The sequence below is a fragment of the Crinia signifera genome, chromosome 4 (genome assembly GCF_055691185.1).
Source record: "Crinia signifera chromosome 4, ASM5569118v1, whole genome shotgun sequence".
Lineage (NCBI taxonomy): Eukaryota > Metazoa > Chordata > Amphibia > Anura > Myobatrachidae > Crinia > Crinia signifera.
Window position 1 is genome coordinate 120,691,939 of NC_139220.1, and position 576,716 is coordinate 121,268,654.

At 42.6% G+C, this 576,716-nt stretch overlaps 1 protein-coding gene across 2 annotated transcripts; it reads left to right on the plus strand.

Moving 5' to 3' along the window:
* The first annotated feature begins 95,023 nt into the window (after window positions 1-95,023).
* TMTC2 (transmembrane O-mannosyltransferase targeting cadherins 2) lies at window positions 95,024-345,990 on the plus strand. 2 transcript variants are annotated; one of them, XM_083182341.1, is made up of 12 exons: window positions 95,024-95,549; window positions 183,468-184,038; window positions 220,833-221,661; window positions 242,772-242,886; window positions 260,432-260,517; window positions 260,904-261,088; window positions 264,022-264,100; window positions 279,487-279,608; window positions 290,410-290,491; window positions 314,934-315,048; window positions 323,500-323,563; window positions 343,249-345,990. In XM_083182341.1, exons 1-12 carry the CDS (start codon window positions 95,467-95,469, stop codon window positions 343,426-343,428), a joined length of 2,511 nt encoding a protein of 836 aa, XP_083038467.1. In that variant the 5' UTR covers window positions 95,024-95,466; the 3' UTR covers window positions 343,429-345,990. The 2 variants fall into 2 exon arrangements, with proteins under 2 accessions (XP_083038467.1, XP_083038468.1); XM_083182342.1 differs by lacking the exon at window positions 183,468-184,038 and having other exon boundaries at window positions 95,025-95,549.
* Window positions 345,991-576,716: the final 230,726 nt, after the last annotated feature.

The following is a 576,716-nucleotide window of genomic DNA, read 5'->3' on the forward strand; positions in this document are numbered from 1 at the left end:
GGAGGAACTGGGCAGGCAGCTGATATCCGGTGATGTCAGCCGCCTGCCCACGTCACCCGGCGATTTCTATGGGAACACCCAGCCTTTTCATGGGACTGCCCATGAAACGCTGGGCATTCCCATGGGAGAGTACACTGACCCACCGCTACCCATCACCCGCAATGTTGGTTGCCTGCACCCGGCGAACAATCTTTTCACGTGGCCGCACGCACTCTGCATCTGCACCATATAGTAAAATAGACTTGCCTCTTGCGATCCCAATCCCATGGGGTTGTCCATCGGCACTGCAAGCTGTATACACACATACTGTAGCGATATGTGCTACGTTTTCTAAATCAGTAGCTTATATCGCACTGTGTGTATACACCTAAAGGTGCCTTGTATTCATAACCATCCGCAAACTATAAAAGGGGCTCTGCTGAATTCAGCTTTTAATAAGGCTAAAAATATTGATTGGTGGTGCTGACATGTATCTAAGGGGTGTGGCCATACCGCCTATACCCTGGTTGAGATTTGTGCAATGTTGGGAGTTATATAATACTATTCTGCTTCCAGTTCTGATTATGTGATAAAGATGTCCCACTATACATTTTCAATATTAATTTTTATACTGTACTATATTTACAGCAGTCTCTCTTTCCTGACCCTTAGAGTGATGAGCTTGTGGGGGTGATTGGTAATATCAAACTAATAATGGAGTCTGTCTCTTGTTAAAAGACTCAGCAAATATGGTGGGTGACGATATTATTGCTATAGCGATTAAAGGGCATAAATCAGGACTTTTGTTAGGGACTCTACATTTTTATGAAGCCTTGCAGAATGTAGAGGCCCCAGGAATCACCTCTGGTTGTCATTGTACGAGTTAGATGAAATAGATTCCCTGTGCAGAGCATTTTAGAAGGACAGAGTCATGATGGAAATAGATGATCAACATATAACAGAAAGTATTTCATATTGACCCACTTACAGTATATTATATGTTTCCTATTATTATTTTGTTTTTCACCAAATCTACACCTGGATGGGGGTACCGAGTAATATAGGAACTGGCCGGTGATAAACGGTATAGCCGAGCTGAGAATCGCTCAGCTGGCCTGCAAAGTTTCTATGTTAAATAGGACAGAAATATAAGGGGGTATTCTGGTCGCAGCCTTGCGAGTCCACCAAACCCCATCCATTGGAACCTCCCACATCTTTCGATGGTCGCCAACCATCGAAAGATGTGGAAGATGCACGCATATGTAAGGTTGCTCAGAGCAACCTCACATATTCGTACTCATTCAGGAAGAAATGGGTTGACATCCAGTGATGTCAGCTGCCCACCCCCCGCATGTCCGTCATGGCCTCATTAGCATGGGAACACCCATGAAACGCTGGACGTTCTTATATGGTAATGGGGCAGCCCGCCACCCCGCTCTCTGCCCGCAAGGATGGGTGCATGCACCCTGAGAACAGTTTGTTTGCCATGGGCGCATGCACCCAGCGCATGGACATGCGTAAACATCAGACCATGCGAAGGCGCGTGGACATAAGAATGGACCAGAATAGAGTCCATAGATCATTTAGGTGCTTTAATAAACCGATGTGTGCCAATAAAAGTTACATAATAGACCACAACAGTATCTTCATATCTTAAAATTAGGGACATGAAAAAATAAATGCCAAAAACCATAGTTTATAATATAATAAACTATCTGATTCCTGGTTCACCAATAGCTAGGTGGTGTCATGGTCAATATGATTTTAAGTTCAAAAGTGATAATTTTGTAATATGTGTAGGATGGTGAAGTAAATAACAGGAAGCGCCGTGATAGCCAAATTACATCTGAACTAAAATTCATAAAATTCAGGTAAATAATATTATTAAAATCACTATGTGCAAAGAAGAATATGTACATTTTGTAACAATGGGTGTAGGGAAAGAGCATAACTACAGTCCTACTAAAACCACAAAAGCTATCCCTTCACAGTGACCCCAGTTTCAGATAGAATGGTTGTTTCTGTGCATATGGCTATAAAAGCTGGCTTTGGTATTGAATATATTTTTTCCGGTCTTCATAATGTGCCCCATTGTCAGAACACGTAGAAGGTCAAATAGTAGCAAATCTTATCACTCATGGGCTGGCTGTGAAAACAGTTTGCTTTTGATAACATAAGGCTTTAGTGTGAAACAGTACTTATTGTTTGAATTCCTGTTAAAGAAGTCTGCATGGTTTAAAGGCACAGTAACATTTTCTTATACCTGGGGGCTGGCTGGCTGGCAAATTTCATCCAGTAAATGGTCTGGCTTTTCTGCCAGCAAATGCAATGTAAAAAAGCAAGGAACAGTCTTAGGGCCTGATTCAGTAAGGCTTGCTAAGCAGTGGTCATACACTGCTTAGCGAGCTCTGTAACGTCGCACACGCGCCTGGACAAACGTGTCGTTCCCCCCTCCACCTGCGTACTGTACAATGTAAAAAACACAAACCACCAATCACGCACGTACTGTACAATGTTCCTGGAATGAACCTCTAGATCAGTGGTTCTTAACCTCGGTCCTCAAGTAGCTCCAACAGTTCACGTTTTTCAGTCACCTATAAGGGGCACTCATTATTCACTGACATTTTAAAAGATCACAGGTGGAGCTAATTATTTCACATGTGATTCTGTGTGGAGACCTAAAAAACATGACCTGTTGAGGGGTACTTGTGGACCGAGGTTGAGATCATGCTCTAGATCATGGATTAGACAAAAGATTTCCCTGCAACAGCTGTGGGATTATGCATCTCAGCATGCACTACCTTACTGCTTAATGCTCACCCCTGCTCTAGCCCCTTTTTCTACAGGCTAGTATCCTGCTGGCCTTATTTGCTGCTACTTGACACTAAGCACTACACTCCAGTTTGTTGTCAATTTGGTCTCCTAGATCCTTTTCCAATTCCATACCTCCCAACATGACCCTCTCCAGGAGGGACACATTGCTCTGTTTCTGGACTTCCATCATAATGTATGATTGCCAGCACCTGTTTCACACAGGTTAATTGATTAGAAAGGTGCTTCAACACAGGTGATGGCAATCATTAATTAAGGGAGAAGTCCAGAAACAGAGCAATGTGTCCCTCCTGGAGAGGGTCATGTTGGGAGGTATGCAATTCTGATTTAGCCAATGCCACCCACAGATTATAACTAGCACATGGGTTATGTCTCCCAAGATGCATAACCTTGCATTTATATACATTGAACCTAATTTTTTTTTAGTTTTTCACCCACTCATCTTGTTTATTTAGATTGCTTTGAAGCTTGAAGAGACCCTTGTCTGTTCTAGTCACCCTGAACAGTTTTGTGTCATCCGCAAAGATGGAAAGTTTGCTGAGTAATGCTGAATAATCCCACCCCTATATAGTTAATGACTATGTTAAATAAAAGAGGCCCTAGTGCCGAACAAGGGTGGCCAATCCCAGGATCAGGATCAGCTGGATCCTGGGATTTGGCCTCTAAAACGCCGGGATTTTAAACCCGGGAATGCGCATGCGCAGTCTAAAGCCGGGCAGTGTCTGAATGAGTGCTCAGACGCTGCCCGGCTACTCCCGTCCCGGCAGCGTGGCTCTGCGCAGCACGACAAGGTGACAGGTCATGCTATGCAGGCCACACAGCCGCACAGCGTGTTTCCGGGTTCCTGACACCACCCACACGGCACCCGTTTTCGCTGTACGCCCACCTGCCGGCTCCTGGCTTCGCCCGCCTACCGGCTCCTGGCTTCCCCCGCCCGGCTACAAAATGCCCGCCCAGCCTTACCGCCCACCCTCCCAGCCGCACTGCACCGCACATGTAAATTAATATGTGGGAGGAGGGTTTTTCTTATTAGGGAAGCCAATCCCGGGAAGCCCGGGATTGGGTAACTTTCAAACCCGATTTCCAGGATTGAAAAAATGCCCCGGGATTGGCATCCCTATACCGAACCCTGTGGTACTCTGTGGTATCCAACCTGAAACTGCACCGTTTACCACTCTCTGTTCGCTATCTTGTAGCCAGTTTCTTACCCATCTACAAATTATTACCCCTAGTGCCAATACCTCCATTTTAATGATCAACCTTTCATGTGACACAGTATCAAAAAAAGCCTTAGCGAAATCCAGCAAGACCACCTCAACAGCATTTCCATTATCTTGGTTGTGGCTGACTTCCTCATAAAAGTTTATTATGTTTGTTTGACACAAGAATTTTTTTTACAAACCCGTGTTGGTTATTACTGATTATACTATACATCTTTAAATGTTTTTTTATACCATCCCTTAAAATTCCCTCAAATAATTTCCCCAATATTGATGTTGCTGGGGCATCCTTTTTTGAATAATGGTACTACTATTTTCCAGTCCTTTGGCAATATATCAGATGAAAATGGTTTAACAAAAATGTAATACAGAGGGTTTGCTAATTCCTCCCTTAATTCCATTAGAACCATATTATGAATCCCATCCGGACTTGGGCCCTTATTCTGATCGGTGTGGCCGGATCCGCATATGCGGCCAGGACCGTGCGTGCGAAACCCCGCCTTCCATACGGATCGCCAACTCCGTCCGTACGCGGTAAGAAGCTGGCCGAACGGACCGCACATGTATTTTTCACGGAATACGCCTCCTTCATCTCAGGGAACCTCCCCCATCATTCAATGGTCGCAGACCATCGAATTCAGGACCAAGTGGTGCACCAGCTCCCGCAACCTCAGACCACATGGACATTTTTCCGTGCAAAAGCAGGGATCTGGGCGGGCAGCTGACATCCGGCGATGTCATATGTCCGCCCCCTACACGTGCGTCACGGCCGCATTACCATACGTACGCCCAGCGTTTGCATGGGAACGCCCATGAAACGCGGGGCGTATGCAAATGGTAATGAGCCCAAATAGCCCTTCACGCCCCTCTCCACCCCCTGTTCGGAGTGTTCACATTTCATGCGGGATTTGGTCGTACGCCCCGCTCGCACATGCGCAGAGACGCCTCTGCACATGCGCAGACACAAAACATCGGCGGCACGAACGCACGCGGATATTACCGCACCGATCAGAATAAGGGCCTTGGTGATTTGTTTGTTTGGATTTTGCTGAGGATTTTTTTGATCTCTGTAGTGAATTCAATATTAAGTTCTAGTGAGCGTAATGCCGTGTTTGGTGCCTGTAGGTTCCACTGTCTGCTACGCCATGGTGTGGTGTAGCAGACAGATTCAAAAAATGTATTTAACAGTTGTGCTTTGTCCTTATCTTCAGTAAATGTATTTCCGTTATTGGTTAAGGGGCCTATGTTCTCTTTTATTATTCTTTTGCTATTTATGTATTTGAAAAACTTCTTGGGACTGGTTTTGCATTCAGTGGCTATACGCTCTTCATTTTCCCTCTAAGCTACTTTGATTACACCTTTACACATTTTATTTTATTCTTTGTACTTATTGAATGCCTCCTTGTCTCCATTAGCCTTATATATTTTTAATGCTTTTTTCTTTTTGTGTATTGCAATCCTTACTTTTTTGTCTAAACATGATGGCTATTTCCTGTTGATATTACCCTTATTTACTTTTGCGATATATTTAATTATTAGTGTATCAATGTATAATGTTCAGAGCAAGATAGATTTACAGTATTAGGCTATGCACCCCAAACTATACCTGGGCAAGGGGCCTAATTCAGATTTGATCGCAGGGCAAATATTTTCTCAAAATGGACAAAACTATATGCACTGCAGGTTGGGCAGAGTTAGATTTGGGTGGAGTGTGTTCAAATTGAAAACTAAATTGCAGTGTCAAAATAAAGCAGTCAGTATTTACCCTGCGAAGAAACAAAATAACACCCAAATCTAACTCTCTCTGCACATTTGCCCCACCTACCCTGCACAGAAACAAAATAACACCCAAATCTAACGCTCTCTGCACATTTGCCCCACCTGCAGTGCACATGGTTTTGCTCATTTTGAGAACAATATTGTCCTGAGATCAGGTCTGAATTCCTAGCTATGTACAGCCCTGCCTCCTCCCTACAATAAATCAGCCTCCTCCAGTTGGGCTCCTGACAGTCGGGGTTTCGATGTCAGAGAAACGACTGCCAGAATCATTACTGTCAGTTAGTCATGCAGCACCCCATCCCCATGTGCCTCTTATTCCCCAGAAATATGCAGCATAACATATTTTTCTTTACATTTTGTTTCTTCCTGTCATTGCAATCACATCGAAATACCATTCCCAGCGTACTACAGATGCTAGGACTTTAACCATGTGGCACAATAATTAAGGGTTTAAGGAACTAAGCCAGTGATGGCAAACCTGTCGTTTGCAGCCCTTTTCTGAGATGTGGCTCAGACACACGTGGCACTGCCACTTGCCTCCTCTAACTGTGGCACAGTCTATCAGGAATATTGTTGTCATTATTTGGGACCTGAGAGCCACCACAGGTCCTCTTCCTGTGTAACACGCTTTGGTGCAATAAAGCTACGGCGGTGCAGCTGCTGCAATAAAGGTCCAGCACAATATTTCTAACTAGAATTTAGATATCTAGCAAGCCTAAATGCTCCTAGGCCTTTGAGATGCTTCCATACTAGTGGAATATTCAATATGTTGAAAGGTGTGCGATGCACATGGGCACCTGGCTCCACCCTGCACCTATTTCTTCAATGCGTGCATTGGCAGCAGAAGCAATGCACAAATGACATTTGCATTTTGCACTTGCCTAAGACTGCACAAGGGCCCTCTATCTTGATCAGGGCTGTATTAATGTCCCATTGGCCTGGGGATGAAAATACTAAAGGGTCCTACTATAAGAAGCAGTGAGCATGAACGGTGAAGCTTGGACATGGCCAGTTCCATACCCTCCAACTGTACCGATTTAGCCATTTTTTAACGGACTGTACCGGCTAAAACAAAAAATGTACCAATGTACCGATTTTCTGAGCCGGTGGCCACTCGTCCGACTCTGCAGGGGAATGCTCCGGGCTTTTATGGATGTGTTGGGCCCAGTGGGAGTTAATATGTACGAGTGCGGCTGTTCTCAAGGGTGCCTTGCGCGGCAGCCAGCGTTCACGCATCGCATGTTGATGTGACTGGCGCCACGGGATTCGGTGCAGTCCCCCGTGACCACCAGTCTTATGCTCCATAGCAGCCCCCCAGTCACACTCACACCCGTTAGTGAGCTTGCTATAAGTCAGATAAGGCAATGAGCAGCCTGGGGCGGGTCTGCTCTGCGACAGTGGCTACCGGTCCCAGCACATCAGCCAACAGCTGGCGCCCACACTGCCTGCACGCCCGTGGATCTGACTGGCTCCACAGGATTTGGACAACGAAGCAGCTCAATGGGTACAGTATTTTACACAATTTTAAATTAATGTCCGTTCTCAGGTGGGGGCATGGCCACGAATATATGAGGTGTTGCCACACCACCTCTACTTGACCACGCCCCCTATATCCATGACCACGCCCCCTGTACCGATTTCTATGACTAAAATGTTGGAGGGTATGCAGTTCCATGTAGCCCCATATTCTATTAGCCCCAATGTCTCTCTCTCTCTCTCTCTCATATATATATATATATATATATATATATATATATATATATATATATATGTATGTATGTATGTATGTATATATATATATATATATATATACATACCCTCCAACATGACCCATCCCATTAGGTACAAAATGCTCTGTTCCTGGACTTCCCTGCCAGTGACAGTTACAGATGTGAGCCTACAGCACAGTCCAATATTCAAAGAGGGGGGGTCACATCAACTGTCAGTGATGTTTGGGATGGCAGCTGGTGTGGCTCCCCTTTTTGAATATTGGACTGTGCTGCAGGCTCACATCTGTAACTGCCACTGGCAGGGAAGTCCAGGAACAGAGCATTTTGTACCTAATGGAATGGGTCATGTTGGAGGGTATGTATATATATACATATATGTGTGTGTAAAAGGACAAAATCATATGGGTATGTGTGGAAAATAGAAATACTATTTAATACTTATGATTTATGGCTGACCATGTGCTGTCATGACGATGGGCCTATGTTTATGGGGAGGCCTGGAGCTAGAGCTCCATCCACCCCATTGTTAATCTGGCCCTTGTCCTAGGCATTTGCCTATACTGCCTATCCAGTACCTAGGGTTGGTTCTGGCATACAGTATAACAATAACAGGACATCTGGTAGAATGTAAGTGGTGATCCAATCAAATATCCAAAGTGAAAAGTGTAACCCAGGAAAAGGAAAGCTTTTATGCAGCCATGAACCTTCCCATTTCCCTCTCCCTCCCCTATATTCTGTATTACTGGTCCCTATACCATGCTTGTCCACCTCTATGTACATGACTTATATTTATCAGTAAATAATAGAGTTTCAATATAAAAAGTAATTTACCATCTAATATTTTTTTGCTAAAACCAGTAATACAAACTGTACAGTGATTAGATAGTTAATATTTTTTCACTGTACTACATAGTAAATGATTACCATGGAAGGAATGAACAATCTTTCCATGTTGACAGAAGCAAAGGTAACCGGTTGGTATTGTGAAACGGTGTCTGCCCAGTCTCAGAGAGATCAAGAATATAGAGTTGCTATGTAATTAAACAAGCTGAAGTAGAGACAACAAATATTCTTCAATTAACCTGTATAAGAGAAGTGGGTACTTATGTATTATCTGGACTCCCATGTTAAATGCACCCCATTTTTTCATACCCCTACTATCCTACTACGCATGGAGCTGATTTTATATAGTGTGGCGAGCGCAGCGAGCCACCGTGCCCGAAGCGTGGCGAGCGCACACGGTCTCATAAGAAAACCGGGAGTCCAGATATTACATAAGTACCGAGAAGTGCAGTGGATCAAGGGGCTAAAATATAAGAAGACTAATACAGCTTATAGTGTGCACAAGAAGATCTTCAATAGCAGTACATTTGAAGACAGTGCCGACATACAGTACATCTGAAAGCCATGTCATTTTAACCATGTACTGTACTTATCAAATCAATTTAACCTATTTCCCATGTTTTGTCACTTACGCATCTTCATTTATGGGTGGCTAAAGTGTTATCCGGATGCCTGGCAGACAATGTCTAGGTCAATAGACAGTCAGTACAGTAGGTTGACACAATGTGGTTGAAATACATAGGGGGAAATTTACTAATTGTGGAGTTATGTTTCACATGGGATGTTCGCTCGGCACACTATTTTATCCTCCCATCATGCCCTAGGGCAGGGGTGGGCAATAAGCGGCCCTCCAGCTGTTGAGGAACTACACATCCCATTGCCCACCCCTGCCCTAGGGGATGGTAGGGCGCGAAATACCACCTGTCGGCACATGTCAGCTAAAAAAAAAGTAAAACACCATGTCAACCTTTTGACTGGTGTTTTCCATGTTGACCTAATGCATTTGTCAACCTAATGCATTTGGCGACCTTCATGTGTGTCAACTGTGATGCATGTCGACCCTCAGCGGTCGACACAATGCATGTCGGCCTTCCTATTGTCAACCTTACTGACAACTCTACTTTTGCTGCATGACCTGACATTTACTGTAGCAGCTGTCCATGTCACCTGCGCACCATCTTCATGTCCCAAGAGTTTGTATATTCTTCCCATACTCGCATGGGTTTCCCCTGTTGCTCCAGTTTCCTGAAAAATCCCGAAAATATACTGGTAGGTTAATTTGCTTGTTTACCTTTTATCTTACAGAAGTACAAAATGTATATGTATCTAGCATTAATAGAGCAGATTCTTTAGAAATAGTGGGGCAGATGTATTAAGCCTTAACAAGAGATAAATGCAAGGGTGATAAGGAGAGATAAACGTCCGGCCAATCACCTGCTAACTGCCATGTTACAGCCTGTGTTTGAAAAAAGTCAATAAGGAGCTGATTGGCTGGACGTTTATCTCTCCTTATCACCCTTGCATTTATCTCATGTTAAGGCTTAATACATCTGCCCCAGTGTTGCTTATTACTCAATAGTAGATCTTGAAGTGAATGCTACACGTCCACTGTACTATCTACAGTATAATACACACAGGGCCAGTTCTAGACCAAGTAGAGAGCAGATTGGGAATCTTCTTTGATGCCCCCCATCACACAGTTACTGCCTCTTTAACCTTAACAGACACGCTGACCCCATATCATCATACCACTGCACACATTGCTTCCATAGACTCGCACACATGATTGTATATTTGTTGTCCTTTTAAATCATGTATTTTCAGAAAAGCCATAATAGCTTAAAACATATTCTTCGTCATGAGTTTTTCTTTAATTATTAAATCTTGATGTAATCATTTTAGGTCATTGGATGTACATAAATGTCATTATTGTGGAAATTATACTATAATATACTTAAATTTTTTATAATCTGAAGAGATTTATTTCATGATCAATCAAATCTTTAAACTTTGTCGAAAATCTAGATACTGATACTGTAGAATTTAGTCTTGTGTTATTTATTTGTTTATTTTGTAACTAGGATCTGACAGATGCTAATACTTTATTATTTTATAATTACAACCATGCCCACACCCCAGCATATTATACATACCTAGCTGGGTCACAATATGTGTACTGAATCTTAAAACTAGAAAGAGTAAGGAATTCATGACAGGCTTGGGCTTGAGTCATCCAAGACAAGTGAATGTTATCTAGGGTGTGAAAGTGTAAATTTCAGACGTGTCACTCAAAGAGTTTGTCACGGACATGTGTTGCTTCTGGATATTTTCATTATATTTTAAAATACTATGTCACCAAATGATAAGAACGGTTTTTGTTCCTTTGTGTCACTAGATGACATTTCTAAACATCTTGAATTTACATTTTTGCCCCAAAGATCATTTTTGCTGTGCTATTTATTACCACAGAGCTCAAGGGCTAAGGGGAAGAGATAAAGGGCTAGATGTACTAAAGGTGCAAACACACTGTATGAACGTTTGACCTGTATCATTGATTTTGGCCCTTCTGAATGATATTAGTCAAAATATCATTCAGTGTGTATGCTACAAATGATGATGCGTGTACCCCCGGGTCGTTCATCAAGGTTGTTTGAACTATGCAGTTGGAAATCTTTCCGAGAAAGCTATAGAGTCTAGCTAGATCGTTCGGCGTACATCATATTGTTCAGTGTGTATGCACCACATCATTCATCCAGGACACTGACGAAGTTAAAGCGAAATTGGTCACCAATTTCTTTCAGTGCATACATTGTCCAGTGTGTATGCACATTATGCCTTAAAAGTGATGAAATGGAGAGTGATAAGCTACCCACCAACAAGCCTCTAGGTGATGACTGTGAAGTAAGATATTTCTGGATAGGGGTGACATACTTTGCCACAGCCAAAGTTATCTAAGGAGGTGTCACGGTCACTCGTCCCCACCGCTGGCGGGTGCACTACTCACCCACTCAGCGGCGGCTTACTTTGAACGTGATGGGGGTCTGACATCATGCAAGAGGTTGGTGGTCTCGGCAAGGGGTCCAGTTGCGGCGGCCTGCAGGAGTTGTGTGTCACCATCTTGGATATGGGCAAAAGTGCCATTGGCCAGTCTGCACTTCTTTCCTGTGCTTCCTGACTCTCAGCCTATGGGTGGTTAGTGTTGGGTATATAGTCTAGCCTTTCTGACCAGTAAGCTGTCAGTTCAAAGTGTCTCTTCATCTGTGCACTTCCTGGAGCCTGCAGGTTTCCCTGGGCCTATGCTGGTCATTCTACGCAACCTGCCACAGCTTCTTTCCTGAGGTCCAATTCTGGAAAACCTTCTGATGACCTCTTTACTCCTGTTGGTGTTAGCACCATCTGCACAAGTGGACGACCCAATGCTACTTTTTTTTTCTTTTTTGGCTCCTCCCCCTGCATCATTCTTAAAGCCTTCAGGATTCAGCTAAGTCCAAGATATCATTGTTAATTCAAAGTTCAAGTATTTCAGAGGCTGTCGTTATTTCTTCTAAGTCCAAGAAATCATGGTTTTAGAGAGTTTTTGCACCAGGGATTAGTGAACATATATTCTGACCATGGGGTAGATTTATTAAGCTCAGTGAAGTGATAGTGAAGTGTCTGGTTTTTATCACCGGCCAATCAGCTCCTAACTGTGAAGTTACAGGCTTGGTTTGAAAAAGGACAGGTAGGAGCTGATTGGCCAGTGATAAAAACTAGACACTTTATCACTTCACCGAGCTTAATAAATCTACCCCCATAACTCTTAAGGCCCATACACACTAGGCGACATTGAGCTGAAAGCAGCTCATTTTACTAATTTGAGCTGCTTACAGCTTGAAAGCCGGCCAGTGTTTATGGGGCAGCGATGAACACTTATGCAAGCCCCAGCATCATCGCTGGCCCCGGGCCACTCATATCCTGGTATTACCACCAGATGAGCAAGGGGGTGGATGGCTTTCCATAGTGTCCCGCTATGGAAAGCCACCCACCCCCGGAAAAATTGCTTAAACGGGTGAACAACACTCAGTGTGTATGCACTGAGCGTTTTTCATCTAAGCAATTTCCCCCATCATCTTTCAAAAACGCCCAGTGTGTATGCACATTTTCGGTTTCAATAAGGCACGCAGCAGTGCAGGATGTCTGTTAGTGCAGCACTAAAGCAAACATTGATAAATTGCCCCTTAATGTGGATAAGAAATAACTTCAGATTTTTGTACTAAACACAGAGGGCGGTATTCAATCTGGGATTCCGACTGTCGGAATGTCCCGACAATCGAAATCTCAGGCTGTTTCCGCTTAGCTTAGCGACTGTAACTCGACAGCTGAAATTCAATGTATTAGCTGTCAAGTGTCGGAAAGTGGGCGTGTTGGCGAAAATTACTGTGGATTGTCGAAAATCGGCCCTGAATTCGACAATCCGCTGTTGTTTCCGACAAAAGAGATCCGACTTGTCTTAAATTTGGATCTGTTTTGTCGTAATCTGCCTTCAATACTGTCAGAAACAGCAGTATTGAATAGGTGATGAACGGTATTTCCGCAGGCGGAAATAGCGGCAGGGATTGAATATTGCCCAAAAGCTTATAACATTAAGCTTGGGGGGTAATGATAATATCGATTGATACTAAAATCAAAAGCTGCAATAATAATAATTTTATTGTTAATAATAATAAAAATTATACCCAAGGGACAATATTAGGTACTGCTTACCTAGCACGGCGCCCACGATAAGCATTGCATGTATTGGTCCTTAATCGCAAGCATCGCATGCAACTTATGTGTTTCTGCACCATAAGATGCATGCGATGTATATGATTTATGCGACTACAGTGATTTTTCATCGTATCCATTTTTATCACATGTATCGCATCGGTCGTACTGTTTAATGTCATAAGATGCATGCGATGCATACGATTGATGCGATGAAAGTCTATTTTTATCTTGGGCATTATAAATCCTATCACATGCCTTCACATATCATAAGTAGTGGTATGTCATGGCATGCAATGTGATATGATTTTCATGTTATTTTACTATGGTGGTGGTGCTTTTACGATAAAGAATCAAATGTGTTTCCTTTCGGTTGTATGTGAAGTGATTCCATGTGAAGCAATTGCTAACACCACCCCCACTATGACTGCCAACCCGAAGCGTGGCGAGGGGCGACGGTACGCATCCTCCGACCTTTTCATACCCCCACTATCCACGTTGGCGTGGAGTTGATTTTATAAAGTGTGGCGAGCGCAACAAGCCACCGAGCCCGAAGCGTGGCGAGCGCACGCGGATACCTTCACAGGTATCCGCGTCCCCTCGCGGGCTTCACAGGTATCCACGTCCCCTCGCGGGCTTCACAGGTATCCACGTCCCCTCGCGGGGCTCGCTGCGCTCGCCACGCTTCGGGCTTGGTGACACTTTATAAAATCAACTCCACGCCGATGTGGATAGTGGGGGTATGAAAAGGTCGGAGGACGCGTATCGCCGCCGCTCGCCACGCTTCGGGTTGGCGTTCATAGTTGGGGTGGTGTTAAGAATGGGGTGCATTTAAAATGACACTGTATTTAGTGGTTTATAATGAGATGATATGTGATTTTTAAGTGTTGATGCATCAAATTGGGTGCTTATAATGTCAACTCCACTTCCATTGTTAATGCCTCCCCAAACTATCAACGGCAATCGATTTAAACGCATACATCGCAGTCATCGAATCGCACGCATCGTACCTTACTATACTACTGTTTTTCATACGATACATACGATTTAAAAAACGAAATCGCACGTATCGCACAGATTGTATGCCTTATAAAAATGTACACGATTAATGCGATGGGTGCCGTGCTAGGAAAGCAGTACCCAATATTAATATTAATCATAATATCACCAATGGCAATATTTGTGATAATATCATCTATAGAGAAAATATTATTATTAACATGATGATCTATGGGAGCAATGCTATTTCTTCATTTATCTTAGTACCTGCAGGCCAGGGGTTCCAGGATGGCCCCAATGCAATTCAGATGAGCATCCCTAAATGCAAAAAAATACAAAAAGAGAGAACCACCTGCATCTGGTTAGCTATAGAGCCTGTTACAACCCTCTATTTTGTTACTTTTTTCTAGTGAACTTTAAAAGACCGCAAAAACACTGGGTGCACCAATGGAAACACTAGGCATACTCCTGCAAACCCAGGTATGCCCATGCATCCTTGGAGCAGGCGGCTGATGTCACATGTCATCAGCACCCCTCCTCAATTCGGCTGGTTATAGGTAATATGTTTTAGTAATTTACCTGCCAGTAGGAGAGTTAAGGCTGCTTTTGTACTAATGTAATAAATAGCTAGATATGTCATTTTTTATGATGTAGGAATATGTACTTATATGGCTATAAATGAACATTTTCCAGTTCTTAATCACTCCATGCATTATAGCCTACATACTTTGCTTATTAATAATACTGGTGCTACCTTCTTTCTCAATTTATTATACTTAACTGCTTTGAATAGGTTATGCTGATTGAAGGAGAGCCTTTTATGTTCCTTATTTGGTAACCTTTCACTTTGAGCTAAATATTATTTCCCAAATGGTCAACATAAGGACTTTTTTTATTTGTGTTGCTATTTGAGGGGCAGATTTATTAAGCTTGGTGAAGTGATAAACTGTCTGTTTTTTTATCACCGGCCAATCAGCTCCTACCTGTGAAGTTACAGGCTTGGTTTGAAAAATGACAGGTGGGAACCGATTGGCCGGTGATAAATACAAGACACTTTATCACTTCACTGAGCTTAATAAATCTGCCCCTGTAATCGGCACTTATATCATGTTATCATTGCACCTAGAATGTATGATTAGTATTCACTAACTGTAATTTATTGAATATAAAAGTAATATACAGTATAAACCTTATCAAATAACACAACAAATTTCACATGGACTACATATTTATCTTGTAAGTTCATTAATGTTGTCTTTATGGAAAATAAATTGTTAACACAAAAAGCATATGACGTAGATGGAGCCAGGCTCGTCTTTGCAGATACAGATGGTGGGTGGTGGGGGATGGCGGCTGGCGTCGCCATCGCCATCCCCACCACCCGCCATCTGTAACTGCGAAAGGGGTCACGCGCGCATGAGATGCGCGTGCGTCCCCTTTCGCACGGTTCCCCCGGGTCCCCGCCGGCTTGTCGGCGGTCACCCGGGGTCCCCACCGCCTCCCCGCACCCCCCCTAATCCTGTCCGTCTCCCTGAAGCGGAGATGGACAGGGTCCCGTCGCCCCGCCGCACGGAAACTGAGACGCGTGTGCGCGTGAGACGCACGTGCTTCTCAGTCAGATGGAGAGCCGGGCTGCTGGCGGATCGCCAGCGGTGACAGTCTGGCGATTCGCCAGCAAGAGGGAGCCCGGCTCCATCTGTACTATATTAAATTTGAAGATCTTCTAAAAAGTAATTTTGATAAGGATACTAATTTGTCATACTGTGAAGATTTTAACAGTAAGTATACATTCAAGCCATTGATCAACAGTGCCTCTTGGCATGTCTTAGCACAGCGTAACTTCTAAATTGGTTACACCTTCCAATTCCAGATCCTGGAGATCGTCACTGCTGCAATAAGGATATATCATGTCCTACATGCGATGAATGGGATGGCATGCGATACATCATATGCAAAGTAACTGCATACAATGTATCAGAATCAGTCAGAATCAGCTTTATTGGCCAGGTATACTTGCATATACTAGGAATTAGATTGGATTGCTGTGCAACAGCCGGTTAGGTAACAGTTTAACAGTGACTGTTACAAGCTGCAGCCACAGCTTGATTCTATTTTATTTTTCTTGTTTGTGTCGGCATACCAGATTTTCTAAGGTATCCCTTGTTGTGGAAAACTTGGAATTGGGGTCCCTTGACCCCTCGCTAAGGGAGCTTGTCTGCCTTGGCTATTCTGATTGGAAGTATGCCTGCTATCTCCCATGCTGCGTTTCACCCAGATGGTGATTTTCCTTGTGCAGCCAGACCTAGGGCCTTATTTTGGTTCATTCTTTCTGACAAAATCCTTCTTAGATGGGCAAAACCATGTGCACTGCAGGGGGGGCAGATGTAACTTGTGCAGAGAGAATTAGATTTGGGTGGGGTTTTACTTCAAAGTGAGATCTATATTGCAGTGTAAAAATAAAGCAGTCAGTATTTTCCCTGCACAGAAACAAAATTACTCACCCAAATCTAATTCTCTCTGCACATGTTACATCTGCCCCCCCTGCAGTGCACATGGTTTTGTCCATCTAAGAAGGATTTTGTCAGAAAGAATTAACCAAAATAAGGCCCCTAGTCTGTTTTGTCTGTCAGCAGCTTGTGCATCTGGAATTGTGTTGCAGATGAGTCCAAGTTTCTTCCTGTACCCTGGTACCAGCTACAGTCCTGACCCAGACCTGTACAGAGATAAGTGTCTTTGTACCATCTAGACATTTGTATTATCTGCTAATTGCAGTGCAGTATAATATATGTGTGAAGTTATATGGTGTCTCTCTGGTATTCCCACAAGCTATCATTAGTGTTATGGTGGTAACCAGCTCTGTGTTATAACATCTTTCTGCAGAACTGCATGTATAGGTCTAGCTGTTGGAGTACTGTGTAATTGTTAACACCTTCATGCATTGTTGCATTTAGGGCCTTATTCTGGTTCACTCGTAGAGCCAAATTCCTTCTCAAATGGAGAAAACCATGTGCACTGCAGGTGGGGCAGATGTAACATGTGCATATAGAATTAGATTTGGGTGTTTTTTTTTTTTCAAAGTGAGATCTGCAGTGTAGAAATAAAGCAGTCAGTGTTTTTCCTGCACAGAAACAAAATAACCCACCCAAATATAATTCTCTCTGCACATTTTACATCTGCTCCCTGAGCAGTGCACAGTTTGTCCATTTAAGAAGGAATTTGCCTCTAAGAGTGAACAGAATAAGGCCCCTTGGGTAGTGTCTTCCTTATTGATTCAACTAGGGATCATTTGTTTAAATAACCATACGTTGAGCTGCTGGAGGATCCCCCCCCCCTCTCCGTGGAGGACAGTTGTGCCACATTATTGTTTTGTTTCCCTTTTTATGGGTTTCAGTCAGTTATCCTTCTCTCAGTTTTGGTTGATGCGTTGTCCTACATAAGACCTGGGGGCATCAGGGTTGGAGCGGGCCTAACTCGCTCCTTCGGACACGGCTGCTATAGGTGAAGTCTATCACTGCATGCGTCAATCGACCACTGGGAGAGACAACAGAGTTAGCGAGTATAGGTGTCGCTGTGATTCTCACCACTTACGGACACAGCCTCACAGTCTAGTCTGGAATCCTTACAGTGACAGTACTGATATACATAACACATACAGGTATACGCTTTATGTACCCTAGGGATTATATATGCAGGAACATATATTTGGTGGGCAGCACAGAGGCGCCATCAGCGGCGCCACTGGTCATTGCAACATGTTCATGTCAACCTATGTCGACATAGATGCCCTAAAAACATTAAAAAATCATGTCAGCTTGTCAGGGCCCTGGCTGGAGCTGAGCAGGGAAGGGGGGAACCAGCATGCAAGGATGGGGGAAATCAGTCAGAAAGAGTCAGCCAGTGAGGCCTGGGGCCAGAAGATGGAGTCCATTGGAGTTGGAGCCATCAACAACTGGGTGCTCCTGCGGCCAGGGGATCCTGCTGTCCTGCTGCAGCACCAGGGGGTCTTCTGTTGCACTGGGGGGAATGCTGCACCGGAGGCAGTTCGCTTCCCTCCATTCTCACCTGGGTGCACGTTTAGCTGGCTGGACAGCATGGCGAGTGCAACAAAGCCCCTTGCGGGCTCGCTGCGCTTGGCACACTGCGGGCACGGTGGCTCGCTACGCTCGCCACCTATTCTATTTTCCCTCTATGGGGATGTGAACCCCCACGAGGGAGAATAGCCGGTGGCTGTCGGGAACCCATCTGTCAGTGTTTTAACAGTCTGGATCTCAACATCAGGTAAATGACTGTCGGGATCCTGACTGTCGGGACCCAGTCTGGCACCCGTCCGTGAGACCATCTCTGACCCCACTGGAAGTGTATATGCATGTAATCTAGGGGCGTTGCCGAGGTATTGCATGCGATGATGCATGTAATATCTCAGCTAAGTGTATGGGGGTCTTTAAATCAGCCGATTGTGTTCATCGTCAAACACATTTATGAACATGCCTAAAAATAACCTGATGGCTTTAACTCAGTGTTTTCTCAAGCTGTAATGTTAATTTCAGCTTTATATATAACCAAGTGCCACTTTGACCACTAAATGCCAGCTTACCATTTCAATTTTATTGTGGTGCAAACACTGTTTAATAAAGAAACAATAGCTTACAGTGGGACTGCATAGAAGTTTTTGCAAGGGCATAACTACCATAGGTGCAAGGGGTGCAGCTGCTATGGGGCCTAAAGCTGAACGTGCCCTACTTTACTGTCTAACTAATATGTTTTACATCAGTTGCTAAATAGGGGGCCCTTACAAACTTTTGCTATGGGGCCTATGAATATCTAGTTATGCCACTGAGTCCTTTTAACTACATTAGATAAAATAAGGAACAATTCAAATCTTAATTGTTCTCACAATGCTGAAAAAAATCATAAGTTTCTACTCTGTAGCACTGACCAAAGTGTTATATTAGGGAATACATACGGATGCCCGGCAGTCAGAATACTGTTGTCATCATCCTGAAGGAGGGAATGTCACCCTCTGCTTTTCCTAACCCAACCCTTCTTTCAGCCCTCACCTCATGACTCTAGCCCTCCCTGCTAGTGCCTACCCATAATCTGCATAGCCTGCTGCCTAAAGCTAACCCTCTTTCTAAGTGCCTAACCCTCCTCTCTGCAGTCTAACCCTAATCCCAAGCCACCCCCCCCTTCAAGCCTAAACCTAACTCCTCCTCCCTGTCCACACACTTCCACTCCCTGCATAATGATCAGGATTTTAGCAGTCTGGATTCCGGTGCTGACATCCTCATTGTATTGGGATACTGGCGCTGTTCTCTTACTCTGCTGGGTTGCTGACCACATCCCATATCAGGCCATATAAACAGCTTTGTAGGCCCTGGGAAAAGCAATGTATTGGGGCCCCTACACACCAATAACATGTCCTCTCTCCAAATGCTTCCATATAGTGAAGGGCAATAAGCACAGGTGGGTAGTTCCTTCCATCCAGCAACCAGCATGTTTATCAGCATACCTGGGAATCCGGTAGAGAATGCAGCGTTGCCACTCCCACTGCTAGAAGCCCCTTAGATAAACTTGGCCCTGAGCACCTGTCCAGTGTGTTATATACATTAAGATTGCCCTTTGTCATATACTTTACTTTGCCACCATTGGACTTTATTTATAACAGGGTATGATAAAAAAAAATGATCAGAATGTTGGCATGTGCACAAGTCCTCAGTGTTGCACCTTTTATTTATTTTTATTTTTACCAGTGACTAAAACTCTGTTACCAGAGGGGTACCTAGATATTCATAGGCCCCATAGCAAAAGTTTGTAAGGGCCCCCTATTTAGCAACTGATGGTGATAAATGTATGTAAAACATATTACTTAGATGGCAAAGATGGGCCCCTTTCAGCTCTGGGCCCCATAGCAGCTGCACCCCTCGCACCTATGGTAGTTACACCCTTGTCTGTTACCTATTAATGGTATGGCTCAGCCTACTCCTCAGTTCTCCTAATGACTGTGTATGACACACTGGAAGTTGCAGTGTAGCACAGTAGCGAGTGTAGCACAGTGAGCTTCGCCTCAGTAGCGAGGAGGGGAGAGCGTCAAGATCTAACTACCCCCTCCGGCGATGCCTCCTCCAGGTGACAGTGCATCAGTTAACACTGACGCGCTGTCTGCTTCTCCCTGGCCGGCTGGACTGCGCATGCGCGGGATCTCGCTGCTCACGCGAGATCCCCAGCGCAGCTCAGAGCCAGCAGCAGGGACATCGCTGTGCCTGTTGTAGGTATAGGGCATCGCCGTCTGCAGCTGTCGAAGTCGATAGATGCAGGGGGCGGAACGGTCAGCGATGCTGACCGTTCTTAAATTAGGCAGGAGGCAGGCGCGCACTACGAAATATTGTAGCTGCGCTATGCCTCCTGCCCCACAGCGCTGCACGTAAGACACCCGCTCAGCGGGTGTCATAGATCAGGGGAAGCGGTATCCCCTGCCATAAGGCACGGGGATAGCGCATATTCCCCTGATCGTTTGTTAATAAATCTACCCCAGAATTACTGAACTACAATATACAGTATTTAATATAGGGGTCAGTTCTGTCCTGCACATGTAGGTTGTTTCCATTATGTACTACTGCTGTGTGTACATTAAGCTACAGACATATTTTGTTGTTGATTTCGTAGGAGGTTCTGGCTTTCACGGATCCAGATGAAATACTAGTCAGTCTTTAGCTGATGTCTCCTCTTTCTTCTTTAATCCTGGGCTCCCTGCCATAAAATACATGTTTGTTTCAGAGGGCTTACCAGCATGAGATTGACAGTAGAAAAACAGAAGCAAATAAATAATAATAAAAAGACGCTGTGTAAACAGAAATGTTTGCTCTAGTCACACAGATATGATTTATTTGTAATATTAAATATCCAAGGGCAGTTGCATTAAATTAGTCATTCAATAATCGCTTGATTTGTGAATTCTCTAATTAGCGATCATCCCTGACTCAGTGCATAGTGCGGGTCAGATAAAGATATACTATTGTATAGTAAAATATGAATCTTTTAGGTGTATTTGTATATTTGCCATTCACTATGCCAAAAATACACTTATTCGTATTCGTATTTATGGCACATTCGTATTTGTATTTACAAACGCCATTGGGAAATACGAATAGGAATCACCATTCAGAAGAATGGTGATTCCTAATTTACTAAGCGGCCGTAAAATACTGCCGATAATTGCTGGCCAAATACACCAGGAAATACACCAGGAAAATAGAATTCATTTTCCTGGCGTGTTTGGCAGAAGCCTGCATGGATTAGTCAGATCCGTGCAGGCTTCAGTGTAAAAAAATAAATAAATATAAAAAACGGCGTGGAGTCCCCCCACCATGGCCTTAACCAGCACCAGGCTCAAAGAGACCCGTGGAAGGAAATTATACTCACGGGTCTCTTCTGGTGTAGATTTGGTCCTCTTCTCTCCTGCAGTAGTCCACAGTACTTGGCAAAAATAAAAAAGATCATCCGGCACCATTGCACAGTGACAAGCGCTGGGTGATTGTTTTTTTTTTTTGCCAAGTACCGTGGACTACTGCAGAAAAGAAGGAAGAGGACCAGATCTACGCCGGAGGAGACCCGTGAGTATATAATTTCCTTACACAGGTCCCCTATGGATTTTAGCAGACACCAGACCCTGGGACCTACCTACGGGTTCAAGAAAGGTAAGTATCAGTATGTGTGGGCTTTGGATGCATTAACATTTTATTTTTCATGTGTGTCAGTGTGCTTTTTTAATTATTTCTATTACTGTGGAACTACAAGTTCCAGCGGGCCCTTTAATGCCCCACATGCTGGGACTTGTTGTTCACCAAGTCCCAGCATGCGGGGGAGGCTTGCTGGGACTCATAGTTCCACAGTATTAGACAATAGTTTATCATTCTATTTGTTACACCTTTAATCAGCCCGGTACCCACAGCACAGGGGTACCGGGGACAGCTGAAGACTTGGCAGGTAAGTCTCCAAAAAATGGGACTGTCTCGCAAAAATCGGGGCAGTTTGGAGGCATGCAATCATTGTGTTTATTTTTGCTAGGTACTAATTTACTTAGATAATACGCACATGCTACACAAGTGGGATTTTGTGGGCTACTTGCTCAGTGCTCATGGTTTGTAAATTGCTCATTTCTTGGGTGCCGGACGGGGTCCCGACAGTTGACATCCCGACAGTCATTTAGCCGGCGTCGGGATCCCGACTGTTAAAACACCGACAGGTTGGTTCCTGTGGGGGTCCACGACCCCCATAGAGGGAGAATAGAATAGGTGGCGAGCGTAGCGAGCCACCATGCCCGCAAGGGGCTTTGTTGCGCTCGCCATGCTGTCTGAGTCCGGCCAGTCGGGATCCCGACGTACCACACCCCATTTCTTATGCTGTTTATAACACATAAAAAATAATTCTTCTTTCCAGTTTATATACTCCCATAAGAAAATACTCCAGCAGGAACAAATTGCTGTTTTTAAAAATGAGACCTCAAGTCCTTTAGTGTCACGGGTCTGCTTCATATTGTGGTAACCACACACACACATAAGCTGCGCCCTACATGAGGAATTTGCCTATGTAGTAGACAGATGAAGAACACTTTCAACATAGAAAAAATGCCAGATTCCATGAGTCAGACAAATTTTATTTTTACATATGCAGATTAATTGTAGGTTGTGATACTTTTCATGATGGAGTTATTTGCAGATTAAATTATAGTTCTAAGATTTCTAAACCTCTGTGTTTTTTTTTTTTTTTCAGATTCACTGTCGGTTGAAAAGAAAATGAAAGAAAATGCAAAGTCTAAAAAACTAGTTACACCATGGAAACTACAGTATATTGTCTTGGAGATATCTATTCATCGATACAATAGATCTAAAGTGTATGTATATAATACACACACACACCAATGTATTATAGATGCATCATCTTTTAGAAAAACACATCTGAACAGCACTGCTTCATTGTCTACTTGGGCAATAGCACTGGTTATGGTATAAAACATCTACAGTGTCTAGGTCTACAATCATATGGTCGACCACTAATGGTCGACAGTCACAAGGTCGACAATGTCAAAAGGTCGACAGGTCCAAAGGTTCACATCAAAAAGGTCAACATGGTCACAATGTCGACATCAAAAAGGTCAACATGGTCAAAAGGTCGACAGGAGTTTTTAATGTTTTAGGGTGTTTATGTCGACATAGGTCGACATGGACACTGTCTAAGTGTACCGCGTCCCCTCGCATGGCTCGCTGCACTCGCCATGCTTCCGGCTCGGTGCCTCGATTTTATTCTCCCTCCACGCCCTAGTGGATGGTAGGGCATGAAATACCGCCTGTCGGCGCATGCCGGCTGAAAAATTAGTAAAAAATGCATGTCGACCTTTAAAATGTGGGCTTTTTGATCATGTCGACCTATTGCCTGTCTACCTTTAAACCCTATCAACCTTTTGACTCTCGACCTTTAGACCCTGTCGACCTTTTAACTGTCGACCTTTTGACCCTGTCACCTTTAGTGGTCGACCATTTGACTGTCTATCTTGAGTCATTCTATGATCAGTCCGGATACCATAGCACTAGAGGTTGTTTAAAGCCCCCTATACACTACTCGATCCCCAACAACTCTGATTTTGCCAGTGGCGGGGTCCCGGCATCGTGCATACACACAGCAAGTGCATACAAAGGAATGTCATCGGGGAAGGAAGTGACGACGTGAGGGGGAGCAACGGCCATACTGTAGCTGAACATGCAGGACGAGCGAAGGGGACATTAAAGATGACCTTCTTTTACTATATTGTCTATTGTATATGGGTCTTTAGAGAGGAGGAGGTCCATGTGCTGGCTCCATCTGACTCTGACTTATAACTTATGCTGACTCTGACTTATGTTCATGTACAGGAACATAGTGTCCACGCCTTTTTCCTGGGGACTTCTCTACTACACATGTACAAATCACTGTGGAGATGGCTGCCCTGCCATTTTCCATGTGATTTCTGCTTCTATGTAGAACTCCAGAGAGGGCAGATATAAATATATATATATTTTGGGTGCGGCCCGGCACTCACCGCTGTTGTTCAGCTGCCCTGGTGCCCGTCTATGTGGAACAGGTAAGATCAAAAGAAAAAGACTGGCACTCCGGGGTCTTCAATAAACGTGCTGTATTGTGTGGCAACAAGCGACCAACGTTTCGGGGGTAATCCCCCTTTGTCAAGGTGCGTGTTATCACCACGCACCTTGACAAAGGGGGATTACCCCCGAAACGTTGGTCGCTTGTTGCCACACAATACAGCACGTTTATTGAAGACCCCGGATTGCCAGTCTTTTTCTTTTGATCATATATATATATATATATATATATATATATATATATATATATATATATATATATATATAGTAGTCCAAATCAGCCGGCACTCAATAAAGTACTCAGCAGTAGTGGCACCGGTGCCCGGACGAAATAGTAGATACAAATCCAAGGAAGCAGCACTCAAGAGGCGGTTATCAGGTGAATAAACAGTCTGTATTAAAAGACTAGCTTTTGGGGTGTGACCCCCTTCATCAGGTACAGACAACAAATGTGGTACATAACACTCACCTCTAATCTCTAAAATTGCATACATTTATGTGGTCGCTGTTGACACTCAATCCCCTACTAGTTGGTTCACACCACCAATAGTGTCCACAGCGCCCTTAATCAGTAATGTCCGTCTTACAATTCAATAAAAGTATATAAAAATAAATACATTTGTAGTTGTTCTTTTTGAAAGAAGCTTTTTCTTTTCAATACATGTGACCAGTACCCAACGTGTTTTGTCTCTTAGAGACTTCATCAGGGGTTCATGATCTTTAAATTATACTGTAACCCTTCTGGGTCAAGAGATGGGAAAATCACAATTCAATAAATGGAACCGTGTTTGGGGTCCAATTGGAGCACCTCTGGTGGATGGTTGGTATAGAAGAAGCCTTCTTATGGTCTCAAAATTGTGACACTTATAAACCATGGTAAGGGAGTGTATTTATATTAAGCTTGAGTTAGAAACCTAGTAGGGTAGTTTCTGTTGATAATCCACAGTCCAGTGGTATTAAACACCCAGAAGAACAAGATTTATTCCCTGTAACTGAGGGAATAATCTTGCAGATTGGATCCCAAGGTGGTTAGAATTGTTTTGGACCTCGGCGACCTTTGTTTAAGGTTTATGAATAATAAAACTATAAGTATAAATGTATAAAAAAAAGTGGAGCCTTTTTTTTATATATTGCTTGTGCCGCCTCTGGTGGTGGATCATGGTGTGATGTCCCTTGTGCCACCTGTGCCCCCGTGGGCAGTTGGCGATGCCCCTTGCCAGTTTCACACCAGGCCCATGCAACATGGGCGCCGCCATGACACCTGTGACCAGCTAACTGTGGAAGCCAATCACACTGACTGCTGGTCTGAACTCTGACCTATACACCTGTAGCAGAACCAAGGTGTACACTGACACCTCCTGGTTCTGATTGATGCTGCGGCTTGCAGCCAATCACGAACAGGCAAGGGGGGTAGAGATCAGGCCTTGGGCCTAACTTCCTTGCCTTGAACAATTGCTTTCATCTGTTCCCTGTGTCAGAGAAGTTCCCAAGGCTGCTGGCTACCCAGTCTTACCAGCGATACCATCTCCACGTGTCCTGCTGCTACTTACCTGGTTCCGTTCATCTTCCAGAGACTCCTGCTAATTCCACTACTGCGGTTGAGTGAGCAAGTTATCCCCTGCAGAGGACCCCGCTGACACTGGTTAGCAATCCCTCGCTAGCTCCCAGGCTAGATCCATTGGCTCCCAGGCCAAACTGCTTTTATCATTCAGTGACTTTTTCCATCTCAGTCCTGATCTGTCGACAGGCACTGTCAACATCCAGGTCTACTCTCAGCTACTGCCGTCTCCTAGTGACCAATACCACCTGTGTCCTCTCCGACGTTCACCAGTTGCTGTGCTACAGTGTTTGTCGCATATATATATATCTGCTGCCAACATCCCTGGTCGACTGTGCACTGAAGTGCCCCCAGAGACATTGCAAACATCCTTCTGGTTATCGACATCTACAACCAACCACTCCCAGGTCGTCATCCCCGGCTCCCAGGCCTTCCCGCAGCTCCCAGGCTGCCTACTGTCATCCCTGGCTCCCAGGCCGCCCCGCAGCTCCCAGGCTGCCTACTGTCATCCCCGGCTCCCAGGCCTTCCCGCAGCTCCCAGGCTGCCTACTGTCATCCCTGGCTCCCAGGCCTTCCCATAGCTCCCAGGCTGCCTACTGTCATCCCTGGCTCCCAGGCCACCCCACAGCTCCCAGGCTGCCCACAGTCATCTCCGGCTCCCAGGCCGTCTCCCAGCTCCCAGACTGCTCACCGTCATCCCCGGCTCTCAGGCCGTCTCAAGACATACCCTCAAGTCTCATGTGTCCTCAGTCCCAGCCTGCGTCCAGAGGACCAGGGCAGGGGGCCGCGACCTGCTTGTCAGATGCATCCAAGTCCATAGTTCCTTGCGGGACTCCCTGGTGAATACCGCTGGCAAGTTAGACTCCGCGCCCCTGCTTCTGGTCTCCGCCAACCCTCTGGTTCGCTGTGCCCGGGTTACCCGTGTATGTCATACATCAAGCCTCCTGCTTTCTGCTTTCCAGCGCCCTCCACTGGTCCACCACAGTCACAGCCGGGAACACAAGAAACCCCGGTGCTGACAGTATATATTGTATTTATATGTGCAGTCTTTGTAACCCTCTCATTGGATGAAATAAATCTCCACTTTTTTTATATATTTATACTTATAGTTTTATTATTCATAAACCTTAAACACAGGTCGCCGAGGTCCAAATCAATTCTAATCATTTGTCTCCCTGTGCATAGACGGCCCACCACCGTTTTCTAATTGGACTCGTGCTGGCACCCCATAACTGAGGGAGTGTTTTTTTTTTTTCATTTTCTTATATAGCCACCCATTGTCCAACTGTTTTACCTATCTTGGTGCTGAATCCCCTTTCTTTTTTATCCACATATATATTGTCACACTGTCAGAAATCACAATCAACAGAGGAATCAGGATTAACGTCGTAATCGCACTGCTTGTGTGCTGCTTTACTTACCAGCATGCTGGTGTACTCTACACCGCAGAGGGCCACCAACACTATTTTGTATGATGTACTCGTGTCAAGTTCTAATGTGGTCACTTGTACCCGGCATTTTCTGCAGACTCTGAGGGACATGGGCACAGGTATTACACCTGTGATCCGCTGATCTCTGCTCACCTATTCTGTAGTGATCACATGATTCAGGTAAACCCATACCAGCTTTTCTGTGGGGCTTTTATTACAAGTACATTTATTACATACATAAGAACTATGGGGGTTATTGTGATTCCCTCGGAAAGGCACAATCACTCTCTAATGGACAAAACCATATGCACTGCAGGTGGGGCTGATGTCACATGTGCAGAGAGAGTTGGATTTGGGGGTTTTATTGTTTCTGTGCAGGGTAAATACTGGCTGCTTTATTTTTACACTGCAATATAGATATCAGTTTAAAGTACACTCCCCCCCACCCAAATGTAACCCTCTCTGCACGTGTTACATAAGCCCCACCTGCAGTGCATATGGTTTTGTCCATTAGAGAGTGATTGTACCTTTCTGAGTGAATCAGAATAACCCTCTATAAGCAGGAGTAATTTGCAGGCAACTCAAAGAGTGCTGACTGACTAGCACATTATCTATAAAAATAATAAAAAAATTCCTTTGAAAGGCGGTTGTTGTTATAGGTAAATATTTATGAACTGGTTCACCTTCATAGAAATCCATGCCAGACTTATACTGTAAGTGCAAAGATATTGCATTTACATTGAATATAGCATTTGGTTATAAAAAATAAAAAAAACTGGTAGAAATATTTGTTAAAATAATTGTAAAGTCCGTATTCATTATACAAACATCTAGTGTAAACTATGTAACTGAAAATGAATGCTTCTAACGTGTAATACTGAAATTTTACTATGCTAAATATTGGTTAAACTTATTATTATTATTATTATTATTATTATGGCAATAAAAACAATAAGGAGCACCCATTGGTAATGTATAGCTCAGAAACTTTAAGGGGGAGATTCAATCGCCGTCGAGCATCTCCCGTGGGGGAGATGCTCGACGGGCCCTATTCAATGCTGTCTTCCCCGACAGCATTGAACAGGGTTTCCTGTCAGAACGAGCCCGACATCTCTAGCTGTCGGGCTCGTTCTGCCGAGAACAGCTGGGAAGTGACGAGCTGCCGGCTGCAGCTCGTCACTTCCCGGCCGCAACTCGCGGCCACGCCCCCTTCTCGCCGTTCGGCGGCCGGGACATTGAATCCCGACTGCCGAGCTCCAGGCGAGCTCACCGAGAACGGGACAGGGGCACGGCTGTCGCGCTAGCTCGACAGCCGTGCCCCTGACATTGAATACCCCCCTAAATCTCCACCTAAGTGAGCAGCCTTTACCAAAATGTGCTTCAAATGGGAGTCTATCTAATTCACTTAGGTTTTCCAATGTCAACTATGTAGTTGTAACAAACTCCAAGAAAAGAAATAACATTTATGGTGCAGTTAGTAGGTACTTTGGGGAAAGTTGAGCAATAACACAAAGGCAATGGCCTTGTGCATCATCTGAAGGCAATAGGGCCAACACAATCCAAAACACAGAGGGATAAATTTACTAAAATGGGAGTTCTGTTGAAGATGGAATGTTGCCCATAGCAACCAATTAGAGTCTGCTTCTTATTTATTTAGCACCTTCTAGAAGATAATTTATAGAAATTGTTTGGTTGTTAGGAGCAACATCCCATCTTCAATATAACTCCCATCTTATTAAACTTACCCCAGAATAAGCAACCAGCAACAGCCAGGATAAATGCAAAAGCTCTTCTAAACTCTCCTGGTAATGACTTCTGTCCATTGTTTTTTGAGCTAATGTAATGGATTTTAGCATTCCCCATCCCCTTAACCACTTGAGTGGTTTGCCCGGGCTCAGCTGCACTGCCGCAGCAGGCTGTCACAGAAAATTTCCGGGCATACCTCTAATATGAAGGTTTGCGCCAGTGGTGCATACAGCTGTGCACCACTTGCGCATCACCTGACCGGGCACCCCCCCAGTGGCCGCTCTCCTCTCCCATCACTCCCCTCACCTCTCCGCTCCAGATTCGGAGCTCCCCTGCCGCTCTCCCAGCCGCCATTATTTGAAGTGAGCAGACGGCAGGCTCGAAGATGTTCGGTGGCGAGTCGGGACTGGGGAGTTCAGGCGCCCGAGTCCTCCCGAGCCGCCCAAACATTCCCGAGCCTGCCTTCTGTTGTGAATGGCTCAGTGGGGACTTGGGAGTTTGGGCGCCCGAGTTCTCCCAAGCCGCCCGAACATTTCCGGGCCTGCCATCTGTTGTGAATGGCCGCTGGCGCAGCGGCAGGGCTCAGGAGCTCCGACGTACGATTGCCAGAGTTGAGATGATGGGGAAGGGGAGCGACAGGAGGTGGGGAGCGACGGGGGGGGGGGAAGGTTCCCACCGCTCCCTGGTAGGTTTGTCCTGCCCCTGCAAAACCCCCCACTCAAGGGGTTAACTTAGGCCACATGGGTGTACTAGCCTGGCCTGTTTGTCCTGGTGGTAAAAAAATAAAAGAAGATGTCAAGGGCATTCTTACTTGTTAACTCTAAGTGCCAAAGATATGTGAGATATGTGCCAAATATACGCTATTTACTGTAAATAGTAAATAGTAATAGTAAATTATACTGTAAATTCAAATAGAAATGTGTAAAAAAAAAGATTATATTTCCTATATAAGATATACATTACAGGTCATTATGATGAATAAAAATGTTTGCTTGGCAATTTTTACACCTATTTTGACAAATTCACTTAGCACTCAAAGGGTTAAAAGCACATAAGCTTTAAAATTGTAAATACACCAGAAGCTAGAAATATGGTTTTGGCTTTAGGTAACATCCAGATCTAACAATCAAAGCAGAGTACCTTCTCTTCTGCCTGCACTGCAATCGACATTTGGGATGCGTCCGATTAGAGGATTTGTGAATAAATGTAACATAATAAACAGAGTTTTTTGTAAGCTTACTTCACTAAAAGTACATCTTTATATTCTTTGTGACCAGTCGCATAACTACTGTACACAATAGATTCCCCTTCTCAGTACCTGCTCATTGTTAGGGGATACCCCCGGGCCACCACCACCACTGGTCTGCATTTCCATCAGGGCTTATGCTCATTGTCAAGGGATCCCACTTTTCAGCTGCCACTGGTGTTGCAAGGTTCGTCTCACATACCATCAAAAATGTGAGGTTAGCAAACTGACCGTAAGACTGTAATTATGATATTTTATTAGGTGTAGTAATTAATGTACTATTTTAGTCCGTCTGTACCCTCTTATTCTCCATAGATGTTTCTATCCCCCAAATCTGTGTGTATTTCCAGATCATATAGTATTAGGCTGTAGAACTCCACAGTAATTAATGTACATTTTAGGTCTCTTGTTCACTGCAGATGTTTCTATCCCCCATATCTGTTTGTACCATAGTATTAGATGCTGTTAAGCAAATATGGTCGGACAGGAAATACCCAGGAAAGAATTCACCAAAAGGTTATGTCCAATTACCATACTTTTGTTCCTGCTATCACAGGAGGGTGGTAGCTGAGGGACAATCTTCACAGGGGGTGATCCAATTCCCCTGCTATCAACAGGAAATGTTCACAGGGGGTAATCAGGACATAATGTAATCAGACTGTGTTTTGTATCTTGTGTTGACACTGCTCTGCATATCTCTGGCCCCTTCCAGACTTTCTGGGGCCTGACCCAGCAGGGGGGGGGGGGCAGCAGCAGTACCTGGGAGGGGGGATAAACCTGACTTGAATCCACCAATAGAGATTGAGTGCAAGCCCACTGATGGTATGGAGACGCGTGGGAATTGAGAAGTTTTTAAAATGACTGGCACACAAGCCAGGGGGAGATTGGATGGACTCTCCTGGACTAAGAGGTTATGCTCTGTCTAGGTATCGTGTGGACTTATCTGCTATCACTGCTGTGTGGAATAAGTGATAGTTTCGTTATTTGGACTGTGATGCTACAAGGACTTTGCTACCCGGATGTTTTTATGCTACCATTTGAATCTTTTTCCTGTCTTCATCTACATGTGTGTGCTGTGATAAAAATAAACCATATTTTGGTTTCATCTGCTCGGTGTCTGAGTGATTGAGGAACCCCGTATCCTCACATTTGGCGGCAGCGACAGTGGGATCATTCAGACACCAACCATCGAGCACAGAAAGCACAGAGAACAGAGGATCAGACCATATGTAAGGAAACGGAAAATGCAATAAGGTGATGTTCAGCAAGTGAGCAGGTGTCAGTCCTGTGAAAGGGAAAATGTTTCCAAGGAAAGAAAATCGATGCCTCAAGACCCCTGCAGCAGAGGAGCTCAGGGACGGAGGTTCTTCAGTGTATCGGCAGGCTGGGAAGCCGGATCTGTTATTTATTGTCAGGAAAATGCAGTATATCTGGGAGTACTGGGAAGAAGCTCAGCAGATGATCAGCGGGTGGAGAGTATCCAGCATACAGGACAAGTTGTGTTACCTGGGGGATGCATTCCTGCACTGTAAAGGTGAGGCCACCTCGTGGAATCTGCTGGGGGAGCCAGAGTTTGAAGAATTCACAGAGGAAGTGATTGCTACAGTTACCCAGATGCTACAAAGAGGACAATATTCTGAGGCTGAAGGACAAGTCCAGAATAAATTGATGCCCCAGATAGAACCAGAGGAAGGGTCTAGAAGGGGGCTACTGCAATCTGGGCAGACAACCGAGGGGTCTGCCACAGAATTAATTGTTACCGCAAGAGAAGGGTCGTTGTCAGGGGGGCCCCTAACTGCCCTTGAAGAAATGAGTATGGAGGAGCTGATAGCAGAGTGTCAGCTGCGAGGTATACCCATCCGATCCTGCACTCGCGGGGAAATCCTTCAGCAGATCCTTCACGATCAGGGAGATCCTACAAATGCATTTGCTGATTATCGGGCATGGATCCTCCATTTCGGTGCACAGTTGAGTGTGTGGGAACAATTGCAGTGTCTGGAGGAGTGCTTCGTGGTGGCAGAGGAAGAGGCGATTGATCGCGGGCTCCTGGATACCCCAGCATGGCAAGATCAGTGTCGCAGGGGGCGTGATGAAAGGCACCGTTTGCAACTGCTTCTCCCCCATCCTAGGGAGGAAGCTGCTCAGTGTTCTCTGCAGGGGGAGGTTATCCCCGAAGTGAGGCCTCTGAGCCAGGCACCCCGGGAGGAGCTGCACTACAGCTTCCCTTTTGCTGAGGTGGGAGATGCAGAATTATTAACCTGCTGCCAGGGGATCTATGAGGACTGCGTCCAGGAGGAGATCACCGTGGTTAGAGGAGTATCCGACAACATCCAGGCCACAAGCATACCAGTCGCAGATGATGTCGTGCTTCAGGCTGCCCAGCATATTCAGCTGGGGAAGGTGGTTATCCTGGAGACTGAGGACTGCACAGAGGAAGCGGCAGGTGAGACCCAGGCTTTTGAGGGGGTAGTACTGGCCGTGGACCAGCTTGCCCTGCAGCCACCAGCGGAATTGTTCCTGATGGAGGGTCCCTTCTCAGCCCTGGGCATTGAGACCAAATGCTATAGTGAAAATTGCCATGCCCCTAGTTTGGGTTTGAGGGAGGAAGGATGTGACAGAGTGGCGGAAGTGCCAGAGCTCCGATATTGGGTTGCCGTTTGGCAGATGTTCCTTGGGCAAGAGGGGGAGGTGGAAACTGCTCCCTGCCCCATTGTGCCAGAGGCAAAAGTATTAGCACACCCTATAGGTGTGCCCGGTGTGAAAGTTTACGATGTTGCAGAGGGGGGGTACCCAACATTTGAAGACAGGGAATTGCTAACTCACTTGTTAGTTAACATGCATAACTTATATTGTGATATTGCCCTTGCTGCTTCTGCAAACCAGCCGCCTTTTACAAGATGGGTTTGGTATGATGTCACTCTGTGGGACTCAGGTGGTAGATCCAAACCTCAGATTCTCTGCTCTGCATCCCACTACAGGTTGTTATTGGTTCCAGAACAACTTGGTACAGGAACTAAAATAGTAGGGGAAGGAATGTGAGGTTAGCAAACTGACCGTAAGACTGTAATTATGATATTTTATTAGGTGTAGTAATTAATGTACTATTTTAGTCCGTCTGTACCCTCTTATTCTCCATAGATGTTTCTATCCCCCAAATCTGTGTGTATTTCCAGATCATATAGTATTAAGCTGTAGAACTCCACAGTAATTAATGTACATTTTAGGTCTCTTGTTCACTGCAGATGTTTCTATCCCCCATATCTGTGTGTACCATAGTATTAGATGCTGTTAAGCAAATATGGTCGGACAGGAAATACCCAGGAAAGAATTCACCAAAAGGTTATGTCCGATTACCATACTTTTGTTCCTGCTATCACAGGAGGGTGGTAGCTGAGGGACAATCTTCACAGGGGGTGATCCAATTCCCCTGCTATCAACAGGAAATGTTCACAGGGGGTAATCAGGACATAATGTAATCAGACTGTGTTTTGTATCTTGTGTTGACACTGCTCTGCATATCTCTGGCCCCTTCCAGACTTTCTGGGGCCTGACCCAGCAGGGGGGGGGGGGGGGGGGCAGCAGCAGTACCTGGGAGGGGGGATAAACCTGACTTGAATCCACCAATAGAGATTGAGTGCAAGCCCACTGATGGTATGGAGACGCGTGGGAATTGAGAAGTTTTTAAAATGACTGGCACACAAGCCAGGGGGAGATTGGATGGACTGTCCTGGACTAAGAGGTTATGCTCTGTCTAGGTATCGTGTGGACTTATCTGCTATCACTGCTGTGTGGAATAAGTGATAGTTTCGTTATTTGGACTGTGATGCTACAAGGACTTTGCTACCCGGATGTTTTTATGCTACCATTTGAATCTTTTTCCTGTCTTCATCTACATGTGTGTGCTGTGATAAAAATAAACCATATTTTGGTTTCATCTGCTCGGTGTCTGAGTGATTGAGGAACCCCGTATCCTCACACAAGTGTCTCCTGCAAAATGGCCACTGCATCCTCTAGTATCTCTAATAACTGTCTTCTCTGGATCGGGCCCCTTTGGAAGGGCCATTTTCAATGGGGCATGCATGAAGAACCTTGTCTGCAGGTCCTGGCAGTGGCGTAACACTAACCCCCACAGACCCCCAGTGCACCCATGCAGGGATGGCATCAGAAATTGTGGTACCTGGGACTGACAAAATATTTAGCCTCTATAAGAGTGAATTGGGCCTAATGACTGGCCACTGACCAGGGCTCAGGCTTCTTCCTGCCTACCTTAGGTCATATAAAAAGTATCTGGGCCAAATGCCCAGAAGCACTTACTGTACATTTGTTGCATGAGCCCTCTGCCTGCCTAACATGCCCCTTAAGCTTGATGCTTGATTGTACCTACAGACCTAATTGCCAAAACCTGGTGGATTGGAAGGCGGTAAATAACCATCGGCCAAGCCCACCTACAGGTAAGCTGGGAGAAGCTGCAGTAGGAAGCTTCATTTATGTCTTTGCCTCCCATCACCTGCAGCATCTCCGGTCCTTAACTTATTTCTTCTGACGCCATCTATCATTCAGGCAGTGCTTGATATAAGTTGATAGAGTTGTAGCATGACAAACCATGATTGTCTCATGTAGTGGCAGCCAATCAAAAGCAGCTGCTGTTAATTTAAGTGCGCCCACAAGCCCAGTTCTGCTCACCACGAGCCCAGTTCTGATCACCACCTGGCAAATACAGATCGCATCCGCCAGTTCCCTCCTGTTTCCAGCAGGTATCCGCAGTAGAAGCCAGGTGTGGGTGTGGGTGCTGGTGCTCCTCTCTGTTTTTCTTTACTTTCATTATTGTGGGGGGACATTATATAGATCAAAATTCTCTATTATTGTTTTTTAATAATATAATACCTAAACTCATACACACATTCAAAAATGGGTGTCCAGAAATAATAAAATGACTAAGGAACAATTGCAAACAGATAGAATAGAAATTATATTGGCAAAAGGAAACTAAATTTTCAGTTTGGGAATTAAATATGCCTTACCTTCCTTCTGATGTTTCTCCCTCTGCAGCGAGTAATGACCATCTCTGCCAACATCAACATACTTTACTATGCTGATTATTGTCACCAGGGTGGCATCAAGTGCTTTGTCTGAACTGATAATAGAAGTCACATGACATCAGTACAGCCAAAGTCGCCAGAAACAGGATGGTGATGTCAAGAGTAATTTCCTAGATCTAAAGATAACAGACAAAGTCTAATGTCATGAACTTGGAAATTTAGAATAACTCTAGTGTTTCTCATAGGAAAAAAATGTAAGCTAGGCGGGGTGGAGGAAATTGGATTTACATGTGCCACATGCCCCATCAGAAAGAATATATATTTCTCATGACATAATTAGTTGGTCTTTTTTCTGCTATATTTTTATGATGCAGTATAGCTCTTAAAGTGCACATATACGGTGACCTGTTACGGTTACTATTCCAATGTTTATCATACTAATGCTGGCTGGCTGCATTAATGTCTTGCGTGGCATATAGGGCCTTATTCAGATGAGGTCACAAAGTGGCTGAAGTACGCAAATCAGTCTATGTTTTCTTACTGCATCTGAGCTGCACTGCGCAGCAATTGGGTTGTGGTTGCGGTCCCAATGAGGCATTAGCCACAAAGTGAGTGTCAGGTAAACTGTTATGTGGTGTTACTGTGGAGTGGCCAGGTAAATGCAAGAGTGTCATGGCTGTTCAGATGGTATTTTCTGAGCATGTAGTTGTTACTTGCTACTTGCTACTGGAGAGCTTTCTGCATCCCAGGAGAGCTATGCATCATGTTTGTCTTCTGAGGGACTCAGAATCTGTCATGACCCAATCTGTGACATGGTAACGATGTTTCTGCAGTTATATGCCGTCGGATGGAAATATGGAGGCAGATGGGGGCGTTGCTATGCTCAGGTAAGCGTCTCTCCATATTAGCATATACAGTAGTAGTTTATGTATGTTTACAATTATTTTTATAAGAGAAATAAACTGAATCTTTGTTATTTTGTTTTCCCTCCTTACCTCCTTCTTCGTCATTTACTTTCTAGTTTGGCATTGTGCAGTACACACACAGATCATCTACTTTAAACCACCTTAAACTATAGCACAGTGTTATAATAATGAACAGAGTACTTCCTTAACATGTTCAGCAGAATTCTGAGACCATGGGGTATATTTACTAAGATGGGAATTCTACTGAAGATGGGATGTTGCCCATAGCAATCAATCAGCTTCTACTAATTTATTTCGCTCCTAGAAGATATAGAATCTGGTTGGTTGCTATGGGCAACATCCCATCTTCAGTAGAACTCCCATCTTAGTACATTTACCCAGGGTTGCTTACCTTCCCGCAAACCTATCCTTGGCAGGGGTCTGTAGGACCAGATGACGCAAATCGCGTCTTTGTAGCGCCGCCCACTGTTATGCAATGCCTGAAATAACGCCACCAAAATGGTACGATCCACTGTAGCTCCGGCTCTGCCCCCACCCCTTTCTCATCCCTTCAGTGGCCCCGCCCCCTGCTTCAAGGAACTGGCTGCTCTCTCCCGGAGAGAGCAGCCAGAAAGTATGTAATCCGGCATTTACCCCCATGTATCTCAATCTCTACTGCATCTCTGTGTAAACAACACCAATATGAGACCCATGCGTAGTGTAACTTATTAGTGGCTTAGATGCATGTGCAGTTAAAATTTACTTGCTCCGAGACTGCCAATATTGTGTGGAATTAGCATAAAGCTTCCAGTTGAAAGTTGACACATTACCAACACCTCATGCAGGCACTAGTAACCACTCTAGAGCTGATGCAATTGTGAGCATGCAGGGGGTGAAAAGGGCAAGAACTGGAGCTGGACATTCCTGGGGTGGCTGCAAAGTGGTGTTTTTTACTTGGAGCGCTGCTGTCCTGCTGCACCTAAGAAGTCACATGCATCTTAATGGGATTCAGAGGTGTAATGTAGCCCACACACTTGTGCAATCTTATTGCTGAGAGAGATCTCACTAGTGGATGGGGACCTCAAAGACCCCCATTCACTGGGCGACTTACCTGCAATTTGGGCTCTTTTCCTGTGATTGCTGCAATCAATCACATGAAAAGAACCAAAATTCCAGGTGACTGACAGAAGGTCAGATGCAATGTGTGGTCCCGTGAGCATCGCACTGGACCCTCTGAGTTGCCCTTGCTGCAGAAGCAACTGCTCGGATTGCTTCTGAGCCAGACTAGCTTGGCTGGGATTGCCTGCGATATAGCACAAGCAAAAAGACTGCATGTGATCCTGCTGGTGTAGGAAGATGCTATACTGTACCTACAGTAGTGGTGGACATCCCAAATAACCAAACTTACTTTAAATATAAATCAGGGGACCAGATGTATTAATCTTCAAAAGTGGAAAGTGATAATCAACCAGTCAATCAGCTCCTAACTGCCATGTTACATGCCAGGTTGGAAAAATGACAATTAGGAGCCGGTTCACTGGTTGTTTATCACTCTCCACTGTATCACTATTCATTTAAATGCTAAAAAATTCTTTATTGTAGTTTTTTTTATGTGCTTCTTAGGTCACCACATTACACCACATGTCACTTTTATTTTAGACTAGAGATTGCATTTTACAGAATATACAAATATATGGTGCAAAATGCTATGTACTGTATTTAAATGAATACAATTGTAAAACCAAGGATGCATAGGCCTGATTCAGACCTGATGGCTGGGCTGCGAATCTTCGTAGCCCAGCGATCAGGTAAACGCAGCCCCGACAGTGGGATCCCTGCGCACGGATCCAAATAGAAGAAATACATTTGCAATCACTCACCATTGAATAGATGTCCCCTTGTTTGCAGTCGCCGAGTAAAACTAGACTTGGCGCTGCAATAGCCGTGGGGAGATGGCCAGGTGTCTTCTGCATTCCAATGGCCAGGTGTCTTCTGCATTTTCCGGGGCACTCCCAGAAAATCCCGGGTTGTTGCACACAAATGGCCGCTGGATGTCAATCATCTTGCAAAAGGCCAGTGATGGCTATCCATTGCTCGCTTTATTCACAGGGGGACCCCATGCATGTACCATCCATACGTATGCATGGTCAAACAATAATCTGTAGGGCTGCCCTGTGATAGGGGTCTGAATCATGTCCACAGTAACAAAAAGATCAGAAATCAAGGACTGCAGTGTAAACAAGAATAGTATAACTACTGTATATGACATATTTTAATCAGTTGTTATTTTGAGTGACTGGAACTCTTGATCTAGGTGGTGTGAATATAGTGAATATTGCTTAATTGCAGTCTGATTATAGAGGTTTCCTCTATGAGCTGTGTGTCTGTTGGATCAAACGTGTCCCTGGAAGACGCATCACATTTGCCATACTCATTCACATGCTCGCTTCATTTCAAAGTAATATATTATAAAGTGCACAAAAATGTCAGCAGACGCGCTACCATATACAGTGTGTGATATTGTTTTGACGGCATGTAAGTGTTTTTTTTATGACAAGTGGACTGTGGGATCATTCACAGGTCACTGCACATTTCCACTACAGAGAGTTCAACACAGAGCCAAACCACACTGCTTTTTCAGCAAAGAACTAAAGTCAAGAGATGCTTATAAGTCTAGAGTCTGGAAAGTCTATTAAGTCCACAGCATTTGCGATAACATACTTGCATCCTCCCTCAGTGACTAAGAAGTGTAAATATAAATCTAATAGCATAGAAACACAGGTTTAGGTGTATGTATATGTATTATTTGTATATGGTTTACCTAAAAATAAAAGAAAGACTTGGGAACATGTTAATGTAATACAAATAATCTTTAATTAACCAGGCATGCATGGATAATGTATTCAGATTGGCCCAATTTAGTATAATTTCACCTCCGCGCACTGTATGATGCTATTATAGATATTCAATGCAGATAATCAACCAGGTGATTTTAAATAACTTTATTATTGTTCAGCATAAGTATACTGATGCTCAACTTAAAGCTGGGTAAACTTTATATGATGTGTTACTAGCCCCCTATTAGCAGTGACGGGATCCAGCATAGAAATCAGCATCTGCAAGTGTATACACATTGCTTTCGCTAAATGACATCCTCCATCGGCGTTGCATGTAGGGCTGACAGAGGATGTTGCCGGCGACCTGTCGCAGTGTGCATTGTCAGCAGAGCCAGATTAAGGTCTGAATGTACCTGGAGCTGAAAATGATCAAGGGCCTATTATGTGCAATAATAGGGGTTGTGGCCAGCACCTAATAATGTGGGTGGCATGACCCACATGGGTGTGTCTGTATTTGTGTAAATACTTTCAACTAATTATATATGCCTGGAAAAGACCACCCAAACAGAACACTGGTCACGCCACCCACATTATTAGGCTGGCATAAGAAAAATGCAGGGAGATATATTGGCGGGTGCACTCCAAATGTGCACCCGCAGGATGCCGATGTCCTAAGATACTTGCAGGGTGAGGCACTCCAGTCATAAAAAAAAATACTGAAAGCCGAAACTTAGTAGACAACATTTCAGCACCTTTTATGTGGTCACCTAAGTTTACCACACCATATACCCCTTATACAAATCATGCAACACAATAGTAACCCCCTTATAGTGTACTTGCCTCTTACACATTATGCCACATGGAATGAGCCAAAATTCACACTATGGCACACAGATTGAGTCATAATTCACATTGTGCCACATGGATTGAGCCAAATACACACTATGCCAGGCATGTCCAAACAGTGGCCCTCCAGCTGTTGTGAAACTACATGTCGCAGCATGCCTTGACATAGTTTTAGCATTCCCTAATAGCAAAACTGTGGCAATGCATAATGGGACTTGTAGTTTCACAACAGCTGGAGGGCCATACGTAGTTTGGACAAGCCTGCACTATACCAAACAGACTGAGCAATAATGCACAATATGCTTAATAAATAATGGCATTGCGCACCAAAGGCGTGCATTAAAAATTTACACCATAATGTCCATTACATGTTAAGACACACACACACACACACACCATAATCTCCATTACGTATTATGCCAAACACCATAATGCCTATTAAAATGTATGCTATGCATAAGTGTTGCTTATCTACATGTTCATTGCCAGGAGTTCCATGCTCATTGCCAGGGGTTCCATGCTCATTGCCATGTGGGATTATATGCTCATTGCCAAGGGGGAATACATGCTCATGGTAACTGGGGGACAGCCGCTGCCGGGCAGAAATGAAAGCCATTGACAGCTGGGCAGAGAGCAGGGGGCTGCCCGGCTGTATTCAGAGCACTGCTATTTGAAATAATACCCCTTTCACACCAGAAAATGCAGGGATTTACCCGGGAATATGGTCCCAGGATCATGCAGGGACATTCCCGGACTAATCCCTTTTATACCAACCTAGTCTCTGCATTTACTGGTGTGAGGGGGAGAGAAAACCACCCCGCCCCATTTAAAAAAACAGCTATATCTTCGGAACCAACTGACCCTTTTACATGTAGGCTTCGAATGATTTTGGTCCCGTGAAACTAGGCCATTTGGTTCCAGAGAAATATGTCCTAAAACAACATGGACAGTCATAAAATTACATTTCAGAAATGAAAAAAAATTGGTTTACCCGCAATATCTCTAGAACCAAAGAACCCATATGGACCAGGTATCAGATTGAAGGCCCAGTGATTTGAGTTAGACTGAGATCAACCTCGAGCTTCTGTGATGCCGGAGGGGGAACTGGCAGCCGTTGGAATCAGGTGGAGGTCGGAATTAGCGGGTCCCATGTTATCCTATGGGGAAAACGTTCCAGCTTTGCCTGGAGGTATCTCCGGTTCCTAGGGGGCTAGCGACGCAGGGCTGGGCTCGTTGGAAAGCCCTGGCCCTCAGCTACAAAATGGGCCTTTTTGGAGAGTGGGCCTGGAGCTGTAGCTCCATCAGGCCCATTGTTAATCCGACCCTGATTGTCAGCAACACAGTAGGTACATACTAGATCATGTGCCTGACCTGTTAGTCCAATCCACCAGATTGGACGGTATCTCGTCTAGTGTGTACTAATGTTGTGTGAGTCACAACATTTACTCCAGACTGGACCAATCTGAATATTAAGCATGATCTGCGCAAAATATTGCGTAGAAGAATGAAGAGCTAATACTATGGTGGATATGTTTTAAAACCCATAGGCGTGCGCAGCACATTTTATTAGGGGGTGCAACGTCAAAGGGGTGTGTCTAGCCCCACTTATAGGGCATGTCTAACACTGCCCATTGGGTGTGTCTAACACCACCAATCAGGTGTGTCTACCATCTGTTGATACTCGCAACAATATAAAACATCTCTCAGCCACACCATATTCTCCTTCATATTTCAGTTTTAATCTTCTAATTACTCTGTGTAACAGTGCATGCAAATAGTATAAAAACATATATGGATGATGCAGGTATGTAGTGATATGGATGATGCAGGTATGTAGTGATATGACAATGGTCTAGTACAATAAACAATGCAAACACACAATTGATTGATGGGCGCCTCTTTTACAATTCTAAAAAGCAAAAGTCTTTGGTAAAAGTTATTGCTGGTTTTGCTAGCGGTAGTGAGGTGATCATAAGGGTGGGTGGGCACAGCCATAGGGGTTGTCTGCGCACCTCTAATACTCAATGTGCACACACCTATGTAAACATCTCACTTATATCTGCACTAAAGGCTTGACGCTATGCCAATGTCTTCACAGGTGAGTGATTATTGGCTGACTGCTCATGTGTCATAGTACAGAAAAGAACAATGAGTGAGATACTTCCTCTGGCGCAGCAGCCAAAAACATTCTCAATGTTTGATGAGGAGACACCCCTCCCCCAAACCATACACAGAAAACAGAAATTTCAAACAGAGATATTTTAGCGCTTATACAACCCGATACTTCCCTTCAAGTGGGTATTCTTTCAGAGATGGGTCCTCTGATGCTCAAGATCCAAATTTTTTTGGTAAATGTTCATGTAGAATATGTAAAGAGAACAAACAGAAATAGAACAATGGTGAGGATTGTCCCAAATCAGAAAATGACACACGAAAATTCTGTGGTCTGTTCACCCGTGTGATTGGGCCTACAGGGCTTGTGTGAATTGACCCTTCACCCGTGGTGGGTAAAAAACACCTATCAAGGTATCTTTTATATGGCTCCCGGATAAGCTATGTACAGATCAGATGGTAGGAATGAGGTGCATACCCCGACTCACTCAGCAAGAAGTAGGTACCATATAAAAGATACCTTGATAGGTGTTTTTTACCCACCATTGATGTGAGTCGGGTACGAAACCCTTATACACGGGTGAAGGGTCAATTCACACAAGCCCTGTAGGCCCAATCACACGGGTGAAGAACAGACCACAGAATTTTCGTGTGTCATTTTCTGATTTGGGACAATTCTCACCATTGTTCTATTTCTGTTTGTTCTCTTTACATATTCTACATGAACATTTACCAAAAAAATTTGGATCTTGAGCATCAGAGGACCCATCTCTGAAAGAATACCCACTTGAAGGGAAGTATCGGGTTGTATAAGCGCTAAAATATCTCTGTTTGAAATTTCTGTTTCATGTGTCATAGTAACTTAATGATGCTGCCAGCACTGAGGATTTTTTTTAATCAAATGTTTTATTTAAACACCAAAGTAGTCATACAATATAATAAAAAAAATACAATGATATCGACATATTCGAACATAGGTTGTATATTAAGCAATGAGGATTATTTAAGTGATTGATTTAGGGAAGTGGTGGCAAAAACACATGCATGTTGTCACAACCATTCCTCTGGCATACAACTGCAATGCCATATGCAGAAAACATAGTACAGTACTAGCATCCCAGTTCCCACAGCCATTCTGCGCACCCATAGAGTTACTAAGAGAGTCCATTTGCGGCCAGCACTGCGTATTTGCCTGGATCTGCAAAGCGGCTGGTGGGAGTCACAATTCATTTCCTCCCGCTTACAGCATTAGTATATTTTCCTGCATTATATGCATACAGAATCACAATGCATTAGCATGCTTTTCTGAATCACAACTTGCATCGCTGCCTAAGACAACCCGTATCATCCCGTATCATCGCCTATCACAGCAATCCGACAGAGATGTTACTTGACCTCACTCCCCCGGTGAGCTCTGTCCGCCATATTGCTTATTTGAACTGTAATGGCTATTGGGCATGCATGGGAACTAGTGATATTTACATGTGAATGAACTGCATATCTAAAAGTGCTATCTGCAGATTTCAGAGAAAGCCCAGAAAAATAGGCTTATGACCGCTCTATACAGTACATTGACCTGTATATCACTGAGAAAACTCACTTATATATATAAAACACACTGAGACATGCTTATCAATGACCCACATTATGGAGTAGATCAGTGATTGTCAAACTCACTCGTCAGGACTCCAAACAGTTCATGGTTTGCAGGTCACCCGGCAGGTGCACAGGTGCAATCATTACTCATTGACACATTTTAAAAGATCCACAGGGGGAGCTAATTATCTCTCTTGTAATTCTTTGAGGACACCTTGAAAACATGCACTGTTTGGAGTACTGAGGACCTACGCAGCAGATGATCTCAGTATCCAAACCAGGTATCCTGGCTTTTGGATTTCTTGAAAATGTATAAAATCAGCTTAAATCATTACATTTTTTGCAGTCCGAAACCTAAAATTTGGATTTAAAATCCAAACTGTAGAGTACAACTGGGACTCAGTTTGGATCTGCAAAATTCAGGTGGGTTTGGATTTATAAAGAACAGAATCATACATCTCTAGTACCACATGCTGTACATATAGGGGGTACATTTACTAAGATTGGAGTTCTATAGAAGATGGGTTGTAGCCCATAGCAACCAATCAGCTTCTACTTATTTATTTAGTGCCTTCTATAAAGATAATTTATAGAATCTGATTGGTTGCTATGGGCAACATCCCATCTTTAATAGAACTCCCATCTTAGTATATTTACCCCCCCCCCCTAGATGGAACATGAAAAATGTACATACAGTAGGTACAAGGTGGACAATGAAATATTTTTACAAATAAACACATAATACAGTACATTCACATACTTCTGTAACTGCAATCCATAAATTCCTCCATTCTAAAGATACAAAGACGGCATAAGAGAGGAAGACCGTTGCATCACTATGTAAATGTTATCTAAAAGATAAGCACCTTATTGGTAATTTGTGAAGCATGTTTCATATAATTAATTTACTAAAAAAGGTATTAAAACAATACCGGGGGGGGGGGGGGGGGGGGGGGGTAGTCTGTTTCTATTCTTCTAAGCAGCTGTTTCAGTGAAACAATGCCAACCCTGGCTTAAGCCCTGTACACATGCATTATATTTTGCATATAGAAGCTAAATCGAATCAATCCTAAACGAAATCGAATGGTTTTTGTGTCACTTTTGATCTACATTCGATTCGATGCGCGCTCCCGTTTTCACAAAATTGAACAGAAAAATGTACTGTGCAGCCAAGGAAATATCGAATTCAATCCAGTAAATCGAATGTGTACAATGTACCTTACACTGACCTATTTATTGGGCAGTATTCAATGTAAAATATCGCCGTGTGCAGCGAATCCTGTTTAGGATTCGCTGCACACTCGCTGTGTTCCGGAGGGCTGGCTGCCACTCGCTCTCCCTGTATTCAATGTCGGAGGGGCGAGTTGCCCCTCACGGCAAATCTTTACCCCTTCAGCGGACGCTCGTCCGCTGCAGGGAGCCGTGGGACTGCCTGCCCCAGAACGTATGTGGGGGGGGGGAGGTGGGCTCCCCGGGACCCAGGCAGCACAAGCTGCCCCCCCCCCCAGAGCCAGCAAGGGACCGAGTATATTTACTGCTCCTGATCATGCATATGTAATGATCGGGTGCAGTGAATATATGAATATCTAATGAGCGGCTCGGCTCCCGGCCCCCTGCTGGCTGCTCTGTGTAAAAAAAATATATATATTTTTTTTAAATTAAAATATATATTCATGTGCTATAAGCACATAAATAAAAATAGCATGCCCTTTCACAGAGTAAAATTCCTGATTTTTTGACACCAAAATTAAAACAAAAAACCTTTTATTTTAATAGTTCACATTCCAGTTCTCCATGATAAGATGGAGAATTGCTACACAGAGAGACACGGCGAAAATCACTCAGAAAGACGGCGAGAAGTGCACGTTGAATAGGGTTGCTCGCTTTTTGAGAGCAAAACTCTCCGTCCAACGCGAGAAAAGCACAAACTCGCCATAAAACACGGCAAATTTTTCTCATTGAATACTACCCATTGAGTATAGCATTGACATCTGCAATTTATGCTCTAATTACTGACATTTATCATCATGTGACTTCTAGTTGCCTTAACACTGGTGATTGATACTGATATTGGTATTAGTCTAATACATTAGTCTTAAACCAGCGGGCAAGGGAGGATTGGGGTTAATTACCAGAATGCGGGAGACTTTCCCACCTTCCCGGGGGGTCGGAAGGCAGACCCGATTTCCTGGAGGCTCCCGGCCATTCCGGGAGGGTAGGCAAGCCTGGTCTAATACTGTATATAGGTGCTTCTGTTTACACTGACTGGCGTACTAACTTGTACAGCATGCTTATTTTTAACCAGTTATTTATAGTAGTTTGTGTATGCACAGGTCATTTCTTTTCTTATGGTTCAATATATATTTACTGTCCTAGTTTAACTTTATGTTATTTTAGTTTTATTGTTCGCTATTTTTATTTGTTAGATAAAGTTCAGAAAAATAATGGAGGCAGCAGTAAATCATATACAAATTCTGTTCCTTCAATATGTAAATAAGTGAGCATACAAACAGCAACCTTTTTAGTAAATTAATTTGTTCTATACTTTCTTAGTTATTCACTAAGTAACTTTTGCTATTTATCACATAAACTGCTTTGGTTAAAAGTGGCCAGATTTTAATTCTGCATTATTTTTGGCATGGCTAATGCTTTGAATAAGACACTGCAAGCCTGTTTCTGGAAAGGAATATGACTGTTCCCCAAAGGGTATGATTCATGGCAAATGGAGACGGGCTGCCGGCAAATAAGAACAAACAATTTTGTTAATACTCGTTTGATGACATTTCAGTGCGGAAGACCCACATTTGTTTTCCAGTTGTCAGTTGTAAAGAAAAAATCATAAATGCTTCAATGGATACATTGCTTGTGATCCATGAAGTACTTGTTTTATACTGTGAGACAAAGTATATGGGAAACAGAAAAAAAGAGAAAAAAGTGAAAAGCAAACAATGACTGTAATGGTACATTAATGGAACTTTAATAGCATCTGATTTGACAGCACTATCAATCATGTATACTTTTGAGTGGCAGATCAGCAGCATTTTTCATTTAGAATTGCACCTTTATACACTAAGAAAAACTTTAAGCAACATTATTAATTAATATTATTATTACATACACAGTGTTACAAAACAGTACTAAAGGCCCCCATACACTACTGTGACTTCTCCACTCCATGACCCCCCCCCCCCCCCCCATTAGCTCCCCAGCTGCTGGATCACATACAATATATTGTATGCAGTCCTTTTGCCAGGGCACTTTTTGCCGCTAATTCGCACTTTCTGAAGTGGCGATTTCCAACATCGCATCCAGATGTTTTCTTATTGAAAAAGATACAAATCGCTAATTTAATGGCAGCCGCATTTGGAAATCGCCAGCAAAATGCGAATTTTTCTAAAAAAAAAATAGACCAAGTAGAGGGTGGCGATTTCCTCAAAATCGCAAGCGTTTGAGCGTAGAAAAGGTTAAATCTCTCACAGGTGACCCACATAGCAATTACTAAGTCCCCTACATATACCCCCACATGATTATGGACACCTGTGAGGCTGTTTGAGATGGAGATGTTGCAGAGTGGCCTGGAGGTGCTAGTGTGTGAGCTGGGGCGTTTGGAGGAGCTACGCAGGAGGGATGCTGCTGCCCACCAGATCCAGGTACCCCGACCACTCCATGCTTCTCGTCGGTACCGTGCTAGGGTACCTCTTTACCTCACCTGTCCTCCTGTCCTGTTCTTCCCTTCCTCTACTTCATCTTAGTCTCCTCGACAATTTTGACACCTACTGTACTTCTGAACTGATGCTGATTTTATTTCTACCAGCTATACCCCTATTTATACTGTATTTTTCAACACACCCTGTACGTTACCTTGTCATTTGTTTTTTGTTTGCTATGTACGGCGCTGCGGACACTTTGCGGCGCCTTATAAATAAACGTACTACTACTACTACTAGGGTGTACCTGGACTCCCTCTCTGATCAACAGGTGGTGGACATGTTTAGGTTGAACCGACAGAACCTGTTGAACTTATATGAGCAGGTGAGAGATGATTTGGACCCTTGTGGGGGGGCCAACTATGCAGTGTCTGGGCTGCAGAAATTAATGTGTGCCCTCCACTTCTTTGCCACAGGCTCCACTCAGTCTGTGAGCTCATGGGCCTTGGGGGTGTCACAAGCCACTTTCTCTAAACATTTATCTCAAGTGTTAAATGCATTAAAGAAGCTGTGGCGCACATATATCACATTCCCACATTGTGAGTCCGAGTGGCAGGACCTGAAGGTGGCATTCTATCGGCTCTCAGCATTTCCAAATGTGCTGGGAGCCATAGACTGCACCCACATTGGGATTTGGGCCCTGCACGTGAGAGAGCATGTCTATGTGAATCGCAGGGGCAGACATTCCCTCAATGTGCAGGTGGTCTGCGATGCCAACCTCAGAATTCTCAGTGTGGTTGCAGGCTACCCCGGGAACTGCCATGATGCCTATATCCTGCGGCACTCAGCTCTCTGGGACCGTTTCCACAACAACACCATGCCAGAGGGCTGGCTACTTTGTAAGTCACTTACCACTGTTTACATGATGTTTGCTAACCTATATCTTTCCCTTTAACATCCATGTGTGTAACCTTATTTTAAAGAGTCATTTCTGTTGTAATTGTTTATACCAGGCGAAACAATATAGTATAGGCTGCTACTATTATGTGCAAATTACCCACATGATATGTGACCACACAAATCCCTTTACATGTTAGGTGACTCAGGATATGGGTGTCATTCGTGGCTCATGACACCTCTGCGGTACCCACAAAGCCCTGCACAGCACCGCTACAATGCTGCACATATTGCTACCCGCAATGTAGTGGAACGCACCTTTGGGGTGCTGAAAAGCAGATTTCGGTGTTTGGAAAGGTCAGCAGGTACACTGCTATACCACCCTGCCAAAGTGGTTTTGGTTGTCCAGGCTTGCTGCATGCTGCATAACATAGCTGTGGGTCAACCAAATTATGTAGATGTGGCCACTGCAGCAGTCGTGCAGGAAGCTCAAACTACTGATGTTGTAGTGCAAAGTACACAGAGGGGGGATGTGGTTCGTACACAGATGATCCTGCAGCATTTCACAGGTAATTTTGTTGTGTACAATGAATAGTAAAGGGGAACCTGTAACACACATACATTGTTAACATTACATTTTTCCCTGTCCATGTTAATTGCCCAGAAGCAGACCAACAATAATGGGCAACACCTGCAAGCTGCCACACCACAGCATACTTTATGCCTGGCAACATGATAACACCTATAACAAGGTGGTTGAAATTTACCAAAACAAGTGGCGCCTACATACAGTATGCAATTCCCAATGCTTATCCCCCTCAAATTTCACTATTTCCTGACAATTCCATGACAAATAAGCACACACAAACCAAACTACTTTGCGTAGATGTGGTTTGGTGCTGACCTAATAAACTAGTTGCACTGAGGCTGAGTTGCGTTTGTAGAGACATCAACGCAGTTGTTTGGCCATTAATAGCTTGGGTCTGTCCAAACATATTGGCATTTAGTGCTCTAAAATTAGTAGTTTGGCCCTGAATGGCTTGGCCAATTTCCGATAAGCGTGTGTCTAATGTGGAGACAACACGAATTTGTGTCCCTACATTAGCACGCACACTTTGGGAAATTCGTCTCATTTGCAAAGCTATGTTACGCACATACCCCTTAATGCTTTCTAGGTGGGTGGTCTGCACCTCCATAAAAGATATTTGTTTCCCCTTGAAAAAATGGATGGATTGCGCCAACTCCTCCGCACTAGTGGTAGTGTTGGTGGCTGCAATGATTGGGGGCTGCTGCCTATGTGACTGCGTATAGGGGGTCTCATTGACTGGGTGTGATTGGTTTTGTGCAGGTTCCAACGATGGCACCGTCTCTAGGTTGATTTCACTCATGTCGTCCATATTTTGCATGCTATCCGTGGGTTCTGGCATCGGTTGTGAAGGTCCTACAAATGAGATAACAGTGGTAAGTATGCTATGCAGATTGGTGTATGGTGGGTCATGATACCTTAGTTGGAATGGTGAGGTGTTGCTCATGCATTATGCATGCATTGGCACAGGCTACTGTGGTAGGGCCAGCCATGTGTGAAATGTGCAATGTGTTTGTGTAACAGTGTGATATCTCACCTGCAGACTGGACATTGTGAACAATCAGATGTGGCTGATGTCGATCAACAGCAGGCTGGGACTCCAGAGATGGAGCTGTTTGAAAGAAGAAGACATTTTACATTATGAACATTTGCACCTAACTGGCACTTTTTCAAATATGCAGATAAAAACTTTACCAAAAACAAAAATTTTTACTCTGATTACATAAGGAATTTGATGACTTTGATCTGAAGTGGTTATTTCAGTATTATGACTGTGAACTATATTTTTCATCCTCTTGCTACTAACAGGAAAGATTACACATGTAAAAGTGACTGTGAAGTGCTTTTCCAACTACCCAGAGGATTGATATGGATTAACAATCAAATACACTGCAGGCCTACAGTGATTAGGACAGCAAACATCATTTGGATCTGTGGAACTACATAACCCAGCAAAATGCACAGTCCATTATTTAACAATGAAACCTAGCAAAATGTGTTTTGCTGGGATATGTAGTTCCACACACAGCAATCTATTAGACACATAAAGCATTCCACCATAATTGCATGCGCACATGACATAGCAAAATGTGAAGTTGACATGTGTGGACACTTACCAGTTGGCGGTGGAGTGGGGGGCCTGTCTGTGTCGGCAATGTGGATGCCGGGAAGCACTTCTGGTGGGATTATTCAGCGTAGCAGCCTCTCATAGGCCTTAAAGCAGACTTCCTGCCTAGGTCCACCTCCTGTGCGACAGGCCTCTTTCTTCTCCAGGGCAAGCTTGGCTTTGAGGAGGCGCTTGATGTCATTATATCACTTTTTGACGTTGCGCACACTCCTCTTGTGTGTGTGCTGACTGCATTTACCGCGGAGGTGATATTGTCCCACATCCCCTTCTTCCTTGCCACACTTGTGCGATGATGGTGAGGACCAAGCAGGCGGTCATACAGGGCCATATTCTCCTCATATGAGAACCTGACTTTCCTCCCACTAGCTGTACGAGCTGCATCATCCTCCTCCTCCACATTTTCAGGCTCACCCTCCTCCTCCTCCTGTCCTGCTTCTTCCCCCAGCACCTCCAAGTCTGCTTCATCTTCCTCCTGCAGAGGCCAGTCCACCTCTGAAAAATCACCCTCTTGCAGTTCCTCCTCTGTGTGCCTGGCACTCTGTTCCTCCTGTGAGGACACATGGCTTGTGCCTGCTTCCTCCTCATCCTCCATAGCCACCTGCTCAGCTTCCACCATGTGGCCTCATAGCCACCTGGCGCAGCTCTTGCTGGGAGCATGCTGCCTCTCACTCCCCTACCTCTCCCAGTGGTTGGGGTATTTGGGCCCAAGCTGGCTGTCCCTCTGCCTCCTCTGCACCTTATGACTGCTCCTCTCCTCTCCATCTCAAACGCCTTACTCCCTTTCAAAGGGTAAAATGGCGCCTGCGCCCCTTTATATAGGGGGTGTGATGCGTATTGCAAGGGACTAAGGTGGGCCAATAGGTTAGCATGTTGTATGGGCTGATCAGGTGTATTGGTGTAAATCGCATTCCGGTTGGCCGCAAATACGCACATGACCTAACCCGGAAATCGCACTTTTATGGCGTATTACATCGACTCAATTCGCACCATATCGCCGTATATCGCAATTTTCATGCGGCATTACGCCAGCCATTAAATACGCGATTTCTGTAAAAAAATGCGATATAAAAAAAGGCGATATAGGGCGACTTGAGAAAAACTCGCAATTTGCTAAAAACGGTAAACCCACTAAAACTCGCCCTATGTATTATCTTCTAACAGGTGCTAAATAAATAAGAAGTAGACTCTGATTGGTTTACCATAGCAACACCCTATACGAAACTGAACTTTCATCTTAGTAAATTTCCTCCCAACAGAGAGGATGGGGGGGGGGAGTATTACCTGATTCCAGCAGCTGAGTAAAGAGGCTCTGAGGGCACTTCTTTACAGAAGTACAGGGGAGAGGGGGGTTATGCAGGGCCGGATTTGTGCCTAGGCCCGTGAGGCACGGGCCTCAGGGCGGCACCAATCAAGGGCGGCACAGCGCGCTGCCATTCTTTTATATAGCAGCATGGCAGAGCGGGTGGGAAGCGGCAAGTGACAAGCGGTGCCGCCGCTGACATGATTCATCATATGTCAGCGGCAGCGTCGCTCGTTACCCGCCGCTACCCTCCCGCTCTGCCATGCACACAGTACATTTGTTCGCACCCGGGCTGACTGACAGCCGCCAGCGCCAAGGGAGGCTATAAAACAGTACCTGTGTCAGCTGGGCGGGCGGCGTGTCAGTAGAGCAGCCTGGGCACTTCCCGGGATCATAGCAGATTCTTACTGCTTCTTTCCCGGCCAGGGCCGTGTGGAGTGTTCCAGCAGCTGCTGCTGTGTGGCCTGAGCGGCTGTGGCTCCCAGTGCGGGCAACGGGATGTACCGGTATGTGTGGGCAGTGGCATCAGAACAGGGGAGGTAAGGGGGCAGCTTGGTCGGCACCCGGAGTTGCAGAAGTGGCACTTGCAGACAGGGACAGCGCAAACAGCGCGGCTGTCCTGTGACTGTCTGTTCATCGGCAGCGTGTCCTCCAGTTCCTGGCTCCAGAATGACACTAATGACAGCCTGTCTCTGTGCCAGCACCAAAGTAAGGGCCTTGCTAAGGCTTACTTTCTTAAAACAAGGATGTTGTACATGTAATGTGTATGTGTATATATGTGTATATATAAAGATATATATATATATATATATATATATAGACTAGGTGTTTCATCGCGCCCTACGGGCGCTCTTCACACAGTCGTAAGGGGCTACGCCCCATTAAAGTTAGAAATATATTATAATGTGAATTATGTTTGTTATTTGTTGATGAATGTGTTTAATTATGGGGTGGTGGGATGGTGTTGGCGGGAAGGGGTGTGTTGGGTTAGGGATTTTGGTGGGGTGGTGTATGAAACTTTGGCTAAGTGTAGAGTGCAGGTGTTGGTGGTATAGTGGTGCAAAGAGAGTGTGTGTGTTATTGTTTTGGGGTGGGGGAGGTGGTACCAGGAAGGGGTGTGTTGGATTGGATATTTCAGTGGGGTGATGCTGGCTATGGTGAATACAGTGTAGGCATTGGTGGAATAGTGTATTGTTTTAAAAATGGTACCTGTTATCCATTGGTGGTATAGTAAGAGATCCTGTCAGGTGCGCAGGCAGCAGGTTTCCGGCTAGTGGCTGGCGTGAGGGTACCAGGAGTCCTTGCCGGTGCTGAGGTAGCAGGCGGCGGAGAGTTGAATGCAGTGGTCAGGGTAGCGGAAGCACAGTGGTAGTGGGTGGCTTTGCAGCTGTGAGTGGAGTGGTAGCTTGGCGGTCGCGGCTGGAGGGAATGGTAGCGGCACTCTTGGCAGCGCGGAGGTAGTAAGCGGCTTAGCGTCTGTGAGGGGAGTGGGAGCTTGGCGGTTGTGGCTGCAGCAGGCATCGTGCGCACTCTGCAGCACTGTGCGGAATGTGCTCTTGCGGCAGTTCCCGCGAGACTGTGAGTTTCCTGCATTTGCCCTGTGTTTCCTGCGTGACTTCTCTGATCGCAGGTCCCGGACAGGGTGATGCTGCTGGTTTGTAATATGTGGGTGGCGGTTGATGACAATATAGGTGTTACGCTGGGTAGTGTGCAGCTGGGCAGGCTGCGCTGTGACCTGGGAAGTGTGTCAGTGAGTAAAGAGTACACTTGTGTGTCTGCGCGGTGACCTGGGAAGTGTGTCAGTGAGTAATGAGTACGCCTGTGTGTGTGCGCGGTGACCTGGGAAGTGTGTCAGTGAGTAATAAGTACACCTGTGTGTGTGCGGTGACCTGGGAAGTGTGTCAGTGAGTAATGAGTACACCTGTGTGTCTGTGCGGTGATCTGGGAAGTGTGTCAGTGAGTAATGAGTACACCTGTGTGTGTGCGGTGACCTGGGAAGTGTGTCAGTGAGTAATGAGTACATCTGTGTGTCTGCGCTGTGACCTGGGAAGTGTGTCAGTGAGTAAAGAGTACACCTGTGTGTCTGCGCGGTGACCTGGGAAGTGTGTCAGTGAGTAATGAGTACACCTGTGTGTGCACGGTGACCTGGGAAGTGTGTCAGTGAGTAATGAGTACACCTGTGTGTCTGCGCGGTGACCTGGGAAGTGTGTCACTGAGTTTTGAGTACACCTGTGTGTGTGCGGTGACCTGGGAAGTGTGTCAGTGAGTAATGAGTACACCTGTGTGTGTGCGGTGACCTGGGAAGTGTGTCAGTGAGTAATAAGTACACCTGTGTGTCTGCGCGGTGACGTGGAAAGTGTGTCAGTGAGTAATGAGTACATCTGTTTGTCTGCGCAGTGACCTGGTAAGTGTGTCAGTGAGTAATGAGTACACCTGTGTGTCTGCGGTGACCTCTGAAATGTGTCAGGGAGTAATGAGTATACCTGTGTGTGTGCGGTGTCCTGGGAAGTGTGTCTGGGAGTAATGAGTACACCTGTGTGTGCGTTGACCTTGGAAGTGTCAGTGAGTAATGAGTACACCTGTGTGTCTGCCCGGTGACCTGGGAAGTGTGTCAGTGAGTAATGAGTACACCGGTGTGTGTGTGCGTTGACCTGGGAAGTGTGTCAGTGAATAATGAGTACACCTGTGTGTGTGATCTGGGAAGTGTCGTTGAGTACGCCTGTGTACCTGTGAAGTGTGTCCACCTATGTACCTGGCGGGTGACCTGGGAAGTGTGTCAGTGAGTAATGAGTACACCTGTGTGCCTGTCCGGTGACCTGGGAAGTGTGTCAGTGAGTAATGAGTACACCTGTGTCTGTCCGGTGACCTGGGAAGTGTGTCAGTGAGTAATGAGTACACCTGTGTGTCTGGCCGGAGACCTGGGAAGTGTGTCAGTGAGTAATGAGTACACCTGTGTGTCTGGCCGGAGACCTGGGAAGTGTGTCAGTGAGTAATAAGTACACCTGTGCGGCTGCCCAGTGACCTGGGAAGTGTCAGTGAGTAATGAGTACACCTGTGCGGCTGCCCAGTGACCTGGGAAATATGTCAGGGAGTACACCTGTGTACCTGGGAAGTGTGTTAGTGAGTACACCTGTGTACCTGCCGGGTGACGTGGGAAATGTGTCAGTGAGCGACAGTACACCTGTGTACCTGGCCCATATCACCTGTAGCATCAGACAGTAAGCAGGACCCCCCCTTGAGCATGGCACAGATCTAGCTGCAGGTGTGTGCGGCACTATCACTCACTTCAACTGTAGGAGCCCCCAGCTTTGCGGTTCCCGGGGCAGGGCTGCGGTAGGCTGTAGTTACTCCAGCGGCTTCTAGTCACCAGGGGAAGGAAGTCCCCATTCACCGACAGCGACTGTAGGTTAGTGGTGGCAGCTGCCGGTTCATGTGGGTGGTGTGGCCGGGTTGCTGCTGTGTGCAGGCCGGGGGGGGGGGGAGCGAGTTGATGCTAGGGCCATGTGCGGGGGTTGTCGGGTCTGCGTCTGCTGCTTGCGGGCCGGGAGGTGGGCGAGCTGCTGCTGCCATGTGCGGATGGTGGGCGCCTGGCAGGGCTGCTGCGGTCCTGTGCGAGCCAGGCTTCTGGGACCAAGTGCGGGGCGGAGCGTGTTCCCGCGAGAGTTGGACACTGACTGCCCTGAGCGCAGGAGCCGGGGCACAGGGACCGGGACCGTGCTTGTGCATTAAGGTGTGCGTTATTGCGGGGGTTAGGTGGGGAGAGGTGTGTGAAGTGCAGGGTTCTGTTCTCTTACATATTTGGCTACGATTGATTCTGCAGGCTGGGTGGTGTGTGACCCCGCCCAGCGTTACAGCCGCAGATGATTGACAGATGTAGCCAAATATATAAGAGATATATATATCTATATATATATATATATATATAGATATATTTATCTATATATATCTATATACAGTATATAGATATATATATATCTTATATATTTAGCCACATGTGTCAATCATGTGTGTGTGTATATAACGCTGGGCGGAGTTACACCCCGCCCAGCGTTATACACACTAGCTAAATATATAAGAAGAACAGTGTGTGTAAGTGTGTGTATAACGCCAAGCCCCTCGCACAGAGCCGCCCACTTCGCCCCCGTCACACTGCTGCGCTGCCACACAGCAGGATTGGCAGCAGGCGCAAGCGTCTGGAGGGAGCCGCCGGGGGATAGGATAACCGCCCTCCCTTCCGTCCTGTCCACTACAGTATGTATGCCGCCCGACCTCCCTCCCTCCCTTCCGTCTGTCCACTATGTAGCCGCCCACCCTCCCTTATGTCCACCATGTAGCTGCCCGCCCTCCCTCCCTTCTGTCCACTATGTAGCTGCCCACCCTCCCGTCTGTCCGTGCACTATGTAGCCACCCTCCCTCCTGTCCATCCACTATGTGGCCGCCCTCCCTCCCTTTCGTCCGTCCACTATGTAGCCGTCTTCCCTCCCTTCTGTCCGTCCACTATGTAGCCGCCCTCCCTCCCTTCCGTCCGTCCACTATGTAGCCGCCCGCCTTCCCTCCCTTCCACTATGTAGCCGCCCTCCCTCCCAATGTCTAAACTTAACCCTCCCTCCCTCACCGTCAACCCTAACCCTACCTCATCGTCAACCCTCCCTCCCTCATTGTCAACCCTGACCCTCCCTCAGCGTCTACCCTCTCCATTAAGCATTTACATGTTAAGGGGGCGGAGCCCCTTACGATGGTGTGAAGAGCGCCCATAGGGCGCGAAGAATCACCTAGTATGTGTATATATTATATATATATATTTATATACATATGTATATATATATATATATATATAAATTATTGAAAAAGGTTTTATCTCTAGGCTCATTTTACTATTACAGTATACTGGCAAGTTAGGACTCATACCTTAATAATGATTACATTAAAATAGGGGGGGGGGGCAAAAATGTTGTGCCTAGGGGCGGCCTGACCCCTAAATTCGCCCCTGGGGTTATGTTATGGTAGTAGGGCTGCGACGATACCGCCACTCTTGGCTCTGTGCTGGGTGCCAGACACTACTCGCACATAACTAGTTATGGCCCTGACCATGCTGTCTGGTGGGAATAAAAATCTGGTAATGGATGGAAGAAAGTGACAATCATACATTTGCTCCCAAATGCTGGAAAGCAGAAAATACTCATTGAGACATATTTGCTAAAGCCATTTAATGTAACAAATTTATCAAAAGAATAAATATGTTTTCTAGCATTTACGAGCAAATGTTTGATTGTCATTTGCTTCCATACATTACCAGATTTTTGTTTCCATCAGACAGATTGGACAGATAATCTTTCTGTCTGTATCCAGCTTTATTTTCCACACAAACTGATTTGATTTCACAATTGAATCTCATATTGTCACAAAGTGTGGTTTGGCAGCGCCTATCTGCGTTGTGTGCCGAGGCGCATGTCATTTCCTCCAGACACAAGTGTCCGCGCCATTTGAGTATGGCCAATCATTAACCAGCCAGGGGTATATTTCCAGTCTCTGTACACTGGGGAATCACCAGTGGTTTGATGTTGAACTACCTGCATGCAGTCTGCATCCAGCTCCTGGTTATTAAAGACTCCTGTGCATAGCCGGATTATCCCGGTCTCCTGTTCTGCTAGTCGGATCACCCCGGCCTCCTGCTGTGCATCTCTGCTCATGATTCAATCCCGGTAATCTGCAATGTAAATCATGTCTGTCGCATCTCCCCGGCATCCTGCTTCTGCTATTCGGATCATCACCGTCTCCTGCTCTGCTATTAGGATCACACAGGCCTCCTACTGTGCATCTCTTCTCAATCCAGTTCAATCCTGGTAACCTGCACCGCATTTCTATGCAGGATCATCCCGGCCTCCTGCTCTGTCAATCATCCTGGCTGCAAGTCCTGTGGCCTCCTTTGCCTGCTCTGTCAGATCATCCCGGCCTCCTGCTCTGCTAATCGTATGCTCCTGGCCTCTTGCTGTGCATCCCTGCTTAATACGGTTCAATTCCAGTAACCTGCACTGCACTTCTGTTTGTCGGATTGTCCCATCCTCATACTGTGTTCTGCTATTGTCCATCTTGGTAACCTACTGTGCTCTGCTACTACGGTACATCTTGGCAATCTGCTGTGCTCTGCTTCTACGGTACATCTTGGTAACCTACTGTGCTCTGCTACTACGGTACATCTTGGTAACCTACTGTGCGCTGCTACTACGGTACATCTTGGCAACCTACTGTGCTCTGCTACTATGGTACATCTTGGCAACCTACTGTGCTCTGCTACTACGGTACATCTTGGCAACCTACTGTGCTCTGCTACTACGGTACATCTTGGTAACCTACTGTGCTCTGCTACTACGGTACATCTTGGTAACCTACTGTGCTCTGCTACTACGGTACATCTTGAAAACCTACTGTGCACTGCTACTACGGTACATCTTGGAAACCTACTGTGCACTGCTACTACGGTACATCTTGGTAACCTACTGTGCACTGCTACTACGGTACATCTTGGCAACCTACTGTGCTCTGCTACTACGGTACATCTTGGCAACCTACTGTGCTCTGCTACTACGGTACATCTTGGCAACCTACTGTGCTCTGCTACTACGGTACATCTTGGCAACCTACTGTGCTCTGCTACTATGGTACATCTTGGCAACCTACTGTGCTCTGCTACTTCGGTACATCTTGGCAACCTACTGTGCTCTGCTACTACGGTACATCTTGGTAACCTACTGTGCTCTGCTACTACGGTACATCTTGGTAACCTACTGTGCTCTGCTACTACGGTACATCTTGGAAACCTACTGTGCTCTGCTACTACGGTACATCTTGGAAACCTACTGTGCTCTGCTACTACGGTACATCTTGGTAACCTATTGTGCTCTGCTACTACGGTACATCTTGGAAACCTACTGTGCTCTGCTTCTACGGTACTTCTTGGAAACCTACTGTGCACTGCTACTACGGTACATCTTGGTAACCTACTGTGCTCTGCTACTACGGTACATCTTGGAAACCTACTGTGCACTGCTACTACAATACATCTTGGAAACCTACTGTGCACTGCTACTACGGTACATCTTGGTAATCTACTGTGCTCTGCTACTACGGTACATCTTGGCAACCTACTGTGCTCTGCTACTACGGTACATCTTGGTAACCTACTGTGCTCTGCTACTACGGTACATCTTGGCAACCTACTGTGCTCTGCTACTACGGTACATCTTGGAAACCTACTGTGCTCTGCTACTACGGTACATCTTGGTAACCTACTGTGCTCTGCTACTACGGTACATCTTGGCAACCTACTGTGCTCTGCTACTACGGTACATCTTGGTAACCTACTGTCCTCTGCTACTACGGTACATCTTGGTAACCTACTGTGCTCTGCTACTACGGTACATCTTCGTAACCTACTGTGCTCCGCTACTACGGTTCATCTTGGTAACCTACTGTGCTCTGCTACTACGGTACATCTTGGTAACCTACTGTGCCCTGGTACTAGGGTACATCTTGGTAACCTACTGTGCTCTGCTACTACGGTACATCTTGGTAACCTACTGTGCTCTGCTACTACCGTACATCTTGGCAACCTACTGTGCTCTGCTACTACGGTACATCTTGGTAACCTACTGTGCCCTGGTACTAGGGTACATCTTGGTAACCTACTGTGCTCCGCTACTACGGTTCATCTTGGTAACCTACTGTGCTCTGCTACTACGGTACATCTTGGAAACCTACTGTGCACTTCTACTACAGTGTATCTTGGTAACCTACTGTCAGTGGCGTAACTATACATTTTGCTCCCCTCTGCCAAAATGTTTGTGGCACCCCCCCCCCCCCCGACCAGGCATAAAGGAGAAGCTGAAGCAGGAGAGAGGAAGAGAGACCAGCGGACACTGCTGCTTCCCTTGGCTCCAACGCATCCCAGGCCACCCTAGAATGCCCATCCACGCCCATCCTGTACACAGTAACCAATTGCCGGCTCTGTGTACAGTCAATTGAATCAGTGGGGGGATTTGACGTCTCTGCCATGGCCACACACGTGCGGCCACTGACTCCCCTCCGGTACTCGGCCAGTGGGCAGCGGTAGACAGCAGGATGTCAGTGCGTCGAGCGAGTGCCAGCGTTCACACAGACCCTGCTGCCACTTGCTCCCCCAAGCCGCAGCTGGGGCTGCCTTACAGTAGTTACGCCACTGCCTACTGTGCTTTGTGCTACGGTACATCTTGGTAACCTATTGTTCTCCACAACTTCGGTACATCTTAATAAATCTTCTGTGCCTTGCTGCACCTCTTGGTAATCTAATGAACTCTGCTATGGCTCATCTTGGTAATGTACTGTGTTTTAATTACTCCACTGGTATACTACCTTAACAGCTGACCTGCAATTCTTCAGATCACCACTGCATTACTATAGCACTAACTAACTTGTACTCTCTCAGCACATCCAGCAGCACAGAACATCCTCAACCTCTTGTTGGTGCATTGTATTATATTACCAAAGCTACGATTGATATTCAGTCTCATACTGTGCACTAATAAATAATATATATATATATATATATATATATATATATATATATATATATATATATATATATATATATATATATATAATATTAAACCTAATACGTTTGTCGTTGCCTCCTCAAGTTAGGGCCTTGTACTCCACACTTGTTTGGGCCCACAACCAAACTTACCTGCGACACATATGAACAAGTAAAAATAGAGTACAGTATTGCTAAACACTATTTTATTTAAGTGAAATGTTTTCTTCCATTCTTTTTGCTTTCATAACCACAATCCTGACTACAGTGGATCATTTTTATTCAGTCATTACCAAGCTACAAAGAAATTGGAGGGCTTTAAAGCCTCCTGCTCTAATAGTGTGTACACACGGTACAATTTGCCTTCCAATGTTGACGATATAGTCAACATCGGATCGGAATCGGATGCAGATCGCAAGGGTTTTAACCCTTTGCGATCCCGATCCGATCCCGATGCGCGTTCACATATCGCAAGGCAGAAAGTCTTGTCTGCCTTGACTATATAGTGCAGATCTGCACTATATAGTCAGACTTGTATGCAAATCGGATGTGCCTTGCGATCCAATCCCGATCTGATCGGATCGTGGATCGCATCTTAAGGCACATTTGACCGTGTGTACACACCATAATTCTCCATCTTTCCATATAATAATAATAGTAGGCCTAAACTTCTCTAGATACAACTGGCTGTCACTTTGACCAGATTGCTGCTCTGCAATCAGCTCATCAGAGCCCCATGGTTTTACCCCTGTTTTACCGCATTTTTCAAATGTACTAATACCCAGCCGCCGTGTCATCGCAGGGCTGGGTATCACCACCTTTTGGTGGCGATACCCTATAGAAGCCTATGGGCTTCTATCACTGCCCGCCGTCTGCCGCAGACTCCTACCCCCCTCCCCATCCTCCGTGCTGCTCCTTATCCCCCAGCAGCATGTCACAGCCGGGGATGTCCTTCCGGCTGCAGGGGGGAGGAGGAGACGCCGGGTACTGCTGCAGAGCCCAGGTGATGGAGACCCCCCGCACTCCACATCACAGTTATCGCGGGGGGCCTACGTCACCGCACCACGGCGCTAGCCGCTTATGTTAGTACATATGCACTTGCATCACGACGGGGGGCATGGCGAGGGGCGGCAATGTATGTTAATAGATCCCACCCGAAGCCTAGTGTGGAAGTGTGCGCATGTACATGTGAATAGGGCACACTAGATGGGCCAAGTGGTTCTTATCTGCAGACAATTCCAATATTCCCATTGTGCTTTTGGGATGCGGTCATTAGGTTTACAAGCATTAGGTCTACAGTTATTAAGTCGACAGTCACAGTCACTATGTCAACACATGAAATAGGTAGACATGAATTTTTCATGTTTTTTTTTTCTCCAAAAAAAGGTGAGAATATAATAGTGTGCCAAGCGTAGCGAAGCACCCTGCCCTCGCATGGTGAGTGAATCAAGCCATGTGCTGGGATGTGGTACACTTATACGGTGTCCGTGTCAACTTAAGTCGACAGACACCAAAAAACATGAAAAACTCATGGCCACCTTATTCATGTGGACCTTTTTCATGTTGACCTTTTTTCACCATTATGACCTTGTCCACCTTATGCACGTCGACCTATTTTATGTGTCAACCCAGGGACTGTTGACCTATAGTGGTCGACCTGATGATTATTGACCTAAAATTTGTCAACCCTATGACCCATACCTGCGCTTTTTTTACTTGAAAAATGTTTTCAGCAATGATTACTTTTTTTCTGTGCATTGTAATGATACCAAGCTCCTGATAGGCTGTGGAGCTGATTTCTGGAACAGAAATGTGGGGTGATTTTTACCGCACCTAATCGCACTTTTGAAAATCGCAAGATTGGGCCGTTTTTCGCATATTTAATGAGATGCGAAAAACTGCCCAAATAGTGCGACTAGGTGCGATTTGATGTGATTTCTTTAGTACTGAAAATGTGAGATTTTCAGGTCTGAAAATCGTACATTTGCAGGAAATCGCAATTTAAAAAAAAAAAAAAAAAAAACTGTGCGGGGTCCCCCGCCAGAGCATAACCAGCCCCGGGCTCATTGAGCCGGTGATGGTGACATAAAATCACGGTCCCCGACAAATAGGGGTCCCCTTGATTTAATGAAACCAGCACCAGACTCAAGGTCCGGCGCTGGTTCCCAAAATACGGGGGACAAAATGACTAGGGGTTCCCCGCATTTCAAGAACTAGCACCAGACCCAACCAGCCAGCAGGGTAATGCCACAGCCGGGGGACACTTATTATATAAGGTCCGTAGTAATCCAAAGGGGTACCTGAGGAAGGAAATCCTACTCACCTGGTCCCCGGCGACGACCCCGGCATCTTCAGCTCCAGACGCGCTGCTCCCGGCTGGTACCCGCTCACGGACTGGAGAGACGCAGAGATTTTCATCTTCCGCGCCTCTCCTCAGACTGATTCTATTGGCCACCTAGCGGCCAATCAGGAGCCGAGAAAGTCGCTGGAGCGTCTGTAGCTGAAGATGCCGGGGTCATCGCCGGGGACCAGGTGAGTAGGATTTCCTTCCTCAGGTACCCCTTTGGATTACTACGGATCCAGGACCCCGGAATCTTCAGCCCAGGAGCCCCGGACCAGCCCCGGAACCAGGACCAAGGCCCCGGAACCGGACTCTTCAGCCCTGGAGCCAGGACCCCGGATCCAGGGACCGACCCAAGGGCTCAAGGTAGGTAAATATCAGTATGTGTGGGCTGTTGATGTATTAAACGTTTATTTTTCTGGGTGTCAGTGTGTGTTTTATTTAACTATTTCTTGTACTGTGGAACTACAAGTGCCAGCGGGCCCTTTAATGCCCCGCATGCTGGGACTTGTGGTTCTCCAAGTCCCAGCATGCGGGGTAGGCTTGCTGGGACTCATAGTTCTACAGTATAAGACAATAGTTTTTATTCTTTTTTTTTACACTTTTCATCAGCCCGATGCCCACCGCCCAGGGGCATCGGGGACAGCCCCGGACTTTCAGCATGGGCTGGTAAGTCCTGGAGGGGGGGACCCCTTCTTTGGGGGTGTCCCCACTTCCCCAGGACCCCTGCCCATGCTGACCAGCCAGGGGGATAATGCTTTGGCCACGGGACCTTATATAATAAGTGTTCCCCATCTGTGGCATTACCCTGCTGGCTGGTTGGGTCTGGTGCTGGTTCTTGAAATGCGGGGGACCCCTAGTCATTTTGTCCCCCGTATTTTGGGAACCAGCGCCGGACCTTGAGCCTGGTGCTGGTTTCATTAAATCAAGGGGACCCCTATTTGTCAGGGACCGTGATTTTATGTCACCATCACCGGCTCAATGAGCCCGGGGCTGGTTATGCTCTGGCGGGGGACCCCGCGCAGTTTTTTTTATTTTTTTTAACTGTTTAACCCTTTTTTTCCATCAGAACCATGCACAGATCTCAATGATCTGTGCAGGGTTCTGGCTTATTCGCCCATCAGAACCTGGTCTGATTTTTGGGCGAATTTTAGACACATTTATACAAATCGCATACCATTAAATATGCGATTTGTATACTTTTCAATGTGAAAACATCTGGATGCGATGTGCTGCGAGAAACAGTCATCGCATTTCCAGAATGTCGAATTTGTTGGCCAAAATTGCACTTTTTTCACATTTTCACAGCTCATTAAATATGCGAAAATGGAAAAACATGCGATTTTGGCCGTTTTTGCGAAAAAAAATCGCAAAAAAAATCTTACTCCGTAGAATGTCACCCGTGATTTTTTGCAGAACTACCTTTGCAGATGAACACAAGCCCACAATCAGTTTAGGTTCTTATGCGTCTTGCGACTCTCTAGTTTTGATTTCCGTACCTGTCATTGGCGGATTCGGGGGGGGGCACCCGGGCACGTGCCCCCCAGTCATTGTTTTTATAGCTGAGGTCCAGGACTTTCCAACGAGCCTAGCCCCATGTCTCTAGCTCCCTGGGAACCAGAGATATCACCTGGCAAAGCTGTAACATTTTTTCCTATAGGATAATATGGGACCTGTTAATTCCGACCCCCACCCGGTTCCGACGGCTGCCAGTTCCTCCCCTGGCATCACAGAAGCTTGTGGTTAATTTCATTCAATTCCAAATCGCTGGGCCTTCAATATGATGCCAGGCTGGTCCATATCGGTCAGTCGTTTCCAGAGATATTGTGAATAAACCGATTTTTTTTTTATTATTATTTTATTTCATGGCTGTTCATGTTCTTTGAGGGCAGATTACTCTGGAACCAAACGTTCCAGTTTCACTGGACCAAAATCATTCAAAGCCCACTCAAAAGTTCTTCAATATGATGGCTGTCACCCATTTACTGTGAGCATGTATTCCCTCTTGGCAATGAGCATGTAATCTGTGTGGCATCATGTGAATTCTGGCTCAATCCATGTGGCATTATGTGAATTTTGGCTCAATCCGTGTGGCATTATGGGAATTTTGACTGTCAGTGGCTATTACTTCTGCCTGGGGGCAGCTGTCCCCCATTTGGCTCATTCCAATTTTCATCATGTGTAAAGGGCAAGTATAATGGGGTCTAGTATTTTGTTGCATAATGTGTAGAAGTTGTATATGGTGTGGTACACTACACTCAAGGACACGCCCCCTGTTGAGTGACCACCCCCTCTTTTCCGGAGCGCGCCTTCGGTGCGCGCACAACTACATCCTTCAATTTTGTCGCCATGGTGGGCCTGCATACTTTAAATGCCAGGGCCTATTTTGAATCCCATTCCCACCCTCTCTCTGCCACTCTCTTAGCATGTACACTAGCACCACTAATACTGCCCCTCCCCCCACCCAAACCCTCTTTTATCATGGTGCCCCCCCCTGTCATTTTATCTTGGATCCGCCCCTGGTACCTGTATATACCATCTATACATGCATCTGAAAATGGAGGCATTGAATAGGTATGTGCCTATATTTCCAACTGTCCGAAATATCGGCATACATGGACTACCCCTCATATACTCCATTGTGCATAAATATAAAAAATATTCCCCCTCGCTTGTACTTGCATCTAGTATTTGTTCCTCTGTGTGCTTAAACATACAGTTTCACACTCTAAACCAATCTGGCCATTTTCCTTTGAGGAAATAATTCAGTATCAGATATAGGTTATTTGAATGGGAATTTTAAGGAGGGTATTCTCGACAGCCTTGACCCTGTCCCATTCTCAGTCTGCTTAATGCCCCACCTGCAGTGGGACAAGAAGGGGACGTGGACGCGAGTTGCGGCCGGGAAGAGGCGAGCTGCAGCCGGCAGCTCATCACTTCCCGGTCGTTCTCGGCAGAACGAGCCCGACTGCTTGTAAAGTCGGGCTCGTTCTGCCGAGCTCCCCTGTTCAATGCTGTCGGGGGAAGACAGAATTGAATAGGGCCTGGCAGCCATTTCCCCCTCAGGAGATGGTCTCCGGTGATTAAATACCCCCCTAAGTCCCAAGACCAGTGACCAATTGGTCATTATTACATCAGCTGATGTATGGTGCATAGGAAACACACACACACCTACAGTTTCTTCAGTTTGATTAACATGTCCCAAATAATTTCCCACAAAATATAATCATCTAGACCAGGGGTGGTCAAATGGTTCTCGAGATCTGCAAAAGTTCATGTTTTCCGTGCCACCTGTGGATCTGTAGGATGTATCTGTTGGAAAGGAATGCAGCAGTAATGACCTGCACCTGTACACCAGCTGGGTGGTCTGGAAAATGTTGGTAGATCTTGAGGACCAGTTTGGCCAGCCCTGATCTAAATACATTGAGTATGTCCCTTTTCATATTCAGTTCCAAATGTTTTTTAATTTTTTTTTCTATAATCTTTATTTTACTATAGTATCCTTATTGCAACCTAACGCTGAACTATAAAATACGATAAAATACATTTTTAAGGCTATCTATACACTTTTTTTCATGATCAGAGGTGAATGATTTGGTCATCACGGAATTTGTGTTCAGGTGAGGATTACATTTCCTTTCAGTTCTTATTTATAGAAATAGTCTGAAGTTACTGTGGAGCTTATTCTGATCGGAGCGGCCAAACGTGCGTACGTTCGCCATTAACGCACGCTAGCCGTACGCGGCCGTTAGGGTTAAGTCCACCCACAAATCAGCCGCTTACGTACGGGCAGAAATACCGTAGAAGGGGAGTGGCGTACAAATGAGCGTACGGCAACGTACGCGGACGGGCCAGCCCTTGCACTCCGACAACAGGCGTACAACTGAGCGTACGGCGCCGTGTACGGCCGTCTTTCCTCCGTCTCCCCACCGACTTCTTGCGGAGATCTGAGCGTACGCCAGTTTGCACGGACGGGTCCCTATTGTTTTCAATGGAAAACTCAGCTTATGTCACCGCTCGTGAGAGTGAGCGTACGTCCGTGCACGCTGGCATACCCTTCACATATATGGACCTGCAAATCTTGCCTCTCAACTACTAATCTGATAATTGATTAATTAATCTATTTGTTATTCAATTATTGTTTTCTATTAACTCAATTGTCTACCTTAATAAAGACCTAATAAAACTACATTTGAACCCACATTACATGTATATTTGTTATGTTCTAATGTGGCATTTTAATCACTATCTATGTGTCCCCATATTGCTGTTACTTTTAAATCAAGTTATGTTGGTGTTTCTGTATATGTACTAAATTATGTCCGTAATTACTTTGTCCAAAATGTGTAACATGTATACCTACCCTGATGTTATGTGTGATGTTTTAATCGAACAACATTAAACATTCATGCATTTTCACTATGTGTTATTTTACTCAAAAACATACACATTCACACATCAATCATTACCCCTCACCTCAAATGACAAGTATAACTTACAGTACACATCTGTATGTACCTACCCTTACACGCCCTCTAACATATTTATTATTAAAAACACAGGCAATTTCGAACTGTAATCAAACTTTTATTTTATCCAAAAATAAAAAGGGGGGGGGGATAAATAAAAAATTAAAGGCGGGCCTCCAGAAGGCCAAAAAGGAGCTGGAGGTACACAAGGGTCAGCATGATTTCCCGTATTAGGGCTGCCACCTCCTCCTGCTGCTGTTCAGTGTCTGTAATGAAGGGATAAAACAAAAAATTAATATATAACATACACAAATGTTTGTTGTATTTGTACATAATAAAAAGTTGTGAGTTATGTGTGAAGGGCACATACATTTAGAAACTACATTGAAGATGGGTCTGCTGTAAACACAGTACTAAAAAATAATATGTTAACACACACATACTGTACATAGTAAATAACATTAATTCAATTACTCCTTCATCAATGAATGTATGCTGTATCCCAATTGTTACTTTGGTTTTGGGGGACTGTCCTCTAACCTCACAATTAGCCTGTGCTATTTAAGGGTTATGACATTGTTGTGGCTTAAGCACTCCTTAGTATTTTAAATTTAGGACATTGCTGTACAAATTATAGGCCTACAGCTATGTTTGTAAAGCATGCATCCGCATGGCCTCACACACTATTACCAAAACAATCTCTACATTTAAGTTGCACCAGTGGCAGATTAAGCCTTTGGGGGGCCCGGGGTACTTTAGAGCGGGGGGCCCCCTTGCACTTGTCATTACTGGCCGCACACTGCATGGGCGAATATTATACTGTCAAAACATAGAGTAAAGGCAGAATAAACTTGGTCAATGGTTACCTGCAGGGGATATATATATATATATATATATATATATATATATAGACAGGGGGTTGGCGGCACTCGGAATAATAATAGACCCCATATATATATATATATATACACACACCACATGAAAAGCCTGTGTTTGTCCCTCTGCCCCTTACTCTGGAGGAGACCTCACAGTCCTAGTGCTGCCTCTGATTAAAAACCCTCCTATGACTAAGCTGCTGCTGCTGTTCTCCATGGACCTGAGAAGCATGTAATGAGCTCCACCAATCAGAGCTCAACACAAACTTCTCAGCCTCTGTCCTCTGGTGCAAAGTGTCATGGGACTTAGTCAACTCCCAGAAATGCACTGCACACTTGTGCAATCAGTGTGCCTTGGCTCCCAATGCTCAGCACCATAAATCATTGTCACATTGGCAGATAGGTCAAGCTGCAGCACTACCCCACCCATGCACAAAACATTTAGCTAAAAAAAAAAAAACATAACTTAAACATTTTATTTTTAAAAAATACATGACAACCACAGGGGGCCCCTAGCTAGAGGGGGGCCCAGGGGCACTGACCCCTTGCGCCTCCATTATAATCCGGCCCTGTGTTGCACATCATGCTGGGAACTGGAGTTACCCAACACCTGGAGCCACATAACTACCACACCACTAATGTCGGATATCTCATTGGATGTACTGTTATGTCAATTATTCAAGGGGTGAGGCATGGCCACACTCAAAAAAACCACCAAGGGGAGCCTTGTTCCTGGAGAAGGACAGGACACACCTCATGGTCGGCCTGCAGTGATATGTTGCAACTAATGTTGATGTTGGATACACATATGTGGTTGTTGTGATTGTTTATGTGTAGAAATGTGTAGGTCAACATTAGACACATTATTTACTTACGGCTACTTGAGCCATCCTGGTTGCCGCTGGTTGGCTGTGCAGTGGTTGGGGGGGTCAGGAGCAAGGTGGATGGTCCTTGAGTTTGGCCCGAGGTAGTGGGTGTGAGTGGGGAGTGGAGAGGTTTGGGGGTGGGTGGTGGAGAGGTGTAGGGGGGTAGGAAATGGGGTGGGGAGGGGGGGGGTGGGGGTTGTGGAGGTGGTGGGGGTTGTGGAGGGGGAAGGGGATGGGGAAATGGTGTGGGTCCAAACTGCACCCATTGTCTCCAGTGTTGGGGAGGGGGTTGTGGAGGGGGTGGGAGTTGTGGAGGGGGTGGGGGTTGTGGAGGGGGTGGGGGTTGTGGAGGGGGATGGGGAAATGGTGTGGGTCCAAACTGCACCCAGTGTCTCCTCTTCTTCCTCCTCCTCTTCTTCCTCCTCCTCCTCTTCCTCCTCCTCTTTCTTCTCCTCCTCCTCCTCCTCTTCCTCCTCCTCTTCTTCCTCCTCCTCCTCTTCCTCCTCCTCTTCTTCCTCCTCCTCCTCTTCCTCCTCCTCTTCTTCCTCCTCCTCCTCTTCCTCCTCCAGGGCTGCCTGGTCCCGGGCTGCCTGCTCCCGGGCTTCCATACGTGCCCTTGCCCGTGCTGAAATGTTCATGTTGATGGCATAGAAATCGAAGATTGGGTTTCATAAAAAAGGGGGAAAGAAAAATTCACATTAGTCATGCTCATAAGCTTCAAAATTATAATTGCTGTGATATTTCAGACATTTATCATGCAAACTATTTGATATCCTACACCCAAAAACTGATCAACTACTTAAACCCCCCCTATACACCCCCTATACACCCATATACACCCATATACACCCATATACACCCCATATACACCCATATACACCCCATATACACCCCATATACCCCCATATACACCCCATATACCCCCATATACCCCCCATATACACCCATATACACCCATATACACCCCATATACCCCCCATATACACCCATATACCCCCCATATACACCCATATACACCCCCATATACACCCCATATACCCCCCATATACACCCATATACCCCCCATATACACCCATATACACCCCATATACCCCCCATATACACCCATATACCCCCCATATACACCCATATACACCCCCATATACACCCCATATACCCCCCATATACACCCATATACACCCATATACACCCCATATACACCCCATATACCCCCCATATACCCCCCATATACACCCCCATACTCAGGAACATATTTATAAAAAGTACACAAAACATTGCTAAAAAACGCTGACATACTAGTAATCAAAACTTACATCGGGCAATATGGCGGCGAAGGCTGCTGAGAAGAACCGGCTGCCGCCGGCGCAGGTCTGACCAGCGCCGCTCAACCTGCCCCAGGCTTCTGCGGACGCCGGTCGTAGAGAAGATCAGGCGGCGGGCAGCAGTATACGCCCGCCGCTTGTCGGCATTGCAAACATATGGGCCCCTGGGCCCCAGGTGACGGTCCATAACTTCTACCAGGGCCAAAAGCTCTGAGGTGGAAAAGGGCCTAGCTCTGTTGGAAGTCATATTGGCAATGGCGCAGTTATTAATTGCAGGTACATATATCACTTTTGGTGCTTGCTGATTGGTGTAAAAAATTGTTTGTTTGGTATTTACTTTATTAATCCCTCTTACAGTAACAAACTGGATGCGAATAGAAACTTACGCGGACCGTTCCGATATATACACACACCACAACCAACAGCATAAATTCAATGAAGAGAGAAGTACTGTATTTACAGTGTGCGGAAAATAATACACGCAACCCTCTACTTATAACTACGCTGCTTAAAGGGGGCACGATGCACCGATATGCATGGAGAGGAGTACTGTATATACAGTAGGCGCAAAATAATACACGCAACCCTCTACTTATAACTACGCTGCTTAAAGGGCCACAATGCGACATGTTGCTGTATGACAATTTCATACACATTACATATGTAAGGAAAGCATTGTAACGTGATGTTTTGAAATGTGACTCACAAGGCATACACGAACTCCAACAGATACCAGCTGACAACACTCATCATTGGAATGACAGGTGCACACATTTCACGATGTAGCCCACAATGCTCCACAACCTGTGTATATACATATACGGGTGATTGATCAGGTGCATTGAGACCTGCGTAATTTAAGCGGCAATTATCGGCGGGAAATATCGGCGTAAATTTGCATCTACCTTGCGGGGAAAAATATACGCCCCCTTGTTCGTGGCGGGAGATTAACATATAAATATTCAGTCAGATGCAGCCCACAATTGCTGCAAACATGTCTGACTCAGACGATTCCGCAGCTGAGGACGCTCTGCAGAGAGCTACAGCAGAATCCCTGCTTGATGCACTCAACAAGAGGGAACAGGAGCGGAGAAGGAGGGCCCAAGAGAGGAGTAGCCTGCAAGATCAAGCGGGCTCCTCAGTAACAGGCCCTGGTGAACCTCCACCAGCTCCACAAGGGCCAAGCAACCAGCCAGAACAAGAGGTTGCATCTCTCCAAACAGGTGTGACCCAGCAGGTGCATGGTGAGAGAACTGGGGCCACCAGAAAACGAGCTGCAACATCTAGGGTGAGGACTGAGCAGGATACCACCTCGAAAAGGAGAAACCCTGCATTTGTAGAGGCCGAAATGCGAATTCTAGTGCCCAGGGCACGCGAATGGATTGAATTGGCAACCAGGAAGCCGGGTGCCAGTGCAAGGAGAAACCTTTGGGAGAAGATCACAGAGGAAGTGAACCAGGTGGCACCAGTGGTCAGAACTTGGGACGCGGTGAAGAAAAGGTTAGTGTGTTTGTCAGGGCAATTTTTCAGCAGTCTCCAGCAGGAACTGAGGCCCTTATTCTAGTTCACTCTTTTTGGCCAAATATTTCTTAGATGGACAAAACCATGTGCACTGCAGGTGAGGCAGGTGTTACTTGTGCAGAGATAATCAGATTTGGGTGGGGTTTTACACCTGCCTCACCTGCAGTGCACATGGTTTTGTCCATCAAAGAAATATTTGGGCAGAAAGAGTGAACTAGAATAAGGGCCTCAGTTCCTGCTGGAGACTGCTGAAAAATTGCCCTGGTCTTTGTCCCCCTGATAATGTCATATGTGTGTACATATGTTACATGTATGTTTTGAGACTAATAGAAAGGTGTGTTTGTAGATAGTGCTACACTTCAATGTCACATGTGAACACAACCATGTCTAATAACCCACATTGATATATGAAACATGCACCATTGGTGTGATGTGAGGTTATGGGCACAGTTCTGCTCATGTGAAGTATGTGATGGGACAAGAGAAAGTGTGTTTTTGAAAGAGTTGTTGTAACATGTTCCATATGATGCTAATGAAACAAGAATGAGCAAACTGTGCACATGTAGCTGGTGAGAAACTACACATCCCAGTATGCCATTCCATAGTTAAATTACTCCATAATAACCACATTGTCAAGCTATGGTGGAATGTGTAGTTTCACACCAGGTGGAGGTGCCTAATTTGGCCATGGATGATGTCATTTCTGCATAGTGATGTATGTATGTGCATTTAGTGGCCTAATGAATGAGATGAGACACTGAAATGCCTCCTAATTGAGACATGAATGTGTGTGTGGGACACATATGGCCAAAAAACATAAGATCACCCACACTAGGAAATGTCACGTAGCTAGGGGTACCACATAGTCCCTTTAATTCCGGACACATATTAATTACACAGGTTCTGTGGCTGGCTGACTTCAAGACTCCACTTCACCTAATTTTAAACTGCCACAGAACCGGTGTAAGTAACATGTGTCCGGAATTAAAGGGACTAGGTGGTAACCCTACACGTAGCACAGTGGTGCACATATCTCATGGTGATATTTGTATTTTTAAACTTGTAGGTGGACTGACTTCAAAAGTGCACTGAAGAGGAAGATGACTGACCGGTACAACCACAGCATGTCCACCGGGAGAGGTCCTATGCCTGACCATTTGGAGTATACCCCCCTGGAGCTGGACTCCTGTGACGTGATCGATGTGGGGGAGATCAGGGGGATCTCCAATATGGACAGTGAGCTCCCGGCGGAGGTCTTTGATGCTGCGTTTGATGGTAAGTCACAGTAATGCATTGTATTTAGAAAGATATTTTTTATTGCGTATGTGATGGTGACATTGTTTTCAATTCTTATCCTAGCTGAAGCAGAAAGCCAGGATGTACCGGCAGCATCTTCCTCTGCAGAGCCACAGGTGGAGCGAGTGGTCCAGCCTCCACCAAGACGTCGCCCCCAGCCCCAGGAGACATGGAATGAGAGCCTGTTGGTGACGCTGGACAGGATCGAGCAGCAAGGAGTGGATGCTGCGATCCGTCAGCAGCAGGTGGCGGATTTTCTGGCGGAGTGGAAGGCCACAAACCAGCTGCAGGTTGAGGCGTTGAACCGCATTAATGAAACTCTGGCGGCTGGCATGCTAAGCATTGGCCAACACCTCAGCCGCCAGAATGAACTTCTTGCGGAGCAGCTGTCCACCGCCAGGTCCCTAAGGGACAATCCCCCATCTGCTGCCCCACCCCAAGCTGCTCCCCAACCTTCCACCTCGGCTGACCCTCCTGTGTCGACTAGGGGAAGACGCCGAAAGCCAGCTGAGCCAAAGGCCCCTGTCCCCAAGGCCCCATCTAAAAGGGGCAAAAAAGGGCCCAAATGAGACCTGGTTCACTTCCTCTGTGGTTGTAGCCCAAAGGTTTAAATTGCACTGGACATCCGCTTCCTGAGTTGCCCATCGATCCATTTGCGTGCCATGGGCATGAAAGTTCGTATTTTGACCTCGACAAATGCAGGATTTTTTTTTTTGGTGGTGTGTATCTTGCTTAGTATTCACCCTGGTTGTTGCAGTACGTATTCTGGTGTCCCCATTTCTTTCACCATTGCATTTGCAGGGTAACACATGTTTGGAGATATGCAACCTCTTGTTCTGGCTGTTTTATTATTTGTGTGTCTATTTTATTTGTTTATTTGATTTCTCACATTAAAGTGTCAAGCTGTGATGCTGAACAGCAAATACATTTATTTTACAAATTAAATCTAAATTGTGGTATGTGTCATTTCTTGTGTGAAACAAATACTAGATTTATGTGTACTTACTGACCAGGGTATTTTTGAACATTTGTGGAAGTGTGGTCGAAGTTTCCCATGTGTAACCCTCTCCATGGCCATTCCCATGTTCCTATCCAACTTTTCCCTGCTAATTAGTTTGTGTCAGCACATGTGCAGAGCAACTTAATAGGTGAGAAAGCAGTTTGTGTGCAGGTGAGGTAGCTCCTACAGTAGTAGGTAAAAGCAGGTCCAGAACAATGCTTTCCTCATGGAGTGGGTGAGGCAGACAAACAAGGGTGAAAAGGTACATTTGTGTAGGAATGCATATGTGTCCTCCCTAAAAAAAGATGTGTGAATGGCCCAAACATGATAAATTAGCTTGTGAACAAACATGCATAACTTTTTATATATATATGATTTGACAGTGTCATAAGCAGATGTAGGAATCCTTTGTTAGAGAGATGAGAGTGCAATAATGTGATTGGTGGCATCTTACATCCAGAGTGTAGTCAAATCCAAATCATAGCAGATGAGATAGTGGTACAGGTCATTATTTTGGGTACTATACAAAGATTGTGTGCAAAATAGTGGTCATGGGCTTAAAACATTGCTGAAACATCCTTTGTAGGTGTTAGATGTGGTTTATGTTATTGTATCCTAAATACAAAACCTATGTTAGTATTAGAGTGAACACGTTGACACATGTCGACTTGTGTAGATTGAGTGTGCTACTGCGTAAAGTCTATGAAAGCAGGTAGTGAATGTGTCTAACTGTTTAGCAAATACCTACCTTAGCGTATAAAAAGATTCTTACCTTAAATTAAACAAACCTTTAAATGTGGAGAAGTATAGAAACATAAGCTTCCAATGTGTTTGCGTGCTGTATGTGTGGCTTGCAGGCAGTGAAATCATGGTTTGGAGTTAATAGACTGCAGCATTGCTTATTACATTCAGGTGTATGTGTTTGAGTAGTAATCAGCGTAAATTAGCCAACTCAGGCGCACGCTGGCATGCGGTATCTGTAGGGGTGGTTTGAGCTGGCGGTTGGCGGCCGCCTGTTTGGTGTCCGAAATGAACGGTGCCTTAGTCGATCGTGCGGTAGTAGCACCGCTCATTTTTGGTGCACACCCCCGTGTACGCCCATATTTACGCCCATTTTCCCTCATTATTTCGGCCGCTCCCATCAACACGCCCCTATGCCGCCAATTACCCGTACACTCGCGTACAGGTTTTTTCGCACGTTGAGAGCCCGGCCGTAAGCGTTGTGGAGTGTTCGCGCCGGCGCATTAGCGTATCTGCACATGCGCAGATCGTGAAAAACCCCGGGACGTACGCGTACGGCCCGGACGCTCCAACCAGAATAAGGCCCTGTGTGTGTGATTTTCTTTTAATGTGTATTTCAGTACTGAGACATTTCAGAAGCTTAGACTATTCCAAAATATCTCAGTCATTTTTCCTCTTGGCTTTAGAAAAACTTTATTACTAGTTTGCAAATTTTTAGCTTTCTGGGATTTCTCCTAAAATAGTAGTGAACTTCAATTATTTGGATTTTTATTAATGGATCAAAATAGTAATTTTTAGGCTACAAATAGCAGATGGACTAATACATCTCAGACACCATGATACTGAGCTTACATCCCAAAGGGAAAAATGACTTTTTTAGGTTTAGTATCTTGCTCAGAATGTAAGGGCACTACTGTAAGAACGTCTCAGTACGCTACACTGGTTAAACACAGATATACGCTGCAGTATGAATGACATACAGTACGAGCAGGAATGTGCCTCAATGGGTCTGTGTGCTATAACAGTGGTGCACCACAACCCTCTCCTAGGTGTGCTGTCGGGATGAATGAGTGTGGCTCTATCTGTATTTTACATAGTAGTTAAGGCTGAATAAAGACGTGCATCCATCAAGTACAACCTTTGTTATTAAAGTGCATGATCTATTTGCTACATGCCTTGTATAAACTGAAATCTGATTTAATTATATACAGATTATGATTGTTATTTATATTCCTGGATGTTTTTGTCCAATAGATGATTGTCCAACATTATTTTGAATTCATTTATTGTCTCTGCCGACACCACCTCCCTGGGAAGAGAGTTCCACAATTTTACTTCCCTGACCGTAAAAATGTTTTTTTTCTTTTAAGGGTACAAAACTCCTCTAGTCTAAACTCATGGCCATGTGTCATAGAATTCTTCCTCAAAGCAAAAAAAGGTGCCTGACAGTTCCTTATATTGGCCCCTGATATATTTGTACATTGTTAAGCATATCACTCCTTAAATGTCTCTTTTCTAGCGTAAACAATCCCAATTTTCCCAATCTGTATTCATAATTTAAATTCTCCAACCCTTTTATTAGCTTTGTTGCTCTTCATTGGACTTTTTCCCAGTTCAGTTCTTTTTTGTAGTGCGCGGCCCAGAATTGTACTCCATATTCAAAGTGCGGTCTGACCAATGCTTTATAAAGAGGCATAATTACATTTGCGTCGCTAGTCTCCATACCTCTTCTTATACAGGCTAGTATCCTATTGGCCTTTTTAGTTGCTAAATGACACTGAGCACTACACCCTGGGTTGTTGTCTATTTGAACTCCTAGATTCTTTTCCAATTCTGATTTACCCAATGCCACCCATTTAGGTTATAATTATCATATTAGTTATGTCTCCCAAGATGCATACCCATGCATTTATCTACATTGAACCACATTTTCCAGTTTTTTACCCACTCATCTAGTTTATTTAGCTCTGAGGCATAGATACATCCATGTCTGTTTTAATTACCCTGCTCAGTTTTGTGTCATCAGCGAAGATTGAGACATTACTGAGTATTCCCACCCCAATATCATTAATTAATATGTTAAATAAAAGAAGCCCTAGCACCGAATGACCCCAGTGGCACTCCACTTAGTACAAGTATCATATTCGAAACTGCACCATTTACAACCACTCTGTTCTCTATTCCGCAGCCAGTTTCCTTCCCATCTACAAATTTTTACCCCAAGGCCCAGTTCCTTCAATTCAGTTATCAACCTCTTATTGACACAGTATCAACAACCTTCACATAATCCAGGAAGACCATGTATACAGAATTTACACTTTTTAAATGGTTGCTAACGTCATCATAAAAACTTATTAGATTTGTTTGGCAGGAGAGTTTTTTTTTACAAACCCATGTTGGTTAATACTGATTATACTGTGCAGTTCTAAATATTTTTGGATACCATTCCTTAAAATTCCCTCAAATAATTTACCCACTATTGAAGTTAAACTCACAGGTCTATAATTTGCTGGGTCATCCCTTTTTCCTTTTTTGAACAATGGTACTACATCTGCTATTTTCCAGGACTTTGGCGCCTTACCAGATTAAATTTATTTCACGAAAATTTTATACCCACAGGTATACGCATCCTAATCTCAGATTGCAAATTTAAGTAACTCTTTGACGCCTTTCAAAAATGTGCGCTCCAGCAAAAGATGCAGACCGGTACACAACTGTAAAATAACATTGTAACTGGGAGAACAATTAAATTATATATCACAGTTTTAATTACATGATTAAAAACATTTAAAACCATACTCTGCAATCACAACAATCCATGGACTGTAATCGATGGACTTCTTATCCAATGGTTCAGTAAGAGAGTACTGTAGTATATAAAGTCCAATTTCCTAAATGGATTTTTTTTAATAATATACAGTAGACTACTAAACTAATACTAAACTAGGAAATCTGGTAGATAAGTAATGTCACTTTAAGGTATGCTCACCAACACGGCCTGCGCTGTGCTCGACCTCTCGTCTGCAAACCCTCTGTGAAGTTTACAAAGTTCATAGGCAGCTGACCCACAGAGGAGGTCAAGTTCTGTCTGTCCCGGCCAGCCCAAATGATGCTTGTGTGCATCCAGTGGCGTAACAATAGCCACGCAGACCCCACGGTGGCGGGGAGGCACAGTATAGGTGTGGGCGCCAGGGGTCTGCATGGCTATTGTAATGCCGCTGGCACTGCCGCCTGCCGGGAGCTCACCTGACGCATCTGTGGCCGGTGGCCGGAGCCGGGACCCACAGAAGATTTGCCTTCCCTGTCCCCTCCTGGCTTCTGCTTCAAATCTTAACGGACCATCACAAAATGTCTGCCTCCATACAGCAGAAAACTGTCTGCGGAATGGGGGCGGGCATTTTGTGATGGTCAGTTTTCATTAGACGCTGGAGCAAGGAGCGGACAGGGGAGCTGGGACCACAGACAAGGTGCCTGCTACAGCGGCTTTTGGAGGGGTAAGGCGAGGGGGGTTAACTTTACTGTGCGGGGGTGTTTTAACTGTGAGGTGGGGGCGCTGCCGAAATTCGGTGTGGGGGGCCCAAACTTTTAGTTACGCCACTGTGTGCATCCACGCTGCCACATTTACGTAGTTTATTGACTACGTAAATGTGGAGGTATAGCAGCAGCCTCCATCTGTGCAGAGTAAGGCAGTGCCAAGTAGTCAGAGTACCATGATGGGGAGGAAGAGCGCAGCCACGGTAAAAGGTTGGTATTCTTCTCTTACAAACACGACACTCCCTAGGTCTTAAATATACAGCCCTTTCCTGGTTCACATCTTTCCTATCTGAACGCTCTTTCAGTGTTCGCTTCTCTGACTCTACTTCCTCTTCACTACCTCTGTCGGTCGGAGTTACGCAAGGCTCAGTCTTAGGTCCTCAATCTATACTTCCTTTCTTGGCAAACTAATCAGCTCTTTCGGATTTCAGTATCACTTATATGCGGATGATACTCAAATCTATCTATCAACCCCAGAGTTGTCACCAGTGGTTTTGGGCCGAGTCTCTGAATGTCTCTCTGCCATCTAATTTTGGATGACTTCTCGCCAACTCAAACTCAATATTTCCAAAACAGAATTACTTATATTGCCACCAACTAAGAACAGTTACCATCCTGATATCTCCATCGCTGTTGACAACTCGACAATCTACCCTTCCCCACAAGCTTGTTGCTTAGGGGTCATCCTCGACTCTGAACTGTCCTTTCTTCCCCACATTCAATCTGTCTCCAAATCATGTTACATGCATCTAAAAAAATCCATGCACTCATTATATCCCGCATTGATTATTACAATAGTCTCCTAACTGGTCTTCCCAAGAACAGACTCTCACCACTGCAATCCATTGTAAATGCTGCTGTTAGGCTGATCTTCCTGGCAAGATGCTCATCTTCCCTATAGACTGTAATCTTGCAGCAGGGCTCTCTAACCTCCAAGTCTGTCTGTTGTTACCCAGTTTGTTTTATCACTGTCTTCTATCAGTGACGTGTGGTGAGGTTAGTGACAGGTGAGGCAGGAGCTTTTGCGAAATGGGAACAAGTCCCGCCAGTGCCGTAACTAGACATTTTGGTGCCCTGCACCAGAAAAGGAATTTTTGCCCCCCTATACTGAAAAACAAGAATTCATTTGGCTTCAAGGAAAAGGGGCGTGGTCACATAATAGTACCAATACCAACGTAATGCCCCTCATACATTATGCCGTACACTTTAATGCCCATATTACATTATGCCGCACAATGTAATGCCCATGTCACAATATACCGCAAACCGTAATGCCCATGTCACATTATACCACACACTGTAATGCCCATGTCACATTATAATGCACACCGTAATGCCCATGTCACATCATATTGCACACCGTAATACCCATGTCACATTATACCGCACACCATAATGCCCATATCACATTATGCAGAGGCGCTGTGACTGGTGGATATTTCAAATATGGGAGCGCCAGGTCATGAGCCAATCGGAGCTCAGAGTCTGGTGGACAATCACTAACTGTGGCTACTGGTCTGCGAGCTCTGATAGGCTGCCGGCCTGCACCACATTTAAAATATATGCCACTTTCAGCATAGGAGCAAAGATTGGGGGTGGTGAGCAACAGGCTGGCAGAGCAAGACATCCCCAATGATGATATATACAGTATATATACTGTACACCCCAAAAAACACACATTGTATTACAATTTTGTGCACACCCCCCCCATACATAAAAAAACCTCACACAACTGATGCCTATCACTTATCATTTTCCCTCCCCAAAATATCCTTACAGTATATACATTACCCTTCCCATGCCCATATATCTTTACCGTTTTTAGGTGAGGTGTAGAAAGGCAGGAGGCGGAGCTGGCCGAGGTTAGGCAGTTAGCGTGGGGCAGCTGTGCGGCTGCTGTATGAGAACTGTGTGTCGGGACAGCTTCCTCACCTCCCTGCCAACATCCATGACAGGGGCTGCAGGCGCGCGGAGCCCTGTCACCCTGGCTGCCGGTACTTGTAGATAGTGTGTGAGGAGCCAAAGCTCAGTTAGAGCAAAGTAATAATATGCAGGGGCAAACTGGGATGGAGGGCGAGAGTGGGCGCTGCCTGTCATAGATCTTGACAAGAGCAGCGTGCCAGCGGCAGCCGCCAGCACAGTATGCAGGGACAAACTAGGAAGGAGAGGAAGGGTGAGTGCTGCAGGGATCCCCGGCGGCGCTGTCGATCATAGAGCTTGACCAGAGCAGCGGCTGCCGCCAGAAGAGTATGCGGGGACACATGGGGAAGGGTTCCCGGACAGCGCTCTCTGTAATATACTGTAGCAGGCGCCAGCACGGTGCACCACTTGTCCGTGCACTGCAGACTCAGTGACAGCGGATACAGGCTGTCAGTTTGTGACAGCCTGATCCGCTGTCCTATCACATCTGTCTCAGTGACAGGGGCATGCTTTGATGTGGGCTGAAGGCACGTCCCTGTCACTGAAGCAAATGTGTAGGTGCCGCTTCCACATTGCTTTTCAATGAGCTTCTCAGCTCTTTTTGTCTCTGCAATTTAGGCCCACCCCCCGCTGCTGACAGTTTGTAATAGTCAGCGGGAGGCACGGCTCCCACTGCCTCGTAACCTCCCGCACATCGTCTCACCACATAGATTATAAAAAAATGTCAAGAAGATATTTATTTCACAGTATTTGTGATATAAATATCTTAGCATCCCCTGCCTCCCTTGACTGCACGTCCCTGTCTTCTATTGTAAAGCGCAACAGAATCTGCTGCGCTATATAATGGATGGTGGATGATTTTAACTAGTTTATCTGTTGTTTTTGAATAAGGGTTTCATCAGAAGGAATATGACATTGTCCAGTGACGTAACTTCGGTGCCGCAGACCCTGTGGCAGCTTGGGGGAGCGAGCGCTGACGGGGTCTGCGGGGCGTTAATTATGTTGCTTGCCTTCAAGCAATGGATGCAGCAGTACAGATAAAATGGGAGGTAGATAAAATGGGTGGTAGATAAAATAGGTGGTAGATAAAATGGGTGGGGCCCAGATTGAGAATCTCACTCAGTGCATGTCATGCAAGATGTGTGCGCACCTGGAGCAAGAGTCCCAGTGTGAATACATCTGCACGAGATGTAAGCGAACGTCCACCCTGGAAGCCCAAGTCACTGATCTAGAGCGGGCCGTTCAGCGACTGAGGGACATTTACAATCTTGAGCAAAGCCTAGATAGAACGGTGGAGGAGTTGCAGTTGGGGTCACTGGTAGAGGAGGAGGATCAGGCAGCCAGCTGGGTCACAGTTAGAAGGGGAAACAAGAGGGACAGGAGGGACAGGAACGACATCTCGGATCTATCACACCCGAACAAATTTGCCCGGTTGGACGAAGTTTCGGGGGAGGATAGAGACGAAATGACGGAGCTGGGGGAGACTGCTCCCTCTAGCAACCAGAGGAGCGGTCCCTCTAGCTCAAATGGGATGACAGTTAGTGAGGTACCAAGGCAGATAGTGGTGGTAGGGGATTCCATCATTAGGAGAACAGACAGGGCAATCTGCTATCGGGACCGCGATCGCCGCACGGTCTGTTGCCTCCCGGGTGCTCGGGTACGGCACATCGTGGACCGAGTCGACAGATTGTTGGGAGGGGCTGGGAGCAACCCGGCGGTCTTGGTGCACATCGGCACCAACGACAAAGTCAATGGTAGGTGGGATGTCCTCAAGAAAGAGTATAGGGAATTAGGTAAGAAATTGAAGGCGAGGACATCCAGGGTAATTTTCTCGGAAATATTACCAGTGCCACGCACTAGCTCAGGGAGGCAGAGGGAGATCATTGAGGTAAATGTGTGGCTTAAGGACTGGTGTAGGAAAGAGGGATTCGTGTTCATGGAACACTGGGCGGACTTCTCGGTCAGGCGCCATCTTTTTTGCCGTAATGGATTGCACCTGAACGAGGAGGGGGCTGCGGTGCTGGGGGGAAGGATGGTTAGAGGGTTGGAGGAGATTTTAAACTAGGCGACGGGGGGGTGGGGGCAGCAAGACATTATGGGACCATCAGGGAGAGAAGCCGGACTGGGATCAGGAATCATATGGGGGAAGGAGATGGGGGGGGGGGGGGGGGGGACAGAGACACAGACAAAGTCCTGGGACATAACAAGGGTATAAACGGGGGTAACTCTCAGGGTGCATCAGGAATGTCATGTAATAAAATGTTATGTTGTAACAGTCACGTTACCCCATTACAGTTCTTAGGTACAGATGATCTTAGTATACGGGAAGGAGGGAAGGACAGAGGAAGAATTCCCAGAACTATAAATAGGGCAGGCAGTGTGCATGTTGGGGAGGGCTGTAGAGAGTTTACTGAAGGGGAGAGGGGAAAGAGGAAGCTAGTAAAGAATTCAAATGGGTCCTGGGGTGAAACTAATCACAATATTAGAGCCATATCTAAAAATAAACATAAATTAAAATGCTTACTGGCTAATGCAAGAAGCTTAGTGAGTAAAATCAGGGAGCTAGAAACAGTGATCAGTAGGGACGACTACGACATCATTGGTATTACAGAAACATGGTGTAATGAGTCGCATGACTGGGCATTAAAAATGGAGGGATATACACTCTACAGGAAAGACAGGGAAAATAGAAGGGGCAGGGGTGTGTGCCTATATGTAAATAATAACTTAACAACATGTGAGAAAAATATGAGCACAGACCTTGAAGAAGACAACTCAGAGACAGCGTGGGCAGAGATAACCGACAATAATAAAAAAAACAAAAAACAAAATTATAATAGGGGTTTTCTATAGACCACCAAATATAAACGAAAGGGAAGAGTCTCTTCTTTTGGTACCTATGTATTATCTGGACTCCCATGTTAAATGCACCCCATTTTTTCATACCCCTACTATCCAACTATGCTTGGAGTTGATTTTATATAGTGTGGCGAGCGCAGCGAGCCACCGTGCCCGAAGCGTGGTGAGCGCAGCGAGCCCCGCGAGGGGGCGCGGTCTCATAAGAAAAACGGGAGTCCAGATATTACATAAGTACCCTTCTTTTAAACCAAATCAAACAATCATCAAATCAGGGTCAGGTATTAATTATGGGGAATTTTACTTTACCCGACATTGATTGGGAAAACGAAACAGGTAAATCAGCAAGAAGCAATGGGTTCTTAAGCTTACTTAAAGACCAGTTTATTACACAAACGGTAGAAACTCCAACTCGTGATAAGGCACTCTTGGACTTAGTATTAACAAATAACACAGACTTAGTTTCAAACACAAAAGTAATTGAACAATTAGGGAACAGTGATCACAATATGGTTTCACTGGAAATCAACTTCAGTAAATTACATCAAAAAGGATCTGCAAAAATACTAAACTTCAGAAAAGCGAACTTTGAATTATTCAGGGAAGCCCTAACAGGAATTGGGTGGGAAACGGTTATGGAGGGAAAAAATGCAGAGGAAATGTGGGATACTCTAAAATAGGTGCTTGATTCACTAACTATTGAATACATTCCTAAAGTAAATAAAGGTAAATTCAATAAAAAAAAAGCCACCATGGTTGGACAAAAAAGTAAGGTCAGCTATCAACAATAAAACAAGAGCATTTAAATTCTATAAAAATAACTTGAATGAGGAGGCCGTTCGCAAAATACAAAGAATCAAACAAAACTTGTAAAGGGGTAATCAAAGCAGCTAAAAGATTATATGAAGTGCGCATAGCCACTGAAAGCAAAACCAACCCAAAGAAGTTCTTTAAATACATAAATAGTAAACGTTTAATTAAGGAAAACATAGGCCCACTAACTGATACTAGTGGAAAAAGTGTTACTGAGGACAAGGGGAAAGCAAAACTGTTAAATGAGTTCTTCTCATCAGTATTTACTAAGGGAGAGCAGACTGTGGAACGAACATTTACCACAAACGGGACAAATAAGCCAGATCTCATTGTGGATTTCACGCCAAAGGAAATAGTACTGAGGCTAAGCAAACTCAAAACAAATAAATAACCAGGGCCAGATGGGATTCATCCGAGGGTATTAATGGAATTAAGGGATGAACTAGCTACCCCCCCTACATTATATCTTTAGCAAGTCACTATTATCAGGTATAGTACCAAAAGATTGGAGAATAGCAGAGGTAGTGCCAATATTCAAAAAAGGAAAAAAGGAAGATCCCGCTAATTACAGACCCGTTAGTTTAACATCAATTGTGGGTAATCTATTTGAAGGATTTTTAAGGGATGGTATCCAGGAATATTTAGACCATCACCGTCTACTCAGTACTAACCAACATGGGTTTGTGAAAAATCGTTCATGCCAAACTAATCTACTAGGGTTCTATGAAGAGGTTAGCAAAAACCTCGATAATGGAAATGCTGTAGATGTGATTTTCCTAGATTTCGCTAAAGCATTTGATACTGTCCCACACAAGAGATTGATTAATAAAATGGAGAACCTAGGATTGGGTGAAAATATCTGCAGATGGGTAGGGAACTGGCTATGTAATAGAGAACAAAGAGTGGTTGTGAATGGTGCGGTATCAGATACAATATCGGTACTAAGTGGAGTGCCCCGGGGTTCGGTTTTGGGGCCCATTCTGTTTAACATTTTTATTAACGATATTGTGATAGGGTTACTCAGCAATGTATCCATCTTTGCGGATGATACAAAACTTAGCAAAGTCATCAAATCATCAGAAGATGTCACCATGCTTCAAAATGATCTTGCAATGATCCCGCACAGTTTCCCCCGGTGCCAACTTCTCTGAAATTACTACATATAACACGAGTGCTACCATCCCTCACCATGCCCTCTAAGAGAGTTAAAGATGTCGTACCCTCCAAGATATCCTTTCCCTCCAGGAAATCCCCACAAATCTCTACAGCTCAAAATAGCCCCCCAAGCCATATCTCCCGTACCCAGGAGACGCCGAGTGAGACGACGTCTCCCTCCGGGCTAGCTGGAGTCGACACTGAATCGGATGCACCAGTGACAGTGAAATCCCTGTGCCAGGTCTTCTCAGCATTCCAAGCGGAGATGTCCAAGGACCTAAAGTCAGCCATCCGCGAGGTTAAGACAGAGCTGGTCGCCATAGGGGACAGAACAGATCACTTGGAGCGTAAAATGGAGGAGATAGTTGCATCGCATAACGACCTGATAACGTCCTATGACCGCCAACAACGCGACATGGACCAATTCAAGTCCAAGCTGGCGGACCTGGAGGACAGGTCCAGACGCAATAATATAAAAATCAGAGGCATACCTGATTCAGTGGCTAATGCCGAACTTGAAGACTACGCTACCACCCTGTTTCGGAAACTACTCCCTACAACCGACCCTAAAGATCTCTTGATAGACCGCATAAATCGCCTCCCAAGACCCAAGACAGTCTCTACCGACCTCCCGAGGGATTCTCTCTTGCGGGTGCATTTCTTTACAACCAAAGAACGCATCCTCAGGGCCGCTCGTGAATCAAAAAACACTGATGCACTAGGAGGTCTTCAAATCTTTCAAGACTTTTCGCCAGCTACCATAGCCAGCAGAAGAGCATTCGCCCCCATTACTGTAGCACTCCGATCCCATGATATCCGGTACCGGTGGGGCTTCCCGGTCAAGCTGATCATTTACTAAGAAGACACCACCTACACCATATCTTCCCTGGACGCGGGGGTTAAACTCCTGATGGACTGGGATATCTCGGTCACCAGACCCCAGGAACCGAGACGCCCGCATGCCCTGCAACAGGACTGGTCCACTACCTGAGAATCCCCCAGGGTTCTGAAGAATGTCCTATCCAGTCCCGTGAACCCGCTGACCCTGGTCTTGCGATCCCCTCCACTGGGATGGGATCAATACGCTAAGTATTATACCTAACTGTTTACTTTAATATGCAGGATACAGGTTGTTTGGTTCATATACGTTAGAGCTACTGTTCTTCCTAGTATACAATAACCCTAGTTTTAACTCTTAAAGTGTCAAACACGTTATACTGTTTAAGTTCCCTCTCCAATGTTATTTACATGTTAATGGCCCTTATTCTGATCGGTGCGGATATTCCCGCATTCTTACGGAGCGGTCCGTACGCCACGGTGTTTTGCCGCGTGCGGCCATCGTCCGTAGAAACGCCCACGTGTCCTCCGCATTCGGACGGACTCACTCTTTAAGAACAGGGCGTGTTTACGGACGACATACAAACCATGCGTGTGCGGGAGAAACACTCCGATTCTGCACGGTATTACAGAGTATTACAGAGTATGCTCGGGAATACCGCATCCGAACGGGAGCCAAGCGGTGCTACCGCACGTAAGCGGAGTATTTACGCCAAACAACCCACTATTATGTATCTTCTGCAATACATCACATGACCCACTTATTCAATTACCTATCCTCATAAAAAACTTCTTATTTGGAATTGGAATCAATTAGATGCCAATATATCCTTACAAGCATGCCTAACACATGCATTGCACACATTAACCCTTACAGCAATTGAAGCAGCAATGGTTTCAATTAAAGCACTGACAAGCGTCCTATTAGTGAGTAATGAGTAAAGGAGTCGATTCTATTGGGTTCAGGTGTTAATGCTTGTAGTCATTAGGCGGTACGTTCGCCTACCGCATGAACGAGTGGTGTCCGCAAAGCAATAGTACACTTGTGGACACCGCACATTTCTGCCCTTTTTGGTCGCGTGCATTCGGAGTGCTACCTGAATGTACGCCCCCCAACATAAGTGTACTCCCCCGTGTCCGCCCATGTTTCCGCCCCGTTTTGCCCACTTTGAAACTACGCCCATGTGTCATTCCGCATGACGCCCATAATACGCCCATATTTCCCGACTGATTGCGGTGCACAGTTTTGTACGGGATTTGCCCGAACAGGTACGGAGTCAATGCGTGGCACATGCGCGTTGCGTTCTCCACGCATGCGCAGACGCCGTAAAGACGCGATCCGAAAGTATGCGGTAAAGTACGCGTCAATCAGAATAAGGGCCAATATGTGAGTGGCGGCTCCATCTTTGAGAGCCGAGCCACCCCCCAACTTTACACACACTACTGCAAGATCCCTTTTTCCTCTGCAGTAATCATGCAGGTCCAAATTACCAGACCTTTTTGTTTTGTCTTTCCCTATTCTTTCCCTACTCCCCACGCCCCTGTCTCCCACCCCCATCTCCCGCCCACTCCTGTCCCAATCCTCAGGCCCTTAGTGGACAATGCAGATGATGGTCCCCGGAGCAGGATGCACCCCTCGTTAGGCCGTAGACACCCACTGCTATCCCCATTTATTATACTATGCCTAGCTTCCTATCTTTGAATGTAAAGGGGTTGAATTCCCCTAACAAGCGACGACTGGCTCTTTCCTACTTCCATAAGCAAAAAGCGGATGTAGTAGCTGTCCAGGAGACGCACTTCAACTCCTCAAACCCTCCTTTGTTCAGAGACCTGAATTACCCATCAGTTTACTATGCCAATGGCCCATTTAAACGCAATGGGGTCGCTATTCTATTTAGTAAACACACCACTTTCCTACTACAGTCTCAAATCCAGGATAAGAATGGTAGATACCTCATACTGACCGGTCTGTTAGAGGACAAGCCGACTACTATTATATGCGTGTATGCACCCAACTCCAATCAAATCCCCTTCCTGCGCAAGCTATTCCTCTTAATGCGGAAATCCTCAAAAGGCTCCTTGATATTACTCGGTGATTTCAATCTAACCTTAGACCCTAAGCTTGACAAATCTCAGCTACCCACTTCCCGTCCCTCGCATATATCTGGCCCATCGACAGCCTTCCGTAACCTCCTTCTAGAGTTTGATCTTTATGATGTTTGGAGGGCCAACTACCCCTCTGGCCGCGAATACACTTTCTATTCCCCTGTACACAACTCATATTCTAGAATAGACTACATATTATGCGATAAGTGGACTTTACAACTCACCAAAGATGTCGACATTTTACCTATCACCTGGTCTGATCATGCCCCGGTCACCTGGAAATGGAACGCAAATACACCAAAATCATCCCCGAGACCCTGGAGACTTTTCCCCCACCTACTTAAAGACACTATTTCTAAAACCAATATACTAAACTCTATAAACACCTATCTCTCAACCAACTCCCCTCAAGACACCTCCATCACGAACCATTGGTGTGCCCTCAAGGCGGTCACTAGAGGAGCTGCAATTCAGGCAGGAGCCAACCTTAAACGTAGATCTATTAAAACCCAACAAGAATTAGAATCCAAATTAACTGACCTTGAATCACAAAATAAAACGGCCCCGTCTAGAGAACTCAAAAAAGAGATTTCAGGCGTACGCAGCCAGCTTCAGAAACTTCTCCTTGCCCGTACCCAATTGGCATTAAACAGATTACACCACAAATTCTATCTTTTCAGTAATAGATCAGGCAGAATGCTGGCCCGAAAGCTGCGCGCCCAACAGACTAGGAACAAAATGAAACATATTATCACACCCACTAAGGCCAAAGTTATTAACCCCAAGGATATTGCGAACCAGTTCGCTCAATATTACTCGCAGTTATACAACTTAGTCTCTGATTCCTCCACTCCCCAGCCCTCTACTGAAACGATATCTGCATTTCTAGATAGGATACAGTTTCCAACTCTTACCCCGGTACAACTAGACGCCCTCAATGCCCCCTGGTCACAAATAGAAATCCAATCAGCTATTAAATCCCTACCCCGTAATAAAGCCCCAGGCCCTGACGGCTTCATTACAGACTTTTACGTCACATTCAGAGACCAACTATCCCCGCTACTGACGGACCTATTTAACGAATTATCTTCTCTAGGCTCTGCTCCCCCAGAATTACTGGAAGCTCGCAGAGTAACCATCCCTAAGCCAGGAAAAGACCCTGCCTTCTGCCAAAATTACCGCCCCATAGCGTTATTAAACTGCGACATTAAACTATTCGCCAAACTAATGGCCCTACGCATTAACCAGTTTCTGCCATTGCTGGTGCACCCGGACCAGACAGGTTTTGTTCCGGGAAGACAGGCCTCCGACAACACCAGGAGGGTGTTCAACCTGATCGACTCCCTCTCTGGTGAACAGGACCTCCTTCTCCTATCTCTCGATGCTGAAAAAGCGTTCGATAGGCTGAACTGGCAATATATGCGAGAGGTCCTTTGTCGCTTCGGCTTTAGAGATCGTATTCTCACGTCTATCCTGACACTCTATAGTTCCCCTACGGCCCGGGTGCTTAGCAATGGTTTCCTCTCTGATTCGTTCAACATCACAAATGGCACCAGGCAGGGTTGCCCTCTGTCACCGCTAATCTTTGTTCTCTCAATCGAACCCTTAGCTATCACAGTACGCAACGATAACAATTTCTCTGGTTTGCAGATAGGCCCTTGTCACCATAAGCTGAGCCTTTTTGCTGACGACGTCTTACTTTTTGTAACCAACCCCATTAGAACTCTCCCATCCCTCCACACCATACTAAACTCATATAGTGCAGCCTCTTATTATAAATTAAATACCACCAAAACAGACGCCCTCCCGATCAACCTCACTTCATCCATCTCCCGCCTACAATCAATATGCAAATACAATTGGCAAAAGGAATCTATAAAGTATCTAGGTATTTATATCCCCCCAAACACAGCTAATGTTTTTAATGTTAACCTCACCCCCCTGCTCACAACTTTGACTGCTTTATCAAAATCTTGGCTCGCATACGATGTCTCCTGGATGGGCCGTATGGCGGCCTTTAAAATGTCCCTCTTGCCTAAACTGATGTACTTATTCCGAACTATCCCCTACAATTTTCCCCAGAAATCCCTTCGGCTCGGCACAGCTATGCTGACAAAATATGTATGGGCTTCTGGCCCCCCAAAGATTGCTCGCGCCAAAATGTCCCTTCCTAGAGCATTTGGTGGCTTAGACCTCCCAGACCTGCCCAAGTACCAGTTAGCATGCCTCCTAGCCCCCATTAAAAACTATACTGAACTCAATTCCCCCACAAACTGGGTTACTATTGAGCAGGCCTCAACCCCTCACATACCCCTGGCCGATCTAATCAGAATCCCAAAACATATAAGACCGATCCATCCCCCCCTACTCCCGACCACCAAAGCATCCTTACAAGCTTGGGACCAACTATTAACCACCCCAACATATGCCCTACCCAATATCTCCATAACGACCGTAGCAAAAAAAATCCCAAACCTCAACTTGAACACCTGGAAGACCCATGGTATTGCCACTTTAGGTGACATAATGGATGCTCATTCCTTGCTCCCATTCGCCTCTTTACAGAGTAGTTTCCAGATCCCCGCCTCTGAATATCTTCATTATATACAAATAGCGCACTGGTGGAGGACCCACTTCTCTACGCTCCCTCCCCCAAATACCTCACTCCAAACAATCCTCTCCAGACCTTTTCTGCCAAATACTAAAGGAGATATTTCTTATTGGTATAAGACCCTGATAACCCCCTCCGTTTTTTCAAAATCTCCCTCCCATGTGAAGTGGGAAGCTGACCTAGGAAGAACATTCACCCCTATGCAATGGCGGCAGATCTTTCTCACATCCTATGCAATGTCCCGCTGTCTAAATCATACCGAGATGCATGTCAAACTCATAAATAGACTCTACATGACCCCAGATCGTTTACACACTTTCTGGCCTTCATGCTCCAATAAATGCTGGAGGTTATGTGGCAATATAGGGGACATATTCCATATCTTCTGGTCCTGTCCGAAAATTCTTCAATACTGGGCAGCAGTATTTGGCCTAATATCCTCAGTGCTCAAGACTGCTGTTGACCCAGATCCCTCTCTTGCCCTGTTCCATGTCTACCCTCGTGAGATCCCCCCTGAAAAGAGATCAGTTATGGGCCACATACTCATTGCTGCCCGAGCCAACCTGGCCCAGCAATGGAAACAGCCCGCCCCCCCATCCCTGACACCAGTAATCTTGAAGACAAACCATCACTTTCTCATGGAAACAAACTCAGCCCCATACACGTTGTCACCCACTTCTCACCTCCTACGCTGGCTTCCATGGCACACTTACGTGAGGGTGAAGGAGCCAAGCTATTCCCTCACACATCTTCCTCAGAACCCCGGCAGTTTAGTCTGAACGAACCCCCAGAGGTTTAACAGGACTGCGCTGTAAACACTCATTCTTGCCTACCCTGACTTCCTTTCCCTGACTAAAAAAAGGTAATAGGTCTTGGAACTCGAATGATATCCGCTCTGTTTGTCACACTGTACCACTACTGCACTGTTCGCTCTGCGAAGCGAAATGTTTGATATTCTAAATGTCTGTTGCTCCCAACCCCCCCCCTGAAAGTACCCCCTTCTTTCTTTCTGTACCCCATTTAAAAAACCTGTTTCAATAAAAACTTATTGATGAAAAAAAAAATGATCTTGCAATTCTAGATGAGTGGGCAAAAAAATGGAAGATGAGGTTCAATGTAGATAAATGTAAGGTTATGCACCTTGGGAGACACAACCAGTGTGCAAGTTACAACCTTAGCGGAGACAAACTGGGTAATTCCATACTTGAAAAGGATCTAGGAGTCCAAATAGACAGCAAACTGGGATGTAGTGCCCATTGTAATGTAGCTACAAAAAAGGCCAACAAAATTCTGGCATGTATTAAGAGGGGAATGGAAACTAGGGACTCAAGGGTAATTATGCCACTGTATAAAGCATTGGTGAGACCTCACCTCGAGTACGGAGTGCAGTTCTGGGCCCCACACTATAAAAAGGACATCATAGAATTAGAAAAAGTCCAAAGGCGAGCAACAAAGCTTATTAGGGGAATGGAGAATTTAAGCTACGGGGAGAGATTAAGCAATTTGGGACTATTTACATTGGAAAAGAGACATTTAAGGGGGGACATGCTCAACATGTACAAGTTTATCAAAGGACAATATAAGGAACTGTCACACACCCTCTTTTCTACTAGAAAGGAATCTAGGACACGAGGGCATGAGTATAGATTAGAAGAAAAAAGATTTCATTCAGCTAGTAAAAAGAATTTCTTTACAGTCAGAACAGTCAAACTCTGGAACTCTCTTCCCAGAGAGGTGGTAACGGCTGGCTCATTAAATGCATTCAAGGCAAAGTTGGACAAACATTTACTGGATAAAAACATCCATGGGTACAAATAAGAAATATAATCTGTCTGTAAAATATCAGAACCTACTAAATCAGCAATGGATATCTATACCAGGTTGAACTAGATGGACGCAAGTCTTTTTTCAGCCTTACCTACTATATGTAACTATATGTAACTATATGCTGCTGCTGCCTGCGGTCCCAGCTTTCGTCAGTAAAGGTACAGTATGGCGGTGCAGGAGGCTGATCCTGCCCGCGGTCCCGTTTGCTGGCAGTGAAGGTGCAGTGTGGCGGTGCAAGAGGCTGCTTCCATCAACGCCACATCCAGGATTGAGCAGCAGCCGCATCCTGCACTGCCAGCAGCTGAAACCCCAGAAAAAAATGTCTTCACCAACAACAACCGGGACCCCGGGCAGCGGCCGCATCCCGCACCTTCATTGTCTGCAGTTGGGAGTAGGTATGAGAGGTGCAGTCGGAAGGAGGGAGGGACAGGTGCTAGGGCACATCTTTCCCCTTTGTCGTCTAAGAGCCGAGGGAGGGTGGCACCAAAAACTTTTTGGCAGGGGGGGAGCCAATTTTGTAGTTACGCCACTGACTGTGTCCAACTCAGAATGAGTCCATTAGGGGTAAATTTAGGAAAGCTTCTAAAAATGAAAAAGATTATGTTGCCCATACAAACCAATTATAGACATTTGCTGTAGGCAACATCACCTCTTTTCATTCTGAAAAGTTTTATTAAATCTAGCCAATATAGTTGCTAGTAGGGATGGGCATTTATGGGTTACCCATCAATGTTTGATGAGTATCCATTATGGTGTTAAACCATCTGTAGAGGAACATTAATGGTTTTGGCCATCGAGAGCTGGCCTTTGCAGAATTATTCATGCATACGGTGTTAGTAAAGGACAGTATGGATGTGGAGGCTTGCGGCAAGCATTGCACGCTTTTTGTTATGCTTGCTGCATCTAACCCCAATGTATTTTTGGGGTGAGATGGGGCGGGGGACAATTAAATAAAAATATAGATTGAGAGAGATGTATTTATTGTATATAGAAACAAAGGCACTCAAAGTTGACTTTAAAATAAAACTTATCTTATGGAAAGCACATTTTGGCCCAGAACAGGTTAAGAAAACCCATACCTCCCAACATTCGACTGCATCGTGGAGGGACCAGTGGTGTAACTATAAATTTTGCTGCCCCCTGCCAAAAAGTTTGTGGCGCCCCCCCTCCAGCATGTTTCCCCAGCATGTGATGTGATGACATCACACGCATAATGGAGAAGCTGAAGCAGAAGAGAGGAAGAAAGACCAGCCGGCACTGCTGCTTCCCATGGCTCTGATGCATACCAGGCCGCCCATCCTGTACATAGTATCCAATAGCAAGCTCTGTGTACAGTCAACTGAATCAGTGGGGGAATTTGTCATCTCTGCCATGGCCCCACCAGCACTGCAGATGACTCGCCTCCAGTGCTAAGTCAGTGGGCAGCGGTAGGCAGCAGCATGTCAGTGCATTGAGCGGGTGCCTGCGCCCACACAGACCCTGTTGCTGCTTGCTCCCCCAAGCGGCTGCTGGGGCTGCCTTACAGTAGTTACGCCACTGGGAGGGACACTTTGCACAGCCGATTTTTTTGGGGCATAGCTTAGCAGTAAGGGGCGTGGTCTATTCCCACGAGGCCGCACCCCTGTGTTTGCCACTGTGGGGGCATGGTTAGCGGCTTTGTAAGCTGCTTGCTGTGTCCCCAGTCCATCAGGCTGCAGGAACAGACGCTTTGCGCATACGCACAGAATCTATTTATGGGTGACAGGGAGGGACTCCCAACTGCCTCCTGCTGCAGGACACTGCCGGCCCCGGGCAGGACGCAGGAATGTCCCAAAAAATGTAGATGTTCCCATGAAAAGTGGGACAGTTGGGAGGTATGGGAACCCAATTCCTGAAGATATCATATTTAATTAGAGGCTCAGGAACTGAGCACTGCTCTTTAGGGTGTTCACATGTTGTATTTGTGCAGATTATCCTTAAAAGTATTTCTTGTACTGTGACTGGTTTAGTGCTCACGCACTTTATTCGACATATTATGAATGGGATACGATCACTAGGTCGAAAAGCATTAGGTCGACATGCAGGAAGGCCGACATGAATGAAGGTTGACATTGGTTAGGTCAACAGGTCATTATGTCGACACAAGCATTAGGGTGACATGGGAAATGTCTACAGTCAAAAGGTCGACAAGGGGTTTTTCACTTTTTCTTTGAGCCGACATGTTCCAACAGGAGAATGAAATAGTGTGATGAGCATAGCAAGGCTCCGTGCCTAAAGCATGGCGAGTGTAGTGAGAAATGTGAGGGTACATGGTGCTACGTTTCAGTGTCCATGTCGACTGTGTCAAAATTCAGGACAAAAAAAAGTGAAAAACTTTTCTGCATGTCGACCTTCAGTCATGTTGACCTTAATGCATTTCGACCTAGTGGTGTTGACCTATTGATTGTCGATCACTATCCAATAATCCATACCCTTTTGAATTACAATTGACACCGTTACCACCGCATCACACAGAATGATAAATATGAATGAATGCTAAAAGTTAATAATCCATGTACAGTACAAGTGAAACATTATGCCAGAAGGTTACCCCAATACGGAATCCGTGCCCCGGCCGCAGCACAAGCGTCCCCCTTCTTAATAGCAGCAGCAAGTGAGTGACAGTAGCGGCAGCAGCAGCAATGAGAGCGGCGGCGGTGAGCGGTGGGCGTGTCTGGGTGATGGGAGGCAGGCGGAGCATGCGCAGCAGGCATGCCCGGACTGTGTGTGCCCCACGCGGCTGCTCCCTGGATGCTGCTGCTGCTGCTGCTGCTGCTCTCCTCAGTGCTGACACTCCGCTGCTGCTGCTGGTACAGGGGGAGTGCTGAGGAGCTACTGGCCGGGCGTGCACCAGGCAGCACCATCAGCAGCAGCACTGCTGTCACCATCTCGCAGCATCCATCCTCCTGCTGTTGCTGTATACTACACACTGGGATTCTAGGCTGCAGCCTCCCGCACTGCCCACTCTGCCATGGGGTAAGAGGCTCTCAGACCGGGACTGGCTCCGAGGACAGGGCTGCATGATCCGCACTCACCCACAGGGAGACAGCATGGAGTGCGGGCTCTGATTCCCGGCCGCCCCCCTCAGGAGAGCAGCAGACAAAGGACGCGGGGGGCAGAGCAGGAGCCGAGCCGTGGCAGCCCTGGCTGAGTGCAGGAGACATGATCGCAGAGTTACTGAGCAGCGCCATGGGGCTCGTCTTGTACCTGAACACCCTGGGCGCAGATTTCTGCTATGATGACAGGTAGGAAGCAAACTTTCTCTGTCCCGGGTCCTGTCCCTTCCTGCCCGCACTCAGCACACTGCAGCCCCATCACCTCTCCCTGCTGCTGTGCTGTAAGGACACATGCTGGATGGATGACAGAGTTCTCCCCTATACTGTAGTGTTCCCACATCTAGAAGCTAAGCATTCACTGTACAGTAACCAGAGTCTGTGATGAACCCTGAACATCACTAATGGCTAGATGTAATAAGCCTGAAAAAGTGATAAAGTGGAGAGAGATAAAGTACCAGCCAATCAGCTCCTAGTTGCCATGTTACAGGCTGGATTTGAAATGGCTTGTACTTTATCTCTCTCTATAATGTATCACTTTTTCAAGCTTAGTACATCTGGCCCAGATTGACTAGAGAATAAAGTCACTTAATTGGTTACAGTTTGCACTACATTAGTCTGTTTGATATACCATGTTGCATAAGTAATCCCCCATTTTTAAGTTGCTGTCAACAGGGGCTATTATGTAATAACTCTTTAGTATGCACTGTCCCCTTATCAGTACAGCACATACATGGTGAGTTATTAATGTTACAGTACATGTAGGTCTCTGTAGTTGCGCTGAGTATATGTCAAGGTTAACTGAACGGCTACATTACTCCCTACATTTCATCCTTCCCATGGCATAACACCTCTATAGTTTGTGGGCAGCAGTAGTTTACTACTTTTATATCTTGTTTACCTCTGTGCTGTCATTATTGGTTCTGCCTAGTATTAGTGTTTAGAAACTGACATAAGACCCAAGTAGTCATCAGGAAAAAACCCAATTTGTGTCCTTTTTAAAATTTTAATCTCATTACAATTAAGACTGCTGCATAATTAAAATATATTAGGGAGAACAGCACGCCTGGCTAAGCCTATTAACCATCCTGAGGAGTTTCATGCTCCATTGAAATTAAACCATCCAAAAAGTGAGCATAGATTTACTCTGACAGCTTTCATCAGCTTCTCTTTAGTGTGGAGAGTGAATGGATCCCCTGGGTTCTGTGAGCTGGTAAATGGAGCTCTTTAGGACAGGCAATAGGGAAGTGAAGTCCTAAGGATGCCACTTCCAAAAACTGTTAGCACTTCTTAATTAATAGTTTGATATGACTTTGTGTACTAATAACTGCACAGCACTCAGAAATTGTGATTATTGTCTTACGGACTGTCTGTAACCGTAAAAGGCAGAAAGCTTTTACAGTGCAAACTTTTATTTAGAGTCCATTCTTCACACACCCAGCTTTTACTGCAGCCTCAGAAGCCAAAGAGCTGTTGTCATTTCTCATACAGAAGGAAATGACTAGTAATTGCTTATCTCTGAGATTTCAGTTTCTCCACATTCATCAGGCTCTGCTCAGCGCCTGAGCCAACTTCATTTCATCCATTACTGTGTTACATCGGATCCAAAAAAATCTGTCTGCTCCTCTACTAACATACATAGTAGTGCCTATACAAAACTATGTATCATTGTATCATTTACTTAGTCAGTTAATCATTTGGATGGTGTTGATATGACATATTATACCATATGCAATATTTATGAGCATTTTACTCATATTTAATTTTAATTCTGATTTAAATGTCACAATGTTTCTTAAATGTATTTAGCTAAAAGGATCCTAATATAAATCCTGGGATATAGTTTTTAAATCTTGATTGTCATTTATAGACCTACTGTATACAGTTTTGCAAAGATGTACTACTCTCAAATAACTTTTGTGTAATATGTCATTCTAATATGAGAAAGTGCCAGTTAAGGAGTATTTTCAAACCTTTGTAAAGAGATTCAATTGTGAAGGACAAAGTACAAACCAATAAGCTCCTGACATTTTTCAAGCGCAGCCTGTAAAAATGTAAGGTAGAAGCTGATTGGCTGGGTCTTTTATATCTCTCAATTTGATCTCTCTCCAAGCTTTGATAAATAACCCCCTAGGAAAGGTAGATTTGTTTGGGAGATGTTTATTATTTTATGTAAATAACAATACCACCTTTTCTAGGTCTACAAATAATTTTCTTGAAATAGTAAAGGATTCAAAAGGTTATAAAATATAATTGCTGAAATATATTTACTTAACCTAGTCTTTATTTGTGTGGGTATACAAACATGTTAACTATACATTTATCATTGTACATATCCTATGTATGGTGTAATGGTTAGCATTACTGCCTTACAACACTGAGGTCATGGGTTTGATTCCCACCATGGCTCTAACTGTGCGGAGTTTGTATATTCTCCCCATATTTGCGTGGGTTTCCCCCCACAATCCCAAAATATACAGGAAGGTTAATTGGCTCCTAACAAAATTAACCCTAGAATGACTGTCGGTGCGTGTACATGTGGTAGGGACTATAGATTGTAAACTCCACTGGGACAGGGACTGATGTGAATGTTCAAATATTCTCTGTAAAGCGCTGTGGAATATGCTGCGCTATATAAGAAACTTCTATATATATATATATATATATAAAAAAGGCTGAAGCTGCTTCTCTAACCTCTATTGGGGAGGGGAATTCAAGTGCCACTAGGTGGCACGTGACAAAACAATTAGTGTTGCTCTGTTAGGCCGCGCACTGGCATTACTGTTTTGTTGTTGTTATGAAAGCATGGAGAGAGATACAGTATGAACCAATAAGCTTGTGACTACTTTTACTGGTGGTGTTTCCAGAAAGAAAGGAGCTAATTATTAGCTAATGGTTTATTTCTTTCCAATATATTTCTCTCCATCCATGCTTTGATAAATACCCCCCCCCCCCCCCTTAACTTCTATCTTAGTTTCTGGTGTGTGTGTGTGTGTGTGTGTGTGTTGCCCACATTTTAATGTATATATCAGCCTGCTATTTTGTTTAAAATTTGCAGAGTGACAAATATGTTGGTGAAAGAAAAATACAGAACTTAAGCATCGAATGTTCAAAATATTTTCCGGCATCTTTGTGTGTTATGATCTCATTTATTGTTTATACCATGTAAATCTACCATCATGTCTATTTCGATTGTTTATTAGCTACAGAAAATGTTTACTTTTCTTGACAAGCATTTTGCTGCACATGTTGCTGTAGTTAACATGCCCTTAAAGCAGTGGTTCCCAAACTGTGTGCCTAGGCACCCTGGGGTGGCTCAGGACACTTGCAGGGGTGCCTTGGGTTGGTGGACCAGGATCAATTCATATTATTTATGGTCAATGTAACAGGCAAAACCTGTGCTGGTGGCTAACCAATCATAACATATGTGGACAAACAGAAGCAAATCCTGTCCCTCACCAGATAACTGTGACATATAAACACAATGTACTTAATTTAATATTTTTTTCCTAAATTTCTCAATAAGAAACATTTGGCCTAGGGTTGCCTTGAAAACATTTTGATGCTCTAGGGTGCCGTGATTCAAAAAGGTTTGGGAACCACTGCCTTAAAGTATGATTCCTGACACCCTACCAAAACTTTAGTATAGATAAACTGCTCCAGTAACTTTACATAAACTAATGGAGAATCCTAAGTGAATGTAATCCTGCAAGTTTCCTATCCATTACTCTGGATGCTCCAATACACAAAAGTGATGCCTTTACTAAACCCTTTTGACCTTTACATGATAAGGTGATACCCCAGAGCACTGACTAAGTGTTAAGCAATACACACAATTAACAGCTCTGCAAAAGAGCCAGAGGTTTCTTATTCTGACCATGCTGCAAGTACCTCATTTAAAAATCACTTTGCAGCTGTAGCACAAATCTGTGGGGCATAACAATTTCTCCTATGTACATAAAAGTGCTGCACGTGCTCTGCGTGAGTTCAGTTCCTTCAGCCTTTTCTTCAAAGTAGAATGGCGTACCCCAATCTTAATTGCAAAGATAAAAATATAACTTTCTGGACTGTTGTGCTGGTATTTGTGTACATTTGTTAGAGTTTTATTACAAACCCATCCAATATTCAACCATAATAACTTTATAGGTACAGTTCAGTTTGAAGCAATGCCAGTGAATTGTATTTATTAGTGACAGTTATTTACATAGTACATCAACCTGTGAGAACATTGGTACTTGACAGCCACTAATACAACACCTTCCATCGCACCCTATAGCTGTTGGGGACCTTTCATTTTTGGTTATGCAGAAAGTCACATATTGCCAGCAATGGAATTGCAGACTGATAAGAATTTGTAGTTATTGTCACATTCCAGTCTTTGTTTATGGGCAGTACGGATGGTGTAATGGTTAGCATTACTTCCTCACAGCACTGAGGTTATGGGTTCGATTGGCTCTAACTGTGCAGAGTTTGTGTATTCTCCCCGTGCTTGCGTGGGTTTCCTCCGGGTACTCCGGTTTCCTCCCACAATCCAAAAATATACACGTAGGCTAATTGGCTCCCAACAAAAAATTAACCCTTGACTGTCTGTGTGCGTGTATATGAGTGGTAGGGAATATAGATTGTAATCTCCACTTGGGCAAGGACTGATGGGAATGTTCAACTATACTCTGTAAAGCGCTGCGGAATATGTGTGCGCCAGTGGCGTAACTAGATACATGTGGGCCCCATAGCAAATGTTTGTAAGGGCCCCTATTTATCACCTAAATGCTGAAAAATGTATACAGCACATTATACTTTGACAAGCACAGTGGGCCCCTCTCAGCTCTGGGCCCCATAGCAGCTGCACCCCCTGCACCTATGGTAGTTACGCCCTTGGTGTGCGCTATATAAGAAACTGTTAATAAACAAATAAATAAATGTGGTAGGGAATATAGATTTTAAGCACTACTGGTGCAGGGACTGATGTGAATGTTTCACTATTCTCTGTAAAGCGATGCAGAATATGTGTGTTCTGGTAATAAATGGTTAACATGAGGAAGAAACTAAAATGAGGAAATACATTTAATTGTAGTGGCAGTAAAGTTTGTATCTTTTTATAACTTTGTACACACTATACATGGCAAATGGTTCTCTCCCTTCAGCTGATGTGTTAAAGCAGCCCAGGGAGAAATATCATGTGTTCTGTTTTTCGAGAATTTCAGAAGTTTGGCTACCAATAAAGTGCAATAAGCATACCACATACTGCTTTCATTAAGCTCTGGTACTGGCAGAAGAATGTTGCAGCAATTGTAAAGTTGCAATAAATTATGCTGCAGATCTTAGAAGAAGCAACTCTTGTGAATCTCCTGGATCTCATCAGTTGCTGACCTCTGTATTTCACAGGGGACACTTCATTTTGGGAGCAGACTGGGACTTCCAAAAGTTTACTGCTGTTCTTGAAATTAGGGCCCATACAATTTTCAGTCCTGAAAGCTTTTCTCCGACTGAGATTTCAAACCAAGTGCAGCCTCCACTGATTTTAGTCATACATAAAAGGAGTACTATTAAAGATGACAAGTGTCACTGTAATTGCAGGTTGGCTGGGAAGCCTAGAAAGTTACTATTTAATTTCAGGAGTGTTCTATTGGATTGAAAACTACCCATGTATTGTAATATAAAACGATAGAACTGCACTAACCATGTAATGTAAATCTACAGAACTATACATTTACAGTTATATATTGCAGTATCCGACAATATTTTACTTCTATAGTTCAAAGGAATTGTAATAGTGATATACTAAAAATACTGTATCAAGTGGTGTCAAGTCCAATGGGCAAGACAACATGGAAACACAGTGGTATAGATAAAGGCGTACAAATTCCTTTTCGTTGGGGCCATATGAAGTACATGTTTTATAATGCGTTCTTTGGCTGTACGTTTCCCTGTAAAGTACAGTGTGTTGCATAATTTCTTTATGGTCTGTTCACACATGTATATTGTAAGTTCAGAAGTCATTGGGATGAATTCCATTATTGGTGATGCTTGGGCGATACCCGCAATGTGTAGTTGGAACACTGACAAATTTCTTACTTTATTGCCCCCAAATAGTGATTTATTTTGCAAGCCCATCTGGCTATGTACTTAGATGTGCGATCTCAGGGCTGCTGTATTAATTGAATTGACCCTCTATATTGCGTTACAAAGCTATATAGGGTTGATACTACATGTTGAGTGTCCCTTATCCGAAAATCCGGTATCTAATATCTTTGCTTTTTGATGATTCAATGTATACAATCTTTGTGCACAACATTAATAAAACTATTGTTCAACATTACCTTTTAGGATATGTGTATGTTGTATATGAAACATACAGTATATGCATTTTATGTTTAGAATGAGGTCCGAATATATATCATTATGATATACAATATTCCAAAATACTTATGCTCCCAAGCATTTTGGATATGGGAGGCCCAACCTGTATTTACCCCATTCACCTCAACCGGGAATGACCCGGTTGAGGTGCCATGGAAATGAGTCATCCGACATTTAGAGTATTGGAGAGCGCTCCGGGTCAAGGAGATGTCATCTCCAAGCGCTAGCACTGGACCTGCATGAACTGTGAATGGTACCAATCCAGGGAATAACCTGGATCAGCGCTGAGGTGGAATGGGATCAATCCCAGGTCTGGCCCGGTTTGGGACCGTGTTCCAAATCGGGCTATTACTTAATTCTCTCAGACAGGGAGATATAAATCTCGAACCGTAAAGGTATACATAACATTTCTGTATTCTAATATCTAGTTTACATATCTGATAATTCTATATAGAGCTACAGAACCTTTAGATTACATAAAATAGTCAATGTCATAAGAAGACATGTCTTATGTAAAAGCAAACAAAGCCTGATTCAGTGTTGTAGGAGAGGTGGGAACCCTAAAAGTGAAGGCTTTCCGAATATACATTTTCTGCGTTTATGCACTGTGGAAGTTGTTACATTACCATGTGAAGGCTCTTGTTCATCTGAATTTATAAATTAGGCTTTGAGCGTAAAAATTAATATAATATGCAGCAATCGCCCACACCTGTTTTCTCACAATTTTTTTTCTTTTTTATTAAGGAACCATTTCAGCCTTTTTTTTTACTAGGCCTGCATTAAAAAGTTTCCGAACTGCTTAATATAAATATATAATGTGATATAATGTCTCTTTATTACAGAAATTTATTCAAAAGGTTAAATATGCCAGATAAGCCAAGATAAATATTTCTATAACATGTACCATGGTTTATATAAGCACAGCATGCTAATGAATAGCATAGTTTACACATACTGGAAGCAACACATTCTGCATTTATTTAATCTTTTTTCTATAGAATATTCAGTAGTTAAGGTTGGGTGGAATGTTCTTAATACTTATGGGGTATCTATCAAAGATTGCAAGAGAGAAAACTGTGAGATATAACATACCAAGCAATCAGCTCCTGTTATATATATTTTTTAACCACAGCCTGTAAAATGTAATTTAAAAACTGGTTGAGACATTATCTCTCACAATTTTATCTCTTGCCAAGCTCTGATAAATACCCTGTTAATATTTAGGGGGTGTTCAATCCCGGGTCACGTCTGTCGGGATGACCCTGGCCCGTTCTCGTTCTGCTTGCCAGTTATTCAACAGGTGGGATTCAATGTCCCGTCTGCAAAAAGATAAAAGGGGAAATGTCCACGAAAACGGCCGTGGATTGTCGAAATACGGACGTGAGCTCGACAATCCACGGCCATTCTCAGCAAAACGGGCCTGACTGTTTTTAGTCGGGTGCGTTCTTCTGATATGCCTCTTCAATGCTGTTGGGAAAGAGCATTGAATAGGCACCCGCCGCTGTTTTCCCCGTCGGATTGAATACCGCCCTAAATCTTTACTTTAACCTACATTCATGTCTTTTTCCCGTCTAATGCTGCCCATACACTTGTGAGATATTGCATGCAATCATTTGATTTTGACCACATCTGGCCGATGTGGCTGATGGGGACATTTGATGTGATGCGCAGGCACGCCGGTCGAATGTCAAGTCTAAAGATCTTATGTGCTGCACATAATAACTATCAGATCGGAGGAGGGATCGCATGTGGTTTTTAACCACATGCAATGCTCGAATGCAATCCGCAGGTGGGGGGTGGAGGGAACGCTTTTTCATCGGCGTCGGATGGGGACGGGGCCGGAGGGCAAGAAGTAGTGCTAGCGGATGGCGGGGGTCTGTCAACGGTGGCGGCAGAAGTGTTTAAAACACTGGGCAGCCCTTTGATTGGCTGGCTGAGCTATCTCAACCAATCACAGGGCTGCCTAGTGTTTAAACACTTCTGCTTCTACCACCTGCTAGCGCTACTGTGGCGGCAGAAATGTTTAAACACTGGGCAGCCCTCTGATTGGCTGAGAATTAAACAATTCTGCCGCCACCGCTGACTGACCCCCCGCTGCCCGTTAGCGCTAGAGCTTCTTGCGCTACATAACGCCACCCTCTGCCCGCCCTTTTCCAGCACCCGATGTGCCATCTCAAGATGGCGTGCGACATAGGGTGCTGCAAAGCGGGCACTTTAGCACCACAAGATGCGATCGTGTTCGATGGACATCGCACTGCGATGTCGCATCGAATCCGATCGCACAAGTGTATGGGCAGCATTATTTAGGACTTTTTAACTGGTATCCTGTTATCAGTGGTAACGTACCACTGCTAATAGGTTGGCCAGATGCTATCCACTTTTCCCCAATAAATGGCATTTATCGAGGATTATGATTTGGGTGTGTTGACCCTCGGACCCATGATAACACATCAAGAGGTTATCCCAGATCCCATGTTTTATCGCATGATAGCGGTTTATTTTTTTTGGCAGAAAACAAGAGGATATAATTGAACTAGTAAGCCCGCTCGAAAGAAAAAGCTTTGAAAGCTAGTCTGCTACCTTCGGTGTTTGTGCATGTGTGAGAAAGAGATGTAGTTTCACTCTCTGCCAGCAGATGGAAGTGTTTCGGCAACTCATGGACACGTACTTTTTTTATCTGGCTAGTTTCTGTCTGTGAGCACTAAAATAACAGTCCCCCAACCCCCAATTGCAGCATGACCTCAGTCTGCTTTGTCCATCTGTAGATGCCTCTGTTGATAAGCTAAGGAGAACTGTAGGAGACAGTCAGGTTTTGATGCACTGGTGGTAACAATAGCAAGGTTCTAAAAGTCTGTTTGGAGGATTTGGTATATTCTCTCTATCGCTAAGGTGCAAAAACCTTTTTCATCAGTATGGCATTATTACTATTCTCTATTCATAAAATGCCAACAGCTTGGCCAAAAGCACCCGCAGATAGTATCATTTCCTGTTCAGCGTGCATCCATTTGACTATTGTATTCACTGTAAACTGGCTCTTCTGTTTGTAATCTCTGCAGTGTGTCAGCATCCCCTGGGTCTCTACTTCCACCTGCAAGTTTCACATTAACATATAAAATCAATGGATTTATTCCTAAAATTTTTGCAAACCGCCTTAGCTGCATATATCAGCAATAAACATGACATCTCTATGCTTCTCAATCATCACTTGTCCTGATGGCATATACATCTAGGGTTTATACCGGTATGGACAGGTACGAGATCATGGGATGCAAAGGTAAACATGTAAAGCTGCTTTCTTATTATTTGACAATGGACAGAAAGCATGCTTGATTATGTTTTGCCCATAGAACGTTAAGTATGTTTTTTTTTAGATGGCTTATATGTTAATAGTGTATGTTTTCTATGTGCAGTGTGGAAATGGGTTAATAGTGAAATGTTTTCCGGTTAACCTGTTGTTGGCTCGAGCACAGAATACAATTAGTATAATGATGAGGCCTGGAATGGATATCTGCTTTCTGTCTTGGTTGGCTGCTTAAGGTGAATTCCAACTGGCCTGTGCTGTTGTTGGAAACTATTGAATGTAAATAAACACATTTAATGGGATTTTCTTTAATAGAGGCCCATGGCACATGTTATGTGCTGTAATGCAGTGCTCTAGTTTATTTCAGACAGCACTTGCATCATAAACTCATTCTTGGTACAATAAAAGTTTAGTCTTATGGTTAACTTGGAAATCATGTTACACAAACCTACAACACAGAGGAGATGATTTTTTTTTTTTTTTGCATGTCTATAGACTGTGAAGCGAGCAACTGGAAATTGCATTTCCCTAAACAGTAATGAACTTGATGCGTGAATTAAGCGAGCCAAGCTTCTGAGCCACAATAGTTGTGTATTAGAAGTCCTTTTGGTTTGCCACTTGAGATCTAATCAAGCAAGTGACCCACATACACAAAGCCAAAGAAAGAGCCGTTGTACATTTGGGAGTAGTGCAAGTGCCATCTGCTTCAGAATTTATGTATACATTTACATTTCATTATTAATTTACATGTTTGATTTATAAGGTGCCCTTCTTGTCAACTGTTACGTTTGTTCTTATGTAGCCTTTTAGAAAAGTGTGTTGCTCATATTCCTATGCTAATTAAACATCTCGCTTGCTATTTAATTTCTTTAAAAGTTGTTGTATGCTTTGATTTACATTATTAAAACCTTCGCAACACACAAAAATAAACTACTAAAAATGACAACAAAATGTATGTGTAATTCTCACCGAGCTTGGCAGTGATGTGGATCACCGGGGTTGGTCCTCACTTTTGTCCTACTGCAAATTCTCATTTTACAGTCCCACTACCAACAAAAATCACACACCAGCTATATGAAATATATTGTGTGGTGACAAAGGAAGCGGGGGGATGGAGGTGGGATTCGGGTAGCATTGGTTAATTGGTCCTTACACACAAAAAAACACCTGCTGCATGCAATGCTGGTATAAACTCGCTATTAAACTGTTGCAGTGTGTTGGATTAATCGGTACTTGTGTATTATCACGGCGCCCATCGCATCGTATACCATTACAGTAAATAAGGTATACGATTGTATGCGATGTGACGCAGTATTGTACAATAAAATATTGCATCGTATGCCATTAAATGGCATGCGATGCTATCGTATACGATTTTTAATTGTACAAGCACTCTGATGGGTCCTTACAATGTTAAATGCCCCCCCATTGTCAATGCCACCCCAGTACTAACGCAAACCCGAAGCGTGGCGAGCGCAGGGAGCCCGCGAGGGGCGGCGGTACGCGTTCTCTGACCTTTTCATACCCCCCACTATCCAGGTCGACGTGGAGTTGATTTTAGATAGTGTGGCAAGCGCAGCGAGCCACCGAGCCCGAACGCGGAATACATGTAAAGTAATATGCGTCCCCTCGTGGGGCTCGCCACGCTTTGGACTCGGTGGCTCGCTGCGCTCGCCACACTATCTAAAATCAATTCCATGCCGATGTGGATAGTGGGGGTATGAAAAGGTCAGAGTACGCGTACCGCCGCCCCTCGCGGGCTCGCTGCGCTTTGGGTTGGTGTTGATACTGGGGGTGGAGTTGACAATGGGGGGCCATTTCACATTGTAAGCACCCATCAGGGTGCTTCTACAATTAAAAAAACGCATCGCATTGCATGCATTGTATGCCGCTATATGGCATGCGATGAGATGCCCTACGATGCACATCGTGGGCGCCGTGATAATACACAAGTACCAATTAATCTTAGAATTACAGTATATGCTTTTATTATGGTAATCTACATTGTTATTGTGACAGTTTTTAATTATTTTTTTGTTTAAATAAATAGCTAATTTCCTAAAGAGTTTCAAAACAAGAAGTTGGCTAACAATTTATATATTTTTAGTATCCAGAAATGCATTGCTAAGCCCATTTTAACACCTTTTAAATACAGTGTAAATATTAATAAGAAAGAACTAGTGAAAAGGTAGTTTAATTAAAATCCAAATAGAATTAAAAATACATTTACCAATAATTATAAAGAAACACCGGCCAACATAAACCACATACAATTATTTATAAATAAAAAGAGAGTTTCTTCTCCAAATCACTCCTAAATGTTATAAATACATATTCCTTATCCCTCTTCTTTAACGATTAGGACCTTTGTGCTGCCATATATGAGGAATAGAGCTTATTTAGCTTCCCCTTAAAGCTTATATGATGTTATTATATGGTCTACAAATCAACATATATAGCTTGATTATTAAACAGGTTTTTAAAGCAAAAAAGTGCAGTTAATAGCTTATTCCATGCAATTGCACTCATTTATGCATATACTGCCTCACAGCACTGAGGTCATGGGTTGTACCCAAACACATACTGGTAGGTTAATAGTCTCCAAACAAAATTACCCCTAGCACGAATCTGTGTACATGTGATAGGGAATATAGGGCCCGATTCATACCTGCTGGACTGTGAGTTTTCTGAGCCCAGGTAGCTGCCACCTCCCTGCCCTGCGAAATCTCACCTTATGAGGGGATTTGCAGGGCTGCAAGTGGATGTGTATGCAAGCATCCGCTAAGAGTATGCAAGCATCCGCTAAGAGGAAAAAATCAATCAATGTTTGATTTCTCCTCTCCCTGCCGGTAGTAACCACTGTGTAGGTCAGGATTCACTCGGCGGCTGCAAGAAAAACAGGGGCTTCCGGGTGGGCACCGACATCAAGCGCCCCTCATTGGGCCATGAAACGCCGGAGATCCACCCTGATACGCGCGCACCCCCTTTCACAAAGCCTGCAAGCTCCTTACAAACACAGAAAGTTTCTACCGTATTTGAGGTGTGTGTGTGTGTGTGTGTGTGCGCACACTCTGCACCAGTGCTTCCCTTTAAAGCATCACATTAAGAATAACAATACTGGTCAAGATTAATGTTCTAAAAAGTGGGTAGTGCAAATGCATTGTAGTGTGCTTGTATATAATAGATACAACTTCTCTGAAGGGAAAGGTCTCATGTGGCAAGAACACATATGATATATCGTATGCGGTCCTTCTGCATAGGATATACCGTGTGCGATACCATTCCCAACTGTCGGGAGGGGGGCTGAGGTAAAGATCGGACGTGCAGCAGGTTTGACATCAGATCCGATGCATGGACGGAGCACCAGATCGGATGTCAAACACCTCACATTTGGCCACTTTGCACCTGATTGCTTTGCCCTATTCATCGGAATCGAGTGAAAAGAGGCCAAATCAGACTAGTGTACTAGCCTTTATTTTCATGTTCTGTAAATCAGTCACAACTTAAGTCAGAGTAGGCTCCCATGTTAATACATGAACATGCGGTTTTACATCAAAGACCTTGGGTGAAATTTAATAGGCTGAGAGATTCAGAGATTTGATAAATAATCTCTAGTTTTTTTTAAACAGCAATCATTTACACGGCAAATTCAAACTGGTGTGCAGTGTAAATGATTGCCGCTTTAAAAAACGTGGAGATTTCTTACCAAATCTTTCGCTTTCAGAATCTCTCATCCTATTAAATTCCCCTCATTGTTTTTGTTTCATGCTTATGATTATTGAATTTGATTTTGATGAACTATGTTACAGATAAGTACACTGATAATGTATATAACTTGTTGCACAAGCCTTTATATTATTAAATTGTGTTGTTCGATAGTGAAAGTGTTTAATATGCATTGTAGAGTCTCTCTTATAATACTATACTTGTGGCACACAGGGCAAGTTTCTTAAAATATACTTTTATTGCCTGAAGATTGCTGTATGTTTCAGCATCAGGTTTATTGAGTAATTACTGTGTGTTCATTGTTCAGTTGATAAGGTGCCTTTGCCACAGGGTTCACATAGTTACAATTTAAATTGAAAGGCATTTTGAGACCTGCATAAGAGCAATGACTCTTAATGATCGGAATTTGGTGTCTTGGGAGACCATTTTTGCAACCATACATACTGCTATTTTCAAGCAAAAACGATTGTACAAGCAGATTGCACTGTAATCAGTGCTGTACAGTGCAACTCATCATAGACTGAAACCATTCCTACAGAATCTGTGTGTATTATGGCAGAAAGAACAACTCCCCATATGACTTTTGAAGGAGATTCTGCTCTTATTGCTGACTGGGCAGAGGTACAGCCAGACAAGCCAAACAAAGCACCTGGATAATTCACCTTTATATAGGAAAGCGGGGAATTGTTTTCAGGGAACAAGGTTTAAAACCAGCTAATTATTCAATAAAACTTGGGTGGAGCTTACCTTTAACTTCATCCTTGTTCCTTGGAGTTATTCTGATTCACTCGGAAAGGCACAATCACTCTCTTAGCCCCTCAGTTGCTGTACCTACAGGATACCTCCGACCAGACACTTTCTACATTCTTTGCTACACAGTTCCATTGCATTAGCAGTCTGATAGGGGATTGTTTAGCCGTTGACACACTACTGCATTCCATTTTCATGGTCGTTCTGCAGTATGTGAAAAACTTATATCCTTTCACATCGCACCTAATTACCGGTTTCTTGCCGGTTCAACCCAGGAATTGGTGCAATGTGAAAGGGGTTAGCGGGTCCTGCAAACTGGTAGCAACACGGCAATACAAACCGGTAAAAAAGAAGGGCTCTTACCAATTCATTGCCGTGTTTCTTTGCGGTGTAAATGGGTTAATCGGGTCGAGGGACCCATTTCCCAATCACACCAATGGAAGAGGAAGTGCTTGGAGCAGCGCCAGCTCTAAGCGATGATGCCTCCTCCCCCACCCCTGATGTCGCTCCGCCGCTCTGCTGCACCCCCGGATGACATCAGCGAACCAAAACTATTGCCGGTTCGCGGAGGAGGTCTGAACAGATTAAAAGGCAGGGTTGCACTGGGACTGAACCATTTTAAAATCTCGGTGCAACCCTACATTTGCCGAAGGGGGGGGGGGTGATTTATGAATTTGTGTGCAAAGGAAGTATTTACCAAAGGGATTGTTGTCCTCTTCTTTCCAATCACAAATGCAATCATCTTAGGTTTTTAGGAGGGCTATGATTTAGCCAACGCAGAGAAAGCTTTCAGGACTTGGCCTGGCTGGATGGTATTAGCCCTCTGTGGGCTACCTTTTGCAAAACATTTTTGGGAAGCGGGAACCTTCGGATCCCTCTCCAGTTATCACTGAAAGTGCAGTCCTCTGGCTGCATCGTAGCTGAGTCTGGCTGGGATTTTATATAAATACATTATCACTATCATTTATATAATTAAACTACGATACTCTACCTGACTTTGCTCTTGATGAATAGATGGTGAAGCTCGGGATGCGGTCACCAGGTCTACAAGCACTAGTTCAACCACTATAGTTGACAGTCACTAGATCAACTGATGAAATAGGTCGACATGCATTAGGTAGACATGGTCATTAGGTCGACATGAGTTTTTCATGTTTTTCATACTTTAGTATCCAAGTGGGCATAGATTGAGTATATAGTAGTGTGCCCAAAGCACGGTGAGCGAAGCTGTACACTTATATGGTGTCCATGTCAACATAGAAAACCAAAAATATGAAAACCGCATGTCGAACTTTTCCAGGTCGACCTAATGCCTATTTTATGTCAACCTACTGACTGTTGACCTATAGTGTTCGACCTAATGACTGTTGACCTAAGTTCTGTCGACCCCGTGATACATACTCGTGAAGCTCTGTACACCGAAGATTTTGCGGCTAACATAGAGTACATTTTCTACAATTAAAATGTTTCTCCCACCAGCTTAACAAAATGTTAGCATTCATTGCAGCATTTGTGCCGGTATTGTGTGAGAGCATGCTGAGTGACTAATGCATGATTTCTCTCCCTGTGTACTGATGTGTGACCGGGCATGCTAACTAGGTATTATTCTCTTGCTTTGCTATATTAGCCTTTCAGGTTACGCTGTGGTTACTTACCTAATGCTTGCTCTTTGCTGTAATATTTAAGATCTGTAAGAATACATTTTCTCAGCAAAATGTCTGCTGTAATGGTCTAAGATGTGCGCAAACACTTCCACACTCAGGATTTGGTTGTGTTTTGCAAATAAATAATTGTATCCCTTTTCTTGCCCTACCATAACGTTGTTCATTTAGTGCAGTATATTAGCTTGTTTATGAGCTAATCCAGTCATTTCATAATTTGATCCAGTCGGAATTAGGCCCATTAGGTTCAGACTGTCAAAAGGCACAAGGTCAACATCCTCAAACTGTTGACAGGTTCTTAATATCGACGTCACCGGGACAATAACAGGTTAGGTACTAGGAGGTTAGAGTTGGGGGACTAATACTCAATGGAATGTTGCAGTGTCTGTCCCAGCACTACCTGATTTTTGTAACAAAACAATAGAGCCGCCACTGCTGCAGGGAGGAGGAACAGTTTGACAACAGTTCATCATGTTGACATTTTATTCATGTAGACATGCAGTACAGTATGTTGACATTCTCAAGATAAGTTATACCACACCATTGTTAATATATTTCTTGGTATATGAAATAGGTAATCTGTGTAATGTACATGTATCTTAAACTTGCTTTGGGACTTATTTGCAGTGGCATGACCATGCCAATGCAGTCCAAGTGGTGGCTTAGGCAGATTCAATGCGGTATGGACATCTGCATAAAATCTGCTGAAAATGGCCCTCCAAAAATGTACGCCACCTTGGAGGAGACTGATGCTAGAACGCCTACTGGGCCTCTAGCATCTCTCAGGTGAGCGCAGATTCTAGGAAAACTTCTGGGCCTGCAAGCATCTAACCCTGGCAACATGCAGGTACAAAAAATGATAATTAATGTATTGGGGAAGGATGCCAGAAACTTTTTTTGTAGGGGGTGAAAAATTTCTAATTGCGCCACTGCATATTTGTGCCAGATTTGTTGTTAGTCTTATTGTGTCTCTGTTCTACGTTCTGAAATGTTCACAATCACTCAAAAACCCCTCGATCTACAAAAAGCCAGTGCTTTCCCTGTGGGCGATAAGGACACATCTCTGTTGCTGCAGGGCATACATACAGGGCAATCCAAGCTCCTTTTCTAAGCGATCTGGTAAATCGCCCCGTGTGTATGCCCCTCTAGTGATACTGGTCTATAACAGTTAAATACTTTTAATGAATCACAAAGTAAAATAAGATCTTGTTGAAATGATACTAAAACAGTTGGTTTCCTATAATTTTCTGTTTGATGGATGGTGGTGATGGTTCTCCTTTTTAATGTCCATTTATTTTTCTACACCGTAGTATAGGAGTAGGAGCAGTCATAGGGGTCTATTCAATGCCGTGGGCAAGCGGTGACAACGAGCAGGGCTTCCTGCTCGCTGTCACTGCTCGCCCTGTTAGTATTCAACTCACCCCCTCATAAGCCAATTCCCCCTCGCTTTGTTTTTGGAGCGAGGGGGAATTGGCGTATGTGGCTGCAGAAGCAGCGAGACTCGCGGCTAAATACAGCGGGTTCGCTGCTTTAGCTGCAGGTCTCGCTGTTTGGGGGAATCTTCTCTGTCCTGTGATGGCGAGAATCCCCCCGGAATGTTTAATAGGGCGAGCGGCTGGTTTTCTGCGATCCTCGCTGTTTAACCCCCTCGCCGGCCGTGGCCAGCGGCATTGAATACTACCCATAATCTCATGATGACATTGAGTATTGACTGTTGTACATGCAGCTATAGGAAACCGTGCAGTGTTTACACCGATGGCATCAACACTTAATTGTTTTCCAACAGCTGGTGAGAAAAGGTTTTTCCTTTGCTGGATTATTTATATAGATTTGGTTATTAAATAATATCTATATTTCTTTAACATAGTCTTTCATTAATAGCTTTCGTGTAACGCAGTACAAAATAACCAGACTTTGATTTTACAGCTATCTCTGTTTCCAAACAATTTACAAGAAAACTCCATCTGTTCCATTTGATCTTTCATGTTTGCTTTGTTGTGTTTTTATATTGCAATCTGTTCTTGCAAATGTTCTGCTTTATGTGAGTAATAAACAGTTTTTGTTTTACATGTACTGTATGCAGAAATGTACTTGAGAATCTGAGATGCTTAACTGTTTTATTCCAGCCAGTTTTGTCATGTCCATCCTCTGCAGCCATGTAGATTGCATTGACACATGTTTCATCCATTGTAATATTCCCATATGTGCTTATAATGTCTAACTTGCGAGTAAGCACGTGCATAAAAGTGAAGGACAATGGGCCTGATTCAGATGTGAACACATAGCTAATAATATTTCCAGTGCAGGGCCGTCTTTTCGTATGGGCTTAATGGGCACTTGCCCAGGGGCCACAAGGTGTATAAGGGCCCTATGCTGATAGCTGAGGATCTCCTTTTTCCAGGGATACCAGAATTTTGAAAATCGGCCTTGGGGAACTGCAGATATCCAACTTCAAAGCAGCAGTCCACATCCGACCTGTTAATTGCAATTCACAGTCATACTTTATTTCTCAGGTTCTCTCCACCTTACGGTTTTTCTGAGAGTATATTCCAAAAGATGGAACTCTCCCCTTTCTGTTGACACCAGTGGCCTGTCTCTATCATGCCCAGAACCAGAGATATCAGCCTTCCAGCAGCCGGTCCCTGCTCCAGCTCCAAACGTCTGGTGTACAGTTTTATATTTTTGTCAATGGATTTCTCTGGCTCCTGCTCTCTGATCCCCAAGTTCCCAGCACCTCCTGAAAGGTGGGACTCTAGGGGCGAAATGTAATGGGAGGCGTTTTTTTGTAATGTAATGGGAAATGTAATGGGAGGCCCCGGAACCGGACTCTTCAGCCCAGGAGCCCCGGACCCTGGACCCAGGATCCAGGGACCGACCTACGGGCTCAAGGTAGGTAAGTATCAGTATGTGTGGGCTGTGGATGTATTAAACTTTTATTTTTCAGGGTGTCAGTGTGTTTTATTTAACTATTTTTTGTACTGTGGAACTACAAGTGCCAGCGGGCCCTTTAATGCCCCGCATGCTGGGACTTGTGGTTCTCCAAGTTCCAGCATGCTGGGTAGGCTTGCTGGGACTCATAGTTCTACAGTAGAAGACAATAGTTCTTATTCTTTTTTTTACACTTTTCATCAGCCCGATGCCCACCGCCCAGGGGCATTGAGGACAGCCCCGGACTTTCAGCATGGGCTGGTAAGTCCTGGAGGGGGGGGGACCCCTTCATTGGGGGGGTCCCCACTTTCCCAGGACCCCTGCCCATGCTGACCAGCCACAGGGATAATGCTTTGGCCGCGGGACCTTATATAATAAGTGTCCCCCGGCTGTGGCATTACCCTGCTGGCTGGTTGGGTCTGGTGCTGGTTCTTAAAATACGGGGGACCCCTAGTCATTTTGTCCCCCGTATTTTGGGAACCAGCGCTGGACCTTGAGCCTGGTGCTGTTTTCATTAAATCAAGGGAACCCCTATTTGTTTGTCCCTCTGATTTTATGATACCAGCACCGGCTTTTTGAGCCCGGGGCTGGTTATGCTTAGGAGGGGGACCGCACGCCGTTTTTTTTCACACCGCACTGTACTGAAAATGTGCCGATTTTCATGACTGAGAATTGCACATTTTCAGGACTTAAAAATCGCCCGAAATCGCACCATATCGCACTTTTTTGCCGCAAATTCGCATCTCATTACATATGCGAATTCGCTGCAAAAAACGCGATTTTTAAAGGTGCGATTTTTTTCTTACGAAAAAAATTGCACCCTATTACATTTCGCCCTAGGTTTTTATACTATTGAAGGCTATGAAATCTATTTCCAGATAATGGCAATATCTGCAGTCAAACAAGCTGCCCTTCCACCGGAAAATGACGAATATTAAGCCCACTCCATTATCCAACCCTCCACTGCATATAAAACACCCCCTAGACATGGAGATTGTGGAGGATGTAGTTAGATGGTGATGTAGTTGGTGGGTGATGGAGATAGTGGGAGACAGGGTCATGGAGATAGGTGACAGAGATAGTTGCGTATGTAGCTTGACCTCCCTGGAAGTCATTTACAAGGGACCCTTCATTCAGCTCAGTGCCCCTTCCACACGTTAGTGTTCTCCCTCCCACCACCTGTGCAGTAAAGGAGTAATTAGCAGAAGTTACTGCTCCAGGTCCTACATGTTGAATGGAAGATAGAGCACCCCCTGCCACCCATGGGACATCAAAGCTCCCCCTAGGAGGGGAAAATGGGTAAGGGCCCCAGTACATTGCTTTGCCCAGGGGCCCACACTGCTGTTAAGACGGCCCTGTTCCAGTGTGTGCATATCCCTGGACTCTGCAGCTGCGATAGAAACAGGCTGATCGGGGCCGGAGCTGACGCCACACACCCTTCCTCCAAACACTTGGAAACGCCTATCTTTTCCCTGACACTCACAGAAAATGGCTGGTTACCACCCCCAGATGTCAGCTCTGTCAATCACCTTGCGAACGGCCAGGGATCAAAAAAGTAGCAGGCTTTTATAGCAGAGCGGCCTTGAGAATTGGCACTACGGGCAGTACATATGTGTACTCTATCGATAATCCCCTGGCCTGCGAATGCACATCTATGCAATCAGGTCTGAATTAGGTCCATCGTATCTGGGGAACTTCTGCAGGAATCCAGGTTCTAAAACCCGGTGCTTCTAGTTTATATTTTAAATGTAAAGGGACACTGCTTTTACTAGGAAAACATGGGTAGTAAAAGCATTGGCTTATTAACCTTTTCAGTGTCAACATCTCTGTGAGAGATGTGCACAATATCCGCTAAAAATGCCACAGCCGCTCACATTTGTTATATAAATTCAACTAAAAAATGTTGTGTAAAAAAGATTATATTCCCTATATAAGGTAAATATAACAGGTCATTAATGATGAATAAAAATGTCAGATTATTTTCCCATCTACTTTGACAAATTCACTTGGCACCCAAAGGGTTAAATACACCATAGTGGTGCTTTGGTACAAGCAGGCCCCTCTTCTGAATGCTATCATATGAAAGCTTTGTTGAGTTGTAGAATTATGTTTTCCTATACTGCTTTAGACAACAAAGTATGCATTATATGTGTAGTAGCCGCTATGATGTACACAGTATTCTGGTACAAGTCACGGTGGCCCAGTGGTTAAGAAGTGCTTGCTGTCTCAATTCCCTGGTGCTCTGGGTTGGATGTGCAGGTAAAACACTATGCGGTATATTCAATGCGGATCAGGCGAGCTATGAAGGTGAGAAGTGCCTATTGCTCGCCATCCTAGTCCGTACTCAGTATTCAACTGACCCCCTACACTCACCGTTTCCACCTTGCTATTTCTAAAAAGCGAGGTGGAAACGGTGTGTGCAGCCATCCAAACGGTGAGGCTCGCTGCTATATGCAGGGGGTTCCATTCATTAGCCACGAACCTTCACTTAGGGGCCCTACATACGCAGAGATGTGTGCCAGAGATACATAACACGAGATTCAGCACAAGAGATTTCACTCTTGTGGCTCATTTCAGACAATGAGCCACATACAGAGAGATTTGTGTCAGAGATTCAAATTGGGAGATTCAGCACGGGAGATTTCAAATCTGTCACGACCGCACATGCCATCAAACTGCACTGTTTATGTATATATATATATATATATATAACTGCACTTCACCACAAAAATAATTGCATATGGTATACAGACAGTAAAATGTCTTATCCTATCCTAACTTGGCAGGAAACATTGGGATGTGAGTCTTGGGGTGGGGGCTGGCTATTTCTGCATGCCAGTGTGGGACAGGATATTCTATAAACCAGAGTGCCAGAGATGTGCACTTGCATATTCCTGTGAGAGTCCGAACCGCTGCTTTATTGTCACTGCTGAATTAAAGGGACCGGGCTGGTAGGCAGCTGTGGCACTACTAGTCCCAGCTCACCAGGAAAGCTGTTACGTGAAATGCTGTAATAAATAGCCTCCGACCATACCTCTACCATTACAGCAATGAATTGGGGGCATCGGTGTCAGGCGCTAGGTCCGGGCAGCAGCAGCACTCATCATCCGCGCTGCTGCTGACTGCTCTCATAGACGCGTCGCAGGGGACCAAGGTGGACGGCGTGTATCGGGCAGCGGTGGAGGGGCTTCCGGATCAGTACACGGCCAAGCAGCAGTGGATCCTGTCACTGCTGCAGAGGCATGGCTGCCAGACCGTGCTGGATGGCACCTGTTGCACAGAATAAGCTCAGTTCGGCGGTTCGTCCGAGCGGCGTCCAGTGGAGCTTCAGTCAGTCAGAAGCCCCTGCTCATCTGCCCGTGGCCATACACATGGGAGATGAGCAGGAGCTTTCTGAGCGACTGTTCTCAATTGTACAGCCGGTCCGTTCTGAATCTTGGACAGATTCAGAACGGCGGGTGCGCGCATGCAAATCGCTGTGTGGGCTATACACACAGCGATTTACATGCATTTTCAGGGATTTTCTGAGTGATTTGTTAAAATCGCTCAGAAAATGCCTGAAAATTGTGCTGTGTGTGGGGCCCATTACAAATGGTGAGAGATTGTATTTGTGGGGATGAAAGTATAAGAACAGACACTGAGGCAGGTGCAAGATAAGATATTGGATAGCTCACCTTCCAGTCTGACTCCAGGATTAGCAGGTTGTATGTGAGCTAATTAGAAAAAAATTGACTTACAAAGGTGAAATACCCTTTACATCCTTAACTGATAACACTGTGTCAAAACATATTTATTCAAGTTAATCACAGTACTGAAGGGTAAATTCACTTGCTGGTTTTAATTCTATGAATGCAGCAAGAAAATGTGCTTTGAATTTCTTCTTATTTGTTAAAAGAAAAAAATAATTCTACCAAATATTGTATGTATTAGAAGATTAGTGGCCTAACAATCCAGCCTTCTTCTGGTGTGGGTTAGCTTGGTGTATACACTGTCCATTTCCTTTCTCCCATAAGGTGTATACACACTGGGTATTTTTTGCCCAGCATGTATGAAGACTGATGATGGGGAAAACCGTTGGACTGAAAATCACTCTGTGCACACACAGAGGGGGTTATTTTGGTTTACTCTTTCTGACAAATTCCTTCTTAGATGGACAAAACCATGTGCACTGCAGGGGGGCAGATGTAAAATGTGCAGAGAGAATTAGATTGGGTTAGTTATTTTGTTTCTGTGCAGGGTAAATACTGACTGCTTTATTCTTACACTGCAATATAGATCTCACTTTAAAACCCCACCCAAATCTAACTCTCTCTGCACAAGTAACATCTGCCCCACCTGCAGTGCACATGGTTTTGTCCATCTAAGAAGGAATTTGTCAGAAAGAGTGAACCAAAATAACCCCCTACGCGATTTCCACCTGTCCGAACGATTTTGGTGGACGACCCAGGGGTTGGTAGCAGGCGAGTTCTGACCGTATTGCCGATATTTCTACTGTCAGTAATATCAGCAGAGATTGAATATCCCCCTAAATCAGGGTCCTTAGAACTTTTACCTTGGAACCTACATTATATTTAGTTATGTCTCTGGACCTGCACATTGCAAAGTGGAACTGGAGGGCTGTGTAATGTTAATTATTATGAAATGGGGCGATGTAATTTGACAAAAGTGGAGAAACGATAGTAGCATAATATGAACTGGGCGCACTGTACTGTGGCATGACATGAAATGGGGACACTATCCTGTATGTCATAATGCAAGTTTGTGGTGCTCTCGAATAATGTGTACTGGCAGCCCGACAATGTGACTTAATGTGAACTAGGTAACTGTTATGGGGCATATCATTAGGGCACGACTATGGATCAGATTATTATAGAGCATAGAATCAACTGTTGCTGTGGAGAGGTGTCTCTCTAAGAAGCACTGGGTCATGGACCCCTTCAAAATGTTGTATGGGCCTACAAAGTTCTGACTATGTCCCGCCCTTACATGCTGGCTGGAGAACATTATTCATCATTAGTAGTCATGACAGAAAGTAATACACCTGCTGTGCTTTTTATTTTATGTACTTTTCTCAAATTGAAAGGCACATTTTTGTTTTTGTACAGCAGATCAGTGTCACTATGAATGATTGTATTTATTTATAGTGGTTCAGCTGTACAATACAATACAATAAATAAGGAGGACTAGTGACAAAGAATCTGCTGCAGCTTTCATTTGTGCAGTTTAAAAAATGTGATGCTTGTTTGCAATTAGTATAATCATATAGTTATTGTAGCATATGCACAATGTCATAATTATATGGGTACTTGTGTAATATGACGGCGCCCGTTACGTAGTTAGCGTAGCGTCCCTGTCAGAATCAGCGTAGTGTTCCCGCGGCCAGCCTAGTCAGGGTCCCTGTCCGCTTCGGCGTAGTGTTCCCGCGGCCAGCGTATAGGCGTGTACTTTGTTAAGTTGCTTTTTTCTTCTTTATTATTAACTAAAATCCAGTTACCAGTTAACACATGTCATCATTACTGTCTCAGATGTATGATATGGCAGGCGTGAATGTGTTCCTGAAACACCCCCACTATCCATGCCAGCCCAAAGCGTGGCGACCGGACGCGTTTTGGGTCCTCCCTACCTGTTACCCCCACTATCCACATTGGAATGGAGTTGATTTTACAAAGTTTGGCGAGCGCAGCAAGCCCCTCTAGGGTACGCGGAATACATGAAACGTAATCCGCGTGCGCTCGCCACGCTTCGGGCTCAGTGGCTTGCCACGCTGTGGGCTCGGTCGGGAGGACGCATAACACGTCCCCTCACGGGGCTCGCCATGCTTCGGGCTGGTGTGGATAGTGGGGTTTTGAAATGGAGGCATTTGCTAAATTAATCACAAGTCACAAATCCTTTCTCAGTACTAAGGGGAAGATGTATCAAGCCTTAACAAGAGGTAAATGCAAGGGTGATAAGGAGAGATAAACGTCCAGCCAATCAGCTCCTTACTGACTTTTTTCAAACAGCCTGTACCATGGCAGTTAGCAGGTGATTGGCTGGACGTTCATCTCTCCTTATCACACTTGGATTTATCTCTTGTTAAAGCTTAATACATCTGCCCCGAAGTACTTAAACACACTTAAATTCAACAGGTATAATTTCCTGTAAACCCTTCTGCTTATTGGGAATAAGTACATGAAACTTGGTATAAATTCGCATGCCGATCCTTTCTCAGTACTAAAGTACACAAAACTTGGTATAAATTTGCATGCCGAAGGGAGGCGGGGAGCGGTGGCAGGCAGGGAGATGGAAGCCTCCCTGCCTGCACCGGAGGCTGTGTGGGGGACAGGAGGACTCCCGGGACACAGGCAGCACAAGCTGCCCCCTGGGGAGAGCTGGCAGGGGCGCTTCGCTGACTATGCTAGGCAGCCAATGGCAGGCGCGCTACACTGGCTATGCTAGGTAGCTGTTGGGGTATGCTGACAACGTAGCTTAGCTTACGCTGAAAACATATCGTACCCAGGCGCCGTGATATAACACAAGTACCATTATATGTAGCACACTAGGCCTTTAACTCATGAATATTTCTGAGTGCATGGTTTGTTCGTGTGTTTTAAGTTGTGGAATCATGCTTTCCCGTCATTAGCAATGAGTGATATCTACTGAACAGGCAGGTCAATTTCGCAATATAATCAAAAAACCTGCATGTTCAGCGGGTCCCGATGATATCACTGGTGGCTAAGTTCAGTGTGCACGGGCAATATCGACCGACCTCAACCAATATGGTTAACTATATTGCCCATGGTCGTGTAGTGTGTATGGGGCTTTATACATTTATTTCGTGGCACAGCCAATATAGTTATCGAGATAGGCAGTGCTGCATATAGTATGTACAGGCCCTGATTCCTTGCTGAAGTTAGCTTCCTAAAGCTGTACTCCTGCTGATTGATAGTATAAACAATACTTTACTCTGGCCCAGGTGAGTATGACATTTACATGAAATAATGGCAATAATAATGGCATATACTTAAATGTTCAGTAGAGAATCTTTGCAAGCTTGTCTTGAAAAATTGATTGTTAATCCAGCTAGACACATTGTGTACAGATGTGTCTTCCTACATGTAGCCTCAATACGCCATACAGCATGAGATGCCTGGTGCAGGTGAGCCACCGGGTCAGGAGACACTGCTGATTCATTCGATTTGCAACACTTGGATATTCGAGGGTTATTCTGATCCTTTCATTTGGACCCCTTCTTTCACAAGGGGTCCGATGGGGTCCGATTTCTGAGCATGTGCAGACGCAGGTTGCGTGCGGCCACGGCGAACAGACTGCTCCCCAGGTGCATGCACCCAACATTGCGAGCATGGGGGGCGTGGGCGGATACTCGCGCCCATGGAAACACCCAGTGTTTCGTGGGCGTTCCAATGAAAACGCTGGGCATTCCCATGGAAATCACCCGGTGTCATGGGCTCTGGGGGCGGGCAGCTGACATCACCAAATGTCAGCTGCCCGTCCACTACATAAGAGTAACCTTATATGTGTGTGTGCCTTCCACATCACTTGATGATGTGGGTGTCCCCCCTGGCCTGCAAATGGATGTTTATGTTAAACCTCCCCTTTGCACCCCTTGTGAACGAGCACGACGTGCAAAGGGGGGGTGCAAATGGGAGTCGACTAAAGATAGTCGACGGTGTCTAGATCGGCAGTAACAAAAGTTAGACGCAGGCATTAGGTCCACGGGAATGTGGTCAATGTGGTCGATGTGGTTTTTTCACCTTTTTTTGGTCTTGCGTCTAACTTTCATTACTGTTAATCTAGATGTGGCTGACTATCTTTAGACGTCTTAACTAGACGGGTTTGACTAAGCGTGGTCGATTTTAGACAGCATCGATCTTCTATATTATTATTTTATTTATTTATTTACAGTTCCTTTATATAGCGCAGCATATTCCGTTGCGCTTGAGAACAGCTCAATGCACAGTGGTGCACAGTGTGTTAATGTTGCTCAGCTCACACTCACAGCTATACAGTATCTACTGTTATCATTTCTTATCTCCTGACAAATGTACATGTATTTTGTGAGTGTTATGTAAACCTCTTATTAAACAGATTGACCTTTACCATTTATTTATTTTATATAAATATAACTCAGCGGCTCAGGGATGTGCTGCCAGAGGCACGGGTGTGTCACTGATATTTACTGAAGATGTAACGAGGTAAATGACATGGCACTAATAGAACTGCTTCTTTGCATTCACCACAATGCTCTGTGACTTGCTCATTATCCTGCTCCAAAAATTACCAAGCTGTGTGAGGAACTGCAGCCAGCTGAAAGTTATTTATCAAACATCATCACTTTTTTGTCTTCAAAACTTGAAGTACTGTATGCTAGAAGTGAAGCTCAGGAGTGGATTCTGCTGAATCAGTGTTTGGCATGTAATTTCTCCCCTGCAGCATTTATTTCCTTTCAGTCATCTATTTCATTAAGAAGTTGGAAATGTTGTGTTTCACTCAGTCTAATCAACATCAACATATAATCTATTTCATTGATTTATAGCAGACACGTTGCTGCTGATTTTTGAACTAAGATGTGAGTTGTTTATGTTGTATATATTTTAGATATATGTGCCACTTAATACTGGAATTTTGGTTATTCATATGCAAATTTACATCTACCCCCAACATATTAAAGGGACATTACTGCTACAATATAGAAACACTTTTATTGTAGTACAGTATTTTTCACAACACAAAAACATTTGCTTTGTTAGATGCAGGAAGGAATATGTGATTGTTTACTGTCCTTTTTTTTTAAAAACTGTTGTGAGATTTAATTTTGTAAGGCCCCCCCCCCCCCACATAATTAAATCTCATTACAGTAAAAAAAAAAAATTCTCTCTCTCTCTCTCTATATATATATATATATATATATATATATATATATATATATATATATATATATATATATATTTACAGTCCCCCTATAAATATTGGGCACCCATTGGCAGCTAGTAATCGTGTTGCCATTTGGAGCGTGATTAAGAACAGTGTTTGTAAGAGCAGCGTTTGGTCCATTATCATCCCCCACTGGGGCCATTTTGACCATCAGGGGGACCCTCCTGCCTGCTGTAATAGCTAGCATGTCTACCCGCAGTGTATTTGACCCACACTTTGTGAGATCTGCTCCTGTATCCTGTGTCCAACTCTGTAACCTGCTCACTATTGAGGTACACTGTTTTTATGGTTGGGAAAATTTTGGGGAGCTGCTCAACAAAAAGGCTTCTTTATCGGGGCTTTGCATGGGCCATTCATCAGTGACCCATAGCCTTGGGAGGGGGGTACATTTGGGCACTGAGATTTAGCATTTGTTGGGGGCATGTGCACCTGTGTGCATACCTCCCAACATAACCCTCTCCAGGAGGAACAGAATGCTCTATTTCTGGACTTCTGTCTTAATTTAGGATTGCCATCACCTGTGTGGAAGCACCTTTCTTATCAGTTAACCTGTTCAAAGCAGGTGACGGCAATCAAAAATTTAGGGGAAGTACAGAAAACAGACAATTTTGACACCTACTTCTGAACTGATGCTGATTTTAGTTCTACCAGCTATACCCCTATTTATGCTGTATTTTATCAACACACCCTGTACGTTACCTTTTAATTTGTTGTTTGTTTGCTATGTACGGCGCTGCTGACACTTTGTGGCGCCTTATAAATAAACGTACTACTACTACTATTGTGTCCCTCTTGGAGAGGGTCATGTTGGGAGATATGTGTGTAGGAGGCATCTATACCTGCTGTTGCTATTTTATACATGATCTTGCTGTTTGCTAACTACTACTACTACATTTGAGCAATATTATTCCACACACAATTATAAAGCCCCATACACACCAGACAACTTTTTTAATAGATATCTCTCATTTTAGCCCTTTGGAGCAATGTCTTTTAAAAATTGGTTAGTGTCTATGCTCAATATCATTAATGGCGAGTGCTCCCATGCATCAGAAGGGGCTGTGTTATGTCACTGATTATATCATTTACAGATATCAATCAGTAGTCCTATTTTAAACTTGATCGCTGATTAGAGAATTTGCAAATCGAGTAATTATTGAATGACTTTGCATGGATACATATGCATTCCTCATACGTGTGGGGAATTAGTGATAGAAAATGTATTCGGACTGTAAATGTAATCCTCTTGCAGTTTGACTGACAGAAAGTCAGCATTTAGGGTTGGCAACATGCCATTTGCTGGGTGTGGTGGAAAAACGCAGGCATGCCTAGGCATTTTTTTGGGAAGGGTCTGTGACATCAAAGATGACCACTTGAAAAATACAAAAATAACTGCCATGTGTTTGTGCTTCTGCTCTGTTACTAGGTTAGCCAGCCAACATTTGGCCTATGATGGTGAAAATATATCAAAATGTGAGGTGGATAAAATTTACGGAAATTTTATCCACCTCACAGTAGAAGCAAAAAAAGGGCCAGAATTATGGGATTTTAGTTTTTTTTTTCATTATAAAAACAAACATAAACGTCAGATTCTAAACACATTTAGAAAAATTAAAACAAAACAGTAAATACAAATCCATAACATAAACACGGGGTGTGTGCACATCTCTAGTAAATAACCAAAATAAGACCACCTTGCTTACACACATAAGTAAACTTAGTATGAAAATAATTAATTAAAAATAGTTTACAAACTACATGGATAAGGTTTTCTAAAGGAGTATTGGCTTGTGTAAATCTCTTACTACCCCAACACCATGTGAGCTTTTAAGAGACAAAATGTAAAAACTACCAACGGAGTAGCAAATGCAACAGGTCAAGCAACTAAAAAAAGCATGTGATGTTTCTTTTGTTCTAACCCGTGAATGGCCCTTTAAGTGACAGGCACACAAAGCAGCACAATATTATTGCTCATTTCTCAGTTTATTGGAATGTTTCTACAATAGACTTAATTAGGGTTGTTGTGCCCTAGGGGAAAACACACTGAGCTGGTAAATAAAGGAAATTGGAAATTAGTCTAAAATTTAATTAAAAACGCACACTGGGAAAAAGATGTACTGTGTATTTTATCGGGATTACCGCAGATAACCGTTCATCTGAAATGAACTACTGTCTCATCAAGGAGAAGGGAAATAGGTTTTTCTTTCTCACCATTTGTAAATAAAACATTGGGTAGTTTTCTCTATTCTTTCATTTTCAACTCTGTGGAAATACACATGAGTAGGGAATATAGGTAGTTTGTGAACACGTGTGTTTATGCCATGTTATATGATGAATATGGTTTTGTGCCACTAATGATGATGTTCACCAGATCAAACCACTACATACTAGGTTCTTCCACTTTTTTACCTTACCTTCACTAAAGTGTTTTTCCTTATTGGAGGACAATTTCTCTGTTATTTAATGTTTTTTTTTTTTCAGCTGTTGGCTCCTAAAAATTACTGGCATTTAATCATTTGACACTTCCTATGTGAAAATCACCTACTTGACCCAGTTGTAATCTGGTTTCCTATCACAACATTCTGCTGAAACTACGCCTATTAATCTGACTAATGTCTTGCTCACTGCTAAGCCCAAAGGATATTAGTCTTTGTTAATACACCATGAACCTTAAGTAGCATTTGACAGTTGACCAGTCTTTCCTTCAAAATCTGTCCATTCTTTTGTCTCTGTGACTAATCTCTGTCCTATTTTTCTTCCTACCTTTATGACCCCACACAGTAATGTTTCACACAATTCACATCACAGTCCCAGCACACTCAAAATTGATTTACATTGATGCAACCTGTTCAACCTCTACTACTTTCATTTGGAGAATCAGAAGACTCTCCTTGTATGTTTCAGAGTTAAGGTGCATGCACACTGGCCCTTATTCTGGTTCGCTCGCAAAGGCAAATTCCTTCTCAAATGGACAAAACCGTGTGCACTGCAGGTGGGGCAGATAAAGCATGTGCAGAGAGAATTAGATTTGGGTGGGGTTTTACTTCAAAGTGAGATCTATATTGCAGTGTAAAAATACAGCAGTCAGTATTTACCCTGCACAGAAACAAAATACTTACCCAAATCTGAAGGTGCCCATACACTAGTAAGATTTATCTGCAGATCTGGCTGGTTGGAACAAAAACATGGTAATGGATGAGTGACTGTTTGTCTGTTTTCCAGCATTTCCAAGCAAATGGTCAACTGTCATTTGCTCTCATCCATAACCATGTTTTTGTTCCAACCAGCCAGATCTGAAGATAAATCTGCGTGTGTATGGCCACCTTAATTCTCTCTGCACATGTTACATCTGCCTCCCCCCCCCCTGCAGTGCACATGGTTTTGTCCATTTAAAAAGGAATTTGCCTTTGTGAGTGAACCAGAATGAGGGCTACTGTGCGATATAATGAACAACATCGCTCATTTTGGCCCTTCTGAGTGATAGCGTTTATAATATTGCCCAGTGTGTATGCTCCTAACAGTGAACGATGTGCCAAAATGGTTTTGTCCATCTTCAAAAATTGCAGATTTGCTAACAGGCCTGAAGCAAACCCATGATCCTGGACCCTCTAACCAGTGATCAGGGAACTCGGTCCTCATTACCCCACACAGTGCATATTTTGCTGGTAACCTAGCAGGTGCACTGGTGTACTAATTACTCACAGACACATATTATAAGGTCCGCAGGTGAAGTTAATTATTTCACTTGTGATTCTGTGAGGAGACCTGCAAAACATGCACTGCGTGAGGTAATGAGGACCGAGTTCCCTGACCACTGCTCTAACCTATTCCCAACACTTATGTAGTCAGTTCCCCATGTGTCTGTACATTGAGTATACAGTACAGTATATACATATTAGCTGTAGATGTTATCATGGGATGCAGTTTAAATCCCGGCGTTCAAAATCCCGAACGCCGAAATCCCGACACTTTCTCCCTCCGTGGGTGTCCACGACACCCTCGGAGGGAGAATAAATTAGTGTGCCGAGCGTAGCGAGGCACTGGGCCCGCTGCGTGGCGAGCGCAGCGAGCCCGCAAGGGGGGGCGATCCACGTCCCCCCCTTGTCGGGATTTCGGCTTTCGGGATTCCGGCGCCGGGATTTTGAATGCCGGGATCCCGACCGCCGGCTTTTCATGCCGAATCCGTTATTTCATGCATTCTATATCATACCTTCTTGGATAAAGTAAAATAATTTGAGGATATTACCCTTCTGGGAGCCATCATAGAAATTCACTACCACATATTCAGAGATCAAAGCTTTTGCCCAGATACCAGTTTTCCAGAAATACATAAGCAAATAGGGAAGAAAACCTCAAAATGTGCTGCTGTTTGGTCATATTGTCATGCACAGCCAATTCCGTCCACAGACAGTCGGTGGAGCACTGTTAAATATGTTACTGGCCGGGGTAATGCAGGGGAAATGAACAACTGGTAAATGACACATTTTTAACATTACCGTACATAAGAGCTTTTAGATTCTGCTGTCTCTTAGTAACGATAGTTGAGAGATATTTCTGATCTTATCCATTATTCTTACCTTTTCTTCTTTTTCTTGTTGTTTTGTTATACTGTACATGGTAACCACATGGTAAGATTATGTATAACCACAATGCCTTTTATATACTTTTATTAGATGTTTTTTTTATTGGAAACTGTATAAGTTAGATGTGAAAACAGTTCAAATAGCTAAAACATCTGTACTTGCACATCCATGCGCAAGGTCACTGGATGAGATGAAAATTCAGTACTTCTAAAAACTCTAAAGGGTCTTTACAAATCCAATTTTTAGTCCGACACACTACACTGCTGCGTGTGTGCCGAGTAGAATTGTAATGATACACAACTGCTTTCCTGAAGGCTGTCTGCTGCACACAAAATATCCCCACAGGCATCACCACCTTCCAGTTTTACTTTTTATTTTACAACCATCATTAACTGACAAGTGCTTGGTGGTTTAACGTTTTCTCCCAGTTTGTGAAAATGTGTAACAGATGCTTGGGGTCCTCTGTAGTTTGTGTTTGTCTTGCCAGGATCATTCAGAGAGACATCAGGATCAGATATTGAAGAGAGTGAGACATTTTTAGGCTTTCTGTGCACTCCTCTAGCTATTCACCTAACTGAGTTTAATCTCCCACTAGCCGCTGACTGCTGGAGCAGGGTTATTCTCAATTACAGACACCTAGTGCAGTGCCTGCTGTCGTCTTTCTGAAGACACAATTTTCTCTTTTTTTTTTTCTTCTAACCTACAATTATTTAATTTTTTTTGTATGTTTGGACTTACATTATATTGCAGCTGTTTCTATTTTCTTATGGCATGAAAAATAAACACTTTAATATGATTATTTTTTTAATAATTATTATTATATTTTGTTATTGTATTTTTCTTTCAATCAAAATGTTTAAAAAGACCATGTATTCTACTCCTTTCAAGTCTGGTAGATGTAAGATGTGTTTTGTGTTCTTTTTTTCATTGTGCAGTACAGTAGTTCAATAGGTGCGTGATATTTCTGCCTTATTAGTTCAGTTTGTGGCATGGTGTAACTTATAACTAAAGCGGTTGCCAGTTTGTCACAGATGTAGGATGTCATTTTTTCCCCTTTGCAAAACTCTTCTAAGCACTGCATACCCGCTTGCAGATATAAAAATAAGCAAGATAAATGGCAAAAAAGGACAGTGATAAATAAACATCATGACAGTCTTAAGTTGCCTTCTCATAAGCTGCCTTCAACAACTGACCTTCAGTCCTGCTCACATTATAAATTGTGCTCGCTGTTCTACCTGGAGAACACTGTCATCACATAGGGGATTACAGGGTTTTTATCAAAGCCAATAAAATGACTTTGGGATGTACTTTAAAACATATGTACAATGCTGGTCCTACTTAAGTGTGGTGGGTTTAGTGGAACGTACAAATGGCGTGTAAAGATGTTCATGTGTGCAAGGATTTCATGTTTTCTCTATACTAGGATGTACTTCGTGGAACCTCACCTTCCTATCTATTGGGACCTGACAGTACTTGCCACTAGGCTAATACCATGGGCCCATAGCCAACAATATAGTAAACACTTTTACACCCGCTTTATCTCTTTTTAAAACCTTTCTCTTATTACCGCATGCCTCCTTGATTTAGAGCAGCATTTTTCAAGCAGTTTGCTGTGGCAGACTAGTATGTCCTTTATGCAATTCGATAAGTCTGGCACAGATTCTGTACTGTACTTTACTGTGTTTATCTGGGGGCCAGTGTGTTTTATTTTTGTGTTCTGTGAGAAATTGTCATACTGGGCCTTATTCTAGTTCACTCTTTCTGACAAAATCCTTCTTAGATGGACAAAACCATGTGCACTGCAGGGGGGGCAGATGTAAAATGTGCAGAGAGAATTAGATTTGGGTGAGTTATTTTGTTTCTGTGCAGGGTAAATACTGGCTGCTTTATTTTTACACTGCAATATAGATCTCACTTTGAAGTAAAACCCCACCCAAATCTAATTCTCTCTGCACAAGTAATATCTGCCCCACCCGCAGTGCACATGGTTTTGTCCATCTAAGAATGAATTTGTCAGAAAGAGTGAACCAAAATAACCCCCATTATGTGGGGACTAATGTAATTGTTTGTTCATGTTTGGGCCAATGGTTTGATTTTTTCCTGTGAAGTGTGTGCGCATTTTCCCATGGGTGACTGATATGTACCTTGACAATCTTAAAATCTTGTTCGGTGTGCCACGAGTTGAAAGAGGTTAAAAATCACTGATTCAGAACAGTGAAAACATTCACTGCCCGGCCCAAAGTACTCCATAACAGGAAATACTGTAACATGTAATCTGATAGCTATATTACCACAATCACGTCCAAAATGACACCCCTAACTTTATTCTGGGGACATGAAGCACTCCAGTTGGTTTTAAGGGTGAGTGAGAATTTCTACAAACTGCTAAAATGGGCAAGCTAACCTATCACGTACTAAATGTGGCATCTACACTACCTAGTTCATGCAGTTAAATGTAATACTGCAGCATAGAATGCAACTTTTTTTACTGAGTCGGTGCAATGTACTGAAGGGGCATTTGTATACCCACACATGATGCCATGTTGATGTCAAAACAACCTATATACCAGAGCAAATAGGTGCCGTGGTGCAAAATTAGGTACTCGTGTAACAAAACAACTTTTATGCTCTAGTCTCTAGATTTTCCCAACATATACTTTATTTAGTTTTTTGTATTTAGTATAATGTACTGTTGCTGTTACACTAAGTAATGGTACCTTTTTACCATTAATATTAGTATACAATTTGTGGCAATTTTTAGCCTTAGCTAAAAAAAAATATTTTTGCATGCTTTTAGGTCGAATTTCGAATCACCCTATTCAATTAAAGTGATGATTTATTGGCTTGATGGAAAAAAATACATAGGTGAAATGGTAGGAGTTTTGCCTGTTTAGTCATTTTTCACCCATCCTTTCTGGCCCCCCAAAAAAGTACGGAAAGGCATTGGTGAATATTTCTACAATTGAATACAATAATGGCAAAATAGTTGTTTTTTTTCTTCTAGGGGAAAGAAAACGGGACTAATTGAATTCCTTTTGTGTCTTAGGAAAGAATATACCATACCCTTTGATAGTGTTACATTCTATAAAATATACTCATGCACATCTGTTAAAATAGAAGCCTGAAAGCACGTTTTAATGTTGTCTGTAGTGTCTCACAATTGGAACCCAGCTAGGAAATATCACTGGAAAATTCACTTTTTAACAGTAGAACATACAGTATTTCCAGACTAATGTTTTCTATACTAATGATTAATGATGCAGTGGCATCCAGCTCTTTCTAACAGGTCTGACAAGCATCCAACATAAGTTATAAATCTATGGAAACAAAGTAGAAATCAATTAAATGACAAATCATTTTACAAACAAAAATATACTTTTTTATGTGAAATTGGCTTATTGAGGTTTGGTATATGGAAGTGTTTATCTTTTTTGTGTTGTTTATCAGTAAAAATACATGTATTTTGTTTTAGAGATTTGTACTATTGTTCAATTACTGGAGGTTTTTTAATATCTCTTCTGACAGATGGTTTTCAGCCAATATTTAGTTTTACAGTTTATTGTAGGTTATTCTGTCAACACATGGATTATTATGGCTGTCGAACGTGTATGCCAGAATCTTGACCTGTTATTACAATTATGGCCTGATACAAAGCTTGTCTCACTCCGTGCTGTGTTTGAATTAGGGAACATTAAGCACGTAGCTGCCTTCTTAAATTAATTCTAACTGAGCTGTCTCTGTTACTCTCTCTCTTAAAGCATTCACTCTTGTGCCTGTGCCCTCCAGCACAGCAAGGCGATCTATGAAATCTTTACAGATAATGCCCCTATATATGCTTAAAGGATCTTTATTCTAATTATTTTTTTAAGCGTTGTGAAATGATGCACATGCTTGAACGGAATAATTGGTTATGTATTGTAAGGAAGATTTATATATATATTTAACCTTTGTCATCATTTGTAAATAGTGAAAAAATCTCATACCCCCAGAGTGGTGAGATGTGAGTTAGGCACTCAGTTTTAAGAATGAAAGAACACTGCAGTGTTGCTCACCATTAATTCTGGAATCTTTTTACTGCAATCACTGGTTCCACTTGTAACTGTAACTGTTACCAGCAATAATTGTGGCAGCTGGATTAGAATTTTGTGGTTAACCTTTATTAGGAGAAATTGACTGCTGTAAAAAAGGTTAGTGCTGCAATTCTAAATGTGTGTGGTGCAAAATGTAAGAATTGTGTGTAAGCTTCCTTTAAATGTGGCAATGACTTAAATATACATTTTTATTAGAAGTAATCCACCTCCATTATTGCAAACAATCAACACTATTTTTATGAATAAAGCAAATGGTTTTCTTTTGTATGTTTGGACCCCTCCTGGAACGCTGATTCCATACAGGTCGTCTTAATATTTGTATTCTGAAAAATCATCCACTTCATTAATCCTATATAATAAAGACCATTACACGGACGGTGTAATAGCATTACTGCACCACAGCACTGAGGTCATGGGTTCGACTCCCACCATGGCCCTAACTGAGCGGAGTTTGTATATTCTCCCTGTGCTTGCATGGGTTTACTCCTGGTACTGGTTAAAGTTAATTGGCTTCCAACAAAAATTAACCCAAGAGTGAATGTGTGCATGTATAGATTATAGATATATAATATATATATGGGCAACACCGGCCCTCCAGATGTTGGTGAACTACACATCCCAGCATGCCTTGCATCAGTTTCAGCATGGACACATATCAAAACTAATGCAAAGCATCCTGGGATGTGTAGTTCATTAACATCTGGAGGGCCGGTGTTGCCCAGCCCTGGATTAGAGGAAAGAAGATTTTGTTCCATTAGAAGAAGACATTTTTTTTACAGTAAGGACAGCCAAACTGTGGAACTCTCTTCCTGGAGAATAAATATGTTTTAAAATAAGGTTGGACAAACATCTATTGGTTAAAACCATATAGGGGTACAAACAATAATCATAATCTGTCCTTAAATATATCAGTATACACTATGTATAACAAGGGATGAAGCTAATACACCAAGGTTGAACTTGATGGACATGAGTCTTTATTCAGCCTTAAAATACTATGTAACTATGTAACAGCTCCATCATGTTGCCGCACTGGTGACTATCTAGAATATTCTGTATTAAATGTTTACACACATTTTTATTAGTATGGACTCAATCCTTATACTATTTTATACAGAAGTTGTTGAGCCACACAAACGAATGGAACTGCTGGCTCTCCAAGTAGAACAGATTGCAGATGACAATGCTAAAATCATAGTTACATAGTTAGGTTGAAAAAAAAAAAGACGTTTGCCCACAGTGTTCAACCTGTTTAATAATAGATTGCTTAAGGAATCGATTTTCTCGACTCCTTTCTTGAGTTTAACTGTTTGACTATAAAAAAGGTAAAAAAATGAAGTTATCATATTGTCTATGTTTTACGCAGTCATCTCTCTGCTAAACTTGAATACATTTGTTGTAACCCTGTATGTTGTTTAGCGCTAAAAAATTTGTCCAGACCCTTCTTAAATATGATCAATCTGTCTGCCTGCACAAACTCCTCAGGTAGTGAGTTATAAACGTTGGCTGTCCGTACCGTAAAGAACCTTTTCCTTTGAAGTATGAAAAATCGCCTTTCCTTGAGTCTAAGGGATGCCATCTTGTCCTGTGATCAATCCTCGAGCTGAAAAGGGTGCCTTACAAATCTGTGAATTGCCCCCTTCTATATTTGTACATGTAGATCATGTCTCCTCTTAGATGTCTTTTTTCAAGAGTAGATAATCTTAATTTGGCTTATATTTCCTTGTATCTTAATTAATTTTGTTACCCTAAACTGGACCTTTTCCAGTTGATTGATATCCTTTTTATAATGTGAAGCCCAGAATTGGACCCTGAATGCAAGGTGATGCCTAACAAGTGCTTTGTTGAGTGACACGATAAGTGTCCTTCCTTGCTTCTATACCCCCTTTTTTTTAATAAAAGCCAGAATCCTATTCTCCTTGGTTGCTGCTCCCTGAAACTGAACAGTGCAAATTAGTTTATCGATTAGTACACCTTCATCCTTCTCCAATTCCATTTTTCCTAGATGTACCCCATTTAATTTGTAGAATGCATGCAGATTGTTTTGTGATGAATCGCAATAAACTGTAATGAAATAAAGACAGAACAGTGTGGCATTGAACAATTGGGATTTGCTTTCTGCTTTTATTAAATCCTAAATGTTTGGTGGAGAAATAAAAACAAAAATAACCAGTCAGCTTTTCAGGGACCACTTGTCTTTCAACAATGACACAGCTTGCAAGGGCCAACCATCCCTATTTCAAAGGCAAGTGAAATATGGGCTACATGCATACAATATTGAGAGCACCTGCTCAGATGTGCGGTGCCGCTGACATGCCACAGCACAGTGACATCGGCCTACACTGTTTATTGAAGAGTAGCGCACAACCAGAATTCTTTTTTGCCAGAAAAGCAGACGGAGACTAGAGGGCCTGAGGATAAATTCTGCCAGCACAATACCTCAAACCAGTGGTTCCCAAACTGTGTGCCTAGGCACCCTGGGGTGCCTCTGGACACTTGCAGGGGTGCCTTGGGTTGGTGCACCAAGATCAATTCATATTATTTATGGTCAATGTACCAGGCAAAACCAGTGCTTGTGGCTGCCAATCATAATATATGTGGACAAACAGAAGCAAATCCTGCCCCTCACCACATAACTGTGACATATAAACACAATGTACTTAATTTAATATATTTTTTCTGAATTTCTCGATAAGAAGCATTTGGCCTAGGGGTGCCTTGAAAATATTTTGATGCTCTAGGGTGCCGTGATTCAAAAAAGTTTGGGAACCCCTGCCCCAAACTCTTAGTGCTCCCTCATGACAACTCCAATTTTACAGCTAATAGGCACTATCTTAGCAAAATAACAGACCACACTTAACAATTCCTGTTCTACCTTGACTTGGGATTTGCTCTCCATCTGATTTACTATAAGAGTGATCTGTTGTTCGATCAATAACACAAATGCATAAAAAAGCCACTTGAAAAACACACCGTGGTAGTAACCAAATGGAATTAGGTAGCAGTGTACATATGAGTCTTGTTTTATTTAGTGATTGGGTAGAACCGGGCAGTGATCCCAGGCTTATTTCGAGTTCTGTCAGAATTCCAGTTTGAGATGTAGACAAATCACTTTAAAGCTGAATGAAGTCTTATCAGCACTTTGAAGGAGCCACTTGTAACCATTGTAAAGGGCTGTGATGGGAATTGAGGTTTCCTATCTAATTTCACAGGAAGTCTGTTTGCTTAGTCTATCATATTTGCTTCCATTTCACTATCAGAAATGCCAGTGTATGACTTCAGACTTTAGCACACAGCTCCTGCAGCCTTAAGAGCTTAGTTACAGTAAATCTTAAATGTTTCTAATGTTTTGACAGGATAAAAGCAGCCATATTTCAGCAGACTATTACTATTGTCAGCAGGTTTTAAACTAGGGTAAATATGTACTTTGATGTATGCTAATAAATTGTTTATTAAAAATGAATGCGTCCTCGTAAAATACATCAACTTACTTGAATAGTAACTCATATTAATTAGCCTAACTGTATACTTTTGGATTGTGGAAGGAAACTAGAGTACCCAAAGGAAGCCCATGCAAGCACAAGATAATAAAAGGAATAAAAATACAAAATCCGCACTGTTAGGGCCATCAGACCTTATCCTGGTCCACACGCAAGACCTATAGATTGTAAGCTTGCAAACACGGCCCTCCTACCTCTATGTCGGTCTGTTTCTACCTAGTTTGTTTAATCACTGTTTTCAACTGTAAAGCGCAATTGAATGTGCTGCGCTATATAAGAAACTATAAATAATAATAATTGTTTCAACTCCAGTAGCTCCACCTCTGTGAGGAGTAATCTCCACTGAATCAGCCAACGTGGGTAATTGCCAATTGGAATCCCCTTTAATGGTCTTCAAACATATTAATGTATACAAAAACTTTGCACCCAAATGTATTCGAGGAAATGTTACCGGATTTCAAAAACAGAGATTGTGAATTTGCCAAACGTGAATTAGTTTACTTCTAAAAAATATGACCTCACAAGTCGGAAGGGCCAACCATTATGATGCACACACACAAACTATAAAAAATCAACCCTGTTAGCTTCTAACAAAAATAAACCTTAATATGTATGTTTGTGTAAATGTGACATGTGGTAGGGATATATATTGCAAGCTCCACTTCTGGGGAGGTGGCATCCCATATTCCTAGTACTATTCTCTAATGTATGACATGTATTTAGCACAGACTCATATGAAGCTGTGACTAGAGAGGACCATCCAATCAACTCCTGTCATTTTTGTAACCTATCCTGTAAAATGACAGAAGCTATTTGATTGGCACTTTATCTCCAGGGTAAGCCAAAATAAGGTTAGGTTTAACGTCTCCAGGATAATGGACATTTTAAATTTGAACTAGATTTTCTTTTTCCATGCTTTGCTTTACTAAGTTACTAGAACATACACGTTTTACCATTCCAAATGCTTTGTTATCATTATGATTTCTTATATTCTGTATTTCTACATGCGTTATCCAACGTTATTTCGTTTGCCCCCCTGTACTCCAAAGTAGTGAGTGCATAATATAGATTGCCTGTAATGCACAAATATTGATTATGCTGTGAGCACTTAGAGAAAGGGCTCTGTGTAGAGAATAGTGCTATTGAGATAGATTTAGAATTTAAGTCAAGCTATTTATTTGTAAATTGGGCTGTGTTGCTCGGATTCTATTATACAAATGTCAGTTTAAAAACAAATGAAATAAATAAATGGATATTTTTACTAAGATCTTTTATTTTAAATATACAGTAATAGTATAGACAAAACCTGTCCTGCAGAAGGTAGTAAAGAATAAATGTATAGTTGCTTTGCAGTTGCTGCAAATTTAAGTTCCGCAGAGAGTAAATTTAGTAGGAACCCATAGAAGGCTTTCCTTAGGCCATCATTTCTATGTGCCTTGTACTCTTGATGGCACTGACATCCTGACAGATCGCTTTTCCATTCTGCTTCCTCATGAATAAAGGATTCTTGTTCTATAAACTGAAATCCATCAACGCTTTAAGAAACGGTGGTGGGTGGGGAAAATAATATATATTTTTTTGGTTATATTACCAAGATATGTGGTAATTGCCAAGTGGATATTCATTTATCTGCCCTGTGATTTTCCCAGTTGAACTTGTAATAGTACAGAGTGGAGTGGTATAGGCCTATTGCCAGCACTGGCACTGGTTTTATTTTAACATTTACAAGCCATCCAATGCTGAATTTGTAGTTTTTGGGTAGTCGTATTCTTTAGTATGTTGAAAGCTATTTACCAAACAGATCCCACTAGTTCATAGGGTCTAATTCAGACCTGATCGCAGTACAAATTTGTTCCCAAAATGTTCAAAACCATGCGCACTGCAGGTGGGGCAGATGTAACCTGCGCAGAGAGAGTTAGGGTTTGTTAAAACGGAAATCTAAATTGCAGTGTAAAAATAAAGCAGCCAGTATTTATCCTGCACAGAAACAAAATAACTCACCCAAATCTAACTCTCTCTGCACGTGTTACTTCAGCCCCACCTGTAGTGCACCTGGTTTTGCCCATTTTGAGAACAAATTTGTCCTGTGATCAGATCTGAATTAGGCCCATAGCCCTGAATATGTCAATTGTCGAATACTGTGTTTTTGGAAAAATGTATCTTGGTACAGTAGGTACTTTACTTCTAATGCACTCTGTATTGGTAACTTACAGTAAGAGCAATTTCCAGCTTCCTTTTGTACCAAAGATTTTAGGCCAGTGACGTAGCCACCGTGCGGCAAACCCTGAGGTTGCGGGGAGGCGCTGAGTAATGTGGGCGCCGGGGTCTGTGGGAGCTATGCCGCGTTAGTGGCCGGGAGCCAGTACCTACTTTGTCTGCGTCCCGGCGCTCCTAGCCTCCTCCTAGCTCCTTATGACAAAATGTCCCTCAAAAAATGGCCACCCCCTTACAGCAGACAGTATTTAGGATGCTAGAGGGGGAAGCAGCGGCCTCCTCTCGCATCTTTCAAAACGGTCTGCTGTAAGGGGGCGGCCATTTTTTGAGGGACATTTGGTCATAAGGAGCTAGGAGCGCCTGGTCATCCAGCAGGTGCACAGGTGTACTCATTATTCACTGACACATTTTAAAAGATCCACAGGCGGAGCTAATTACTTTACTTGTGATTCTATGTGGAGACCTGGAAAACATAAACTGCTGGGGGTCCTTGAGGACTGAGGTTGAGAACCACTGCTATAGTCCACACCTAATATGCTATAGATTACAATACTATTTTTTTTGTTTTTTTAAAAAGCCTAGTAAAGATTATATTTTGTCAGAGAGATCCAAGGCCTTTGTACAAACCATTTTAGTTTTGCGTGTAAAAGAAACATCCTGCATAAATATTAGTTTTCTCATTTGTTTAGATGTTTTTGTGGAAGCTGCCATATTTCACATAACTAAAAGATGAAAGTGCTGTGCTGAAATAAAAAAGCCCCTGGCTTTCAGCTCAGCTGGAATGTTCTTGGTGCCGCTGTAGAAACTCACATTCAGTGATTTTACATAGCTGGAGGTTTCGGCACTTTTCTGGAGCATTACTGCCATTTGTCGTGAATTTCTCAAAAATAAAATTTCCTTTCATAAAATGTCCATTAAAAGAATTGATTCTATTTTAAATGGTTTATTTTATTCAGACATCATACGGGTTATTTATATTATGACTATTGACAGGTATGATTATAACATCATCTCTGTAAAGGTGCGTGTACACACGGGGGCGATTTTGTATAATATCGCTGGAAATATGGTCGCTAAGTGACCATATTGCCCACGATGGGAGTGTGCACCGGCGATATATCGCCAGGTGCACGCTCCCGTTTTTACCCCTGTAGTGATTGCTGGTCGCAGGAACATGCTCCTGCGACCAGCTGATTACCACTGCCGGGCTCCCCCGGCAGTTTCTTTTTCATCAGAGACCATCTCTGGTCGCTGATGAAAAGGAGAAACTGAGCAATATATTGCTCAGCCATATATTGCTCAGCTATATATGGCTGAGCAATATATCTCCCCCGTGTGTACGGGGCTTAAGTTCATAGAAATACACATAAAATAAAGTTCTGCCTGTGTGTATCGTAAGACTGCTGCTTTTACTGTGTGCCTATGTAGATGGCACATTGTTTTTGTGGGGTATTTTATTGACAGAGTAAAAATATTGTGGTAATTTAAAAGTGTAAAGTTTTGTTACACATATTGCTTATATCTTTCACTTAAGCATTCCATTTCAGTACTTTTAATTGGACTTTCCAATTGCCAAGTGATCATTTAGGTCACGGGTGTCAAACACAAGGCCCGTGGGCCAAATCCGGCCTGCCAGACCTCGTCATGCGGCCCGCGTGAGGAGATAGCACGCAGGGGCAGTGTGTCTAAAACAGGAGTGCTGCGGGCCGCGTCCACGTCCGCGGCCGCCTTACCTGTTCCTCCACTGTCGGCGGCCATGTTCCTGTAGGCACATATGTATGCGGCTACAGAAACATGGCCGCCGGCCTCCACGGCTACGTGGAGAAGGGCCCGGCCGCCTGTTCCCTCTAATGCCCGGCAGTGACAGACACTGGGTGGGGATGTCATGACGATGACGCCGCCAGCCCATGCGTCTGTAGAGAAGTAGGAGCAGGCAGGGAAGCTGGACCAGGAGTCGGGGACAGTGTGGCCACAGCAAGCAGTGAAGAAAAGCTGGAAGCCGCAGCAGCTGCAGGACAGACGGAGAAACAGTAAGTGAGGATGAGGATCACACTCACAATAAAAAAAAAAAATATATATCTGCTGTTTCCTGAGGTGTCCCCGTGTATAATAATAATAATGCCATGACACCACAGGCTGCTCCTCCTGTATAATCATTTATGTGTCATGGCATTACTTTTATTATATTATACATGGGGAGCAGTCTGTGGTGTCATGGCATTATTATTATACAGGGGGAGCAGCCTGTGGTGTCATGGCATTCATTTTATATTATACAGGGGGAGCAGCCTGTGGTGTCATGGCATTATAATTATACAGGGGGACCTACAGATACAACCGGCCCTTTGAGGCTGACCAAACTGCTGATGCGGCCCCCGATGAATTTGACACCCCTGATTTAGGTGGTTATTAAATTGGTGGCAATTTTTGCCTAGACAAACAATGGGTGAAATTTAATAGGAAGAGAGAATCAGAAAGTGAGAGATTTGGTAAGAAATCTCCAGGTTTTTTAAAGCGGCAATCATTTACACTTCAAAATTAAACTAGTTTTGCAGTGTGGATGTCAGCTGCCCGCCCGCTTCCTATACAGGGTGCCATAGAGGTGTCTTACATCTGCGAGCGCCTGCAAAATCATCAGGCTGCGAATGGATGTTTATTCTGAACATACATTTGCATGCCTGCGGGGTTATTCGGGATGTGGTCATCATTTAAATGACACGCGAAGCTGCAAATTTTGCAGTTTTGCGCATCAACCAGAGCTGTCTTGACCCCCAAGCTGTTTTGACATACTTAAATGTTCTAAAACTCTGTCTTCCGGACTCCAAACAGCTCATGTTTTCCAGGTCACTTGGCAGGTGCACAGGTGCACTCATTACTCACTGACATGTTTTTAAAGAGCCACAGGTGGAGCTAATTCTTGTGAGTCTTCTGTGCGTAGATTTGGGAAACAAACCTGCTTTGAAATATGTACTGCAGATATCTGTACCCTGACCTAAAGCTTGAAATACAGTGGGTTTTATTTTTAAATATATTTCAGAAAAAAAAAAAGATCATCCAGTTTTATGTAGTATTCTTCACCAATGTTTTAGGATACTGTAGGTTTAATAAATGTGTAAACATGATAACATACTGTAAAGTTTGGTACATACTATATGAGGGATATGGTCACTAGGTCAACAAGCATTAGATTGACACCAGTAGGTAGTCTTGACTGAATGTCGACATGGGGATAGGTCGACAGGGTCATTAGGTCAACATAGGGAAGGTCGACATGGGGTTTTTCATGCCCTACCATCCACTAGGGCGTGGCGGGAGAATAAAATAGGGTACTTATGTAGTATCTGGGCGTCCGATTTTGTGAATGTATGCCTTATCTTAAGGCATACAATCAGATGCGATGCGATGCGATTTTGCATAGGATTCAATGTTAAGAAGGTCCTGTTCATTTCCCCACTATCCAAGTGGGCATACAGTTGATTTTATATAGCGTGGCGAGCGCAGCGAGCCACCGAGCCCGAAGCGTGGCGAGCGAACGCATATTTCTTAAAAAGTATTCTGTGTCCCCTCGCGGGCCTCGCTACGCTTGCCACGCTTCGGGCTCGGTGGCTCGCTACGCTCGCCACAGGTTTATATCCAACTCCATGCCCACTTGGATAGTGGGGAAAGGAAAAGGACCCCTTTTCCCCATTGAATTCTATGTTAAAATGGACTCAGACCATTTTAACATTGAATCCTATGGAAAAATCTTGCGATTTGGTCGCATGCGATGCAATGCGATGCGATCCGATTTCTAAATCGGACGCCCAGATACTACATAAGTACCTAAAATAGTGTGCAGAGCGCAGTGAGGCACCGTGCCCTCGCATGGCGAGCGCAGCAAGCCATGCTAGGGGATGCAGCGCTACATTTCAGTGTTCATGTCGACTGTGCGGACATCCGGGACAAAAAAGTGAAAACCCCATGTTGACCTTTTGACTGTCGACCTTCCTCATGTCAACCTAATGGTTGTGTCGACCTAAAACCATGTTGACCTTCATGCATGTCGACCTAGTTGCTGTCTATTCAATCCACACCCCTATACGATTTGCGTTAAAAGATATGCTTGATAGTGATATCCTTAATATTATTCAGCGTGTAATAAGTATATCGTTAACAATAACTCCTACCATCGGAACATGCATTCAAATCTGACGATATGATCAATGACATCATTTTCGGCAGGGGTTCCAGTGACATTACTGAACGATATTGTTAAGGGTTTAACCTGTGGATTGGTCGTTTCACACCACTTCCAATATCGGTTGTGCCGCAGGTGTGTGTACGGGGCATTAGTGTTTGTTAAGAAGGATTCATTTTTGGCTCAGTAGATTCTACATGCAAACTTTTAGTTTACAGAGAGTGTGCTGTAATGTTTATCCTTTCTTAAATTATTTGATACTTTTTCTCATTTGTTATAATGTGGGTTAAACAAGTATGCTAGAGTTATGCTGTTCTAGTCAATATTTATGCTGCATTAATGCTTTATAAGCTGTATGCAAAAGTGTATATTTAATAAATTAAATAAACTTCACCTACTACTACATTTTTCTCAAGTTAATAAACAGAACATGTTCTATTAAAACAAAAGTAAAATATGCAAAACCCCCAAACTATTTATTATTTGAATTACATGCTCTGTATATTTATAGTGGATTTCTCTCAACATTATGTATGATATATTGTTTGGTTCTGGTGATTCAAATGTGGGTGTAGGTTTTACCCAATAGGGTGGTATCTAATTAGTAACCGTAATATACAGCTGCTAATAGGTTTGCCAGGGGCTATGCAATTAGCCCCGATAATCGGCACTTATGCTTCTTGGAGCCGCAATCCAGTATATACAAAAATATACTGGATGTTTAATTACATGAAATGGAGTTCTTTAACCAAAATTGTATAATTGGATAGCCTGGTAATGACATTGGTCAAAATTGCTCTATCTGGCTGTTTTATTCTACTGAAAAATTATCACAGCTAATTGGATACCCCATATAGACAGCCTGTGCATGTTTGTAATAAATTAGTAAAACTGTCAGTTATACAAGAAAAATGTCTGCTTCATGATGTAATGGGGCTAGTTTGGGACCAAAGCTAAAAATAAAAAGATCAGGGCATATATTCAATTGATGTCGAAACTGCCGTCGGTACTGCCTAGCACGGCGCCTACGATCTAGATTGTATGTGTGGGGCTGATATCTCAAGCATCTCATGCATCTTATGTGTTTTTGCGGCATAAGATGCATGAGATGATGCAATCGACGCGATCGACGAGATTTTTACATTGCAAGCATCTCATGCATCTTATGTGTTTGTGCGGCATAAGATGCATGAGATGATGCAATCGACGAGATTTTTACATTGGAATCAATGTAAAAAAGCCCCAATTTTAATTGCTAACCCCCCTCATGGGTGAAATGGCCCCCCCATTGTTAATGCCAACCCGAAGCGTGGCGAGCGCAGGGGTACACGTCCTCTGACCTTTTCATACCCCCACTATCCACGTCGGCGTGGAGTTGATTTTATATAGTGTGGCGAGCCTGAAGCGTAGCGAGGGGACGCGGACTACTTTACATGTAGTCCGCGTCCCCTTGCGGGGCTCGCTGCGCTCGCCACGCTTCGGGTTGGCGTTGATAGTGCTGGTGGCTTTAACAATGGTTATTGGGGGCTCACGATTTTTTTATCTCATGGATCTCATGCATCTTATGAATGCATAAGATCCATGAGATTAAAAAATCGGGTCCATCGCGTTGATTGTATGCCTTAAGTACCTTAAACTTAAGGCATACAATCAATGAGACGGGCGCCGTGCTAGGAAAGCAGTACCCTGCCGTCTTGCCGAAAATAACATTTTTTTACATGAATAGGTTGGAAGGGGTTCCGATCTATTCAATGCTAGCTTTTTTCCCCCCGGCATGTCAGAATGTTCCTGGCTCCCGCTGCCTCGCTCACCTGGTCCCCGTGCCAGCCGGGTGAGCATCAATCAGTGGCCAAATCTGACATCCGAATTTGCCCACTGCATTGAATAATGGATGGCTGATCCATTCCATCAAAAGAATTTTGGAATGGATTTAGCATCCATTGAATATACACATACAGATAGTGGTAGATGCTCAATTAGTTCAGTAATACCACTCAGGTGCATGAGGGAGGGGTTAATACTGAGTAAGTAAAGAAAGACATGGTTCCCCCAGCTCACTGAATAGTATTAGTAACCAATCTTGGACACTACGTGATAATAGAATTCAGAGATATTGGTTACATATACCTGCACAGGTTTTTTTTCATTCCGGCATCAAAAGAATTTCGGAATGGATTCAGCATCCATTGAATATGCCCCAAGTAACAATGCATGGGGTGCAAATCCATTTATGGTTTTGCATGCAGCTTAATACTGGGTGCTTTTGCAGACCATTTTGGATGACTTGAGTTCGGGCATGACCCGTTAAAATCTATGGGGTTAATTTACTGAAGATTAATGTTGGATGATTTGATGTACAGTATGTTACGTTTTTCATCCTTGCTGGCGGGTCGCCAGAACGTACGCGCTGGCGACCCGCCAGCAGCCTCGCCAGCGAGAAAACTGAGACGCGCGTGCGTCTCACGCGCACGCGCGTCTCAGTCTCCGTCGCTAGCGCGACGGAAACCCTGTCCGTCTCCGCCTCAGGGAGACGGACAGGGTTAGGGGGGGTTAGTGGGGGGTGCGGGCAGTCGGCGGGGACCCCGGGTTACCGCCGGCAAGCCGGCGGGGACCCGGGGAAACGTATGGAAGCGCCGTCGGAAGTGGACGCGCGCGCCACTCGTGCGCGCGCGTCCCCTTCTCACGATCGCCATGGCTCTGGCGGGGGATGGCGGCTGGCGACGCCAGCGCCATCCCCTGCAAAGATGGGAAAAGACCCATCTGTATTTTTCAAATCTACATGATATTGCGGAGAACGTGAGAACCAGAGTTGACAGCCAATCAGTGCTTTTCCCATTCATTCTAATGGAAGTGACCAGGAATTTCCGCATTCCACTCTAGTTGTGTACAGTGTACAGTACTGTCTATCTGGGATCGGAAATTGCGGTTACAGTATATTTTTTGTTTCAGGAAGACAATGAACAGTGAACAAAAAAGACCCAATCACAAAACAACTATATGAAAAATAGGCATGGAAAGAAAAATAAAAGTGAATTTAAATACTGTTCCACTAATACCATAACCCTAGTTATGAAACACATTCTTGAGGGGCACACGTGCGCTTCTGGCTATGGCCAATTTTGACAATACTATTTCCCCTTGAAGTGCATGGAGACGATTTTCGCTACATACACTTGCGATTTTGACTATGTGCACTTGCAATTTTGACTATTGGATTTGACCTGTGGCCAAATACATTACAAGCGATATAGTCAAAAGTGACTTGTCTGCGCAGTCTATTTTTCCTTACGATACCGTCCTCACGAAGCCATGCATTGGTATTGCAAGCAGGGTAAACAATGAGATGTTGACTACCTTTTTATGCAAATTTGTCTATATAGTCAAAATTGTTAGCCAAAATCTCACTGTGTGTATGCACCTTTAGCACACATCCTTAACTCTAAAACTCATACCATAACCCTCATAATTATTCTTACTACCGTAACGCGATTACACAATTCCCAATTTTTCCTTATTATGATGGGTAGAGATGTTGTAACATGATCAGGAGGCTGGCCAAAACCCCTTTACTGAAGTTTTATTTCTTTGTATTTATTTTCTGTTAACCTGAAGTATTTTAAGTCAGTGATATATAATATATACTATATTAGAACATTCTTGCTGTGTTTCCATTTCTCCTCTTTGGGAGATGAACAGAGAGCACATGCAGATGAGCATACAGGGTGCGGGCATGGTTCTTTAAATTTTTAGGCCCACCTACCCTCGCAGAGTGTGTCTACTCTACTGCATCCCACCCAGTTTGCTATGCCATTTTGAATCCATTTACCTTTATCAGCTAAAAGTCTCTTTCATGCATGTTTACTCTCTATTGCCCCTTTCAGACCGCACTTTTTAGCCGTTATTTTTCAGTTTTTTTTCCGTTTTAAAACGGTATTTTGTGCAGTCTGAAATGTGCAGAGTGAATTTACCGGTTCTATTGAACTTCGTTTCGTTTTTTTTTCATCCACAGTTTTCTACGGGTTAAAACGGGTTCAGTGTTGTGAAGGGACAAAAACTGCATTGAAATACCGTTTAAGGACAAAAACTGCACTAAAATACAGTTTAAAGACATGCGGTGTGAAAGGGGTTTTAGCTGGCAGACCCGTTTTTAGAAATGTTTTAAAATACCTGGTCAAAGCCAATTTTGCGGTCTGAAAGCAGCATCTGTCTCTCTCGGAATCCTCAGATACTATCTTTACATCCCGCATACTTCACTCCAAAAATTTGGAGTCTCCTGGACCTTCTGGTAGAGTAGGTATACACTCCATGAAAGACTTTTAGCTGATCAAGGAAGGAACATCCAAATTGGCATGTTAAATCATTTTTTGTAGTCGCACACATATATACTGCACACATATATACTGCAGAGCTTTACCGAGAATATTTGGCCCTTCGCTTCCGTCCATGTCCCAGTGGAGCCTAAAATCTATATTTCCTTCCACATGTACACACACACATATATGCTAGGTTTAATTTTATTGAGAGACAATTGGATAATCACAGAAGAGTGTCACTGTTTTCCTTTACTTTAATGGGGATTTTATTAAACAAGATAATAGAAAAATGTGGATAAATTATAGTACCCTTTTTTGTACTACTATATTAGTTAACATGCATAGGTAAAATGATTGTGTTTTACACATTTTAATCAAATTTATTCATTGGAATACAAAATATGAAGCTGAGGTTAATTTCTTCGCCACCTTAATGTTCACATTTTTTAGATTAAGCGTCATTATTTAATATCCAGTGATTACCATGTAATGTATTTGCATGACTGTTTTGTGCAGCTGTGAGTTGCCTTTTGATGATAATTAAAGGATTTGTGCTGAAATGTCTTTTGTTCAGTGCAGTAACAAGAAATCATAGAACTTTGCATTTGTCAAATAGCATTTTCATTTTGAGAAGACTAAAAAGATATTGTACATCCTTGATATAACTCAAATCTTTTTTTTGAGCTAACTGAAAATCCATAATGTATTGTTAAGTTCAGAAAGGCATATAAAAAATATTTAACGACTATAGTCCTGCCATCATATAAGTAGTAAAGCTTTAGTTAGTATCAGTAAAAGAGTCTGGCTGAAACAAAAGATCTCCAGTCCCCTGCTTGGCTAAATATCCGCGGTGGAGTATTTATAATAAGCGCAATGTGTACAGAGTCCCGTGATGATGGCAGCTCATACTCTAGCCCTGCACGGCTGTCGGCAGAGGGGAGGAACCTTGACTGAGGAGGCTGCACACAGGCCTCCTTCTCTCTTAAAATGCCATGGGTATCAGGGTGGCCGTTGACAGTCATTCAACACCATATGGTGGTCATGGATAAATGATCCACCTGGCTATAATCAACACATGAAACGGTCAAAGGTAAAGTGTGCCAAACAAAGCGGTAGTGGAGGGAGGCTCCTGGCCCAACACACAGTACATGATTTGGCCTTTCAAAGGCTTAGGTGTTGACATTGGCAAAAACAAAGAAACATGGAAAATTCATGTGAACCTTTTTCTTGTAAATGGTAGGTTTTTAGTTAAGCGCTCACCTTGGGAATTGTGGTGATGGTGTGCTTTAAGGTGGATAGCCTTGTGGGATATACGGAGGAAACAGTGTTTTTAAATCAATATGTTTATTGAAGTATATATATTAAATACAAATTACATATGTGCATGAACTTAGTACAGTCTGAACCTCTTGATGAGCCTCAGGGAGGGATGGGGAAACCAGCAGGTTCCTTTTACCATAAGTCTGTGAGGACTTATGTCTCATGTGAGGTTTGAGGGTTGGTGGATGAGCCCTGCAGTTTTGACGCCGCTGGGTATGAGAGGACACGGCATTCGATCGTACAACACCCACAGGACACATCCCAGGCGAAGTCTCCTCCACACACGAGTGAGCGCACGGACCGGCCGGTGACGTCACTCCGGGAGCAGCAATCGCGCGAGAGCTGCATCCAGGAAGTAACGCCCGGCGCTGAAGGACGTTAGAGCCGGGACACACCAGCACAAGAGCCGCACAGCTACAACATCTGCGGCTGCACAACCTCCCCCACAGCAAAGGAAGGAAGAGCGACTGAACAATTACGCTCCCACTCTGAGCACCAACGGAACAGCAAAGACGGACAGGTGAAAGAGTAAGTGAGTGGGACGCCGCTCCTTACTCCAGACACACCCGCCCTTCCCCCCCCCCCAAAGCTGCCGTTACCAGAGACTTTTTGTTCAAGCAGGATCGTACACCCCTCTCCCACCCCCAACCATTGACTATACCGGATTGAGACATAAGCTATCCCCAGCTTATGGTGCAAAGAGTCCTATTGGCACTCTCATACCCAGCGGCGTCAAAACTGCAGGGCTCATCCACCAACCCTCAAACCTCACATGAGACATAAGTCCTCACAGACTTATGGTAAAAGGAACCTGCTGGTTTCCCCATCCCTCCCTGAGGCTCATCAAGAGGTTCAGACTGTACTAAGTTCATGCACATATGTAATTTGTATTTAATATATATACTTCAATAAACATATTGATTTAAAAACACTGTTTCCTCCGTATATCCCACAAGGCTATCCACCTTAAAGCACACCATCACCACAATTCCCAAGGTGAGCGCTTAACTAAAAACCTACCATTTACCTTATCTCTAGAGTCTGGACAACTCAGTTAAGCTGCCCCCACACACCAGGTGATTTAGCGCTATAACCAACCATAGTCTACAACCTTTTTCTTGTGTCAACCTTGTGCAAGTCAACCTTTTGGTGTGTCAAAGATATATCATTCTAGTCATTGTATATCTACATTTTTCTTCAAAACCATATCATCTTTCTCTAGCTAACTATAATTAAGTACAGATGTTCTGTTACTGCAAATCACGTGTTGTGTAATGTTGCATAATATCTATGCACACTGTTCATGATCATGGGATTAATCAGATCTTGCCAAAATTTTATACATACTTCTAAATGTTGTTGCCACCTGACACTGAGGAGCTCTATGAACTGAAGATGTTGGTAATGTTTTAAAAAATTAAAAATGATTTTAAGAATTGTAGTCTAGCTAAATTCTTGCATCAGTATCACACGGGCAGCATTGAAATAAAAGTAATTTGACAATTTTGGGGGCTCGTCCGGGATGGTGAAGTGATTTTGAATCATCAGAATCCTTCCCAAGGAAAGGAAACTTTAGAGTGAGGACCATTAAGGTTTAAAAATCTCTCTGCCAGAGGTAATACTGGCAGACATTATTCATGCATTAAATAAGGGATTTATACAAGGTTCTAGCAGAGAACAACATTCAGGGTTACAACCATATTGTTATGTTTTAATAAAGGAAGATTTTTATTAAGAAATTACTATTTGGATCAGCTACATTGTTTCCTTCTTTCAAAGGGGTGATGAATAGATAGAATGGGTAGAGGGCAATGAGTCTGATTACTATGATTGGTGCACATACTGTAGTACATGGTATATTGTAGATACTTCATAAAATGATAAAAGCCAAATCCTTGGATCCACAACATTCACACAAGTCCAAACTAGCAGCATTAATTAGAACATGTCACATTGCTGAAAGAAAGAGTCAACATTATACTGATTAAAATAGTTTGTAGTGGTGCACAGGGTTCGCAAATACTCGCTATAGCGAGTATTTTACCCACTTTGAAGCACCAGGGACTCATTTTTTATGAATGGCTGGGTCCCCTGGGATGCGCTCCGCCCATTTTGGCGTGCACGCCGTGTTAAATGTGTGACAAGGGCGGAGGGATCTGTTTCCCCTTCAGTTGTGATGCGACCGTGGAGAAGACACAGCGTGACTTACGGCCGCTTCACACATCTGCTGGGCGCGAAAATGAAAGGGTCCCTGTCACCACAGAGTCATAGGCAACAGTGCACGGAAGCCGCGTAAGCTGGCTCCTGCACTGTGCCTTAACAACAGATGGCTGGAGCCAACCCCAGAAGCAGCTGCTCAGCAGGGGAACAGAGCTGTGGCTGGTGTGAGGACGGAGCACTAGGAACTGAAATCAGCATTGGGGGCCAGAACCAGGGAAGTGTGACAGTGAGGACGGAGCAGACCCGGGCAGGAAGTAGAGGTAAGAGGGGTGCGTGGACCATTTAGCAGGCTGCTTGGCTGTGTCATGTAAGGGGATTTATTGCTAGCAGGACTCGGGCTGCAGACTTCCCTCCTCCTCTCCTATCTCGCGGTGCTGCTCTCTTGTGTGTCACTGTCACCTCCTCCAGGCTCTGAGTGCTGGCTGTTAATGGCCCACTTGTCCGCTCCTCCCCTCGTTGCACGGCTGGCAGAGAGGCTGCAGCTCACCAATTAACTCTTAACAGGCAGAGCTGCCTGTAGGAGAGGATCCTATACACTCTGCTGGGATTTCACTAACCCTATCCCTCCTGTTCCTGCTGCCATAGCTTTTAATTTTGGAAACAATGGACAGAATCCTGATTGGTGCAGCACAGGTGTCCCTATTCCGACATTATGCCTTTTTCTAGTATATGTGTATCTTGCTTTATGTGAGTGGGAAAATTGCCAATTGATAAAACCCCCAACCCACAATAGCCACAGTTTTGGGGTGCCCAAATCTATGTTTGCTTACCAAAAAAAAAAATAGGCTCAGGGTATATGCCATATGGAGGAGAAGAGGTGGCTTCTGTATGTGCCATGCTGGGGAAGGGGAGAGGAGGCTTTATTCCGTTGGGACCCAGAAAAGGTCAAGTAGGACCCCGATTTTTGTAAGTGAGGGGTCCCAGGGACCCATAATTTTGGGGGTTTTTCGCGATCACTGGTGCATGATTTTGGTGCTGTTTGAATATATAGTGATTATCTCACAGCTTCAGGAACACCTGTAAAAAAACTGATGAATTACCATAGGAGCTTGCAGTTATTAAATGCTAAGTGCATACTAGACAAACTGATCCTGTTTCCAGGGGTAACGATTGGTTGGATAATACTGTTGCCAGAGATGTAGTCACACTCCCTTGTCAGCAAGATACAACAATACAATCGATTGTTTTTTTGTTGCTTTTTTTTATAATATTAAATTTGATCTACTGAGACAATATAAAAAAAGTTGTTTTCTTAACAAAGTTAACACTTTTTGAAAGTTATAAAAATGTATTTGTATAGAGTCAGAAAACAAAACAGTAACTCCCAAAATATCAGTGTGTGTCTATGGGATAGTACACTTGGGATAAGATAGTATAATTGTGTTCATAAAAAATGGCTAAAGCCAAATGGTGAAGTGGTATTATTTGTGTAAGAAATAATGTAGAGAGACAATGGTACCTATTCAATTAAATAAAACATTTGTCACATTTGTGGAGGTTGCAAATTGATATTATTGATTTTATTCAGTTACAGACAAGAAGATGTTGATATGTCAGAGACGTGTCCTAAAATGTCTAAAACCGAGCAGTCTACTGCCAGAAAAAGATTTGGCAAGAATTTGTATGTAGATATGGTTTAGTGTCAGAGCAAATAACCAGGGAACACGTATTATTGGGAATTTTCTGTTCACAGAATGTGTGAAATGATGGGAATAGAATCAAAAATACATATGTTGTATTATCCAAAAAGGGTTAGAAAGGTGTCTTACAAAGAAGAAAGGAATGGCATGACCGGAAGCAATGCACTAGTGCTTCATAGTATTCATACCACACCTACGGTACTGTTCAATATGTTATTATATGTTATCCACTTATCTAAGCAGTGACAAGATCCGTCGCGTTCAACAGTAGATCCAACCGACCTGATATACCAGACCACTAAACAACTATGGTCTTTAGTGCACAGCTCACATTTTTAAAGCAACCTGATGATAACAATTGTAAAATTCAAATGTTAATTTGACACATTTGTGTTCTCTGTTGTTTCTTTAATCAATCAGAGACATCACAGTAAATATCTAGAGTATTTTAAATAACAACTGAGGTGTTATTTATAAAAACTACATATTCTACATATTTGTTTAGAAAAATAATCATATACATTTTTAGCAGCATCGTAATATTTATTTTTAAGTGAACAAAGGCTTGACCTAACTGCTTTACTTTTGCATTGTTCAAATAGCATGTCACCATAGGATATTGTTGGCTTCTGCACTAGCTGGAGAAGGGTTAAGCGATGTTAGACTTCTGAGCTATGTTCGTCCTGATGGTCATCCAGCCACATGTACACTGATGTTTGCTCATTATGCTGAACTCAGTAGAGACTGTAGCAACAGCTGGCTGGTCAGAGGTTGAATTGGAGCACAGGGCTACTATATTCGCTAGAGGGATTCTCAAAAAAAAGAATAATTATAATTAGTATCATAGTTAACTTACTAATAAATATATATATATATTTAGCAAAGGTTATTATAGTTTATTAAACATTTACTTTTTCTAAAAGAAAAAGGAACTTATTGATTTATTAACAGTTTCTTACATAGCACAGCATATTTCCATTGCTCTTTACAATAGAAGACATACTGGGTATTTACAGACAGTCAAAGGTATGAGGGCCCTGTCGCAAGCTTACAATCTATAACTTGCTGTATAAACGTTAAATATCATTTAGCGTTCAATTATTATGCACTCGTGTGTGTGACTTGTAATCTAATTTTTTATCAAGGTTCGGCTGTGTTGAACTCTGCAAGTTTAACAAGCTAGCTTGCTTTTTTAAATTTGGGTTCAAAATTAATTAGATTTATATTTTGTTATTTAGGTTTTCTAAGGACATACTATTATAGTTTATATAATGTTGATTGAATAATTAAATTTTAAAACAATTTAGAGTACAGCATATGTATTAAGTTAACTTTTTTCTTCTAAATTACGGCAAAGCCAATTAATGAGTCACAATAATGTTTTAATGTAACTTTACTATACCGAGATTTCCTTTGGTTTTAGATCGTGCCCTGCAATCCTGCAGTGGTTTCTAAGTGTTGCCTACAATGGTTTCTGTCTACTTCTGATTTTAGCGTCTAATGGATGACTCTCAGCTGAGTGTTGTCGCTGACCACCAGTTACGAACAATGGCAGCCAGTGCCCTTTTGATGAGAGAATACCATTCTTCAGAATTATGCATCTCTGATCTGATGTTCATTACTGCTAACCCATAACCAGAGGGAAAAAAAATAATGACGAAGGTGGTGATGTCTTGAAGAAGAGGTATCAGGCAACTGTAGAGTGCCTAAAGTTATTAAGGGACATTCTTGCCCTACCACTTTACTTAATGACTACCCATTGACGATATAAATAACCCACTGACCCCACTGTCTGAGTCATACAAAGACCAGGGAAATGCTTTAGGGTTTAATCCTTCAGTCCTTCTATTAATCAGATGTCATGATCTATTATTTTTATAAAATAGAATTTTAGAACAGAGTGCAAATAAAAAAATGACTTTTGTATGTATCTGTGTAGTAGTTTACAGATGATTATCTTGGCTACAGATCATTATTAGTTTAAAGCTCCTGCTTCATTCACTAAGTAGTGGCATACTTATCTTGTACACTTAGGAGGGTATCCACGGAATTTTCACTTGGCTGAAATATTGGCCATCAATGTTCAATGCCGGACAAGAGCGGCAGTGACTCGTCTATGCAGATCTAACTTTGTTAAAATTTGAATTTGCACTGTCAAAATCGCCTGCTGGATTGTCGGATATGCAGCCGTTTTTTACTATTGGTGGCCATTGTTGCCGATGCACAGACTTTCTGACAGAATCTTTGTGGACAGTCAGGAAAAACTGAGCTCACGTTGAATAGGTTGAATGTAAATTCTACCTATACTTTTCAAAAATGGACGATATTCTTACCTGGTGGAAATATTGTCCGAGACTTAGGGGTAGATTCAATTATTTCACCCCTACAAGTTTAGCACTATATGCTGCTGTAGTTCCGAACTGTGATTCTTGTTAGCAGCCCCACATGGCTGAGTACAAAAATCAATGAGTCCAGGGCAAGGTCAGCTGCTGCTGCCTACGCTTCTACTCTCATTGTAACAGCATGTCACTCTCCTTGTGTGTAACTGAATTCACCGATTAGTGCTCCCTTGGACTCAACAATGATTTAATAAATAGCGAATAGATGGTGTCTTTTATTACTAAGGTCAGTGTTATTTTACTGCCATGTTTTCCGATCACTGTTGCTTCTAGTTTTGAAACTACTATAAATAAATTCTATAAACGTCTTTATCCAAAAATGTTCTGTTTGATGCAGACAAGAAAAAAATAAAGTGGAACGAAAAGCTTGTAAATATATGTGCAACAAATTGTTCTTTAGTTCTGTGCCGCTAGCAGGCCTTGTTTGTAGAAGTGAACTCATTAATTAGAATGTTTAAAATCACTTACTGTATGTGCGCGCAGGGATGTCCTTGTAAACTAGGCTGTTAGTATGCATTGGTGATTGTTGTTGAAGAAACACTGCTTGTGGCTGTTGTGTGGCTTGAATGTAAACTAGCCATAGTCGTCAAGTGCCGCTAAGTGTCCAGGATTTATAGATATTCTTGTTTAAGCACAAGTGGGATTTTTTTTCTCAGAGTGATAGCACTTAGACCTACAGATTTAGCAAATAGGTCTGAGAGCAACTAAAACCTAAATGATCCAAAGCTGAAAAATAAGGGGGAGATGTATTAAGCCTTGGAGAGTGATAAAGTGTAGAGAGATAGTGTAGCAATGAATCAGCTCCTGGCATTTTTCACGGACATCCTGTAACATGGCAGTTAGTAACTGATTGGGTACTGTATATTTCTCCACTTTATCACTGTCCAATGTTTAGTACTCCCGCCGGGATACACAAGAACGTTTCTCTGGACAGGAGGGTACCGCAATGTGTTGTGGAGCTGGGACACACTATATTGCAGTGGTAACCTGCATGGTTCCCTAATGACTGGATAGCCATTAACAATAAAATGTATTTCCCAGTTTTAGCTATCTACATCTACTTTTTTTTTCAAAATTGCTCTGAACAGGGAAGTGTATAATGCTTATTTCTGTTGGTACGGCTGAATAATTTTTATTATACTGTAGTTTTAAATTTCTATTCCCTATTACGCACTTCTGTAGCTGTTTTGTGCTCTTTGTCCTATTTTCTGTGGTTGGTCACTCAGTCTTGGGTCGTTTATTGCAGTGCTCACTCTCACTTGCCCAATCACTTTTGCATGCACCCACTCTTACTAGTTTACCTTTGAAATTGCGCACCTCTGCTTTTGAAAAACCTTACTAGAAAGTTTTATGTGTGTGTGTTTTTTTTAGCCATAGTCAGGAGGTGGCCTGACCGTCAGACAATAATAAGCCTGCAGCGTCAAATGACGCAGCCAGCATGACCGCAATAAGCGGACATGATTGGACAGGGTATATTAAGCGTCATATGACGTGGCGCGTCATATGACGCACCGCGTCAGGCCACCTGACGGTCAGGCCACCTCCGTTACCTAGGGGAGTGGCTTCATTTAGGCTCTCCTCCATCACGCCCACTTATATCCGGCAGCCAATTGCCGTTAGCAGTTTAGAAGTGACTGACACTTCTTGGCCTACTTAAATCCATAGAGCGTACGTAGTAGCCACGCCCTCTGACGAAGTCTATACGACGAAACGCGTCAGGGCGTGGCCTACGACGCTCCTATTCTTCTCACAGATGATGTCTGGATCCTGGTGACCCCTACACGCCTCCCTGCAAGCCAGCACAGCGGTGTTTCCGGTGGCTCCTTGTTCCAGCACCTAAGCGTGAGCAGTTTAGCCTCTGGCTACTTTTAAACCTTGTGGTACCCAGTCCACAGTGCTTTTACCTATGGTACGAGTTTACACTTGCCTGTACCAGGATTTTTTATTATCCATTAAATACTTATAATACTGCACCATGAAGCGCCTTCTCTCTGCCTCTTCCTTGATATATATATATATATGTGTGTGTGTGTGTGTGTGTATATATATAGATATATATATATATATCTATATATATAGTGTTCACTCTTGGATGGAGCCCGGGCAGGGCGCCGGGGGGCAGACTAGGCCACAGAAGGGGGCGGACCCGGGCCGCTGACGTCATCAAAGGGGCGTGCCCGGGCCGCCGGCGTCATCAAAGGGGCGTGCCCGGGCCGCCGGCGTCATCAAAGGGGCGAGCCTGGGCTCGCCGTGTCATCAAAGGGCCGTGCCCGGGCCGCCGGCGTCATCAAAGGAGCGTGCCCGGGCCACTGGCGTCGTCAAAGGGGGTGGGACCGGCCCCTCCGAAGCCACTATGCTGCCGGGGAAGCGCCGGGCATCGCCGTCTTGTTTTAGCAGGGCCGAGAGGGGCAGGTCACATTTTGGCCTTTAAAAATCGGGCAAGGCACAGCGCCCCGCTAAAACAGCCTAGCGGGAACACTATATATATATATTAGTTATTTCTGTAGCGCACACATATTCCGCAGCACTTTACAGAGAATATTTGAACATTCACATCATTCCCTACCCCAGGGGAGCTTATATTCCCTACCACATATACATGTGCACACATTCATTCTAGGGTTATTTTTGTGGGAGCCAATTAACCTACCAGTACATTTTTGGATTGTGGGCGGAAACCGGAGTACCCGGAGGAAACCCATCAAGCACAGGGAGAATATACAAACCCTGCACAGTTAGGGCTATGGTGGGAATCGAACCCATGACCTCATGCTGTGAGCAGTAATGTTAACCCTTACACCGCATATAATAGAGTTCTAATCCTACTGCTAAGCTGAGTAAAAGCCCTGATCTGCGTAAAGGTTTTAGGCTTGGGTGATGCATACTGCAGTTGTGTCTTATAAATGGATGGGAATGCTTGAACTGCTCTTCAGTGTGCTGACACTTGATGGCTTCCTATTGTCAAAGAATCTTGTCTAATGCTAATTAGTCCAGCAAACCACATGTTGTTTACAACTGAACGCATGTGAAATCACAAGTGTTGTTAGTGCAACATTGGTGGTCCTTCTGTTTGCCAACAGAATATTTTACAGTGCTCACATATGAAGTAATGTTTGAGTCTTACTATTGTAAGTACACCAGAATAACTTATTAAATGCAGGATGATCATATACATCTACTGAAATATATATGAAAGTTTTTTTTTCCAGGAGAAAATGGATTAATAGAAAACGTGTTATCTTATTAAACATACATTTTACAGTTACTATGTACATTTGAATTGTAAGGCATTCATTGGAAATTATAGTTTTTCCTATAATGGAGTTGAAGTCTAGTTTTAAAATTAATATGTAGGTCAGATGCCTGACAATAGTTTTAGAATTAAAATCCATTATATTCCCTTTGTGTAATTTGAAAGTATTGGGAAGCTTCCTCCTAAATGGTCTGTAGATATGAGACATGAGTAGATGGAACAGTGACAAGAACAAATGTTACAAATGTATGAAAGTGCCGTGCGACGTATTAGGTGTTGGGTTAACAAAATTGGAAAGAACATTCCGTACATGGAACAAGGGATCGGATACAGCCTGCTTTAGGAAAAGTAAAATTGCATTAAAAGTAAAAATGATCTTGTTAGCCATTTGAACAATATATTAGTGGTCAACATTCATATAGTAACAGTTACACTAAGAAATAGTGTAAAAGTTATCCCTTTAGGGCCTATGAACTAAGTGGACAAAATTGAGGAGTGGTTTTACCCATTGTCTCCTGCGTGTTATGGTATTATTACAGTGTGTTGGTAGCAGGGGCGGATTGGGATGTAAAACCAGCCCGGGAAATTTATGGTAGCAGCCCTGGGGGTGGGGACTACTGATGGGGTGGAGTCTGTGAAGAGTGGGTGGATCCCTACTATAGAATCTGACTCAGCATTGCATGCAGCTGCGGCCTTCCTTGTATTTTTTTATGCAGTTGCATATGCGACTTTATGCTGTTACACTGCCACCATTGGCTGCATTAGTGTTACTTTCACCAGCACTATCCTAGGCGCAGATCATCCATCTCAGTTTGGCTTCCAAAGCGAGCAAATCAGCTTCTCTGCACGCAACCACTTTTAGCAACTAGCCCATACTATGAATAGCTGCACCCCTGTAACCCCAAGGAAAGCATAACACATAAATACTACACTTGTTCGTGCTTGTGCCTCAGCAACTCTGTACGAACACCATTACATTAACCTCCAAAGAAATAAATAAAAAGCATTGACCCCACAGGGAAAAAAACTTGACCCTCCAACACACAAATAATATATATTGTGAAGCTTGGCCATTTCCTCAGGATGGTGCACTTTCACCCTTTATGCCACCATGCTGAGGAAATGGCCACACGGGCCATGAAACGTCAATTATACTGGCGTACTAGTAATGTATTTCTTCGTCATTTAACAATTAAAAAAATGATTTACTTATATATATATATATATATATACATATATATATATATATATATACATATATATATATATATATATGTGTGTGAGGTTTATTCCCCCCTAAAATAATTACATTTTTTCTATTTAAATTACCTCACACATCTAGAATCCACTGACTGGATGGCACCCTCCATCCCTGCACCGCTGGGCCCAGCAGCACGTTCCTGCATGAGAGGAGGTGGGGCGGACCATATGGGGCAAGTAGCTTCAGACCTCGGTGCATGTCGCTTCTCCGCTATTTAATGGAGCATCTTTCTCATACTTGGGGGGGGGGGTTGCTTAATTATATACATATTAATGTATGCATATACCTATGTAGAAGAGAGAGCAGGTGGCACTCCAACAGGCTTATAGCTTTTAAAAGTCCTGTATTGTGGTCCACTCCGTCATCAGGGACCCAAATGTACAATAAACTTACAATAAACTTAACAGAGTTATGTACATACACAATGTAAAAACACACCCCCTTTGCACGCATTGGATGCTAACACCCCCCCATTCAGCGTGGATCATGCTGCACACCTGCCGCCATGTAGCTTCCAAAGACGCCGCCATGTACCAGCTGAGGCAGAGGGGTCACTCTCACTGACCTCTCCTCCTGCCCCATGTGACGAGACGACGCTGCAGGACCTCAGGTTGGCCGAGTGCGTGTCATCATTCCACACCAGGAAGCAAGTCAGCACGCAAATCGGTTCCTATGGAAACAGAAATAACAAACATTTAACAAACCATGGTACTGTACATATTATACCCAACAGTTTATATACTACATTGGCAACAGTTAATTAATTATATATATATAATAGCTCTAGGTCTGGCACTCCCAACAAAATAATGGCACTACAGCTCAGATGCCCTCACAAAACATCCAATATGTGTGTGGTGGTGCAGCACTAATAAGCCCACAATCAGAGGTCATACAGTATAATGACGTTTCAATTTATATGCAAACTGTGTTTAAGTTACAAACACACATAAATTACATTATGCCCCATGGAATGCGCCGAAACTCAAATTACGCCACACGGAATAAGCCAAAATCCATGTTAAGCCACACAGAATCCTGAAAAATTATTTTATGCAGGGGGGGGGGGGGTTTGGTGGTGGTGGTGGAAGGGATTCTCTTCACAAGTATAAGTGCATATAAGTTGCTGCCTATATGTTGCTCCCTATCGATTTTTTTTTTTAAAGGGAGGCCACAAAACTCCATCCCATTCAGCTGGGATGAAGAAACCTCCACATCAATTAAACACATTATAAAAAAAATACATTCCAATCATCTTACATTTTGATGCGGCTTCCCCCACTTTGGTGACTGAGTCCGCCAGCCACCACGCAGCCGTGCTGCAGCCTCTCACCCTTCCCGCTCACGATCAGTGGTGGGTGGGTGCTAGGTGTCCTGACCTACGCCGACGATCTGGCCACCTCAGTCTGCACTACAAGAACCACGGGAGGAGCTGCGTGCAGCCGAACATGAGCAGCAGCCCTCCCGCGGCCATTTTTAAATCTGGCAAATGCCGCGGACATATTTGTTTTGGGCTGGACCAGAGTCGGATGCTGCACCTGCGGCCACCAACTGCTGTGATGTGATCGCGGTACGCAGCCCAGCCACGGGGGGGGGGGGGGCCTGTTCTGGTCTGTTATGGACCGGCCCACCGGAAATATGCCTGGTTTCCCGCCAGGGCCAATCGGCCTCTGGTTGGTAGTATGGCTTGTCACTGTCTCTCTTATTAAATACTATATATGTAGGATATAGGTTATCACTTAGATATAACAATGGATTTGCTTTATTATGTGTAATCCCTATATTGTGATCAAAGGGAATTGCAGTGTTTTTTTAATAAATATAACTGGGACAATTTTGTGTCGGTTTGCCATCGTTTTAGTGCTAATTAGAGCAAATTGATATACTTTCTGTCACCAGACTTTACAAAAATCGCCCCCTATATGTGCCAAAAAGACCTTATAGCACTATAACTGTGCTATCTGCAAACTATATGTTTTCTTAATTATCAGTTGTATAGCAGTGGACTGTCCAATAGCTCTTGTCAGTTTCATTGAGCTGTCCTCTTTTTGGGCGTTTTCCATTTATCTTTTATTGGTGTTGAACTGTCATCCGAATACTCTGTTCATATGTGAAAACATAGGGTAGTAAGTTAGTCGTGATAGTCAATAGGTTGACATGACAACGGTCGACACATTAAAATGATCGACATGATGTTTTATTTTTAAATTTTCAAACTTTACGATCCATGTGTACTCCGACTGATAACCCTTAAAGCATGAGCGAGGCACATTGCCCAAAACATGGTAAGCAAAGCGGGCTGTACATGGAGACGTGGTACACTAATTGTGGGTTCAAGTGACCCCCATAAAAAAAACGCATGTTGACCTTTTCATGAGACAGCCATTTTCATGTTGTCCATTCTTAGTTGAACTAGACCAGTCCTGTGGCTCTCCAGCTTTTGTGAAGCTACATATCCCAGCATGTCTTGTCACAGTTTTAGCATTCCCTAATAGATGATGGGACTTGTAGTTTTTTAACAGCTGAAGAATGACTGGTTGTCCAGGCCTGACGTAGACCCTGTCAACCATTTTTGCTATAACCGTCTGCTATACCAAAGACTGCAAGGCACTACTGGAGAGTAACTACAGCAAATACATAGAGTAGAGTAGAAGTTATACAGTACATTCAAACACATTCCTAAAAATACATTGCTAGGTGCTCTTAATAAACACAATGTTGCTTCCGTACTTCCTAAAACCGTTACCAACTGACAAAAAAAGTTTACACATAACTTAGTAAATTGTAAACAAATCTCCACAAACTATTTCAGCCCTTGTGTTTGCTATAAATCAAGTGCATGAGAATAATGTGATGGAACAGTATACTAAATCTGTGTTTTGCCTTTCCTTGTGGTTTTTTTTTTTACGGTGGAATCTTTAACATAGGATGTGAACTTCCTTTTTAGATGTTTAAAACAATAAATACAAAAGATACAAATACGGATTACCTTTTAGAGACGGTCTTTTTTAAATACTTTTTCCAACAATGTACTTTTAGCCTTTAATGTCACGTTTGCTGCTGAGATAACTGATCCTGTAAACTTGCCAGAGTATGTGAAATTTCCATACTATGATAAGGTATAAAAAGACCGTATTTCAATTTGTTTAGAGATTAAGAAGTAATAGGTAGTAACCAGGGTTGGACCCACACCAAGTTAAAAGCATATAGAAAGCCAGATCACCTGTGCTTGTAGAAGATGTCATCTCCAATCATCGGCAGAGGGAAGACCAGGCAATAACCCAGGTCTAGCCTGCGGAGTGAAATCAGTGTTCAATAAACCAGGTTAGACCCAGTTGTTTTGATGTGTAAGTGGCATTATGTGATTTTCATCTTCTTTTTTTTTTCAGAATATAAATGTGTTCTCTTTGATGCATACTGAATGCATTTTACATTTCTCTTTTTTTATTGTGGTATTCACAATGTTTGGCAAGATATGTTAAAAAGCATTTAATCAAACATGTTATTAAAAAATGCACATCAGAGTTTTCATGCATTTTGAAGTATTTTTCATGCATGATCTAACTCTAGTTATTATAGTCGTAAAAGATAAAACCAATGGTTATAATGTCATAAAACAATAATATCACAAAACAATATATTCAACCTTTTTCTCTCCTGTTCCCCTTGATTAGGCTTTTTATTTATGAGTACCCCCTCCTCTCAATTCGAAATGTCTGCAGTAGTTGTGAGTGGAGAGAAAGTAAGCAGAATGCCTGTCCCTATGCATGTCCTTATATTAAGGAGTAGCGGGGGAGTAGTGTGTGGTCAGGAATGAAGTCCCTCTGTTCTTTGACCACTGGCTGTGTACTGTCTTTGGGGTTCCCGCTAATGCCTGTAGGATTAATGCCGCTGCTTCCTCCACCTGTGTCAGAGCAAAAGCATTAGAAGACGCTGATGATGGTGCAAATGGAACCCTAAGTGAAACAACATGGTTCATCTCCATGGGAACGGAAAATTTCTTCCGCCATCGGGAAACTTCTTCCTCTTCTTCTGCCATTGCCAATATTATTTTCATGTACCCCCAACTGGTCTGCAGTGTACCTCATTTGAAAACCACTGATCTAAACCATACTTACCAACTTCTAATTTGTGCTCTCTGGGAGAAGCCCAGAGTGGATATGAGTAGGGTTAGGCTCCTGGAAGGGCAGGTTAGAGGGAGGGGGGGATCAAAGGTAGGCTAAGCATACATAGCTGACCCCTGTCGGGTTTCCCTCCTTCGGGATGCTAGTGTTAGTATTCTGACTGCTGGAGTCTTGATTGCCCAACATCCGTATTTATCCCAATCAATATAAAGATAGTGGAGGATGGTTGTGGGATCACATATTTTACTATATTCCGGGAGTGGCAATGAAGAATATCAGCTGTAGCAAAAGGTTACACTGTCCCTGTCTCCTTTCTTATAGGCCCTCCTCGCTAGCAGCCTCACAGTAGTTCAATGGCCAGCCGTATGGACTTTTTGGGCCTTATTTTGGTTCATTCTTTCTGACAAAATCCTTCTTAGATGGGCAAAACCATGTGCACTGCAGGTGGGGCAGTTGTTACTTGTGCAGAGAGAATTAGATTTGGTTGGGGTTTTACTTCAAAGTGAGATCTATATTACAGTGTAAAAATAAAGCAGTCAGTATTTTCCCTGCACAGAAACAAAATTACCCAAATCTAATTCTCTCTGCACATGTTACATCTGCCCCCCCTGCAGTGCACATGGTTTTGTCCATCTAAGAAGGATTTTGTCAGAAAGAATGAACCAAAATAAGGCCCTTTGTGGCAGCACAGGGCGAATAAAGTAAGGAACACAAATATAAATGGGTTGATGTTCTGCATTCGTCCTCCACTGCTCCATTAAATCTTACTGATACCATTCCTATCTGTTCTGTTGCATAGAGAGACCTAGTTCTGTCCTACTTTATTAGATTACGCGTTAAAGGATGACAGTGATTGATGCTTTCAACAAGGATTAGTGGAATTTATAATGGATTTTTTTTTTTTATAAAGAATGGCTTCATAAATAAGTAATGAGTAGATTTTATTTGGTCTTATTGTTTTTACCGAGACATAGAAACTAGTGACATTTTCGTATGCTTTGCAACATTGTTGGCTGATTGCTTTTGTAGTAGTTATATATATATATATATATATATATATATATATATATATATCTATCTAGAGAAATAAAGACGGGCGCTTCATAGTGCATAAATGTCGTTTTTTTTGAAAATTTATTCAGACATATAAAAACATGAAACATAGGAATGGGTAAACGTACCAACGGTGGCGGTTCTTAATCACCGCGGTCAAACAGCTTATGAGTGGTGCATGCAAGCACCCACAGACTGGAGCCGGTTACCATCCGGTATGCTAGGCTGTTAGGCCTTTGGCTGTGTAGTCTTCTAGCTGTGAAGTATTCTAGTGTAAAGTATGCAGACTTTAGTAATATAACATAGGAGATATACAGGAGATGCCTCAGCTGATGTGACCCCTTCTTCTCTCTCTCTTCCCAGGTATGGGCTTTAATCTGCTGCAAAATTGTATCTCTCTCCACTTTTTGCTCCCCATCACTACTAAATTCTGTTAGGTATGGGCTTTAATCTGCTGCAAAATTGTATCTCTCTCCACTTTTTGCTCCCCATCACTACTAAATTCTGTTAGGTATGGGCTTTAATCTGCTGCAAAATTGTATCTCTCTCCACTTTTTGCTCCCCATCACTACTAAATTCTGTTAGGTATGGGCTTTAATCTGCTGCAAAATTGTATCTCTCTCCACTTTTTGCTCCCCATCACTACTAAATTCTGTTAGGTATGGGCTTTAATCTGCTGCAAAATTGTATCTCTCTCCACTTTTTGCTCCCCATCACTACTAAATTCTGTTAGGTATGGGCTTTAATCTGCTGCAAAATTGTATCTCTCTCCACTTTTTGCTCCCCATCACTACTAAATTCTGTTAGGTATGGGCTTTAATCTGCTGCAAAATTGTATCTCTCTCCACTTTTTGCTCCCCATCACTACTAAATTCTGTTAGGTATGGGCTTTAATCTGCTGCAAAATTGTATCTCTCTCCACTTTTTGCTCCCCATCACTACTAAATTCTGTTAGGTATGGGCTATTCCACAAAGCTTTGTTTTATTATTCCCTTTGGAATATATAGTAAACAAGAAATGTCTGTGTATTAGTGGGGGCAGTGGTCTGACTTTGATCACACCTTGATAAATCAATTAGGTGTGGGTGGAGTTAGGGGGTGGGGATCTCTAGGACCTGTACTGCTATTTATTCACTATATGCTAGGCTGTTAGGCCTTTGGCTGTGTAGTCTTCTAGCTGTGAAGTATTCTAGTGTAAAGTATGCAGACTTTAGTAATATAACATAGGAGATATACAGGAGATGCCTCAGCTGAGGGAAACAGGAGGACAAAGAACACTTCGCCCTCCATCTGCAACCCCAGCAATCAACATACTGCAGTGAGTTTCCTGCCTCATCATCACCTACAGTCTGCACAACCTGGACACTGATCTCCATACTGAACTAAATGCTGTCACACACTGCTTCTGTCTCCCTTATACATTAACTATACTTCCTGTAGGCTCTCCACGCTTCCAGTATATCACCCTCTCACTACTCATTCTAGGCCACTCCAACCTCATTCTATATCACTACTCTGATCAACTTTACACAGTAATATGGCTCCTAGATCCAGTCCTATACCAGTCCTTGCTATCAGGTCTCATCCCCTCTCAACCTCCACACCTTTCACACGCACCCACAACCCTCACAACCTAATTACTATCTCACCTGTCCCCTCCCTTCCTTTCTCCTGTGCTCTCTGGAATGCTAGATCAGTCTGCAACAAGCTCCCAACTATCCACGACCTCTTTATCTCCCACTTTTTTAACCTTCTTGCCATCACTGAAACCTGGCTGTCCGCATCTGACACTACCTCCCCTGCTGCCCTCTCTTATGGAGGCCTCTCCTTCACACACTCGGTCAGACCGGATGGCCGCCAGGGTGGAGGAGTGGGCATCCTCCTCTCCCCCAACTGCACCTTCCGCGCCATCCCACCTGAGCCCTCCCTCACATTCTCCACCTTTGAGGTACACACTATCCGCCTCTTCTACCCCATTCACCTCCTTGTGGCTGTAATCTACCGCCCCCCTGGCCCCTGCTCCCCTTTCCTTGATAACTTTGCTGCGTGGCTTCCACACTTTCTCGCCTCTGACCTCCCCTCTATCATCCTCGGTGACTTTAACATTCCTATTGATATCAATAATGCTGCCTCCTCTAACCTTCTTGACCTTACCACCTCCTTTGGACTTTCTCAATGGACCTCCACCCCCACTCATAATCTCGGACACTCCCTTGACCTAGTCTTCACCCACCATTGTAATCTCTCTGATTTCTCTAATTCTTCCTTCCCACTCTCTGACCACAATCTGCTCTCTTTCACCCTCTCATCCTCCCCTCTCCCCTCATTGCCCAGACCCACAGTCACCAGACGTAACCTCGGGTCTCTTGACCCCACTGTCCTGTCTTCCCTGGAGACTTTCCTCTCTCCTCTCTCAACCATGACTTGCCCCAACCAGGCTGCCTCTTTCTATTACTCTTCTCTCACCTCTGCTCTCGACTCTGTAGCCCCCCTCCACACTGTTCCCCTTCGACGCTCTAAACCACAACCCTGGCACAACAAAATAACTCGTTTCTTGCAAAAATGTGCACGCTCTGCTGAACGCCTCTGGAGGAAATCTCACTCTCTGGAAGACTTCCTCCATTTCAAGTTTATTCTCTCCTCCTACAGCGCTGCTCTCTCCTATACCAAACAATCTTTCTTCAAATCTCTCATCTCTTCCCATTCCTCCAATCCCCGACGTCTCTTTGAAACTTTCAACACTCTACTTCGCCCTGCACCACCCCTCCTCCCTTCATCCCTCACTGCCACTGACTTTGCCTCCTTCTTCCTCTCTAAAATTGAGGTAATCCGACATGATATCTCCTTCCATACCCCCTCTGCTGCCCACCCACCCCAATCATCCTCCCCTACCAACTACCCCACTCTGTCATCCTTCTGCCCTACTACAGCTGAGGAAGTCCGCTCCCTCATCTCATCCTCTCCCCCCTCTACCTGTCCCTTGGACCCTCTCCCCTCCCGTCTCCTCAGTTCCCTCTCCCCCACTGGCTGCTCCCACCTTGCTCACCTCTTTAACCTATCTCTTTCTACTGGCATCTTTCCCTCACCCTTCAAACACGCTCTGGTCTCGCCTATTCTTAAAAAACCTAACCTGGACCCTTTTTCTCCCACAAGCTACCGCCCTATCTCTCTTCTCCCATTTGCCTCTAAAATACTAGAACGGCTGGTTTACAGGCGTCTCACCAGCTACCTGTCTGACCACTCCATCCTAGATCCCCTTCAATCTGGCTTTCGCCCACTTCATTCCACTGAGACTGCCCTAGTGAAAGTCACCAATGACCTGCTGTCAGCCAAATCCAAGGGTCACTTCTCCCTGCTTATCCTTTTGGACCTATCTGCTGCCTTTGACACTGTGGATCACCCTCTCCTCCTCCACACACTCCAAAACATTGGCCTCTCTGGCACAGTCTTCAACTGGTTTTCCTCTTACCTCTTCAACCGTTCCTTCTCAGTCTCTGCCTCTGGCTCTACCTCACCACCTTCTATCCTTCCTGTCGGGGTCCCTCAGGGTTCCGTCCTTGGCCCCATTCTGTTCTCTCTGTACACCTCCTCTCTGGGTGCACTCATTAACTCCTTTGGCTTCCAATATCACCTCTATGCAGATGACACCCAAATCTACCTCTCCTCTCCTGATCTGTCCCCCACTGTTTTCTCTCAAGTTTCCAACTGCCTCGCTGCCATCTCTACCTGGATGTCTGAGCGATTTCTGAAGCTGAATATGGACAAAACCGAACTTATTATCTTTCCCCCACCCAGAGCTATGCCCCCTACTAATATCTCTATCACTGTTAACAACACCATCATCTCCCCTGTTCCCCAACTCCGCTGCCTGGGTGTCACTCTTGACTCCTCCCTCTCCTTTGCACCCCACATCCAAACGCTGGCCCATTCTTGCCGGTTCCAGTTACGCAACATTGCTCGCATCAGGCCCTTTCTCTCACAGAGTGCAACCAAGCTGATCATCCACTCATTGGTCATCTCACGGCTTGACTACTGTAATGCTCTTCTCACCGGCCTTGCTCAATCCCAACTAGCTCCTCTCCAATCTGTCCTCAATGCTGCAGCCAGGCTTATCTTCCTCTCCCGCCGCTCTAATTCTGCTACTCCCCTTCAACAAAATCTGCACTGGCTTCCATTCCCCTACAGAATCCTCTTCAAACACCTCACACTCACATACAGGGCCATCTCTAATTCCATTGCTCCATATATCTCTAACCTCATCTCCATTCATACACCCTCCCGCCCTCTACGGTCAGCTGACGACTGTCGTCTCTCCTCCACCCTGATCACTGCTTCCCATGCTAGAGTACAGGACTTTGCCCGTGCTGCACCCCTTCAGTGGAACGCACTCCCTCGCTCCATTAGACTCTCCCCGACCTTGCAAAGCTTCAAACGGGCACTGAAAACTCACCTATTCATGAAAGCGTACCCTTCCACTGCATAAACCAGCTGGTTCTCCGACCCCTTGCCTGTTTCCTGTTTACATCCTGCTATCTAACCACCACCCCCTCGCTTGCACCTCTTGTAATCTGTCTGTCTCCCCTTCCTACTAGATTGTAAGCTCCTCCGAGTAGGGCCCTCTTCCCTCCTGTTGTCAAAGCCCACTTCTCTTCACATTTCACTCACAGCTCTCCTTTACTCCAACACTCAGTGACCATCTTCATCTGCATACTCCTCTCCATCATTGGCCTCAAGCCTCTAGTTGTATGTTGATTGAGTCCTCACTACTTATATCCAAGCTGTAATGTGTATTGATCTGTGGCGCTCTTTATTTGTACTGTATTTTTGTTATTTATTCAATGTTATGCCAAGTTTTGTTTCCCTGTATTGTTCCTTTGTACGGCGCTGCGAAACACTTGTGGCGCCTTATAAATAAAATTATAATAATAATAATAATAATAATACGCTGCCACAGAAGTTCGATCAACGTTTCAAAACTTTAATGTTTTGTCATCAGGTCCTGATCCTGATGACAAAACATTAAAGTTTTGAAACGTTGATCGAACTTCTGTGGCAGCGTACAGCTTATTGTTTGATTGATCGTGAGTGCCGCACCATCGTGTGAATATTACAGCATTTATTTGCAGTGAAGGCACCGATCGCCGAGAGACACAGTTACTGGGAGTGCCGGACCCTCTCTCCTATATATATATATATATATATATATATATGTATATATATATATATATATGTATATATATATGTATATATATATATATATATATATATATATACTGTTATTATACACAATATCAATATATTTTAATTTGCTTTTATTCATTTATGTTCTACTGGGCATTAAGACATCCCGTAGTGCTCATGCTTTCAGGTTCATGGATTTTCAAAACCTTATCCGTTCAGCTTTTTACAGGAAAAGCTTTTTAGATGGATGCTCTGATCATTAGGGTGGGGTGGAAAGGGTGTGTGTGTGTGGGGGGGATGTACATTAGTTTAAATGGAGGATACTTTAGTTATTATAGTCGTAAAAGCTAAACCCAATGGTTATAATATCACAAAACAATATACTCTTGGTTGAGGGGTTATATTAATTCACTGTGTATTATTTGCTATTTACTTTTACTTAGCCCACATCTGGTGCACAAGTAATATATCCCACAGTATTATTCTAGATTTAAATTAACACAAGTACACAAATATTTGTTTTTTTATTATTCATTTTTCTGTTTTGCAGTTATTTGACACTTCTTATAGTGTGTTGATGGGGTATGTTATTGAATAGAGTATTTGTTATAGACCTAGGCTAATGTTGCTACTGGCTGCAATATGCCTTTTCCTTGCACGTTTGGCTAAAGATACAGAGCTTTTCTTGCTCTTTTTGTACGGCTGTGTTTTTTGTTTTGTGTGCTCTTAACTGTCAAAAGTTGATTGCTGTCTTTACTGTGTTTACCTCCTCTGCTGTAAGCAATGGGGCAGTTGTTGAGTGATAATTAAGCTCACGTGGCTTGTTCTTGGTGGTTTCCCATCAGAATGAGACGTTGACTGTGGGACAGCGAACAGTTTGCTTGTTTGAACAGCCATTACCAGTTCTCGGTGTGCCACTAAACTCAGCCTTTTGTTCTTTCCTTTTCTTATACTGTCACTTTGAAATTCAGCTTGTCTTTTGTTTGTGTGTTGGGTTACAGATGAGTCTTGTATTTTGTCCCTCTAACTTGCCTTGCAATGAATTCTGCCCATTCAGCAAGGAAATGACAAGTATTCACGAGCTATCTGTGAGAAAGCAGTGGCATCCTGAACAAGGAGTTATTACCTCCTCCTTCAACAGTTATGGAAAAAGAATTTGTCCTGAGCTCTCTTCCTGTTCTTCCTCGTCCCTATAGAAACTGGCCTCTGTATAACAAAGGATAATGGAATGTTTCTAAGGAGACAAGATACTACAAGTATTAAGGGGACATTGAAGAATTAGACTTTTTTGTTTTTGTCATGAGAAAGCAAACCTTCTTAAACTGTAATAATAGATTACAGAAATCATCTATATGATCTCACCAATTTAAGTCATAATTACTTATGTGAACAATTAGACCATTGTGCTACCAGTAAAATTACGTTTACTTAGTATCTTTACGGGTTCTCTTTCTTGTTTTGTTTATCTGTCAACAATTTAGGGGCTCATTTATCAATGAGTGAATGATATCTAACCTTCAACAACCTTACCTACTGTGCCGGAAGGGCCAGGAGGCTGCCAATAAACGGTTGGCACTGCCCCATGGGAAAGTGGACAAGTCTCCTGCTTCCGGTCAAACCACCCCCCCCCCCCCTAGACGCTCACCCAAGAAGCACCATCCCATGAGAATGAAACAAGACATATGCCAACATTGAATGATCACTTGGTCACAAAACCTTGCAACGTACCTGTAATAATGTTCCCTTAGTCAACTAGGTGTGCTTATTAAGCTTATTAATCAATATCTACATACACAGTAGTTCCTCAGGTATCAATTTATTTAATTTATTAACAGTTTCTTATATGGCGCAGCATATTCCGTTGCACTTTACAAAAGGAGACAGTGATACAACAAACTGGGTATTTACAGAACAATGGCAATAATGCCTAAAGGTAATGAACTGAATAGGTATCATAAGTAATATCAGTATAGCTATGCACAGATATGTATAGGGGTTTATTTACAAAGCAATTAAACTCTTCACTTACTGCCCATAGATTTACCCCTCTGTATTACCTTGTGTCATAGTAATGCATCACAGTAACTAATGATCTGGTCATTGTGGCTGCAATTTGCATATATTTTTCTTTTAAGAATTGTCTGGATTGTAATTATTTTGATAAAATATCCTATACCACATACCATAAATATGACATATTTTCTGTATAATGTTTGTGCCAACCTTACAGAGCTCAGACAAGACTAGAAATTATGAGCTGTGGTGTAATATTATAATAGGATCCCCATATCTCACTCCAAATTCTACTCCATTCTAAAGGTGCTACACACGGAATGATTTGAGGCACGATGTGGGCATTCCCGATCGATGGGAACGGACATTCGTTCAAATCATTCCGTGTATCATTAACAATGCGCGTACCCGCCAATCGTTAAGATTGGTCTATGATCTTCCATGCATGCAGGAAGATCATAGACCAATCTTCTGTGAAGTGTGTCAGATCGTTCCGTGTGTACGCACGATGAACGATTTGATACTCTCCGGAAAGATGTCCAATCATTATGGCATCTTTCCATATGTATGCACTTTATCGCTGGCATACAGAAATACTAGATCTAAAACAGGTTGAGCTTCCCTTATCCAAATATCCATTATCCAAATTATAATTTATTTGCTAAAGGCACTACTGTTGACATCTGTAACTGGCAATTCTGGGGCCATGATATGTAACTGGCACTACTGAGAACATGATATGTCACTACCACTACTAGGGACATCTATAACAGCACTACTGTGGACATGATATGTAACTGTATTTGTGTGTATTTCATACCTCAAGATACCTCATTGAAATATAAAAATATTCTGAAATACGGAATAATCTGTTATCCAAAATACTTCTGGTCCCGAGCATTTTGGATAAGGAATACTCAACCTGTACTGCACTTTTAATGTTTACATTCCATATCATTAAAAATGATCATATCCGATTATATATCCTAATTCGAGATTTATGTAAATTCTATATCTACACACATATCCAATCTTTGCAGATCTGTGCATGTACAGGAGCTGCAATGGTATGAAGCGTTCCAGAAAACAGGACATGTCTACCCATTTTTCTGGGTGGTGCTGTCTTTTTGACCCAGCTTCACTTGCATGGAAGCATGAATTACATGGCCATCCTGAGTAACCTGAGGTCTCCGATTATTATCTCAGATGTCCGAAGGTAGCAGTGTAGATATGATACCTGCATTTTTGGACAAAAATGACAAAATATGACATCTTGCATCTTTTTACCTATGAGTTTACCACATACTGTATGCTGCAGACAACGACACAACGGCTCTGCTATAATGTCTGAATCAGGCCCTTATAACCATATGCTGTATTTCTGGGGTAGGTAATATCTGGACATCCAGCTGTTGTAGAACTACACATCCCAACATGCCCCACCATTGTTTTACTATTTGGCCCTGCTAGTCTGTTGCAGCATTGCCCAACACAGCAGTAATTTCTGGGTACAGAGATACTTCCACATATTTTTGAGCCTTCCTTTTGGACATGTCTGATGTGACTGTATTGTCATTGTTTCATGGCTTCTTAGTCCTGCGTTTTCCTTCAGCAGAGGAAGGAAGGAAGGAAGGAAGGTGGCAGCGTTCATTCTTATTTATATATGCAGAGTAAGGAAACCCCCTGTGTAGAAGCACTTGTGCCAGTTTCCTTTCTGTACATCTAAAGGTTAATAGTGTTATTAAAAGTCAGATTATACACTGGCATGATGTCCTTTTATATTTAGACTGTGTGTTTTTAGAAAACCCATTTGTAGAACAAAATTCCTCATTGGAAATGGCTTTACAACAGGTTGCTAATATAATTGTATTTCATTTAGAAGCACCAATTACATTTCTCATTCGTAAAATGAACATTTTAAGACACTTTTATAACTATTTAACAATGTGTAAGACTGCAATAATCTTTAGCAAACCATTAACAATTAGCTTGCGCCAGTATTGTGCAAATTACTGAAAGGAATTCTCTATCTTATTACATGGATATGCATTTGTGCAGTTTACTGGTAAAAAGCCTCAAATGTCTCTGTTGCAATTCAGTTTTAAGCAACATGCCCCTTTTGTGGAACTGCAAGAGCCATTGGCTGGAAGGACCTGCTGGCCTATTTTCATAAGATCGGCGCATTATTTGTTTACCGGCTATTCAATGTAAGGGTTTCGGTATAAATGGTAGACATTGTCTAGGTCGACCCCTAATGGTTGACAGTGACTAGGTTGACACCTTGAAATGATTGACATACCCAAAGTCCACATTGGTAAAAGGTAGACACAAGCTTACGGTCGACATAGACATGGTGGACATTAATAAGGTCGACCTGAGTTTTTCACTTTTTTCGGGGGTGTCTATGTTGACATGGACCCGGTATAACTGTAACACGTCACCAATTTGTTGGACTACGCTCGCCATTGGTCGGACATGGTGCCACGATGTACTCTGCAAACTATTATATTCTCTATCTATGCCAGCTTGCATAGTAAAGTATGAAAAACTCCTTATTTTAAGAAACATCTGTCAAACTTTTCATGTCAACCATGTCTGTCATGCAGAAATTTTGTGTCAACCTTTTGTCAGTATTGACCTTGGGTGTGTTAACCAGTTCAAGGTGTAGACCTAGTGACTGTTGACCTTACCCAATGACTGCATACCCCACCTAAGGCATCTGCTATGTTCCTTTTATATTTGGTTACATCAGTGGTCAGTGAACAGGGGCAAATTCCCCCAAATGGGGTAATGGACAGTCACACTGCTGAGATGCAGTCGGGCATGCACATGATTCTATAAGCTTTCCTGGCTGTGTCTCGGCAGCGCTACCGTCTTTTTCCACCAGGAATTTCATTTCATTGCATATACTGTAGAATCTACAGTCAGGTCCATCAATATTGGGACATCAACACAATTCTCATATCTTGGGCTCTATACACCACCACAATGGATGTGAAATGAACCGAACAAGATGCGCTTTAAATGGGGACTTTCAGCTTTAATTTGAGGGTATACACAAAATCAGGGCAATGGTGTAGGAATTACAACGTTTTCTATATTTGCCTCCCACTTTTTAAGGGACCAAAAGTAATGGGACAAACTAAATAATCCTAAATAATACTTTCACTTTTTAATACTTTGTTGCAAATCCACTGCAGTCAATTACAGCCTGAAGTATGGAACGCATAGACATCACCAGACGCTGGGTTTGCTGGCCTCTACTGCAAATGTCTTCATTTCCTGCTTGTTCTTGGGGAATTTTCCATTCAGTTTTATCTTCATCAAGTGAAATACATGCTCAATCGAGAATTGTGATGATGTCCCAATATTTATGGACCTGACTATGTATAGATTTTATATGCATGCCCGGCTGTATGTGTTACAGTACTGTAGTGTACAAAGACATGATGCAGTGCAGTGCGTCAGGCCCTTGTGTATGGCATGCTTCCCTGCGTGATGCCCTGGGCCCCTTCTCTAAGTCCGCCCGCTTCTTCAGTAGAGTCGACTGGTTTCTGCCCCATCTCAGCAGCGAGTTTTTTTGCCTGGTTATAGGCTCCTGTCAAGGTATACCCATCTCCAGGGCGCCCCGGGGGTGGGGGGTGAGGGGTCAGGAAGGTGGGGGGTAAGGAGTCAGGGAGGCGGAGTGTGGCCGTCGCTGAGTCAGACATCAGTTGAGGGGGGGTGGGGGGTGTTGGGGGTTGGTGTGGGGTGCCGCTCACCTGGCTCCAAGGGGGGGGATGCTCCCAAATGCTGCCCTCCAGTGGCCGGTGCCCCAGGCCCTGCCCATCTCTAGTCAATGGAAAAACATTTGCTAAAACTGTCACTATGTCATCTTGAAATACTGACACTAATAGATGCCAGGATGTCACATTATCAATGGTTATACCACACACAGCCTGGCAGCCATTGATGATAATGATGATGATGCCACACAAGCAGCCTTACAGTACATGGTAATCATCATTATCATCAATGGCTGCCAGGCTGTGTACCTGATATAGCCTCAATTTCTGGGGGTACAGTGTGTATTACAATTATATGATTTCCTTCATTTCAAATCAAGGGGGTAATGTCGGTGTATCTAAATATATTTTGGGGTAAAAGGTAAAAAAGCTCCCTTACTGACTCCGATAACGGCCTAGTTACCAAACTATGCATTTCAGAGCAAGCTCCCCCTGGGTACTGGCATTAGTTATTTACCTTTTTATCTGACAGGCTCCATCCCTGGAAAGTCTTCGTGTCATTTTGGAGTCAGAAGCAAATATAAAGACTGCTGGGACATTGGGGTTTCTTGAGGTCATGGCACTTTTTTTGCCACTGGCATTACATGATTGTTGTCAGTATTCTAAGCATCTTCAATGGCATATAATTCCCCCAGAGGGGTGCAACACAATACAGAAAAAAACCACTAGAAGATCGCACTCCGATATGAATTTAAGATCATTACAAAACCATTTGCTAGTTTTTATGTTCTAAAAGTTGTTAGTTTTTGCATTTGTCCCTGCAATGTGTTCACAATATAAGCTGCTGGCACACATTGTAGCAGTCTACATGCGTTGGCAGGCACTGTTTTTGAGTATACATTTCAGCTTTAGTTTGATTAAGTAGAATGGATCTTTATGTTGTAATATGGTCTGTGATGGCTCATTTATTTTTATGTTCACTTAGAATTAGAGTTCTCCCTTTTATGTCATTTTGCTGGGAAATTTGTTAAGTTGATACTCTAGAAGCATATGTTTGTTTTACAGCGTTCGTACCCGGCTTTGCAGAGCGGGCACAGAGCAAGAGCTGTTACATTATCTTTTCTAACCCAAGTAACAGTGGGCTCCAGCCAGCTCTCAGACAGGGTGATTTGCTTCTCATCCGTCATTGCAGTGACAGGCACGGAAGGCTTAATTCTAAGCAGACTCACAAATGCTGTTGTTTTTTCTTCGATAATAAAGCGTGACCTTTGTAATGCAATGCAGGCTTTGTGACACCTTGCATATATTTTGCTCCAACACAAAGACTCTGCACTCTAACCAGTAGATATATGGGGATCAGCACATGATTAAAATACAGGATTTTGTTGAAATCTCTTCTACTTGGCAAACTCAAACCGTAGAAAAAACAGGGTTGGCGAGGCACAAGTTTGAAGAGAAAACATGACCAGTGAAACCTTGAGAAAGGTTGGTAAATGTTAAATAGAACTCCAAGCATTGCCCGGGAATAGATAATGTATACCCATCTATACTGTACACGGGATATGATGTGTGTGCAGTCTAGGAATGACAACGTGCTATGCTATTTGGCCCGAAGCTTGGTAAGCTATGCGAGGATATGCGTTTCACTAAGTGGGAGTCCATGTCGACAGGTGTCCATATTGTCAGCAACAAAAGTGAAAATCAGTACTTATATGTTAGTTGGGCGCCCACTATAGTTAGTATGCTCATACCCCCACTATCCATGTCGGCATGTAGTTGATTTTACATAGTGCGGCAAGCACAGCGAGCCACTGAGCCCGAAGTGTAGCGAGCCCCGCGAGGGGACGCAGAAAACTAAGCATTAGCTTAGTGGGTGACCAACTAACATATAAGTACCTGAAAAACTCATGTCAGGCTTTTCATGTCTACCTTTTGACCCTGTTGACTCTGTTGACCTTTTGACCTTGTCAACTTTTGACTGTCGACCTTTGACTTTCTATCTTGACACTGTCTATCTAATAATCTTCACCCCTAATTGAGTGTTTTGATAAAATGGATGAATATCCAATAGGGCAAGAAATAATGTGAACAAATATTTCATACATCATTATAATGAAGACTTGATAATGAGTGTTGTTGTTTCTGTTTTTAAATAAAATGATGATCAACTTGTTATTTTGAAATTTGTATTACTTACAAGGCATCATGTTATCTTGAAACTTTTTCAAATCTTATGCAAAGACAAATTTATTGTTTTACTTTATTTGACGATTTATGCAAACTTTTAATTTGATACATTTTCTGATTTAATTCTTAAATTCTTTTTAAAGAATACTTATGCTGCTTTCCCACTGCAGACCAGTTTAAAGTACTGGTAATCTTAAATGGTATTTAAAACAGTATTAGCATTCCCACCACAGCAGATTACCGTTTTAAATACCATTTAAGTACCATTCCCATTGCAGTGAACCGTGTAAAATGTAGAGTGCCTAATCCCTCCCCCCCCCAAGTGTAAAGAGTGCCTAACCCCACGTTCCTGCCCTGTGCCCCCACCTCCCCTCCCCTTGTACTTACCTGCACGGGGATGCAGGGCAGTGGGGAGGCAGCGGGGGTCCATGCAGGGTACAGGCAGTCCCAGTGCCTGATGAGAACTAGTAGTTCTCACTTTGCGCATATGTAATGAGTGCACGCGCATAATAATGAGCCGCTCATTACATATGTAATGAGCGGCTCTTTATTATGCACGTGCACTCATTACACATGCACAAAGTGAGAACTACTAGGTCTCATCAGGCACTGGGACTGCCTGGAGGCTAAATAACGTTTAAGAGGCATTCCCACTGCCTCTTAAACGTTATTTTAAAGTGTAGGACTCTGCTTTAAAAACGGGTTGAAATACCATTTAGCTTTAAACGGTATTTCAACTCTGGCACTTTCCCACTGCAGCCATAAAACGGTAAATTGCGCTGAAAATCTGCAATTTACCGTTTTTTAGCTGCAGTGGGAAAGGGGCATTAGTGGTTCCATTGTATAGTTTATACCTCTGATGTAAACTTTACCACTCTAAGGAGAAATGCGTTAGCTCACATGTTAACTGCAACAGGATATAAATAAATTTATATTTTTTTTCCTAAAAATGTATTAATAAAGTTGTTTTTTTCTTAGCATCTATAAACAGCCATTATTTTACTCCAGTAGTCATTGTTTGTCATTTGATATTGGATTCAACTCCTGATGCTGTGATGAAACAATTGAAAATGAACTTTGTTTATGTCATCTTTTGACTTTTACTGTGTGGAAATACTGTATACATATTTTTCAAAATGGTGTGAAACTATGTTAATAGAGTCTATTGTAATCATTGGTGCTTGTCCTGTTACAACAGCACTGACAGTTAACTGTATGCAGCCTGAATAGAGCTGCTATACTGTGGACTGATTTTACTCCTGTTCCAAGTTGGCAGTGTTCAACCTAAAGGATAATCTGTTGTATGTAAAAGCACTCAAGCATCATATGGGTTTTTTCCTCATGTGTCCTCGTGATAAATGCTACTGTATATTAACCCTCACTTACTGTAACTCTGGAAATGGCAATGAGAGAGGAAAAGAGAGTATATGTGTGTAGGTAATATACTGTATTGTCACATTGGCCCTTATTCTGATTGAGTCGGACAGCTCCATGTGCGGTCGGACGGCCGATGTTTGCGCAGGTGCAGAGGCGTATCTGCGCATGTGCGATCACCTCGCATGTCAGAACACAGCGTGAGGTCCGTGCAGAAAACGATCGTATGGAACCATCCGAGCAGGAGGTGGAGAGGGGTGTGAAGAGCTGTTTGGGCTCATTACCATATGTGTACGCCCCACGTTTCATGGGCGCTCCCATGAAAAATGCTGGACGTACGTATGGTAATGCGGCCATGACGCACGTGTGGAGGGCGGGCAGCTGACATAGCCCCCCTACCCCCTTTACCCGTGTGTGTATATATATATATATATATATATATATATATATATATAGTGTGTGTGTGTGTATGTATGTATAAGTTTGTGTGTGTGTGTATGTATATATATATATATATATATATATATATATATATATATATATACCTATACATACACATGCACATTACCCCCTCCTCTGAAAATAATCATTTGCCCCAGTATATTATTTATCACATTGTAAGTTTACACAACTTTTCTTGTTTGTATCATCTCCTGGATTGTTGCCTCTGGCATCTCCGCTATTTTCTGTATGTGTTGACTGAACTGATTCGTTTCCAAAACACCTGTTAAAAAGCATTACAATACTAAAGTTTTCCTTTGTTCATTTTATGTTTGCCAATTAGATTAGTTTGTCAGCATTTAGCACCAGTCATTCATCATGTCCGTAGCTCATGGAAATCACCTTTTCCTTATTTATGCCTTTATTCCTAATAAAATGGAGTAGAAATGGAGGATTATAGTGTAAATATTTGACTTGTATTAGCATCTGCCATAAGCCATCTAAAGGCTGTTTCTTTTACATTTAGGATGGGTGAAAGTGTGTACAAAAGTCCTTTGTGTCTTAGCTATGCTTTTCAGTGTGCATATCCATTCTTCTACTGCGTCTCCTGCTATGCAGTGTTCTTATTGCTTAGTTGCCTTGTCAGTGATTTGTCTCTTTGCACAATCAGTTCTTATGGCTTTTGTGATATTTGTTTCTCACCAGGCAAAGAGATTGCTCTGTGAAGAGCTGCAAATGATTAGGGAACAAGTCTAGGTATAGAAATATTCTAGAACTACAGTAGGTTTGGAATTTCGATTCACAATGTAAAATTGGTGGCTCTGAGGGATTAAAGTGTTTATAAAAAATAGTACTGTAACTTTCCAATGTTTTAATTTTTTTTCTATGGGCTATACCCTCAGGGCTGCCACTGCTCATAATACTGCGTGTCGCGCAGTATGAGCTGGTGATTTTGTCTGCCCAGCAGCTAACGCTGACCACAACATAAACATGGCTTGCATGTGGCCTCTTCACTTGATGGGTGACTAACTGCTGCTTATGCTGGCCACACATCAGACCAACTTTCATCCAACCATTTAACTAGTTTGATGGATGGAATAAAAACCTGGTACTGGATGGGAGCAAATGACAAAGAGCAATTTGCTCACAAACCCAGGAAAATGGATAAAAACATTCAGTGAAATCATTTAAATCAAACAGATACAACTACATTACTTATTTCCAGACTTTCGGAGCAAATTACTGAATTACAAATACATTTGCTCCCATCCAGTACCAGATTTTTTTATTCCTTCCAACCAACTAGTGGTTGGATGAAAGTTGGTCTGATGTGTGGTCAGCATTAGCCCCAATACCTGCTGATAAGTAGACATCGGTGGTGACATTTAATAGGATGAGAGATTCAGAAAGTGAGAGATTTCATAAGAAATCTCCATTATTTTTTTAATCGGCAATCATTTACACTGCAAAATCAAACTGGTTTTGCAGTGTAAATGATTCCTGCTTTAGAAAAACTGGAGATTTCTTACCAAATCGCTCACTTTCTGAATCTCTCATCCTATTAAATCCCCCCCCCCCGGCAGTTGCAATATAGGATTTTCCCTGACCACATTTTTTTTCGCACAATCACGTGAATTGGACGTTGATTGGACAATAATTGTTATCAATAATCGCAATATTTGCCCATTTGTATCCTCTGAAATGGCAACTGCGCTAATAGGACATACCCTTTAGTAAGATTACAGCTACAGTATGTGAGAGCTTGGACTTTGCCCTTTACCACTTGTTGAATATAGCAAAGTACTTTTATAGGGTTGGACTATATAGAAAATTATAGCGCATTTTATTTCGTGCTTTTCTGCTGTGTATTTTGCATTAAAGCTATACGCGTTCAATTGCTCTTGTTCCGGTTTCATTTACGGATTAACAGATTTTTTCAAGGTTGAACAAACCACTCTTAGAGGGTAACCTAATGGGACTTTTTTTTTTAAAATAAAGGTAAAGTTTGGCCTTTGATGTCTGCTGCTGTTAGTTGTGTGGTCAGGCCTGTGCTGATGATGTAGCGGTGAAGTAACTGAATAAGACGTGCTGTAACTATGTATGATTTATTTTGTTTTACTTAAATTCCCATTGACAAATCTATGAATACATTGTGCTGAAAGCAATGTAAACATGTTTCAGTTTGACAAATCTAGCTTGTGCAGGATAAAAGTCATACACTGTGTGCTCTAGTATAGTATTAGTTAAATGAGAGGTGATCATTTGAAACCATTCTAGAATTTGTAAACATATTATGGACGTTTGTGTGTGAACTAATGATTTGGGATTTGGCAGTGTTTTCTACCTGGTTGACATAATGTAAATATACGTGCAATCATGTAAATGTGATATTTGAGTGTTCTAGCCACTTTTCAAGCCAGTACACCCTAAGGCTTTATAATATCCATCTATTGTGGCTTTATAGACTTTTAAACGGGTATACTTTTAGTGTCATACCTCCTAACATTACAAATTGCCAGAGAGGGACAATTAAGGCTATATGAACAGATGCATTTTTTTTTATTTTCCCTAGTAGTCTTCATGGTAAAAATGAACATAAAAATCAATTTAAAGCACTAATGTGAAATACAGAAGTTAATGCAGAGCACTGAAATGCATTCTGATGCTCTGAGTGGGACCCGTGTGCAGTGGCGTTGCTGAGGTAATGGCATTTGTGTTGCAGACAATAGAACAGGGAAAGTGGTTGTTTCCTGAAGGATGGCAGCTATGCAGATACCAATACTCAACAAGTTTACGTATACTGTGAGAACTGGTAAACATTCTGCATTCACTTCCTATGATCATAACAAAATGTAGCATCCGGTAACAATGCCTTCTATCGTTGAACCTCTGCCACTTGCATTCATACAGAATAGCCGCACATAATATTTAGTCATCAGAAAGTAAATCTAAAAAAGCACAATCTGATTTTGCACAGACTTTTTTAGTTCAGGCAAGTCTTATCTCTCTAATTACATAGAAAGGATAGAAGGGGAGATGAACTCCTGCCGCGTTTTCAAGGCTACTGCATATACTGTATCATGATTCATTGCTGTTCTCAGAATGTTTCAAAATAGTTATCCTACAATACAATCCTATCATACAATGGCAATACAATACATACAATAATTACAAAACACCTGTTTTCAGAGGTTAACCACAAAAAATTTGCACAAAGGGACTGCAGCAGATACAGGATCTCTGATACTTACTGCAATCCCTCCATTCCCAATGGTAGCCAAAGACCCCCAGAGGTTTCTGTGGGGATCTGATTCTGCTAGATTAAATTATTTATTTATTAACAGTATCTTATTTAGCCCAGCAAATTCCATTGCTCTTTACAATTGGAAACAGTGATACAACAAACTGTGTATTTACAGACGGTTAAAAAGGTAGGAGGGCCCTGCTCGCAAGCTTACAATCTATACCTTCCACATAGCAAAGCATTCCAGTGTTTACCCCTGCCGCCTATGGGGTTATAATTTGCAATTTTAGCCAAGAGGGGGTTCCCCCGCAACTCACCACGGCAATGGCAGCCGCTTATGCATGGTCATCGTGTCAGCGCATGTCCAGGAGCCTCTGCAGCACATTGAGCATATCGCAGTGACGACCTATTCCTACGGTTGCTTGGTCTTCCATTTGCCATAATGTATGTGCTGTGCAATCTTGAGCGCTAACATTTCTCTAAGATCACATTGTAAATGTTGATAAACATCCCCCCAGACCAGCGGTTCCTAAACTTATTTGAATCACGGCACCCAGGAGTTTGAGACTCTTCTTCACGGCACCCCTACCCCTAAGCCAAATGTTTCATATTGAAAATTTAGAAACACAATATTAAATTAGGTAACTTGTGTTTAGATGTCATCCTTAGGTTCAATTATATGGTTACAGGATTAACTTTTGTTTGTCCATATATGTTTCTGGCCCTAGTTTTGCCTATTATATTGACAATACATAATTTGTATTGGTTCTGGTCCACCAACCAAGTGCACCCATGCAAGTGCACCCCATCAAGTGTCCCAGGGTACCCCAAGGTATCACGGCACACAGTTTGGAAACCACTGCCCTAGACTTGTTTTTAACATGAAGAGACGTTTATGTAAGTCAAAAAAATTAAGAAAATGTAAAAAGCTGACATTTGAGTATAATTTTGTATATCTCTGTAAGATTAATGTCAGTCTGCTTTGGGGGTCATTGTCCAACCTGTTGTTTTAGGCAGAAGCATTGAGACTTTCTCTGTCTGAAATCCATTAGCACACTGTCTGACCAGATAAGCGCAAACATCTCATACTCTTATGTGGCCATGTTGCTCAACAGTCGGATGTTCCTGTGTTGGTACTGCTTGGTTGGGTACAGTAGCTTTACATTTACAAGTTGCATACAAAGTAGCTTCCTAATAAGATACAGTTTTATTTTAACAAGAAAAGACTTAACTTCAGACAGATGATTGTAAAACAAGCTACACATGATGTTATAAATCATAGGTTTTGAACAGCTATAGGTTTTCTCATCCCTTAGATAAAAATTTCCTGCTTTAAAAAAAGAATACATTTTTAGCATCTAGTGATCCCTCTAGGACCACAGGAGGGCAGGGTGCTGGTGAAAAGGGGGTACTTTGAATGTGGCTGGCCAGGACCGCCGAAATCACTAATGTGGGTGGGCCTGCCTGCCGACGTTAGTAAGGTGTGCGATCCGCCCACTGATGCCACTAATGTGGGCGGGCACCCACACGCGTCCGCCTGCCCGCCGATGCCACTAATAGGGGTGGACAGGCCCGGCAGTTTTATCAGGAAGCCACAAAATGAGCAGGGCACATTTTGCTTGCACACTGCTAAAACAACCTAGAGTCATTACTAAGCAGCCATTTAACGGGGTTCGGGATTTAAGGTTTTGATTTTAAATGTTACTATCGTAATTTACAAATTTATACTTCTGTTAGCGAAATGCTCTGTTTGGTAAATACTTTGAGGGAAATTCAATTCTCCAACAGCCATTTCCGACGTAGGAAAGATTGCTGCAGGGCACTATTCAATACTGTCTTCACCGACAGCATTGAACAGAGGATATTGGCAGAACGAGCCCGACTTTACAAGCAGTCGGGCTCGTTCTGCCAAGAACGGCCAGGAATTGACAATATGCAGGGACTGGGTCACTACTGTCTAGCGAGTCCCGACAGTCCTGACTCAACATTGAATACCTCCCTTAAAATTTGGTTCTAAACTAGAAAAGACACATTTTAAAAATCTCTATTTTAATCATAATTTCGCTAACTCTATAATGTATGTTTGTTTTGTTCTTTGTGTGTATACATCTAATATTTTACTGTTTGTTCTTTTTCAGCCGTGCTATCAAGACAAATCAGGATCTGCTACCAGAAACTCCATGGATCCAAATTTTTTTCAATGATTTTTGGGGGACTTTACTTACTCACAGTGGCAGCCATAAATCCTACCGGCCACTATGCACTCTATCTTTTCGCCTTAACTACATTTTTGGAGGGCTGGAGCCCTGGAATTATCACCTAGTAAATATCCTGTTGCATTCGGCTGTTACAGGTCTCTTCACAAACCTCTGCAAAGTCTTCTTTGGAAGTGGATGCTGGACACTGTTCGCTGGGCTTCTCTTTGCTTCTCATCCAATCCATACAGAGGCTGTTGCCGGAATAGTGGGCCGGGCTGATGTAGGAGCTGGACTCTTCTTTATACTTTCATTACTATGCTACATAAAGCATTGCTCAACCCGGGGTTATTCTATCAGCAGCTGGGGCTGGATATTTTGTGCTGGACTTTCTGCAACGTGCAGCATGCTATGGAAGGAGCATGGAGTGACTGTGTTGGCAGTGTGTGCCATTTATGATATATTTGTGTTTCACAAACTAAAAATTAATGAGATTATTTCTGCTGTCCTTAAGGTGAGTGGAATTTCAGGTAGCTGGGTGTTTACAGATGTTTTAATAATCATGTGTTCTAGGACTTTCAGAATTGTAACAATGAAGATAAATATAAGAGAAAGAGGAACAAAAGGCAGATTAATTAAACTGGGTAAAGTCATAAAGTGGAAGGTGATAATGCACCAGCCAATCAGCTGTGTTTGAAAAATTATGGCTAGGCGTTGATTGGCTGGTGCTTTATCAACTTCCACTTTATCCCTTTACCATACTTAACCCCTTCCCGACACATGACGTATATATACGTCATGTGTCGGTTGCGGGGGAATCAAGCCAGCTCACGGAGTGAGCTGGCTTGAAAGAGAGCAGGTAATGGCTGTATATTACAGCCAGGCACCTGCTCTCACGGCCACGAGCGGCGAGTTCGCCGGTCGTGGCCGTTTAACCCTTTAAGCACCGCGGGCAAAGCGCCCGCAGTGCTTTAATAGCTGATCGGAGGGGGGGCGCCCCCCTCCGGCGCCGATGGGGGCCCCCCGCGGCGAGATCGGAGGGTGCAGATCGGTTGCCATGGTAGCCAGGGGTCTAATGTAGACCCCTGTGCTGGCCGTGTCAGTATTCCTATTACATCCTGCCTGAGGCAGGATGTAATAGAAAGTGCTGAAAATCACTATGTTCAGCCATAGAGCTCTATGGCTGAACCTAGTACAGGCGATCGCGCCCCCTAGTGGTCAAGTACACTAGGGGGCCTTGTAGTAAAAGTAAAAAAAAAAAAAAAAATAAGTTTAAAAATAAAAAAAAATATTAAAAGTTCAAATCACCCCCCTTTCCCCATTTCACAAATAAAAATAAATAAAAAATAAACATATTTGGTATCGCCGCGTTCCTAAAAGTCCGATCTATTAAAATATAACATTAGTTATCCCGCACGGTTAAAGGCGTAAACGGAAAATAATTCCAAACGCCAAAACTACGTTTTTTGGTCGCATCGCGTACCCAAAAAAAAATAACTAAAAGAGATCAGAAAGTCGCCCATATCCCATAATGGTATTAATTAAAAAGTACACTTCAGCCCGCAAAAAATGAGCCCTCACCCAGGTCCGTAGGTGGAAAAATAAAAAAGTTATAAGCCGCAGACCATGGCGACGCGACGCAAATTAAAAAAACCGTAAAAGTTGCTATTTTTTTTTTTTAGTTGTAAAACATAACGAAAACTATATAAGTTTGGTATCACCAGAATCGTAACGACCCATAGAATAAAGATAACCCATCATTTTAAACGAACTATGAACTCCAAAAAAAAACGTAACCAGCGCAAAATTGTGGAATGGCGTTTTTTTTTTTTTACCCCACATTGAATTATTTCCTGATTCCCCAGAATATTATACGGTATAGTAAATGGTACCATTACAAAGTACAACTTGTCCCGCAAAAAAAAAGCCCTCATGTGTCTATATAGCTGGAAAATTAAAAAAGTTACGCTTATTTGAACGCAAGGAGGAAAAAAAAAAAAAAAATAACAAAAAAGGCAATGTCGGGAAGGGGTTAATGCATCTGCCCCAGAGTATAATAATTATAGTAATTATTCACTTTTATATACTCATACTTAATTTGTAGAGTATCTCTCTGCAAATGAATAATTATAGAAATAATGAAAATGCTTACAATAATTAGCTCTTTTAAGCTTTACCTTAGTTAACTGATGCAAATTCATCAATAAATACATGAACATTCTCCACTTTCTTTTACAATATAGAAAACGGTTGAACCTCATGGACTAACTGTATGTGCACAGTTGGACGACGTTGCCTCAGTATATTGTTTCTGGCCAAAACCGATTTGCAGGTGCCCGCGGTTGCTAGCGGCATTGTGTGCTCAGTCGTGCGGCATGGACAGCCATGTCATATTGATAGCGACATCATGTATGCTAATAAAATACGGAACTGTGATCATTCCGTCATTCATTAACATTACTGATGTGTACCCGGGATGTCATATGTCGGCCTTGGGTACACATTCAGACCTGATCGCAGGACAAATTTGTTCTCAAAATGGGCAAAACCATGTGCACTGCAGGTGGGGCAGATGTAACGTGCAGAGAGAGTTATATTTCAGTGAGTTATTCTGTTTCTTTGCAGAGAAAATACTGGCTGCTTTATTTTTACACTGCAATTTAGATTTCAGTTTGAACCCACCCAAATCTAATCCACTCTGCACATGTTACATAGGATATTGCATTATAAGAAACATTGTATATTGTTGCTCGCCCCATAAAGCCAGAAATGTGCTCCTGGCTAAATCTGTCACTGAGAGAAAGCTTGAGATTATATTTTTCTATAAATATAAAGCTGTTGAGTGATAAAAATAAATGATGTCATCACATTGGTATTTAATGACAGTTGGTTTGAAGTGTGATCCCCCATGAGCCATCTCCAGCAGTTATTTCCCATACTCACATATTATACCACCTCATGATGGAAGCACAGAGAATCCTGAACAAAAACCTCTTACAGGGGGGAAAAACTGTAGGGAAGAAAAAGCGAAGTGCAGTAGAAGAGATGCAAAGAAAATATTGTAACGCTAAGCCGCCTCTCCGGAGAAGGGGGGCTGCCGCGATGCTACTGCTCCACTGCTGCCTTCCTGGTCCCCTCCACCTGCTGCCGGTTAGCCTAGGGCGCCGGTCCCTGTCGCGATGCCAGTGCATGCGCAGTACCTTCTTCGGTACTGCGCATACACTGGCTCCCAGCCTCTATGTGCTGCTTTTGCAGCAGCCCCTGAGGCATTTTTAGGGTCCCAGGTCTGGCGCATGCACAGTATCGTTCTCGTACTGCGCAGGACCCGGTTTTATAGGCTGCCACTCAGCAGCCCACTGGGAGGCGTCCCGGAGGGAGGGAACACCTCCTAATGGGACTGCCTTGGGTCCAACAGGAAGTCACTGCCAGTCACAATGAAGCCAGAGCACTCTAAAAGACTGCATCTAGTTTTACTTAGTCAGAGACCGTGGCATATTTTACCTGGGGGGGGGGGGGGGGGGGGGGCTGCAGCCCATAGGTAAAAACCACCAATGATGCTAAGTAATGCTAAGGTTAATCTATATAATAAAATCAAGTGCTTACAGGAGAGGCTGTCCAATAACTAGTAAGAGAGAAATCCATAGAGAAAGAGGATAAGAGGATATTGCAGCTCTGCTATAAACCTACAGTACTATAAGGGATCAGTTTTAGACTTCTGCAACCTTTATAAAATAGATTCTGGGGGAAAATTACTAAGATGTGTATTCTACTTCACATGTGATGTTGCTTTGGGCAACCAATCAGATCCTGTCTACTATCTTCTAGAGGGTGCTAAATAAATAAGAAGTAGATTCTGATTGGTTGCCCATAGCAACATCACATGTGAAGTAGAATACAAATCTTAGTAAATTTTCCCCTCTGGGTAAAACATTTTCAGTTGCAAATTAAAAAGTAGATGCAATTCTGACACTACAATGGCAGAACGCTTAAATAATTGCAGAGATGCACTAAGCCATTTTCAGTCTGAATGAGGACTTGAATTTAGCTGTAATTCTGTGTTCTCAGTTATTGGGGGTATTCCATCCGGGATTCCAACTGTCAGAACATCCCGACAGTTTGAATCCCGGGCCATTTTCTTATTTTCCAACTGTAACAGCCTGAATTTGTAGAAAAACGCTGCGGATTTGACAATCCACGGCCGTTTCCAGCAATACAGACTCTCCTCAATAGGGAGGTGGGTCTGTAGCAGGCGAGTCCCGGCCGGGATTGAATACTGAATTTCCGATATGTTCACTGTCACAAATATGAGCAGAGATTGAATATCCATCATAGGGTCTTGCGCTTTGTCTAATTGCCTATCTAATTTCACTCTGTTTAATGCAATTGAAACATTTCCCATAAAAATTGTATATATGTAATGAAGACAATTATTTAAGAGAATCTGACAAGTTTTATCTTAATCAAAATGAGAGATCCAGAAGTGGTAGGAGGTTGTCACAGCTACACTTACTCAGTTATTTCAGCTTCTCTGCAAAAATAAGCTCTGCTAGTGTTGGGCATCTTTGATCACAAATATTATATGTGTTACATGTTTATATCCGTGCAAATGATTCTTTATACAAGTGGTCCCATACTTTGTCCTCAAAATGAATCAGTCCAGTCTTCTGGTGAATCCTGGTTGCATCATGTTGTAACTAAGGCATTTTTTAGTATCGAGACACCCGAGGCTCGCAGAGTCTTTTGAGACCTGGTGCACTGAGTGCGGCTGTTTGGAGCCACTGCAGCAATACTATATGAGGACACAGTGTTGCCCATAAGTGGTCTGAGTGCTCTCTGGTGTCATCATTGAAGGTGGTTTTTGTTCAATGATAGGTGCTGGTGCTGTAATTTCGGTCATTTTGTAAGGAGCTGGCTATTCGCTCACAATGGTTTCGGGGGCAGTCCATATCCCCAAGACCCTTTTAGTGATGAAATGGGTGTTCAGTCCTTAAAGCCTGTCCTAGTAATCTATGTTTAATAAAGCTTTACTTTTTAAATTGAATTCCTGATTTGAATTACTCTTAGGTGTATAATGTAGTGTTTGTTTTTGGGCTAGCATCTTTCACCCCTTTACCCTTACTTCTGACATTACTAGTAACAATCATACTCCAGTTTGAATTGTTTTCATAACACTGTAGGAGAAAGCTTGTATATCTCTGAATGGCTTATTTTTTTAATTATTATTTTCTGGGCTTTCTTCTTCTATATCCTAGCTGTATCTTTAGTATTCCCTCTTTCCAGCCAGCCTTTCAGTCTTTTGGATCATTACATGTTTTTCTCAGCCTGCCCAGAGCCAAAATACAATTCTAACATCTGGCTAGACATATTAGTTTGAGTAGTCACTGCACATTACACAGCATAGGCTAAATATATTGCTGTTATACTTTTTATGTTTTCAACCCGTGTGTTCCATTCTTCCTTTTCAAAATTGAGAAATTAGGTGAAAAATGTTTTGGCTTCATTGCTTTTATGTGTCTGGTACATAAGAGTTAGATGAGTAATGACAGTACCTGCTGTGCATTAATGACTTTGTGTCATCAGTCTCCGAGTATCACTTGGTAGCAGGGTTGATGTGCCCTTGGTTTTTGTAATTTGTTGTATCCAAAGCTGTGCATTACCCAGATGGTTATTGCATGCTTGGTCGGTTTGATTATTACCGTCATCCACTGAAAGGCAATATGACTCTCTGTCAGTGTGTACCTATATCCATGCAGGTATATGATGTAAATATAATTCCATGTGTATATGTACTCCTTACTCTGTGCAGCTCTGCAGGAGAATTTTATAATATCAATCATAATAAGTAAGTCCAAATGTTTTAATTACTGGGAAGCAAGTGGACAGAACACTACATGTGATAACTTGCATGGATACTTTAATCTAAAGCTGGCCATACATCTACAGATTGATTGTCAGATCTGGCTGGTTGGAACAAACACCTGGTAATATCTGAATGACAGTTTGTCAGTTTTCCAGCATTTTGAAGGAAACGGTCAAGTGTCTTTTGCTCTGCTCCATGACCAGGTTTTGTTCCAACCAGCCAGATCAGACAATAAATCTGTAGATGTATGGCCAGCTATACAGCACTAATATTAAATAGATTTTTAAACATCCTATAGGGCCTGCTTCAAAGTCACCACAAGCTCGGACAGCTGCGGCAGCCAGACAAAGCAACATTCAGCAAAATGTATACGGTAATCCTATATCCATGGCTTCCTATGTGCCACCACGCTGTCTTTCTGTCTGCAGCTGCAACCATCATTTTTAATATTAGAATTTATACATCACCCCAGTGTTTCCCAAGCTGGGCTGCTAGTACCCCTGGGGGTACTCTGCCAACTGGTTGGGGGTACTTAAAAATAATATTGGTAATGGCGGAAGAAGTCTTCCATTGCCATGGAGATGGACCACGTTGCCTCACTTCTGGACAGTAGCGAAACAGTGTTTATGTTAATATATTGGTCACAACTTGTGGACTATTTATGATTATGATAACTGGGATGTAGGTGGCTTTGCTTGAGGCCTGTATTCAGATAGTTACTTGTAGAATAACAAATCTATTGCTCCTATTTATTATCCAATGCACCTTTAACACAGTGCACTTTTGGTGTGTGTGCAGAAGTTAATTGATGTGAACAGGGTTACCGGTCTTCTAGTCAGATAAAGATATTCCAGGCATACTGTAATTGCTCCTGTGTCTAATTGCGGAGTAAGTATATCAAGTCTTTATTAGTGGTATGTTGTAACAAATGGTTTCAAGGCATGACTTTTTTAGAGAAGACCCCCCCCCCCCCCCCCCAAAAAAAAAAAAAATCTGCCATAGAGCAAACACTAAAAGGTTGTAGGGTGAATAAAATGATTTATAATTAAGATACTATATAGGAATGTACAGCTGTCTACCTTTTCTAATGTAATGTGTTAGAGTTCAAAGGCTTGCACTTTGTCACAAATCCCTTGTGTAGATATTAGGATTGATAGTGTAGCGTGAACTAAGGCATGTATTGCTAATTTATTTGTAGCTCAGTGCAGACAAGCGGTGCTTTGGGGAAAGCTGCTGCATGATATCTTGTACCGTGTTGCTAATACAAAGTTTGATGTGATGGTTTAGGTTGGTATGGCGTCCATTCTTGAAATTCCTCAGCATTTTCTTGTACATTTACAAAGGCTATGAAATACCCATTTAGTTCATGGTACTAGGTAAGTTTTTTCTCTCGCTCATAAAGTTTTTCTTTGTGTTAGTGTTTTTCTGCACACTGGGGAAAGTTGTAGGAATTACCCATTTGGGCGGGACTTGCCAGAGACATGTCTGTGACAGTCCAGCGGCCTATCCAATTAGCTATCATGCATCTGATTTTACACAGTGCTGGGTGCAGGCTCTCAGTCACTACATGAGATGGCCACATGCAAGGTGATCGTACATCCTGGTTTGTGCCATTGTGTACAATTCTGTCACATAAAAACATTTTAACAATACAGGAAGGCATTATCCACTTGTACATGTTTAATTTTATTGTAGCCTTAAATAAGTATGATCTCCCAATGTGGCCCTCTGACCAGGATGTCTTAAGAGAGGACCCATGGCCCCTCTGTGGGCCCTCTCTTCTCTAAGCACCGTAGACTCTGTGCATGCGCAGGTCTCCAGACACATGGCACCTGCCTGGTTCCCGGAGACACATCTGTACTTTACATGTGCAAATCATCAAGTAAATAGTAGCCATGCCATTTTCTGAGTGATTTCTCTGGCATCAACAGCACCAACGCAGGACTCGGGAGGGTTAAGTACTTAAATATTTGTACAGTGTTGGCCCTCCTGGATTAAGGTGCCCATGTGCTCTGCACTTGTTATAGAAACATCCATTCCTCTGACAGAAAAGATTGTGCACCCCTTCTTACACCCTCACGCTCATGGTCAGGTATAGTTAAGATATTTCCTTAACCACTGATTGCATTAGTTGTCGATCTTTTCTTTTTGTAATGGGGAAATGATAATCTCCTACAACAGTGGTTCCTCGGTCCTTAACCCCTTCCCGACATTTGACGTACATTTACGTCATGGCCGGGATGTACTTCCCGACACATGGCATAAATGTACGTCATGACTTTAAACTGTCACTGCGTCTAGAGACGCAGTGACAGAGGGACGATGTCTGCTGTCCCTGACAGCAGACATGTCCCTGCATGCCCAGGGGGGGCTGCGATGCCGCCCCCCCGTCGGCGATCGCTGTGATTGGCTGTTCAGTGTGAACAGCCATTCACAGCGTTTTCCTGTGTTACCAGCGAATCAGACGCTCGGTAACACAGGTGTCAATCACCGCCGGGCGTCAGGGGGCATGAGGGGGTCATCGATGACACCTCACCCCACCCTCACCCCACCTGCCCCCAAGGCTGTGATTGGTCCGTGGGACCCACGGACCAATCACAGCCAAGGCGCGACATTTTAACTACCGGTGACTGCGCTGCAGACGCCATTCCGGTCTGGAATAGCGTGCAGAGCGGTCACCGTGCCTATCTGCCGTGATACTGACCTGATCCTTGCTAATACTTACCTGATCCTTACAAATACCTTACCTGATCACCTGATCACTGCTTGTAGCGTGCTGGACGCTTCCTGGATCTGACTTCTTGGGACTTCCTGCTGCTGCTGCAGTGTGATAGAGAGATAGAGAGATAGAGAGAGATAGAGAGATAGTGACAGAGAGAGCTATATTTTGTGTCTGCTACCCCCCCTTTTTGGGGGTGCAGGTTTTTTTTATATATAAATAACTGTCAGTGCTGCTGCTGCAGTGTCATAGAGTGATAGATAGTGATAGATAGTGATAGATAGTGATAGATAGTGAGAGATAGAGAGATTTGTGTCTGCTACCCCCCCTTTTTGGGGGTGCAGGTTTTTTTTATATATATAACTGTCAGTGCTGCTGCTGCAGTGTCATAGAGTGATAGATAATGATAGATAGTGAGAGATAGAGAGATAGAGAGAGATAGTGACAGAGAGTGATAGAGAGTGTATATTTTGTGTCTGCTACCCCCCCTTTTTGGGGGTGCAGGTTTTTTTTTATACATATAACTGTCAGTGCTGCTGCTGCAGTGTCCTAGAGTGATAGATAGTGATAGATAGTGATAGATAGTGAGAGATAGAGAGAGATAGTGACAGAGAGTGATAGAGAGTGTATATTTTGTGTCTGCTACCCCCCCTTTTGTGCTGATCAGTATATCTGTGCTGATCAGCAACTTTTTGGGGGCGCAGGGTTTTTTTTTTTATATATACCTGTCAGTTGCTGCCAGTTGCACTGTCAGTTGCACCAAAGGTTGTGCACCTGCTGCCCCTCACTGGTAATCAGTGTTGCATCACTGATCAACTTTTTTTTTTTTTGAGAGTGCTGTGGGGTCTTTTTTTAATTTTTTTTTTACACACACTGTGATTTTGTGGGTGTCCTGTGGCCACTGTGCGCTGATCAGTGACGTACATCACTGATCAGCTTTTTCGGCACAGGGTTGATCTATTTTTTTTTTTTTATCAAATTCCTGTTGCCTTTGAGCGCTGTTCAGTGACGGACGTTACTGACCAACATCTGTGCTCAATTTTTGGCGCAGGACCTTTTTTTTTTTAACCCCTTTTTTTTTTTTTTTATTATTGGGATCAAATTCCTGTATAAAATATTTTTTTTTTTTCTGCACTACATACACACTACACACTACATACCCCCCGGGTTGAAATAAAGTTTGTACCCCCCCCTACACTATACACGTGTTGAAACATTTCACTACCAGTAACACAAAAATAAAAATGGCATCCCAAATGTCATCCCAAATGTCATCCCAGTCATCCAGAAGAATGTATTCAGCGGAGGAGGCATATGCCATGATTGCCTCTGACTCTGACACAGCCAGTGATGCAAGCGGGGAATTTGAAGGATTTGTCTTAAGCTCCTCTTCCTCCTCTGGTGATGAGGGACCCCCTCAAAGACGCCCCCGTAGAGCAGCTGAGACCCCCCCAATAATTGATCTCGTATGGACCCCACCACCAGACAATTTTGAGCCCCAGGTTCCTGAGTTTTTGGCCATGCCAGGAATCCAATTTGATTCCACAGGTCTCAGAGAAATTGACTTTTTCAAATTATTTTTCTCTGATGATTTTATAAATTTAATGGTGGACCAAACTAATTTATATGCCCAGCAGTTTATTGCTCAAAACCCCACGTCATCATTTGCTAGGTGGACCCCTGTAGATGCAGTAGAGATGATGACGTTTTGGGGTCTGGTGTTTCATATGGGCATAGTAAAAAAGCCAGAAATTAGGCAATATTGGAGTACAGATGTTCTGTACAGCACCCCACTTTACCGTATGGCCATGACCCGGACTCGTTTTGAGTTAATCCTTAAATTTTTGCATTACAACGATAATGCACAGTGCCCACCCAGAGATGATCCCACCTTTGACCGGCTATTCAAAGTCAGGCCGGTCATTGATCATTTCAGTGCCAAATTTGCAGAGATGTACATCCCTGAAAAATTTATTTGTATTGACGAGTCCCTTATACATTTTAAAGGAAGGGTTAAATTCCGCCAGTACCTTCCCAGTAAGAGGGCAAGGTATAGCATAAAAATGTATAAGCTGTGTGAAAGCACCTCAGGGTACACCCACAGGTTTAGGGTATATGAAGGGAAGGATTCAAGAATTGAACCGCCAGAATGCCCCCCCTCCCTCGTAGGTGTTAGTGGAAAAATTGTCTGGGATTTAGTGCACCCCTTCCTGGATTAAGGTTATCACCTCTATGTGGATAACTTTTACACCAGCATCCCCCTGTTTAAGGCCCTTGGTTCAAGAGGTACAGCAGCTTGCGGTACTGTGCGCAAGAACCAAAGAGGCCTCCCAAAAACGCACATTGCCCAAGTAATGAGAAGGGGTGAAAGCAGGGGAATATGCACCGAAAATATGTTGTTGGTCAAATATAAGGACAAGAGGGATGTCCTTATACTGACAACAATTCACGGAGACAGTACCACCTCCGTCCCTGTACGAGGTACCAGTACCCACACCTCCAAACCTAATTGTATCCTGGATTACAATAGGTACATGGGCGGAGTGGATCTTTCAGATCAGGTACTGAAGCCGTACAGTGCCCTGCGGAAAACAAAAATCTGGTACAAGAAGCTGGCCGTGTATATCATCCAGATGGCACTGTATAACGCTTACGTGCTATTCCGTTCTACCGGCCAGAGGGGGACATTTATGAACTTTCAAGAGGAAGTCATAAAGGGCCTAGTATTTGGGAACCAGCAGGCAGAGGGCCCCAGTACTTCTAGTACTGGCCCCCGTATTGTACCAGGGCAGCATTTTCCTGATGAAATCCCCTCCACTGGAAAAAAGGGCAGGACACAAAAAAGGTGCAAAGTTTGCTATAAAAAGGGAATAAGAAAGCAAACTATTTTCCAGTGTGACACTTGCCCCGACAAACCCGGCCTATGTATAAAGGAGTGTTTTAAAATATACCACACATCTATGGATTATTAGGTTCATAATTTCACCGTGCTTCGGGGGTCTTGCTAATGCCACATAGCACCCACCATTCATTCCACCAGAATCTGAGCCGCAAAATCCAAAAATCACTCCTTCCCTTCTGAGTCCTGCCATGCACCCAACTGGTATTTTTCGGTCACATGTGAGGCATTGCCGTACTCGGGAGAAATTGGGGCACAGATTTTGGGGTGCTTTTTCTCCTTCATACCTTCTGAAAATGAAAAATTTAGAGCCAGAACTGCATTTTTGTGTAAAAAAATGTAATTTTTAATTTTCACTGCCCAGTTGTATCAAAATTGGTGAAACCCCTGGGGGTTTGAAATGTACACTATACCCCTAGATGAATTCCCTGAGGGGTGTAGTTTGCAAAATGGGGTCACTTGTGGGGGGGTTCCACTGTATTGGTGCTTTGGGGGTCTTGCTAATGCGACATAGCACCCACCAACATTCCACCAGAATTTGTGCTGCAAAATCCAAATATCACTCCTTCCCTTCTGAGTCCTGCCACTTTTTGGTCACACATGAGGCATTGCCGTACTCGGGAGAAATTGGGGCACAGATTTTGGGGTGCTTTTTCTCCTTCATACCTTCTGAAAATGAAAAATTTTGAGCCAGAACTGCATTTTTGTGTAAAAAATTTAATTTTTCATTTTCACTGCCCAGTTGTATCAAAATTGGTGAAACCCCTGGGGGTTTGAAATGTACACTATACCCCTAGATGAATTCCCTGAGGGGTGTATTTTGCAAAATGGGGTCACTTGTGGGGGGGTTCCACTGTATTGGTGCTTTGGGGGTCTTGCTAATGCGACATAGCACCCACCAACATTCCACCAGAATTTGTGCTGCAAAATCCAAATATCACTCCTTCCCTTCTGAGTCCTGCCACTTTTTGGTCACACATGAGGCATTGCCGTACTCGGGAGAAATTGGGGCACAGATTTTGGGGTGCTTTTTCTCCTTCATACCTTCTGAAAATGAACAATTTTGAGCCAGAACTGCATTTTTGTGTAAAAAAATTTAATTTTTCATTTTCACTGCCCAGTTGTATCAAAATTGGTGAAACCCCTGGGGGTTTGAAATGTACACTATACCCCTAGATGAATTCCCTGAGGGGTGTAGTTTGCAAAATGGGGTCACTTGTGGGGGGGTTCCACTGTATTGGTGCTTTGGGGGTCTTGCTAATGCGACATAGCACCCACCAACATTCCACCACCAAAAATCACTCCTTCCCTTCTGAGTCCTGCCATGCACCCAACTGGTATTTTTTGGTCACATATGAGGCATTGCCATACTCGGGAGAAATTGGGGCACAGATTTTGGGGTGCTTTTTCTCCTTCATACCTTCTGAAAATGAAACATTTTGAGCCAGAACTGCATTTTTGTGTAAAAAAATGTAATTTTTCATTTTTACTGCCCAGTTGTATCAAAATTGGTGAAACCCCTGGGGGTTTGAAATGTACACTATACCCCTAGATGAATTCCCTGAGGGGTGTAGTTTGCAAAATGGGGTCACTTGTGGGGGGGTTCCACTGTATTGGTGCTTGGGGGGTCTTGCTAATGCAACATAGCACCCACCAACATTCCACCAGAATCTGAGCTGCAAAATCCAAAAATCACTCCTTCCTTTCTGAGTCCTGCCATGCACCCAAATGGTATTTTTTGGTCACATGTGAGGCATTGCCGTACTCGGGAGAAATTGGGGCACAGATTTTGGGGTGCTTTGTCTCCTTCATTCCTTGTGAAAATGAAAAATTTTGAGCCAGAACTGCATTTTTGTGTAAAAAATGTAATTTTGCATTTGCACAGCCCAGTTGTATCAAAATTGGTGAAACCCCTGGGGGTTTGAAATGTACACTATACCCCTAGATGAATTCCCTGAGGGGTGTAGTTTGCAAAATGGGGTCACTTGTGGGGGGGGTTCCACTGTATTGGTGCTTGGGGGGTCTTGCTAATGCGACATAGCACCCTCCAAAATTCCACCAGAATCTGAGCTGCAAAATCCAAAAATCACTCCTTCCCTTCTGAGTCCTGCCATGCACCCAAATGGTATTTTTTGGTCACATGTGAGGCATTGCCGTACTCGGGAGAAATTGGGGCACAGATTTTGGGGTGCTTTTTCTCCTTCATACCTTATGAAAATGAAAAATTTTGAGCCAGAACTGCATTTTTGTGTAAAAAAATGTAATTTTTCATTTTCACTGCCCAGTTGTATCAAAATTGGTGAAACCCCTGGGGGTTTGAAATGTACACTATACCCCTAGATGAATTCCCTGAGGGGTGTAGTTTGCAAAATGGGGTCACTTGTGGGGGGGTTCCACTGTATTGGTGCTTTGGGGGTCTTGCTAATGCGACATAGCACCCACCAACATTCCACCACCAAAAATCACTCCTTCCCTTCTGAGTCCTGCCATGCACCCAAATGGTATTTTTTGGTCACATGTGAGGCATTGCCGTACTCGGGAGAAATTGGGGCACAGATTTTGGGGTGCTTTGTCTCCTTCATTCCTTGTGAAAATGAAAAATTTTGAGCCAGAACTGCATTTTTGTGTAAAAAATGTAATTTTGCATTTGCACAGCCCAGTTGTATCAAAATTGGTGAAACCCCTGGGGGTTTGAAATGTACACTATACCCCTAGATGAATTCCCTGAGGGGTGTAGTTTGCAAAATGGGGTCACTTGTGGGGGGGTTCCACTGTATTGGTGCTTGGGGGTCTTGCTAATGCGACATAGCACCCACCAAAATTCCACCAGAATCTGAGCTGCAAAATCCAAAAATCACTCCTTCCCTTCTGAGTCCTGCCATGCACCCAAATGGTATTTTTTGGTCACATGTGAGGCATTGCCGTACTCGGGAGAAATTGGGGCACAGATTTTGGGGTGCTTTTTCTCCTTCATACCTTCTGAAAATGAAAAATTTTGAGCCAGAACTGCATTTTTGTGTAAAAAAATGTAATTTTTCATTTTCACTGCCCAGTTGTATCAAAATTGGTGAAACCCCTGGGGGTTTGAAATGTACACTATACCCCTAGATGAATTCCCTGAGGGGTGTAGTTTGCAAAATGGGGTCACTTGTGGGGGGGTTCCACTGTATTGGTGCTTTGGGGGTCTTGCTAATGCGACATAGCACCCACCAACATTCCACCACCAAAAATCACTCCTTCCTTTCTGAGTCCTGCCATGCACCCAAATGGTATTTTTTGGTCACATATGAGGCATTGCCATACTCGGGAGAAATTGGGGCACAGATTTTGGGGTGCTTTTTCTCCTTCATACCTTATGAAAATGAAAAATTTTGAGCCAGAACTGCATTTTTGTGTAAAAAAATGTAAATTTTCATTTTCACTGCCCAGTTGTATCAAAATTGGTGAAACCCCTGGGGGTTTGAAATGTACACTATACCCCTAGATGAATTCCCTGAGGGGTGTAGTTTGCAAAATGGGGTCACTTGTGGGGGGTTCCACTGTATTGGTGCTTGGGGGGTCTTGCTAATGCAACATAGCACCCACCAACATTCCACCAGAATCTGAGCTGCAAAATCCAAAAATCACTCCTTCCTTTCTGAGTCCTGCCATGCACCCAAATGGTATTTTTTGGTCACATGTGAGGCATTGCCGTACTCGGGAGAAATTGGGGCACAGATTTTGGGGTGCTTTTTCTCCTTCATACCTTCTGAAAATGAAAAATTTTGAGCCAGAACTGCATTTTTGTGTAAAAAATGTAATTTTTCATTTTCACTGCCCAGTTGTACCACAATTGGTGAAACCCCTGGGGGTTTGAAATGTACACTATACCCCTAGATGAATTCCCTGAGGGGTGTAGTTTGCAAAATGGGGTCACTTGTGGGGGGGTTCCTAAATTTTAGCATCTTATGGTGCCTAGAAACCTACATGGTGCCTAAAAAATAATCTCATAAAAAGGAGGCTCCAAAATCAAGTAGGTGCTCCTTCTATTATGAAGCCTGTGGTTTGGTCAACGTGCACACTAGGGCCACATATAGGATATTTATGAAAACAAAAGAATTGGGGGAATCAATTTTTAGTCACATTTCTCTAGTAAAATGTACTGTGTTCCTTAGAAAAATGTATTAAAATTGCAAATCTGCAAAAAAAATGAAATTTTGAAATTTCACCTACACTTTGTTTTAATTCCTGTGAAACACCTAAAGGGTTAACAAACTTCCAAAATGCTGTTTTGAATACTGTGAGGGGTGCAGTTTTTGAAATGGTATCATTTATGGGGGTGTCTCACATACAAGTCCCTCAAAGTCACATCAGAACTGAACTGGTCCCTAAAAAAAATCAGTGTTTGAAATTTTCTTGAAAATTTGAGAATTTGCTATTCATATTGTAAGCCTCCTAGTGTCCAAAAAAATTAAAAGGAAGTTGAAATAATGATTGCAACATAAAGTAGACATATGGTCTATGTTAGTTATTAACTATTTTGAGTGGTATGATTATTTGTCTCACAAGCAGAAAATTTAACATTTTGCAAATTGCTAAATTTTCCATTTTTTTCCGACATTTTGGTATTTTTCACAAAAAAACACAGACTGTATCGACGAAAATTTACCACTAACTTGAAGTACAATGTGTCACGAAAAAACAATCTCAAAATCACTGGGATAAGTAAAAGCAAAAAAAAGTTATCCCCACTTAAGTGGTACCTGTCAGATTTGAAAAAAAGGGCTCTGTCAGGAACGCAAAAACTGGCTCTGTCAGGAAGGGGTTAAGTGCTCCTAACAGTGCATGTTTTCCAGGTCTCCACACGGAATCACAAGTGACATAATTAGCTTCACCTGTGGGTCTTTTATAATGTGTCAGTGAATAATGAGTGCACCTGTGTACCTAACGGGTGACCTGGAAAGTGTGAACTTTTTGGGGGTACTTGAGGACCAAGGTTGGGAACCACTGTCCTACTACATATTACACTGTAGTGTACAAAGCTCCGACAATCTCAGTAGAGCCCCCAATACAAGTGTGCATCGTGTGCTACTTTTAGCAGAAATTGTGCTAGTAAGCAGTTTACTGTAGTATTACAATGCAGGGAATATAATATAAATATTTTTGCTGTAGACCAGGTTTAAATATTGGATTTTGTTTAATAACCTATATATCACCTACATATTATAAAGCTCTTTGATCAAAATGTATTTTTTTCACACAGATAAGAGTAGGATAGTTTCAAAAGTCAATTTAGAGCTGGAGTGGAGTTTGGGTGGCTTTTTCTATAGTAAAGAGAACTCCTCTAATAGAAGCTATTATATATTATTTGAAAGCATGCTACATAAAAACTGTTACCTGACTGTAACTGTTCATTAGTTACCGCAGGTATTCTATCACAGTAATGAGTGAGTCTCTTCTTCATGTTGCTTCTGGGTGCCACAGCCATCCACAGACTGAGGTCAAGGTAGTTTCAATGAAGTTTGGCCATTTCTTTAGCTTCATACTGTATTACAGGTAATAGCACCAGAGCCGTCAATGATTGTAAGACACTGCGGAGAGAAACAAAACTCAATTCAAACTGTCTCTCTGTGGTTGATTGTTTCCTCAGGGGACCTGGAGCAACATAAAGAGGAACGAAGGGTTATACAGCTGACAGTGTAATTTTCTGACTTCTCCACATGGATTTGTACTGCTCCGGAATGTTAAACACTATTATCTCTTGAAAAAATCCCTTTATTCCATCCTACAGTATCATATTCATCTAATAAACACATTTTAATGAAATAGTAGAGCACACTAGTTAAAATACTTGAACCCTGCAGTATTTGTAATCCATATAATTATCAAACTGCTCGCCCTGTAGTTATAGAAGAGTATAGAAGAGTTTGTGTCTCTGACTCTTCTTCGAAACGAAAACAAACAAAAATCCTGGACCTAGCCCGACAATAGTTTAGCAAATATATGCAGCTCTCAGACAAAATTGAAATACTGTATATACACCTTTAATGCACCACTTAAAGCACATAATAAAAGGATTGATATAATTTTTTACAGAAATATAACATCCTTGAAGTAAAATTGAGACTTTTTTTCCCTACACTAGCCGTTTGCAAGGTGATTGACATTAAGTATGCGCCTGGGGGTGGTACCTTTAGTTGGAGTGCTAAAAAAAGCAATCATGCCATTTAAAGACACTAGGTGTGTCTAGGAAAATACGGGCGTGCACAAACGGTTTAAGGGAGGGTATGTGAGGTCCCGCCCATGCCGGATATGCCTGTATTCATTGTAGCCACCGAGTAAATCTCTGGCTACTACTAGCTTGCGATGAGGGGTGTCTAGTTGAAAACCATTTAATTGTGAGCTTGCAACAAAGGATTTTGGACATTTTAGCTCAGCTGTGAATTCTATACTGGGCGTACAAATCCATTTCACAGCGAGCACATTCATTTACAAGGCGAGATTTCTCTCTAGCGGGGCGGCGTCTACCTGATTGCTGGGCTCTGCTAATTAGCTCAGCAGTGATCAGGTCTCAATTACTCCTTATTAGTCTTTGCATGCCATAGAGATACACAGGGGCATTTGCAGATTTAGGTTATTATAATTAACTATGATGAACACACCTGCTCCTAAAATTAAAAAACCTAAGATTGCATATCATGGAATCTTCTTGCATACACAGTCAGTCTCCATCTCTGGACATTATTTTAATATTTTCTATTTATGAAATATCTTGATTGCAATGCGTGGTATATTGTCATGCCACGCTAGGAGTAGTTTATTAATACAGTTTTTATGATCTCAAAACCACATAGAGAGAGTTCTGTTTGTTCTGCAATCTTAGGGCCTGATTCAATTACTTGCAATAAATTACTGAGCTGGGAAAAGACTGGTAGCCTTGGGCTTTATTACCTGGGATTATTCAATTTCAGCTAATTTCCTCACTAGGTTACCCGCTGCCACACGTTAACCTGTAGAATTTGGGAATAATTCTCTGAGCGATGGGTTAATAGTTTTGCAGCATATGTGCTCAGAGCAGTTAACGTTTTCACCTCCTCCTCAGTCTTCAACAGAAATCTGTGTTAATTGCAGTGGGCTGTAATCGAATATCCCAGATAGATCAATTAGCCCACGGTGATTGACCACAGCTGAATTCAGTGAATGTAGCCCATAGGGCTGGGGTAGCCAACCCTAGTCCTCGTGCGCTACCAACAGTGCATGTTTTGCAGGTCTCCTCACAAAATCACAAGTGAGCTAATTAGCTCCATCTGTGTATCTTTTAAAATGTGTCAGTGATTAATGTGAACTGTTGGTAGCTCTCGAGGTCGAGGGTTGGCTATCACTGCCATAGGGTATCTTTCAATGAAAATGCAAAGAGCCATAGGGCAACTTTCAGATTTGTAAGTAAAACAAAAAAGCTAGAAATTAACACTAAATACATATAGATTTTTTCTAAGCACAGTAAATAGTGGCTGCTTTGCTTGTAGCCCACAACTGTTATGGTCTGATGTATGGGCTGATGTTGCGGCCACTGATATCATTTTGGGTGCTGGTATCGGCTGGCAGGGAGACAGGGACGGCATGTTCGCAGGGGGGATGGGGGCCATGCTGCATTGAGCAGCATGGCCCCTGTTACAAGATAGCAGAAATAGATTGTGCTGCACAGTCAATAGGAGGTATTTAATCCTGGGTCCCGACTGTCGGTATGTCTCAGCAGTCAGTACCCTGGCCCGTGTTCTGCTTGCTCACCATTTTATTGGCAGGGGGATTCAATGTCCAGTTTGCCGATCGGCAAAAAGGGGACGTGTCTGCAAAAATGGCTGTGGATTGTCTCGCCAATCCATAGCCGTTTTCGGCAAAACGGACCCAACTGCTTTTAAAGTCGGGTCTGTTCTGACGAGATGTCTCTTTAATGCTGTCCGGAATGACACCATTGAATAGGCGCCCACCGGAATTTCCCCTGATTGGGATTGAATACCATTTTCAATTGCAGTGCTGAAGAGCCAAGCATACACAGTGCGATTTGCAATAACTTGCTATCAACTTTGACTATATAGTCAAAATCGATAGCCAACTCACACCGTGTGTACACGGCTTTAGACAGTTTTATTTATGAACTGCATTTTAGATTTCAGTTTCAACGCACCCAATCCAAATCGATATCTCTCTACACATTACATCTGCCCCACCTGCAGTGCAACATGGTTTTGTCTAGATGCTCACTTTTTTTGCTTTGCTTTCAAATCAGAGTCAAGCCCATAGAACAAAATCATTTTGGTATTTTATTAGTAGAGACAGGATTATATGCAATATAAAAAGCTTGAAATATGCATGCAAATATGCATGAAAAATACTTAAAATATGCATGAAAAGTGTTAAAATATGCTACATTAAATAATAAAAAAAAGTCATTTTTAACTTATTTATTTAAAAATCAGCATAAAATAAGTTGCAAATAAACCTCAAAAATAGGCCCACAGCATCTGCAGATTTCTAGTAATTACACGGGATTTTTTCTTCCTGGCTGCTACAGCAGACTGCAGCGTTCAAAGCTCTTCTTGCATCAACTACACGGACCCTCATCTCCAGCCAATGGATCAAATGTCAGCATAGCGTGTGAGGGCGGTGCAGTGGAAGGCTTCCTCCCGGCGCCGCATATTCACTGTGACACGGCATTTCCTCCGTGCCATGTGATGTCACAACCCTTCTGCCCGCCTCCTCTGCTGCAGAAGTCTGTCTCTTGGTGTAAAGTCCCAGACCAGGGGCAGGCAAAGGTTCAGGAGCTTCGTAATGGCATCCGCCCCAACTGACTTTTATCAACATGGATTGGCAGCCTAGAGCAGTGTCAGACATAGCATACGTCCAAGGTTCCCCACACTGCGCACATATTACCCCAGCCTGCACACTCTACCACTACCTGGCCAGCAACAGCAGGGCAAAGCAGTGCTGTGACTCACGGGTGGGAAGAGGGCGGGGCCTAAAATATGCACCATCACTAGATTTTAGGTAAAATATGCAATAACCAGTGAGAATGGTCAAAATATGCAAATGCATATTTGCATATTAATCCTCCAATCACCCGTATGATTGGAGGACCAATCCTCCAATCTCCCGGGGTCGGGAGATTGTGTGATTGTATGATTGTATGATTGTGTGTACATCGTGTATACACAATCACACAATCTCCCGACCCCGGGAGATTGGAGGATTGGTCCTCTGATCTGTCGTTCTGCACGTCAGATCAGTTTGGATAGGGAGCAGATTGCATGTGCTTTTAAGCACATGCAATCTTTCTTTAGATGGCTCAAACAACCAGAGTCATGTGACACTCCATCCATGACTAGCAGAAAAGAGAGGTGCAGGTTCCAGGAGGCCCGTGGCAGTGAAGATGCTGGGAACCGCAGATGTATCCAAGCGGCAGACGGGCGGGCGGCTGAAAAGAGCGGTGGGCGTCCTTTTGCACAATTCTACCACTACTCTGAAAACAGTTTTCAGAGGATTGCTTTATTCTGGCTATTTAATAATGGCATAACACAGCAGATGTGAGCAGATTAGTAGTTGTGGCAACCTGTAAATTAAAAAAAATGTAAAAAATATTTTTGGTACTCCTATCCTTTTGATCCTAGTAGGCAAGCCCCTATTTAAATGCAGCTGCAATCATACAATAATGCAGCAGATGGATTGCATGACAGATTGTATGACAGTTTGTGAGTACATTGTGTGTCCAAAAACCACCAAGGACTGCCGGGGAATTGAAGGGAAATTGGACACAATCATGATTGTAAGGCCGATCTTTCTGATGTATGGCCAGCTTTAGAGAAAGTGTGCATCCAATTACCTCTGATAAAAAATTGGGATTGAAAAATGTGCACTATATTTTTCTTCCAGGCTATCCAATAAAATTGTGTGCAGACAAAATACTTTTTCATATAAAAACACACAGGGGTATATTCAATTGATTCCATAACCATTCTGACATTTTTTTTTCTGGAATGGATCCAGCATATATTATTCAATCAGCGGCCAAATCCATATGTCGGATTTGCTCATCTGGCGGTGGGACAGGTAAGGGTGGCATGCTGGTTACAGACGGGCGGTGGCAGATAGGAGGACATTGCCATGTAAACTGCTGCTGCTCACCTAGCACCACTCTCCCTGACTCAATCCGGCATGTTTTCCTGTCTGATTGAGATTGCAGGAAACATGGCTGCTTTTCCGGCCAAAGCAGGCTGATTAGCGGATGTTCTGTCAATACACCTGGTTTTCGGCAGGTCAGAACATTTCGACCTGCTGAAAAAACCCCAGCTAGGATTGAACGTCTTTTTGGCAAGACGGTAGTTTCAACATCAATTGAATATATACCACAAATTCTTTGAAACCTGTGTGTTTTAACTGTAGCAGTCCGTTTCCTTTTGAAAGCAGGGCAGCTTTACCTGCTCGAGGCAAGCACTAATTGGATAATTACCTGCGATCCATGATTGTGGGTAATTGGATGTCCCCCAATGTGAGATAAGGCATTGGCAAAACAGTTTTAAATATATTGGTTTAGTACTGTAAATTAACTTTAAGAACAAATTAAAAGGATAGGTGTTGTAGTTTCATTGAATTCAATTTAGAATTAATGCACATATTGTGTAGAGAAGACATTCTCCTGTTTATTTCCCCAACATCAATGTACTGTATGTATTATGCTGTAAACCAGTAAGAGCTGAGAACCCATTAAGAGTGATCAGTATGTACAAAACTCTTGTTGAAAGACAATTTACACACCTCCTTTAGTCCTTTAGACTATTGTTGATAGATTTCTATTAATTACTCTGAAGAACTGAGGTTTATTGTCTACGTTGTGTCACAATTACTTCTATGCATGCACACAGGGTTGGTGGGTTTTAATGGAATTTGACTGCTTCTGGTCGTACATCTGTAGATAGCCAATGGAGATATTGTAACTGACATTGTACAGTACTGTATGTTAGAAAATAAAAGGGTCTTGTTAGGTAATTTGCTTAACAATCCATTCATAATCCTTTACTGGTGAGTGTCCTGCTATATAACTAGGAGAAAACATTTTTGTTACACAAGTGGAGATCTCCCAAAACCCTTTTTTTTTTATAAATCCCAAGAACTCTAACTAGTCACATTACATTTTATAAATATATAGAAATGGAATCTGTGTTTAAATCTGTTTGGGGTCTCATGGGTAAAATCCCAGTGAAGGTGAGTCCCCAATTTGCTGAATGCTCTGTTGGAAGTCATGATGTATGAGTGAAAATATCCTTTAAACTATGTCAATTTTTTAATTTTTTTACATGTTATTATTTAAATTGTAATTATAGTGCTCTTTGCAAAACAAGTAACTGAATAAGCAATGTGTAATGTAGTTGGTATTTCTTTTCCCAATTTACTGAAAACACTGGAGATTACGATACATTAATCTTGCTCGTAATAGAATAACAATCATCTCCTCAATTCCTCTAACATAATCTTCTTCCAGTTGCTGCTAACTGCCAATTATTAGGGCTATGTTGTTAATTGCAAAATATGGAAATGTGCTAATTAATATAACGAGCTAATCAGTACCTATTGTGTGTTTACCTTAGTGTTCATTAACACTGTTGACAGTCTTTGAAAAATCTAATATACGATGGTTATTTTGCATAAATTATGTCTTCAGATATTTTGCTAAAGGAACATCACTTTATAATTAGATAAAATGATAAAGACATTTCTCTAGGCTTTCATGTAGTCTTGTTTAAGTGTACCTAAGGATATGACCAATAATGCAGTTAAATAGATGCAAATGCCTAGGGAAAACAAAAGCAAACGATTGAGATGACATCCCAATTTTCAAACCAGATGTTTTGGTCTTTCTTTTCTATTAATTATCTGTATTTTAATATTTAAGTCGTGAGGAGCACATTTCAAAGGATAAAAGGGCAAATGTGTTATGTGATAAGGCCAGACGGACCAATCAGCTTTCAACCGCCATGTTACACTCGGTGGTTGGTACTTTATCTTCATCTACTTTCTCTCACTACAAAACGTAGTACATAGACCCCTCATTATAAATTGTTACTATTTGGCACATATACTGCAGTAAACTTTTAATGACACACAATTATATATATTATCTATAAAACTTCTGGGAATTTACTATATGTATATATATATATAACAGAGAGTGGATTTGGCACTCCAGTGGTATGTCCACAATACAGCAGCGACCTTGGTGCCTTTCTGTGTGCTGTATTCACACTAGATAGAGAGGGTAGAGACAGGCACTCGTAGGATTTGGATAAGAAAAAATGCAAGACAGAAGTCTTTGCTGTATTATATTATTATAATTATTTATAAGGCGCCACAAGTGTTTCGCAGCGCCGTACAAAGGAACAGTACATGGAGACAAAACTTGGCATAACATTGAATAAATAACAAAAGAGCACCACAGATCAATACACATTACAGCTTAAAAGTAAGTAGTGAGGACTCAATCAACATACAACTAGAGGCTTGAGGCCAATGATGTAGATGAGTATGCAGACGAAGACAGTCACTGAGTGTTGGAGTATAGGAGAGCTGTGAGTGAAATGTGAAGAGAAGTGGGCTTTGACAACAGGAGGGAAGAGGGCCCTGCTCGGAGGAGCTTACAATCTAGCTCTGATAACGGTTAATAAACCGAAACGTTGCTACAGCAAAGACTTCTGTCTTGCATTTTTCCTTATCCAAATCCTACGAGTGCCTGTCTCTCTCTCTCTCTCTCTCTCTCTCTCTCTCTCTCTCTCTCTCTCTCTCTATATATATATATATATATATATATATATATATATATATATATATATATATATATGCCCCTGTGGACAGTGGCACTCAGCTCCACTCAGCAAAAGTAAACGTACACAATACCGGCGATGCCTTCCAAATAATGTCGAAAATCCAATATTCATTATAGTGCACTCAGCCAGAAAACGGAACCCAGGCAGGTATGGAACCAAAGTTATACATATATATGTATGTATATACAGTGTATACATATATATGTGTGTGTATGTGTAGTGTATGTATGTATATATATATATATGCTTTATTGTCACAGTATGGCACTTAAAAATTTGCATGGCAAGCTTTATAAGCCTCTTATTCACCTGCTAAATAAGATTACAAGTAAGCATTAGATAGCTTTCATTGTAAAAGTCCAGGCAATCAGCTGCTGTCTCAGCACTCTTTGGGATATTCAACCTTTATGGCTCTCCTTACCTTGCTAATAGCTGCAGGATTTTCTTGCATTAGGTTGATAAGAGATTGACTGTTTCTGAGTTAGCATTACTGTCTGCTTTTATGTTTTAGAATTAGTAAAGGAGTATCGGTCTAATAGAAATAATCTTCTTGCTTTAAAAAAGTATTTGTAGACGTAGCTTTTGGCTTTATATTTCCTTGAGTCAGGAAGTCAATTTTATTCTTCTTCCCCAGCAGCCGGTACATTTGTTTGACGAATTTGTGTACTATTATATGTGTATTAATACTTACTATGATTGTAAAATGTCAGAGATTTTTCATATCATAGCTCAGATAGCTACATACAGTACTATTTCCATAAGCATTTTAATTTTCTTTCTTGATTGAAGGCATATTCTCGTGCTCAATAATTTAGAAAACTAAAAGAAAGCTGTTTTCCACACTGTGCTGAACAATTGGAAGCAGCAGAAGCCAGAGTTCTAATAAAATTACCCAATAGAATGGGAGGGGTTGGGCATGAAATACCGCCAGTCAGGAGCTCATTAGAAGACAGACGGGGATTCTGACTAACAGAATTGCGACTTATCGGTATTTTTACCCTAATCCTACTCCTAATCCTATACACCCCTACTCCTTCTTCCTAACCCAATATTTTTGCAGCACTTCGGTTGGTTGTCTTTGGAAATATTTAGTGACAACTTTATATAAAATATGCAAATGGACAGCTTTATTTTACTTTCCACATTTTGCTGTAGTTCAAATATGTAGTAAAATATGAATATAATGGCATGTAGAGATTAAAATGGAAAATATTTTTCTCGATACCTTAGCTCTACTCAAAACAATTGTGGTGTATTCTATGGGGGGTATCCAAATACCCAGATAAAACATTGGGAGCTAATTATTATTTTTTTTTTGCTGTTTTTCTGTTTCGCCAGTGTTTTTCATTTGGCTATCCAATTTAGCTCACCCGATAAAAGACACATTTTCTTCCAAAAACACACACTTTCAGTGAAACCTGTGTGTTTTCAACCACTGCAGCCCTTTTGGGGATATTGCTTCCTTTGCAGGTTTATCGGGGCTATTTGGATAGCTTCCGATGAGACAATTCCCCACGATCAATGATCATGGGTAAATGGATATTGACTTCTGTGTGGTTTGTCTGCTTATCTACTCCTCTATTGTTTCTTAAGTATCTTTTTTAAGCGTTGGTAGTAAATTTTGTGACTGTTGAAAACCATACATATAGGTCTCTGGCTTTTGTAGTACAGTATGTGATATTTGCTACAGTACGTGCTATTTTTCCCTTAATAAAAGCAGATTTTTTTCTGGCATTTGAGCACTTTTGTAGACCCTAATCATGTTTTAAGTCATTTATCTCTGCCAAAGGAGATATTTGCTTAATTTCTCACTATGCGCTATATGTGTACATGACGTTATCCTCTTGTGAGTTCCAACAAGTTCAGTTATTGCTGATGCAATCCAGGGTCGGTATGATGGGGGTAATTCAGTTTGGTTTGCAAAAGCAATTTTTAATGGACAAATCCATGTGCACTGCAGGTGGGGCAGATGTAACATGCGCAGAGAGTTACATTTAGGGGAGTTATTTGGTTTCTGTGCAGGGTTAAAACTGTCTGCTTTATTTTTACACTGCAATTTAAATTTCAGCTTGAACACCCCACCCAAATCTCTGCACGTTACATTTGCCTCACTTGTAGAGAAGTTTGATTTTGTCATACTGCATAAATTGCAGCTTTGCTAACAGGCCAAGATTTCAGTGTGAACACAACCCACCCAAATGTAACTCTCTGCACATGTTACATCTGCCCCACCTGCAGTTCATATGGTTTTGCCCATTAGAGAGAGATTTCGCTTTTGCAAACTGACCTGAATTAGGACTGATGTGCGGAGTAGGGGATTGTCTTCACCAAATTTAACACGATCTTCCTGGAAATGTTTATCAATTTTACGTGTCCAGTTACTAATAAAGAAGAGGTGTACAGTGATACAAATCAGCAACATAGATTAATTCCAATGTAAATATACACATGCCTAGTTTGTGCGCACTTTGGAGGTTTTATTCAACCTCCTTTCAAAAGCATAAAATTAATAAAAGAACGAAAAGTAATACGCTACTCCTCATCTGTCCACACTACCTGTAACAATGCTTATGTGCTGCAAACATTGTTGATCCATGTGTATTGCACTTACAGTAAGTTGATTTAATTGCCATTACCCTGCATTTTTTTTTCTTATGAGGCCTACACAGCATTATACAGTTATATATAGCGATTTTAATTAATTGAATTGCATCACTCAGAAAATGGCCCTACATCATTGTGTGTCTAGGGGCCATAGCGATGTGCGGCGTCGCTATCTCAAGGTGATTACTAGCCAGCACGTTGGTTATGAATTGGTCAGGGTCAGTGTTCTCACTGGCCCCGACAGATCACTCAGCACACATCGCTGACACATTGTTGTGCAGCCCTGTGTGATGAGAGATCTAGCATAGCTCAGAACGCTCATAAACACACACATCGCTATGTGTGTAGGCCCCATTACTCCCAAAAACAATCTATGTGATTTGTTACCAAGAAAGTTTGAATATGTTACGGTTTAAAATATGAGGATTATTTCACTACGATCTGGCAGATGCTGTTTTGATGAAAATTATATGTTCAAAGTTTTTCAAAAAGAAACCCATGGTTTCTATTTTTAAATAGCTGACTATTCCTTCTATTGATGTCTGTATGCTGAGACTATATAATTCGAGCAAGAGTTGTCTTAGTAAAAGGTTTTTATTTCTGAAATGCACAGTGAGGTGATCCAGTTTGGAAATGGTCGATTCTCTGGTGAAACCTATTGCACACAGAACATATTACTGAATTTTCTAATTAGAACTCTATTTTTGTTTTATTCTTTGCAATATGGATGAAATCATTTTCATTATTAAGTATGCGCTCAAATTAGGGTTTCTGATTACTCTCCTCTGGGCTTTTTGGATGGGCCTGGCTGGGGCCTTGGCCAGCTGCTGATGTGAACAAATTTGTCAATGTTCATTTTGGAGTTGGTGTGGTGATGTCTCCGAGATTTGGTGCTGCGCCCAGTACCTGAGCCTTGTTAACATCTCAATGGCCCTGCTCAAATGTTCTCCAATTCATTTGTATACAGAAACATTATGACTACAACATATAGGCAGTGTGCATGTTATGTTAGTGTTACAGATGTTTCACTGTATTTAATCACACATAAACAGATGTGTCCTTGTGCACTATTGCTGCTGTCGCACAACACATTGCTTCTCGGTGCACCAGGTCCCATAGGGGCGAGCACTGATTTAATTGATATACATCACTTTTATATCTATGTGCAGTTGAGTGTGATTGTCTATATGCAGTGCTATGTTGTAGTGTTTGCGGCTCGTTTTCATGCCATGTTGGGTTGTGCTTTGTATAGAGAACCTTCCAGCACTTGATGATTAGAGCATCCTGTGTGACTGCATTACTTATATACTTTTCAAGGATCCAGTATTCCTAATTGATGGCAGATGTAGGAATCCGAGGTAACATGCTTATTACTAATTCTGTGGACCATCAGTACAGGCCATAATGAATATTAAGTCATTTGTTTAAGCTATCTCTTATAATTCTGGAAAAATATAGTGATTCCAAACTAGTGTTTACTTACACACAGGAAGTCAGGAGTGTCACGTGAGATGCTGTATGTATTTTTAAGGGCATTCCTTGGTTTGGTCTAGTGTACGCATTTCAATCCATGACTGATACATATGGCATAAGAATCACAAGTGCTTTTTCGCTAGTTTTGCTTAAGCCTTTCGGCGATATTAATCCACTTTCCCTCCCAGGACACCACTTGCGATACACCGCTATCTGCAGCAGACTTTAGTGGCCAGACCAGTAATGTTACCAGACTTTTTGATAATGTGAAAGATGGTTGCTATGGTGCTCATGCGCATTAAATATCGGGGTCTGAGCATGCACAAGCTGCAATGATTTCTCCTCTTTTAAGTATGTGAAATGGGAAGACATGAAGTTACATATACTAAGCTAAAAATGACGAAGAGGCTTTTGTTTAATATTCACATCTCTGTATGATTGCAGAATAGTGAAACTCGTGTGTCAACATCTAAAGCCCATACACACTAGACACATTTTAAACGACTGTTCGTTATGACAAATTTTTTAAATCATTCATTGTGTATACACTATATTACTAGTGATGCAATCTCATGTGGGTCACTAGGGACTTCCTCTGTTTGTACATGCAGCTCAATCTGAGGGAATAGTCACTGACTGCATATTACTGGATGTGGCCACTGACAATATCTTAAGCAAAATTGCACAGTGTGTGCATTATATTGTTTATCCAGGAGAACAAAGGAAATTGTGAGGGTCATCGTATCATTTGCATATCGTCTAGTGTGTACACACTATTCCATCTTTGATTGATTAATGGACTACCTGGATATTTTCATTAGTGCCAGATTATCAATGGGGGAATTGACTACAGAACCAGGCCTCCACATAAAATAAGGTCTGGCCATCTACATATTTAACTAGACATTGGGGACATTGCTGTACAGGGTGTACATTCCCATATAGCACTAGTCACAATCTTGGTCACAGTTTCTCCATTTCTCGGAATTATACCCTTGATCATTTTGAGCCATCGTCACATGTGCCAGCCAATCTTGGCCTCATCACAGAAATAAGTTTTTCACCATGTTGCTTTTATTATACTATTGTGAAGCACTTGACTCATAGGAAGTTGGATGATATGCTTAGAATTTCCATTCCAGAAACAGATCCAGTATACAAGAGAAGACAAAAAAAGCATTTTCAGTGACAATTATAGTTTTCCCTTGTTAAAAGGTAGAATTGTTTGTCTTTACAATGCAGAAATAGTGAGGATTTCAGATTAGACATTGACCTTCTTGCTGCTTTATTGTAGTAGTGCATGAAAGAACTGTACATTGTGGCACAGTGTCTATGGTGGGCCTTTAATAGTCTTCCAATCGCGATGATTGTTAACTCTGCTATCATTTACTAATGCCTTTATTGCTGTCCTGAGATTGGCGCAGGCTTGATATATCAGTTGTGGCCAATCTTTGTTCTCAAAGTACAAACACAACAAAATGTGTTATTAACCCAAAACCAAAAAAAAACCTCTTTTATAAATCCATTTATATTGTACATATAGTGTATTTACATATTATTTCCTTAAAAAATGTAATGGCAAAACAAACTGAGCATTACTAATGAAAATGAACCCGCGTCTGTTATAATACCCATCTTTGACAACATCTGGCATCCTTTTCCTGGCCCTTCATGGAAATCCAGGGTAATTTACTGTACTGCAATTAAACCCTCATTATATTTGTACACTGTATATCATATGACAGACCTGTTTTATATTTAATATTACTTTCTGTTTTTTGCTATATGGAATATTGTTCTACATATGCTCACATATTGGTTTAGGGTGTTCTGTAAATCCTTTTCCATTAGCTTTGCTCTTTCTGTAAAATTGTGACAGGCTTCAATAAAACCTTAAGGTTGGAAGACAAATAAAACTGTAATAATGTTCTCATGATAGATTGTCTATAAAGAAACAAATGTTTGCTTGTGTATAAACACGGGGATTGGATAGATCACATCCCAATGAGTGCACCAAGGCTCCTTAGTGCGTCCATCTGTCCCTAATCGCTTTACAAGCTGATGCAGGGAAGATAAAATTAGAACAAATACTTTTGTGCTCCGAAGGGGATGAGTATGATCCAGACAGGTTATTAATTGCGCTTTCCTCATCCGTCAGCTTCACTCACTGAGTAAGGACCCTGGCTGTTTGACTTTCCAGTTGCTGTGACACACAAATGTGATCACTGATCTTGTATTGGAAGTTAGTTTTCAACACGGCCCCAAAACTTTCACATCAGTAACACAGAAGATGAGTGAGCCTTCCTTTCACAAGTCTTTAATCATTCCCTATCCCTGTGTAAGGAAATCTTGTAATCTTAATTTGATGTCTGTCTACATGTAATTTCCAAATGCAGTTTTGAAAAAAAAAAAAACAGTTCAAAAGTGGTTCCTTTAAATTTAAGTGTTGTCCAAAATTACAGTTTAGAAAATTCAGCAAGAAATAATTGAGTGTATGAGGACAGCAGCCTGTGTGGTACCTCAGAAACAGAAAGTAATCAGATCTAATGCAGTGTTTGTTTTCTTTACTCATTCTCTCTTATGAGAAGCTTGATGAAGTTAGATCAAGGATGCAAGACATCTGCTTTGTAATGTCTTCCTAGTCCATTCTGAAGATGATATAGTTTAAGATTCCATCCCAGGAACACCGAGGCAGCTCCGCTATACTGTTCTCAATGCTCTGTATGAAATGACTTGTAGGGTAAAATTTAATAGGATGAGAGATTCAGAAAGTGAGAGATTTGGTAAGAAATCTCCAGGTTTTTTTTAAAGCGGCAATCAGTTACAATGCAAAACCAGTTTGGTTTTATAGTGTAAATGATTGCCGCTTTAAAAAAAAAAACTGGAGTTTTCTTACCAAATCTTTAACTTTCTGAATCTCTCATCCTATTAAATTTCACCCATGGAGTTTAGACTGTGTGAGTTTGGTTTGTAAATGCTGCTGCTTTAGTCAGCGCAATAATTTTGCACTACATATTTGTGACTGAAATTTGTGGTAATTAAAATGGTGTTTAACTACAGTGTTTAAGATTAAAATCTTATGATTTCCAACTTACTACAAGCTCATTATGTTTATTTTATGAATGCTTAGCTATCCCATTATAACAATGCACTGCAGTGTAACTTGTTCAGAGACAAATGCTGGCCACACATCAGACCAACTTTCCTCCAACCATCCAACTAGTTGGTTGGTTGGAGTGAAAATCTGGTACTGTGTGGGGGCAAATGCCAATAAGCAATTTGCTCACAAACTCAGGAGAATGGACAAAAACATTCAATAAAATTGTTTAAATCAAATAGGTCCAACTACAGTACATTGGGCCTTATTTTGGTTCATTCTTTCTGACAAAATCCTTCTTAGATGGGCAAAACCATGTGCACTGCAGGTGGGGCAGGTGTTACTTGTGCAGAGAGAATTAGATTTGGGTGGGGTTTTACTTCAAAGTGAGATCTATATTGCAGTGTAAAAATAAACCAGTCAGTATTTTCCCTGCACAGAAACAAAATTACTCACCCAAATCTAATTCTCTCTGCACATGTTACATCTGCCCCCCCCCCCTGCAGTGCACATGGTTTTGTCCATCTAAGAAGGATTTTGTCAGAAAGAATGAACCAAAATAAGGCCCCCATTGTCTGAGTGACAGCTGTTGTCTATTTTCAGATTTGGGAAACAAATGACTTAATTACAAATTACATTTGCTCCTGTCCAGTACCAGGTTTTTATTCCATCCGAGCAGCTAGTTGGGTGGTTGGAGGAAAGTTGGTCTGATGTGTGGCCAGCATAAGGGGGTTATTCTGGTTCACTTGGTAAAATTACTTCTCAAATGGACAAAAGAGCATTAGATTTGGGTGGGGTTTTACTTCAAAATAAGATCTATATTGCAGTGTAAAAATAAAACAGTCAGTATTTATAAAAAAATAACCCACACAACTCTAAGGGGGATATTCAATCTCCGGCGAGCACCTCCTATCGGGGAGATGCCCGCCGGGCCCTATTCAATGCTGTCTTCCCCGACAGCATTGAGCAGGGTATATCGGCAGAACGAGCCCGACATCACAAGCTGTCGGGCTCGTTCTGCCGAGAACAGCCGGGAAGTGACGAGCTGCCGGCTGCAGCTCGCTTCTTCCCGGCCGCAACTCGCGGCCACGCCCCCTTTTCGCTCCCCGGCAGGCGGGACATTGAATCCCGCCTGCGTGTTCTCGGTCGAGCTGACCAAGAACGGGACTGGGTCACAGCGGTCGAGCAAGCTCGACTGCCGTGACCCTGACATTGAATACCCCCCTAAATCCATCTGCACAGGTTACATCTGCCTCCCTGCAGTGAACATGGTTTTGTCCATTTGAGAAAGAATTTGAATTTGGGAGTGAACCATAATAAGGGCCTATGGGTAAGAAATTTAATTAACTGCTATTTTCTAGGCTAGCTGAAATATTGCCAACAATTCAACCCCTTAGTATACAATTGTGGACCAAAAATTGCTGATTTTTCAACTGATCAAAAAATCTGCCAATAAAACGGGTACATTTACTAAAGCTTCTAAAAATGAAAAGAGTTGATTTTGCCCATAGCAACCAATCAGATTATGTCTATCATTTTCTAAATGCAATAAAGAAATGACAGAATCCGATTGGCTGGCATGGGCAACATCACTTATTTCCATTTTCAGAAGTTTTAGTGAATTTACCCCTAACCTATAGCACTACTATGCCACATATCTACTTTAAAAAAAAGAAACAGCAACACTTTACAATGAAAACATTTCAGTGAAGTTACACTACTGAATGGTAATACTAAGCTAAATGGTAATAAACCAAACATGTTGTAACATGCCATCTATGCTTCCCATCTTTTTAGCCAGGATCAGACCAATGACCTCCAAGGAGTATACTGTAGAATGAATGGGCCAATGACATATTTAAAAAAAAAAAGACCATCTAAAGAATTAGTAATCATATAAATTTAATAGGAAAACATATTTTAATCACTTTTATGTTCTCCTTTTATGCTTAATGAATCTTTAGAATAATAGATAAATTAAAGTTATGTAATAATAATTAAATAAATATAATGCACTCGTCCTCTTTAGATTATCCAAGGGCATTCCTTAAAACGTGAGATAATTATTAACTGCATAAATCTCATTCTACCAAGAGGGATTGATCAGATAAGTGAGTTTGAATGTTCTTATATAAAATAGCTGATGTTATGCATGCTGATACTAAGCTCACTGGGGTTTACTTAGTAAAGCCCCATACACACTACATGACCGCGGCCAATATAGTTAACCTTATTGGCCAAGTCTGCCACCGAGACCCGCTGAACATGCAGGTCATTTGACTATATTGCCAAATTGACCTGCATGTTTATCGTTAACGATATTGAGTGTCCACACTAGAGGATATTGTGAACAATATCGCTCTGAAGGTCCTTTCTGAGCAATATTTTTAATAATATTGACTAGTGTGTGTGGGGCGTATGACGGGAGTTCTATTTGAGATGGGATGTTGCTATGGGCAACCAATCAGAATCTACTTCTTATTTATCTAGCACTTCCTAGAAGATAATAGAATCTGATTCGTTGGCCATAGCGACATCACATCTGAAATAGAACTCCCATCTTAGATTATTTTCCATCTTAGACACTGTATGTACTCCACTATGAGGGCGGGATGCTCTAACATGCGCTCCCCGTCCGCCGCACATACCCGGCTACCGCTGACATAATTATCGCATATGCTCTAACAACATATGCGATAATTATGGCAAAAGACAGTTCTTGCATTAAGAGCTGTCTTTTGCGGTGAGCCGGCGATGCGCAGTGGGTCCCGGCGGCTCCCCCCTCCCTCCCTTTCCTGGCTGTTTTGCTGCTGTGGGTGGACGGGCTCTCCTCCTCATTCCTGCACCCAGAAGTTGATTATCAGTGCAGGGAGGAGGAGGTCACATGTCCGGGCAGCACAGTGCTGTGCTGCCTGGACACAGGTGATGGGGGGGGGGGGGGTCCGTTTGGGCCGGTGTGGGTGCGTTAAGAAGCCCATAGGCTTCTATGGGTGATATTCCCGCAGCAAAAACCTGCCGTGTGGGTTTTGATGCATATCAAAATGCGGTAAAAAAAACAGATAATGGGGTTTTTACAGCATATTTAGATTAGAGAATATCGTCCTGAGTTTGTTAACTTGCCCATACATTTATAGAATAGAATAGAATCAACTTTATTGGCCATGTATGCTTGCGCACACTAGGAATTTTTTGTGGATTTACAGTGCAGCATCAAGCAGGGATGAAGGGGGGGGGGAGAAGGCATTACATACATTTCATTAAGACATTACATGTGGGGAACACATGCCCACCGAGTTGCACAGCGCCTAGGCAGCCATCAGCAGCGCCACTGGTCACTGCTACAGCCAGGTTGGTAACATTAAGCAGAGACAGTACAGTTATCACACAGGGAACACATACCCACCAAGCTAAACAGTGCCTAGGCAGCCATCAGCGGCGCCACTGGTCGCTGAAACAGCTAGCTAGGTAGGTAACAATACAAGCAGACAGTACAGTTATCACACATGGAGTATATTTGACTGAGCTGCACAGCTCCTAGGCAGCCATCAGCGGCGCCATCTTGATCATGCTGCTCAAAGGCAGCAGTAATAATAATATTTGTATTTATGAACCACTTTTCTTCCAAAGCTGACACACCCTGCCAGCTTGTTGCTGGCAGGGTGTGCAACCAGTAAAGGAACTGCATACAGGCTTTGCATAAAGTGGGGGTAGAGGTATATGATGAAGGTCATGGTAAAGAAACAGTAAAAAAAGAGTAATACATAGCTTTCCTCAGCTTAGAGGCGGAGACAGATAGTAATTTGGGAAAATTTCGGTTTATGTCCAAATCCAGTCCAAACTCCAGTTCTAACTCATTGCTTGCTTTAGATGACTTGCTTCAGATGATGATGCCAGACAAGCCTTGGCCAGGCTTCTCCAAATTTCCCATTTTAAAGGAAAGTTAGGTCAGCTGGTACAGGGGGAGGGGTTGGTGTTTGCACACATTGCTCAGCTTATCTGATTAAAGGTGGGGGATGTTGTAGGCTCCCAGTAGCAAAACACATTTCCATTGCAGACTGTTCTTTTAAATGAAAAGCATCAGGTTTTGGAAAATGGCATTCATGTACCTGTACAGAGGAGATGAGAGATGGTTTGAAAACTTCATTCCAGTTCTAACTCATTGCTTGCTTTAGATGACTTGCTTCAGATGATGATGCCAGACAAGCCTATCCGATTTTGCCCAATTCCAACAGATCGGTCAGAGAAATCGTCCCAAATCTGATGTATTTGACATCCAATCCAACACGATGCGCGGTCATTTGCGCATCGAATTGAAGTATGGCTGCACATTAAATTTATCGGATCAGACCCATCAGTGGCACATACTGGGTGCTTTTAGCACCTGTGATGAATTGGGTCCAATCCTAGGTGTGTACCAGCGGTGAAGCACTGCTGGCACAAACCAGGTTGAACTAGATAGACGCAAGTCTTTTTTCAGCCTTACCTACTATGTAACTATGTAACCAATGTGCAGCAGCAGGGGGCAGGCAGTGGAGTCCGTGGGGCGGGCAGCGTGGTCTGTGGGGTGGGGGTTTGCAGTGTGTTCCGTGCGGTCGGCAGTGTGGGCCTTGGGTTGGGTTCAGCTAGCAGGGTCAGAGCCACAGCTGGGAGCTATTAGTGAGATTTACCAGGAGGCTGGACGGGAAGCGGCTGCTGAATTATAAAAATTATTTTGACTGGCCGAATGCTGGCTAAGAGAGAATGTTCTCAGCCAATCAGATGGGAGGCCGCTGAATTATCTTAGCCAAGAAATGACCGGCCAACCTTTTAAAAATATTTTTTCAAATTCAGCAGCCGCTTCCCGGCAAATGCCGCTGCACGGCACCTGCCACTGGCAGCTCCCCGGGAGTTTTTACATGCAATTTATTTATTTATTTATTTATTAGCAGTTTCGTATATAGTACATACATATTCCACAGCGCTTTACAGAGAATATTTGAACATTCACATCAGACCCTGCCCCAGTGGAGCTTACAATCTATATTCCCTACCACATGTACATGCACACACAGACATTCTAGTAACCCTAGCCAATGGGAGCCAATTCGTTGGGAGCCAATTCGCCAACCAGTATATTTTTGGAATGTGGGAGGAAACCAGAGTACCCGGAGGAAACCCACGCAAGTAAGGGGGGAAAATACAAAATCCGCATAGTTAGGGCCTTGGTGGGAATAGAACCCATGACCTCAGTTCTGTAAGGCAGTAATGCTAACCATTACACCATCCGTACTGTGATATATTGCATGTAAAATGACACAAGTTTCAAATTGTATGCAAGCCTCCTGGGGAGTTGCCGGGGAGCTCAAAAGCATACTGGTCCGACTTGACAAGTCGGACCAATGTATTGGAGCCTTTACTGTATTTAAGCAGTCAGTGCCAGTGCTTGCAGATGGAAGTAATTGACTGTAAGGTGCCATCTGCCAAATATCCATGAGTCAAAAACAAACAAACAAACAGACCCTCTCCAGCATCAGGCCGAAGGACTAAAAGGTTAGAACAGAGGGCAAGTACTGTCTGCTTAGAGATAATGCTTCCCCTTTTGATGCACAAATGAAGAGAACTAGTCCATATAGTTAAAAAAAGACATTGCAATATACAGTAAGTTGGAATTCACAGTGTATTGAATGGTAAACACATTTTTGTTAACAAAATTGTATTACTTTTTTCTTTCTGTTCTCAGTGTTATTAGTATACTTTTGGGCATAGATAATCTGTTTCTCATTTCTCCTTTATATCATTAATGTTAGCTGTTTTTCTTTTTTTCAGGGCAAGACCATGTCTCTCCTTTTTAGCATTGGACTTTTGGTTGCCTGGGGAGTTGCGTTGCTGGGTGTTCGCTTTTACTGGATGGGAAACACACCACCAAGTTTCTCGAACTCTGACAACCCAGCTGCAGACTGTGAAATCATACTCACACGTACCCTGACCTTCTTATACTTGCCAACTAAGAACCTGTGGCTTCTTTTTTGCCCTGACACACTCAGCTTTGATTGGTCGATGGATGCTGTGCCTCTGATTAAATCAATCATCGACTGGAGGAATATACACACTGTTGCCTTTTACATTTTGCTCTTCCTCCTTGCCTACACAAGTCTGAAGAGCTCGGGTACAAAGAAAGAATGCAATGGGAAATTGTTCATGAATGGCAAGCAGAATACTAATGGCCATAGCTGTCAATCAGATTTAGAATACAAGAACTCAGAGCAGAGAACTACAATTGTCTCTAAGCTTGAAAATGGTGTAAAAAACCATATTAACCATGGATTGCAACTTCCTTCTACAGGAAACATTGTTGTTTTAGCTTTATCTCTATTGATAGTCCCCTTTGTTCCCGCTAGTAATCTATTTTTCTATGTCGGTTTTGTTATTGCAGAACGTGTGCTCTATATTCCCAGTATGGGGTTCTGTTTACTAATAACGGTGGGTGCTCGAGCTCTTTATATTAAGGCGCAAAAAAACTTTTTTAAAAGCCTCATTTTTTATGCTGCCGCTGCATTAATTATTTTTTACGGACTAAAAACTTTTGTTAGAAATGGGGACTGGAAGAACGAAGAGATGCTTTATAGATCGGGGATACAAGTAAATCCAGCTAAAGGTTTGTGTCCATCATTTTCTCTGTTGACAGCAATGTAACCTTTTGACATTTCTTAATGAATGTGTTAGGAAATTGTATGTTCTACTACATTTGTGTTTCAGTAGTGTATCTTGTACTCCTGTCTGCTGGATGAGAGATAAGATGTCCTTGTAGCCTCATTAAGGCCCTTATTCTGATCTGTGCGGCCGGAGCCGCATACGTTGCTCCGGCCGCACAAACCAATCCCCGCCTACAAGACGGATCGCCACGGCCGTCCGTACGCGGACGGCTGGCGATCCGCATGAAAATGGTGGGGCGTACGCCTCCACCATGGTGGGAGCTGCCCCCTGCATTCGATGGTCGACGACCATCGAAGGCAGGGCCGCACGCTCCCCCCGCTCACGCAAGCTTAGACCACACGGACAATCGTCCGTGTGAAAGCTTGTATGGGGGTGGAGAGCTGACATCCGGCGATGTCAGCTTTCCGCCCCCATCACTGGCGTCATAGCCTCATTACCATGCATACGCCCCGCGTTTGCATGGGAACGCCCATGAAACGCGGGGCGTATGCATAGGGAAATGAGGGTATTAAGCCCCTCACGCCCCTATACGCCCCCTTTGCGGCGTATAAAATTTGTGTGCGGCGATTTCGCCTGCTCATGCGCAGAGTGACCTCTGCGCATGTGCAGAGTGAAAACATCGGCGGTACGGCCGCACGCGGGCCGTACCGCCGAGATCTGAATAAGGGCCTAAGTTCCTTTAAACAAACGATTTAAAGATGACTGGCACATTTAGTGCTTGTTTGCAGAGCTTTACACGCTGGTATGCACATACAGGATCGTGCTGAAATGCAGGCTTCTCAATGCTACAGCATCATTATACAATATACAGTGTATCATTTACTTATTATTTATACCTTCTAGTTGATTTGTTATTAAATTATTTCATTTACACATGCAAGATTTAAAGCAAATGTAAATGTATTGATTGATTATAATTACCCCCTTCATCTGCTAATAACATCTGAACAAGGCATCACACTGAAAAGGCCTGTGCTTCACATGCTAGGTCCTACATTCAGAACATGTTTGTCATATTTGCATTTATAGGTGGGTGCTAACACATAGGGGGGTATCAAATTGGAAAACCCCAATAGAACACACAGGTTCGGGTAAACAAGCCCCAGATAAGATGTGGTACGCACCAGATTGTCGAGGCTAATTATATAGCCCTGAGTGAACCTATTGACCGCTATCGCAGTCATATACTCTCCCTTATATATAAATTGAAATAGCTAACAGTTTTTTTTTCTGGCAAATGTATGTCCCTGTGTCTTTTTTTGTTAGATTGTTATTATTATTAGTATTATTATCATCATTATGTTATTAGTGATTTGTGTACCGTATTTTCTGCACTATAAGGTGCATCGGACTATAAGGCGCAGTCTCAATTATGGTTCTATTTCTGTACTTGACCCATACATAAGGCGCACCTGATTATAAGGTGCATGCTAAAACAGCATGTCTCTTCACTGGTGCCATTGTCTGGGGTCATTGCAATGTACGTAATACGTAGTGTACGTATTATGTCCCGGTGTCAGCAGGAAATGGTCCGACAGTCAAACTCAGTGCACACATAAGGCGCACCTGATTATAAGGCGCACGGCCTATTTTGATGAAAATTTAAGGCTGTTAGGTGCGCCTTATAGTCCGAAAAATACGGTACTTGACATCTGATAGACGGTTTAGGAATCCTGCAGCACAGGCACATTATTTGCCAATGTCTCTTCTGTTTTTGAGACAAATCAGAGTGACAGATGTCGGACCAGCCTGGTGATGGATTATGCATCAGAAGGCCACTCTAGCCTCCCATCCTAGCATGAACTAGTTTGGAGTGATATAACCCCTGCTTTGGAAAGCATAGTAGTAGCCTCAAAAAGAGCAAGGGCCTTGGAGGAATATCTTCCTATAACTCCCACACCCCACCCCCCTCAGTAGTTGTCATTCGGAACATAGTGGCACATATATTAAACCTGTTAAAGTGATCAAGCGGTTAAAAAGTGGAAGAGGATAACGCAACAGCCAATCAGTTGTGTTTGAAAAATGACAGTTTGGAGTTAATTGGTCGGTGCGTTATCACCTTCCACTTTATCACCATCTACACCAATTCATCTGCTCCATTGTGCACCATGTTACCAGAACACCAGGGTATGTAACAGAAGCTCTGTGCATTCAGGAGAAAAGAGAGCAAATACATATTTGCTAACAAGATTTAAATAAAATAATGTAAATATATGTCTGCTACAGATCTATCAATATCTGTTGAACGAGCCTCTAATTATACTCCCACAACATCAGTAGAAGCGGTCTACATTCGTGTACATGTTAACAGTTTGACTACGGTAAATGAGATGCAGAGCACACCGTCAGTAGGAGATGATAGATTGTACCTATGCTGGTTATCAGCAATCATTTAATGATTCCATGCATGTATAACACATACTCTACACACTAGTTGAGTCATTCACCACAAATACTGATTAATGCTAACAACCGGTTCTGTCCATATCTGGAATAAAGAGAAGTGACTGAGGCTGAGCACAGCAGGCTATCTGTACTGCTGCTAAAAGGGATGTGAAGCATACATAGAAAGTCAGCGTTCCGATTTCTCATTGTAAATGTGCTTTTTTAAAATATCCTCCTGTTTAGGTAGCTGTGTATGGAAAGCTTGTTTATAAGACAGGGAATTTCCCTCTTTATACACAGAAATAAGTGAAGCCTACAGAAGAGAAAATGACTAGACCATTGCATTTTGTGAATATTGCCGCTACTTATTTATATCCCATCTCTGCGCATATGTCTGCTAACCAGTTGTCTGGTTGCTTTCATGTGGAAATTGATGAGTAACTCGAAAAATATGTAAAATATAAGAAAAACTGTATGACAAGATAGAGTGTCATATAACTGAGGGTATGAAATGTTTGTGAAGGCGGGTTTCACAGCTTGGCCACAGTATACAAGTTGTACAGCTCCAGACTAGACTATAATGTTTTTCTAGGAGTTTTATCTGTAATTAACATTTGTAATATGGCTTTTAAATAAGTGACAACAGCTGAAGAAATACAGAACCACAGGAGCATTCCCTCCTAGCGCAGTGGGTCTGAAGCAGAGATGAACGTAAGCACTTTTACTGCATATATATTGTGTAAGTTCCCGTGGTGTCAGGGCCGTCTTAGCGGCATTGTAAACTCTGGTCAAAGCAATGCACTCTGGTCCCTAAAAATCCATTTACGGTATCCAATAAAAAAAATCATAATATGCCCCTCCTGCTGTTCTGCACCATCTCAACATATGCTTCAATACTATGAATAGCTGTCAGCACTCTGATAGGTGGATAGCTCCAACACAATGCAGGCAGGCATTCACTGTCTGGCTGCAGGCTAGCAGAGATTGCTGCCTAGTCGTTATGGTTGCATGACCACAATCTACCCCTGCTTGAATGCCCCTAGAATTGTGGTGACCTGAGAAGCTGCCCAGTGGACCTAACCATTAAGTGTTTATCAGTGGTTCTCAAACAAGGGGCCAGATGTATGAACGTGCGTTATGAGGGAGAAGGGGTATCAGCGCACTTTGGCCCTTATTCTAGTTGATTCGGATGGATGCGTATTTTGGACAGGAACCGAGTGTTCTTAGCCCTGCCTACCGTACGGATCGCTCACTCCATCCGAATACGGTAACAAGCTGAACGACTGGACCGCGGGTGGATGTTTCATGTGAACACCTCCTCCATCTGTGGGAACCTCCCCCAACCTCCGATGGTCGCCGACCATCGAATGCTGGACCGAGCGGTCAGGCAGTACCGAGTGCTCCAGACCGCTCAGACATTTTTCCGTATGAAAGCAGGATATGGGCGGGCAGCTGACATCCGGCTATGTCAGCTGTCCGCCCCCCACACGTGCGTCACGGCCGCATTACCATACGTACACCCAGCGTTTTTATGGGAACGCCTATGAAACGCAGGGCGTACGCATATGGTAATGTGCCCAAACAGCTCTTCATGCCCCTCTCCACCCCCTGCTCGGATGGATCCGTACGATCGTTTTCTGCATAGACCTCATGCCGTGTTTGGACGTGCGAGACGTTCGCACAAGTGCAGATATGCCTCTGCACATGTGCAAATACCAAACATCGCCCATCCGACCGCACATGGAGCCGTCCAATTCAATCAGAATAAGGGCCTTTGTGCACTGATACTGCTTCTCCTCCATGTAAGAAGGAGCCGGGATACGCTAAATGACAGGGGCGCTGTGCGCCCTTGTGCATATGGGCACTGCTATCTAAATAATAACAGGCTGATATGCTGGGCAAATGTATGAATGGTCAGCAGAGCCAACCCTTCTGCCCCCTGCTGCTATCCACTTCAACAGCTGCAGGGAGGCGAAACCCAATCCCCACAACAGGGACTGTGCAGTCCCTGATGCTGGCTCTGGGCTGCGCTGGAGATCTCGTGTGCGTAGCGAGATCTCACATATGCCCAGTACTCCAGGGGGAAGGAGACAGCGCGTCAGTGTGAGCTGATGCACTGTCTCCACAAGGAGACATCACTGGAGGGGGAGTTTGTGCTCTCCCGCTTCGGCAGAAAAGATGCTAATATACTTGTCGATGTCCCTTCCTGCTTCACCTTGTTAAAGTGGAGAAGCAGGAAGTGTTATAGCATTGCAATAAGTACTGCTATAATACATCTGCCCCTTAGGACCACACATAGTTCACGTTTTTCATAGTCACTCGACAAGTGCACTCATTACTGACTGACACATTTTAAAAGATCCGCAGGTAGAGCTAATTATTTGGTACTCTTTACTTAGCACGGCGCCCATCGCGGGCATTGAATGCACTAAAAAATCAGGTGCGACGCGACCGACGCGATGCCCGCGATTTCCCATAGGGAACAATGTTAAATGTCTCAATTGACCCGATTTTCCTGTTCAATGCCTCAATTGACCCGATTTTTCCATAGAAAACAATGTTAAATGGCCCACAGAGGCCAAATAGGCACCCTGAAGTGTGAAATGGCCCCCACAATTGTTAACGCCACCCCACGATAAACATGAACCCGAAGCGTGGCGAGCGCAGCGAGCCCGCGAGGGGCGGCGGTACGCGTCCTACGACATTTTCATACCCCCACTATCCACGTCGGCGTGGTGTTGAGAATAGAATAGTGTGGCGAGCGCAGCGAGCCCCCGAGCCCGAAGCGTGGCGAGCGGAAGCGGATACCTGTGAAGCCCGCGAAGGGACGCGTTTACCTGTGAGGACCGACTTTGAGAACCTGTGGGCTATACCATACACTTTTCGAACACCCCTACACTTAAGACAGAGTTTGTGTTTCTGGGTTGTTAAAGTTGAATTTTTAGTTTTCCTTTTCAAAAATTGGCTGTTGATTTGCTTAATAATGCTTAATAACATACCGTTAAGTATTTGTGGCATCTTTCAGTAAAAAATTTTTTTTTTTTTAAATTGGTTTTATGAAAAAAAATCAATACAATAATTGCAATTATGCTTTATTTTATTTTATGTAGATTATCTTCTTTCCAGTTTTTTGTGATCCGGCTTCCATGTGAAAAGCAGTTCACTGATCACCATTAGTCATAATTAGATTAGTGTCATGATGCACTAAAATGGCCCTCCATGGATCGCAGTAAGCACCAGCTATGTGGTCACCATGGTTTTCCGCATGACAGCAATGACTTGTACTAGTATCTCCCAAATCATCTCTTTAACAATACCACTAACGTCAGAGTTTGTGCAGCGTGCGCCAGGATTTTTAAAGCAGCAATCCCACAATTTTATTTTATTTGGTTAACTGTAGCAGATTGTAAGAACAACTTGGTAATGACCTTTTTCCCTTGGTTTGTTTTCAGGCTGCTATGAATGATTAACATTTCTTAACAGTGTCATGGACTACCATGGCAACCGCAGTCATATGGCATGTGCTGTAGTGAGCAGAGAGTGCTTGGGACACCCCTTTGTATACTCTGTGTAGTCTAACGTCTTTCCACTCTACCTTTCCCTTTAGATTCAATAGCACATTTATTTTTACGGGGTTTCCAGAATAAGTAGCCCAAATTAAACAAATTGTTAAAGCTGCACACAAAATAAAAATCACAGCCAGCACGGCTAACCCACACAGCTTTCTCAGCCACCTACAGCACTAACAGTAACACTGGTTTAAAATGTACTATCCATGGCATTCACCATCACCAGGTGTTCTCTGTAAATGCTGTGGAATATGTATGCGCTATATAAGAAACTGTTAATAAATAAATAAATACTACACAGAAACCCTAACCGCAAAGTATTCAATACTTTGCCCCACCCCCAAAAAAATTTATCCAAAAATGTAGTCCAAAAAAAGTCTCATTGCAATCCAAATGCATATGTGAGTGTAAGCACAAATGAATATTACAACATGAATTGCAGTTGCATTAAACACACTGACCTAAATTAATTTGAATTAAAATGACTTTAAAAATAGTAAAGCAGCTCAGATGCACTTATTACAATGGTGCTTCACAAGAGGGGTATCATTTAGTTGATCAAGATAGAAACATTGCACTATGTAAATAACATGGCATTTGTTACATGTATAATGAATCTGAACAGACAGTAAATAATTTGACAAGTCATTTATTTATAAACCACTAAGAAATGAATTAATCTAACTTAATTCCTTCATTATTGCATTGACGTCAATGCAACAAAATAAACTTTTTTTCTGTATTGCTAATCTTGCTACATTTAAAATTATATATTTAAACCATTAAAACTTTTTGGGGTAAGAATTACAATTTCCAATTTTCCAATGGTTTTTATGTGGGTGTAATATAATTTAACATTATTTTTTAAATGTATTTTAATAGCATTGTTCTTTTTGTTTTTAGTTAAATTTGTGGCTTAGTCCGCTTTGCAAATAAGGAAATATTTGTTTACTGTCAAATGCACAGTAGCTAGTCTTACCCAGGACCCCAAGTTGCCTTTTGCTATTGTTGTAGGGCCCCAAAAGAAAACAGAGATACACATACAAGCGCATCAGTAGATGCGTATTCAAATGCAAATGATTGGAAGGGTTATTTGTATATTGTCATAGTGATGTACTATGAGGCAGGGAGGTCCTGCTGTCGGTGAGGCAGGGAGGTCCTGCTGTCGGTGAGGCAGGGAGGCGCTGCTGTCGGTGAGGCAGGGAGGCGCTGCTGTCGGTGAGGCAGGGAGGCCCTGCTGTCGGTGAGGCAGGGAGGCCCTGCTGTCGGTGAGGCAGGGAGGCCCTGCTGTCGGTGAGGCAGGGAGGCCCTGCTGTCGGTGAGGCAGGGAGGCCCTGCTGTCGGTGAGGCAGGGAGGCCTTGCTGTCGGTGAGGCAGGGATGCCCTGCTGGCGGTAGTGTCTCTGAGTGATGCTGTTTACTGAAGGAAGTATGACAGTTGGAAGCAGTTATAGTGTGCTTTTATCCTGGAATATGTGCGGGCATTGGGAAATAGCACACTCGTGTAATCTGTTGTATCCAGTCATGTTTTCTATGTTTATACTATTACATTATATAAATCTATATACGGTATATACTAGACATGAGCCACCCTTAAAGCCACTTTTCGAGTACACCTATAACCCTCACATCACCCCTCTGCCTCAAACTTTGAGACAGTCACACACACACAGCGTGAGTCCTACTAGGACATTTAACCTGTAACACTGTACCTGTAACACTCTCATACAACTTGTGGCCCACACCCGGCACTGGCATTTAGCATAAAACGGAGTGACAGCCACCAGCGGTATGAATCCGGCAGCTGCAGAGCTCTTTGTAATGCTGCTTCTGACATGGCTGCATGTATGACATATATTGTAGCCACGTGACCCCACCACCACCTTTCCTTGCCACTAAACACTGCAGCTTGTTGCCCAGGTGAAGGATGAACTGGAGAGGCATTCCCCATGGTTTTTTTTTCAGCGGCCAATACTGTACAAGGTTAACAGGTCTCTGGGTGGTTGAGAGACAGCAGTTCTCAGCCAACCAGGGGCCTGTTACCATGGTAGCGGCTGATGATTTGATCTGACAAACAGAAGTGAAACAGATTTCCAGACCAAAACATTGGAAGTCCTTCACCAGGAATAGGATATTTTCTGATTTCTGGTCCAAGTCTGGCAGGAAGATCTTAACCAGGGCTTGGAACCCCAAAGCTCGTAGTCAGATCAATTTCCAGGAAACTCGACCCGCTCATTTCTAGAATACACACACACTTTATATAACTGTGTTCATTGTCAGTGCACAATTAATTATTTTTTTTGTGGGGGGGGGGGGGGGTTGGCTGCGTGAGGAACTCTAAGCAAACAAGGATTACATACAAACTACACACAGATAGAATAGTGGCTAGAATCAAAGTCATGACCTCAGCACTGTGACGTAACAATGTTAGCCACTATGCCAGCATGCTGACCAGAGTATGGGACAGATTTAACAAGTGATATTCTTATCACTCCTTAAGAATGATAAAGGATGCTCCATACAATCAGCTTCTAAATGTCATTTTTCAAACACATGACAAATATGAGCTGATTGGCTGGAGCACAATTTTTTATTTCTCACGAATCATAGCAAGAATATCTGCCCCTATATAATTCTGCAGAGGCAGCGATGCCTGTAATAATGATGTAGATCTTCATCAATGCTATTTTTTTTATCTGTTTTGGCTATGATGGACAGGTGCTAATATGCAGTGCTAAAACAGCGCTTATTGACATACCTACATTTTGGCATCCACACACATACATTAGACATACATCCCAGCTAAATATGTAGTTCGGGGACAAACAGAGATAATAAAAATATCCTGGTTTGGAAGTCTGCTATGTTGCCTAAAATACCTGGGAAATCAATCAGTGAAATCTCATGTGTCCTTGTGTTTTTTCTGGCAAACACTGTGAATATTTTAAATATGAATGAAAATCAGTTATTTTTGTGGTTGTTTGATGATTTAAAGTGACATAACAGTTTGTAGGGCTTTTTAGGACATTTAAGGGGGAGATGTACTACAACCTCAGAGAGTGATACATTGGAGAGAGATTCAGGGGTCTATTTACTAAGTTTGCATGGAGATAAAGTGCAGATAAAGAAGACAAAGATATACAGAATCGCCAGCCACCACTATCCGCTGGAAGGGGGCGCGCACAAGGTGCCCCGTTCTGACGGAGCTTCCAGCAACCCCCAACCCTGCCCGTCTCCCTGAAGCAGAGAGGGGCAGGGATTCTGCCGCCAAGCGATGGGGACACGCGTGCATGTGAGATGCTCCAGCCAGCAGCGGGGATCTGGGGAGGGCTGGGGATGTATGAGAGGTGCTCCATCTGTAGTACCAGCCAATTAACTGCCATGTTACTGGCTGTGTTTAAAAAATGGCAGCTAAGAACTGATCGGGTGTTATTTTATCTTTGTCCACTGTACCTTTCTCCAAGGCTTAGTACATAGATCCCAAAGTACCAGCCAATCAACTCCTAACTGCAATGGTACTGCCTGTTTTTGAAAAATGCCAGGAGCTGATTGGTTGATACTTTCTCTTCACTTAAACTCTCTCCAAGGCCTGGCACATACAGTATGCCCCTTAGTTTAAAAATAAATATTGTATACACCTGGGGTAGCCAACCCTAGTCCTCGAGAGCTACCAACAGCGCATGTTTTGCAGGTCTCCCCACAGAATAACAAGTGAGCTAATTAGCTCCATCTGTGTATAGATCTCATCGCAAAACCAAGATCAGATGAGATGCGATATTGTATACAATAATTGTAACGTGTATGGGCACCTTATCTTTTAAAATGTGTCAGTGATTAATGAGTGCAGCTGTGCAGCAGCTAGGTTGTCTGGAAAATGTGAACTGTTGGTAGCTCTCGAGGACTAGGGTTGGCTTCCACTGGTATACACCATATTCATTAGGTGCAGAATAAATCATATTGTATATTTTCTGTATATGTTTTTTGTTCAAGTTATACTGCAGTTGTCAAAAGTCATTATACAGTTTCCAGGGATACAAACTTACTGGGTAGGGTAGTTTAAGCATTTCACTTTCACATGCCCCCTAGGTATAATCATACTTCAGGGACTTTAAATACTGTATGTACTTTTATTAGTTGGAAAGAATCGTTCTGGGCATATGTCCCAAACCGATATTCTATTGAGCATATTAGTATGTTCTGCTTGTCATAAAGACATGGAAAGATACAGCAATAAGTGTAGTTTGCAACTCTAGGTAGTTAGAGTCTTGCTGTTATTGGGTATTTTGCAGTATTTTTCCCGATAAACAGCTGCCAAGACCGCAATTACACATGGGATTGGTGTTTTATGCTCAATCCTATGCATTTTTGCCCAATTGCAGGTCCATTTTCACCTGCAAAGTGGATAGGTCATTATTTGCGATATCCACCCATATTGGCTGAAAACACATAGGGGCTAATAAGAGTGGCCTTTAGCCCCATACCCAATTTAGCTCGCAGCAGCTTAGCATATGATATCTTTAGCAATGGAAATGCAGAAGGAGATTCATACCACCTCTTTCCTGCATTTGCGTTTGCTAAAACTTTGATTCGATCGCAGTTTAGTATGATTATCGCGACCAGCGAACGCAGTGTCCATCTGTGACTGCATGCCTGAGTTAGTCTGACCGTACACAGGCTTGTAGTCCCAGGGGGAATTATGAGGCCAAGGAAACTGCACACGAGACCCAGTCCTTGGCCTCACCACACCCAGGAAAAAAGGATTGATGCCCCAGTTTTCCATATTGCTGGCCACCCCCATCCCTCCCTACGAACATCTCTACCTGTCAAACAGGCAGAGGCATTCTCATTTTTGAGATGCGCTCAAATGACCCTTTCCACTTGGGATACTGCTGTGTTTATTGTTTATGCCCTATATATACAGTATTAAATGATATCCCGGAAAAATTTACCCTTTCCCTCTACCTCTATTTTTCATCTGCAACCCCATGCTAGTTTTACTAATGAGAATGTCATTTATTCCGCTACTAATTACCTAGAGCAGCGTTATGCAATCCTATACAATTCCGGGGAGCCACATTAGGCAGCCCTCTACCCATATACTGTAATAACATTTCAGAAAAAAACAAAAGCTTACCTTCTTTTTGGCACTGAATATCTTTACTATTGAAATCTGCAGGGTTATGTCCCCAGTCTACCCTTCTATAGTATATACAACCTGTGTGTTTGAACAATGTTCTAATCAGTAGTTAAGTCACTCCTCAAATATACATTTTACATTATTTTGTAATCGTTTTGGCAAAATAAATTGACTTTAATTGGTTAATGTCGTTCCATCGTAAACTGGGTTTAAAAATTTAATTTGAACATTACAAAGTACAATCCAGAACATACACATGTATAAATTAAACATTTAAACAAAATCTGTTTGATCAGCTGTACAAATGATTATGATAAATCATAGTGTAGGCAGAAGGTGAAGGTTTAGATGTTATTTTAGTGTAACAAAAGAATATTCATTGCTTTTTTTATTTGATTGAGCATTTGAGTCAAGTGAAAGTGCTAATTAATGATTTTTTAGCATTTACTTTTACTAACTGTGCTTTATATTGCTGAAAGATTATTGCAAAAGTACAAAAGGTATTTTCAAAACTGAAGGGAAAAAAAGACATCTGTTGAATGAATTGGATGAAAGCCATTCGTTGAGTGTACAGCATTGCATTATCCTATATTGTGTGTATTCAATGTGATTATTTTAAGCTATGAAAGTGTCCAGTGTGATCAAAGCCGAATTAAGGGAGGGGCTCCAGAGGTCAGTATCCCTAGGCCCCCCTCTTTGTCAGGGCCCCCCCTGCTAGCCTGGTATCCGGACTATTGTTAGACAGACCTTACATCGACAGCCATTACATCGACACCATTAGTTCGACAGCTCAATAGGTCGACATGGTTTTAGGTCGACATGTCATTAGGTTGACATGTCATTAGGTCGACATGTCATTAGGTCGACAGCTCATTAGGTCAACATGTTTTTAGGTCGACACTACCATTAGGTCGACAGTGTCTATGTCGACAGTCAAAACGTCGACATGGGGTTTTTCACTGTTTTTTGAGCCGACATGTGCCGACAGGCGGTATTTCATGCCCTACTATCCACTAGGGCGTGGTGGGAGAATAAAATAGTGTGCCGAGCGCAGCGAGGCACCGTGCCCGAAGCATTGCGAGCGAAGCGAGCGATGCGAGGGGCTGCGGTACACTACAAACTGTGTCCATGTCGACTGTGTCGACATTTCGTCCAAAAAAAACAGTGGAAAAAACCATGTCGACCTTTTGACTGTCGACATAGACACTGTCGACCTAATGGTAGTGTCGACCTAAAAACATGTCGACCTAATGAGCTGTCGACCTAATGAGCTGTCGACCTAATGACATGTCGACCTAATGACATGTCGACCTAAAACCATGTCGACCTATTGAGCTGTCGAACTAATGGTGTCGATGTAATGGCTGTCGATGTAAGGTCTGTCTAATATCCGTCCCAGACCCGCTAGCCTCCGCAGACCCAATTTCCCTGGTATGCAAGTTAGAGCAGGCATGGCCAGCCAGCAGCTGCACAGTGGGGGAGTGGCTGGAAGAAGGGGGGGGGGTAGAGTTAGGCTGCAGGCATGGAGTTAGGACTAGTCAGTGGGGTATAGGGGTTAGATTAGGCAGTAGTGTGGAGGGTTAGGGTCCAAGGGAGGGAAGGGTTGGGTTGCAGCAAGGGATGGTTTATTGGAAAGGGGGAGCGGGGTTAGGGTACATTCGGAGACTCTATCGGAATTCTCCATATGGGCATGCCAGGGTTGGTCTTTTGACTGCCGGGATCTTGTCTGCTGAGATATCATGTATCTTAGAGATATGGTTCTGCAATGTCTGCATCTACCTCATTCACAAATTGACCATTGGGTAGATAAGTGGGCACCCCACACCAATGAGTAAATATGTGTTTATCAAAACTGGAAAGAAATAGGAGGGGTTGAAGTGGATTGCGCTGCTGAATTTCACAATAATTTTAAGAAACAAACTTAGCTTGGCTGAATAAAATGAATAATGGACACACTGTTGCTTCTTTCGAATTTTATATATAGAAACAAGGTATATAGAAATACATTTGATATATTACATAAAAAGCACAGATTAAAACACAAAAATTAAAAAAGAAATAACAAATCATGAATTGGGATCCCAATATTGTAGACTATAATAGCTCAGTCGACTAGAGTGTCAATTGGCCGGCAGTTTATTTTAAGTAGTGGTTTGAAATGTCAGATAAATTAGAAGGATGGGGGAATTCCAGGTTTTGCAAACATACAAATATTGTGTGTAAGCTGACCAATAGATTTATATTGTATGAAATACTTATAGTCACAGGTTTGGCAGCACTCTCTCCATGCTGTTGTGTAGATGGTTCCAGCAAGTAATCCCAGTTGTTAATGGAGATAAATCTCCTACCAGATATGGCTTCCACTCCTCTCGGCAGCAAGCCGGTATACTTGCCTGTAGTCAGCGACGGGTCCTCCGTCAAGACCACGGCGGCATAAGGAGTTGTTTTAGCGGTGGCTTGAGTTGCTGTGCGCTGGGGTATAGCTGGTGCCAAACACTCGCTGTAGTGTGGTGAGCGGTTCGTGTAGGTAGCTGATGACCGGCAGCGTGGATGGAAGCTGCACTTCAGCTCGAGGCAAGATGGAAGTCAGCGGGGGGCCAAAGGGGGAGTCTGTGCCGGAGCCGTCCCGGTCAGCATGAAGCAAGAGTACTGCTGATTGCCGGCAGCGTGATCCACGTTGCACTTAAGCTGTTGATCGGGCTGACGGTATACTGAATGGGATTCCAATTCCAAGTGAATGATGACGTCAACGCGTTTCGTACCCTTCGTTAGCTGGGAACTTTCTCAAGACAAATCTCTGCTTTTTATGTAATATATCAAATGTATTTCTATATACCTTGTTTCTATATATAAAATTCGAAAGAAGTAACAGTGTGTCCATTATTCATTTTATTCGGCCAAGCTAAGTTTGTTTCTTAATATTATTGTGAAATTCAGCAGCGCAATCCACTTCAACTCCTCCTATTTCTTTCTTGATTTTTTGTGAGTCTAGACGGGCTCACAGAAGTGTGTGCTGCAGCTGAAATATACCCGTACCTACTAATTTAGTTCATTTTTGAACAAAACCTAACAGCTGAGCACCAGGAAGTGTGTCTCGGGGTGGTTCTTTTTGGTTCCACTCCGGTCCACACTAACTCCCTTTATCAAAACTGTATGTTTTGACTTAGCCTGAATCTCTGTTGTAAGTTAAATTTCCAACCTTTTTTCTCTCCTATATTACGATTTACCAGTAATCTAGTAGGTTGTTTCATTAGTTATTTGACCTAATAATCTATTCAGTTTATTCATATATTTTTACATCTGCTGACAACACACAAGTAATTTTTTACAGGTGTTTGAAAAATTACAGGATATGATTGGTACTCTATCTTTTGTAAGCTTTGATGAGTCATCCAGTGTATTTATTTAATCTATACGTGTGGCCGGGATGCGGTCAATTTACCTAAAACCAAAATCCCGACAGTCAAAATACCGACAACCATTAACCGACGGTCAAAATACCGACAAGGTCAAAATACTGATATGATTTTTTTTCATTGAAACCGATGTGTACATTCTTTACCATTCCAGTGGACATGGAGGGGGAATATAATAGTGTGCCGAGCACAGCGAGGCCCTGTGCCCGAAGCACAGGGTTCATGTCGACCTATGTCAACATACAGACCCCAAAAAATGTGAAAAACATGCGTCTAATTTTTGACCTGTCTATATTTTAGATGTCGGTATTTTGACCGTCGGGATTTTGATTGTAGGTAAATCATACCGAACCCGTGTGGCCATACTTGGAAAATATATATGCATTTTAGTTGAATTTGTAATATTTGGCATAATTAGCTGGGTACACACGGTGCAATATATTGCTCAATGTCCCCTTTTCATCAGCGACCACAGATGGGGAGCAGCAGAGGGAAACAGCTGGTCATATGAGCATGCTCCTGCGACCAACGACCATCAAGGGGCTGATCATGGGAGCACGCACCCGGCGATCTATAGCTGCAGCACAAACAAATTACTGCCAATATGGTTGCTCAGTGACCATATAGCCAGCAATATTGCACCATGTGTACACAGCTTTATGCTTCTAAAAGATAACTAGTCCCTTTATACTGTAAATAAAAAAAAGGAACTCATTGCCGTTATATATCTGTAGTCATCAGATTTTCGGCATTTATACAAGGACTAGAAGGGGATGGTTGATCTGCAGGAGGGAAGTTTAGGGTTTTCTTACAAGAAGGGAGGATAGAAATAGGCACTAGGTATTACAGATACTCACCACTGTAATTGCATTCATCACCAAGTGACCACTGGATCCAGAAGACGGCACCATAGTCGCTGGTATCAGATATCTGACCACTAGACTACCAGTCGACATTCTGATCATGTTTACATGTCATGTGTTGACATGATGGATATTAACATGGTCAATCTTGACATTGCATGCATGTCAACGTACTGCATGTATGACAAAATATACCACACCTATCTTTAACACAACTCGACATTAGTAGCTCTTTTTCTCACGACATTACCCATGACAATTGACATGACTTGTGGGTGTAGAAAGGTTTGATAACCACAAAAGCACCTCATCTGTCTATAAATTACTAAAACTAGCCACAATTCTGTCACAAATAATAGTTAAATATTTATCTTACTTACAGCAAAGTGCCCTGACAAGCTAATTTAATCAGTGTTACAGCTAACCAAACAAATCACGGCATACATAGTGTTATACTTGCCAAGCCTAACGGACACATGTGCACAGTCAGAACGTCATTAAATGGTATGTAGCATGACAAAAATCTAGATAATTATTGCACAAAAATAGTTCTAGCAGATTCACATAGTAAGCATAACCGTTTCTTAAAACCAAATGTGAAGAATTCCACCTATGTAATATAATGCCTGGAGAATGGCTAACAGGTTGGATTGCCAAAAGCTGAGTAAAGTAGCTGGTATACTAATCCGTTATTCAACCAATTAAATGCCCTATTGTCCAAAACCAGGGCTAGTATTCGGTTTTTATACATCTATGATCAGTTCCTTATTAAGACCTAGCACATACAGTATATAGCATTACTTACACTAATAAAGATATTATTCTGCACATACTGTACCCAAAGGAAGCAAGGGGGTTGATTTATAAATGAGTGAAAAGAGTGGAGAAGTGGGCTAGTAAAGATTCAGCTTTTACCTATCATTTTGCATAAAGTACTTGATAAATTCTTCCTCAAAGTAGAGTAGTTGCTACAGTGGGGGAAATTTACTAAGATGTTTATTCTACTTCTATTCTGTATTCTACTTGACATGTGATGTTGCTATGGGCAACCAATCAGATCCTGTCTACTATCTTCTAGAGTGTGCTAAATAAATAAGAAGTAGATTCTGATTGGTTGCCCATAGCAACATTACACATCTTAGTAAATTTCCCCCAGTGTGTGCAACTGGTCCACTTCACTCATGTCAGTGTTTGATACAGCACCCCACTCTTAAAGTACATGGATCACCAATGGAAATAAATCTTCCTTATATTGCACTCTATACTGAAGGTTATTTATGGACTTGTATATGTTGTTGGCATTGTGTGGCTTACACGGGTCACAAATTTATACAAAGGACTTTGCAATCATGAATTTGGAGAAGCATTACTTTTTTCACTCCTGTTTCCTTTGAGGAATATATACTGGGTCCCTGGAATGGGCAATATAACCTCTTTTATGATAACAGTACCTCTGAGAAAGAGGTTCTATTGCCCATTTCAGACCCCAAATTAATACAAGGATTTGGTACGAAACTGACCTATACTTTAGTCAGTCCAAGCTCAGTATACAGTATATTCCTCAAAGGAAACAGGAGTTGCAAAGTACTTTGTATAGATTTTGTAACAGGTTTGCTATTCAGATAGGACATAGCAGGCAATTCTCAGTATATGTGCTTGTATTTAATGACATACAAGCAACATATCCACTTCACAGCAAACTTAGCTCCATAAACACAATCAAATGAAGATACATGTCCATGCAGCTCTCTGTGCGCATGGTGCCTCAGTGCCTCCAGGCACCGGCAGTCAAAGTCCCTAGGCTACTATACTTAGGCCTACTGACTGGCCCCTACCAGGCATCAGTGGAATAAGCAGCAAACTGAACATTGTTTACATCCCTTCTACTGCAAGTAGCCCAGTTCTCTCCTGTGGCTGTGCAGGTCTGAAAACCTGGACTGGAGCCGTATGCTTGAGCGCCCACCCGTCTATCACTCAAGATACCTCAGAGACCCACTCCTGGCTTGGCAGTGAACCAGGTTCTGTAATCTGGCTGCAAAGCACTCTCTTTGAAGATGGACAGCTCCTTACCCCATTACAGGGCAGTTGTGACCAGAGAAATAATCACTCTGTGGTGAAACTAACCCTATTTCACCATAATTTGTGACCAGTGAAACCACACAATGCCAATAACATCTACAAGCCCATAAAGAACCTACAGTATAGAGTACGGTATAGGTATGATTTATTTCCATTGGCGATTAAAATACTCAAAGAGTGGGATGAAGTTTCAAACACTTAAATGAGTGCTTACACACAACTATTTCCTGGAAACTATTTGGACTAACGTGACTTCAGATTCCTTGGATAGATCATGACCAAATTAATATATATAATTGTCATAATAATACTGATTAGGTTATAATCAAGACACGCTTACACCAAAACTGTCTGTTTTATTTCCTTATTTTACTATTTGTCGCAATATCGTAATGTATGACGTAATGTGGTGTTTTTAAAAAAACTTTATTGAGGTTAAATAAGGTAAACTTAAGTACAAAATAATGCAGACGTATTTGACTTTGAATACCTAAACATCATATTTTTTAAGTTTTGAAATGATGCATCTAGGTGTTAATGTTAAGCATAGACGGGTTGGAGTACAGTTCTTTATTCATAGCCGAATATAACCTACAATATTTTATTGTTCATTTACAGTATGTTTTTGCTTTGTGTCAATATTGCTACATGCTATAATTTCAGAAATAATGTAATAGAATCCAGATGGACGTTTACGCACTTTGTAACTGGAAAAAATAATCTGTTTTTAGGTTGCTTAACATTTGAATATTTAAACATTGTTTCTAAATTAAAGTTTCCATGAAGAAGGCCAAAAACTCTGTGTATGACAATTGCCTTAATCAGATATCTCTAGTCTTAGAGACTCCTGGAAACAGTGTATGCCTTAAGGCAGGTTATGTCACCACCCACCCAGATCGCTGTTTAGATGACATACTATTTAATAGAAGAGCAAGTGAGTTAAGTATCGTTACCTCTGCATTTTAAAGTCCTGAAATGCATTTACAATGAAAAACAATTTTCTATTGAGATTGCCATTAAGGCCACATATGTTCCTATCCAATGCATTTCCATTGGGAGACGTATGTTTCACTACTGATCCTATAAAGCAGACATGGTTGGATGTTACTACACAGTGACTATATTTTAAGGGTCTTTGGCTTTACGGTGGGAATTGCACAATGTGTCACCCTACTGATCACCCTATTTCTATTCTGTTGTATGTCCTGGGCGTGAATCTCACGGCACAGGTGAAAGTAGTACAATGTACTGCTACAAAGGACGGTGCAACTGCATAAGTAAGTAGGAAGTAGCAAGCTCTGTGCTTTATGCACCCTATTTGAATAAACATAACATTGCCGCAGCTGGGAGCATGCTTCCCAAATCTCCCTCCAAGGATCTTCCAGAGAGGATAAATACAATGTTGGTGATTATGCCACTAGGACATTGGTTTATCTCAGCATCATGTTTTAAAAACATAGCAAAGGTTTAATGCAGACTAATTAGTAATATTAGACAATGCGCAATAAGGAAGTGACCTGTTAATGAATATGGTGTTTGGAATTTGCCATTCTGGAACTTGGATGTCAAAAGTATGCTATGTATTAAGAGAACCACAATGGACTGTCTTGAGAACTGTAGCTTATGAATTAGTAGTTGCCTCCTTGTGCTTTATCTCCAGTAGAACTTAGTTTTTAATGTTTACCTATTGATTTCACTGTGGCCTGTGTATAGTTAGCCAAAATTGGGGAGCCTGATCCAGATCCTGAAGTATCTGCTGCACTATGTGCAATGTATCAAAGACCGGGACTCTGTCCAAGTATGGGACCTGTACTGCACATGTGCGGTGTGGGTCTTGCATCATCGGACACACTAGGGCCGCAGTCAGCAAGAGATTGTAGCAATACAAAGAAAGACAGCTTCTATATACAGTTCTCCAAATGTAAGTGGAAAATGGCTTCTTCATATACTCAGAATACAATAAGAAGATTAGGGGAAGCCTAAATGGGACAAACTTCTGGCAGTGTCACTAGTATACGGCTGACCACTATATCAGGGGTAACAAAATAAGTGACTGTAAACAACAAGCCCAAAGTAGTGGTGGCATGGTAAAGATCATGGGGCAATCAGTATGTATCAACACATGGCCACACCTCAGGAAAACTCAGACTGCATTACATCCCAATGAAGCTCTTGAAATGCTAAACATTCTGATATTATAATAGCTGAGTTAAGGAGATGATGCAGATGTAGACGAAGTAGCTGGTAAACGTACAGTATGCTACTACAGTTTTATGCTAATGTCATGGCCTAAAGGTGGCCTATTGAGATGCCTACTGACTGAAAACTTATGATGCTCTCACAATAATGCACCATAGATTAGCTCAGTGGTTCCCAACCCTGGTCCTCAAGTACCCCTAACAGTTCACATTTATCAGGTCACCTGTGGATTTTTAAAATGTGACAGTTGGTGATACCCAGTGCACCGGCTTGATGATTTGTAAAACGTGAACTGTTTGGGGGTACCTGATGACCAGGGTTGGGAACCACTGCATTAGACATAAGCCATGCAACTGGAAGTTAGAGCAACGCTGTAGTGGCTCAGATTATCCAACAGAACATGGCTGCCATTGCCATTGGATCTCCGTCTTTTGACGCAGTCTCCGACACTGACACGCCTCCCACAATCATTTGGGATATATGTCCCCTGGCCTTAACCATTAGGGCGAATATGAAGTGTGTGTCGGACGCATGCGCAGAAGTAAAACATCAGGCACTTATACATAGGGTCGGATTTTTTTATTGTTAATCATGTATACATGATTACTAAGACTGACCGCTTACAAGTGCAGTATATGTATATTCCACCCGTTTACACTCCAGTTACTGGTACATTTTTTTTGGCAGTAGCATCAGGAGAATACAAGTGCTGTCCCAGGAACATGCCTAACATACCAAATGGGATATTCTCAATTGCTTACACCCAATGTTTTATTTACTGTAGGTCCACCTCTGAATGACTCCCCAATTACTATGTCCTATAAATATGTTCCATTTAATGTTACAGCATAGGACATTGTATGTTCTGTCTACTTGCACAGTTACATTGTATTCTTTTCCAATGATTCTTGTGGCAGTGGCCTCAGCTGCAATGTCCTGATAGTTATTCTTTCTGCTGAATTTCTCCCCCCACTAATGCCAACAGAAGCTCTTCATGATTCAGCAGGCACTTACTGTGCTAAAGTAATTACTGGCGCAGGAACATTTGTCATTATTAGTTGATCTTTGTAGCATAGCAATATTGCTTGGCAGTAGGAGAGCTGATACAGAAGCCAGTCTAGAATGAAAGCTTACAGCCACAACTGTGTGCGTCTAGTAGTAATGAGTGTGACACTGTCAGAAATGAATGGACCTATTTTGTATGCTGGTGTGGAGGAGAAAATGATACGTTTCGTACTCCAAGAATCATTATGATGATACTGCTTAAAGAAAATGACAGCTATACTTTTATAGCTTGCAAAGAAGTGATCAGATGAATTTTTTTTTTTTTTTTAGAATTAATGTAAGTTGTTTAATATAGAGGTATGTCAGCTGTATTGATAAATGTGCGTTTTTATCTTGCAGCCTGGGGAAACCTTGGGAATGTACTGAAGAGCCAGAGCAAGATTTCAGAAGCAGAAAGAGCTTATAGAAATGCCTTGTACTACCGCAGCAATATGGCTGACATGCTGTATAACCTGTGAGTATACCCTTCTGCATATTCCAGTGCGGAATCCATTGCCACAATTTGCAGTGCTAATCCACATCTGGGGCCTGGTTCCGGTTGGTTTGCAAAAGCAAACTCCTTCTTTAATGGACAAAACCATGTGCACTGCAGGTGGGGCAGATGTGACGTGCAGAGAGTTACAATTGGGTGGGGTATGTTCAAACTGATATCTATAGTGAATTGTAAAAATTAAGCAGCCCCTTATTTTTACTCCCTATGTTTTCCATCAGCAAACTCATTGGTTCTTCAGGATACATTGTACAGGTCTATGGTCCTATTTTGAGCCAAGTACTTTTTTGTAAATTATTTTTTATTGGAACCCATTGAGTACCAAGTGAATTTGTCAAAATAGGTGTAAATATAGCCACACAAACATTTTTATTCATCATAATGACCTGTAATGTTTACCTTTATATAGGAAATATAATCATTTTTACAATAAACATTTTTTATTGGAATTTATATAACAAATGTGAGCGACGCTGGCAATTTTAGAGGATATTTTGCACGTCTCACAAAGATGTTGGCACTCAAAGGGTTAATGCTGTAAATCATATGTATGCTTAATCCTGTATTGCCCACCTATCAAAGGAAGACTTTTCTGCCTATAGACGAATGAGACGATCAGGCTGAATAAAAGGTTCTTTCTTGACCTAAAAAACTGATTGAATTTCTTTGTAGTTCTGAGATTTCAGGTGAATGAAATGAAGCCATAACATGGCAAAGTAAGTTAAAGTTTAAAATAAAAACCTCTCCAAGGTCTAATGCTTTTCAGCCTTTGCACAGAACATGTAAAATGATATTCCGCTATATAACCCAAGAATTGTAGCCAGGTACGCGTCGTCAGCTTTGGACAAATTGGTGTATCCTCAGAGAGGATTAGAAGGTGAGGTCACATACCGTACACGCTGGTGAATGATGGGTCACTTGCTGCCTTTTGCATGCTAATGAAAAGCTGCAATTCACGGCAAACACAGTGCCCTTTGCAAATATAAAAGAATATAGTATAATATGTTATTTTGTTGCACAGTATTTTATCTAAACTGTGTTTCACTGTGTTTCACTTATTCAAAGAAGGATGTTTGCCTTGATGTGTCCATTTTTTCAGATGCATAATATCATTAATCACAGTTTACTAGTAGAGATGAGCAAATGGATTTGGCTGACATCGGAATCCCGACTGTCAGGAGCCCGACAGTAGGAATCCCGACTTACAAAGGCTATTTTCCTCATGACCCCGATAGAGGCAGAATAGAATAGGTGGAAAGCGCAGCAAGCCACAGAGCCCACAAGGGGCTCCAATGTGCTCGCCCCCCTGTCGGCCTCCTGACAGTCGGGATTCCGATGTCGTAGAGTTATACCATACCTGTCTATCCTTGGGCACTTTTCTTAGTGCAGGAAATCACTTGCATAAGATTATTTGTACTGAGTATAGACATTTATTTTTTTCCTTACATGACTTGCGGATTATGATGTAGGGCCGCCATTCTTTTTTACGGATTATTCTATTTTGAACAGATTTAAGCTTCTTTATGTGCATGGTGTATTTAGTGCACTTTTCTATAAGCCTCATTATAATATGTAATATTTTTATACAGGTTAAGTATCCCTTATGCAAAATGCTCAGGACCAGAAGCATTATTCTGTGTTTCAGAATGATTTTATATTTCAATGTGGTACCGTGACGTATCTTGCATTTATGTTGTTTAAACACATGAAATACACACAAACATATTTTATTTGTGCATGAAACAAGCTTTCAAAACATAAAACAAAGTTTGTGTATTATCTCAGGCTCTGAATTTGAATACCAAGCAATCATTTTCTTGCAGATACTTAGTGCCAGTTACATATCATGTCCCCAGTAGTGCCAGTTACATATCATGTCCCCAGTAGTGCCAGTTACATATGATGTCCCCAGTAGTGCCAGTTACATATCATGTCCCCAGTAGTGCCAGTTACATATGATGTCCCCAGTAGTGCCAGTTACATATCATGTCCCCAGTAGTGCCAGTTACATTTGATGTCCCCAGTAGTGCCAGTTACGTATGATGTCCCCAGTAGTGCCAGTTACATATGATGTCCCCAGTAGTGCCAGTTACATATGGTGTCCCCAGTAGTGCCAGTTACATATGATGTCCCCAGTAGTGCCAGTTACATATGATGTCCCCAGTAAAGCCAGTTACATATGATGTCCCAGTAGTGCCAGTTACAGATGTCCCAGTAGTGCTTTTAGCAAAAATAAATAACATTCTGGAAACTATTGCTAAGGGATATTTTGGATAACCTGTAGTACACATTGAGCTCAATGGATGATAGGTTGACAATGTCTAGGTCAACAGTAAATAGTTGAATACCAAAAGGTTGACATGCACAATGTTGACATTAATAAATTTCGACATGCCCAAGGTCAAAAGGTCGGTGTGACCAAAAGGTTGACATTGCAATGGTCGAAACATTAGGCAGTTGTTCGTTTTTCATAATTTTTGGAAATTTTTCATATTTTGCCATCCATGTGGACTCCTATTGGAAGCGGCAAAGTGTGCAGCGGTAGCGGAGCAAGACATCTGGCCTAAAGCACGGTGAGCCATGCAAGGGTATGCGGTGCATTAATTGGGGTTGCACATGCTCAGGTGTCAACATTGACACAAAGAAAAACATGAAAACCTTTTCATGAGTTGACCTTTTGCTTGTGTCGACCTTTCATCATTGTCAGCCTTGGGCATGTGTCAGCATTTTGTCGATCTTGTACATGTCGATCTTTTGGTGTTGGCCTATTTACTGCCTTCCCTATGATCCTTACCCTTGCTCAAGGGTGTTTCAAGAGAGGAGGGTGCCAGTGTGCAGTCACCATCAGGACTCTCTCCTGGCAGCAGTGTGTGTGTGTGTATACGTGTGTAAGTACTAGTATACTATTCAGCACTGGTGCTGCGTGACTCCAGAGTGATAAGTAGGGAAGTAATGTGTGCAGTGCACATAGGTCCTCGGGGTCCAGAGGGCCCACCCTGCACACTCACTGCACCCATTTATAGATATGATATTGCTTGCGCTGAAGCTTTCTAAACACAATGTGGTATGTTTCATTTTTAAAACTTATAATGCTGTCACATCAGCGGCTGCGTATGCGCCACAGTTCATGGTTAATAGCCCTTTGCCTCTCTGTTACCAAGTACATATAAACAGAGGCTGCTACGTAGGTATTTGTAGCTTTCTTCATTTCCAGGCACAGAGCTTCTACGAGAATGCAGCCTTATCTACTAACTGTACATCCACAAGTAATGGGGGAAGTGGCAGCACAAATTGTACACGGAACTCCAGCTATTAATCTTGTTGCTGTAAAGTAGAATTATTCCCATTACTCAGGAGTGCTTTCCTTCTTGATTTTATAGGTTTATTTTTATTTAGAAAGCAAAGCTTCCATGGAACAGCACTGTTTAATGTGATTTTTGCTGTACAAAAAAATGATCATAAATACAGTAAATGGTTCATTGTCTGGGCCTCCTCACTAGTTACTCTACGTCCAACATTCTAGCCATTCATTGTAAGGGTAAGCATATGCATTGGTTTCACTGCATTTTTATGTGCCATGTTCTGTATATAAGCTTCATCAACACATATGTCTGCCATATAAAAATACCCTTGAGATCTTGTCCTTCGAAGCCTACGCTGTTGGACAAGCTACATACTCCAGATGACTCCAAGAACACAATTTCTGAATTGTCATAGATTATCCTCAATGAGCATATTTAGCCTTACTTGTGTAAAGTACCAAGTCACTGTTCATTCAACACGTAATTGTTTCCATATGAAAACATGCACATTCCACGTGACCTTATGCAACTTGAGATCAATATAAACCAAACATCAGAAAGTAATCTTTATGTAAAAAAAAATATTATCTTTATTAGTTTCTGTTACCATGACATGCGTTACGTGTACATGCAATGGATAAATACGTATGCATCATAAGCTCATAGATCTGATGTTTTCACTTGACTAATTTGAGTCTGTTTTCAGTCAATGTTTATTTAACATTTGTTAAATTTAGTGCTGGGGTAGGTTTGTTCTTTTTGCCAGCATTACTTATATGAACTGCTGAAAGCGCTAACAACTATCCGATATACCTCAGGCAACACATCCACACTGGGTATTCACAGTGACAGTGTAAATTCAGCATTTAGAAACTGGCAGGGAACACTGCATTTTTAATAAACACTCAATAAAGCTGCTAATTGATTCAGACGTCGGGTCAGGTTGTTGTAGGTATGGCATGAAACACATTCCCAACTTCATTGCGTCTTTGTTTATTTTACTGTACGGAAAGCCAAGGAGAAATTGTCATTACATAAGTATCCAAAGCCAAATATTTATTCCTGGCTCCCAATGTGAGACTAGCCTCATACACGGTGGTACTAATGAATTAAATATTTTTTTCTAGTTTTCAGGTGATAACTTATATTAGAAAATAACAGTTTCCTGTGTTATACAGGTACCGTAACCCACATGCTTAAAAGCTATGTAATTAGCAGTGTTTCCAAATCACCTCCAGAGCGCTCTGTCTTTTTTTCCTTATTTCCAATAAAAATTTCTAAACACTTTAACTTTATGTTGAGAAAACACATCCATCACATATATTGTACCTTCACACACATTCATTTATAAACACCCATGTGGATGAAAGTCCAACTATTTAGTGCCTGCCACTTTTCCCTACAGCCAACTGTGACCAACTGAAATACCATTTTATTGCACTGCTTGATGTGATTTTGGCCTACACATTGGGCCTACAATGCTAGATTGCTCAGAACGCTCAGCAAGATCGCTCAGCACACAGTGATTATTATCCTTCATTACAGATCTTAAATGGAGCTGTAACCAATCAGCTCTGAACTGTCATATGTTTGCAAAATGGCAGTAAAGAGCTGATTGGTTGGAGCACCATTTAGGATCAATAATGAGTGTTGATAAGTATATCACTTGTTAAAGCGGCCGCTTAATTAGATAAGATATGCTGAATGCCAAGATAACAGTGCTCACCACCTAAAGAACTCCATGGCATGGTGGTGGTTGCAGCATCAGACATGGGACTGAGACAGTGGCTGTAATTAGGATAAAGGATATATCAAGGGATTGGGTACGAAATCCCAACAGTTGGGATTCTGACATCCAAAGTATGACAGCAGAATCCAGATGATTTCTGGTAATTTATGTAACCCTACCCATAACCCTAACCCTGCGCTCCCATAGACTAACCAGAACCTTCACTTCCCTTACTGAATGGCTTCATAATTGAAAGATCATTTGTCTTGCCATACAAGTTGTGTTATAGTGTTGCAGCACAGCGGATGGTAGCGGGGAGGGTGCGTATGCATGCTCCCGCTACCCATTGCTATGAGCATTGGAGCTGGCGGCCATTTCGTGCCAGCACTAGGATATGCTGCAACAACATCATAAGAGGACACTTATTAATACTGGCTGCCTTTGCATGTAGCCCACAATGTTAGCGTTACACTGTCATTTAGATATACAGTGAGTTTCGGTTCGGATATGTACAGCAGGATGTTGGCTAGAATAGGGAAGGGAGGTGCCGTCTTCTCTTGACCTTGTATTTGCGTTACTGTGCTTTCATGAATAGTCTTGTGTAACTGTTGGCTGAGAAAGCTCTTCCACATTAGCAGCCTGCTTTATCTCTTCTCCACAATATTACAATGACACAGCATCCTCTCTTACCGGTACACAACAAAGTAACTTTAAAAGGTTACTTGCTCTCTTGAGTTCATCTTCCCTTATTCCCTTTCAGCTGCCTCAAAAAGTTTTTGCTATGTACTGCACAGCAAATTATTAAAGCAAATGCTGTAAGTTTAGACCTGGCACTTGTGTTTTACAGCTGGTTAGTAAATAGAGAAAGCTTTGCTCTAATCCCTGGGCTAGGTACTGGAGTCAAGGACAGCCCTTTGTAAATTAATCTAAGTCAAGGAAGAGACCGTATTCCCTTACAGCTGTCCCTGGAGATTCATTGCTTGTTATATTCAACAACATTTTTCTAAATTTATCTTATATTGTTTTAATGTAATTAATTCACTTCCGCACTTATTTTGCAGTTCTCTGGTGTATTCATGCGAAACAGGCTTTGATTAGTGCTACAGCAGCCTTGAATGTGTAACCCATCCCCATCCTGCTAGCATGATCTGAGATATTGAAATTATGCATTTCCTACCTGTGCCTGTGCAGTCTCATGTGGTTATCAAAACAGATACTGACTGCGATTCCATCTGTGCAAATTAATGAGAGGGTTCTGAGTCCTTATCATGATATCCATTTAGATGCAGGCAGAATGATGTCAGATTGCAATATGAGGAGAAATCTATTTTGCATGTATGTTTATGCAGCATTCTTGTATTGACAATGAAAACAAACTGCCAACATTAAGAATCTTAATAAGCCTATACTTTAAATAGGAATTATGTTATGCCTCTGCAGCTTACTTGCCTAGTCTGTCAGGATGTATTGGACATGCCTGAATTTGGAGGAGGTCTCCTGGACACCCAGAGAAGCAAACCACACTTGTATCCTACTGACTTTTCCTAGTATAGTGGTCTGGGTATGACTTGGTGCAAATCAAATAATCATGACTCCAGATCACGAGTCCTGTTGTTGTCAATTTACTAACATGATTAGTTTAAGCCAAAAATGTGACTAAACCAAACAGAATTTAAAGAAAAACCATGAAGAGTTTATTATAGATAAGGCGTAATTCTAAATTGAAGATTTGGAAATTGATTCCCAAAACTATAAAAATATACTATTGTGTCTTCATCAAAAATCCAGTACCTACTGTACTATCGTTCATCTTGGTTTTCTAACCATTCTTTCTTCTACAATCTAGAGATTTTACTTTCTAGAAAAATACCCATATACATGATATTTACAAACAAGTTTATAGCACAGTTAAGCAACAGAAAGCTTCAGAGCTGAAAGATAATGTTTTTAAATGTTCTCTACATAGAATTTAGATATACTGAGACTTAAGCCCCGTACACATGGCACAACGGTGAGCTGTGCTGAGTGAGCTGGCTTAATCACAGATCTCAGCACACACGTGATGCATGTGCAATGTGTGCCGAGCGAACGTGCTTAGCAGGGTACACACTGACCGATGTCATTAACGATATCGGTCAGTGATGTCACTGGGACCCATGCTCCTTACATGCATCTGCTGATATTGTCAGATTGAGCTTCATGTACAAACAATGAGGAGGGTCATAAACGGTGCGTGAAAGCACACATCGCTAACTATAGTGAGCATACACACTGACCGATGTTCCTGATATGTCGTTAACAATATCGGTATTGTGCATATAGTTGACAATTTATTGCCCAAAGTGTAACCAGCTTTAGACTGGTTTTGTGTTTCCATGGTTGTCAGTGCAGTTTAAAGGAACTTGTCATATTTTGCCAAGTAATGTGCTTTCAGATTAAAGGCCCATACACACTGGGCGACTTTGAGCTGAAAGCAGCTCAAAACAGAAAGTTTGAGTGGCTTTCAGCTCAAACCGCCCAGTGTGTATGGTATTACCAGCAGATGAGCGGCTTTGAGGATGGCTTTACATAGCGCTGCGCCATGCAAAGCCGTCTGTCCCCCCGCTGACTGCGCCAGGCAGGGGGAAAGCCGCTCAGTGTGTATGCACTGAGCGTAATTCTGTCCAGTGATGAGACATAATCGCCCAGTGTGTATGAACCTTAACAAATGACTGAAACATGCACTTATGTTGGCAAGATGTATGCAAAACCTAAGGCATAACCTTGTGCAAATACTTAAGCAGAGATTTACTTATAGCAAGTTATCCGATTTGTACTTTTCTAAGTGTAACTTCTTCTATGAAAAAAACAGTAAAAGGTACAGCATACAAATTCAAAGAAGGAAAAATCCATGTCGTGTCCAGTAGTGCGATGCATTTCCAAGAAACTGTACGCCACTCCCTAACTCTTTTTACTCCATCCCAATTTTGTTGCAGCCAACATAATACGCCAAAAATTACCAGTGTCTACACTGAAAGCTGCTGTTCTAGAACAATTATGATTCTGAGTAACTTCCATCCATTATTGTTTGGATTTAATCAATGGATTTAATAATTCCAATCAAACTTTCTAGAGATATTAATAGCAACCATACCAGCACCAAAATGATAAATATTGCAAACTGAAAAGTACATCTACATTTAACGTTGGACACGTATACATTATGTATTGTTGCCACTGCTGAAGCTATGGGTTGTGGAAAAAGAATCTTGGATATAACACAGTGTGTTACTGGAAGAACTTGGCTTTCCTCCTTAATGTTGCTAAGGGACTAACAGAACAGATTTACTGTCTGCAAATTATAAAAACATAAGTGCATGATTACTATACAGAGATATGTAACATTTCATTTATATAATAACAAATGATATTTTATTCATAGAAAATGACAGGTGCCAATGCTATGTGATCTCTGGCTTGAAGTCCAAAATGTATGCCATGCATGCATAAATACTGTACAGTGAATTTATATTTATAAGCTTGAGAGCATTGAGTTATCTATACAGTGTCAACATACAGGATGTGTGTGTGTATATATATATATATATATATCCTGGATAGGGCTGGCACACACAATTACAGATACATCCGCCTGGGGTTGACATCAGTGATACCCCTTTGACAGGGTCACAAACACAGTCCAATAGCAATAATGGCACTCACCAGGGCTTCAGTCTTTCCAGCAGAGGGTTTTAATCCATATAACAGGAAAAACTTTGAACGAGGCGGTCATGATTAAGGCCACGCTCCGTGGCCGAAACGTCGACCAGACTTTATGCCTGTAAAATGTTTTTCCTGTTATATGGATTAAAACCCTCTGCTGGAAAGATTGAAGCCCTGGTGAGTGCCATTATTGCTATAGGACTATATATATATATATATAGAGAGAGAGAGAGAGTTGTGAAGCAGTCAGCACCCACGGGGACGAAATGAAGTCAATGGACACAGCGTGTCTGTGAACAGACACGCTGTGTCCATTGACTTCATTTCGTCCCCGTGGGTGCTGACTGCTTCACAACTCTATTGATTGGCCTGCACGCAGACCTTAGGATTGAACCGGGGCAAGTTATCTCTGTTTATTGGAGTGCTACCTCTTCACTATGACTATTTTTATATATATATATATATATATATATATATATATATATATATCTATCTTTACCCAATAGTGGTATGGCGCCTGAAGTTAAAACATAAAATGTCCAAATATATAATAATAAATGTGATCCACATCCAATGAAGCAAAGTAGGAGAAACCTTCCAACATTTATTTATTTGTCTTCATAGGATTATCAAATGGTAAAATCACATGTAGAACAAGTTCCAACGCATTTCGTCTCACATAGACTTCATCAGGGGAATAACCGTAATCTTTCAGATTGTGATCAACTTGTGATAACTTTCTTTTGTTCGGTGATGTTTCCAAAATGTTCTATTTACTCGGGACGTGATAAGTACAATTCATCTAATATGTCCATTACATATTGTTTATTTAAAATAGCAGTGTGCTGCCTAAAATATTAGTTGGTAAAATATTCCATTTGGCCTTCCCAATTATAAGATCAATCTTTGTACCTATAATGTGGATAAAAGTCGTTCATCCGGCGATAAAAATAGAATCTCTTGTATTGCTTCTGGTCTCTCCAAAGAAGGCAATCTGAAGGTTCAGCTGGCCTTCTTTGGAGAGACCAGAAGCACTACAAGAGATTCTATTTTTATCGCCGGATGAACGACTTTTATCCACTTGCCAGATATGGAGAGAGGGAGCTGTGAAGACAGAGATTGGAGGTAGGAGCAAATAGGGACTAAGCTGTCTATCTAATTTATCTAGTTGTTATTATATTTATCTGTTCCAAAGTGTAAAAAATCTATATTTTACACTACTTACTTAAAGTGGGCATGAATGTGTTGTTTCTATGAATGAGATGTGCTATTTATGCTGGATAGGGTGGTACTTGTTTTCTCCTGATTACGCATGGCTGAATTTTAGGGTCTGGAAAAGTGTTGGTATCAGGCTTCGCAGAGCTGCAGTAAAATATTGGTTTAACAATGAACAATGTATTTTTCCTCCATGTCTGCAAACCTCAGTTTGAGGCTTAGTGGCCTTTTGAGCCTGCCAGGAGTCTGTTTTAGTTTACACAGTTATGGGCAGCCTATAACCCAACTTTTTATGATGGCCAGAATCTTTTTTTCATGTCTTTGTATGAACAATTTACTTTATATACAATTGGATAGTCAGATTTTTCATATACATTTACAGTAACCTATTGCTTCACGAATTAGATTGCTTCTCTTACTGTTATTGCTGCAATATATAATTATTATCTAGCAAAATAATAAATAAGGGTACTTGTTTAGTTTCACGGCGGCAGCATGGCCACGCGCTACTTCCGGGTTGCGCTCGCCACACTTTCTAAAAGAAACTCCATGCCAACGTGGATAGTTCTTACCCCCACTATCCACGTTGGGATGGAGTTGATTTTAGATAGTGTGGCGAGCGTAGCGAGTCACGGAGCCCGCAAGAGGACACAGACCCGGAAGTAGCGTGTGGCCATGCTGCCGTCGTCAAACTAAATAAGTACCTAAATAAGTCCCTTAGCCTCACATGAAATCTGTCTGAATTGCAGTCTGGAAAAGGTGGCTTTACTCCCTGGCTGCACAGTAATGGTGCCAATCACATGATGTGAGATGTAGGAGGAAGGGGATCTGTCACTGAACAATCTCCTGCCCTAGTCCACCTGCTTCTTTGGGGAACCTTACTGTGAGATCTGGTCACTAGTGAAAACTATCCTTAACTCTTTCAAAAATGTCTGGGGGAGACAAAAAAAAATAGTGGTCAACCAGACTGTGGCAACGGCAATGTCTTACCCAACATCAGATCTCTACTACATCTCACCAGTTGAAGCTCTGTCATGGTAAATAAGACTCGTTTGCCACAAATAGGGTCACCACAAATGTCCGCAGGCAAGTTGCGTACACATCCTCTTCTATAGAAAAGGATGGAGCTTATACCAACTGCATCTAGTCACAGCAGGCTGCACATAATTGCTGCCATGATGCGTATCTACGCGGCAGAGGATTATGTGCAAGATGGCACTGATTGCTGGTTCTGTTAGATCAAGATATAATAGAACACTGGGTGACTAATGGGTCCTGTCTAAACAAAGTAAATAGAAATTAATAATAACAAAAAAAACGATAAAGCGTTATTTCATATACATGTCTGCTCAACCATTGTGAAGAATTATCTTTGGCTTACCTCGCATTCTATGACCTGTAAAAGCACATGAATTATTTCCTAATGCTTTTATATAGTCACGGAATGTGAAGTTGAAGGAAATGCATTTTTATCTTATGCTTATTGAATGGATGCATCTGAGTACAAAGTACATAAGAATGAAATTCAAAGAAAATTGTTTCCCTAGATACAGCACATGACATTACATATACGTCCAAATATTATAATATATATTCTGTCAGTTTTATAGAATTTTTTTTTTTTCATTTAGAAATAGCCTGCATTTTATATATAGGTTTTCTTCAACAACTCATGAGTTGTTACTTGGCTGCATCTGCAGCCAAAATTCATTCATGGCACAATTTGTTGAATAGAACCTTTCTGTGCGTGTGCTACATTTGGAAATATGGAATAAACAGGCCCTTTTTACTTATCTATAATGTATTAAAGGTATGGAAACTGGCACGGACATTAAACAGAAACGTACACTACATTACTGGATTTATGTTTAATGTCCAATAAGATGTTATAGCTACAAATATAGCAAAGCTTACTTGTCTGTTAAGCATTTTAAATAATTGCAGACTGAAACTGAGAATGTGTGATAATGTTATGGATCCGATTACTAGTCTGACAGGTCTCCGGGCATGGACACAGGGTACAACAAGTTTTTTGCATATGTCCGTCTTAGCGTGAGTCAAGCAAAACCTAGCCAGATCCATCTTTTCATGAAATTGGGCATTTTAGGGTGGGAAATGGGTGTCAACAGTGCTGTTGCAAGTAATCACACGGACTTGTGGTGCTTCAAAGTAATATCAGAAAGGCTAGAAAGATGCGACTGGTTGAATAGAAAAATGATGTAGTATCTGGGCGCCCGATTTAGAAATCGGGTCGGATCGGGCGCATCGCATCGCATGCGACCAAATCGGATGCGATGCGATGGACCCGATTTTTTCCATAGGATTCAATGTTAAAATGGACTGAGTCCATTTTAACATGGAATTCAATGGGAAAAGGGGTCCTTTTCATACCCCTACTATCCAAGTGGGTATGGAGTTGGATATAAACCTGTGGCGAGTGTAGCGAGCCACCGAGCCCGAAGCGTGGCGAGCGTAGCGAGCCCCGCGAGGGGACACAGAATACCGTCCCCTCGCGGGGCTCGCTTCGCTCGCCACGCTTCGGGCTCGGTGGCTCGCTACGCTCGCCACAGGTTTATATCCAACTCCATGCCCACTTGGATAGTAGGGGTATGAAAAGGACCCCTTTTTCCCATTGAATTCCATGTTAAAATGGACTCAGTCCATTTTAACATTGAATCCTATGGAAAAATCGGGTCATCGCATCGCATGCGATATGGTCGTATGCGATGCGATATCGCATCGCATCTGATTGTATGCCTTAAGTTAAGGCATACAATCAAAAAATCGGGCGCCCAGATAATACATAAGTACCAAAATTATATATATATATATATATATATATATATATATATATATATACACAGTATACCTCAGAAGAAAGATGGCACTTATCAGGCTTCACAAGTATGTAGCAATCAAGCTTTATTCCGACATGTTTTGGTATGGTACTGTTGTCAGGTACACACATACACACTGTACATTTTCTATCAGTCACTTACCTGTGCCAGGTAAATTTGTTCGACAAATAAGTTTCCTGAGCGGTGTGTGCTACATACCTAAGGTCTCTTTGACCTTAGGACGACATAAGGGCACATGTTAGGAAATGGGCGATAAGGTAATATGATCTGGGCACAACACACCACAGTGACGGAGCAGGGAGCAATGCTGTAAAATAGGTTCCATCTCAGTCCGCTGCTGGTTTAGGAGTACAGGAAACCCTTTTCACCAATACTTTTCTCCTGGGTCAAATAAAAATAATAATCCTTACAGCCCTTACATTGAACCTTCAATAACTGTTAACCTTGCACATAATATAATTGCAGGCCCTAATGTGAGCACACGTTCCAAGGGTAGGGTGACAGAGGGGGAATGTGCCCTCTGGGCTACTCTTCCTCTGTGTAATGAGGGCTTTAGCATGCCGACAGCCAGTCGCATTCATGTGCACTTACAGTGTGGTTAAAGAGTCAAGTATCTGATTTTAGCAATGGTTCTGGATGAATGCGCTGCTGTTTAAGTTTGCAGACAGCAATGTCTGAATTTAATGCAGTATGAAGTTGATGTTTGGCGAAATCCTTCTAGTACTGTAGATGCTTTATGTTTGTAATGCAGGGAGAGCACAGTATATAGTATACTGTAGATGAGAGAGGCCTGCATCCATGGTGAGCATAAACCCAAGTTGTGAGTGAAATTTTATTTGTGTTTGCAACTTAGTCTATTCAGCAATGGATACATTTGTGCTTTAATCATATGTGGAAAATATATTCATAAAAAACTAAAAGTATATACTGTACGTCAATGTATTCGGTCAGACACATCTCAAAATACGCCCAGGTCAAAAACAGTAGCACTTGTGCCAAGAGTCATGTAATTCCTCTTTTACTGCAGTGGTACAAATGGAAATGTGACTTATGCAATTTAGAATTTTGAAAGCAAATTTAGATAATAGAGCATATTCAATGCCGGGGGCGAGCTGTGACAGCAAGCAGGGCTGCCTGCTCACTGTCACAGCTCGCCTGGTCAGTATTCAACTGACCCCCCTGCATACGCCGATTCCCCCTCGTTCTGATTTTGGAGCAAGATGCAATCAGCATATACAACCGCTGAAACAGCAAGACTCGCGGCTAAATGCAGCGGGCTCCCTGTATTAGCCGCGAGTCCTGCTGTTTGGGGGAATCCTCACTGTCCTCTGACAGCAAGTATTCCCCCGGAACATTGAATAGTTTAAACAACGAGGATCGCTTGTTTTCTACGATCCCCGCCGTTTAACCCCCTTTTTTCGCCACATTGAATATGGGCCTGTGTGTCCACAATGCTAATGATTTACATATTAGACCAGATGTACTAAGCTTCAAAAAGTTATAAAGTGGAGAGTGATCAACTACCAGCCAATCTGCTCATAACTGCCACGTTACAGGATGATTTAGAAGATGACATGTAAGGGGCTGATTGGCTGGTTGTTTATCACTCTCCAGTTTATCACTTTATAAAGCTTAGTGCATCTGGCCCAATATCTGCTTGTGAGGGTCAACTGGCCAATGACAAGTATCATAATCATCTTCATTGCGGATCATCCACCCGACCACAAGAGTTATGCCTCCTACAGATCCTTCCATGTGTGACTGTCACACTCTCCTGCCCTTAAGTAGATGCAAAAAAACAATGTGCTAAGAACTATGTATGTGTCCCTTTTCTGGATCTACACGACATTCCGCTCTCCTATTTGTACACATTTTGATTGCTATATCCCCTTATGAATTTGTAGAAATTCTGCATTATCTTTCATGTCCTCACATTTTTGCTTTAGAAATATAATGTCTGTACATCATAGCTTGTTTACACACTAAGGAATATCACCTTCCCTTCCTTCTGGCTTTCACATCTTCTCTTAGGTTTGTCTACCTTGTTTGTCTTTCTCTGTTCTTATGTGCTCTGCTTTTGCCATTATTTGTCACTGTGGATTATTACTCTGGAAGTCCAGTGTCAGTGTGACAATGTTCTGGGAACACAGACAATCAAGGACACTAAACACATTGGGGAACTGTAGTAGCCCTGACCTCCAGGTTGCCATTACTGATCTACAGCTCACATATTTAGAAGCAATTTCATTCCATCTGCACCTTAATGATGCTTTAGGCCAGAGTACACTCTAGCGTGATTGTGATACTGCCTGATGTCCCTTTGTGTCAGATATAAAATATGGTGCTGTCCTTTAATGTTACAGAGCTGCTGAGCTACTTTTCTTCCAAGCTGTTTTCTAGTGCTGACATAATAGTCATTTCTTTAGCTGTGTAATGGGTTTTTTTTTGCATGTTCTAACAAAGTGTACTGTATACTTCTATTACGTTGCAACACTGTCCTTACCATATGTTATAACATTTTTGAACTACAGTACTGTATTGTTCTTCTGCCACTGCTACAATAATGTACTGTATGCCATAATAAATACCTCACAGTACATTAATGCTGCATTATATCATACTAGTTAAAAGACTGTTAAAAGGACGGCTTAGTCCCTATCTGCTCCTACCTACAATCTCTGTTTTTAGAGCTCCCTCTCTCCATATCCAGCAAGTTTGAATCATCAGATTTTTTTGCATTCTCTTTCTGTTAAGGAGTGCTTTGGTCAATCGAGTGGCCTCTAGTGGTCACACTGGTGGCACAGGGGGACCCGATGACACAGTTCGTGCTGAATCGTGTTATCATATTCCCACTATACAGTGCCTGCTTTATAGTGCTTCATAGTGGGAGGCGGAGCTACAATTAGGCAATATCGTCACCATGCCCCCGCAAAGCGCATGTTCAAGCCTCCACTCCAGAATATTATGTATGAATGCATGTTGACCCAAAGTCCGGGTCCCCTCCCCTCGTTAATATCAGGAAAAGCAATGATGGCACTCTGCTGATCATTGAGAAATACTGTTCACCCGTGCAACCATGTCTGTAAATGTGGATGAACATAAGCATAATGAAAAAGGATGAGTTTTTATTTCTGTACACCTTTTAATCTCACAACTCACTTTCTGTGTAACATGACATTATAGAATAGAGTAGACATTCTTGGTTGAACTTGGTTTTTGTTTTGTTTTGCTTTATTTATGTTTAGTTCAAAATGGGCAAGAGTTATAAGGTTTTTTATGTCCAAAATATGTGGCGTGCTTTCTAGCTTGTATATGTAACTTCGATTGCCTATTGCTCGCCATTATAGACTGTGCTCAGTATTCAACTCACTCCCTTTACTCGCCGTTTCCACCTCGCCATTTCTAAAAAGCGAGTTGGAAACGGCGAGTGCGGACGACAAAACAGCGAAGCTCGCAGCTATATGTAGCGGGCTCACTGCATTTGTGGCAATACTCGCCATTCGGGGAATCCTCGCCGTCCTCTGACAGGAGCCCATGCCGATAGCTGTGATGACATTGTGGATACATAGATGTGTCTCATTCAGAATAGATATGGATGATCACATAATTTCCTGATTACCCGAAGTGGCCGGATCTGCAATCGCATTACATGCAACTAAGAAGTAGGCCCCAAGTTTTTAATATTTATATTATGCACCTAATTCTGGTTGGCTCGGTAAGCAGTGAAAATCGCTGTTTATCGAGCACTGAGATGCCGCGCAGAAATGCACATGCGCCAACCATGACCATTGGGGTTGGGGCCTAAATAATAAGTGTATTGTAGTGATCTTATGATGCTTGATAGTGAATATTATTTAATGTAAAAATCTACATTGTTGGGATGTTTGTGGGCCACAGAAAGACCTTGAAGTCCTATATGCAGGTTTCCGTTTGGGCAGACCTGCGGCACATAATATATTTCCAATCTCTGTTAGTAGTGTCCCTGGATGCTTTTCGTTTAGATGTTAAAACAACAGCATTTAAATAGACAGGAAGGCATGACATATTTCTGCTCTGAAATATGTGTTCTAATGACTCTTACACAATGAGTAGTCACCGTTAAATAATTACTGTTCCCCAGATTAGTTCCATCAGTCACTATTGTTCTCTGGGTGATCCCAGCATGCCGGACCAAAATCTAATCAGTGAGATTATATTTGATTTGGCAGGGTGGAAAATGGGGTCAACCTATGACCTGTGCAAGTTTGTGTGTGGGGTCCCTAACTGACCCAGAACAGGATAGGAAATCAGATTGGCATTTGCACACTGTGATTTCAACAAGTTGATTTCCGTGTTTGTGGACAAATTGCTCACAGATGCTGTGTTCTGCAATCAGCAAAAGTATGGACTGCGCCATGTGTGGTCGGTGTTCTAGTCTTAATCAGTCACTACTTAATATTATCTGGTACTTACAAGCTGCATCATTTCTCACCTTTGCTAATGAATTGGTTAACCGGACTGGATTTCTGACATAAATAACATAAAAAAAAGACAACTTTTGTATCAAGAACAATATGTTTCATTGCCTTTGTTTTTTTTTAAAAAGCCTTTGATTTAGATATACACATGTTTAGCTTAGTGTTTTGTATGGTCAAATATTCTGTTTCTCCTGTTTGCAGCTACTCAAAACTAATTCAGTCTAATTTTTGTGTATTTTATTATAGAGGATTATTGCTCCAGGAAAACAGCAAGTTTTCTGAGGCTCTTCACTACTACAAGTTAGCAATTGGTAGCAGGCCTACACTGGCATGTAAGTAATGAATTTACATTTTATCTTCCTTATTCACATCTGTGTATCATTATCATTACAGTCGTTTTTGAAATAAGATGAAGGACTAAGCCCTCACCACAAAACCATCATCACAACTGGCATCCTAATTGGCAGTGTTTTTAGAGATGAAAGGTTTTGAAAAAGCATATAAGCTGAACCACCAATCTCCTATGGTGGTCCCTCTGTAAAGGAATGGACTATCATTAGCAGGCCACGTGAGCAAGAATTATCTTTTATGGCCACAGATTTACTGCTACATGAATATTACATTTGTTTTTCAGTATTGAACTATTTACACTTACATTCATTTTTTTTTACCTTTACATTTTTACTAATTATGTATTCTTTACAAATATATTTCACAGCGGCATACTTGAATACAGGTATAATTCTTATAAATCAGGAAAGAACAGAAGAAGCCAAAAGGACTTTTTTAAAATGTTCAGAAATCCCTGATGAAAACTTAAAAGATCCAAATGCTCATAAGAGCTCAGTGACCAGTTGCCTTTATAATCTGGGGAAATTGTACCATGAACAAGGACAGTACGAGGTAAGAGTCTCTGTTATTGACACGCCGTTTTGAAAAAAAATGAACTGCTTTTTATTTCCTTGGCAAACAGAAACGCAATGATTTATTTATGATCAAATGTAAGTTAATTATGTTTTGTTTTGCACAACATTGTGCCTCTGACTAAGGGGGGTATTCAATGTCAGGGGTACAGCTGTCGAGCAAGCTCGACAGCCGTGCCCCTGTCCCGTTCTCGCTTTGCTCGATGTGAGCTTGACGGTCGGGATTCAATGTCCCGGCCGCCGAGCGGCGAGAAGGGGGCGTGGCCACGAGTTGAGGACGGAAATAGACGAGCTCCGGCCGGGAGCGCGCCTATTTCCGGCTTTTCTCGGCAGAACAAGCCCGACAGCTTTTGATGTCAGGCTCGTTTTGCGGAGAAACCCTGTACAATGCTGTCGGAGAAGACAGAATTGAATAGGGCCCCGCAGCCATCTCCCCCGTCGGGAGATGGCTGCGGGAGCACGACTCAGATTGCATACCCCCCTAAGGCCCCCATTCTGGTTGACCCGCAAAGCAGGTAATCTAAATGCCGCACGAACAATTGCCGAAATAAGACACAAAAAAACCCATAAAAATACTGTACTCACGTCTACCTGTCATAATTAAACAACTTGGGATCTATATATACTTGCAACGTTGTCTAATTAAGGGCTGAGCAACTGTTTCACTGACAGTCATAGTTCCGTTGCGCTTGCAACACAGATGATTTGTCCTTGCTATGTTTAGTATTTAATTCAATCAAATCCACCTACTGTATTATTGACATGATGTGATGGTTTTGGACTCATTAACCTGGAGCCAGTGAGATTAGTATGCAGCTTTCTCAAATGGAAACTGGCAAGGGACAGGCCTAGGGCTATATTTGAATGTTGGATGTTACGTATGTGGAAATTGGAGAACGTGAAATTGTGCTCTTTATTTAGGATGTCATACTGGATTCTGCATTTCTATTGGTAGGTTTTAAATAAGCCAAGTTTAATGCTGTAATCTTGTGATAGGTCTATAAAGCCACTTTTTCTTCTGTGGATTGTTGCCCAGTACCAAATGTTGATGTAGCCACTGTGTGCATGGTTGTTTGAAGGCTTAGTTTTATAGTTCTAGTATGTAGAACTCTAGTATTATACACTGTGGTTTTGTTTTAGATGTAAAACCATCATGTACAGTACACTCTGTTCTTATTGGAAGATCTCCCATTTTAGGAAGATATAACCAATATTCTCAGAGAAACTGATGTTTCTGCGATTAATAATTACCTTTATTTTTGTCAAATGCCCTTTTAAAGTTGAAACATTTATATGGTTGCTCAGAACTAATTTAATTTTATTTACTGCTAAACTTTTACTTACTGAAAGAGTGGTTGGGTGTCATTTTTTTACAGTCACATTGGTGGTCTTGGATTTGTGTGTAAATGGTTTACTTGTATGTTCTAATCCAGAAATAAGCAGAACTTCTGACCTGTCCATTTGATCGAGTTTTCAGCTATAAAGATATAAACCCGATAGACTTTCAAACAATAGAACAGTGGTGTTACAGCAATGCTGATAATCATGGAAAACATCGCACAAGAAATTGGAAATAAGTCATTTTAATTGTAAAATATTTTGGTAACTCAGAAGTCTTTGGGTTTGATATTTATAGATTTAATAAAAGTACAATTTACATTCAGCACTGTGTCTTTGCCAAACATTTTTTTGTTCTTTAAGTGAAATGAAGAAAAAAAAAACCACAATGCAGAGTTATAAGTTCTAATAAATGATGAAACAGGGTAAATGGTGGGAGGTTATCACTGTTGCACACTGATATTTGTATCTGAGTTTTGTAGCGCATATTTGGCCCAAAATGAGCCCCTCCACATAGTTCAAAGTAAACCCCATTAGATGGGTCCCTTATGTTACTAAGTAAACTTATTATGCCAATATATGATGGACTTACCATAATTGTGTCCCCATGTAGATAGCATTGCAGGACCTGTACTGATTAAAAACACCAAGGGAAGAAGGGATGGGAACTGGTAGCAAACAGAATCTAATTCCTACGTTCAAGTGTGCTTAATTATCAAGCAATCAAACTCAAAGTGTGTGCATAGCAAGCTTCTTTTTTTCTAGAGAAACCACCACACCACATAGAATAGAAGGGATTAGGGTTAGACACTAAGGGTTGTGCTGCAGGGGTGGTCGGTTAAAGTTAGTCACTAAGGGAAGAGGTTAGGGTTAGACTTTGGGGGTAGTTTAGGACTAAGTTACAGGTAGGGAGGGTTACGGTTTGTTTAGGGAGTCATACTCGGACTCTGCGCATTGGGATTCCACTGTAATTTTTCTGACCGCTGGCATCCTAAGTACCGGGCAGCCGATACCATCACATTTAAAACACTTACAATACATCAACAGCCTCCTTTTTCAATAGGATCAAAGCTATGTGGTATCATTACAGATAGCAAAATGTAGGAAATATAAAAGTTATCACAGTACTGTCAGTTCTAATTCAAAGTATTTAATGAATATGCACTTACACAATAAACTAAAGATAAAAGCATATAAAAAATACACCACAGGATAATCACATGCATAAAGATGCCTACCCTCATACCAGATTGAACAAGATAAAAGGCATCTCAACAGTGCAAAACATGTTCCAGGCCTCGGAAGTAAAGGAATATATTCTTTTGTTGATGTCAAAACACCATTGTCTGTAATTGAAGCTATCAATTATACTTTTGTGTATAAGGTGATAGTTTATTTTTAGCTGCAGTGTTTTTAGTGTTCTATATTTTTGATCAGCGTCATTTGCATGTATTATTATATGTAGATTTGCTTAATTTGTGTAATATTTGTTTCAGCATTTTAGACGACAGCTGTTGATTGTTCAATAACACCTTGCATTAGCATTTTTATGTATTGTTTATTTTTATTTTCTAGGATGCACTGACGGTCTATAAAGAAGCAATACAGAAAATGCCAAGGCAGTTTGCACCACAAAGCTTATACAACATGATGGGTGAGAGAAAAAGATATTTTTGAAACATTTGTTACAGCTACTGATAGATACAATTGCCTGTTAAGGTTTGGGCTGGCCATTCTGCCTGCTCAGCACAAATGTTTATGGGGTATCGGGCAAACGCAGGATTTTTAGAAGGGGGTTTCCGGAGATGGACACTTAGGTGACCCAGTATATGCCGGGTCAGTTAAAGTATTATAGATAGACCAAATGTATATAAATAATATATATATATATATATATAATATAAACAAAAAATAAGTGCGCAAGTCCCACAACTGTCCAATTCTAACAGGGTTAATTGAACCCAAGTCCAAATCCTAGACTCCTGCACTTTGGTCTGTGATACGACCGGCAGCTCCTGTTAATACACCCGGATTCTGAGGGTCAATCAATCTAAAAGACAACAAGAAAAGGAGCGCTCCATAGTGCAATATCTTTGAAAATTTATTGTGATAAAGTAGCTTTTTAAAAGCATAAAAGCAATGACGAAGTCCGTTGATGACGAAACGCGTTGGGGCGTGGCCTAGCGTCGATCTGCTGAGTTGGACCACCGTGAGTGTAACCTCTCCACCATTGTTTGTGTTTATCACAAATCCACGCTGTTAAACACTGCGGTTGTGACAACCGTCAGTAAGGGTACGTTACCCATTGCTTTTATGCTTTTAAAAAGCTACTTTATCACAATAAATTTTCAAAGATATTGCACTATGGAGCGCTCCTTTTCTTGTTGTCTTTTAGATATATATATATATATATACAGATGGGTCAGGGTCCATCTTTGCAGGGGATGGCGCTGGCGTCGCCAGCCGCCATCCCCCGCCAGCGCCATGGCGATGGTGAGAAGGGGACGCGCGCGCACGAGAGGCGCGCGCGTCCCCTTCCGACGGCGCTTCGATCCGTTCCCCCGGGTCCCCGCCGGCTTGCCGGCGGTAACCCGGGGTCCCCGCCGCCTGCCCGCACCCCCCCTAACCCCCCCTAACCCTGTCCGTCTCCCTGAGGCGGAGACGGACAGGGTTTTCCGTCGCGCCAGCGACGGAGACTGAGACGCGCGTGCGCGTGAGACGCACGTGCGTCTCAGTCTCCTCGCTGGCGAGGCTGCTGGCGGGTCGCCAGCGCGTACGTTCTGGCGACCCGCCAGCAAGGATGTGATACATAACATACTGTATATATATACATATACAGGGGCAGCAACAGCAGTGTAGATCCCTGGGCATAGCAATGTATTGGGGCCCCTACCAATCCTCCAGCGGTAGGGGTGGGGGAAGCTTTAATGTCCCACGGGTGGTAGGGGGTATTATATCAATCACTCAGCATGTAGGGCCTGGATCAGTAATTTCCACTAATTACCCCTTTACTGCACAGATGGTGGGAGATTGGGTGGGAGAAGGGGGCATTGGACTGAATGAAGGGGCCCTGATACATAACTTCCAGGGTGGTAGAGGATGTTTAATACGCAGAGGAGGGGTGTATAGTGGAGTGGGCTTATTATTCATAATTTTCTGGTGGGAGGACAGCTTGCTTGACTGCAGATATCTCCAGTTCCCGGAAAAAGATTTCTTAGATTTTAATTGGAATTAAAAACTAGTTAATCCCACCTACCAAATGGTATTATGGACTAGGGGATCAGAGTTCAGGAGGCAGAGCAATCTGCCAATGAGAATATAAAACTACATACCAGGTGTGTGGAGCTGGAGCAGTAACCAGCTGCTGGAAGGCTGATATCTCTGGTTTTGTGAATAGTAAAGACAAGCTACTAGTGTCCATCAAAGAGGGAGAGTCCCAGCTTTTGGAATATACCCTCAGAAATACCCCCTAAGTCAGACAGAACCTGAAATATCTGACTGGGAAGAGCAATTAACAGGCTTGGATGGGGACCACTGCTTTGAAGTCAGATATCTCCGGTTAGAACAATGGCGTATAAGTGGAGTCTACACAGCGCTTATGAATGACAAAATATATACACGTCACTTCCCTTTTTTGTCATTGAGGGTCTGAGGGCGTGAGTGATCCTAGAGCTCTCAATGGTTCCCATGGGAGTGTACACATAAAGAGGCATGAAAGAAATAAAAACAATGTATTTTGTATCAGAATACATGTAACCATACATGGAGAACAAGTCCCAAGTGATTCACTCTCAGGGGAAAAAACAGGTGCTTTGATCGATGTCCTTCCACCATCAAGTGCAGAAAATGTTGTCGTACCGATAAACTCACTTTAGTGAGGTGCAGAACCCACATATAAAGGTATCTTTAAGGATATTGAAGGTCGTACCCCACTCACAGTAAAGAAAGGCAGATATTTCATATAAAGGTATCTTTCAAAGGGAATATTTCATGGGGAGCGTACCCCAACTCACTGTGGAAAATTAAGTGCAACTCTCATCAAGGTTTCTTTACGACACTCAGATTGGTGTCCAAAAAGATTTTATTCATAAAAAACACTCCAAACATATGAAAGATAAAAAATGCAGTACAATGATTAGATGGAGGTCCTTTTCCACCTTGGGGGTGAAGCTAGATACACAAAAGGGTGGAATATATAACCTGGATGTGGATGAATCCGGATTGTCCACATAGATGGTAGACGGATTCATCCACATCCAGGTTATACTGTATATTCAATCCTTTTGTGTATCTAGCTTCACCCCCAAGGTAGAAAAGGGCCTCCATCTAATCATTGTACTGCATTTTTTATCTTTCATATGTTTGGAGTGTTTTTTATGAATAAAATCTTTTTGGACACCAATCTGAGTGTCGTAAAGAAACCTTGATGAGAGTTGCACCTCATTTACCACAGTGAGTTGGGGTACGCTGTTTGGAGTGTTTTTTATGAATAAAATCTTTTTGGACACCAATCTGAGTTGCACCTCATTTTCCACAGTAAGTTTGGGTTACGCTCCCCATGAAATATTCCCTTTGAAAGATACCTTTATATGAAATATCTGCCTTTCTTTACTGTGAGTGGGGTACGACCTTCAATATCCTTAAAGATACCTTTATATGTGGGTTCTGCACCTCACTAAAGTGAGTTTATCGGTACAACAACATTTTCTGCACTTGATGGTGGAAGGACATCTATCAAAGCACCTGTTTTTTCCCCTGAGAGTGAATCACTTGGGACTTGTTCTCCATATATGGTTACATGTATTCTGATACAAAATACATTGTTTTTATTTTTCATGCCTTTTTATGTGAACACTCCCATGGGACACCATTGAGAGCTCTAGGATCACTCACGCCCTCAGACCCTCGATGACAAAAAAGGAAAGTGACGTTTATATATTTTGTCATTCATAAGCGCTGTGTAGACACCACTTATACTCCATTGTTCTAGTATTTGTATTTGTGGGGAAGGTGATCCCCGATAAGTGTCAGAGTCAGGCATAGCAGTTGCGCAAGGAGGAGAAGGAGTTGTGGCCCTTATTTTCAACAGATATCTCCGGTTCCCAAGGGCCGGTTTTTAAAATTCTTGTACCCATGGAAAGAGGGGACCCTCAGCTTTCAGACTCCTAGGGGGGGGGGGGGGTTTCTGGGTACTCAGAAACCTCCCCCTGCGTGCGCTACTGGGTATCTAATTTCCAACTGTCGTAAAATGTTCCGACAGTTGATAAACTCATATCGACTTTTTTTGTTGTTGTTGTTGAAAGCGGACGTAATCTAGGGGCCGTTTTCGACAATGCAGATTCAACTTTTTAAAATACATGTGATGATATTTCTGACTGTGTGTACCCCCCATCATGCAAAACATACATGTTCACTCACAAGACAATCACTGCTTCTGTGTGACCCAGCCACCCTAGCTATGACTCTAACCCCTATATTCACCCAGCCTAGGGGCCGATCAGTATAAATATAAGAAGGTAGCTATGCCGCCTTATGCCTGGAACGGACTGGTCCCAGTCAGATGTAGTCCCTCTCAGCCAACACTCGCCAGTGGGGACATTCTGGTGACCGCTAGAGCTAAATGAGAGGGGCTCCATCTGTAGCAAGAGTAATATTTTTTTGTTGGAGATTGTCCTTTAACACTATGGATATATAGCATTTCATATAATATACTTTTGTTTATTCTACTAGCATTTTGTATTCATGTTTTCTGGTCCTACGTGAATATATCCCCCTTTTAGAGGTCCTTTGTATTATTCTGTATTGTAGACTTTTGTATATTAGGGGCATAAAATCCTCTTACTGATACCTATCTGGTGGTGATTTGTAGTGTAGTGTGCACATCACTTCCCTTTGGTTAGATCACTGAGGTACACCAGTGCCTGCATCCATAAGGCATGACCAGTCTATAGATTTTGGACCTAGCTTTCTATTGTTTGCATTCTCATGAATCTTTTTTCAGACCCCATAAAGTATCCTTGCACACACTGTCTTAGCATATCTTCAAGCCCATACATATTAGGCGATTTTGGGCATTTTGAGCTACTTTGAGCTAAAAATCATCATCGCTGGCCATCGGCCTGTTTTCCCAGACAAGTGAACCACTTTCCGAGGTCTCCTATTGTGAAAATCGCTGGGCCGGGTGAAAATTGCTCAGTATACTGTATTTGCAGTGAGCAATTTTCTGGCCAGCAATTTCGCAGGATCTTCCGGCATACACACTGGCCAAAAATGCCCAGTGTGTATGCAGGTTAGTGTACAGCCTCTATTAAGAAATTTTAGCCTATTCTTTACCAATAATAATGTATCTTATTACCAAATATAATTGGTCATGATTGAAAATGCACTATCCAGTTAACATCAATTTTTATCCTCTAGGTAATAATGTATCATTTATTATGATATGTGCTTTTTATGTCCATGAATAGTACTATTTAGCACTCTGAAAGTGTTAATCTGTCACATCCATTTTTCCCATTCTTTCCTCCTACATACAGCATTTCTCTAAAGATTTCATAAATGTTATGACTTTATTGGCAAGCGACTTTCCTCACCTGAATTTGAGTTTCTGTAGTCTAACATCTGTCACGTTCACTATTACAATTTTTTTTGTTATAATCTCTTGTCATTTTTTAAAACTCAGCTACAATATTGAAATATCATTTGAGTCACATTTTTTTTTCCTTTTCCTATTTTTTTCACTTATACTAAAGTCCACTGATCTACACCAAAATGAATCAAAAAGACATCTGTACATCCTGATCCACTATTAGCCGTCTTTGCAGGACAATGATGTGTCAGACTTTATAGCTGGTAACATCATCTTTAAAAAAATATATGAGGCTGGTGAAACAAAGAAATGATCATAGTTGGACTATAATGTGACCAGAAAGAGTATATCTATACTATGATACATAAAGTAGGTGGATTTTCAAAGAATGTTTAAAGATTTAAAAACAATGGGTAATCTATTGTGAGTTAGTGATTTCCATTTGGAACCTGCTGCTCAGACATGGGCTAGGGCTGGGAGAGTGATAAAGTGGAGAATAATATAGGCGTCTATTAACTAAGCCTTGGAAAGTGATAAAAATGGACAGAGATAAATTACGAGCCAGCTACTAACTGCCATATCACAGGCTGTGTTTAAAAAATTATGGCAGGAACTGATTGGCTGGTACTTTATCTTCCTCAACTTTAACCCTTAGTAAATAGACACAAAATCACCAACTAGCCATCCCCTAACTGTCATTTTTTAAACACTGTGGGCAGATGTTTTTAACCTGGAGCAATGATACAGTATTCAGTGATACTGCACCAGCTGTCAAGTTACAGGCTGGGTTTGGAAAGGACAGTTAGGAGCTGACTGGCTGCTGCGTTATCACTTCTCCAGACTTAATATATTGGCTCCAAAGTCTGCAAACCAGCACTTAGAAGTGGATTTGTTTGTATTTTGTCTCTATTCACTCTCCAAGGCTTACTACATATACCCCAAAGCTTTTTAGGCATGAATAGAAGTTGGAGAATAGTCCGAGATCTTTTAAAGTATAAATAGGAAATCAGAATATTTGTATAATTGATAAAACATTGATTAGCGTTGGCATGAATAATTGATCTATATATCCAACATTCCTGTCTGTCTGAAAGTATCTGCCATAGATAAGTTAATGAGGTTACATGAGGTTAATGTGTACTGTAGTGCATACTTCATATCTTTTAGACTGGCAGAATTGGTAGAGAAAGCAGCCATTATGAAGGTGATAAACGATCGCCCCTGTCAATATCAACGCTGCTATGTACAAGGTAGCCCGCTGAGGTTCTCGCCAATGTATAAACAGTCACACAAAATACACGTGTCACACATATATACCATATTAATCACCACAGTCCTAGTTACATTGCAATGCGATTAAGTTGCAGTCTCACACGCCCAAAGGGACCAGGTTGTTCACTCATGCTAGGTATCTGACGTAAGAGGACAAATCTGTATATAAGCAGCACTGCACACCAAATAAGTCATGTTTACTTCTTCATGAACTTGATATGTAGCTCAACAGAGGACACTGAAGAGCCATGATCTTCTAGGACTACAAGTGGCTGTAGCAGCAGACGTGTTTGACTGGTTCTGAGCTGCTTTTGGGGAAGAAGTACTGAACCAAACAACTGTGTTTCAGTGGTTTGTAGAACTTCAGAGCTTGAGATGGTCCCTAAAAGACTGTTCCTCAATTGTGGTCACTGAAACTCTGTCTGGAAGATCATGAGTGGTGGTATATCCTTGATCTACATATTCAACTCCGAGACCAAAGAGCAGTTGGCCCAGTGGACCCAGTTGGAGGTGCGCTGTCATAGAAGTTCTGATGTAAGCACAGAACAGCCAAGGAGATGGAGCCTGTTTTTGTGGTTAAGAATACCATATCTCCATATCACTTATGCAGCAGGGCACATCACTGGTGACTGGTACACCACCCAGTGCATGCCACAAGCACTGGAAGCTATATCCATGTGCTGGCTTAGAACTCCTGCTTGTGCCCTTCTTCATCACAACACGGCACCTGACCACAACTGGTAGATTTGATGGCCCATAAACGCATCAAAGAGCTTGGTCATACACTGTACAGTCCAGTATATTAGATTTGTATGAGTCTGCACATAATCATAGACGTAGATATTGAGGATATCAAATTAGAAAAAAAAACATTATGAATTGTGTCACAATAATCACAGGGTTGGTGGTGCTCCCTTGCACAAGGGTGCAAGAAAGACTGATTGTGTCTTTTCCGGGGCACTCTTTATTAATCAGTTTGTAAAATTATTTTAGTTAAAACGTAACATTTATTAAGTATGCCTTAAAACGAGTTGTGCTTATCATCAATAAACATGAAAAATTCGATAAGTATTTCTATATGATTTCACAATCATCCCTTTGGTTTCCCAGTTAATGGTCCTTTTAAATCTATACAATACAAATATTTGGTCTATACCTCCAGTTTGCGAATATATCCTAGATGGACGCAAGTCTTTTTTCAACCTCACCTACTATGTAACTATATATTACTGTGAAGTATTAATGCCCTATAGATGTGTCTATGGTAATTGCTGCTTTTCGTCCTAACAGTTATGATTTAAATCCCTTTCTTCTGACTTCACAATAAAAGACAAAATTGTCTATATTAACATCATATAGCAATTACCCTACATCATAATTATCAGCAATTACCCTATATACTTCTATAGGGCATTCAAGTGGGCTGTATATTACAGTAAGAGATGTGTGACGGTTGTGTGGAGGTAAATGGTTAAAACAGTTAATGGAGTTTATTTGGTGTCTGAGGAATTTGATTCGCTTATATCACGGCATTCGGATGGTAAGAACTGGTATCAGGGGCACTTGGGCTGGATGGCCTAATTATGCTTTTCCTTATGTGGAACAAAAGAACATGAGGAGATGAGCTGTTGCTAAAGAGGAGATACCCAGGTCTAATTGCAGATAAGTTGCACAGGAAAAGTTAGCTTGGGTATTGGTGCATGATGCACTGACAGTAAGGTTAAAATTTAATAGGATGAGAGATTCAGAAAGTGAGAGATTTGGTAAGAAACTACCAGTTTTTTTTAAAAACGGCAATCATTTACACTGCAAATTCAAAGTGGTTTTGCAGTGTAAATGATTGCAGATTGAAAAAAAACTGGTGGTTTCTTACCAAATCTCTCATTTTCTGATTCTCTCATCCTATTACATTTAACTATATGTGCAAGTGCAGTCCTTCAGGTTTGCTGGAGTGAAGGAACACATAAACAGATGCAGATTTTTAAATGATCAAAAAAGAACATAAAGGCAGGTGCAGGATTACAGGAAGAAATGTGTGTGCTAACTGTGTATAATGTTGGCATGCTTGAGAGCATGCTATTGGATATCATGCCTGTTGTCTCCATGTTTTCAGTCAGCATTAAGTTGACTGGATGATTTGGGCTTTCCTGTTTATCAGTACAGTACATTGCATGTGTTTTATGAGATCACATTGTAAATCAGGCGCCTGTAGGTGACAGAGTATCTGGGTTCTTTAAGCATTTTTTAATATGATGCAATTACTGTACATAGTTTTTAGTCTTTTGCCTAGGAGAACAACCATTGCGTTGAGCCTGGAAATGCCCTATTATCCTGCTTTCTGTGACATTAATCTTTTGAATACGAATCAGACACTGTACACTGCGGCTGGAGAGATTAATTTGTCTGGCATTATAGTGTGCACTACAGAGGTTAAAGCCCAGCTCCTAAGTATTAAGAAAGAAATATATTTTGTTTAAAGTTTCAATTAAAACTTTGGGTCAAAAGATTTAATGATCCCTTCGGGAGTTCGTACGCTCTAATGCCAAAATTAAAGATTGCTTAAGGATCAGGTTCAGGTTTTGATGTCTTTTCCTTTCCTGGAAATGTGATATTGTACAGTTTATTGTATTACATTGCATTTAAAACCACATGCGCCCACCTGTTACAGTAATTTGTGCTTCTATGAGTTTAGTGGTGCGAAAATGTAAGCCTTCCATTGTAATGGTGTTATTTTACAGCTGGAATGTGGTGCACAACTCAATCAGATTGTTTCTGGGGTCAGTAATCCCGTTTGAAATCATAACATTTTAATTGCGTGTATTTTTATTTCGTTCAGTTTCCAGATAATTCATTTTAAACACACACTTAGTTATTTTTCTGTGGATTTTTTTTTATGCTTAGCAGAAACATTAATTTACTCAGTTAACTTGATTTGATTCCGCAACATTTAATTTATTTATTTCCTCTTATTTTATGATACATCCAAAGTGTCTATGGATTTGTGAGTTTATTGCCTTTCAATAGATGCAATTAAACCACTATGCTTGCAAAAGATCCAATGATGTACGCCTCTAATTATGAATTCTTTAATGATGCTTCTGTCAGCGAGATTTGTAGCTTGTATTTTAAATTCTATAACATAATGACATGGATTTCAGTTGTAACATACCTCTTATAATATTCATGTCTTTAGTAGTCACTGGTAAGGGATTTCTTTCTCTATCCTTTCCTGTAGTTGTTTTCTGTCAGAACACATATCCTTAAAGCCCTATTAAGTATTTTAGCTGAGACAGTATATACAGTACCTGCAGATGGCATTTTGTGAATGGAAAATCCAGCATCTTTGTATTTACTCTTTTAATAAACAATCCAACGTCCAGAATCCAGTATGGCTTATCCTTTAAGTAGCTCTGATCTGGTGCTCACATATGCATTCTATAAATCACAGACATATTGAGAGTAATTGAAGCAGATTGCACACTTTAAATTAAACCTAGTAGTTCAGAGAAAAACGTTATCTTTTTATAGTACATAACAAGACACAGACCTAAAGGCATAGGTCTGTAGAGTGTCTGATCAGATCTGAATAAGGGTCCTAGTACAATTGGCAAATATATACAGAATGACAGATCAATATTAAAATGTTGAAAACAAAATAAAAAATTGGGTGTGCAGGAAAGCTGAGAATACGCAGTTCGCTATCCACTATCCACAGTATTTAGTTGCTGGTACAGGTTGAGTATCCCTTATCCAGATATGCAACATCCAAATTATTCTGAAAACATCATAATTTCTGTAATTTCTTTTGCTGTTGGCACTACTGGATACACCTGTGACTGGCACTACTGGGGACACCTGTGACTGGCACTACTGGAGACACCTGTAACTGGCACTACTGGGGGCATGTTATGTAACTGGCACTACTGGGGTCATCTATAACTTGCACTACTGGGGACATGATATGTAACTGGCACTACTGGGGACATGAAGTGTAACTGGCACTACTGGGGACATGAAGTGTAACTGGCACTACTGGGGACATGAAGTGTAACTGGCACTACTGGGGACATGAAGTGTAACTGGCACTACTTGGAACACAAAGTGTAACTGGCACTATTGGGGACATGAAGTGTAACTGGCACTACTGGGGATATATAACCGCCACTAAATATGCAATAAAATGGTTGCTTAGCATATAAAGTTTGTTTTATGTTTTTAAACCTTGTTTCATGCACAAATAAAATGTGTGTATGTGTCATGTGTTTAGTGTGTTTATACAACGTACTGTAAATGCATTTTTTTCTCACACATGGGTTCCGTCCTCAAGATACCTAATTGAAATATGAAAATATTCCAAAATACGGAAAAATCCATTATCCAAAATCCTAAGGGATACTCAACCTGTATATAAATGTGTGGTGTGTAGATTTGTCACTGGATTAAATAACAGCTTTTCATGGCTTGAGATACAGCAATTAATTACTGATGCTTGAATATCACTAGTCTGATAGGTGTTTTGTGCTTTTATTCAATTGCTGCCACCGTAAAATAAACAGCTCCCTGTCAATCCTTAATTAACTTGTCTAGTAGTGAATGGTCACATGGTGCATCGCTCCGAGCCGGTGCCCTGTAGGCACATTACGTTAAAATAAAAACCAATTAGAATGAGCCTGATTTGACTGTACGTCAAAGGTTAAACTGCTTTCCATATATTTAATGTTCTTGTCTGTCTGGTGTAGAGCAGACCTCGGAGCTTTTTGGCTTCTTGTTGTTCCTAGTGGGAATTCTGTTTTGGTGATTTAATTATTTTAGCTTAGAGAACTGCAGCGAACAGCCAAAGTAGTTGTGGCTGCAAAACAATTGCAAGTTGCCTGGCTTTCCACCCATAGCTAGCCGCATAGTATAACTTAATAGCAACTAACAATAAATCAGTTTGACTAGGCAGTTAAAAGATTAAACAAACTCTGAAAGATAACAGCGAAAGCAGTTCATAGTGATAATGTTTGCAGCCTCACTAGAGCAAGAACAATGGAATCATAAATTCAGCCCTGGAAGTAGAGTCGGCAAATCGCTCTAGCAGATAATATAGCTGCAGACACTGGTGTCTTTCTTCACCTGGTTACAGTTGTTTATCACAGCAGGAGCAGAAGTGCCTTTAGCTGGAGAAAAGTGCAATATACCATTTTGATGTTCTGTGCATTTGAATTTGTAATGTATCTTTCTATCTGAGGAAGTAAACACCATCAGAAACAAATCTTTTCCTTACCACATCTGCGATGGAGGTTGGGTCAGGAAACGGTCTGTCCCGAAAATGTATGGAAAGTTCCAACCTCTCTGTCTCCTGTGCAGTGCTGATAACATGTAAACACTGTTGGAGGTGGTTACATAGTCATTTATCTTGTATGGAACGTTCAACTTTAACAGCAGCTGAATAAGTTACAATGCATTTCTCTATGACATCTCCTTTCGAGTCCTTGGTGATTTTAATTCATGGACACCAGTGGCTGCATAACCTGGCAGCTGAGGGGACCTCTTATAACCCATAACCTGCTGGATCATCGGTAGTTTCCTCTTGAATTGTTCTTATCCCTTCTATCCTGTGCTGTATCCTCTGTGATCGGTGAAGGGAGCTGCAGACAGACAAATATAGAGGAGGATATGAGGGAGAGGGCAAAAATAACATATTGTGAAGAGACAGGTATAGACTCTGAAAGGATAAGGACAAATTATTGGTCAGAGGCACTGTAGACAAGGCACAATTAACAGGGATGAATAACAAATACAGAGGTAGATGTATGAAGCAGTGGTAAGGGAGGAGAAGTGAGCCAGAAGAGAAGTGGCCCATGGCAACCAATCAGCTGCTCTGTATAATTTTATATTATGCAAATTACAGATGTTACTTTAGTGCTAATTGGTTGCCATGGGCTACTTCTCCTCTGGCTCACTTGTTCACCTTATCACATCTTCATACATCTACCCCTCTGTAAGGAAGAGTGTCAACATAGACTATTGGAGCAGAAAGATACATAGATTACAATAATTGTATTTTTTTGTTAAAGTATTGGTTATGTTCTTTGTAAATTGCTTCACCTGGCTGTGGTGTCATGCACCTTTTAATGACCTTACTTTACATTAGATGATTTAAAATATATACAGTAGGAAATCAGGAACGATGTACAGTAACTTGATGGACACCTTCTCGTTGATGTAAATATTTATTCTGAAAATCGTGGTGCAGCAACTATATAGTGTATAAAACCTAGCAGACATCAGCAAGAGGACCAGATTCTGGAATGTGAAGAAGTGTTAAGTACAGTAAGTGGCTGTGGCCATGGAATGGTTGTTGATGTCAGATCGGGAGTGTGGGTACCTCAGAAACTGCTGATCAAAACAGATTCTCACATACATCAGTCTATACAATTTAAAGAGAGCGGTGCAAGAGGAATAACAACAAATTCAGTGAGCTTCACGATCCTTGGTTAGAAAGTAATGGATGAGGTCACCAGAGAATTACCAGACTGGTTCAGTCTGTCAGGATGGCAACAGCAATGCATGTAAGCATGTGTTACAGCAGTGGCATGCAGAAGGGCATCTGTGCATGGGCAACACTCCTGTCACCTACAGTGGGTGCAGGCTTTACAACAATGGGTGACTGAATATTTGAAAACTGTCTCCTGGCCTAACAAAGCATGTTTACTGCCAGGGGCGGACTGGGATTGGAAACCAGCCTGGGAAGATTCTGGGAGCAGCCCTCATGGCTTGTTGAAGGGACAGGATCCATCCTCATTGGGCTTGATTCTGAGTTAGACACAGCTGTAGCTGCAACTTTATTCTAATTGCACCTCAATGCTCTTCTCTGGTGTCATGTTTGGATTGGCAATTTAAAGTAGTACTGAAATCTTCCCTGTAGCTTCTTTTGCCAATCCCCCATGATTTCTGCTACATTTTATGATACGGTCAGAAGCTGCTGTACATAAACGCTGCTGGCATAAAGTTCCACAATATCATTTTTTTGACATACAATCCATTCATGTTATGACCCAAGGTTTACCTCCTGTATTCAAACTAAAAGGAGAAACTTGCTCGACATTGTGTTTATTAATTGCTAAATATCATATTTATTAATATTGTTTATCTGTAAAACAATAGAGAAAGCATGGAAATAAGTAATATAAAACAAATTGAAATCGTAGTACATTTATTTTGCTTGACTATTATTTTAGTTGAGAACTCTTCCAGCAACAATACATTATGATTTTATTACAATGTAAATTTTGGGGGATTTTAATGTGTGAGCCAAACTTCCCTTTAGTAAATCTAGCTCTAAATCTCCACTGCTTGTGCATTTTTCTAGGGAAAATGATTCCCATCAATCAAAGTAACAACAAAATATTTTTGCCAATACAAAATCCCCCGGAGAATGTGATTTGGAAGCACCATAAATAATTTCATGGTATTTTGAAACGTATTCTCTCTAAGGAAATGTAATAATTGACCATGAAGCTTGTGCTTTGTCAGATAATCATAGTTACTTTAAAGCATGTTTAACCCTTTCCATATATACTGTACCATAACCACATAAATTCCTAAACTGTTATGTTGTTGATTTTTCTTCCTCTTTCTTATTACTCGAAATCACATTTTATAGGCTTTGTGGTGTATGTTGCAATAAGGCCAGCGCTGGTGGTAGATCAGGAAACACCGGAACGGCTTATGTAGAGTTGAATGTTATTGTGCTTTGCAAGTTGGGGAGGGGGGTGTTTCTCTGTAAAATAACAAAAAAATTTCATATTTCGCATGCACAGTAAAAAAAGAATATGTCCCTTTTTGCACCTCTGCACATTTAGGTAAAAATGTATTCAGATCGGATGGGTACGCATTTGGCAATCTCTGTTGGGAATCCCAATCCAAAAGTTTGCTAAGCACAAAAATCATCCAAGTTTGCTCAAATACAAATAAAAAAACATGGTAGAACACACAAGTTGGAATCAATAGACCATTGACCAAACCTGGCAGGACTTTCCAAAGGCAACAGGACAACACAGAAATGTACTATTATTCGTATCCGCAAACTCGAACTATTATTCAGCTCAAAATACGAATGTCAAATAGACCACCCTATTGGCAGCCGAGTTTCCAGAAGCATTCATGGATCGCTCAGATCGACACTGCTTCTGTGTATAAAAGCAAAAGAAAGGCAAAAATAAAAACGTTTGGGTCCCCCCTCTTAAGTATGACCCGCCCCGGCTCTTTGATATGGTGCGGGTTCTAACTATAGAGAGATAAAGAGACAGGGGTTCACCATATTTGAAGAGCCAGCAATGGGCCGGGCAGCGCTGACCTGTTAAGGTGTACGCAGCCTAGCGAGACGGTCTGAATCAGGTCCATAGAGTGTTGCTATCCATATGAAGCCCTACACTTATATGTATACAGTGGGGTTTTCTCATAGTTTTAGATAAAACATGGAAAATCCTCAGTATAGTTCTTCACATAAAGAGCTATTAGGGAAGCTTAAGTATATTTCTTATTTTTTTTTTAAACAAAACAAAATTTACACCTATGTTTCTCACATTAATTGTGCATAAGCCACACATCTACTGTAGATATTTTGAAATTGGGGCACCCATTGAAGGATGTTTATAAAAACAAAGGCAAGGAACACTTCAGTCCGCCATATTGAACAAAATAACTTTTCTTCACGCCAGTTAGTATTGGCTCTATAATTATATCAATGTATTAATATTATGTAATATTTTTCCTTTCAAACTTGCATTATTTCATATATTTGCAGCATGTAAAGCTGCTTTAATCTTTCACTTGTAAATTCACCTTATTATATTTTTCCTTTTGTTTGTTTCCCCTGGGACACATGAACTTCTAGAAAGAGACTGCTTTGCATTGTAAATCTCCCAAATGAGGTTGCTCAATTCAGAAAGTTCAGACACTATGAAATGCAGTGTATCCACTTTCAGATTAACTGCAAAGAGAATGAATTTAAGAACTTCGCTTCCATGCTTCCCTCTGGGAGTCAATGCTTTTCCCCTCCATATCTCTGCTCACCAGATGGATAACCATTTGTCTGACGCTTCTTTTTTGGTCATGTGTGCAGTAATCTACTTTATTACATGAAGCAAGTGATCTGAGTGATTTTGAACCCTTTTCTGATCTTTTTTTTACAGGGGAAGCCTACATGAGGTTAAACAAAGTGTCTGAAGCTGAGAACTGGTACTTGGAGTCTCTGAGATCAAAGCCTGACCACATACCGGCGCATCTCACTTATGGCAAGCTGCTGACCCTGACAGTAAGTACTTTACCTACATGCGCCGACCCACCAGCTTTAATAAATACAAATGTTTTCAACATGTTTTTCCCCTCGGGAATATCATTTGTGGGGAAACTGAGTGAACAGCACATTTACAGGCGTTTTTCAAATAACCCCTTCCCGACAGAGCCTGTTTTTGCCTTCCTGACAGAGCCCTTTTTTTCAATTCTGACATGTCTCACTTAAGTGGGGATAACTTTTTTTTGCTTTTACTTATCCCAGTGATTTTGAGATTGTTTTTTCGTGACACATTGTACTTCAAGTTAGTGGTAAATTTTCGTCGATACAGTCTGTGTTTTTTTGTGAAAAATACCAAAATATCGTGAAAAAATGGAAAATTTTGCGATTTGCAAAATGTTAAATTTTCTGCTTGTGAGACAAATAATCTTACCACTCAAAATAGTGAATAACTAACATAGACCATATGTCTACTTTATGTTTCCATCATTATTTCAACTTTCTTTTAATTTTTTTGGACACTAGGAGGCTTACAATATGAATAGCAAATTCTCAAATTTTCAAGAAAATTTCAAACACTGATTTTTTTAGGGACCAGGTCAGTTATGATGTGACTTTGAGGGACTTGTATGTGAGACACCCCCATAAATGATGCCATTTCAAAAACTGCACCCCTCACAGTATTCAAAACAGCATTTTGGAAGTTTGTTAACCCTTTAGGTGTTTCACAGGAATTAAAACAAAGTGTAGGTGAAATTTCAAAATTTCATTTTTTTTTCGGATTTTCAATTTTAATACATTTTTCTAAGGAACACAGTAGATTTTACTAGAGAAATGTGACTAAAAATTGATTCCCCCAATTCTTTGGTTTTCATAAATATCCTATATGTGGCCCTAGTATGCACGGTGACCAAACCACAGGCTTCATAATAGAAGGAGCACCTACTTGATTTTGGAGCCTCCTTTTTATGAGATTATTTTTTAGGCACCATGTAGGTTTCTAGGCACCATAAAATGCTAAAAGTTAGGTACCCCCCCACAAGTGACCCCATTTTGCAAACTACACCCTTCAGGGAATTCATCAAGGGGTATAGTGTACATTTCAAACCCCCAGGGGTTTCACCAATTGTGGTACAACTGGGCAGTGAAAATGAAAAAAATAAATTTTTCATTTTCACAGCTCAGTTGTATCAAAATTGGTGAAACCCCGGGGGGTTTGAAATGTACACTATACCCCTTGATGAATTCCCTGAAGGGTGTAGTTTGCAAAATGGGGTCACTTGTGGGGGGGTTCCACTGTATGGGTGTTTCGGGGGTCATTCAACCAGAATCTGTGCTGCAAAATCCAAAAATCACTCCTTCCCTTCTGAGTCCTGCCATGCACCCAACTGGTATTTTTTGGTCACATGTGAGGCATTGCCGTACTCGGGAGAAATTGGGGCACAGATTTTGGGGTGCTTTTTCTCCTTCATACCTTGTAAAAATTAAAAATTTTGAGCCAGAACTGCATTTTTCTGTAAAAAAATGTAATTTTTTACAGAAAAATGCAGTTCTGGCTCAAAATTTTTAATTTTCACAAGGAATGAAGGAGACAAAGCACCCCAAAATCTGTGCCCCAATTTCTCCCGAGTACGGCAATGCCTCACATGTGACCAAAAAATGCCAGTTGGGTGCATGGCAGGACTCAGAAGGGAAGGAGTGATTTTTGGTGGTGGAATGAATGGTGGGTGCTATGTCGCATTAGCAAGACCCCCGAAGCACCAATACAGTGGAACCCCCCCACAAGTGACCCCATTTTGGTCACCAGCTTTGGGATGGGGGCTGGCGCTGCGGCTGGCGGGGGGGTGGGAGCGGTGCTGGCGCTGCGGCAGCCGGGTGGGTGGGAGGGAGGGGGGCTGCCGGGTGGGAGGGGGGGGGGGGGCTGGCGATCGGTGGTGATCGGTGCTGTACAGCACCGATCACTGTGTTACCGAGCGGCTTAGCCGCCGGTAACACAGAAAACGCTGCAATTGGCTGTTCACATTTGAACAGCCAATCGCAGCGATCGCCGCGAGGGGGGATGTCTGCTGTCAGGGACAGCAGACATCTCCAAACTGTCACCGCGTCTATAGACGCGGTGACAGTAAAACCATGACGTATATATACGTCTTCGGTCGGGAAGTACCTCCCGACCATGACGTATATATACGTCATATGTCGGGAATATCTATGTATATATATATGTGTGTGTGTGTGTGTGTGTGTGTGTATGTATATGTATATATGTGTATATATGTGTGTGTATATATATATGTATATATATATATATATATATATATATATATACACACATATATATATATATATATATATGTGTGTGTATATATATATATATATATATATGTATACACACATATATATACACACACACATATACACATGTGTATATATATATATATATATATATATATATATATATATATATATATATAGGTACAGGGCGATGCCGGCACTCCAGTCCTCTTGCGTCTTAGGTGCCTGGTGCCTTCGCTGAGCGGGCAGCTGCGCTGGACGCTGGATGCAGGCGGGGGGTATAGCGCGGCACTCAGGGCGGAATGAAATCAAACAACAGGAGCCATACCTTGTGGTTGACGTTTCAGCCTTTCGAAAGGCTGAAACGTCAACCACAAGGTATGGCTCCTGTTGTTTGATTTCATTCCGCCCTGAGTGCCGCGCTATACCCCCCGCCTATATATATATATATATATATATATATATATAAAATTCAGCTGCTTTCATTTTATTTCATTTTTAGCAGCTGATGCTGCTGCTGCTGCTGCTGCTGTGGGTACGGGGGTGGGCGGGGGGAGCGCACGCTGCGTGCGCTCCGGCTGCGACTGCCGGGTGCTGCTGCCGCCCTGGACGGTGAGCTGCCGGGGGGGTGGGAGGGGGTGTCTGCGGATCGGTGGTGATCGGTGCTGCACCGATCACCACCGATTTCTGTGTTACCGAGCGGCATAGCCGCCGGTAACACGGAAATAGCTGTGATTGGCTGTTCACATTTGAACAGCCAATCACAGCGATCGCCGACCGGGGGGGGCACCCCTGCCCCCCCTGGGCGACGAGGGGGGATGTCTGCTGTCAGGGACAGCAGACATCACCTAACTGTCACTGCGTCTCTAGACGCAGTGACAGTTTAAACACATGACGTACATTTATGCCATGTGTCGGGAAGTACTTCCCGACCATGACGTAAATGTACGTCCAATGTCGGGAAGGGGATAATATACAGTATATATATATATATATATATATATATATATATATATATATATATATATATATATATAATAGTTTCAGAACATTTTTCTTGCAAATTAATGGTGATTTATAAGGAGTTGCTCTTCACATAGGGATGCAATATTTTTGAATGAGGATTATTACAGCATAATATCATTTAGTTAAAAAAAAAAAAAGTAAGAATTAATAATATTATTAGTGGCTCAAGAAGTTATTGGATGGCAGCCAGATGAGCGTGTTTAGGTGTTCTGCGGCCTGAACTGTATGTATTTTCTAATAACAATATATAGATATTGAGGTCAAGCCATACTAAATGGTTTGACAGAACTCGGGGAACTTACAGGCTTAATGAAATAACTGCAGGCTGGGTTAGGGAAGCCCAGTTAGCTGATTTGTCTCACTGCAGCCGTGCGAACATGCACTGAAAGCTCATATACCACAATGTCATTTATTTACTTCTGCAAAAGATTGAAGCTGCCGTTGCTTGAGAAGCAGAATTGAAAAACCTATTTCTGTGGCAGGACTGAGGCACTTAATACTGATGGATGTAGGTGCAGTACAGTTAATATACAGGTTGTCAGAACAGGTGACCTTGTCTGCAGTCAGTGCACCACCCTCTGGGTGTTACCAGCATGACACAGGCTGACACAGAACATGCCCCTGCAGGCAGTCATGTTACAGCATACTTTTTCTCATTAGTTTAGTACAGGTCGACCTGGTCAGCAGTGTAAGGAGCCATGGATAGCTCTCACTACAATAAATAGTTTACAGATAAGGTTCTGTGGGGAATAAGTCAGTCCATTCTCCTTTTGTCTATATGTTGCCTTATAATTTCTCATTCTGTTAGGCCGGTACTGTCAGAGTTCTCAAAATTCTGTTGTTGGACTACACACCCCAGCATGACCTGCAGTTTTAGCATGGCAAAACTGTTGCAGGGCATGATGGGATGTGTAGTTAATCAACCGCTGGAGTGCCAAGATTCTCCATCACTGCCCTATGATGATCTGTTATTTATTAATAGTGTTTGAGGCAATACATAAAAAATGGGGCGGAATAAAAGAGTTTAAATAGTCCACAATCATAGTAAAGTGATGTTGGTGCTCTACTATTGAAAATTATGGAACACAATGCATGCACCTCCCAGGGCTCCTATTGGGAGATATACTATGAACACTGACCATGTGAAGGGTCTCTATAATTCCCATTTTTTTATGATCCGTTCCATTGCATCTGCGTTTTGTACGTAGCCTATTTTGTGCTACAGAAATATATTTTTTATGGTTTTTCCTTTGTGTAATTAAAGAAAACATGTAATTGTTCCATAGAGCAGTCTCTTGTTAACTTGCCCCCAAATTGCTTCTTATTCACTGCTTACCCCTCTGTGACAGATGTGCTGGATTGCACTGTAAACCCGCTAAATATGCCGAACACTGCTCAATAGCAGTGTTCTTAATTGAGTAATGTCATTGAGTAATTCCAGTTGTAGGTAATTTGATGGAAGAAAATATTTGTTTTATATATTTTCTTGCAAACAACAACTGCCAACACACAAGCCAAGAAACAATGCAAGGCAAGGGAACTATCAATACCTACAGAACAAGAATTAGGTTTAGCTGTTCAAGTGCAGGATAAGGTAAGGTAAATGCTCCGTCTAATGCCCACAAAAAAATTGTATTACCATACAACACCTCTTAAACATAATCTAACCTTACTGTACGTGGCCAGCATCTCATAACCTGCAGAGCCAAGTAATCGCAGGCAGGTTTTACCTTACCACCTCCATCATAGTATGACCAAAATACAAATATACACACTGCCCTCCAAATCATAATGCAGTATGGGTACACTTTCATGGGCGATACCCACTATGACCCTGAATAAGGGCTAGGTAATACAAAGCTAGACAAATCCTGGTTTTACTTCTTCTGAGTTTAGAAAAGCTTTTATAAATGTCAGATCCATTGTTACTGCAGCTGGAGAACAAATTTGAAAAAATAAATAAGAAAATAGAAACTAACTTAACAGGGCATTGTGCTACACCATGTATGCTGGGGTTATACCCAGTGGTCTATGAACTGGTCATGCGAGGCTGTCTGAAGACAGCCAGGTAGCCCACCACTTCTGCCCAGCTGTCACATTGTTTCAGTGCTGCAGCAGTGCGGACAATAAAATGAAATTCCAGGGGGTAATTGACGGTCGCGCTACCGAGAGGCTGTGTCTCAGCATCGCGACAGTCCATTACCGCTGCAGACCGGCTCTGAAGACAGCCGGGCAGCCACCGCTCTCTGTCTGGTTGTTAGACTGCTTCCCCTTGGCAACAAGCATAAAACCTCCTTGGCATCGAGTATGACACCCCTGGCTTTGAGCACGTAAACTGGAATCGAGCATGTAACTAATGGCATTGAGAAAGAACCCTCTAGCAATGAGCATGTAGATAAGCGGCACTTATGTGTCATAATATGTAATGGGCATCTCAGTGTATGGCATATGTATAATGGGCATTACAGTGTGGCATATATGTAATGGGCATCACGGTGTGCGGCATATGTATAATAGGTATCACGATGTATGGCATATGTATAATGGGCATCACAGTGTTTGGCATATCTATACTGGCTGTGTATGGTATAACTCAAGGGGTAACGTTGGAGTATCTAAATATATTTTGGGATAAAAGGTAGAAAGGTTCCCTGACATAGTGGTACAACTGATCAAAAAATAAATAAGTGCATGTATATATAGTGGTAGTTTAGTTTGATATGTATTTTGTTTATTGGCTTTTGCGTGATGCCCTGAAAGTTTTTTGTCTACATTCTCAGCTGTACTTTAAGTCATGTCTTTATATCATTGGGCAGATGTGTTTATTTTCATTGCCTTGGGAAACAACCCTTCGCTTCTGACAGGGCACAATGATAACAGTCATATCCCAGGTTAACAGAATCCATACAGCCACAGACACCTATGTTTGAAAACATGTTTTGTATCGCATAACTCTCAGATTCAATTAAATTCCTAGCACTGAGACGTTTACAAGAAGATTGGTGTCTGCATCTTTTTTTCATGTTCTGTTCTGCATATTTTCTTGATTCATTATGGGCAGCGAGCAATGTGGCAAAGTGCCCTTTCTTATTGGCACCTTTCTTTCAGGAATATACCAGATTAAACCTGCCAAACAGTTGGACCCTTGACAGTGTGGTTTTCAAACAGCTGATGACTGTATGTTATTACACCCAGATATGTAAATCTGTATGTCACACTTTGTGCGAGAATGCCCATAATGTATTTATAAAGAGGCAATCAATTAAAAGACAAAGCAAGCTGCCCATATTTTTAAAGAGGCAAATAAGATTTTGTTTTTCGGTACTTGTGTATTGTCAGGGCGCCATATTACACTACGTTTTCAATGTAGGCTAAGCTACGTTGTCAGCGTAGCTGGCGCCTTTATAATAAAGGAGGCAGCAGGATGGTGTGGCTTATACTTACCCTCCTCTGGCCCGGGCACCGCGTCGATCCCTGCTGACTCCCCGCGATCCACGGTGACTCCCCAGCAGTCGCATTCAGTCCCCCTGCTCCGGCACTCGCAGCGGACGGTGTACGTAATTCAGCGTAGTGCCGCTGGCAGTGCTAAATTATTTATACCAATGACTGCACTGCTGAGGACACGTCTGTAAAACTCATCAAATTTGCAGATGACACCACGCTAATTGGTCTGATCACAGATGGAGTAGAGTCTGCCTACAGGCAAGAGGTGAATCGGCTAGCCACATGGTGTGGTGCCAACAACCTACAGTTGAATACAAAAAAGACGGATGAGATGATCATAGGCTGCAGGAAGAACCCCCCTATGCTCCACCCACTAACAGTTGAGGGGAGTGCAGTAGTGGCAGTGGAAGCCTTCAGATTCCTAGGATCCATGATGGCCAAAGACCTGAAGTGGAGGGTCAACATAGACGCCATTGTGGGAAAAGCCAAGCAGAGGCTGTTCTTCCTGAGTTACCCCCACTATCCACGTCATAACCCCAGTATCCACGTCGGCGTGGAGTTGATTTTCTAAAGTGTGGCGAGCGCAGTGAGCTACCGAGCTCGAAGCGTGGCGAGCGCAGCGTGCCCCGCGAGGGGATGCGTATCCACACCACCCCCCCCCCCCCACCCCCCTGGGGCTCGCTGCGCTCGTCACGTTTCGGGCTCGTCACACTTTAGAATATCAATACTGGGGGTATGATGTGTATAGTGGGGATATTAAGCATTGTGTATTTTTAGGGCTCCAGAGCCACTTACGTAGTTTATGTAGCCAGCATAGTGCTATATTGGTATTCTCAATACACCACTAAGTAAACTACGTAGTGGGCGCCCTGATAATACACAAGTACCTTTTTTCTTGTCAAGTGATTGCCACTTTAAAAATAGGGGCATTCTTGCACACTGCCCCACACCTTCTGCTTCTTTTAAGCTATTACACTAAGGGCCTTATTCTAGTTCACTCTTTCTGACAAAATCCTTCTTAGATGGACAAAACCATGTGCACTGCAGGGGGGCAGATGTAAAATGTGCAGAGAGAATTTGATTTGGGTGAGTTATTTTGTTTCTGTGCAGGGTAAATACTGGCTACTTTATTTTTACACTGCAATATAGATCTCACTTTGAAGTAAAACCACACCCAAATCTAATTCTCTCTGCACAAGTAACATCTGCCCCACCTGCAGTGCACATGGTTTTGTCCATCTAAGAAGGATTTTGTTAGAAAGAGTGAACTAGAATAAGGCCCTTAGCCTCTAGACTGGATCATTATATCAGTATAAACCAGCTCTTACATGGTGCCTGATATCCCCAGATATATGCTATACTTATAAAATGCATGATCAATGTTTATTTAGAATTAGGGTAAATAGCTGTGGAAATTCTGTGTGTGTTGTGAATTAGTGAAGCAGGATACTCTATCTTTGTCAGATTAGCACTGGAGCAATAAAGTATGTTATTTCCAAAATACTACTAATACATAGACTAATATAAGAATTAGACTTGCTTTAAATCCCCTGATTTGTTGTGTGTTCAGTTTGGCATTGCAGGTAGTTTCAGTGGATAGAAAGGGTGGATTCCTGGAATGTTCCAGAGGTATCACTGTGTGTGGTCTGTAATACAGGCTTCATGTCAATTTGTTAATGTATCAAACAGTTTTGCTTGTCATATGTATCCCAGCACTTCCATTTAGCTGTTTTTACCTACATGGATGTGTTTTTTTTTACTTTTAATTTAACCCTTACCAATATTATATTAGTATATACTTGTATGTTTTAATGTATGATAACAGTATACTGAAAACTAAAGAGAAATGATAGCACTCTTATAATGTTTGTTTCTCTAAACTGAAACAGAAAGCGGTTACCAATACACATGGCAATTGTGGCATTAAGCAGTGCTTAAATAAACAGAAATTGGTTTAATCAGAGAAACCTACTATAGAGATTATATAAGGAAACATCCTTAGTTGGAGTATTCCAAAAAGTGTGGTGGAATTGATGAGTCTTCACCAAATTGGAGTGTCCAATCCATACCATCGCGCTGGGATAGGGAAGGTAAAGAGAAACTACACAGAAGATACAGTAGCAGCTTGATGGGTATGGAGAAGTGACTTGCGGTGTCCTAGTACATGTTGTGTGTCTATTATAGGGTTGTGGAGGATATACCATAGTTGCCTAATATCCAAGAACATCTGGGAGGCTCCTGAATTTCGGGTGGCCCCTCCAGAATAGTACTCACTTCTGCTGGTGGCTACCTGTGGACAACTGACCCCATCCACTTACTGATTACACTGTCATAGAGTGTCCAGTAAGAAGGGATGCAGTCATTTGGTCTACAGCATGATGGTCGACAGTCATTAGGTCGACATGGGAAAAGGCCAACATGGGTCTAGGTCGACAAGGGAAAAAGTCGACATGGTTCTAGGTCAACAGGTCATTAGTTCGACAGTGTCTAGGTCAACAGTCGAAAGATCGACATGGGGTTTTTCACTGTTTTTTGAGCCGACATGTGCCAACAGGCGGTATTTCATGCCCTACCATCCACTAGGGCATGGTGGGAGAATAAAATAATGTGCCGAGCATGGTGAGGTACCATGCCCGAAGCATGGCGAGCGATGCGAGGGGATGCAGTACACTTTAAACTGTGTCCATGTCGACTGTGTTGACATTCGGATCAAAAAACAGTGAGAAACACCATGTCGACCTATAAACTGTCGACCTAATGACCGTTCGACCTTTTCCCATGTCGCCCTAATGGTGTCGACCTAATGACTGTCGACCATCATGCTGTAGACCAAATGATCCCAACCACAGGAAGAAAAGGACTGCCAGAGCACCCAAAGGTGCTAAAGGAAGCTTTGCACTAGCATGCAAAGCATGTTAGCATGTTAGACTAGCATGTCCTAACGATGCTCTGACATTGATCTAGAGACTTGCAATCAGAATACATGTGCCACCCCTAGACCCTGAGCAGCAGCAATGCTTGTACATCCCTAGTTACCACCAGCCTACACAAGCCGGAAGTAGAGTTGGTCACTGCAGTAGCTTTAGTTGATGCAGCTGCTGCATGAATTTTACCACTTACATCCTATATCAAATTTAAAGTAGATTTGCCACACCCACACCAGATAATACTAGTACATTTTTTATATTGTAGAACGTTTGAAAAACCCCAAAACCACAATGGCAGGACTAAAAATTAAATGTAAAACAAATCAAAGAACCATATTTACAAAGAGGCGGGGTTTCATATATTAACACTGTCCGTGTTCAAGCCACAATGCTCGTTCTTTGCTCGTCTCATTCCATGCTCAAAATTCTATAGGAGCTACTGCTAATTGTTAGAGTTCTGTCAATCCTGATTTCAGATTTACTTAATCCAGGGCAGAATTTGTTACCTAATAAAGAAAAGAAAAAAATCAGATGATGATAGCAATGCACAGTTTCTATTACTTTTTGCTCATAGCGATGTCATAATATTTGTATGGAGCTTAAGAATTCTAAAGCTTCAATTCCAAGATGTGATCATCAGTGGGTGTGGTATAGAAGATCTATAGTAATTAGGCAGATATTCATTAGCTTGACATGCATTGGATTGAGGAGACTTCATGTATATTTAAAACAATAGGAGTAGTAAAGCTGTGATTAATGATAAGTAGTCACAGCTATAATGTCTCCTGAGAGCCTAACGTTACAGAGTAGTAAATCTTTTCCCACTTATCACATACTGTAGGCTGTGCCTTCTAGTTTATTGCATATTCTTCACACCGCATGGAATCTGTGTGTGACATTGGGGAAGGACCACCCACTGCATAGATGGGATTCACACACCACTCAGATATACCTCTCAGCCGCTTCTAATGCCCATGTCAAGTCTAAAAGTCTGATTATAAGAGAATTACCTTATATCATATTTTTATTGTTTCTTCCATACATTTTAAGTAAGTATTCATGAAGCCTGTTACTCTTTACTGTCATGAGTTGTGACACTTATAGACATAATAGAATCTATTTTTTTATTTTAGAGTCGCAAAAGTGAAGCTGAGCGTTATTTCTTGAAAGCAATTCAGCTGGATCCCACCAAAGGAAACTGTTATATGCATTATGGTAAGTCTTCATTATAAATAGCAACCACCTTCCCCTGCGATTACATACTTATTGCCTAAGCAGCGTCTGTTTGGATAATATTTTAAGGATGGCAAGCTATTGTGAACGTTTGAAGTAGTAATTGCTGTTATTTCCATGCATATTGATCACCATCTATTTATTTTCAAAACATTAATGTTCACTGACGTTACAATACATTAGCAGACAATATTGCCAGGCGCCTGTAAATGATTTATATCACCACTGCTCAAAATTTATAGTGCTGAATATTGAGTTAAAATATGCTTATGGCTCCCACCACTTCACATTCTATTAGCATTCCAATGTGCTGTCTGGTGATGCTTTCCTGTGCTACAGACCAGCTATCACTAGTCACATTACAGCAGTGTCATAATAAAAACTTTATACGTAGTATACAATACTTAGCAGAATGAATTTTATTTAAAACAAACATTAATTTTTAAGCACTGGATTGGGATTAGTATTAACATAGATACTTAACAGATGATTCATACAGGCTGAATATTGAATGGTATTCTCTCGGAGAGCCAGTTTGGCGGTAAGGAGAGGTGGGGATTTGCGTTGTTCTGTAGCTGGGAAGGGGGAATCAATTACTTTATTCAAGACAAATTACGTTATCAAGCCCAAGGACCAGCCACCTCACTAGGGAAAGTGGGCAGTGTCTGGGAGGCTGGTTCTTTTTCCCAAGAGTGTAAAGGCCCATACACACTGGGTTATTTTGAACTAAAAGCTGCTAAAACATGGGGCTAGATTCTATAAACTTCAAAAGTGATAAAATGGAGAGTGATAAACAGCCAGCCAATCAGCTCCAGTCTGACATTTTTCAAACACAGTCTGTGACATGGCAGGTAGGAGCTGATTTTCTGGCTGTTTATCACTTTTATCACATTTTATCACTTTTGAAGCTTAGAGAATCTAGCCCTTGGTGTTTTGAGTGGCTTTCAGCTCAAACCTGGCCAGGGTCTATGGCCCGGCAATGATTGGTGAGCGGTGATGTGCGCTCCCACATTATCGCCAGGATAGCCGTTCATCTCCTTGTATTACTAACAGATGAGCGGCTTTGCATAGCTCTGTGCTATGCAAAGCCGGGCAGAAAAATGTGCTGCTTTCCCTCCCAGCGATGACAGGAGTCATCGCTGTCCATACACACTGGGCATAATCCAGTGTGTATGGACCTTTAGAGAACTTAGTGGAGCTGTGGGTGTTTAGCAATGGTTAATGTTATTATGTTGAAGGGCAAAACTGGAACTCTGTTGGGTTTTAGAACAGAGCTGATTCAGTGGACTTGCTTAAAAGTCAAACTTGTCAATGACCCGTAGAAGACCCGTAGATGACTTAATGGGCATTCCTTGTTGCATGTTCATTGATTTGTAATTACTGAGAATTATGAATGTATTTGTATAGTTCTCATAATATTATACAGGTTGAGTATTCCTTATCCAAAGTGCTCAGGAACAGGAGAATTTTGAATAACGGATTATTCCGTATTTCGGAATATTTTAATATTTCAATGATGTATTTTGAAGTATCTTGCATTTATGCTGTATAAACACATTAACCACATGAAATACATACAAATATATTTTATTTGTTTAAATAAACAAGGTTCCAAGACATGAAACAAAGTTTGTGTACTATCTCAGATACTGAATTGAAATGCCAAGCAATCATTTTCTTGCACATATATAGTGCCAGTTACACATGTCCCCAGTAGGGCTGGTACAAATGTCCCCAGTAAAAAAAAAAACAATTTCACTTTCTGGAATGTATGGTTTTCAGAATAATTAGGATACTGAATATTCGGATAAGGGATACTCAACCTGTATATTCTTTCAATATGTATAATGGGGTAATTTTTTAAGTAATCTAGATTTCACCAATCCAGGGGCACCGCACTCCACACCCATGTTACCCCATCAACTAGCTATTTGCTAGATAATCATAGAACCAGGATGGGGTAGTATGGGTGTGGAGTGCGATGCCCCTGGATTGGTATGGCTGGATGGCTCTGAGATGGCACATTTTTACATTCTATGTAACACTAATCTTTTCACTAACACTTTCTTTATATTTTAATTACATTAATTTTTTATGTATCAATTTTTGTATATAGCTTTGGCTTTTTAACACTAATATTTATTAACACTTTAGTCTTTTCACTGGTGTGCTACCCTGGGCTTTCTGGTTTGTACTGATTTTTTTGGGGTGCCGCACCCTGCACCTAGATATAACAATCGATACCACCAGCACACAGAGAAGCCTTGACGACGGCTTAGGGGCTTATTCATGCATTTGCGCAAATATGTGTAACCAAGATCTCTGAATTCTATTACCTTATAGTATTTAAATCTGGTTACTGATAGCATTCATTGGGCTGGGGGAAACAATGTATTTTTCTTTTACCGTCTAGAGTAGTCTGGGCCACTCAGAGAGACAAGAAATTTTCCAGTGGATTTTAGATCTAAAACAATTTTTTTGCAACTTGAGTTTAATATACAAACTATTCTCCAAAAGCAAGTTATTAAATTTTGGCCAAATTACAGAATGTAGCTCCAGTGTTTTTGAAATTGTTGTTACTTTTTGGATACATTATCAATAATAAATTTCTCCACAATGACAAGCTGCCATAAAGTGGTGCTTCGTTTTTTGCTTATTTGCAAAGTAACAAAGATTTCTGCATGTTATTTACAAATATATGGCAGTCTTAATGATTACTTTTTACTCCCTGGAAGGAGTGTATGGGGGGATCCTGCTTGTTTCTCTTGTAGACAAACCCTCTTTTACATGCACCTGTTGTTACTTATAAATTGTTTGGGTGATTTCCAATTTGTGCATTATTTATTTTTCTTTGTTTCACCGAATTGCTTTCTACAACCGAAATGGGAAACTAATGTAAATTGCAAATAAATGGAAACAATTTCTCTCAACTACTGTTTTCCTGGGACTGGATGTATTTATAAACAGATGTTCTGTTATCTTTTAGCAGCCTGTATAGGGATTTGCTTTATTTTATTGTTGTAAATGGGGTGTCACTTATCCTGCTATTTAATCCAAAACAGCGACTCTGGTCCATTCTAACAAGTTTTAAGTTCCAGTTATTGAAATAGTATATGATGTATACTCAGAGTTCTTATGTATTCCAGTCTATTTTAGGATTCCTGAAGCACAGTATTTGAAGATACTTTAGGCTTGCAGATAAGATTCTGTTTTTGTATGTTGCGCTCACATCTATTTTGATTATTTTAGTAATACCCCTTTCAGACTAGCAGCAATATGCTGAATTATTACACATGGACGCACAGCAACCTGGGACTTTGCTTAGTCTGAAAGGATCCTGCACACGTATCGCAGTGCAGTGTAAATGGGTAACCCAGGTCGATTCGACCCATTTACAGCATAAGATGGAAATGATATCTCTATGCACTGGCACTGCACCTGTGCACAGTAATGTTTATTACTTGGCCCAGCCGCTGGGGTCTCAGGCGTGTCACATCAATTTTGGACCCGTGTACAAAATCCACCAGCTTTTCTAATCTGATGGGCATTATAAGTCTTTACAAAATTAATATGGTGTATAGTCTAAAATGTAATATAATTTATATTAGCAGGAATTGACTGAATGTTCACAGTCTGATGAGAACTTACTCTTATAGGCTTATGTATCAAGCCTTGGAGAGCGATAAAGCAGTTAGAAGCTGATTGTTGGCTTTGGCCATCTTCTCCACTTTGTCTCTCCTCCAAGAGGTACCGAACATGATGTATAGATTGAGCCACGCTCATTAGAGCGGCTTCCGGTGCACAATGCAGCGTGAATGAGGCACGCATGCGTGTGAGAGACGCTCGCACACCCCATTCTCGGCAATGGACGCGTGAGCGTGTGAGACGCTCGCGCCTTCATGTACCGGTGATCACCGCGCCTGCATTACAGGTGACTATGGAGCCATCTGTATTTGCGTGAGCTAAGTTTTCATTACAGTGTTGTTATCATGCATATACAGTAGTTTAAGTGAATTGTTTGAGACATCTTGTTTTAAAAATGTGTTTAGGCCCATTCAGGGAGCATGAACTGGATGGGTTGGGGTATTCCCGAAAATCTCAGATACTTTTATATGCATTACTTTTTAATGTGTACGATGCATGGGTTTATCTTATAGTGCCACAGGCAATAGGTGTCAGTTTCTAGGATAACACAAAATTGTGTGGTTATGTTTGGTTGTTGATGGGTGTATTATTGAGATATATATATATATATATATATATATATATATATATATATATATTCCATTGACAAAAAACCTTACGGTTTCACATGTCCCATTAAGGCTTCATACACATGATCTGGCATTTCTGAAACCTGTTGTAACTCTTCCACTCAAACGCCAAAAAGCAATGAAATTACGATCATTAAGGCTGACGCCTTAATGGACGTGTTCCTTGCGCAATACAGATATGGTACGCCATCACAGCCTGTGGGTAAGTGCAGATTCAGCACTCTCACAGAGTGAGATTGCTGTCACTCACACAATGGTGGAGCTGCTAATTCACAGATTTGTGTGCTCATTGGAATACACACATGCAGTCTATGCAACTGAAGGTCTGAGCAGTAAACAGAGCTGAGAGGATGGGGTAAAAGTGGTGTTGATTGGGGTAGGAGGCAGTGTGGTGCAGATTGGGAGGAATAGAAATGCGTAGATGGTAGGAAGGCTAAGCAGCACTGATGGGGGACTAACGAAGCAGATGGGTGGAAAACAGTGGCACAGATTGGGGAAGGTAAGGCAGAATGATGTGATTGGGTGGGAAACAGAGGAGCAGTTGGAGGAAAGACAGCACTGATGGGGGAGGGGGTTTGGAGCAAAGGGGATAAAGGGAAAACAGAGTAGTACAGATGGAGAGGGGAAACAGCAGTACAGATGGAAGGAAACTGTGTCATGGATGAGGCGGGCAGAGCAGCATGGATGGAGGGGGAGACATAGTATCACTAATAGAGGGGAAGCCAGTGGCACAGATAGAAGGAAACAGTGGCATCTGTGTGAAAAGACAGGGCAGGGCAGATGGGGAAAGACAAATTGGTTCAGATGAGGGAATACACACAGCAGTAGGTATCGGGGAAGACAGAGCAGCATGAAGGTGTATAGGCGAAGAAAGTGTAGATGCATAGTAGTTGGGAGTATTATAGTTTTTGCAATTATGAAAGATGTTTCTGGTAACTGCATGTGAATACTAAATTAAATGGATATACAGTATGTAGTGAGTGTGAAAGATGTTGGACTCTCAGTGGGATAGTTCTAGTAATAGTGTTTATTCTAGCACCCGCTATCTTTGAAAACCCATGCAGTTCCTCTACCCTGTCTGGGGTGTTGCTGTCTGCTGTAGTGTTTCTTGCACAGGTCTGGTTTGCAGTGCTGATATACAGATCACACTGTGCTAGAAGCACTACAGCAGACAGGTACACCCCAGGCAGGGAAGAGGAACTGCATGGGTTTTCAAAGATGGCGGGTGCTAGAATGAACACTATAGTAACTCAGAGGTATAGACAGTTTTAGATGAATGCGGGTACTTATTAGGATAAATGCGCCACATAACTGCTCAGACCTTCAGTTGCATAGACTGCATGTGTGTATTCCAATGAGCACACAAATCTGTGAATTAGCAGCTCCACCATTGTGTGAGTGACAGCAATCTCACTCTGTGAGAGTGCTGAATCTGCACTTACCCACAGGCTGTGATGGCGTACCATATCTGTATTGCGCAAGGAACACGTCCATTAAGGCGTCAGCCTTAATGATCGTAATTTCATTGCTTTTTGGCGTTTGAGTGGAAGAGTTACAACAGGTTTCAGAAATGCCAGATCATGTGTATGAAGCCTTAATGGGACATGTGAAACCGTAAGGTTTTTTGTCAATGGAATTTCATAGCTTTTTTTCAATTTATTTTTTTAATTCAGAAATCTAAAATTTCACTGTAAGAATAAACATTGGATTTATTTAAATGTTTAACGATAACACACCCCTGGCAACGAGCATTACCCCTGGCCACAAGAATTTCAAACCCCTGGCAATGAACATTACAAACCCCTGGCAATGAGTATGACACCCATCCCAGTGCATGAAACCCCTGTCAACAGGCAAGACATCCAGCCCATGAAACCCTTGGCAATGAGCATGACACCCAGCGTGTAGAAGCTTTACTGTAGGGCATAAACTCTCCTAAAATCTCTCAGTTTTGGATTCTCAGACCCTATTACATTCCCTGCTGGGTGTTAAACTGACTATTCCATGTTGCAATTGCATTTGGTATATTTATTGATGGCTTGGATGTAAGAGAACTTCAAATTCTTAGGCTAATGTACCTTGGTTTGTGAAGTTAATATGCCTTCCAAGATGAAATTGAGGTAAAGAGTTGGACAAGGTTTAATTTATGGGCTTTCATATGAGTTATAAACAGCAGTATATTTCAATAAAACTGACAAAATCAAAATATAAAATTTCTCAAAAAGGAAAGTTTTTAAAATTTTGGAAAAAAAATTCTAACATCATTCATACTGTTGTTAATAAATCAATAAAGTTTTATTTTGGGATCATTATGAGATGATTCTATATAGTAAAAGGCCACATGCCATAATGCCCATTAAGTTATGCCACACACCGTAATGCCCATTACACATTATAGCAAACACCATAATGCCCATTACGCATTATAGCAAACACCGTACTGCCCATTACACTTTATAGCAAACACCGTACTGCCCATTATGCATTATAGCAAACACCGTAATGCCCATTACGCATTATAGCAAACACCGTAATGCCCATTACACTATGGGGGGGCAGCATACCCACGGGGGCACTGAGGGGGGGGCAGCTTACACATGGGGACCCTGAAGGGGGACAGCATACACATGGGGGCCCTGAAGGGTGGACAACATACACATGGGGGCCCTGAAGGGGGACAGCACACACATGGGGCACATATATAGTAAACAGCATGGCGGCACTCACAGACAATTTGAACAGAGACTACACAGAGTCAATATAGATAGGGCACTGGGGGGGGAACAGTGCACACACGGGGGCACTGGGGGGGACAACACACACACGGGGGCACTGGGGGGACAGCACACACAAGGGGGCACTGGGGGGGACAGCGCACACACAGGGGCACTGGTGGGGGAACAGCGCACACGGGGGCACTGGGGGGGACAGCGCGCACACACGGGGGCACAGCGCACACACGGGGGCACTGGGGGGGGGGACAGCACACACACGGGGCACTGGGGGGGACAGCGCACACACGGGGCACTGGGGGGGACAGCGCACACACGGGGGCACTGTGGGGGGACAGCGCACACACGGGGGCACTGTGGGGGGACAGCGCACACACGGGGGCACTGGGGGGACAGTGCACACAAGGGGGCAGTGTGGGGGGACAGTGGGTTAGGGTTATAGGCTGCGGGGTGTATGCGTGTATGGTTAGGGTTATAGGCTGTGGGGTGTGTGTATGGTTAGGATTATAGGCTGCGGGGTGTGTATATGGTTAGGGTTATAGGCTGTGGGGTGTGTATATGGTTAGGGTTATAGGCTGTGGGGTGTGTGTATGGTTAGGGTTATAGGCTGCGAGGTGTGCGTGGTTAGGGTTATAGGCTGCAGGGTGTGTGTGTGTATGGTTAGTGTTATAGGCTGCAGGGTGAGTGTATGGTTAGGGTTATAGGCTGCAGGGTGTGTGTGCATGGTTAGGGTTATAGGCTGCGAGGTGTGCGTGGTTAGGGTTATAGGCTGCAGGGTGTGTGTGTGTATGGTTAGTGTTATAGGCTGCAGGGTGAGTGTATGGTTAGGGTTATAGGCTGCAGGGTGTGTGTGCATGGTTAGGGTTATAGGCTGCGGAGTGTGTGTATAGTTAGGTTTATAGGCTGCGATGCAAGGTGTATGCGTGTATGGTTAGGGTTATAGGCTGCGGGTGTGTGTGTATGGTTAGGGTTATAGGCTGTGGGGTGTGTGTATGGTTAGGGTTATAGGCTGTGGGGTGTGTGTGTGTGTGTGTGTGTGTATGGTTAGGGTTATAGGCTGCAGGGTGTGTGTGTATGGTTAGGGTTATAGGCTGCAGGGTGTGTGTGTATGGTTAGGGTTATAGGCTGCGGGGTGTGTATGGTTAGGGTTATAGGCTGCGGGGTGTGTGTATGGTTAGGGTTATAGGCTGCAGGGTGTGTGTGTGTATGGTTAGGTTTATAGGCTGCAGGGTGTGTGTGCATGGTTACTGTTATAGGCTGCGGAGTGTGTGTATAGTTAGGATTATAGGCTGAGAGGTGTATGCGTGTATAGTTAGGGTTATACTGTAGGCTGCGGGGTGTGTGTATGTGATTAGGGTTATAGGCTGTGGGGTGTGTGTATGATTAGGGTTATAGGCTGTGGGGTGTGTGTGTGTGTGTGTATGGTTAGGGTTATAGGCTGCAGGGTGTGTGTGTATGGTTAGGGTTATAGGCTGCGGGGGGGGTGTATTTATAGGGTTATAGGCTGCAGGGTGTGTATTTATGGTTAGTGTTATAAGCTGCAGGGTGTGTGTATGGTTAGTGTTATAAGCTGCAGGGTGTGTGTATGGTTAGGGTTATAGGCTGCGGGGTGTGTGTATGGTTAGGGTTATAGGCTGTGGGGTGTGAGTATGGTTAGGGTTATAGGCTGTGGTGTGTGTACGGTTAGGGTTATAGGCTGTAGTGTGTGTGTGTGTACGGTTAGGGGTATAGGCTGTGGTGTGTGTGTATGGTTAGGGTGACAGGCTGTGGGGTGTTTGTGGTTAGGGTTATAGGCTGTGGGGTGTGTGTGTGTGTATGGTTAGGGATATAGGCTGCGGGGGGGGGTGTATGCTTAGGGTTATAGGCTGTGGGGTGTGTGTATGGTTAGGGATATAGGCTCCGGGGTGTGTCTATGCTTAGGGTTATAGGCTGTGGGGTGTGTATATGGTTAGGGTTATAGGCTGCAGGGTGTGTGTGTGTATTGTTAGGGTTATAGGCTGTGGGTTGTGTGTATGGTTAGGGACAGGGGCTGGCTGGCAACTTTTAGCCCGGGGGGCAAGTCCAGAGCACTGGCCCATAAGTAACAGCGCATCATTAAAATGGAGGTTTTTCGTTAACTATATAACGACACCACAGGCTTCTCCCCCTGTATAAAAACAGGACACCACAGACTGCTGCCCTGTATAATATCAGGACACCGTAGGCTGCTACCCGCAAAAGGATCAGGGGAAGCCAGGCACTGGCACACACAGACTCACAGTAGTCGGTGGAGGGCTTTTGCGCACACCACTCCAACCCTTCTGCCATGCTTCCGTATGCTCTTACTGTCATAGCTGGTCAGCTCCGCCTCCTTAAACAGCTGAGTAGCTGAAGGAGGCGGAGCTGCTCACCGATGGCAGCGAGAGTGGCCGCAGCTGCCACACGGACAGTCTCCTGCAGCCAGCCTAATTTATGATGCAGGGGGACTAGTGACACTACCCCCTGGCCTGGCACATTATTGTCATGTGGCTCCAGGTTAACTGAGATTTTGCACAGTGTCATGGCATAATGCCATGACGACACCACAGGCTGCTCCCCCTGTATAATAATAATGCCATGACACCACAGGCCGCTCCCCCTGTATAATATAAAATTAATGCCATGACACCACAGGCTGCTCCCTCTGTATAATAATAATGCCATGACACAACAGGCTGCTCCCCCTGTATAATATAAAAGTATGCCACGACACCACAGGCTGCTCCCCCTGTATAATAAAATAAAAGTAATGCTATGACACATAAATTATTATACAGGGGGAGCAGCCTGTGGTGTCATGGCATTATTATTATTATACAGGGGGAGCAGCCTGTGGTGTCATGGCATTATTATTATACAGGGGGAGCAGCCTGTGGTGTCATGGCATTATTATTATTATACAGGGGAGCAGCCTGTGGTGTCATGGCATTATTATTATACAGGGGGAGCAGCCTGTGGTGTCATGGCATTATTATTATACAGGGGGAGCAGCCTGTGGTGTCGTCATGGCATTATTATTATACAGGGGGAGCAGCCTGTGGTGTCATGGCATTACTATTATTATATTATACAGGGGAGCAGCCTGTGGTGTCATGGCATTATTATTATTATTATTATTATTATTATTATTATTATTATTATTATTATTATACAGGGGGAGCAGCCTGTGGTGTCATGGCATTATTATTATACAGGGGGAGCAGCCTGTGGTGTCGTCATGGCATTATGCCATGACACCACAGGCTGCTCCCCCTGTATAATAATAATGCCATTACACCACATGCTGCTTCTCCATGTATAATATAAAAGTAATGCCATGACACCACAGGCGGCTGCCCCGTATAATATGATAATAGTAATGCCATGACACAAATTATTATACAGGGGGAGCATCTTGTGGTGTCATGGCATATATTATTATAACAGGGGGACAGCTCAGGAAACATCAGAAATATATATTTTTTTTATGTGTGAGTTTGATTCTCACTTACTTACTATTTTTCTTCCTCCTGCTGCGGCTCCCAGATTTTCTATATTTCTTGCTGCGGCCACAGTTCAGTCCATACTTGCCTACTTTTGAAAAGCAGTTTGAGGGAGATTTTAGATACTAGCAAAATGCACCGAGCACAACGTTGCGCACATACGGTGATCCGACCAGCGGAAGCGGGACGGAACTCCAATAACAACTCAGATGTGATGTGTGCGTATAACGTTTCAGTTGTATAAACTGTTTTCAAATTTGAAAACAGTTAATACAACGGAAACGTTATACGCACACATTGCTGTCTGAGTTGTTATTGGAGTGCCCGCTGGTCGCTTCACTAATATATATATATATATATATATATAGATGTGGGTGGTCCGGTGCCCTCAGCAAATGTAGAATAAAAGCTGCTGGGGTTGCAGCGGCACAACAGAGAATGACTATTCAAAATAACGTATTTAATGTGAACAATACACAAATCTCATGGTCCGACGTTTCGTGGTCCCATGCACCCTGTCTCTCACCTTGAAAACGGGGCACTAGGAGTTTTTTAGTAGGGCAGGGTGCTGACCATCGAGTAGGGCACATTTTTCAATCGGGAAGCATGTTTTACGTTAGAAATTTACGTTAGAAAAAAAATATATACACATATAAAAAAAAATGCACACTGTACCAGGATTATGCCCCATTTCACATTATGGCACACACTATTATGCTTATTTCACATTATGGCACACACCGTTATGCCCATTCCACACACCATCATGCCCATAGCACAATATGGCACACACCATTATGCCCATTCCACATCATGGCACACACCATTATGCCCATTCCACATTATGGAACACATAGTTATGCCCATTGCGGCACACACCATCATGCCCATTGCACAATATGGTACACACCATCATGCCCATTGCACAGTAAGGCACAAACAGCCATGCCCATTGCACAGTATGGCACACACTTATGCCCATTGCATATTATGGCATACACCATTATGCCCTTTGCACACCTGCCAAACCCCCTTTCCCCACAAATAAAAACACCAAGAGAATGGTAAGTTGAGGGGAAAAACCCTTCCCATCATGTAAAGCAGCACCATCCCACTGTACTCACCAGCCATTGCCTGAGACTCCATGAGCTCCCTGTGGCAGCAGCAACTGGTGTGGCAACTGGTCCAGGCAGGGTGACCGGCCAGCAGGTCAGTGACGTGCGGTGAGCTTATTGTCAGGTGAGGCAGGCACTTTTGTGAAATATGAATGGGTCCTATAAAATATATAACACCGTAATGACACATTATGCTACACACTGTAATGCCCACTACACATTATGCCACACACCGTAATGCCCATTATGCCATTATCTCACACACCGTAATGCCCATTACACCATGGTGCCAATTACACTTTACGCCTCAGACCATCATACCCATTATACCTCACACCATGATGCCCATTACACCTCACACAATGATGCTCATTACACATTATGCCACACACCATGATGCCCAGTACACATTATGCCAAAAACTGATGCCCATTACACATTATTTGACACATGTGATGCCCATTACACACTATGCCACACGTCATAATGCCCATTACATATTCTACAACACACCGTAATGGCTATTACATATGATGCTATATAAGAATAGTTTACCTACATGTTAATTGCTAGGGGTTTCATGCTTGATGCCAGGGCGTTAATGTTCGATACTAGGGCCTTCATGCCATGGGGGATGACATGCTTGGAGGGCTCAGGTGGACTCTGGGACAGCACAAACAGGGCTGGAGCACAGTAGCAGTGCACTTGCTATTGACATACTGGGGCAGCAGACTGGGCACACTGGGACTGGATGCACCTCTTACTTCATCCTTCCCTGCATATCTCCGTTCCCGTGACCTCTCCCTCCTTCCCTACATCTCTCTGTCCTCCTGTCCTCTCATTTCCTCCTTCCTTGTACCTCTCTATCTCCTTGTAACCCTGCACCTCCCTGTTCCCCTGTACTTCTCCATCATGTCACCTCTTACTCTCAACTTATATCCACCTCTCCGTTCCCCTGTCACCCTTACATCTCTCACTTCCCCCTTCTCTGTACCTCTCCATCCCCCATGAACCTCACCGCCCCCTGTGCTACCTGTACCTCTCTGACCCCGATCCCCCTGCACCTACACCTCTCTATGTCTCTATGTCCCTCAGTAGCTCTCTCCATCCTCCTTGCACCTATATGTCCCCCATGTACCTCTTCGTCCTCTGTGCACCTCTCCATCCCTCTGCCCCCCATGCACCTCTCCATCCCCCTGTCCCTCCTGCACCTCTCCAACCCCCTGTCCTCCGTCCCTATCCCCTTTTCACTTCTCTGTACCCCTGTCCCCCCTGTATGGTACTTACATAATATATATCTATATATATCTATATATATATATATATATATATATATAGATATATATAGATATATATATATAGATATATATTCCCCACTCTCATCGTGGTATGATATTGTACAACATATATCCCACTCCTGGAAAGCAATCCGGAGCACAGCCCAACAAGGTGCCCCCTTGAGACTTTATGAGACAGCACATTAGTAATGTGAATATGTTCCTATATAATTACTTACAGTACAGTATAAGCTAACCACATATCAAAAGACAGGTTAGTAGTACACATTTGTGTGATTTTAAAGTTTAAAAAAAAAAATTGTTTCCTCACTTTGGCAGCACATTACACTGGTCCATATAGATGTACACTTATGAAAGAGTGCACACAGCCAGAAATCATACACAGTCCGTTGTAGGACTTTTTTACACTTTAATACTTACATTAAGACACTTAAGGCATTGACATATATATATATATATATATATATATATATATATCTGCCCCTTACCTAACCCTGGACTCTGGGCAGACAGCAACCGGAAGATGGGGTGGGCGGCAGGTAGCAGGCGTGCGGGATGCAGTAGATAGGCAGTGGGGTGGGCAGAGAAGGTAAAGTACCCCGACTGCCGTGACTTCCATCTCATTCATTGCAGCATGCGTGCTGCTGTTTAACAGCTCCCTGCGCAGGCTGAAACTTCGCACATGGAAGTCAGCTGTCTGCTGTCACAGCCCACCCCGGCAGCTGTAACAGCTGCCACTGGGGGACAAGTGCCCCGGCGTCTAGCGCAGGACATTGCTTCTCGTTCTTGACCCCATCTATGGCGGCTGGCCACTTCTGTTCTTTAGGAGGTGCCTGTGCCCCCCCCCCCCCCCCCGTGCGCACGCCTATGCAGGGGAGCCTGTCACGCGGCGGCGGGAGGATAGAGGTGAGCTAGGGCTCTAGCAGCGGCGGCAGCCTGGAGCCACGGTGGCGGCAGGAGGGAGGTGAATAAGGCCACCCTGAAATGCTGATGCCGGAGCTCTAGTTGCGGCAGGAGGAAGAACGGGAGCAGGGCCTCCTGGTGGGGTCTCAGGAGACAGCGCAGCCACAGTTTAGCATGACAACGGATACAGGCTGTCAGTGTGTGACAGCCTGATCCGCTGTCCTATCACATCTGCTTCAGTCACAGGGACGTGCGTCCCTGTCACTGAGGCAGATGTGTAGATGCCGCTTTCTCATTGATTTTTAATGGGCTTTTCAGCCTGTTTTCTTCCCGCGGCTTAGTCCTGCCCCCCGCTGCTGACATTTTCCAATTGTCAGCGGGAGGCACAGCTCCCGCTGCCTCCTAGACTCCCACAGTGTGCCACCTCATAAATAATAAAAGAAAATTAAGATATTTATAACACACTATATGTGTTATAAATAGTTTTGTAATTTTCTATTAATCATTTATGACAGGTGAGGCACTGCCTCCCCTGCCTCCCCTGACTGCACGTCCCTGCAGCAGGTGGGGTGAGCCGATCCGATGGTGAAGGCTGCTGGAGTGAGACGAACCCGGCCCAGGCATGTCAGCGCGGCGGGGGGGGGGGGGGGGGGATGCTGCCGAGTCCTTCCTTTCGCTGCAGAGCAGACACGTGGGTGGGAGGCGTCATCGTCATGACGTCCACACCCAGCGTCTGCCACTGCCGGGTGATTAGAGGGAACAGGAGGCCAGCCCGAGCCCTCCTCCACGTAGCCGCAGCCCGCAGACATGTTTAAAAGCTTACAGGAACATGGCCGCCGGCAGCGCAAAAGCATAGGTAAGGCGGCCGCGGCCTGCAGCAGTCCATCCAGAGCGGCCTGGGGGGCACATGGCACTCTGCCCCCCGGCCCAGCCCGCCCCTGGTTAGGGATATAAGCTGCAGGGTGTGTGTATGGTTTGGGTTATAGGCTGCCGGGTGAGTGTGAATGGTTAGTGTTATAGGCTGCAAGGGGGTGTATGTTAGGTTTAGGCTTTGGCGAAAGAGGCTGCAGGTGGGCGGTAAATGGTTGGGCAGTGGGGTGGTGTATAGATAAGGATAGTCTATTGGGGGGATGTATAGTTAGGGTTAAGCTACAGGGGGGTGTATAAATAAGGTTAGGCTGCATGGGAGGGGATATATAATTAGAGTTAAGCTGAAGGGGATGGGGGTGTATGACATATTGTCAGGTTTCAGGGGTGTATAGTAGCTACTAACCTTGCAACATTTGCTTGAAAGAAGGCTGTTTCTGTAGGACACTCCGGAAACTGTCTTCAGGGGGGTAGAAAGAGACACCGCGAACTAGACTGCTTCCTGTGTGCCATCCAGAGCTGGGTCCTGCAGGAGAGGCCGCCATTGGCACTGCCGGGGCTAGCAGTAGGGGCGGCAGGGGGACAGCTCGGAGCCGTGTACTTCATCTATTTGGGCCTCCTCCGCACCTGGGTGCCACCCGGCTGCAGGTTCCGCAAAAGTATGTGCACTTACCAGGGAACACGTTAAAGAGCCGTCCAGCCTGGAGCTCCGAAGCCGCAAGTCTGACTGCGCCAATCAGACGCTAAGTCACACCCCCGCCCTAACCTGCCGCTGCGACCCGTTTTCCTCCTGTTATAGTGGCTGCCAATGCGCTCCATTCTGTATCCTTCAACATCCCCACACGGCTTGACTCCTGACCAGAGGCGTGTGTGTGCGGACCCGCCGAGGGGAGGTATGCAGTCCTGGCTGTAAGGATACGGCAGTGACACACAACCACATAAAGACCGGCAGCGGCTGCGGTCCCCATGTTTATCTTAGGCCCTGGACCCAGTGCACTGCACCAGCGATAGCTCCCCCCCACTTTAGATGCCTGCCTCAGCTCATAATCTATATTTGCAGTGCGCCCACCCCAGCACTTGCTCCCCCAAGCGGTCATGGTGGCTGCGACCCCATAGTTACGCCACTGGGCAGGGCTGCAGATACAATAGTCCACAGGAAAAGCTATCCCAGGCACAAGCAAAGTAGCATGATAGTTTTCAAAAGGGGGCGTGGTCACGGGGGGGTCTGCGATTAGGCCACGCCCCCTTTTGAGACCTATCACGCTAAAGGAGCCCAGGCCACTGCTAGATGGCCGAGGGAGGGGACACTGATGACAGATCAAAGAGGGGAATCCTCAAGCCTTGTTTGCCTCTGCCCGCTGTAGAGGCAGAGCAGGCTCTGAGGGAGCAGCAGCAGCATCGCACGGCAGACAGCCTGTCCAGCTCTGAGACTGGAAGCAGCATCGCACCTTAGCTGCCACTGGCTGCCAGTCAGGGGCTGGCTGGCAACTTTTAGCCTGGGGGGCAAGTCCAGAGCACTGGCCCGTAACAGCGCATCATTAAATGGAGGTTTTTCATTTAAAAAATATGTATTGATAAAAAAAGAATGGCCCTTATTCTGGTTCAATTTTAGAGGCAAATTCCTTCTCAAATGGACAAAACCATGTGCACTGCAGGTGGGGTAGATGTAACATGTGCAGATAGAATTATATTTGGGTGGGGTTTTTCTTCAAAGTGAGACCTACCTGTATATTGCAGTGTAGAAATACAGCAGCCAGTATTTTCCCTGCACAGAAACAAAATAACTCACCCAAATCTAATACTTTCTGCACGTTACATCTGCCCCACCTGCAGTGCACTTGGTTTTGTCCATTTGATAAGGAATTTGCCTCTTTAGGTGCCCATACACGTTACAATTATTGTATACCATATTGCATCTCGGTTTTGCGATGAGATCTAGTACAAAAAGTATGTGCAGTACAGTATACAATAATTGTAACGTGTATGGGCACCTTAAAGGCCCCCATACACTATACGATTTTGGGACGATTTCATCGTATTTCGGCACTTTGGGGCGATAACCGGGTGAAATCGACCCAAAATCGCAGGTGTGTGATATCTGATCCGATGCGCGGTCCCGTGCGCATCGGATCAGGGAGATCGGACGATCAGCACATAAGATCACGTCCGACCTCCCTGTATGCATATGCCTGCCCACCTGACAGGCATATGCATGCAGACTACCGGGGGAGCAGTGGGACGGGCAGCGGGTCCCTGAGCGCTTAGCTGGCGGCGCCGGCGAGTGCTGACCTGGCCGGGCGGTGTGATGATCACAGATATCATTCAGCAGCGCTGCGGGACGGGTAGTGCAGTGGCGGGTATTAGATTTTTAAAATACCTGTCAAATGACTGGCCGTTCTCTGATTGGCTGAGCTCAGTATTTAAAAAAACGAAATACCCGCCACTGCACATCCCGTCCCGCAGCGCTGCTGATATCTGTGATCACATGCCCGGGCAGGTCAGTACTCGCCGGCGCCGCCAGCTAAGCGCTCAGGGACCCGCTGTCCATCCCACTGCTCCCCTTGATGAGTATCACGGCTGGCCCCCTGCCCCTCACCGCCCGCCCCCTGCTCCCCGACGTGATAAATCGCAAGCGATTTATCACATGTAAAATTTGGCTCATCAAGTGCCAAATTGTATGTGAGCCTCCCGGGGAGCTGCCGGGCGGCTCACAGGAGAATTGGGTCCGACTTGTCCTTAGGACAAGTCGGCCTAATGTATGGGGGCCTTAAGAGTGAACCAGAATAAGGCCCAATAACTGGATACCACAGGCTGCTCCTCTGTATAATAATACCAGGACACCAAAGGCTACTCCCCTTGTAGTATAACAACAACAACAACAACACCAGGACACCACAGGCTGCTCCCCCTGTATAATAATAACAATAACAAGACACCACAGGCTGCTTTCCCTGTATAATAATAACTGGACATCACAGGATGCTACGCTGTATAATAACAGGACGCCACAGGCTGCTCCCCCTGTATAATAATAACAATAACAGGACACTACAGGCTGCTTTCCCTGTATAATAACTGGACACCACAGGCTGCTCCTCCTGTATACTAACAGGATGCCACAAGCTGCTCCCCCTGTATATTAACAGGACACCACAGGCTGCTCCCTCTGTATATTAGGCTCAGCTGGCTGAGGGGCAGGTGTACATGGGGCTGCACTGTGCAACCTGACCTCAGATGTCACTGTGCATGCGCCACCCAATCCCAGGATTGGCCACTCTAGCTCGCTGCATTCCGCATAAGGAGTATGCACTCCCTTAGTACATAAGCCCCCCCCTAGTTACATGAGCTCCCTTTACCAATAAATGACCCCCCCCTCCTCTTTATCCCCCCTAACCCAGAATAGTTCCTCCAAATAGATCAGCATATTTTCTTTGCATAGAATAGTCCTCTCACCCTCTAGCATAGGATTGCCGACCCCCCACCTTGAGCACTAAATAGCCCTCATAGACAGATAATCTTACTTTAATATAGAAAATCCCCTCCCCCCACATGCAGTAAAAACTTTTTTTTAACTCACCACAGACTTGGAATAAATTTGGTTGCAGGCACCAGCTGATTGCTGCAGTGCACTCCCCTGGCACCAAAGACAAAGGCTGCCGCTGCTGCCTTTCCTGCAGCACGCGGTCCGCTCTTCCTCCTGTATTAGCGGGCGCACTACTAGTGACAGCATGACAAGTGATAAGGGGGCGTGGGCACAGGTGACAGGCAGCCCCGCACTCCATGCTGCCCAGCTCTGCCTCTAGGCACGTCACTACCCTCCGCCCCCACCAATAATCCCAGGGAAATGGGCACCTCCGCCGGCCACCTTCTCCGGCTCTACCCAGCTTCCACCCACCCCTGACTACTACCCGGATCCTTCAGCCGACCCACAAACCCGCCCGCACGCTCTGTAGTGCCGCAGCCTCCTGCACTAGACATGTCCTCAGTGCAGGAGGCTGGCGGCCATGTTTTTATAGCCCAAAGTCAGAGACACAAATAGTCACTGGACCACCAGGTATTTAAGGCGGCCCGGCCCGCTGCACACTAAGGGCGGTGATAAAGTGGCCCGGGGGCACATGGCACCCTGCCCCCCGGCCCAGCCCGCCTCTGCTGCCAGTCATAAGGAGGTGCCTTTGCCGGCAACCCCGTGCGCACGCCTATGGTGGGCAGTAGGGGAAAGTTGTGAACAAATAGGGTCACTGGAGACTGCAGCGGCTGCTGACTTGTTAATACTAGACTTATATATTGTCTGCAAGTGTTCTCTGTATGTACGCTCTCCCTGTCCTGTCAGCCTGCAGTGGAGACCGGCAGTGTGATTTTTACTGCAGGCTGACAGGACGAGGAGCGTACATACAGAGAACACCTGCAGACAATATATTCTAGTATTAACAAGTCAGCAGCCACTGCAGTCTCCAGCGACCACGCCACCCTCACCCCCACCCCACCCTTTCAGCATACTAATAATGCTGCCAGCAGCCGCTATTGCTAAGAAGGGTGGGCGTGCGCTTGGCATCCCCCGGCTGGATGCTAGGGGACGGAGGACGCCGGGGTGTAGGAGCAGCAGGGGAAGGGCGGGCGGGCGGGCGCGCGCTCGGTGTCCCCGGGCTGGATACTAGGGGACGGTGGACGCCGGGGTGTAGGAGCTGCAGGAGAGGAGAGATAACCTCCTGGTGTAAAAGTTACCTTTCTGCTTATAAAGTATATTTGTGGCGCACCATCTGACACCTCTTCATCAGCACTCACTCAGGACACTTCTCCCTGCATCTCCGTCGGCCATCTTGGTACACCGAAGTGAAGCCTAGCTAAGTACTCCACCTAGTGGCGGGACTGCGCATGCGCAACAAGTTGGAGCTCCTATCTCTATAATGGGGCATGTTTAACTAAATTATAAAAAAACTGTACCTATCTGAAAATCCTCAACCCCAAAAGGCACTCCACTGGGACAATATCTACCTAATAAAACAAACCCCAAGTCTCAATTGTTCCCCTACCCCGAGTTATGCCTTCCCAAAAAAACCCTCATAGACTAACATGGGTGACAAAGTGTCATTTCGCGAGTGTCAGGAAAAAACTGGCAGTTGGAAGTTTAGATCGCTCCCAATTGGTCATTTTTTTATATTTCGCCCTGAAATTTGGCAGGCAGCACCGGTTGACGATTCTACGCGTACATGCCAAATTTCAGCTCGGTACGCCCAGTCACTTTTGAGGTGCAGTCCCTCAAACACCATGCCCCCATCCGAAAAGTTCCCTATGGGAAAAATCCGTTCGTTGGATTCAGCCTTAATATAAGGGCACTACCGTGCCCTTATAATATATATATATTTTTTTTTTTTTTTTACTTCATTTCTTTTTATTTCAATAGAAATAAACCTTTTTTTCAGTTTACAGTTAGCTCTCATGTACATACATATTTACAGGATTTCAGACAGTTATTTTCTTTGTTTCAAATTGATTTGAATAACATTTCTAATTACAAGAGGCTGTTCTACCCTTATAAAGTAGTATTGCCAACGGCAGTACAGAGAATGCAGTATTCCGAAATCAGCAGGAACTTTAAACACCAGGTCCTTGACCACAGATTTGAAAGGAACTAATTTAGAATAAATTAATCAGTCCTTCTCTTTAACTTAAATTGAGGCATGCTCTCCACACAGCATGGATTGTCTTTGTGTGGCATTTTAGGAAGGACCACCCAATAGCCTGATGTGATTATGCACACAGCACATAGTTCTAGCAGACCTACCTAGTCAAGGCTAAACAGCTGTTCACAGGAGAACTCCTGATAAATTAAAAGATGTTCCTCTAGCAGTTTGAGACATTTGCACATAAATGCCTATTTAAAACTGTTTTCCCATACTACATATTTCTCCTTATGATGCTTTTTAACATTTTGTTTCAGTTATTAATCTACGTATTAAAATGCATCAATAATACTGCTGGTGCTAGTCACATAATGCTGCAGTGTATCAAAACTTTAAAAAGAGAACCACAAAGGATTTCCTGCTCAGCTATTCTTCTGCTTCTGAAGGGTGAGCACTGATGCAGTTAAAAGTGCATTGGCGAAAACTGACTCAAAACAGGACAAAAACATGTGGATCGGTGAGTAAGTCTCTGGTCCTTGTGTTTTATGACTGTGCTGAAATTTTCACCTAATCGAAAAACTGTATCTTAAAAGGTTAAGTTGAAATTTGACCTAAAACTTTTTTTACCAAGGTGAAAATTTGGGCACCAACTGAATACCCTACTTATAACCCTTTTACACCACACAAGTAACCCGAGGTGCCTTGGGATGTTTGCAATGGTGCCTCAGTGTTGGGGATCCTCCACCAAAACAAATTATTTATGCTGAAAGCGATAGGCAAAACCAGTGCTGGTGGCGGCCATTCATAAAACGTATGGACAATTAGAACCACAGCTACTGTAGGTTCCCCACCACATAACTGAAACTTGGGCTGACCGTTGAGCACAATTTACTATATTTTATTATTTATCCATAAGAAACTTTTTGACTATGGGTGCCTTGAACAAATGCTGATATTCTACAGTGCCCTTGTCAAGAAAGATTGGAAACCACTAAACTAGAGTATTGCTTGTATTAACCTTCCATTAAAATAGTTGAGACACTCACAATACTTCAGTATACCATCGGGTAATGTAAATATGTTACATATTGTCGGCAAATTATTTGGTGCTTTTTTCATTTACTTTTATTTATTGATTAAATGGATGATTGTGAGTCACTTGCTTTTAGATACAAAGTTTCTTAACAGTTCATTGATCTAAACATGTTTAAATTAGTTTTTATTTCTCTGTAGATCTTAAATGTTGAAGGAGATTGATGTATGGTCATCACATCAAAGCAAAAGTGTAATGTTATCCACTGAAAAGATATCTGAACCCTTTTAAACATGGATTAGCTATGATTGTAGTTGGCAGCATTGGCAATTACTTGCATTGTTTTGAAAAAATAAATTATCTCAATTTGCTCAGGCTTAAGGCAACTAAGAATGAATTTAGAAGTTTGACATTTATATATATGTAAATATTAACAGCTCTGGACTGCAGTACAGCCTTAGAGACTCTCATTAAAGAAATAAACTCTGAAATGTTTGTATGGAATTATCTAAAAAGCAGGGAGGAATGATTAGTACATACAAATAATGATCTATTTTTTTTTATAAATTAGAGAGATACCCTAAAGTGGCAGCCCTATCAGTAAGCTGTTGGGTATGGATCATTGGATAGACACCAATTAGGTCAACACCACTAGGTCAATATGACTGAAGGTGGACAAGGGGTTAGGTTGACAGGGTCATTAGGTCGACACAAGCATTATGCGGACATGGGGAAGGTCAACAGTCAAAAGGTTGACGTGGGATTTTTCACTTTTTTTTTTACACGAATGTCAACACAGTTGTAGCACAGCTTCTCCTCGCTTCGGGCACTGTGCCTCACTACGTTCGGCACGCTATTTTATTCTCCCACCACTCCCTAGTGGATGGTAGGGCATGAAATACTGCCTGTTAGCACGCCGGCTAAAAAAAAAAGGTGAAAAACCCCATGTCGACCTTTTGACTGCCGACTTTTCCCATATCCGCATAATGCTTGTGTTGACCTAACCCCCATGTCGACATTCAGTCATGTCGATCTTCATGCTTGTCGACCTAATGCTTGCGGACCTAATGCTTGTAGACCTAGTGACCGCATCCCAAGTTGTTCTGCCCTGCCATACCAAATATCGGACACAGCTCTGCACATTTGTCTCAGCCACAGATATGGCTCTGCACAATAGTCTTGGCACTAGGGAGGCCTCTGCATATTAGTTTTGACATTAGATATAACTCGGCACATTAGTTTTGGCCATAGATATGGCTCTGCAAAATTAGTCTTTGCTATAGATATAGCTCTGCTCATTAGTCATACTAGTTACCACCAGTATGGTTTTGTAATTCGGCTTTGCCACAAGGCATATTACTTGTGTATTATGTAATTACAGATGTGTCATCATACATCATTGCTGTCAAACCAAACTGTCCCTTTTGGTGCGCCAGATCCTGTGAGACTCTGTTAGCAACAGGCATCTTATGTTTAGTGTTGGTTTTGGTTCATTCAACATACATGAGGCAATGGTGGTAACAGAAAAAATGCTCACATATTCCTGATTATCAGGATTCTATGTCTGTTGCCTGCCTCTGCATGATTAATAGTCAGCTGCATTGAGGGGACTGGGGGCCTATAAAAGAGGGCGTGTCTCACCATTTTCTGGAAGTGGAGAATCTCGCAGCCCCCATTTCAAAATTACTCAGCTGTCTGTCTGCGTGGAACATCCCAAACAATTGTTAGAATGCGGTTCACTGCTTGTGACATCGGACGCAGTGCTGGGATCGTAGCTCCATGCAGAATCCGTTCCTTATACTGAGACTTCTACCTAGAAATCAGATGGAAATTCATGCGGTATTGAATTTATGTCCATTTATGAATAAGATACTTGCTTTGAAAGCATGTAGTACAGTACCTGTAATCCCTATATTGAGTGTACTTTGGCGAGGTAAGCACATGCACCATTTCTTAACATGCGGTTGCCTGGCAAACACATCTCACTTTCCCTTTTTCTTAACCACTCAGTTAGGTATTTTGTATGCAAAAAGATTTAGCCTCTTCTTATATGTCCCAGTGGGATCAGTGGATCTACCTTTTACTTTTCATATTACTTTTTGTCTTTGCTCTTATTGAGCGTTGCCCACATACTGCAGATTTTAAACATCATACTGACAAACTGGCCAGTTTACAGAAGCTATACATATGGCCCAAAAATGACAGAAGACTGAGCAGCTATATCCAACTACATTTACAGTGGTGTGTGAAGCCACCTCCCGCCGATGACACTGACCAGCTCATATCCAGGAGGGGGGGTTTGGGCGGTTGCCGCTCACCATGACCGCTCACCTGCTCCATTCTCTTGAGGACACTTTCTTCCTCCTCCTCGGACAGGAGCTTTCGTCCTGCTTCTCCGGCTACTTGGATCATGCAGCTCAGTACCGCCCTCCAGTGGCCGGGGCCCATAGGCAAATGCCTGAAGCTGCCTAGTGGTGGCGCCAGCCCTGCATGGTGGCAATCTGAGTTTAATTGGCATGGTTGTGAAATGGTGACTCCTCTTTAAATAGACTTCACCCCCCTAGCCACAATATGCCACATTATTACTACATAAAACAGAGGGATATAAAATATCTGTAATACAGTTACTAATACTTTATCTGGGCTTCTCTGAAAAATTACGTTAACTAGAAAATATCTAAACACTATGAAGCTAGGGAAATCCTAATAAATGTAATCCCCTTCTGTCAGGCAAGAGTTATCACAGGGAAACAGATACCTCCCGTGGTGCCAGCTCTATGACAGCTTGGATTGGAGTGTTCACAGAATAAGTAAACCTGAGGAGAAATTATATGACCAGTTCCTCCTTGCTGTTCGCAGATTTAGTGCCCCGTTATGCTTTCATTTCATACATATTTGCATTGACGTTTGGCATGAACACTGTTATATAACGCTCTACTTCATGTATAAAAATGTCATTTATCCTTATTTCTATATAAAATACTGTTTAAACCATTCTTCTAGTTTGTTGTTATTTTGTCTCTATCACTTAATTCAGTACTGATATTGTTTGACATAAGATTATATGCATTGCTATTCCAGGCCAGTTCCTGCTGGAAGAAGGACGTGTGCTGGAAGCAGCAGAAATGGCAAAGAAAGCTGCAGAGCTGGACGGCTCGGAGTTCGATGTTGTGTTTAATGCAGCTCACATGCTCAGGTAAATCGGCTATAGCATAACCCTGATTGTACTTCTGGCAGTGGTTTTAGTTTAGGTGCTAATCAGTGGTGGCCAAAAGGCAAGTTGAAGAATTCATGTAACCCTACAGGTGCACCATGCAAGATTTTGACCCACCCTCATGTTGGAGCTTATGAAATATTCGCATAGTTTCACAGAAGAGCGTGGCATTGTGGTGCACCCCCCATTGGGTTTCTCCAGCCAACAGGAGTGTCTTTTTAGCACCAGTAGACTCAATTGTCTCTCCAGCCCCACCTGCAGAATGTTGTTATAATAGTGAACACTAATATATAAATATATAATATCTAAAACAATATGAATGAATCCCTGCAGATTCCATCTCTTGCCACCACATTTACCTGCTTTTATGTCTTCTGACCGCCATACACGTCTTCTAGCTGCAGTCTGCCATCACTCCTCTGCAGGGGCAAAATAAGAGAGGTGGGGGCCTGTGAGCAACCTCCGTCCAGGCCCATCCACTCTGTGAGAGTGTGTGAGCACTAGTAGGCTTTATTGCTGTGCTAGTCTAATGCACATGTGCAGAGCTCTAAAAAAAAAAAAAAAATGATGCTGCAGCCATTTTCCTGGCGATTTCCCTGATACATATTCACAAAACATGCATGGCTCCAGGAAGGAACATACTAAAGAAAAGGGTGCAGTGCATGCAGTTAGAGCCCCCCCTGGACCCAAGGGGCCCATGCGCACACTGCATCCATTATAGATATGCCACTGCTGCTCTGGTCTGCATGATGTCACTAATATAGCACCATAATGATCAAAAGTAAACTTTATTGTACCTCCAACTGCGAGTGCAATAAAGCTACAGCTAGAAATTGATAATTAGTATTTAGATCCCCAGATGCCCCTAGATTTTTCAAAGGTCCCTAGGCATTTGCGTATACTGTATCTACCTAGGGCCGACTGCACAGCATGTACCCATTATGTGATCACTTTGAAAATGCTCTCTACCATAAAGCAGTACTTCAGTAAAGCACAGATGTGTCCTTGTAAATGTAGCCTCAATACACCACCCAGCAGCTCCTCTCTAGCCAGCAGAGCTGTACACTCTGGACACCAGGGCATCATTTTCCAGTCTCCTATTATGTCCTAGCCGCATAGCGTTGCTACGAAAAAAAGACGCCCGGCACTATAAGAGTGTATGGGACCTGGCATTGGGAGAGGGGGAGTATGTGGTGACTGCAGCAATAATGTATGAGGACACCTTCATTACAGCTTACAGAGTGGTGTATCTTGTCCTCAGTAACCTACAGTATACCAGGTAGCCAGCCATTGTAAGGGAATGTGCCCCTGTGAAAGATCTATGCAATATGGCTGACCGTGAATGTGTGGTTTAGTAAGGAAACACTTAGAGTGCCAACATCTCTGTTAAAAATATCCACTAACATGCCAGTGCCTCACATTTGTTATATACATTTAAATAAAGAATGTTTTGTAAAAAAAGATTATATTTCCTATACTGTATAAGGTAAACATTACAGGCCATTATGATGAATAAAAAATGTTTGCTTGGCAATTTTCACACCTACAGTATTTTGACGAATCATGTGACGCTCTAAGGGTTAATACTGCCCACCCTGGTTATAGATATGTGTGTATGGGGCTTTATATAGATGTCTATTCCTTTTTCCATCATGGTGCATATTATGATTTTAAAATGGTTCCATTTACTAATGAAATCCTTTAATAAAAATAATATGAGCGTTATAGTAAAATGTAATGTTAGCAAGCGCATATTTTTTTCACTTGCCTTTTGCAGAGTCAGAACTGTTACGCTAGTTGGCTTATGTCGCATGGGAACAATTGAATGCTGTAATTTTCCAGGAGAGCAATGAGTGTTCTGAAGCCGTCAGTTCACACTTTGTAGTCACAGGGGATAAACTCTTCCCATGTGACCGCAGAGTGCTCCAGCTCTTAAGAGACTGCATCCATGGTTGAATTTAATAAATGCTTATTGTGTGTGTGTTGTGTAGATATTTTATATTCAAATGTATACAAGTACTGTAGCAAAGCTGGATTTTCTATGAAGCACGTATCTCTTCAAACTCCAAAATGCATAATATTACAGTTCCATGTACCCAAATTATACAGCGACAGTACTATTTATTGACAAATGAGTACAATATAATAAAAATGATTGAATGGGCTGTTCATACTGTAAGTGCGCTGTTTGACTGGAATAGCATTATTATATGTACAGTGTACTGTAATAGGAAGTCATTAGTGATTAATACTTAGTCTCCAAGTGTGAAGCCTTATATGTGGTCAGTGAGAGTAGTCAGTCTTTCTGCGCCAGTGATGACTCTGATCACTTTGTGGTTGGGCAGGGCATATTTGGTCTACTGAGATTATTTTTGCTTCTTATGTATCATACTTGTGTTATTCTCTTATCCCCACATAAAAAGGTAACTGCCATTTAAGATAAATGTGCTTCCTGCTCTTGCAGGATATTAATAATTCTGTCCATACAATGATGTTTATATGTTTATATGTATTATGGTATCATTTATTATCGGTTCATGTTGGCATTTTGGGTAATACTTGCATCACAAAGTAGCCTGTGGCTGAAAAGGTATGTTGACCAGAAAGCCACCAGAAGCCTACTGTCATGCTAAGGCTATGTTTTGAAGTCCTGAATAATTTCAGAGTTAAATAGAATAACTAGACTTTCATTTTTCTATTCTAGATTTTTCCTCATGCATGTTTGTTGATTCTTGGGTACTTGTTTCCTATCTGGGCGCCCACTAAGTTAATTGCGCACCATGCTATTCTCCGTTGAGAAATCGGATCGCATCGCATCGTACACATACACGATATTGAACGATGCGATGCGATGCGATGCGATCCGATTCGATTTCCCATAGGAAACAATGTTAAATGGCTCAATTTAGCCAAATTATCATAGGAACAATAGTAAATGGGCCAAAAACACCCCTGAACATTGAAATGTCCCCCCAAAAGTAGTTGACGCCACCCCGCCATCAACGTGAACCCGAAGCGTGGCGAGCGCAGCGAGCCCGCGAGGGGCGGCGGTACGCGTCCTCCGACCTTTTCATGCCCTACTATCCACGTCGGCGTGGAGTGAGAACAGAATAGTGTGGCGAGCGCAGCGAGCCACCGAGCCCGAAGCGTGGCGAGCGCAGCGAGCCCCGCGAGGGGACGCGGATACCTTCACAGGTAAACGCGTCCCTTCGCGGGCTTCCCAGGTGTCCGCGTCGCCCGCGAGGGGACGCGTATAACTGTGAAGGTATCCGCGTCCCCTCGCGGGGCTCGCTGCGCTCGCCACGCTTCGGGCTCGGTGGCTCGCTGCGCTCGCCACACTATTCTATTCTCACTCCACGCCGACGTGGATAGTAGGGCATGAAAAGGTCGGAGGACGCGTACCGCCGCCCCTCGCGGGCTCGCTGCGCTCGCCACGCTTCGGGTTCACGTTGATGGCGGGGTGGCGTAAACTACTTTTGGGGGGACATTTCAATGTTCAGGGGTGTTTTTGGCCCATTTACTATTGTTCCTATGAGAATTTGGCTAAATTGAGCCATTTCACATTGTTTCCTATGGGAAATCGAATCGGATCGCATCGCATCGTTCAATATCGTGTGTGTGTACGATGCGATGCGATCCGATTTCATTACGGTGCCGTACGTAGAAAACCTGGGCGCCCAGATAGGAAACAAGTACCGATTCTTGTACTAAGAAAACATTACAGAACCTTGCTTTTGCATCACCCAAAGACATAATGAAACATGGGATCATGTCAAAGAGACTCACATTGTCCCCAGAGCTAGAAAGCACTGCCATTGCCATAAAGCCAACATGTAGCCTATACATAAAGTGGTACTTGTTTCCTATCTGGGCGCCCACTAAGTTAATTGCGCACCATGCTATTCTCCGTTGAGAAATCGGATCGCATCGCATCGTACACATACACGATATTGAACGATGCGATGCGATGCGATCCGATTCGATTTCCCATAGGAAACAATGTTAAATGGCTCAATTTAGCCAAATTATCATAGGAACAATAGTAAATGGGCCAAAAACACCCCTGAACATTGAAATGTCCCCCCAAAAGTAGTTGACGCCACCCCGCCATCAACGTGAACCCGAAGCGTGGCGAGCGCAGCGAGCCCACGAGGGGCGGCGGTACGCGTCCTCCGACCTTTTCATGCCCTACTATCCACGTCGGCGTGGAGTGAGAATAGAATAGTGTGGCGAGCGCAGCGAGCCACCGAGCCCGAAGCGTGGCGAGCGGACGCGGATACCTTCACAGGTAAACGCGTCCCTTCGCGGGCTTCCCAGGTGTCCGCGTCGCCCGCGAGGGGACGCGTATAACTGTGAAGGTATCCGCGTCCCCTCGCGGGGCTCGCCACGCTTCGGGCTCGGTGGCTCGCTGCGCTCGCCACACTATTCTATTCTCACTCCACGCCGACGTGGATAGTAGGGCATGAAAAGGTCGGAGGACGCGTACCGCCGCCCCTCGCGGGCTCGCTGCGCTCGCCACGCTTCGGGTTCACGTTGATGGCGGGGTGGCGTAAACTACTTTTGGGGGGACATTTCAATGTTCAGGGGTGTTTTTGGCCCATTTACTATTGTTCCTATGAGAATTTGGCTAAATTGAGCCATTTCACATTGTTTCCTATGGGAAATCGGATCGCATCGCATCGTTCAATATCGTGTGTGTGTACGATGCGATGCGATCCGATTTCATTACGGTGCCGTACGTAGAAAACCTGGGCGCCCAGATAGGAAACAAGTACCCATAAAGTATATGTGTTTTCAGTCTTTAATATTTCCCGAAAGTGCCACCACACATTATGGTTGTAGTAGACATGAGTCTATTTGGGAAGGTTATTACTAGTTATCTCTGACGGAGTAATGGAGGATAGAGAATCTCACTTATTAATCATCTTGCTAAAAAATTATAAAGGTGGGTTGTATACACCAACAATCTGATCTAGTTATACTATTTGTATAGACCCACAGTCACATTATCGACATTTAGAATGCTGGTACTGTAATGTTGAATGCTTGAAAATGTCGACATCTCTGTTCACAATGTTGACATGCAACATGTTGACATTGTTTTTTCTAATACACATACTTACCACCCCACCCCACCCCCCTCCAAACCCCTCCAGAATGGCTGGGAGGCTCCCAAAAATCATGTAGTGCATTTTGCCCCCGAAAGGTGGCCAGTGTCAATTGGGCGGACGGGGGATACATCATTACATGATTCGCAATGAATCATGTCATCGTAGCCACATCCCCCACTATACAATGCCTGCTTTTTCACCACTGTATAGTTTCATCCATGATGGCACGATTGTTATGCCATGCCTCAAGTAGGCACATATACCATTATGCATGTCTGCAATACAAACAGAAGTGTTATTATTTCTGCTGTGGTTAGGGATAGGGTACATGTTATTATATCCCTTTCGGACCAAAATCTGAGGTCCAACCTGGTATTTTCAACATGGTTTCAACCCATGTTTAGATGTTCTTACCCCTTTCACATCACATAATGGACCTGGGTTATTTCTAAGTGTCCGAGGGTTCTTCAAGTGAACCCTTGGAAATAATGTTATCTCCAAGCACCTGATCAAATGACCTGGGTCATGCTTTTCACACAGCAGGCTACCGGGGTCCATCCCAGAGCACAATACTTTGGTGGACCCTTTCTCACCGATACCCAGCCCAGGTTGCCCCTGCAGTGTCCCGGGTCAGAAGTGCAGTGTAAAGGGGTATTATTAACATTCACATTGTTGACATGTCGAAAATAACAAAAATGTAATTGTTAAAATTGTGAATATCAAAATATCATATATTGACATTAGGACACTTTCCATATTACAGCCAATATCCACATTCTGAATGTCAACTTGGTATGCCACTTCCTTTCTATAAGGGTATTGCTGAAACTGCTCTCTCAAAGTGAGCAGTACTATTGATCAATCTTGCCTATGAAAACCTAGTCCGCATTGTCTGCTATTATTATTTAGTTTTAAAATAAATCTAATAAAAATAAATAAAAAATCCACATTACAGTATCTAATTTAAAGTAAAAGGAGCAAGAACTCACTACTAAGTATTGTACTTTTGACCGATGAAGGGTTAAAACCAAAATCCACACGTGATTATGTAGAAAATATTACTGCTGTGTTTTTAATATTTCATCTCTTTTAAACAGTAGAGTATGTAATACCCATTATCCGTTTTGTACACTGCATGGAGGCTCATATTTCTGTAAGCAGACTTACAAACGAGACACAACTGACGCTCATAGCTGTGGAAATAATATTACCATTTTTTCATACTGACATGACTTCCATAACAGTTTGCCCTTGGGGTGAGATCTAATGTAACAGTTGCATAAAAATAAACCAATTTTTCAAAAGAAAAAAAGGGACAGTAAATTTCAGATTTCTGTTTTATTATCTAAGCAAAGTAGTGCTAATGCAATAACCATCTCTGAGTAAATAATGACATCCTTGACTGGACTATTTTATGTTCTTATAGTTCTCTAAGACAGAATAGGCTGGTTATTTAATGTTTGCTGTAAATAGCAATAGGTTATAAAGCAGCTCGCAAACCAATCAGTCTTTTAAATAGAAAACCGTTAAAGCATCTAAGCTGTAATGCATTAAGGCACTGGCAAGGGAAGTGTATTTGATTCTATTTATTTATTTATTTTTCATTTATTATTTATGACGGGATTAAAATAAATGGAGTCTCTGGCCTCCAAGATGTAACGATGTTAATAAAAGTATAGTAACTATTTACAGAGCCTGTTGCTAATTTATCTTATACGGACCATACCATACTTTCAGTTTGCTTGGAAACTTCAAAAGAAAAACTTCCTACAGTGCATTTGTTCTTTAATTGAATTTCCCCAAAACAATAATAGAAAGATTTACAGATTTGTGTTATTAGTTGTGGACATGGAGCAAACTTTAACCCTGAAGTTTTGCATTAACAAATATTTACAAATAATTTAAGTCGTTTGGGGATGTACCTACAGTAAGATCTTACTTGCATTCATTTTATACAGACTTCCATAAGTATATTTGTGCAATTGAAAAACTACAGTATGTAGAATCCAGGCCAGTAATGTACTTATATCAGGGCTGCCTACCTGAAATACCGGCATTGCACGGTGGGGGCGTGGCCACAAAGACGCAATCGCGTTGACCATCCCCCCCACACACACACACACACACTGACCATCCCGTTTCCATCCCACACTGTCAGTGGCCCCGCCCCCCTGAGAAGGCAGCCAGTCAACACTGACTTATATTATAATAAATATTTCCCTTTATCTATTTAACTACATCCACAATATACGAGTCATTAGGTCGACCACCAAAGGTTGACCGGGCTTAGGGTTGACACTGAAATAGGTCAACATGGCTTAGATCGGAAGATCGACACAAGCATTAGGTCAACACCTGAAATAGGTTGACATGGCTAAGGTCGACACACGCATTAGGTCAACAGTGATGAGGTCAACAGTTAAAAGTTCAACATGAGTTTTTCACGTTTTTTTTGTCCCGAATGACGACATAGTTAACATGGACACTGTCTTAGTTTAACGCGTCCCCTCGCATGGCTCTCCGCGCACACCATACTTCAGTCGCGGTGCCTTGCTGCGCTCGCCACACTATTAAATACTCCCACCACACCATAGTGGATGGTACGGTATGCAATACCGCCTGTCGGCTAAAAAAGACATGAAAAAATGTCGACCTTTTGACCTTCCCATTGTCCACCTAATGCGTGTGTCAACCTTAGCCATGTTGACCTATTTCAGGTGTCGATCTAAGCCCTGTCGACCGTCAGTGGTCGACCTAATGACCATATCCCTATCCACACACATCCTTGTTCACTAATGAGGAGATTTTGATCTCTTAACTTTCTATTAGGAAACTAGTTACCAGCCTGTGAAAATGACAGAACATAACAGTAATGGCAGCACCGGTGGTTGTGCACGCCCCTTCAGGCACAATCTATTTACTCCTTCAGGCATAATCTAGTGGCTGCCAGTTCGCAAAACCGTTATCAACCCCCCATAGAGGTGAGTCGCAACGCTAGCGTTTTATTATTATAAGATTGATGCATTTTCATTTTGACAGACATTATGCTGCTGTGAAATCTAAAGAGAAAATAATACAGTTCACTTCCTAATATAAGATTTCAGGACTAGTTTATATTTAAAGTTGCATTCAGATAAAAACAACCATTAAGAAATGTTCCCTGTTTTTTTCCTCTCCCGGGGTGATTGAGTTCTAATGTGACAAAGAAGCATGTCTTATTGTTGTTTTGTAATTTTAATGAACATTTTTCATTGTATTTCACAAAAACGTATTGTACTGTATACTAATTATATCATTAAGGTATTTGTTCTTTACTTTTCAGGCAAGCCAGTCTGAATGAAGCAGCAGAAACGTACTACAAAATGGCAGCAGGACTGCGGCCCAATGTAAGTGCAGACGTTTCGCCTACAGTGTCTTATACTGTAAATATCTGTAGATTTTTTTATTGCTAAAAATTCTGCTTACAAATAAGTATTTCTATATCGCACACATATTGCACTGCACTTTACAGAGAATATTTTGGCATTCACATCAGTGCGTATTCAAGTACAGCTTACAACTAATATTCATAAGGACACACACACACACATTCATTTTTATCAGCAGCCATTTGACCTACCAGTATGTTTTCTTAGTGTGGATGGAAACCCACCAAACTAAAGAACATACAAACTACACACACATTTGGAATGAACCTCACTGCTTATTGATCAGTAATGCTGACCATGATGCAACTGTGCTGCTGTTGTTATGCAGTATACAACAAGAACAGTTTTGGGAGCATATCTACACACATTTCTAATTGTAAAGTCTATACAGTTTAGGCTGCACCTCACAGGTCTGCCCAAACCATGACCATTTTTCTCCACATACTTTTCAGATAAACCTGAGCGGGTTCATTATGATTTACCAATGTACCGACAAGCATTGACAGACCGTCAAAATGGCAACATTCATTATGCCGACAGACAAAATGCTGACATTAAAAAAAAATATTTTGGGATGCCTGTGTCCACATGGGCACTGTATAAGCGTACCACGTCCCCTCCACATGTTTCCGGCACATTGCCTTGCTGTAATCGGCACACTATTACAATCTATCTCTATGCCCACTTGGTGTAAGTAAGAACAAGTCAGTTTCACTGAAAAAAATCACGAAAAATTCATGTTGACATTTTGACCGTATCAGCATTTTGACTGCGTTGGCATAATCAAAGTCGACATTTTGAACATGTTAGTATTTTGACTGTCTGCAAATGGGTGTCTGTATTTTGACTGTCGGTAAATTGTTTGCATCCCATTTGAGCACTGCTTGTTGTAGGTGTCTGTTATTACTCTTTGTGTTGTTGTTGTTGTTGTATGTGTTATGGTGTGTACACACCGGGGCAATATGGCTTCCGATGTTGCCGATATAATGCACACCGGAAGCCATATCGCAAGCCGATTGTGTACTTTGTAGGGCTTGCGAGCCCGATGCGCGCTCCCGAGTGAGCGCAAATCGGCAGCGACATAGTGAGGGCAGGCAAGACTATATAGTGCAGATCTGCACTATATAGTCTCTGTACCTTTATACTTAGATAGCTTCGGCGGCCAGAGGGGCTTCTCTGGATGCTGCAGGGCTGATGCGCAGTGACCCGGAAGTCTGCCGTATAGACTTCCGGGTCACCTGTTTATCTATGTTCAATTCTAATGCCATCATCATAATTTAACAATCACTTAAATGTTTCATTACTACATGAACATTATAGGAATTTGCTACCCTCAGTAGTAAAACTCATCCTCTTATTGCACTAGAACTGCTAAAGGGGATCAAAGTATTATTTTATAGTTTTTTATTCAGCATATATACCCCCATTGAATCATCTGCTAATGCCATTTCCAGTGATTCTGCACAAACGTGATAAATATTTATTGAAACATTAAATGGTTTAAAGAAAATCTATACCCAGTTTATGCAACATGGACATGAGTCATATTGCAGAGCACATTTCTCTTATTAGTGTATTTGAACTCTATGCAATGAATTATCAGACATAGGGCCTTATTCAGATCTGCGTGCATTCGCACGCAGTTCAGATGTTGCCCATCTGCGCATGCGCAGACGGGTATCTGCGCATGTGCAGGCATATGGTGCGTGCACCCACGGCGACCTTTCGGGTCGCCGGGTGCACGCACCCATGGCAGCGAGGGGGGGGCGGAGATGGGCGGGGAGCGCCGGGCTGCCCCATTACCATATGGGAACGCCCAGCGTTCCATGGGCGTTCCCATAACAACGCTGGGCGTTCTCATGGAAATGAGGCAGTGATGCGGGTGTGGGGGGCGGGTGGCTGACATCACCGGATGTCAGCTGCCCGGCCGTATCCACGCCAGCTTGCACGCATATATACGCAACTGAAAAGTCACTTATATATGCGTGCACGCTAAACATCATTCGATGGTCGGTGACCATCGAATGATGTGGGCGGACACCCCAGCAAAGCGAATGGATGGTTATGCAAAACATCCATTCGCTGCTATGCGGGCGAAGCCGCACTTTGCTGGGGGGGCGTGCGTTCGCCGGGTGTGGTTTGGTGGACTCGCAAGGCTGCGAATTCGCAGCCTTGCGAATCAACCTGAATAACCCCCATAGATTCCAGTGGGAGAAGAGTGCCTCTAGTGGTGAGATAGTCTTCTATCAGATACGATTACAATTGATTACACCAAGCATTTCTCACACCAATCTACGCTTTTTTCAGCAAAACTACCATATAGTAAATTGCAGAAATACTTTATATGGTAAGCACTAAGGGCCTTATTCTAGTTCACTCTTTCTGACAAAATCCTTCTTAGATGGACAAAACCATGTGCACTGCAGATGGGGCAGATGTAACTTGTGCAGAGAGAATTAGATTTTGGTGGGGTTTTACTTCATAGTGAGATCTATATTGCAGTGTAAAAATAAAGCAGCCAGTATTTACCCTGCACAGAAACAAAATAACTCACCCAAATCGAATTCTCTCTGCACATTTTACATCTGCCCCCCTGCAGTGCACATGGTTTTGTCCATCTAAGAAGGATTTTGTCAGAGAGTGAACTAGAATAAGGCCCTAAATTACAAAGCTGTTTTAAAACTTAGCTATAGACAGTTGGGCTAGCAAGGTTTTCTCCCATCGTGTTTGCAGGCCCCAGGTAATCCATAATCATTTTTAAAACAAAACAAAGTCACTGAGCGATATATGCTGGAATCTTCTCTGGACACAATGGGGTAGATGTTTGCCCATTGAAATAACATCTATAATTGTCATACTATAAATTATACAGAGATGAATGGTTGCCATGGGCAACTACTCCATTGGCTCTCTGCTCCCTTATCACTGCTTCATACATCTACCCAAATGTATCTTAAAGTGTTTTCCTCCCAGGAACTATAATCCACACTCAAAACAAGAACAACAACTGTAATTGGAAGTGTTACTGTTATATCAAAAATGAAAAAAAGAACATCCACTAAGCTAAAAAAAAGAACTTGGGCCAGAAAGAATGGTCTACTGTGCAAGGAACGTTATTTAAGTCAAAAGCAGAGGGCCATGGCCTGTGTTTTCAGGTCTAATTGCTCCTTCCCTACTTATACAGCTTCTATTCTCCTCAATATCGCCAATGCATATGTAGTGGATAGAAGGGAGAGAAGCTCCAAATAGTGTCATATTGTATTTATTACAAACAATAAAAATGTTATACGTATAAGGTTGGATTGGGCTCTCACCATATGAGTAAGTCTCCAAGCAAAGTAGACAAACACCACAATAGCAACACTAATATCTATGCGTCCCTGAAAATTACAGCACTGAGGTCATGGGTGCGATTCCCACCATGGCCCTAACTGTGTGGAGTTTGTATATTCTCCCTGTACTTGCGCTGGTTTCCTCCAGGTACTCCGATTTCCTTCCACATTCCAAAAATATACTGGTAGGTTAATTGGCTCCCAACAAAATTAACCCTAGAATGTCTGTGTGTGCGTGTACATGTGGTAGGGAATATAGATTGTAAGCTCCACAGCAGGGACTGATGTGAATGTTCATATATTCTCTTTAAAGCGCTGCAGAATATGTGTGCGCTATATAAGAAAATAAATAAATATGCCGAGTCAGGTCCAATCCTCCCTCAGTGTCATCTCGCCAACACGTTCCAATACCCAGATACTATCTACCTCAAGACATGAAGAGGATTTTGCCTTATATATTCTTTATACCCACTCTGAGCCCTTTAGCCCATGCTTTCTTCTGTAATCATCCTCAGTGATGTTTTGTGCAGATTAGATGCCTTAACAGTTCAAATAGACGTTTCTTTGTTTCCAACTGCACTTCTGGGTTAACCAAGTAAGTCACGGTTTTCTGTCCCACCTGTGTTCCATTAATGTGTCGCTTCTGGTGATGCGTTTCCGTTTAACGATTCCCAGCAAAGTGGTGGGGGTTGCTCCTGTTTTGTTATTAGCATGATGTCCGTAATACAGGTAGCAACCATATTGGGAAGGACCGACAACTAAACAGAGGAAGCAGAAATGTTTTTAAGGTTTAAGCATCAGATCCGGATATACATAAAAATAAGTACATACAGATGGAGCCGGCTTCATCTTTGCAGTGAATGGCGATTCTACCGCCATCCACCGCTAGCAGCCATGGCGACGGAGCTTGGCGAGGGTCCCTGCTTCCCCGACCCCTCCCCCCCAAACTGGGCAGCGTCTCCCTGAAGCGGGGATGGGCAGGGAGATGCCCAGCCGCTGTGATACTGGGAAAATATATATAATTTTTTTTTTTTATAATATAAATTTTCCGCATCATCTTTATAATTTATTTGTTTAGACTTTTTTACTCACTTGCTACATAAGTTGTAACAACTTGTATTTATACAGTATATTTTTTTATGTGTATCAAGATCATAAGATTACTGATTAAAATGTATATATGTGATTAAAAGAACAAAGTCAAAATCATGATGCCAATTATATTAATATGTAAATACATTGTAATTGGTAATTATAATGTGGCTTAAAGGATCAAGTAAAAACTATTTATAGCCTAGAAATGTATTTAGCTTAAAGTCTGTGTTTAAGCATGTTGGTGTCAATGTATACAGTTTATTCATTACGTCTCAGTCTAGTTAATCGTGTACTGTCAGTGTCATCCCTGCTTATTCTTCCTGAATATCTGAAAACCGAAAAAATACAGTACAATATTGGTGGTGCCACAGCTGTGATGAATTGTATGGAGGAACTGTTTAACTGTATATGGAGAAACTATATAACTAATCCTATTTTAATCTTATGGGTTTGTTCATCAATTCTGTTTTTTATTTATTTTCCTAATGATCCTGCCTACAGTATATATTACAGGCCACAATGTAATTCTAATATGGAGATGACAGCCTCGCTACCGCAGTGAATTCTGTCATGTATTGCAAATATTTTATTGGTTGTACCATATCTGAATTGTCATACACGTTTAGCATAAGTTTCAGCCTGTACTGCAGTGTTAGCAATGATAATATTCAGTATCAGAATATGAGATTCTGATACTGATATTCAGTATCAGAGCAGAGATGAGAGGAAGGAAATAACTGACTGTAGTAGCCTTTGTCTTGGATTTGGATCTTTTTGCCAGTGGGGAGAATAGTGGACAGTGCTTTATTTAAATAAAAAAAAATAAAAAAAGAAGTGGAAATTTTATTCCATGATGTTTTATGGATGTACTGTAATGAAGATTTGTTATGTCATTAAAGGCAAATAATTAATTTCTGCCACAGGATGATGGCCACACAAAGCAACTCGAGAAACATGTTGCCCATCTCATGTTACACCCTTTTAGCTCCTACCACTGACAACACTAACACATATTACTACATTGGGCTATTTGCACTCCAGTTTTCTCTCCGACCTGTCTTCCTTTTCCATCCTTCAACTTGGGATAAAGTCCATGCTTTTCTTCCATTAGCTGCCCCTCCACTTGCCCCATTGACACCATTCGCTCTTACCTACTCCATCCCCCCCCCTCCCAACTGACACTTCACTCACTACTTCAGTATGTTCCACTCAATAGTAACACTACCTTCCCATCCTCCTTCAAGCATTCTCTTGTCACGGCAATCATCCAAAAACCTGCTCTTGATCCAGACTCTTTCTCCATCTTCCTTTCTATCTCTCGTTTACTAATGTTCTATCCTCCAACTTCCTTTATAACCTTCTTCTGTCTGTTTTTTGTTTCCTTCACTCCACTGACATGGCCTATTGTCACTACTGATCCTCTTACTGAGAAAACCAGTGGTCAGTTTCCTATACTGTGTTTGCCAGCTTTGCCATTCTGTATCAGTCTCTTTCTCTGCACAGCTCTATGCTGGGTCCAATAAATTTTTTGCACTTCACATTCACTTACAAAGGGCGGGATGTTGTAACATCCGCTGCCCCCTTCGCCGGCTACCGCAATTTTAATAACGGCATATGCTGTAACATATGCCGTTATTAACGCAAGGGACAGCTCTTGCGATAAGAGCTGTCCCTTGCGATGCGGTGCCGGTGCTGGACTTCCGGGTCTGTGACCCGGGAGTCCATCTGCCAATGTGCAGACGCCGGCCGCAGGGCACGCTGGGAGGGATCCGTGACGGATCCCTCAAACAGCGCTGTGGTAAGAAGCCCATAGGCTTCTGCAGGGAATCGCCAGCTTTTGCTGGCGATTCCCTCTGCAGCGCTAACACTGCGGTGGGCTAATACAGCATACAGAAATGCGGTAAAAACCCAGATATCAGCCTTCATAACTCTCTATTTTGCACCTCTGACCTCCGACCTAACCTCTCTCCCCATTTATCTTCCAGGCTGTTCTTCCTTTTAGATTGGACCTCTTCCCTCCTCTCCTAGCACCAGTGTGCTTGTGTTTTTAGTCTACATTTTACCCACATCGACTCTGACCATGTCTGAACTCTAATTAGTGGGAAAGCTCATGGACCCATCATTAGTTGGTTTGTATATGCCATAGTGCAGTGACCCCACACACACACACCCACACATTCTAATGTTTCTTGTCACTGTATGGTGCTGTACACATTTTAGAAAATAATGATACATCAGTATTCTGAAAGGGGTCATGTAGATTGACTCCTCTTTATCTACAGAAGCTGGAGTTTTATAGCTCATATTATATTCTATGTAAACTGTAGCTCTTTATCTGACCATTGTCAGTCCTATGATGGTTTATGTGCTGTCGAGTAATCACCACTGTTAAATTGGCACAGATTTTCTGGGCACTCTATATTTGCTGTACTGCCTTTAGCTCATTAGCTTCCACAACAATTACAGTACTGTATGTGTGCTAATTCACAGTAACCTCCTATGTACAAATCACCCCAAGCTCTGATTCTTGGGTTCTGATGCTGGTGTCTTTTTTTTCTTTTTCTGGCAAATAATGGGAAGATATGAGTTAAACTTTCAACATTTCTCAAACTAATATAAAGTGAGTTTATTTTATTTTCTTAGTACAATTTGTAGAGACCGAAATGCAACTGCTTTTTTTCCTCATTAGATCTGTCCATTTTTATAGGAAAAAAATATAATTTTTTATTCACTTTTAGTAGAGCCAGTAAGGAATACAAATTATCCTTCAAATATTTTCCTTTTACTATAACAAATCATGTGTAACATTAGGTTTCCAACTAGCAGATTCAACTATTTTACCAGATATTTGCTAGAATACGGCTATGGATGAAATGAGCTGTTCTGCATTCCCTGCGGAGCTGTTATCTGTTACTTTGTATACACCGGACTCTATTTAATACTCCTGAAGGACACTTCTGATGACCTCTATGAGAAAGTGTCTTTGAATATGTGGATAGCAGCATTTTGCAAGGATAATTTACTTAACACAATTGAGCAATTTGACTCTTGGGAGCCCGACGGCCATTGCATAGCTATTCGCTGCAGACCCCTATAGCTGCGGAGGTGTTCATTAAGATATATTGATGAGTCACGTCTCATGGGGCCAAAGTAACCCTTTTTTTGTGATTTGCATGAAAATGTTTTATTGTTATCTTCTGAAACTGACTGTTTTAACCCATGTTAAGTTCTCTAAACCACATTAATGAAGTGCCTGGAGATACGTGATTTTAAAAACAGGAAGTTTTATTGTTTACAATTATGTTCTATATTACATGGGAGCATAGTATTTGGCGGCAGATCAGAACCATTTGTCCCATCTACTCAGCCCCTTTTTAACCTTGTATTATCCTCAAAACCTATTTATTTTTATTTTTAAAGATAGCCTTCTATCTCTCCCAAGCATGTTCAGATTGCTTAACGGCCTTCACCTCTACCACCTCTGATGGGAAGTTATTCCACTTGCCCGCTACCCTTTCTGTGAATACTACCAATAGAATAAACACAGATTTTTTCTTACAGGAGAACTAAGCTTTGAGTGTTTGTGCATTTTCAATTATTATTTCACCATCTGTTCATCTTTTATAATGTTTTAATTTAGTTTGAGGTGTGACATATGCAGCTAACTCCTAATGGAAAACTGTATGGATAATCTTTAACTGAAATCACTTTTAAGTATCTCCCACATCTGGCTATGAAGTCACAATGAGAAGATTCTTTGAAGTCTCGCCTCAAGCATATTAGAGGAAAGCTCGCAAAATACACAAGGCCCAAGCCACCATCTTGAGCTAGTTGGCACTTGTGTGTCTGAATCTTAAATAAATACAGCTACCTGCAAGGCCTGTCTGGCCTCGTCTTTGCACTGCTTACATCTTGAGTTTGATATTATCAGCCTCAGAGTATTTTCCATTTGGTAATTGGAAATGTTTGTTGCATATTTTTAATAGCAGAAATTTTGGGGAAAATATGATTCAGTCCATAAGACACTTTATAAAGCATAATATCAGCAACGAGAGTTACACAGTCATAGCTTAGTTTATGTTAAATATAGGATAAAAATAATAGGCATGTTGGAAAAAACATTATGCTTACTGTATCTTTGGAAAATCGGTATACAATACCTCTTATGTGGCACGTTCCATAATTATCATATATATTCACCCTTTTCTTTTACTTGCAAACTTTTTCAGTGCTAATTTTTACCTACGAATCCCTTAAGTGGCAAGCCCGGGAATCTTCCAGGCTTAGTTGTGCTGCTGGCACGGGCGAGCGGGCCCAGAAGATTTCCAGGCTACACCACTTTCTGATACCATAGAGATAACAGCACTGATCTCCGCAGCCCAGGAATCCGCATAGTGCTTTATACGCTTAAGTCCAACCCCGGACTCCTATTTACCAGGGGATGGGATTAACTGTATAATGCATTATGCTGATTCCCGGGGGCAGCAGGGCAGCTGGGAATCAGTGGTAATGCTGGGGATCCCCCCGCTGGCAAACAGCGCATGTGATTCCCCTGCAATTCCCCCCTGAGGTGTCATTGTGCACCACTTTTCAGCTCTCCAATTTATCATCTCACCTATATAGTTGTCTTTTCCACTTGGATATCTCAGATTTTGTCCAAAATGCATTTGTTGTCTTCCCTCCCTGCATATTTTACACCCCCTATGTTCCCCATCAACAACACTATGCTCTCATTCTCTTCCTCTTGTCCACTGACTTGATGTCTTCCATGACACCTCCCTCGCCACATCCTGTCCCTTTCCTAAATTTGCCATTTTAACCTTTAAGTCTTAAAATCTTGCCAAGATTAATCACTTCCTCATTATTGACAGACTCAAACCGTTGCCCAATTTCTTAATATCTTTTGCCTTGCTTGCTGCAACGTCTGCCTGTCTGGTAATAATAGTTTTTTTGTAACTATTCCACCATAAAAATAGCAATACTGTCACAGAGTTTACGGCTAGTGACAGAAATAAAATAATCCTGAGAGGTAAAGCTATAGAGAAGCTGCCATTTATGCAATTTTGTAAATAATTGTTTAATGTCTGTTAATGGCTTCTGGGAAACAGCTGCTAGATTATTTTTTAAGTGATTACTGGTATAGCAGATCAGAGACCTATCCCCTATCTCACTTGCAAGACCATTTAAATTGAGAGGGTTAGCACATGCTTATGTGATAATTATGAGGTTTCAAACTATTTAACACTTACACAGCATGAAATAATCACTTTAGCCTGCATTTACTGGTTATTATCTGGATCTGGTGATAATTACTATGTCATTGTTGAACACAGAGATGGGTATTACTGTAGTCTGTAGAAAGATATAAACATGTACAGTAAATATATTTAATTGGCATACATTATAGAATTGTTTAGTTTAGTTTATTGATAAATGATAAACTACTCGTCATCTCAAATATGTTTTTCTTTTATGGGGGGGAGGGAATCATGACTCTGACGTGTAAAGGTGGCCATAACCTTGGGTGAATTCTCAGAGTGGGGGGGTGTCCTAGATTGCACATCCTGAACATGAGAGTTGCTACCTGCTGAGACTTATAGTGCAGCAAGCAGGAGGAGGAGATTGCAGGTGCACACTAAATATAAATGCTAAACTTATTAATAAAATGTATTGCATTTCAGAGGTTCTTAGCAAATGGCCATTATTACAGGCGTGTCCACCGCGCCCAGGTAATCTCTATTGGGCAAGTCCCTAACACTACTATGGGACAAGTCCAGGGCACGGGACCCCCCCCCCCCCCCCCCCACACACACACACCAGCCCAGCAGAACTAGCCCATGGCATCACACTGGTGTAAAATTAAAGTGATAGTGAAGGGATATAGGGTAAGTTATATATGATAAGCCTTACATAAGTAAGAGGTAATGATAAAATGTGAAGGGTGCTACATATGTACAAAACAAAATAAAGAACTGATGGGAGGTGTACGATATGAAGCCATGGAACAGCCCAGCTGCAGCAGCCCAGGGAGCCTGTGCCCCAAACCCAGTCCCATAGACTGGTTTCCACTCCCTGCCGCCGAGTGAAGGGGACGCGCATGCGTGTGAGACACACGTGTGTCCCCGTCAAATACAGTGCCTCTCAATCTGGCGATTCCCAGCAATGGCTGAAAGGCGCTACATCTGTACTGCCAGCAATAACCAGGTTATTGAATGTGAATGCACATCAGTATAGGGGTTTGCACAGTCTGAAAGGGTCTAATTGAAAGAAATTGGGTCCAACGAACCAGCCGTTCAACTCTGGTAGAGACCAGAATGGAACACAGCTAAGCCACGTTAAATCTACCTGGGATCCACTAACAGCATAGGAAGAACCAGCACTTGGGGATTAATTTATCTCCAATAGATTGTTTAGCCTGTGTCTGCAGTGAAACTTAATTCTGGGTAGGGCCAGCAGCCAGAATGGGGTCTCAGCCGGGTCACACCCGAATTGGATCTGTGTACAAAGTCTTGGGTGCGACTCAGCAATGCGATGTGAAAGATGAAATTATGCCCACTTTATTAGGTACCCTGTAACAAGTGCTTGTTAGTACAAATACCTAATTAGCCAATCTGCCATTCATACAATCATGGTCAAGAGGTCTAGTTGTAGTTCAGACCAAACACCAGAGTGGGGAAGAGGGCCAAGCATATTAGGTGAGATGCTCAGCCTGAGACAGCATTAACCTGTACTTGAAATATTAACCTAATAAAGTGGCCACTGAGTCTGTTGCTATAAGAATGTTAAATATGATATTTAGAATAAAATATTCCAGTCTGTTTCTGAGATCCAATGGCTGGGGAAAAAAACCCCAAATAAATGCCACAATATTACCATTTTTAAGCAACCACAATTGTTTGTAATAAAACTTTGTTAAATGGCTACACCTTCAGAATTCCCCATGTAATCCTGTTCTGAAAATTTTATATGGGTAGAAATCAAAGATGGTCCTTGTTCTGAAAGGCCTGTGGAAGTGACTAGTAAATATTAAATGTGTTATGACGTCATGTAAAATTAGCCTATAAAAATATCCATTTATGTGTGTAACGTGTCTAAATGTGAACCCTCCTGCTTCAAAAACTTGGCATGGCAAATGTTAGTTCATTCTGCTGATTACAATAAAATACTTAAATAAATTAAATAAATCTTTCTTTTACTGTCACTAGTGATAAAAAGTGAGTTAATCACTCCTTTTGAAACAAATAATACGGGAGCTTGAGTTCTGACGTTCTCACCTAATTTTGGATAGCACTATCATCTGGGAAGTTTTTGTTTATTTCTTTGGGAGCAAATTGTGTTGGAGCGAGTTGTGTTGTGTCAATATGTGGAATATAATATGTCAGAATGTAGGAAGCCATAAAAGGGGAACAAAAAGGGATAGTTGACCAAAGATTTACTCCATCTTGGCAATGCAACTGTGCTCATTGGATTCTGAGTAACGAAGAAGTGGACTTAAGCTTTTTCAGAACTGAATGGAAACACTTCTGTTTTTCTGATATTTCCTCCTTTCCTGCAAAACAGAAGGTGTGCGGTTCTCCGGGGAGAATATATCCAGAACTTGTGAGAAACAGATCCTTCTAGTATTACCCATTCTCTGACAGACAGATTACTCTTTCCGTGCCCTTTGTATATTTATCTTGGAGAAACAGTGCACCTAACCATCATCTTCAAACAAAAATAACATACTGTAAGATGGGGATATTCATATCATAACTTCAACATTTGTCTCACACGAAAACAAGGAATCTCTCCCAAAATATGTTGGTATTACATTCTATGCATTAAACATTTATGGGCAACCATCATGTTACACTGTTAACTGATGTAAAGTAAGATCTGCTTAAAGTTTTCCTTAATGCACCTACAATATATTTTAATAAATTCAATTAACTTTAAGGGATTTCATAAAAAAAGAAATAGTTTGTATTTAGAGACTTTTATGTTAACCCTTTGAGTGCCAACATCTCTGTGAGAGATGTGCAAAATATCCGCAAAAAATGCCAGCATCGTTCACATTTGTACACATTTATATAAATTCAAATTAAAAAAATGTTGTGTAAGATTATATTTCCCATATAAGGTAAAGATTATAGGTCATCATGATGAATAGAAATGTTTGCCTGGCAATTTTTACACCTATTTTGACAAATTCTCTTTGCACTCAAAGGGTTAAACATAATGTATTTTAGATTGTTTCCCTTAAGTGGGATTTGTATGTGAAATATAGTTCAATTAATGTGCTAGCTATGTTTGTGCTAGCTATGTATGAGCATGTTGCGTGCATCCATTTAAATTCCTTCGCAATTAGCCAATATTCTACTTGGAAAAAGGAACGAATTTCCATGATGTTGGAGTTTAATTCGTTTGACAAAATAATTCCTCTGGGAGTGACTAGTTTAATTGAAGTATGGGATAACTTCCTCTTTTGCAATCACAGTGTTAGGTTTATATGTGATCAGTTTACATTTAGACAGATTGCCTTTATGTAAACAGAAATTATGGTTCACAATGAATGTAATGGCATGAGTGCTGAAGATGGGACTGTCAATGACAATTATCTGTAATTGGATATATTCCCTCTGACTGACCTGCTGAATTGTTGGCTAGAAATATGGAAAGAAATAATGTCACGAATATGAAAAAAACGTTCTTACAATCATCAATTTGGGATTTCCTCCTTTATTCATGTAAGAGAAGTGACTTTGCTTTCTGTTTCCCTAAGTGATTTCGGATATCCTACTTTTGCACGGTTTGGTTATTCAGACTTTTTTTAGTTAAGAATATAACTGCTCCATTATTCTTAGCATTAAGCTGAGAAAAGGAAATCCACATGGAAATTGGTTTTTAAAAGACTGAACATTTACATTTCCAATTAGATCTTATTAACTTGGATAATATTTTCACATCCCACTTATATTTTTGTTTCATACATTATCAAAAAAAGACCGTGTAATTTTTTATTTTTTTAAAAAGAGCTTGTAAAAACTTTAATAAAAATTAAGGTTTAAGTTTAACAATGTACATATGTAGTAACTGCTGCAAGGTGGACACAGGAAAAGGTTGATACAGGTTTTCAGGATTTTTATTAAAAAAGCATCTTGTTCACAATCCCAGTGGGCATAGAGGGAGAATTTAGTATGCCAGGCACAGTGATGCACCGTGGCCGAAGCATGACAAGAACAGCAGTACACTAATACGATGTCCATGTCAACACCAAGAACCGTGAAACTCGCGTTGACCTTTTCCTGTGGTGATTATTTACAAGTCAACCTTTTCCTTGTGTCAAACCTTTTTCCATATCGACCTACGTCACATTGACCTTTTTCATGTGTCGTCCAGTAGTGGTCAACTTATTGACTGTCCACCTAGACACTGTTGAACTAATGATCCACACCCCTACTGCAAAGTGCTTGTACGTGACTATGTTCATCCAGGACTGTAACTAGGGCTGTCCGAGCACAGGGCTCCCTGGTCTGCACCATCATGCCCTTTGGTCCCTGAATCTGGCTAGCAGGGTGTCTCAAATGTCCCTCTGCAGCCAGCATTGCTGCTGCGGCATTAACATAACATATTTTGAACACTCCGGACATGCAGACTGTGTATGAATCAGCTCCCCCGAAGCATCCTGGGGAAAGGTCTTGGCAGTTCTGTGGTTTGCAGTGCCGGGTAGAAATGTGGAACTTATATGGATAATCGGATACATATATATATATATATATTCAGATATATATGGATAATCGGGACACTGCGTGGATGTTTGCGGGCATTAGAGATAGTGTAATGGTTAGCATTACTGCCTCACAGCACTGAGGACATGGGTTTGTTTCCCCGCCATGACCCTACCTGTGCAGAGTTTGTATATTCTCCCTGTACTTGCGTGGGTTACCTCCGGGTACTCCGGTTTCCTCTCACAATCTAAAAATATACTGGTAGGTTAATTTGCTCCCAACAAAAACGTAACCCTAGAATGTCTGTGTGTGCGTGTACATGTGGTTGGGAATATATAGATTGTAAGCTCCACTGGGGCAGGGACTGATGGGAATGTTCAAATATTCTCTGTAAAGTGCTGGAAATATGTGTGCGCTATATAAGAAACTGTTAATAAATAATAATAATAATAATAAAAGCACACCATGCTGAATCAGGCCCTGGGTCTTTTTCCCATGTTTCAGCTTTGTGTGATCACTCATAGACAACGGCATATTTTCCTCCAAGCCTTGGGCAGTGTTGATGCAACTCCCATTGAAAATAAAACTTCAGCTAAATATATTTATGCCTCATGCTGTTAATAGCCTCCCATTGAACTCCCATGGCTCCTGTAAATTTCAGATTAAATGAAAGATGTGAATTGCAGAGACTGTGCTAGGTCTTTGAACATTTCATTTTAGGACAATGGCTTTAGGCCATGGCTAGATATAAATTAGTTCATTTTACTGTACAGTGACTTAAATTGCATGTAAATATTACTCTATGAAAGACTGTGGTTTACTTTGATGTGTTTTATCCAATTTTAACCAGTAATTGCAAGTGGACAGTGTCATTCTGATAAGGCCACAGTGTTCCTAACCTATATGGTGAGAACAGTTTATATAATTTTCCAGGTCATCTGTGGTAGGTTTGCTGGCTACATGGAGTCTAAAACCATGTCAGAACACATTACCATTTAATTGAATTGCAAAAATGTTGTATGCCTGGATAGTATTGGATTGTCTTACGGAGTATATATTATTTCAAGACAGAAAAAAAAAAATATATATATATATTTACATAAAGAATATTGCATTTCCTTAAGCTGTCTTTATATACTTTACTGTTAATAACTAAAGATCTCTATGTATGAAACAGAAACAGATGCTTTTTGCTAGAGATAGGACTTCTAGTAATTCTGCCATAGAATTACTGCTTGGCCAGATCTCTTCATACTGTTACCACAGAGCAATAATAGAAGTCTCACTAAGGGGTGATTCAATGAGATGCTATCATTTTTTAAACTGAAAAAAGGGCTATATCGCGATTTTAGGTTAATGGTCATTATCGGGTTATTCAGTTATAGCCCCCTTTTTTGGGTGAAAAATTACTTATATTTGACCAATAACATTGAATCTGGCATAATCCCCAATTATTACCGGGTATATTTTCTATTCAATATGTTGAACTATTATTTGTGTCCAGAATTACTTGTGTAGCGGTGGTTCTGCCCCTTGGGCTGGCTCAGCGCGGATCCCTTACTCTTTGTGAACACAATGCCAGAGTCTATTAAGCTTTGTGCAGGTTTTCACCATGTTTCTAAGTGGTGGCACAGCGCTAGTTTGAGGAGGAATAATAACCAACTTTGATAAAGCCAGTTGAACTGGTGAAACGCGTCAGGTTTACTCCTCCACTCTCAGGATTGGAATCAGCCACCTTGCATCACCCCCCACTGCCACCAGTGCCGCTGGGAATACTCCTTCTCTGGACCAGCTTATCAGCACTTGGGACATATCTCAGAGAACATCTCTCCAGGTGAGCCTCACCACACTGGCCACCTATTGAGACTTTCCATCAACAGGGACTACGGATAGAGGAATTCCTCCGGGTGCAGCTTGTCCATCATAGCCACCTAGTCCAGTCCAATCCCCCTGGGCCCCCATTGAGAGGTTTTTGGTGGATACTAGACAAGTAAATTAAAAGCAGGTCAGCGGATTGAAGCACAGTGCGGTCCAAACCCCAGTGACCAAGGAGTGACCACAGGACATTAATACCCCCTTGGATCCAGTCACTGCCCACGCATTGATTCCCTCAGACACCCAAAAGGGGACATTTTCAGAACGGAGTTGACACAACTCCCTCTCCATCATCTCCATCATTGGATTACAAAAAAATGATGGACATTACCCCCTCCATCCACCAACAGGAATCTAAATACAGTTTCCAATCCTCGGTGCCTTTGATATCCATCCTGACAGTGAGATTATTTTAATACAAATACCTTGATTTATATGTCCTTTTCTATGTAATTAATTTTTTTAATCCCATGGTTATTATTCCTCATCAAACTAGCGCTGTGCCACCACTTTGTTTCTTTTCTTGTTTGTGGGATTAACTACCCCACTTTTGCACAGCAGCTGAGATTTGAACCACCACCAGCGCCAGTTTGTCCCTTAGGGGACCATCTTTCTGCTTTCACCATGTTTCCAGTGGTTTTTGTAATATGCATGCACAAATCCCTAGTAAAATCTATTTTCCTGGTGATTTCTGCTGCTCTGAAGAAATATTATATGGGTATATGGGTCATTTAGATTTGCTGTCAGCCATAACGAAGGAGTCCATTCTTCTGAAAGTTAATGGTTTATGCATGAGACATTTTGGTCAGTTGTTAGATGAAATACTGTATAAGGAAATGCTTTGAATGATGTATGGATTTGAATCCTATATTGTATTGATTGTCTTTGAATTACTACATTTAGGATGAAATTTAATAAGATGAGAGATTCAGAAAGTGAGAGATTTGGTAAGCAATCTCCAGGTTTTTTTTAAAGCGGCAATCATTTACACTTAAAAATCAAACTGGTTTTGCTGTGTAAATGATTGCCACTTTCAAAAACCTGGAGATTTCTTACCAAATCTCTCACTTTCTGAATCTCTCATCCTATTAAATTTCACCCTTATTTTTTGTTGCTGTGCTCTGATTGCAATATATTGAAGATACTAACTGGTTTATATAATGTCAAACGCTTTGCAGTTGTCAGAGAGAAGACAGGAGACTGATGCAATTTGTTTCTCTCCTATCCAGCAAATTTTTGTTCCTAAGGTAGAAGCACAGTCACATCTAATGTAATTCTCTAGTCCTTTCAAGCTCCACACTCATTGTATTAGCAATCGAATACTGCTTTTATATACTAAAACACCATGCAAATACAGCATATACAGATGACTGCTTTTTAGTGGATTATAAGAACATTTTTTTAGCAATACTTAACGTACATCATTAACATACAACAGTTTGCTCAGAGGCAGGGATTTTTTGTTTTTGTTATTTTTTGCAGCGAAGACATCTGTTAATTATATATACCAACAAGTAGCTAATTCATATTTCATATCTATTGCAAGCAATACCCCAAATAGCAAGCATTTGTATTTAAAACAGTCCTGTTGCTTAATAAGTATTTGCTGAATGCTGTAATGTAATGATAACAATTGCAGGGTGCTTATTTCTGTATTAAAACCTTCTTATTGTGGAATTGCTTCGAGATTTTGGCAGCCTTCTATTTGTTGTTCAACACATTTGTATGTATAAACAACAGATCTTGTTTATTCAAGTTAAAAATAGATGAGTTTTCAATTGAAAGAAGAACCCGCTGTGCAGGAGCACATCCGTAACAGGACTACACATGTCAGCTTGCAATAGTAAATATAGGCTTCCCAGCCCAAAGGCGATAATTGACTACTAGGAGAGCAAGAGATGTTGGAAGCAAACATTTAATGCCCATACACACTGGGCGACTTTTGAGCTGAAAGCCGCTCAAAACAGCCTGTTTGAGCTCAAAGCCGCCCATTGTGTGTGCCCCAGCGATGAGCGGTGAGCGCTGCTGCGCGCTCCTGCATCATCACCGGGAAAGCCGCTGATCTGCTGGTAATACCAGCAGATGAGCAGCATTGAGCAAAGTTGAGCAGCGTTGAGCATGGCTTTGCATAGCTCTGCGCTATGCAATGCCGTCCTCCATCGGCGCCGGGCAGGGGGAAAGCCGCTCAGTGTGTATGCACTGAGCGGCTTTCCCCGCAGCGATGATTGACATCATCGCTGTCCATACACGCTGGTCATAGTCACCCAGTGTGTATGGACCTTAAGGCCACAAACTTAAACATCCAGGAAGGTTCATGGACTGCACCCATCTTGCTGGTAATTTGGACTGCATAGTGAGCTTGTCTTGAGTGGGCTGAACACTACCCTTGTGCTGGCCCCCGCCTAATCTCAGTCCCTATTTTAGATTGTTTGGTAACACCAGTATTTTGGGAATAAAGATTTGTGTATATTAAAAAAGTCCCTTTCCCCTCCAAAGTAAATATACCCAGTATATATTCCCGTTCCCCGCTCATTTCTTCAAGTGATAAAGCTCCCTGACTTTGAATGCACTCCTGTTCTCTTATGACTTTCCTATATACACTTTTATAGTTATCTTTTATCTATTTTTAAAAGGTGTATCCTTGAAGAACATTTTAGCCTTTTCTTTGTAGCAATCTATTCTTTGGTTTCTTTCATTGCTGAACTTATGTCCTTTTTGCTTTTTTGTTGCGTTCTTGATCCCTTCCACCTGTAACAATTTATATGCTCTTTCGACTTATTTCTGTTTCAGTAATATAAATATTCTACTGTATTTATCATGGAGTTTTTTTTTCATGTACTTGCTATGTTGTATATACATATTTGCTATGCCAGATGTATCTATTTTCTGTGCAGATTAAATTTGTAATCTACATTGTATGTGTTTAATAAACACATTTTAATTGGTGTTAAACCCAAATGAAACCTGTATCTAGCAGGGTGTAATGCAGACTAATGGGTGAATACATTCAAACACACTCAAGATTCTAGGACAAATAAATCCACTTTGAAGAACTGAGAAAAAAGTGTTTCATGGGCAAAAGTGAGCACTTAATGCATAGGAAAGGACAAAAAGCTCTGATACACATTGCTAGAGCTAAACCATCTTCATAACAGAGACACATATATCACTATTCCTGTATACAGTATCTTAATTGAAAAAAGTGAAATAACTTTTTTATGGCATGATTGCCTTTTTGTGGATCAATTTTCACCATTCATACTGAAAACATATTGCAGGAGATGTACTAAGCCGCGTCAAGTAGAGAAACATAAGGTACCAGTCAATCAACTCCTAACTGCCATGTGACAGTCTGTGTTTATAAATTGACAGGAGCTGGTTGGCTGGTACTTTATCTCTCCATTTTACATCTCTCGAAGGCTTAGTAAATACTTTATACCTCTACAAAAGATAGGCTGATAGTATGTTCTTAGAACTTTATATTTATCTGACTTGCCAAAATGTTTCTATATACCAAACACTATGTGAGCCATAAGTGTACATTTTGCCATCATCGCCTAGCATCACAATTTGTTTATAGATTGAGCTAATTTGCCAATTTATGTCATTTTCTTGTTCTTGTTTCTTTTGCCAGTATCCTGCTGCCTTGATGAATCTGGGAGCCATTCTGCATCTCAATGGAAAGTTAGAAGAGGCAGAAGCCAACTACCTTCAAGCTCTCCAGTTCAAGCCAGACGATGTGATCACTCAGTCTAACCTTCGCAAGTTATGGAATATAATGGAGAAACAAGGTCTAAAGACATCAAAAACGTGACATAAAAGGACATGAGACTTTTGACCAAATTTTAGATTCTAAAATTGGACATGCCGGGAGCATTGTGGCTATGGACGTGGCTTCCTGTGCGTGTCTGCAAGGCATTATTGCTGCTAGGAGAGTTTCTGCTTTTTGGCAAAGTAGCTGTTCTATGTGTAATAAAGGGAAATGATGATGATGACAGGGATATGAAATCTCCACAAGGGATTAGGAAATGCTTGCATTAGCCCAGATAACAAATGGCACTTAAAGTGTGGTCTGTCTTCATCACAGTGCAACTGATTGTGCATTAAACTTGGGTAGATTGAAATTGATAGTAGCTTCTAAAATTGTTAAACAAGGTGTAACAGTATAGGTAATATTCAGTACTAAAATTATTAATAATAAATGACATGAAGTTATTCTATTATGGAGCTAATTCACTAGATTTAATTACCATTGTAAAAAAATCCAACTAGAATTTGCAATATAAACTGTTTTATGGAGGAATTCCTCCTCCCTTTTTCTGGCCAGTGCTGTTGAAATATTCTGATGGGTGTTTTTATTTTTTTAAGTTAGAATGGACATTAATAAATAAAATCTACTTCCAACACCAGACCTGGGAATAATACAATATACTCTAGATATATGTTAAGAATAATCTGAACCTGTTTCATCCATTATTACAAACCTGTGTGTACAATATCATTTTTGTTTGTTCATCATGTCAGCAAGAACAGGAAAAAGCTTAATATCCAATATGCAGCATCATACTCAATATGCACTACTTTTCTAACAGACAACGGACTTTAGTTAGTGATCATTATCAAGAACCCGGTTCTCTTTTTATCTTTCTCTTTGTTTTTTTTTAATGCAGCTAGAAATATACAAATAAAAAAAAATTAGTATTAGGACATAACAGTTTATATACTGTAGTTTTTTTTAAAATATAATTTTACTCTTAAAAAACAGTAATTAGATAATCCAAGTCTCTGATGCAAAATTAACCTAAAGTCACTTTGTTGGTGAGAAGTAGTGGCTATACTACCTACTATATACAGCGTATCAATATTTATATTACAAATAAGGAAAGAAACTAGGGAAATGCACATATTTGTTTTACAATGGATCAAATGAAATGGCCCAGTTTATTTAAGTTGTTTGTGCACACATAAGACTTATGAATAGAACAAGATTCATTTAAACTATTATCTGGTGCAAACCCCATAGCACACATATTTAACTGCTGTACCCATTGTGGCAATACATTATAATGCAGGGCATTTTCTCCGTGCTGTCATCTGCCAACCTGCTCTTTTGGTCCCATTAATGCACAAACACATATACAATAACCGTACTTTAGCCTTTTGTTTCCTGAATCCACTCTCCTTGGTACAGTACTGTACATCTTCATTTTAGATGTCTTCCACTGGTTTTTTAAATTGGTATTTTTTACAAATTGTCACGATATATCTGTTCTGTAGATTGCGTTAAAAACGAACCATAGTGAGTTAATAAGCCTATATTTTCAGGAAAAACATAATACAAATATGTATGTACCCTGATTCCGCAAACAGGCTCTACATTGTGCTTTGAGTTCTTTTGTTTAGTCTTCCACTTCCTGCGGTGTACAGTTCAGCTTGTTGTGTTGCCATCTGCTGTGATTTGCTCCTCAGGCTTCTGTTTTTTTTTCTGTTGCCTGCAGACTGTACAATAAGCTGTTCCAAACAGGACACAATCGAGAGGTGCCAGCTGAATCATCCACATTTTACATTTCTGTTTATTACAACACATTTCTCTTTGTACATTTCCTTATTTTAGTGCATGCCAGTCATACAACTCATTTAACCCTCTGCAAGGTTGCAATGTTGGTTTAAAAATTAAGGACTATACATGTTATTTTATTTTTTGTTGGTATGCTTATAAAGCTCTGGTCCACATATTTTTTAAAGTGTCTATATTAATCCATTTGTTTTATCACTGTGTGATATTTAAAGCCAGTATTTCTTAGAGATTTATTTTTATTGCAATTTATGGGGTGAAAAGCAAAAAAAAATAATTTTATACATTTTCGTTTATTGTGGAAATATTTATGACAGAGGATGACAGATTTTTTGGTAAAAAAAAAAAAAAGCTATTGCATTAAGGATTGGCTTTTCTTTTTAGATATAATTATTTGTTTATATAAGAAGTGCGGTGTCAGCCTCAAATGTTGTATTACACAGATTCACTAAATTATTATTTAAGATGAAGACCAGAGTCTTAACAGGGTTATAGAATTTCTTAACAGGGTTTTTTGCATCAAAGCAGTTTTTAGAGCAACATTGTTTCATAAAATTAATCAGTAGAAACAATTTACAATGTATTTTGTCCTGCCTAAGAATGTGAATCTTTTATTAATTTACTGTACCAACTGGAAGTAAATTTTGAAGTATCATAACCAATCTGCAAGTTTTTTTTCTTTTCCGGGTGACATTTCTGAAAATATTCTGATAGTAAATGTACAGAGCATATGATCTTGACTAAAACAATCAGATTCGGTCAATAATTTTTGTAATGCAGATTAAAAAAGTAACAATTGAATCTGAATGTTGTTATTACCTAAACTGCCTGTTCTACTCAACTACTTGTGGCATCCTACTAGTTGTGCAATTGTATTATTCAGTCCCATGTCTGAGCAAATTTGACCATATACAGTAGTGTTTACCAATTTCAGGTTTTAGATTTTGAGCTGAAAGCCACTGAAAACACCAAGTTTGAGCGGCTTTCAGCTCAAAGCAGCCCCAATGTGTATGGCCTGCGAATGAGCGGTGAGCGTTACTGCGCGCTCCTGCATCATTGCCGGGAAAGCCGATCATCTGGTATTACCAGCAGATGAGCGGCTTTGAGGACGGCTATGCATAGTGCTGCGCTATGCAAAGCCCCCCGCGCACCAGGCAGGGGGAAAGCTGCTCAGTTTGTGTGCACTGAGCGCCCCCCCGGGCGATAACAGTGGTCATCGCTGTCCATACACGCTGGGCATAATCGCCCAGTGTGTATGGACCTTAACAGTCTAGGTTTTAAAGACATCCATGCAATGAGCACAGATGGTAAAAGCAAAATAACTGAGGTACTAAATTCGTCACATATGTTCACATTTAGCGATCCTTAAAACCTCCCTGTCAGTGTGCCTTACGCAATGAGGATTCGAAGCCCTACCATCCAGAGGGTTGGGATCGTTGGGTCTACAACAACTAGTTCGACACCACTAGGTCGACATGATTACGGTCTACATGACATTAGGTCCACACAAGCATTAGGTCGACAGTCAAAAGGTCAACTATGGGGTTTTTCACAGTTTTTTTTACCCAAATGTCGACATAGGCACAATTTAAAGTGCACCGCATCCCCTCGCATTGCTCGCTACGCTCGTGATGCTTCGGGCACGGTGCCTCGCTACGCTCGGCACACTATTTTATTCTCCCACCACACCCTAATGCATTGTTTTTCAACCACTGTGCCGTGGCACACTAGTGTGCCTTGAGTTGTTCTCAAGTGTGCCCTCAGATCTAGAGATGCCCAAACCAGTTTACAGCCACCATCAGTTCAACTATTATTTACTGGTCTCTTCTTTTCATGTAAAGGGACAATGGGGGTTATTCTAGTCCATTCTTTCTGACAAAATCCTTCTTAGATGGACAAAACCATGTGCACTGCGGGTGGGGCAGATGTAACTTGTGCAGAGAGAATTATATTTGGGTGGGGTTTTTCTTCAAAGTGAGATCTATATTGAAGTGTAAAATCATGCAGTCAGTATTTTCCCTGCACAGAAACAAAATAACTCACCCAAATCTAATTCTCTCTGCACATGTTACATCTGCCCCCCTGCAGTGCACATGGTTTTGTCCATCTAAGAAGGATTTTGTCAGAAAGAATGAACTAGAATAAACCCCAATGTGTTTTATTGTCAGACGCCGCCGCCGTGCAGTCGCCTCCCCGTCCTCCGGGGTGCACGGCGGGCGGTCCTCTGACGATCAGGACGTTGCTCAGCAACGCCCCGAGCGTCGGCAACGTCCCGAGCGTCGGTGACGTCACGCCCGGCGTCCGAGCATCGGGGCGTTGCCTGGCAACCACGTCCTGCTGCCCGGCGTCCTTCCCCGCCGCGTCATCACCTCGCGCGCGCACAGTCTGCTGCACGCACACTTCTCCTATAAATGGAGATTACACAGTCCAGCAAGCCGCTGGTTATAAGATTGCTTAGGCACCCTGGGGTGTCCTTCTTGTTTTCTTCAGCCCATACTGCAGTTCCTTCCCTGCATTATACCCGTGGTTTCTCCAACTCCTATACCCGGATTTCTTCCCTGCCTGTGGTCGGTGGATTCTGCTACTCAGAAGTTCCCAGCAGATTTCTCCTGGCTTCCGGCTTCCTGCAGTCTCCTTGGAGACATTCCGGTCTTCTGCCTTGGGTCCTGAGTGGTATCGTTACGCACTCCTTATTTCCATTTCTTCCTGCTGTATCGTGGTTTATTATTTTGTGTATTCTTATCAGTGCTAGGTTCAGTGTGCAGGGGTTACCAGGGCTCCCGTCCATTCCTGTGTCCATTTCCCTGCCACCTGTCTCGGCCACCGGGGTCATTTAGTTAGCTCTCCCCTTGTCCACCTCGTTCCTCCAACGGTAGGTTGTGGCCACCACCTAAAACGCTTTGGAGGGCACCGGAGTTGTACAGGCTTAACCCGTGCTTCAAACGTGGCTGCCGTGCGAGAAGATTTAGGGCCTCCGCACCTACCGTGGGACGTACTGGGTGACAACGGAGTTAGGGGCCGAGACAGTTTCCTCCCTACCAGTGCTGATCATCTCCACCTCCGGGTCAGTCACCTGCCCTCACTACTACCCCATGGGCCTCTAGGGCTATTGCCCTCCATTACCCTGTGGATTCCTCTGTGGCCCATGTCGACCGGTGATGATTACCAGCTAGGACCCATTTAGCTTCACAGTTACCGGGTCTCCTAGCACGTCTGAGCCGTCTCGATACCTCCACTTTGGGGTTCCCGGCACCTTGTGTCTAACAGTATAACCAGCCTACAGTGTTGTGGGCCATCCACCTCCGCAGTGAACGGTCCATATTCCCTTACTGCGATTTTTTCATTTTTTATTGCTTGGTCGTCATGGATCCCAACGCGGCCCAAGCTCTGGCCAATCAGGTTTCGCTCCTGACCAAACAGCTACAGGATTTGTCTATTAAGGTGGACACCAAACTCTCAGCTCAGCCACCAGCGGGTTCTCACCAGGAACCCAAAGTTAATTTCCCTGATAGGTTTTCAGGTCATAGGCCCCATTTCATAAATTTTAGAGAGAGTTGTAGATTGTTTTTCCAGTTAAAACCACACTCCTCAGGTTCTGAGCAACAGAGAGTGGGTCTTGTGATTTCCCTTCTCCAGGGGGACCCCCAGTCTTGGGCCTTTAGTCTGGCTCCAGACGATCCTGCTCTCCGCTCGGTAGATGCCTTTTTTCAGGCATTAGGAGTCCTTTATGACGATCCTGACAGATCAGCCTCCGCTGAGGCTTATCTTAGAGCCCTGAAACAGGGTCATCTTTCTGCCGAGGAGTACAGCGCCAAGTTCAGACGTTATGCCGCCGACTCTGGGTGGAATGATCCAGCCCTACGGAGTCAGTTTCGCCTAGGCCTGGCGGATAACGTCAAGGATGGCTTGGTACAATATCCCTCTCCTCCTTCTTTGGATAAATTAATCCTTTTAGCCATACGAATCGATCGGAGGATTAGGGAGAGGCGGTGCGAAAAAGAGGCTCAAGCATTACCCAGTTGTGAGCTCCCAGAGGAGGCTCCCCCAGACCTGGGTGAACCCATGCAGCTTGGGGCTACCAGGTTATTTTCTAGGCTCACTCCCAAGGAGAAGGCCCGACGACGTTCCCTGGGGTTATGTATGTACTGTGGATCTAAGGATCATATCCTGAACAAATGTTCCCTGTTACAGGGAAACGGCAGAGCCCAGAAGTAATGGGGAGTATCTTCTCGGGCCTTTCATTGTTTTCCCCATCTGATTCGTTGTTTATCCCAGTTAGTTTCAGTTCCTGGGAGGGTAAGGCGTTAGTGGATTCTGGCGCCGCAGCCAATTTTTTGGATAGTAAAATTGTCTATGATTTGGGTTTACCGCTGCAACTGTTGACGTCCCAGCTCACCGTTTGCGGATTAGACGGTAATACCCTGCTTGGTGGAGCAATCACTCATTTTGTGGAGTTATTAGATTTTCGAGTTGGACTTTCCCATTCGGAGAGCATAAAGTTTTTTGTTTTTCAGTGTCCCATTACACCCATTGTGCTTGGCCTTCCCTGGCTTAAGAGACATAACCCGGTCTTTGATTGGCGTTCTGGGGAATTGATACGGTGGGGCAAGGAGTGTTTTGAGCAGTGTATCAGTCTTCCAGCTCTTCTCACCACTACCATTCCTGCCGGGTTGCCAGCCCAGTATGCTGAATTCGCTGATGTTTTTTCTAAAAAAGAGGCGGACTCTCTTCCTCCGCATCGTCCGTATGACTGCGCCATTAATTTGTTACCTGACTCTAAATTACCCAAGGGTAGATTATACTCTTTGTCTTTGCCTGAAGAGAAGGCAATGCAGGAGTACGTGGAGGAGAGCTTAAAAAAAGGCTTCATCAGAGCCTCTAAATCTCCAGTGGGAGCAGGTTTTTTTTTTGTTAAAAAAAAAGACGGGACCTTACGGCCCTGCATTGATTTTCGTCAATTAAACGACATCACGGTAAAAAATTCTTATCCCTTGCCGTTGATCTCTGTTCTTTTTGATCAGTTGCGTGCAGCTGTGGTTTTTTCTAAGATTGATTTACGCGGAGCGTATAATCTCATCCGCATCAAGGCCGGAGATGAGTGGAAGACGGCGTTTAACACTCACTCGGGCCATTATGAGTACTTAGTCATGCCGTTCGGCCTTGCCAACGCACCCGCTGTGTTCCAGGACCTCATCAATGATGTTCTCAGGGAGTTTTTAGGTATCTTTGTTGTGGTGTATCTTGACGATATTTTAATTTATTCTTCTTCTTTGGATCTTCATCGCCAGCATGTCAGGGCTGTGCTTCAGAAGCTTAGGGAGAATAATCTTTTTGCCAAGCTCGAGAAATGCGAGTTCGAGGTAGATTCCATTTCGTTCCTTGGTTACATTATCTCTCCCAAGGGTTTCGCCATGGATCCTGTCAAGCTTAAGGCCATTCGGGAGTGGGTGCAACCTTCAAATTTGAAGGCGGTTCAAAGATTTTTGGGCTTCGCGAACTACTACAGGAGGTTTATTTCCCACTTCTCAGATATTGTCTCCCCCATTGTGGCCCTCACCAGGAAGGGAGCCGATCCTACATCCTGGTCGGTGTCTGCCATTGAGGCTTTTAAGGAGCTCAAACGGGCATTTTCTTCTGCTCCCATTCTTCGACACCCCGATCCCGAATTCCCTTTTATTCTCGAGGTAGACGCATCAGAGATTGGCGTAGGTGCGGTTCTTTCTCAAATGGACAAACTGGATGGCTTGCTACATCCTTGTGCTTTCTACTCCAGGAAATTCTCAGAGGCCGAAGGCAACTACGATGTCGGCAATAGGGAGTTGCTGGCCATTAAATGTGCCTTAGAAGAATGGAGGCATTGGTTGGAAGGGGCCAAATATCAGGTCACGATCTTTACCGATCATAAAAATTTGGCATATTTACGCTCAGCCAAGAGATTGAACTCGCGGCAGGCGAGGTGGGCTTTGTTTTTTGCCAGGTTTAATTTCTTAATTACTTATCGACCTGGCGCAAAAAACGTTTTAGCAGACGCCTTGTCCAGGAGTTTTGCGGCCATACAAGATCCAGTTTCTCGTCCCGATCCCATTATTCCCCCTTCATGCATTCTGGCCGGACTCACGCAAGGGCTACTGGATTCGGTGCTGCTGGCCCAAAGTTCGGTCCCTGCCACCACTCCCGAGGGTAAATTATTTATTCCCCAGAAGCTCCGGGAAAAGGTCTTTTCGGAATTCCATTCATGTAAATCCGCCGGCCATCCGGGGGTTTCCAAGACACTTTCTTTAATGTCACGTGCGGTCTGGTGGCCCAACATGAGGACAGAAGTAGAGCAGTTTGTGTCCAGATGTAACACATGTGCTCAGAACAAATCTTCCCGTCTTTCCCCCATAGGGCAGCTGGTGCCGTTACCTGTGCCTGATCAACCTTGGACGCACATCTCCATGGATTTTGTTACGGACTTTCCACCATCATCGGGTTTTAATACCATTTGGGTTGTGGTCGACAGATTTAGTAAAATGGCACATTTCGTACCCCTCAAAGGCTTACCCTCGGCTAAAACGTTAGCCTCTTTATTCATCACCCATATCTTTCGTGCCCATGGCCTGCCCTCTGACATCGTTTCGGATAGAGGTGTCCAGTTCGTTGCCAGTTTTTGGAAAGCAGTCTGTGTAGCCCTGCAGGTTAGACTCAGTCCTTCGACGGCCTTTCACCCACAGTCGAATGGTCAGACGGAACGGGTTAACCAATCCTTGGAACAATTCCTACGGTGTTACGTTTCCAAGACCCAAAGGGACTGGGTGGAGAATCTGCCTTTCGCGGAGTTTTCTTATAATAATGCTTGGCATGCCGCTACCAGGATGTCCCCGTTTTTCTGCAATTACGGTTTCCACCCTAGAGCTAATTCTTTCTTTCCCACGGATGCCAAAGTGGGTAATTCTAGGTGGGTGGCTTCGAAGAGAAAGGTTTGGCGCATGGTTCGGGGAGCGCTCCTCTCTGCTGCCAGGTCAGCCAAACACTTCTCTGACCGCCACAGGAGACCGTGCCAGTTCAAAGTTGGGGACTGGGTCTGGCTTTCTACCAAGAATATCAAGCTCCGGCAATTCTCACACAAATTGGGCCCACGTTTCATCGGTCCCTACAGGATTATCAAAAAGGTTAACCCGGTCGCTTTTAGATTAGGGCTGCCCCGCTCTCTCAGGATCTACAACACTTTCCATTGCTCTCTTCTCAAACCTGCTCTTCAGCCGGTTGTCCGCAGGCCAGTGCCCATCTTACGTCAGGGCCAAAAGGAGTATGTGGTTGATTCCATCCTGGATTCCAAGACTTCCAGAGGGAGGGTCTTCTTTTTAGTACATTGGAAAGGTTTTGGACCGGAAGAGAGGTCGTGGGTCGCTGATCAAGATCTCCATGCTCCTTCACTCAAAAGGAGGTTTTTTCAGTCGTTTCCGGACAAGCCCGGTTTCAGAGGTCGGTTGACCTCTCCTCGAGGGGGGGGTACTGTCAGACGCCGCCGCCGTGCAGTCGCCTCCCCGTCCTCCGGGGTGCACGGCGGGCGGTCCTCTGACGATCAGGACGTTGCTCAGCAACGCCCCGAGCGTCGGCAACGTCCCGAGCGTCGGTGACGTCACGCCCGGCGTCCGAGCATCGGGGCGTTGCCTGGCAACCACGTCCTGCTGCCCGGCGTCCTTCCCCGCCGCGTCATCACCTCGCGCGCGCACAGTCTGCTGCACGCACACTTCTCCTATAAATGGAGATTACACAGTCCAGCAAGCCGCTGGTTATAAGATTGCTTAGGCACCCTGGGGTGTCCTTCTTGTTTTCTTCAGCCCATACTGCAGTTCCTTCCCTGCATTATACCCGTGGTTTCTCCAGCTCCTATACCCGGATTTCTTCCCTGCCTGTGGTCGGTGGATTCTGCTACTCAGAAGTTCCCAGCAGATTTCTCCTGGCTTCCGGCTTCCTGCAGTCTCCTTGGAGACATTCCGGTCTTCTGCCTTGGGTCCTGAGTGGTATCGTTACGCACTCCTTATTTCCATTTCTTCCTGCTGTATCGTGGTTTATTATTTTGTGTATTCTTATCAGTGCTAGGTTCAGTGTGCAGGGGTTACCAGGGCTCCCGTCCATTCCTGTGTCCATTTCCCTGCCACCTGTCTCGGCCACCGGGGTCATTTAGTTAGCTCTCCCCTTGTCCACCTCGTTCCTCCAACGGTAGGTTGTGGCCACCACCTAAAACGCTTTGGAGGGCACCGGAGTTGTACAGGCTTAACCCGTGCTTCAAACGTGGCTGCCGTGCGAGAAGATTTAGGGCCTCCGCACCTACCGTGGGACGTACTGGGTGACAACGGAGTTAGGGGCCGAGACAGTTTCCTCCCTACCAGTGCTGATCATCTCCACCTCCGGGTCAGTCACCTGCCCTCACTACTACCCCATGGGCCTCTAGGGCTATTGCCCTCCATTACCCTGTGGATTCCTCTGTGGCCCATGTCGACCGGTGATGATTACCAGCTAGGACCCATTTAGCTTCACAGTTACCGGGTCTCCTAGCACGTCTGAGCCGTCTCGATACCTCCACTTTGGGGTTCCCGGCACCTTGTGTCTAACAGTATAACCAGCCTACAGTGTTGTGGGCCATCCACCTCCGCAGTGAACGGTCCATATTCCCTTACTGCGATTTTTTCATTTTTTATTGCTTGGTCGTCATGGATCCCAACGCGGCCCAAGCTCTGGCCAATCAGGTTTCGCTCCTGACCAAACAGCTACAGGATTTGTCTATTAAGGTGGACACCAAACTCTCAGCTCAGCCACCAGCGGGTTCTCACCAGGAACCCAAAGTTAATTTCCCTGATAGGTTTTCAGGTCATAGGCCCCATTTCATAAATTTTAGAGAGAGTTGTAGATTGTTTTTCCAGTTAAAACCACACTCCTCAGGTTCTGAGCAACAGAGAGTGGGTCTTGTGATTTCCCTTCTCCAGGGGGACCCCCAGTCTTGGGCCTTTAGTCTGGCTCCAGACGATCCTGCTCTCCGCTCGGTAGATGCCTTTTTTCAGGCATTAGGAGTCCTTTATGACGATCCTGACAGATCAGCCTCCGCTGAGGCTTATCTTAGAGCCCTGAAACAGGGTCATCTTTCTGCCGAGGAGTACAGCGCCAAGTTCAGACGTTATGCCGCCGACTCTGGGTGGAATGATCCAGCCCTACGGAGTCAGTTTCGCCTAGGCCTGGCGGATAACGTCAAGGATGGCTTGGTACAATATCCCTCTCCTCCTTCTTTGGATAAATTAATCCTTTTAGCCATACGAATCGATCGGAGGATTAGGGAGAGGCGGTGCGAAAAAGAGGCTCAAGCATTACCCAGTTGTGAGCTCCCAGAGGAGGCTCCCCCAGACCTGGGTGAACCCATGCAGCTTGGGGCTACCAGGTTATTTTCTAGGCTCACTCCCAAGGAGAAGGCCCGACGACGTTCCCTGGGGTTATGTATGTACTGTGGATCTAAGGATCATATCCTGAACAAATGTTCCCTGTTACAGGGAAACGGCAGAGCCCAGAAGTAATGGGGAGTATCTTCTCGGGCCTTTCATTGTTTTCCCCATCTGATTCGTTGTTTATCCCAGTTAGTTTCAGTTCCTGGGAGGGTAAGGCGTTAGTGGATTCTGGCGCCGCAGCCAATTTTTTGGATAGTAAAATTGTCTATGATTTGGGTTTACCGCTGCAACTGTTGACGTCCCAGCTCACCGTTTGCGGATTAGACGGTAATACCCTGCTTGGTGGAGCAATCACTCATTTTGTGGAGTTATTAGATTTTCGAGTTGGACTTTCCCATTCGGAGAGCATAAAGTTTTTTGTTTTTCAGTGTCCCATTACACCCATTGTGCTTGGCCTTCCCTGGCTTAAGAGACATAACCCGGTCTTTGATTGGCGTTCTGGGGAATTGATACGGTGGGGCAAGGAGTGTTTTGAGCAGTGTATCAGTCTTCCAGCTCTTCTCACCACTACCATTCCTGCCGGGTTGCCAGCCCAGTATGCTGAATTCGCTGATGTTTTTTCTAAAAAAGAGGCGGACTCTCTTCCTCCGCATCGTCCGTATGACTGCGCCATTAATTTGTTACCTGACTCTAAATTACCCAAGGGTAGATTATACTCTTTGTCTTTGCCTGAAGAGAAGGCAATGCAGGAGTACGTGGAGGAGAGCTTAAAAAAAGGCTTCATCAGAGCCTCTAAATCTCCAGTGGGAGCAGGTTTTTTTTTTGTTAAAAAAAAAGACGGGACCTTACGGCCCTGCATTGATTTTCGTCAATTAAACGACATCACGGTAAAAAATTCTTATCCCTTGCCGTTGATCTCTGTTCTTTTTGATCAGTTGCGTGCAGCTGTGGTTTTTTCTAAGATTGATTTACGCGGAGCGTATAATCTCATCCGCATCAAGGCCGGAGATGAGTGGAAGACGGCGTTTAACACTCACTCGGGCCATTATGAGTACTTAGTCATGCCGTTCGGCCTTGCCAACGCACCCGCTGTGTTCCAGGACCTCATCAATGATGTTCTCAGGGAGTTTTTAGGTATCTTTGTTGTGGTGTATCTTGACGATATTTTAATTTATTCTTCTTCTTTGGATCTTCATCGCCAGCATGTCAGGGCTGTGCTTCAGAAGCTTAGGGAGAATAATCTTTTTGCCAAGCTCGAGAAATGCGAGTTCGAGGTAGATTCCATTTCGTTCCTTGGTTACATTATCTCTCCCAAGGGTTTCGCCATGGATCCTGTAAAGCTTAAGGCCATTCGGGAGTGGGTGCAACCTTCAAATTTGAAGGCGGTTCAAAGATTTTTGGGCTTCGCGAACTACTACAGGAGGTTTATTTCCCACTTCTCAGATATTGTCTCCCCCATTGTGGCCCTCACCAGGAAGGGAGCCGATCCTACATCCTGGTCGGTGTCTGCCATTGAGGCTTTTAAGGAGCTCAAACGGGCATTTTCTTCTGCTCCCATTCTTCGACACCCCGATCCCGAATTCCCTTTTATTCTCGAGGTAGACGCATCAGAGATTGGCGTAGGTGCGGTTCTTTCTCAAATGGACAAACTGGATGGCTTGCTACATCCTTGTGCTTTCTACTCCAGGAAATTCTCAGAGGCCGAAGGCAACTACGATGTCGGCAATAGGGAGTTGCTGGCCATTAAATGTGCCTTAGAAGAATGGAGGCATTGGTTGGAAGGGGCCAAATATCAGGTCACGATCTTTACCGATCATAAAAATTTGGCATATTTACGCTCAGCCAAGAGATTGAACTCGCGGCAGGCGAGGTGGGCTTTGTTTTTTGCCAGGTTTAATTTCTTAATTACTTATCGACCTGGCGCAAAAAACGTTTTAGCAGACGCCTTGTCCAGGAGTTTTGCGGCCATACAAGATCCAGTTTCTCGTCCCGATCCCATTATTCCCCCTTCATGCATTCTGGCCGGACTCACGCAAGGGCTACTGGATTCGGTGCTGCTGGCCCAAAGTTCGGTCCCTGCCACCACTCCCGAGGGTAAATTATTTATTCCCCAGAAGCTCCGGGAAAAGGTCTTTTCGGAATTCCATTCATGTAAATCCGCCGGCCATCCGGGGGTTTCCAAGACACTTTCTTTAATGTCACGTGCGGTCTGGTGGCCCAACATGAGGACAGAAGTAGAGCAGTTTGTGTCCAGATGTAACACATGTGCTCAGAACAAATCTTCCCGTCTTTCCCCCATAGGGCAGCTGGTGCCGTTACCTGTGCCTGATCAACCTTGGACGCACATCTCCATGGATTTTGTTACGGACTTTCCACCATCATCGGGTTTTAATACCATTTGGGTTGTGGTCGACAGATTTAGTAAAATGGCACATTTCGTACCCCTCAAAGGCTTACCCTCGGCTAAAACGTTAGCCTCTTTATTCATCACCCATATCTTTCGTGCCCATGGCCTGCCCTCTGACATCATTTCGGATAGAGGTGTCCAGTTCGTTGCCAGTTTTTGGAAAGCAGTCTGTGTAGCCCTGCAGGTTAGACTCAGTCCTTCGACGGCCTTTCACCCACAGTCGAATGGTCAGACGGAACGGGTTAACCAATCCTTGGAACAATTCCTACGGTGTTACGTTTCCAAGACCCAAAGGGACTGGGTGGAGAATCTGCCTTTCGCGGAGTTTTCTTATAATAATGCTTGGCATGCCGCTACCAGGATGTCCCCGTTTTTCTGCAATTACGGTTTCCACCCTAGAGCTAATTCTTTCTTTCCCACGGATGCCAAAGTGGGTAATTCTAGGTGGGTGGCTTCGAAGAGAAAGGTTTGGCGCATGGTTCGGGGAGCGCTCCTCTCTGCTGCCAGGTCAGCCAAACACTTCTCTGACCGCCACAGGAGACCGTGCCAGTTCAAAGTTGGGGACTGGGTCTGGCTTTCTACCAAGAATATCAAGCTCCGGCAATTCTCACACAAATTGGGCCCACGTTTCATCGGTCCCTACAGGATTATCAAAAAGGTTAACCCGGTCGCTTTTAGATTAGGGCTGCCCCGCTCTCTCAGGATCTACAACACTTTCCATTGCTCTCTTCTCAAACCTGCTCTTCAGCCGGTTGTCCGCAGGCCAGTGCCCATCTTACGTCAGGGCCAAAAGGAGTATGTGGTTGATTCCATCCTGGATTCCAAGACTTCCAGAGGGAGGGTCTTCTTTTTAGTACATTGGAAAGGTTTTGGACCGGAAGAGAGGTCGTGGGTCGCTGATCAAGATCTCCATGCTCCTTCACTCAAAAGGAGGTTTTTTCAGTCGTTTCCGGACAAGCCCGGTTTCAGAGGTCGGTTGACCTCTCCTCGAGGGGGGGGTACTGTCAGACGCCGCCGCCGTGCAGTCGCCTCCCCGTCCTCCGGGGTGCACGGCGGGCGGTCCTCTGACGATCAGGACGTTGCTCAGCAACGCCCCGAGCGTCGGCAACGTCCCGAGCGTCGGTGACGTCACGCCCGGCGTCCGAGCATCGGGGCGTTGCCTGGCAACCACGTCCTGCTGCCCGGCGTCCTTCCCCGCCGCGTCATCACCTCGCGCGCGCACAGTCTGCTGCACGCACACTTCTCCTATAAATGGAGATTACACAGTCCAGCAAGCCGCTGGTTATAAGATTGCTTAGGCACCCTGGGGTGTCCTTCTTGTTTTCTTCAGCCCATACTGCAGTTCCTTCCCTGCATTATACCCGTGGTTTCTCCAGCTCCTATACCCGGATTTCTTCCCTGCCTGTGGTCGGTGGATTCTGCTACTCAGAAGTTCCCAGCAGATTTCTCCTGGCTTCCGGCTTCCTGCAGTCTCCTTGGAGACATTCCGGTCTTCTGCCTTGGGTCCTGAGTGGTATCGTTACGCACTCCTTATTTCCATTTCTTCCTGCTGTATCGTGGTTTATTATTTTGTGTATTCTTATCAGTGCTAGGTTCAGTGTGCAGGGGTTACCAGGGCTCCCGTCCATGCCTGTGTCCATTTCCCTGCCACCTGTCTCGGCCACCGGGGTCATTTAGTTAGCTCTCCCCTTGTCCACCTCGTTCCTCCAACGGTAGGTTGTGGCCACCACCTAAAACGCTTTGGAGGGCACCGGAGTTGTACAGGCTTAACCCGTGCTTCAAACGTGGCTGCCGTGCGAGAAGATTTAGGGCCTCCGCACCTACCGTGGGACGTACTGGGTGACAACGGAGTTAGGGGCCGAGACAGTTTCCTCCCTACCAGTGCTGATCATCTCCACCTCCGGGTCAGTCACCTGCCCTCGCTACTACCCCATGGGCCTCTAGGGCTATTGCCCTCCATTACCCTGTGGATTCCTCTGTGGCCCATGTCGACCGGTGATGATTACCAGCTAGGACCCATTTAGCTTCACAGTTACCGGGTCTCCTAGCACGTCTGAGCCGTCTCGATACCTCCACTTTGGGGTTCCCGGCACCTTGTGTCTAACATTTATTTTTGTTACCTGTGGGGACCAGTGTGATTGTTTTTTATATGGGGGCCAATAGTTTGTTTTTTTCCTGTGGGGGCCAATGTGTTTTGCCCTGTGGTGATCTCATGGTGTGCCTTGGCAATTTAAAAATCTTATTTAGTGTGCCGCAAGGTAAAAAGGTTGAAAATCACTGCCCTAGTGGATGGTAGGGCATGATGGTAGCCGGCACATGTCGGCTCAAAAAACTGTGAAAACCTCATGTCGACCATTTGACTAGGCCACGTTGACCTAATGCTTGTGTAGACCTAATGACATGTCAACCTAGACCCATATCAACCTAGATTCATCTCAACCTTGACCCATGTTGACCATGCTGCATGTTGACCTAGTAGTGTGAACCCAATGCTTGTCGACCTAGTTGTTGTAGACCTAATGACCGCATCCCCATCCAGACAGGATTAAATTGCATAGATTTGGAATATCAGCCTTCAGGCCAAGTACTTGATCAAAAGATATGCAATATTTGTCACTTCACATCATGCAATCTCTGGATAGATTAATCAGAATATAAAATGTGTCCAGCTTTATCACGAATAGAGAGAGCTCTCAGCCAATAGGTGGCTGCCCATTCTTTTGTATCTGTTTTTTTTTTTGTATCTTTTTTTTAATCTACTCCCTGCTGTCCACCGTATGCCACCCACCTGGGATGCAGAGCGCTGGGGAGCGCCTTTCCTGCCTGGGGATTCCACACTCTGCAGGTAGGTGTGTGCCAGCAGATAGACTCTTGCATTACCTAATGGCTGAAAAAGCCACTTTATCTTTGTGGGAAATGCAGCATGTCGTGCAGATGAAGCATCATCACATTCTGATTGGGCGGCTTGTTTGTGCCGGAGAGATTTATTTTTCTAATGTCTACAATGGTATTTACTTACACATGATCTAGGGACTGTGAAACGACTTTTATCTTTTTTAGATTCAAATTTGTTATGTTTGGTCCCACATTGATGTCAGCAGTATTACTTGGGACAAGTCACTTAATTGCATCACATCTAATATTTCAATCAAACACTTCTTTGTTACTTTGTTGCTGCTTTTTGTCATCCAGCATTTTGAAATTTTGTTTTTTTTCCAAACGTAATTCATCCCAGGCCAGTACTTCAGCTATCAGCCTATCCGATCTCTCTGCAGGAAGAAAGGTGGCCATGAAATATTCAATGCCTTTGTATTCAACTATAGTATAATAGACAAAACTCTAAATATACCATGGAACTCAGGAGAAAACGCAGGATTTGTAAAGAGGGGGTTCCAGATGTGTTTCAGGACAAAGGCCCATCTTCAGGACACGGCCGCTAGCAGGAGAAATAATTTGATGGTTGCCGACCATCAAATGATTTCTCCTGCCTTTGGAAATTAAAGTCAATCTAAACTGACTTTTATTTCCTTCACAGATTGCCAAAAAAGGGCCGGCAGGCGCTGAGCAGGCAGGCAGCTGCCCCATGCAGATGCGTTTTCATGGAGATGCCCATAAAACACTGCCCATTCCCCTGCACCAGCCCTCTCTGGAGGGGACGGCTCAGCAAGTGTAAAGCTCACCGAAGCCATTCACTCCCGGGGTCTGCACATGCTCAAATACGTGCATGCGCAGATGCCCCACCATCAGAACAGTGACAATTGTCACTGAATCACCCCCATAGAGTGTTTGTGTTTGCATATACAGTATCAATATGCTGTATGTGTGTGTATAGATTCCTGCTGCTGGTGATTGCCTGTGGCTCCCCTAAGCTAAATCAGTTTATCTCCAGTTCTCCCCTCCTTAGTTCCTTCAGCCCTGCTAACCGCGGTAAAATACAGTGAATGGGCGGAGCCTAAACCCGGAAGTGTGTGGTGCTACGTTAGCGACCCAGGACCAGCAAAAAATTAAATATAAAATTTAGTCCATCATCTGGGTACTCAGAACCCCCCCACCACCACCACCACCCCTACATGCGCTACTGGAAAAGGAGAAAGGAGCTACCAGTGAGAAATAGTCTTTCATTACTGTGCTGGTCTGCTGGCTACTGTGAGCTACTGTTTTCATTAATCAGGACAATGAATACAAACACTAGCCCATCACCTTCCGGGTGCCGAACTGGGTCCCGACAGGCATTTACCCGACATTGGGATCCCGACTGTCAAAACACTGACAGCCGGGATCCCGACAGCCACCCGCTCTTTTCCCTCGTGGGGGTCCACGACCCCCATAGAGAGAGGATAGAATAGCGAGCCACCGTGCCCTCAGTGAGGCGAGCGCAGCAAGCCTGCAAGTGGCTTAGTTGCGCTCACCATGCTGCCTGGGTCCGGCCAGTCGGGATCCCGACATCGGGCTAATGACTGTCGGGATCCCGATTTTCGGAGTTCTGTACCACACCCCACCTTTCTCCCCACGCAGTTAATTTGAGTACATCATACATAATGCAGCAGAAACACCATTGATTACCCTGGACACCTTTTGTGGGGGTGAAAGATTTTTGGATAGATATAACATGACCACCCTGATGACCACTAGGTTTTCATCTCCTCTCCCTTATTGGAAGACTGATATTTAAATATGAGAAAGTGAGGAGAAGAGGAAAGCACACAAAGAAAGGGCAGAATAACCAATGTACACATTTAGGGCCTCACATACAGTTAGGAACAGTTTTATTTTTACTTACGGTATTTATCTCCCAACCCAATCAGTCTGCACACTTATAATCTGTATACTCTGTACACACAGCACTCACCACTGTCATCCAACTTTTTATCCGCTCCAGGTACTTTTGTAGGACTTGGCATATATGTAGCTACTGCTTTTTTGCTCCACGTAAAAAAAAATTATGAGCCTCAGAAATCTTGCTTGGAACCTATGATAGGTGATAGATAAAATTAGCAATCTTGTGAGAACATATGGTGTACAGATGTATTGAAGAGATCAGCCTCAGACATATGTTTATGCATAGTTGCCAACATCCTGGCTGCAGGTCAGCACTGCAGGAGCTGATGTGAGGAAGTGAGGCTTGAAATAGGGGATGGCACATGGGCATGCTGGGGGCATGGCTACACAATTACAGCATCATGGCCATGCCCACTGTTACACAATACCAAGATTACAAACATTTTGCAAACGGAGTCATGGCTACAATGACACAATTCATCACATTATAGGCCCCAGAGTATGCCCCCAAGTAGGCATCTAGCTGGAGGGCAGCAGGGTGGCTGCAGGCGACTGGTCCACTATTCTAGGTAGCACCACGTGATTATCAGCCATAATGGGAGAGTATTACAGTATTACTTTTAGTGGAAAGAGTTTGAACCGGATCAGAGGAATTAATTAATATAGTCACTCCACTCTTTTTAGTAGAGTCGGAGGACCTACGAGTGACGAGAAAAGTTAGAACTTTTTATAATGTGTCTTGTAAAAAATCTCCCTGGTGAACATTGATCACTTTGTATAGAAGTCATCACTTATTAGGGTGTGGGCGATTCTGAGTTAATCAAGATGTAGTTAGCCGTCCGAGATTAGATGAGCCATCGGAGATTAGACGGCTCACTAAGGGGTTTATTCTAGTTCATTCTTTCTGACAAAATCCTTCTTAGATGGACAAAACCATGTGCACTGTAGGGGGGCAGATGTAACATGTGCAGAGAGAATTAGATTTGGGTAAGTTATTTTTTTTCTGTGCAGGGAAAATACTGACTGCATGATTTTACACTTCAATATAGATCTCACTTTGAAGAAAAACCCCACCCAAATCTAATTCTCTCTGCACAAGTTACATCTGCCCCACCCGCAGTGCACATGGTTTTGTCCATCTAAGAAGGATTTTGGCAGAAAGAATGGACTAGAATAACCCCCTAAATCTTGCCATTCCCAACCATGGCAATATACACTGTGTGTTGGGGCTTAGTGAAAATTACCTTGCCCGCACAGTCTATTTGGCCAGACAATGGATTCTGGCTAACCTTCTAGGTGATTTTGATTATCTTGCCAAAATCGCCTGACCAACTCACATCCATACACACCTCCACAGTCTATAATTACAACCACACACACCGCAGCCAATAACCCTAACCAAACACATCCCGCAGTCTTTACACACACCCGCAGCCTATAACTGTAACCCTACACACCCTGCAGGCTATAACCCTAACCATACACACCCCGTAGCCTATAACACTAACCATACACACACACCCTGCAGCCTATAACCCTAACCATATACACCTCGTAGCCTATAACCCGAACCATACAAATACACCCCGCAGCCTATAACCCGAACCATACACACACCCCGCAGCCTATAACCTTAACCATACACACACCCTGCAGCCTATAACCTTAACCATACACACACCCTGCAGCCTATAAACCCTAACCATACACACACACACACACCCTGCAGCCTATAATCATACACACACACACACACACAGCAGCCTATAACCCTAACCCAGGGGTCCTCAAACTATTTTGCTCTGGGACTACATCAGACAATAAAAATAATTACAGGACCCCAGCAAGTTACTGCAGAAGGTCATCACATCACATGTGTAGTCAGCAGAAGGCACATGCATGGCAGCATTGTGGAGAAACAAAATAAATGGAGGAGTCTAAAATAACAGATAATTCAACAGACTTTTCTCCTTGAATCACTGACTGAGATTAGAAAAGTCATCAGCCTGATAGTCAGCAACATGGAGTCACAAAGCCATACTGAGCTGGACCCACAGTTTGAGAACCGCTGCCCAAACCATACACACCCTGCAGCCAAAAACCTTAACCATACACAAACCCCGCAGCCTAAACCCTAGCCATACACACAATCCCGCAGTCTATAACCCTAACCGTACACTCCCCGCAGCCTATAACCTTAGCCATAAACAGAACCTGCAGCCTATAACCCTAACCATACACACAATCCCGCAGTCTATAACCCTAACCGTACACTCCCCGCAGCCTATAACCTTAGCCATAAACACAACCTGCAGCCTATAACCCTAACCATATACTTCCCCCACCCAGCAGGCTATAACTCTAATCATACACACCCCTGCAGTCTGTAACCCTAATAATACACACACTCCGGAGGTATTTATTAAAGTGTGGGATTATAATCATTTAGATGTTGCTCATAACAACCAATCAGATTCTACTTATCATGTATGTAACACCTAGAAGATAATAGCTGTAGTCTGATTGGTTGCTATGGGCATCTCCACTTCTAAAAACACATACTTTAATCAATATACTCTTAAGAGTCTAGGATCAGCATAGAAGACCACAGAGTCACCGTTACCACATTCAAGTAAATAAATTACATTACTATGAATCTATTTCTATTCTAATTAGATGCTCTTAATTACAATAGAAAAAAAACTCAAAATGTATTTACAGAACAGTTTTCCACATTTTAATACAAAGTACTTATTCACAAATACCTACTGTATAGATGTTTACCATAAATCACTTCATTATAATTGTGACTATTATATCATATTGTCTTTCAGTATCATACTATGACACAATATAGAATCAATTGTAGCAACAATAGTATATGTTGCTTGCATGTCAAATCAATTAAAATCCACCTGCGGGGGGGGGGGGGGGGGCAGTTCAGCAGTTGGCACTCTCCTCCCAAGATATCCATCCACCTGGGGTATCCACTCATTGGCATGGCAGCCAAATAAACAGTATGTACTGTAGATAAGAGTCCACTAGCCAGGGCTTTCCAGATATAGGTAAAACAGTTTTATTTATTTCTCACATGAATAGCCCCCGAAGTCTACTGCTATTCATGTGAGAATTAAATACATATTTTACCTTTATCTGGAAAGACCTGGTGAGTGAACTCTTATTTACCTACTATATGGAGAAAGACAGGGCGGGATGTATTAATATACTTCGCCGCCCTTCGCCATGCCCCCGCCGCGATGCCAGCGCATATGTACTAACATATGCGGCTGGCATCGCGGTGCGATGTCGGAGACCCGCCACGATACCTGTAATGTGGTATCGTCACCTCCTGGGAGCCTGCTTCTCCTCTGCAGGAGGGACAGCTCAGCGCAGCTGTCCCCGGCGCCTCCCCCCCCCTGCAGCTGGAAGGACGTCCCGCTGCGTTGCTAGTGGGGGGTGAAGGGCTTACCTTCCGGGGTCCAGGAGGACCTGTAAGAAGGTAAGCCCAAGGGAGGGGGAGAAAAGAAGCCCATAGGCTTCTATAGGGTATCGCCACCCAAAGGTGGCGATACCCTGCCCGGCGATAGCGGTGCGGCCGGGTAATAGTACATAGGAAAATGCGGTAAAACGGGGGTTTTACCGCATTTTCCCCTTAGTACATCCCACCCAGAGAGAGAGAGAAAAGGTGACTTTAAAATAAAACTTATCTAATGGAAAGTACATTTTGGCACAGAACACAGTCAGGAACCCAGTTCCTGATGATGTCATATTGAATTAGAGGTTCAGGAAAGGAGTTCCTACTGATTCCTGATGGAAAATAGCACTGGATACCACTAAATGGCAGTCATGCTTCTCGGATTTGCCAGAGGCTACTATTTTGTGTACTATTCAATACTCTCTCCAGACTCCTACTGCTTCTACCTGTAGGGACATTTTTTAGAAATAGTTTTATATGGGCTGTTTTTCCCCCTTTACGTTGTCATATGGTTGGCATGGTCAACTCCTCTGTGTGTCCAAAGTGCACGAAGTTAGATGCATCTCTATACCATTGTTTATGGGATTATAATGTAATTTAGAAATTCTGGATTGATATGAAACGGTTTGCATTTGAGGACCTGGTTAGTTATCTCCCACTGATACCAGAGTGGGCAGTGATGGGATTTATCCCGAGAACTACTCTTGTTTCCAAAGATTGGAAGACATTTTTATTTATCCTCTCAGCTGAAGACAAAAAATCTAGTCTTCAACATTGGATTAATCCCATTCTTGAGCTAGGTTTGAAGAGAAATTATTTTATGTTTTTAAAATGGATTGTATATAAACTTCCGTCAACAAAGAAAAAAAGACAGAACTATTTTTTTTTCCAATTTGGGAAAATTTTATTAAAACTCTAAATATGGGTATTAAAAGACATGTTCAAAATTGTTTTAAATCAATGCAATGGTATGAAAGGAGATTGGTATTACAGGATCCCCCTATTATTTTCTCTTGAGGTTGGTGCTGGTTGGAGCACGCCCCTCTTTCACCCTCAATTTCCCACCCCTTTTCCCTCCTCTTTCCTTACATTTTTTTCTTCGTATGTAAGTCAACGTTTTAGAGATCTTTTATTATTTTGGTTGGAAGATGTGAAATTGGAGAAGAGGTCCCATCTTTATTATTCCTGATGATGTCATTAAAATACAAAGCTAGAGAGACGCTGAATTTCATGACATTCCTTTCTTTTTTGTGGACTTTGTGTTGCAATATTTGTCAAAATACTGTTATCTTTGAATTGTAATCTAAATCCTTATTTATAACACTAATATGATAATTAGGCTTAAATGACTGTAATAAAAAACAGTTAAAAAAAAGATTATGTGAAAGTGCAAGCATGGGTCACTAGGCCTTTGCGGACAATGACTAGTGCCACAGGGGCACTAGGACCCATCAGTTGCCCTCAGCATTGGATCCTGCCTGGCATATTGCTATTTCCTGGTTCCTATACAGAACTTATCTAGAACTTATATTGAATATATATTCCAGTTATTTGGCGGGATTTAATGCATTGTAGAATGCTTTTTTTCATTTTATTGTGGCAGTGATATACAAGGCATGGTTTTGCAATGTAAATGACTGCCTTTTTAAAAAAAACTATGAGTTCTGCCAACATCACACATGGCCAGTGGACTCATAACGCATTACATCCTGCCCATAGTTTACAATGGTCACAACACAGAATGCTCTTGGTCCTTTGGTCACATGACACTTATTTAAAGTACTCAGAGTATTGTGTGTCACTATCCAGGTACCTAGACATATAGTCCTACCTTTAAAGTGTCTCTCCAGACCAGGTACGGATTAAGGTCTGTTGGGGCCTTGGAAACAGAAATTGTGGGGGCCCCTTCCTCTCACCCCCCTCCTCTCAACCCACCCCCCCACCCCCCCTTTCACCCAGCAGCACTCAAAGGAGTAGTTATTCTCATTGCCCATCGGAGTCGGAGCTGCTGCACAGGCATGGCCGCTTCATGGCGCCGATCACGGGGTGATCAAGCAGGGAGAGCAGGGTAGGTCCCCCAGAGACAGTGTGACAAGAGAGCAGGTCGCTGACTGTCCAGGCACCGCAGGGACCCCGGGCCACCCTGCTCTGCCCGGACCCAAGGGACACGCTGCCCGGACCCCACTGACTGCCACCCACCCACCACTCACCTGGAGTGTGGGGGCCCCTGGGTGACCGCCCCTAGTCACCCCTTGGTGGATCCGCCACTGCTCCAGACTGACACTGTGCACCAGGTCTGGATATCTTCAGTGCTGTTTGCATGCAGCCCACAGTAGAGCTTCCCCACAGTCTCTCCAGAAATCACCTGATGCTGTAGCAATCCCTGCCTGTCAGCTCCAGTTTCATCTGGCTTCCATGCCACCACCATTATCATAGGCCACAACCATGTGCTGTACAAACACTGTTTCCCGCCTTACTTGGACATGGGAGCAGCCATATCCATTCCAGTCACCTGTTTGTTCACAGCCGATCCTGAGGATCCTCCTGTCCTGCTAATTGCATAGCCTATCACCGCACACTGGCTGCTACAAGGATGCTGGGTAAGGTTACCAAACTGCCAGTACCAAGACTGGCTAATTGCTTCCAGCCAGTCTGATTCTTTTCAGTTTTGCTGGAATTAACTCCATCAGCTCCAGCTGATTTCTAGCATTCCAGTTGCTCCTGCTATCCAGTCGCACCCTCAACTCAGCCATCCAGCTGCACCATTGATTCTGCTTCCCAGTTAGTCTCCAGTGACAACTAGTCACCATCGGTGCAACATTGGTACATCATTGAGCTACAACCACTTCTCATCAGTCACAGATGATCCCTTGTACCTCCTACTAGCTTCCCAGCTAGACTCCAGTGACAATCAGTCACCTTCGGTGCAATATTGGTACATCAGTGAGCTACAACTACTTCCCATCGGTCCTAGACGATCTCCTGTACCTCCTACTAGTTTAGCAGCTAGTATCCAGAGACAATCAGTCACCTTTGGTCAACAGTAACATATTCTCCAGTATTTGTGTCTTACCTGCTTATAAGAACTGCACCAAAGTTTACACTGCACCTATTGTCTCTGACCATCAATGCATCTACATCTTATGCTATGTTTATAACTGTGTGATGTTTTTATGTTACTGCAAAGGTTCCCAAACTGTGTGCCGTGGCTCCCTGGGGTGCCTCGGGACACTTGCAGGGGTGCCTTGGGTTGATGGTCTAGGAGCTGTTTAAATTATTTATGGTAATTTTTATAGGAGAAACCACTATTTGTAACTTCCAATCCTAAAATATGTGGACAAACAGAAGCAAATCATGTCCCTAACTACGTATCTGAAACTAAGGATGATCCGTAAGCACAATTTATTTTATTTTAAAAAAAAATCCTGAATTTTCAATAAGAAACGTTTGGCCTAGGAGTGCCATGAAAAAAATACTAATTCCCTGATTCAAAAAGTTTGGGAACCACTGCATTACTGCATTTATTCAAACTACAGATTGCCAGTCTACTCACTGCTGTTTACCATCCTGTGTGTCTGATAAAAACTTTGCATGATACTTACCTGCTTCCTCCATTCTGGTCACGCCCTCGGGCAATTCTACCAAGTACCATACTCTGGTTCATGTATCAAGGTTTCCAGAGTCCTCACCTTAGTCAGTTCCTACACCCGTGGTTTCTGGTTCCATCCAAGCCTCGGGTATGACACTGTGAAACAAGTAACAAGTGTAATTAATACTAAATAAGCACTTGCATATAGTGATATAAACATTGCACAGTTTATACTGCAGTTAAACCCCTATAGTGTTGCAAATAGCAATGGCCAAGGTTCAGTGTGTGTAATTATAAGTTATACCCATATTGTCCCAGCCATTTTCAGTATGAAACCATCTCTACCAGGCCCCAACTCTCTATTGCTTGGTGAGAAACCAAAATGGTCTGCTGTTTGGTCATTTCCCTAGTGTTCTATGAACATACTGTATGGTAACGTTTGTACATTGATTTTGTTATATAATTGCTTTCAATGATTAAATTACATTACCAATTTTCTGTACCTAGCATCCACGTCTAGTCCTATCATTTGAAAATGTGTTGCTTCACGTAAAGTCTCCAGTAACCTAGCAACAACTAATGTGATTACAGAAAAATGAGAATCTTCTTCTGCTTCAGGCTACAAAACCACCAGCGGAGAAATGTCAAATTATTAATGCTACTCAAAATTGTGGTGTAACGTTCTTATTACATTTGCTTTTACTGGCACAATAGCATTTTACCAAATGTTAATGATTTTAGCTCATAGACATTGAATCAATGTAAATGATAGTCCTAAATGATAGGTGTAAAGGTACATTTGCATATATAATTTTGTGATGACCAGGTGTCAGTGAACATTTATAAGTCATTGATGATGCTAGTTACATTTTGAGTCCTTTATGTTAACAGCTCTATGTAAGGATTCATGGAGGCAAAGTTAAATCTGAGTAATGTGCATAGAATGCCGCCAAAATGGTCAGGTGAAGGCACTTGAGTGATAATATCTTTGCTGACTTTCCTTGCACCACATAGAGATGTGCAGATGAACAAAGGTTGCCTACCATATAAAACTGTAATGTGTGCAGTCTGACATCATGCTGATGTCCGGTGGCACATTGATTGAAGGGCTTAATTCAAAGGCGCACCCAGTGCTTTAGTTCTGTGCTTGCAGTTGATACACAGCATGTGCAACTGGGTGTTTACCACCAGAGGACACAGATGAGGATTTCATAGATATCCATGCAGCTTCAAAGGACGTTCGTGGCTGGTGACTGGCATTCGGTAGCAGGTGTATCTGGGGCATTTGTGAGGGATTGGAACGCGATTCCATTGGAACACTGAGGAAAAGTACAGTAACGTTAGACATTCTGACCAACTGTAGGGCTGCTCTGTCAGATGGTGCTGCTTATGTGCAATTGTTTGCAAACAGTGGCAGAATAGAACCACCGCTAGTGGGTATCTTCATAGGATGCCCATCTTCATTGGCATTTTGTAGAAAAAAAATATTTTATTTGACCGCTTTGAAATAATAATTTTTTTTACATAATAGTAAATTTTGAATTTTATTTATCCATTCAAATACCTATACTGCAATCAGATATTTTATTTAAATTAAACTGTTTAGAAGAAAATAACATTTCTTGTACTTTGTGCTATACAGTGTAATTATGTAATTATGAGTGTTACTGATAAAATGTGTTATAGATTTGGGAACCTGTGTGAGCTGGTCCTTTATACAAGTCTTTAGAAGAACCATGTAGAGCAATGTAGTACAGTGCAGTGCAGAATGTGCTCACGCTCAGTTTACCTTTGTTAAAAATAACAGCACTAATTATTTTTAAAGCTAACAATTGACAATTGGTCATAGGTGGCCTATGAATCACACAAATGGAGGGACGTGGTGCCAAATTCAGACTCAATTGCAATTTGCCCCACCTACAGTGCACATGGTTTTGCCCATTTCGAGATTGGGTTGCTGGTCCAATTCAAATTAAATATGGTCAATGTAATTGGCAAAACCAGTGCTTGTTGCTGCCAATCATAAAATATGTGGACAAGCAGAAGCAAATCTTGTCTCTCACTACATAATTAAACACAAAGATGATATATGAACGCTATTTATTTAATTCATATTTTTTTCTTAATTTCTTAATAATAAACTTTTTGCCAATGGGGTGTTGCTGATAAAATTCTGATACTATATGGTGCCTTGATTTAATAATAAGTTTGTGAACCACTGGTATCGGTAGTAAGGCATTGGTAAGCTGAAATAAAGAAATATTTTTTCAGAGTACATTTAAGATCAATAGAAAGGGATGAGAGATGTGTCAGATATTAGAAGGTGAGAAGTAATGAGAGTGAAAAATAATTTTGTCAATGTTACTATACAGCACCAGACTATCAGTGCGGCTGTGGAGGTCAGCCAGGGGACCACACATGGGTGAACATGTAATTATATCACTGGCATAGAGGAATTGTGAATGGGGATTTCTGTGTGGCATGAGAGGGGGATGTGCAGTATCATGCACCATATTTTGCATGCAATACATACCGTCACTTATCGCATGCATAAAGGTGTTTATTAATGCTGAAAATAGATGCAAAGCACAACTCTTTTAATAACAGCTGTCCTTTACCTGTGCATCAGTGCCCATTGACCTATGAATCTGCAAGCTGTGGGGGGTGGAAAGTGGAAAATCCTGTGAAAATAGTTTTGGCCAAATTTCCTCTTAGTACAGCCTCACCCATAATGAGAATTGTGGGCAATACAGTGTGTACTATGCAATTCTGGTGCTGGGGGTATTTACACATAAAATGTAACATTATAACATCACCAGCATAACCTAGTAACACTTTTAATGGCAGGGACCCTTACAATCTTTAATCTGGCGCTGAGAGACTGCATATGTGAAATAATGCAAAGAGTAAGTCCAGTGTGACTCCAATGCAACAGTCTTTGGAGTCTGAGAAAATGGCGGCGTTATTGATGGTGCTAGATATTCATGAGCATGCGGTGGCACTGACAGGAGGGGAAATAATCTCTGTTTTGGACATGTTGAGCTTTAAGAAGTGTTGTCCCGTCCATGTTGCGATCGCATGGAAACAGTTGGTGGGGTATTCACTTTCTCTTTTCCCAACTAAATGTTCTGACTTGTATTGCTCATAGTGGGCCAGATGTATCACGCTTCAAAAGTGATAAAATGGAGAGTGATAAACAGCCAGCCAATCAGCTCCTAACTCCCATGTTACAGGCTGGGTTTGAAAAATGACAGGTATGAGCTGATTGGCTGGTTGTTTATGACTCTTCACTTTATCATTTTTGAAGCTTGATACATCTTGCCCAGTGTGTCTGTTTCTGTTAAACAGGATTGTCACTGTTCAGCTTCTTCCCTGCTCCTTTGAACTTAGATTCTATGTCCGTCACCCCATGCGTTGCATTTCTGTGCTAGACTTGTGCAGACAGGGTGAAACATCAAATACATGACTAAACAGAGCAGGAAGTCAGGTTAGACTTCAGAGTCCTGCTGGGAGTGTAAGGAGACACCAAACTGAGAAAAATTAGACCATTTACCAGGGAACACAAGAGCTGGAAGCAGTGAGCATAAAGACGACTAAATGTAATCAAGCACTCTTACTGCTTTGTGATCCTTTATGGTGTTCATACACAGGGCTGACAGCAGATGCGGAAGCTGATAGAGGAGATTAGGAGAGTTAAATATAGCAGTAAATGTGAAAAATGTAAAGGAAATAAGTTACACACAGAGATGAAAAAAAATATATTCAATTGAACCAAATGCAAAAAAATGAAACATTAATAGGATAGAGTGTAAATCCAAAATGTTAAATTATTCTGTACCTGTTTAGGACATTTCTTTAGGTTTCCCTGGTACAGATGTGGGTAAAGACAAGTTGTGATTTTAAAATTTTAAAAAGTTATATGATATCAAACATTATTCTTAAATCTATATAGTGTGATGCAAGATTTAGGGGGAAATTTACTAAAGGAAATTTGTAAAAAATAGGTGTATTTGTATTTAGAAATACACTTATTTTTGACATTTACTATCCCGAAAATACGGCAATTCGTATTCGTATTGATGTGCTATCAATACGAATACGAATTGCCGTATTTTCGGGAATGTAAATGTCAAAAATAAGTGTATTTCTAAATACAAATACACCTATTTTTTACAAATTTCCTTTAGTAAATGTCCCCCTTAGTGTGATGCAAGAAGAGGCCAGGAGCTTGTCAATTCCCAGCTGTTCTCGGCAGAATGAGCCCGACTGCTTGTGAAGATCCCCTGTTCAATGCTGTAGAGGAAGACAGCATTGAATAGGGCCCCGCAACCATCTCCCCATCGGAAATGGATGCAGGAGATTGAATATTCCCCTAAGAACAGTAAGTTTATTTCTGGTATGAACCCACACACTTTCTGTTGTTATCTCTAAAATAAATGCATGCTGCTTTCATATCAAAAGCATAATAGACTTTTATTTCCTCTAATACCAAGATGTTGGGTTGAGGACTCACAAGAAGGATCCTGTGGTTGGGATACCTGTGCAACAAATGACAGGTTCTGCCTAGGGTTGAAGTGACAGAGAGGATGTGTGACCCTGGGGTCACCTAGGAGCGCTGGTAGGATAGAAGGAATAGGTGCTTTTAATAAACAATAAAAAAATCTGAAAGCTATTGCAGCTCCTTGGAAACAGAGGTTGTGTGCCACTGTACAAATATAGCAATTCAAAGAAATTGCATGCTGCCTAAGCTGCATGCATAACCAAGGAGCGCAGTCGCACTCAGGAAAAGAATAACAATAGTAAAATTCCCTTAATGGAATTATTTATTAAAAAACAAATATAAACAATTTATACATTGAATAAAAATTCATAGAAGTGCACTTCAAACATAAATTTGACAGACAAGACAAACAACATAAAACAAACGGATGCTTGGCATATATGTTAGACCAAAAGGCTAATTTCTCAATATAGTATTGGCAAGGCAGATTTTTATGTATAGTTACCAGTCCTGCTCTATCAATAGAGCTTTAGGCTGCACAGAAATGTCACCACACTTGTGTAGTCAGGGCTCAGTCCTTCCTCTACTCAGCTGGATGTTCAATTGCTGAGGAGGGATATAGCAGCAGCCAAAAGAGTATACCCACTCTGCAGAAGAATTTTAGCAGCAGTGTACAGGGGTCACTCAGCGATATTCTGGTATCAACACAGCTCCAAAAACGCGTTTTTCCGCCTGTCAGCAGTCATCAGCAGCTTCCTCAGTTTGCTAGGGTTGAAGTGGAATGATTCCAGTGAGTATTGATCCAAAGAGACCAGTGGTGAGTCTATGAATGGAATTGAATCAAAGGGAGTTTTGCCAGACTGGATCCAGAGGAGAATCAGGATTCGGTTGGAACCGATGGAGCTGTGGCCAGACTGAAACCGGAGGAGGTAACATGAATCATCTGAAACCATAGGGCTGTGGCCAGTCTGGAACTGGAGGAGATAACAGGATTTGTCTAGAACCGAATGAGAGAGGATACAGGTAAGTAGATGAAGCTCTAGTGAGGTACCACTAACACAGGCACTGATAGGAGTCCACTAATGATGACAGTTATTGATGTTTGCACACTGATAGTGGCTGATATCGATGATGACTCTTTTAATGGTAACTGGTAGCAGAGGGTGGTACATAGGATACAAGCTGGAAACTGATGGTGATTGATGGTAGAGGATGGTACCGATATTTCTCAGATAATAAGCTGGAATGCTTGGAAGCAGATAGCAGTGATCGCTAGTGAACAATGGTAATCAAAGGTATTGATGATTCTTGATGTTAATAGATGAGAGGCATAAGCAAAGTCTCTAGGGATCAGCTGGAAACAAAGGGATGATAACAAATATGTTACTGTATGATGCCAGGCGGTGCACCAGAATGGAAAGGCACAAGTTTGTAATAACTGGATTTCCACAAGGATACAGCTACACTGGAGAAATCATTGCACTTGCCAGATAGAAATTGGATCTGGGTTCCCTCAGCGACTGGATTGCACTTAGTAATAGATAGCAGGATTTGCTGGATAGCAAAAGCATCTGGAAGTAGGAGCTGCAGGTTAGCTGTTAGCATCTAATAGCTGAAGCAGATGGTTAGCTGATAGTGTCTGGTAGTCTGCTAGAGTCCGGAAGTGGCTAAGTTGCCGGGTAGCGGCTGAAGTCTGGGCTTGCATCTAGGAAGCCAGACAATGGCTGAGGTCTGGGTTTGTGGATGGAAGCCAGAGAATAGCTGAGGCCTGGGTTTGTGGCTAGGAAGCCAGACATATAGCTGAGGCCTGGGTTTGTGGATGGAAGCTAGACAATGGCTGAGGTCTGGATTTGTGGCTAGGAAGCCAGACCATGCCTGAGGTCTGTGTTGCGGCATCAAAAAGCCGGACCATGGCTGTGGTGTGTGTTGCAACATGGAAGCTGGACAATGGCTGACGTCTGGGCTGCTGTGTGGAAGCTGGGCAGTGGTAGAAACCAGATAGAGACAAATTACAGGAATCAACTAGAGTTGAAAGTACAGGAGCATAGTAGAAAAAAACCTGGTGTCTGCTAGCGACAATGCTTAAGGCAATTTCTGAGTCCTTGAGCAGAGTGTTTAAACCACTTGCCTTGCACTGATTGGGTAACAGGTCAGATGGTAACAGCAATACCAGGAATGGATTCAGGAAGCTACAATCAGTGCTAAACCGAAGAACAGGCAACCAAGGGGTTATAGTCTGAAGTCTGTAGTCTTGAAGTTGACTAGATCCCTCAGGTGTGCAATCAGAGCAACAGCAGGCCCACACTGAAGATATAGCAGAGCAGGCTGTCAGAATATCATGAGAAGAGGCAGGATCAGGACACAAGACCTACTTACACCTACAGGTTAGCATTACCTTAAATTAGAACACATTATGCTGTTGACTAACCTACAATACATTCCATTTTACTGCTGCCAATGTTTTGCACAGATAATTAGAGAACCACACATCATTTATTAGACTTTTTGCTGTGAGCTAGCAATGATAGTATTAGGTTAGAAATAGGAAAAACATATGGGTGATGTTATACTGCAGTAACTAATTATATCTAGTTTCTGAGCCCCTAATGTTACTGTTTGGAAATATACAGTATTAATGCACACAGGACCTCCTCTTCTGAGATTTTTGCCAATAGTTCCACAAGGTCACTTGAGAGACCCAGTAAATGGGCCTGTTCTACAAACTCAATTGGTAACTCTGGTGTGTCTGGCATATATTGGAGTAACAGTCATAAAAAACTTTGGATTTTGAAGATTATGTGGCTTATGCCATGTTTGTATGCATTTTCCTCCAAATTAATTGATGCTAAAAACACTAAAACAATTATCCACTTACAGTATATCCATGTTTTAATTCACTTTCATTTTGATAGCGACAAACAAATTCTTATGGTAAAAGGATCAGAAGACAAGAATAAGTCAAACTACAGTATTTCATTAAGCCAATCTTAAAGCTGATATCTGACTATTGTATTATTTGGGCTTCAGTTGCATGAACAGATACTTGTATGTGTCTGGGGATGATCCGTTTGAGCTTCACTGGTTCCATTAACATGAAGCTGCTATTTTCTTTAAAGAGATATTTGCATATTGGAAAAAACTTTCATAACCTTGAAAATAATATATTGTAGATGTCCTATTAGGAGATAGGTTTGTTTCCACATATTTAACCCCTTCCTGACAGAGCCAGTTTTTGCGTTCCTGACAGAGCCCTTTTTTTCAAATCTGACATGTATCACTTAAGTGGGGATAACTTTTTTTTCCTTTTACTTATCCCAGTGATTTTGAGATTGTTTTTTCGTGACACATTGTACTTCAAGTTAGTGGTAAATTTTCGTCGATACAGTCTGTGTTTTTTTGTGAAAAATACCAAAATGTCGTAAAAAAATGGAAAATTTTGCGATTTGCAAAATGTTAAATTTTCTGCTTGTGAGACAAATAATCTTACCACTCAAAATAGTTAATAACTAACATAGACCATATGTATACTTTATGTTGCCATCATTATTTCAACCTCATTTTCATTTTTTTGGACACTAGGAGGCTTAAAATATGAATAGCAAATTCTCAAATTTTCAAGAAAATTTCAAACACTGATTTTTTTAGGGACCAGTTCAGTTCTGATGTGACTTTGAGGGACTTGTATGTGAGACACCCCCATAAATGATGCCATTTCAAAAACTGCACCCCTCACAGTATTCAAAACAGCATTTTGGAAGTTTGTTAACCCTTTAGGTGTTTCACAGGAATTAAAACAAAGTGTAGGTGAAATTTCAAAATTTCATTTTTTTTGCAGATTTGCAATATTAATACATTTTTCTAAGGAACACAGCAGATTTTACTAGAGAAATGTGACTAAAAATTGATTCCCCCAATTCTTTTGTTTTCATAAATATCCTATATGTGGCCCTAGTGTGCACGGTGACCAAACCACAGGATTCATAATAGAAGGAGCACCTACTTGATTTTGGAGCCTCCTTTTTATGAGATTATTTTTTAGGCACCATGTAGGTTTCTAGGCACCATAAGATGCTAAAAGTTAGGAACCCCCCCACAAGTGACCCCATTTTGCAAACTACACCCTTCAGGGAATTCATCTAGGGGTATAGTGTACATTTCAAACCCCCAGGGGTTTCACCAATTGTGGTACAACTGGGCAGTGAAAATGAAAAAATTAAATTTTTCATTTTCACAGCTCAGTTGTATCAAAATTGGTGAAACCCCTGGGGGTTTGAAATGTACACTATACCCCTTGATGAATTCCCTGAAGGGTGTAGTTTGCAAAATGGGGTCACTTGTGGGGGGGTTCCACTGTATGGGTGTTTTGGGGGTCATTCAACCAGAATCTGTGCTGCAAAATCCAAATATCACTCCTTCCCTTCTGAGTCCTGCCATGCACCCAACTGGTATTTTTTGGTCACATGTGAGGCATTGCCGTACTCGGGAGAAATTGGGGCACAGATTTTGGGGTGCTTTGTCTCCTTCATTCCTTGTGAAAATGAAATTTTTTTTGCCAGATCTGCATTTTTGTGTAAAAAAATGTAATTTTTTACAGAAAAATGCAGTTCTGGCTCAAAATTTTTCATTTTCACAAGGAATGAAGGAGACAAAGCACCCCAAAATCTGTGCCCCAATTTCTCCCGAGTACGGCAATGCCTCACATGTGACCAAAAATACCAGTTGGGTGCATGGCAGGACTCAGAAGGCAAGGAGTGATATTTGGTGGTGGAATGAATGGTGGGTGCTATGTCGCATTAGCAAGACCCCCGAAGCATCAATACAGTGGAACCCCCCCCACAAGTGACCCCATTTTGGTCACCAGCTTTGGGAGGGGGGCTGGCGCTGCGGCTGGCGGGGGGGTGGGAGGGGTGCTGGCGCTGCGGCAGCCGGGTGGGTGGGAGGGAGGGGGGCTGCCGGGTGGGAGGGGGGGGGGCTGGCGATCGGTGGTGATCGGTGCTGTACTTAACAGCACCGATCACCACCGATCACTGTGTTACCGAGCGGCTTAGCCGCCGCTAACACAGAAAACGCTGCAATTGGCTGTTCACATTTGAACAGCCAATCGCAGCGATCGCCACGAGGGGGGATGTCTGCTGTCAGGGACAGCAGACATCTCCTAACTGTCACCGCGTCTATAGACGCAGTGACAGTTTAAAACCATGACGTATATATACGTCTTCGGTCGGGAAGTACCTCCCGACCATGACGTATATATACGTCATATGTCGGGAATATCTTTCTAATATATATATATATATATATATATATATATATAGGTGTGTGTGTATGTATATATATATATGTGTGTGTGTGTATATATATATATATATATATATATACACATATATATACATATATATATATATATATATATATATATATATATGTGTGTGTATATATATATATATATATATATATATACACACACATATATATATATATATACACACACATATATATATATATATATATATATATATACATACATATATACATACATATACATATATATAATTCAGTTCATTATATGTTTTAACTTTTTAAGCAGCTCATGAAGCTGCTGCTGCGGCTGGAGGGGAGGGGTGAGGGGGGAGCGCTGCGTGCGCTGCTGCTGCTGCCGGGGGAGCCTGCGTCTGCACGGGTGAGCTGCCGGGTGGGAGGGAGGGGGGCCAGCTCATCGGTGGTGATCGGTGCTGTACTTAACAGCACCGATCACCACTGTTTTCTGTGTTACCGAGCGGCATAGCCGCCGGTAACACAGAAATAGCTGTGATTGGCTGTTCACATTTGAACAGCCAATCACAGCGATCGCCGACCGGGGGGGGCACCCCTGCCCCCCCTGGGCGGCGAGGGGGGATGTCTGCTGTCAGGGACAGCAGACATCTCCTAACTGTCACCGCGTCTATAGACGCAGTGACAGTTTAAAGCCATGACGTACATGTACGTCAAATGTCGGGAAGTACTTCCCGACCATGACGTACATGTACGTCAAATGTCGGGAAGGGGTTAATTGACATAAAAAAAATCTCTGCAAACTGAATTCCATTAGTAGTACATATTTAATCTTTATGTTCTCGACTATTTAATAATAATAGGAAGCTGGAAACCAAGCTAGGACCTCCAACTTGCTTTCAGTTTGATTAAATGTCTTTTTTTTTTATTAATATTCCAAATTACTGGACCTGTGCTCTAGTCCAGTTTATACTCTGCACATTGTAGTGATTTGTTTTAAAATTATCATTATTTAGTCAAGGTGTGCAAAAAGGCATTGAAGTATTTGTAGTGCCAGAATGAGTGTACTAGAGACTCCTGTGACAATGGGCAATGCTGACAAAGTCTTCATTTTGGAGTTTATCAACTGCCAGGGAAGCTAGTCTTTTAATGGAAAATTGCAGTAGTAAAATAGTTTGACTAATTTGACTTTTAATCCTTCCAATAAAAATATGTTTTTTAAGCATTGATTTAAGTCTTTGTTGTTTAGTTTGCCAATATTTTCAAGATCCTGTAATCTCTGCATTGTAGCTATTTAGTATTTAAATGTATACTGTATGTCAAACCCAAAATATTTAGATATGTTATGGTCACCAATATTAAAGGGAAAGACCTCTTCCTTTTCTCGAATTTTACTAGATTTTACAACTTCCATAAGTGGGATAGCTTTTCACATTTCTCTACCTTGATCAAAGAGAAAGTTTTTTTTTTAATACATGCACGCGCGAACACACCTACACTTCTGGCACTCACATTTTCAAAATCAAGGAACTTTTACAACTTCACATCTGAACCTAACTCTCACTGATGAGCCTTGATGAAGTGGCTCCAGTTACCCAACACACTGCATGTAGGCCTAGACGCCAACCGTGACACTTTAATTTAACAAGACACCTACAAAATCTCTCATGGAAAGTTGACCGTAAATGGCATAAATCTTGCAATGGATTTCCTCTCATATAGGACTAACTACCAGTCCTATGGTTATGCCCTAGAAACTACCACACAAGTATATTTCCAAACTCTCATTTCAGCTTGTGCTTCTAACCCAAAACTTATTTTTAATACATTTAAATCCCTTCTCAACCCTCCTTCACCCAAGCCACCAGCCACTATACATGCACAAGATTTGCTTCCTACTTCAGGTATTGGCAAGATCTGAGATTATTTGGTATGCTCCAACTCAATCGGTGATCAGCTCAATTCCCTAGCTGAACCCTCTGACACATTTACTTCATTTGATCCCATGAATAAAGATGAAGTGTCTGCACTTTTCTCTTCCTCCAACTCTACTACTTGACCCTATAACTTCACAAATAAGGAAATCTCCTGTAATCATCACAAACTTAACTAAAATCTGTAACCTCTCTTTCTCTACTGGTAACTTTCCTTCCTTGGTCAAACATGCAGTTATTACTTAGATTCTAAAAAAACACAATTGTGACCCAAGCTCTCTCTCAAACTACCGTCCCATCCTCAGCTTCCATGCACCTCCAAACTACTTGAAAGACTTGCCTACACTCGCATCACACACTTTCTTAACTCGCACAACTTATTGGACATGCTTCAGTCAGGCATTTGTTCCCAACACTCCACAGAGACAGCACTGACTAAAGTTGTGAATGATCTGGTCACTGCTATGTCTAAAGGCCACAACTCACTACTTATTCCTCTAGATCTTTCCGCTCCTTTTGAAACTGTTGACCATACACTTCTAATATAAACACTACAATCCCTAGGTCTTAAGACACAGCCTTTTCTTGGTTCTCATCCTACCTATCTAGGTGCTCCTTCAGTGTTCATTTCTTTGATTCCATCTCCTCTTCACTACCTCTATCAAATGGAGTACCTCAGGGTTAAGTCTTAGGTCCTCTGCTTTTCTCAATCTATACTGCATCTCTTGTCAAACTAATCAGCTCTTTTGGATCTCAGTATTATATGTAGGCAGATGATAGCTCTACCTATCCTCCCTGGACCTGTCCCCATTTGTATTGGGCCATGTCATCTGCCACCTCAAACTAAGTAATTCTAAAACAGAATTAATTATATTTTCACCAATAAATAGTAGTTACCAACCAGATATCTCAATAGAATAGAATATGACAAAAACTCCTACCATTTAAGCCTAGGGGTGAGATTTAATAGGATGAGAGATTCAGAAAGTGAGAGATTTGGTAAGAAATTTCCAGTTTTTTTAAAGCGGCAAAAATTTACACAGCAAAACCAGTTTGATTTTGAAGTGTAAATGATTGCCGCTTTAAAAAAACTGAAAATTTCTTACCAAATCTCTCACTTTCTGAATCTCTCATCCTATTAAATCTCACCCCAGGGGTCATTCTTAACATTTCCTTTGTTCCCCACATTCAATCTGTCTTGAAATCATGCCACATGCACCTAAAAAACATATTAAAATTTACCCTTACCGTACACAAGACACAGGAAAATTTACACTCCTCATCTCCGGCATTGATTATTGCAATAGTCTCCTTATTGGCCTTCCCCAATACAGACTTTCACCATCATGAATGCAGCTGCGAGGCTAATCTTCCTAGCCAGACATTCATCATTTGCAAAGCTACTCTGTCAGTCACTTCATTGGTCACCTGTATTCTATTGTATTCAATACAAATTATTTTACTTACACACAAAGCCATAAACCACACTACACCAACATACATCTCTACTCTTATCTCAATATCTTCCAACCCCATCTCTTTGCACCCCACAAGATCTATATCTTTCATCCACACTCATTATTTGGTCCCATTCCCGATTGCAGGACTTTCTTTGGGATGCACCCATTCTGTGGAATGCTCTCCCATGCAAAATAAGACTCTCCTCCAGTCGCCAAACCTACAAGTGTTCCCAGAATACTCACCTCTTCGGGCAAGCTTATCAAATTCCAGAGCCAGCCACTTAACCTTCATAGAATATGCTGTGCTATATAAGAAACTATAAATAAATAAATTAACAGTTCCTATCTAATCACATCCCCACTGTACAGGCCAAACATATCCACTCTCTTTATTATTCACATATTCCATCCTCCTGATCCCTGGCCAATCTGCTCGGTTACCGTATCATATGGCACACCAGGAACCTTTGCATTCTGGTGGAATGAATGCCTATTTACCCATAGATTGTAAGCATGCGAGCAGGGCCCTCATACCTTTGACTGTCTGTAAATACACAGTTTGTTGTATCACTGTCTCCTATTGTAAAGCACAATGGAATATGCTGTGCTATATAATAAATTGTTAATAAATAAATACAAAGCTCACTTGTTTATCTGCGTCAACATTTTAGAGCTTTATTGATTCATGATGGAAATACATAAATGAAATGTTGAAGCAGATGAACAAGTAAGTTCCGCAATGCCAACACTGACATGCTCCAGTGCACATCTTTGATTACTGAATACAGGAGGCTAGCAAACTACAGTTTAAGGTGGACATTTTACGCCTCTCTATCATTTGGATCAGATTATTGTCATTTATATATATCGTTAGATGGTGAAGTTTAACAACAGTGTAAGGTTGTTATTGTGCAGTAGTCATTTGGTGGATGATGTTTCCCTGACACTTTTGTATTGTGCTTGGTTCCCTTCAATACATCTAATAAAGATACACACCTGATGAAATTTTGATGAAAGACTAAGGGCGGTATTCAATCCTGGATTCCGACTGTTGGAAAGTCCCAACAGTCAGAATCCTGGGCCGTTTAAGCCCAGCTCAACAGAAACTCAACAGCCGGAAATCAATAATCTGGCGGTTGTGTTGGCGAATCCGCGGCGGTTTTCGACAAAACAGATCTGACTTGTTTTAAAGTCGGATATATATTTTCAGATTTCATGTTCAATGGTGTCGGAAATGTCAGACGGTGGCCGCTATTTACCCTGTTGGAAATAACCTCTGGCATTAAATACCCCTAAATGTGTTGGGCTAAGTTCAGGCAGATTTGTGAGCCCAATATTCTCTAGTGCAGTGATATTCAACTTTTTTAAACTCAGGGCACACCAAACAAGATTTTAAAATTGCCAAGGCACACCATCAGACCCACACAGGGAAAAAAACATTGGCCCCAACAGGAATAATAACAAACCTATTGGGCCCATATGAAAAAACAACCACACTGGTACACACAGGTAATAAAAATAAAATACAGCTTAAGGCACACTAATAATGCTCTAGTGTAATGAGTTGGAAATCTACTTCACCTCTGTGTCCAATTGAATATATTTTACACCATTATGTGAGAAAAATTGGAATGTTTATTTTTTTGGGTACTTATATGTTAGTTGGGCACCCACTAAGCTATTTGCTTAGTTTTCTGCATACGTTCGCCACGGTTCGTGCTCGGTGGCTCGCTGCGCTCGCCACACTATATGAATTCAACTCCATGCCGACATGGATAGTAGGGGTATGAGCGTACTAACTATAGTGGGTGCCCAGTTAACATATAAGTACTTTTTTTGTAATCTATGGATCAAAAACTGTATTTTTTATTTTTGTATTAATCTTGGTCATAAGCTTTGTGTATATGAATGTATCTTACTGGTAAGAAAAAGCATTTTCAGAAATGGATTTATAGAAAAGCTCTGTATTTTGAACCATGATAATTTACTATCTCAAATACTATTTACTGTATAGAACCTTGTCATTGGTATTAAAAAAGGACATATTACAATCAAAGCTTCAGAAGTAATTCTATAGATTATTGTTATACAGTAGATACTAATTATGCCACTAATTATACCAATTAAGCGCTCTCCCAGTTTGTCCTAATGTGTTTGTATAACAGAAGACTTGCTGGGAAGTGCTGCTTATATGTTACAAGTCGTAGCTCAGGAAAAGGGCCTTCCTAGAATATACTGCATAATATATACAGTACATACAAACATGATGTGTATTGATATGCATTGTACATACAAACTCTAGTACTATTTATTTCCATCATTAAGATTCAAATGAGTTATACCTTGCCCACCTTATTTCAGCATATTGTGTCACAGATGTTTGGTCTCAAGGCCATTTGGCTCTGGGAGTTACTCATGAGCTTGTTACCAAGAAATCCATATTAGTTTTGTATGTCAGAAAGGCATGTTCCATTCCTTTGTGGTGGATAAAAGGCTCCCTTGCTTTATATTAAACACTTTCACCTGATAATTGTGTTCTGCATTCTAGTGAGCAGCAAAATAAGTGTACAATAAGATTATTGTATGCACCTTCGTTTATTCAAATTTAAACCATTTTAAGAATGGTTTCCTCAAGCACAATTTGTCAGCTCGGTAATTTATTTAGTACATATCAGAATTCTGCTTTTCTAATAATACTGTAAAGAAACAAATGTACCAATGTGTCCTTATAAACTGTGGCTTCATTTGCACCAGGAGTAAGCTGTCTGTGGCAGAGGAGGATTTTCCACAAGGAAACCTAGCCACCTGCCCAGGGCCTAGCAGGTCCCAAGGGGCCCCATAAAGGTACCCAAAACATTCCCAGTGGGGCATTGAGTGACTTACCGTGTGACATCACATGGTCCTGCCCATACTCCCATAGGCCCTTTGATGTTCTTTAATAGGATAATATTTGGACACACACAATGGTTTCATCCCCTGTATGAGGGCAGTCAGTTTACTTTAAATATGACACATAAATTAAGCCTACTTTCAAAAGACCTAAAGCCTGATTCAGATCTGTACACAACGCCGATGGTCACTCAGCTGAGCATTTATCGGTAGAACTGTGCACGCGCCAAAGTACTCCATCCATGCTGGTTGCAATCAGCAGCAAATATATAATGCTATGGATTGTTTGAGGAGGGCCCCAAACTGGTATATTTTATAGGGCCCTGTGAAGGGATTCAGTATTGAATCCCGGCGGTCGGGATCCCGGCGTTCGGAATCCCGACAGCCGAAATGCCGACAAGGGGGGGACGTGGATCGCCCCCCCTTGCGGGCTCGCTGCGCTCGCTACGCAGCGGGCCCGGTGCCTCGCTACGCTCGGCACACTAATTTATTCTCCCTCCAGGGGTGTCGTGGACACCCCAGGAGGGAGAATGTGTCGGCATTTCGGCGGTCGGGATTCTGAACGCCGGGATCCCGACCGCCGGGATTTTAACTGCATCCCCTGTGAAGTCTAAATCTGCCTCAGTTCTGTGCTTTTATGCTAGTTTATTAATGCTTCGATCCATGCACATCTGTCACTTTATAAACTGCTGTATGTTGTATTAAAAAATATTTGACCATCACTGGTCGCTTATTACAAGACTTGCTCACACATTTTAAGAGTTTGTTTCTTACTGCAAATCTGACAAAAATATGTTTCCACCAGGAAAATCAATTCTGCACCTGTTTTGTCTGTACCTGACTGACATCTAGGATTTCCTTTTTACATTACATTGTATATCAACTGATAAAAAACAATTGATTTCTTTTATAAATGTCTGTATTAATCAATTTAAGTACAGTAAATAAATGAAAATATATTATGCAATAAATTGTGTTCCCATTATCTATACAGCTGTGTTATATCAAGAAATAAGCTATTGGCATTTATTTCAGATTTAGCAACTTGCAAGAAACTCTAAATAGTCGATTTGCAAATTGACAATAAAAATGCATTGATTTAAGCTATAAAAACAACTAAGCAGTCTGCCTATTAATGTCTGCATTGTTGACACATTAATTAGCATCTGTTATTGCCGCTTTATACAGTGTAGCCAGTAGAATTTCCTCCAGTCGTTGACTTTCCTTTATTATAAGCTCCTTTACAGCTTGCTGTTTCTGTTTGATTTTTTTGTTAAATGCATTAATAAGCAAACCGCTATATGTCACAGGTCCACTAGCTACGTACTGTGGATTATATTTCTGAGACTAAAGCTTAGACCAAGAACAAAAAGTAGATGATGTTTGGTTTGCTATTTAAAAAAAATTGCCATAAGTTATCATACAAGCTTAGTGACGTGTCCTTAATTTCAAAAAGTATGTTACAGTAATAAAGTAAAATTCTAATCCTCCATTCTATCAAAATGTAGAAAATAACAAATAGGGGATTTGGTCCCAATTCCCAAAGCCCCTCCATGCACGTTAATCATGTCAGGAATAGCGGCAGGAGGTCTTTAGGGGGTGGGGAAGTCCCGCGCCGTGTCTCAGTGCACAGGGCCAGGGGATGCAGGAGCCGCCGGAGGCAGGATGAATGGCAGCGCCTTCTCCCTTGCCGCTGAGCACTTACCAGAGGCGGAACTATTGTCACAGAACTGAAGGGGCCCTCTGGTGCTTGGCTGGAGGAGAGGACGGGAACCGCTGTGGTTGGAACTGAGGACAGGACCCTCTGCCTCCGGATAGCACCCACAGGGGAGAGGGCTATGCTGCTGCAGAAGCAAGGGGAAGAAGAGGCAAAGGCAGGGCAGCGGTGGGAAGGCGCCAGGCCTTCTACTGACTGGCGCTGAGGGTGAGTCCATCATAAGAAGTGTGTGTGTATTGGGGAACAGTGTGTGTGTGTGTGTTGGGGAACAATGTGTGTGTATACAGTGTGTGTGTGTATAAGGTCACAGTATGTATGGGGAGTGTTTGATGGCACAGTGTGTGTGTGTATTTAAATATGCCTCAGCCAATGGCGTGTCCCCAGGAGGGGTGGCAGATGCCTCAGCCGATGGCATGTCCCCGGGAGGGGTGGCTGATGCCTCAGCCGATAGTGTGTCCCCAGGAGGGGTGTCCGATGCCTCAGGTGATGGCATAGTCCCAGGAGGGGGCCCTGTCTGTCTAGCCCCAGGAGGGGGTCCTGTCTGTCTAGCCCCAGGAGGGGGTCCTGTCTGTCTAGCCCCAGGAGGGGGTCCTGTCTGTCTAGCCCCAGGAGGGGGTCCTGTTTGTCTAGCCCCAGGAGGGGGTTACATTTGCCCTGGCCTCCAGGTCAGAGGATGCTACAGCCCTGGCCTCCGGGTCAGAGGACGCTACTGCCCTGGCTTCGGGGTCAGTGGATGCTACTGCCCTGGCCTCCGGGTCAGAGGATGCTACTGCCCTGGCCTCCGGGTCAGAGGACGCTACTGCCCTGGCCTCCGGGTCAGAGAACGCTACTGCCCTGGCCTCCTGGTCAGAGGAAGCTACTGCCCTGGCCTCTGGGCCTGAGTCTGTGGCGTCCGGGCCTGAGTCTGTTGCCTCCCTGGCCTCCGGGTCAGAGGACGCTACTGCCCTGGCCTCCTGGTCAGAGGATGCTACTGCCCTGGCCTCTGGGCCTGTGGCCTCGGGGCCTGAGTCTGTTGCCTCCGTGGCCTCGGGGCCTGAGTCTGTTGCCTCCGTGGCCCCCGGGCCTGAGATTTTGCTCATGTCATTGGGCATAAATTGAGGGCCACTGTGTCAGCTGTCAGTCACAATGTCTTTTCTTTTAGTGTACTGACGCCTGATGTGCAAGAGGTCCACAAGGGTCCACCTGATGTGCCAGAGGTCCACAAGGGTCCGCCCGATGTGCCAGAGGTCCACGAGGGTCCACCTGACGTGCCAGAGATCTGTGAGGGTCAACCTTATGTGCCAGAGGTCTGTGAGGGTCCGCCTGCCGTGTCTGATGGTTTAGCCCCAGGAGGGGGTCCATGTATCATAGACCCAGGAGGGGGTCCATCTGCCCTTGCCTTTGGGCATTAGGTTCTGTCTGCCCTTGCCTTTGGGCATTAGATTCTGTCTGCCCTTGCCTTTGAGCATGAGGTTCTGTCTGCCCTGCCTTTGGGCATGAGGTCCTGTCTGCCCTTGCCTTTGGGCATGAGGTCCTGTCTGCCCTTGCCTTTGGGCATGAAGTCCTGTCTGCCCTTGCCTTTTGGGCATGAGGTCCTGTCTGTGGTTGCGCCTGCCGTTAGGTTGCCGCCTGCCATGACGGCTGTCAATCTCAGGGTATTTTTTTCAGATTGACCAAGATCCAGCCAGTGTCTGCCATGTCGGAGGTCCTGTGAAAGTCTGATGTCCTGTTGGTGCCAGAATTGACTGTTGCTCTGCCTAGTGAGAAAAAAGCCTGAACTTGAATTTCCAGGAGGCATCTGGAATCTGCCTTCTCAAGGGGGGCATTATGTCAGGACTGCCATGTATGTCGTGTTTGGCTTGCAGTACCTCTGGTTTGCCATAAGTGCTGCTGTTGTGTTTGGACTGCAGTACTTCTGTGTGGCCAGAGGCATTGCTATTATGTTCAGCTTGCAGTACATCTGTGTGGCTAGAGGTGCTGCTGTCATGTTCGGTCTGCAGTACCTATAGATGGCCAGAGGTTCTGCTGTTGGGCAGAAGAATGGTTTCTGTGAGCAGTCCCAGCTGGTGTAATCAGCTGGACCAGGCTGTTCTCAGAATACCATTCCCAGCTGCAGCACATATTGATGATTGAGGGGCCTGTCTCTGTGTGCTGCAGGGATTGACTTGCTCTGGCTTTAAAGCTGCATTTGCCCTGAGCTTCAGGGCCAGTTATAGTCTTACTAGCCTTGTCTGTGCTGTACCTTGCCTGATACCTGTACCTGTACCCTTGTTCCTGTACCTGTACCTGATACCTTTTCCTGTTCCTGTTTGTTGATGCCGAAGCATTATACCTGTACCTGATTTATTATCCTGATAATACAGTAAGTTAACATCCATCTTGCCTCTGTTGTCTGTTCCTCCAGCAAGTATTACTACTAGTCTTGCAGTCCACTGGGAATCCTAACAGGCGAACATCAAATGATGTGGGTGTTCCCCCACAGCCTACAATGTGTGGTTTTCAGAATAATTTGGATAAGGGATACTAAACCTGTATAAGGTAAACATAATTTTTTTGAAAAAACAAATGCCAGTTAAGTGGTTAATATCTATTTTGTTACCAGCTAGATGAAGTCACTCATTGTGTGTACAGTAAATCAGTGTGGTTTCCTCTCCTCTGTGCACCTCCTGTTCTGTGTGAGGTGTCTGCCTGCTGCTGCTGGTGGTGGCGAAAGCTTCTCCATCTGCAGCCCAGCATGACAACATGGAGGGAAGGCTTCATATGGTGCACCTTTTATGTGGTGTACAGTATGTTGCAAGTTTATTGCAGCATTTTTTGCTTTCATCTGAAATCAAGCATTTAAATATCCTGCAGCTATCGGTTTGCTTACCTTTCTCCAAGGCAGTTTCATATTTAGTCATTTCTGATTTCATATGGATGTGTGATTTTCCAATTAGATTTCCAATTTGCTCCTAAACATCATACAACTGAAAGTAGTATTAAATATGTTCCAACACTATTGAATATAACTACAGATGTCATTTGATCCTGTAGAATTTAGATCTCACCACTTTAAATTAAATTTCACTACAGATTGTCATTTAGTAATTAGCTGTGAACTGCTCTTTTTACCTTTACAGAAGCGCAATGCAGATCACAGAGAATCATTTTATGGCTTCAAAACTGCACCATCTGCCAGACCAGGTTCATAATCATAAAATGGTATTTTTATATTTTTCTAATTATGGAAACCTTTACTTGTATATATTATATAATATCTAATTATATATTAGATATCATTTTGTGACTATGGGGTTTATTATTAATATTATTATTACTACTGTGATTTTAATCATAGTTATCAGCAGCAGCAGGAGCCAAATCTCTCTCCCCATTTGTAAAATGGAAGCACTAAAACAGCTCAATCAGTGGCATCACTATGGGGTCATACGTAGGGCAGGCTACACTCAATTTTCAAATCAAAGTGCACACTCATGGGTGCTGCACGAGATCCGGGTGCTGCACAGTAACATTAAGTACAGGACCCAGCTCCTATCCCTAGTAGGACCGAGAGAGGAGGGCGGGTCTGATGGAGGGGCCTGTGGCCTGCTACCCCCTCCTCTGTTGCAGACAGCTGGGTAGCCGCTAACGCACAGTCTCTCTCCCCAGCCCAGCACATGCTGCTCAGTGCTTTGTGCTGAGCTGGAGAGAACTAAGCAGTGGCAGCCCATCCTTTCTTTCCTAGAGCAGGTGTGTGATGCCGGCTCCTGCTAAGGTTTTCTTTTTTTACTGGGGTATGGCCATGCCCCCTTGTTTTACCAGGGCCCGGCAGAGCTGTCGGTCCCCTGCCTGTCACTGTTTAGGAGCTGGTATTGCAGTTAAGGCATTCATCCGGGGCAATGCTCATCTTTCACAGTGACTAAAACAATTTTGGGATGTGCCCCCTAACCTGCGAAATCATACCCCTGTTGTCAGTGTACAGCTCTGCTGCGTGTTCTGAGGACACAATGTTGCCCAAAGTAACCAATTGGTCTCTAGATAGCACTACATTTTATAAAATGTCTGGGCATCTCACTCATTAGAAGGTGGGATCCATCACCCCCATAGTTCTGATATCTGCATTTTCAACCATAAATTATCAGTCCTTTCAGTGCCAATATTTCTGTGAGAGATTTGCAAAATATTGACCAAAAATGCCAGTGTCGCTCACCTTTGTTATATAAATTCAAATAAAAAATGCTATGTAAAAAGAAAGATGATATTTCCTATATAAGGTAGACAGTATAGGACAAAATGATGATTGCTTGACAACTTTCACACCTATTTTGACAAATTTACTTGCCACTCAAAGGATTAACTTCCAAAATACTGGGGCCTGCTCTGTTGAACAGTATTCTGTGGCTGTCTGTGTTTAATCTCACAGCCTAAAAGTAAAAAGTGTGATGCTGTAGAAGGGCCTGTATGTGGGCAGAATAATCAAAAGAATCCACAAACACTGAGATTGCTTTAACTTCTGGACCCTGGGAAATCCCATCATTAAGCACCCCACAAAGAAGGTGGGGTTGTATTTTATGTCAGAAATGCAGGAACAGCGGAAGGTATCAGGGATAGTTGCAGTTGTCCTTCTTGTTGCTGGGGATGCTTAGATTTTGCCGCAATCCATTTTCAGTGGATTTGATGCAATAGCTCTAGAAAATACTCCTCACAGCATTTTGATCAAAGCAAACTTGCAAACCAAATCAAACCAATTATACTTTACAGATTTTCAAAAACAGATAAATTAAGAATCATGTTCATGGCTACAGAATAAGGGTTTAGCAGTGCTTGCAGTGACAGATTGATTACAGTAGCAGCTAGTCGTTAGAGAACACACAGTTATGACCTTCATCACTGGAAACATCACTAAAAATTCTTCATACTAACTTTCGTTCTCCTAAATGTTAATTTTGGCAGCTCACAGCTGATTTCTCTATTCCATCATGCTGTGCTAGAATGTGAAAGATACACAGAGAGTAGGCAGTGAAATATTTCATATCATTCTGTGTGATTTAGTATAGTATCACACTTACATAACGGCTATCCTATATGGTTTCAAGTCCCCAAATAGCTACCACAGTATATTATTACAGTGAGATGATTGAGAATAGATGTATTATATTGGCAGATAGTTTCATCATAATTATTTTTTTCTTGTTTCATTCAGTTCTAATATAAATGCAGTTTAGGCACATTACTGCCAGAGGCAAAATTATAATGATTTTAGTATAAACATAATAATTACAGTTGCTGTTGAATAGTGATGCTGTAACAGAGAATGGATTTCCATTGTGCAACTAATTTCCAACGAATTCCGGTCACCAACTTTCAAAACAGATACCTTATCAGTATTGGAAAAGCGTAGCGTCTAGCAGTCGGCTAGGGGCTAATGAAATGGTCAAATCTTTTCTAGTCTCTAGCACTGTTAAATGTGCATGAAATGTCCATAACCAACGTGTTCAATAAATGCATTAAAGTCTAAGCACGGGCTTTAAAAGCAATCAGGTGGCTTCTGTCCTTTCATTTGGCTGCCGTCCTTTACATTTGTGGAAAGAAGTAGAACAGTAAAGGGATCTACTAGTGTAGAAGATAAAGGGGACGATTCAGGATCGCTCATTGCAAATTCAGTCCCAGCCCCAATGATTGGGGTTTGTTCAGCTGGGCGGCATCTCAAGCGCTCGGCAAGCAGTGATGTTTGCTGCTTACCAAGCCAACCTGAATTAGGGCAAAGTGCAATAAAAAATGCATATAAATGTTTTCCAAAAACAATGTATTAACGTACTCATATACAAAATGGATATTATCCTCTCAATTCTCTGTGGACATCCCACTTGGTGATTAGAGTCCTATGCGATTACAAAAGAATAGAGAAAACAGGATTTGATAGTGTAGTAAGTGTAGTCATTTGTTAGATGAGTGCCTTCACTAAATATAAAATGAATCTATAACAAAGCACTGTAATTACGTGGTAATTAATTTCGATTCTGTTCTCTTTATCTCTTATTCCAAAGCAATCTTAGGTTGTTATCAGAGCTGTAACTAGACGTTTTGTTCCCTTTGCCAGAAAAAGCATTGCCGTGCCTATTTTAAAATAATCTTTTAAATAAGCACACTGTGCACCCAAAAAGGGCTGGAGCCTTCCGGAACAGCTCTGTAATGCATACCACATTGTAAGTGATGTCTCCTACAGCCCAACTCCTCCTTCTATATCTGACCTGCCCGTGCCTCCTCCATGCCCCGCCTCCTGTGCCCTGTAATGTATGCACACAAGGAGCCGGGTTTACAGTTATCAAGATGCTGCAGCAAATAGAGATCGCAGTGAAGACTTTTTCCCAGTGAGGTAACTAGAAATGTTTCGCCACACTGCGAATACTGGATACAGTGGCACTCAGGTTCAGAAATGACACAGACACATGCCTTGATTTTTAAGCCAACGTATATACTGCCCTGACAAAAATGTGGTTGTACAGGGGGGGGGCTGGGGGGTCACGTGCACCGGGCGCTGGAGGGGGGGGGGGGGCGCTGTCAGGTCCGGGGACAGCCAGCATAGGTCCGGTGACAGGCAGCTGGGTTCCAGGTAGCCACTGTAGTGGCAGCTTGACTCCTTCCGTCTCTCCTACTCGCTACTAGCGTGGCAGCGGGAAGCGCTGATGACTTTGAAAAGACTTACCGGACGCTGATTGGCTGAATTCAGACGGACGGAGTCAAGCTGCCGCTACAGTGGCTACACCAGTCCCCGGAACCCCGCTACCTGTCCCCGGACCCCTGCTGGCTGCACACAGGAGGTATGCATGTTGTCAGCTGGGAGGGGGGGTCTCCGGCGATGTTGTCAGCGGAGAGGGGGGGTCTCCGACGATGTTGTCAGTGGGGAGGGGAGGGTCTCCGGCGATGTTGTCAGCGGGGAGGGGAGGGTCTCCGGCGATGTTGTCAGCGGGGAGGGTCTCCGGCGATGTTGTCAGCGGGGAGGGTCTCCGGCGATGTTGTCAGCGGGGAGGGGGGGTCTCCGGCGATGTTGTCAGCGGGGAGGGGGATCTCCGACAATGTTGTCAGTGGGGAGGGGGGGGTCTCCGGCGATGTTGTCAGCGGGGAGGGGGGGTCTCCGGCGCCAGGGGCAAGGCAGTCATTTGCCCCCCCCCCTAGTTTCAGCCCTACATTACCTCATGATGCAGTGAGTGCAGATTCTTTGGATCTATATAACAGGTGGATGGGCAGCACTCCGAAGTCTTTTAGAAAGGAAGACAGAGACCTGTTTTACTTCAATGTTTCGAGAACTTTAATTACGTCATCAGGAGATTAAAAGTCTCAAAACGTTGAAGCAAAACACATCCACCTGCTATACATTAGGAACCTGGCTAGGTTTGCCTAGGGAGGGCATCTGGTATATTACTGGACAAAAGAGCCATGGAGTGCAGGCCTGACGTGTTTATATTTCTATTTATATACTCACATATATCACTACCCGGAATCTTTAAGTTCCAGGTAGCGATATACGCTACCCAGTAAGACATCCTATCTATCTATCTATCTATCTATCTATCTATCTATCTATCTATCTATCTATCTATATATCTGTCCAGTAAAACCTCTAGCATCTGTCTTCTCCAAGGCAGCAGACATTTTAGGAGGGACATTTTCAGCAGATTCCATACAGATGGCCAGACCCATTAAGATCTGCAGAGACCATGCGCCCCCACAGCGGCTGCTTTCCCAAGCCACCGCTTGGGCTGCAGTGCTATTGTGACGCCACTGCCTGTTCCACCCCCCAGGCACCCTGTGCTCGTTACATTCTTGGTCCTTAAAGTACTCATAGAGAGCAGACATATAGTCTAGAATTATGTTTTTGATATGTAGAATCACAATAAAAGTAAACATACAGTACACTGAACAAATAAGTAAAACTGTTCTGTTATGGTATGTTAATTATTAATATTATTTATTTTAGTTGATTGCAAGCATGATGGATTGAGTGAAAAATGCAAACATAGATCATGAATATAAAAATAAAACAGGTAGAGGGCTTAACAATTTATTTTTGTGTGGGTGGGATGGGGCCTCCACAAGGGATCAAAGTGTCAATCATTAAAAACCTGATGCCAAAGTGCAACATGCACAAAGTACCAAACATGGGAACTTTGCGTCATGTGCTCCAGAAGGGTCAGAACATGAATTAGGTCCATGTGTAAAACTGAAGTATTAGAAAGTGGAAAGAGAAGGTAAAAGTTGATAGCCAAGAGAAAGCAAGGAGCCCAAATCTAGATGAATATGTGCCCTGTTTTGCAGCAGGTAATTGATGAGTTTCTCCAACAGACTCACTGGTGTATATATAATGGGTGTAGTGTGTAAGATGCACATGGACCCATGAGTCCAGGGGGGCAACACCGCACACACTGCACTCATTTATCGAAAGCTCCCCCCTCCGGAGTCCTGCACCAACATAGAAATCACTAAGAAACTGGCACGGCTGCCATATTCCCAGTGTTTTGCACATGGCACATACTGTATGAGTCTGAGCCACGTATCACTCAAACTGTTTAGAGCTGCCATTGAGGAGGGGCACAGACAAAGAAGGCTGCAAACAAGCCTCCTCCTCTCTTAAAACAACCTTAAGCAGACTGGTAGGTAAAGTTTATTTAATACCCTTATGAACTGGTTGTAGCACTGTGCGACTATTGACTCAACACAACTTACAGAAATAAAAAAAGAAAAACATAACCCACTATTATATCACAGATGTCTTGTTAGACGGGTGTGGTTTAGTGGCCCGATAGTCGAGATTCCGACGGTCAGTATACGCACATCGGAATCCCGACTGACAATACTCCGACAGGGGGATGAGCACATTGGAGCCCCTTGTGGGCTCTCTGGCTCACTATGCACACCATAGGTTCTATTCTATAGGGAAAATAGCCCCTGTAAATTGAGATCCGGACTGCCGGGCATTTAACCGTCGGCATTACGATGTTGGTATATTGACTATCGGAATCCCGACAGTCAGGAGGTCATCCGGCACCCTGTTAGACTTGCCTATGAATGATCAACTTCCCTTTTATTCATGGGAATCTGCACCACTCAACCACTTGATTGGATTGACAGAAACGGCTGACTAAAATTATGTAAGGTTAATACAATTCAGTTGCGCACACAGAGGGGTTTCTGAGTACCCAGAACCACCTCCCCGATCACTGCTGCCCAGGAGGAGTGGACGGATCTAATGTGCTAGCCTGCATACATGAGATATCTGCACATACACATACACAAACACACACACACACACACACCATACATATGGATAGCCGGTGATGGGGGATACATATGGTCAGAATGTATATATGGAGATGCTGACATCCCGAGTGGAGGAAATCCCAACAGGGGTCAGATGAGAGTATACTTACCCTTCCCCTGCCCCCCAAACCCTAACTTACAGCAGCCTAACTACCCCCCTCTTGCAGCCTAACTCTCCACACTAGTGCATAAACTCAACCCCTACACCCGCTGCCTAAACTTTACCCCTGCAGCCAAACCTTAACCCCCCTCCCAGTAGCATAACCCTACTCATCCCCGCTATACAGCCTAAACCTAACCCCCCCTCACATGACCTCATCACATATATACAAAGACACCTCCACACAGACACACGGAAACCCCCCCTTATAAATCCTGCATTGCCCCTGCAATCCCACACCAGCTGAAGAGATGCTGCAAAACCGGATTGGCTACTGGTTGGAGAATAATGCTGAACCAGATTGGTGACCAGCTGAGGATATGCAGGACTGGACTGGTTACCTTCTGAGGATATGCAGGACCGGTCTGGTTACCGACTGATTATATGCAGGACCGGTCTGGTTACCGACTGATTATATGCAGGACCAGACTGGTTACCTTCTGAGGATATGCAGGACCAGGATGGTTACCAGCTGAGGATATGCAGGTCCAGACTGGTTACCAGCTGAAGATATGCAGGACCAGACTGGTTTACTGGCTGAGGATATGCAGGACCAGACTGGTTTACTGGCTGAGGATATGCAGGACCAGACTGGTTTACTGGCTGAGGATATGCAGGACCAGACTGGTTACGGGCTGAGGATATGCAAGACCAGGTCAGACTGGTTACTGGCTGTGGATATGCAGGACCAGACTGTTACCGGTTGAGGATATGCAGATTCAGACTGATTACTGGATGAGGATATGCAGGACCATACTGGTTACTGGCTGAGGATATGCAGGACCAGACTGGTTACTGGCTGAGCATATGCAGGACCAGACTGTTTACTGGCTGAGGATATGCAGGACTAAACTGGTTACTGTCTGTGGATATGCAGGACCAGACTGGTTACTGGCTGAGGATATGCAGGACTAAACTGGTTACTGTCTGAGGATATGCAGGACCAGACTGGTTACTGGATGAGGATATGCAGGACTAAACTGGTTACTGGCTGAGGATATGCAGGATTGGACTGATAACTTTATAGTGCCTGGTTGAGCTGCTCAGGAGACACCATAATTGTTTCCTTGTCACGCTAACAATGTAACTAGTTGCACAGGCCCAGATTGGTGCATGTATACTTCTGTTAAACCCATAGTTGCCTACCCTCCATTCTGCAGGAGACTCCCTGAAATAGCAGAAATCTCCCTCTCTCCCTCATTAGTCTAGCAATCTCCCTCATTTCACCTAGCCCACATTACACTGTTACATTTTTTGGGAAAAAAGGAATGAAAGATAGATACATTTACATTGTATCATCAGCACCATTTCCCAGCACTTTACCAAGTATAGTAGCTCTTACTAACTGCTTTGGTGCTCATCTACATTTGGATATAAGTCATTTTAAAAAATTCCTCTCAGATGTAGCAGTACACACCCAAGCTTCTAGGTGCCACGTGCACAATCTCTTTTCACATTCTCACCATATATGGAACTAGACACACCCTTTGGGTGGAGCATGACACGCCCCCTCAATGGGGCGCTGTGCAATTTTTTTTTACCAACTATAATCTCCCTGAAACCAGTTTTCAAAAGTAGGCAAGTATGGTTAAACCCCTTGCTGGGCTGTGATTGGTTGCAGGGTAACTGGCAGGCAGGACTGATACTAGGTGATGAAGTTGAGCTCAGCTGGAAAACATGGAATGTGCAATTTCAGAAAATATGACAGACTTGCAAACAGGAGCTTGAATAAACCTTAAGGCCCATACACACTTGACGATTTTCAGCTGAAAATCGGTCAAAACAGCAGTTTTGACAGATTTTCAGATGAAAATCGCCCAGTGTGTATGGGTCAGCGATCCCCGACTAGCGATGATGCGCGCTCCCGCATCATCGCTAGTAAGGTGGTTCATCTGATGGTTTTACCAGCAGATGCAGCGATGATGAATGGTATTTCATCCATCATCGCTGTGTGTGTACGGCCGCCGGGCTGAAAGATTAGCCACTTTCAACCCAGCGGACCGCCCCGCTCCCTCCCCCTCCGCCCCAGCCTGCTTCATACTCACCCCGCCGTCCACCGCACTGGTCCCCCAGCACCTTCCCCACGGCTCCATGTTCAGCCGCACGGGGCTAGCAGCTGACGCCCCGCCCCCTCCGTCCTGCTTCCTCGGTCCTCTGGCTCCATGTTCAGCTGCCCGGGGCTTGCAGCTGACGCCCCGCCCCCTCAGCCCTGCTCCCCCGCCTCCCTCCGTCCTGCTCCACACTGAGCACCACTGGCCACCAATGTTTCTTTTTTTAAGCCAGTAATATATACATTGCTGGCATGTGCCAGCAATGTATATATTACTGTCACCACTGGGCACCAATGATATTCTTATGCCATAAGCCAGTAGTATATACATTGTTGGCACATGCCAGCAATGTATATATTACGGGCACCACTGGGCACCAATGATATGCTTATGCCATAAGCCAGTAGTATATACATTGCTGGCACATGCCAGCAATGTATATAGTACTGGCACCACTGCCCACCAATGATTATTTACTGTATTTATTAGCCAGTAATATATACATTGTTGGCACAGGCCAGCAATGTATATATTAATCGGCACCACTGCCCACTAGCAGCCGATGAGGCACCTGGCTAGGTACCCGCACCCCCCCCCCCCCCAGGGGCCAGGGGGCGGAGCCGGAGAGACCATAGAGAAGGAGCCGGGCCACACACTGCCAAAGTTTGACTCGCAGCCGGTTCCCCGGCAATTGTAATGCGGCAGCGTGGAAGCTTTTCTGCGCCTTCCAGTGTGGCGATCAACGCGTCCGGGACCAGCGTGATGGTTTGGCAGGCCCTGCCATCAGGTAAAAGTTAATTGCGGCGGGGCTGAGTGCAAGTACGAGTGGCCCCGCAGCTAAGCTAAATGCCTATACAGCACTGACAGAGACAGCCGGATGCAGTCACTGTCAGTGCTGAATCTGCTGCCCAGTGCCCAATCACATCGGTTTCAGTGACAGGGATGTGCTTTCATATTGGCTGAAGGCATGCCCCTGTCACTGAGGCACCTGTAAAGGTGCCGCCTTAGCTACATTTTTGATACACAGTCCAGCAATCATTTCTGAACCTTGGCCCCAAGAACAGAAATGCACTGAATAAAATGTCCGCTGCTCCCTCCCTTGGAAGTCAAACACCGCCCATTATGTAAATTGCCTTATATATGAAAGATTTTCAGCAAAGTCTTTCGCCTCCTGAAAATCTCTTGCTCTTTGGTGAAAATAGCTCAGTGTGTACGCACTACTTTGGTGACAGATATATCTTTCAAAGATTTTGGCAAAGTCTTTTGAAATGAAAATCTTCGAGTGTGTATGGACCTTAAGGCACACAAAATGTGTTTTTTGCGCCCCAACCTGATAACTTGTTATCAGTTCTTTTCTGCTACCACACGAATAGTTAACCACTGAGAACATGCTGCATCACAATTCTGTGCACCTGTGTGTTCAGCTTGGGAAGGTGCTGCAGTATGGAGACTGTTGTGCACAGCAAACCCTAGAATCCCTGTCTGCAAAGGTTCATAATAGTTATCCAGACATTGGAGGCCTCCTGTCAGAGGACCCAACAGATCCTCAAAAGTAAAGCCGGTGAGTTCTTAGAATACTGATGCTGTACGCGCTTTCTGACACACCCCAGATATATTCTATTTATTGGCTAACAATCATTTTGTTTGTACATGTTATTGCATAGGAATTCCTAAATGTACTATAGTTCTAATGCCCATTGTTACAAATGGACTTATTTTGTGTGGCATGCGCTATTGCTGCACAATGTACACTTAAATATAATCATTGTTCATATGCCCCATGCAGGAAGAGCTTCCAACATTCCTAGTGTCTTGCTGTGTAATAAGGATTAATGGCTATGTGTATGATAATGAGTTCATTCAGCAGACTTTAGTTAATCAACATGGGTGTGCTGCTGAATGATTTATGGTTTTATGAAAACAGCAAAATGTGGAATAATGCATTTTCATTTACTTTCTTTATTTTATTTAGTCAGCAATAAATTAAGCAAAGCAGCTAAATAATTTTATGTCTGTAAGCCTCTTTATATCCTATATTAACAACAAAGCTTATGGCTTATTCTACATTACATCACTCTTGATTCTGTATTGTGCTTTCTGATTTGTGTCCCATGTGCTTAAGTTCCCATTACTCCATTTTCTCTAACCCCTTCCTGACACAGCCTGTTTTTGCCTTCCTGACAGAGCCCTTTTTTTCAAATCTGACATGTATCACTTAAGTGGGGATAACTTTTTTTTGCTTTTACTTATCCCAGTGATTTTGAGATTGTTTTTTCGTGACACATTGTACTTCAAGTTAGTGGTAAATTTTCGTCGATACAGTCTGTGTTTTTTTGTGAAAAATACCAAAATGTCGGAAAAAAATGGAAAATTTAGCAATTTGCAAAATGTTAAATTTTCTGCTTGTGAGACAAATAATCATACCACTCAAAATAGTTAATAACTAACATAGACCATATGTCTACTTTATGTTGCCATCATTATTTCAACCTCCTTTAAATTTTTTTGGACACTAGGAGGCTTACAATATGAATAGCAAATTTTCAAATTTTCAAGAAAATTTCAAACACTGATTTTTTTAGGGACCAGTTCAGTTCTGATGTGACTTTGAGGGACTTGTATGTGAGACACCCCCATAAATGATGCCATTTCAAAAACTGCACCCCTCACAGTATTCAAAACAGCATTTTGGAAGTTTGTTAACCCTTTAGGTGTTTCACAGGAATTAAAACAAAGTGTAGGTGAAATTTCAAAATTTCATTTTTTTTGCAGATTTTCAATTTTAATACATTTTTCTAAGGAACACAGTACATTTTACTAGAGAAATGTGACTAAAAATTGATTCCCCCAATTCTTTTGTTTTCATAAATATCCTATATGTGGCCCTAGTGTGCACGTTGACCAAACCACAGGCTTCATAATAGAAGGAGCACCTACTTGATTTTGGAGCCTCCTTTTTATGAGATTATTTTTTAGGCACCATGTAGGTTTCTAGGCACCATAAGATGCTAAAAGTTAGGAACCCCCCCACAAGTGACCCCATTTTGCAAACTACACCCCTCAGGGAATTCATCTAGGGGTATAGTGTACATTTCAAACCCCCAGGGGTTTCACCAATTGTGGTACAACTGGGCAGTGAAAATGAAAAATTAATTTTTTTACACAACAATGCAGTTCTGGCTCCAAATTTGTCATTTTCACAAGGAATGAAGGAGACAAAGCACCCCAAAATCTGTGCCCCAATTTCTCCGAGTACGGCAATGCCTCACATGTGACCAAAAAATACCAGTTGGGTGCATGGCAGGACTCAGAAGGGAAGGAGTGATTTTTGGATTTTGCAGCTCAGATTCTGGTGGAATGTTGGTGGGTGCTATGTCGCATTAGCAAGACCCCTGAAGCACCAATACAGTGGAACCCCCCCACAAGTGACCCCATTTTGCAAACTACACCCCTCAGGGAATTCATCTAGGGGTATAGTGTACATTTCAAACCCCCAGGGGTTTCACCAATTTTGATACAACTGGGCAGTGAAAATGAAAAATTACATTTTTTTACACAAAAATGCAGTTCTGGCTCCAAATTTGTCATTTTCACAAGGAATGAAGGAGACAAAGCACCCCAAAATCTGTGCCCCAATTTCTCCCGAGTACGGCAATGCCTCACATGTGACCAAAAAATACCAGTTGGGTGCATGGCAGGACTCAGAAGGGAAGGAGTGATTTTTGGATTTTGCAGCTCAGATTCTGGTGGAATTTTGGTGGGTGCTATGTCGCATTAGCAAGACCCCCAAAGCACCAATACAGTGGAAGCCCCCCACAAGTGACCCCATTTTGCAAACTACACCCCTCAGGGAATTCATCTAGGGGTATAGTGTACATTTCAAACCCCCAGGGGTTTCACCAATTTTGATATAACTGGGCTGTGCAAATGAAAAATTACATTTTTTTACACAAAAATGCAGTTCTGGCTCAAAAGTTTTCATTTTCATAAGGTATGAAGGAGAAAAAGCACCCCAAAATCTGTGCCCCAATTTCTCCCGAGTATGGCAATGCCTCATATGTGACCAAAAAATACCAGTTGGGTGCATGGCAGGACTCAGAAGGGAAGGAGTGATTTTTGGTGGTGGAATGAATGGTGGGTGCTATGTCGCATTAGCAAGACCCCTGAAGCACCCATACAGTGGAACCCCCCCACAAGTGACCCCATTTTGCAAACTACACCCTTCAGGGAATTCATCTAGGGGTATAGTGTACATTTCAAACCCCCAGGGGTTTCACCAATTTTGATACAACTGGGCAGTGAAAATGAAAAATTACATTTTTTTACACAAAAATGCAGTTCTGGCTCAAAATTTTTCATTTTCATAAGGTATGAAGGAGAAAAAGCACCCCAAAATCTGTGCCCCAATTTCTCCCGAGTACGGCAATGCTTCATGTGTGACCAAAAAATGTCAGGACTCAGAAGGGAAGGAGTGATATTTGGATTTTGCAGCTCAGATTCTGGTGGAATGTTGGTGGGTGCTATGTCGCATTAGCAAGATCCCCGAAGCACCAATACAGTGGAACCCCCCCACAAGTGACCCCATTTTGCAAACTACACCCCTCAGGGAATTCATCTAGGGGTATAGTGTACATTTCAAACCCCCAGGGGTTTCACCAATTTTGATACAACTGGGCAGTGAAAATGAAAAATTACATTTTTTTACACAAAAATGCAGTTCTGGCTCAAATTTTTTCATTTTCATAAGGTATGAAGGAGAAAAAGCACCCCAATATCTGTGCCCCAATTTCGCCCGAGTACGGCAATGCCTCACATGTGACCAAAAAATACCAGTTGGGTGCATGGCAGGACTCAGAAGGGAAGGAGTGATTTTTGGATTTTGCAGCTCAGATTCTGGTGGAATTTTGGTGGGTGCTATGTCGCATTAGCAAGACCCCCAAAGCACCAATACAGTGGAAGCCCCCCACAAGTGACCCCATTTTGCAAACTACACCCCTCAGGGAATTCATCTAGGGGTATAGTGTACATTTCAAACCCCCAGGGGTTTCACCAATTTTGATATAACTGGGCTGTGCAAATGAAAAATTACATTTTTTTACACAAAAATGCAGTTCTGGCTCAAAAGTTTTCATTTTCATAAGGTATGAAGGAGAAAAAGCACCCCAAAATCTGTGCCCCAATTTCTCCCGAGTATGGCAATGCCTCATATGTGACCAAAAAATACCAGTTGGGTGCATGGCAGGACTCAGAAGGGAAGGAGTGATTTTTGGTGGTGGAATGAATGGTGGGTGCTATGTCGCATTAGCAAGACCCCTGAAGCACCCATACAGTGGAACCCCCCCACAAATGACCCCATTTTGCAAACTACACCCTTCAGGGAATTCATCTAGGGGTATAGTGTACATTTCAAACCCCCAGGGGTTTCACCAATTTTGATACAACTGGGCAGTGAAAATGAAAAATTACATTTTTTTACACAAAAATGCAGTTCTGGCTCAAAATTTTTCATTTTCATAAGGTATGAAGGAGAAAAAGCACCCCAAAATCTGTGCCCCAATTTCTCCCGAGTACGGCAATGCTTCATGTGTGACCAAAAAATGTCAGGACTCAGAAGGGAAGGAGTGATATTTGGATTTTGCAGCTCAGATTCTGGTGGAATGTTGGTGGGTGCTATGTCGCATTAGCAAGACCCCCGAAGCACCAATACAGTGGAACCCCCCCACAAGTGACCCCATTTTGCAAACTACACCCCTCAGGGAATTCATCTAGGGGTATAGTGTACATTTCAAACCCCCAGGGGTTTCACCAATTTTGATACAACTGGGCAGTGAAAATGAAAAATTACATTTTTTTTACACAAAAATGCAGTTCTGGCTCAAATTTTTTCATTTTCATAAGGTATGAAGGAGAAAAAGCACCCCAATATCTGTGCCCCAATTTCTCCCGAGTACGGCAATGCCTCACATGTGACCAAAAAATACCAGTTGGGTGCATGGCAGGACTCAGAAGGGAAGGAGTGATTTTTGGATTTTGCAGCTCAGATTCTGGTGGAATTTTGGTGGGTGCTATGTCGCATTAGCAAGACCCCCAAAGCACCAATACAGTGGAAGCCCCCCACAAGTGACCCCATTTTGCAAACTACACCCCTCAGGGAATTCATCTAGGGGTATAGTGTACATTTCAAACCCCCAGGGGTTTCACCAATTTTGATACAACTGGGCTGTGAAAATGTAAAAATTTAATTTTTCATTTTTACAGCTCAGTTGTATCAAAATTGGTGAAACCCCTGGGGGTTTGAAATGTACACTATACCCCTTGATGAATTCCCTAAAGGGTGTAGTTTGCAAAATGGGGTCACTTGTGGGGGGGTTCCACTGTATGGGTGCTTCAGGGGTCTTGCTAATGCGACATAGCACCCACCATTCATTCCACCACCAAAAATCACTCCTTCCCTTCTGAGTCCTGCCATGCACCCAACTGGTATTTTTTGGTCACATATGAGGCATTGCCGTACTCGGGAGAAATTGGGGCACAGATTTTGGGGTGCTTTGTCTCCTTCATTCCTTGTGAAAACGAAAAATTTTGAGCCAGTACTGCATTTTTGTGTAAAAAATTAAATTTTTTTACACAAAAATGCAGATCTGGCTCAAAAGTTTTCATTTTCACAAGGAATGAAGGAGACAAAGCACCCCAAAATCTGTGCCCCAATTTCTCCCGAGTACGGCAATGCCTCATATGTGACCAAAAAATACCAGTTGGGTGCATGGCAGGACTCAGAAGGGAAGGAGTGATATTTGGTGGTGGAATGAATGGTGGGGGAGGGGGGCTGGCGCTGCGTCTGGTGGGGGGTGGGAGGGGTGCTGGCGCTTCGGCTGCCGGGTGGGTGGGAGGGGGGGCTGCCGGGTGGGAGGGGGGGGGCTGGCGATCGGTGGTGATCGGTGCTGTACTTAACAGCACCGATCACCACCGATCACTGTGTTACCGAGCGGCTTAGCCGCCGGTAACACAGAAAACGCTGCAATTGGCTGTTCACATTTGAACAGCCAATCGCAGCGATCGGCGGCGAGGGGGGATGTCTGCTGTCAGGGACAGCAGACATCTCCAAACTGTCACCGCGTCTATAGACGCGGTGACAGTTCAAAGCCATGACGTATATATACGTCAACGGTCGGGAAGTACCTCCCGACCATGACGTATATATACGTCATATGTCTGGAATATCTATCTGTCTATATATATATATATATATATATACATATATATATGTGTATATATATATATACATATATATACATATATATATATATGCAAAAGAAAAAGAACAATGCGCTGTAATAATAAGTCCAGAAAAACCTTGCAGTGTCCAACAAATCGTCCAATCCTTCAATTAGGATAGTCTGTAAAGGCACTTAGGATATTGGTCCCAGCTGCTCCGTCTCTCATGGGGCAAATGAACCTGTATCCAGCAGGTAAGAGATTTCTAGAGAAATAAAGACGGGCGCTTCATAGTGCATAAATGTCGTTTTTTTTGAAAATTTATTCAGACATATAAAAACATGAAACATAGGAATGGGTAAACGTACCAACGGTGGCGGTTCTTAATCACCGCGGTCAAACAGCTTATGAGTGGTGCATGCAAGCACCCACAGACTGGAGCCGGTTACCATCCGTTCCCGGACATACAGCAAAACAGCAAGTGGTGGTGTTCTCCTGTGCTAGGCCACGCCCCTACGCGTTTCGTATCAACTTCGTCAGAGGGCTGGCCTAGCACTGGCTCACCACCTCCTTATACCCACTCACACAGCTAATTAGAAATAAGCAGATTCACATGTGCAAACTCTGCAATAGCTTTAAAGCTATAAGACATATAGTGCCGTGCTGGGCATAAAATAAACAGTCAAGTTTAACTGTACTACATTTCTTTAAAAAGTACTAATCATGTACATAATTAGATAAAAATTTCATAGATAAAAATTTGGTTTATAAAAAGTAGTAAAAAAGAGAACACATTGTATAAAGAACCCTGATAAATAAATTGCATTAAGATAAACACTCCATGAGTACACAAAACTAATTGATAGAGAAGCCAAGATTGTATTCAATGCGCATACACATGCGGCAATAGCTAAAAATGAGTATATAAAAACACAAAAAGCCAAGATTGTATTCAAGATGCATACACATGCGGCAATAGCTAAGATCAGAAATGAGTCAGCGCAATACCAGATACAGAAAAAAAGGGGCATACACATGAGGAAATCATTCAATTCAAAAAGGGAGCAATTTCCAAACCTTCGTTAAGACCGACAGGACTTAGTGCATTTAGAGCGTATATCCAATACGACTCACGTTTGAGGAGCAATTTGTCTTTATTGCCTCCTCTTATATCTAGCTTAATTTGCTCTAAAGCCATAAATTGCATGCCTGTTGGATCACTATTGTGGCACCTTTCAAAGTGGCGAGGAACACTATGATTGGACACTTTATTTTTAATGTTGCGATAGTGTTCAAGAATTCTGATCTTGAGAACACGTTTGGTTTGTCCAACATATTTTTTCCCGCATGGACAAATCAAAAGATAAACTGTATACACCGAATTACAGTTTAAAAAGCTGTCAACAATCCGCTCTTTGCCACTTCTATCAATTATGGATTTTGTGCCTTTCATACCAAATTGGCACATCTTACATCGGCCACATGTATAAAAACCTTTCAGTGGCATGGCTAGAGATAGTGACTGTGATACACTGGTTGAAATATTAGTGCCAGATAAATTGCTGGAAAGCCGGTTGGTCGCGGCATTTTCAATCGCTAGGAGACTAGGGGACAGTTTGGTTCGCAGAGTTTTGGCTCGCCTAAAAACTAACTCTGGGCGATCCCCCAGGGCTTTACCCAAAATGGGGTCCATCTTAATGATGGGCCAATGTTTATTCAGGATGGTTCTTATCTCATTGCTTCTGACATTGAATTGGGTCGTGAATGGGCAATATATGGATTTTTTCTCTGTTTTTTGGCGATATTGTATAATCTGCCCTCTGTCCATAACACGACATTTTTCTCTCGCATCATCTATCAGTTGCAATGGATAACCCTTTTCCCTAAACCGAGCACAGTATATTTCTGCTTGCTCCTCAAATTGTTGCAATGTGGAACAGTTACGCCGAACTCTAAGAAGTTGTGAGTATGGCAAATTGGACTTCCATTTTGTCAAATGGCAACTGGTAAACTCCAAATAATTGTTGCTGTCCACTTTCTTAATAAAGGTACATGTGTCAACTTCTTTAGACCCCTCCTTGGAGGTTAATGTAAGGTCCAAGAATTCAATGCTTTTTTTTGCAAATTTAAATGTAAAACTTAGATTATAACTGTTGACATGAAGATACTCAATAAATTCCAAAAACAGTTCTTCAGGCCCCGCCCATATTAACACTATATCGTCAATATAGCGTTTATATACAGTCAGGTGTTCGGCATAGGGGTTATTGTTATAAATATGGGCCTCTTCCCACTCCCCGAGATAGAGGTTAGCGAACCCCGGGGCACAAATTGTGCCCATCGCCGTCCCACATGACTGTATAAAAAATTGACCCAGAAAAGTGAAATAATTATATTCCAGGACAAATTTTAAACATTTTAGAATAAAATGTCTCTTTTCTCTTGAGACCGTAACATCTCGTTCTAATACTGCAGCGATACAACTTAAACCTTTAGCATGGGGGATGGAGGTGTACAGGGAATTAATATCCACTGTACCCCAACTCCATCCATCCTCCCATTCCATGGTATCCACCAATTGTAAAACAGACATTGAGTCCTTAATATATGATTTTAACTGCGGCACATAGACATTTAAACATAGATCAACATATTCAGACAGTCGTGAGGTTAAGGAATCGATCCCCGAAACAATGGGGCGGCCAGGGGGTGCGGTCTGGTTCTTATGTATCTTAGGGAGATAATAGATGGTAGCAATGCGGGGTTGATCATTGTTTAAATAATCAAATTCTTGTTTAGTTATTACCACATCCCTCAGACCTTCACACAGAATATCAGAAAGGTCCACTAGGAATTCCCTAGTGGGATCTTTTAAGAGGGGTCTGTATGAGACTGGGTCTCCCAAAAGTCTCATCATTTCATTAATGTAATCTTCCCTATTTAGAAGAACCAGACCGCCCCCCTTATCTGCTTGCTTAATAATTAGTTGTTTATTATCAAACAATTCTTTTAAAGCCTTATTTTCATCGATGGTTAGATTATGTTCCCTTATTTTGACATCCTCACGTAACTGCTCAAAATCATTTTTAACAAGTTGGAAAAACATGTCTATGTTTGGCCCACGAGATTCGACGGGATAAAAGGTGCTAGGCCTTTTTAATCCCGAAGTATTTAACTCTGAATTCTGTGTGGTCGACACTGAATCTTGTGTAGTCGACATGTTGACTTTTTTGTCGTTTTTCAAAAAATGCCGCTTGAGTGTAAGGCGGCGTATATACAAATTTAAGTCCACATAAAGTGTGAACTTGTTTACCCCTGCAGCGGGTGAGAATGTGAGACCTTTTTTTAGAAGTTTTAATTGAGTATCTGTTAAATTAATATCGGACAAGTTAAATATACCTGTTACCTCATCTGCAACTAATTGAGGGTTCTCTTTTTGAAAATGGGTGGTCTTTCTCCCTCTTTTCCCCCTTCTTCTCGATTTCTTTTCCCCCAACGGTTGGGGGAGGAAGTCTCTCTTATCTGACTCCTCTGGCGCTGATCTAAAAAACTGGCAGAATCTGAGTTTCCAGATTGTCTAAGTGGCCAGAACCGATTGGTTGTGGTGGGCGGATTGGGGGTAGTTTCCAAACTGGAATCCCTTCTCCATGATTTATCTTTGGTAACTTTAACCCACTTTTCAACGGGAATATCACGTTGGGGATAGACAGGATCAGATCTCCTATCCTCCCAATTTCTAGTCCATTTACGTTTGGGGGCTGGTTTTTGTCTGTAATTATTTTGTCTATACACACGTTTTTCTCCCCGGTGAATATGCCAAGTCCGCACCTGGTTTTTATCATAGTCTTCCTTATCTCTTTTAAATTTTTTGACTTTGTTTTGAATAACTTCCTTTTCTAATTTTAATAATTTCTCATCTATATATTCTTTGAATTCCTGTATTTCTTTTATATTTTTCTGATCTAATTTTGTTTCTAACTCTGTGATCTTAGCTTCTGTATCTTTTAAGTTCTGTTTTTTTTCAAATATGATTAACCTCATTAATTCGAGTGAGCTCTCATCTAATATGCGATTCCACTCTTTAAGAAATTTCTCGTTAGTTAATCCAAAGGCAGGTTCTTTGGATAATCGCAATCCCCTAGGGATTCTTGCACACTTTACATAATTATCTAGGGTTTCGATATCCCACCAAATGCGCATTTCTTTAGTTAAGAAATGCTCCAGATCATCATATACATCCCCCACTTCCTCTAGTAACACATCAGCTGGACATTCAGTAATTGGTGTATCTGCAAACACATTTCCATGTTGCACAGATCGTTTGTCTCTGATTTCTGCAAACCTGGACATAATTAGTTCTGCAGCAATTGTTCACTTGGATATACAAAGTAGGTATGCAAAAGAAAAAGAACAATGCGCTGTAATAATAAGTCCAGAAAAACCTTGCAGTGTCCAACAAATCGTCCAATCCTTCAATTAGGATAGTCTGTAAAGGCACTTAGGATATTGGTCCCAGCTGCTCCGTCTCTCATGGGGCAAATGAACCTGTATCCAGCAGGTAAGAGATTTCTAGAGAAATAAAGACGGGCGCTTCATAGTGCATAAATGTCGTTTTTTTTGAAAATTTATTCAGACATATAAAAACATGAAACATAGGAATGGGTAAACGTACCAACGGTGGCGGTTCTTAATCACCGCGGTCAAACAGCTTATGAGTGGTGCATGCAAGCACCCACAGACTGGAGCCGGTTACCATCCGTTCCCGGACATACAGCAAAACAGCAAGTGGTGGTGTTCTCCTGTGCTAGGCCACGCCCCTACGCGTTTCGTATCAACTTCGTCAGAGGGCTGGCCTAGCACTGGCTCACCACCTCCTTATACCCACTCACACAGCTAATTAGAAATAAGCAGATTCACATGTGCAAACTCTGCAATAGCTTTAAAGCTATAAGACATATAGTGCCGTGCTGGGCATAAAATAAACAGTCAAGTTTAACTGTACTACATTTCTTTAAAAAGTACTAATCATGTACATAATTAGATAAAAATTTCATAGATAAAAATTTGGTTTATAAAAAGTAGTAAAAAAGAGAACACATTGTATAAAGAACCCTGATAAATAAATTGCATTAAGATAAACACTCCATGAGTACACAAAACTAATTGATAGAGAAGCCAAGATTGTATTCAATGCGCATACACATGCGGCAATAGCTAAAAATGAGTATATAAAAACACAAAAAGCCAAGATTGTATTCAAGATGCATACACATGCGGCAATAGCTAAGATCAGAAATGAGTCAGCGCAATACCAGATACAGAAAAAAAGGGGCATACACATGAGGAAATCATTCAATTCAAAAAGGGAGCAATTTCCAAACCTTCGTTAAGACCGACAGGACTTAGTGCATTTAGAGCGTATATCCAATACGACTCACGTTTGAGGAGCAATTTGTCTTTATTGCCTCCTCTTATATCTAGCTTAATTTGCTCTAAAGCCATAAATTGCATGCCTGTTGGATCACTATTGTGGCACCTTTCAAAGTGGCGAGGAACACTATGATTGGACACTTTATTTTTAATGTTGCGATATCTGGTATTGCGCTGACTCATTTCTGATCTTAGCTATTGCCGCATGTGTATGCATCTTGAATACAATCTTGGCTTTTTGTGTTTTTATATACTCATTTTTAGCTATTGCCGCATGTGTATGCGCATTGAATACAATCTTGGCTTCTCTATCAATTAGTTTTGTGTACTCATGGAGTGTTTATCTTAATGCAATTTATTTATCAGGGTTCTTTATACAATGTGTTCTCTTTTTTACTACTTTTTATAAACCAAATTTTTATCTATGAAATTTTTATCTAATTATGTACATGATTAGTACTTTTTAAAGAAATGTAGTACAGTTAAACTTGACTGTTTATTTTATGCCCAGCACGGCACTATATGTCTTATAGCTTTAAAGCTATTGCAGAGTTTGCACATGTGAATCTGCTTATTTCTAATTAGCTGTGTGAGTGGGTATAAGGAGGTGGTGAGCCAGTGCTAGGCCAGCCCTCTGACGAAGTTGATACGAAACGCGTAGGGGCGTGGCCTAGCACAGGAGAACACCACCACTTGCTGTTTTGCTGTATGTCCGGGAACGGATGGTAACCGGCTCCAGTCTGTGGGTGCTTGCATGCACCACTCATAAGCTGTTTGACCGCGGTGATTAAGAACCGCCACCGTTGGTACGTTTACCCATTCCTATGTTTCATGTTTTTATATGTCTGAATAAATTTTCAAAAAAAACGACATTTATGCACTATGAAGCGCCCGTCTTTATTTCTCTAGAAATCTCTTACCTGCTGGATACAGGTTCATTTGCCCCATGAGAGACGGAGCAGCTGGGACCAATATCCTAAGTGCCTTTACAGACTATCCTAATTGAAGGATTGGACGATTTGTTGGACACTGCAAGGTTTTTCTGGACTTATTATTACAGCGCATTGTTCTTTTTCTTTTGCATACCTACTTTGTATATCCAAGTGAACAATTGCTGCAGAACTAATTATGTCCAGGTTTGCAGAAATCAGAGACAAACGATCTGTGCAACATGGAAATGTGTTTGCAGATACACCAATTACTGAATGTCCAGCTGATGTGTTACTAGAGGAAGTGGGGGATGTATATGATGATCTGGAGCATTTCTTAACTAAAGAAATGCGCATTTGGTGGGATATCGAAACCCTAGATAATTATGTAAAGTGTGCAAGAATCCCTAGGGGATTGCGATTATCCAAAGAACCTGCCTTTGGATTAACTAACGAGAAATTTCTTAAAGAGTGGAATCGCATATTAGATGAGAGCTCACTCGAATTAATGAGGTTAATCATATTTGAAAAAAAACAGAACTTAAAAGATACAGAAGCTAAGATCACAGAGTTAGAAACAAAATTAGATCAGAAAAATATAAAAGAAATACAGGAATTCAAAGAATATATAGATGAGAAATTATTAAAATTAGAAAAGGAAGTTATTCAAAACAAAGTCAAAAAATTTAAAAGAGATAAGGAAGACTATGATAAAAACCAGGTGCGGACTTGGCATATTCACCGGGGAGAAAAACGTGTGTATAGACAAAATAATTACAGACAAAAACCAGCCCCCAAACGTAAATGGACTAGAAATTGGGAGGATAGGAGATCTGATCCTGTCTATCCCCAACGTGATATTCCCGTTGAAAAGTGGGTTAAAGTTACCAAAGATAAATCATGGAGAAGGGATTCCAGTTTGGAAACTACCCCCAATCCGCCCACCACAACCAATCGGTTCTGGCCACTTAGACAATCTGGAAACTCAGATTCTGCCAGTTTTTTAGATCAGCGCCAGAGGAGTCAGATAAGAGAGACTTCCTCCCCCAACCGTTGGGGGAAAAGAAATCGAGAAGAAGGGGGAAAAGAGGGAGAAAGACCACCCATTTTCAAAAAGAGAACCCTCAATTAGTTGCAGATGAGGTAACAGGTATATTTAACTTGTCCGATATTAATTTAACAGATACTCAATTAAAACTTCTAAAAAAAGGTCTCACATTCTCACCCGCTGCAGGGGTAAACAAGTTCACACTTTATGTGGACTTAAATTTGTATATACGCCGCCTTACACTCAAGCGGCATTTTTTGAAAAACGACAAAAAAGTCAACATGTCGACTACACAAGATTCAGTGTCGACCACACAGAATTCAGAGTTAAATACTTCGGGATTAAAAAGGCCTAGCACCTTTTATCCCGTCGAATCTCGTGGGCCAAACATAGACATGTTTTTCCAACTTGTTAAAAATGATTTTGAGCAGTTACGTGAGGATGTCAAAATAAGGGAACATAATCTAACCATCGATGAAAATAAGGCTTTAAAAGAATTGTTTGATAATAAACAACTAATTATTAAGCAAGCAGATAAGGGGGGCGGTCTGGTTCTTCTAAATAGGGAAGATTACATTAATGAAATGATGAGACTTTTGGGAGACCCAGTCTCATACAGACCCCTCTTAAAAGATCCCACTAGGGAATTCCTAGTGGACCTTTCTGATATTCTGTGTGAAGGTCTGAGGGATGGGGTAATAACTAAACAAGAATTTGATTATTTAAACAATGATCAACCCCGCATTGCTACCATCTATTATCTCCCTAAGATACATAAGAACCAGACCGCACCCCCTGGCCGCCCCATTGTTTCGGGGATCGATTCCTTAACCTCACGACTGTCTGAATATGTTGATCTATGTTTAAATGTCTATGTGCCGCAGTTAAAATCATATATTAAGGACTCAATGTCTGTTTTACAATTGGTGGATACCATGGAATGGGAGGATGGATGGAGTTGGGGTACAGTGGATATTAATTCCCTGTACACCTCCATCCCCCATGCTAAAGGTTTAAGTTGTATCGCTGCAGTATTAGAACGAGATGTTACGGTCTCAAGAGAAAAGAGACATTTTATTCTAAAATGTTTAAAATTTGTCCTGGAATATAATTATTTCACTTTTCTGGGTCAATTTTTTATACAGTCATGTGGGACGGCGATGGGCACAATTTGTGCCCCGGGGTTCGCTAACCTCTATCTCGGGGAGTGGGAAGAGGCCCATATTTATAACAATAACCCCTATGCCGAACACCTGACTGTATATAAACGCTATATTGACGATATAGTGTTAATATGGGCGGGGCCTGAAGAACTGTTTTTGGAATTTATTGAGTATCTTCATGTCAACAGTTATAATCTAAGTTTTACATTTAAATTTGCAAAAAAAAGCATTGAATTCTTGGACCTTACATTAACCTCCAAGGAGGGGTCTAAAGAAGTTGACACATGTACCTTTATTAAGAAAGTGGACAGCAACAATTATTTGGAGTTTACCAGTTGCCATTTGACAAAATGGAAGTCCAATTTGCCATACTCACAACTTCTTAGAGTTCGGCGTAACTGTTCCACATTGCAACAATTTGAGGAGCAAGCAGAAATATACTGTGCTCGGTTTAGGGAAAAGGGTTATCCATTGCAACTGATAGATGATGCGAGAGAAAAATGTCGTGTTATGGACAGAGGGCAGATTATACAATATCGCCAAAAAACAGAGAAAAAATCCATATATTGCCCATTCACGACCCAATTCAATGTCAGAAGCAATGAGATAAGAACCATCCTGAATAAACATTGGCCCATCATTAAGATGGACCCCATTTTGGGTAAAGCCCTGGGGGATCGCCCAGAGTTAGTTTTTAGGCGAGCCAAAACTCTGCGAACCAAACTGTCCCCTAGTCTCCTAGCGATTGAAAATGCCGCGACCAACCGGCTTTCCAGCAATTTATCTGGCACTAATATTTCAACCAGTGTATCACAGTCACTATCTCTAGCCATGCCACTGAAAGGTTTTTATACATGTGGCCGATGTAAGATGTGCCAATTTGGTATGAAAGGCACAAAATCCATAATTGATAGAAGTGGCAAAGAGCGGATTGTTGACAGCTTTTTAAACTGTAATTCGGTGTATACAGTTTATCTTTTGATTTGTCCATGCGGGAAAAAATATGTTGGACAAACCAAACGTGTTCTCAAGATCAGAATTCTTGAACACTATCGCAACATTAAAAATAAAGTGTCCAATCATAGTGTTCCTCGCCACTTTGAAAGGTGCCACAATAGTGATCCAACAGGCATGCAATTTATGGCTTTAGAGCAAATTAAGCTAGATATAAGAGGAGGCAATAAAGACAAATTGCTCCTCAAACGTGAGTCGTATTGGATATACGCTCTAAATGCACTAAGTCCTGTCGGTCTTAACGAAGGTTTGGAAATTGCTCCCTTTTTGAATTGAATGATTTCCTCATGTGTATGCCCCTTTTTTTCTGTATCTGGTATTGCGCTGACTCATTTCTGATCTTAGCTATTGCCGCATGTGTATGCATCTTGAATACAATCTTGGCTTTTTGTGTTTTTATATACTCATTTTTAGCTATTGCCGCATGTGTATGCGCATTGAATACAATCTTGGCTTCTCTATCAATTAGTTTTGTGTACTCATGGAGTGTTTATCTTAATGCAATTTATTTATCAGGGTTCTTTATACAATGTGTTCTCTTTTTTACTACTTTTTATAAACCAAATTTTTATCTATGAAATTTTTATCTAATTATGTACATGATTAGTACTTTTTAAAGAAATGTAGTACAGTTAAACTTGACTGTTTATTTTATGCCCAGCACGGCACTATATGTCTTATAGCTTTAAAGCTATTGCAGAGTTTGCACATGTGAATCTGCTTATTTCTAATTAGCTGTGTGAGTGGGTATAAGGAGGTGGTGAGCCAGTGCTAGGCCAGCCCTCTGACGAAGTTGATACGAAACGCGTAGGGGCGTGGCCTAGCACAGGAGAACACCACCACTTGCTGTTTTGCTGTATGTCCGGGAACGGATGGTAACCGGCTCCAGTCTGTGGGTGCTTGCATGCACCACTCATAAGCTGTTTGACCGCGGTGATTAAGAACCGCCACCGTTGGTACGTTTACCCATTCCTATGTTTCATGTTTTTATATGTCTGAATAAATTTTCAAAAAAAACGACATTTATGCACTATGAAGCGCCCGTCTTTATTTCTCTAGATATATATATATATATATACATATATATATATATATATACATATATATATATATATATACATATATATATATATATATATACATATATATACATATATATATATATATATATATATATACATACATATATATATATATACATATGATTTCATTTTATACATTTTTTAAGAGTTTTACATGCGGGGGGGTTGGAGCTGGGGGGGAGCGCTGCGGCTGCTTCTAGCTGACAGGGAGCGAGGGAGGGAGAGCGGCTGCCGGAGGGAGAGCAGCTGCCGGGCGGGTGGGAGGGAGGGAGAGCAGCTGCCGGGCGGGTGGGAGGGAGAGCTGCGGATCGGTGGTGATCGGTGCCAGCACCGATCACCGCCGATCCCTGTGTTACCGAGCGGCTTAGCCGCCGGTAACACAGAAATAGCTGTGATTGGCTGTTCACATTTGAACAGCCAATCACAGCGATCGCCGACCGGTGGGGGCATCCCTGCCCCCCCCGGGCGGCGAGGGGGGATATCTGCTGTCAGTGACAGCATACATCTCCAAACTGTCACCGCGTCTATAGACGCGGTGACAGTTAGAAGTCATGACGTACATTTATGCCATGTGTCGGGAAGTACTTCCCGACCATGACGTAAATGTACGTCAAATGTCGGGAAGGGGCTAATTCACTATACCAGCGGTTCTCAAACTGTGGGTCCTGACCTCAAAGTGGGTCCCGACCCCCTCAGCATGGGGTCACGACTCCATGTTGATGACCATCAGATTAATGGGTACTTATTTCCTAGCATGGCGCCCATCGCATAAGATTGTATGCCTTAATTAAGGCATACAATCTATACAATTGAAAATATTTTTAATTGTATGTACAATATCGCATCTTATGGATCTCATCTTATGGATCTCATGGATCTTATGCATCCATAAGATGCATAAGATCCATGAGATCCATAAGAAGCCATAAGATAAAAGATCCATCAACACCAACCTGAAGCGTGGCGAGCGGCGGCGGCACGGGTCCTCCGACCTTTTCATACACCCACTATCCACGTCGGCGTGGAGTTGATTTTATATAGTGTGGCGAGCGCATCGAGCCACCGAGCCCGAAGCGTGGCAAGCGGACACGTAATACCTGTGAAGTAATGCGCTGCGCTCACCGTGCTTCGGGCTCGGTGGCTCGCTGAGCTCGCCACACTATATAAAATCAACTCCACGCCGACGAGGATAGAAGGGGTTTGAAAAGGTCGGAGGACGCGTACCGCCACCCCTCGCGGGCTCGCGTCGCTCGCCACGCTTCGGGTTGGCGTCAATAGTGGGGTGGCGTTAACAATGGGGGGGGGGGGCAGGGACCATTTCACATTGGTTCCAATGTAAAAATCTCGTTGATCGCGTCGATCGCATGCATCTTATGCCGCACAAAGACATAAGATGCATGCAATGCTTGCGATATCGGCCCAACACATACAATCTAGATCGCTAGGAAGTAAGTACCGATTAATGTGTCTGTGGAGGGGGGCAGGGGATAACTCATTAAGTAAACACCCTCTGCTTCCCTCTTCCATCCTCCTTTCCCCCTTTTACACCCCCTCATACCCACTGCCTCCCTATTACAATAGCGGTCACTTCACTTCACTGACCACACATTTGGCGGCCATTCTGTGGTAACTTGCTGGGCTCCTGTAATAATTTTTGTTGTCTGACTGGGTCCCCGGGCAAAATAGTTTGAGAACCCCTGCACTATACATTTGATTTACTCTTTGGGGTAAGTCAGACCTGCTTGCTGGTCTGTGTATATTTGGAGCCTAGCGAGCAAGTCAACTCTGCCACGCCAAACGCATGAGTCCCCCCACCCCCCCGGACGGATCCCCTTACTATGCTGCAATCGGATGTGTATGCTTACACATTCGCTTGCAATCACCCACACAGTGTAGAAAATAATTTGATGGTTGCTCACCATTGAATGGCTTTTCCTCTGTTCGCAGCAGAAAGGTAGCACAGGACTTTTGAATGCCCACCATTATTGTGGACGCACCCATGAAACACCGCTAGTCCACCCCGGAATGCACCCTGTCTGTCATTCAGTCAGCAAGTGCCCTGGCAACTGAAAATCTCACCAAAGGCACTCGCAGCGGTGGTCTGCACATGAGCATTACCGCATATGCACATGTGCAGTCCCCCACCATCAAGGTCCGGGATTAATTCGGACCTGTGCAAGCAGCTCAGAATTGGCCCATTTCTTTGCTATCAACACTGTATTATTGTCTGCAAAAAAATAAAAATACTGTAATGCCCCAAACACAGTACCTGCTCCCCACCACCGATATTGGTGGCAGCATCGTCCCAGCATGATGACATCGCTAAGGGCATACACACTGATGCCGGTGGGGGTGAGCAATGGTGGAAGGGGGGTGGTCCTGTGCGGTTGAGGTCCTCACTTTCGCAGACAAGGATGATGCCTTGTGGGTGTAGAGGGATGGGGTGGGGTATTCACCCATGGGGACACCTAGCGTTTCATGGGCGCTCCCATGAAAATGCTGGGCGTTCCCATGGGGGTTGGACGGTGATGTGGGTGCTGGGGGATGGGCAACTAACATCACTGGATGTCAGCTGCCCGCCCACTTCCTTCAGAATGTGCACGCACATCTAAGGTTGCTCTGAGTAACCTTAGATATGCGTGCGCCTTCCACATCATTCAATGGTTGGCGACCATCAAATGATGTGAGTGTTCCTCCTCAGGCTGCGAATGGATGTTTATGTTTATGCAAGTGTGAACACACGCTGTGAATGGCTGGCGACCAGGCGGGGTTTGGTGGACTTGCAAGGCTGTGAATTCGCAGCCTTGCGAATCAACCAGAATGACCCCCACTGAGTGCAAACTCTAGACGATATAGTAAAATATATTCCTCAGAAGGGCCCTTAATGTTCTTTACTAATGCAATACGTTCAATACTAATGCAATACGTGTAAAGCAGACCCAAAGCTGATCCATGACACGTTATTCCCTGTGCTTTAGCCAAAGCTTTATTTGTTTCACTATTGTGAAGTGTTTTCACTTTCTGAATGTGTGTGATTACAGTTCAAATGCTTTTCTAATATCTAATCAAGCTAAATCCAGTAATTCACCCTGATCTCTCAATTTAGTTACAATGCAAAAAATTCACTGTTCTCCCAGTTGGTCTCTGAGATAGAGATGATTACAAATGGGGTATTAAAGTAGCTGCATTTATCTCTGCTAATTACAGTAACCTAACAGCACAGATATGACCGTGCACCTCTATAGTGCCATGCTGGTGGTTGCAGGGTACCAGGACAACACTGACTTCTCATAGCCGCTGAGACCTAAGGAGGTTATTCTGGTTGGTGCGTAATTTTCCGAATTCTTTCGGAGCGGACTGCATGCCACGCTGTGCGAACATTGTAAGATGAAACGCCCACACGTCCTCCGCATTCGGACGGACTCACACTTTAAGAAGAGGGTGTGTTTACGGACTACATCCACACCTTGCGTGTGCGGTGGTCACACACACATTCTGCATGGTCTTACAGCGTCAGAACGGACGGGAAGCTGGCCGTACCCACCGATGCGGTGTATTTCCGCAAAACTCACGACTATTATCTGAACTCATAAATCTGTCACATGACACACTTATGCAATTAGGCAACCTCATTAAAAAGTGTTTGTTTGTAATTGGAATCAATTAAATCATAATAGATACTTCAACACATTACTACAACTTTACATTAACCCTTACATCATGTGAAGTGCTATTTATTCATTGTTACCCCTTTATCTAGGTTTTATGTATGCATATTATATCATAATTGCACGTCAAATGAAATATTCTTCAATGTGCTAATTATTACGAACACATACTAAAGCTCACTTACCAACAGTTATAAACACAGTGGGTGACATTTATTAGAGATCGATGTTGGGTTTTTGGCGATTTATATCGCAAAAACAGCCGTTTTTTCATTTTTTTCCCAAATCGACTACTTAATGGGTGGCGATTTGCGGCATAAATTGCACTTTTTGCCGCGAAATCGCACTTTCTGAAAGTGCGATTTTTTTTAACTCCGGAATTCGCATCCAGATGTTTTCCCCATTGAAAAATATACAATTCGCATTTTTAATGAGATGCGAATTCGGAAATCGCCAAAAAAATGGTCTAAAGTTCAAAAAAAAAATAGACCTGATCCTGACTGGCGATTTTGTCAGAAACATGGCGATTTTGTCAGAACCATGCACAGATCATTTTGATCTGTGTATGGTTCTTTGGTAAAATATGTGTAAAAGTAAAAAAAAAAATTGGCGTGAGGTCCCCCCTCCTGTACATAACCAGCCCCGGGCTCATTGAGCCGGACCTGGTTCCAAAAATACGGGGGACAAAAAGCGTAGGGGTCCCCCGTATTTCTGAAACCAGCCCCGGACTCTTGGACCGGTCCTGGTTCCAAAAATATGGGGGACAAAAAATCTGGGGGTCCCCCGTATTTTGAAACCAGCACCGGGCTCCAACAGCCTGCAGTGTCATGCCACAGCTGGGGGACACTTTTTACACAAGGTCCCCCAGCCGTACCATGAGCACCGTGGCTGGTCAGCCTTGGACGGGGTACCTGGAGGAGTGGGGACCCCCCCAATAAAGGGGTCCCCCCCAGGCTTCACCTGTCCAGGTCACCCCTACGCTTTTTGTTCCCACGTATTTTGGAACCAGGTCCGGCTCAATGAGCCCGGGGCTGGTTATGTACAGGAGGGGGGACCTCACGCCAATTTTTATTTTATTTTTTTTAATCACAAAATCGCACATTTTAACAAAATCGCACCTTTTCATGACTAAAAAATCGCACTTTTCATCCCGAAAATCGCCCTACATCGCACTTTCTCGCACTTTTCATGCCGGAATACACACCTCATTAAATATGCGATTTCTGGGGAAAAATGCGATTTTGAAAAACGGCGATACAGGGCGATTTGAGCAAAAATCGCATTTTCGGAAAAACGGTCAACACAATAAATCTCGCCCAGAGTGTGTATGTATTTTGTTTTTTTGGATAATGTTATTTGCTGTACAATAATATTACATTTGTGTCTTGCAAGGATGTGCACACTACAATAACATACATCTACATACAGTATTTACCTTTTGCAAGTGATAAATATTTGAAACTATTTACACATATACTGTTAAAAGAAAAAAAAAACACAGACAACTTCTAACTGTCCACAACAATTTATTATAACAACAATATACTATGAAAAATGAAAAAAAAAAAAATTTTTAGGAGCAGGTCAGTCAGGTCCTGCAGGTCGGCCATCACTAGCTGCAGGTGCTCCCTGAGTTGTAGGAGGGCCCCACGGACACCCTCATCTACTTGGCTAGGGTCATCTGTGGGCATGATAAAGGGGGTACAAAATTACTATTGATATTTAAATTGAACATAGTGATACATAATTCTAAAAAAATCAGGTTCAGGTGCGGCCGTACTAATTGGGCGATCCGAATGCCTAGCGCATGACCGAGTGGTGTCTGCAAAGCAATACTTGCTTATGGAGACCGCATATTTGCTGCCTTTTGGTTCGTTTGCAGTTGGTGTTCTGTCCGAATGCACGCCTACCAGAATTAGTTTACTCCCTCGTGTACGCCCATGTTTACGCCCAGTTTAGCCCACTTTGAAACTACGCCCCTGTGTAGTTCCGAATGACGCCCATATTACGCCCATATTTCCCGAATGAATGCGGTGCACATTTCTGTACGGTATTAGTGAGAACGAGTACGGAGACCGTGCGTGGCACATGAGCATAGCGTTGCCCGCGCATGCGCAGACGGCTAAAAAACGCCATCCGAAAGAATTCAGAAATTTACGCATCGACCAGAATAAGGCCCTAATTGAGTAGCCCCCTTGGATTGTGACTGAGACAAAGAGAGTGTTACAGTTTCCAGCTGTAATCTAGTAATCTTCCCGTCAGAATGTGAGAATTGCATACAGATTGGACGAACCTTATATCTCAAGAATGTATCATAATATACAAATCCTAGACTGCCTACACTGCAGTATTCAGTACTGAACGGAGTATTGTCTTTCTACTAATTAACTCTGCAAATTGGTAGCTATTTTTCAATGATTCATGATCATTAGACGTTACTTGTAGATTACAACAAAATGGCATGGAGAAACCTAATTAGTGTGTATTAGTTCAGACTCGCTGAAATGTGTGAGATGTGGTACCAATTGGTCCTAATTTAAAGAAAAACAAATAATTAGACATTCATTAATTATCTACATCAAATCAGGCAGCCTAGCATTGTAAATGTTCACCAAACTAAATAAAACATATAGTAATTTCTATTGACTGTGCGCTTGAAAAATCTGTGCTTAAAGCAAGTCGTCAAGTCATGTATGGTCTATCATCTCTCTCTTACCTTTCTGTTCCCTGCTCGCAGTCTCACTTATTCCATGCTTAAAGAATGTACTAAATCTAGTAGCATACCTCTTATTCTTCAATAACATTTCAGGCATATTGTGCAGCAAAAATTATATAGGGGCATACTTATGAAGCAGTAGATTTTCAGAACCCTAATTTTTAAAAAAGATTTTCCATATTATTATTATTATTATTATTATTCATATATTATTATTTTATTATTATTTTTTTTATTATCATCCTTTATTTTTTTTTCCCAAATAATTTTTATTGAGTCAGCAGCATGAAAAAAAAGAGCCAAAAGTACCACATATTTCACATCAACAAATGTAAAATGACAGCTTGACATACAGTAGTAGGGTACAAAAGTATTCTAATCGACATTGGCAAATACCGTACTGACTGTATTTTCAATAAAGAAACATAAATCAATAAACAAAAATTTCAATACTAGCAAACAATGAAGTCAAATACTAAAGGGTTTCCCAAGAAGGAAATTGGGACACATAACAAAAAAAGAGAAAAAAAAAGGGGGGGGGGGGGGGGAGACACATGGGACAGACACAGAAGGATAGAGATGGGGCAGAGGGAGAAGGAGGGGAATCCAGTAAGATGCACCTTTTATTGACCTTTATTTCTATGGCACCACAACGGGTATACAGAACCTTACAGTGTACATAGATAAACACAGTATGAACAGAACAAGAAAAATTACTTTATACATTGCAGAATATGGACATGGTGGCAGCAGTCATAAAACCCAAATGAGCAGTGGGGAAGTCAGATCCAAAGTTTTGGTGCTGCTCATGGCAAGGGGAGGGAGATGATGGTATACATGAGTAAAGGAAAAGCACATGAGGGAGGAGGACCCTGCTCCTGAAACCTTAAAACAGGGGCAGGGAACCTCAGGCCCTGGGGCCTTATGTGGCCCCAGTAGCTGGTCTGAGTGGCCCACCCACCGCCCCGTGGCAGCCGGAGACTGTCAATCTTATTCAGCGGCAGCCACCGGAGCGTGGGATGGCTGCAGCAGGACAATTTGTAAGAGAAATTTTTACGAATGGCTCCGAAGGATTTTTTTCCCCAAACAAATGGCCATTGGCACAAAAAAGGTTCCTTACCCCTGCCTTAAAATCTAAAGGATCTATAATAACAGCTGCAGGCTTTTTTTTTTATTAACTATTAATTAAATTGAGGGTTTTGAAAATCCACTGCTTAATAAGTTTGCCCCTAATACCCCTTTTCCACTGATCTGGGATATTGCCATGTCTAGCAACACGGGTCTCAGCCCTGACCTGGGTAAAGAGCAGGGTTTGCTTTTCTACTTGCCTAAATCCTGAGTTGAAACCAGGAACCTGACGAAGGTTTGAATAAAACCGAAAGTTGAACTTACAGTATCTATGCTTTGTGTGGCTTAATCATCACAAAGACCGTGAGTGCTGCCTACCACACCACGCGATTTTCCCCATTTACAGGGGGCAATGCTTGGAGATTACATAATCTCCAAGCTCCTGGACCGCTGAACGATGCACCGGAATGGCCGATCGCCGTGCTGGGGGCAAGCCCAGAACCAAGATAAGCTTCTGGGCTGCCTTCAGACTCCGTGCACCCCCTAGCCTTCATCCATGAGGTGAATGGACGCATCACACAGGCATCCATTCACCTCCCGAGTCTGTTTTAGTAATCACGATAGATATAGTTATTTTGAGTCAAAAAGTGATAAAATGGAGAGTGATAAATTACAAGCCAACCAGCTCAAATGCTTCTTGTTACAAGATATTTCTATATAACCTTTTAGAAACAATATATTTTGGGAAGTTTTGCAAGTACTGTTACTAACATTGCTGTGTGCAGTGTGTTATTTCTGTCACAACTACAGCATATCTTTATAATTTTTTATTAGCTTCTCACTCAGCAAAATGTTCATGATTAATATGCCTATGCAATAACTTCCAAATGCAATTTGACCTTGTGTGAATTCATTCTTAAGCATATATGTATGTTTTCAGTGTACTAAATGTTATTTTATTGTGGACACTATACTGTCTGCATCTTTCAGGCACTAGCTATATTTATTGGCTGTGCTATTTTCCATACCTATATAGCATAAGCCAAATACAATAAAAAAAATTAAAATTCCAGATTTCTGGTAGCTATTCCCTAAATATAAAAATGTGCTTATTAAGCACATGAATAATGATGCCAGGACAGTGCTTGAAGTTTGATTGCGTTCCCATGACTTTACACATGACCATGGATGATCTCCTTTTCTCAGCCCTGGAAAATCATTTATTGTATCGCATTCTGTTTTGTTTGTGAATACAGGGTCAAGGTTTTGTCTGGAGTGGGTTCTAGAGTAGTGAGGAGATTCAAGTATTGCTGATATACAGTACAGATGGAGCATGTCCCATCTTTGGCCGGCGCTTGCCAGATCCCTTGCACTGACGAGCGCCGGCGATAGAGACTGGGATGCGCGTGTGTCCCAGTTTCCCGTCGGCGGGGGGATGGGAACCCTGTCCGTCTCCGCTTCAGGACAGGGTTAGGGGGGGGTGCGGCAAGGAGGCGGGGACCCGGGGCGACCCTCGGCGGGGACCCGGGGGAACCCCGTTGTAAGGGGACGCGCGCGCATCTCGTGCGTATGCGTCCCCTTACGGCGGTGCTGACAAATTTTCCGCCATCCCCTGCAAAGATGGGCCATGCTCCATCTGTAACCTATATGAATGAATGGAAGAAATAAATGTGGATATGAAGTGATTGATGCAAACTGGTTAAGGACCGATAGGTGTAGCTGATGAGACACCCAAGATCAGGATGCAGTAATGGCAATAAGGATGCAGGATCAGAAGAGAAAACGGTTAGATTACCATGCTTGAACAGGTTGGTAATGTGGGAGTCAGTAGTAGTCAAAGCTCTTTTGGAGTGAACAGGCTAAAACTGGCGTGCTGAAAAGCAGAGCTACGACATTAGATTGGTCGGTCTGGAATGAGTTAGTACTGTAGACAAGGAACTGGATCTGCTCTTTAAATGATACCGAAATAGCTGGAATGGACTGGATCCAGATACTGAACCATATAGCAAGAGACAATTATCCTGAACTGGAGCCACATATGCAGGAGCAAGCTGGAATTGGCTTTGCAAGGAAAGGCTAGAACCAAACTGGAATGTGTAATGCAGTTTATCGCAGAAGTGCACTAGCAAGGAGCAATAAGGCAGTTTAAGGCAGAACAACAAAGGAGGTCAGAAACATCCACCCATTGAGAACTGAGTTAGACATTGCACTGAAAACTTGGAAAGTATCCGTGTACTGGCTTTATACCCCTTGGCTTTGTTGGGATTGGCTGAGCTGTGTCCAATGACTCAGACCGATTTGAGTTTAGCTGCTCAGTACTCAGCTGACCAGAACTGTCATAGTGTTGGCCAGGAAATCACACTGCTGTGGAATGCATTCTTCCTAGTCATGGCAGGGGACCATTAGCAGTAGAGATTATGTGGGAACACTAGAGATGGAACAGAAGGTCAGAGGGTGCAGAGAGTATGCTGTACTCTATGTACAATTACACATGTATCACTTATATCTGTGATCAAAACTTTCTTTGTAATTAAAGGATTTATAAATGTCAAATTCACATAAGTATGTCTTAATAAGGGTTAGGGTCCAGTTTAATTGACCATGTCTCAATCAGAAACAGAGATATAATGCCATAACTGACATAAAAATACGTTATAACTAGATGTGTGCAGGATTTCAAAGCAGGATCTTATTGGCTATCAACTGTCCACAACTGTCATGTGATTTGGGATAGCCAATAAGATCCTGCTTTGAAATCAGAGTAAATCAGAGCTTGCACATCTCTAGTTATAACCACAAATTCATGTGTTTCTTTAATGTCTACATTTTTGTTTGCATATTATGTATTAATACCCTATCTCTGTGGTGGGCTACAGGCAATGGTGTGGTGTATTAGCAGCATTAAGCTGATACCACTAGGTGGCGCTGCTCCCCTCAAATGATACAGATGGAGCCGGGCTTGTCTTTGCAGGGGATGGCGATGGCGACGCCAGCCGCCATCACCCGCCATCTGTATCTGCAAAAGGGGATGCGCACGAGATGCGCCCGCGTCCCCTTCCGACGGCACTTCCCCCGGGTCCCCACCTGCTTGTCGGCCGTCACCCGCGGTCCCCACCGCCTCCCCGCACCCCCCCTAACCCTGTCCGTCTCCCTGAAGCAGAGACGGACAGGTTCCTGTCGCCCCGCCGCACGGAAACTGAGACGTGCGTGCGCGTGAGACGCACGCGTGTCTCAGTCAGATGGAGAGCCGGGCTGCTGGCGGATCGCCAGCGGTGACAGTCTGGCGATTCGCCAGCAAGAGGGAGCCCGGTTCCATCTGTATCTTACAAACCCATTTAAAGAGAATCTTTGGTACTCTTTACCTATCACGGCGCCCATCGCGGGTACATTTATGTCTGGCCGCGACGCGACCGACGCGATGCCCGCGATTTCCCATTGAAACCCATGTTAAACATGGAAATCGCGTCGGTCGCGTCGCGGCCGGCCATAAATGTACCCGCGATGCGATGCTCCCGATTTCCCATAGCAATCAATGTTAAATGGCCCGACCGACGCGATTTTACTGTTAAATGCCTCAATGGACCCGATGTGGCCATAGGAAACAATGTTAAATGGGCCTTAGAGCCCAAATAGTTACCCTGAACTCTGAAATGGCCCCCCAATTGTTTACGCCACCCCACGATCAACGTCAACCCGAAGCGTGGCGAGCGCAGCGAGCCCGCGAGGGGCGGCGGTACGCGTCCTCCGACCTTTTCATACCCCCACTATCCACGTCGGCGTGGAGTTGAGAATAGAATAGTGTGGCGAGCGCAGCGAGCCACCGAGCCCGAAGCGTGGCGAGCGCACGCGGATACCTTCACAGCTATACGCGTCCCCTCGCGGGCTTCACAGGTGTCCATGGCGACGCGGACACCTGTGAAGCCCGCGAAGGGACGCGTTTACCTGTGAAGGTATCCGCGTCCCCTCGCGGGGCTCGCTGCGCTCGCCACGCTTCGGGCTCGGTGGCTCTCTGCGCTCGCCACACTATTCTATTCTCAACTCCACGCCGACGTGGATAGTGGGGGTATGAAAAGGTCGGAGGACGCGTACCGCCGCCCCTCGCGGGCTCGCTGCGCTCGCCACGCTTCGGGTTGACGTTCATCGTGGAGTGGCGTAAACAATTGGGGGGGCCATTTCAGAGTTCAGGGTAACTATTTGGGCTCTAAGGCCCATTTAACATTGTTTCCTATGGTAAAATCGGGTCCATTCAGCCATTTAACATGAAAATCGTGTCCATCGGGCCTTTTAACATTGATTCCTATGGCAAATCGTGGGCATCGCGTCGCGGCCATCGTGTGCACATTTATGGCCGGCCGCGACGCGACCGACGCGATGTCCATGTTTAACATGGTTTTCAATGGGGAAATCGTGGACATCGCGTCGGTCGCGTCGCGTCCGGGCATCTTTAGCCCGCATACGACGCGACCGACGCGATTTTTTACCTCACGATGCCCACGATCAAGATCGTGGGCGCCGTGCTAGGTAAAGAGTACCGAATCTTTAAATAAAAAACACATAATAATAACATTAAAATACTTTTCATATGATCAATGCACATCAATAAAACAGGACATACAAGACACACAACACTTAACATGAAAAGAGGTAATACTTGTTGAGGCTTGTATGGCCTGAAATGGAACAAACCATGTAAAAATATTCTAAATGCACCTCCAATGAGCTCTGTTACACCATTGGGAATAGCCCTCAACCTATTACCAAAGAGTTCATTTTCTGGTCCATTCATAGACCATTGGCGTCTGATATGTATGGTTGCAGTCCAAGTGTCCTGAAGTTCACAATGTGTAGTATATATAATTTGAGAATACAATTGCTATTTTGAGAACTACTGTACTGTAATGTATATTCTTTAGAAATGGGCAATCAAACAAATAAAAGTTTTTTTTATTGGATGTCCATATCAAATAACACACAGGAAAAAGGTAACGGAGCTCATCCCATCTAGTGGCTTAGCTATGCTCAGCCATATACCTGGTTTGTGCCTCAATTCAGCCACATGTAATGCCATAGACTAGATGTTGCTAGTATTTAACAAGAAATTGAATCTTCAATTGTTCTTGGAAAAAGTCCCACATTTCCAAAGGGAAAATGACTTAGAGTCTTGTACAATGCTGGATGGCAATGTGGCCTCCTAAAAGACACAATTTATAGTCTAAAGTATTCACATAGTGAACATAAGTTTAGTTATTTTATTGCATGTTTATCACATCTAATTCTTTGGTGTTTGAAATTATGGTTGTTGTATACATGGAGAACTGTAGACATTATGATTTTTTCTATAAAATATATTTCTATCATTTGGGCAACTGTAATGTATATATTATGTGCATGAGCTCAAAAAGTAAATAGTTTAGCAGCTGCTGTTATTCTGGTTGACTCGCTCGGATAAACATTCACATGTATCTGAGCGTATGCCTCGCTCACTCGTTTGAAGAGCGAAAGCACGGCCATAAAGCCAACGCACATGTTTGGTCGTTCGCACAAGCAAAGGGGAGTGGTGTGCAAATGCACGTACGCTACCGTGCTCAGACAGATCTAATTTTTACTGCTCAGAGACTGGATAGGTATGAATAAAGATAAGTTTCTTCCAAATGTCTTCCTTCCGTGTGTGGGCTGCAGTGACTTAATGGGTTAAAGAAACTAAATTGACCCGAGCACTGGGATAGTATTGTGTGCAGCTGGGAGTATTTTTGCTATGGTGCGTGCTGATTGCCTGAGCGAAAGCGGTGCCGATTAACTGGCTGGGCTGCAAGGCACAAAACCTGCCTTTTTCTGCCTAAGGTTTTGGGGCTGTAGCAGCGTGATCTCTCGGTGAGCAGACCGAGGCCACCACCCTGCAGTTTTGGTCCACAAACATGTGTATGCCTCGGTTTACGCCCAGTTTTGCCCACTTTTCAGACCACGCCGAACGATACGCCCATATTGTCTGGCCGTGCTCGGTGGAGAATTTCTATCCGCAGAGTTCTGTCCGAGTGCGGTGTGCCGCTGTTGCACATGCGCATTGCATATGGTACGCATGCGCACTCAGCAGAAAAACGCTCTCCGACTGAATGTGTATCCGAGCAAGTCAACCAGAATAAGACCCCATGTGTCCTGAATCCCTTACCCATAGGAATTACAAAAAAAACCTGTCAGTTTTCTACAGTTTTCTTCATATTATTTCTGTATTATTTTTTGCAAATGAATGGAGTGAATACATAATCTACCTGAACTCTCCTTTGGAAAAATACAGTGTGCTTTCTCCATTGCTCACTGTTTGTACAAGGCATTCTTTCTAGTGATGAATCTTCTCATTATTTCCAAACGCTTTTGCACTGGGATTTAGGAAACTTTCTCCGGTGGAATATTAACTTTATGATTTTAGTAGGTATTATTTAAGAAATGATTTATCATTTACTGAAAGCCATTTCCCAAAGTTGGAGCGCTATAATTTGAGTAGAATAAAACACGGGGAGTAGATAGCTAATAATACAAAATGTGACATCTAAGATTTTCAATGTAATTTTAATCGAATTTTTTTTTAATCTCCATAAAGTTTTAATGTAAATTATAGACCATCTTTGAAATCTAGGAAGAAATACTCTGTGCTAGGTCAGATATAATTTAATGTTTTAATTTCTTCAAAGCATACATGATACCATTTTCTTTTTCTCTTAATTAAATGAGAACTTATTTGAACAAAGTACTTTAGCTACATCCACAAAACAGTATCAGAAGGAATTGTATAAAAAAGGAAACAATCTGAAGATATGTATGTTGTAATGTTGTTAATTCTGTTGAATTATTAAATATCTACCTTCATCTCTGCGGTCTCCATATGTTAATTTGTTAAACCAAAAATTCTGAAAAGAGAAATATAAATATCATTTGTAAAATGTGTAGAGGGTCATACAGTATTCACCACTATTGTTGATGTGTATAGAAAGTGCCCACCCTAATCATGTAGCTATGATTTAAACTTAGTTTTGGGAATTAAAAAATCTAAATCCTGTATTTCCCCTGTAAATCCAAATATCTTTTACCACTAAACACATGTTTACATTATTATTCCCCCTTGTGGTATTAAAGATTACCACTTATATTTATTGATTTAAGTTGTGTCACTAGGCAGGGGTGTCAAATTGTTATATCTGCCATGCATGCACCATCATAAAAGGGGCATGGCCACACAGAGTGGAGCTGTGGCCTGATAGCCCAACCCCCATTTTTATCACGCCGGCTGCACATAAACTGTGACCGTAACCGAGTGCTTCACATAATGTAACAGTGTTTTTTGGTATCACCCCTCGGCGGATGACACCTGAGTTTGGGCTACAAACCCATAGTGGTGCATATTGGTGTTAGGACATAGCTTCAGAAAAAGCTTTGTATTCCAGAACATGGTAAATGTGACCATTTAGCAGCCTTCATAGCAATCCAAAAGGGATTAATTACAAATAAATAGAAATTGATTGCTATTAAACAAAAAATAACCATAATACCAATTAAACAAATATTATCAGCCAAAGGGCTCATTGTGAAAACAGACAGCAAGAATCAGATTAATATTTGTTGCTAGTGTCAGCATCAGCATTTCCTTTACCCCAGGACTCCAGCACTACAAAACATACAGCTGAAAAGAATCAAATCTGCCCATGCAGAAAAGTCTCATTAGGACTCATTTCCAAATGGAATGTGACATATGTGTACACTTCTTTACTGTACTCAACTTACTGTAAGTCATTCCAATTCTCCTGTCATGAGAGCATGCAAGCCTAAACTGCACTTCCCTTTAAGGGGTATATTCTATATTACAGCACATGAATAAAAATAGCATGTCCCTCCTCAGAATAAAATTCCTGATTTTTTGACACCAAATGTAAAAAACAAAACACTTTATTTTAAAAGTTTACATTCCACTTCACCATAAAAAGATAGCGATTGCTACTCGGTGAATCATGGTGAAAAAAACCTTGAAATGTATTCGCCATGTGGTCATTGAATAGGGTGATTCACCGTTTTAGTCAGAAATTCCCCAAACAGCACAAATTTGCCATAAAAACATGGCGAATCAGGCTCATTGAATACCGCCCAATAGATCTCTCTCTTTCTTTCTCTCTTTCTCCTCTGTTGTCCCTTCTCGTTCCGCTCTTTGGGTGTGGTTGTTTAAAATTCAATATTTATAAGTTCTGCCATTTTTGATAGAAGCTCCCACTGATACATCATCTTGGCCCTACCCATGACTATGTATAGTCATTTCTATCTGCGTTGTGCTTTTGGCCAATATTTATTTATTTATTTATTTACAGTTTATTATATAGCGCAGCAGATTCAGTTGTGCTTTACAATAGTAAATATCATGTCTATCTGGCAATAATACACATGCCCTGTGATTTAGCTATGTGCGCAATAGATCGTTTCGAAGGGACTGAAGATTAAGCAACATTACATCCTGTTATTGTCATAATCTCAGAACATCTGGATATAATCTTAGTCAATGGGCAGTATTCAATGAGAAAAATTCGCTGTGATTTCTGGAGAGTTTGTGCTTTTCACGCGGTGGAGAGAGGTTTTTTTTCTCCAAAGGCGAGCCACCCTATTCAATGTGAAATATTCTCCGTCTTTCTAAGTGATTCTCGCCGTCTCTCTCCGTGTAGAAATTCTCCATCTTTTGATGGAGAGCAGGAATGTGAACTTTTAAACTAAAAGGGTGTTTTTTTTAATTTTAGTGTCAAAAAATCAGGGTTTTTTTTCTGTGAAGGGCCATGTTATTTTTATTCATGTGCCTATAGCACATGAATATATATTTAATTTTAAAAAAAATATTTTTTTACATTTTTTTTTTTTTTTTACACAGTGCAGCCAGCAGGGGGCCGGAGCGCTCGAGCCGCTCATTAGATATTCATATATTCACTGCACCCGATGCACGTTCGGGTACAGTGAATACTGGGTCCCCCGCTGGCTATAGGGGGGGCAGCCTGTGCTGCCTGGGTCCAGGGGAGCCCTGCTCCCCTCCCCATATCCCCTGCAGCAGCCAAGAGAGACTTTAATCTCTCTTGGCTGCTACGTCCCCCGGCTCCCTGACAGCTCCCTGCCGCGGACGCTCGTCCGCTGCAGGGGTTAAGACTCGCCGCGAGTGGCGGCGAGTCTTTAACACGTTGAATAGGGGGAGCAGGAGGCTCCGGAACACGGAGAGTGCATGGCGAGAGAAAAAATCTCTCGCCATGCACGGAGAAAATTTCACATTGAATACTGCCCTATGTTACAAAAGGGTTGCTCATATGATATTATATTGAAATAAGTATATAGATATACAACGGCTAGAACCATATACTTTTAACAGCAGATACCAGAGACATTTGGACTGCTAAATATGTAGAAACATGGGGTGAGATTTAATAGGATGAGAGATTCAGAAAGTGAGAGATTTGGTGAGAAATCTCCAGGTTTTTTAAAGCGGCAATCCTTTACACTGCAAAACCAGTTTGATTTTGAAGTGTGAATGATTGCTGCTTTAAAAAAACTTGAGATTTCTCACCAAATCTCTCACTTACTGCATCTCTCATCCTATTAAATCTCACCCATTGTTTTTATCTCACTTTTTTGTATTAAGGATGCAGAAAACATTTGATTTCTGAGCTCTACTCTGATAGTAGTTATATTATGCTACATTTTAAACACAATGAAATGAATGAAATATTACTGTGAGGTCGTTACTCCACAGTAAGGGATAGTGTATAAGTAATCATTAAATTACTAGCAATCAGAAAAATTCCATTATGAATTCTTGAAATGTTTCCTGTGCATGTCATTTTGTCATAGCATTGCCCTTCAACATTTCTTTCCCAGCAGCCTTTATTGTATTGTTTAAACAAGATTCTAAAGTCTCAGCTGGTAATTCTGATGCATTTATTCTGCAAGGGAAAGGCTTGAATAAAAAGGGGATTGTTGCTTGGAAAACGCAGAAAGAAAAGGCAGACAGTACGTTCTTTTCTCTCTGTACACATTACACGCTGGCACCACCGCACCACTGAGATTCTAAACAATGTCCAGAGAAAACAAACCATCCTCAGTTATTCCAGCTACATTACAATGAAGCTTTGTAAGGTAGTTGTCTGATTTGACATGCATAGTTGTATATAAAACTTTGAAGGGCTTATAGTTATATAAATGTATAAATCATATAATTAATAGATTGTTATTAAATATTCTACTGTATATGAGTACAGAAGCTAGAGTCAGTTTGAATTTAAATGTTGAACAATAAATACATGACAGAGCTGGGTTCCAGTAATCCCAAATATCTAAATGTACAGTATGTATAGGGTAGTAAGATAGGCGATCAAAATAATAATAATAATAATATTATTGAATGTGATATAACAGAGTTACTACCCATGAAATGCCTCATAGGACAATCTAAGAAAAATGGACAATGCGTTTTTTTCCTGAAAGAAACCTAGCATTAGTTGTAAAGCAATTTCCTAATGCTGCTCAAATCAGCAATTAGTTATTGAAGATGATTTTACGCAGTATTGAATGAATGGGCCAGTGCAGAGAGCAGGGCGGGCCCCACTGCCTGAGGGACCTGGACCTTACCTTAGAGAGACAGGGATGAGCTTGTGTTCTGGACTAATAGTAGAGTCCTGTCACCAATGATCACTGATGATCACAGTCACATACTGCCTCTAATTAGCAGACAGCTGCACATTGTTACTGAATTACATGGGACTGTGGATTAAATCCAGCTCACAACCGGTGTAATTGGCACTGTCAGAGTATGTCTGACCGAGTGCCAAACTGGGCAAAGCCAAAGGGCGTGGGGCCCGCCAAAGACAGAGCAGTGAACCTTGTGTTCCTGCCTCTTCCAAGGTACATGCCTCCTGTTATCTGCACTGTGAAGGATAGTGAGGCAGATGTATTAAGCCTGGAGAAGAGATAAAGTGGAGATAAAGTGAAAGGAGGTAAAGCACCAGCCAATCAACTCCCAACTGTCATTTTCAAACAGTACATTGGCTGCTGCTTTATTTTCTTTCACTTTATCTCCAGTATATATCTTCTCCAGGCTTAATACATCTGCCCATTGTTATTATGTATGTCATCCACTATCTTCCCCTGCCACTCACTCTTTCTCCCTGACACATTCTGCCTCCCCTTGCCTTACACTGTCACCCGCTTCCACTCCATTTCAGACACTGCCGTGTTGCATATTGTGAAGTTGGAGTGGGGTGGAAGAGGGGGGCCTAAATTATATTCTTGCGTGTTGGTTATATACTAAGGGCCTGATTCAGAGTTTGTATACTATGCCAATGTTTTTGCTTTTTTAAGGGATTATTGTCTGCATGCGTATGTGTCTTATTCACACTGCTCACTAAATTTACAAAATATCATTTTAAAGGGCTTATCAGACATTTTGGAGTGTGGCCTAAGGGGCATGGTCACATAATAGTATCCATTCACATAACACAGTGCTCTCTGTTATTCACATTCCAAAATTCACTGTAGCCAGTTAAAGCCTTTTAAGCACTTTGTACCAGGTAGAGCACCCTAGGCACTTTGCGCCAGGTAGAGCCCCTTACATATTTTGTGCCAAGTAGACACCCTTATGCACACTGTGCCAGGTACAGGTAGACTCACTAATAGGCAAATCTAGGGGGTGGTCCGGGGGTGCACAGGACCACCATTAGCCCATTTTGAAGCTGAGGGATGGGGCTTTCCAACGAGCCCAGCCCAGTGTCTCTAGCCCCCTGGGAACCGAAGATACTGCCAGGCAAACCTGGAACGTTTTCCCTATAGGATAACATGGGACCCGCTAATTCCGTCCCCCACCCAGTTAAACGGCTGACAGTTCACCCTTCAGCATCACTGAAGCTCGAGGTTGATCTCAGTCGAACCCAAATCGCTGGGCCTTCAATCCATGGATACATATGGGTTAATTGGTTCCAGGGATATTGAGGTTAAACCGTTTTGTTTTTTTCATTTCTTAAATGTAATTTCATGACTGTTTATGTTCTTTGAGGGCAGATTTCTCTGGAACCAAACAACCCAGTTTCACGGGACCAAAATCATTCAAAGCCAACTCTAAAGTTCTTCAATATGATACTGGTCTCATGAAAATTGGTCAGTTGGTTCCGAAGTTATAGCTGGTTGGTTAAAGGGGGGTAGGGAGAGGGGAGTGGTTGTCTCTCCCCCTCACACCAGAAAATGCAGGGCCTAGGCTGGTGTATAAGGGGTCAGCCTGGGAATGTCCGTGCATGATCCTGGGACCATATTCCTGGGTAAATCCCTGCATTTTCTGTTGTGAAAGGGGTATTATTTCAAACAGCCGTGACCTACAGTGCTCTGAATACAGCCGGGCAGCCCCTTGCTCTCTGCCCAGCTGTCAATGACTGTCACCCCTGCAGCTTCCGCTCCAATTAATGTGTAAGGGGCATTACGGTGTGCAGCATCATGTGTAAAGGGCATTATGTGTGCAGCATCATGTGTAAGGGGCATTATGTGTGCAGCATTATGTGTAAGGGACATTATGGGGGAAATTTACTAAAGGAAATTTGTAAAAAATAGGTGTATTTGTATTTAGAAATACACTTATTTTTGACATTTACTATCCCGAAAATACGGCAATTCGTATTCGTATTGATGTGCTATCAATACGGATACGAATTGCCGTATTTTCGGGATAGTAAATGTCAAAAATAAGTGTATTTCTAAATACAAATACACCTATTTTTTACAAATTTCCTTTAGTAAATTTCCCCCTATGTGTGCAGCATCATGTGTAATGGGTACTATGGTGCGCGACATCATGTGTAATGGGTACTATGGTGTGCAGCATCATGTGTAATGGGTACTATGGTGCCATCAAGCAAGAACCTCCTAGCAATGAGCACGTAGGTAAGCAGCACTTATGTGGCAAATATGTAATGGGCATTACTGTTTGTTATATAGTATGTAATTGGCATCATGATGTGTGGCACAATGTGTAATGGGCATTATGGTGTGTGGCCTTATGTGTAATTGGCATTACAGCGTGTAGATTTATGTGTAATGGGTATTACAGAGTTTGCTAAAATGTGTAATGGGCATTACTGTGTATGGTCTAAATGTAATACCACACCCCTTTTTGTGATGTTATGCCCCCTCCTATTATGTCTAGATCTGGGACCACCCATTACCTAGTGTTCCCGCTAGGCTTATTTCACGGGGCGCTGCGCCCTGCCCCTTTAATAGCTGCCGATTTCTGCCCTGCCTTTTTTCTGCCCGCCCTGCGCCCTGCATAGTTAATAGCCGCAGCCGTGCTAGAATTCTCCTCCTAGCGCGGCAGCGTGTGGACTATTGGAATGCCTAGGGTGCGTGCATTCTATGCATAGGGCCGGCCCAGCTCAGCTCAAGGGTGCACTCCCTCAGGGCACGGGAGTGCTCACTGCCGTGGTCGCCGCTATTACTGGACTCCCGGCATCCATCAGCAGCACGATCACACCGTCAGTGGGGACATAGAAGTTACGCGGCACGGGAAGGTGCACGGCTTCTCGGGTACACACCGCACCCGCGACGCCCCCCCACCACAGGACGAGCCATCTCCTGCCCAGCCGGGTACCGGACGGACCCAGAGCACACACCAGGAAGAGGGTAAGAGGCGCGGGACGCAGCTCCTTGCCCTTCACTATCCCTCCCACCGCACAGCCACATTCCACATCGCGCCCATCAAGTGGTGCACACACACACCACCCAGCATCGGAGCCATAAGTCCCACACCTGATTTATGGTGGAAAGGGGTCTGTTGACACCTTAATTCCCGTAAGGGCTCCCCGTACATACACACAGTCAGGGCACCGCCTGTTGAGCAACTCCAGGTTGACTTTTGACATTGAACTGTGCAAGCATTAGGACCCCCTCCTCACCACCTCCCCCCAACGTGAGCGCTAGGGAGGTATCCTTCTTAGGGTTTTCAGCAACCCCTGTGCACCAACCATCCTGAATCATCCCCTCCTCAAGGAGACTCCCCCATTACCCACCCACATTCACCCCATGTTTATTCATTAATAAAAACAAGCTTTTCACTCACTTTATTGTACCAGTTTGATTCCGAACCATTCCACACATTTACCCCACTCACATCCCGAGTGCGCATTCCATCCCACTAATATCGTACTACTTTTGGGTCCTAGGACAGACCCAGGACCTGCAGCACCACCCACCAGTGGGTAGAGCGCGATACACCATCTCCCACATTACTTGGCTGCTGAGCACACACTGCATTCAAGCCAGTGTTAGTGCAGAATTATATAAACTGTGAAGTGGGATGGGCATAACATATACGGTAGATGGGGTGAGGATGGCGTTGATGGGTACAAATTATGGGGGTGATGAATGTAAAAGGCATAAAGGGTGGGGGAAATTGGAGTACTTGTTTCCTAGCACGGCGCCAGCGATTTTAATTGCATGCATCTGGACCTAAAAAATTGCGTCGATCGCATCGCATGCAACCAAATCGCATGCGATGCAATCGACGCGATTTTTACATTGGAAGCAATGTAAAATGGTCCCTGAGACCCGATTTTACATTGTGCCCAATGTAAAATGCCCCCCAGACCCCAATTTTAATTGCATACCCCCCTCATGGGTCAAATGCCCCCCATTGTTAACGCCACCCCACGATGAACTTCAACCCAAAGCGTGGCGAGCGCAGCGCGCCCGCGAGGGGCGGTGGTACGCGTCCTCTGACCTTTTCATACCCCCACTATCCACGTCAGCGTGGAGTTGATTTTAGTGTGGTGAGCGCAGCGAGCCATCGAGCCCGAAGCGTGGCGAGCTCCGCGAGGCAACGCGCATTACTTCACAAGTATTACGCGTCCGCTCCCAACGCTTCGGGCTCGGTGGCTCGCTGCGCTCGCCACACTTTATAAAATCACCTCCACGCCGACGTGGATAGTGGGGGTATGAAAAGGTCGGAGGACGCGTACCGCCACCCTGCGCGGGCTCGCTGCACTCGCCACGCTTCGGGTTGGCGTCAATAGTGGGGTGGCGTTAACAATGGGGGGCCATTTCACATACTTAATACCCATTAGGGTGCCTATACAATCAAAAATCGTGGCCATTGGCCCATTTAACATTGTTCCCTATGTAAAATCGTGTTGATCACGTCGATCGCATCACATGCCATTATAATGGCATGTGATGGACGTGATCAATGCGATTTTGCCATTGCCGGCTAATTTACCATTGCTTCCTATGTAAAATCGCGTTGAACGCGTCGGTCGCATCGCATGCCATTATAATGGCATGCGATGGACGTGATCAATGCGATTTTGTCCTTGCCGGCAATAAAGGCTAAAAATAGCCTAATATCGCGTCGGTTGCGTCAATCGCATACCTTAAGTTACCTTTACTTAAGGTATGCGATTACCCACGACGGGCGCCGTGCTAGGAAACAAGTACCGAAATTAGCATAAATCATATAAAGGTTAAGGTGAAAAAAACAAAATTTAAAGGGAGAAAACACAAAATTCTAACTAATGTATAAGGGAAGGGGTGTAGGGTTCACAAAATAACTAAGTATATAAACCGGAGGGATACATACAGTATGCCGGGATGGTCAGGATGCCAGCAGTCAAAAGAAGGATCCGGGTGCCAACAACACTATGCCCATTCTCCATTTGGAGAAATGTAGGCCATCACCACCCCCTCCTCATATGGCATCAGACTCTGAATCACTGACATTATGATGTCAAAGTATGACCGATGTCACAGACCCATACTATGCATTCGCAGTACAAGTGCAGCGCACATGCAAACTGATGGTGTGACGCTCCGGTGTCACAAGACGGTTATATAGCATAAATGTGCTGATGGTGTGACGCTCAGGTGTCACAAGATGGGTTATATAGCATAAATGTGCTGATGGTGTGACGCTCCGGTGTCACAGGATGGTTTATATAGCATAAATGTGCTGATGGTGTGACGCTCCGGTGTCACAAGATGGTTATATAGCATAAATATGCTGATGGTGTGACGCTCAGGTGTCACAAGATGGTTATATAGCATAAATGTGCTGATGGTGTGACGCTCAGGTGTCACAAGATGGTTATATAGCATAAATGTGCTGATGGTGTGACGCTCTCAGGTGTCACAAGATGGTTATACAGCATAAATGTGCTGATGGTGTGACGCTCTCAGGTGTCACAAGATGGATTATATAGCATAAATGTGCTGATGGTGTGACGCTCCGGTGTCACAAGACGGTTATATAGCATAAATGTGCTGATAGTGTGACGCTAAGGTGTCACAAGATGGTTATATAGCATAAATGTGCTGATGGTGTGACGCTCCGGTGTCACAAGATGGATTATATAGCATAAATATGCTGATGATGTGACGCTCAGGTGTCACAAGATGGTTATATAGCATAAATGTGCTGATGGTGTGACGCTCCGGTGTCACAAGATGGTTATATAGCATAAATGTGCTGATGGTGTGACGCTCAGGTGTCACAAGATGGGTTATATAGCATAAATGTGCTGATGGTGTGACGCTCCGGTGTCACAGGATGGTTTATATAGCATAAATGTGCTGATGGTGTGACGCTCCGGTGTCACAAGATGGTTATATAGCATAAATATGCTGATGGTGTGACGCTCAGGTGTCACAAGATGGTTATATAGCATAAATGTGCTGATGGTGTGACGCTCAGGTGTCACAAGATGGTTATATAGCATAAATGTGCTGATGGTGTGACGCTCTCAGGTGTCACAAGATGGTTATACAGCATAAATGTGCTGATGGTGTGACGCTCTCAGGTGTCACAAGATGGATTATATAGCATAAATGTGCTGATGGTGTGACGCTCCGGTGTCACAAGACGGTTATATAGCATAAATGTGCTGATAGTGTGACGCTAAGGTGTCACAAGATGGTTATATAGCATAAATGTGCTGATGGTGTGACGCTCCGGTGTCACAAGATGGATTATATAGCATAAATATGCTGATGATGTGACGCTCAGGTGTCACAAGATGGTTATATAGCATAAATGTGCTGATGGTGTGACGCTCCGGTGTCACAAGATGGTTATATAGCATAAATGTGCTGATGGTGTGACACTCGGGTGTCACAAGATGGTTATATAGCATAAATGTGCTGATGGTGGGACGCTCCGGTGTCACACGATGGGTTATATAGCATAAATGTGCTGATGGTGTGACGCTCAGGTGTCACAAGATGGTTATATAGCATAAATGTGCTGATGGTGTGACGCTCTCAGGTGTCACAAGATGGTTATATAGCATAAATGTGCTGATGGTGTGACGCTCTCAGGTGTCACAAGATGGATTATATAGCATAAATGTGCTGATGGTGTGACGCTCAGGTGTCACAAGATGGATTATATAGCATAAATGTGCTGATGGTGTGACGCTCAGGTGTCACAAGATGGATTATATAGCATAAATGTGCTGATGGTGTGACGCTCAGGTGTCACAAGATGGTTATATAGCATAAATATGCTGATGGTGTGATGCTCAGGTGTCACAAGATGATTATATAGCATACATGTGCTGATGGTGTGACGCTCAGGTGTCACAAGATGGGTTATATAGCATAAATGTGCTGTTGGTGTGATGCTCCGGTGTCACAAGATGGTTATATAGCATAAATGTGCTGATGGTGTGACGCTCCGGTGTCACAAGATGGTTATATAGCGTACATGTGCTGATGGTGTCATGCTCAGGTGTCACAGGATGGGTTATATAGCATAAATGTGCCGATGGTGTTGCGCTCCGGTGTCACAAGATGCTTATATAGCATAAATGTGCTGATGGTGTGACTCTCCGGTGTCACAAGATGGATTATATAGCATAAATGTGCTGATAGTGTGACGCTCAGGTGTCACAAGATGGTTATATAGCATAAATGTGCTGATGGTGTGACGCTCCGGTGTCACAAGATGGTTATATAGCATAAATGTGCTGATAGTGTGACGCTCAGGTGTCACAAGATGGATTATATAGCATAAATGTGCTGATTGTGTGACGCTCCGGTGTCACAAGATGGTTATATAGCGTACATGTGCTGATGGTGTCATGCTCAGGTGTCACAGGATGGGTTATATAGCATAAATGTGCCGATGGTGTGACGCTCCGGTGTCACAAGATGCTTATATAGCATAAATGTGCTGATGGTGTGACGCTCCAGTGTCACACGATGGGCTATATAGCATAAATGTGCTGATGGTGTGACGCTCAGGTGTCACAAGATGGCTATATAGCATAAATGTGCTGATGGTGTGACGCTCTCAGGTGTCACAAGATGGATTATATAGCATAAATGTGCTGATGGTGTGACGCTCAGGTGTCACAAGATGGATTATATAGCATAAATGTGCTGATGGTGTGACGCTCAGGTGTCACAAGATGGATTATATAGCATAAATGTGCTGATGGTGTGACGCTCAGGTGTCACAAGATGGTTATATAGCATAAATATGCTGATGGTGTGACGCTCAGGTGTCACAAGATGATTATATAGCATACATGTGCTGATGGTGTGACGCTCAGGTGTCACAAGATGGGTTATATAGCATAAATGTGCTGTTGGTGTGATGCTCCGGTGTCACAAGATGGTTATATAGCATAAATGTGCTGATGGTGTGACGCTCCGGTGTCACAAGATGGTTATATAGCGTACATGTGCTGATGGTGTGACGCTCCGGTGTCACAAGATGGTTATATAGCATAAATGTGCTGATGGTGTGACGCTCCGGTGTCACAAGATGGATTATATAGCATAAATATGCTGATGATGTGACGCTCAGGTGTCACAAGATGGTTATATAGCATAAATGTGCTGATGGTGTGACGCTCCGGTGTCACAAGATGGTTATATAGCATAAATGTGCTGATGGTGTGACACTCGGGTGTCACAAGATGGTTATATAGCATAAATGTGCTGATGGTGGGACGCTCCGGTGTCACACGATGGGTTATATAGCATAAATGTGCTGATGGTGTGACGCTCAGGTGTCACAAGATGGTTATATAGCATAAATGTGCTGATGGTGTGACGCTCTCAGGTGTCACAAGATGGATTATATAGCATAAATGTGCTGATGGTGTGACGCTCAGGTGTCACAAGATGGATTATATAGCATAAATGTGCTGATGGTGTGACGCTCAGGTGTCACAAGATGTATTATATAGCATAAATGTGCTGATGGTGTGACGCTCAGGTGTCACAAGATGGATCACAAACACTGTCACTGCTATTCATGTGGGGTGTGCTAGGCCCCACCTATAAATGGACAAATTATATACAAGAGTTTGAACAGGGCACAATGTCAAGACTTTATTATAACATTAGGATGGCTATCCTTAAATAAAAAACATATAAACATACAAGCTCAGTTATGTGATGTCAATAAAAATTCAAAAGGGGGGTTTGCTTCTTCAGAGTGATAGTCAATAACAAAATACCACTGCGGATAGGTCAATCAATTGAATAGACAAAGGTTGAACCATTTCCAAGAATGACATTGGACGATTGGCAATAAGTATCCTTGTTTAAATGTAAAGTTCTGGTCTAAAGACCAGCTGGAGGCAAGTAATTACCCAAAGGATGGGAGTCCGTTCAAGAATGTCCATGTTTAGCAAGATGTCCTCACAATGGGAAAGATACGGTGACAGTGTAGATATCGCCTCTGGTTGTTTAGCTGGTCCGGATCTGTAGTAGCATGAAAGGGGCTCAACTTGTTTCAGTGTGGAAACCCCACACCTTCCTCAGGAGCTGGATTGATATCAGGTGATTATTTTATCTGAGCTTAAATTGTGTGTTTATATGTTTCTTTATTTAAGGACTAGCTGACACGCCCGGCGTAGCCCAGGAAAATCTTGGGTGTTTTTAATTTCCAAAATTGCTGTAAAATTTCGTCTTATGCTGTGCCAAAGGCCATAGATTGTAATTTGTTAAAACCTCCACCATAATGTTAGAATGTGTTTGCATTGATACTCAATGACCGCAATGAAATCAGGTGTGGTGTTTCCCAGTCTTGTATATCTTTTTTTCCAGATCATCAATAAAGGCATATTGAACCTTGGTGTTTTTTAAATATCGAAATTTCCCAAAAACCAATGGGTCCAGCGGTACCTTGTTGTCGAATTTAGAGGCACTTAGTGCCACGGTGTCTCCGCAATGCAACAGACATGCACACACACTTCAACATATTATATAGATAGCTATTATAATAAATTCTTCATTACATCTTTATATCGTATTTTATTGTACATGTGCAGCGTCCTGTCTGTAGGTATAGTCATAGTGATGTATTGCCAACCTATTTGCTGGAACATGAATCTATTGAACGAGTGTCTTGGTACTTTTTTTGTTAAATAACCCCAAAACATGATTCTTTGTGCTGCAAAAGATATCGCTATGGAATAATGCAGCCAGCAATGGCAAACCCTTTATTGTTCGTTCCCATACTATCTGCTAATTTAAAATAAACATATGCAGAACAAATATCAGCTTATCTTTATATATAATTTTCACTATGTGGATACATCCATCAAGAAAATACTAGCATTTTATGATCTACAACTCTCATCCAAGTATTTGTATTAATTTCTGTATACTGAGGGAGAAATGTTTGCTATTACTAAATAGCGAAAAGGGTAAAAAACCATTCACTCACAGCATATGCGTCAACACTGCGTCATCAATTCTGCTATGTGGGCCTTCTCTATTTCTTGAATTTGTAACCCGTTAGTATTTATAAAGAATAGTTGTTTGTATAATATGTGTGTTTGAATGAAAAAAAAAAGCTATAGCACAGAACTGCATGAACTGAACACTTGCTCTGGGACCACTTTTGTCAGTTGATTAATTCTGTTTCATATTTTGTTATTTTAATTTCCATATAAAACACAGCCGTAACAATATATTTCATCACTTAATATGTCTGCCTTATGCAAAAATGTGATTAATTCAATGGAACATTAAATATACTATATTTTTTTACATGGCTTTCAGAAAACACATGTATTTTTACGACATTCATCATTATTTATCTGTTGTTCTGCTTTTTGTGTATTAGAAATACTAAATTTATAGACCAAAATCTTAGAGACAGCAGCTGCAACAAACATTTCCCAGAAATAAATTAGGTGCAATCTTTATTCAGTTGACAGAATTTCCTATCACAGATTTCAATTGCTGTGATGTCACTCTATTCTAGAGTACTAAAAAAGCACTTTGAAGACGGCAGTGTTTTTGTGTTCAGACTTTTGACCCGGCTTTTGAGATATTAGATTATGTCTATTTTAGATTGCAGCAGGAAACTTTTTACTAAAATGAGGAAAGTGTAAGATGAGTGATGAAAATCAGAGCACCTTTCTCATATTCATATACACATACTTTTTTTTAAATACGAGTAGTTTATGATAGATAAAATATCCCACATTAGTAAATGTTGATCCAGCAATGTAAAATGTAGACCCCAGTGGCGTAACTATAGCTCCGCAGCCCCCGCGGTGGCGGGGGGCGCAGAGAAATTGGGGGCGCCGCCGGGGGGGCTGCGGGGCTATAGTTACCCGCGGTCTGCGTCTCGCCCGGCTCTCTGTCGGGACCTTCCTGACGTCACGGTCCCGGCCGGCTCCTGCTGCAATGAAAACTGACAATTAGAAAATGGCTGCCCCCATACTGCAGACCGTTTTCTATCTGCAGTATGGGGGCAGCCATTTTCTAAGAGTCCGTTTTCATTGTAGCAGCAGGAGCCGGCCGGGACCGTGACGTCAGGAAGGTCCCGACAGAGAGCCGGGCGAGACGACGCAGACCGCGGGTAAGAAGGGGGGGCAGGTTAGGTGGGGGGCGCTGAATAAACGTGCATCAGGGGGGGCGCTGAATAGTTAGTCACGCCCCTGGTAGACCCAAATACAGTACAAATACACATGCAGAACACCTATCCTCACATAGGGTGGTATGTACTAAAAAAATGAGTTAAAAAACAGTTTTCTGGGTTGTTACTGCATTATCAAATTCACTAATGCCCCTCCTGGCTGTGTTACACCAACTCTAGCCTGACATGGATCCCTCCCAGCATGCCCCATGACTGGCAGCTTCTCTGTGCATGCGCAGTTAGATTTTTCCGTTAGAATCGAGAAAGGAAGTCCAGGCAGCCACATGGATCACAAAAGGAAGCTCTTATCAGGGAAGATGCCCTTTGAGTAGCTCATTGTATATTTTAGTACATATGCAATAAGCATCGGCGTGATGGGCAGTGGGTGTACCACTGCTGCCTGGTATATCCAGCCCATACAGTACACCTTAAATGGACTAACTCTGCCAAATGTACAACAAAAGGGCATTTTCATCCTATTGCAATGTGAAAACTGCAAGAGACTGTAGACTGATGTGACTGAGGTAGTTTATCTTCACGCATTATCAACATATAAGTGCTCTTAGCAAGTGGTGTTCCTACCTAAGATGACACCTGGAGCCACTGGACTTTTTTTTAGAGTTTTGAAAAAATGGGCGTGACTTTATGGGAAGGTTGGCATTGCCTCATGTGTAGGGGGTTGATACAAAATCTGAATAACATACCATCATTTCTTGCTGTTTTTTAAAGAGAGAGAACATGTAAAAAAAATCAGTCATGGAATACTCATTTACATGGCACCTTAAATATACAGTGCTTCTCCAAATGAATGATGAGGAATCTGAGAAAGTACAGGTGCACTGTATCTTTGCTCATGAAAAGAGTAAGTGACCATGCATTACAAACGCATTACATTCATAGTGACATACTGTATAACAGGAACCAGTGCTTCAAACAAACCTGATTCCATTGTGCCATGCTCTACTCCATATATTAAACAGTTTGTAATAAATGCACTGTATTCATTCCATAGCAGGAGTGAAGCTAGACTTTCTGTCATCTGGGGCAAAGACCAAGCTCAACCCTCCCCTTTTCAGTAGTGAATAAGCACCCTTGGTTTGGTAGAATGAAGATGTCAAAATTGTATAACCTGAATATACAGTATGTAGACAACCCGTTACATTATGGTGCCAGAGTCCTCTGCATTTTCATTTGTGTACTTGGAGTGTATTCACTTTTCAATGAAGCATGCAGTCTTCACTGTCTCTAAACTGAAAGGTAAGTATGACCTGTACTACACTACCTCACCCATCACCCATCACAGTGTATTACAGCAGCCATCATACTTTATGAACAGAGAACATTGGAGTGACCACCATATATTTAGGTATCCCCGGTGACAATCAGTTATAGAAGGACTCATATGGGGAGTATGTATTGCCTATGGAGAGTGGGAATTATTGACCACTACAAAACAACTACAGATGTAGCACCTGTCATTCAGTTGGGGGCTGGCGATAGAATCTTCAGCTGCCAGCCCCCGCCATCCACTGGGAGGGGGTGTGCGCTGCCTCCATGTCACTCCCCGCTGGTCCACCCTGGTCCCTGCCACTCTGGTCCCGCACCCCCTAACCCTGCCCCTCTCTCTGAAGTGGAGATGGGCTGAGATTCCACTGCCCACCGCCGAGCAACGGGAACATGCATGTGAGATGCTCATGCGTGCCTGTCCGCCGGCTCTCGCCAGTGAGTGGGATCTAGTGAGAGCTGGCGCTGAATGACAGGCGCTCCATCTGTATTTTAAATCTGTTAAGCTGGGTAGACATTACACAATTTTTTTTAGCGGTTTTGCTGATTCTGGCTGGTCAGAACAACAGAATGTTCAAATCATCCAGTGTGCAGACACTATGACGCTGACAATGTACACTCCCATACATCATCAGTGACATCCTCCATCGTATTTGCATACCAGCTCAATCAATAAACTAGCCGATGCTGGCTCTCCAGGCAGGTTCCATTGCCCAAGATGTTGCACTGGGTACGCATTGTCTAATTACCCATTGTAAGGCGAAGATTTTATTTCTATAAAACAAAACACAACTGGTAACACAAAAAATCCAAGATTGGACCGTCACTAGCGCTGGGTGTAAGAACAAACACAGATCTCCTAGTGTGTATGACCCAGGAGATAAGCGTTGCAATCTGATCCTCACTCAATTGAAGAGTCTGACCGGTTAGCCTGATCACCTCCCTGGACATATGTATCAGACAAAGAACTTACTTTAAAGTTCTGTCTCGTGTTCACATAGCAGGTACTTGGTCAGGAAAATAATCTTCAAATGTGCGTCTGTGTGTCAAGTGGAAACAACACTTACTTTTTGGTTCAAACTCGCATGCACGTAGCGGGTGCTTGAAGGGACCAGGTAGTCACTCGGTAAGGGGTAACACACTTTTATTCCACACGGTAAAACACACAAAGATAGCGGGACACAGGTCCAAAGCAGGAAGCGCAGATAGTCCGGCGGGGTAGCGCTGCAGACGCAGCCGCGATAGGCGCTCCTGAACGATCCTGGTTCCCTTCTGTATGGGTACTGCTGTGTGAAGCAGGTGAGATGGCGTCAACGCGTTTCGGAACCGGAGTTCCTTTTTCAAGATAAGCCATCGATGGTTCTTTGATCCTTTTAACAGGTAGCCTCTGGATCACATGATTACCAATTCTCCAATCGGAACCTGAATAGCCCGGCTTGTATAATGTATTGGTGTCACAACTTTCACTAACAGCAGGCATTACCAAACAGTCTGGGCAATAGTTACAAAGTGATACAAAGAGTTCTACAGTACTTAGGATACACAATGCGATGTATAATATATAAAATTTATAAAATTAGCATACAATACAAAAAATGGTAAATTATTTAAAACTACCATATAAAAACACATATAAAGAACATATACAATACTCCTGATCTTTCTCCACAATATAAAAAGCCGGGCATGGGGAGATAAGAAAATGAGAAAAAGGAAGGATTAGTAGGGGTAGAGTAAACCTAGACAGGACATAATAATTATTATAAATAGCAGCAACAACAAATATAAAATGCATCATCAGTATAGCAGCATCAAAATTAATTAAAAAAACCATTTATACTCGAAATCAAGATTTAGGCCTCTAGGTGCCAATGTTTTTAATTCGAAGATGGTTCTCATTTCGAGTCTAGCGAGATCGCTCTCTGCATTGCGGGTTCTCCAATTTTTATTACACACTTTGATGCCGCAAAATGATTTCAAGTGTTTGATGTTGCATTCATGTTTTACTTTAAAATGCATAGACAAGCTGTGCAGCTCGTAACCTTTTTTTATGTTACGGCTATGTTCGGCAAGCCTCTCCTTCAGCATCCGGCTGGTGCGGCCTACATATTGGCAGCCACATTGGCACTCTAAAAGATATACTAAATTCATGGAACCACAAGTAATAAAGTCTTTAATGTCATACGACTTATTGGTTGTGTTGGACTTATAACTGGTGATCTTACTAGCGGTTTGGCATGATTTGCACATAATGCATTGTCCGCATCGATAAAAGCCCTTGGAGGTTATTCTTGATGGTCTCTTATCGATGGGGATAGCACTTTTAACAAGCAGATTCTTCAGATTGTCCGCTCTTCTATACACGAAGCGGGGCTTTATACCCAGATGTTGTTTTAATGCGGGATCTCTGATAAGAATTCCCCAATGTTTTTTGATAATGTGCTCAACCACACGATGCTGAGAAGAGAATTTAGAGATAAAAAGGACTTCATTGTTGCCTTGTATAGGGGGCCTTTTACTTTGCAACATCTCTTTTCTGTCTAAATTGTTGCACCTTTCCAAGGCTTCATTAATAGCTCTGGGCTCATAGCCTTTCTCTCTAAAGTTTTGTTCCATATTTTTGGCTTGAAGTCTGAATACGTCAGCATCGCTACAGTTCCTCCTTAGCCGTTGAAACTGGCTATTGGGGATGCTGCGTATCCAGTTATGATGGTGGTTGCTGTCAAACCCTATATACGAATTACAGTCCGTGGGTTTTATGAAGTTTTTGGTTTTTATATGACCCCCTTCTATATAAATGGTGAGGTCTAAAAAATTCACCTCAAGGGGGCTGATGGTGAATGTAAGCTCGATGTTCAGGTTGTTGTTATTAAGGTGGGAGCAAAATGCACCCAGTGATTCATCGTCTCCACCCCAAATGAACAGGACATCGTCAATGTAACGGGTCCAGAGTGCCAAGCTGGCTTCCCAGGGGTGCCCTGTCCATACACTTTGGTCTTCCCAGTGTGCCAGGAACAGATTGGCATACCCCGGTGCCAGCTTGGCACCCATCGCCGTTCCTGCTACTTGTAGATAGTAGTCTCCTGCGTACCAAAAAAAGTTATTATTTAGTACTAGATTAATACCGTCCAAAATGAAATTCTTTTCTTTATCGGCTACTCCATTGTTGTCCAAATGGTACTGCATGGCCGCTAGGCCATCTTTGTGCTGTATAATTGTATACAGTGCCCTAACATCGGCTGTAACCAACCGATAATTAGGATCCCATTTGACTCCATCGATTTTGTTAATAACAGAAATAGTGTCTTTAGCATAGGAACGACTCATTTTGACCATAGGTTGTATCCTATTATCTAGAAAACTAGATAAATTGGAGGTGACTGATCCTATGCTGGCGACTATTGGCCTTCCCGGGGGTTTGGTAATAGACTTGTGTACTTTAGGTAGTACATAAAGTACCGGGGTGGATGGATTGTCTACAAACAGGAAACCAGCTTCTTTTTCCGTAATAACTTGTTCGGTAGTGTACAGGTTAATGAATACCTCCATTTTTTTCTGCATCATGACTGTGGGGTCACTGCGGAGCTTTTTATAGGTATCTTTGTCTGTTAATTGGCGCATTATTTCCAGATGGTAATCATCTCTATTTAAGATGACTATCCCGCCGCCTTTGTCGGCGGGCTTTATTACAATTTGTTGATTGTTTTTTAGGGCAATGAGTGCATCTCGTTGTATTTTAGTGAGATTGGGTGTTTTAATGGATTTGAACGAAGTATGTTCCAAATCCTCCCTAACCAATTTTTCAAAAACATCAATATGTGAACCTTTTTTATGACGAGGGAAAAAGGTGGATTTTTTTCTAAAAATCTTCACCCCCTCCGGTTGAGGCGATGAAATTTCTATCGATGGTTGTTCATCGAAGAATTTTTTTAGAGTGAGTTTTCTAATGAAGCGTTGGAGGTCGATGAATACATCAAACTCATTAGCTCGACTAGATGGTGAGAATTTTAAACCTTTTTCCAGCACCTTCTGCTCTTCAACAGTAAGGGTGTAGTCGCTAAGATTAAATAATTTGGTCTTGGGAAGCATGGTAGTTTCGTCAGTGGCGATATTCTCCACTCCCACGGGACAAGCGGTTTCGCTACGTTTAAGTTTATTTCTTTTTTTCTTTGACATGCCCAAGAACCGACCTCCCCGTTTCCCCCTTTTATACGGGGGTACAATTATCTGTGCTGGTTTAGTGGTCGTCGTCTCTCTAAAAAACGGTTCTCTCTTTCGTTAAAATGGGGAACCTCATCCTCTGCTGGGTAAGTGGGGTGTCTATCCTCACCCCCCCTATTTCCCCTCCAGTTAGACCTTGATGGATTGCGGGATTCTGCATATTGGTTGTTGGCATTAACCCTATATTGGTTATCTCTCCTGTAAGGAGCATAGCGGCGGGGTGCTTCCTCTGCAATCTGCGTATTTTGTTGTCTGTGGATGAATCTTTTATTGCGGGCGGGAGTACCCGGTGGTTTAGAAAACGTGGGTCTGATTTTAATGGATTTGGGTGGATCTATTTTTTTGGGAACTCCCTCTAGGGTTATATCTTTAGGTGTTTTCCATTTATATTCGTTCCCTGTTTTATAGTCGTTTTGATCCCTCTGATATTTTTTATGTTTCTTATTTCTAAGTTCCTTTTCGTTTTTTTCTATTTTAACGGCCATAGATTTCTCTAAAGTTTTAAAGTCCTCTGATTTCTCATAGGGTTTAATAAGCGTATGTAAGTTCTCTATATCCTCCCCAAGCTTGTCTATGCATTTTAAAGTAAAACATGAATGCAACATCAAACACTTGAAATCATTTTGCGGCATCAAAGTGTGTAATAAAAATTGGAGAACCCGCAATGCAGAGAGCGATCTCGCTAGACTCGAAATGAGAACCATCTTCGAATTAAAAACATTGGCACCTAGAGGCCTAAATCTTGATTTCGAGTATAAATGGTTTTTTTAATTAATTTTGATGCTGCTATACTGATGATGCATTTTATATTTGTTGTTGCTGCTATTTATAATAATTATTATGTCCTGTCTAGGTTTACTCTACCCCTACTAATCCTTCCTTTTTCTCATTTTCTTATCTCCCCATGCCCGGCTTTTTATATTGTGGAGAAAGATCAGGAGTATTGTATATGTTCTTTATATGTGTTTTTATATGGTAGTTTTAAATAATTTACCATTTTTTGTATTGTATGCTAATTTTATAAATTTTATATATTATACATCGCATTGTGTATCCTAAGTACTGTAGAACTCTTTGTATCACTTTGTAACTATTGCCCAGACTGTTTGGTAATGCCTGCTGTTAGTGAAAGTTGTGACACCAATACATTATACAAGCCGGGCTATTCAGGTTCCGATTGGAGAATTGGTAATCATGTGATCCAGAGGCTACCTGTTAAAAGGATCAAAGAACCATCGATGGCTTATCTTGAAAAAGGAACTCCGGTTCCGAAACGCGTTGACGCCATCTCACCTGCTTCACACAGCAGTACCCATACAGAAGGGAACCAGGATCGTTCAGGAGCGCCTATCGCGGCTGCGTCTGCAGCGCTACCCCGCCGGACTATCTGCGCTTCCTGCTTTGGACCTGTGTCCCGCTATCTTTGTGTGTTTTACCGTGTGGAATAAAAGTGTGTTACCCCTTACCGAGTGACTACCTGGTCCCTTCAAGCACCCGCTACGTGCATGCGAGTTTGAACCAAAAAGTAAGTGTTGTTTCCACTTGACACACAGACGCACATTTGAAGATTATTTTCCTGACCAAGTACCTGCTATGTGAACACGAGACAGAACTTTAAAGTAAGTTCTTTGTCTGATACATATGTCCAGGGAGGTGATCAGGCTAACCGGTCAGACTCTTCAATTGAGTGAGGATCAGATTGCAACGCTTATCTCCTGGGTCATACACACTAGGAGATCTGTGTTTGTTCTTACACCCAGCGCTAGTGACGGTCCAATCTTGGATTTTTTGTGTTGCTATATTGGGAGATTGATGGTCTCCTGGACCCATTTAAGCGGCTTATCATTCATTTGATTCTGTGTACTTTTTCACGCCAGGTTACATATTTGTCTTATTCTGCCAGCATTGTATCTTCCATCATTCTTTGTTACCGGCTGTGACTGACATACATAAATATGTTTAAACACAGATTGATACGCACGGAATGTGCTAACAATCTGTTTGATTTTGATTCAGATAATGTGATTATTTTAGATGAGAGTCTTGATAGTGGCATGTATAAAATGGAAAAACTGTTGATAAAAGAGGGAAAATTGTGGTGGGAGACCGCCACCTTAGAACAGTACTTAAAAGACAACATTATACCCAGGGGTCTTAGAGTCGATAAACTCCCCTCGTTTACCACAGAATCTGAGGATTTCAAAACAGAATGGTCAAAAATTCTCAACCATTGCTCCAATTCTTTAATGAGGCTAATAATTAAAGAAAAAAATAAATCGCTCAAAAAATTGGGGGAGGATATAGAGAACTTACATACGCTTATTAAACCCTATGAGAAATCAGAGGACTTTAAAACTTTAGAGAAATCTATGGCCGTTAAAATAGAAAAAAACGAAAAGGAACTTAGAAATAAGAAACATAAAAAATATCAGAGGGATCAAAACGACTATAAAACAGGGAACGAATATAAATGGAAAACACCTAAAGATATAACCCTAGAGGGAGTTCCCAAAAAAATAGATCCACCCAAATCCATTAAAATCAGACCCACGTTTTCTAAACCACCGGGTACTCCCGCCCGCAATAAAAGATTCATCCACAGACAACAAAATACGCAGATTGCAGAGGAAGCACCCCGCCGCTATGCTCCTTACAGGAGAGATAACCAATATAGGGTTAATGCCAACAACCAATATGCAGAATCCCGCAATCCATCAAGGTCTAACTGGAGGGGAAATAGGGGGGGTGAGGATAGACACCCCACTTACCCAGCAGAGGATGAGGTTCCCCATTTTAACGAAAGAGAGAACCGTTTTTTAGAGAGACGACGACCACTAAACCAGCACAGATAATTGTACCCCCGTATAAAAGGGGGAAACGGGGAGGTCGGTTCTTGGGCATGTCAAAGAAAAAAAGAAATAAACTTAAACGTAGCGAAACCGCTTGTCCCGTGGGAGTGGAGAATATCGCCACTGACGAAACTACCATGCTTCCCAAGACCAAATTATTTAATCTTAGCGACTACACCCTTACTGTTGAAGAGCAGAAGGTGCTGGAAAAAGGTTTAAAATTCTCACCATCTAGTCGGGCTAATGAGTTTGATGTATTCATCGACCTCCAACGCTTCATTAGAAAACTCACTCTAAAAAAATTCTTCGATGAACAACCATCGATAGAAATTTCATCGCCTCAACCGGAGGGGGTGAAGATTTTTAGAAAAAAATCCACCTTTTTCCCTCGTCATAAAAAAGGTTCACATATTGATGTTTTTGAAAAATTGGTTAGGGAGGATTTGGAACATACTTCGTTCAAATCCATTAAAACACCCAATCTCACTAAAATACAACGAGATGCACTCATTGCCCTAAAAAACAATCAACAAATTGTAATAAAGCCCGCCGACAAAGGCGGCGGGATAGTCATCTTAAATAGAGATGATTACCATCTGGAAATAATGCGCCAATTAACAGACAAAGATACCTATAAAAAGCTCCGCAGTGACCCCACAGTCATGATGCAGAAAAAAATGGAGGTATTCATTAACCTGTACACTACCGAACAAGTTATTACGGAAAAAGAAGCTGGTTTCCTGTTTGTAGACAATCCATCCACCCCGGTACTTTATGTACTACCTAAAGTACACAAGTCTATTACCAAACCCCCGGGAAGGCCAATAGTCGCCAGCATAGGATCAGTCACCTCCAACTTATCTAGTTTTCTAGATAATAGGATACAACCTATGGTCAAAATGAGTCGTTCCTATGCTAAAGACACTATTTCTGTTATTAACAAAATCGATGGAGTCAAATGGGATCCTAATTATCGGTTGGTTACAGCCGATGTTAGGGCACTGTATACAATTATACAGCACAAAGATGGCCTAGCGGCCATGCAGTACCATTTGGACAACAATGGAGTAGCCGATAAAGAAAAGAATTTCATTTTGGACGGTATTAATCTAGTACTAAATAATAACTTTTTTTGGTACGCAGGAGACTACTATCTACAAGTAGCAGGAACGGCGATGGGTGCCAAGCTGGCACCGGGGTATGCCAATCTGTTCCTGGCACACTGGGAAGACCAAAGTGTATGGACAGGGCACCCCTGGGAAGCCAGCTTGGCACTCTGGACCCGTTACATTGACGATGTCCTGTTCATTTGGGGTGGAGACGATGAATCACTGGGTGCATTTTGCTCCCACCTTAATAACAACAACCTGAACATCGAGCTTACATTCACCATCAGCCCCCTTGAGGTGAAATTTTTTAGACCTCACCATTTATATAGAAGGGGGTCATATAAAAACCAAAAACTTCATAAAACCCACGGACTGTAATTCGTATATAGGGTTTGACAGCAACCACCATCATAACTGGATACGCAGCATCCCCAATAGCCAGTTTCAACGGCTAAGGAGGAACTGTAGCGATGCTGACGTATTCAGACTTCAAGCCAAAAATATGGAACAAAACTTTAGAGAGAAAGGCTATGAGCCCAGAGCTATTAATGAAGCCTTGGAAAGGTGCAACAATTTAGACAGAAAAGAGATGTTGCAAAGTAAAAGGCCCCCTATACAAGGCAACAATGAAGTCCTTTTTATCTCTAAATTCTCTTCTCAGCATCGTGTGGTTGAGCACATTATCAAAAAACATTGGGGAATTCTTATCAGAGATCCCGCATTAAAACAACATCTGGGTATAAAGCCCCGCTTCGTGTATAGAAGAGCGGACAATCTGAAGAATCTGCTTGTTAAAAGTGCTATCCCCATCGATAAGAGACCATCAAGAATAACCTCCAAGGGCTTTTATCGATGCGGACAATGCATTATGTGCAAATCATGCCAAACCGCTAGTAAGATCACCAGTTATAAGTCCAACACAACCAATAAGTCGTATGACATTAAAGACTTTATTACTTGTGGTTCCATGAATTTAGTATATCTTTTAGAGTGCCAATGTGGCTGCCAATATGTAGGCCGCACCAGCCGGATGCTGAAGGAGAGGCTTGCCGAACATAGCCGTAACATAAAAAAAGGTTACGAGCTGCACAGCTTGTCTATGCATTTTAAAGTAAAACATGAATGCAACATCAAACACTTGAAATCATTTTGCGGCATCAAAGTGTGTAATAAAAATTGGAGAACCCGCAATGCAGAGAGCGATCTCGCTAGACTCGAAATGAGAACCATCTTCGAATTAAAAACATTGGCACCTAGAGGCCTAAATCTTGATTTCGAGTATAAATGTTTTTTTTAATTAATTTTGATGCTGCTATACTGATGATGCATTTTATATTTGTTGTTGCTGCTATTTATAATAATTATTATGTCCTGTCTAGGTTTACTCTACCCCTACTAATCCTTCCTTTTTCTCATTTTCTTATCTCCCCATGCCCGGCTTTTTATATTGTGGAGAAAGATCAGGAGTATTGTATATGTTCTTTATATGTGTTTTTATATGGTAGTTTTAAATAATTTACCATTTTTTGTATTGTATGCTAATTTTATAAATTTTATATATTATACATCGCATTGTGTATCCTAAGTACTGTAGAACTCTTTGTATCACTTTGTAACTATTGCCCAGACTGTTTGGTAATGCCTGCTGTTAGTGAAAGTTGTGACACCAATACATTATACAAGCCGGGCTATTCAGGTTCCGATTGGAGAATTGGTAATCATGTGATCCAGAGGCTACCTGTTAAAAGGATCAAAGAACCATCGATGGCTTATCTTGAAAAAGGAACTCCGGTTCCGAAACGCGTTGACGCCATCTCACCTGCTTCACACAGCAGTACCCATACAGAAGGGAACCAGGATCGTTCAGGAGCGCCTATCGCGGCTGCGTCTGCAGCGCTACCCCGCCGGACTATCTGCGCTTCCTGCTTTGGACCTGTGTCCCGCTATCTTTGTGTGTTTTACCGTGTGGAATAAAAGTGTGTTACCCCTTACCGAGTGACTACCTGGTCCCTTCAAGCACCCGCTACGTGCATGCGAGTTTGAACCAAAAAGTAAGTGTTGTTTCCACTTGACACACAGACGCACATTTGAAGATTATTTTCCTGACCAAGTACCTGCTATGTGAACACGAGACAGAACTTTAAAGTAAGTTCTTTGTCTGATACATATGTCCAGGGAGGTGATCAGGCTAACCGGTCAGACTCTTCAATTGAGTGAGGATCAGATTGCAACGCTTATCTCCTGGGTCATACACACTAGGAGATCTGTGTTTGTTCTTACACCCAGCGCTAGTGACGGTCCAATCTTGGATTTTTTGTGTTGCTATATTGGGAGATTGATGGTCTCCTGGACCCATTTAAGCGGCTTATCATTCATTTGATTCTGTGTACTTTTTCACGCCAGGTTACATATTTGTCTTATTCTGAAAACACAACTGGTGCTCACCTTTTTGCTTGCTAAAGGTCCAGTGATCAGATAAGGGTCTCCCTTGTCTATAAAGTAGGTGGTTTAACATAAACTAAGTTAAGTTGAAAAAAAAAAGTACTGCTTTGGTTTTTATTTTATTAAAAGGTAATTTTAAATCAAATCCTTGTTTCCTGTTAGTCACACATTTTCTCTATCAGAAATCTTTATTTTTGGGCCAGGAAAGTTTTTCACACTTACGCTGTCAATGAAAATAACAAAATTATAGCTCTGTACAAGTAAATGAACATTCCTTTCCTAATTTGTTGAAACAAATGATTATTTATTTAAATTCTTGGCTGCACAATTATAAGGCTTAAACTTTGGATAAACTTATTTGCTGGCTAGTTTTAGAATTATTGAGTCATATAGCAATTATACAGTACTGCACTGTATATTAACTGACAAGATTAAAAAAAGAACAGTGTTGATTTGGATGATGAAGAACACTGGCCCTATCTATACTTGTCATCTATTGTGGGGATGTTTTCTACACACAAACGGCCAGATGCACCAAGCTTCAAAAAGTGATAACGTGAAGAGTAATAAACAACCAACCAATCAGCTCCTAACTGCCAGGTTACAGGCTGTGTTTAGAGAATCACAGGAGATGGTTGGTGGGTTGTTTATCACTCTCCACTTTATCACTTTTCGAAGCTTAGTACATCTGGCCCAATGTCTTGACACCTCTTTAATTAGTTTTGAATTGCCTTGCACATCTTCTTTCAGTCCAAGACATACCTTCTCTATGGTCTAAAACAGATTATGGAACATTATTTCCTTACCCTCCCTAAACTCACAAAGTGAGGGATTGTTTGTTTTTGTTTTTTAGAAAGAAAACAATACAAATGTATATTCTTCCTCAAAGGGTGTCTGTTATGGAGACCCCTTACAAGTTTCTGGTATGTTGTTACCAGTGCCCAGTGTTCTATATTGAATGTACCTGGGTCTTATAAATACTTTTTGGAGATGGTAGTTAAAATCAGAGGTGGTTGGGGAGCATATGCTTTTTACCCATTTAACCTAATGGATATTTGTCTTACAAAAAGTCCATATTTAACAATGCAGCAATAGCTGGCAAGGGGATACAGAGAGACCATCGGGGGAGAGCCGGGTGGCGGGCAAAAAAAAAAAGAAAACCCATACAAATGAATGGGCAGCCACTGATTGGCTGGAGCTCTTTCAGTCAATCAGTGGCTTTCACTTCATTTTTTTTTTCAGCCCAGCTCCTCACTCTCCTTCCCGGTTTTCCACGAACCCCCCCTGCCTGGCTCCCAGTCTCTCCTTGGCAGCTCCCGTGAGTTGCTTGGCACATCAAGTGCCTAATAGTGTGTGAGCCCTCCCAGAGAAATCAAGTCCGAGTATCCTTTGGACAAGCCCTTCTAATGTATGGGGGCCTTTATACTGTACATATCATGGTTTTGTGAATTTAGAACAATATGATTGTTGACAAAACAATCAAATGGCTTAGTAACTTTTTTTATTTGCATCACAAATGCAGATGAACATCACTCAAACTATATTAGAGTTATTGAGCTGCCACTTTGGCTGCACAAACATCGCACAAATGTAACACATAAAAATGCAGTCTAATAAAGTAACCTTGTTGTTTCCAGTTGTATTATTTGTGCGACTAAGATACACAGTTTCCGCAAAAACGACTGTCTGTGCAACCAAGTACATCAGGATCTGGGGCATCAAATTGGGATGTTTGGTGCAAACAAAGCCACAGTGTATGAGGACACATCTGTACCGTATTTTAGATGTAGTAACTAAAGCATATGGGGAGCATATGCTTTTTACCCATTTAACCTAATGGATATTTGTCTTACAAAAAGTCCATATTTAACAATGCAGCAATAGCTGGCAAGGGGATACAGAGAGACCATCGGGGGAGAGCCGGGTGGCGGGCAAAAAAAAAAAGAAAACCCATACAAATGAATGGGCAGCCACTGATTGGCTGGAGCTCTTTCAGTCAATCAGTGGCTTTCACTTCATTTTTTTTTTCAGCCCAGCTCCTCACTCTCCTTCCCGGTTTTCCACGAACCCCCCCTGCCTGGCTCCCAGTCTCTCCTTGGCAGCTCCCGTGAGTTGCTTGGCACATCAAGTGCCTAATAGTGTGTGAGCCCTCCCAGAGAAATCAAGTCCGAGTATCCTTTGGACAAGCCCTTCTAATGTATGGGGGCCTTTATACTGTACATATCATGGTTTTGTGAATTTAGAACAATATGATTGTTGACAAAACAATCAAATGGCTTAGTAACTTTTTTTATTTGCATCACAAATGCAGATGAACATCACTCAAACTATATTAGAGTTATTGAGCTGCCACTTTGGCTGCACAAACATCGCACAAATGTAACACATAAAAATGCAGTCTAATAAAGTAACCTTGTTGTTTCCAGTTGTATTATTTGTGCGACTAAGATACACAGTTTCCGCAAAAACGACTGTCTGTGCAACCAAGTACATCAGGATCTGGGGCATCAAATTGGGATGTTTGGTGCAAACAAAGCCACAGTGTATGAGGACACATCTGTACCGTATTTTAGATGTAGTAACTAAAGCATATGGGGAGCATATGCTTTTTACCCATTTAACCTAATGGATATTTGTCTTACAAAAAGTCCATATTTAACAATGCAGCAATAGCTGGCAAGGGGATACAGAGAGACCATCGGGGGAGAGCCGGGTGGCGGGCAAAAAAAAAAAGAAAACCCATACAAATGAATGGGCAGCCACTGATTGGCTGGAGCTCTTTCAGTCAATCAGTGGCTTTCACTTCATTTTTTTTTTCAGCCCAGCTCCTCACTCTCCTTCCCGGTTTTCCACGAACCCCCCCTGCCTGGCTCCCAGTCTCTCCTTGGCAGCTCCCGTGAGTTGCTTGGCACATCAAGTGCCTAATAGTGTGTGAGCCCTCCCAGAGAAATCAAGTCCGAGTATCCTTTGGACAAGCCCTTCTAATGTATGGGGGCCTTTATACTGTACATATCATGGTTTTGTGAATTTAGAACAATATGATTGTTAACAAAACAATCAAATGGCTTAGTAACTTTTTTTATTTGCATCACAAATGCAGATGAACATCACTCAAACTATATTAGAGTTATTGAGCTGCCACTTTGGCTGCACAAACATCGCACAAATGTAACACATAAAAATGCAGTCTAATAAAGTAACCTTGTTGTTTCCAGTTGTATTATTTGTGCGACTAAGATACACAGTTTCCGCAAAAACGACTGTCTGTGCAACCAAGTACATCAGGATCTGGGGCATCAAATTGGGATGTTTGGTGCAAACAAAGCCACAGTGTATGAGGACACATCTGTACCGTATTTTAGATGTAGTAACTAAAGCTGGTCCAACTCCTCATAACTTTCTTAAACAACACAATGCATTTTTGTCTTTATTTTTTTCCAAGACACATATACTGTAGGATCAAACATAATCCCAGAGGGAATAGACATCAGAAGCTTAATACATAAATAAATTACAGACCACAAAACCATTACATTCTGCTTAGAAGTTGAATTTCATGTATTGATAGTAGACGGATACTTTTGTTCTATACTTTGTTAGTCTCTTAGTTTTTCTTATAAGTAGGTAAGTTTTATTGATGTAGTTCACTTTCTTATAACTTATTTTAATTATTATAATAATTTTCATTTGTACATTCTAATTTTAGTGACCACATTGATTAATTGCCACATTTAAATTTAAATCGTTATTAGTAGTGTTTTTATGTTTTGAATAAGGTTGCACATTTACAAAAAAGAGGAGCTCAAGTAGCCTTTAATATTTTTGGTCTAAAATGTCCTTATTGTGTGAAAATAAAATACAGACTCAAATGCTTCTTCCGCTGCTCAGGCTATGAGCGTGACAAATTTGATTCCAAATCTATTTATTCTTCTAATATAAAACACCTGTCATCATGATCAACTTGATATGATGAATGGCATCTGTGCCACGTGAATATTTGCTTTTAGCATGCAGGTCTACAAACTCACCAACACAAACACACACACACACACACACACAAACACACATGTGGCTTTTTTTTTTTTTACAGTATTTACATGTGTGCCTTAATGTTCAATGCTTCTATATCTAAATTAGACCCAGAGTGTCTAAATCATGCATGTCGAAACTATGGTCCTCCAGCTGTTGTGAAACTACAAGTCCCATCATGCCTTGCCACAGTTTTGCTATTCTGGAATGATAAAAGTATGGCAAGGCATGCTGGGATGTGTAGTTTCATAACAGCTGGAGGGACACAGTTTGTACATGCCTGGTCTAAATAGATTATAAAATAAATGACTGCCCAGGAGGCCAATTCCCCTGTGATGCCACCTGTTTTGGGGTCTGTGATCAGTCTCAGTGGAGGTCTGTGGATTATCACAGCAGCTTAAAGGACTGGGGGCCACTAGATTGCCAAGCATATTGAAACCAAGGGCTTCCACACAGATATAGTATTAAGTAATGTTGATGTTTGCTTCGCCTACATTTGATTTAGTGCCACCCACACACTTCTACAATTTTTTCCAGGGACAATTTTAGTACACAATCCACCAATGACCATGACTGGGGGCAAATTTATTTGAACTAAAACTGTGATACACGGCTGACTTTACTAGACAATTTTGGCAGTGTACTACCTACTACTTTTCCTATGATTCTGAATGTATATTAAAGTTCTTGTACAAAAGCTTTATAGGGGTTATTACTATGTTCTGAAAAATAACTGTCTAAAGTGTACTGCAATTAATCATCCTCTATGATGACATTGTCAACGATGATATAAAAGTGCAATGCTTAGCATGGCTGGGACAAAAGTTCCACAGTCCAGCATAAACCGGTGTAACCGTATTAACTCCAAAAAGAAAGAAGTAATCTTAATATCGAGTCACCAATTGTCAATGGAACATTAACATGTTTCAATGGCATTCATGAAAGTAGGCTTATATTGCATTGCATTTTCTCATACGTGACCTGAAGAGTTTTCGATCAATAACTCTATCTTTATAGAAACAGGATATATACTACATGGTTAAAGAAGACTGACTGAAATAGCTGATGTAGGGGCATTAATTCCATTGTAGTCTGCAGCAGACATTGTTATAAAGTTTCATGTATGTGTACATATATTTATTACTGACTTCATCCTCTATTTGCATGTTTTAACTGCTCCCAAGAGTGCTCAGTTTTATATGATCGGGCCTACAGTATAAGTAACATAAAGAATTTACAATGTAGGTGAATAACTGAGTAGTTGATTCAGTCTTCACACAGTGTTTAGGAGTGAAGTAAATATAGTAATGTTAGTAAAGGAAAGGAAAACCTGGCAGAAATGCTTTTCACATCATAGTCCCAGATGGAGAAGAAAAGCAGAAAACAAGAGTTTCAGCTGGGCACAGAAGCACAGGAGTCGTCTCCAGAAGGCTGTGGTGCAGGTGGACCAGCTGTAGTAACAATTGACCAAAGTTCACTGAAAACAGAGGTTTTAGAGGATAGATGAACAGCTGCAGTCTGAACTGAAGTCAATATATGACATCATCAGATTCTATCCTAAATGGAAAATGAAGCCTATGAAACGTGCTTCAGGTTGTTGTTATTTAAATCATTAGTATGCTCCAGTTGATCGGGTAAAAGTAAGGGGATCTATAAAAAGCGGTAGACTTAAAATATGTTGGATCTAAATCTAAGAACACAGACTTCACCAGGGGAACCACTTTGTGGTTTCGCAGTCAAATCCGTGATTAAGAACATATTTGGCAGTTAGTACTGGATTTTATTGCTCGCAGACAGAGATTCTGCTGTTTATAACAGAGACAGACTTTTCTGAGTCCAATGAAGGAGAAGCTTCATTACAAGTCCAAAATCAGATGGAGAATCTCAATTTTTGAAATGCGCCCAAACCAAAGAATATGTGTGAAATATAACAGCAAAAGTTAAATTATGCATAAAATGCAAGTAACGATCATCTTTGTGACCTTACAACATTTTGCTACACTTTGTGCAGAAAAGAAGCTCAATCTATTGGTCAGTATTTAATTCCTCAAGCTAATGTTTAATTTCTGAAGATGGACACTTCACTGCATCATGGACAGCGTTGAAGCATGTCTGCTAACTTGGCTCCCATGGAGGTGGATGTGGCTATTATTACAGAGTTACAATAAATGTTAAGCCACATGTAACTAAACGTAGGTTGTTCCTAAATTGCATCCATTTTTAGCATAATGCAGGTGCTTTGTTGAGCGTGCCGAGAGGACAGCAGATTCCATCATGGCAATGCCCTAGGTTGGCTTTGGGACATCAGTCAAATAAAATACAAAATCTTTTCCATATGCGAAGGGTGTGTTGTGGATTTGTTTTAGATATCAACTCTATATACAGTTCAATGCCCAGAAGATGTCAAACTCTTGTTTGATTATTTTTATTAGCCTAAATATCTCCAAATGTACACCATACATGTCTTGCTTCTGCTCCATGAAGATACTTACAATTAACATATTTAAATTGCACCATATTGTCAGCTCTTTTTGTACTTTTTAAATATCTCATTGCACAACCACTGGCATTAAAATGGAAGGTATATCCTAGAAGACGAGGGTTGAATCCATTCTGTCACATTAGCGTTATCAAGTGCAAATATAATGTCTGGTACACAACTGGCATTCAAATTCATCCCAAAAGTGAATCCCAATGTTGTAGAAGTTTGGGCTGTATGAATATTTTACTTCTTGTATTGGGACCTTGTCTATTTGCCAGATCTTTGGAAGCATGTATTTCTGTATATTGTCATTGCATGTGTAGCTTTATCATTTACCTTCACTGGAACTACTGGGCCATGTAAAACAGCTCCACAATATTCTTCCTTTTCCACCAAGCTTTACAGTTTGTCTGCCAAAATCAGATTCAACCATTAGACTCATGGTGAAGTGTTTATTTACACTCCATAGAATGCTTTTTCACTGCTTTGAAGTCAGAATGCAATAGCACTTTTGCTTTAATAGCACAGTTTTTTTTTAAAGCGGCAATCACTTACAAGGCAAAACCATGCCATGTACTGTAAATGATTGCTGCTTTCAAAAACCATCCAAGTTCAGCCGCCATCCTGCATGTCCTTACATCCTGTCGTTGGTATCTGTGCTCTTCACTCCAAATGTCAACTGACATTGTGCACATTGATCTGTTTTTCTCCTTGGTGTTTCAATTTCATAACAACAGAACTTACTTACATTATTAAATACACTGAGTGTTAACAGCAGAACCTTTTGCATTATGTATAGCTAATAAATATTATAATCGTATAGTTGAAGATTCAAGTATAATATCATTACCAACAAGAGACTGAGGCCCTTATTCAGATCTGATTGTAGTACAAATTTGAATAAGGGCCTAAATTATGAATAATATTACAATATTAAGCCGTCTGTTCTATTTCTTTATCTTTTAATTTGTTTTTATTCAGACAGTTCTCTTGGGGAATGTCCCATAAACTGTAAGTTATAATTATTCTAAAAAAAGTTAACTTTCCTATAATGTAATGCATTATACTGATATGCATGTTCTGATTTATTGTGTGCATCTCAAAATGGCAGCTATGTTTAACACTATGGGCCAGATATACCAAGCTTCAAATGTGCACCACATACCCCTTTCACACTGCACTTGTTAAACGGTATATTGCCTTTTTGGTACTTGTTTCCTAGCAGGGCGCCCAGATTTCCTACGTACGCTCAGTAGTTAATTTAGTTAATTTATTCACTGCACCCTGAGTGAAATCGCATCACACATCGGGTGAGATGTGAGATGAGATCTCAGTAGTTCATATGATAAAATACCTAAAACAGCACCACTCTCCACGTCACCCCGAAGCATGGCGAGCGGCGGTGGAACGCGTCCTCCGACCTTTTCATACCCCTACTATCCATAGGGGTGTGGAGTTGATTTTATATAGTGTGGCGAGCGTAGCGAGCCACCGAGCCTGAAGCGTGGCGAGCGGACGCGGAATACATGATGATAATTTTTGGTATTAGATGGGCAGCACAGATGGTGTAATGGTTAGCATTACTGCCTCACAGCACTGAGGTCATGGGTTCTACCCCCGCCATGGTCTTAACTGTGCAGAGTTTGTATAGTCTCCCCATGCTTGTGTGGGTTTACTCCAGGTACTCCGGTTTCCTCCTACAATCCAAAAATATACAGGTAGGTTAATTGGCTTCCAACAAAATTAACCCTAAAATGTCTGTGTGTGAGTATATATTGAGGTGCCTGCCATTTTACTTTCTAGTAAAATACCCCCTAATTTACCATGTGGGTCAAAGGGTCTGTATTTAAACGGTCCTGGGTGTAAATGCCCAAGGCTACCACCCTTTTCTCAACTGCTGACTGGCATGGGGATTGCAGGAATATTCGTGATGTACTGAAAGCAGGTATCCTGTGTTTCGGAGGCTAATCTTCTCATTTTTAAATTAGTTACTAATGTCTGCCTAAGATGTTTGCTTATATAGTTGAAAGATCATTTATTAGATGAAAGGAATACTGAAGATAAAAGGAGACATAACTTGATTTCTAGCAGATTTCTGTTTTACGGTAAGTTTTGTAGTTATTCAGCTTTCCCCATTATATACACTGAGTGGACAAATTATTATGACAAGTTGAGTTTATGCAAATTAGTTTTTCTGCAGATAATGCTGATGTAGGCTGTCTGTACAAGAACAGAATGGTGACAGTATGCAGAGACTAAGGAAGAGTATCACTTGGGAATCAATGAATAAACCATGCAATCGGACAGATTTTGATGTGGAATGACTGTACTGAAGCATTCACTGCAGTGATATGGGTTTTTAGGGCCGGATTAAGGCTTGTGGGGCCCCCTGGAGCTTTTATGGAGAGAGGGGAGGGGGGGGCATGCAGGGGCACATTGCAGCTCTCACCTGCTGTGGTGCAGAAATCCCCCTGCTCCCAATTCCGACAGAGGCTCACCACACTTGGTGTGGATAAAATCACTGGCATCACATTACCTTTCAGAGAAGTCAGAGTGTGCCAATGACATGCAGCTGCTTGTGTCCATGCTAGAGGCTGCTGCTACACATACTCAATGGTCTCCAATTTAAGCAGCAGATGAACACCAGGTGGCCAATGGGTCCCAAAGAGCAGAGTCCATAGATGAAATAGGATCCTCTGATGGGGTAGATGGTAAACATGGATGACTGTCAATCTTGCTGGAGCATGCAGCACAGTCTGGCGGCTGTTTGATATGATTGCTGCATCTTCCGATTCCTCAGCTCCGGTGTCTTGCGCAGCAGGGTTGAGCAGTGTGGGTGCTTGGCCGGCGTCTCTCGGCACCAATGGCTATCGCTGTTCACCGCAGCTCCTGATCTCCAAGCTCCGATCCTGTATGCAGCAACGATGCTGCAGGAAGTATGCGTCTGGCATCTCAGCGTGTTATCTTCTTTTAGCGGCTGCAATTGGTGGGGAGAGTGATCAGGGTTCTCTCCTCTGTCAACGCATTTCGTGCCAGGTGGCACTTTTTCTGCAGCTGCAGAAGATCCAGCTCCCAACGCTGAATGCAGAATAGACAAAACCCATACACAGTACAATGGTGCTGTGCGTTTCGATGTGCACTCCCACGTGCATCCTGTCACACAGCACATAAAGTCTCTGCAGCCTGTGCTTTTTGAACTAGGTCAAATTACATGCGATGTGATCTAGTTAAAAAAACATGGGAATAATTGTACCGTGTATGGGCACCTTTAGTCCCTAGTCCTACAGCTCGCATGTTGCCTCTGCCCTGCTGGTGAGGGGATTTAGGAGCACGGCTGTATGCAGTGTGCATCAGCAGCCACTGTTCATTGCCGTGCCAAAAAACCCAGCCAGTTATATCTAGGTGGCACAGTTTTGGGGGGGGGGGGGGAGGGGGGAGGGGGGAGAGTCAGCTGTCCCAATAACAGGGGCAGATTGCCATGTGTGGGGGCCCCTGTGTGTGTGTGCAGGTCTCTGGATGACCGCCCCTTCCTTAATCAGGCTGTATGAGCATTCTATAACCAGCTGCACTAGTGAATTGCTTGAGTGCGGCTTTCATTAATGTAGACATGGGGTGGGCAAGCAGACAAAATCTGGACCTGTATTTAAAGTTCTAAATCGGGCACAAAGCGAAAGATAATATATATATCAGAGTAATATAGGGATAATAATCCCACTCTCAATAAGTAGAAACAGTGTCTATATTACTCTGTAGCAATTTAGGTGCACTCACAAATCTGGACCTGAGTTCAAGGCCTGTGGTCATAAATGGCTACTGGGTGCTTGAGCATAACAGAGAAACCGTCACAGATGGAAATAAAGCATTGGCACATCTATAATGTGTACGGGCTGAGTAGTGGATATGGGTCTAAGTGGGCTTACACCATGCACCTTGGCCAATATACAGTATTATATTATATTATTTTAGTATAACATTATAAATTAATATTATTATTATTATAGAATACTCACCTCTACAAACTCTCATGTCCACTGGAAATGTCTGGAAGTGCCTGGGAAGATGGCAATGGAACCATATTTGCGGACACTTGCAATTACACTGTAGACTCTGACACAAAGCACCTGATTCAATAAGGATCGTACGGGTCAAAATTCTGCCCGTTTCGATGAGTATCTGTGTATTGCGCATGTGCAGACCCCAGGAGCGAACCGCTTTGGCAAGTTACACACTGGTCCGACCGATAAATGCGGGGACATGTAGGGGGATGCAGCAGGGTAACACCCAAGGTTTTATAAGGGATGGCCATCGGCACATCCCCATCGATGGCTTTTAAAGCAGGAACCATTGATGGCTATAAAACATTCTACTGCCTACCATCAATAGTTCCTGCTATCACTTTGCCGTGCATGCGCAGAGCAATGGGGAGGGCCGCCGCATTGCTGAGGGATGTGCGTGTATGCGCAAAAGAAACTATAACTAGCTATCCATCTGGTTTAAGTTTCTTCTGCGCATGCACGCACCTCGCAGCAGGGTGGGCCGCCCGCAGCGGCGCCGCTTGATGCAGCGACGGTGTGCACGCGCCCCAACCTCTATGCTGTTGTCTGACTTCTATTGCTCTGATTAATTGCATTTTGTTCTTACACATAAGAGTCCCTAATTTTAAAGGGTAAATGTTATAGGGGACCCGTCAGCAGTTAAATGCACATAAAGAAAGTGAAAGTAAGCTAAGCAATAAAAAGATACAGTAATATAAAAGGAATTTACATGTAATTGAAAAATAAATAATTCCCAACATGGAAATTTCCTTTTTTAACATATTTTGTGACAAATTGTAATTATTTCAAGACAAAACAGTTATGTATTCTTGTACATATATATTATGGTGTATCTGAATATATAGGTGATTACATTTTTTACCTCCACAAATGACAGCAGTATCTTGATTTTCTTTACTATAAATTTAAAGTATTATCTGCCCATGAGTGATGCTAGAGACACATACATCAAGTGTTTCCTGAATAATGTCAAGATGTAATGATTTGTGATAATGTTCAAGGAAAATCAGGCTTCCAGCATGCTTGTTGAATACATTAGAAGATAATTGACACACATTTTATAGCTATCTTGAGCACATAATGACAGGGTAGTCTCGGCCAGGTGTATTATTAAAATGACACCGCAGGAAATCATTTTGAATTATGGTTCTAGAAGAACAGCTATGTGAAGCCTGAAGGTAATTTGTGATAAAGGTTTTATGCCATAGTAAAAAATGTTAATTAGGTCTAATAATAGAAAGGTTTATATTGTTTCTAAGTATGTAAAGGAAAAACTCTCTTTCCATTCATATTTTTAGATGTATGTACAGTATGCAATAAATTGTAAACTGCGTACTACAGTGCACACACTGACATATCTCTTAACATGAGCACTGTAATGAATTACTATATGGTTACGTATAGCTGGTTATATTATTGCAAATTCAATGCTGGTATACAGTACACTCTGCAGTGTACTTTTGTAACTATTGTATCCATATATTGATTAGTAAATTATCATTTATAGCAGTATTATGTGTATTTCAGTATATTTTGTATGTAGACTGAGGGCGGTTGCTAATTTTGTGCTGTTGTTTTCTCTTTGTTATTTACAAATGCATTAAGTGATTTCTGTGTGGTTGTACACTAAACCATAATGGCCGTAAATAATCGCCCAGACATTGTTCAGATTATGATCAACCTAATAGTGACTTTTCGCTGAAGCTACTTGACCGTCGTTTAACCAACTGCTACAGTATTTCCAATTTAAAAAACATAGCACAATCCAGCTCAGATAAGGCAGTGGTTGGGTGGATAGAGTCTATTCCCCATCTGTCAATCTCTTTCTTATGCCCCTGAAAATTGTCACTGGGATTTGTCTGAAATTATAAATGATATAGAAAGACAATATTCCGTATCTACAATACTTGGACATACATGTCCTCAAGGTGGACATTGGTACTGCTGTAATGTGAAGATAGGTCCACAGCTGAGATCTACTTCTTCATTGTAACTACAGTATGTTTCCCATTATTTATAGTTTATATGCGCTCTTATTACTAGAGAATCTCATCACCTCTCTGAGCTAAATTTAGTGCCGTGAACTGTAAAATTGTGCATATTTAAATTTAATTACTTATTGCATTTAATGTTTCAGATTATTGTGTATTTGATGCTACAGTAGGTGCTAGACTGAAAGATAGATACTGCTACTTCACCAAAGTTCCACACCTCCTAGCATGTTAATAAACAAAATGACAGACTTACTGATTTTTGGGGTGGAATGTTTGAATCAACCATTTCCAACATGTTGGTTTTTTTCCGTGACATGACTCATTCATTGGCAAAATAAGGCATTGTTGCAATAAGTCACAAATAAATGGACTCCATATCAGAAATACATTATTATCATCATCATCATGCACTGAATTACTTATTAAAAAGTGATGACAGGCCATATTTTGGCAAGGTGAAATAAGTAACAAGCATACAGGGTACCACTGGTTGAATATACTTTTTCAAGGGACATTTTCAGTATCTTATCTGTGCCCAAAGTTGCGTATAACAAAATCTGAGATGGGAGTTCTGCCTTTGATACTACTTTTTGTTACTGTTTCTGTGCTTTCATTTTATACATGAAGAGTAAGTAAGAAAGGAATTATTAGCTGATTATTTTATTAATTTCATAAACTTTTAATGAAATGTAAATTAAAGATTTGAAAGTGTTTTGTTCCAAATTTTTACTTTCTTTTGCCATAGAGACGTGTTTTATATGTTTAATGTTTTAAATATATGCTACACACAAGTAAGGAGGAATCATAAAAAAGGTGCTTTATTGGCAATGGTTTTTTTAATACTCATTGACCTTTATTTTATTGTTTAGGCAATACTGCGCTATAGGGGTGGGTTCAGCATTGATCTCAAAAGCAATTTTTTTTCTAATGACCAAAACCACATGCACTGCCGGTGAGGCAGATGTAAAATGTGCAAAGATTTTGGTGCGTTATTTGGTTTCTGTGCAGTGTAAATACTGGCTGTTTTATTTTGACACTGCATTTAGATTTCATTTTGAACACACCCCATTCAAATCTAACTCTATCTATGCACATGTTACATCTGGCCCACCTGCTGTGCACATGGTTTTGCCCATTAGAGAAAGATTTCACTGTTGATATTCATGCTGAACTAGCCCATATATTCTTTTATAGTCCTGTTATCTTTTATAACACTATTCATGGGAACTAAGCATAGCTTTATGGAGCAACCTAACTGATAGTGTTCAAAATCATACCTAATTCCCAATTATTTAACTTTTGTCAAAAAAATCAAACCACATTAGTTTACACTAAGTCATACAATTAAGACTCTCCCTCCAAAAATACAAATATAGCTAAACACTAGGAAACCATATGGAATAAATCTCTGAGTATGATAAATGGTGCACCAACCAATTGGCTCTTAACTGTCAAGTGTTTGAAAAAGCAACATTTATAATAATACAAAGAACCACGAATGCTGATTAAGCACTGAGTGAGCATAAACCCCTGATGGTTCCCCAGGTTACGCTGGAAGGTCAGCTGATATGTTAATAGGATGGGCACAAGGCCTATCAGAGCTGTGGGAGGAGTATAGACAGGGAAGAAAAGGAACATACTCACAGGAAGTTCTTCCTCTGTCTGAAAAAGCTGCAGCTGGATCAGGCAAGCGCTGCTTTGCAGCAATCAAATTCTGTTTTTCTGTACAAGCGTTTTCTCATCTTTACATTCTCCTCTTGCTCTTTTGTCTCCTCTTCATAGATCTGTCCCTCTCTTCTCAACTGTCCCTCTCTGACTGATTGGAGCCATGGCCTACCGGCCGCGTAGGACGACCCGCCCGCCCGCCTTGCTGATGCTGGGGAGGCGGATTGGGAGGCTGCGGGGCCTAGCGGCGCGGTCCCTGGTGGTTCCAGTGGGGACCGGAGGGGATCGCGGCGGGGTCCTGCGGCTCCTGTGCCGCCCGCGCGTCATAGCGCGATGGTCGCGGCGCCGGCCGATGACGCGGCCCGGCGCCGGACCTCGCGTAGTAGAGGCACAGGCCACGGCACGCGCGGCGGGGGGCGCGGCGGCCAGGGGGGGTCGGGCAGGGGTAGCGCCCGTGCAGCAAATACTCGCGCGAGAGGGCTAGGCCCCCGCACGCCTGGCAACACCACAAGGCCTGGATCGCGGCCTTCTGCCCGATCCAGCGCCAGAGGCGCTCAGATACAGGCCCCACTAGTCACCCCCCCGCAGGCTCAAGGCGCAGGTAGGCGCCGGGGGAATACTCGCCCCTCATCCATCCCCATCCTGGCCTCTAGAGTGCCACAGAGGGGTCTCCCTTCGGGGGTAACCCCCCCCACACCCAGCAGGTCGAGTAGGGGCCGTGGGAGGGCCAGAGGTGCGAGTCAGGGGCCACCTAGGGCACAGATAGTGCCACCAGCCCCCATGGAGACACCTGGGGTAACAAGGCCTCTGGGTATGAGATCCTCGCTGCACATGGCGAGGAGGCAGCTCCTTAGAAGGGCCAGATTGATTCCCCTGCGCAGTGCTCAGGCCTCTGCGCCTGCTGCCCCGGTTCCCAGCGCGACCCCCACATTGCCTGAGGCAGATGGGGGGGTACAGCAGTTCCTATCACTACTCTCCAACTTCATGAGACAGTCCTCTGCTTCCGGGGTTGTTGCCCCGGACCACAGTCAGGCCCCTGCGGCTTCCTCAGTGATCCCTGCCCCGGCCCTGGCAGTTAGGGCCTCCCCTTCGGCAACGGCAAGACCTACGGCCCCCCTCAGCGCGAGGGATATCGTTGCTTCTGGAACTCCCCCAGTGGGCGTGGTTCAGGATCCCTCACAGATGAGCCTCGTACCAGTGGAGGGTACTTCAGGTGGGTCAGCGTCCAGGCGCAAACGGCGCAAGCGTAGGGCTGCGCATACCTCCTCTTCCTCCGGCGGATCCGGCTCGGGGTCGTCGGAGGAGGATGGGGGCCACAAATCCCGCAGGCGGCACAGGCACAGGCGCCGTAGGCACTCTAGTTCCAGTGGCAGCTCGGGGTCCCCGTTGTTCCCTAGGGGGAAGGTTGTTCAGTGCGAGAACACAGCAGTGCTCAGGGGGCTTAGGCGTAGCGTCCAGGAACGCATTAAGGACGGTAAATACGTCAGCTTTTTCACCATGACGGCGCAGGCTGAAAAAGAGTATAGGGCGGCTAAGAAGCGAGGGGGTATAGGGGAGGAGGCTTACTGCACCTATCACCGGTGGCAGGCGGGCATGTTTATGTTCGCGGCTTGTTACTTGGAAACAAGACCGCAGGAACACATGAACATGGTGCGTTACATGCACATGATTCATCAGATGTTCCTGTCAGAAGCCGACTCCTCATGGCGCTCATATGATGAGAGCTTCCGTCGCAAGCAGTCAGGGCTGGACATTATGGCATTGGGATGCAAAGATGTAGAAATTTGGATGGGGCCAAAGCCGGCGGCCGCTCCTGCGGTTGCTCCTGCGGCTACAACAGCCCCCAGCCCCGCCCCTCGCAAGCAACAACAACCCTTTCGCGGTAGGGCGGGGGGAGCCTCCGCCGGGCGTTGCTTTGCATTTAACGGAGCGGGTTGCGCCCTGGGAGCGTCCTGTAAGTTCAAGCACGCATGCTCTAAATGCTGGGGTAATCACCCATTTAGAGATTGCAGGAAGGGAAAGCAGGGAGGCACCTCCCAGGCTTCAACAGCCGGGGGCGCACCTCAGTAAGGCCCCTTCTCCTGTACGGGTTGACCGCCTGGCCGGCTGGCTGGGACGGTACCCGTGTAGGGAGGAGGCAAAATTTTTGGAGCAAGGATTCCTCCTGGGCTTCCGCCTGCCAATACAGGGGGAGGTAGTAGCACATGCCCCCCGTAATTTAAAATCCGCAGTGCAGATGCCCGGGATAGTGTTGGAGAAGGTGGACAAAGAGGTGAGCTTGGGGAAGGATGGTGGGACCTTTCCCATTCCCCCCTATAGAGAACTTGGTTCTCTCCCCGGTGGGGGTGGTCCCCAAGAAGACTAGCGGCAAGTTTAGGCTTATCCAACACTTGTCCCACCCCCCGGGCAGTTCTGTTAATGACGCCATCCCTGAACACTTGTGTCGCGTGCGATACCAGTCGTTTGAACAGGCCCTCGACATAGTGCGCAGCCACGGTCACGGGGCTTTGCTGGCCAAGGTGGATATTGAGTCCGCCTTCCGCCTTCTCCCCCTCCATCTGGAATCGTTCCGGTTCATGGGCTTTCGCCTTCCCACGGGTTTTTACGTGGACAGGTGCTTGCCGATGGGCTGCTCGATTTCTTGCGCCTATTTCGAGAGATTTAGCAGTTTCTTGCATTGGTGCGTAGAGGCGGGTTCAGGCGAGACCGGGGTGGCCCACTACTTGGATGACTTCTTGTGTGTGGGCCCCGCCGATTCCCAGCGTTGCAAGCTTCTGCTGACATACCTGCAGGATCTTTTCAGGGAGTTCGGGGTCCCCATTGCGGAGGACAAGACGGAGGGCCCTGTGCAGTGCCTGTCCTTCTTGGGGATAGAAATAGACACGGTTGCGGCCTGTTGCCGCCTCCCCCAGGACAAGCTGTCTCGGCTACGCGGAGCCATCAGCCTGGCATTGGCCACGGGCAAGCTACAGTTGCGACAACTTCAGTCACTACTGGGACTTCTGCATTTTGCTTGCAGGGTCATACCCATGGGTAGAGTTTTTTGTAGAAAGTTGGAGAGATCCATGGCGGGCGTTAGGCACCCCCTCCATTATGTACGTCTCTCTGCAGAGATAAAGAGGGATTTGCGTACTTGGCTCTCCTTCCTGGAGCAGTTCAACGGGGTCCTGATTTGGCCTGCGAGCCCGTGCACCAATGCGCAGTTACAATTGTATACTGACGCAGCGGGCGGGGTGGGTTTCGGAGCCTTCCTGCACGGCTCATGGTGCGCTGCGCCATGGCCTGTGGAATGGGTAGCGGAAGGTCTTACAAAAAACTTACTGCTCTTGGAGCTGTTCCCCATTATAGTGGCGCTGGAGCTATGGGCAGACAGGCTTCGCGACTCCAGCATCATATTTTGGTGCGATAATTTGGGAGTAGTGCACTCTATTAATAGGCAGGGTTCAGCGTCCATGCCTGTAGTTCGCCTGCTTGCGCGATTGGTGCTGCGATGCCTGCTGTTCAACATACAGTTTGTGGCTCAACATGTTCCCGGAGTAGAGAACTCCGTGGCAGACGCGCTGTCCAGGGCCGACTGGGAGAAGTTTCGGGCCCTGGCGCCTGATGCATCTATTGTTGGTGAACGCTGTCCCTCTTATATTTGGCAGATGATCAGGCCGGAATGGAGGGGCTAGCCATGCGGGCTATAGCACCACGGACGCTCCACTGCTATCAGGCAGGATGGCAGGAGTGGGAGCAGTTCAGACTGTCTGCTCCTCAAGCAGGTAAGACACCTGAAGCGGCCATGGTGGCTTTTGTATGGAGTGCGTTCTCCAATGGTCGCTCTGTCGCCTCCGTGCGCAGGGTCTTGGCAGGGGTGTCGTTTTTCTCCGCATTGCAGGGTAGGGCGGACCCGTCCCGGTCTTTTCTGGTGTCTAGGGCGCTGCGTGGTTGGCGGCGGGCTACACCTGCCTCCCCAGACTGTAGGCGTCCCATTGATATGTCGTTACTTCCAGCACTGCTGGACGCTCTGGGGGACATATGCTGGCCTTACTATGAGGTACTCTTGTTCCGCACGGCATACGTGATGGCATACCATGGGGCCTTCAGGATTGGGGAGCTGGTGGCCCCGTCAAAACGAGCGCCCTCGCCTTTGGCTGTGGACGACCTGGTGGTCCAAGCTGACTCGGTGCTATGTCACCTGCGACGATCTAAGACCAATTTTGTCACGTCTTGGGATGGGCGCTGGAGGCCACGGGTCTCGATCCTAAGGAATTTGGGTCTCATTCCTTTAGGATTGGGGCTGCTACCTCGGCGGCTGCGGAGGGCCGCTCCGACGCAGAGATTCAATCTCTGGGCCGATGGCGCTCGGCAGCATTCCGGAGGTACATTCGGCCAGCTTTATCTGTCACTTTCCACCATGGTCAACTGGACGCATAAGCGCTCGCCAACTTCCAGTGGGGGCCTTGAGGTGTGTTTTCACATCCGTCTGGGGGCACAATTCGGCTATAATTACAATCTGGCATGGCGTACTTGTTAGTTTACTCCAGACGGTGTGTTTTGTGCCTCAAGAGCTGGTCGGCCACGGTTTTTCTCATTCCTCTCTCTAACAAGTGTGGTGAATGCATGGTATGCAAGCTTGTCGACAGCCTTCTAACCTCTTTATAATATTTCAGGTCGACAGGACGTTAAGTCCATTTGGATGATTGGACATTCCTTTGTCTATTGGGCTTCCAGGGCAAACATAGCATCTGATGTACGCGTGTTTGGTCGAGCTGGGGAGGTTAGGTGGCTGGGTGAGAGAGGTATGCTGTGGAAAGGGCTGCAGGCCGGGCTGATTCGAGCCCTGAGAGATTTTGGGGTCCCGAGGGTCATTATTTTCCACCTGGGTGGCAATGATTTAGGGCGGGTGACCGCTCTCGAGCTACGCTCAGTGATTGTGCGGGACCTCTATTTTATTTCTTTGTATTTGCCTGCATGTAAGTTGGTGTGGTCCTCTATTATATCGAGGATAGTGTGGAGGAATGCGATGTCCTGCCCCCGCCTGGAGCGTTCACGGAAGACGGTGAACGCTGCAGTTGAGAAGTATCTGCTGACCAATGGCGGGGGTGTTATTCGCCATGACGCCATCAGCTTTCAGCGGAGTGCGCTGTATAGGAGCGATGGCGTTCATCTGAGCCCGGAGGGCGTGGCTCTGTTTTTGGGCGATGTCTTTAGTTGGTTAGATACACAGTGCTGAGCGTTTTTCCTACTTGGTGGCGGTGCTGCGGCTTAGGGCCTAGCTTTGGCGGTAAAGAACGGTCATCCTTGTAAGATCTTGATGTGTGTGTGTAGATAGTGGGGTGTCGCTCTCCCCTGACATCGATGGTCATCGGCCATGCTTCCGCCCGGGGGGTGGTCACCACTAGCACGAGTGGATGACCGGGGAGAGCGATCACCAGCGATGGTGTGTATGGTAACATCTTTAACCCCACTTTCCTATAATGACCGTTCTTTGGTGCCGCCACCATTATATATATAGTTAGTTTAATTGTCAAAATAAATTGACATTCATTTTGAAACGCCAGCACTTGTGTCTGTGTCTTTTTTATTAGATAAGTTAGTGTTAAGGTTTAGGTTAAGTTTATGGTGAGATGGAAAGGTGTGGACCTGGGGATACCTGATGGGGAGTTTATTGTTTTTTAAACACTCTTTAATAAATTAGCTCTTCTATGTTTTAACCTTTTTTTTTTTTAAATCATTTTCTTCTCAACAAAAATGAAATATCTTGCATAAAGTTGGGGATAATTGTAGGATCACATAACTATTTGTTGCCAGCCTTAGTCCTACACAATTCACTTTTTTTTACAATATGGAGTTTTTGTAAAAAAAAAAAAAAAAAAAAAAAGGTTACAGCTTATATACAGTACCAGTCCACATATACGGAGGACTCAGTATTCTTATATTGACAGTATTACCATAAACCATTTATTGTAAAACGGATGTGGTGTGATATGCCGATATTCAATATACAGTACTGTAATGTTGAAATACTCTGAATGCCAACATTCAGGATGCTGACTTCTGAGGAAGAGCTTTTATAGCTTGAAACACATTAAGGGGGGTATTCAATGTCAGGGGAATGGCTGTAGAGCAAGCTCGACAGGCGTGCCCCTGTCCCGTTCTCGTTTTGCTCGCCTGGAGCTCGGCAGTCGGGATTCAATGTCCCGGCCGCCGAGCGGCGAGAAGGGGGCGTGGCTGCGAGTTAATGATGAAAATAGTCGAGCTCCGGCCAGGAGCTTGCCTATTTCCGGCTTTTCTCGGCAGAACGAGCCCGACAGCTTGTGCTGTCGGGCTCGTTCTGCGCAAAACCCCTGTTCAATGCTGTCTGGGAAGACCGCATTGAATAGGGCCCCACAGCCATCTCCCCCATCGGGAGATGGCTGCGGGAGCACGCCTAACATTGAATACCCCTCTTAGTGTGGCTGCTTTTTAATTCCCAAGACACGGCCGATTGTGAGTTGACGTGCGCAGATAACACCTTTCCTCTGTTGGCACAATCTGTGGACCCTAGAGAGACTGTGAAGCACCACCACAATTACTGATTGCCACTGGATGATTTTTATGCTATTTTATCTTCTAAGTGCAACATTAATGAAAGCTTTTATTAGCCTAAATGTGCTGCACTATTATTGTTTTATCTGTTCTATGATCTCGGCTCTGTTCCCTACCTAGGGATAAGAGACCACTATTTTTCAGGTGTTTCTCCATATGCAAACAGGTTCATTGAGGCTGATAAAGGAGAGAACCTACTAGGTCATTCTATGTAATTAATCTCTGCACTTTAGGTGGGGTGTATTTTTTCTGTGGACATCCACAATGTTACAATGATATAATATACACAGTCACAGTGATGGAAACTTGTATTTTGGCCTAATTTTAACCCTAAATCTTATTGTATCCTATCTGTAATTGCTGCATACCCTTAACCCTATTTGTAGCCTAACCCTATCAGCATACGGTGACCTATGCCTGTTGACATCACAATGTTCACATTTTGGAAATGTTGGCATTATGTCATGGTTGACGTCTTATCTGATGACATTCTGAGCATCCTGAATGTCTATAGTTAAAACATTCTGAATGCTGACATCCTGACTGGAACCCATAAATACGAATCCACTTAGTAGATGCCTTTCAAGATGCAGTGAATGTTTTTATTATTTCTCCGTCTTCAGATCTTTGTCCATGATTGTAATGACTTCTATATACTAAAATTCTATTATTTTTAGTCGCACAACTAGTGCACTCAAGAGTCACAATGTGCCTGAATGCTAGTGTATTCATCTATGTTATTTTCAGGTTCTTTTCATTGAGTTGTGTACTTTGCAGATGCATTAAGAATAAAACAGCATGAATATATGCATACATATATTAGGATGTGGTTCAAAATAGTATTGTCAATCTATTTTCTATTTTGCCTGAGGGCCATATGACAAAAAGTAGAAGCTTCTACAGTAACTATAGCACATTAAATAGAAGACTGGCAGAATTCCTTCCAAATAATTGATAAAATACAGACCTGCACATATTAAATGAATCTGATTTTAAATTCAGAACATAATACCATTTTCTCTGCTGTGTATCTAAATAATGCTGTTCTGTATATGAAAATAAACTGTGATGTACATTATTCTCATTTCTACAAATCAAAATGATCACTATAAGATAAACACTTCAGAAACTAACCTCCTAGTAATTAAGTTGATTACAACCTTAATGATTCATTTCAACCATTGATATACAAATAAACAAGACAATTAAACTCAACAGATGTAGTTGTTTCCTACCTACAATAAAATACCAGTTTGAGCGCTTGAAAGGAGTTTGATCATTTACTTTGTTTATTTCCATAGAAAGGACAAAGTTTAAATGAGAGTACTCAATGTTCTCCGTAGACTACTATGCATTGTACTGTTTACCGTATATAAAACCCAAGTCAAAGTACCAACGAAACTAAAGACAAAGTTATAAATGATTAAATACAAATAAAGAAAAGGAGAACATCTGTGCTAAAAGCAGGATTAAGCTGGATACACATTAGACAACTTTTTAAATGATGTGGACGATTTCAACGGGTTTGGAAAAACAAATCATGTACATTGTCCAGTGTGTACGCTCTATTATGATGCTGGTGTGCATTCTCTCTGGTCATTTGTCATTTCTACTGATCTTTCAAAAAGACAGGAAGATTTGTATGTACTGTCCGTGGCCACTGATATCACCTTTTGGAAGATTGCAGTGTGTATGCAGAGGCGGATTTAGAACCTCATGGGGCACTAGGCAAGATACCGGTTTGTGTCCCACCTTAAACAATCCATAGCACTAGATTTCTGCTGATAATTGAAGCTGGCATAGATAGATTACCTTGGCAAGTGCACACTCTAAATACATTCTTGGCAAATCTCTAGGTCTTTTGGAAATAGACATGATATCTGTGTGTAACATTTAGGGCGAGATTTACTAAAGGGAAAATGCTGTAAAACCCCTGTTTTACGGCATTTTCCTATGTATCAATCCTCGTCCGCCCCGTTTTCGCAAGGCTGGGTATCGCCACCCCCTGGGTGGCGAAACCCTATAGAAGCCTATGGGCTTCTTTTGCCTCCCGCCGTATGACGTCCGCGCGCCCCCCCCTCCCGTCCTACAAAATCTCCTCCTCCCCCTGGTGTGACAGCCGGGAGGACATCCGGCTTCAGGGGGAGGAGGAGACGCAGGGGGACGCTGCCAGCCGCCGGGAGGTGACGGAGACCCCCGCAGCCCACATCACAGGTATCGCGGGGGTCTCCGTTACCGCAACTCGATGCTGGCCGCATATGTTAGTACATTTGCGGCAGCATCGCGGCGGCTGCAGTGTGAAAGGCGGCGATGTATGTTAATACATCCCGCCCTTAAAGTTAACTGGCTGCCCACATACAGTGGATGAAATAATTTTGTGTGTCCAAGTATTTTGACCCTATTCACATCAAAGGGACTTAGAGAGTGTGGGCAGGTCAATGTGATGCCATGACATCATGCCATAGTCTTGCAATGCTCCTCTGGGAATGTTTTGGACAGCCAGGATATCTCTAAGGGGGATCAGTATGTAATCCCGGCAGTCGTAATTCCGACGGTCGATATACCGACGCCGGATTCCCGGCCGCCGCAATGCTGACAAGAGGGGACATGGATCACCCCCCCTTGCAGGCTTGCTGCACTCGCCACACAGTGGGCCAGGTGCCTCACTACGCTCGGCACACTATTTTATTCTCCCTCTGTGGGTGCCCTGGACACCCATAGAGGGACAAAGGGCCTTATTCTAGTTCAATCTTTCTGACAAAATCCTTCTTAGATGGATAAAACTATTTGTGCACTGCAGGGGGGCAGCTGCAAAATGTGCAGAGAGAATTAGATTTCGGTGAGTTATTTTGTTTCTGTGCAGGGTAAATACTGGCTGCTTTATTTTTACACTGCAATATAGCTCTCACTTTGAAGTAAAACCCCACCCAAATCTAATTCTCTCTGCACAAGTTACATCTGCCCCACCTGCAGTGCACATGGTTTTGTCCATCTAAGAAGGATTTTGTCAGAAAGAGTGAACTAGAATAAGACCCAAAGTGCCGGCATTGCAGCCTAGATTGCCTTGTGGCAAAATCTGCCTCTGTATGCGCTATATCTGTAGTTCCCAAACTGTTTGCCAAGCACCCTGGGGTGCCTTGAGACTCTTGCAGTGTGCCTCGGGTTTGTGTTCCAGGACCTAATAAAATAATTTGTGGTAAAAGTAATAGGCAAAACTAGTGCTACATGCTACCAATCATCAAATGAAGACAATCAGAAGCACAACTGTACACCAACACATAACTGTACCTAAGGATAACAGGTAGGCACAACTGGTCTGATACAACAGGTTATAGGAATGGTACCTGATTAACTAATAGATTTTTAAGTGATCACCTCTGTTTTGGGTGAGTCTATTATCCTGATGATCATTTATAGATTATATCCTTTTTATTCAGAGCAATGAAGCTCATTTGAAGGATTCTGTGCTCATTTGAACAAGTTACATAATAGCAATGTTACTGTATGTCCTCGGTTAGCTTTTAGATCTGAAATTATACAATATGTAAAGGAAGTATAAATCAATTTTAATAATGATCTAAAATCAACTGATTCCAGATCTTATATGAATGTCACTGGTGGTAATCACATTAGTAAAAAATGGCTACAGAACATACAGTACTACATGTACTTGGACAATCTAAAAGGCTGTGAAGCAATTGTTCCGAAACCATAATGTATTAAAGACAACCTGAAATAATGAACACTCTTTAGAAAAAAGAACACATTTAGAAGCTTTAACTCATGCCAATAACCCAGATCAATTTTAAAAGATTACATAAAAAAAGGAAGTTTTTTCCATTTAGCTCTTACTTTATTATTTTCAATTTAAACTGGATTCCATCAGACAGGAGATTAAGAGACTTCTGTCCCTGCTAGAGTCTCAGACAAGGTTAAAAAAAAAAAAGCACCCTTTTTTTCTATGCCAGAAAACAATGACATAACCATACATTTTGCTTCCCTCTGCCTAAAAAGTTTCTGGCAAACAGGGCCGTTTTATGGCAATTAGTCTCCCAGTGTACACAGTTAAAAATGATTCCCCATCCCCCTTAGACATGTAAAAAAATCTCAAAAAGTGGATGTAGCCTCAATGCAATGGGCATGGTCTTGCAGAAAAATACTACTTTTTACCCCAGTTTTGCACCCTACAGTCCAAGACATTGCCCACCACAGGAAATTCCCGATTCATGCCCCTTACATTATTTGACATTTTTTTCTCCTTATAGTAATGGACATTTTACTTTATCTACCACACTGTATTACACATTATACATTATGCCACACACAGTAATGCCCTTTACACAATATGCAATACACTGTAATAGCATTTACACATTATGACAAACACTGTATTACACATTCTGCCATATAATGCCTATTACACATTATGCCGCACACCGTATTGCTCATTCTACATTATTTCACACAGTGTAATTTAAAGGACACATTATGCTATACACAGTAATGCCCCTTATGCATAATGCCCCACACCTATAATATCCATTATACATAAAGATGCATACAGTAATGCCATTACACATTATATCACACACTGTAATGCCCATTACCCATTATGCCACACACAGTAATGCCAATGATACATTATGCCACACACTGAAATGTCTATTACACATTATGCCATACACAGTTACAGTATGCCCAACACCATTTTATGCCAAACACACAATAATGCCCCTTACAAATTATGCCCCACAGTAAGGCCTCAAATTACTTTTAAATTAAATGCTCATTGAGGACTTCCGGTTCCGGCAGGCATGTGAGAAGCCGCAGGGTACAGCAGCTCCATGGATGGTGATTCGGGCGGCACCCCAGGACCACCACTGAGTGGTCTCACCCGCAGGGCAGATCCCCCACAACCTATGGAACGGTACCCACTGCATGCAGATATTTTACTCTCCCATGCCAGGACGCCAGCAGACCCACTGCATGAGTCAGGAAAAATCCAATATGGCGGCCGCAAGTGCTAAAACTCCTAAAGCAGGGAGATCTGATCCAGCCAGCTCATGGATGCCTGCACTGCACTCCCAGGCGAACGGCTCTCTCTCCAACAGCCCCTCTGATACCTGGAGGGCTCGGGGAGTCAGACTGCGGATCCAGCCTCTTATCAGGAAATGGTTAGAGCAATAAAATACACTATCACTCCCATGTTTAAAGAACAGGCAGACACCTTTAAAGCCTCTATAGAGGAGCTCAAGGGCACCTTTCACAGCTCACACATCGTGTCACACATAATGAATCCCATATTGGGGCTGTGTTTCATGAAGTACAGGAATTAAAATCACATAATACTGCCCTTCAAAAATCCTGTCACATGATGTCTAACAAGCTGGACGACCTTGAAAACAGATCCAGAAGGAATAATTTAAGTTTGGTCAGGCTCACAGAGTCAGTATGGGGACAAACATCACAACATTTTGTAAGGAATACCCTACCTGACTTGTTGGATGTGTCAGCTGATTGCACTGATATGGTGGTGGAGAGAGCCCACCATTTGGGCCCAGAAAAAGAGGGAGCTAGTAATAGGCCCATTAGTGGTGATCTTCAGAACACTTAGGGCCTTATTTTGGTTCACTCTTTCTGACAAAATCCTTCTTAGATGGACAAAACCATGTGCACTGCAGGGGAGCATATGCAAAATGTGCAGAGAGAGTTAGATTTGGGTGGGGTTTTACTTCAAAGTGAGATCTATATTGAAGTGTAAAAATAAAGCAGCCAGTATTTTACCTGCACAGAAACAAAATTACTCACCCAAATCTAATTCTCTCTGCACATGTTACATCTGCCCCCCTGCAGTGCACATGGTTTTGTCCATCTAAGAAGTATTTTGTCAGAAAGAGTGAACCAAAATAAGGCCCTTAATTATTTACATAAAGAACAATTGTGGGCAGCATCACGCAAGTGGCCTGTTGTGGGAAACACACAAGCTTCATCTGTTTCAAGAATATTCAGTAGAGGTTACCAGAGCCAGGAGAGAGTTTTCAGTGTTATGTTCTCAGCTGATTAGAGATAACAACAAATTTGCACTAATGTACCCGGCTCGAATGCACCTGTTTGCAGATGCTACTTTTAAGGATTTCTCCACTCCGGGAGACGCCCACGCATATTTAGGCACTGAGGTGGGTGATTGTAAAGGAACCCTGTGTGGGACACAGCAGCTTTTTCTTTTACATGTTGACAATAAGACTCGGTCAGTTTATTGGACCTATTCCTCATCTACCCCTCCTTTATTGAGGGCTGATCCATGCAACCAATATTTGTCTAATATGGGGGAGGGATACCATATTGGACTCACGGACATCTACAGTATGTGGTCAGTATACTTACGTGACGCCTCTTTTGACCCCCGGGGGAACATTGAAATTGCAGATTGTTCACTGCAGGTTTTACGACCGAGACTTTTAACCTGCGAGACTCGGTCGCAGGTTTTACGACCGAGACTATGCGGCACAATGTCCCGCATAGACTACTTACTCACTTCTTCCTCTATATTGTCAAATAGTATGGATGCTGGTATTGAGCCTGTCTGTATTTTAGACCATTCACTAATTTGGTGTGACATAGCCACTTCTGTGGATGCTGGGACTCATCGCCAATGGCATTTCCCAGCATATTTATCTTCATCCATTAAGTTTCGCACTATGCTGGAGGCTAAATGGGAAGAATTTTTCCTAATAACACAGGACAGGATTCGGACCCCTTGATATTATGGCAATTGGCGAAGGCAGTTTTAAGGGGCAAAATGTCGTATGCAGGTAAATATAGTAGAGAAAGGGCGGCTCATAATAAAAGCTCAGGGGGAACTAACGTCCACCTTTGCCCAATATAAATTAACTCTCTCTGAGAGAGATAAACAGCAGTATGTCCAGGCCAAGTCCCATTTTGATTCAATCCTAGTGATAGAGGCTACAAAAAGTATGTCTAACTCTAATTTCCAGTTCTACAATCATGGTAACAAAACGGGGCACTATTTAGCTAACCTGCTTAGGGGATCTAGATCTTCGGCGGTGGTCGCCTCCCTTAGGACCCCAGCAGGTGACACCACACATAAAGGATCTGAAATTCATGATGTATTTAATAGATTCTATACTCAACTTTATAGTCAGGATAGTATTGATCGGGCTAGGAAGGAAGATTTTTGGGGCTCAGTGGAATTGCCCAAGATCTCGGACTTGCACAAGGAACGTATTGCCCCTATTACGGATGAGGAGATCAAGCAGGCTATTGACCTACTAAAGCCCCTAAAGGGGCCAGGCCCAGATGGCTTTTCGGGGGAGTATTACTAAATTTTGGCCCCAAGGGTGGGGGAAACATTGACAAGAGTGTTCAATGCTATTATATCTGGTTTGAGGGTGCCATTGTATTTTAATTCCATCATAGTTAAAGTATTACCCAAGCCGGGAAGGGATATGGAAGATCCGGGATCCTATAGACCGATTTCCCTACTTAATGTAAATTACAAATCGTTGACCAAGATTATGGTGGAAAGATTGAAATATATTTTTCCAACAGTAGTAGACTTGGACAAAACAGAATTTGTATGTGGCAGACATTCTGAGTAGTTGACATCAAACAGTAGCTATAGGAATATAACTACATTGTTTTGGCTATTCCTGCATTCTAAGGGATTGCTTTGATCACTTAGAGATGGTGGCCTCTGCGTAAATACACTAGTATTCCTGTACATTTGCTATTATGTTATGTGTTCACCTATCTACTTGGAGGTACTCAGGTCAGGGAAACCTTCAAGATTGTTGGACCTTGGACAGTTTTCCGTGCTGCTGTTGTTGTTCACTTGTTGAACTCCCCTAACACTAATGCAAAAATATAAACATTCCAATTACAATTCACACTAAAATTAAAAACTAGACATTATTTTAAATTCATAGCCCTCCCAGTTGTACATATGTTCATTTGAAGAGTGTTTCTATTATTTTAAATGTTGCTTTTGGCAGAATGGAGTCATACATGTATTAAGTTTTTTTTCTAGTTACAAACTAACTAAGCTAATAAACTATTTAATTTAAAACACTGAAAATAAGCAGATACATGTAAAAAATGTGCTTGGAAATGATCTTATGAAACGGGGAATACTTTCTATTTCTGTGTACTTCCATCCTATTTATAGTTTAATACATTTTCTAATAATAACTTGCCAGGGATTCTCCCACAGTGGCACAGGTACAGTTTGTCATCTGTGTGCTTTTCACATGACTTTCATGTCTTTTGGATGACAACTGGAGGGAAGATGAATGAAATCAGGATGTTCTGATTTATTTAGCAATATTCACAATGACAGTAATATGCATTTGCTTTCACTCAGCATGTCACATTTTCATCTGTTAATACACATTTTTCATACATTCAACTAAATAGTCCAGGTCAATGCCTGAATAAGAACATATCTTCTGGGTCATTTATTTATAGGCAATATTTCTGTCAGGTTTCTAATTGTTGCAATCCAATCCCCAAATATATCAGCCAGTGATATGGTGGCTTAAATGCAAGTTAGTGTAGAGTGTGGCATATTTAACGCCTAAACGGCAATATGTTTAAGAAAAAGAGCTGAACGTGGGGGTGAACGGAAGACCATTCCATTGGACTATTATATCTATCTTCATAAAATTGAGCAATGCAAAAGATCTCTATTTAAGATCGTTACACATTACACAATGTGTGTACTCAGTGACATTGGTGGCAGCTGGGTGCCATAATCAACAATTTGCTGAGCACAGTTGCTTATGCCGGTGGCAACGAACTACAGCATGGGGGTGAGGGGATGCTCCATGCTCCAGTCAGCATGGCTCTTGTTAACGATGTGCCCCATCAACTGTACATGCAGGATGATGGTGGACATGATTACCAACCCGCGGGAGTGCACAGCATCGGCTATTTTGAGCATACACACTAAGCAATATTTTAAAGTATATCACTCAGTATCAAAAGTAGCAATATCATTTCAAATATCACTTGTGTATGGGGCATTAAATTGATTCACCCTCTTAGAGCCTAATACAACTACCACTGGATAAGCAGAGGTCGTTCACTGCTTAGCAAGCGGCTTAACGCCACCCGTTGCCCGCGCCGTCCGCATGCCCATGGTAACATGTGAGGGGCTGTGGCTGAGAACACCTTGCATGCAGCTGAAGGGGAGAGAAATCATTTAATGGTCGACACTCGATTGATTTCTCTCCCCTTCAGAAATAAAAGTCAGTCTAAACTGACTTTTATTTCTGATGGAGTCCATCGAAGAGAGGGAGGGTGTTGACGCCATGTGACGTCAGCCACCAACCCCTGGCAGGCATCGTCCCTCCGCATTCCTAGGGAAATGCCCAGCATTTTCATGCTGACTGATAATAATAAGGCACAATGCACATGTGTATTAGAATATGGTTTGCCTTATTATAATGAAGCAAGACCCCCCTGTGTACTGAATAGCAACTATGGAGCAAAACAATTTGATTGCAAGGCAGTTTCTGGTGAAGATCTGTAGATCTTACTGATATACAGTACATTTCGAAAGTACTGCTCCACTGCTCCTGATGAAGACGTGTTGACACGTCGAAACACGTTGCCCCACAACCCACTCTGCTTCAGCTTACACTTCGGTGAACCAGTTTTTCCGGACCAGCCTCTTCTACTTATGTGATTCCACCAATCTCAGCATCCACCTGCAGTGACCCAAGGCAGTGTCCTCCATTCCATCCTACCTGCCTATCCTGCACAACATTCTCTGAGTTAATCTGGACCCAAATGCTGGGTAATATACCAGACCCATCGTCATTACTTCTCTCCATATCAGGAGGTCTTTACATTTGACCATCGCCGCTGGTAACTATACTAAATATGTTGGTACCCACAAACTGATACTCTTTTCACTGGAGCAACCATGTATGCAATTACTGTTTTTTAATATCCACCCAGTTTTTTACCCCTTTTTGTACCCCCATACATCCCCCCCCCCCTATTTTATCATTCAAAGAGAATTTTCTAATTGATGTTATACTGTATACATTGTTTTTTTTAAATAAATGTGTAGTTGCTTATCATTCAATCTAGCCCAAGCGCTGTATATCTCCTTTTTTCTTTGTTTATACCTATACAGGCAGGGCTGGCGCCACCACTAGGCAGCCTTAGGCATTTGCCTAGGGCGCCGGCCACTGGAGGGCGGCAGTTTGTAGCCCCCCCCCATGGAGGTCAACTCCATCCACAACTCTCTACCCCCACCGGAGCATTACCCGCGAACCCCCCCCCTTTTGTCAGCAGCAGATCGGAACAGCAGCAGGGACGCCGGCAGCAGGGGTAAGTTTCCTGCACTGCACCCGGCAAAACCCGCCCGCCCAACCCTACCCGTGGAGCGACGCAGCATCCATAACCCGGCACATACCCCCCCCCCGTGGATTGGGTACCTGTTTGTCCCGCAGCTCTCCACATCGCCCGGCAAACCCGCCCGCCCCTCAGCCATGTAGCGCCGCGGCAGAGCCCAGGTCCCTCCCGCAGCACCCTTCACCCGGCAACTCCCCCCCTCCGTGGATCGGGTGACAGCCCAGGTCCCTCCCGTGCCCCAGCACCCCCCAGTGGATCAGGTGAGCGCCGAGGTGTCCCCCCAGCATACAGGGGGCCTTACACACTCCCATATACAGCAGCTGTAACTGTACTTGTGGTTCCAAGCTTCTTCCTTTACATTTTGAAAGTATTCACAGCACTTTTTCCACATTTTGTTATGTTACAGCCATATTCCAAAATAGAATTAAATATTGTTTTTCCCCTCAAAATTCTACACAAAATTCTACACACAATACCCCATATTGACAAGGTGGATGCGCTAGAGTCTCACACGTTCGCACGTCCATTGCCAAGAATGGGGCTCGCGATAATCTCAACGTGCGCACACCCTATTCAGCAGATGGCGCGATCAGAGCAGCTCCATCTGTAAGTATTCACATTCCTCTTTGCAGCACATCTCAAGCTCCATCAGGTTGGATGGGAAGAGTCTGTGCACAGTCATTTTCAGATATCTCAAGAGATATTCAATTGGATTAAAATCTGGGCTCTGGCTGGGCCACTCAAGGACATTCAGAGTTGTCCTGAAGCCAATCCTTTGATATTTTGGCTGTGTGCTTAGGGCACCTGCACTACAGTCAGGAAGAGAGAAGAGACAGCTGCCCTCCCCTCAGGGATCAAAGCCAGTTATCTCTCCTCTCAGGAGAAGACTTTTTAGAAATGTCTAAACTTAGCTTTAATCTCTTCTTTGTACCTCTAAAGCAGGGGTAGCCAAACCGGTCCTTGAGATCTACCAATGGTCCACGTTTTCCAGGTTACCTAGCTGCTGCACAGCTGCAGTCAATACTCACTGTCACATTTTCAAACATGCTGCATTCAATACTACTATAGATCCACAGGTTGCCTGGAAAACATGCACCGTTGGTAGATCTTGAGGACCGGTTTGGCCACCCCTGCTCTAAAGTAACATACTGTACACATGACGATATTTTAAAAAATATCGCTCAGAAAGGACGATATATATTTAAAATATCGTCTAGTGGGATCGTGCATCGTTAACAACCCTTTCCGTCTACTGAACATGTGGGTTAATTTTGGCTATATACAGTAGTCAACGACTCACATGTTCAATGGATCCTGGTGACGTCACTGAACTATTTCATTCCATTAGACCACCCGAGGCTGATATTGCTAACTATATCAGAAGAGGCCAGGATCGTCTACTGTGTATGAGGCTTCACAGATAGCACTCCTCACTGGTGATCATGGCTGAGGATCATTTGGGGAAAGCTGCTGTTTGCATCACATAACAAATACGAGAACGAGAGAAGTTCTAAAGTAGTAATGATAAATGCCACACAGCTGGATTATCCCTGGATCATATAAACTATACATACAATAAGTACCCTCCTGTGCTACAGAAGAATAATCAAGCACAAACTCCAAGACCTGTATGAAAACAGACCAGTTGCATGCCAAGTGTGTGTATAAAGGTCTTGAGATAGATCTACAGTGTTTAGGTTTACAGTCAATGGGTCAACACTGAATGGTTGACATTGACAAAATGTCGACATGCACTCAGTTGAAATTGACAAGATATTGACATTCAATTCTGTTTTAATGATTTTAATAGTGATCGGCATACTGCTATGGGTAATTAAAGCATTAATAGGATTTTCCCCTATGTTTTCTGAAAATCTTATCACTGCCTATACATAATCACAAGGGGATGGTTTCCTGGATATGTGAAATAGTAAAATCTTATTACAGTTTTTCTAGTGCTATAACCTTTATACAGTCATGAAGGAACTGCACACTCATAATTTATATTTAATTTGGAGTGATGTGCATTTTTGCCCTATGGAGACACCACAAATCTCTATAGAAAGATCCTCATATCAAATCCAGGATAATGGCATAAGTGACAGCAGCCCTAACAGAGCAAGAGATTTATGTAATTGTAAATGGAAAGTGTGCATTTAACCTTTATTCCGCAGTTTCGAATACATTTTAATTTTCAATCTATTGGTTGGGAGCACTGGAAATCTTAAATATACACTTTATACTTTTAATTATACTGTACTTTGAAAGAGGCATAGCACTGTTCGGGACTGGAGAGAGTATAATATAAATATATAAATATTATAACAACAGAGGAATACATCGCATTTCTCAAAAAGGAATTCTGGGAACCTACTTATCTTCAATTAGATAATTATAGATGAGGTTAATACCTAACTCTTAGTTAAATGTATAAATATAAACCTAGTGTATGTATATTGTTTAACAGAAAAAGTACAAGAAAATGGGTAATTGTTTCCTAGAACGGCCACAATCGCGGACATCGTGTACCTTAAAGTTAAGGTACACAATGCCCGCGATGGACCCGATTTCCTTTGAAATCAGGTCCATTTTACCGTCAAAGGCAAAATCGGGGGCATTGCGTCGGTCGCGGCCATTAACATGGCCCCCGACGCGACCGACGCGATGGCCGCGATTTTGCCATAGGCTTCAATGTTAAATATTTTTTAACATTGAAATCGGGAGCATCGCGTCGGTCTTGTGCCATTATAATGGCACAAGATGAGATGGACTTGATTAAGTCCATCTCACATAGGAAACAATGTGAAATGGGCCAATATGACCCATTTCACATTGTATATGGCCCCGTCGTCACCCCACGATTGACGCCAACCGAAGCGTGGCGAGCGCAGCGAGCCCGCGAGGGGCGGCGGTGCGCGTCCTCCGACCTTATCATACCCCTACTATCCACGTCGGAGTGGAGTTGAGAATATAAAGTGTGGTGAGCGTAGCGAGCCACCGAGCCCGAAGCGTGGCGAGCGGACGCGTATACCTGTGAAGTTATACGCGTCCCCTCGCCACGCTTCGGGATTGGTGGCTCGCTGCGCTCGCCACACTTTATATTCTCAACTCCAGGCCCATCGCATGTGATTTGGTCGCATGCGATGCGACCGACGCAATTTTTCCGACACGACCACCGATGCAAATCGGTGTGGCCGTGCTAGGAAACAAGTACCGAAAAATTTACTAAATGGTGTTACTTACCTGGTAAGAAAAATCGTTACTGGAAAAGAACCAGATGCTCTAATGCTGTGTACACATGGTGAGATTTTGTGTTCAATTTTGACTATAGATTCCGAAATGTAATCGACCGAACGGTTTTCTGCCTCATACGATGGCGATTTGATCCCAATGCACGCTCCCATTTAGTGTAAATCGAACAGTAAAATAGACTGTGCAGGCAAGACTACAGTATATATAGTCCAAATTGAATGCATTTTTCTTGCCATTCGTTTCAATCCCGAATTGATCCCAATCGATGAAGCTGAGAATTTAAGTCTAATCAAATACAACAGTGATATTGTTGTAGCTAGCTAAGGGAGAGCTGATCTGGTTGCCCTCAACCCCCCTGGGGTTAAGGACACAATAGCCAGGATGTTTGGGCAGCATGCACATCTGCAGACCCGACTCTTTGAAGCTTGGTGTCTGCAAGGAGATATTAGCCCGCATATTTGCTGTATAGGGGCTGGTATCATGCCCTTGGCACACACAATTTCTTCAGATCCACACCAGGTAAATGCAGGTTACTTTACTTAGCAATAACATTAACAATAACAATGACAGAATGGCGTCTAATCATGACAACCCGCATCATTGGGGTCAATCAGTGCATAGTCAGACAGACAGTAATTAACTTTTTTGTTTATTTTCAACAAATTTTGAATTAATTAAAGGCATTGGGTCATATATAGTAAAATGCAAAAAACAGGAAAAGCGCCCACAGTTAGGTGATAATGCTCACGTATTGCACTTCCTTTTCAAAGTCCAAAAGAGTTCTCTATTTCTTTCTCAGTGGGATATATGTAAAAAACAATATATCAGGTGCTTTAAACATACATCAAGGTATCTTTGTGACAAGTGTTCTAACTTGTATGCTTACATTCAACTATGTGGGGATCCTCACATCAAGGTATCTTTGACCAAAGACGCACCTCCAGTAGATTTTTCACGTAGTTTTATTGTTAAAAAAGTGAATTCATATATACATAAAACGGATATTTTTCCAATTGTTAAAATTGTATACCAGTTACTATGGATTGCTCTATAACCCAAGTTTGGGAGTCATGAAAAAGATGTTACATACCTGGGAATGCTCACCAACATCAAGGGTCTAATGCAAAGAACATATACTGGATATACCTTAAAAAACAGCAGCACCGCACCAACGCGTTTCGACCCTCAGGTCTTTATCAAGGTGGTGCTGCATATGGATCCAAGCAGGGTTTAAATAGCCTAAGTCCCCTCCCCTTCCCCCTTGTCATAGGTGGGTGTGAAAGGCATACATCTACAGTATTTGATACAATAGAACGTAATGGAACGGAATTTGTGCCCGCTACGATGGGACGTCCGGGGGGTTCTTTATTGTTTTTATGTATTTTGGGAAGTATATAGAAAACTGGCAATGACGGATTAGAGTTGTATATGAATTTGGCTTCTTTTTCAGTAATTGAGTTATTCTCTTGATGTTTTATTAACATTTTTTGCAGGTTTTTCTCTATCTTTGTCGTTGGATTACTTCTCAGGAGGATGTATGAGTTTCTATCATTCAGTTGTCGCAGGGCCTCTTTTTCGTAATCGTTCTTATTCATGATTACAATACTACCCCCTTTATCCGCGGGTTTTATTATCACTTCTTTGTTTTCTTGAAGTGTTTTTATGACATCTCTTTCCTCTTTTTTTAGGTTAGACTTTTTAGGCCACCTTGGGACAATGCTTTCTAAATCTTCACATACTAACTTCTGGAAAGTCTCTACCAGGCATCCTCTTGCGAAAGTTGGATTGAAGGTTGACTTCGGTCTGAATTGGTTGTGGTCCTCTTCTTCACCTTCATTGTTGTCTTCCTTTGCAAAAAATCTTTTGAGTGATAGCTTCCTCGTGAGTTTTTGGATATCAATATATGTTCCGAATTTGTCTATCTTGTTGTCTAGTGCATATTTCAGACCCCGGTTGAGTACCGCTGTTTCACTCAAAGTAAGTGGATGATTGCTTAAATTGAATATTCTATTATCTTTTTTGGTTTCCTCATTTGATTGTGTTTCTACATCTGGACCCTCATCATTTTGTTCCAGGTCATTGGTTTTCCTTTTATCCTTTTTCTTAAAGTGTATCCCACCTCTTTTCCCTCTTCTCTTTTTCTTATAAGAGTGAGTTACATGAAATTCCTCCATTTGTGGCTTCTATAAAACTCCTCTGGTTCTTATGTTGGTATGGTGTCCTTGGATTTTTACGTCCTGCATGCCATTCATCCTGGATTATAAAGGTTTTGTGATTGTGATGTCGATGGTTGTTCTCTACTCTTGGATGTTGTTCTCTCTTTTGTCTATCCGTCCCATAGTTCCTTCTATCTATTCCATTGGTTCTTCTATCTCCTTCATAAAACCTTCCATTATTCCCATTTCTGTTCTTTCTTACTTCTCGTCTCTCCTGACATAGCGGTGTCTTCTTCACTGAATATACAGTATCTCCTCTATTTATTTTTAAAAATGGCTGTGCGTTTCATTATACATAAAAAGGACGGTACTTCTTTACTTTCACGGCGCCAGCATGGCGCTGCGCGTACTTCCGGGTTACGCTCGCCACTAATTAAGTAAAATAAACTAAGTTAACGCCATGCCAACATGGATAGTTCATACCTCCACTATCCATGTTGGCATGGAGTTGATTTTAATTAGCGTGGCGAGCGTAGCGAGCCACCGAGCCCGCAGCGTGGGCGAGCGAAGCGTGCCCCGCAAGGGGACTCTGACGCGCGGCGCCATGCTGGCGCCGTGAAAGTAAAGAAGTACCAAAAGGACTTATGTATATAATAACATCAGTGTAAATCAAAAGAAAAGATGGCCGTGCGTGTCACCCCTTAAGATACGATTCCAGGAAGTAGTGATTCGTATTAGAATAGCCAGAAGGACCTAAACCAAGATGGCCTTGCGTTCCACGGCGCGCTCCAATGTTATTTCCGAGTATACGTATACTGGAAGTTAACGGACCAACGCAAAATGCCTAGATTAGAACATAGGCACCAGCAGCCTCGGTCCCCACAAGCATTATGTATAATACACAAGGTAACTCTATACGTGTGGCAGGCAAGATACAGGTTACAGGGCGGTACGCCCATATATGGACTTCCGGTCCTGATTTCAGGCCACTTAATTGATATGTTTGTACGAACTATGTAATTATGTTCATTTTATGATATGTGCACACCTGTTTAATATGTTCACTTGCAGTTTGTTTGTGCATCAATGTTTTATAAGTATGATGTTGTATCAAATAGATGTATGCCTTCCACACCCACCTATGACAAGGGGGAAGGGGAGGGGACTTAGGCTATTTAAACCCTGCTTGGATCCATATGCAGCACCACCTTGATAAAGACCTGAGGGTCGAAACGCGTTGGTGCGGTGCTGCTGTTTTTTAAGGTATATCCAGTATATGTTCTTTGCATTAGACCCTTGATATTGGTGAGCATTCCCGGGTATATAACATCTTTTACTCCCAAACTTGGGTTATAGAGCAACCCATAGTAACTGGTATACAATTTTAACAATTGGAAAAATATCCATTTTATGTATATATGAATTCACTTTTTTAACAATAAAACTACGTGAAAAATCTACTGCAGGTGCGTCTTTGGTCAAAGATACCTTGATGTGAGGATCCCCACATAGTTGAATGTAAGCATACAAGTAAGAACACTTGTCACAAAGATACCTTGATGTGTGTTTAAAGCACCTGATATATTGTTTTTTTACATATATCCCACTGAGAAAGAAATAGAGAACTCTTTTGGACTTTGAAAAGGAAGTGCAATACGTGAGCATTATCCCTTAACTGTGGGCGCTTTTCCTGTTTTGTGCATTTTACTGTTTATCTATTACCCATGGAAGGTAACCCCTGGGCAGGTTAGTGCTGCCCTTTTCAGCGCCATTGTTTGTATTACATTTTATTGTATTAGGTCATATATGTATGTATGTATGTATGTATGTGTGTATTTGTGTGTGTGTGTATGTATGTATGTATGTGTGTGTGTGTGTATATAATATATATATATATATATATACACTGTATATACACATCGATACACACACACACACACACACACACACACAGAGTTCGTGCTAAGCTGTTTAAAAGGCAAAATGCACCATGCCCCATTAGCAGCACCCTGCTAAAATTGATGCCTCTTCTGTCACTGCATGAATATATTCCATGTAGTGGCATCTGTTCGCATTAAGCCCCGTGCTTGGGGGAAACCCAGCACCTACACATAGCCCCATCATTGATGTTGGCGGCTGGGCACGCTGCTCACAATTGTGTTGTCGCAGGGTCACACCCCTTTTTTGATGGCGTGCATGCTGCACCTACAAGCATCCTAGTGGGATCATTACACACACACACACACACACACAAACAAGCCAGAATACAGATGAATCTGATACCAGGAAGCATGAATTGTTAGTCAGCTGAACATATGATGCTAACATGTCTACAATATAATATAGTGTAAAATATAGAGGCTGCTATATACATAAAGAAGGTGACAAAGTTTTGCATATACGCTATACAGTTAAAGTGACGGTATATTTCACCGTTAAGTGTGTGAGCTCAATTGGCAAGATGTTACCGCTTAGTGTACATGTGGACATGGTACCAGAAGTCCTAAGGGTTTCTTCCAAAAATGGTCTTCAGGCGTATTAAATCAAGAACTATAATGCAATATTGTAATTGATGTACTAGAAACCATTCATAGGACATTCATAGCAATAAACTTAAATAGGAAAAATGGTTGGTTGGGCAAACACACTGAAATAGGTATTTACATCCAAAAGATGGACTGGAGATGTTGGCAAAGAGTTAAGGGGCATATAATTAATGCGTTTCGATTATTTGTATTTATTCATTTACTTCTGATACCCCAGAGTGCCCTACTGCCAGAATATATTTTATTTTATGCGAGAACTGCAGAGGTGAAATAAACTCTTCTTTGGTAAACTGATTGTTCCAGTTAAAATATACCTTTTTTGTGTTGTTGAAGAAAAAGCTGTTAACCTTATTCTGCTGAAGAAAAGATCTTTTAAGTTCTAATGTGCTCTTGAAGCGTTTTTTACGCACTGTGTTCTGGCTCCTGACAACAAGGAGATAATACATGTATATTTCTTTCAGAAAACCTCCAGTCCTATTACAAACCCTTCAATATCTGAATGCCAAAAACTGGTACAAATTCAGAAAGGCATGGTCACGCCCCCTTTCCTATACTTACAATGAGCAGCTGGAGAATCCAAAAAAGTACAGGCCACAAAAAAACGGTACTGTACCTGCCACAAAGGTACACTCGGAGGGAATGCTATATCATACCATTATCAGACACATTCGGTTTGTGGAGCTTCCTTTTAATCTCTAATGGATCTAAGAAACTTTTAATTCATTAAAACAAATGAAATCAATGCTCAATGTGAACTGCTGTTCTCTCTGCAACACATCCTCTGAGCTTCTACTTCTGCATCAAGAAGAAATGAAAAATAGGACAATTATTTTTAGATAATGAAATATAATTCAGAGTGAAAGGATGTCACAGGAAATGCCATAGACATCATTTTAATTGCCCTCCGTTACACAAGCAAAATGAGGACTTGGGAAAATAGCTTTCCAAAAGTTTTTAATTATGTTAAATAACTCAAATTCTGTAAGCGTGTTATGAAACAGACGTACAGTTTGTTCATTGTATAATTGTAATGTACTCGCGGTAGTTGTAGAGAAATGTTCTCAACTGCTTTTATATTGGATCCTCTTAATGTTTTTTATTTGCAATGCTTATTTGGGCAGGTCCTTCTTGCCCTTCATGTCATGGTATTACGATTATCCTAATATACAAAACTATGCAATATGTTGGTGCTCTAGAAATAAATGATAATAATTGTTATCAATAACAGACTTTCTAAAACACAAATATTCTGCATAAATATAGTGTAATAAGACCGCTTTCATCATTGTTTTTGATTTTGCAACATATAAAATGCACTGGATTAGGTGAATTGCTGGTAAGTATAGTGCAATAAAGTAGCGAGCAGATACAATTAGGGCAGAAACATAGCCTGCAAATATATTTAGGTTTGGTGACACTTTGAATTGTATGTAGATTCTGTCTGTAAAGTCTGTGTAACAATATATTGATGAGTAAAATTATCAGCTCATATCTTACACTGTCCAAATTAATAAATATTGGCTAGCTGTCACTTAGTGATGAGTCTTGCATACTAGGGGCCCGATTCAGTAAGGATCGCATATTATAAGCTGCTCGGAGTAACTGCCAGATAACGTAGCTCATTTATGAGATCCAATCTGAATTACAGATGGAGCATCTCCTGTAGCTTCGCCGCCGCTCCCTCGTGCATCCCTGCACCCCCCTAACCCTGTCGTCTCCCTGAAGCGGAGACAGGCAGGGATTCCGTATCCCGCTGCCAAGAGACGGGATGTGCATCAGATTCAGTGCCTGTCCAGCTCTTGCCAGTGGAGGGGATCTGGTGAGAGTTGGCGCTGAATGACAGGCGCTCCATCTGTAGCCTTAAATTTCCCATCTCCCCACTGAGAAGCTATTCACATGAATGCCAGAGTGGGACACTGTTCCCACTGTGATAGATTCACCTGAAAGTAGCTTACAGAAGTTTTTTTTTTCTAACAAGGGTCATGTCTGAGTTCCAGGGTAGGAATTTCATGATTTTGTCTCTAGTTATGGAATTCTTACTCCAGCGATCACTTTCGTGTCTCTAACACATACCACTAGCTTACTAGTGCCTAGTCTTTGATTTACTGTAGTCATGAATCAGTGCATCTAATTATCAATCTATAGTTTCAGCTGCAAGCTTTGAGCCATTAACCTCTGTCATCAGTATCTGCCATCAGGTCTGCCTTCCATTACTTGTGTCACCAGTGTCAGCCATTATTTCAGAGTCTCAGGCCAATGTGTATATTACAAAGAACCATGGTAATGTATGAAGTTCAGCGTCTTGTGTAAATGTTTATAGTCCAGAGTCACAAACTGATGTGTTCAGCTCAGGAAACCAAGTTGATGCGTCTACTCCAGAAACTAAAGCTGGTGCCTCTGTTCCCAAATCCTAAATAAATGTGATCAGTCCAAAGTCCTCAGCCAGTGTATCCACTCCACAGTCTCAATAGACGTGTACAGCCCATAGTCTGAATCTGGTGTGTCCAGTCCAGAGGTCTGAGAAACTGCCATTAATCCAAAGGTTCTAGAAAGACAAAAAAAGTGGTGTTTAACACACAGCGCCCAGTGTAACCTTCTTTACAACAAATGATATAAAACAAAGTCACCGTATTTCACTTGGTTGACAATGATAGCTTTCAGTTTGCAGGGTTCAACATCTAAAAACGATAGCTGCCTTTTCTCACAATAAATTGTGATATAGGAGGCAGAGCATAGGACAAAAATAGTGCAGATTATTTTAGGTTAAAAGGTAATTTAATATAATTCCACACTTACAAGGGTAGATGTTATAAACAGCATAAAAGATATCCCCACAGAGGCAGACAGCTGGATCAGGTGATATATGCAGGCTCAATTAAAAAGGTCCACCAAACCAGTCCGGAACAGGAGATGGACCCCTCATATGTGGCACCGCGATGATCAGGATGAAAGCTTCTCTCCAGGGGGAATATCAGTTCACACTCAACGCATTTTGGTATTTCCTTTGTCAGGAGTGTATGTTGGGATAGCCCCAAAGTCCGGTTTTATACCATAAAGTCCATAACGTTAGCCTGTATCATTTCCACCTACTCAGCTGTACTTCGTTAGCCGGCGGATGTCCGGGTACAGGCGGCGGAAGCAAGATGGCTGTGCTTGTCATGACTTTAGTTCAAGTGGAACGCACGTGATGAAATCAGCCGTGTGTGTCACGGCTGTTCCTCCTTTACTGTGGGGGCAATATGAATGCCTAACCAGGATGTTACTTGCGTGTCACGGCTATCTTGGTAGGTACACAATAATTTTAAATACATCAATGCATAACATTTTTTGCGCTAATACGGACAACAAATTAATAGAGAATAATTAAAATAGCGCAGAAAAATGCCCATATTTTCATATAATGAGAATCTGCAAAAGATAAAACAAATGTGAATATACAAAAAATACAAAAAATATATATAAAAATTACACATAATATACAAAGAAAAATTCTTTATACAGTAGAGGAAGATTAACAAGATTTGCGACCCAATTTAGTGCCCTTATTCTAATCGGATCGGTACGGCCCGCGTGCGGCCGTACCGCCGATGTTTTTACTCTGCACATGCGCAGAGGTCAATCTGCGCATGTGCAGCCCCCTTCGCCGCAGACGTATTTCGTCCGCCGCAAAGGGGGCGTATAGGGGCGTGAGAGGCATCATGCCCTCATTTCCCTATGTGTACGCCCCGCGTTTCATGGGCGTTCCCATGCAAACGCGGGGCGTACGCATGCTAATGAGGGCATGACGCAACTCATGGGGGCGGAAAGCTGACGTCGCCGGATGTCAGCTTTCAGCCCCCATACAAGCTACCACACGGACGATTGTCCGTGTGGTCTCAGCTTGCGGGAGCTGCCGCGGCGTGCGGACCTGCCTTCGATGGTCGACGACCATCGAATGCAGGGGGCAGCTCCCACCATGGTGGAGGCGTAGCCTCCACCATTTTTATGCGGATCGCCAGCCGTCCGTGTACGGACGGCCGTGGCGATCCGTAGGGTGGGCGGGGATTCGTCTGGTGCGGTCGGAGCCGCATATGCGGCTCGACCGCACCAACCAGAATAAGGGCCTAGATGAGGAAAGGTTTCAATCCAAATTCACCTTTGAGTCCCTGTGTAACCAGGGTCCTCAGATGGTGAATCCACCTAATTTCTGTTCTTGATAATTTATTATCTTTATCATTGGATCACCAATTAGGTTAGAAAGACAAGAAAAGTGGTGTTTAACACACAGCGCCCAGTGTAATCTTCTTTACAACAAATTATATAAAACAAAGTCACTGTATTTCACTTGGTTGACAATGATACGTTTTGATGTCCCTGTTGATGTCTCAAGTTTTGATTTCCCGGAAGTTTTGAGCTCCCTCTTGATGCCCTTTGTTCTTTTGTCCCTGTTAATTACCCCAGTTCTGAATACTTTGTTAATTCCTGCTGTGTTGTGTGTCCATCCAGAGGGACCAAATACTTTCTCTTTGCTTGAAATGTGAGCCACATTTCACATCTTCAAGGAAAAATGTTCAAGGCCACCATTTCAAGCTCCAAGAGGTGACTGCTTAATCTGAAGTCTTGACGATTACTGCTAGAAAAAGGTCTAGCAGTTACTGCCTAGTCCAAGACTCCTAAGGACATGGTGTGTAAGATTGCAGCCTGTTTGATGATCTCTGAGTTGACAGAGGGTTCTAGAGATGACGGTTATCAAGTGGAAGACAAATGTTTTTGAGGGAGCTGCAATATTTGAGTCTGTATACTATATTAAATTACTATCACTCAGCAAAACAATATGTATTCTTCAATTATGAATTTTAGAAAAGATGTTTTTGAGAGATTGTGGTCCATCATGCACTCTGCAGAGCTTTGATTGCCTAATATCAGAGCTTCTGTTCAACTCTGAAGGCTTCTGCTAAGAAACTACATTAGGAGAGTCCTCTGAACATGAATAATTAAGATTATTCTAATAGAAATCCTCTGGGAAAGCCATCTGAGCCGTAGACCATTTTATATGCTTTGTCACTGGTTGATACACATCAGTTATTGCTTTCTTGATTGCAGAATGATGCAGAGCCATATGCTCCTTAAACATTCCACTCATCATCCTCACATAGAACTTGATGTACAATATCTCATAGTTCTTTTCTTTATTCGAATGTTTAAAGTGAAAACCAGTTATGAGTTGCAATTAGAACAGGAAGGACATATATAGCATCCTGGTTTCTTATGGTGTCCAATAATTATTCTATAATATAATTAGTAATGTCAGCTTTTACCAGGTAGTCTCTTAATATTTCTCCCTCTTATAGCTTGTAATGGGGCAAGTATTTTGAAGGATCTGGAGGTTGCAATCCGTTGTATTTAATGGCCACAGTGCTTTTGTAGCTCTTGGGATAATTGGGATAGACATTGAAACTGTGTGGACCAAATTATCTTATCAATTTGCTTTTTGTTTGTTGTTTTGGTTTTATTAATAATGTCCTGGATATATTCATAACTTTATTCTTGGTGATCTTCAGATGTTGCTGATTATACTCTTTTTATACAATATGTACCACTTTGTCCAGTTCTTCTGGCAGTTCTCAACTTCAACTATAATGCATGCTAACCATAGAATCTGGGATTACATAAATCCTCAAGGCCTTAGGGTGATGGCTACTGTGTTCTAATATTGTGTTCCTATCTATTTATTTGTGGAACAGGGTGGTAGCTACTGTAGTTTGCTGTTTCTCAGTTGTCTGGTGACATCTAAGAATTTGATTTGTGGATTGCTGGTTTGTTATGTAAATTTTATAGGTGAGTGTAAATGCAGAGGCATAACTACACCTTTGTGGGCCCCATAGCAAAATCCTGAAAGCAGGCACAATACGACACATACTGACTACTGTAAATAGATTGGTTCTGGAATCCCAACTGTCAGGATGATAAATGTAAGTATGAGAGTGTAAGGGTGAGGAAGAAGGGGGAGGTAGGTACTCAGGGTAGACTTGGGGTTCGGATGCAGCGAGGAAAGCTTAGAGGTAGGCTGTGGCTGCAGAGAGGTGGTAAAATTTGGGATATGTACTAGCATGCCAATAATTTGGACCAATGCAATGTTTACACTCCTTATTGGAGGTTTGGGAGCGCACTAAATGATTGGGGGGAAACTTTCCCTAGCTCACCCTGCAGGTTGTAACTGTGATGCCGATATCCGCGGCTTTATATGCTTGCGTCGGGTCTTTGAGGCTTTCAGCAGTGATGTCACTCGCCGGCTTCTTCTTGTAGTTATATTAGCGGTAACTGAGATCACTTGTATCTCCTTCTGGGGGCTCCTTTCTCACCCAATGCGTTTCACACGCTATGGTGCTTTTTCAAGGATGTTTGATTGTTTGTTTTTCCCTTTAAATAGGATAATCTAATTGGTAAAACGGAAATTAAAAAATGCATGTTGTAATTCAACAAGCGGGAACTCATAGTTTTCTTAGGTCCATTGATTAAAAATGGTCTTTTTATTTAAAAAAGTTTCTTTTATATAAAAAAATAAAATAAATGAAATGTAATGCAAAATAATAAAAAACAAATATAAATATAAAATAAAAATAAAAGTATAAAAAATAAATAAAATGAAAGTAAATAAAGATAAAAATAAACATGAATTATTTTAAAGTGAAAAATAGAAGGAAGGTATGAAAAGTAGAAGAAAGTGGAATGAGTTGAACCGATGGGAACATTAACAGATAACAGATTATCAGCATTTTTTAACCATTTTACTCATATTGATCTAATTCTGGATGGCCTCTTTAACTTTTTGTAATTTGATCTAATGTCACCCGCTGCTTTGCGTGCCGCAAAGCAGAAAACTAATGCTGCTTTGTGAGTCAACCAGAATCAGGGCCTAAGTGTAAGTTTCAAATGTCAAAATGACTAGAACCCTATGAATGGGATATGTATGATTTATGTGTAGTTTTGGTTATGTACTACAATGTTATGTATTATATTATGTTTGCAATTAAATAAGAGTTCACCAAAAAGACAATCATTCTGGATAGATTTTAATTATGTTCATGGTAAATTCAGTAGTTAATCTAGAAAAACTACTGTATTTCAAGAATAATTATTCTTTTGACCTTGATAGAACTGCAATTTGACAGATATGCTTAAAAAATATAGCACATGCCTAAGTAAGCCTTTACATTCTAAAGGAGATTTAATTTCTCATTTTGTTGACTTTTAAAATGTTATTTCTGCAGTATATACAAAATGTCAACTCCAGTTAGAGTATGATGTGTCTTCCTGAAATGAACTTTGATTAGCATATTCCCACTGAAGAATTGCAGTTTCCTTAAGGACACAACAATTTTGGTAGATTATTTAAACAAATTAGAGGTTTTAGGAGCCATAAATTATAATTCAAATTTAGAATTGCTAAATAGATATCAAATGCTGTGACAGCTGAAGGGCATCTATTGCAATAAATCTGTGTCTATCTTCGTTCTGACTAGTACATCAAAGCTTAATAAATTTATGTTGTTTATGTGGGCAACAATGTAATAATATATTACAAAATGTTTTTGAATTATACATAAGAGACAACTTATCCTAAATACTGTACTTGCTTCTACATATGATAGATCGGGATCTGAAATGCATAGATGGACGTAAAAATGGATTTTACCCTGGGAACTGACTGCCGAATGGAGCTGAATCCTGTGTGTGACTGGGGACTACACTTGTACTCTTATCCCTGTTTGAACTGTTTTACTGTATGTTACAGTTCACTACCATCCGGTAATTACTCTTAGAGCACTCTGCATACGCCCCTTTATGTGCCTGCATATGTTTTTACATTTCTGTTTGGTGGGTTTTAATTGTAATTTTTGTGTGTGTGGATTAACTCTTTGACTGCCAAAGTTGCTGGGAGAGCTACTCAAAATATCCACTAAACATGCCAGCGTCGCCCACAGTGACTGTTCTTTTAGTGAAAAATAAATAAAAAGAGAGCCAAGTCTATTAATTGAAGGGTAGTTGTATATTGCACCCAAAAAAAGAACATTCGCTATGAGCATTTTTAGCAGATTTTACAGGAATGTTGGCACATCTGGGACAGATCTGCAAGACCAGCAAGCATATTATCTAAATCTGCGCAAATATATATTTATTTAATCTGCGCACTGCTTGTGTTATATGCGCAAATATGTATTTGATCTTTGTACTGTTCAGTGAACTTTTTTTTCACAAGCATCCTTTTTCATGATACGCATATGCAAGCCCTGTGATACACGCACATATATATATATTTTTTGTACTGTTTGGTGAACTTTTTTTTAAAAAGCCCATTGTCATGACTGGTCAAAATCCAACTCTTTTATGTGTTGACGTATTTCTACCCAAATCCAGACAACCACTGTCAAGCCATACTGTATGTACCTTTTTGTAAAACCATAGTACTATTAGTAGAGGTAGAATCCTTAACCATCTAGGAACCTCCTCCCTGTTATTTCACTTGCAGCGCAGTTATCAAAAGTTTTTGACAAAATGCAGAAATTTCATAAGCATGACTGACTCCCTTTCTATCTGTGCTTTCTTAGAAGGATGTTTGATTGGCTTGCTGGGTGTACCCCTGCAGACGCAGGTGTGTCAATACAAATGGAGCAACTTTAATTAGACTGCACCTGGCGATAGAATAGCCACCTCCGCATTTCGACAGCCACCTGAAGGGGACACGCACGCACGAGATGCTCTCATGCTCCTTTCTGACGAAGCCCACTGCTCCACCATCCTCACCCGTAGCTGCCCGCACCCCCCACTAACACTGCCCGTCACCCTGAAGCAGAGACAGGCAGGGAATATGCTCCCCGTTGCCGTGTGAAGGGGATATGCAAGTGTGTGATGGAGTGCCAGCCTGCGCCAGCTCAGGCAATCTGGCAATTCCCTGAGCTGACTGAGAGGTGCTCCATCTGTAACTGCTTGGGGTGCCCGTCCCTTTTTTTCCAAAGCCATTCAAATGCGGTGTTTGCACATGCATATTTTTTGCACATGTGCAAACCCCAACCATTGGAGAGGGGAGCGAATTCAGCCCGCAGTGAGAAGGTCTTTATGCCTCCATTATTCACCTCTGCATGTTTTATTAGATCCAGTACCATGCCCACCCACTGTCATGCTAGCTGTTATTTTCTCATCATTGCCCACTTTCTCTAGTCTGTAAGCTTCTATAATCAGGTACCTCTCATCCTTTGCCTCCTGTCTCTCTACCTCTTTCTTCAGCTTTGTATTTACTTGTTTTCTTTTATGTGCAATTGTATTGTGTATGATTTGTAACTTTGACTGCCCTGCGTTGCTCAGTTTTGTGGTGCCTTACAAGTAAACAATGATGAATAGACTATTTCAACAGAGATAGCATTATTAACCCATTTAAAAAGCTTCTCAACCTCTGCACTTCAAAAATATCCTTCTGTTTCTAAAAACATAATTATCTGCTGTTGGCCTCTTAATTTTTACAAGCATATCTGAAGGAAATATGTAGTGGTCCATGACACATATAATTTTTTATGAAGAAGAAATATAGTTTCCATTTTCAGCGGGTACAGTATACATTCTGTATTCAGACTGCAATTTCTAAAAAGTACAAGGTGAAAATAAACCTGACAAGCTGTCTGCTTCTAAGGCCATTGTATTATCTGCTGCTGTATTTTATGTGTGCACTGTGAATATATTTCCCCAATACATAATACATTACTGGTAGGGAATTAGTATACAATGCCAAACAGATGCATAGCAATAGTTCTGAAAATATCATGATTTTCAAAGGGTTTGCTTTATTTTACTGGGCTGATGATGAATCATATAGCATTAAGTATTTATATACTCTAAAACCATGTATTTACATAGAATGGAATGGTAACATAGAGTTTTATGATACTGAAGAACAATACCTTATACAGTTGTATTTTTATTGGGAAGATCCTAGGTATTTTGTGAGTGGGGCAAGCATATTTTTGAGGGAATAAATTAATTAATTAAATTAATGTGTTATGGCAATAGATTAGATCGAATAGAGGTCAAAATGGCAAAATGTATAAACTTTTTCATGTTCAAAAGGTTTTTATCCTAATACAAATTAAGGGCCTTATTCTGGTATAATTAGATTTGCGCGCACCTTCCAAATCATTCGATGGTCGTGACCATCAACTAATTTAGCCCCCGCATCCAAGGCTGCAAATGGATGTTTATGATAAACATCCATTCGGAGCCGTGCAAGTAAACTTGTCGAGCAGGGGGGGGGGGGGGGCTGTGTGAGTGTGAGTGGCAGGCAGCGTATCATCCACACGCAAAGCAGCAACATTCGCTGCTTTTGCGTGTGGACCAGAATAAGGTCCTAAATGTGTTTATATCACAAGACTTTATGTAAGAATATAGTGGATATACATGTACAGTACATAGTTAAAAACATAAAATACGAATAAATTAAATAATATTTGTAAATTATTATTTTCTCCAACCACAGCATCATTTAGATAGTAATTATAAATACTTGTAAAGGGGGAGGGGCTATTAGATATTTGGTTGCCAGCAGGATTGTGTGGGAACTTTTTGTGAATTTTTTTTTCTAATGCTGTGGCTTAATATATGGGAGGTAAATTCTGCTGTCAAAGGAAACTCCATAATCTAGGCAAATAGGGAGAATATCGTTTTCCATTATGAGTATGATTCAGACATTTTGGAGATATAATCTCCTTTTTTAAGGTGTACAAAGGTGTACAAACATCGAAATCACATAAAGACCTTTTTACCAAGACCGCTGGAGTGCCACATTGCTGTTGTTTGTATTGTAATATATATATATAGCCTGTATGCACTATCAAACCTACATTGGTTTTTTCACCAATACTTGAGTGCCGCCCGTCTCTGCTTCATATATCAATATATATATATGCTTTGTATGCCAAAACAGATTGGTCAACTGCCTATACGTTTCGGTCCCCAAATGGAAACACAGATTCTGGTTGCAGCTCTTCTATTGAAGATGGGATATTGCCCATAGAAAACATTTAGATTCTACTGCTATTTATTTAACACCTTAGAGGATAATAGAATCTGGTTGGGTGCTATAGGCAACATTGCTTCTTCAATAGAACTCCCATCTTAGTATATTTACCCCAGTATGTGTATGGCACCTGAGACAACAAATGCCATACTGTGAAGCTGCCCTTCTTAGGCAGTCTTTTTGATCAGTAAACTTATGATTTACTGATCAAAAAGACTTAAGTTGGCGATACACCTAAACGATATCCGACCCGAATGCACAATTTCGACGGTTCATGTGATCAATTGTGTGCACATCGTGAGATATGCACAGATATATCATGGTCCCACGGATCGAGAGGTCATTCCTGAGATCATATGTATGATCCATCGGCTTTGCTTGTGGTCATATGTGCTTTTAAAGTAGATAAGATTACTCTTTTGATCTGCATACGATCAGGTTGTATGCAAGTCATTCTAGTGTGTGGTCAGCTTTAGACAGTTCTGCTCAACAACATAAGTAAGGTATTATATTAGTGGGATTATGTTGTGAGGACTCCGTATTCCTAATTTCACCATATCAGCATTTTGTGGAGACAGATCTGATCACTCAGTTTATGCGATCAGCTCTTTAAAGAGAAAAAAAATCTATCCAAGTCATGCTCTGCTGTATACCCCTCTGTACAGTATGCTGCAGTAGTAAATCACAAATGAAGATGCAGTTATTGTTGTACATTGTTTTCAAGGATCATGGAGCACAGCATCTAAAAATTTAAAATGCAATAACTTTATATTAAAAGGTTACTAAGAACATATACAGAATGATAGAGTATTGAAAGTGTTTTTTTTTTCCAGTTGCAAACAGTATGGATTACAAAGGTCATAATGCAAGGAATGGGATAATTTTATGTAACTAATTCCTTTTGGTAAGTTTATTGGCAGTGACTAGCAATAGCCGCCTTTCTCTGCATGTTGAAGTAGGAAATGTAAAAGGCAACACTATTCAAAGTAAAACATGCTGTGTTTTGCATTGAATGTTCTTGGTATTTTAAATGGCAAAATGTAACACTTGTATTTATTTACTGTATAAACATTGTAATTATATTTGCAGAAGCATAAGTACTGTATCTACCGTAGGTTTGATATATTATAACAGCTATTTTAGGGTTATTGTACAACACTATGCTTTACGAGTAGGAAATTAAGTATCTGGTATAATCAAGCAAAGGTGCGTTAAGGTGAATGGGCAAGACTTTACACCAGAGTAACATACATATTTGTAAAATGCCCATTTCCCATTGCTCTTGTGTGAGCTTGTGTGCTAAATGTTTGCTGGACGCACGTTTTTAAAATTGCTACATTGGTTCCCAAGTACAGTAAAGCTAAGATTGGGCTAACATCTCACTAAGAGTTTAACGTTCAAAGCTTATACATCTTCGAAGATTCTAGACAGTTTTTTGAGTGTGCTTTAGCGAGCTTAGACCATAGATTTCCAAACTCAGGGCCTTATTCTGATCGGTGCGGCCGGATCCGAATATGCGGCCAGCACCGTGCGTCTTAAACCCCGCCTTCCATACGGATCGCCAACTCCGTCCGTAAGCGGTAAGAAGCTGTCCGAATGGACCACACGTGTATTTCTCATGAATACACCTCCTCCATCTCAGGGAACCTCCCCCATCATTCGATGGTCGCAGACCATCGAATGCAGGACTGAGTGGCCAGGCAGCTCCCGCAACCTCAGACCACACGGGCATTTCTCTGTGCAAAAGCAGGGATCTGGGCGGGCAGCTGACATCCGGCAATGTCATATGTCCGCCCCCTACACGTGCATCACAACCGCATTACCATACGTATGCCCAGCGTTTTCATGGGAACACCCATGAAACGCGGGGTGTAAACATATGGTAATGAGCCCAAACAGCCCTTCACGCCCCTCTCCACCCCCTGTTCGTAGTGTACACATTTCATGCGGAATTTGGACGTGCGTCCCATTTGCACATGCGCAGAGACGCCTCTGCACATGCGCAGACACAAAACATCGGCGGACCGACCGCACGCGGACATTACCGCACCAACCAGAATAAGGGCCAAAGTGACTATGCGAGTCACGGATAGGTGAGGTATAAGGCTGATTGTAAGAATTATGGCTCTTACATTTTTTAAGCGGTCTTACAAGATCACTTAGAAAATACCCCTACATTGCTCTATGTGTAGGGGCCATAGCAATAGCAATGCTTGGCCCCACGCTTCGCTACTTTTAAGAGATTAATATCCAGCATACTGTACAGCAGTTATTTTCAACCTTTTTACCTTGCGGCACACTAAATAAGATTTTTAAATTGCCAAGGCACACCTTGAGACCCACACAGGGCAAAACACATTGGCACCCACAGGAAAAAATACAAACCTATTGGCTCCATATAAAAAAAAAACAATCACACTGGTCACCACAGGTAACAAAAATAAAATACATTGGCCCTTTAAATGAAAAGACGAGACCAGTAAATAACAGTTGAACTGGTGGTGGCTGTAAACTGGTTTGGACATCTCTAGATCTGGGGGCACACTTGAGAACAGCTCAAGGCACACTAGTGTGCCACGGCACAGTGGTTGAAAAACACTGCTGTACAGGATAAATCTACATAATTGCTATTCAGGGTCACCAGAGAACACGGGCGATGACAGATCTCTCAGCGCACAGTGCTGACACATTGCTGTGTCATAATGCTTGCTGAGCATTCTGAGCAATCTAGCAGCATTTTAAGCACAGAAGTTGGTATAAGGATGGTCCTTTAAGAGTTTTATGGTTGTCTCTTAAAGTGTGTTTAGTTTTTTTCTTCTGGTTTATAGTGTGAGAGAGGTGGGATTAAAGGTTTTTAGTATTAGATTACTTGTATCACTTCTTCTTGTCCTGTGTAACTACCCTCCTTTCCGCCATTAGCTATCTTGTCTTTTGTTCACTGTTGGAAAGAATATCTATTTTTATTTGCATTATATTATATTAGTTGGGCATGCTCTCTACAAGGTTGTTATTGGCCACGGGCAATTGTCATACCTCCTGTCCAGATGTGTTTATGTTGCATTATGTAAAGAGAGGTAAACACTATTGTTTGCAGTACTTGCTTGTGTTTTCCTGTCTCTTGCCCATTATTTTGTCCACTACCATACTAACATCTGTTATGTACTGTAATGTGGCTAGGCATTTGTCTAATAGTTGCCCATTAGAGAGCTGAAAGGAGGCCTTAAGGTGCCCATACATGGTGCGATTGCACCGTGCGATGTGCGCTCCTGCAGGCATCTCATTGCACAGAATGTATGTGCTGCACATACTTTTTGTACTGTCTTCTAATCGCATCACATCACACCGCACGCAAATCATATGCAAATCGCATGCAATATAGTTCAAAATGCACAGGAAAAATCTCATGTGTTTGGGCACCATTACTCTCTACATTACCTCACAGTTCTTACTGGTTTCCTGCTAGAGACAGTCACATCCTTTTCTCCCAACAAACAAACACCTAATGTGTCTCCCACTTGCTCCTTCCCCCACAATGAAGTAAAGGGAAATAACTTAAAGAGTGAATTGGGTAGAATGACAATGGGGAGAGGGGTGGAGTTGGACAGAAATGGTAATGAGTGTATGGTGTCAGCAGCGCTGACAATATGGCAGCAGCGCCACTGCAGTGGAGTGCCAGTGCCCAGCTAGATAGGGCAATCGCGGCACTTCCGCCTGGTGGCACCTGCTCCTGCCATGTCACTTCCGCCCAGCCGAGGAGTGTCATCCCCTTCCCGGGTCACTTCCGCCCCACGGCATTCCCCTGCAGCCGTCCAGTGAATGCTTTAGCTACAGGGAACGCCAGGGAGTGTGCCTTGAGTCATTAGGGTTAGGGGGGCTGGTTCTCCTGGCTGCAGCAGATTGGTCTGTGCATCCCTTTTATGGGGTACGGCCATATGCAACCCCGCCGGTTATATTGCCTAGTATAGGGGATTACTTGGCCCCCTGCAGGTCCCTACCAGATTCCACTCAGTTTCTGTGCCCTGCCTGCCAGTTTCTGTCCTTCCCAGACAGTGTATTCCACCTGCAGCTGCTGGAAGTTTTCTGGCCTCCAGTTCCAGTGTGAGGTCATGTAAGTATTCTCGTTATCTGACTATTAGCCATTGTCTTTGTTATTCTCATTTCCCTGGAATATTCTCGGTTCTGCTCCTCCCCAGTATGGCAAGCCATTCAGAACTCCATTGCTTTCATCATTTTGGGGTATCGTTTGATTTGACTCCCGTTCACTTTCTAACAGTGTTATATTACCAGCATAGGTATTGTTGGAGGTACCCCACTTCTGTTGTTGTTTGTGTCTGCGACTAGGTAGCCTCTTCTGTCCTTGGCCTGGTGCCAATAGGTAGGTTGTTTTTCCAAGGCAGGCCCTGTAGTCAGATCTCCCCTTGATCCCTTTCCTCTGACTATCGCTGATTCCTTGTCACCTCCTAAGACCTGGTTGCACCAGAGTTGGGGCGGACCTAATTCACCCCTCTAAACGTGGCGATTATAGGTGAAGCTTTATTTCCTGCAGGTTTCAGTCATCAGCCAGAGGGGGTCAACAGAGGTAGTGCAGGGTGCGCTGTGGCCTTTCTAAACAGCAGTCCCAGCTGTGGGTTCACGCCCAAAACCAAACACATTACCCATCTACGTGAGATATGGATTAAATAGACAAGGGGAAGGATAATGTAGATAGAGATGAGAGATTAAGGGAGTAGAGTTGGAAAGGTAGGGGAACATGACACAGACGTGAGAGGGACATGGTGGAAATACAGAGAGAGAGAGCGAGAGTTAGAGAAAGAGAAACAGAGACAGATGGAGAACAGAGATAAGATAAACAGTGGGGCATAAAGCTTGAGAGATAAGGGGGGGCATGATTTTGGAGAGACAGGGGGAGGCATAACTTGGAGAGACAACTATGGGGGTGGGGACTTGAGCTTTCAGGGATAAGGGACAGGACAGAAAAGACAGGAAATGAGGCAATATGGTAACCTCACTTGCTAATGATCCAGTGAATGATGGGTAAATAAATAATTTGTTGTTAAAGAAAGAAATTATTTGACCGAACTAGAAATGTTGACTCCTGTTATCCACACATATTTGCTAAAGGGCCACCAGTTTCCTATTCACCCACAGGTTCCTGAGCATTCATATTACAGAGGTATGTATAATGAAAATAGTTTTTATCTTTTTGTGCACAATACTTACACTCCATTTATCTAGTCTTTGCTGATCTGGTTTGTATTTTTGAGTATTAGAAACCAAACCAATAGCAGTACTGAAGTCACGCATGCCACATGTCCAAGAATACTCTACCTGTTGGGCCCAAGAGGAAGTGAAAAGGGAATCCAGCAGATAAAACTGGGTCTCTAATTTAGAAAAGTCCCAATTTATTCCTTTAATTGGCCCAAAAAAATCATCCAACATATTTTTTTTTTTTTTACAAAAAAGGGTTTTCAATGCCTGTAAACATTGAAGCAGTGCAGCTTTTAATAAAATGCCATCTAAATTTCTTCAGACCTAAATCAATGAGTGACAATAAATAGAAGTTGGTTCATCAACTGTTGCATGAAAAAAATCCTTAGATTTAATACCATAGGACTAAGGCTGGGGTAGCCAACTCCAGTCCTCGAGAGCTACCAACAGTTAATGTTTTCCAGCTCTCCTCGCAGAATCACAAGTGAAGTAATTAGCTCCACCTGTGGATCTTTTAAAATGTGTCAGCTAGTAATGAGTGCACCTGTGCAGCAGCTAGGTTGGCTGGAAAATGTAACTGTTGGTAGGTCATGAGGGCTGGAGTTGGCTACCACTGGACTAAGGCAATGGGGGAAATTTACTAAGATGAGAATAAGACTTCACGGGTGACATTCTATGGGCTGAGAGAAAAGCGCATATATATTTCGCACTCCACATCGCCGCTCTTCGCACTTTCAGAAATCTCATTTTTTAGTCATAATTTGCATATTTAATGGGATGCGCATTAGAGGCTAAAAAGTGCGATTGAGTGCGATAATGGGCGAATATTCGGCATGAAAATGTGCGATTTTTAGGCATGAAAATGTGCGATTTTGGGTTTGTATTAAAAAAAAATTAAAAAAATTGCGTGGGGTCCCCCCTCCTGAGCATAACCAGCCCCGGGCTCATTGAGCCGGACCTGGTTCCAAAAATACGGGGGACAAAAAGTGTAGGGGTCCCCCGTATTTCTGAAACCAGCCCCGGACTCTTGGACCGGTCCTGGTTCCAAAAATACGGGGGACAAAAAATCTGGGGGTCCCCCGTATTTTGAAACCAGCACCGGGCTCCAACAGCCCGCAGTGTCATGCCACAGCCGGGGGACACTTTTTACATAAGGTCCCCCGGCCGTACCATGAGCACCGAGGCTGGTCAGCCTTGGACGGGGTACCTGGAGGAGTGGGGACCCCCCCAATAAAGGGGTCCCCCCCAAGGCTTCACCCATCCAGGGCTGAAGCCCAGGGCTGTCACCGGCGTCCCTGGCCAGTGGACGCCATCCTGATGGTGTAAAATCTTTCAATCCTAACATTGCTTTATACAGGAGAACTACAAGTCCCAGCAGACCTCCCCCGCAGGCTGAGACTTGGAGAACCACAAGGCCCAGCATGCGGGGCATTAATGGGCCCGCTGGGACTTGCAGTCCAACTGTAAAAAGAATGTTAAAAGAAAACACACACACAGAAAAGTAAAACTTTATTACACACACACACATCTCACTTTTACAACCACATACTCACCAATCCAGGATCCTGCGCTGGTCTCCCTTCTGCTGCAGAGCCGGCTACCCCCGCACTGACAGCGGGGACAACCGGCTGTCTCCGATGCAGCTAACAGCTTCTGTCGCGTTGTCCCAGCGCAACAAAGGCTGAGAGCGTGATTGGGCGATGCGTCTCCATGGAGACGCATAGCTCAGCCCTGATTGGCTGAGCTATGCGTCTCCATGGAGACGCATAAGCCGAAGACGCTCTCAGCCTCTGTTGCGCTGGGACAACGCGACAGAAGCTGTTAGCTGCATCGGAGACAGCCGGTTGTCCCCGCTGTCAGTGCGGGGGTAGCCGGCTCTGCAGCAGAAGGGAGACCAGCGCAGGCTCCTGGATTGGTGAGTATGTGGTTGTAAAAGTGAGATGTGTGTGTGTGTAATAAAGTTTTACTTTTCTGTGTGTGTGTTTTCTTTTAACATTCTTTTTACAGGTGGACTACAAGTCCCAGCGGGCCCATTAATGCCCCGCATGCTGGGACTTGTGGTTCTCCAAGTCCCAGCCTGCGGGGGAGGTGTGCTGGGACTTGTAGTTCTCCTGTATACAGCAATTTTAGTATTGAAAGATTTTACACCATCAGGCCAGCGTCCACTGGCCAGGGACGTCGGTGACAGCCTCGGGCTTCAGCCCTGGACGGGTGAAGCCTTGGGGGGGGACCCCTTTATTGGGGGGGTCCCCACTCCTCCAGGTACCTCGTCCAAGTCTGACCAGCCACGGTGCTCATGGTATGGCTGGGGGACCTTATGTAAAAAGTGTCCCCCGGCTGTGGCATGACACTGCGGGCTGTTGGAGCCCGGTGCTGGTTTCAAAATACGGGGGACCCCCAGATTTTTTGTCCCCCGTATTTTTGAAACCAGGACCGGTCCAAGAGTCCGGGGCTGGTTTCAGAAATACGGGGGACCCCTACACTTTTTGTTCTCCGTATTTTTGGAACCAGGTCTGGCTCAATGAGCCCGGGGCTGGTTATGCTCAGGAGGGGGGACCCCACGCAATTTTTTTCTAAAAAAACACATTTTTTACCGCAGAACCCTGCACAGATCACAATGATCTGTGCAGGGTTCTGGCCAACTCGCATATCAGAACCTGGTCTGAAAAAATGGCGATTATTAGACACCTTAAATGTGCAATTTGCGAAATCCCATTCCATTAAATAAGCGAATTGTATACTTTTCTATTGGAAAACATCTGGATGTGATAAAAGTGCGAATTTTTACCGCACTTTCAGTACGCATGACTTATCGCAAAAAATATGCGATTTAGGGACCTTTTCGCATCAGATTAAATATGCAAATTCACAGAAAAATGCGAATTAGCCGTTTTTTGGAGTAAAAATCGCCAAAAAACACAACTCTCATTCCATAGAATGTCACCCAATATGTGATGTTGCTAAGGGCAACCAATCAGATCCTGTATACTATCTTCTAGAGGGTGCTAAATAAATAAATAAGAAGTAGATTCTGATTGGTTGCCCATAGCAACATCCCATGTGAAATAGAACTCCCACCTTAGTAAATTTTGGCCAATGACTTTTATAATTGTTTTCCTAGGTAAATGAGCATATTCATTCAGGTAGTGAATGTATCATGTGGTCAATCCCTTCTTTGTCTGTGACACTTGAACATATCTCCCTTATTTTTTTTTAAATAAAACACTGAGGGACAGATGTACTAAACCTGATAAAGTGTAGAGAGATAAACTACCAACCAATCAGCTCTTACCCATCATTTTTCACAACCTGTTACATGGCAGGTAAAATCTGATTGGTTGGCACTTTACATCTGAATGGTTTATAATTTATCTTTCTTCATTTTATCACTATGCAAGGTTCTGTACAGTACTCTACCTTACCTTAGTACAGAACTGTAAGTTTTTCTGTGTATTATATGCATTTAGGTGTGCTAAGACACAATCAGGTTTGATGTGCTCATTTTTTTCAAAATAATCAATTTTTTTTCTTCCAAACAACTGTTACTTTTTTAGAAAATCCATCTGGACCCAGAATATAAAAAATAGCTCCATCTGGTCAGAAAGACAGCTTGCTAAAAACAAACTGATTAATCATTGTAATAAATGTATTGGGAAAGTCATAATTAGCCATATTTACATTATCTGTCTGGGAAAGTAATATTCAGCATTCCTAGTATGTTAAAAACATTACTGAATTTTTTAAACTTTTAATATTGCAAAGACTTTTTTAATCAGAAAAGGTAACATACGGATGTAGTCATATTTGCTGATTGCAAGTTTCTTGTTCCTGTATTTATATTTAGAAGTTGATGATAGAAATGGAAAGTCTGTTATTGGATGAGAAAATAAGGCATGTTTTGTATTAAATGATTTTAAAATTTTTGCGTAAATAATTCCAGAAAATGTAATCAAAACTTAAGGCACCAAAGATCTAAATACCAATCAAACTATTACACAAAGAAAAATTAAATAAACATATTTGCAAACATTTGACTGTTATGCTCCGTACACATGGTTCGATGTGGTCTATTTTTCTATTCAATTTTGCTTACATAAGCAAAAACGCATTCGATTCGATCCCGATGCGTGGCCTGGAAGCATCAAAATCAAATAGAAAAATAGACTGTGCAGGCAAGACTATATAGTATAAATCTGTACTATAGAGTCCAAATCAAATGCATTTGCCTTCCCATGCGATTCGATCCCGATCGAATAAGGATTGAATAGCAAGGCAATCATGTGTACACGCTTTTAGTTGTTTAAATGAGACAAGAAAAGAGACAACACTAATAATTTATTGAAAATAAAATTGAAAGAATAATTCTGTATATAGAATAATTGTTACTTTATCACTACATGCACCGAATTAGATAAGCAAAGTTATCTTACGAGTCATTTCTAACATGCAGGGCCGGCTCTACCATTAGGCAGCTTTAGGCATTTGCCTAGGGCGCCGGGATCTGGGGGGGCGCCACCAAGTCTGCAAATCAAAAAATCAAGGATGTCTATGAGAATCCTTGTTGTACTTAATGCAGGTTGCGACTGTGGAATGTCTAAGACCTCACCTCCATACTTTCCCTTGAGTCATACTTCCCTACATTGCTGCCCCCCCCTCCTTGTACTCTGTTGTGGGTGGCAAAGGGGAGGGTGCAGATGGCCTCTAGGGAAGGCAGGGTACTTGCCCACCTTCCCGGTTGGGGATGAGAAGACCGCATGATTTAAAAAAAAAAAATTTGGGGGGGGGGAGTAGGTTGAAGTTTTGCCTAGGGTGTTGAGAAGCCTTACACCGGCCCTGCTAACATGACTGTAAGGTACAGTACTACTTCCTTGTATTTGGTGACCAGAAAACATTATTTGTATCTCTGCTTCTTCTTGTCTTTACTTTAAATGTCAAACTGTTTGCATATGTATAAAGCTGAAATATTTTCCTATGCCATTTGGCAGTGCAAGACTAAGGGGCCTATGTATTAAGCTAAAATCATCAAAGAACAGTTTTAGTATGCTGAGCGCAGGAGATATACAGTAAGGTATTCAAAGATAAGAGCAGGTATGTACGTGTACGGAGTACATAATAATATATAATAAAATAACAGTAAGTGTATGCCTTTCTATCTATCTTCATATTTTTCCAGGTGCTAATGAAATTTTTATATTTTAAACTGTTAATTATTCTAATATATCTTAAACAAAAATACTGTATGATATTAAATAGAAATTGGTAGAAGCCAATCCTTCATTAATAGTTTTTTTTTCATTTGCCAAGTGCAGACAGTTATTCAGGTTTTAAATAGTATCAGATACCATGAGGGATAATTATGAGTAATTATTCAATGCTACAACAAACGGTATACGGTCATTAGGTCGACAGCATGTTAGTCGACAGTCATTAGGTCCGCACCACTAGGTCGACATGCTGAAAGGTTGACATGGGTCTAGGCAGACATGGGACAAGGTCAACAGGTCATTAGGTTGACACAAACATTAGGTCAACATGGTCTAGGTCGACATGGGGTTTTTCACTGGTTTTTGAGCCAAAGTGCTGACAGGCGGAATATCATGCCCTACCATCCACTAACGACGTGGTGGGAGAATAAAATAATGCACTCAGCACTGTGCCCAAAGTATGGCGAGCCCAGCGGTGCACTTTATCCTGTGTCCATGTCAACTGTATCGACATTCGGGTCAAAAAACAGTGAAAAAACCCATGTCGACCTTTTAACTGTCGACCTAGACCATGTTGACCTAATTTTTGTGTCGACCTAATGACCTGTCGACATTGTCCCATGTCGTCCTTTCAGCATGTCGACCTAGTGTTGTCGACCTAATGACTGTCAACCAATTTTTGGTTGACCATATGATCCACACCCTAACAAACACAGCCAGGCACTTACATATGCAATATTGCCTTTAATACTGTGTGTACCAGCAATAGTAATAAACTCTGAATATCCTGGTGAAAACTTCCTAGCTGACTATTTTTGAAGCTTACTTAAGCGTTCCCAATCATTAATTACTATTACTACTACTAATGTAGTTGCATGCATCAACTTGTATCAGGCAACATATGGGTAATAAAAGAGTTACTTTGTGCTCTGACTGTCTTGCTATTTGTGATCAGTTGTATGTAAATATGATATATACAAAGGAAGATTGGATTGCAGACTGTGGCTCAAATGCACCCCAGGGATACCGAAAGGTGAAAACAGGGTCACTTTGATGTGAGAAAGAAGCGGAACAGCCATGGAAATCCCCAAGAAAGCAAAGTAACTAAATGAGTATGAGGAAACAAGGCAGAAGTCATAACAGGCCACAGGCTAGACTTTTCACAGAGGAAAGACAATGAACATAAGGAGGAAAGTCAGAGAGAGTTCAATGCTAGCACCAGCAGTCAAGCAGGGTATAGAGAGCCCGGGGAAGAAACATCAGAGCTCTGGAGATAGCCAAGTAATGAAAACATTAAAAGTGCCACCCGTGATGATCACGCTACCACTTTAACAGTTCACCTTGCCAGGGTGCCATTACAGTAAATCCTTTGATAGCAGGCACCCAGCTAGTCTGTGTTCTTAGCAAATTACTCTTGGGATGAGTAATGGAAATGGGAATTTCAAAGAAACACTATAGGGCTGATTCAGCGTTTGGTGCAAACCATAAATATAGGCTACTCGCTGGCAAAGCAATGTTGCACTGCAGGTGGGCAGATTTAAAATATGCAGGAAAAAATATTTTTAAGAATTATTTCCTAGCTCAAATAAATTTTAAAGTCAATATAAAACTGTCCAGTATTTTTTTGATGCATTCAAAAGCAGCCAGTATTTACCCTGCCGGTACAAAAAATGACAAAATAAGACATTGATTGAATAAGAAATCTTGTTATTCACAGCAAAACTGACACCAATGTAATTGGTGTCCTCTGGTGCAGTTGACATATTGGGGGAAATTTACTAAAGGAAATTTGTAAAAAATAGGTCTATTTGTATCCAGAAATACACTTATTTTTGGCATTTACTATCCCGAAAATACGGCAATTCGTATTCGTATTGATAGCACATCAATATGAATACGAATTGCTGTATTTTCGGGATAGTAAACGCCAAAAATAAGTGTATTTCTGGATACAAATACACCTATTTTTTACAAATTTCCTTTCGTAAATTTCCCCCTTTGTGTTTATCCTTATTCTCAGTCCAAAGTTTTAGAGACGGTTTTGTATTTTCTCAGTTGGCTTGTAATCTTTATGAGCAATAATTATATAAAGCCTACAAGCTTTAACCCTAAGTTATCTGTCTCCATCACTTCTGCTACACCACCGATTCCATCAAACACTACAGTTGTGACAGTATTTTTTTAAATTGATAGAGATGAGGAAATCTGTGAAATATGCACTGTTATGCAACTTGTTTGTATTAACATAGTAAAAATCAGGGCCGGCGCCACCACTAGGCAGCCTTAGGCATTTGCCTAGGGCGCCGGCCACTGGAGGGCGGCACTTGGGAGCCCCCCCCTCATGGAGCAAGTGGATAGGTAGTTCCACAGCGGCGCCTGCACTGTCCCCTACCCCCTTTGAGCCAGGTCCGCTGTGTCTGGAGAGCGCATCGGCGCCCGCACCATCCCCACACCCTGCCCCTATAGTTGGAGACAGTCTCTGCAGCGGTGGCTGCATCCCTTCCCCTTCCTCCGCAACTCTACTCCCCCTGTCGTGGAGCGGCGACTCAGTGACCGCATCACCCCCCCCACACTCCCCCTCCCGGAGCAGGTGAGCGGCGGGTGGCTCCAGTCCCCCCTGTCATGGAGCAGTGCCGTACATAGCACCGGCCCTGCCACCACCACCACCAGGTGCCTGACCGGGGCAAAGTACGCGCCCCCCTGGCTCAGGGCAGGGAACAGGTCAAGCAGCTCCCAGGTCTCCCGCAGCACGTGCTGGGCTGGCCCAGGCTGCTGGTTGGTGGGGAAAGCTGTGATGGTGGACTGCGCCCTCCCGATACGAAGCTGAAGGACGGGAATGCGGGGCACCTTGCAAAGTCTCCCCCATGTGCAGCAGTGCGCGGCGGATTGTACAGTTCCCCCCCCGGAGCAGGTGAGCGGTGGGCGGCGGGGCACTCCCCCCCGCCTGGGGCGGTGTCGTACCTGGCACCGGCCCTGGTAAAAATGTTTACTCTTATAGTATTCAAGGACTATCGGAGAGGAAAGAAACCCTTTTTTGTTAGGGCACAACTTGAATCAAAGTAAGTGAAACCAAAGACATACATAAGGTACACACAAACAACATGTACAGTAATTGTATCAATATGATGTATCTAATATCCAAAATCCAATTATATCAATGCTGACTTGTAACTCTAGCAATCAATGTTTGGATTGTCTGTCATATTGTCTTATAGTACAGTATGTTGGTATTTATACAAGGTTATGGTTTAGCTATGAAAGCTAATATGAGTTTAAATATGGCATGTCATATCATTTATTAATTATTGCATTTATGCTTTAAAACAAAATGTATAGTTATATTTCTCAATTTTCACATTTAGACTGTGTCTCCATTTCTATGTCAACTATTTTATTGTCTACTGTATGTTTTCAAGGTCTAAAATTTTATATTGATATCCAACCAGAATCTTAATTAGTTTGTGATAGCAATTGTATTAGCTACTAATTTATCTAATTACTTTTCCATCTCAGGTTTTCCTAGTTATATTATTACTCAATGAAATAATTGTTGTTGGTTAAATTTAAATTAGGTGTTTATACTGAATTATTTAATTTATTATGTAATAATTTGTTAATAAGCAATGGCAGCTCTTACCTCTGTGGAGAAGGAAGGCCGCTGCGACACCCCCCCCCCTCTGCTGCTTGTCCCAGCTGCCAGTCCTGACCTACTGCATGCGCAGTAGATTCTTCAGTACTGCACATGCGCAGGCCCCCAGCCTTGGTAAAGCTTGGTAAAAACCGCCACTTGTAATAAGTCATGTATTCATCTTGTATTACATTTTACATTGGTCCTATGTCTTAAAGAATGATATAGTAATACATTTCCCTCTTTTTTTAAATTTTTTATTTTTTATTTTTTATACTTATATTCTTTTATTAGGTTTTGCAATTATACAGAGTACTTAATATTAAATAGAAAAAAACAAAGAGATAAGAGACAATCAAGTTAAATAGACGAACATTTACACTTAATACATACATATGCAAGGCAGCCAGGCCCAGTCTTAACAGAGTAATAGTAGTAGAATACGCGACATGTGGAGGGCCTTCATCCACAGGGGACTAAGCCTTACCACATCTATCATTGTTGGTAACGATCCTTTCCCATATGGAATTATCAGTCTACTTCAGGTCCCTAGTAAACGCTTGGGTCCTACGAAACTCAGGTACAGATTTATAGGTCAAGGGGCGGACCGCTAGCCTGTTCAGTGTAGAAATAAAATACAAATGGAGAGGGGAGAGGAAGCCACCAAAGAAGAAGGAAGGCCGCTGCGACACCCCCCCCCCCCTCCTCCTCTGCTGCTTGTCCCAGCTGCAAGTCCTGACCTACTGCATGCGCAGTAGATTCTTCAGTACTGCACATGCGCAGGCCCCCAGCCTTGGTAAAGCTTGGTAAAAACCGCCACTTGTAATAAGTCATGTATTCATCTTGTATTACATTTTAGCATTGGTCCTATGTCTTAAAGAATGATATAGTAATACATTTCCCTCTTTTTTTAAATTTTAAATATAATACTGACAACGGGATACAGACAGTCAGAATCCTGAAAGATCTGTTCAAGTATTTTCACCCTACCCCTAATCCTACCCTTAATCCACCCCTTCTGCAGATATCTAATCTCCTCCCAAATACTAACTCAAACCGCTGCCCCACCCCCTGCTAACCCTAACCTCCCCATCCTGATTCTCCCTCTAGTGTCTAACCCCAAATACTTAACTTTGGTATTTGTTGGGATTCTATGAGTTTCGTTCTGTAGGTATTCTGACTATTATGATCACGATCACCAGGATCTTGAACATATTTTCAATTATATACCCAGTACACATTGCTTATTTCTGCTAAAGGTCCTTTGATCCTAATTACTTGATTGTCTTCCGAATTCCAAAACACCTTCCATATTTTCTTTTACAATTATTCTTCTACCAAACTTTGTATCATTTATACCGGTCTTACTTACCCACTTACAGTATTGTGCTCAATTCTCAATTATTTTAATAGTTCTATGCATAATGTTCAGATGTCACTGGTTAACCTTGCCCTTCTATTTCAATTTAGATAATACAAATTTCCCCAATGAATTCAGAATCAAATCGTATACTACATATATTCTCTCTCTCTGTATATATATTTACATACAACAAAAATATATATAATTTTACCTGTAGTTTACCTGTGTTTCAGAGACACACAGACAATATGTATATATATATTGGGGGTTATCGGAGTGCGCTAAAGTGTGTACCACTTAGCCAATTCAGCTGGTATTCTTATCAGAATTTCTACAGAGCCGTTCTTTCATCCACTTTTGAAATAAGAAGGAGACTCCTATTAAGATATGTGATCCTTTACTCATAAAACCCATTGCGTTTCATCGCACAGGACTTCGTCAGGGGTATAGCAGTGAAGTTTTATATAAAAAATCTCAGTGAGATAGATGTGGAATCAGTGTTTTCGCACTGTATAATATCTATAATTTCTATTTTGTATATGTGAGGTTATCCCTTCGCAAGGATCCTAATAGAGATGGCAGATCTATTTAGGATTAAAAAAGTAGTGGTCACCATGGCCTTAGAGGTCCTAGGGTATGTTTCACCAACTTAGAACGCAAGGTATACTGATCCAGTCCACAGGTACCTTTACATCAATCAATGGCGTTCCCACAAATAGTGTTTTCTAAACGATCTGCTGGCCGATAATATAATGTTGCTGATATCCCCAGTGTCAGTCACTAATCTACTCTGCAAGCAGGTACCTATATGAATATATTGTCTATGTGTCTCTGAAACACTGCCATCTGTTGGCAGAGAGTGAAACTACAGGGAAAATGTAATAGGGTGAGAGATTCAGAAAGTGAGAGATTTGGTAAGAAATCTATATATTTTTTTAAAGCGGCAATCATTTACAATTCAAAATCAAACTGGTTTTGCAGTGTAATTGATTGCCACTTTAAAAATCTCTCACTTTCTGAATCTCTCATCCTATTACAAATTTCACCCTACATCTTGTTCTCTCTCTCACAGAGGCAACTAGCTTCCGAAGCTTTTGCTTCGAGCGGGCTTACTAGTTAAGTAAAATAAGTATTTTACCTGACTGAGCTGGTTGGCAGCACTTTCGCATTTTAATTCTTTGATTCTTTTGTCGTTCTCACTAATGTACCCTCTTCATCATGACATGTCTGTTCTCTAAGAGGAGCTGCTACTCTTTGATGTACTATGCAGTGCATTATATTTATTCTGAATCAGAGACAAGGAACTACAGAAACATCCTGACTTCTCTGTACTGTCACTGTCTGCTAGGTTTCCTGACTAGACACATTACCATTTTCTCTACCACCCATGGCATTCAACAAGATTTCTGGCACATACAGTATGTTTGATGTCTTGATGTGCATATCAAAGCATCACAAGGAAAAACAAATTGTACTCATTGCTCACCATCCAATCTCTCTGCAGGCAGTTAGATGTAATATATGCTAAGCACATTATTATTGAATTTACTTCAACTTTATTAAAATAAAGTAAACAGCGGGAATCATTTTGTTTCTACTATATCTATATGCAGAAAAGAAGGCCTATTTATAATTAATGCATAGTGCATTCCACATACATTTTAAATAGACTAAGTAGACAAAAAGGGCCAGATGTATCAAGCTTCAAATATTTTATTATTTATTTACAGTGTCTTATATAGCGCAGCAGATTCCGTTTACACTTTACAATTGGAAATAACAGTGATTAAACATACTGGGTAGATACAAACCGACATGGAGGTAGGAGGGCCCTGCTAACAATCTATAGTGATAATAGGAGGGATACATAAGGATAGAATTCCATAGCATGGCAGTCCCATCAGATGGGATGCAATTAGATATGAATGCTACTAGAGGTTGTGTGGGGGTCCTGAATATGATAGGCTTGCCTGAAGAGGTGAGTTTTCAGGGAACGCTTGAAATTTTGGAGGCTAGAGGAGAGTCTTAGTGTGCATGGAAGGGCATTTCATAAGGTGGGTGCTGCCCAACAAAAATCCTGCAAGTGTAAGTAGGAGGGAGTAATGAGTGTGGATGAGAGACGCAGATCTTGTGCAAAGCGGAGAGGTCGGGAGGGGATATATTTTGAGATAAGCAAAGAGATCTAAGTCGGTGTAATCAGAGTGATGGCTTTGTATGTAAGTAGAAGTATTTTATATTGAATGCAGTAATATACAGGCAACCAATGGCGGGAACGGCACAGCGGATCAGCAGACAATGAACGTCAAGCCAGGAAGATTAGCCTCGCAGCTGCATGCAAAATGGATTATAGTGAGGGAGTCTTTTCCTAGGAAGACCGGTAAGGAGGCTATTGCAATAATCAATGCGTGATATAATGAGTGCATGGTTTAGAGTTTTTTCAGTGTCTTGTGTAAGGTACGGATTTTGGATACGTTTTTTTAGATGCATGTAATGCGATTTAGAGACAGATTGAATATGAGGAATGAAGGACAGTTCAGGGATGACCCCTAGGCAGCGAGCTTGTGGAGTAGGATTAATTGTTTTGTTCTCAACAGTGACAGAGATATCAGGTTGGTAACTACTCTTGGCTGGTGGGAATGTAATTAATTCTGTTTTGGAAATGTTGAGTTTGAGGTGGCGAGATGACATCCAAGATAAAATGGCAGAAATACATTCAGAGACATAGAGCAATACTGATGGTGACAATTCCGGGGAGGATAGATAGATTTGAGTATCATCAGTGTACAGGTGATACTGAAATCCAAAAGAGTTTATTAGTTTCCCAAGTGAGGAGGTATAGATGGAGAAAAGCAGAGGATCTAATACTGAACCTTGTGGTACTCCAACGGACAGAGGTAGTGAGGAGGAGGTAGAATCAGAGAAGCAAACACTGAAAGAGCGATTAGAGAGGTAGGAAGACAACCAAGAAAGGGCTGTGTTCTGAAGACCTAGGAATTGTAGTGTTTGTATGAGAAGAGAGTGGTCAACAGTTTCAAAGGCAGAAATGGCCTTCAGATTTAGCAGTGGCCAGATCATTGACTACTTTAATCAGTGCTGTCTCAGTGGAGTGTTGAGAGTGAAAGCCTGACTGAAGTGGGTCCAATAGGTTGTAGGAGTTAAGAAAGCGTGTGAGGCAAGTGTAGGCAAGTCTCTCAAGTAGCTTGGAGAGGCATGGGAGCTGAGAGATAGGATGGTAGTTAAAGAGACAGTTTTTTATCAGAATTGTGTTTTTTTAGGATTTGAGAGTAATAAGTGCATGCTTGAACAGAGAAGGAAAGATACCAGTAGAGAGAGAGAGGTTACAGATTTTAGTTAAGCATGGGATAAGCACAGGAGACAGAGCTTTACTGATTTGTAAGGGTATAGGATCAAGAGGAGAGTTAGTGGAGTAGGAAGATGAGAAGAGTGTGGACACCTTATGCTCAATTGTGGGGTCAAATGAGGAGAAAGTGGCAAAGGGCTCAGGAAAAGTAAGCAAGTCAATGGCTGAGGAAGAGCATGCCATTTTATCTTAGATTTTAGCAATCTTTTCCTTGAAGAAGGAAGCTCTTGCAGTGTGATATTGGCAGGTGGGGAGGGTGAAGGAGGGTAAAGAAGTGATTTAAATGTATTAAAAAGTCGCTTGGGGTTATTGGCACGAGAAGAGATTGAAAATAAGTTTGTTTAGCAATGTCCAGAGCATTACGATAGGAGTGGTAGGTAGTCTTAAATGTGACAAAGTCACTTGGATTTTGAGATTTACGCCACTGACTCAAATAGTGATAAAGTGGAGAGTAATAAACAACCAGCCAATCAGCTCCTACCTGTCATTTTTTTTCAATCCCAGCCTGTACCATGGCAGTTAGGAGCCAATTGGCTGGCTGTTTATCACTCTAAATTGTATCACTTTTTGAAGCTCAATACATCTGGCTCAAGTTGAAAGTGGAACAAGTTTGTTTACTGGAGGATGAAGTAGAATTTAAAGACATTAAAGGATTTGTTACTTGTGTGTATGATGCAGAGTGGTGGGTAATGTGTTCTTGACGTAGATGAAAAGTACAAATTAATAAAGGTCAGCTTTCTCCACCCAAAAGGACCATCCCCATCATACAAATACCAAGGGAAACCTGACATTTTTCTAGTTCATTGTTGTGATATACTAACAACAGTAAACCCAATGACTACAACAGGATGTGTGTACACCATTACAGAAAGAGAAACTCTGTCTGCAACTTCAAAACTAAGCTCATGGAAAGCATTAACAAAATCTGGTCTGTTATATGTATTAGGTTACATTGCTGTTTTTCAAAACTTTATAATATATTGTCTAAAAGTGTAATTTTGTATAATTTAGCTGACTGCTTATCAATAAATTATTGTTATATCATTATCCCAAAGTGAAATTTGGTAAATGCTTAAAATAAATAATGGAGAACTCAAAAAAAAAACCCATTGAAAATACTGTATCCCTTTTTTAAAACCTTAAGGTCAAAGTTCATGTTCAAAGGTTATTAAACCTTTTTTAGTACTACCTTACCAAATTAAAATGTGAAAAGATCTAGTCATATGCTTTAAAATTATACCAATTTCATCTATCTGTCTAAAGGCCCATACACACTTAAAGATTTTCATTTCAAAAGACTTTGCCAAAATCTTTGATAGATATATATTTCACCAAAGTAGTGCGTACACACTGAGCTATTTTCCCCAAAGAGCAAGAGATTTTCCGGAGGCAAAAGACTTTGCTGAAAATCTTTCATTATAAATGGGCTGGGTTTGAATTCCAAGGGTTCCATATATACAGTGCATTGGTGGAAGTAGGCATATAAATATATAAACATTGGTGGGCAGTGTTGGCACTAATTTATGCATTGCTGGCACAGACTAGCAATGTATACGTTACCGCCAACACTGCCCACCAATGTTTATTTATTTATTTATATGCCAACTGCCACAAATGTATATTTACTTAAATGAAAACTGCCCACATATGTATTTGTTTAAATGGCATGCATGTACTAGACGGGGTGCGCAACTCGCTCCCCCCCCCGCCCCCCCCATGTGCCCCTGGAGCGACTCGGCGGCCGTCACCACATCACCCGCCAGCCCCTTCTCTCCCTCGGAGAGATGCGGCCGCATAATTCCCCTTTGGAGCACCGCGCTGGCCGCATCACCCCCCAGCACCATTCATTGGTGGCAGTGGGCAGAATAATGGTAGCCAGCAGGGTGTTTGCAGGGAGCAGTGCTGTCTGCTCTGTATTTAGCAAGGCTGGGGGCGGGGCTAGCCTGGCTGGGGAGCAGGGCTATGCATCAGCAGCAGCAGCAGCATCCAGCCGGCCGGCCAGAAGGAGCACAGGGTGAGTATAGACAGGCGAGGGGGCAGGGGGCGGTCCGCTGGGCTGAAAGTGGTTAATCTTTCAGCCCGGCAGGCGTAACACATGGCGATGATGGATGAAAAACCATCCATCATCGCCACATCTGCTGGTAAAACCAGCAGATGAACAACTTTCCTAGCGATGATGCGGGAGCGCGCATCATCGCTAGTCGGCAATCTCCGGGGCATACACACTGGGCGATTTTCGGCTGTTTTGACCGATTTTCAGCTGAAAATCGTCAAGTGTGTATGGACCTTTAATTAGAAATCAATGCAAACAAAAAGACCCCCGCAGCAGTAAATTTGCCTATTTTGTTCATTATTAAATAGCTCCACCTCCAAAAATATCCAACCTATGATGTTGAAATTTGGTGTAGATTAGTTTTCCCTCCATCCTACTGGTACACCAAATTTCCTAAAAATCGGAGGTCAGTAAAATATTTATGTATTTTGAAGTTGATTTGATATCAAATGACCCTTAAAGAGAAGGGCGGTGGGCTCCAAAGAAGAATTTAATTTGAAGGGCATGCCTCTTTAATGTAAATAAAAGGACATTATAATAATGTAGCCAGCTGGCCAATAGTAAAAAATGTATACTGTTATGATTCGCAGGCTGTAAGTCCCGGCATAGCATATTGTAGTGGGAGCATGCTCTCGGAAGTCTGCGCAGGTAGCGGGGGAGCAAAGCTCACTCTCCCCACTAGTACACAGGTGAGCTGGCAGAGTTTAGTCTGCAGAGGTAATGGGAAGCTATGCTTCTGCTACCTCAGTGCCAGAGTCTGCTGAGTACATGTTACTCTGGGCAAAAGATCCATCCTAATCAAACAGTTCTCTGCAGATGTACAACACCACATAGCCACCACAATTCTGTCTGTATGCCCTACTGCTCCGGAGGCATGTCCAGTCCAAAAAAGAGGCAGAGTCACAGGAGGAGTAGGCATGGCCTTAGGTGGAATGGGCATGGCAACCTCCTGTTTTAGTCATTCTGGCAGGGAGCGAGCGCTCCCTTCCCTGCACTGATAGATGCCGCACAGCATCTATCCAGTGATCATCGGGTACTTACAGAGCAGGGCAGTGGTGATCACAAGCTCCCCCAATCTGCTGACCCCTCTTCCTACATGTGTTGGACACTGCAACCAGTGGGTGGGACAGAGGGACAGTTGAGAGGCATACAGTTGCCACCCAGTTACTATACACCCCTAGGCCACAACAGGAGATGCGTCTGAGATGCCTCTAAAGTTGCATACACATGCAAAACGTATTCACTTCTATAGGAGACTGCTGAATAGTGTGGCATGCCGCTATGTGTATGCCCATGCACACGCATTGTGGCATAGATGAATATGGCTACATCTGTAGGTACATAATAAAGCTTTTTATTTTACGCCACCATAGGGCAGACTTTCACTCTGGCAGGCAGCTATCTGAGTGCAGGGCTCTGCAAATTAGCAGAAAAGCAATCAGGTCTGAATAACCCCCATGTTATGTGTACATTGCAGCTTCTGAAAAGGGCAGCTGAATATGCCTCACCCTCAGCCACTCAGCGGAGTACCAGGGTCCCACCAATCTTTTGTTGGCCCTGTGTGTTACATCCGAGCAGTCCACTTTCACTACATAGCATGGAGTTGATTCTATATAGTGTGGCGAGCGCAGAGAGCCACCGTGCCCGAAGCGTGGCGAGCGCAGCGAGCCCCGCAAGGGGACGCAGTCTCATAAGAAAAACGGGAGCCCAGATATTACATACAGTAAGTACCAAAATATCTACTAAAAATGCTATTTGTTATATAAATTCCAATAAAAAATGCTTTGGAAAAAAAGATTATATTTCTTATATGTGGTAAATATTACAGGTCATTATGATGAATAAAACAATTTTCCCACCTACAAATTCACTTGGCACTCAAAGGGTTAGGAAACAAAATGATCTGTGCATATCAAAAATATAAATAGCAATATTAAGAAGAAATGCTGCTTGTTATTATCTCCATCTCTATTAATACAAACAAACCTTGCAGAAATAGAGAGAAAATAACAATGAATAGGATTCCTACATTAGATTGCAGTTATCATTTACAGCCAAGAAACCAATTGTGTCCCACAACAAGGATCATTTCTGTTTATCTCACATAAAAGTATGAATTCCCTATTCATGCTCTCAGTCATTTATTTGAGGGATATGTAACAGAAAACTCCTGTGGGTCTCACAGAAAACACTAGTTCTCTCTCATTTTCATATTAATTGCCCTAACTATTACAAATAGCAACTCTAATTGGCTTTTGAAGACTTTTTTGGACTGTGCTAATTAAGTCCATAAGGTACTCTTAAAATTGTTGGCTTTGACCTGCTGTCGTCTCCTTGTCTGCATACACACTGGCTAATTCATTCTGAATATGCCATTTCTGTATAGAATATCTGTTAATGGGATGCATTTTGGGCTTGAAATCCATTTCTTTGTTTCAGCTGTGCTCAGCTTGAGGATTCCTTTCTTCAAAATATGTTTTTCTGTGGTGGTTAGAAGGAAGTTATAAAGAGTGAAAGTCTATATGGGCCATTGCAGTAAGACGCAGATCGGAAATTGAATCAATTCCATCCTGGCATCTGGTTTCTATTTCCAGTGCTCATTATCCTCTTATTGTTAACAGTGATTAAAGATGGGCAAATGTATTTGGACACGGACAATATACAATTACAGAATCCCCACAGATCTCTGCTCCCATATATGGCAAAGAGTAAAACAAGGCACATTGTGTTGTTTGTTGTAGTGATTTTGAGTAATATATTATCATCAGAAGACTGCATGATTTGTTCAAGTTAATGTTTTGGAGAATAATACAAAGATAAATTTGGACTTCAGTATACAGTGTTAAATTTTATGATTTGATTCTTCCGAAATGACGATTAAAGTATATTCTTATTCGAATGAGAAGTTCCATAACAGAGCTGACAGATGCCTGCCAACTTGGATGTTTTTTTTTTTTTTTTAATTGTCAATCATTTGAAAGGTATACAATTGCCACAAAAAGTCCAAGTTCAACTGGCATCCTGCAATTCCTCCGAACTCCGACCACATAACGTCTTGCTGAGTGTGTGAGAAACAGTGCATGAGTATAATAAAAACCTTGGAACGATTTCCCTTGAACACATGGTGCATTTACCTAATGAATCTGTTATGATCCAGAGTGTGAACCCTGCAGCCGTGACCTTTGTTAGAACAGGCACGGGGAGACCCTACACTATCTCTATTGCATCTCCCTAAGGACAACAAGATCCTGTGGTGCTAGGCTGCACCTCTAACAGCCATGTTTGATGGGGTGAATTAGGTGCTCCCCAACTCTGGTGCCACCAGGTCTTACGTGGTACATGGATCTGGAATTCCCTAGGAGTAGGCAAGAGGAGAACTAACTAAAGGCTACCTACAAAAGGAGGGAAGCTAAATCACCAGCAACCTAGTTGCTAACACAGAAAATGCAGAGACCTTGTTGCAAACAACTGAGGATAAAGCAGGCTTACAGCAAGTAACTGAGAATAGAGTGGCCTTACTGCAAGTAACTGAAAGGACAGCGGCCTCACCAAAATCACTAAATAAACCTGTGACCTAGTCGCTAATAAAAGATAGAGCACCGCTGACTCTCATAGGGCGAAGTACACAAGATCAATACACCACGCCAATATATAATAATAATAATACACCACACAATACACACAAATAACACCAAACAAAAGAGACAGCGACAACCCGCAAAACATGGGTAACTCACGGATTGCAGAATTCGGTGGTGGCAGAAGTCGCCAGAAGGTGGTAACCACAGAACGGCATGGAAAGGAGATGACCAACAGACAATAGTTCCAGGAGGAACAACCCAGTAGCTAGGAACAGCCACTATCACCAGCATTTGTTGTCAGGCCAGGCTTCCTTAAAAAGGAAGCCCCTGGCCAATGGAAAGAAGACCAGCAGAGCAGCCTCCCATGCCATAATAAAAGCATCTGCCGCTGGGTGCGCTGCGCATAAAGTGGAATCCTGGCTGTTCGTAACAGGTAGGACTGAAAGCCATGCCACCCAATGTCCTCTGGTTGCTAGACAGCCAGACAGACAGATCCCCTGGTGGCAGAAGTGATGCTCAGGTCTAGTTGCCTAGCAGCAAATGGGACCTGGCGTTGTCCCGCTTATCACAGCTGCAGCCACTAAAGACTGCTCCAGCACGCTCTCCTTGGACCCACCATTAGCGCACGCAGGGGGGGTTTCTGAGTACCCAGAAAACCCCCCAGGAGTCTATGGGCCCTAGGCTGAAAGCTGAGGGTCCCCTCTTTCCAGGGGTACAAGAATTTAAAAAATCGGCCCTTGGGAACCGGAGATATCTGACTTCACAGCAGTGGTCCCAATCCAAGCCTGTTACTTGCTCTTCCCAGTCAGATATTTCAGGTTCTGTCTGACTTAGCATTTTTCTGAGGGTATATTCCAAAAGCAGGGACTCTCCCCCTTTGATGGATACTAGTAGCTTGTCTCTACTGTTCCCAGAACCGGAGATATCAGCCCTCCAGCAGCTGGTTACTGCTCCAGCTCCACACACCTGGTATGTAGTTTTATATTCTCGTTGGCAGATTGTTTTGCCTCCTGAACGCTGATCCCCCAATACCATTTGGTAGGAGGGATGCTCTAGTATTTAATTATTAAAATCAAAGAAATCTATTTCTGGGAACTGGAGATATCTGCAGTCAAGCAAGCTGTCCTCCCACCAGAAAATTATGAATAATAAGCCCACTCCACTATACACCCCTCCTCTGCATATTAAACATCCTCTACCACCCTGGAAGTTATGTATCAGGGCCCCTTCATTCAGCCCAATGCCCCCTTCTCCCACCTCATCTCCCACCATCTGTGCAGTAAAGGGGTAATTAGTGGAAATGGCCCTACATGCTGAGCAGTTGATATAATACCCCCTACCACCCGCGGGACATCAAAGCTTCCCCCACCCCTACCACTGGAGGATCGGTAGGGGCCCCAATACATTGCTATGCCCAGGGGTCTACACTGCTGTTATGTATATATATATATATATATATATATATATATATATAAATAAAATGTGTGTATATATATATATATATATATATATATATATGTGTGTGTGCATGTGTGTATATTATTATTATTATTTATATACATTTCGTCTATCTATAATACTTTAACTGACCCGGCATATACTGGGTCACCTAAGTGTCCATCTCTGTGCTTTGCTCCGCCCCTCTGGAAACCCCCTTCTGAAAATCCTGCGTTTGCCACTGCCCACCACTGACAGCAGGTACGCCTGAGGTTGCCGTACTTGCTCCGGTCCATGCACCCACAGGTTCCTGGGCTCCAACAGAAACCTACACACATTTATCTGTGGACTTTGGATTACTTCTTTCTAAAAGTTTGAATCCCTTCTGAATGGTTTCAGATTGCTTAAGTGAAAGGAATACTTTTGTGCCCCATTGTGTTCTGCTTGTTCAAGAAAAGTATCCTTTTTTAGATTTTAAAGTGCATTTTGCTCCAATACAGGTATTGGTAATTTTACAGTATATTCTACAGATCACACACAAACTAACAAGAATACCTTATATAATTTGTGTATAAGTACTCTTGGAGTTGAGTTCCTGTAGAATGACTTTCTAGAGTATCCGCCTTGGGAGAATTCACTTGCAATCATTCCTCACATGATACATCTGGTATCTTTCCATTCTATTGTGATTATGGGCATCATCCAAAATCAATCTCATTTTGAACTCTGCCAACATCTGATTTTTGTGAAAGGCTACTCATCACTTGAAAGGAATAATGTTCACTCATCTCTGGCACATTTTGTTTCTCAATTTAAGTGGCTGTAATTGCAGGCACTTTAAAATATGGAGGTTGATGGCTACAGATGCAACACATTACCAAAATACAAGGATAAGACATAACCCAAGGCAAGTTTAAGTGTTTAGTACCTGGTAGAAAAATATCAAAACCATTAAACAATGTTAAGGTTCCAAACCACCAGATATCAGTTGTAGTCAAAGACAGTCAAGATAGCTCAGGACAATATCACAGGCAACAGAGCAAAATAAATAGACCAGACCGTGTCTAGACATATGCAACCCCATTGCAATAGTCATCCACAGAGCTGCAACTATACAGTATGGTAATATAAATGCATGCATAATGCTAGTTGAACCTAAAAACACAAAAAAAGATGAGCCTCAATATAGATAGCCATTTGATGACTTTGAGAAGAAATTTGCAGTAAAACATTTTAACCAAGTACATTCAAACAAACATATAACCCATATTTTATTAATGAGATACGAAAGAGTCAGCAATGATTGGAAATAATGAGCAAGTGCTCCCGAGGAAGCCGGACACATAATATCCGGGGGAACGCGTTGAGCTTATTTCCAATCATTGCTGACTCTTCCTACTCCATCCAGTGTGACCAGTCCACTCTCCCACTGACGTCCTGTTGCTTCTGATTAATCTGGACCTTCAATTTATGGGATACCTGCACTATTACTAATTGTTCCAGTTTAAAAGGAGACTAACACGCCAAATAGGGAGGCTTGAGCCCTTGAAAATATAGGACAACCAAGGACAATTGCGGTCACCCCTCTCTGGACATATAAACCATACCAGAAGACTACAATGGATGGTAGTATATATAAATCAACATCCAGTTAATCAAAAGCCATACAATATGGAGATCTCAATAACATATCAAATATCCCTGTGATATTTATTATATTGCTTAATTTTTTTATTTTCTAATTTTATTTTTTATTTTTGTGATAGATGTACATCAATTGTGTTATTAATTATTAAATTACCAATTTAATTGAGAACAGTCTTGTCTATATTATTGGAACAGCAGCGCTGGCACATCTCTTGTTTTTTACTAACACAAATAAACTGAGACAAACAAACAGTAGAGAGTGCTAATCTGAAAAACAGCACTGTTAACTAATGGTGTTTGTTCACAAAGGTGCAGTATGAGCAGGAATGGACACTGACAGAGAACAACACAGAAGCTGACACTAACTAGAATAACTGCTGCATTTGCACAGATTGTTTCATATGCAGGACAGAAATGCAATATTAAATGCAGCAATACATAAGATGTTATTCATGCAGGATATTAATTCAGGATTGAATGCAACAATGCATAGGGTAGTATTAATGCAAAATATATAAATGCAGATTTTAATGCAACAATGCTTAGAATGTTATAAATACAAAATAGAATATCAGACTCAGACTTATAGAAATTAAGCCCCAGGATTTAACAGCCTGCAGAAGCCCAGAAGCTGGAACTGGGTCTGAGACAGGAAGATTGGTAACTGGAGCAAACTGACTCTGGAAACAAGCAGGGACCAGAACCAGGTAAATCAGGAAGTAGAACCCATTACTGGTGTCTGTGTGAAGGTCAGAGTGGACAATAAAAGACCAACCCCCAACCATAGGGAGAGCAGACAATTGACATAACGAGGTGTAGTTGAGAAGAAATACATCTGCAGCTGCAGGCTTCCTACGTTCTGTTCACCTAGTAACCAGCGCCACCATAAAGATACCATAAAACAGGCCAGATATCCAAGTTTTTCGGGTAAAGCCTCCACCCATACATTTTATATAATTTATGCGAATATGGGGAACCAGAAATTTTATTTGTAGTGAAAAAAAAAATGTAAATGTGTATTTTGTACATATTTAGAACTATTTTAACAATTCATTCCCTCATAGGCTGTGAAGCTGCAAGGGCTCCTCCACCCATCCCTGCCCTAGGAGGATTCTTCAGCTCTTTGATTATGGCACTAAATAGGGTGCTAAAGTGTAGCGGACAATTGCTAGGAGACTTGGCAGATCGGATTTCCATGGCTGCAGAAGATTTCGATATTATTTGACAAAACCAATCATTCTCAAAATAGGCCACACACAATTTTGTCTAAACTAGAGGAGTCTAGACGTCCAGTTATTACAGAGAGCCCACATAAAATAGAAATTGTTAACATTATGATTCAGGTTTTGAAAACATTTGAGTATTTAACATTGTAGTACTTGCCATAAATTTAGATTTCCTTTGCAAGGGCAAGTGCAGGATTTGGGGGAAGGTAAATCTAGAAAAACTCATCTAGCAATCAAGGTAACCCTTTGTGGGCTAGAATTATTGTTCTTGGTACATATTGTCGCTTGTAATATATATATATATATATATATATATATATATATATATATATATATATATATATAAACCCTGAAAAGATAGATAGATAGATTTGAACAAGGAAGAAATGCTACAAGTAGCACCATCATTTATTCATGTAAAAATAAAAATAAAGTTTCTATCATAATGGAAAAAGATGTCAAGTGGTAGAAATCTGACACATGCATTATTTAATCGGCATATGGATCTTACACCTTCTTGGCTACATGAAAGTCATGAACTATAAATAAATGTTCCGTTTATTAGATGCATGGACTGGAAAATAGCTCAGTGTTCTGTACCATGTGACACTCATTGTGAGACTAAAGAATGTTTCATTGGACTTACTGCCAGAACTAGGCCCCAAAGAGACCTACGAATAACAATGAAGAACATTGAATATTAAATGAAACATTCCATATTGCCACTTTATGGTTTTTATTAGTAAGACATAGCTATAAATATCAAAAGAAATATCAGAATTCAAGTTGTAGTTTGCTTAAGTTATTAGTGTCTGGTGGTTTTTCCTACGAGTATGGCATTCGGTCAAGAGCATTGCTTTATCATGCTGACTGAAATTTCATTTTCACCAAAACAATGTCAAGTTAACCAGGAAAAGATTTCTCTTCTTGTTAAACTGCACAAAATCCTTGAAAGAGTTGCTGTGCTCCACATAGTGTGCTAGCTGATTTACTCCGACAGACGTTCGATAAAAAGAAAATCTACTTCATACCAAAAATGTAACAGAGTAATCCATTTTCTGATTGGATAAATATAACAACAAAAAATACAGATTACTCAATTATCAGCCTCTTCCTATTCAAATAAATAACACCTCATCAAATTATTCTGCATATGTTATCATTTAAATATCAAAAGTATTTTAGAAATGTATCTTTGTTCTATTTAGGTCAATTTAACATATTCAGGGACCGTTACGAAGAATCGAGTTTGTATGTTGTTTGCAAACTGACACGCGCCTCATGTAGTTTTCAGATTCAAACTACAGGATTTACTGTACAGCACTGAGGAGACTGAGGGGTAGATGTATGATCATGTGCTTGGTTACTTGTGTGTGATCATGATGTGATCAGAATGATGAGGTCCAGACAAGGTCACGTCCGGCTGTATGTATTATGAGGTGATTTTCCAATAAGAGAGAGCATTAGTTCCCCTGTCAAAGTATTTCTACTCTCACTCTATTGCCTGTGGCTTTAACTGGGCATGTGGTTGGCAGTGGTGCACTGTGGCCGGTAGCAGCAGGACTGCACGACATTAACAAAATAAAATGCATGGATTGGAAACTCCAATCACATGACAAAAATCCTGCCAATTTTAGGCCAAAATCCCAGCGTCTCGCCAAACCCAATCCCAGGATTGGCCTCCCTAGGACTCCCTAACTGCTGTCTATCTCCATGTCCGTAATATGCTGGGAGTTGTGATGTTTGGCTATAACAGACACATCCAAAGATGCCAGCCCCACCTTCTTGCTGCTAAGCTAAAACTCAGTGGTCACAGGAGGTACAATGGATGAGATGGAGGGGAGACGGAGGGGGCTTGTAAGGACCAGAAGGAAAACATAATGGGGGAAATTTACGAAAGGAAATTTGTAAAAAATAGGTGTATTTGTATCCAGAAATACACTTATTTTTGGCGTTTACTATCCCGAAAATACAGCAATTCGTATTCATATTGATGTGCTATCAATACGAATACGAATTGCCGTATTTTCGGGATAGTAAATGCCAAAAATAAGTGTATTTCTGGATACAAATAGACCTATTTTTTACAAATTTCCTTTAGTAAATTTCCCCCAATATCTTCTTAGATTTCGAATAATATACTAAAACTTCTTTGAAGAATAATGAAGACAACAAACTTCTTAGACTTTGAAATAACAAGAGCAATGACTTCTTAGACTTTACATAATATGGCAATCTATGAAATACTTGGACTTAAACTATAACCATGATTGCTTGGACTTAGAAGAAATAACTACAGTCTCTGAAATACTTGAACTTTAAAACAACAATGATATCTTGGACTTATCTGAATCCTGATGGCTTGAAGAATGAAGCAGGGGGAGGAGATAAAAAGCACTGGGTCTTCCACATGTGCAGATGATACTAACACTGACAGGAGTAAATATGTCATCAACAGGTTTGCCAGAACTCATGGAAGAAACTTTGGCAGGCTGAGCAGACCGACCAGCATAAGCCCAGGGAAAGCTGCAAGCTCCAGGTAGTGCACCAATGAAGAGACATTTTGGACTGACAGCTCTTTGATCAGAAAGGCCAGACTACAATATTTACCCAGCATTAACCTCTCATAGATTGAGAGTCAGGAAGCACAGGAAAGGAATGCAGATTGGCCAATGGCATTTTTGCTCATATCCAAGATGGTGGCGCCAGGCTCCCGGTGCTGACCAGAAACCAAACCACACAACTTCTGCAGGCCACTGCAACTGGACCCCTGCTGAGACCACCAACCTCCAGCATGATGTCAGACTCCCATCCAGCGCAAGGAGAGCCACCACTGAGCTGGTAGTACCGCACCTGCCGCCAGGGGCAATGAGTGACCGTGACAAATACATCACATGGATAACATCTAAAAAGTGTCTTCCAGTAATATCTAATTACTAGTCATTAATATTATCATGAATGCATTTAAACACAAAGGGCTCTGTTGACATCATATATTTAATTATTATCAAGTTAGTATTTAAGTTAGAAGGTGAGAGTAAAAATCCATGTCCACATATTGGACTTAGATCCAGGACCGGATTTACCACTTGGCAACCTAGTCGGCCACCTAGGGCAAGACAGGTCCAGAGGGGCTAGAAATCTTTCACTGATTAGGGATCTGCAGCTGTAGACAGGAAAACATTGCTTCCTGTACTACAGCCTGCCTGTCTGCCTTCAGCTGCCTGGAGCCCTGTCTTCTTATGCACCCATCCATTCTTAACCTTATCCACATTCCATGGGGTATACACCTGCATGCAGTAATACTGCTCTTTCTGTGAACCCTGGAGCTTGCAGTCAAAACATAAGGCCCAAGACTCCCCAGTCAAGGTAGAGTGGAGCAGGCTGGATCCACTCCTGTAGACAGGCACCAAGGATAAGGAGGTGGGACACCTGGGCATAGGAAGCCTAGAAAGGAGCGCAGACACTAGTGAGATCAGATCCGGGCGGAGTGTCTCTGCTTATCCCCAAATAATCTGTAACTACCATAGACTCTCTATATATACTCCTATCTATCTATCTATCTATCTATCTATCTATCTATCTATCTATCTATCTATCTATCTATCTATCTATACACTCCTCTGCTGGGCCTCTGTGTCTGTCACTCCCACAGCTCATAGAGGCACATTGAAGCTTATTCTGATCGTAGCGGCCAAACGTGCGTACGTTCCAAAACAACGTACGCTATCCGTACGCGGCCGTTGGGGTTAAGTCCACCCACAACTCAGCCGCATACGTACGGCCAGAAACAACGTCAAAGGGGAGTGGCGTACAATTGAGCGTACGCCAACGTACACGGACGGGCCAGCCCTTACACTCCGACAACTGGCGTACAACTGAGCGTACGCCACCGTTTACGGACGTCTCTCGTCCGTCTTCCCGTCGACTTCTTGCGGAAATCTGAGCGTACGCCAGCTTGCACGGATGGGTCGCTATTGTTTTCAATGGAAAACTCAGCTTATATCACCGCTCGTGAGAGTGAGCGTACGTCCGTGTACGCTGGCATACCCTTCACATATATGGACCTGCAAATCTTGCCTTTCAACTAGAATTCTGACAATTAATTAATTATTCTATTTGTTATTCAATTATTGTTTTCTATTAACTCAATTGTCTACCTTAATAATGACCCTAATAAAACAACATTTTAACCCTCATTACATGTATATTTGTTATGTTCTAATGTGGCATTTTAATCACTATCTATGTGTCCCCATATTGCTGTTACTTTTAAATCAAGTTATGTTGGTGTTTCTGTATATGTACTAAATTATGTCCATAATTACTTTGTCCAAAATGTGTAACATGTATACCTACCCTGATGTTATGTGTGATGTTTTAATCGAACAACATTAAACATTCATGCATTTTCACTATGTGTTATTTTACTCAAAAACACACACATTCACACATCAATCATTACCCCTCACCTCAAATTACTAATATAACTTACATTACACATCTGTATGTACCTACCCTTACAAGCCCTCTAACATATTTATTATTAAAAACACAGGCAATTTATAACACAATATAAACTTTTATTTATAACAAACATAATAAGGGGGGGGGGATAAAAATAAATTAAATGCGGGCCTCCAGTAGGCCAAAAAGAATTTGCAAATAAAAAAGGGTCAGGAAGATCTCCCGAATAAGGGCTGCCACCTCCTCCTGCTGCTGTTCAGTGTCTGAAGTGAAGGGATAAAAAAAAAAATTAATATATAACATACACAAATGTTTGTTGTATTTGTACATAATAAAAAGTTGTGAGTTATGTGTGAAGGCCACATACATTTTTAAACTACATTGAAGATGGGTCTGCTGTAAACACAGTACTAAAAAATAATATGTTAACACACACATACTGTACATAGTAAATAACATTAATTCAATTACTCCTTCTTGGATGAATGTATGCTGTATCCCAATTGCTAGTTTGGTTTTGGGGGACTCTCCTCTAACGTCACAATTCGGCTGTGCTATTTAAGGGTTATGACATTGTGGCGGCTTTAGCACTCCTTACTATTTTAAATTTAGGACATTGCTGTACAAATTATAGGCCTAGAGCTATGTTTGTAAAGCATGCATCCGCATGGCCTCACACACTATTAACAAAACAATCTCTACATTTATGTTGCACATCATGCTGGGAACTGGAGTTACCCAACACCTGGAGCCACATAACTACAACACCACTAATGTCGGATATCTCATTGGATGTACTGTTATGTCAATTATTCAAGGGGTGAGGCATGGCCACACTCCAAAAAACCACCAAGGGGACCCTTGTTCCTGGAGAAGGACAGGCCACACCTCATGGTCGCCCTGCAGTGATATGTTGCAACTAATGTTGATGTTGGATACACATATGTGGTTGTTGTGATTGTTTATGTGTAGAAATGTGTAGGTAAACATTAGACACATTATTTACTTACGGCTACTTGAGCCATCCTGGTCGCCGCTGGTTGGCTGTGCGGTGGTTGGGGGGGTCAGGAGCAAGGGGGATGGGATTGGAGTTTGGATGCTGGTAGTGGGTGTGAGTGGGGATTGGAGAGGTTTGGGGGTGGGTGGTGGAGAGGTGTAGGGGGGTTGGAAATGGGGTGGGGAGGGGGTGGGGGTAGGGGTGTGGGTGGGGGTGTGGGTGGGGGTAGGGGAGGGGGTTGGGGAGGGGTTGGGGAGGGGGTGGGGGTTGGGGAGGGGGTGGGGGTGGGTGTTGGGGTGGAGGTTGGGGAGGGGGTGGGGGAAGGTGATGGCGAAATTGTGTGGGCCCCAGCTTGAGCCATTGTCTCCTCCTCTTCCTCCTCCTCTTCTTCCTCCTCCTCTTCTTCCTCCTACTCTTCTTCCTCCTACTCTTCTTCCTCCTCCTCCTCTTCCTCCTCCTCTTCCTCCTCCTCTTCCGGCTGCTCCTGGGCTGCCTGGTCCCGGGCTGCCTGCTCCCGGGCTTCTATGCGGGCTCTTGCCCGTGCTGAAATGTTCATGTTGATGGCATAGAAATCGAAGATTGGGTTTCATAAAAAAGGGGGAAAGAAAAATTCACATTAGTCATGCTCATAACCTTCCAAATTATCATTGCTGTTATATTTCAGACATTTATCATGCAAACTAATTGATATGCTACACCCAAAAACTGAGCAACTACTTAAACCCCCCCTATACACCCCCTATACACCCATATACACCCCCTATACACCCCCTATACACCCCCTATACACCCCATATACACCCCCTATACACCCCCTATACACCCCATATACACCCCATATACACCCCCTATACACCCCCTATACACCCCCTATACACCCATATACACCCCCTATACACCCCATATACACCCCTATACACCCATATACACCCCATATACACCCCCTATACACCCCATATACACCCCCTATGCACCCATATACACCCCATATACACCCCATATACACCCATATACACCCCATATACACCCCCTATACACCCCATATACACCCCCTATACACCCATATACACCCCCTATACACCCCCTATACACCCATATACACCCCATATACACCCCCTATACACCCCATATACACCCATATACACCCCCTATACACCCCATATACACCCATATACACCCCATATACACCCCCTATACACCCCCTATACACCCATATACACCCCATATACACCCCCTATACACCCCATATACACCCCCTATACACCCCCATACTCAGGAACATATTTATAAAAAGTACAGAAAACATTGCAAAAAAACGCAGGCATACTAGTAAATAAAAACTTACATCGGGCAATATGGCGGCGAAGTGATGATAGCAACACTGGCTGCCGCCGGCGCAGGTCAGACCAGCGCCGCTCAACTTGGCCCAGGCTCCTGTGAACGCCGGTCCGGGTGAAGATTAGCCGGCGGGCAGCATTATATGCCCGCCGCTTGTCATTATTCGAGACATAAGGGCCCCTGGGCCCCAGGCGCCGGTCCATGACCTCAACCAAGGCCAATAGCTCCTGGGTAGAAAACGCCCTAGCCCTGGTTGAAGTCATAGTGGCAATGGCGCAGTTATTAATTGCAGGTACATATATTACTTTTGGTGCTTGCTGATTGGTGTAAAAAATTGTTTGTTTAGTATTAACTTTATTAATCCTTATTACATTAACAAACTGGATGCGAATAGAAACTTACGCGGACCGTTCCGATATACACACCATAACCAACAGCATGCATTCAATGTATAGAGAGGAACTGTATATACAGTGTGCGTAAAAGAATACACGCAAGCGTCTACTAATAAATACGCTGCTAAAAGGGGCACAATGCAACATGTTGGTGTATGACAATTTCAGACTCATTACATATGTAAGGAAAGCATTATAACGTGATGTTTTGAAATGTGACTCACAAAGCATACACGAACTCCAACAGATACCAGCTGACAACACTCATCATTGGAATGACAGGTGCACACATTTCACGATGCAGAACACAATGCTCCACAACCTGTGTATGTGCATATACAGGTGATTGATCAGGTGCGTGGAGACCTGCGTAATTTAAGCGGAAATTATCGGCGGGAAATATCGGCGTAAATTAGCAAGTACATTGCGGGTAAAAATATACGCCCCCTTGTTCATGGCGGGAGATTAACATATAAATATTCAGTCAGATGCAGGCCAGAATTGCTGCAAACATGTCTAACTCAGACGATTCCGCAGCTGAGGACGCTCTGCAGAGAGCACAAGCAGAATCCCTGCTTGAAGCATTACAGAAGAGGGAACAGGAGCGGAGAAGGAGGGCTCAAGAGAGAGGTAGCCTGCAAGACCAAGCGGGCCCCTCACTAACAGGCCCTGTTCAACCTCCACCAGCTCCACAAGGGCCAAGCAACCAGCCAGAACAAGAGGTTGCATCTCTCCAAACAGGTGTGACCCAGCAGGTGCATGTTGAGAGAACTGGGGCCACCAGAAAACGAGCTGCAACATCTAGGGTGAGGACTGAGCAGGATACCACCTCCAAAAAGAGAAACCCTGCATTTGTAGAGGCAGAATTAAGAATTTTAGTGCCCAGAGCATGTGAATGGATAGAATTGCCAATCAGGAAGCCGGGTGCCAGTGCAAGGAGAAACCTTTGGGACAAGATAACAGAGGAAGTGAACCAGGTGTCAACAGTGGTCAGAGATTGGCTATCGGTGAAGAAAAGGCAAGTGTGTTTGTCCCCCTGATAATGTCATATGTGTGTACATATGTTACATGTATGTTTTGAGAATAATAGAAAGGTGTGTTTGTAGATAGTGCTACACTTCAATGTCACATGTGAACACAACCATGTCTAATAACCCACATTGATATATGAAACATGCACCATTGGTGTGATGTGAGGTTATGGGCACAGTTCTGCTCATGTAAAGTATGTGAAGTATGTGATGGGACAAGAGAAAGTGTGTTTTGGAAAGAGTTGTTGTAAAGGTGCCCATACACGTTACAATTATTGTATACAATATTGTATACAATATCGCATCTCATAGCATATCGGTTTAGCGATGAGTACAAAAAGTATGTGCAGCACATACTTTTTGTACAAGATCTCATCTAATCTGATCTCATCGCAAAACCGATATGCTATGAGATGCAATATTGTATACAATAATTGTAACGTGTATGGCCACCTTTACATGTTCCATATGATGCAACTGAAACAAGAATGAGCAAACTGTGCACATGTAGCTGGTGAGAAACTACACATCCCAGTATGCCATCCCATAGTTAAATGACTCCATAATAACCACACTGTCAAGCTATGGTGGAATGTGTAGTTTCACAACAGGTGGAGGTGCCTAATTTGGCCAGGGATGATGTCATTTCTGCATAGTGATCTATGTATGTGCATTTAGTGGCCTAATGAATGAGATGAGACACTGAAATGCCTCCTAATGGAGACATTAATGTGTGTGTGGGACACATATGGATAAAAAACATAAGATCACCCACACTAGGAAATGTAACGTAGTCATGATGTTCACTAGCACAGTGGTGCACATATCTCATGGTGATATTTGTATTTTTAAACTTGTAGGTGGACCGACTTCAAAAGTACACTGAAGAGGAAGATGACTGACCGGTACAACCACAGCATGTCCACCGGGAGAGGTCCTATGCCCGATACTTTGGAGTATACCCCCCTGGAGCAGGACGCCTTGGACGTCATTGATGTGGCCGAGGTCAGGGGGATCTCCAATATGGACAGTGAGCTCCCGGCGGAGGTCTTTGATGCTGCTTTTGATGGTAAGTCACAGTAATGCATTGTATTTTGAAAGAGATTTTTTAGTGCGTATGTAATGGTGACATTGTTTTCAATTATTATCCTAGCAGAAGCAGAAACCCAGGATGTACCGGCAGCATCTTCCTCTGCAGAGCCACAGGTGGAGCAAGTGGTCCAGCCTCCACCAAGAAGACACCCCCAGCCCCAGCCACAGGAGACATGGGAAGAGAGCATGATGGTGACGCTGGAGAGGATCGAGCAGCAAGGGGTGGATGCTGCGCTCCGTCAGCAGCAGATTGGGGAATTTTTGGAGGATTGGAAGGCCACAAACAGGCAGCAGTGTGAGGCCTTCAACCGCATTAATGACACTCTGGCGGCTGGCATGCAAAACATTGGCCAACACCTCAGCCGCCTGAATGACATTCTTGCGGAGCTGCTGCCCACCGCCAGGTCCCTAAGGGACAATCCCCCATCTGCTGCCCCACCCCAAGCTGCTCCCCAACCTTCCACCTCTGCTGACCCTCCTGTGTCCACTAAGGGCAGACGCCGCAAGCCATCTGACCCAAAGGCCCCTGTCCCCAAGGCCCCATCTAAAAGGGGGAGAAAAGGGCCCAAATAATGAGACCTGGTTCACTTCCTCTGTGGTTGGACCCCAAATGTTTAAATTGCACTGGACATCCACTTCCTGAGTTGGCCATCTATCCATTTTCGTGCCATGGGCATTAAAGTTCTTATTTTGACCTCTACAAATGCAGGATAAATTTTTGGTGGTGTGTATCTTGCTTAGTATTCACCCTGGTTGTTGCAGTACGTATTCTGGTGTCCCCATTTCTTTCACCATTGCATTTGCAGGGTAACACATGTTTGGAGATATGCAACCTCTTGTTCTGGCTGTTTTTTTTATTTTTGTGTCTATTTTATTTGTTTATTTGATTTATGACATGAAAGTGTCTACTAAGCTGTGATGCTGAACAGCAAATAAATTTATTTTACCAATTAAAACAAAATTGTTGTATGTGTAATTTCTTGTGTGAAACAAATACTAGATTTATGTGTACTTACTGACCAGGGTATTTTTGAACATTTGTTGAAGTGTGGTCGAAGTTTCCCATGTGTAACCCTCTCCATGGTCATTCCCATGTTCCTATCCAACTTTTCCCTGCTAATTAGTTTGTGTCAGCACATGTGCAGAGCAACTTAATAGGTGAGAAAGCAGTTTGTGTGCAGGTGAGGTAGCTCCTACAGTAGTAGGTAAAAGCAGGTCCAGAACAATGCTTTCCTCATGGAGTGGGTGAGGCAGACAAACAAGGGTCAAAAGGTACATTTGTGTAGGAATGCATATGTGTCCTCCCTAAAAAAAGATGTGTGAATCGGCCAAACATGATAAAATTGCTTGTGAAGAAACATGTATAAGTTTTTAAATATATATGATTTTACAGTGTCATAAGCAGATGTAGGAATCCTTTGTTAGGCCCTTATTCTGATTGACGCGGACTTTACCGCATTCTTACGGATCGCGTCTTTTCGGCGTCTGCGCATGCGTGGAGAACGCAACGCGCATGTGCCACGCCTTGACTCCGTACCAGTTCGGCCAAATCCCGTACAAAACTGTTCCCCGCAATCAGTCGGGAAATATGGGCGTATTATGGGCGTCATGCGGAATGTCACATGGGCGTAGTTTCAAAGTGGGCAAAACGGGGCGGAAACATGGGCGGACACGGGGGAGTACACTTATGTTGGGGGGCGTACATTCGGATAGCACTCCGAATGCACGCGATCAAAAGGGGAAGAAATGTGCGGTGTCCACAAGTGTACTATTGCTTTGCGGACACCACTCGTTCATGCGGTAGGCGAACGTACGCCTAATGACTACAAGCATTAACACCTGAACCCAATAGAATCTACTCCTTTACTCATTACTCACTAATAGGCCGCTTGTCAGTGCTTTAATTGAAACCATTGCACTTCAATTGCTGTAAGGGTTAATGTGTGCAATGCATGTGTTAGGCATGCTTGTAAGGATATATTGGCATCTAATTGATTCCAATTCCAAATAAGCAGTTTTTTATGAGGATAGGTAATTGAATAAGTGGGTCATGTGATGTCTTGCAGAAGATACTTAATAGTGGGTTGTTTGGCGTAAATACTCCGCTTACGTGCGGTAGCACCGCTTGGCTCCCGTTCGGATGCGGTATTCCCGAGCATACTCTGTAATACTCTGTAATACCGTGCCGAATCTGAGTGTTTCTCCCGCACACGCATGGTTTGTATGTCGTCCGTAAACACGCCCTGTTCTTAAAGAGTGAGTCCGTCCGAATGCGGAGGACACGTGGGCGTTTCTACGGACGATGGCCGCATGCGGCAAAACACCGTAGCGTGCGGACCGCTCCGTAAGAATGCGGGAATATCCGCACCGATCAGAATAAGGGCCACAGAGAGATGTGAGTGCAATAATGTGATTGGTGGCATCTTACATCCAGAGTGTAGTCAAATCCAATTCATAGCAGATCAGATAGTGGTACAGTTCTGTATTTTGGGTACTATACAAAGATTGTGTGCAAAATAGTGGGCATGGGCTTGAAACATTGCTGAAACATCCTTTGTAGGTGTTAGATGTGGTTTATGTTATTGTATCATAAATACAAAACCTATGTTTGTATTAGAGTGAACACGTTGACACATGTCGACTTGTGTAGATTGAGTGTGCTACTGTGTAAAGTCTATGAAAGCACGTAGTGAATGTGTGTAACTGTTTAGCAAATAGCTACCTTAGCATATATAAGCAGGTCTTAAAAAGATTCTTACCTTAAATTAAACAAACCTTTAAATGTAGAGAAGTATAGAAAGATAAGCTTCCAATGTGTTTGAGTGCTGTGTGTGGCTTGCAGGTAGTGAAATCATGGTTTGGACTTAATAGACTGCAGCATTGCTTATTACATTCAGGTGTATGTGTTTGAGTAGTAATCAGCGTAAATTAGCAAACCCAGGCGCACGCTGGCATGCGGTATCTGTAGGGGTGGTTTGAGATGGCGGTTGGCGGCCGCCTGTTTTGTGTCCGAAATGAACGGTGCCTTAGTCGATCGTGCGGTAGTAGCACCGCTCATTTTTGGTGCACACCCCCGTGTACGCCCATATTTACGCCCTTTTTCCCTCATTATTTCGGCCGCTCCCCTCTTCACGCCCCTATGCCGCCCCCAATGCCCGTACACTTGCGTATAGGTTTTTTCGCACGTAGAGGCCCGTCCGTAAGCGTTGTGGAGTGTTCGCGCCTGCGCATTAGCGAATGTACGCATGCGCAGATCATAAAAAATCCCGGGACGTACGCGTACGGCCCGGCCGCTCCAACCAGAATAAGGCCCTTTGAGTGGCGATATCACACCATGGGTGCAAATTTTTGTGCAACAAACTGGTACAAGCAGTGGCTATCACACATACAATCTAGATCGTGCTAGGAAAGCAGTACCTTATAAATTAATTGACTTCCATGTTAAAACATAAGGTGATATTGCAGTTAACATTTCAATAACATGCATATATTAAAGAAAAATTATTTGCATATTTTTGTAAAATTCATTTTCCTGTACATCTGTCCCATAATAAATATTACATGTGACGTTTACAGAAATATTCACAGACATACAGTACATGTCAAAGTGGGGATCAAGAGTTGGGGAGATATAGGTGTGGGGAATAGAGGAGAAGGAAAGGAAATAGGGAAAATAGGGAAATCTATTACACATTTTTTCAAAATCTATTCATTGTAGAAGAACTAGGATATAAAGACCTTTATAAATATCAGGTTTAATCTTCGCAAAAGAGACCATTTACATTTAGGTGGAAGTCCTAATTTGGTGCATAAAGATTCATTCAGTGTTTTCAAACAGCTCATAAAAATGCTTTTGCATTTCGGGATCTAAATGTGATTAATATATAGATGTCCCCCATTTGGCATGCAGATTTTCCACTCCTTTACTGAATTGAATATTGATGTTCTGTGATCAAAATATAGGGTGACATTTAATGGGATACGATTTTTAGTAACATTTTGAAATCGCACCTCTGAAATGCAAAAAAGTGCGATTAAGTGCAATAATGTGCGATTTTTAGTCATGAAAATGTGCGATTTTAGGCATGAAAATGTGCGAATTTGAGGAAATATGTGAATTTGTGTTAAAAAAATAAAAAATAAAAAACACTTTTACACATTTTTTAAAACAGGACCATGCACAGATCTCAATGATCTGTGCAGGGTTCTGGCCAATTCGCCTGTCAGAACCTGGTCTATCTGGTCTTTCCGGATTTTGCATCTTATTAAATATGCAAATTGTATACTTTTCAATAAGAAAACATCTGGATGCGAGTTTCGGCGCGACTAAAAATCGTACTTTCAGAATGTGCAATTTCATGACAAAATCTGAGGTTTTTGACATTTTTTGCATCTCATTAAATATGGCCGTTTTTGTCGGGAAAAAAAACGCAAAAATCACATTTTCGCATCTCCTTAAATGTCACCCATAGTATCTTTAACAATAATATTTTAACTACTAAAATAGAGGGTGTCTTTCTAGAAGTCCAGTGTTGTAGAATAACTTTTTTTGCCACAGATTATGGATAGAATAGAGAATAATTGTTTCAAAGAATCTAAGGCCAAATTTATTACATTTGTACAAAGAAACACTAAAGGGTCTGGAGTTAATAAATACTTTAAGTTTGTTCTAGAAGTATCTAATATTTGTACAGTCCCAGAAGTTATGGTAAAAGGAGGAAGAGTGGTAGTGAAATTCCAGACAGTGGGGGAAATTTACGAAGATGTGTATTCTACTTCACATGTGGTGTTGCTATGGGCATCCAATGAGATTTATTTATTTATTTTCAGTTTCTTATATAGGGCAGCAGATTCCGTTACCCTTTACAATTGTAAACAGAGATAAAACAAACTGGGTAACAACAGACAGACTTGGAGGTATGAGGGCCCTGCTGCAAGCTTACAATCTATAGGGACAGATCCTGTCTACTATCTTCTAGAGCAGTGGTTCACAACCTTTTTTCTTTCCCGTACCCCTTGATTAGGCTTTTCATTGATGAGTACCCCCTCCTCTCAATTTAAAATATAGACAGTAATTACGAGTGGTATGCGTATCCTATGCATGTCCTTATATTAAGGAGTGAATTAGGGGGGGTACCAGATGGCATCCACTAACTCACCTACCTGGCGCTCCAATGAAAAATATATATATATAAAATATGGTGCTATATTTTATACACCTGTTAAACAGTTACCCAGCTGCTGCACGTGTTGAATGAGCTCGCCAAGCTCATATAGATAGACAGAACATTTGGGGGGGGGTTTCAACACAATTGCGCTGCTAGGTGCAAATAAAAAATATATATGAACTCCAAGTCAAATGTGGGTATGACCAGAAAGGAATGACACTGGACACGCTTGTAAAGATTATTATTTTATAAATGTAAAAAAATATTTAACCACATATACATATACAATGACACTAAAATATATAAAAAACATGTATAATTAAATCTTGAATAATAAAGGGGTGTCTCCAAGGTGGGGTAAAGTCCCAATAATTGGGTTTAGCTCAGTTCCAAAAGGTAGATAGAACGCAATATCATGCAGTCATGAATCAAGGATGCCAGTTTAGCATGTAGGCAAACATGCACTAGGTGGTAAGGCAGTTCTTATTATTAGTAATTAAGAATTTTTATCACCCAGGTGATTGTTGGTAGCGGGGAGCCAAATAGGTGTTCGTTTAGCTCAACCCAAATATCCCTCCAGGAGGCAGGGACAGGCAGCCGGAGAAAGCTGTAAGTGTAGCAGCAGTGATGATAGCGCTCAGTAGCGCTCCGTGGCGTTAGCAGCCTCCGTCCCCTTGTATGGTGATCCGGGGGACTTGGCACGATAACGGCTTGTATGGCTGGTGCTCGTCGGAGCTATTTAGGGCGGCAGCTGAGATAGAAGTCTGCCGGTAGCCGCGTGGAACGCCGGCTTTGGATTAGCGGCAAACACTGGAAATCAGCTGTGCGGCTGGAGACTGAGTTAGGAGGTGGAACCTTGAAGACACGTCAGGAAAAGTCTGTATTGCGTCAACGCGTTTCGTACCCTCACAGGACGGGAACTTTTTCAAGACAAGTAATTACCCTCTATGTGGGTGCTTTATTTAAAGGGCTAATTCAATAAAGAGCAATCACTAAATTAAATGTATAACTTAAAAACAAGCGCGTCCAGAATGATACAGTGTAATACTATATAAACATCACAATATTCTCCATTAAGGGAGTAACTAACGAATATCATTTATCATCATGAAAACCTCCTTTAAACGTCCAAAAGAGTTAATTTCATTTAATAAGAGAGCAATTATGTATCACACTAGTGGGAAATCACCTGATTGTTTCAAGTAGCGAGAAGAGAGAAGTATAAGTAAACATTTATATATCTAAGTAGTTGGATAATTGAGAGAGCAATTTTAATTTTCTTTATACTGAAAGATACAATCATTATCACTAATAATGTGCTTTTATATATAACACAATCAATATAAAAATATAAAAATATAAAAATATAACAAAATAGAAAAATAAAATACTGAATAAATATATATATATATATATATGTGTTGATGTACATTGATATGTATCTACAAATATAAATCAAAACTAATAAATAAGAAAAATATAAAAATTTTTTTTTTTTTAAATTATATATATATATATATATATATAGAGTATAGGGTAATAATCACAAAGGGGTCATTTGTTCTAAGTAAATTACATACGTATAGAGAGACACATTTCTCTTATACTATGTCCATAAACAATATAATGGTGGACTATACATCGCATGAATTTATTCACAGGATTATTTCACATTTATCCATATCAATCAATGAACCAAATAGGTATCATATCAAATTAAAAGTAAAAGAGCGATAGTATATATCTCAATGTAGAATTGAGATATTTATCCTATGTGTAGATTTCAGCTAACCAGCCAGGGTTTAGGAGGGAATGCCTACAGGGGAAACCTATAAAATAAGCTTCACACTCTGTCGACAGTGCCCTATCGACACATGTCATAACAAGGATTTATGTCTGTTGAAACCCAAAAAAGGAAAGAGAGAGAGAAGGGTTTAAATCAATAATATATTAACAATTTAAATTTCACACACAATATATTTTTATTTTATTTTGTTTTATTTTATTTTATTTTATTTTCCCCATTCCATTTGGTAGAGGGGACAATGTGGAGAATCTGTGTGGGGTGGGGTAAGGGAGGACTGCAAACCAGGGACATCACACAATTAATGTGCGTATCTCTAGTAGAACTCCTATCACCTCACCCCACACAGATTAATTCAATGAATGTAACATTGGGGATACTACATACAACTCCTCCAGTGTCATTTAGTCAATACAAGAGAAATCAAGGGCTTCGTTTAAGCCTTGTGGGCTTAATGTTTCTAATTTAAAGATCCAAGCTGTCTCTGCAAGGCAGAGCTTTTTAAATCGGTCGCCCCCCCTTTTGGTGTTCATAATATGTTCAATCCCCATTATTGTGAGACCTTTAGGGTCCCCATCATGTTTTTGACAAAAATGGCGAGGAACACTATGATTTTGTATTCTTTTTTGTATATTATTTTTGTGTTCTCTGAATCTACTTTTAATACTTCTAGTAGTACGACCCACATATTGTAACTTACATGGACATTCTAAAATATATACACAATAACTAGTTTCACAATTAATAAATTGTTTGCAATGAAAGGTTTTTTTATTTGTGGATGATGTTATGTTATTAATTCCATTTAATATATATTTGCATGTAAGACAAATATTTTTATTACATCTAAAGCTACCAGGGGGTTTAGGTGGGAGCCATGTGGGTTTTGATATAGTGGTGATGGAGGGGAGAAGAGAAGGCGAAATGAGATCTTTCAGATTTCTGTTACGTCTAAATGTAATTTTAGGTTTGATATGAAGATCTTGTAGTATTTTATCGTGACTTAATATTTCAAAGTTTTTTTGAACAATCTTTTTAATCTGATTAGATTTTGAGTTAAATTTTGAGATAAACGATATAGTCTCTCCAGAATTGTATATTGTTATTTTTTCTTTATGTTTGGGTCTCAACAAACTATCCCTATTTGTCTTAGTAACTGTATCCATTGCATCCGAAAGCAACTCACCTGGATAACCTCTTCTTTTGAAATTTTCAAGCATATTTTGTGACTGAAGAAAAAATTCCTTATCTTTAGTGCAATTTCTGCGTAACCTTAATAACTGGTTTTTAGGTCTATTGTGAATCCAGGGTTTGTGATGGCCACTGGTGTAATGGAGGTAATTATTAGTACCAACTGGTTTTACATAATTGGCTGATATCAAGATGCCCTTATCAACTGAGAATGCAATATCCAGGAAATTAACCGCTGTGTAACTGAAGGTGTGAGTGAAGGTTAAATTAAAAGTATTGGAATTAAGGTGATTAACAAACTCTTGTGCCAAAATGTGTCCCCCTCTCCAAATAATAAATAAATCGTCTATGAAACGGCCATAGAGGACCAGATTCTCTCTATATGGGCCACCCCATATAAGTTGTTCCTCAAGGCGGCCCATATAGAGGTTAGCAAAACTGGGTGCAAATCTGGTCCCCATGGCCGTCCCAAGACGCTGTAAATAATAGTGATCATTAAAGAAAAAATAATTATGTGTAAGAATAAAAAGGATAGATTCCAAAATAAATTTCCTCCTTTCTGGTGATAAAGTGATGTCGTGATTAAGATAATGTTGAACAGCCGTCACCCCTAAATTGTGCGGAATATTAGTGTATAGTGCCTGGACGTCAAGGGTAAGGAAAGCCCACCCTTCCGTCCAGGACAACTCATGTGTTTTATTAAGGATGTGAGTGGTATCTTTGATATGTGAAGGAAGTGCAGTGACATGTTTTTGAAGGTGAGAGTCTACAAAATGTGATAAATTAGACGTGAGGGAACCCATACCAGAAATTATAGGTCGCCCAGGAGGTGAAGTGAGGTGTTTGTGAATTTTGGGGAGAAAGTAAAAAGTGGGTGTGACCGGGTGATGTGAGTATAGAAATTGGGATTCTTCCCTGGATATTGCATTCACAGTTTCCGCCTCAAATAACATTGTTTGAAATTGGGATTGATAAAGGATGGTGGGGTTAGAGGATAATATAGTGTAGTATTTATCATCACTCAGTTGTTTGTATGCCTCGGATAGGTACGCCTCTCTATCCATGAGGACAACCCCACCACCCTTATCTGCCTGTTTAACTATAATAGATAAGTCTTTTTTAAGTTCATTCAGGGCTTTTCGTTCATTGATACTTAAATTATCATTACTTTTATTTTTATTTTTATTTTTGTTTTTTCCTGTATTATTGCAAATTTTTTTGAAATCATCCATGGTTTTATTATAAAAAATAGTTATGGCGGGACTTTTTTGGTCTAAAGGAAAAAATTGAGATTTCTTTTTAAATAGAGGTCTGCTTACAGATATTTTAGAAGCATTAATATTATAAGTCTCTATTTCAGGTGAGTTACTTTCCAAAAGAAGGGATTCCAGGTTAGAAAGACCTAGTTGGTCTGTTTCATCCAGGACGATAGGATTATTATCAGTCTCCAATTGTGATCGTTTTAAATCTTTAACAGCAAAATAACGCTTCCTACATAAATCACGGGTAAATTTATTCAAATCAACAAAAAGGTCGAATATGTTCGGATCCTTCTGGGGAGCATAATTTAAACCTTTACATAACAGTATTTTTTGAGAGTCTGATAGTTTGTGTTTAGTTAAATTAAAAATACCTGTCATATCTATTTGGTTCTTTGTTTTCTGTGATCTCTTTCCGCCTCCTCTTCTCCCTCTCCTTCTCTTGTTCTCTTTGGGGTGTGATGGGTTAAATTGGAGTAGGGATTGGGATCTTGCCAGGCTCTGAGTGGAAAAACCTGATCTTTATTGGGTCGATTAGGTGTGTAATTATTATGGGAAGTTGGTCTACTGTTACCATTGTGATTATAATTATAATGAGATCTATAATTATGGTTAGGGGGATTATATCTCTCGCTGTAGTTGTTAAATCTCTCATTTTTATAAGAGGATTTTCTTGGGCGAAATGGAGGCCTGGTTGAAGGGGAGGAATAATTCTCTCTTTTAGGCTCATCTATATTCCTCTTATGATAAGTTCTTACTATTCCCTTTTGGTAATCATTCTGATCTCGCTCCCATTTACGTTTTTTATTAGTAATTAGCTCTCTCTCAAATCTCTCAACTCTGTTATTTATTTGTTCATCTCTTTCTTTAAAATTAGAGTGTTCTTTAAATGGTATTAAATCATCTTTTATTTTATCTATTTTGGTTGTGATTTTATCAACCATTTCACTTCTGTATTTTATCAGGAGTCTCATTAGTGTAAATGAACAATTGTCCAGCGCTTCATTCCATTTATTTAGTAAATCGGGATGGTCATTAATGGAAAGATGTTTAAAAATTCGTAGTCCTCTTGGGATAATTTTAGCATCTATATATTTTTGTAAAGAGATGCTATCCCACCAATTGCGCATCTCATCTTTGAGCAAATCCTCAAGATTATAGAAAATTTTGTTCATATCTGGATGAGCGCTGGACAAATTTTCATCACTTCTCTGGTTTGTGTTGAAGGATGACAAATAACAATCACGTCGCATCTTGCGATCATTGTAACATTTAAAATCATTCATCTCTGGTCAGACCAACACCAAACTGGGAGTTCAAAAAATGTGAAAAAAGATATGTAAACCAAGTTAAAAACTGGGCAGCACAGGAAAGCAAAAAGATTTTAGCAAAAAGACAAAGGTTGTGAATTAGGGGGGGTACCAGATGGCATCCACTAACTCACCTACCTGGCGCTCCAATGAAAAATATATATATATATAAAATATGGTGCTATATTTTATACACCTATTAAACAGTTACTCTATATATATATATAATTTAAAAAAAATTTTTTTTTTATATTTTTCTTATTTATTAGTTTTGATTTATATTTGTAGATACATATCAATGTACATCAACACATATATATATATATTTATTCAGTATTTTATTTTTCTATTTTGTTATATTTTTATATTTTTATATTGATTGTGTTATATATAAAAGCACATTATTAGTGATAATGATTGTATCTTTCAGTATAAAGAAAATTAAAATTGCTCTCTCAATTATCCAACTACTTAGATATATAAATGTTTACTTATACTTCTCTCTTCTCGCTACTTGAAACAATCAGGTGATTTCCCACTAGTGTGATACATAATTGCTCTCTTATTAAATGAAATTAACTCTTTTGGACGTTTAAAGGAGGTTTTCGTGATGATAAATGATATTCGTTAGTTACTCCCTTAATGGAGAATATTGTGATGTTTATATAGTATTACACTGTATCATTCTGGACGCGCTTGTTTTTAAGTTATACATTTAATTTAGTGATTGCTCTTTATTGAATTAGCCCTTTAAATAAAGCACCCACATAGAGGGTAATTACTTGTCTTGAAAAAGTTCCCGTCCTGTGAGGGTACGAAACGCGTTGACGCAATACAGACTTTTCCTGACGTGTCTTCAAGGTTCCACCTCCTAACTCAGTCTCCAGCCGCACAGCTGATTTCCAGTGTTTGCCGCTAATCCAAAGCCGGCGTTCCACGCGGCTACCGGCAGACTTCTATCTCAGCTGCCGCCCTAAATAGCTCCGACGAGCACCAGCCATACAAGCCGTTATCGTGCCAAGTCCCCCGGATCACCATACAAGGGGACGGAGGCTGCTAACGCCACGGAGCGCTACTGAGCGCTATCATCACTGCTGCTACACTTACAGCTTTCTCCGGCTGCCTGTCCCTGCCTCCTGGAGGGATATTTGGGTTGAGCTAAACGAACACCTATTTGGCTCCCCGCTACCAACAATCACCTGGGTGAGAAAAATTCTTAATTACTAATAATAAGAACTGCCTTACCACCTAGTGCATGTTTGCCTACATGCTAAACTGGCATCCTTGATTCATGACTGCATGATATTGCGTTCTATCTACCTTTTGGAACTGAGCTAAACCCAATTATTGGGACTTTACCCCACCTTGGAGACACCCCTTTATTATTCAAGATTTAATTATACATGTTTTTTATATATTTTAGTGTCATTGTATATGTATATGTGGTTAAATATTTTTTTACATTTATAAAATAATAATCTTTACAAGCGTGTCCAGTGTCATTCCTTTCTGGTCATACCCACATTTGATTTGGAGTTCATATATATTTTTTATATGCACCTAGCAGCGCAATTGTGTTGAAACCCCCCCCCCCTTATATTAAGGAGTAGCTGACAGGAATCGTGCCCTTCCGTGTCTGGCCGCTGGTTGTGTATTGTCTCCAGGGTTCCCACTTACACCTGTAGAATTAATGCTGCTGCTTCTTCCACCCATGTCAGTGCAGAGCAGATGATCGCAGATGTCTGAGGGCAGCACGGGTATCTCCAATTGGATTACTGGTCAGGCAAAAGCACAATGAGACGCTGATGACGCTGAAGACAGAACCATAAGTGACACAACATGGTTCTTCTCCATAGCAATGGTTCTTCTACTGCCATCAAAATACTTTTTCATCTTCCGCCATTACCAATATTATTTTCAAGTACCCCCAACTGGTCTGCAGAGTACCCCCAGGGGTACTAGTACCCCAGGTTGGGAACCACTGTTCTAGAGGGTGCTAAATAAATAAGAAGTAGATTCTGATTGGTTGGAAATAGCAGCATCACATGTGAAGTAGAATACACATCTTAGTAAATTTCCACAAGTGACTTCTTTCACTTTCAACCATATGTTGACAGTGCAATTGCAAAGTTTAAGCCCTATTAGTAGTAGTAATTTTTCAAAAACACTTTTTGCAACAATGCGGATTGTAAATGTTTCATTCCTGAATCATAATGTTGGAGTATGTGGGAGTGTGAGATCTGATTACCTACTGTATGTCCTTCTGTAGAGTTGAGTTCCATTGCTTCTTGGGGTCTGATAAAGTTATATCCTTTTTAAAGGTATTTAGTATGGTACTGTAAGTATTGTTCTGGAGAAAAAACAGTAATGTGGCTATAGGGTCAGGTGAGTTTACAGAAAGCCTTTGGGGGTGACAGTGAAGCAAGTAAATGATGCCTTTGTAAGTACAATACATGTAAAAGTGTTTGGTCCATTGAAAGTCCTATGGATAGCTTTAATAGTAGGAGGCTTCCGGGATCGAAAATATCCTTAATCATTGCAATGCCCTCATCTCTCCAGTCTAAAAATATTGAATATGTAATGCAGGAATAAACATAGGGTTTATTTAGATCTCTTCGGATAACATTTTAATTTTCAGTTGATGAACAATCATGCACGATATGTGTCTTTATATATGAGGTCAACTAGAATAGTATGTGGGAGGCCCTCATTCAGGCCCTTATTAATAAGGCGCCCTACAGGAAGCTCTGGGGGTGATGCTGGAGGAGTGGGGCGTGCAATGATAGAGGGGTGCGCTGGGCAAGGGGAGCGCTGTACTAAGGGGCTGGATGACTTTTGGGTGATTTCTGATGGTGGGACTTGAGGGTGGACGTCGCGGGCAGGGAGTGGTGGGCTATAGGCGGGGGTTGTAAAATAAGGCGCCCAATGGAAGCTCTGGGCGCGATGCTGGAGGAGTGGGGCATGCAATGATAGAGAGGTGCGCTGGGTAAGGGGAGCGCTGTACTAGGGGGCTGGATGGCTGATGGATGATTTCTGATGGTGGGACTTGAGGGTGGACGCTGGGGGCAGGGAGAGGGCAGCGCTGGGATATTGTCGGGGGTTGTAAAATAAGGCACCCGACGGGAAGATCTGGGGGCGATGCTGCAGGAGTAGTGCGTGCAATGATAGAGGGGTGCGCTGGGCAAGGGGAGCGCTGTACTAATGGACTTGATGGCTGTAGGATGATTTATGATTGGGGACTTGAGATGGACGCTGCGGGCAGGGAGCGGGTGGCGCTGGGCTATAGGCGGGGGTTATAAAATAAGGCGCCCTATGGAAAGCTCTGGGGCAATGCTGGAGGAGTGGGACGTGCAATGATAGAGGGGTGCGCTGGGCAAGGGGAGTGCTGTACTAAGGGGCTGGATGGCTGTGGGATGATTTCTGATGGTGGGACTTGAGGATGGATGCTGCGGGCAGGGAGCAAGCGGCACTGGGATATTGTCGGGGGTACCATTATTTCATTATTTCGTGACTGGGTTTGTGGTTGTCAAAAATGTTGATTGTCTGCAATATAAGTGTCCATAGTAATGTGTGTCGATCGAAATACCTGTCTTTAAATTAGTTTTGGATCATTTTGCTTTCGGAGTTATTAATGTTGAGAAAATGAAAATCTATATAAAATATTGTCGATGTTACATGTGTCGCTGTTGTGGATCTGTCGATCTAAATGCATGTCTATAATATATTTGTTGATCTATTGGTTGTCTTTCAATGGTGCGTCCAACTAAAATCTTGTCTATATAGTAGTTGTCAATCTTGTGGCTGTGTTAATAATTGTCGATGTATTTGATGTCTATTCATGGAATGTAAACCAAAATAATTGACTATGAAGTGGTTGTCGACCGTTTTGCTGTCTAAGTAAATTATGCCGACAAAATGCAATTCTGTGTCACATATTGTCGATGTGACATAGGTCTAGGTTGTTGCATGACGATGATTTAGTACTGCCGACATAAACATTGTCTATATTAATGTTTTATCGATCATAAACCTGCCGATTGGTTTTAATTGTCGCTCTTATATATTTCTACAAAATGGCAACGATCTATGTGCTGTCTATGTATGAGCAGTCAATAAGAAGTCCGGATACCCTTATTCAGATCTGATTGCAGTACAAATTTGTTTGGAAAATGGGAAAAACCATGTGCACTGCAGGTGGGGCAGATGTAACATGTGCAGAGAGAGTTACATAAAGGTACAAATAACAAAATATTTGTTATTTGTACCTTTAGGCAATTGTTTCATTTTAGTTAATAAATGCATTGGTTTATAGCATCAGATTTTCAAAATCATTAAGTTACCAGTATTTTTTTATTGCTATAGTAACACTTACATTTTTAGAAGCCCCGTTTTCAGATCTCTTTCCAATGTGTTTTCAAATCTGTATTGTGATGTTTATGGCTGCTTTGTCCAGACCTCATCAGGCTATTATGGTGTGGCTAAAGCAAAGGTGCAACTGCCATCATTGTCATTTACAAAACTTAAACCTGATACTGTACATACAGATACAGAAGTTATGTTTTCTTTGTAACAATGGTATTTCCAGATCCTTTGGACTCCATTGTCACAAGTGCAAAATATGTGCAATACCAAACACGGATACTTAGCAACATCATGAGCAGATTGCACCAAGAATCATCATTACATTGGGGGTTATTCAGACTGGATTGCATGGTTGAGAATTCTCAGGCCAAATGATAATTGAACTGCTGTGCATGCGTATAGGTCACAGTACACATGCGCGAGGCCATCCTGTGATAAAATACTGCATTTTTTTTTTATTACCTGATTGCAGGGATCTGCAATTAGCAGCCCAGCGATCAGGTCTGAATAGCCCCAATTGTGCAAACGCATTTACTCGCAGCTCTAATTATGGTCTATCATAGTAAATGCATTCTTCTCCGTAAAAATCTGATCTGATTCCCAGAGACTCAGCAGCTACAGTACATCGCATTGCATCAGTCCCTGGTTTTGTTGGAAGATTGATGCTTTCATTTAGCTTGCATTAAACTGTCATTTCAGGCATATGCTCATTAAATATACCATTCTTTATGCAAGTGTACTTTGTTTTGTATCTATTTATATTTTATGGTTTCTCACTATGGAAGCAATCCTTTCTAATTTGTTTTTACACTGGAGCACAGGATTTTTAGAGGTGAGGAGGATTCCAGATGTAGGCTATAATAGGATGCACACTGTGTGCTGTACATTAAGTAATAAGCCAACAGCCCCTTAAGGACCTATTATTTTCTCTTCAACCTAGTCCTACCTTGGGTTTATAATAACCTTAAACTATTTATAACTAATTATTAGTATAATCTCTTTTCAATGTGATGAATTCACATTTATTGCTGAAATTCAGCTTTCTGTGGGAACAGATTTAAACTATCACACAATAAGTGCTATGACTGTAAATCTCTGCATGCTAGACTCTCAAAAGTAAGTGCTACATAGTGTGTCAGAAGTACAGTACAGTACAATGTTTTCTGTAAGAAGATGGATGTCCCTAAACTACTGGCAACTGGTTTCCTGGTTAAAAAAAGGAAGTACTTTAAGTCTGGCATGGCAATACTCTTAAACTTTATAACATACTTAACAGTGGTCTTCTCAAACGGAAAAACCATGTCCATTACAGGTGGGGCAGATGTAACCTGTGCAGAGAGAGTTACATTTGGCTGTTACTTTGTTTGTGTGCAGGGAAAATACTGATTTATTTTTACACTGCAATATAGATCTCACTTTGAAGTAAAACCCCACCCAAATCGAATTCTCTCTGCACAAGTTACATCAGCCCCACCTGCAGTTCACATGGTTTTGTCCATTTTGAGAAGGAATTTGCCTTTGCAAGTGAACCAGAATAAGGGCCATAATCCGGGTGCCGGATGGGGTCCCGACAGTCAGGAACCTGACAGGCATTTACCCGACGTCGGGATCCCGACTGTCAAAACACCAACAACCGGGTTCCCGGTGGCCGTCGGCTATTTTCCCTTGTGGGGGTCCACGACCCCCATAGAGGGATAATAGAATAGGTGGCTCAGGTAGCGAGCCACTGTGCCCACAGCGTGGCGAGCGCAGCGCCATGCTGTATGGGTCCGGCCAGTCGGGATCCCGACAACGGGATAATGACTGTCGGGATAATGACTGTTGGGATCCCGAATGTCGGACCCCTATATCACACCCCCATAATCCTGAGTCTGACTATACACAAACAATGGCAAAATTAAATATTCTTTCTTTCAGAAAAAGTCCAAATCTGCTTCAGTGATCCCTCTCAAAGTGCTACAACACATTTCTTTGAATTGACCGTAGTTTTGAATATTTCCACTGAACTGGGAGTTCTATATCACAAGGGATGTTGCTATGGGAAACTAATCAGATACTATTTATTGTCTTCTATAAAAACTAAATAAATATGTCATTTCTGGTTTCCCATAGCAGGATCCCATGTGAAACAGAACTACCAATTTAGTACATTTACCCCTAACGGTGAAATTTACTAAGTGTTAGGAACCAGGGTCAGTTCAGTTTTGTTTTCTGTTCAGTTTGTGTTTGGCATTGGACTCACTGGTGGCCTCCAGTGGTAAGTATGTGTCATATCAGCTCAATATTCTGGGAGCTAGTTATTCACTAGGCTATGAGGTAATTAGCTCATTAAGCACAAGCCTGGGAGCTGCCTGGATCTCCAGCAGGTGTAATCAATCACTTGAGCTCTTTATAGGGCAGGCTCTCCTGCAATACTCTGCCAGTGATAGCTTCCTGCAAGCTAATCCCAGTCCCTGCTTGCATGTCTGTGCCAAGTCCCCGGACTCATCCTGTCCCAGTCCTGGCATCAGTGTCTGGCCTTTGGTTGGTGTGCCATTGCACAGTTTTCAGTTCCTGTGCCTGGTCCAGTCTCACTGGTTATTCCCATCTCGGTTCACGTAAGTGCTCCTGTGGAGCCTGGTTATTTTCCATTTGTTCTTTTGGAGAGCTGCCAAGCTCTTTTAGTTATTGGGCCGTTCAGCCCATTGTCTAGTTTGTTAGGGTTCAGGATTGCGCCCCACCGTGGGCAAAGCCCATTTCCTCCCTCTGGTAGTTACCAGTTATTTACCTTCATTTCCTTTTTGCCTTCCCTTTCTATGCATTTAATAGGCAGGGCCTTCCCCGTTCAGTACTGGTTTTGTTTTGGGGATTCGACTATTAGCCTTGTCTCCTTTTTGTGTGGAGATTCCCCGTACTCCGTCTCTTGTGCTTGCGACTGGGTCGCATTCCCGCCATTGGCCTGGTGCCGGCAGATAGGGGTATCTTTCAGTTAGGCCCGTTAGTTAGATTATCCTCTTGAGTACCCCCTGACGATCACTAACTCTTTATCCTTACATAAGACCTAGCTGCATCGGGGTTGGAGCAGGCCTAACTCGCTCCTTCGAACGCGGCAGCCACAGGTGAAGCCTAGTTCCTGCAGGGGTTTGACATCTGCCCGGGGGACTCAATAGAGTCAGTGTAGGTTTTACTGTGGCCGTTCTAAACAGTGGTCCCGGCTATGGGCTCACGCCTGATCTCCAGCTTCCAGCCTCCGGTAGTTACATCCAGTGCCCAGGTTTTTGCGTCTTTTTTTTAACACTGTGGATGCCTACGTTGTACTGCCTACGTGTGCGCACGGAGCTGGCCAGACTCCATTCCGAATACACACATCACAGGCTGAGTGGGACTATTGCCTTTCTCAGATCAACTTCCACCAACAGGAATTAACACCTGGAGCTTCCATCCTTCCGAGGCGAACATTATCTTCTGGAGGTACGCTACCCCCTAATAATAGCCCGGTAACATCAAGGAAGGCGCACAGTGCTCCCTGTGAGTGAAAACTATTTACCAACACTGAGAAGGCTACTATCATCGTCTAAATGTCCCTCAGAAAAAGTGAATTGGCCCCCTACAATTTCTGAGGTACTATCTCTCCCACTGTTCCCCTGCCGTCCGTCTCTTGGAAATGTATTCCTAACATCGGGACACCAACATCAGATGTGCAACCATCTTTCTTCAAAAATTGTCTGAGTGGATTACAAATCAAAATCCTTTCCCCACAAAAAATCCAGTGGACTAGACAGTCGCAAATCTAAGGGTGACTATACATCAATTTTTAGTCATTTGTTATTTGTTGTTCTTCTGATATGTACATTTATGTCCATTTTAATAAATTGTAATTCTTTTCTCATTATACACCTGACCTCTCTTTTAAGGAATTTATGCTTTAAATTGTTTTTTTTCATAAACCCACCCTAGCGCAGTCGACCACCCCCTTTTTTCTTGTATATTGTATTGGGGCTGACTACCCCTTTTTAGACTGCTGCTTATTAGCCAAGCAAACTTGCACCAAGCGCCTTCTTTGGATACTTGTATATCCTTCTCTTTTCTGCTCTTGCCTGTAATTAAGATTGAATGGGTAAATTTTCCTCTAAGACTGCACTGCATCCCTCACATCTGTACACATCAAAATTGCTTCAAAGATTCTATTTGTAGAATCATCCCTGTTACCATTCTCTCTGTGCCCTGTTTTGGTAACTGCAGTCCTGCGCAGCTCTGTTGATTCTCTATCTTCCATCAGCTTGTATTTCCCTTGGATTACACAGTGGTCAGATTTTAAATGATGGTACTTGTGTACTAGCACGGCGCCCATCGCATCGCAGACCATATCGCATGCGATGCGATATCGGCTGATGTTCTACAATGTCATACAATTTTAAAATTGTATGGCATTGTATATGGCATACAATGCCATACAATGCGATGGGATGCGATTATAAATTGTATAAGCACCCTAATGGGTGCTTACAATGCTTAAATGCACCCCCACCCCACCCCCCAAGTATAAACGTGAACCCGAAACGTGGCGAGCGCTGCGAGCCCGCGAGGGGCGGCGGTACGCGTCCTCCGACCTTTTCATACCCCCACTATCCACGTCGGCGTGGAGTTGATTTTATAAAGTGTGGCGAGCACAGTGAGCCACCGAGCCCGAAGCGTGGCGAGCGGACGCGGATACCTTCACAGGTATCCGTGTCCCCTCGCGGGCTTCACAGGTATCCGCTGCGCTCGCCATGCTTCAGGCTCGGTTCTCGCTGCGCTCGCCACACTTTATAAAATCAACTCCACACTGACGTGGATAGTGGGGTTATGAAAAGGTCGTAGGACGCGTACCGCCGCCCCTCGCGGGTTTGCTGAGCTCGCCATGCTTCGGGTTCACGTTTATAGTTGGGGGGTGGCGTGGGGGTACATTTAAGCATTGTAAGCACCCATTAGGGTGCTTACAAGCACCCATTAGGGTGCTTATACAATTTAATATCGTAGTTGGGTCAAAATCACATCGCATCGCATGCCATCGGGTGTATGGCATGCGATGCGATAAAAAAATCGGGCACCTAATTATCGTGGGCGCCGTGCTAGTACACAAGTACCCAAATGACTCTTGAAAGAAAGAATACATTGAGTTGCCCAGCAACAACACTGCTGCATGTTGAACAGGTTCAATACTTATTAGACTCTCCTGCATTTGGGTTCCAGACAATAACATTTTACATGGCTCCACAGGATGGAAGGAAATTAATACCTAGTTTGTGTTTATTAATCTGGTTTATTAGTTAGCTATGAACTAAACAAGTTATATATTTATTACAGATAGATCTACCACCTATTAGTACCTGTAGAAACATAATCCATGGGATCTTTTGTCAGTGTTGGACTGGCCTGCAGGAATACAGCGGAAGCCTCTGGTAACATGGGACTACAATGCTAGCAATCAGAATTTCCAGACTTGACAATGAAAGATATCTTAGCTGCCATCACCTAATTAGACATAACCCATTGCTCAAAAGTACAGACATTGTGGCAATACAAACGTATATCATTATGGACTTAAAAATCCCATTTACAATCGACAGGACCTGGCCTCTTTGGGGCATATACCCTACAAATCTCTCCCCTAATATACCTAAAGGCTCCCGTCTGTTACTTAAAAAGTTAGTGACGGCTACACAAAAACCCAATCTTTCTCAGTGGATAACACCTGACCCCATCCCGATAACCGTATTACTTACTCGAGTAGAGTACTTATTTTCCATGGACTGGACTAACACCACACTCCAGAAAGACAAATTAACAGAATTTTTTTTTGAAATATGGCTTCCTTACATTTGTATCTTATCAGCACCAATTAAGGACGCATTTTGTAAATGTTTCCAATTTACTACATGGCACCAGGGGTTAAAGTGAGGGGGAAGTGGGTGGTAGGGGGAACTGAGTTCCACCTCTACCACAGCCCTGAACAGTAATTCCAACAGAAAAACCTGTCCCAGTGCTTTCTTCTTCTGGCACAGCGTATGTGATGTCATGCCATCACCACCACTGAAGTGAAGAAGAGCTACTAAGAAGAGCAGGCTCTGTGCATGCTGAAGACAAGATGAGAGGGGGCTGAAGGGACACAGATGTGGGGAAGCTGCTGGAGGGACACAGGGCATAGAGCTGCTGAGGGACATGGAGAGTGAGCTGCTGGAGTGACAGAGACAGATGTGTATAAGCATCATAACTTTGGACATTATGTGTATAAGGGGCACTACTGTGCGATTTAATATGAATCAAGAGCACTACAAGCGGTGTAATGTTTATATGAGTGTGCTACTTTGTTGTGTAATTAGTTACTATTGTGTGATTAGTCCCCTTCCTTGTGGGACCATTATCCCTTTGTTGGGAGGTAGAGCACAATTTCCCTGTCACTGGTCTGGGCTCTGCCTAATGAGGGGGGGGGGGGGGAGTGTTAGGGGAATGGAGTTCCACCACCTCTCCAGGACCACTTTAAGCCCTGCATGGTACAACATGAAAGTTATTGCCACGGGCATTCCCTTTTAAATTAGAAGGCTAATTACTTGCTTTTTGTTAGTTTTGAAGTCAGGTTTATGTTTTCTTCCAGATTAGCCCAAGTATTTGACAATGAATACACTTTGGCCCTTATTCAGATCTGATCGCAGTACAAATTTGTTCTCAAAATGGGCAAAACCATGTGCACTGCAGGTGGGGCTGATGTAACATGTATAGAGAGAGTTAGATTTGTGTAAGTTATTTTGTTTCTGTGCAGGGTAAATACTGGCTGCATTATTTTTACACTGCAATTTAGATTTCAGTTTCAACACATCCCACCCAAATTGAACTCTCTCTGCACATGTTACATCTGCCCTACCTGCAGTGCACATGGTTTTGTCCATTTTGAGAACAAATTTGTACTGCGATCAGATCTGAATAAGGGCCTATGTGTACTGTATTTAGCTTTATTGCCTGACAAATTGAGTCGAGGTAACTTTCTATATATATTTGTAACCATTCTGTATGTTGGGAATGCAGGCTTTGTGTCTTGAACAAATAAAAATCTTAAAAAAAAAAAAAATTTAATGTCAACGCCAGCGGCTGTGTGAGACCAAATGGGGGAACACTTGACTTTTACCATTGGGCACAAAACACTACAATCCCCCCCCCCCCACAAAAAAAAAAGTTTAAAATCATTGTTAGCCTTTTATTATATACTGTAGGATAAGCTGCATATACTGTATATATCGGTTTCTGAAATAAAAATGAAAGCTCCATATTGTGGGGTTTTTATTTTAAATGTAACTTGTATCACTTGCATCCATACTGTATGTATGCTAATATCTATGCAGGTTGTTTCTAGAGGTGGACAAGCCACGCAGCCACCCGGGGCACCGTACGGCTTGTACGCCACTGTTATAACTGCCTGGATGCCAGCTCCCCAGCCAGTTCCATGGGGGAATGTGTGTATCTGGTACTGTGGGGGCATATGTGAAATGGGCATTACGTGTGGCATAATGGGCATCATGGTGTGGGGCTTAATGTGTAATGGGAAGTGTGGGGATAAATGTGTGGGGAGTATTGTTTTATTATCATAACATTGTGGGGTGTAATGGGCATCAAGGTGTGTGGCATAATGTGTAATTGGCATCATGGTGTATGGCATAATATCTAATTGCCATTACTGCTAAACTGTATATTGATTTATGTAGCCTGTCATTGTTTGGGCTTGATTTGTGAGGTGTACTAGGTCACTGTGTGGGACTTTATGTTTATATATCACTGTGTGACCATCATCCCGTCAACTTAAGCGTGGAAGACAACAACTATTCCTGCGGTAACCAATGTCTGGTCATGCAGGTTGCAAAAGTGAGGTGTAAGGTAATTTTCCTGCTAGGCCATGCCCTTATATTAAGCCACACACCTTTTTTGTGTCGCGCGCAGTTTCTTTACTACCACATTATGTATGGGGGCAGGGGGGGGGGTTCATTTTTATTTCTACACACTGGGAGATAATTTGTCTAGAAACAGCCCTGTATGTATGCTAGATTAACTGTTTAGGATATGTGGTTGCATGCATTACTTTATAATGGGACATGTCTTTCATATGAAAGGAAAACATATGTGGAAGTTCACTTGAATGAAAAATCATAAAAACAGAAGTTAATCAAAGCTGAAACAGCATATTGTTATATTGAGTAACCTGTAAATAAAATGTAAATAGTAAATTATAGTCTGCAGAAGATCTTTATGTGTCAAAATGATAAACCACTATAAGAAATAAAATCTACAACTAACATCACTGATTTTAGCTCAGACACAAACTTTTAGAGAGTAATTATCAGAAAATAGAAGCAAGCATTGCTATGTATAGTTGCCAAGGCAACACAACATTTTGGGCCTCATAGTTTTAATTATTTTACAGTCAGATGTACCACTGCATGTCGAGAGTTGTCAAAGGAGGAATGTGTAAAATCACAAAGGCTTTTTGGTAAGATTCAAAGAAGCTGACAAAGAAAAAGGCTTGTAATACTCCACAGGGCCATTTTTACTTTGCAATTCCCTACTTTAGTTTCACCAGATGTGCTGATGTAGGCAGTGGACATGACCTGTCATAGCTTTGTGGGTGATCTAAATACCGCCAGCAAAACTGCTGTTAAAGTCCAGTGATACTGCTACATAATTTGGAGGAAAAAATAGTGAAAGAACAATTACCACTTCCTACTAGTGCTGAAGCTGTTGCCACTAGTCATGACATAGAGCATGAAATGCCAGCAACGTCATCTTCCAATGCCCAATGTCATCGTAGAGGGCATGTCAAATCCAAAATGGCAAAGTTCAGTAACTTGAAGAAAAAAAATTAATGTAAATTGTTTGAAGAGAAACATAAGCTTGCCAATATGCCATTTATGACACAGAGTGGCAAGTAATGGCTAAGGCCCTCCTCCTCCCCCAATTAGAAAATTTAAGAGAGTTAAGCTGTCATCAAAAACACAGCAAACAGCCGTTTGCCTTCTAAAGATATGGTATCACAAATCTCCAAACAGAGTCCAAATGTGTTGGTGGTTGCGATGACTGATGTTCCCATCTCTGTATGGTAAGAGGTGGCTCCATCCACCATTTGCATGCACTCTGCATATGTTGGGAGGATCATCCACATTGCAGTTCCTGATTTTGAGATTGAAAGTGTCAATGTTGTACACCAGGAGGAAGATATTGATGTAGCTGGCGCTGAGAAGGAAGTTGACGAGGAGGATGCTGCTGATGGTGATGTGGTTTGCTTGAATGAGGCACTGGGCGAGAGAGTTTTTGTCAGTGGAATGCAAAAGGTTGTCCCCATGCCTGGACAGAAGTTCAAATTATGTTTATCCAGACCCGGACAACAATTGTCTCACCATATGTACCCTATGTAAAGCTGCAATAAGCAGGAATAAGGCTGTTGGTCACCTATGGACATCCTCGCGTATGCGTCACCTGAACTTTGTTCATAAGTCACTGCTAAGTTTGGAAACTGTGGCTAGGACCGTGAGCAGCCCAGGGACACCTAAATCCCTTTATCCTTTAACCACACCAGCAAGTCACTCCTCATCAGTTTCCTCCTCGATCTGGATCGGAGGTAGCCTTACAGGCCATGTCACCGGCATGACTGACTCCTCTTCTATCCAGAATTACTCTGGAGGATCCTGCAGTACTATGTCTACTGGGTTCATCATCCCAGAGAGGAAGTCAGAAAACAGCTATGTCTTTCACTAAGCAATTGACCGTCCAACAGTTGTTTGCGATGAGGACGAAGTACGATAGTGCTCATCCTATGGCAAAATGGATAATTGCCGCCTTGACATCTATGTTAGTGTTAGACGTGCATCCGGTGTCCACCATTAGTGGAGTGGGATTTAGACGATTGATGGAGGTATTGTGTCCCTGAAACTAAATCCCATCCAGATTCCACTTCACTAGGCAGGCGATACCCAAGATGTACAGAGACATCCGAAAAAGTGTCCTCAGTGCCCTGAAAATGGGGTTGTACCCACTGTCCACATAACCACGGAAATGTGGACAAGTGGTACAAGGCACACTAAAGACTATTTGACTGTCACAGCCCACTGGGTAGATGCATCGCCTTCCACTGCAACAGCAGCATCATCTCCAAAATGTCATCTCCTTCCAAGGCAGGCTACGCTATGTATCACCGGTTTCAGTAAGAGGCACAATGCTGACAACCTCTTAGAGAAACTTAGGGAAATGATCACGCAGTGGCTTACCCCACTTAGACTCTCCTGGGGATTCGTGATCTCGGACAATGCCAACAACATTGTGCGTGCATTACTTTTGGGCAATTTCCAACATGTGCAATGTTTTGACCACACAATAAGTTTGGTGACGCAGCATTTTGTTAAAAGTAAAAGGGGTTGAAGAGGCAAAAGAGTCCCATGTAGGTTCTTAGAGACTCAAAATATTTGATGACGGCCTCTCTTGGATATTAACTTTTGTATAATAATCATTCCAGACACATTTTTGCTGGCACAACTATGTTTTATTTTGGAAACATTAAGTTGTGGACATGAGTGTACCAAGTCTCTAAATTTATATACCATGTGATGTTATATTTACAATGTTCTCTTTTTGTCAATTGTATGGTAAGGTGAAAGTACAATAAAAATAAAAATATTTTTAAAAAAAAGTGAAAGAGGCATGCAGGAGATGCTTGTGGGGGCATGCAGGAGATGCTTGTGGTGGCCTGCAAAATTATGGGACACTTTCGCCATTCTGCCACTGCCTGCCGAAGACTGGAGCACCATCAAAAACTCATGAAACTGCAGTGCCACTCTTACATGAGCCACTTGTGTCACTTAGCATAGTCGGCCAGCTACCTCGGTGCAACCTTTTGCCCTAAAATCAACATTGTGAGGTGTGAGGTATTCAGCAGAGACTTGAAATGAGTGGAAATGAATGTTATTGAGGTTTATAATAGCAATCCCCCCCCCCCCCCCGGGCAATCCCCCCCCCCCCCCCAAAAAAAATACAGATTCAAAACGAAAACAAAAACACCAAACACTGAAGGGTGGTGTTTTGGAACAGATCCAGAGCCAAAAAACTGCCTCAGATACAGACCCAAAACACGTTTCACAAAACACTAAAAGTGGCCGGTGCACATCCCTAATTTTAATATTAGATAACGTTCTTCATAAACACATATTTGCTTATACTAATTGTGGATTCCTACCATGTTCTGTAATCGTACAACAGAACTGCTTAGGTAGTCATTCCTGGACCAGTCCTTTTCCTACATACTATCAGTAAATTTGTATTAACTCATTGTCGAATAATATATTTAAGGTCTCTCTCTATTTTGACACTTAAAGATCTATTTATCCTTGACCTAATCTTTCTATAGCCTTCACTGACTGTATCAGAGCTCAGCCAGTGCAAGCATGCCCAATAAAAATCTCTCCATACACTGTATCTTTATAATGGTAACGGGTGAGCTGATAATACTGTGTGTAAGTTTTGAAACCACTTCTGTACTGTTTATGCTGATACAAAAAGAGGGCGCAGAACTTGATGAAACTTATAGCTATTCACAATGTCACTGGTGTTTTTAAAGTTTCTTGCAGTTTAATAAATTGCGCATCTTTGCAGACCTAATATGGTTATAGGGACTGTCAATACAGTAAGCAATTAGATGGCAAAATTAATGAAATTTACGGGAACAGGGATTATCATTGCTTGATAAATTCTGTAGACTCTTCATTCTGTGTAGGTGTATTCATCTCCAGATGGCTTGCCGTTTTGTAAACTTTGTAATTCTGTGATCTCTTTCCCTGAAATCTGCTGAATTCATCATTAACATAACCCACTGGAAATATAAGCTTTTAAGAATTACTTGAATTACACCAAGATGCTGTACATACAGGTCTAAGCATTTTGCTAAATAGCTGCTAAGTTTTCTGACAATTTCAAATGTCTAATATTTACTAGTGCTGGTAATACATATTGTATTTACATTATGACAAACCCAAAAATATGGCTTGGGTTAAATTGTCATATTGTTGTATGCTAAAAAAATAGGCATAATAAAATATGATTGTACAACATTACAAATTCCCATTAGGGATATCTGACTTTTGTGTGAGCAATACATGGCACTACTACAGCTGTGGACCTGCGGTATTATAATTTTTTTAAGTCTATTGACCCTATGAGATGCCAAAAACGTTGAAACCAAAATAAAGTATGCCTCTGGGACGTGTTGCTGACTGCATCAGAGCCAAGATTGTAAGGTCAAACGTGCTACTTTCAAATCCTTTATGTTTATGTGAAATGATCAACTTACATGCTCAACTTACTTTTAAAACACCCTAAACCATTAACATATTTACTTCTGCTATAGGCCCATGATAAATTGCTTTGGAATACAGTAGATAAATTAAGATTTGTGGTTTGAACTAAGCTAAAGTTTACACTTCAGTCATATAGAACATAAAATAGGCTCAAGTCCTCTCACATCTCAGCATTAAGTCATCATTTGTACTGTACAGGAATGCTACATGACAACTACTTCATTACAAGAAAATAACTAAACGAGATTTTAAAAACAGAGGGAAAAATTTAATTGTCTGCGTGGTGCAGGCATCATCGAGATTCCAGCAAGTCCTGATTAAATCAAACATGACAAATATTCTTAGATGCCTAGAAGAAATTCCAATGTGTCTCTATTTAATCAGCCTCAGAGGCTGATTAAATAGAGACACATTGATGGACTCTATTATATCCATCTAAGAATATCCCTTACTTTATATTGGTCCCAGCAATTCTTCTGATTATACTCTGGAGAAAGCTGCATTATCCAAGGTTTATAGTACAGGTAGCTGGGAGACAGAGCGGTTGGCGACCAAAAAGTACCTGTAAGGTACTTTTAATTGTCTGGCCAGACAGGATTTTAAATCATGATATAAATACTACGCAAGTAATCCCTCATGTGTGATTACTAACTAAGCCCAAACAGTATCATCTGCATATTATAGGGGAAATTGGCTCTAAATTGCACACCCTCAGTAATGAAAGGTGCCATCTGCTGAGAATAAAATGGGTTACACAGAGAGAGAGGGTGCAAATGCGCTATGCTATCATTACATTATAATATATAATAAGAGGTTGTTGGTATATCATTGGCCAGTGATATTGGCCTGCCCACCAATCATCCAGGTCACCTCTTGTCGAGCAGGTCCCTAACACTCTGGGGTCACCACCTGGGACGCAGGGAACCCCGAAATGCGATCCAGCTAAGGACCCGCCCCCCCCCCCCCAGGGCATCACAATAAAAAATAGGGATAGTGAAGTGGTGAAATTATAAGAATGGAGGTCCCTACTATATGTTTGAAGGTAGAGAGTATGTGAAATAAAGAGTGCATACATAAATAATAGACATACAGGATATAAAAAGTGACTGTGTATTTAAGTTGTGATGCCCTGAGACAGTCCAGCCAGAGCAGCCCGGGGCCCCCACGCCCAGATGCCAACCCCAAATTTTCTGACACTATGCACAAATAAATAGGACTTACTTGGAATTATGCCTCTGTCTCAGTGCAGTCCTTGCTGGTTCCCTGCTTAAAAACATAGAGGGTGGTGGGGGAGGGGTGCTAATCTATAGTGAGGCATTCTCAAACCTCAGGTGTGTTTTGCTACACAGAAAATGACACTTGGTTGATAAGCAGTGCTCCATACAAGGGACATAGAGAAAGTCACTAAACTAAGGCCCTTATTTTGGTTCACTCGCAAAGGCAAATTCCTTCTCAAATGGACAAAACCATGTGCACTGCAGGTGGGGCAGATGTAACAGATGCAGATAGATTTAGATTTGGGTGGGATTTTACTTCAAAGTATATTGCAATATAAAAATAAAGCAGTAAGTATTTTCCCTGCACAGAAACAAAACAATCCACCCAAATCTAACTCTCTGCGCACCTGTTTCATCTGCCCCACCTGCAGTGCACATGGTTTTTTCCATTTGAGAAGGACTTTGCCTTTACGAGTGAACCAGAATAACCCCCAAAGTGGCAGATCTTATAAAATTGTATTATCTATTTTTATGATTTTCCTTTTTAGTGTCCTATTGTTGCTATTATTGTGTTTATTATTATTTTCTCTCTCTCTCTCTCTCTCTCTCTCTCTCTCTCTCTCTCTCTCTCTCTCTCTCTCTCTATATATATATATATATATATATATATATATATATATATATGTGTGTGTGTGTGTGTGTGTGTGTGTGTGTGTGTGTATATATATTCAGGTTAGTGAGCTCAGCAGTCCGTGGGGAGTTTATAGTCTGTAATGTTCCGGTTGCATTCCCAATGGTGAATTATGTAGTCTGCAGAGCAGGCGGCACTCTCAGTCCTTCTGATGGGATGTACAAAAGATATCCCACAAGCTGATTGTATTTAACGTTTCAAATGTAATCGTCTTCAGTATATAGTATAAATATTTTTTTATAATGTGTATTCATGTTTGGCATACAGATTAAAATGACTTGGCAGATAGACAGCACATTTGGTCACTTTGTATTTAATAATAATCAATTTTTGATACATGGTGAAACCTTTGCGTAGTTCTTTGCTTCTGTTTGGGGATTTTCTATGTTGTGGGGCAGAGTACCCCTAAATATTACAGCTGCGTTGGGCTCATATATATTTCTATTACATATTTTTATATATACATATAAAATTATATGAATTTTTAATTTCTAAACCCTTAATAGACATCTACGATACTGAAACTACAGTGCCAGACACTTCTTTTACTTTTTGTAAGAAAGAAACTTATTGGGCGACCATGGAAAGATTTCTCCTACTTGCGGCCACATGCAATGGGATGTGTTGGCATACACATCCCCTCACATGCTAGAGAGGATTCACTAGGAATGGGTGGCGGGCTACGTTTACCTTTTTCTAGGCTGCGAACAGGTCTGATTTAGGCCTAGAGTGTCAGACAGTGGTGTGCCAGGAAGTCTGAACATGAGGCGGTTATTGAAGAGGCCAGAAGGGGTTTAGAGCTGTGCTGTGGACATTGAGGGAGCAGGATGTGGAGTGCGCTGTGGATGGCACATCCTGTCAGGCTACACCCTCTGTAGTAAGGTCATGCCCCTTTTCTGGAAATGCGTAAATGCAGTGTGCCTTATAACACTGAACCTTCGCAGGGATGGGGAACCTTTGGCCGTCCAGCTGTTGTGGAACTACACACCCCATCATGCATTATTACAGTTTTGATATGTGGCCATGCTACAACTGTTGCAGGGCATGCTGGGATGTGTACTTCAACAACAGCTGGAGGGCCGAAGGTTCCCCATCCCTGCCCTATTGTGATGCCCCCCACCCACTGTCATTTTTGATCCGGGTCACATCTATTTGGAACACAAATAATATATTTTTTTGATCTCACTCACCATTTAAAATGGGACTATTATAGCAATTGTATTTCTAGGAAATATTATATGCCATTATTAATTTGTACTTCCAACTACACACAGCTATACTGCAGCAATAATATGAAAATCCACATAGGAACACAAACTGTATATTGAATTTGTTATAAAATGAATTACATTTAAACAATAGCATTGTTTAAAAAAATTAAATGTTGAAACAATAAAAAAAAAATGAATTTTCATGTTACTAATAAAGCTCTAAGAGTTTTGGGAAAAGCAATTTTTAAGAAACAGCCTTAGGGTATTAAGGCCATTTAGTAAAATCTATTAAGCTCTCATTAATTCATCAAATTAATATTTTTCTTTATGAAGTGTTTTACATAGGCTTACAGTTTTAATTTTAAGGAAAATCTGTTCACTACAGAGATTAATCCTAGTACTTTATCTATGTGAAAAAATGAAAGTATTTTCCCTACGGTGCGTATGCTTATTTGTTTTTGTTTTACTTCTCAATAATTTCCATATGTAAATGAGCTACTAGTCGCCGCACCATAAAATAATCATACTGTAATTGTGTACTGAATTGTGGATTTTTTCCAAGTAAAATATTATTATTGAAGGAGGATATCAACAAGACAATGCGAATAGATTGCTACCTAAACTGCATTTATATATTTTTTTTAATGATAAAATATGAATGTCTGAATATAAAAT

Coding starts and splice junctions, on each gene's coding strand:
- TMTC2 (XM_083182341.1), top strand. CDS start 95,467: ATGATCGCAGAGTTACTGAGCAGCGCCATGGGGCTCGTCTTGTACCTG. Junction 221,662..242,771: donor ACAAGTAAATCCAGCTAAAG/GTTTGTGTCCAT, acceptor TTTATCTTGCAG/CCTGGGGAAACCTTGGGAAT. Junction 264,101..279,486: donor AAGCTTATACAACATGATGG/GTGAGAGAAAAA, acceptor TTTTTTTTACAG/GGGAAGCCTACATGAGGTTA.